This window comes from Ascochyta rabiei, chromosome 13, assembly GCF_004011695.2.
Source record: "Ascochyta rabiei chromosome 13, complete sequence".
NCBI lineage: Eukaryota > Fungi > Ascomycota > Dothideomycetes > Pleosporales > Didymellaceae > Ascochyta > Ascochyta rabiei.
Genome location: NC_082417.1, coordinates 896,759 through 1,438,867, shown reverse-complemented (window position 1 = coordinate 1,438,867; position 542,109 = coordinate 896,759). Strand labels below are relative to the sequence as shown.

Sequence of the window (542,109 nt, the reverse complement as noted above, 5' to 3'; positions counted from 1 at the left end):
TAGTAGTACTCTAAAAACCTAATAGATTAATATTTATATATGTAGAAATACTCTATAGAGATTTTAAAGAGTTTTATATAGTAGATCTAGAATAATTAAGCCTTAGATTCTTGGTTTTCTCTAATAAAACAGCGTGGGCGGCTCGCTTAGTAAGCGGCCGGCCCGTAGGGTGCGTTATATAACTTACAGAGCTATAATCTAAGTTGTAGATATAATGTGCTATAACTTACCTGTAAATTACAGAGCTATAATCTAAGTTGTAGATATATTATTCTTTAACTTATACGCAACTTACAGAGCTATAATCTAAGTTGTAGATATATTGTTCTTTACCTTACACGTAACTTACAGAGTTACAATCTAAGTTATAGATACATTGTTCTTTAACTTACACGCAACCTACAGAGCTATAATCTAAGTTGTAGATATTTTGTTCTTTAACATGTACGCAACTTACAAAGCTAAAATCTAAGTTATAGATAAATTATGCTATAACTTACCTATAACTTATAGAGCTACAATCTAAGTTGTAAATATATTATTCTTTAACTTATACGTAACTTACAGAGCTATAGTCTAAGTTATAGATATATTGTTCTTTAACTTATACGCAACTTACAGAGCTATAATCTAACTCGTAGATATATTATTCTTTAACTTACACGTAACTTAGATACACGCACAACAAAGCGAAATTTGGACATAGAGCCCTGAACACCAAAATATCATTAGAATCCATCTTAACCCAGCGAGGATATACTATCCTGAGCTTCCTAGAGCCTCTAGGCGTCTGGTTGCTGCACGCTGCCTAGTTATCCAACCTGTTCTGTTGCAAAATAAATTGGATTTACAGAGCACAGACCGCCCCTGCAACAAAATATCTTATCTTATCTTATCTTATCTTATCTTATCTTATCTTATCTTAAAGGATCTTATCTAAAACAACACAAGAACTGACAAAATAACCTATCTCTACCAGATAGCAACAAGCCTTTCCTTAGCTTTCTGCTTTTAACCCCTTCTTTCTACTTCTAGAGGTCTACTAGTTAGGCCAGTAAGAATAGAATAAAGGCAAGATTAGTAAAGCTAAGACTGCCTTTTTCCTTGTTTTTTAGCCCTGAAAAGCAGATAGAGACTAGGTACCTCTGCCTGTGTAAAAACAAGCTCTCTTTTAGTTATTTATAGTTATTTCTTTATAAAAGAGAAGGAATCCCTACCTAGGACCAGGACCCTAGGACTATAGAACTGGAACCACCTCCTAATAGAGAGCACTCTCTAAATACAGAGACAATGGAAATAAGCCCCCTAAGCTCCCTAATTCATCTAGGAGAGATGTACTAGCCTACACCTACCCCTAGACCTCTGTCTATACCCTTATTGTTAACACCCCTTCAGCAATCTACTCTAGGAATAAAAAAACCTAGTATATTTAACAGAACTGCAACTATACCTCTACTGTAACGCACTAGTTACCTAAAGCCTTGTCTGATTCCTCTCCAACTTATTACTAACTCGGTGTCGTTACATCCGTGTCCACCCCACACCCTAGGCCAGCACTCTAATTCTTCCTAACTCTTATAAGGTATAAAAGGCACAAGGTTAACAGGTATAGAGAGCTAGTTTTTAAGTATTCTTTTGTATAAGACCTATAGAAATAGAACAATTCTCTGTGTAAACTATCCTAGTGCTCCTATAGACCTCGTAGCGGATACCCACATCTATTAGAGACTTCTATTATCCTGCGTTGTTATATTATACTTAAAAACTCGTCCTAGCTAGTAATAGCCTCTAAATAATATTGCGGATTGATTTAATTTAATTTATAAGTTTAACGTCCGGTATAAGTCTAAGACTATATAAGACGAGAGCAGTTAAGCTACTCTAGTAATTTAAGGAGCATGTTAATAAAAGGAGATAGTAAATATGTGTTTAGAGTCCTGTAGTGAGAGCCTATGCTCTAGGGAGTTAACAGCAGTTTTTAGGTGTCTATTGTTTATTGTAGGTACTACTTGCAGATGCCTATTCTAGTGTCTGAAATAAAAGCTAGAGTAGCTAGAATTCCCTAGGTTGTGTTACGCTGGCAAAAGGGTAGGGGGTACCCCAGGGTTGGGTAGGGGTTAGGTACGGTCTGCACGGACTAGGGGTAGGGGTAGGGTAGAGGTAGGGTCCACATAGGGTAGGGGTAGGGTAGGGTCCGCACGGACGTTAGGTAGAGGTAGGGTAGGGGTACCTCTAGCATGGGGTAGGGGTAGGGTACGGTCTGCACGGACCAGGGGTAGGGGTAGGGTAGGGTAGGGTTTGGGGTAGGGTCTGTAGGGAAGGGGTAGGCCTAAGTAGGGCCTGTAGGTGTCGGCGTGTAACTCTTTAATTAAAGCAGTTATTATAAAACTTTGTACTACAGAAATGTAAAGCGAGACAAGCGCTTTCAAACAGTGTATATACCGTGAGATTCCAATTAAAACTGGTAGAGCTAGAGCAGTTGTTACGTAGGCCTACATTGTGACGACCTAGGATTTACACAACAACTGCTGTAACTCTACTAGGTTTATTCGGAATCTCACGGTATATACACCGTTTGAAAGCGCTTGTCTTGCTCTACATTTTTGTAGTACAAAACTTTACAATATCTGCTTTAGTTAAAGAGTTACACGCCGACACCTACCCTACCTAACCCCTACCTAACCCCTACCTAACCCCTACCCATACCCCATGTAGACCCTACCCTACCCCTACCCCTACCCCATATGGATCCTACCCTACCCCTACCTGTACCCTATGTGGACCCTACCCTACCCGTACCCCATGTGGACCCTACCCTACCCCTACCCTCTTGGCATGGAATTAGCGTGGGTAGGGGTAGGGTAGGGTAGGGGTACATCACGTGATGTACCCTACCCCTACCCAACCTCTACCCTCTTGCCACCGTAGGTTGTGTGCAGTAGTAGTTGCATTAAAAGTTGTTGTCCTTGTAGGCTGTTCTGTATTATTTTCCTTACTTGTCTGTATTCTTTATAGCTAAGTAGAAGGTGTTGTGTTATTTGTGTGTAGCTGCAGATACATCTGTTACTATCTACCTTCTATATATTATAGAGGTATGCTATATTATATCTATGTCCTAGTTTTAGCTAGTAGTAGGCACTTACTACCTCCCTTTTAGTGTTATTTAGTAGTTTTATCCTGTTTGTTAGTCCTAGCTAGTATTTTGCTACGTAGGTGTCTGCTTTCCTTAGGATTGCTTTAGCTGTGTAGGTAACTAGTTTATAATCCTATTTATCTGTTATAATAGCCTTTACTTAGATTCTAGTTATAGTAATGCTTGTAACGTTAAAGGTAGGCCTCTTTTTTGTTGCTTCTTTTGCTAGAAAGTCTGCTTTCTCGTTTCCTGCAATGTCTTAGTAGCTAGGGGTCCATTTAAGGCTTATTGTGGCTCCTTTATCTTTAATAGTTTTAGCTGCCTTTATACAGCATATTTGCTAAGCCTGTCCAGGCTTGTTTAAAGGAGTTTTTAGTCTTAGGATAGCTGCCTAGTTGTCTGCAAAGCCTTAGATGTCCTGTCCTGTAGTAGCTATAGTAGCTGTAATTTTAAAGCCTCTTATTATACCTTCTAGTTCTCTGTTGTATACAATTTGGCCTTTACTAATATTATAGTTTATAGTGTAGATTTCCTTAGGCTCTTGTTTGTAGTTAAGGACTGTAATTCCTACTCTTATCCCTTAGCCTCTCTCTACAGAAGAAGCGTCTCTGTAGATAGCTAGAACATTACTTCCTACTTTTTATAGCATCTGTGTTTTATATGCTTTTGCTTCTTCTTCTTTTAGTAGTCTTAAAATTTTAGTTTAGTATGCTATAGCCTTGTTCTAGGGGCAGAAGTAGAAGTCTTTTAGTTTCTCTTCTCTTATACTAGGTATAGCCTTTTCTATTAACTGTGTAATTTACATAAGCTGTGTAGGAGGTCCTATTCTTAGCCTAGTACAGTTAACCTCTCTTTACTCTTTGCTAGAGTCTAGGTCTGTGTTTTATAGGGTGGATTTTAGCTGTGTTGTAGCAGTATAGATAGGGTAGTTCTTTAGAAGCTTTCTAGCTCTAAAGGCGTACTTTCTTATTGCAGTGTTTAGCCTTATTATTAGAGGGGCTAGTGCTGCCTCTACCTCTTAGGGAATTATAGGTAAGGTTTAGAAGGTGCCTAGGATTTTCCTAAGTACTAGGTTCTGTAGTCCTTGTAGTTGTTTTGCTATCCTAGCTTGTTGCTTCTAGAAGACTTGGCATCTATAGTCTGCTATGCTAGTAACACAGGCTAGGTATATTTATTAGAGAGTAGTAAGTATAAGGCCTTTATTACTGTTTGCTAGTCTGCATATTCTGTAGAAGGCGTTTCTTGCTTAGCTAATCCTTGTAGCAGCATGCTCCTTAAAGGAGAGCCTGTTATTAAAGTACATTTCTAGCTATTTAACAGTCTTTTTAAAGTTATTATAGACATGTCTAGCAGGGTAAGGGTGTAGTTTTCTGCTTTTTAGCTTGTAGTAAAGTAGATAAGTTTAGTTTTTAGCGCATTAAACTGTATTGCACAGCTAGATCCTTTTGCAAATAGGTGTTGAAGTTGTACCTTAGTTAAAGACCGTAAGCACTGATTCTATTAGTTCTTAGGGATGAGTACTGGTGGATTGGTTGGGGTTATTAACTAAGCAAAGCTTGTAATAATAGGGTGCACTGAATAGTACAGAGTAGACTGTCTAGTTTAAGCGCAGGTTAAGATTCTAAAGACAAACTTAATTAATAAGGTTAAACACAAACTATTAGGGTTATGTTCCTACTAACTATATACTAAGGAGATACAGTACTTGTTAATAAGCAACTAGAGTTAGTCTAATAAAATATATAAGGGTGCTTGTAGATAAGCATATTATACTATGCTTATTAACAAGCAGTTATATGTGTTATGCTTATTAATAAGCAGTTATGTAACAACCCTTTCTATTCTATCCTTCTCTACTGTTTGTTCCTTTAGGGCGGAGTTAGGGGTCCTAGTTAGCTAGTACTTATGTTTGTGCTGTACCCTAGCACAGGATTATAACACTATCCCCTCTTCCTCTTTAGTTTGTCCTTAAACTACATAATTGTCTGTTAGAGTTTTATATAATCTGCAATCTCTGCATCTAGTAACCTGTAAATTAAGATGTCCTTACACACCTGCAACATCTATCTTACATTAGAAATCTGTTAAGCTAATACACCTACCAAAGTCCCCTATAATTATTATTTCTTTAGCAGCTACAAGTGCTACATTATACTAGGTAGTCTAAAAGGTCTAAAGTGTGCTAAGTGTATAAAGGCTAGCAAGCTATATGTAAACATGTCTTAGGCGTTGTTAGATAAGACTTGCAAGGAGTTTAAGAAAAAGGTAGAAGTAGATAAGTTGCTCCTTACAACTGTAATTACGCAATTGTTACGTAATAAGAAAATCCTTAAATAGGTAAATAAACGCATGTGGTAAAAGGCGCTGTATTTAGCAAATAGAATAGTTAAGGCTAGAAACTGTTATGGGCTCAGACCTTGTCTGAGCCTTAAGCGAGACGGGATGGTCACGTGCCCCACAGACACATTAGAAGGACACGCAACGTGTCACCTCCTTAAGAGATACAATACCATATCGACCCTTATTGCATCCCACCCTAAGGCCAGTCCATAACAGTAACTTAGACCTAGCTAAGGAAGTTAATTCTAACTATTCTGCAGCGTCTATTAGCATATGTGCCTTACCAGCTACCTAGGGTGCTCTTAGTTTAATTAAAGAGTCTGTAGCAAATTATAGTACTTACGTACTAACTAGTAGTACCTTGTAAGGTGCGCAGGTAGTTCCTATGTGTTTTCTAAGTCTAGGTATCCTAACCATTTAACTAGGTACCTTTGTTAATTGCTATTTCCCTTATATTTTACCCTTTTTTTAACTTCCTATTTATCTTTACTATTAGCTTAGTAATAGAAATTCTTCTAGATAGGCGTTCTAGAGTTAGCTAGTTCTAATAGCAATATATAGAACACTAGATAGATCTTTACATCCTTTAGCAGATTAAGTCTATAGTTAACTAGGCTTATCTACTTTAAAATAAAAAAGGGTCTAACTTTAACGTGGTCTATTTTTGTTGTTAGTCTTTATGTGCAAAGGTCTTTATAAGAAGATAGACTTTATCCCCCTCTTTTAGCTAAGGTGCTGTTTTTCTTTTCTAGTTAACATATAAGATTGCTTATTCTTAAGCCTTACTAATGTTTTCTAGTGCTTTCTTATGCACTTCTTTTAGTCTTATAACTAAGAATATTAATAAAGTAGTCTAAATTAGCGTATCCAGACTTCTAGTAAAGAGATTTAGGTACATCCTATAATTTAGGAAGAATAGTAGTTCTCCTATTACTTCTAACAATTTGTTATTATATGTGATTTGTGCTATAGGTAACAGTAACACCTAGTTGTCTTACTACTAGTTGCTGTATATCTGTAGGTATGTCTCTATAGTTTAATTTGTTCCTTTAGTCTGTCTATCTGTCTACAGATAATAGGCTGTTAAAGGCTTCTTCTTAGTACCTATAGCTGCTAAGAGTGTAGGCTAATAATTTAACGTAAAGAGCTTGTCTTAATTATTAATAATCAATTCTAGTATACTATAATGCCTTATGTGTTAATCTAGGAACACCTATACAAGCTGCTCTATAGTATAGCTATATTAAATAGGTATTATCTTAGCGTACTTAGTAAATCTGTTAACTATAACAAAGATTAAGTTATAGTTATATCTAGTTACTAGGTCTCTTAAGATGGGCAGCTGTGTAACAAAGTCTATTGTAATGTTTGTCTATAGCGCCGTTAGTGGCTCTATTGCCTGCATTTCGCTGTATTTTACGTGTGTACTATGTTTATTTTGCTAACAGTTAACACAGTTCTCAATGTATTTAGTAACCTTATCCTTTATATTACTAAAATTATAGTATTGCTTAATACGTTCTATTATACGTATAATTCCAGGGTGTCTGTATAGTAGGTTATTGTAGTAATTAGCTATAATTTTGTCCTAAAGTTCCTCTAGTATGTCTAATATAATGCACTATGTATTTTTAATTTACATTATATTATTTAGTTACTGCAATAGTCTAAGTAACCTATTGTGGTTAATTCCTAGTACTACGAACTAGTTTATTGTTTTTTCTCTAGTAAGGTTGTATTGTCTGCTTAGCGCGTTAGCTCTACTATTGTTTTTGCCTAGCATATACAATATCTTAAATCTATATTACCTAAGTATCTTAGACTAATATACTTATTATTAATTTAAGACCTTAGTGGTAGTTAAGTATACTAGGTTCTTATAGTTAGTGTAGATAGTAAGTTCTAAGCAGCTTTCTATATATAGTTGCTAATGTTCTAGGGCTAATATAATTATAAGTAATTCTTTGTTATGCATATTATAGCGTTCTTTAGGTCCTAAGAACTTATATAAGTAGTAAGTAATAGGGTGCTATAGTCTATCCTTTTCTTATATAATACATACGCCTAATATAAGATCTAAGGCGTTAGTCTCTATGCGCATTAGTTTGCTACTATAAAACATAATTAACGTAGGAGGTATAATATAGGCTTGCTTAAGTGCCTTAAACGCATTATTCTGTTCTTATCTCTACTTAATTAGTGTATCCTTCCTTATAAGCTTTGTCAGCAGGATTACAATCTTAGAGTAGTCCTTAATAAAGCGTTAGTTAAAGTTAACAAATCCTAAGAATTCTTAGATCTGTTTAACTGTTTTTAGCGTTTGCTAAGTCTTAACTACTTCTACTTTTGTTAACTAATCTTAACTCTATATCGTCCTACAATGTACCCTAGGAATTTAACTTCCTCCTTATACTATTTGCACTTCTTAGGTTTAAGTTATAGGTCTGCCTACCTTAGGTATTCTAACACTTCTATAACGTGTTGTTTGTGCTCTTTTAGTATCTTTAAGTACACTAGGATATTATCTAGGTACGCTACTACAGTTCTGTTAAGGTGTGCTCTTAGGACATTATTAATTAACTCCTAGCATGTTGCTAGTGCGTTTGTTAGACTAAACAGCATAATTAGGTACTTATAGAGTCTATATTGCGTCTTAAATGCTATTTTCTATTCTTCTTCTTCCTTTATACGTATGAGGTTGTACACGCCTTATAGGTCTAACACTATAAAGTACTAAGCTCCTACTAGCTAGTCCTGCAACTCTATAATATTTAGGAGCAGCTAGTAGTTTTTAATAGTTATTTTATTAAGCTTCCTAAAGTTATTGTAAGGTTGTAGCTTACTATCCTTCTTAGAAACAAACATGATTAGGTACCCTGCAGGTAATACTAATCTTCTAATAAATCCCTTCTGAAGGTTCTCCTTAATGTACTTGCAAAGTGGTTTAAGTTCCTTTTCTAATAACTAATATAATAGCCTAAAGGTAGTGTCTTTCCTTTCTAGAGCTTAATCTTATAATCCTAGGGTTTGTGCTTAGGTAGGGCTTTTACTATAAGCTCTTCTCTAAATATCTCTGCGTACTGTCTATACACGTTAGGGATAGTAGGAGGTACACTCCTCTCCTCCTTAACTCTTACTTTGTAATCTGTAGGGCGTTTAGCATCTGCAGAGTTAACTACTCTATCTTAGCGCGTCTTATGTGTTAAAGAGACATTGTTAATCTCCTTCTTATATACTAGCTACTGCGTGCGCTGCGTAGGCATAGATGCATTAGTGCCACATTTACATCCTTCTAACAAAAGTCTTTCTTATACCTAGTCTATCTTTAGGTTATACTTTTATAAATAGGGAAGTCCAAATATAATATTATACGTAGCCTTTATAAAGACGTCTAGGTTTATTTCCTTATAGTGCCCCTGTATCTATAGAGGTGCTGCTATTACTTTAAGCATAATTAGTAGTTTATCTAGCATTAATTCTCTATTAGCTACTTAGAGTAAGTAAGGATTCTCCTTATAATATAATCTAAGTCTAGCTTACTATACTACTGTTCTAGATATATAGAATACTTATGCTCCTAAGTCTAAGAGTGCTGTTAAGGCTACCCTATTTAGTTTAATAGGTAGCTTAATAGGGTGATTGTTCCTAATACTATTAATAGATTAATCCCTAGGGCTTATAGGCGCTGGCCTAAAAAAGTCCCCTCTTTACTAAACCCTTTAAACTCCTTAGTACTGCTATGCTCCTTACAATCTACGTTAAGGCAGTTCTCCTAGTGTGTATTGTAGCAACTTCTGTTTACTACTAGCTGTATTTATATTATAGCCTGTAGGTTATCTATTCTAGGAAAGTGTGCTTTCTAGTGTTTATTAATAAGATAAAGTTTACATAGGTTATTATAACACTAGTACTATTAGCTACAATAGAGGCTTTATTTTGCTAGGAACTATCCTGCACTTAGCTTCTTGTTATAGTAGATTATGCATTTATCCTTAGTGCATGCTGTCTATATAAGGTTTCTATATTTTAGGTTTTAGTAGTCTAGGATGTACTGTAGTTATAGGCTAATTATTGGTAGTGCTTCTTTCTACTTCTGCATACGTTCTAGGCTAAGCTATATTTATTACTTACACTAAAGCTAGTCTTTAGCTTCTTCTAGGTTATTAGTAAACTGTTTGCTATTGTTAATTTCTTTTCTAAACTAGTAAACAAGCTGTTAGAGTTCTAGTATTATTTCTGTAATTTTAGGTACTCCTACAGGACTAACAAGTTCTTAATATATTTAGTAATAGGCTTCTTTATTATTACGCTTCTAGCGTTGTTAAGCTATGCGTTCTTGTTTGCGTGTTAATAAAGCGCTAATTTAGTTAAGCTCTTGTCCTAAGGTGTCTGGTAGGTTATCTATCTTTTGCTAGTTGTTATTAGAGTAGTACTCTGTTTCTTTGCCTGTCTAGGCGTCCTAGTAGGGTGTGGCTACACAAATTAGAGGTACAATACAGTTTCTGTCGTCCTCTAGACTAGACTCCAGGTCTTCTAGCAGTTGTCCTATGTTATTAGTAAGAATTTTCTATTTACTAGCATCTATATTATTATAATTACAGGTAAGTACATTTAACTAGCAGTAAACCTTATTTATCTAGCAGTCCCTAGTAAAGTAGCCTAGTTTGCTACAGTTGTAGCAGTCCCTACTGCCTCTATGTTAGTTACCCCCCTTAGGCTTCTTTTTCTATTACTTTAGTAGTCCCTTGTTAAGGTTTAAGAGGTGTATTGCTTTAGGTCTGTAGTATCTACTCTAAGTGTTGCTATAGATGCAATAACTGGTATTTAGCTAATTACAACCTCCTTACTATCCTTAATTTAAGTTATTGCGCTACTAGTTCCTTAGTAGCAGCCTGTTAGTAGCAATAACAATAGTATATGCTCTAGGGTTATCTTAAAGTTCTTACTAAAGTTTATAGAGTTATATATTAATATTAATAGCAGTATTAATAAGCTTGTTAAGGGTTTGTGTACTTATGCTAGTGCGTATAAGTTCTTCCTTAACTATAAGCTTTAATCCTTATTAAAACATAGTAATTAGGGCAGTGTTGTCCTAGTTAGTGTTAGTAGTAAGCTGCTAAAACTCTGCAGCATAGTTAGCAGCTAAATTATCCTGTCTAATCTTCTAAATGTTGCGTTAAGCAATGTGTAGTTTATTAGAGACTCTAAAGATTAGCTTAATCTTTTCTTTAAATAGGTTAAAGTCTTTTATCTATTTATCTACGTTATCTAGGGCCTTGCTAGCTTAGTGCTGCTGCATAAAGGGCTTAATCTAGGTAAACACTTTGCTACGCATGTAGCTAGCTGTAAGGACTACTTATTTAGTCTTAGGAACCTTCTTGCCTTAGAAGGTAAAGAAGAGGTCCTACTACATAAGCTAGTTATTAAGCTTACTATAATCTCTGTAGTAAAGGTTAGGCTTATAAATGTTTATAGTGCTGGTAGTAACAGTAATATCTATGTTAACGTTGCTAGACGTTAAGTTACTAGGGTAGTATAGGATCTAATAGTACTTATCTTAGGGGTGTTTAAAATGTTAAAGTTGTACTTTAGTTAAAGACTGTAAGCACTAAGTTTATTAGTTCTTAGGGATAAGTACTAGTAGATTAGTTAGGGTTATTAACTAAGTAAAGCTTATAGAGATAGGGTGCACTAAATAGTACAGAGTAGACTATCTAGTTTAAGCACAGGTTAAGATTCTAAAGACAAACTTAATTAATAAAGTTAAACACAAACTATAAAGATTATGTTCCTACTAACTATATACTAAGGAGATACAATACTTATTAATAAGTAACTAGAGTCAGTCTAATAAAATACATAAGGGTGCTTATAGACAAGCATATTATACTATGCTTATTAACAAGCAGTTACGTGTGTTTCTGCTTGTTAATAAGCAGTTACGTAATAACCCTTTCTGTTCTGTCTTTCTCTACTGTTCGTTCCTTTAGGGCAGAGTTAGGGGTCCTGGTTGGCTGGTACTTATGTTCGTGCCGTGCCCTAGCACAGGATTGTAACAATAGGCTAGCTATATCTCTTTCTAGTAGGCAGATGTTTTTCTTTAGGCTAGTAGACAATACTGTAATAGCTAGGTTGTCTAGGTAGGATAGCAAGTAGTTTGTAATTAACTGGAATAGAGGTCTAATATATATTAGGAACAGAATAGGTAAGACAGGGCTTCCTTATAGGATTCCAGCGTTTATATTGCTAAATTCTTCTGTTTCTCTATTAAAGGACAGTCGTAGTTGGCGTCTAGAGCGGAATAATTAGATCTAGGCTATTAGGCTGCAAGGTAGCTTTAGTTGTTGTAGGATAGTAAGTAGTTAGCCTAGTAAGACGTAGTTAAAGGCTCCTTTAATGTCTAGGAACACTGTAGTTGTTGTACGCTTTAGTTTCCTTTATTCTTACACTTACTTTAGCAGCAGTATAGAAGCGTCTATAGCTAATTTTTATACTCTTCTACCTAGTTGTAAAGGGTGTAGTAGGGTAGTTGTTTCTGCTAGTATGCTAAGCTGTTTAGCTACTAGTCTTTCTGTAACTTTACCTAGGTAGCTAAGGAGAGCAATTACCCTATAAGCTTTAGGGGCTGCGTAGTCTAGTTTATTTAGCCTTTTTAGGATAACTCCTGTTGCTCTTTCCTAGAGTTAAGGGTAGTATCTATAGTTAAATAGTGTAGAGAATATATAGAAGAATATGTCTGTTTCTGCTTTATATGCTGTAGTAATAATCTCCTAGTTTATTATATCTAGTCCTAGGGAGCTACTTTAGATTTGTGAGGAGCAGGCGTGTTCTAGCTCTTCTTTAGTAAGGGGTGGCTATTTCTAGCTACCTTTTTCGTAGGTTCTCCACTCTATAGGCTAAGAGGAAGGTGGTCTAGGGAAGAGAGTGTCTCTTAGTGCTAAGCACTTGCCTCAAAAGGATTTCTCTATTCCCCTAGGGCCTTATATAGCAGGTATGCTTTAGTTACCTACAGACCTAGTATAAGACATTACCTTAAAGATTAATTTTATATCCTCTTTTTCTAGGAATTAATTCTAGTAGTTGCGCTTTACTGCTTTTACTGTTTATAGGTAGCTGTTTCTAGCAATTAGGTAGTCCCTTTTCTATATGTATGTAGTTGTAGGGCTAGTTACTAGTTCTCTCTATAGGACGCGTTGTTTACTAAGCATGTTTATCCTAAGTAATTTTAGGTCTAGGTTCTACTAAGGCTTACTTCTTACACTAGTAGAGCTTTAGAGGATTGTAGTTTTAGCTGCGTTTGTTATTGCTGTAGTAAGCTCCTTCCCTATTGCTTTAAGCTGCTTCTCTAGCTCTCTGTCCTCTCCTTAGATAAGACGTAGAGAGGTGCTAGTAGAGTGTCTAGGGCATGTGGTATTCAGGGCAGGGCTTTTTGCTAATTCCTTTGCTAGCTCCTTCTAAGAAATGTCCTAGTCTGCCTTCTTAGTGTTGAACTAAGGAGTAGGGTTGTTTAGGAGCTGTGTTCTAGGCATTATAATTATAAACAGGATGCCTAGGTAGTCTAAGCCTATACCTGCTAGGGTTTGCTAGTCTTCTATCTAGTTTACAAGCCTATGTGTAGCAAAGGTAAGGTCTAGAACACTTTCCCTGCTTGTGTTTAGCCTGTAGAAGGTGCCTGTGCTAGGGTTGTTTAGTAGCTCTAGGTTTTGCTCTTCTATCTAGGCAACAAAACTACTAGCTTTTAGTGTTAAAGTAGTTATAGTAGGGTCTTACTAAGGGTGGTAGGTGTTAAAGTCCCTTAGTAGGATTAAGTTAGGCAGAGTACGGCTATTAAGAAGCTTTCTTTCTACTATTATTATTCCTTATGTGTTTGTTTAGTTGTATATATTATAGATTGTAAAGTTTAACCTAGACTGCTAGACTATAATAGCTAGGAAGTCTAGGTTAGTGTTTAAATCTGCGGCTAGGGTAATTTATACTGTTGTTAAGCAAAGGACGTAGGCTAGAACGTGTGGCCTTATGCTGTAGTCCTGTAGTATAGGTAGGATTTGTGTACAGGAAGAGTAGTTTACAGAGCGTGTGTCTAAGTAGTCTAAAGGTGGTTGTTAAGTAGAGGTAAGCTATAGTTCTTGTACTAAGACAAGGTCTATAGCTAGTTCTACTAGAAGTTGCAAGGCGCTCTCTATAGCTTATGCACTCTTGTTTAGATTTACTTATAGAATCCTTAGGTTGTCTAGTATTCTAGATGTGTTTATACGTTTATTATAGCCTTATAGGCGGTATATTAAATGCTATCTACTATATGTACTTCTTTGTAGTTTATACACTTAGGTATAGTGTGTACATAGGCTTTACCTATAGTACTACACGTATTACACTTATGCAGTTTTATAGGGTGTTTGTCTGCGCATATTTTACATATAGTGCTATTAAGGCACCTGTTCTCTATGTGTCTAAATTGCTGGCATTTTTAGCATTGTGTAGTAGAAGGTGTAGTAATAAACTTTTCTGCTCTTATACTAGCTTCTACTAGGTATAGTCTATTCTGTGTAGCTTATTATACTTCTTTTTCTGTTGCAAACGCTATACAGACAGTTCCTAGTTATTGCTTTTGTCTTCTTTTGTAGCTTGTAAGCTAGAATAGGTTTTCTACTATAGTTACGCCCTTGTTAAAGGTAGTTATTTCTGACTTAAGCACCTCTAGGTCCTTGTTTGTTTCTAGAGACGTAGGGATGTTGTGTAGGATTACTTTATGCCATAGTTCTATTAGAAGGGCTTCCTTATAGGCAGTAACTAATTACTAGATTACTTAGTTTTTAAGCAGGTATTTGCCTGTAAAGGAGGGTGTTATAGTAAGAATAATATTGTCCCTTCTGCTTAGGCTAGTAGAAGTAATTATAGAGAGGCTTACTCCTTTATCTATAAAGGCCTTATTAAAAGTATTATACATCTCTAGGGGGGTAAAAGAGGGTAGGTCTTACTCTAGTGTAAGAACTAGTTATTGTACACTTAGAGAGTTCTTTATAATAGTAGGTTGCTTCTTCTTTATAACTGTTTGCTAGTCTATATTCTTAGGGAGGTTAGCTAAAGCTGCAAATGCGTATAAAGTAGGCTAGGTAGAAGGTTAAATAGTAGAAGTCTTAGTAGGTAGGGTAGGTTTTTAAAGGGGTTTTGCTCTTAATTTAATCAATCTAGACACTGTTATAAGGTTTAATACTTAGGACGCTAGGATAGAGAGGCCTTATTTGTTTATTCTGTTATTTTCTGTGTAGTCTTAAAAGATTTCCAGAAGGTCTAAGAGGCTTAATTGTCCCTTGTTTAAGGTAGCTAGGGAAGAAGCCTAAATAACTATTGTCCTGGCAATAGATAGAGCTTCTTTTACTGTCTTAGCAATAGGAGCTTAGGTTATAGGCCTAGTAGCTATGTTAAATTAGAAAGGGGGGAGCCTAGGTGCTGTTAGAGTAGCAAGTCTGCTAGCTAGTTGTTTGGAGGGAGCAGAGGGTAGAGGTAACGTTGCAGTTCTGTTAAATATACTAGGTTAGTGTATTCCTAGTGTAGATTGCGGGTGTAATGTTAACAATAAGGGTATAGACAGAGGTTAAGGGGTAAGTGTAGGCTGGTACATCTCTCCTAGAGGGGTTAGGGAGCTAGGGGGGTTATTTTCATTCTCCCTGTGCTTAGAGAGTGCTCTCTATTAGGTGGTGGTTCTAGTTCCATAGTCCTAGGTCCTGGTCCTAGGTAGGGGTTTTCTTCTCTTTTAAAAATAAAATAACTAAGAAATAACTAGAAGAGAGTTTGTTTTTGCACAGATAGAGGTACCTAGTCTCTATCTGCTTTTTAGAGCTAAAAATCAAGGAAAAGGCAGTCTTAGCTTTACTAATCTTGCCTTTGTTCTATTCTTACTAGCCTAACTAGTAGACCTCTAGGAGTAGAAAGAAGGGGTTAAAAGCAGAAAGCTAAGGAAAGGCTTGTTGCTATCTAGTTGTCAGATAACCGACCTTGCCGAACCAAGTTAGGGGGTTGGGGCTAACCTCGGTTAACTTAGGGGCTAGCGGCACACACACATAAAATTAGCCAATAAGACAGATAATTATTAATTAATCACCTTTATTATTATCTTTGCACATTAAGCATATTATCTAACAATTAAGAGTCTCACTAACACTACTAAAAAATACCCTTTTAATATGTTGCTATTTACAATGCGCAATTTAATAATAATTCTTATAGATTACATAACCTACATACCTAAGTTGTATTAACTACAGACCTACTGCGCCTCTCTGGACGTATAGGAGAAGATAGACCTAAATTAGACTATCCCTCTAAGAACTAAGCCACAAGTACCTAACGCCCTAGACATCACTAACTATAAGAGGAGGCCAGCCCTTAGCAATAATAGACAAGGAAACCCTAAGCTTCTAGAAATCCTATCTAAACTATTAGCTAACAGCCTAAAAGTATAGAAGGAAGATAATAACTATTAGAAGAGCTGCCTTAAATCCTATAAGATAGCGGTTACAGACTACCTGTCACATAACTAACCTTACCGAACCAAGTTAGGGGTTTAGGGTTAACCTTAGTTAACTTAGGGGCTAGCGGCACACACACATAAAATGAGCCATTAAGACAGATAATTATTAATTAATTACCTTTATTATTATCTTTGCACATTAAGCATATTATCTAACAATTAAGAGTCTTACTAACACTACCAAAATACCCTTTTAATATGTTGCTATTAATAATGCGAAATTTAATAATAATTCTTATAGATTACATAACCTACACACCTTAGTTAAATTAACTATAGACCTGCTGCGCCTCTCTAGACGTATAGGAGAAGATAGACCTAAATTAGACTATCCCTCTAAGGACTAAGCTATAAGTACCTAACGCCCCAGACATTACTAACTACAAGAAGAGGCCAGCCCTTAGCAATAATAAACAAGGAAACCCTTAGCTTCCTAAAATCCTATCTGAACTATCAGCTAACAGCCTAAAGGCATAGAAGGAAGATAATAACTATTAGAAGAGCTGCCTTAAATCCTACAAGATAGCGGATAGAGACTACTACAAGGAACAAGCTAACCTAGACAAGGTAGTAATGTTTATCTATAGCTGTGTATCACCTTACCTTATAAAGAACTGCTACTAACTAGGTAAATTAATTTAAACATAGCTTATTAGCCTTAAACACACAGTTAGTATTAATGCTAAAGAAGAACAATTACGCGCACGCCACTAATACCTAGCAGCCCTAAAGCTAATAAGACAACCTAGGAGCTAGGATACCTAGCTCCTTAAGTATAATTATGCTGTAACTAACGCTAAAATAGAGGGTATTACTAAAATATACAATATACAAGACACTGTCTAAGACTTCTTAGATTTAGTAATAAAAATAGCGCTAACCTAGGTAACAAGATTCTAGGACTATAGCAGATAAGAACAAAATATAACTTATAAAGAAATAATAAAACGCTTCTAAGAGTATATAAGTAAGTACTACCCTAAGGGGAGATAGTAAAGGGGCGCCTTTGCTGCAGGGAACAACTTAACTCTCGCTGCTAGTAGTATATCTACCCTAGACACTAACAGGGACGCCTCTTATGTTATTAAAGACGTATTATCTACTCCTACTACACAGGGGAGCTAGGGAAGACCTTATTAAAAATAGAATATTAGTTAAATAACTATATCTAAGCAGTCCCTAAGAGGGGATACAGCAGTAGCTAGAGGAGCAAAATGCTCTACTTGTAGACAACGCTATAGACTAGAAGATTGCTACTACGTCTACAAAGAAAAAGCACTAGAATAGTTTACCTTACGTAATAGAATTGCTAAGATAGTACAATTTAGGATAGAACAAAATGCTAACCTTTAAGATTAGGTTAGATCTGCAAAACAAGCTTACACTAAGACACTAGCTATTAAGACATCCTAAACACTAGAGGCACCTCTAGGATAACTATAGGGACAGAAGATATTAATAATTAATATAAGTCTAGTTAAAGAATTATATAATATAGAGCTACTAAGCTACCCTCTTAGGAACTCCTTTATTCTTAACTTAGGATTAACTATCTATATTATAAATAACAAGGACTAGATATAAGACCTTACTCTACCTACATTATACAACTACCTATAGGCAGGAAACTCCTAGGTATAGATATAGGAATATAGCACTATCTATCTCTATCTATTAAGTATAAGCTAACTAACTACTCTTATACTACATAATATAGCATAGTGCCTAGACATACTTTGAAACCTTATCCCTTTCTAATAACTATGTTAACAGGGCATCTAGTGGGACACAAAAGGAGATCTAACTTAGCTTAGACAAGTAGACAACACAGCTATTATATCCTTAGATAAATAATATAGATAATAGGTACTTAGGAAACAGCTATAGACAGCATTTGCAATACAATTAACACAAAGCTAAACACCTAAGACTACTACTGCTCTGCTATAGCATAAGCGAATAGGGCACCCTAGAGCTGCTACTATTAAACACCTTATCTAACAATCTTAGGGGGTAAGAGTTAGAGGTATTACTACAGTCTAATGTGATACTTGCAGACAAGCTAAGAGTAAGAAGCAAATTAGTTAAATACCACAAACAGGCGATAAAGAACTAGAAGAACGTATAGCAATTAACTTCTACTTATATGAAGAAGGAAGCTTTACTAAGGAAAAGAGCTAATTGCTTGCTGTTAACAGGCAATCTGGCTTCCTCTAGGACTTCTATTTTAAAGATAACTAACTAGGAAAGACAATTATCTACTTCCTAGACACTCTTACATAATTCCTGTTAAAATAATACAAAATCTAGGTTAAGGTAATTAATTGTAATAGTAAAATTACTATAATAAAACTAGAAGTATTAAGATAGTGCGCTGCACAATGAATTAGGCTTAAGCCTTCTACACTAGACACCTAAGCACAGAACAGAGGTGCTAAATGCTTAGGGGGTGTAATAAAAGATAAGGCACGCACTATAAGATTAGACGCAAACCTACTATAGGAAATGTAGCTAGAGATTATAAGGGCAGCAGTATACCTATACAACTAAACACTAAGGTTATTACATAACTAGAAAACACCCTATAATATATTCTTTACCTATACAGCTTAACTAGCTAGCCTAAATATATAAAGTAGGAAACTAAACTAGGCACATCTAAAACTATATAGATGTAAAGCCTTTACTCTTATAAGTAACACCTTTTAAGGAAAATTACAACTCTAGTAACTAGACCTAAGAGCATAGGTAGGATACCTAGTAAGATACTAATCTTTAAATATATATTAGATATAGATTCTAACCTTAGCAAAAGTTATTAGCATAAGAGATGTAATCTTTAATAAGGATACTGTCTTTAGTAGCTAGACTTAGGACCTAATAGACAACCTTATGCACAGCACTCTTAAAGAGATAGTAACATAGATAAGAAGCGTTGAGCTTCTGCCCCTACCCTAAAATAAGGCTAAAATCTAGTTATTCTATAAGGATAACACTATTATATACTTAAATACTACAGAGGATTAACTAGGATATAATAATAGACAGAAAGCTAGACATATATATCTAACTCCTCCTCTAACTCTGCCACTAGTTGCGTTGTTAATAAACATATTATTATTATCCTAGTTAGCAAGAGGTAACAGCTAATCAGGAGTTAGCAGGTAGCACTAGTTAACTACTAATTAGTTAGAATTAACGCTAGCGTAATCTTAAGGAACTTTACAAACTATCCTATAGAAAGCTGTATTTATAGCTAGCATATAAGGCAGATGCATAGGCATATACTAGGGCAACAATATTAATAAGGCTAGGTTAAAATAAATGCTAATAAAAGGGCTTAAGCCTTATTAAAGCTAACTTCTACTAGAGCTAACAGCACAATTAAACCTAGAGGACCACCTACTTTACTAATAGTTTAAAGAAGCTAAGTAAGAACATCTTAGCAGCTATTAGACTATAAAGTTATAGTCTAAAGTACCCCTAATAAAGACTAAGGTAGTAGGACACTAGGTACTTAACTGTATGTAGGTATACACGTACAAGCTTAATAAGAACTACTACCTACTTAAATATAAGGCGTAACTAGTAGTCTAAGGTAACTAGCAATAAAACATTACTTCTAAAGATACCTACGCAGTAATACTAGCTAGCAGGTCCGTTAGAATACTTATAGCATTTTCAGCAGCACATAACCTAGAACTTAAGTAGTTTAATGTTATAAACGCCTTTATTTATATATTAATTAACAGAGAGGTCTATATAAGGATGCTATATAGGCATTAGAAACTAGGTATAGTCCTATAGCTACATAAGGCACTATATAGACTAAGAATCTCTCTACTCCTCTAGCAGAAGGAATTTACATCTACTCTAATAAGCTATAGATTTGCAGTTGTTCCCTATAAACCCTGCTGCTTACTTAAGAATAGAGTTACTATCTTCTTCTATATAGACGATATTATTATAGCTTATTACCTAACTAGAAAACATAAGGCAGATAAGGCCCTTAGCTATATTACTAATAAATACTCTGTTACAGGGGGAAACAATCTGTAATAGTTCCTAGAAGTAGAGATAACCTAAGACTAAGATAACCTAAGGATCCTTCTCTTATAGGCGTTATGCATTAACAAAATTAGCTCCCTAGCAGATAATACAGACATACAATATAACACACTAATATTAAGTATTAACCTTCTACTAAATAAAGGGGAAGCTGCAGCATTAGAAATTAACAAATACTAGAGAAAGATTAGATCTCTCCTCTTTACTGCAGTTACTACTAGGCCTAATATTACCTTTGCTACATCTAGGCTAGTATAGTTTCTAACTAACCCTAGACAGCAGCACTATAACGCAGTAGATTAAGTACTATTGTACCTACAAGGAACATAAGACCTATCTCCTACCTTTAGAGGTAGTAAGCGCCTAGTAGTTGCTAGTAATGCATTGTTTGCTAATAATACTCTTAACAAGAAGAGCTTCTAAGGATATACTATTAAACTATACAGAGGACTTATTACCTAGAAAGCTAATAAACAAGACATAGTTACTATATTAATAACTAAAGCAGAGCTACTTGCCGTAGCACAGGTAGCTAAGGAAGCTATCCTTATCTTATAACTATTTTCAGAACTTAGCATAAACCTCTTATAATTAACAATTACTATTTAATGTAATAATACCTAGACTATCTAATTAATTAATAAGAAAGTCTCTAAACTATAAACTAAACTATAACATATAGACATTTATAGCTACTAGCTACAATAAGAGGTAAACAAAGGCACTATAATAGTAACCTATGTTCTATCTACTAAGATATTAGCTAATAGACTTACAAAGGCTCTGCCTATAAGCAAGTAGTTAACCTTTCTAAGGTAGCTAGGACTAGAGAAACATACTAAACAAAGAAAGCTACCTAACACCTAGATAGAAATACTTAACTAAAAGCTTGCTAACCTAGAGGTACAATAAGAGCCAAATGTGTTAAGCTTTCATAGAGCCTTAAAGCTGAGGGGGTGTGTTAGATAACTGACCTTGCCAAACCAAGTTAGGGTTAACCTTAGCTAACTTAGGGGCTAGCGGCACACACATATAAAATTAGCCATTAAGACAGATAATTATTAATTAATCACCTTTAACGTATTCAACGGGTAAGTCGGCTACACAGGCGAGTGGGCCACTCTACCAAGACCACACCAACATTCTACCCTATTATGGCTTACATTGGCCCATATTAGCATTGTTTATAGTAGTACAGTATATAATATTATTTAGTAACACCTTCTTTAGGCTTTTTACACGTGCGCGAGTTATGCCCTATATTGTAGCACTTTTTACAGCGTCTTTAGGTTGCCTTACCTCCTTTAACACATACTTGCTTCCTTGCCTTCTTACTATTACTACGCGCCCTAAACTTAGTTAGAGTAGTTAATTAAAGGTCTTCCTTAGCTGTTAGGACTCCCTCCTGCTGCAACCGCTTTCTTTTATGCGATCTACGTCGCATAGCAGCCTTATTTGCTGCTTAAAGCCTAGTAATCTCCCTTTAAGCCAACACTAGCTTGTGCGCTACTATAGCTGCGCCTTTAGCAAGCTTTTTAAAGGCCTTAACTATTAAAGTTAGTAAGCTGCTTGCATGCCTTTGAATCCTCTCTCGAACCAGCGTTAATTGCGACCCTAATTGCAGGGTATTACTTGGGGTTTGGGACTGCTAGGGAGCATCTTCTACAGGAGGTAGCGGTAGGGTACGTAGGCGGACATTAAGACCTATTATAACCCGTTCTGGGTTAAAGGGGACCAATCCAGCGCCTTAGAAGCCTTCTTAGATGTTGCTAGAAGTAAACGTCTCCTTGTAGGCGCCTATAAAGCATGGTAGGAACTTAGTTTTAGTAATATAAGTAATGTAGTTGTATATAAGATTCTTAGCTTAGCACCTATACGCCTTCTTTAGAGGGGCAAAATAACCTACATTAAGTAGTTATAAGAGGTGTAATAAGTGTAGAGGCATATATAGTGTAATAATGTTTACTTCCTTACAGTATTGTTAGAAGTTAAGGGAGTTGTAGCTCTTATAGCTGTTAATAAGGAGCATCTAGTACACTCCTTAGGTGCGCGTCTTTATATAGGCATTAAAGTGCTTTAACCAGTCTAGACTAAGCTTGTGAGTAGTCCATCTGTTCTTAGAGACTCTAATAACCCAATTATAGGGCAGATTGTCTTCTTTGTACCAGGCAGAGAGGTAGTTGCGGCCTTTAAAGATAATAAAGGGTAGAATAGCCTACCCTGTGCCATTAATGCCCTGTATAACTGTTATCCACTTACAGTTACCCTGCTACACTGCCTTTAGCTGTCCTTAACGCTCTAAGCCTGTAACAACTGCTCCTGTTAATATCTGGCCTATTATAAAGCCTGTCTTATTAAAGTTGTATGTGTTATTGTCCTAGATGCTATACTTAGCTTTAACATTCGCTACAAGCCTAAACTAGCCCCTAATAATCTCTAGATCCTTATAGAGGGCTTTCTTGTAGTTATACTTGCAATTAAACCTTACTTTAAGGTTAGGGCGGCGCTTAATAAATGTGTTAGGCTAGTTTATGCCAACATGGCCTATATTGCGCTTAGCACGCAAAGAATTAGCTATATTAGCTATAGCAGCCAGCTAAGGGGCAAATCCTTGTACATCTAGCTTAAGGATGTACTCAGCAATTACGTCCTCCTTAGTCTAGTCTATAATCTGTTGAACTAGCGTACAATCAGCTTGTGCAGGTTGTCCTGTGTATTAAGCGTGTAGTGTGCTGTAAGGCGCGTTATATATAGCTGCAGCGCGTTACAGGGTAAGCGTTGCGTCTTGTTTAATTGCCTAGAGCGCAAGCTGTATTGCAGCTTCTCTTAAGGGCGTAGATTAATGTTGTTGTTGAGGCATTGCGTGGTAAGGTGGAGGTTTGGTGTGGTCTTGGCAGAGTAATCCGCTTACCCGTTTGATCCGCTCACCCGTGGAGTACGTTAAACCTCCTAGACCTTCTTGAAATCTTTAGGGACTACACAGAAAACAACAGGATAAACAAACAAGGGCCCTTATCCTAGCGTCTTAAGTATTAAATCTTAAAACAGTGTTAAAGTTAAGTAAAACAGGAGCAAAACTCCTTTAAAAACATATTCTAGCTACTAAGACTCCTACTATTTAACCTTCTACCTACCCTACTTCATACGCATCCGCAGCTTCAGCTAACCTCCCTAAGAACACAGAGTGGCAAATAGTTACAAAAAAGAAGCAACCTACTATTGTAAAGAACTCCCTAAGTATACACTAACTAGTTCTTACACAAGAATAAGAACTACCCTCTTTTACTCCCCTTAAAATGCGTAACGCTTTTAATAAGGCCTTTACAGATAAAGGAGTAAGTCTCCCTATAATCGCTTTTGCTATCCTAAGCAGAAGGAACAATATTATTCTTACTACTACACCCTCCTTTACAGCAAAGTACCTGCGTAAAAACTAAGTAATCTGGTAATTAGTTACTACCTACAAGGAAGCCCTTCTAATAGAACTATGGCACAAAGTAATACTACACAACATCCCTACATATCTAGAACTAAACCAGGACCTAGAGGTGCTTAAGTCAGAAATAACTACCTTTAATAAGGGCCTAACTATAGTAGAAAACCTATTCTGGCTTACAAGCTACAAAAGAAGACAAAAGCAACAACTAGGATCTGTCTGTATAGCGTTTGCAACAGAAAAAGAAGTATAATAAGCTACACAGAATAGACTATACCTAGTAGAAGCTAGCATAAGAGTAGAAAAGTTTATTACTACACCTTCTACTACACAATGCTAAAAATGCCAGCAATTTAGACACACAGAGAACAGGTGCCTTAATAGCACTCCATGTAAAATATGTGCAAATAAACACCCTACAACACTGTATAAGTGTAATATGTGTAGTACTATAGGTAAAGCCTGCGTACATACTATACCTAAGTGTATAAACTATAAAGAAGTATATTGTTACGATCCTGTGCCAGGGCACGACGCAAACATAAGTACCAGCCAACTAAGACCCCTAACTCCGCCCTGAAGGAACGAACAGTAGAGAAGGACAGAACAGATTAGGATATTACGTAATTGCTATTTAACAAGCATGGTACAATATACTTATTAACAAGCACCCTTATACATTTTATTAGACTAACTCTAGTTGCTTATTAATAAGCACTGTATCTCCTTAGTATATAAGGTAGTAGAAACACAACCCTTATATTTTGTGTTTAACCTTATTAATTAAGTTTGTCTTTAGAATCTTAACCTGCGCTTAAACTAGACAGTCTACTCTGTACTATTTATTACACCCTATCTTTACAAGCTTTACTTAGTTAATAACCCTTACTAATCTAGTAACTGTACTTATCCCTAAGAACTAATAGAATTAGTGCTTACAGTCTTTAACTAAAGTACAACTTTAACACATATATACTAGATAGCACATAATGTGCAGCCTATAGGGCTATAATAAACGCATAAACACACCTAGAATACTAGACAACCTAAGGACTCTACAAGTAAATCTAAACAAGAGCACACAAGCTACAGAGAGCGCCTTGTAACTAGCAGTAGAACTAGCTATAGACCTTGTCTTAGTACAAGAACTGTAGCTCACCCCTACTTAACAACCACCTTTAGACTACTTAGACACACGCTCTATAAACCACCCTTCCTTTACACAAATCCTACCCCTACTACAGGACTACAGCATAAGGCCATGCGTTCTAGCCTACGTCCTACGCTTAACAACAGCACAGGTTACCCTAGCAGCCGATACAAACCTAGACCTAGACTTCCTAGCTATTACAGTCTAGCAGTCTAGGACAAACTTTGCAATCTACAATATCTATAACTAAACAAACGCATAAGGAACAACAACAGTAGAGAGAAAGCTCCTAAATAGCTGTACTCTTCTATCCTTAATCCTACTATGCGACTTTAACACCTATTCCCCTTAGTAGGACCCTACTATAACTACTATAACACTAAAAGCTAGTAGTTTAGTTGCCTTAATAGAAGAATAAAACTTAGAGCTATTAAACAACCCTAGAACAGGCACCTTCTACAGGCTAAACATAAGTAGGGGAAGTGTTCTAGACCTTACCTTTACTACGCACAGGCTAGCAAACCAGATAGAAGAATAGCAAACCCTAGCAGGTATAGGCTTAGACTACTTAGGCATCCTGTTTATAATTACAACGCCTAGAACACAGCTCCTAAACAACCCTACTTCTAGGTCTAACACAAAGAAGGCAGACTAGGACCTATTTTAGAAGGAGCTAGCGAAGGAGATAGCAAAAAGCCCTGCTCTTAATACTACCTGTCTAAGCCACTCTACTAGCAAATCCCTACTTCTTATCCAAGGAGAGGACAGAGATCCAGAGGAGCAGCTAGAACCAATAGGGAAGGAGCTTACTACAGCAATAACAAATGCAGCTAAAGCTACAATCCTACAAAGCTCTACTAGTGCTAGAAGTAAGCCTTAGTAGAACCTAGACCTAAAATTACTTAGGACAAACATGCTTAGCAAACAACGCTACGTACAGAGAGAACTAGTAACTAGCCCTACAAACACCTACATATAGAAAAGGGACTACCTAATTACTAGAAACAGCTACCTACAAGTAGTAAAAGCAGCAAAGCGCAACTATTAGAATTAATTCCTAGAAAAAGAGGACATAAAACTAATCTTTAAAGTAATGTCTTATACTAGAACTGTAGGTAACTAAAGCATACCTGCTATATAAGGCCCTAGGGGAATCGAGAACTTCTTTTAAGGTAAATGCTTAGCACTAAGAGATACTCTCTTCCCTAGCCTACCTACCTCTTAACCGATAGAGTGGAGCACCTACTAGGAAGGTAGCTGGAAATAGCCACCTCTTACTAAAGAAGAGCTAGAACACGCCTGCTCCTCACAAATCTAAAGTAGCTCCCTAGGACTAGATGCTATATACTAGGAGATTATTACTACAGTATATAAAGCAGAAACAGACATATTCTTCTATAGGTTCTCTACTTTATTTAACTATAGGTACTATCCTTAAATCTAGAAAAGAGTAACAGGAGTTATCTTAAAAAAGCTAAACAAACTAGACTACTTAGCCCCTAAAGCCTACAGGGTAATTGCCCTTCTAAGCTGCCTAGGCAAGGTAGTAGAAAGACTAGTAGCCAAACGGCTTAGCATACTAGCAGAAACAACTACACTACTACACCCTTTATAACTAGGTAGAAGAGTACAAAAATAAGCTATAGACGCTTCTATACTGCTACTAAACTAAGTGTAAAAACAGAGGAAACTAAAGCACACAATAACTATAGTTTTCCTAGACATTAAAGGAGACTTTAACTATTTCTTACTAGGCTAACTACTTACTATTCTGCAACAACTAAAGCTACCATACAGCCTAATAGCCTAGATTTAATTATTTCTCTCTAGACGCTAACTATAACTGTCCTTCTATAGAGAAATAGAAGAATTTAGTAATATAAACGCTGAAATCCTATAAGGAAGCCCTGTCTTACCTATTCTGTTCCTGATATATATTAGACCCCTATTCTAGTTAATTACAAACTACTTGCTATCTAACCTAGACAACCTAGCTATTACAGTATTGTCTACTAGCCTAAAAAAAAACATCTGTCTACTAGAAAGAGATATAGCAAGCGTATTTAAAAAAGGATCTAGCTGTGCAATTTAGTTTAATGCGCTAAAAACTAAACATATCCACTTTACTACAAGCTAAAAAGCAGAAAACTATACCCTTACCCTACCAGACATGTCTATAATAACTCTAAAAAAGACTGTTAAGTAGCTAGGAATCTACTTTAACAACAGGCTCTTGTTTAAAGAGCACGCGGCTATAAGGATTAGCTAGGCAAGAAACTCCTTCTACAGAATGTGCAGACTAGCAAACAGCAGCAAAGGCCTTACACCTACTGCCCTTAAACAAATATACCTAGCCTGTGTTACTAGCATAGCAGACTACAGATGCTAGGTCTTCTAGAAGTAAAAAGCTAGAATAGCAAAACAACTACAAGGACTGCAGAACCTAGCACTTAGGAAAATCTAAGGCACCTTCTAAACCTTACCTATTATACCCTAAGAGGTAGAGGCAGTACTAGCCCCTCCTACTATAAGGCTAAACTCTGTAATAAGAAAGTGCGCCTTTAGAGCTTAAAAGCTACTAAAGAACTACCCTATCTATACTGCTACAACACAGCTAAAGTCCACCCTACAAAACACAGACCTAGACTCTAGCACAGAGCAAAGAGAGGTTAACTATACTAGGCTAAGAATAGGACCTCCTATATAGCTTATGCAAATAACACATTCTATAGAGAAAGCTATGCCTAGCATAAGAGAAGAAAAACTAAAAGACTACTACTTCTGCCCCTAGAACAAGGCTATAGCATACTAGACGGAAATCTTAAGACTACTAAAAGAAGAAGAAGTAAAAGCACATAAAACATAGATGCTATAAAAAGTAGGAAGTAATGTACTAGCTATCTACACAGACGCTTCTTCTATAGAGAAAGGCCTAGGTATAGGAGTAGAAATTACAGTCCTAGACTACAAACAACAGCCTAAAGAAATCTACATTATAATCTATAATATTAGTAAAGGCTAAATTGTATATAATAGAGAACTAGAAGGTATAATAAGAGGCTTTAAAATTGCAGCTACTATAGCTACTGCAGCACAGGACATCTAAGTCTTTGCAGACAACCAGGCAGCAATCCTAAGATTTAAAACTCCTTTAAACAAGCCTAGACAGGCCTAGAAAATTTGCTGCATAAAGGCAGCTAAAACTATTAAAGACAAAGGAGCAACAATCAGCCTCAAATGGGCCCCTAGACACCAGGACATTGCAGGAAACAAGAAAGCAGACTCTCTAGCAAAAGAAGCAACTAAAAAGAGGCCTACCTCTAACTTAACAAGCATTGCTATAACTGAAATTTAAGTTAAAGCTATTATAACAGACAAGTAGGAATAAAAACTAGACACCTACACAGCTAAAGCAATCCTAAGGAAAATAGACACCTACGCAACAAAATACTAGCTAGGACTAACAAATAAGATAAAACTACTAAAATACACTAAGAGAGAGGTAGCTAGTGCCTACTACTAACTAAAACTAGGATATGGATACAACAAAGCATACCTACACAATATATAGAAGGTAGATAATAACAGATGTATCTGCAGCTACGTACAAACAACACAACTCCTTCTACTTAGCTATAGAGAGTACAGAATCTAAGGAAAACAATGTAAGACAGCCTGCAAGGACAAAGGCTTTTAATAAGACTACTACTACACACAACCTAAGGAATTCTAGCTACTCTAGCTTTTATTTTAGAGACAAGAGTAGGCACACGCAAGTGGTACCTACAACAAACAACAGACACCTAAAATCCTCTTTTAACTTCTTAGAGTATAGGCTCTCACTACAGGACTTTGAAAACATATTTACTATCCCCTTTTACAAACACGCTCGTTAAATTACTAGAGTAGCTTAACTGCTCTCGTCTTATATAGTCCTAGACTTACACAGGACGTTAAACTTATTAATTAATCAATTAATCAACCTTATTCTTTATTTTACAGTCTCTTGCAAAGTGGCCTGGCTTACTACAGTTGTAGCAGTCCTTGCTGCTATGTTTGTTAGAGTAGTGTCCTCCTCTACCCTTCTTTTTATTCTATTGTCCTAGTAGCAGTCCCTTATTAAGGTTTAAGAGGTCTATAGCCTCTAGTCTAAAGTAACTACTCTATATGTTATTATAGATGCGTTAACTAGTATAAGGGTAGTATTATCCTTCTTATTGTCCTTATTTTAGGTTGTTGCGCTACAGGTTACGTAGAGGCAGGTAGTTATTTCTAATATCTACAACCTGTGCCTGCAGATCTTCTCTTAGTTCTAGTTGTAAGTTGTAGAGCTTAACTTTAATAGATATAGACTTATTAATAAGTTTATTTAAAGTCTTAGTACTAGCGCTGGTGCGTATTAGTTCCTCCTTAACCTTAAGTTTCAATCCTTGCTTGTACATAGTTTTTAACGCAGTATTATCCTATTTTGTGTTAGTAGTAAGTTACTAGAACTTAGCAGTATATTTAGCTGTAGATTAGGATTACTTAATATATTAGATGTTACAACGTACAATAGCTGGTTTGTTTAAGACTCTAAAGATTAGCTTAATTATTTGCTTAAAGTTGTTAAAGTTGTTAAACTATTTAGAGATATTGTCTAGACATTTATTTAATATAGCCTTTTAGAGAAATAGCTTAATCTATTTAAAAGCGTTTCTGTGCATGGAGCTGGGGGCTAGTATAACACATTTACTGTTAGAGATCTTACTTCCTTAGAATTTAAAGAACAAGTTAAACTAGAGGAGCTAGTTATTAAGCTTGTTACGTTCTCTATTGTAGATGTCTAGTTTAGCTATGTTTATAGTGTTGTTTGTAACAGGTACCTCTATGTCTGCATTACTAGAGCAAGTGCTGCTAGAGGTAGCGCAAGATCCTAAAGTACTTATCTTAGGGGTGTTTAAAATGTTAAGTTTTACACTTTAGACAAAGTCGGTAAGTAATTGTTTAATTAGGTCTTAGGGATAAGCACGTGCAGGGGTTCTTAAAGGGATAGTTGTCTAGTTAAAGACTATAGTAACTGGGGTTGTAAGTGTTAAAGTCGTACTTTAGTTAAAGACCGTAAGCACTGATTCTATTAGTTCTCAGGGATGAGCACTGGTGGATCGGTTGGGGTTATTAACTAAGCAAAGCTTGTGAAGATAGGGTGCAATAAATAGTACAGAGTAGACTGTCTAGTTTAAGAGCAGGTTAAGATTCTAAAGACAAACTTAATTAATAAGGTTAAACATAAACTATAAAGGTTATGTTCCTGCTTACTATATACTTAAGATGTCCTACAGTCTTATAGGACAAAGTCCTATAGTCTTATAAGTCTTATAGGATCCTATAGGATTCCTATAGGACGCTAGTTATTTGTCCTATAAATCCTATAGCTTGCTTAGCCTTTGTCTTATAGGACGCTTTACCTGTTATAGCCCTAGCAGCTTACACGTAAGTTGTCTTGTTATTACCTGCAGGGTGATAGCCTCCTTACTAGCCGTTGTACCGCCTTGTAATATCCATTAACAAAACCCAGTGATTCCCTTCTTAGGATTCATGTTCGTAACAGTAAGGAAGAGTATAGAGTAGACTATCTGTTTTACAAGCAGGGTTAAGATATTCTAATAACAAAGCTAATTAATAAGGTTAAACACAAACTATAACGCTTGTGATCCTACAAACTATATACTTTAATAATTGTAGTAGTAATATAGACTAATTAGTGTTATACATCCTCTAATTACACTAAGCACTAATTACACTAAATACTAATTGTACTAATTATCTCCTTTAAGGAGCATGCTGCCACAAGGATTAGCTAAGTAAGAAACGCCTTCTACAGAATGTGCAGACTAGCAAACAGCAGTAAAGGCCTTACACCTACTGCTCTCCAACAAATATACCTAGCCTGTGTTACTAGCATAGCAGACTATAGATGCCAGGTCTTCTAGAAGCAACAAGCTAGGATAGCAAAACAACTACAAGGACTACAGAACCTAGCACTTAGGAAAATCTTAGGCACCTTCTAAACCTCACCTATAATTCCCTAAGAGGTAGAGGCAGCACTAGCCCCTCCTATAATAAGGCTAAACACTGTAATAAGAAAGTACGCCTTTAGAGCTAGAAAGCTCCTAAAGAACTACCCTATCTACACTGCTACAACACAGCTAAAATCCACCCTACAAAACACAGACCTAGACTCTAGCACAGAGCAAAGAGAGGTTAACTATACTAGGCTAAGAATAGGACCTCCTACACAGCTTATGCAAATTACACAGTCTATAGAAAAAGCTATACCTAGCATAAGAGAAGAGAAACTAAAAGACTTCTACTTCTGCCCCTAGAATAATGCTATTGCATACTAAACAGAAATCTTAAAACTACTAAAAGAAGAAGAAGTAAAAGCACATAAAACACAGATACTACAGAAAGTAGGAAGTAATTTACTAGCTATCTACACAGACGCTTCCTCTGTAGAGGGAGGCCTAGGGATAGAAGTAGGAATCACAGTCCTAGACTATAACTAAGAGCCTAAGGAAATCTACACTATAAACTACAACATTAGTAAAGGCTAAATTGTATACAACAGAGAACTAGAAGGAATAACAAGAGGCTTTAAAATTGCAGCTACTATAGCTAATACAGGACAGGACGTCTAAGTCTTTACAGACAACTAGGCAGCTATCCTAAGACTAAAAACTCCTTTAAACAAGCCTAGATAGGCTTAGCAAATACGCTGCATAAAGGCAGCTAAAACTATTAAAGATAAAGGAGCCACAATAAGCCTTAAATAGACACCTGGCCACTAAGACATTGCAGGAAACGAGAAAGCAGACTTTCTAGCAAAAGAAGCAACAAAAAAGAGGCCTACCTCTAACGCTACAAGTATTGCTATAACTAGAATCTAAGTAAAAGCTATTACAACAGACAAATAGGTTTATAAACTAGTTACCTACAAAGCCAAAGCAATCCTAAGGAAAACAGACACCTACGTAGTAAAATACTAGCTAGGACTAATAAACAGGATAAAACTACCTAAAAATACCAAACAAGAGATAGCAAGCGCCTACTACTAACTAAAACTAGGATATAGATATAATAAAGCATACCTCCACAACCTACAGAAGGTAGATAGTAATAGATGTATCTGCGGCTACACACAAATAACTTAACACCTCCTACTTAGCTGTAAAGAATACAAATAAGTAAGAAAAATAATGCAGGATAACCTACAAGGACAACAACTCTTAATGCAACTACTACTACACACAACCTAGGGAATTCTAGCTACTCTAACTTTTATTTCAGACACTAGAATAGGCACCCGCAAGTGGTACCTATAACAAACAACAGACACCTAAAAAATGCTGTTAACCCCCTAGAGCATAGGCTCTCACTACAGGACTCTGAACCTATATTTACTACCTTTTACAACCACGCTCCTTAAATTACTAGAGTAGCTTAACTGCTATCGTCTTATATAGTCTTAGACCCACACAGGACGTTAAACTTACAAATCAAATCAAATTAATTTTACTAATTACGCTAAGCCCTAATTAGGTCACGTGTCCCTTTAGCCCTTAACCGAGTGCTGACATTGTAATTGTTGCTTACTTATTGTTTGTTCTGTTGTTATAATCACTGTGCCGCAGCCACTGTAATTGGACGAATCCTTCCCGTGTTCTGTGGATCGTAACACACAGGCTCTTACTATTAGACCACAAACACATATTTACTATCCCTTTACACAAAACACACTCCTTAAACTACTAGAGCAGCTTAACTGCTCTCGTCTTATATAGTCTTAGACTTACACAGGACGTTAAACCAATCAATCAATCAATTAAAGCCTCTAAACTACAAACGAAACTACAATATGTATATTTTTATAACTACTAGCTATAATAAGAAGTAAATAAAGACACTATAACAGTAGCCTATGTCCTATCTACTAAGATGTTAGCCAACAGATTTACTAAGGCTCTGCCTATTAGCAAATAATTAACCTTCTTAAGGTAGCTAGAACTAGAGAGACAAACTAAACAAAAAAGCTAGCTAACACCTAAATAGAATTACTTAACTAAAAGCTTGCTAACCTAGAGGTACAATAAGAGCTAAATGTCTAGCTTTAATAGAGCCTTAAGGCTGAGGGGGTATGTTAGATAACCGACCTTGCCGAACCAGGCTGGGGTTCACCTTGGTTAACTTAGAGGCTAGCCACCCACACATAAATCAGCCATCTAAACAGATAATCATCAATTAATAACCTTTATTATCATCTTTGCACATTAGGCATATTATCTGACAACTATAGATTAGTACAATATGGTGTATAGTATAGTAGAATGCTGCTGTGTACTATAGTACTGCAAAGTAGTTATAGTGTTAGTGTGGTCATGGTAAAAGTAACCGGTACACTTAGGTGACCGGTATGCTTGTGGAGTACGTTATAAGTACTACTATCCTATAACTTGTAGTTAACTACGTTTAAGGTTATAGTGAACATTCACCCTGCCGTCACTCTTACTTACTAGTACGCTACGATACAATTTCAAGGGGGGATAGATTGGGAATTCTCTCCGTACCAAGATCGTGGGGGGGGGGGGGGGTGCGCACATTTTTGCAGAGGTTCTATATCTTGTAGAACCACAAAGTTCCAAACCATCTGACAGTGCCTACTTTGGCACTCCGATAACTCAACGCTACTCGCAATCATCACACCACCACCACCTCCACCAACCATGACCTCATCTCAACCCCAACCTCTCAACGCCAGAAACGCAGACCCCTCAGCTCCCCTGCCTCGCCTCAGCACCCAGCACCCCCAACCTCATCCCCTCGCCAGCCTACCACCAGCGCACAGGCAGGCACCCCACAACCCACCGCATAACCCCCCTCCGTAAGCGTGTGGACGATAGGTGGCCAGCTAGAAGTCGCAATCGGAGATGAATCCCGCGTAGCGGAACCTAACACAACCGGACACCCACCGAGCCGAGAGGAGATATACGGGGCGTTGATTGCTGCTGGGCAGCGACAACGGGGGGGGGTGGGCTCGCGGATAGGGCGTGGGGGAAGTGCATAAGGGAGTTTAAATGGGGTGAGGGAGGAGGAGGAGGTTGGTCAGAGGTCTTGGGTGTGCGAAGGACAAGCTGGTGTGGTCTAGAGGTGAGATGGCGTTGTTTTGGTTTTTGGGTTGCAGGTATTGTTGTTTGGACAGGCGACTGCAAATCTCCTTGGACAATCAACGTCGACAAGCGTCAACTTTCTGTTTAACTCTACAAACATCATAACCAGATGATCTTCTTTAGATTGATGTGAACATTATTTTCTAGAGGTTCTATACATGACCTTTAGGTTAAGAAGTGTGTCCGTAGCACAAAACGAGGTACACATTGCGAATCACGAAATGCGTGATTCGGCCTCCGTCACAACAAGAGTGGTGTTAGGCACTCACTCCATATGGGAAAGCTAGAATCTTCAGATTCTGCCAGCTAGAGGGCACTCCGTTAGAACTCGGATTGAGACGCCGCCGCGTTTATAGCATCGTCATTGCTCCACGTCCAATCTCGGAATAGTTCTTGCGAAAGAACAAATCGATTCATTGTTTTTTGTATGTCCGTTCGTGTTGTCAGTTCACATCACAGCATCACCAGAGCGGAGGATTCAATTTTGATGATCAGCATTATTTCAAACTATTTCTACTTATTTTTACAAGAGCGTTGGGTTCAGATGAGTACTCTTTTTAGCAATCGACAAAGCTAATGAGCTTAGACTTGGGCTTTGCATGATATCAAAAATGGATACCTCAGCGCTAGCTTTGGTCGCCAACGTGTTTCTCAGCTCGACGGCTGTCAGCGAATCGACTCCAAAATCAGCCATAGGCATATTGGGAAACACTTCAGCTTCCGGAATCATGAAGATATCCATGATCTTGGCGACGATCTCAGCTCCCACAGCTGCGGCGGCTTCTTCGAGCGATTTTGCGCATGCAATGCGCCCAGCAAGCGTGTCAGCCATGCCTGAACTTGCATCATCGTTGCCCGTAGACCGGTATTTGGCGGGCCAGAAGCGGAGGTCTCGCGAAGCGGGCCCTTCGTCCCACAGTGCGCTACTGGGCGATGTGTTGATACCGAAGACGAGCTGCGTTGCGAATGGTGACGTGATGGCGCATGCAAGGGATTTCAGGACATCGCTCTCCGCAAGGACCATATGACCTTGCTTCTTGAGATAGGTGTGCGTCTCGTCGTGCTCGGCAACGTAGCCAACATTCTTCACCGCTCCAATGTCAATGGAGACACATGGGAGGCCCTGACTTGTGCGATGCGCTGCCAACGCGTCTTGGAATGCACCACCTGCGCCGTAGTTGCATTGAGATGCAATACCAATGACGCCAGCGATGGAAGAGAGGATGACGAAAAAGTCAAGAGGAGTGGTCGCAAAAGCTTTGTGGAGATTCCAAGTTCCTTGGACTTTGGGACGTAGGCCCGCCGTGTAATCGGCAAGCGACATCTTCTCGAGAATGGAATCGCGGAGGACCATGGCGCCCTGAATCACGCCACGAATGGGAGCCATATCTTTGCAACTCTTGATCGCACGTTTCACGTCGTCTTCGTTGGTGATGTCACATGCGACAGATCTGACTTGGCATCCTAAGGCGTGGAGGTCGCTGAGTAGAGGTGCTGCCTTGTCAGCTGCGTTAGCACTTCGGGAGAGAACGATTAGATTCCTGGCGCCGTGTTCAGCAAGCCAGAGACAGATGCTCTGACCGATGCCTCCAAACCCGCCAACAACAACAAAGGACGCATTCGAGTCCAACTGAACAGCGGGCATTTGGCGAATCACCTTGTGTACTGTTAGATGATGTCCTTCAAAGATCAAACGAGGATTACTTACCGGCACGTAACTATCAGGTTTCACTGATAAAACCACTGTTCCTGGCGATCCGCTCGATTGCGTGTCTCGGAAGGCCTGGATTACCTCGGATATGTCGTGTACCGAGATAGGCACAGCGCGTATCTTTCTTGCTTTAAGAAGCTCTGTGGTCGATATCAAAGCTCGATGAACCTGGCCTCCCTTGTGTTCCGCGAGAAGGGCAATGTCAATCGCTGAGAGTGTAATCCCCCTCGCAAACGCGCCCATGTCTAGACGGCTGTTTCGCTCAAGGTCTCTTTTCCCGAGCTCGATGAAGTGACCAAGAGGGGCAACGCAGTTGAGTGTTTCCTGGAGAAGGGGTCCTTCTAGCGTATTGAGGACCGCATCTACACCGCGACCTTGCGTCTTTCGATGAACAGTGGCGGCGAAGGCAGAATCGGTGTTCGAGAAGATGTGGTCGGCTTTGAGTCCAATGACGCGTCTCAGGAAGCTGCGATGTTCAGCACTGCTCGCCGTAGCAAATATCTCAGCACCGACATGCTGGGCGAGGGCGACTGCAGCCTGACCAACAGCTGATCCAGCGTCGTGGATCAAAACGGTGTTCCCCTTTCCAATGTTGGCAGTGTCTATGAGCGCGATCCATGCTGTCGTATAGGGCACAGGCAATGCAGCAGCGAGCTCCATTCCCATAGCGGCTGGGATGTGCACGGCGCTAGTCCAGGGTACACGAACTATGGTGCCGTATCCGCCCGTCGTGACGGCTGCAACACGATCGCCGACCTTGTAACCTTCGAGCAAAGCCAAGGAACCGACCTTTGTAATGGTGCCTGCACATTCGAACCCCATTGTTCTGTCTTGAATAGCGTTGGTCACAACGCTAATGTCCCGAGAAGTGATGCCAAAAGCGTGAGGACGAATCTCCAGCTCGTTCGCCGGGATCTCTGTCCTTGCTTGGTCAGGACTAGGTGCAAACACAATACTGCCCAGTTGTCCAGGGCTTTCAATTGTCAGATGTACTGGCCTGTCGAAGAACTTTTGCTGTGTAGCGGTATCGGACTCTGTAGTGTCTTGAAACCAAGTCTTGTTTCGTTCATGGTCCTTGAAGTAACGCAGGACATGAATGGTGCTGTTGCGCTCCGCAAACTCGTAGTCGCGAGGTCCGGCCTCACCAGGATTGCCCAAGACGCTTGCAAAAACATTGCTTATTGTTGAGACTGTGCTGGACGACCAGGGATTGGCACCGTCGAGGTCAAGAGTTGCGAGAGGTTTCCCAACGTATTCCAACCGGAGAATACGAAGAAACCCGGAAGCCAAACTTGAGAACGGATCAGAGCTTTCTACTGACCCCCCTCGTGTGATCCAGAGCAGACCTTTGGATTTGGTGCAAACATCTCGCACTGAAGCGAATTGGTCATCCGTGGGGCTGACAAGAAGCTTATTAGACAGCTCGGGAAGAAAAATTACCACCTTGCCTTCAATATCAAGGTTTTCAAACGGCTGGATGGAAGGTTTTTTGCCGATTGTTGTGGTCACAGCTTCAACAAGGCTGTCTAACCACTCTCGAGGCGGAGCGATCGTGGGAATTGCGATGACAACATCTGGGTGATACAACGGGCTTTTGCTCGCAGCTGAAGCCGTCATAACACTGTAGGAGTAGACAGCATCGCTTTCGCAATCACGAACTTCCACGTCTACCCCGCTGAAGTCGTTGCTCTGGAGGACTTCGTTCCAAGTGTCGGCGGATAGCGATGTGGTTAAGATTCGGTATTCTTCTTCGCCAAGCCATTGGTCCGGCAGCAAGCCAAATGTCATCCGGAAATCTGCCTGGTCTTGGGTTGACTCTAGAACGACGAGCTTACCACCTGGTTTCAACAGCTTGTGCGCGTTTGCAAGCGTCTCATCCATAGACTTGGTTCTGTGCAAGACCTGCGAGGCAATGACAAGATCGTAGGATCCCGCATCAAAGCCCTGCACCGAAGGATCCAGCTCAATGTCTAGTTTCTGGAACGACAGAAGGCTCTTCCACGCTACAAACTCGTCTTGAGCAGCTTCAAAAGATTCATCGGACAGATCGGTATAGTCGTAAGAAGCGCAAAGAGGGTCCTCATGGCCCAGGGCTTCCAGAATATGATGGGTCGTACCACCGCTACCTGCGCCGATCTCGAGGATCTTAGCGCGAGGGTTCTTGAGCGCATGGAGACGGACCAGCTTTGCCATGTGACTCCTGCTGCGATCAAGCTTTAGACACTCACGATAGAATCGGTGGAGAATTTGATTTTCCTCCATGAATTCGAGGGGAGAGACACGTCCACAAATAATGTCGACCAAGTGCGGTCCCACGTTACACATGAGTTTCCCGTTGGCACTGCCTGCTGCAACCTTTGCAATGAGAGTCGCTCTTTCTTCTTGAGTGGCAGGGGCGGTCTTGAGGTTTATGGTCTGAGCTTTCATCCAGGCATAGTAACGTTTGAAGTGGCCTTGAATACTCTGGACGTCGACGGTAGTGATAGCCGCAAGAGCGTCTTGGAGAAACCAGGAGCACACTAACTTCGTATCGATCAGTGCCTGCTCCTCAGTTGAACTAGCCTCGCAAGCTAACTGCTGCTTGATTTGTGCTGGCTTCATCATCGATACGTCCGGAACCCACTTTGAGGTAAGAAATTTGTCGTTCTCACACAGCTCACCGCTATCCAGTACGCTACCAATCGATTGGAAGAAGAACTCTTCAATAGTGATGACGGGCTGTTCGTCGTCACCATCGACAACCGTAACATCTGCCTTGAAGCTCTGTTTATTGTTGTCGCAGACCTGCGAGTGAGCACTAAAAGAAGTTCCAGAGCCTTGCTTGATACTGTTCGAGATCCACATGTTCTTGATCGAGCGCGGAACCTGTGCAGACGCGAGTTGTGCTCCGGCAGCGGGTAATGCTGCGTAGACGGCCTGGAAGACAGTATCGAGAGTTGTCGGGTGGATGAGGTGCGAATGCTCAAACTGATATGGCATGACGGAAGCAGTATCCGCAACTTCAAGCACCGCAAAAGAGCCCTGAGAACGAGCCCGCACTGTCTTGAGATTCTGAAAGATGGGACCGTGCTGAATTCCCACGCGATGCATAGACTCGTAAACGTCCGATGGGCCAACACTTGTGCGATACTCTGTCATCTTGCGTACAGCGACAGGGCCTGCAGGGGCGGGTGCGCTCCCGCGCTCAATGCAGATAAGACCGCGGCAGTGTTCCTTCCACTGATCATCTTGTGTGACGGAGAAGACCTGGAATTCGCTCCAGGTTGTGGCGTAGATGTCCTTATCATCACACGGTTTAAGCGACAGTTGAACCTCAACACCATTCTCGCCGTCCGGAATGACTAATGCTGCAATTATATCGATATCGCGCAAACGGTATCCAGATATCGAATCTTGGTTGTGCTTCTCGGTTTGTATGAGGCCCTCGAGAGCCATACAGATCAAGCCAGCTCCAGGATAGACAGTCGTGCCCTGGAGCTTGTGATCTCTGATCCAAGGCACTGAGGATGGGGCGATTATTCGCCGCCAGGTAGGGTTGACGCGATTTGTACCAGTCATGAGGGAACCGAGCAAATCGTGCGGTCCCTCAGATAGCATGCGATGCGCTCGATTCATGCGTGGCTCGTACCAGTGGCGGCTTTGATGATTCCAGGCATATTTGGGCAGGTTGGTCAAAACTTGTCCTTGGACCGTAAGATTAACCGCAGCCATGTTCAGTGGAAAGCCTTTGTGTATCAGTTCACATGCCAATGCATGGATTGTTTGAACGGCGTTTTTCTTGCGAACCAAGCAGCTAGCATAGCCGACTGAGGATCCACTGAAGACATCGAGCGTGGTTATGTCTTGGATGGGTCCAGATAGAGCGGGGTGAGCGCCCAGTTCGATGACCATGTCCACACTGCTGGGCTGGCCTGGTGCGGAAAAGCACATATCCGTGAAGGATTCGACGAAGAGCACCGGCTGTGTAAGACTCTTGACCCAATGATTGGCAGCACCGATTTCCTTTACATCTGACATACGTTGACCTGTTGTTGGCGAGGAGTAGATTACGTCTTTCATTTCTGGCTCCGGTGTGACGTTCGCGTTCAACCACTCTGCGTAGGCCTCTGCAAGTGGTTCCATATGGTGAGAATGGTATGCGGCCGGGACCTGGAGCTTTCGTGCGAATATCCCGTCTGCCTGCAACAGCGTCTCAAGCTCCTCAATCCCAGGAAGATCTCCCGAAATGGTTACGCTCGACGGACTGTTTCGGCATGCGACTACGACACGGCCAGCAGCGACACGCGAGACGTACTGTTGTGCGTCATCGACACCAAGACCAACAGCCATCATTCCGCCAGGGCCGAGGTTCGAGTATTTTGCCACTTCACTGGCAAGGGTACCACGGGCGTACACAACACCCATGGCACTACGAAAACTGAGTACACCTGCGGCGTACGCACTGGCAATCTCACCACTGGAGTGACTAGTAACGGCGGTGGGCTTCACACCCCAGGAGTCCAAGAGGCGAACGAGTGCGATTTGTACAGCAACACACACCGGCTGGCCCAGTGCTGCTTCGTTGACCCGTGTAGTCTTCTCGCTTTGGTATAGTTCTTCCATGAGGCTGTAGGTTGCGCCGAACTCGCGTAGGTACCGATCCGCTTCGCACAACGCCTGGCGGAAGACTGGGTAGGCGGAGATAAGTTCGCGACCCATTGCCCACCACTGCGCTCCTTGACCGGTGAAAACAAAGCCGAGTTTTGGAACGTCGTTCCTACGTCTGGGCTTCATCTTGCCAGCATCGATCAATTGGACAAGTTCGGAAAGAGAAGACGCAGAGGCCGCTGCTACCCACGGAAACGCTGAACGACGTTCACCAAGAGTGTATGCCAGATCATTCTGGTACAGCGAAGTATCGCTTACATCAAGTATGTGATCGCGTAGGTTGGACACCATTGCTTTGGCAGCGTGCTCATCTTTAGCACTTAGCACGTATACCTTGGAAGAAGGGGATAAGTTGAGGTCTGCAGCAGGACGACGTGGCGTGTAATTCTCCAGAATGACGTGCGAGTTTGCACCGCCATATCCAAAGTTGTTGACGGAGGCGCGTCGGCAAACTGCATTCCAGGGCTCGACGACACGAGGAATCTACCGGAAGAAAGCATGTCAGTATGTGACAGTGAGGATAAAGAGGCATATCATAGGGATTACCTTCAAATTCCAGTCATCGAGCTTTAACTTGGGGTTGATGGTTTCCAAGTTTGCCAGTGGAGGGATGAGCCCCTTCTCAATGGCTTTGACGACCTTCACTATACTCGCCAACCCAGAAGCACATTCTGTGTGTCCGACATTGGGCTTGATCGATCCTATCGGAAGAGGAGCACCATCCCTTCTAGAATCTTTGAATACTGCGGCAATCGCGCCCACCTCCAGCGGGTCTCCGGTCGGTGTTCCAGTGCCGTGAGCCTTCGTGAGATTAGCGCGACGCGGGGGTTTCACAGGATCACGTGATAACGAACCTCAAAATAGCCAGTATCTTTCGGATCGAGGCCACCTTTCTTGTAGACACGTTGCATGAGTGCAATTTGCGCCGCTTGACTTGGTGTGGTGATGGTCTCCGTTTTCCCGTCTTGGTTCAGGCCAGTCTCTTTGATAACACATTGGATAGGGTCTCCATCGCGGAGCGCGTCATCAAGGCGCTTCAGTACGAGGGTCGCCACTCCTTCGCCGCGTCCATATCCGTTCGCGCGACTGTCGAACGCGAAGGATCGGCCATCCTTCGAGATTAATGCTATTGAGGACATGGTGATGAACATATCCGGATTGAGCATCAGATTGGCTCCAGACACCACGGACATTGTCGACTCATGATTTCGGAGGTCATTGCAAGCTTGGTGCAGCGCAGTCAGTGTTGTCGAGCATCCCGTATCGATGGACATCGAGGCTCCCCGTAAGTCGAAGTAGTGAGACAGACGGTTCGATGCCATGGCAGACCCAACACCAACGAGAAAGAAACGAGGCAATGTGGTGACGTCGCGAAGTCCAGCATCGTGATAATCTTTGAAGAATGAGCCTGCATAGACGGATGTGTCGGAGCCAACGACATCGCTCATGGTGAGTCCTGCGTTCTCAAAAGCTTCGTAGGTACCTTCGAGCATGAGTCGGAATTGCGGATCCAGGCACTGTTCCCTGTCAGCTGGAATGTATACGTTTGGAAGAAGCCACTACTGACCGCAGCCGTCTCAGCGGGCAGATTGAAGAACGTGGCATCGAAATTCCCAACGTCTTCGTCAAGAAAACATGCTCCCTTCACATTGGTGGTGTTCAGATTGTCGGGCCGGGGGTGGTAGTGGCCATCGATGTTGTATCTATCTTCTGGAATCTCGCTCCACCCTGTTCTTCCCCCGGCGCAGAGTTGCCAGAGCTTCTCGGGATCGGTGGCGCCACCAGCAAAGCGGCAACTCATACCAATGATGGCGATTGGTACACTGGGAGCGGACATCTTGATTGGGTTCACTTGGTAGAATGACTTGTTGTCGATGTAAAGAGCTTTGGATGTGTTGATGCGTGAGTGAGCAAAGAATTGAATGTGCCCACTGTAACGTTGAGTTCAGGAACGGAGCTGTTCAATTAAAGCAGATCAAGTGTAACTGAAAGAATGATTGTCCCCTTGGAAAAAGACTGTGTTGACTACAGAAATAGCAATATTTAAGACCATGTTTATGAACTCTTAAGGATAAAGCGATGGCTCGAAACGTAGTCTGTACCAATTCGCATCGTTTTGCCGGACTTGCATGGCTCCGTAACGGTAGCACCGCTGCCATGGAAAAAGTGCCGAGGGTTGAGGTTCACGATTTCAGGCTTGTACGGGGTTTCGTGGTGCGTTTGTGAGTCCGAAAAGTTACTCCGAGAATTTGTAAGGCCAAGATAGTCCGGATCGCTGGGGCCGAAGACATTGGCCACGGCCTTGGCCTTCACCCACGTAAACAAAGTCCAACCATAGATAATTGAGATGGCGCGTTGCTCAGCCGAAGCTAATACTACGATCTTGCAGTGTATATAGCATTTAGGCGCAAGGCATACCTTTCCGCCTTGAAGATCATTGCGCTTTTTTATACTTTTGTGCAATACCTGCATCGATTCTTCGTCAATTTTCTGATACTATTCCTCGCTTTGTCTTGACAAAGATCACTCAATTACCAGCCATGTCATCCTCTATATCCCGCAACCATGAACCGGCAGTCCTCATATTTGGCTCTCTCACACGGTCTTTTTCACAGTCGAATCTCAGTGCACTGCGAACCACTATCCTCTCTTCGCCACAACATGCCTGGGTTAAAGACGTTATTAGCTCGCTACCTGCGCACTATAAGACCTTGACTGCCGAAATTCCCGATCTACATGATGTAGCCAGCAAGACCCAGATCGATAACATAGCGAAATGGCTGAACACTGCTGACCTCTCTCTGGACACTAAGCAGCTATCGAACTCGCTTCTCGCACCACTAGTCGTAATAGAGCAACTTGTGCAATACAGCGCGTTTCTTGACGGCCAGCAAGCCGAACATCAAAAGCCAGTGGTCAAGGAGACGGCCGGGTTCTGTATTGGATTGCTCAGTGCCTTCGCCGTCGCCCGTACGTACCAGTCAACGGCTACAGATTTCGATCAAAATGCTGGAGTAGCAGTACGATTAGCAATGCTTGTTGGTGCTGTAGTCGATAAACAACATCTTCATGACACGAGAGGTCCGTCGAAGACGCTATCTGTCGCTTGGAAGCGCGCCGGTGCCACTATCGCGAGCAACAGCTTAGACGATACCCTAGCAGATTTCCCAGAGGCGAGTCTTCTCTTCCCCCCAAAAGGACCATGATGAGACCTGTCACTCTCGGTCTCTTATGCGCCAGGATTACGAACAATCTAACCGTATGCTGGATTTAGGCCTACATCTCAGTAGCATACGACATAACGCGCATGTCTGTCACGACGACCGTCTCGACCCTCGAGCCGCTTCAAAAGGCCCTGAGGGATGCGGGTTTTTCTACCACCGAATTGGGGCTCTCAGGACGTTTCCACAGTGAATACGACCACCGTGGATCGTTTGACTCGATCATGGACTTCTGCGACAAACATCCCGCATTCGCGTTCTCTTCGTCCACGCCAAAGATCCCGACCAGAGCCAAAGCTGGTGAAGCTCTGCTCAACAGCCAAGAGAGTCATCACAAGCTTGCACTCCAGGCTATCCTGTTGCACAAGTGTGAGTGGTATAACATTATTTCGGACCTCAAAGCGTCGTATCCGCCGAAGAGTGCATGCTTTGTCTCCTTTGGCGAACGTTGCATTCCATCAAGTGTATCAAGCAGTTTTGCTGGACGAACTACATACTTTGACAATGCGACTGCACTGTCGCGACGAGTGAACACGGACGATGTTGCTGTCGTCGGTATGTCGATAAACGTCGCCGGAGCATCCTCTCTTCCTGAATTCTGGAACCTCCTTGCGGCAGGAAGGTCGCAGCACAGGCGTGTGTCCGAAGATAAGTTTTCCTTCGACACCGTTTTCCGGGAAAACGATGCCGCCAAGAACTGGTACGGAAACTTCATCGATGGCGTAGAGGACTTTGACCACAAATTCTTCAAGAAGACACCCAGGGAGAGCTCCAGCATGGACCCTCAGCAACGACTCCTGCTTCAGTGTGCTTACCAGGCTGTCGAGATGTCGGGCTACTTTAACGACACCAACAAGGCCGATGCCGGTAGCGGAGCTTCGGCCGCCGACCTGAAGAACATTGGCTGTTACATCGGCATGTGCGGCAACGATTACGTAGCCAACTGCTCGCACCACGCGCCAACCGCATATACTGCAACGGGCACCCTGCGATCCTTTGTGGCTGGGAAGCTCTCACACTACTTTGGATGGCTCGGCCCTTCGCTTACGCTCGACACAGCCTGCTCTGCGTCTGCAGTCGCCATCCACACCGCATGTCGTGCTATCCTGTCCGGGGAGGTCGTTGCCGCGCTCGCTGGTGGCACAAACACCATCAGTGAGCCAGGTGTTTATCAGAACCTTGCTGGTGCATCGTTCCTCAGTCCGACCGGTGCTTGCAAGCCGTTCGACGCGAATGCAGACGGCTACTGCCGCGGAGAAGCGGTTACGGCTGTCTTCCTCAAGTCGCTGTCCAAAGCAAGAGAAGATGGGGATGTCATCTTTGGTGTCATCTCTGGTACCGCCGTGGCTCAGAATAGCAACGACACGCCCATCGTAGTCCCTAACGCACCCTCTCTGTCAACCCTCTTCAGATCAGTACTGCAGACGGCCAAACTGGATGCGCAGGATGTTTCCGTGGTCGAAGCGCATGGTACAGGAACACCAGTAGGCGATCCTGCAGAATACGCCGCCATCCGTCATATTTTCGGACAAGAAAAAGGCAACCGGATAGAAAGACCGGTTGCGTTGGAGTTGGGCTCGGTGAAAGGCCTGGTCGGGCACACAGAAGGCAGCTCTGGTGCCGTCAGTCTCATCAAAGTGCTGTGTATGATGCACGAGGCTGCCATACCGCCCCAGGCAAGTCACTCCGTTTTGAACCCGGCAATAGGCGCGAACGCAAACGATGGCATCAAGATCTCGACTGAACTGAAGCCATGGAATGCTGAGTTCAAGGCCGCGCTGATCAACAACTACGGTGCGAGCGGGAGCAATGCCTCTATGGTTGTTACTCAGGCTCCCAAACTTAGCCCTGAAGCCGCTGCAACTGTTAAGCGTGGGAAAGAGGATTCAGATATCCGATATCCGTTCTGGTTTGCTGGTCTCGATGACAGAAGCATACGTTCTTTCACTACCAAGCTCCGCGATCAACTCAACCGGAAACCAAATGCGCCTATACAAGATCTTGCATTCAACATCTCACGACAATCGAACCGCTCACTTCCCCGAGCTCTACTGTTAAGTGCCCGGTCGGTCCCGGATCTTTTTGGAAAGCTCGCCGAACTCGACAAGGTTGCCACAAGTTTCACCGACGTGTCCTCGTCCAAGCCAGTCATTCTATGCTTCGGCGGCCAAATGTCGACAACTATCAACCTTGATCGGGTTTTATACAACAGGATCACCCTTCTACGCCAGCACATGGATCGCTGCAACGACTTGGCCATCGCACTTGGTGCCGGAAGCATCTACCCCGCGGTCTTCCAAGACACACCCATCTCCGATATTGTTCTCCTCCAAGCTGCGTTGTTTGCGCTGCAGTACAGTACCGCTCAGTGCTGGATCGAGTGCGGTGTCAGGCCCGTTGCCGTAGTCGGTCACAGTTTTGGTGAGCTAACAGCCATGTGCTTATCTGGTGTGATCGGTCTCGAGGACGCAATGAAAATGATCATCCGTCGTGCTACCGTTGTCCGAGAAAGTTGGGGTCCCGAGAAAGGCTCCATGCTAGTCATCGATGCAGATGAGGACGACGTCTTGAAAGTATTAGCCGATGTCGATCAAGTCCACGACGCGTCCATCGCATGCTACAATACTCCGCAATGCTACACCGTAGCTGGATCTGTACACAGTGTTGATCTTATTCAAGCAACAGTTTCGGAAAAGTATCCTCACCTGCGAGTAAAAAGATTGAGCGTCTCGAACGCCTTTCACTCTGGTCTGGTCGATTCACTCCGACCAAAACTGCAGCAAATTGGCAAGGATCTTACCTTCAACCAGCCAACACTTCATTTCGAGAGGTCTTCCAATAGCTCCATGTACATGAAGCCATTCGACGCGGATGTCGTCGCCGATCATTTGAGACAGCCTGTGTATTTCTCTCATGCTGTTCGTCGTCTTGCAAAGAGGTATCCTTCCGCCGTTTGGCTTGAAGCGGGTTCCAACGCGACCATCACTTCAATGGCAACCAAGTCTCTTGCAAAACCATCGGATCACCATTTGCAGGCCGTAAATTTATCAGGTTCTCAAGGCTTACAGAGACTCATTGACTCCACAATGGCTCTTTGGAAAGCTGGAGTCAATGTAACGTACTGGGGTCATTCAAGGGCTCAAACAGAGGATTACGACTCCATACTGCTGCCACCATACCAGTTTGAGAGGAATAGACACTGGCTTGAGCTTAAGGCCCCTCCAAAGGTTACGACCATCGTGAACGAGAAGATGGAGGAGATCCTGCTAGAGCTCTACACATTCACTGGATACCAAGATACTCAGCAACGCTCCGCCAGGTTCCGAATCAACACCATGCTACCGAAGTACCATGATATCGTTGCTGGTCACGTTATTGCCGGCGTAGCACCAATCTGCCCAGCAACAGTGCAGATCGATATTGCCATCGAAGCGCTGAGGAGTCTCTTCGGACATCTCGCGGGCGATGAAGTCCAACCGCAGATCCGCAGCATGACGAACCTTGTCCCCATATGTGTTGACGCTTCGCGTTCTGTATGGCTTGAGGCTGAAGCGCTAGATGTTGAGCGCACAAGTTGGAGCTGGAAGTGGACATCCACAAGCCCCACAAGTGCCGTGCCCACTACTCATGTATCTGGTGAAATCCATTTCCGCAAATCAGTCGATATCCACTATCAGGCAGAGTTTGCGCGTTACGAACGACTCGTTAGCCACCGCCGATGCATAAAACTTCTGCAATCGGAAAACCCAGACGACGTACTCCAGGGCCAGAGGAGTATCTACCGTGTATTCTCGCCTATCGTCCAGTATTCTCCTCTTTACTTTGGCTTGCAGAAGCTTGTCGGCCGAGGATCAGAATCGGCTGGCCGTGTCATCAAGAAGCACACGGGCAAAACTTGGCTCGATGCTTTTTTGTCGGACGCATTCTGTCAGGTAGCCGGGATCTGGGTAAACTGCATGGCGGAGGAAAGCGAGAAAGACATGTGGATCGCCAATGGTATCGAGCAGTGGATACGTGCCCCCACCATGACAAAGCCACAGACTTGTTCGATTGATAAATGGGATATCTTTGGGCAACACTCGCGCTCCGCAGACGGTACAACCACGTTGTCAGATGTATTCGTCTTTGATGCTGGAACTGGGAGGCTTGTTGAGGCTATTTTGGGTATTCAATACGCAAAGGTGTCGAGATTGTCGATGGGGAAATTGCTGTCCCGTCTATCTCGCGACATAGACGGACCGGTACAGCCAGTGGTCAAGGGCGGTCCTCCGGTTCTCTCAGCATCCATCCCTCTCCCCGATTTGGCGCCTCCTAAGACCGTGTATGCTGCGGAGACCATCCGAGCACCCAAAAGCACGCAAGAGGATGTTTTCAAGAGACTCAAAGCAATTTTGGCCGAATTATCTGGCCTCGACGTTGACGAGATCAAAGACAACGTCGAGCTCGGCGACATCGGTGTTGACTCACTCATGGGAATGGAGATGGCAAAAGAGATTGAGAACGAGTTCAGTTGCACACTACCTCAAGACGAGCTCGCACACGTCACTGATCTACCGGATCTGCTCCGCTGCGTGCAGGGAGCGCTCGGGACAACAATCATCGGCCCAGACATCTCATCTGCGCCAACGTCTTCGGACGACAATGACACGGACACTGTCGATTCAATCACGCCTATGTCAGTTCCAGACGAAGCCGAGGCCTTCCCGTTTGACCTCGTCTTGTCTCAAGACGCCGTAGTCAAAGCTTTCAGCGAGTCAAAGTTGCAGACCGATAAGCTTATGGAACAGTATGGCATTCACGGGTATCTGCAAACCGTCGCGCCGCATCAAGATGAAATGTGCGTAGCACTCATTGTTGAAGCGTTTCGAAACCTGGGATGTGATCTTGGTGCTGCAAAACCAGGTCAAGAGCTATCATTTATCACGCATGCTGGCGACCAAAAGAAGTTTGCACAATATCTTTATACGGTACTCGAAAAAGCCAGGGTCGTGCAGCACAATAATGGAGGAATCACCCGTACTGATGTCCCGGTTCCATCAAAGACGAGTAGCGACCTGTTTCGCGGCCTACTCGACAATTTCCCAGAGCACGCGTGCTGCAACGAGCTAGCGTACTATACTGGCTCGCGTCTCTCCGATATCATAACAGGACAGGAAGATGGTATCAAACTCATCTTCGGCACCGAACGAGGCCGTGAGCTCGTCGGCGCTGTGTACGCTGACTTCCCGATGAATAAGATGTACTACGATCAAATGGGCGATTTCCTTCGTCGTCTTGCATCATCACATCTGCAAAGTCGGGAACAGGGACCTTTGAAGATTCTTGAAATGGGGGCCGGCACTGGTGCCACGACGAGGACTCTGATTCCCCTGTTGGCCAATCTGGGCATCATGGTTGAGTACACCTTCACCGACCTGGCATCCAGTTTCGTCGCTGCAGCGAGGAAGAAGTTCAAGCAGTATCCTTTCATGAAGTTTAGAGTCCACGATATTGAGAAGGAACCCGCAAAGGACTTGCTGCACAGCCAACATGTCGTCATCGCAAGCAATGCTGTGCACGCAACGCGCAGTCTGCCTCTATCGACCACGAATATTCGCAAGATGCTTCGACCGGATGGCTTGTTACTTCTACTCGAGATGACAGAGCCCATGTATTGGTGCGACATCATCTTTGGTGTTTTTGAAGGCTGGTGGATGTTCGAAGATGACAGACAGCATGCTGTAACCTCACCCCAGGCATGGGAAAAAGTCCTGCACAGTGTTGGTTATGGGCATGTCGATTGGAGCGATGGAAGTGCGGAAGAAATCAACTGCGAACGGCTAATTATTGCCACAGCAGGAGGCACACAAGCTGAGCGTTTGTTGCCTCCTTCAAAGCATGGAAAGAGCGAGGTGAGCAATGAATGACATCACAATCTACAACTCACTGACCAAACCAGTAGGACTTCCGTCATGTCGAAAGGAGGGCTTCGACTGAGAGAGCCATCCGCGGAAATACTGCTGACTTCGCATTGCCTCCAAGATTGGACTCGGTCTCCCACGACGCTCGCCGATCAGGACAATGCGTTCTCATCACCGGCGCCACTGGTAGCCTTGGAACACATATGGTCGCTCATTACGCCAATCTTACCGCGATATCGTCAATCATCTGTCTAAATCGACGAAATAGATCCTCTGGCCTCGATCCTCTCGCGCGCCAGCTGATCGCCCTTACATCAAGAGACATCATCCTCTCTCCACAGGCAACGAACAAAGTCTCCGTATTCGAAGTCGATATCACGAAGCCACACTTTGGCCTTCCACCTCACACATACGACTCGCTTGTCAACACTGTAACACACATCGTTCACAATGCGTGGCCCATGAACGCGAAACAGCCCTTTTCAGCCTTCACCCCACAATTCCGTGTCCTTCGTAACCTCATCGACTTTGCAGCACTCATATCTTCAAAACGCCCATCTAATTTTGAAGTGGGCTTCCAGTTCATATCTTCCATCGCGACTGTAGGCCACTATCCCCTGCACGAGGGATCATCTGCGGTGCCTGAGCAGCGTATGACCATCGAGCATGTGCTACCCAATGGCTACGGCGACGCAAAATACGTCTGCGAACGCATGCTTGACGCCACACTGCATCAGCATCATTCTCGCTTCAAAGTAACGGTCGTGCGGCTTGGACAAGTCGCTGGATCCTCCACTTCAGGATACTGGAACGAGACCGAGCACCTCCCTTTCCTGCTCAAGAGCTCACAGACACTGGGGGCGCTGCCTCGGTTCGAAGGTCCCGTGAGCTGGACGCCTGTCGATGCTGTGGCACGCGTGTGTGCTGATCTTGCGCTGGGGGAGATGACCCAGGGAGGGTTTTATCACATCGATAATCCTGTTCGCCAGCCGTGGAGTGACTTGCTGCCTTTGCTTGCTCAGGAGCTTGAGATTCCTGAAATTATTTCTTTTGGGGAGTGGATTCGGCGTGTGAGATCATTTCCTTCATCGGGCACCACAGGCCAGGTGGACCTTAATCCGGCAAACCGACTTGTGGATTTTCTCGAGACTGACTTTTTACGAATGAGCTGTGGGGGTGTGTTGCTGGAAACAGAAAGGAGTCGTAATGACTCGGAGGGTATGCGAAATATCGGGCCTGTGGATGATGATACAGTGCGCCGATTCATTCAAAGTTGGAGAAAACGTAAATTCTTAGTGTAGACCAAACTCCGCCAGGGCCTTTCGACCCTCAGGCATTCTCCCACTGCCATGCTATCACAAGCAGGATTTGGAGTTTGCAACGCTATCTCTATATGGCGTCTCCACAAACGGCGAAAGACTACGTTTGATTTCACTAAGGGGGTAATCAGACCTCCACACCATACGCTAAACTCTGAGTGCACTACTATCAGGAAGTGTGCTAGGGGAATAACAGCTCCTAATTCCTTACCCATATCTTCATTCGTCTCACATACGCCCCATAGGAGATTTTTGGCCTCTTTATAGCCCATTATGTGTCTAGTGTAAAATCAATATATTAATACATAAAAAGTCACGGCAAGAATAGGTATAAACTCTGTAGATCTAGATTAGCACAACTAACTTCTGAGCGGAGACACCCTTCTTGATACGGTCTAACGCTGCCTGTACGTGCTCCAATCCAGTTCCAACTACAACCGGTTCCGGTGCGCACTTGTATCTTCCCTTTGCCAACGCGCTTGGGAGGAAGTCTCTGTAGATTGCACCACCAACCTCGTTTTCCATTACATCGTCCCCCCATATAAACTTGTAGTCGACTCCCTTGACTTTGCAATGTATGAAAGTCGAAACCTTGAACCACAGAAACCGAGAAATGAAAGATACCAGGTTGAGCCCTGTTGGTGGGATCTGATTAGGCATGGGAAGAGAAGCCTGGGCGATAAACTTTTTTCCAGATGAGGCTGCTACAATCTTAATACATGCTTTCATTGATCCGTCACCAATGGCAACAGCACCAGCCAGCGTTTTTCTCTCCAGCAGACCAATAATCTTCTGAGTCGTTGCTAGATTATGATAGTCGAAAACATGAGTAGCTCCCAAATCTTTCACCATGTTGAAATTCTTCGGGGATGCGGTGGTGATGACTTCATACCCAGAAGCAACAGCAAGTTGGATAGCGTTGCAGCCGACACTCGTTGATCCACCCCATATCAGTACGACCTCGCCAGTTTCCGAAGATTTGAGTCCGGGCAGGTTCAGCGACAGATAGTCCTTCGAGTACAACGCACATGCAGCCGTAGACAGCGTGAGCGGAAGCACACAGGCGAATTCGTAACTTAGGCTGTCCGGTATAGGAGAAACAAGGTTCTCGCGCAATACGACATATTCCTGGAACGCACCCTCGCAGGAGCGGTTGCTCCGCTGGTCGAGGCCGACGGCGTCACCAAGCACGCGGTCGCCAGGTCGGAAGCGTGAGACGCCGGGCCCAACTTCGACTACCTCGCCTGCTACATCGTGACCTAGAACGAAGGGATATTTGATCCAGGGCATCATGTTATCACCCATGGCTTGTTTCATCGCTTCCACAGGGTTGATCGCGACGGCTGCCGCTTTCACAACGATCTCATTCGTTCCTGGCTGTGTGTAGGGTGCGTCATGGACGGACAAGGGAAAAACTTGTTTGCCGACCAGCCAAGCCGCTTTGTTGGTAGGTGTCATTTCTTATTATCCAGGATCGCGAAGACAGTAGATTGCGAGCGTTGGCTTGTGGAGAAGTCTGAGATCCAAGGAAGCTGAGTCAGCTCGAATCAAGGTTTTTAAATAGTCTTCGCCGGTGAGTTGTATGGTGGTTGCAGCCGGATCGTCCTCAATTTGGCAGAACGATTCACTCTTCGAGGATTGAAGCTGGGACCCCTGGTGGATAAAAAAAGAGCCATTGAGAAGTACTCATGAGGTCTTTATAATGAAGATGATTATGAATGAAGACACTGGTAAGGAACGCATGCTACTGTCGAGCCCCACATCATCGATTGACAATTATGGACAAAGTGGAACTGATCAGATCACAATATCAAAATCTTGGTTGTATGGGCTTCGGGTCGGACTGTCGGAGTTTCGTCAGAAGCTGCGGACTTTTGAGATTCGCCGAATCCGCAGCGTGAGCGCACAACCATTTTGCGATATGCACCGAACGACACAGTTTTGGCACGCTAGCGTTCTTTATTTCAGTAAATTACATCCAATCAGATTTGAAAATACTCCCTAAACATATCGACCGTCTCCTTGACGGTGTCCTTCAACGGAACAAATTCGCGCCCAATGAGAGCCCTCGCTCGCGCAGAATCGACTTTGTACGCACCACCCTTTGGGTACCCCGCGATCTGCCACGTGTGCCTTGCCGGAAGTCTTTCGCGAAGCTCAGGATAATTTTCGTAGATGATTTCCAGTATATCCTTGTTACACAGCTGCTCTGAAGACGCGAGAAGGATGCGCTCACCACCAAAAGCGTCGTTTTCTATAGCCATGACATGGGCAAGAGCAGCATCTTTCACATCGATCCAGGTATAGAGGGCAGTGGGAAGCACCTTACCCTGAAGGAGACTGCCAAAAATCCCATTTGAAGCGTTTGGCGCCTCCATTGGGTACCCTGGATACTTGACCATGGGCCCAAATATACCAGGGGGCGCGAGTGTGGTCAGCGTGAAGCTAGGCTTCTCTTGATCCATGAACGCCCAAGCGGCGCGCTCAGCAAAAGTTTTGCTACCACGATATCCGGGGATCCAGCTAGAGTTGTCGAGCGCCTCTTCCAATGTGATTGGGTTCCAATCTGTTGCTGTATATGTGTGCTCCGGCCAACTGCCCTTTGCCGCATCGATCAAAGCAGCGATAGAAGAAACACAGACCACACGCTTCACAGATGGTGCGAAACGTGCAATTGAAGACAAGATGCCTGTCGTTCCAATGATGGCTGGATCTAATAGTTCTTTCTGCACGTTGTTACAGTTTCTAACATTAGGGCTGGCCGTGTGGATAACTGCGTCGAAGGGAGGGTCCCCTTGCACTGCTTGGTCGAAGGCATCGTGCTGCGCAATGTTTGATACAATGGCAAAATCGAGCTTACGCTTTGGGAGCGTAGGATGACGAGCCCTAATGCGACTTGCTTTTTCGTGGCTGCGGACTGTCGTGACTACTGTGTGGCTGATCCATCATCGTTAGCATGAGTTCATGGCATGAATCAAACAAACCCCTACCCGCGTTCAAGAAGTTGTTCAAGTATATGAGCAGCCAGGAAGCCATTGCCCCCAGTGAGCAGAACATGCATCGAGATGGCAGCTGCTGTTATCCAAACTATACAACAATACCTGAGATCGAAGAAGATGTTCGTTATGTTCGACTGGCAACGAAATCTTTCAGCCTGATGTTTGCGCCTTGTCTTTCTTCGATTGAGAAACTAAAGCCCGGTGCTATTAAAACCGTTGATCACGACTCAATGCACTCTAAAAAATTATCGATACTCCGATGGAGTAAAGTAGCTTCTGGATTAGACCTATGCGGTTTCAGACTTATTGGTACAAAGAAGCGCTACGACAGTTTTTCCGGATCTTTATGAAGCCCGTGCCGGAGACTGGATAATTCATTAGCTCTGGTGACTGAAGGTATTCTGCGTTTACCAATCGGATGCCGTTCGACTTGCATGTTAGACTGGGCGTGGGATTGGAACCACTTTTGCTAGGGGCTTGAACGAACGGCCTCTTGATACTGATGTGTTATTGTTGTTGTAAGCGGAGTTTCTTTCGGCAAATGTTTTGCATAGAATGCGGGACTTCGACTCCTTCCTACAGGCATTGTTGCAAGGTAAACTAGTTTAACAACCATGCTTCTAATGTCTATAAGCAGAAGGCACAGAATTGTTATCTGCAGTACACCGAAGCGCCCTCGTTGTCCGTCTCACTCCAACACAAAAGATGGCCACTAAAGCCTCGATCCCTACGATTGACCTCGCTCCATACCTAGCCGCAGATGCCACACCTCAAGGCAAACAAGCAGTCATTGCAGCCATATGCAATGCCGCTAGAACCTATGGTTTTTTCACTATCGTTGGTCACGGCATTCCTCTGAAGGATCAAGAGACTGCGCTTGAATGTGCCCAGCGTTTCTTTGATCTTCCCGAGGAGGAGAAGATGTCTGTTTTCATTGAGAACGCCTTAGGAGCGTCGAATCGTGGGTATGAAGTTTACAGAGGCCAGACCTCGGAGCCAGGCACTCTACCCGACATGAAAGAGGTAAGTGTTAGCTTGAAAATTACTTCGATGTATCTCTGAACTTCAGCAGGGCTTCGTTGTTGGTGCTGAAATTCCACCAGACCACCCTGATGCGGGCACTTTTTTGACAGGTCCTAATCAGTGGCCAAAGTCTCTGACAACAGGCGAGTTTCAAACACCTGTTATGCACTACCGAGACACTATGGTTAAGCTCGCCGAAAAGGTTTTGGGGATCTTGGCCTCAGGACTTCCTCAAGAGTGGGGCTGTGAGCCAAACGTTTTTGACGAGTTTCTCATCAATCCATCAGGCAACTTGCGATTGCTACACTACCCCCCTCAGCTATCCACTGACCCTCGGCAACTCGGAGGTAATACCATCATGCTGCTCCTGGGTGCTGATCTGGGCTAACTGCAGACCAGCTGGCGCGCACACAGACTTTGGTGGGATAACCTTTCTTCTGCAGCAACCGGGAACAAAGGGCCTTGAGGTCTGGTACCCGCCTACTGAGAGCTGGGTACCCGTTCCTGTAACACCAGACTCTTACGTTGTGAATATCGGCGATCTGATTGAGAAGTGGACGGCTGGTTATTATCGTAGTTCTTTGCATCGTGTCATCAACTTCGGCGAGCAGCACCGCTATTCCGCCCCGTTTTTCTTAAATGGAAACATGAAGCTGGAAACACAGTCACTCGATGGATCTGGTCACCACTTCGGCGTTAGAGAACATTTCATGATGAGGCTTAGAAGGTCACTAGGTGAAGAGAGGAGCAAGTTCCTCGAAAAGGGTTCAACAGCGACGAATGTGACGAAGATTGAGATACCGGCATAGAAGAAGGACATGTAATCTATTGCAGGGTCCGTAATAACCACTTGTGCGTTTTGACATGAAATAAATGCTGTTGTCTGTTCTTGCTCGCTCACAAAGGACCTGTTCTAATCAGTGACTTGATTTCGAAGATAAGGTTAGTAAGATGCTTTGGAGACTCCAACAACGATGACACCAACGGTTTTCTCCTCTCTTGATCTGGATGCAAGGGACCGGACGAAATCCAAGCAAAGTTAAACCAATGGCTATCAGACATAAGAGTTAAGACTTCGGTCTCTATTTTCTTCTAATTGAATATACTAGCATTGCCATCAAGACGTTCGACCGAACATATCACTGATTTCATTTTCTGGAGCTATTGGCATTCTTCCCTTGTATAGTACAAGATTAAGAGCTTAAGAGGTCTTTGGTCTGACATCCTTCCATCCCATCCAACAACTTGCGAACACACCCAAGATCGACATACCAGTACCAAAATAGAATGTCGTCGCTATGCTGTTACTGTAGGATTTCAGAAGCAGTGGTAACTCGCCTGAATTCACAAGAGATCTCATGCGCGTTACCCCTGCTTCAATGATCCGAGCCGACTCGACTGTGGGTATGAGACTCTCCAGATTATTCCTAAGCTCATTCGTAAATATAGTTTGGGCAATAACTGTCATCAGGGCACCACCAATCTGTTGAGAGAAGACGAAGGTTGCTAGTGCTATTGGTACCTCGGTTGGCTGGAGGTTGCTTTGCAAAGCAATCATTGGCTAAAATGTATCAGTGTCAGAACTGACAACACAATAAAGATGTTGCATACCATTGGAAGTGCAAGACCTCTACCAGTTCCGGAGATCAATTGATAGCCCACAAGTTTTGCCGTACTAGTTGAGGTCGACAGAGTTGTAAACATACCCGAGCCAACGGAGTTCAATGCTCCACCGAGCAGTATGAAAGGTAGGTAGTAACCAAATCTCTGAACTATACTGTTGTCAGTCACATGCATTCTGTGAATGGGGAAGAGGCGCACCCAGTCTTCCGCTGAGAAGAGTAAAGACGACTTGCGTCAGAATTGTCGGTAGGAAATTGTAGCCGCTTTCAAATGGGGTGTCGGCCTTGACACCTTGAAAGTATAGCGGTAGGTAATATGCGGTGACAAACACCGTACCAGAGATAATGAAAATTGTCGCGCAGCTTGACCAGACAACTCGCCTACCCAGCATTGAGACCGGTATGAGAGCAGAGACGCCCTTCCGGTAGTTCCACAGGCAGAATATCGCAAACATAGCGCCAGCTCCGCAGAACAGGCCAATGACTTCTGGACTGTCCCAAGGGAAGCGATTGCCGCCAAAGTCTAGGACAAGGAAAAGCATGATCGCAGCAGGGCCGAATAATCCGAACCCAATCAGGTCAAATTCTTGCATGGGGTGTTTCAGAACTTCCTTCCAGTGAGGTTTGACAAGTGGCTCAGGGATATCCAGAAACAAAAGAGCAACGAAAACGAGAGCACCGGCGGGAAGATTGATGTAGAAGCCTGATGACTGTCAGTGATTGAGGGACGATGGTATGGTATACACTTACACCAACGCCAGGATACGAAGTCTGTGATGGCTCCTCCTATGAGAGGTCCACTAGCAGAGCCTAGATTGCCGACTAGGTCTGTCAGTGTCCTTTCGAAAAAATCCTTGCACTAGTTACTCACATGCCATGAAGTATCCAAGCATGCTAGGCCGTCGTGCCGGGGGTATCGACGCGTGAATCATCGTAAAACCTCCATTCATGAGGCCGGCACCACCCAATCCCGCAACAAATCGTCCGAGAATCAGCATAGCTGACGACTGTGCTGCGCCACAGATCGCAGAACCAATGTTAAAGATCGTGAAAAAACCCAGAAAGAGCACTTTTGAATTGAATCGAGCATACATCTTTCCAGTAAGTGGTTGGAAAGATGCACTAGATTGTGTGTTAGATGGTTACCACTCTCACTTGAGAGAAACTCACGCGCATAGCTGGTACGCAGATCCATACCAGCCCACATCGAGCAGTGATTGGAAATCGTCGGTGATATAGGGAATAGCCTGGTAAAGAAGTTAGAACAAATCGATTCCGATTCAGCACAATCAAAACCTACTGTGGATAGGATTGACATATCCAACATCATTAAGAAATATACCAGCGTTATTGATATGAGAAAGGCCCACCTGCAGTTTAGAACAAAGTGTCAGCGTAGACAAAAGCGAAATTTGAAAACGATACAGCATTCAACGGCTCTTTTACTACAATCCTAAATGTTTCCGTTGTACTTACAAACGTATTCCGTCCAGCCACGGATGTGGAGTAGCAGGTTGGTCGTCAGGCTCAGAGCCTAATTCGATTACCACTGAAGGAGGGATCTCCTTCATCGCTTTTTCGAAACGCCTCTTTGTATCATTGACCATAGCATCGATGTCATAATCCCAAATTTGGTGCGAACGATCATGAATCTCGCGAGCGATCTTAGCGTGATCCGAGCCACAACTCGAGCCTTGAAATTCGTAGATCTCGCCGACAGCTCTGCTCGTGTCCATGATCCACTGAGAGCGATCGTAACGCACATCGTTGTACACTTGGAGTGCGACACGAAGGGCATTAGGTCTACGAAGCTTGCTTCGCTCAGACACGGTTTGCAGAAGTGTAGTTAATGTAAGACAGTCTTCGATACCACTTCCCGCACCGGCACCGTGGTGAGGAGACGAAGCATGGGCCGCGTCTCCGGCAAGGCAAAGGCGACCATTTGCATAGGAAGGTACAGGACGTTCATATGTGTCAAAAACTCCCCATCTGTCAAGGTCCTCGGGCAGTAGATTCATCAGGCCCTGGACAACTGGGCTGAATCCTGAGAATGCCTTTATAGCCTCTGATTTGGCAGCGGGAACCACAAATTTCCCATCTGGTACCGTCCAGTCTTGTGGGTCGGTGACGAAAGCAACCACATTCAGTAGCGTGTTGTTTGCTACAGGGAATGTCAGGACGTGAGCATTTGGACCACAATGCATGACACGATTCGACGTCTTGAATATTCCAAGGGTGGCCCGGGCTTTTTCCATCGGAACGAGACTTCGGATGGCGTATTTATGACTATAGGAAGGTGTGCAGGACGGATGGTCTTGGCCAAGCAACAGTTCCCTCATCTTTGAATGAATACCGTCGCAACCAATCACTGTCGGCTGTCAGCACTAGGCTCGCAAAAGAGTTGGCAGCATTTACCAACGTCAGCCGTTGCAGTTGAGCCGTCCTTGAACATCAGATGAATGAGTCCACTATCTTCTCTCTCAGTTGCAAAAATCAGCTCTTTGTTGAGCTGCACATCACGCTCTGGAATTAATTTCACCATTTCGTTCATGAAATCAGACCTTCGACACCCTTCGAACCCTCGTTCACCCAAGTACAGCTTGAGCATGGTTTCTTCATGTTCTGATCTCTCGCTGCTGTAGTTGTATCCGTCCATGTAGTAAAAGTAATCTTCGTCATTCTGCACGGCAACCTTTCGGTAAGCGGCATGGATGGCGGGATTGAGCAATCTCATAGCTCTTTCAGCGTTTGGGGTGAATCCGATGCCAGCCCCGATCTCGCGAAAGGCACTGGCTCTCTCGTAGATCGTGAAATCGATGTTGCGTTGGAGAAGGCCAGTAGCAAGGGCCAGTCCAATGATCCCCCCGCCAATGATGGCGACCTGCAGACGGCCATCATTGGATTTCTCGAGCATGTCGGTATCGGCTGCGGGCTGTGCCATTCTGTGTTTGTGAATACTGATTTGGTAGTGATCAAACCTTCGATATGAGCGTGTGGTGATGAGAGCATAGGAAGTTGCCTTTCCTTACGTTCGTGCATAAGAGCTTGTTGCCCCGTGCGACAAATGAATCAAATACTCCGGATTCGAAGCGTGAGCCGACCTCGGCAATATAAAGACGTCCGGTCAAAGACTAGCCGATCTGTTCAGGCCCAGTTTGTGGAACCTAGTCAACAAAAGTGTCAGTGGCTATTTGGGTAAGTCCGCATGAGGTCCGGGGCTCGGAGTTTCTTCGAAGCCACAGATGACCACAAAAACAAAAGCGAAACACTCTCTCTACGGCGGGTTTGTAAACACCCCCGAGACCGACAAAGACAGATCTTATTGGATACCGATAAAAGTTGCAATTTCCTCTGGAATACGGAACACAAAACAGTTTGATTTCTTGATTTTGCTGAGCCCAACCATTTAGCATCGCAACTCAGCATGTCAGGTCTGCCTCGCGGCGTCGATGTTCTTGGACAATTTCCTCAATTAAAAACGTACAACCATGGCGTTGCTCTTTTTCCCTGGAGAGATGATCTCACCCAAGAGATAGTCATCTCTGCCCTCCGCGACGCGACCGGCAAGATCCTTAACGCGATTCCGTGGCTCACCGGACAAGTTGTCCATACAGTCGGAGCAAATGGAACCTCAGGAACAATACGTGTTGAACCATGGCCTCCCGGGGTCCCTCCTCATGGCCTTCTCAAGATCAAAGATGCCACCGATCTATTGCCACCATACGCTGATATGTGCGCCGCAAACGCACCTTTTTACATGCTAGACGGGAAGGTTCTCTGTCCATACCCTGGTTTTCCTGAAAGATACGACACTGATGTCATTGGACCTGCGCCACCAGCGATGATCCAAGTCACATTCGTGAAGGGCGGCTTTCTTTTGACTTACACAAATCAACACAATGTTGTCGACGGAACCGGTCTCTTCACCATCATCACACTACTCTCGTTTGCGCTTCGAGGGGAACCGTTTCCAGAGGATATTATCGCAGCCGCGAACCAAGATCCGGCTGGTGTCATTCGTCTGATGGATCCTTTCGAACCTTTACTCGACCATAGCTGGCTCCTAAAACCAGATCCAGAGCCCGAATTCGTTCCCGCCCGACCTGGTGGAAGATGGCAGAACTTTCTCTTCCGCAAGGAAGCAGTCGCCGATGTCAAAAAAGCTGCTGAAGACCCCATCGGATATGACGAGGAGGTTCCCTTCATTTCGCCCAACGATGCCATCTGTGCTCTTTTTTGGAAATCGTTGGCATCCGTACGAATCAAAACTGGACTGGCTCCCACGACAGTATCCAAATTCAATCGCGCCATCGATACTCGACCAGTCCTTGGGGTCTCTCCAGGATATCTGGGCCAGATGGTTTATATATCACCATCTCGCATGACATTTCAGGAACTCGTTCATGCACCACTCTCCACTGTTACAACTCGTCTGCGCAAGGATCTCGACGATGTGAATAACGAGTTTTCTGCTCGCTCTTATGCCACTTTTGTTGCCTCTGTTGATGACAAGACGCAATTGCTGTACTCTGGAGGTATGAACTTACAGACTGATGTGGGACATTCGTCGATGATGAACGCCAAGGTTAATGGATTTGACTACGGTATCCTAGGCAAGTCGGATTTTGGACGCCGTCCTCATCTGGGACTCACTGTGAATACTTTCTACATCTATCCGCAGGAGAAGTCGGGCGACTATCTTATTCTTGTTTGCTTACCAGACATGGAGTTGCAAGGTCTGATGGAGGACCCTGACTGGGCACGGTGCACATATGCAATTCAGGAGGAATATTGACGTGTACTTTTACTCTGCAATGGAAGCATCTCTTTGCGCGAGCGTGTCCAGATAGCTGAAAACATAATTTTTACACCGATCTACTTGGGAGAGCCCTTACAATGCGTATCACTTACCTATTCGGAATTCCCCAACTTCGGCGCTTTAGTTCGGTTGTTGCACATGTTCGTGAGACCTAGAAGAACTCGAAAGACTATCAAGAAAGCCTGAGTCGTCAATAGTTTTCTTGAAATCTATTTCAAAGTTATTTCAGGTTCCCGAAACTTGATTAGCTTCACCAACGTATGCACACTAGGAAAACGCTGTGCATAACTAGTAGAGCGTATGAGATTTCGGATCGTAAGCAAACAGAAGTCCACCATCTCTCAGCTACCATAGAATTATTGGAAATCGTTGTTCCTACTGTACTGACGATCTCGCGATTCGCAGTCCCCAACACAGACGTTGTTCAGCTTTGGGATCTTACTTAGCCTTAGTCTGCTGGACCAGCGCAGCGTCTACAGAATCCTGGCTTGCTCTACTTCTAGGGACAACCCACCTCTCAGAATCACCCAGTCTATCCGTAGTAAGGCCCGCAGATCCTGGGTTTTGCATCCCTGCTTCTAATTGTCGGGCATAGCTAACCTTCCTTAGTCGTTCTGCCTCTCTCGGAGTGAGAGCCAACTGTTGTCTTATTAGCCATGACGTTCTGGTGGAGAGATCGTCTTCACTTACGTAGATTTCCACTCCCAACGCATGTAGGTTGAAAGCAAGCCACAAGGCTGCCCCAAAGCTGATGTTCAATGCCGCACCAACAGTGGCCGACGAGCCGCCAGCGAATCTTGCAGGAACAGGGGCAACCTGCGATGAATTACTACCATCAGCCCATGATGCGCAAGATGGATAGTCCTGTACTAGAGTTTCGACCGATCTATCGGGATATGTCGAGAGAATCTTTGCGCAGGTCCAGACAGCATAGTAGCCGCCTCGGTTCGATGTGATCAACGCCGCAATAATCATAATCAACCTTGACGTAATGATGGAGCCGGCCTGTTCAAGATGTTAGCGAGACTGCTCGAGGGGCTGAAAGTGTCGCACGCACATAGAACCATCCTCGAAGCATCCACGCCCGGTGTTGTTCAATCTGCAGTCTCTTGATGTTGTACCATGACAATCCGAAACAAGCAAGAACACCAAACCCCACGAAGCCGCACCAGGCCTGCACATCAACAGATCCACCAAGTGCGTGACGTGCAATCATCAAAACCCCAGCCAAGCTTATGATGTAGAGCACTATCGCTACATACCCGCCAATACGATGCACAACAATCCATTTTTGGCGGAAAAAAGGTGTGAACTGTATCACAGCAATGGCAGAGGCAGGCAAGATACCCGCAAGATGCAGTAGAATACCAATCTTGTACCTCGGGAAGGTCCTATAGTAGTAGCACTCTCCAGGCGCTGCGCCGCTACCATTTGTGCGAGCCTCAGAGGGGCAATACTGGCCGTTGAAATCTAGATACATAGCACGGGCAAGCACAACTGTATTTCGAATCGTCAGCGAAGGTTCGTGGACAGGACTGATTAGATGACTTCTCACAGCCGATCATCGCGCCGCCGAAGATGAACCATAGTATAAAGTTGTAGCCTTTATTGAATCCAATGTGGTTGTAGAATTTAATAGGCATAATGCCAGAATACGTTCGAATCGTGAGAGTTGGCTATGGATTTCGATTAAGGGCTGTGGAGAACGAGGCAAGTACACTGATATGTGTACGGTATAAGCAAAAGCGCGGTAAAATTGGTAAGGTTCATCAATATAGGCGCGCAATTGGTCGATTTTGTAGGAATCTGATTGTCTGCAGTGCTGTACGGCAAAGGGACAATCCATCTCCCCTTGAACAACCTCTTAGTGTATACTTTATGACCATCGTGACGTAGGTTGTTCGACGAAGGCTCCGGTACAACAAAAACTCCGCCTTCTGTAGTGAAGATTTAGTTATCGGGCTTGGTATTCCGGTATTTCACCGGCCCGATTAGCTGTTGCAAGGGCTCAGGAGGCGGTAAGAGCGACGGAGTCGGATGAACAACATTACAAGTCCTCCGTGAATCGCCCCACTCTGTTACTCAGAAGTGCGCGTCTGTAAGGGGCCGGTCACTGCCTCAGAAAGGTTATTCAATACTAAACTCCGACTGTTTTAAGAGCTTCTTCTTTTACTCTACAAGCACAACAATAACATAATTTATATATCACAAGCATGTCATTGAGAGACAGAATGAACAGCATTCGATTGACAGCAGTTGTTTGGTCTTGACTCTACTATCCAAGAAATATTCCTCATCAAATTGCTCCAAGATGTCCGGCAGTTATGAATTTCCCGAGACACCACCGAATCCTCAAACGGGCAAGGCTAGGATTGCGGTAGCTCCCGTCCACCACGAGCCGCCGCCACCTGCAACGGTCGCACAACTGTCTCGTTTCGGGCCTCGATGGAACATCAGAGACATTCAAGCTCAGCTCTCTCAATACGTTCTTGAGATGGGCATCGTCGAGGGCACAACAGACGAGTGGCAACGAACCCAAGATCCCGAGGCCGACTTCACCTTTCATTGTGCTCTGGACATCATGGCTGCATCGCTTTTCCGTGCCAAGCAACTCGTCTTACGCCATCGATGGGGCTTCAGCGAGGCGGAAACTATCTTGATTGCCAAGGAAGTCAAGAACATGGATTGGGGCATGGCGCATCTCCTTTACAGCTTTGTGGCGGTCAGACATCTCGAGACCCCAATCATGGCTTGGAATGTCGGGACTGGAATCGAGAGACATTTTCACCTTTATTTGTCCTTCGAGAAAGCTCTCGAGGGCAAGTTGACCGGGGAGGCTAAGGATGAGATCGAGAAGTGGTTTGAAAAGACGAACAAGTACTTTGAAGAGGTTATTGTTCTGTTCAAGGGGCCACCTGGAAGCAAGAGACCCGAGGCGAATCCTGAAGAAGGCAATTTTGCCGAAATCGATGAACCTGCCCCAGGCCACCCTAAGGAACTTGCTGATGTTGCTACTCACTGAGCGGTAGATCTATTGTGGAACCGGATACTGAGGGCAATATAGCATTTATCGGCTCAACAATTCTGATGTCGTTCAGTCGCTTATTATGCCATTCAAAATCTTTGCTACAGTGATTATTATTTGTGCAAGTGAGACAGACTCAAATGCAGAACGCCGGTGAATCTTCGAACGCTTCCTGTCAAACCATGTGAAGCCTAGCCAAGCACTCTTTCGCAGTACGGTTGACATGACTTAAAGTATGCAGCACGTTCTGTAGTTCTAACTGCATCTCAAAAGTCGAGTCGACGTGAGGGTTCGAGCTAATGAACTCCGCGCAAAGATAGAGAAGAACCGGCGTGAATGGGTGAATCTAAACAGTGGTGAGTTATCAACTACAAAGACATTGTATCAGGACATAATACCTTGAAATAGCTCAACTCGATCAGCGCCTTCGAAAGTGTGGTCATCTGTTGCGCTGCCTCAACTGCTCTTTTCTCACGCTGAGCCGCACCTTTAGTGGTATCTTCCATAGCCCATGGTGCTGTGCGACAGGACGTAAATGACACTAGAGCAGAGGCTTGTGCTGCTAGCACTGTGAAATAGACCATCGGACCCTGAAAGATCAACGTGTATGGGTCATCGAGAGACATGCCCTTCAAGGCTTGTTCGAGCCCTGCATCAAGCTGTTGCTGTCTGTCCCACAGAGGTAGTGACATCAAACCCTGCGTATGCTCAGCAGCACCTTGCTGTTGATGCGATAATAATTGTCCACATATACCGATCAGTTGAATTGAGTCTGTGAATGTAGATGGTGGTTGATTATCGGTTTGGAGAGGCAGACTGCGCAAAAACTCTGTGACCACAACCTCGTCTGACTGGAATTCTTTCTCAGAACAGGGTAGGCGGGTCAAGATCTTCAATAGCTTATTAGTCCTCTAGCTACCGATGCGAATATAGGGCAATCTCTTACAATGTGCTGATCGAAGGTCAATGGTAAGCGGTCTAGCAAACTGGTAATTTGATCGATCGTGTATGCCATCCAGAACGTCCGCCTTCGTTCTTCGATCTCAGTGACGTTTAATGTCTGGGGTTGATTTGCTGCAATGCCATCGAGCCCGTCTACATTATGTAGCTTCATAAGTATCACGTAGCGAAAAAACTTCCCCGCGCTCATCCATGCCCGTCGATAACCTACATGCATAAATTCATACACAGACAGCAAGCCCCAAGCCTGGACTTGCTCAAGATCAATGCAGTCAGATTGAGGCTGCTTTGTTTCCAGGTTTTCAATCAAGAGCCTTGTTTGCGAGTATAGATCGTCTTGGATATGCTGGAATTGGCTTGAGGTAGAAACGGCAAGCGTCCACATAACATGTTGAAGACAGTGGAAGGAATCGACGTCGCTCTCGGTGCATATTCTTCGGGCTCGTGCGAAGTAGTGTCGCTTGTTGAGAATGAGGAAAAAGCTGTGAAATCTATCAAAGTAGAGGTGATCCCTACAGCGCATGTTGATTAGCTGGATAACTGTACTGAAGCTTGTAAGCAAACTCACAGATCCGACCTCGTCAGATCATTAATAAAACTGATAGGCGACAATCCTGTCAAAGGCATAGTCATGGTCGAGCCGGGTTGTGAGAAGACAATGTCGACGCCAAAACCATTTGAGGAGCTGCTGTTGGAACCCTCTTTCTCAAAGCTATCCTGAGAGTATGCAGGTACGAGATCTGGGAAAGAATGATCTGGAAAGGTATTTGTTTCATCAGGAAATCGTATGAGCTCGTCCTCGCCAGTATCTTCTAGTCCCTCACTGCTGAGGCGTTGCTCGAGCGCGACTACAGGGTATTAGTTTGACGAGAAGACAATTGGTGCAAACATACTGATTCGAGACTGTAACGCGCGTAGATGACCTTTTCTCGGACCGCGAGGTTGCCGTATCGTTGTTGTGACACATGTTGTGTCGGAATCCCGACACACGCCACATTGAGGCTGACCTCGATCGCAACGAAGTTTTCGTCTTCGGCACTCGTCGCATGCTACGCCGGATTGTTGACGAGAGCGTGGGGTTTCTGAATCTAAATTGACGGAGGACATACTTGTTGGGACAAGACGATTTGCTGGACCCTGGAATTGTATTGCCACGATCCAGCTAGGCGATGGATGTTATACAAGCCGAACTGACGTACACCCGGTACTTCTTACCGTGATGTCGCGGGCCGGTACAGAGTCATGACCCACCCACCTCAGGTACAGACTCGGGGGTACCGTGGCGCGCCCGTGATGTTGCGGCTCGCCAAGGGTTCATCGAAGAATCAGCCCCAGCCAATCAGCATGCACCAGGGACCTTGAAAGCTTTCCTTCGTCTATCTCTCCGGCTACACTTTGTGCCACTTCCATACCCCGCAAAAGTTAATAGAATTAATCTTACGTATACAATCTTACAAGTAATAATTTCATTCCATCTCTTCTACATGGTGTAGGAAGATATACAAAATTAAAGACTAAAAAGTATTACTCTATTCTATAGATTCTGTACACTCTAAAATGTCTAAGCCCTCTGTTATATATTAGCCACCTTGTGTAAAAAAAAAAAAAAAAGTTAATATTAAGAATCCAGATGTTAACTAAAAAGGATAAATCTATAGATGTAGTTCTCTATATAGAGAAGAAGTTAAGGCTTCTAGAATATAGTAATGTTACTAGACTAAGAAAAGATATAAAATTTATATTACATTAAAATTAAAAAAAAAAAAGTAAGATCAACCTATTTTTCTTTTTTTCGTTTTAAAAGGTTGTATATCTAAGATGTTAATAGTATCTACTAGGTTTTTACTAACTGTTGATTTTAAGCTAATATAAATAATTCCTCTATATAAGAGCTAAACAATCTTAAATTTCTATAGCTTTGTCATGTTATTCTTACAGAATAATTTATATTTACGTCTATGTATTAGTAGTGACACGTAATCGAGCAAGCTCGTAAGATAGCCTCTTTAAGATCTACTTATACCTAGTAAATCACTAACAATTCAAGCTAATAAACTCTAAATACTACTAAAGACACTAATCTGTTATTTTTTTGAAAGTTATAGGGTGGTACAGATTAGAAGTTGTATGTATAGAGATTAAAAATTAAACAGCGTTTAAAGTAAGGTTTTTAGACGGCTATATTGAGAATTCTACTAGGGCTAATTCATGCTAAAATGCTAAATTCTCCATATATAATAGTAGAACTTTAAATTCTTTTACAACTCTCTAATATGAATCTAGGAATGCTAATTCTTAAACAATTAATATTCTTAAGTAGAATTAAGTGTCTAATATACTTAGTGTCTAAATTGTCTAAATTATAGTTTATAATTATAAGAGTCTCTTTACTATAAAAAATAATCATTGTATAATAAAGTACTAAGTAAGATCTACTACTGTACTAGATTATTAATCTTAGCATTACAAACGCCTTCCATTAAGAATCACGCAACTATAATAGATAGACATTATAATTTTGTCTAATTATAGACTAAAACTTAAACCTAAGGCCTCTTAATATTAAACGCGGAGATTTTACAGCATTTCTACCACCTATTAGGGTGATTTCTAATGACTGTTTGAAAGCTAAAACTTTGCTCTCTAGAAAACGATTTTTCATAGCCAAAAGCTCTCTAAATAGAACACTAAACATTTATTTACACTATTTCCAGCTTTTGTCAAGGCCACGGCTCTGCCCACCGTGCCAAGCATGCCTCAAAAAGGTAACAATGCTCACTTTGATAGTGAGACAGCGGCCAGAACAGTACTTATTGCCCTGAGGCTTGCCAACACAGGTCAGAGGTGGACGCGCCACATGCCTGAGGCTGAGAGTCTAAGGCCAAGAGCCTAACAGCTTTAATAGTCACAGATCCACCTTTCACCTGGAAATGTTTAATCAACTATTTAAAGTAGCTAAAACGTTGTAGATTGGTAGGAAAAATTATAACTAGACCTATACATTACAGCTTAGAAAGTATTAAGAAGAAATAACTTAGTATTAAGGATATAGAAGAACAAAGATAAAGTATAGTTAAATATAGAGTATAGTACTATAGTTTTACTTAGGTTAGTAAAAAAGCAGAGATAAGGTAGAGGTTAGGTGTCTGTTCTATCTAGATAGTGTAGATATAGTGGTTAAATATAGGTCTATTTCTAACTTCTAAACTAAAGCAGCTGTTGTAAACCTTTGGACCACTAGGATGTAAAACAACAGAAGCGCCTTTAACTAGTTTAGAAATTTTAAGATTCTAAGTAATAATTGTAAAGTTAAAGAGGATTTTATGTAAACTCCTACCTATATTCTACCTCTAGAGTCTACCTAACCTAGGTAGTACAGGTAACTAAGTATTACCCTACCTTTACTCTTTTACTAACCTAATATTGCTTATAACTAAAAGTATAATTATAGCTTATATAGAGCTAAAGAGGGTATATATAGGTAGTATTTAAGGAAGACCTAAGCTAAATTAATAGTACTATGGTAATTATTAAAATAACAGACACTACGCTTTTATTTACTAGAAAAAGGTAAAAGAAAATTAAGTTAATAATCTAAGTATAGTATATTAAGAATATATAGAAAGAGTACTTACTAATTTAAATAAAAAGGTTTTTATAGTACTAGTATAAAGTAGCTAAATAAGTAGTGTAGCTAGCTTACTAGTGCTCTATCTTATCTAAAACCTAGCTAATATAATCAGTATAGTTTTCATTACTAGTATACAGTTTTTTTTTTCTTTTTAAAGACAATAGTTATTGTTATAGAAATATGTAATTTATTTATTTTAAGAAAAGATATATATGTTGAAAAAAAAACATGTTATAAAACAATAATGCTATAGGGTGTTCTAAGAGTAAGTTTTAAAGAAGGCTAGATTTAAGTAATAGGTTATGCGTTTATACCGGGTCTGTGCGCACAACAACTAGATTCGCGCAATGCCTGCTTTTTACTAGTAAAAACACCAAAATTTCTTATTTTAAAAGCTAATTAACTTTGATATTGGTAGAGATAAACACTAACTTTCTGTTACAAAAAACTCTATTTATATTGATTAATAGGCTTATAGTAATTTTATTTTATAACTTATAGAATTAGCTATAATAAATCTTTTCACTAGTAAAGTAAAAGTTCTAGAGCTTTAATAGAACTCTTAGATATTAAGCTATATAAATAGTGTATTTTTGTAACAGAAAGTTAGTGTTTATCTCTATTGATAGCAAAGTTTATTAGCTTTTAAAATAAGAGATTTTGGTGTTTTTACTAGTAAAAAGCGGTCGTTGCGCGAATCCGGGCGTTGCGCGCACAGACACGGTAAGCTTAGACAACGGTTGCGAACTCTTGTGTCTTCGGTCCGTACCTCTTGACGCACGTTGCAGTTCTCCACCTACACATGTAGAAACACGTAGCGTGGCAGATTCGTATTAACCCATCAAATAACCACTTGTTCCTATTCAGGCTGTGATTACGCAAGGCTGACACGGTGAGGCCGAAACTCCAAAATGGCAATCAAATCGACGCGCATCATTGACGGATTCGCATGCTGAATAGAGAGCCAAGACATCCAAGGCATCCAGCCTCAACACGGTAGATAAGGGACAATTGCACCACATGATCTAACGGGTCTCAACCGTAGTAAATACATGAGGCGCGTCTTGGTGCCAAGACAGGAAAGGTTCGGGAACATGGCACGAGATCGGCCGACCCAAGACACTCGAACCTTGGCGGACCCTCCACTTCGGATCGGGAACACGTACCGCCCATTCTCACCTACATTATACTTCGTTCTGACAGAAGTAGGGCCTCCTACCCTTTTCTGCATGCCCAGGTAGCTGTTGCAATGTCCGTCGCCACCACGGTACTGCTTCTCATCTGCAACGGTACAGTCGCTGTAACCAGAATCTCGTCATGCTTTTGAGAGACTCTTCAACTCTTCCCAGAACGCTCGTGGCTAGGCCAGACACCAAAGCCCTGCCCCGAATATTGTGCCTGCATGGCGGCGGCGTCAACGCAGCCATCTTCGAAGCACAATCACGATCACTTATACGCCACTTAGAGACGTCTTTCCATCTTGTATGGGCTAACGCGCCGTTCTTCTGCGACCCGCACCCTGACGTTGTTGAAGTCTATGGCCCTTATGGGCCTTTTCGGCGTTGGCTCAGAGCGTTCCCGGAGCATGCTGAGATTGATGATGAGGCGTGTATAGAAGAGATAGGCTATGCCATGAGGACAGCCATGGAAAACGATAGCCGAAAAGGGGCTACTGGGGAGTGGGTTGGACTTATGGGCTTTAGTCAGGGTTCAAAGGTGTGCGCGAGCATCCTGCTTGAGCAGCAAGCCAGAGAAGCTCGAGCAGAAAAGGAGGGAGAGCTGATTGTTCCTGTTGGACTGACCAACATTCCAAACCTGCACTGGAGATTTGGGATTTTGATGGCTGGAAGCGCACCCCTCATCAACCTAAAACCAGAGATTCTGACTAGCCCGGCATTGATCGGTGCTGGTGATATCCCGTCAGAGAGGTTCTGGGCCGGGAGGAAGATGGATAAAGAGGCGGTGGTTAGAATACCCACTCTACACGTACATGGATCGGCCGACGCAGGAATCCATCTGCACCAAAAACTACTTTACGACTACTGCTCCAAAGAGTCTACAAGGCTAGTGGAGTGGGAAGGTACTCATCGGGTTCCTTTGAGAAGCCGCGACGTGGTTCCAGTTGTCCATGCCATCTACGACACCGCGGAAAAGACCGGAGTAAGAGTAAACAGACCTGTTTAGAAATCAATGCACAATCACAATGTACGAGAGCTGCTAGTAAAGCTGCTGTTGTACAGCTCTGCAGTCTTTCCCTTGCAAGATACGGTGTTATAAATAGTAAAAAGCGCTAACGTACCCCACAGGCGAGCCGCTTAACGGGCAAGCCGCTCACTTTTGCCAAGCCCCTACCAAACCCCACCCTATTATGGCCTAAAATAACCTAGTTTAGTGCTGCAAAATGCAGTATAGCCTGAAATTCTATTAAGAAACTACTTCTACCTCTTTCTTACACGTTTATGTGTTATATCCTGTCTAATTACACTGTCTACAGCGTCTTTAGGAGAGCTTACCTCCTTTAGCACACACCTCCTTCTTCACCTTCTTACTATTACTACGCGCTTTAAACTCCTTTAGAGTTATTAATTGCTAAGTTTCCTTTATATAAGTCCTATAGAAATACAACGATTTTCTGTATAATTATCCCAGTGCTCCTATACACCTTTTAGGAGATACCTACGCCTATAAAAGACTTCTATTATCTTACGTTGTTATATTATACTAAAACCTTGTTATAGCCAGTAATAGCCTCTAAATAATATTACAAAGTTTGTTTAGTTATTTAAGTATTACTAGATATAGACTTCTTCTAGGTATAAACTAATAAGGTCCCTGTTATTATTTAAAACTACAATGATTATCTAGAGACCTTCTAATACCTAACGCCTTTCGGCTTAGGACTTCCTATAACCTACTACTCTAGGAACACCTTTAGAAAAGCGGTGTTAGATTACACTAAGTCAAACACTTAGAGTTTTTTAAGAACCTACTGTAACGCACCGGTCTTTCTAAAGCTTCCGGTCCAATTCCTATTCAACTTATCTCTAACTCAGTGCCGTTACATCTGTGTCCACCCCACACCTAGGCTAGCACGCTGATTCCTCCTAATGCTTGCAAGGTATAAAAGGCATAAGGACAATAGGCATAGATAGCTAGTTTTGAAGTATTTTTTAGTCAAGACCTATAGGAATAAAAATTCTTTATATAAACTATCCTAGTGCTTCTATATATCTTGTAGCGGATACCTACATCCATTTAAGACTTCTATTATTTTGCGTTATCATATTATACTTAAAAAATTATCCTAGCTAGTAACAGCCTCTAAATAATATTATAAACGTTTGTTTAGTTATTTAAGTACCCATAGATTTAGACCCCTTACAGTTACGAACTAAATAGGTCCTAATTATTGTTTAATACAACAGTTAGGATTCTAGAGACCTTCTAGCAACTAAAGCCTTTAGATTTAAAATTTCCTACAACTTACCGCTCTAGGATTACCTTTAGAAAAAGCTGCGTTAGATTGTACTAAGATAAACACTTAGAGATTATTAAAACCTACTTAAATTAGATTATTACTAGTATTAGGCACTACTAACCCTAGTTTAAAGGAACCTATTAGAAGATCTACTAGGATTTAGGCAACTGTGCCTCCTAAAGGATTAGTCAATAAACTACTTGCTGAAAGCAAATTAGATAAGGACTTAGATTAGGACAAGCTGCGTACGGAGATAGACTAAATACAGTCTAAAATAGCTAGGCTTTAAGCACAAACCTCTCTACACAAAGATAATTCTGTGCCTACTACTAAGTCCCCCTAACTAACTTAGAGATTTAGTTCTCTAAGCCTGGTCTATGCCCCTAGGCGTAGTAAACAAACTCTAATTATTAACAAATTAAGTAAAAGCAAAGACCCTACCTTTAAACAGTAGTAAGTCTTAATTCGCAACTAACTTAATATTTATTTAGAGTACTATCCTATAGAGAGAGCCTGCATAGCTCTTGTATAGGGATACACCTCTAGGCTTGCTAAGAAATGCCTTAAGCCTTAAACCTTGTGTTATTACTTAGATTGTTCTTAGAACGCTAAGGAAACGATTACGCTTCTCTACTCTTATTTTATTACTAGAAGTAAGAAATATAAGAGTAAGGCTGTGTTTAACTAACTACAAATAGGAAAAGATAATACCTTTCTAGCATTTGAAGCACGCTTCCTAAGTTCTGCTAATTAGGGACAAGTACCTAAGTTAAAATAGTTTTACTAGATGTAGACAAAGGTTACTCCAGCCCTCTAAAGCCTAAATCTAGGATTTAAGAGGTAGTAGAATAAATTGTTTAAACTTATAGTAGAGTATTTAACAGCGTATAATATAGAAGAAAACAGAACCCTATCTACACACTACCTAATACTATCCCTACTTAGACCTAACCCTAAACAGTTAATGCTTAGCCTTAATCTAATAACTGCCTTCTAAACTAACCTACCCCTAGCATTTGGAAGCTTTTAACATCCGCTCTAACTCTACCTAGGACTATCCCCTTAGCCACACCTGTAAGAGAGCTTACCCTAGGTAACTACTACTGCCTTACTACAGTTGTAGTCTACAACTGTAGTAAGGCAGGTCACTTTGCAAAAGATTGCACTAGTCCTTAAGTTTAAGAAATCTAAGTAGATACTAAAGAATATGTTAATGCTAAAGAAGATTTTAAGGAGGACTTAATACCTAATGGAAACAGTTCTGCCTAGGAGGATAACCTTACCTAGTGTCAGATTGGATGGTAATGGTAATGAGTTGATGATGATGTATTAATGTTCTGTTATTGTTCTATGTAAGGGTGATTTTCGTCTTATCTAGGTTCTGGTAGGGGCCCCTACACAGTTTCTTAGCAGGTATATTACCTAACCTTTTTTTTAATACCTTTTTTTAACACACCCCCTTAGCTTAGAATCCTATTATAAGCTGCGTAAACTAGTTAATTAACTCTTTAACATAATGTCCTCTAGTTGCTCTTGTATCTTCTTAAGCAGGATATCTCTTAATATACCCTTCTAGCCCTTAACAAGTCCTAACTAATTAAGAAATCTAGCCTATTTATTAATTAGCAACAACTTTATAAATCTATCTGCAATTATGTTATTAGATAGGATATATTCTACTTTAATCATTTTGCAGTTATCTTCTTATTACAGCTAGTAGTTATGTATATTAATATACTAAAGCTTAGTTTATATCTTAGTAATATCTATAGTAACTAGACATATTATCTGTATCTTATTATATTTAATTGTTATTATTAGGTTACTTAAGGTTACCTAAAGCTCTTTTAACAGTTAAGAAGTAAATATTACTTCCTTAGCTATTTAAGACAGTGCTAGGAGCTTAGCCTTAGTAGTTAACGTTATAACAGTATCTTGTTTGTTTACTCTCTAGGTAATAATTCCTCTAAATAGCTTAATAGCGTATCCTTAGGAGCTCTTTTAGTCTACAGTGTTATTAGCAAATAATGCGTTGCTTGTAACTTTAAGTCCTATACTATATCTAAAGTTAGGTAACAGATTTCTTATCTTCTATAGGTACAGGAGCACTTAGTTAGCAGCGTCTTAGTGTTTATTACTTAGGTTAACTAGAAAGCATGTAAGTTACAACGTAGCAAATGGTATATTAGGTTAAGTAGTTACTACTATAAATAACAGGGATCTAATCTTTTAGTAATTCTAATTAATCTCTAGTAGTTTAGCTAGACTGTTCCTAGGCTTAAGTTCAATTCTAGATATTAGTATATTATGCCTTATGTCCTGTCTAGTTACTTATTAACTATTCTTGTTAACGTATGCAGCTTGTAACAATTTAATTGTCTATTACTGTCTATTACGTTATACTTCTATACTAAGGAACTGTTAAAGGTTATCTCCTCTAGTATATAGGTATTATTCCTATATCTATTTAATAGCATTATCTGCCTCTTATTTGTGCTTTAGGTGGTACGCAATTATATTGTTGTCTATGTAAGGGATAATAATTATTCTATTCTTAATTATACAGCATAGCTCTTATAGTACTTATTTAAGTCTAATTCTAGTTAGTATTACTGTAAATTTTTCTACTATAGTAAAAGAGAGAAACAGAGTCTATACAGGGCTTTCTATACCTTTAGTAAGGTGCCTGTCTTCTAGTATCCTCTAATCATTCTTATGTTTTTTTTGCAGTTAATAGCCGTATAGACAATTAATTGCATTTATAACATCCTATTATTTTAGTTTAAGATTGTATTTTATAGTCATTGCTATTAGCATTCTAAGTAATTAACCTATAAGTGTTGCTGTATACATGTCTTATAACGTAATATTACATTATTAGTCTCCTCTAACTACAAGCCTTACTTTATACTTATTAAGGTAGTAGAGTTTATTAAACTTATATTTTTTAAACCTACATACAGTTAGGTATTTAAAGTCTAGACACCTAAACTAGAGCTGCTAGAAACTTATTCTAAAACTTAATTTGTTTTTAGCTTTGCAGATGTTCTTTTTCTGCCTACTTAAATATCTTGTATAGAGGGTGCTCCTCTAGCTTTAAGTTTACTGTAGGTAATAGTAGAAGTTTATTCTAATACAGTTTAATTCCCTTTGCTATAATCCTTTTTAATTAAGCTTTATTAAGTGGTTTCCCTTTATATAAACTAAGGTGTTCTGCCTTAGCGCCTGCTATAAATGTAGCTGCCTACAGCGTTGTTACGGACGTTCCTTAGTCTTGTTTAAGTTAGTCTGTTGTCTTATTATAGCTTATCTATTTAGTTAGGAATGCTGCTAGCAGAGGAGTTAGTAGAGGCGTTAGGTATGCCTCTACAATCTTTGTGCCTTGGTAATATTAGGGTTGTTTAGCACGTAGAGTATCCTCCTGTGTTATTATATTCCTATAAAATGTTTTAGTTTTAGGTATATAGCTCTATATAGCTAAGAGTTTAACTATACTAATCTAAGTTGTAATCTCTTCTAATATATTATATATAACGTTATCTAAAATATCCTCTATTTTGCTCTTAAATAGTGTTTCTTTATTGAACACTACATTACAGGTTCTAATTATGTTAGCTATTAATAGGACCTGGATTTAGTATATGTTAGTAGACTGATATCCTACTAAGTATCTAATTTATACCTTTAGGTCTAGTCTTTATAGCCTTAATTTGCTTTAATAGGTATTATTAGTTATACTAAATGCTTTGCATCTGTATGCTCCTAGGTAGACCTAGTATAGTTTTTAAAATCTAGTAACTATGCTTTTTATAGTAGCTAAGTGTGTAAAGAATATTTTGTATAGTAATCTCTACTTTTTTAGATAATTTAGTATCTAATTATATAGGTATACTGCCGCTCTAGTAATTTTTAGCGAGAGTTCCTATAGTGGATTTACGTCTAGTAAAATTGCGTAAACTCTTTCTTTTATTAACCTCCCTAAGCATTTAGGTTCTCTATTTTAAGCTTATGTATCTAGAGCTAAAGGCATAATTTATATTAAGAGGGACTTGCACTATCTTTTAACCTCCTATTTAACTATAACAATTTTTTTGTCTGTCTTAATTACCTTATCTGTTATGTTAAACTGTTTCTTTAAGAACTAGACAAAGATCCAAGGTAGACAGATAATAGATCTTATAGGCCTGTTGCCCTTAAAGTAGAAGGTTCACACGTACTAAGAGTGTTAGCAGGTAATAATTATTTAACCCTTTTCCTTATTAAAGCTTCCTGCTTTATATTTATAGAAGTCTATAGCTATTTATTTACCTAGGCCTTTGTTATTTAACTCTAAGGTTATTTAAATTTAACACTTTAACTTTAATTATCTACATACGTTATATTACACTATTATAATACCTTTAATCTTTACCCCCTTAGATTAATATATAAGGTGCTTAATTGTAGATAGTTCTAGATGTCTAAGTCTCTTATGCTATATTATAGCTATTACTCTCTGTAGTAAACTTCTATTGTAATTTATACGTATATAGAGTGCTACTATAGCTATATTTCCTACTTAATAACCTACTGTCTAAAGCTTCCTGTTAGGATAGCTATAGTGTTACTGTTTCTTTAATATAGCGTTGTTAGATCTACTTAGTTATCCTACTATATTCCTTATCTTTAAGTACCCTAAATAATACTAGGTTACAGAGGAGATCTAGGCACTATACAACATTGTCTAAGCGTAGTACTTATTAACCTTAAGATCTCTCTACTAATATATCAATAGTACTATATCCTTATATCTAGACCTTAGAGTTCCTAGTCTAGATATAGTCTCCTATTACTGGCTGGTATACGTCTCTAAGTCTTAAGAGGTTATTATAGATATGCGTAGTTAAGCTAGAATCTAAAAGAAATCCCTCCTTTAATAGATATCTTTAATTACTTACACTATATGCTGCTTTTATACTACCTTCATTAACCTAAGCATTTTCTTAGCTATCTAGTTACTAATTAATCTTAACTGTTGTTTAAGACGTCTTAATGTGTAGAGTAATTAATTAAGACGCTGTTTTTATTTGCAGTTACTTAGTCCCTTAAGACAATTCCTGTATTCTCTTTTATAAGTTACTGTTATACTTAAGCTTGTACTATAATAGATTTATAACGCCTCTATTTAGCTTACGCTACTTAGGTGTTTAAGCTATATTTATGTAGTAGTAGTTAGATATATTATAACGCTGTTTATAGGCAGGACATAGATCTTTAGCTCTTACTATATTCGTCTCTAAAAACTACTTACTTTAAGCACTTTAGCTATATATCTTTCTTTTATTTTGCCTAGGATTTCCCTAGCCTTTATAATAGTTGTTAGATAGCGCTTTTAGTTTTCTACTAAAGGTGTCCCTTTATAGGTTTAAGTTAGATTTACTACTTACTACGTATAATACCTCTTCTACCATAAAGGTGCTCTTAGGCTTCTGTTGAAGTCGTACTTTAGTTAAAGACCGTAAGCACTAATTCTATTGGTTCTTAGGGATAAGTACTAGTGGATCGGTTGGGGTTATCAACTAAGCAAAGCTTGTGAAGATAGGGTGCACTAAATAGTACAGAGTAGACTGTCTAGTTCAAGCGCAGGTTAAGATTCTAAAGACAAACTTAATTAACTAGGTTAAACACAAACTATAAGATTTGTGTTCCTACTAACTATATACTTGAATAATAGTAGTAGTAATATAGACTAATTAGTATTAAGGATCCTCTAATCACACTAATTACTAATCACACTAATCACTAACTAAACTAATCACTAATCGTACTAATTACTAATTGTACTAATTATGCCAAGCCTAATTATATTACGTGATCCTTAGCCTCTTACTAAGTGTTAACACTGTTATGTTTGCTTACGCTGAACCTAATAACTTATTATACTTACTATGCTCTATACACTATAATTAGCTTACATCCTTCTTATATTCTGTAGATTATAAAACTATCCCCCTTCTATCTTAGCTTAGTCTCTTAAGCTTATTTATATAATGCAGGGCCTATCCTTAATTAGTAGGTAGGTTTAATAATGCTAAAATAACTAACTATCTTAAGTTTAGCTTGCTGTTATTGTCTATACAAATTTGTTAAGTCCTTTAGAGAGATTATAGTGTGAAAATTTAGAACTTATATAAAGCATAACTGCATATACAAGGTTTACGTATAATCTAGAAAGTTCAGCAAGTGTATTTACCTTAGGCAACGTTGTAATATAAAGGTAGCTTAATCTAAGTTTACCTAGCTAACGTCTAAGAAAGAGAAATTGCGTATACGTATAAAGGAGAGTTATAAAGCACAAACTAAAGCACTTTAAATATTAGAAAAAGCTATAGAGGACTTGCGTGTAGCTTATATGCGCAAGGAGCAGTTATAACAATAAATAGATTTATTAGACTATTGTGCTAAGGAGGCTATTACAGTAGAGGAGCGCAAAATAGAAGAGCAGGAGCAGTTACAGGCAGGGACTATTAAGTTAACTTATCTGCCTAATAAGTTCTTGTTACTGCCTAGTACCTAGGGTGCCTTTAAAGGCTATCCCTTAGAGTACTAGGAAAGCAACGTAGCACTGCCTAATAAGTCTCTTTAAATTACTTTAATAACTGCTAGCAGTTTGTAAGGTGTGTAGTTGGCTCCTATATGTTTTCTAAGTTAGAGTATCCTAACTACTTAACTAGATATTTATTCTAGCTACCTTCCTTTTAGTGTTGTATTATTTTTTTAACTTCCTATTAGTCTTTACTATTAGCTTAGTAATAGAAGTTCTTCTAGATAGGCGTTCTAGAGTTAGCTGGTTCTAATAGCAATATGTAGAACACTAGATAGATCTTTATATCCTTTAGCAGATCAAGTCTATAGTTAATTAGGCTTATCTGCTTTAAAAAAAAAGGGTCTAAATATAACGTAGTCTAGTTTTTTTGTTAGTTGTTGTGTGTGAAGAATTTTTGTAAGGAGATATACTTTATCCCCCTCTTTTAGCTAAGGTGCTGTTTTTCTTTTCTAGTTAATATATAAGATTGCTTGTTCTTAAGCCTTACTAATATTTTCTAGTACTTTCTTATGCACTTCTTTTAGTCTTACTACTAAGGATATTACAGATTTAGTCTAAATTAGCGTGTCTAGACTTCTAGTAAAGAGATTTAGGTGTATCCTGTAATTGAGGAAGAATAGTAATTCTCCTATTACTTCTAATAATTTGTTGTTATATGCGATTTGTACTATAGGTAACAGCAAAACCTAGTTATCTTACTGCTAGTTACTGTATATCTGTAGGTATGTTTCTATAGTCTAATTTGTTCTTTTAGTCTGTCTGTCTGTCTACAGATAATAGGCTGTTAAAAGCTTCTTCTTAGTACTAATAGCTGCTAAGAGTGTAGTCTAATAATTTAACGTAAAGAGCTTGTCTTAATTGCTAATAATTAATTCTAGTATACTATAATACCTTATATATTAATCTAGGAACACTTATATAAGCTACTCTGCAGTATAGCAATATTAAAATATTATTATTTTAGCGTACTTAGTAAATCTATTAACTATAATAAAGATTAAGTTGTAGTTATATCTAGTTACTAGGTCTCTTAAGATAGGTAGCTGTGTAATAAAATCTATTGTAATGTTTGTCTATAGTACTGTAGGCAGCTCTATTACCTGTATTTCTCTCTATTTTGCGTGTGTACTATGTTTATTTTACTAACAGTTAACATAGTTCTTAATATATTTAGTAACCTTGTCCTTTATATTACTAAACTTATAGTGTTACTTAATAAGTTCTGTTATGCATGTAATTCTAGGGTATCTATATAGCAGGTTATTATAGTAATTAGCTATAATTTTGTCCTAAAGTTTCTCTAGTACGTCTAATATAATATGCTGTGTATTTTTAATTTTCATTATATTGTTTAGTTACTGCAATAGTCTAAGTAACCTATCATTGTTAATTCCTAGTACTGCAAACTAGTTTATTGTCTTTTCTCTAGTAAGGTTGTGTTATCTGCTAAGCGCGTTAGCTCTACTATCATCTTTACCTAGCGTATACAATATCTTAAATTTATATTATCTAAGCATCTTAGACTAACGTACTTGTTATTAATTTAAGACCTTAGTAGTAGTAAAGTATACTAGGTTCTTATAGTTAGTATAGATAGTAAGTTCTAAGCAGCTTTCTGTATATAGTTGCTAATGTTTTAGGGCTAATAATATAATTAGTAATTCTTTGTTATGCACATTGTAGCGTTCTTTAGGTCCTAAGAACTTATATAAGTAGTAAGTAATAAGGTGCTATAGTCTATCCTTTTCTTATGTAATACATGCGCCTAATATAAGATCTAAGGCATTAGTCTCTATACGCATTAGTTTGCTACTACAAAATATAATTAACGTAGAAGGTGTAATATAGGCTTACCTAAGTGCCTTAAACGCATTATTCTATTCTTATCCCTACTTGAATAGTGTATCCTTGTGCGTGAGCTTTGTTAGCAGGATTGTAATTTTAGAGTAGTCCTTAATAAAGCGTTAGTTAAAGTTGACAAATCCTAAGAATTCCTAGATCTGTTTAACTGTTTTTAGCGTCTGCTACGTCTTAACTACTTCAACCTTTATTAGACCAATCTTAACTCTATGTCGTCCTACAATGTACCTGTTGAAGCTGTACTTTAGTTAAAGACCGTAAGCACTAATCTTATTAGTCCTTAGGGATAAGTACTAGTAGATTAGTTAGGGTTATTAACTAAGCAAAGCTTGTAAAGATAGGGTGCACTAAATAGTACAGAGTAGACTGTCTAGTTTAAGCGCAGGTTAAGATTCTAAAGACTTACTTAAATAATAGGGAAAAACACAAACTATAAGGGTTGTGTTCCTACTAACTATATACTTTAATAATAGTAGTAGTAATGTAGACTAATTAGTGTTAAGGATCCTCTAATTATACTAACGTACTCCACGGTCGAGCGGATCACACGATCGAGCGGATCACTCAAAACCCCACCAAAATTGCCTAAAACCACAACCCTTTATCTCAACAACCACGCAATAAAATCTTCTAAAATTTTCAGGACAGGGCTGCACTAATATAAATAAGAGTATTTAAAAGTCTTAGAGTGCTAGAATCTATAACACAGACGTTATTGAGCGATTACTGTTTTACAGGGGTGTTTAGCACTATTTGCAGGCTATTTCTATAACTATTATAGCTATAAAGCTGAAATCTAGATATGTACTTACCAATAACTATGCAATACTATTCTGAAATTTTAAGAAGATTTTATTGCGTGGTTGTTGAAATAAAGGGTTGTAGTTTTGGACAATTTTGGTGGGGTTTTAAGTGATCCGCTCGATCGTGTGATCCGCTCGACCGTAGAGTACGTTAATTACTAATTACACTAATTACTAATTACACTAATTACTAATTGTACTAATTACTAATTGTACTAATTATGCTAAGCCTAATTATATCACGTGATCCTTAGCCTCTTACTAAGTGTTAACACTGTTATGTTGTCAGATAACCGACCTTGCCGAACCAAGTTAGGGGGTTTAGGGTTAACCTTCGTTAACTTAGTGGCTAGCGGCACACACACATAAAATGAGCCATTAAGACAGATAATTATTAATTAATTACCTTTATTATCATCTTTGCACATTAAGCATATTATCTGGCAATTAAGAGTCTTACTAACACTACTAAAATACCCTTTTAATATGTCGCTATTAACTATGCGCAATTTAATAATAATTCTTATAGATTACACAACCTACACACCTTAATTGCATTAACTATAGACCTGCTGCGCCTCTCTAGACGTATAGGAGAAGTGTTAGATAACCAACCTTACCAAGCCAAGTTAGGGGTTTAGGGTTAACCTTGGTTAACTTAGGGGCTAGCGGCACACACACATAAAATGAGCCATTAAGACAGATAATTATTAATTAATTACCTTTATTATTATCTTTACACATTAAGCATATTATCTAACAATTACGAGTCTTACTAACACTACTAAAATACCCTTTTAATATGTTGCTATTACCTATACGCAATTTAATAATAATTCTTATAGATTACACAACCTACACACCTTAGTTGCATTAACTACAGACCTACTGCGCCTCTCTAGATGTATAGGAGAAGATAGACCTAAATCAGACTATCCCTCTAAGGACTAAGCCATAAGTGCCTAACGCCCTAGACATTACTAACTATAAGAGGAGGCTAGCCCTTAGCAATAATAAACAAGGAAACCCTTAGCTTCCTGAAATCCTATCTAAACTATCAGGCAATAGCCTAAAGGTATAGAAGGAAGATAATAACTATTAGAAGAGCCGCCTTAAATCCTACAAGATAGCGGATAGAGACTACTACAAGGAACAAACTAACCTAGACAAGGTAGTAATGTTTATCTAAAGCTTAGTATTACCTTACCTTATAAAGAACTGCTGCTAACTAGGTAAATTAATTTAAATATAACGTACTCCACGGGCGAGTCGGACACACAGGCGAGTCGGACACTCAAATTCACACCAAAATTCACAATTCTTACACCTTAATATCTCTACAACCACACAATAAAATTGTCTAGAAATTTAAAATCTATGCTGCATCTATATAAAAATAAAGAGTCTAGAAGCACTAAGCTCTATTATAGATACACATAGAGGTATTTAAAAGTACGCTAAAATAATTCCTGTATTTTATATCTTACTTACTAACTTCTACATTAATAGGAGGAAAGCTAAGCGCTTCTATAGTCTTTATCTTTATATACATGCAGCGTAGTATATTAATTTTTAAATAATTTTATTGTGTAGTTGTGGAGATATTAAGGTTTAAGAATTGTGATTTTTGGTGTGAATTTGAGTGTCCGACTCGCCTGTGTGTCCGACTCGCCCGTGGAGTACGTTAGCTTATTAGTCTTAAAAACACAGTTAGCATTAATACTAAAGAAGAACAATTACGCGCACGCTACTAATATCTAGCAGCCCTTAAACTAATAAGATAACCTAGGAGCTAGGATACCTAGCTCCTTAAGTATAATTATGCTGTAACTAACGCTAAAATAGAAGTTCTTGCTGAAATATACAATATACAAGACACTATCTAAGACTTTTTAGATTTAGTAATAAAGATAGCGCTAACCTAGGCAACGACATTCTAGGACTATAGCAGACAAGAATAAAATATAACTTATAAAGAAATAATAAAACGCTTCTAAGAGTATATAAGTAAGTACTACCCTAAGGGGGGACAGTAAAGGGGCGCCTTTGCTGTAGGGAACAACTTAACTCTTGCTACTAGTAGTAAATCTACCCTAGACACTAATAGGGACGCCTCTTATATTGTTAAAGATGTATTATCTACTCCTACTATATAGGGGAGTTAGGGAAGACCTTATTAAAAACAGAACTTTAGTTAAATAACTACATCTAAGCAGTCCCTAAGAGGGGATACAGCAGTAGCTAGCGGAGTAAAATACCCTACTTATAGACAACGCTATAGACTAGAAGATTGCTACTACATCTATAAAGATAAAGCACTAGAATAGTTTACCCTATATAATAGAATTGCTAAGATAGTACAATTTAGGATAGAATAAAATGCTAACCTTTAAGATTAGGTTAGATCTGCAAAACAAGCTTGCACTAAGACACTAGCTATTAAGACATCCTAAACACTAGAGGCACCTCTAGGATAACTATAGGGACAAAAGATATTATTAATTAACATAAGTCTAGTTAAAGAATTTTATAATATAGAGCTACTAAGCTACCCTCTTAGGAACTCCTTTATCCTTAACTTAGGATTAACAATCTACATTATAAATAATAAGGACTAAATATAAGACCTTACTCTACCTGTATTAAACAACTACCTATAGGCAGGAAACCCCTAGGTATAGATATAGGGATATAGCACTGTCTATCTCTATCTATTAAACATAAACTAACTAACTACTCTTAAACTACACAACATAGCATAGTGCCTAGACATACTTTGCAACCATGTCTCTTTCTAACACCTATGTTAATAGGGCATCTGGTAGGACACAAAAAGAGATCTAACTTAGCTTAGATAAGTAGATAACACAGCTATTACATCCTTAGATAAACAACATAGATAATAGGTACTTAGGGAACAGCCACAGACAGCATTTGCAATACAATTAACACAAAGCTAAACACCTAAGACTGCTACTGCTCTACTATAGCACAAGCAAATAGGACACCCTAGAGCTGCTACTATTAAACACCTTATCTAACAATCTTAGGGGGTAAGAGTTAGAGGTATTACTACAGTCTAATGTGATACTTGCAGACAAGCTAAGAGTAAGAAGCAAATTAGTTAAATACCACAAACAGGCGATAAAGAACTAGAAGAACGCATAGCAATTAACTTCTACTTATATAAAGAAGGAAGCTTTACTAAGGAAAAGAGCTAATTGCTTGCTGTTAACAGGCAATCTAGCTTCCTCTAGGACTTCTATTTTAAAGATAATTAACTAGAAAACACAATTATCTACTTTCTAGACACTCTTACACAATTTCTGTTAAAATAATATAAGATCTAGGATAAGGTAATTAAGTGTGATAGTGAAATTACTATAATAAAACCAGAAGTATTAAGATGGTGCGCTGCATAATTAATTAGGCTTAAGCCTTCTGCACTAGACACCTAAGCACAGAACAGAGGTGCTGAACGCTTACGGGGTGTAATAAAAGATAAGGCACGCACTATAAGATTAGACGCAAACCTACTATAGGAAATGTGGCTAGAGATTGTAAGAGCAGCAGTGTACCTACACAACTAAACACTAAGGTTATTAAATAACTAGAAAACACCCTATAATGTGTTCTTTACCTATACAGCTTAACTAGCTAGCCTAAATATATAAAGTAGGAAACTAAACTAGGCATATCTAAAAGTATATAGATATAAAGGCTTTACTCTTATAAGTAACACCCTTTAAGTAAAGTTATAACTCTAGTAACTAGACCTAAGAGTATAGGTAGAATACCTAGTAGGATACTAATCCTTAAATATATATTAGATATAGATTCTAACCTTAGCAAAAGTTATTAGCATAAGAGATGTAATCTTTAATAAGGATACTGTCTTTAGTAGCTAGACTTAGGACCTAATAGACAATCTTATGCACAGTATTCTTAAAGAGATAGTAACATAGACAAGAAGCGTAGAGCTTCTGCCTCTACCCTAAAATAAGGCTAAAATCTAGTTATTCTATAAGGACAATACTATTGCACACTTAAATACTACAGAAGATTAACCAGGTTATAATAATAGATAGAAAGCTAGACATATATATCTAACCCCTCCTCTAACTCTACTACTAGTCGCGTTGTTAATAAACACGTTGTTGTCATTCCAGTTAGCAAGAGGTAACAGCTAATTAGGAGTTAGCAGGTGGCACTAGTTAACTGCTGATTAGTTAGAATTGACGCTAGCGCAATCTTAAGGAACTTTATAAACTATGCTGTAGAAAGCTGCATTTATAGCTGGAATATAAGGCAGATGCATAGGCACATACTAGGGCAATAATATTAATAAGGCTAGGTTAAAACAAATGCTAATAAAAGGGCTTAAGCCTTATTAAAGCTAACTGATACTAGAGCTAACAGCACAATTAAACCTAGAGGACCACCTGCTTTACTAATAGTTTAAAGAAGCTAAGTAAGAACGCCTTAGCAGCTATTAGACTACAAAGTTATAGTCTAAAGTACCGCTAACAAAGATTAAGGTAGTAGGACACTAGGTACTTAACTATATGTGGGTATACACGTATAAGCTTAATAAGAACTACTACCTACTTAAATATAAGGCGCAACTAGTAGTCTAAGGTAACTAGTAATAAAACATTACTTCTAAAGATACCTACGCAGCAACACTAGCTAGCAGGTCCTTTAGAATGCTTATAGCAATTTCAGCAGCACATAACCTAGAACTTAAGCAGTTTAATATTACAAATGCCTTTATTTATGCATTAATTAACAGAGAAGTCTATATAAGGATGCTACGTAGGTATTAGAAACTAGGCATAGTCCTATAAGTACATAAGGCACTATATAGACTAAGAATCTCTCTACTCCTCTAGCAGAAGGAATTTATATCTACTTTAATAAGCTATAGATTCGCAATTGTTCCCTATAAACCCTGCTGCTTACTTAAGAATAGAGTTACTATCTTCTTCTATATAGACAATATTATTATAGCCTATTACCTAACTAGAAGACATAAGGCAGATAAGGCCCTTAGCTATATTACTAATAAATACTCTGTTACAGGAGGAAACAATCTGTAATAGTTCCTAGGAGTAGAGATAACCTAAGATTAAGATAACCTAAGGATCCTCCTCTTACAGGCGTTATACATGAACAAAATTGTCTCCTTAGCAGATAAGACAGACATACAACACAACACTAATATTAAGTATTAAGCTTCTACTAAATAAAGGGGAAGCTGCAGTATGAGCAATTAACAAATACTAGAGAAAGATTAGATCTCTCCTCTTTGCTGCGGTTACTACTAGGCCTAACATTGCCTTTGCCACATCTAGGCTGGCACAATTTCTAACTAACCCTGGACAGCAGCACTATAACGCAGCAGATTAAGTACTATTATACCTACAAGGAACACAAGACCTATCCCTTACCTTTAGAGGCAACAAGTACCTAGTAGTTACTAGTAATGTATTATTTGCTGATAACACTCTTAATAGGAAGAGCTCCTAAGGATATACTATTAAACTATACAGAGGACTTATTACCTAGAGAGCTAATAAACAAGACATAGTTACTACATTAATAACTAAAGCAGAGCTACTTACCCTAGCATAGGTGGCTAAGGAAGCTATCTTTATCTTAGAACTATTATTAGAACTTAGTATACACCTCTTATAATTAATAATTACTATTTAATATAATAATACCTAGACTATCTAATTAATTAATAAGGAAGTCTTAAAACTCTAAACTAAACTACAACATGTAGACATTTACAACTACTAGCTGTAATAAGAGGTAAACAAAGGCACTATAACAGTAACCTATGTCCTATCTACTAAGATGTTAGCTAACAGACTTACAAAGGCTCTGCCTGTAAGCAAGTAGTTAACCTTTCTAAGGTAGCTAGGACTAAAGCAACATACTAAACAAAGAAAGCTAGCTAACACCTAGATAGAATTACTTAACTAAAAGCTTGCTAACCTAGAGGTACAATAAGAGCTAATTGTGTCTAGCTTTAAAAGGGCCTTAAAGCTGAGGGGGTGTGTTAGATAACCGACCTTGCCGAGCCAAGTTAGGGGTTTAGGGTTAACCTTGGTTAACTTAGGGGCTAGCAGCACACACACATAAAATGAGCCATTAAGACAGATAATTATCATTTAATCACCTTCATTATTATCTTTGCACATTAAGCATATCATCTGACAAGAAGATAGACCTAAACCAGACTATCCCTCTAAGGACTAAGCCACAAGTACCTAACGCCCTAGACATCACTAACTATAAGAGGAGGCTAGCCCTTAGTAATAATAAACAGGGAAACCCTTAGATTCCTAAAATCCTATCTGAACTATCAGCTAACAGTCTAAAGGCATAGAAGGAAGATAATAACTATTAGAAGAGCTGCCTTAAATCCTATAAGATAGCGGATGTTATAGGCTTAGACCTTGTCTAAGCCTTAAGCAAGACAGGACAATTACGTGCCCTACAGACATATTAGAAGGACATACAACGTGTTACCTCTATAAGAGATATAATACTATATTAACCCTTATTACATCCTACCCTAAGGCTAGTCTATAACATTTGTATCTCTTCTTCTAGGAGAATAGCTAGCACTTGTACTATGTCAGCCAGCTCCTAGAATAACCCCTTAGACAAATCTGTCCCCTTAACCCTTTAGGAATTTATAGCCTAGATATTGCAGTTTATAACAAACTTATAGTAAGCCTTATTAGCTACTAATAAGTATATAGTATTGCTTAAGCGTAATAACTCTAATATATGTGTGTTTGTAGAGTCCCTAGTATAAACAGCTAACGCCTGTACTAGACCTGCGTCTATAGTCCTTTTGTCCTTCTTAGGAGTAACACTGTACCTATTAACGTCTACCCTAGCCCCTAACCTGCCTTATAAAGCGCTGTTTCTAGCGTCTAACCTAGGCCTATATGCCCTTATGCAGACGTCTACAGCCTATAGGAAACCTCTTCCTATAGGTAAGGCCTTTACTAGGGACAAATCCTTATTTAAGGTATAGTAGGTTATAATAGAATACAAGCTACAGGCAGACATATTCTTTATTAGTAGGCTATAGGACATGTTTACCTTTATATAGTCCTAGCTTAGTATATCTATACAACAAGATATAGCTCTGTTCTATAAGATTAGGGGTACCTAAGGTGGGTAGAGCCTAGAGGACTTCCTAGTATACCTAGAATTCTGCTACAGCAATAACTATAGCTAGAAACAGGCCTAGGCAAAACTAGAAAGCGTCTGTTAAGGGTCTAACAAGTTGTTCTTAGACTTTTCAATCTAGTTTAAGCAGCTACTAGTGCAAAGTAGCGGCCTCTACTAGGATAGAGAACAACACCTATTAAAGCTCTGCTAGGCCCTAAACATAAACATCTATAATATAGTAATAAACTAAGAAGTAACTTATATAGATTATAACGCAGCTATTATAGAGTATAAGTCTATTACTATAGACGTTAAGACTATAGCTATAGAAAACCAGCTACGCTATATCCCTACTTAGGCGCCGCCTAAGCATAATAAGGATAGCAATATTAAGATAACAGTTGTGTCTGCAGTTTGCACTAGCAGTAGTGCTAAGCGTAGGGGTTAGAAGCAGTCTGCTCCTAACTAGGCTACGTAGGTTCCTAATAAGGTATTTTAGCAATACTAGGAGGCTAACCTATGTACCTGTTGCAGTAAAAAGGGACATATTTACTAGGATTGCGCTAATGTAGTAGTAACTATAGTGCAGGCAGTAATAATCTTAGGTAAGGAAGAGGCTAGTTTGTATAGGGGAAACTAGCTGCTCCTAATATAAGTCTAAGTTAGGAGTACTGTAGAAGTATATTAGTAGGGGAGACTACTAGTGTTAGGATCTCTTTTTAGAGGGGTGGCACGTTATTAAGCATTTAAAGATAGAGTGTGTATTTGTAGGTTATAGATAGACAAATTGCTGCTAAAAGGATCAGAGCAATTCACGTAGGCTATATAGTTACGCCACCCCTGCTACGTAATCAGACCCTTGGCTCCTCATGCGGAACAAGCGGAAGGAGTAGGCCTAACAATATCCCCCTTCTAGGGTTGCTTGTCCCAAGTAACCAAGATGGTAGGCTTTTGAGATTAAGTAAGTAATTATGGACCATTATGGTCTACAGGGCATTGCTGTTACCCTAGGTGCGTGTTTTAGTGGTGGAAGGATTTTCCTCGAACCTGTTGGGGGATTCGGCCTCCTCCACCTTCACCTTCACTTCACTTCTTCTCTCACCTCTGATTTTGCGCAGTTGCCTGCAAAATAAGTGGGTCTATGTGCTGCTAGCTCAGGGTCCAGGTATAACTATCGTACTTCCCTATTTTAGACTATTACTACTACACTCTACTCCTCTTTTTAGTAAGTTAATAATATCTATTAGCTTAAATAGATTTTCCTTTGTTGTTCTGGAATGTGTCCTTATAGGTTATTGTAGGTCGTTAGGGTCCTATAGGTGGCTAACTAAGTTCTTTAGAATTAAACCGCACCATATAAGCATTTCCCAGCCCTAAGCCTACCACACTACCACCACTAAGCCCTTTCTCTGTTAAGGCCACACGCAACTATAGATTTAAACGCAGTTAGCAACGATATAGCCTATAATAGCGTCTAGTCTATTTAGCTTTACGTTTAGTGCATTTGCAGCTTTACTTCTAGTTAATTTAAGCATTGTGGCAGGGTTAGTTGTGTTTATGCCTAGCTTACTAAGGACAATTGCAACCTGTACAAGTCCTGGCAGCTAGAGACAGCTTCTAGTAACAAGGAACAGGTCATGCGCTGCTTTAGGTGCTTCTCTGCTAACTAAGAGTGCATTGCTGTATATATTTTTATTCTTTAGACTAACTATAATCTATTATAGGTTGTAATAACTAACTTTAACAGCTCCATAAGGACTATAACAACCAGCTTGGTAAGATCCGCATCATCCTCTGTAATTTGGAAGATGGCGTCCTCAACATAGAGGCCCCTAAGGTCAATAGCGTGCGTCCTTTGCGCCCTATAACTGTTCCTAAGAAGAAGGCGGCCAAGTATAACCTTATGTTGCACTCTTAGTCTATTTTGCAGGCCTATTCCTAGTAAGTTGTCCCTTAGTGTTGTTTTAGTCTATTATAACTCATTATAGGTAGTTTGTACACCCCTTACGCTGCTTATCTCTACCTACACTCTGCTGCCATTAGTAGGGATAAGGATCCTTAATCTGAGTTTTGCCCTAATCAACGCCAACGCAGCAAGAAGTCTGTGTTGGCCTGGGCTAAGGTTAGTAAGCGCGCCCTTAAGAACACTATTACTAAGAAGCTGGCTAAGGAGGTTAATACCTCTCGTAAGAAGGTATGTATACTCCCTCTGTTCCCTAATAGACTATTCTGACCCCTTATAGGCCAGGGTCCGCAAGCACGTCCCTAACCATGCTGGCGAGTTTAAGAGGCTTAGCGACGCCCTGACTGCTCAGATGGCCGTGCTCTTAAGTAAGAAGGCGGCTTCTTCTAGCGCTAAGAAGACGGCTGCGACTAAGAAGATTAAGGCGCTTCAGAAGAAGCTAGATAACCACAATGCGGCTAGAAGGGAGTAAGGGTGCTGCATTATAGTCTATTATAGACTATTATAATACTAACAATACTATAACTGTAAACAATTTCTATAGTTAGATTTCCCTTAGAAATCCTAGACATACCTAAGCCTTAGGCTTAAATTTAATAGAGTACTTACTTTTGTAAAATGTTTTCTTCTTATAATGTTAGAATTCCCTTAACCTTATAAGATTTCTATAGAGGTGTTATAGATGGCATAGGTTCCTTATGGTCTATTATAGACCTTTACCTAGGCTTACAAGGTAGGCTAAGGTAGTCCTGGAGTTTAACGCCGTTAAACACCCTAAAAACCCTGTAGGAAAACTAGTGAAGGTACGTTGTCTCCTTAGGATCCTCTTATTGCCTTTGCTTATCCCTCTTCTTTTTAGGGGGTCGCCCTTAACGCTTAGTAGTCTCTTTCCCCTTAGGATTTCTCTTAGGCTTAATGCCTTTAGATTTCTAAAATTGTTAAAGTATGTTACTAGAGATATTTTGGCTAGGCTCCTATAAGTTTTATTCTTCTCTATAGCTAGTCTATTTTACTAAATACTCCTACTAATTGTTGTCTCCTTTGCGCCTATCTAGAATTATGTCCACATTGTAAACATTATTGCTGTGTTTGCGCAATGTGTCTACAATCAGAGTCTCTAGGTGTGGAATAAGACCCCTTAGATTATATAGTTCTAGTAAGGACGCATAGAAGACTAGATGTACGCTCTGTAGGCCTGGAAGATTAACTTTAAATGCTGTTAGGCCATATTGGTCCACTATGTGGCCTGGTCCTAAGTATTTCCAGTCTAGCTTTTTCTTAGGCCTTGTTAATCTTATATGCTGATTTAAAACTATAACTTAATCCCCTATTTTAAACGTATGCGGCAAGCGTTTCTTATCTACATATAACTTTTAGTACTTATTTACAGTAATAATTTTCCTCTTACACTTCTGTTATAAAGCGATAACCTTTGTAGCTACTTGTTGCCCTAGGGGTGATTCCCCGCTCCCGTAAGGCATACTGGGCTAGTTAGGACTAATAGGGTCTATGCTGTGGTATACTCTAAACGGTGTAGTGCCTGTAGTTATATGTATGCTATTGTTATACGCAAACTCCGCAACTAATATCTATAGGCTCTAATTGTCTTGTTCTAGGCAACAGTAGCACCTTAGGTATTGTTTAAGTGTCTGGTTCTGTCTTTTGGTTTGTCTATCCGTTTGTGGGTAGTAAGCGGACGTTAACACCCTTCTTAAATTTAAGTAGTGTTAGAAAGTATCCTAGTGCTTAGCTGACATAAGTGGTCCTCTATCTGAAATTATTATTTTAGGGACACCATGTAAGCGTATTACTTCTCTTATCTAGGATTAGGCTAGGTCCGTTCCATCCCAATCTGCCCTGGCTGGAATGTAGTAAGATATTTTAGTAAGTCTGTATACTACTACTAAGATAGCGTTATATACCTAATTGTTTAGGCAGCTAGAAGGTAACTCTGTAATAAAATCCATTGTTACGCTCTCCTAGGCTGCGTTTAGAGGAGTTAGAGGTGCTAGAAGACTATATAGTTTGTAACGTGCTAGCGTTGCCTTCTTGCATACTAAACAGTTATTACAATAGTCTTCTACATCCTTCCTTATCCCCTTCTACTTGTAGCGTTGTTAAAGCTTCTCTAGTGTCTTCTTAACCTTAAAGTGTCCTGCGAGTGGATCGTCATAGCACTCTTAGAGAGCCTTAGACTTCTCTTCTGGAGTAGTCAAGTGCTTTAAGGCCTTGTTGCCCGTAGCAAGTTGTTCTAGGTTATTATAGTCCGTTTCAGTGTTATATCTATTAGAGGTTGTATCTAAGTCTAGTTTAACTATAGATTCTTCCTTATAGTTGTGCGGATCCCTAGTTGCAGTACTTTCCTTTGCTTGGAACTTCTAGAGGGCTTTAACAATTTCTGATTGTTCTTTAGACCTTAGAGATGCTTGTGTTGTAACAGCTGACATAAGGAAGTTGTTCTTTCCTTTAGAGGAGAACAAATCTTAAAGAGGCTGGACAAAAGCTTCGTTGTACTTTAGTGAAGGTTTCTCTGTCTCTGCCTTATAATCTGGTTGCCTTAAGGGTCCATCTGCAGGATTAGTAGTCCCTGGTTGGTAGGTAAGGGTGAAATTAAACTGAGTCAAGGCCAGATAGGACTAAATCTAGCAATAGTTAAGAGTCTTAGTTTCTATAAACTACTTTAGGTTCTTATAGTCTGTAAGGATTTCAAAGTGTATACCTTTAAGGTAGTAACGCTAGTACTCTAAACTCTTAATAATTGCAAGCAGTTCCTTGTTATAAGTATCGTAATTGTATTCCGCTTGGATCAATTTACAAGAAAAGAAACTAATAGGCCTCTATTAACCTGTTCCGGATCCTTCTGGCACATACTGGCTCAAAATGCCTAAGATTACGCCTCCTAACGCGTCTACCTCTACTCTTGTTTTCTAACAAGGATTAAAGTAGGAGAGTATAGGAACTTGGGTGAACACGTCCTTAAGTTTCTGGAAGGCAGATCTGCCTTTTTCTCCGATGTCCATTTTCTGGCCTTCCTCTCTTCTTATTGCCGGACCCCCCCTAGCAGATCCTGGGGTCTTATAGGTCATTTCAGTCAATAGTAAGGCCAATTTAGAGAAACTATAGATAAATTGTTAATAGTAATTTATAAAACTAATAAACACTTAAATATTACAGACTGTTTGTAGTTGTGGCCATTCCTGGATCGTTTTCACCCGTTCTGGGTTAATACTGACCCCTTTAGGGCTGATTACGTATCTAAGGTACTCTATGCGTTAAGTGTGCTACTTATACTTGCTAAGTTTAATATATAACTTAGACTCGCGCAGTCTTTATAGTATATCCTTTACATACTGTATATAATCTTCTTTTATGCCCAAATAGATTAGGATATTATCTAAATAGACGATGTAACATATGTTAACTAGTCCTATAAGAGCATGGTTAATATATGCTTAAAACTAGGCAGGGGCGTTAGTTAGGCTAAAAGGCATGACAGTATACTTATAGTGTCCGTATCTAGTACAGAAAGCAGTCTTCTACTTATCTCCCTCTGCAATACGAATCCTATAGTAGGCCTCTCTTACATTAAGCTTAGTAAAATACTTCGCCTAAGAGAGCCTCTCTAGTGACTCTGTAATCAGGGGTAGTGGGTGTCGGTTCTTAACCGTGACCTTATTAAGGCCCTAATAGTTAACACAAAGTCTTAGGCTGCTATCTTTCTTCTTAACAAAGAGTATAGGTGCCCCTGCTGGAGACTTTAACCAACGTATCCATCCTCTTGCCATATACTCCTAAAGATAGTTTTAAAGTATCTCTAGCTTAGTTACTAAGAGGTTGTATAATAGTTAGTAAGGTAGAACACTATTAGGTGTTAGAGTTATAGACAGATCGTGGTAGCTATGCTCTAGGAGACTCTTAGAGTCCTCCTCTAAGCCTATATCTGCAAACTCTACATATTCTAGAGGTAAATAACCTATAGTGTTATCTTCTAACCCTCTATAGCCTACGAAGTTAACAAGGCACGCATAGACGTCTGTATTAGGTTCTCTTATACTGCTCTTGAACTGCTCAGCGTCTTCTGTAGCCACCTTTGTAAACAGGACAAACCTGTTGTCCTTGTTCCTCTAAAAGAGCATACGTCTAGTAACGTAGCTAATCCTTAGATAAAACATATTAATCTAGGGAAGACCTAAGTACACTAAGTATCTTTAAAGGTCTGTTACCACAAATGGTACTTGATAGGTCTCTTTATAACTATGTAAATTAGTGATAGTTATATCCACTGTCGTGGTACTATACACTGTCAATCTACCCCTATCTACGCCTTTAGCCAGCAGCTTAGGCAGGGGGTCTACTTAGAGATCATGTTCCTTTGCTAGCGTAGCTGACATCAAGTTCAGCTAGGAACCTCTATCGATTATGGCCTCTATAGGCTTAGAGGATTAAACTGTGCATTGCACAGTTAATAACTAAGAGGGATAGGGGTAAAGGGCTTCCCTTAATTTCCCTAGGTCCCTTGTTTCCTAGTTTAACGTAATGTAGGCGGAAAGGTATGGGATTAGTCTTTCTGCCCTTTCCCTTTTCCTAAATTGGTGTTTAAGCCTTCCTTTAATTCTGTAGTAGTTTCTTTCTGGTTAGCTGTATCACCCTTGTCCTTTAGAGGGCTTTGGCACTTAGCTGTAGTGTAACTGAACTTTCCGCAATTATAACAGGTCTAACCCTTGCCTTTGTCTTAGGTACTGGTGGTTCTGTGTGCGGACAGTCCGTTATAGCCCCTATCAGCCCATTTCTGTTTCTTTAGGGGTTTTTCTGCTTCCCCCGCCTTATTACTCTTATTTCTAGCCTTTAGTGGCCACCTCTTTACAGAAGTAGCCTTTGCCTCCTTGTCCAGATTTTTTCTGCAGTAGATAACGTTGGCATGTTCTTCTACTATTAGAAGAGTGTTGTGTCTGTTAACTGGGAGTAGGAACAGGTCTCTCTAAATGTCTTTGCGCAGAGACGAGATGTACTCTATCACTTAAAGCTCTAGAGTTTGGGCTGAGCCTAGTTCCTCCTATAAGGGTCGAAGGGCATCTAGCAGATCTGTAGGTGACTGGTTTGGCTTTTGCTAGATTCGCTTAAGAGTCTTATAGGCTTGCTGTTTCTGTTCTGACAGCGTTCCTAGGGCGTTTAATATAACAGTTTTCAGTATCTCCCAGGTTAGTCGCCAGGATAGAGAACTAGTCTGTTCTGTTGTGCAATAGGATTTCTATAGAGTCTTTAGTGGCTTAGAAAGGTACATTGCCTTAAAATCCACCTTTTAGTTCTCCTTTGTAAAGTTGATTAGAGAACGTAGGAAATACGATTTGCAGTCGTATTCCTAGCAGTTGTATTCTGCTCTTGACTTCTTATTGTATCTTTAGGGTAGATCTGGCTTTAGAAGGTTGGCTAATAGGCCTGAGGATGTTGTTGCGAGGGTCCTTAGTAGAGTTAAAGTTGGAGGGAGGACTAACGTGTCTCCCGACTTGTACTTAGCCCTTAGTTAACAGAGTTAATTAATCTTGCTTTTCTTCTAGGCGTTTCTTAGCTATAGGCGGAGGTCTTCCAGTTCCTGGTCTATTAGAGACAATGGTGCATTGTTCTAGACCATTATAGGTGTTTGTGTCCTAGGAGGGTTTACTAGATGCCCTCCTGGTCTCTGCTAGGTTGCTCCATCTTCAACTAGTCTGGCGTTTTCTGCGACGTCCCTTTCTACTAAGGAAGGTAGGCTTTAGATGCGAGCGGTAGCAGTGTCTTCCTCGACGATGAGTCCGGAGGGTACTGGTGTACCTGAGGGTTGACCGCTTTCAGACCAACCTGCACGTTGGCTCTGTTGTCTAGTCTGCATTTTAATAACGTGTAGTGGGGAGCAATTCGAATATCAGGATCTCTTTTTAGAGGGGTGGCACGTTATTAAGCATTTAAAGATAGAGTGTGTATTTGCAGGTTATAGATAGACAAATTGCTGCTAAAAGGATTAGAGCAATTTACGTAGGCTATATAGTTACGCCACCCCTGCTACGCAATTGGACCCTTGGCTCCTTATGCGGAACAAGCGGAAGGAGTAGGCCTAACAACTAGTACAGGGGCATTATAGGCTGCTAGAGGAGCTATTACAGACTCTATAAACAAGCCCCTATTCTACGTTCTGTTATTTATTAATAGGGTAATTTAGGCTAACGCGCTAGTAGACTTAGGGTGTAAATACTTTAGTATAGTAAGTAATAACTTTACTACGCGCTTAGGAGGAGACTTTATTAAGGTGCTGCTATAACACTTAGCGTAAGCAGTAGGCACTAGTAGGAAGTCTGTAATCTCCTGTTTAGTCCTGTTTAGGTACAACTTAGATAGGTAGTGCTTGCAGGCTATAGCCTACGTAGTGCTAGGTCTAAGCTAGGATATTATTTTAGGGAAACCCTAGCTCTAATAAGAGGGCGTAGTATTAGATGCAGAAAAGGGCACACTAAGGATATAACAGGCAGGGAACCTTATTATCTATAAATTATTACAGTGTACAGCAAACGTTTATATAGCTCTCCTATTAGTAACTAAGTTTAACAAGACCCTAGCTAATAGGCTCTAGAAGCGCCTGCCTAGGGACTGGTTTATCTCTACAAGCCTCTACAACATTACTAAGATCCTCTTAGTTTAATCCCTAGGAGCGTAAGGGACGGCAGAGGAGGTAGACCCTCTTCCCCCTAAGGTAGTCTAGTTTTAGAACCTATTTAATAAGAGTAAGGCCTCTAGCCTTTCTCTATATAGGGGCTAGATAGATTACTACATATAGTTGTAACGTAACTAGTCTAGAAAGGAGAAGCCTCTACCCTAGGGCCCTCTGTATAACATACTAAGAGACTAGCTACTTAAGCTACAGAAACAGGTGTTAGCACTAATAGACAAGGGGTAGATCTACACCTCCTCTTCCCTAGCAGGGGCTCTAGTCCTGCTAGTTAAAAAGTTCTCTAGTAGGTAGCGTATGTGCGTAGACTATTACGCACTTAATAGCATTATAATTACTAACTAGTACCTACTCCCTCTTATTAAGGAGACCTTGCATACACTAGGGGGTGCCTACTAGTTCTCTAAGGTTAATATCTGTTTAGCATTTTACTAGATTTGTGTTATAGAAGGGGACAAGCACCTTACTACGTTCTGTACCTGTTTTAGGCTCTTTAAGTAGCTAGTCTGCCTGTTTAGCCTGGCTAGGGCACTAGCGTCCTTCTAGCGTTACATTAACAGCGCGCTTTAAGAGATATTAGGCAACTATACTACTGCGTACCTAGATAATGTCCTAGTTTACAGTAGCAGGTCTAGGACAGACTACTTAGGGAAGGTTAGCAGAGTCTATATGCTCCTACGCAATATAGAGCTGTATTTAGATCCTAAGAAGTGCTTATTTATAATAAAGGAAGTACACTACCTAAGATATATTATAGAAGCTAGAAAGGACATTTATTCTAACCCTAAGAAGGTTAAGGCTATCTATAATTAGGAAGCCCTACAGTCTTTACACAGGGTCTACAGTTTCCTAGGGTTTACTAACTTCTACTAGGACTTTATCCCAGCCTTCTCTAATATTGCTGCTCTACTTAATTAACTTACAGGGAAGGATACCCTGTTTAGGTAGGGGTAGGAGATAGACGCAGCATTCTACTAGCTAAAGAACGCATTTATAACAGAACTAGTCCTAGCCTAGTAGGACCCTAAGCAAGAAATACTATTAGAGGCAGACTACTCTAGTAAGGCGCTAGGCAGCTGCCTTTCTTAATAGCATAGGAAGGTGCTTTGCCTAGTAGCGTACTACTCTACTATACTTATAATAGAATAACAGAACTATACTATCTATAATAAGGAGTTAACTGCTGTTATAAAGTGCCTAGGGGTCTAGGCAGCTAAATTAGGGTCTGTTGCTAGGCTGTTTACTATCCTAACTAACTATAAGAACCTCTAGTACTTTACTACAGCACGCAGGCTAAGTAAGAGGCAGCACTAATAGGCAGAGGAGCTATTAAAGTTCTGTTTCAACCTTTGCTTCCACCTAGGACGCCTAGCAGCCTAACTAGATGCGCTAAGCTGCTAGGAATAGGACTATAATAGGAGGTTAGGGGGGGTTTATAGGATAATAACCCTAGTTTTAGTATTAGTAACTAGTACACTAGACTTTAGTATACTTCTACTTTTTATTAATATACATATATAATTACTGTAGAATAAAGGTGTTTAGCAGGACGTAGGGTATATAGTACGCCTGTCCACTATCTATAATAGGGCCTGCTAGTTCCCTCCTAAGGCTAAGACTACTTAGTAAATTATAGATTGTATACTTAGTGCTTACAGCACACTACTATAGCGTAGGGTTACATAGGTTCTATGTTAGAAGCTACTTACAACTATAATAATCTAAAGGGCACACAAATCTAACCTAATAGGCTATCTAGGTGCTAACGCTATATTCTACATTATTAGACGTAACTTCTACTAGAAAGGGATGTTATAGGACGTTTAGTGTTATATCTGTAACTACTACTATTTTAGCGCGTATATATTGCAGCGCTAACAGTAGGGCTTACTTTAGCTATTACCTATTACTAACTATTTTTAGTCCTAGATTTCTATAGACTTTATAGTTAACCTCCCTTAGGCTAATAAGGACGCACTGCGCTATCTCTTAGTTATTATAGATTACCTTTCTAAGTATGTACAGCTTAAGGCAATAACTTCTATAACTACAGAATATTGCGCTAAGGTCTTCTGCAACACGTAGTAGTAGTTCTAAGGCTTTCCTAGCTCTATAATCTTAGACTGCAGCTTAGACTAGCTAGGACATTTTTAGATAACGCTGTGTAGCCTTATAGGGGTGGACTAGCTGCTCTCTACAGCCTACTACCTTTAGACAGACAGAGGGACAGAGCGTGCTAACTAAGAGGTGTAGGTAGTCCTACAGGTTATAGTTAACTTTAAACAGAATAACTAGCCTAACTATCTTCTAGCCTGCTAACTAGCACTTAAAAATTACAACTCTTTAGTTACTAGGGTTAGTTCTAACCTGCTCCTCTACAGGTATAATGTAGACCTCCTGCAGACAACAGTACTACTGACTATTAGCTAGAACACACTATAGGGACAGGTAGTCTATTTCCTAGACTACCTCTAGTAAGGTAAAGAGCTTACCTAGGCAGCTATAGCATAGGTGTAACAACATACCTAGGACATAACAGACTGTAGCTATAGGCCTGTAGAGTAGTACTATATAGAAGATAAGGTGTAGTTTTCCTTCTATAATATAAAAACTAATAGGCTAAGCTAGAAGCTAGACTAGTAACAAGCCCAGTACACAGTAGTTACAGTTCCTACCCCTCTAATAGTTACCTTAGATTTGCTAGGTAACCTCTACAAGACAGTGTATATAGACCTACTAGAACGTGCAGCTTCTAACCTGTTACTAACACAGCGCCTGCAGGAAAGTAGACTAGGCCTGCTAGTTGTCCTAGAAGAGGATAACCTAACCCTAGCTAAATAGGAGGTAGAGTCTATCTTAAAAGAAAAGAGGGCTTATAGGCAGAATAAGTTATAGGTTCTAGTTAAATAGAAGGGATATACAAAGCTAATATAGAAACTACTAGAAGCGTTATAGGATATAAAGACCTAAGAGGCCTTTATAGTAATACACACAGCATATAAGAAGTAGATATAGAAAAGGAGAAACTTTTATTATTTATAATAACCCTTATAGGGTCCTATTAGGAGATACTATATAGGGCATAAGGCCTAGCACAGAAGAGCTTAGGGACCTTACAGCAATAGCACACCGCTGCCTTACTTACACACTACCTAGCAACTAGCAGTAAGCCTTAAGACTTAAAAAAGATGTTATTATTTATAGATAAGGAATAACAGGCAGCAGTAGATATGTCTAGGGCCTAGTTTTACGCGTTGCAGCAGCAGCAGTTAACTATATAGTTGTTATTGCCACCCTCTACATCTACCTTAATAGTACTACTATATATTAACTATAATATTTCCTTAAAGTTGTAGTTAAGCGTGCGCAGCTCTATAGAGGAAGGTAAGTAGTAATAGCAGGTAGGCGCGCGCAGCTCTATAGGGGAGGGGAAGTAGTAACAGCAAGGGGGCGTAGAGGACCTTATAAGGGAGGGAGAGCAGCACTAGTACAGGGGCGTAGGCAACTCTGCAGGAGAGGGAGAGCAGTAATAGCAGGGTAGCAAGCAGAGCTAGTAGACAGATAAGCAGTGCTTGTTAGAGGAGTTAGAGCAGTAGCAGCAGGACAAGCAGGATAAAAGGGCGTACTCTAGGCAGCAGTAGGGCATAGTAAGCAGGCGCTTAACTTAGTTAATAGCATTCTTTAGATCTAGTTAGCTACGTACCTAATATAGACAGAACTTCTTATAGTAGTATAGGCCTAGACTGCCTCTATATAGTTTATGCGCTTAGTCTAGAACTAAAAGGCTAACCCTACAGCAGCTACAAACTGCTAGAGGTAGGCATCTAGTTAGTTGCTACCACAACGCCTAGACAACAGCGTAGCAGGCAGAGTAACCTAGGTACTAGGCTTAGTAGGGGAACAGGCAGTATAGGTAGAGGTTAACTGCTTTGCTAGTATAGGATTAGCTAGGGCTAGGTTAAGTATAGCCTTGTACACCTGCTAGTGCTTATAGTAGGCGCCTAGTAAAAATTTTACATTAGAAAGGAAAACCTATAGCAGCAACAAGGGGGTAACTTACAGTAGAAAACAGGCTAACGCCCCTAGTTAGCCTTGTTACTGCCTACACCCTAGGTGCTAGGCGTCTTAACATAGGCGTTACTAGCGCATACTAACACCTTAGCTACTATTAGTTAGGGATAAGAGGCTAGAATAGGAACACGTATGTTAATATACTGCTTAAAATTACACTAGGTATAGTAGAGCTTAGCGTTTATAGTAAAGAGGTTATTATTATAAACGCATACACGCTTATGCTTAGCGTAGGTATAATAGGTCTTACTAGCACCTAGAACACAGTTAGCCATAGAAGAAATTAGTAAGTAAGCAGACCTATAACAGACACAGACACTTATAAGACTAGCTAGTAAGAATAGTAAGAAGGTAGCAGGGGCGGCACAGGACAGCGCTAGTAGAGATAGGGACTAGGTCCTTATTGTCTAAGTTGCCCTTAACTTTATAGTTACCTATATAACAGTAGTAAGCTTTCCATATATATAGTTAGGCTCTATAACTAGATTAGAAACTATAGATAAGAAATACTGCAGGTATATTGTAGGCAGAGGGGAAGGACTGTAGCAGACTACGACCGCCCCCTCTAGAGGGACTACTAGCTCCTTAGCTAGTGGCCTAATAGCTATAACTAGAGGTAACAACAGATATAGCAGGTAGGGTAAGGGCATATACAAAAATGTAGGTAGGTGCATTATAGGTAGGTTAGGCAGAAGCGTAGAGTAGTACAAGTGTCTAACTTAGGCAGGTGCGCTAGGTAAAACAAAAACAACCTAGGTGCGTGCAGGGACCACCCTAGGTAAACTAAAGACTAGACAAGCAGCTAACTGCTAAGAGCTAGACCCCTACGCAACTACACCTAGCCCTAGGGTTCACCTGCTACTAGTATCCCCTAGGCCACACTAAATATAAAAAGGACCTAATAAAAAGTATATACAGCCTAGGAGGGATAGGGAAAGAAGGTATGTTATAGGCTTAGACCTTATCTAAGCCTTAAGCGAGACAGGACGATCACGTGCCCTACAGACATATTAGAAGGACACGCAACGTGTTACCTCTATAAGAGATACAATACCATATTAACCCTTATTGCATCCTACCCTAAGGCTAGTCCATAACAGCGGATAGAGACTACCATAAGGAACAAGCTAACCTAGACAAGGTAGTAATGTTTATCTAAAGCTTAGTATTACCTTACCTTATAAAGAACTGCTGCTAACTAGGTAAATTAATTTAAATTTAGCTTATTAGCCTTAAATACATAGTTAGTATTAATGCTAAAGAAGAACAATTATGCGTACGCTACTAATACCTAGCAGCCCTTAAACTAATAAGATAACCTAGGAGCTAGGACACCTAGCTTCTTAAGTATAATTATGCTGCAACTAATACTAAAATAGAGGGTATTACTAAAATATATAATATACAAGACACTATCTAAGACTTCTTAGATTTAGTAATAAAGATAGCGCTAACCTAGGTAACAATATTCTAGGACTATAGCAGACAAGAATAAAATATAACTTATAAAGAAATAATAAAACGCTTCTAAGAGCATATAAGTAAGTACTACCCTAAGGGGAGACAGTAAAGAGGCGCCTTTCCTGCAGGGAACAACTTAACTCTTACTACTAGTAGTAAATCTACCCTAGACACTAATAGGGACGCCTCTTATATTGTTAAAGATGTATTATCTACTCCTACTATATAGGGGAGTTAGGGAAGACCTTGTTAAAAACAGAACTTTAGTTAAATAACTATATCTAAGTAGTCCCTAAGAGGGGATATAATAGCAGCTAGAGGAGTAAAATACCCTGCTTGTAGACAGCGCTATAGACTAGAAGATTGCTACTTCGTCTATAAAGATAAAGCACTAGAATAGTTTACTCTATATAATAGAATTACTAAGATAGTATAATTTAGAATAGAACAAAATGCTAACCTTAAAGATTAGGTTAGATCTGCAAAACAAGCTTGCACTAAGACACTAGCTATTAAGACATCCTAAATACTAAAGGCACCTCTAGAATAACTATAGGGATAGAAGATATTAATAATTAATATAAGTCTAGTTAAAGAATTATATAATATAGAGCTACTAAGCTACCCTCTTAGGAACTCCTTTATCCTTAATTTAGGATTAACTATCTACATTATAAACAATAAGAACTAGAAATAAGACCTTACTCTACCTGTATTAAACAACTACCTATAGGCAGGAAACTCCTAGGTATAGATATAGGGATATAGCACTATCTATCTCTATCTATTAAACACAAACTAAATAACTACTCTTAAACTAACGTACTCCACAGGTGAGCGGATTAAACAGGTAAGCAGATCACTCTACCAAGACCACACCAAATTTCTACCCTATTATAGCTCGCATTAGCCCACTTTAGCCTTGTATACAGTAGTGCAGTACATAATATTATTTAGAAACATCTTCTATAGCCTTCTTATATGTACGTAAGTTATATCTAATATTATAGCACTTTATACAGCATCTTTAGGTTACTTCCCCTCCTCTAGCGCGCACTTACTTCTTTGCCTTCTTACTATTACTACGCGCCCTAAACTTAGTTAGAGTAGTTAATTAAAGGCCTTCCTTAGCTGTTAGGACCCCCTCCTCCTGTAACTACTTTCTTTTATTTAATTTACGTCGCATAGCAGCCTTATTTACTGTTTAAAGCCTAGTAATCTCCTTTTTAGCTAACACTAGCTTATACGTAACAATAGCTACGCCTTTAGCAAGCTTTTTAAAGGCCTTAACTATTAAAGTTAGTAAGCTGCTTGCATGCCTTTAAATCCTCTCTTAAACCAGCGTTAATTGCGACCCTAATTGCAGGGTAGTGCTTAGGGTTTGGGACTGCCAGGGCTCATCTTCTACAGTAGGTAGCGGTAGGGTACGTAGGCGGACATTAAGACCCATTATGACCCGTTCTAGGTCAAGGGGGACTATTCCAGCACCTTAGAAGCCTCCTTAGATATTGCTAGAAGTAAATGTCTCCTTATAGGCGTCTATAAAGCATAGTAGGAACTTAGTTTTAGTAATATAAGTAATGTAGTTGCGTATAAGATTCTTAGCTTAGCGCCTATATACCTTCTTTAGAGGGGTAATATAACCTACATCTAGTAGTTATAAGAGGTAAGATAAGTGTAGAGGCATACACAGTATAACAATCTTTACTTCCTTACAGTATTGTTAGAAGTTAAGGGAGTTATGGCTCTTATAGCTGTTAATAAGGAGTAGCTAGTGCACTCCTTAGGTGCGCGTCTTTGTATAGGCATTAAAGTGCTTTAACCAGTCTAGACTAAGCTTGTTAGTAGTCTATCTGTTCTTAGAGACTCTAATAACCCAGTTATAGGGCAGATTGTCCTCTTTGTACCAGGCAGAGAGGTGGTTGCGGCCTTTAAAGATGATAAAGGGTGGAATAGCCTACCCTATGCCATTAATGCCCTATATAACCATTGTCTACTCTTAATTACTCTACTACACTGCCTTTAGCTATCCTTAACGCTCTCAGCCTGTAATAACTGCTCCTGTTAATATCTAGCCTATTATAAAGCCTGTCTTATTAAAGTTGTACGTGTCATTGTCCTAGATGCTATACTTAGCTTTAACATTCGCTACAAGCCTAAACCAGCCCCTAATAATCTCTAGATCCTTACAGAGGGCTCTCTTGTAGTTGTACTTGCAATTAAACCTTACTTTAAGGTTAGGGCAGCGCTTAACAAACGTGTTAGGCTAGTTTATGCTAACATAGCCTATATTGCGCTTAGCACGCAAAGAATTAGCTATATTAGCTACAGCAGCCAGCTAAGGGGCAAATCCTTGTGCATCTAGCTTTAGGATGTATTTAGCAATCATGTCCTCCTTAGTCTAGTCTATAATCCGTTAAACTAGCGTATAATTAGCTTGTGCAGGTTGTCCTGTGTATTAAGCGTGTAGTGTGCTGTAAGGCGCGTTATATATAGCTGCAGCGCGTTACAGAGTAAGCGTTGCGTCTTGTTTAATTGCCTGGAGCGCAAGCTTTATCGCAGCTTCTCTTAAGGGCGTAGATTAATGTTGTTGTTGAGGCATTGCGTGGTAAGGTGGAGGTTTGGTGTGGTCTTGGCAGAGTGATCCGCTCACCCGTTTAATCCGCTTACCTGTGGAGTACGTTACACAATGTAGCATAGTGCCCAGACATACTTTACAACCTTGTCTCTTTCTAACAACTACATTAACAGGGCATCTAGTAGGACACAAAAAGAGATCTAACTTAGCTTAGATAAGTAGACAACACAGCTATTACATCTTTAGATAAATAATATAGATAATAGGTACTTAGGGAACAGCTATAGACAGTATTTGTAATATAATTAACATAAAGCTAAACACCTAAGACTGCTACTGCTCTGCTATAGCATAAGCAAATAGGGCACCCTAGAGCTACTACTATTAAACACCTTATCTAATAATCTTAGGGGGTAACAGTTAAGGGTATTACTACAGTCTAATGTAATGCTTGCAGACAAGCTATGACTAAGAGGTAGGTTAGTTAAATACTATAAATAAGCAATAAAGAACTAGGAGAATGCATAGCAATTAACTTCTACTTATATAAAGAAGGAAGCTTTACTAAGAAAAAGAGCTAATTACTTACTATTAATAGGCAATCTAGCTTCCTGTAAGACTTCTATTTTAAAGATAATTAACTAGGAAAGATAATTATCTACTTCCTAGACACTCTTACACAATTCCTGTTAAAACAATACAAGATCTAGGTTAAGGTAATTAAGTGTAATAGTAAAATTACTATAACAAAACTAGAAGTGTTAAGATAGTGCGCTGCATAATTAATTAGGCTTAAGCCTTCTGCACTAGACACCTAAGCACAGAACAGAGGTGCTAAACGCTTAGGGGGTGTAATAAAAGATAAGGCACGCACTATAAGATTAGACGTAAACCTACTATAGGAAATGTAGCTAGAGATTATAAGGGCAGTAGTGTACCTATACAACTAAACACTAAGGTTATTAAATAACTAGAAAATACCCTATAAAATGTTCTTCACCTATACAGCTTAACTAGCTAGCCTAAATATATAAAGTAGGAAACTAAACTAGGTATATCTAAAAGTATATAGATGTAAAGCCTTTACTCTTATAAGTAACACCCTTTAAGGAAAGTTATAACTCTAGTAACTAGACCTAAGAGTATAGGTAGGATACCTAGTAGGATACTAATCCTTAAATATATATTAGATATAGATTCTAACCTTAGTAAAAGTTATTAGCATAAGAGATGTAATCTTTAATAAGGATACTGTCTTTAGTAGCTAGACTTAGGACCTAATAGACAATCTTATGCACAGTATTCTTAAAGAGATAGTAACATAGACAAGAAGCGTAGAGCTTCTGCCTCTACCCTAAAATAAGGCTAAAATCTAGTTATTCTATAAGGATAACACTATTATATGCTTAAATACTACAGAAAATTAACTAGGTTATAATAATAGACAGAAAGCTAAATATATATATCTAACCCCTCCTCTTACTCTGCTACTAGTTGCGTTGTTAATAAATATGTTATTGTTATTCTAGTTAGCAAGAGGTGACAGCTAATTAGGAGTTAGCAGGTAGCACTAGTTAACTGCTAATTAGTTAGAATTAACGCTAGCGTAATCTTAAGGAACTTTACAAACTATCCTATAGAAAGCTGCATTTATAGCTAGCATATAAGGCAGATGCATAGGCATATACTAGGGCAACAATATTAATAAGGCTAGGTTAAAATAAATGCTAATAAAAGGGCTTAAGCCTTATTAAAGCTAACTTCTACTAGAGCTAACAGCACAATTAAACCTAGAGGACCACCTACTTTACTAATAGTTTAAAGAAGCTAAGTAAGAACATCTTAGCAGCTATTAGACTATAAAGTTATAGTCTAAAGTACCCCTAATAAAGACTAAGGTAGTAGGACACTAGGTACTTAACTGTATGTAGGTATACACGTACAAGCTTAATAAGAACTACTACCTACTTAAATATAAGGCGTAACTAGTAGTCTAAGGTAACTAGTAATAAAACATTACTTCTAAAGATACCTACGCAGTAACACTAGCTAGTAGGTCCTTTAGAATGCTTATAGCAATTTTAGCAGCATATAACCTAGAACTTAAGTAGTTTAATATTATAAACACCTTTATTTATATATTAATTAATAGAGAGGTCTATATAAGGAAACTATATAGGTATTAGAAACTAGGCATAGTTCTGTAGCTACACAAGGTACTATATAGACTAAGAATCTCTCTACTCCTCTAGTAGAAGGAATTTACATCTACTCTAACAAGCTATAGATTTGTAGTTGTTCCCTATAAACCCTGCTGCTTACTTAAGAATAGAGTTACTATCTTCTTCTATGTAGACAATATTATTATAGCTTATTACCTAACTAGAAGATATAAGGCAGATAAGGCCCTTAGCTATATTACTAACAAATACTCTGTTACAGAAGGAAACAATCTGTAATAGTTCCTAGGAGTAGAGATAACCTAAGATTAAGACAACCTAAGGATCCTCCTCTTACAGGCGTTATACATTAACAAAATTATCTCCCTAGAAGATAAGACAGACATACAACACAACATACTAATATTAAGTATTAAGCTTCTACTAAATAAAGGGGAAGCTGCAGCATTACAAATTAACAGATACTAGAGAAAGATTAGATCTCTCCTCTTTACTGTAGTTACTACTAGGCCTAACATTGCCTTTGCTACATCTAGGCTGGCATAGTTTCTAACTAACCCTAGACAGCAGCACTATAACGCAGTAGATTAAGTACTATTATACCTATAAGGGACATAAGACCTATCCCTTACCTTTAGAGGCAACAAGCACCTAGTAGTTGCTAGTAATGCATTATTTACTAATAATACTCTTAATAGGAAGAACTCCTAAGGATATACTATTAAACTATGTAAAGGACTTATTACCTAGAGAGCTAATAAACAAGACACAGTTACTATATTAACAACTAAAGCAGAGCTACTTGCCCTAGCACAGGTAGCTAAGGAAGCTATCTTTATCTTACAACTATTATTAGAACTTAGCATACACCTCTTATAATTAACAATTACTATTTAATATAATAATACCTAGACTATCTAATTAATTAACAAGGAAGTCTTAAAACTCTAAACTAAACTATAACATGTAGACATTTATAACTACTAGCTATAATAAGAGGTAAATAAAGGTACTATAACAGTAACCTATATCCTATCTACTAAGATGTTAGCTAACAGACTTACAAAGGCTCTGCCTACAAGCAAGTAGTTAACCTTTCTAAGGCAGCTAGGACTAAAGAAACATACTAAACAAAGAAAGCTAGCTAACACCTAGATAGAATTACTTAGCTAAAAGCTCGCTAACCTAGAGGTATAATAAGAGCTAATTGTGTCTAGCTTTAAAAGGGCCTTAAAGCTAAGGGGGTGTGTTAGATAACTGACCTTGCTAAGCCAAGTTAGGGGGTTTAGGGTTAACCTTGGTCAACTTAGGGGCTAGCGGCACACACACATAAAATGAGCCATTAAGACAGATAATTATTAATCAATTACCTTCATCATCATCCTTTCACATCAAGCATATTATCTGACACATGTTTGCTTACGCTGAACCTAACGACTTGTCGTACTTACTGTGCCCTATTGACTGTAATTGGCTTACATCCTTCCTGTGTTCTGTAGATCGTAACAGCTTCCTTTTTAGTAGATATTAAAGGCTTATATAATCATAGAAGAGTTTTATTATCCTTTTCCTATTTATAGCTTTCTTATTGTATCCTAGCCCTTAGAACGCTGTAGTCTAGGTTAATGCTATCTTAGATACAGAGCCTAGAAAATTATTAATAACAGCTTGTGTTTGCATAACCTTAGCTACCTTAAGGGTCTTAGCTTAAGTTACTACCTAATTGTATTTACTTAGCTATGTCTTCTAATTTGTAGTTATTTGTATTAGTCTAAGTGTAGTATAGTATCTATCTTATACTTACGCCTATTCTTTATCTACATCTACTCTAACAGTGTCTTAGAGGATAGTTATCTATTTACGCAGCGTTCTATTTTCTGCGTAGTAGCTTAGCTACAGATATAGTGTTACTGTTATAGGAATATACTTAACTGTTCTTAATATATTACTTTTCTTATCTTAATAGTCTTTCTTAAGTATCTTGTCTCTTTTCTAAGAGGTCTAATACCTATATTAGGATTATAGGTGTTTGCAGTATAGTTATTAACATGTCTATTACTTTGTGTGTTGTTCTGCAAGCTCTGCTTTAACCTACTTAGATAGTCTGTAATAACGTAGTTAAGGTGTTGCTTATACTTATTACTAGTTTATATTACATAATTTCTAGAAGTAGTATCGCCTTTAGTTGTATACGTTAGAGTTATACTCTTTTAGAATCTGCTAGCAGCTATATATCTTACAATTAGCACTTAATCCTAAGTTAGCAGTACTAGGAGACCTATTTGCTTAAGTTAGTAAGAATAACCGTCGCGTCCCTCTGGCTTTGGCTAGTTGCTATTTTGCTTGTTGTTAGCGCTTATTATAGCAGCAGTAAGACTCTTAATTATTAGATTAGATAGTAATAGTAATAAGTTAATAATAAGGTATTAATGTTCTGTTCTTTTTCTATATAAGGGTGATTTTTGTCTTGTCCAGGTTCTAGTAGGGGCCCCTACACGGTTTCTTGGTAGGTATATCGCCTAATTCGTTCCTCTAATACCTTTTATTTAACAAAGGTACATAGCATATATTAACAAGACTTAACGTACTCTACAGGTGAGCGGATCAAACGGGTGAGCGGATCACTCTGCTAAGACCACACTAAACCTCTACCCTATTATAGCTTGCATTAGCCCACTTTAGCCTTATATACAGTAGTGCAGAACATAATATTATTTAGAAACATCTTCTATAGCCTTCTTATATGTACGTAAGTTATATCTAATATTATAGCACTTTATACAGCATCTTTAGGTTACTTCCCCTCCTCTAGCGCGCACTTACTTCTTTGCCTTCTTACTATTACTACGCGCCCTAAACTTAGTTAGAGTAGTTAATTAAAGGCCTTCCTTAGCTGTTAGGACCCCCTCCTCCTGTAACTACTTTCTTTTATTTAATTTACGTCGCATAGCAGCCTTATTTACTGTTTAAAGCCTAGTAATCTCCTTTTTAGCTAACACTAGCTTATACGTAACAATAGCTACGCCTTTAGCAAGCTTTTTAAAGGCCTTAACTATTAAAGTTAGTAAGCTGCTTACATGCCTTTAAATCCTCTCTTAAACTAGCGTTAATTGCAATCCTAATTACAGGGTATTACTTAGGGTTTAGGACTGCTAGGGAGCATCTTCTACAGGAGGTAGTAGTAGGGTACGTAGGCGGACATTAAGACCTATTATAACCTGTTCTAGGTTAAAGGGGACTATTCTAGCGCCTTAAAAGCCTCCTTAGATATTACTAGAAGTAAATGTCTCCTTATAGGCGCCTATAAAGTATAGTAGGAACTTAGTTTTAGTAATATAAGTAATATAGTTGTGTATAAGATCCTTAGCTTAGCGCCTATACACCTTCTTTAAAGGGGCAAAACAGCCTATATCTAGTAGCTATAAGAGGTGTAATAAGTATAGAGGCATACACAGTGTAATAGTCTTTGCTTCCTTACAGTATTATTTAAAGTTAAGGGAGTTATAGCTCTTATAGCTATTAATAAGGAGCAGCTAGTACACTCCTTAGGTGCGCGTCTTTGTATAGGCATTAAAGTGCTTTAACTAGTCTAGACTAAGCTTATTAGTAGTCTGTCTTTTCTTAGAGACTCTAATAACCTAATTATAGGGCAGATTATCCTCTTTATACTAGGCAGAGAGGTAGTTACAGCCTTTAAAGATAATAAAGGGTAGAATAGCCTACCCTGTGCTTTTAATGCCCTATATAACTGTTGTCTACTTACAGTTACCCTACTACACTACCTTTAGCTATCCTTAACACTCTAAGCCTATAATAACTGCTCCTGTTAATATCTAGCCTATTATAAAGCCTGTCTTATTAAAGTTATACGTGTTATTATCCTAGATACTATACTTAGCTTTAATATTTACTACAAGCCTAAACTAGCCCCTAATAATCTCTAGATCCTTACAGAGGGCTCTCTTGTAGTTGTACTTATAATTAAACCTTACTTTAAGGTTAGGGCAGTGCTTAATAAACGTGTTAGGCTAGTTTATACTAATATAGCCTATATTCATTAGATAATATGCTTAATGTGCAAAGATAATAATAAAGGTAATTGATTAATAATTATCTGTCTTAATGGCTCATTTTATGTGTGTGTGCCGCTAGCCCCTAAGTTGACCAAGGTTAACCCTAAACCCCCTAACTTGGCTTAGCAAGGTCAGTTATCTAACACACCCCCTTAGCTTTAAGGCCCTTTTAAAGCTAGACACAATTAGCTCTTATTATACCTCTAGGTTAGCGAGCTTTTAGCTAAGTAATTCTATCTAGGTGTTAGCTAGCTTTCTTTGTTTAGTATGTTTCTTTAGTCCTAGCTGCCTTAGAAAGGTTAACTACTTGCTTGTAGGCAGAGCCTTTGTAAGTCTGTTAGCTAACATCTTAGTAGATAGGATATAGGTTACTGTTATAGTACCTTTATTTACCTCTTATTATAGCTAGTAGTTATAAATGTCTACATGTTATAGTTTAGTTTAGAGTTTTAAGACTTCCTTGTTAATTAATTAGATAGTCTAGGTATTATTATATTAAATAGTAATTGTTAATTATAAGAGGTGTATGCTAAGTTCTAATAATAGTTGTAAGATAAAGATAGCTTCCTTAGCTACCTGTGCTAGGGCAAGTAGCTCTGCTTTAGTTGTTAATATAGTAACTGTGTCTTGTTTATTAGCTCTCTAGGTAATAAGTCCTTTACATAGTTTAATAGTATATCCTTAGGAGTTCTTCCTATTAAGAGTATTATTAGTAAATAATGCATTACTAGCAACTACTAGGTGCTTGTTGCCTCTAAAGGTAAGGGATAGGTCTTATGTCCCTTATAGGTATAATAGTACTTAATCTACTGCGTTATAGTGCTGCTGTCTAGGGTTAGTTAGAAACTATGCCAGCCTAGATGTAGCAAAGGCAATGTTAGGCCTAGTAGTAACTACAGTAAAGAGGAGAGATCTAATCTTTCTCTAGTATCTGTTAATTTGTAATGCTGCAGCTTCCCCTTTATTTAGTAGAAGCTTAATACTTAATATTAGTATGTTGTGTTGTATGTCTGTCTTATCTTCTAGGGAGATAATTTTGTTAATGTATAACGCCTGTAAGAGGAGGATCCTTAGGTTGTCTTAATCTTAGGTTATCTCTACTCCTAGGAACTATTACAGATTGTTTCCTTCTGTAACAGAGTATTTGTTAGTAATATAGCTAAGGGCCTTATCTGCCTTATATCTTCTAGTTAGGTAATAAGCTATAATAATATTGTCTACATAGAAGAAGATAGTAACTCTATTCTTAAGTAAGCAGCAGGGTTTATAGGGAACAACTACAAATCTATAGCTTGTTAGAGTAGATGTAAATTCCTTCTACTAGAGGAGTAGAGAGATTCTTAGTCTATATAGTACCTTGTGTAGCTACAGAACTATGCCTAGTTTCTAATACCTATATAGTTTCCTTATATAGACCTCTCTATTAATTAATATATAAATAAAGGTGTTTATAATATTAAACTACTTAAGTTCTAGGTTATATGCTGCTAAAATTGCTATAAGCATTCTAAAGGACCTACTAGCTAGTGTTACTGCGTAGGTATCTTTAGAAGTAATGTTTTATTACTAGTTACCTTAGACTACTAGTTACGCCTTATATTTAAGTAGGTAGTAGTTCTTATTAAGCTTGTACGTGTATACCTACATACAGTTAAGTACCTAGTGTCCTACTACCTTAGTCTTTATTAGGGGTACTTTAGACTATAACTTTATAGTCTAATAGCTGCTAAGATGTTCTTACTTAGCTTCTTTAAACTATTAGTAAAGTAGGTGGTCCTCTAGGTTTAATTGTGCTGTTAGCTCTAGTAGAAGTTAGCTTTAATAAGGCTTAAGCCCTTTTATTAGCATTTATTTTAACCTAGCCTTATTAATATTGTTGCCCTAGTATATGCCTATGCATCTGCCTTATATGCTAGCTATAAATGCAGCTTTCTATAGGATAGTTTGTAAAGTTCCTTAAGATTACGCTAGCGTTAATTCTAACTAATTAGCAGTTAACTAGTGCTACCTGCTAACTCCTAATTAGCTGTCACCTCTTGCTAACTAGAATAACAATAACATATTTATTAACAACGCAACTAGTAGCAGAGTAAGAGGAGGGGTTAGATATATATATTTAGCTTTCTGTCTATTATTATAACCTAGTTAATTTTCTGTAGTATTTAAGCATATAATAGTGTTATCCTTATAGAATAACTAGATTTTAGCCTTATTTTAGGGTAGAGGCAGAAGCTCTACGCTTCTTGTCTATGTTACTATCTCTTTAAGAATACTGTGCATAAGATTGTCTATTAGGTCCTAAGTCTAGCTACTAAAGACAGTATCCTTATTAAAGATTACATCTCTTATGCTAATAACTTTTACTAAGGTTAGAATCTATATCTAATATATATTTAAGGATTAGTATCCTACTAGGTATCCTACCTATACTCTTAGGTCTAGTTACTAGAGTTATAACTTTCCTTAAAGGGTGTTACTTATAAGAGTAAAGGCTTTACATCTATATACTTTTAGATATACCTAGTTTAGTTTCCTACTTTATATATTTAGGCTAGCTAGTTAAGCTGTATAGGTGAAGAACATTTTATAGGGTATTTTCTAGTTATTTAATAACCTTAGTGTTTAGTTGTATAGGTACACTACTGCCCTTATAATCTCTAGCTACATTTCCTATAGTAGGTTTACGTCTAATCTTATAGTGCGTGCCTTATCTTTTATTACACCCCCTAAGCATTTAGCACCTCTGTTCTATACTTAGGTGTCTAGTGCAGAAGGCTTAAGCCTAATTAATTATACAGCGCACTATCTTAATACTTCTAGTTTTATTATAGTAATTTTACTATTACACTTAATTACCTTAACCTAGATCTTATATTATTTTAGCAGGAATTGTGTAAGAGTGACTAGGAAATAGATAATTATTTTTCCTAGTTAATTATCTTCAAAATAGAAGTCCTAGAGGAAGCTAGATTACCTGTTAACAGCAAGTAATTAGCTCTTTTCCTTAGTAAAGCTTCCTTCTTTATATAAGTAGAAGTTAATTACTAACGTGTTTTATAAGCGAGCGCCGCGTACAAGCAAGCGCCGCACCCCACCAAGTTTACGCACCTCTCCTATCTTAACGTATAATGGCTTAACGCAGCGCTACTATATTAGCTTTAAATAGAGCAGATATCCAGCTTGCTATCTTATCTATTAATTCCTATTAAATACAGAGTAATTACAATACTGCTGTTGTCTATAACATGTCTGAACGAACAATCTGCCGCCAACGCGCTAGCAAGCCTGCCTAACGTGATTGCTAACCTAACTTAAAGAAGTTAACCTAGATAGAAGAGGAGGTGATAGTCTAGTATATACTTGACTTAGACTAACGTAGATTTAGGCCTACGTACGCAGCTGTACGTGATATAGCTAATAAGCTACTAGCTGCGCGCAGTGCAGGTCAGGTTGGCGTCTACTAGCTACGCAACTTTGTTAAGCGTACTAAGAGTCTTATAACGCGTTTCAACTAAGCGTATAATAGGCAGAGAGCCCTCTATAAGGATCTAGTCTTAATTAGCCACTGGTTTAAGCTTGTGGAGCAGACAAAGGCCAGGTACAGTATCTGCAATAATAACGTCTACAACTTTAACAAGGCTGGCTTTATAATAGGCAAGATCACAACTTAGCTTGTTATGACAGGGTTAGAGAGGAGAGGCAGGCCAAAAGCTGTTTAGCCTGGCAATCGCGAGTAGGTGACAGTTATTGCTGCAATTAACGCTGCTGGCTGGACAATCCCACCCTTCCTTATCTTTGCTGGCTAATACTACTTATCTGCCTGGTATAAGGAGGCAGAGATCCCACGCAACTGGGCGATTGCAGTTAGCAACAACGGCTGGACAACTAACGAGCTTGGAGTTGAGTGGCTGAAGCACTTTATTAAGCATACGGAGGCTTAGGTAGTAGGTGCACGTTGCCTGCTTATCCTTAACAGCCACAAGAGCCACCACTCTCTTAAATTTGAGCAGCTCTGTAAGGAGAACAACATCTACACGCTCTGTATGCCGCCTCACTTATTACACCTACTGCAGCCTCTTAACGTTGGCTGCTTCTTGCCGTTGAAGCGCGCGTACAGTCGTGAGATTAAGAGCCTAATCTGCCACCACATTAACCACATTACTAAGCTTAAGTTTCTACCAGCGTTTAAGGCAGCCTTTAATCGATTATTCACATTAGCTAACATCTGCTCAGCTTTTTAAGGCGCAGGCCTTGTTCCTCTCTAGCTAGATGCTGTTCTATTAAAGCTAGACGTACAGCTCTGTACACCTTCTTCTACTGCTCTTATAAAGACCCTCTTAGAGGCTTGTACGCCAAGCAATATACGTAAGCTTAATGCTTAATTAACATTAATACGTAATTATGTACGTCAGCATAAGAGCTTATTACCTACCTTAATTATTAAAGCAATTAATTAGCTTAAAAAGGGCGCTAAGGTAATAATGCTCTCTGCTGAGCTAATAAGCGATTAGATCGCTAGCCTTAAGAAGGCTAATAAGGCAGTATTAGAGCGGAAATAACGCAAGAAAAAGCGTATACAGAAGCAAGGAGTCTTAACAAAGGGAGCTAGCAAGGATATACTTGCTTAACGTGAGGCTGATTAGCAGGTTGCTCGTGAAGAGCGTTAAGGAGGCAAGCAATTAGGCCTTAGCTACCAGGCTCTTGCGCGCTGTACAAGGTGCAGAGAGACTGGTTATAACTCACGCACGTGTAAGAAAGATACTTTAGATACTGCTTAATCTACTCTATAATTGTCTAACTGTTATATTATTACGTTGTTGAGATACACGCTTACAGATATGTGCAAACCTGGTAGGTTGGGGCGCTTGCTTGTACGCGGCGCTCGCTTATAAAACACGTTATACGTTCTCCTAGTTCTTTATTACTTATTTATAGTGTTTAACTAATTTACCTCTTAGTCTTAGCTTGTCTGCAAGCATCACATTAGACTGTAGTAATACCCCTAACTCTTACCCCCTAAGATTGTTAGATAAGGTGTTTAATAGTAGCAGCTCTAGGGTGCCCTATTCGCTTATGCTATAGCAGAGCAGTAGTAGTCTTAGGTGTTTAGCCTTGTGTTAATTATATTGCAAATGCTGCCTATAGCTATTTCCTAAGTACCTATTATCTATATTATTTATCTAAGGATGTAATAGCTGTGTTGTCTACTTATCTAAGCTACGTTAGATCTCCTTTTATGTCCTACTAGATGCCCTATTAACATAGTTGTTAGAAAGAGATAAGGTTGTAAAGTATGTCTAGGCACTATGCTACATTATGTAGTTTAAGAGTAGTTAGTTAGCTTGTGTTTAATAGATAGAGATAGACAGTGCTATATCCCTATATCTATACTTAGAAGTTTCCTACCTATAAGTAGTTGTTTAATACAGGTAGAGTAAGGTCTTATATTTAGTTCTTGTTATTTATAATGTAGATTGTTAATCCTAAGTTAAGGATAAAGGAGTTCCTAAAAGGGTAGCTTAGTAGCTCTATATTGTATAATTCTTTAACTAGACTTATGTTAATTATTAATATCTTTTGTACTTATAGTTATCTTAGAGGTGCCTCTAGTGTTTAAGATGTCTTAATAGCTAGTGTCTTAGTGCAAGCTTGTTTTGCAGATCTAACCTAATCTTTAAGGTTAGCATTTTGTTCTATCCTAAATTATACTATTTTAGCAATTCTATTATATAAGGTAAACTATTCTAGTACTTTATCTTTGTAGACGTAGTAGTAATCTTCTAGTCTATAGTGTTGTCTACAAGCAGGGTATTTTGCTCCTCTAGCTGCTACTGTATCCCCTCTTAGGGACTGCTTAGATGTAGTTATTTAATTAAAGTTCTATTTTTAACAAGGTCTTCCGTAACTCCCCTATGTAGTAGGAGTAGATAATACGTCTTTAATAACATAAGAGGCGTCCCTGTTAGTGTCTAGGGTAGATTTACTACTAGCAGTAAGAGTTAAGTTATTCCCTGCAGTAAAGGCACCCCTTTACTGTTTCCCTTTAGGGTAATACTTACTTATATACTCTTAGAAGTATTTTATTATTTCTTTATAAGTTATATTTTATTCTTGTCTGCTATAGTCCTAGAATATTGTTACCTAGGTTAGCGCTATCTTTATTACTAAATCTAAGAAGTCTTAGATAGTGTCTTGTATATTATATATTTTAGTAATACCCTCTATTTTAGTATTAGTTGCAGCATAATTATACTTAAGAAGCTAGGTGTCCTAGCTCCTAGGTTATCTTATTAGTTTAAGGGCTGCTAGGTATTAGTAGCGTACGCATAATTGTTCTTCTTTAGCATTAATACTAACTATGTATTTAAGGCTAATAAGCTAAATTTAAATTAATTTACCTAGTTAGCAGCAGTTCTTTATAAGGTAAGGTAATACTAAGCTTTAGATAAACATTACTACCTTGTCTAGGTTAGTTTGTTCCTTATAGTAGTCTCTATCTGCTATCTTATAGGATTTAAGGCAGCTCTTCTAATAGTTATTATCTTCCTTCTATGCCTTTAGGCTGTTAGCTGATAGTTCAGATAGGATTTTAGGAAGCTAAGGGTTTCCTTGTTTATTATTGCTAAGGGCTAGCCTCCTCTTATAGTTAGTAATGTCTAGAGCGTTAGGCACTTATAGCTTAGTCCTTAGAGAGATAGTCTAATTTAGGTCTATCTTCTCCTATACGTCTAGAGAGGCGTAGTAGGTCTACAGTTAATATAACTAAGGTGTGTAGGTTATATAATCTATAAGAATTATTATGAAATTACGTATAGTTAATAGTAATATATTAAAAGAGTATTTTAGTAGCATTAGTAAGACTCTTAATTATTAGATAATATGCTTAATATGCAAAGATAATAATAAAGGTAATTAATTAATAATTATCTGTCTTAATGGCTCATTTTATGTGTGTGTGCCGCTAGCCCCTAAGTTAACCGAGGTTAACCCTAAACCCCTAACTTGGCTCGGCAAGGTTGGTTATCTAACAATATTACACTTAGTATACAAAGAATTAGCTATATTAGCTACAGCAGCCAGCTAAAGGGCAAATCCTTATGCATCTAGCTTAAGGATGTACTTAGTAATTACGTCCTCCTTAGTCTAGTCTATAATCTGTTAAACTAGCGTATAATTAGCTTATGTAGGTTATCCTGTGTATTAAGCGTGTAGTGTGCTGTAAGGCGTGTTATATATAGCTGTAGCGTATTATAGGGTAAGCGTTATATCTTATTTAATTACCTAGAGCGCAAGCTGTATTACAGCTTCTCTTAAGGGCGTAGATTAATGTTGTTGTTAAGGCATTGCGTGGTAAGGTGGAGGTTTAGTGTGGTCTTGGCAGAGTGATCCGCTTACCCGTTTGATCCGCTCACCCGTAGAGTACGTTATTACTAGTGTATTAGTAATAACCTCTAACACCTTTATATAGTCTAGGCTGACTAGCCCTATAGTAGCTTGCTAAGACTAGCAGATGTATCTCTAGGCCCAGCGCCTAACAGTAGCACTTAGGACTTCTATCTACAACATACCTTCTAAGATTACTGTTAAAGGATTTTAAAACTAGATCATAACCCTAGTAAGCTTGTTTATTTAGTTACACCTAATGTTTAATAAGTATAAGATCTATAACTACCCTATTTTTATTATAAATCTAGGACCTTAGGATTGTATTATAAGTATTAAATTATAAAAGTAATTATAGCTCTAGCTTAATCTAGAACAGGTTTAGCTTATATAGCTAGTAAAGTAACCTTAGTTACATAACCCTACCCCTCTATCGTAAATAACCCTTAATTAATCTGCGCTTTAAGCGGCTAGTAGTACAAGTACCTAACCCCTACTTAAACTCTATCCTTTTACCACCCTATAGGTTACTAATCTTTAGGCAGTTAATTAGGCTGCGATACGTTATATATTATATAAAAGAAAGTAAACTTAGCGTAAAGGAACATTAACATTTAGTAAGGGAGTACAGCTAACTACTCTAAAGGAGTTTAAGGCCTATAGTAATAGGAAGAAGGTAAAGAAGAGAGCGCGTGTTAATAGGAGCACTTAGTTTTTAAGACGCTGTATTATATATAGTAAGACAGGGTATAACACATAAACATGGAGTAAAGATATATAGAGTACTATAGACTAGTCTAATATACTATGCAAAATAATAAATTTTATTATATGCTGTGATATTACAAAGTAGTTGTAGTGTTAGTGTAGTCTTGGCAAGAGTGGGCGGTTCGCTTGGGTGAGCGGCTCGTTTGTAGAGTACGTTACTCTACTTAGTGAGCTGTGATGAAAAGGTTTATCCCTTGCCAGAATTTGGGCGAAATCTTCAGATCGCGCACTTGAAATCGATCTGGGAAACTCCCTAATGGACTTCAGCTGGCCGGCCCATTGGGGATACGAAGTAAGCGCAGTGCCGAGTGGTTGGCGTAGGTGCACGGCAACGTTCACCACATCCTTTTCACTAAAATGCTCAAAGAGCCGTATAGCGTTTGTAAGAGCAAATTTAGCAGTGGTCGCGTCTGGTAGCGACAGTGGGATGGCGTGTTCATGCTGCGTTGACTTAAGAGGAAAATAAGCGCTCCGTCATCGTGATTTTATATCCACCTCGGGCGGCATAGTTGCGGACGACATGATAGGGTCAGAATGCAGCTTCTAGGTGTTGCTCAGGAGATGTGTTAATGATGTAAGCCCCTCAGCCGTCATTGAGTGGTCCGACCGGTAAGAAATAGTCACTTTCAGCGTCGAAACGCCAACGAGAGGTCCAATAAAATCGTTCGCAATCATATCGTCAAGAGGACGCCCACCAGGCATGGGCTGGAAGTGGGGCCTCGGCCTGTACCGACTGTGAAATTATCTGAACTACTATGATGGATTTAATCCGGTTGAACCAACACACGCCGAAAATGATTGAATTTCATCAAGGCCTACGTAATTGTCATCCCTTTTTGGAAATTGTTGAATAATAATTCAAGGTATCGATATTTGGAATGATGCTCGAAATTGTTATTTTGGTGAGTTTTCCAATCATAACCCCTTTGACTGCGGCATGAGATGTTGACTTAACCCAAGTGCTAGCCATCCGGCTGCTGTACAAGCTCTCAATTTTGTGATATCATCCCTTGTGGAAATCCCCAGGTCCGGTTTCAGCATCGTTCAGCAATGCAAGTCCTTCACGATCCACATTGAATGATGCAGGAGCTTGAAAGAGCTCTCTTCTGACAAAACTGGCATAGATTCTGTGCTCGTGGAAGGATATGACAGGCAGACAGCCTTTTTTGAAACTTGAACTCCATGAAAAATCCGGTAATTTAACGTCTTACTGTCCTTTCCAGAGCGCGACTCATCATTAGCAGGACCTGTTGTTCGCGTCGCACCCAACATGCTAAGCTTCAGCTCATCTTCCTCGTGGCGTGATACTTTCGGCCCCCGCAAGGGCGTAGAGCCTTTCGTCAAGAGTGAGATCTACGACGGAGGCAACTTTCCGCAGGATTGTTTTCTATCGTGAGCGAGAGTGATCCCAGGAGGTATGCCGAAATGCGCCGTTATCTCAGCAGCGCTTTCTCTGGCCGTTCCCTCAAGTCTCAGGAGCCTCTCATTGCAGAGTCCGTGGACATGCTTGTTGACAAGCTCGAGGAAGCGGGTCGTGGTGCACACAGTATTGCAACACAATATGCAAAACTGCACGGCGAGTCGAGACGCTCTTTGCCCTGTCACTTATTATCGGCTACGAGATACATCGAGGAAACGGTCCGGCTGCATTGGCACATCTTCGAGGCGCACGGCATCTTCTTTCAAGATTTTTGATGACTAGACGTCCAGATCCTGAGGATTTGGCATTACTGGAAAACCTGGAGCTAGTTTTTTTGCAACTGGAGGCCAGCGCGATCTTTTTTGCTGGTGCTCTTAGCCCTACGATCTCAACCGCGGTCTTTGACCACGTTTTCACGAAGGCAAATCGCAAGGTCTCCGTATCCGTAATGTCAGGAGAGCATTTACTACTTGAGCGCAGCAAAACTGCCACTCATACAAGACTTGCACTTTTAACGGACTTCGAGGGTTGGTTTCAGCTTTTTTACCCGGTTTTGGACTATGTGAGCCGCCCGTGTTGTACGTTGAGCTCGATGAGCGCTCAAGCATTGAAAGAGTGTCGGCTCCTACACATCCACTACCTGGTGCTGAAAACGAGACATTCGGCATTCTGTCCAGAACCACGAGAGACAGTCTTCGACAGCTTCGAGCCTCTTTCGACGCCATAGTCGTCCATGCCGCGACACTGGTAGGTCAAGGTCAACATCTGCTCTTCACGTTGGATATGGGCCTTGTCGAACAGCTTTACGTCACCGTTATAAAGTTTAGAGAGCATCGAAAGCGGCTTGCCGCGCTCTTGAGCTACTGGGCTTGTGTCGCCAGGAAGGAGTGTGGGATGGTCCACTTATGGTTTGCATTGCACAGCATGTCATAAGAGTCGAAGTTGCTTTATGTGGACACGGACAGTGTGGCGAGATTGCCCAGACGTCAACTAATGTGTCCTGACTCGAACGTGCTCAGACCATATGGGGCCTGAGGGGAGACCCTGACGCTGAGAAACGCTGGATCTTCACTGCGTGTCTTCCATCAGTTGATTGGGATCACAGAAGTGCACTGGTTGATTTCCATCATCGTCGCGGGGACGTCCAAGCATTCTGATGCATATAAAAGAGGAACTGCATTATCTAGCGACATTATTTGACTATTTAGCAAGGCACCCTTCCAGATTGCGTAGTCATCGAATGACTTCTAAGGTCGCAAAATGATTATGCATTCTGGCTTATGCGGAACATCTTTTAAATGAGATAGTCACATCTTTGACCGCAGGAGCTGCGAAGGTCTTGTGCGAATCATGAGCGTGGACAGATATCATTTTGCTGGCCGTAGTTGTCAAATCAATGCCACTCCTTGGGTCCGAACGTCTCTCCCTTCGCCACAGTCTTGCGAAATGCCATCATGTTATAGTCCAACGTATTGAAAACATCTACGTTGCCCCACCATTGCGGTGCATTGACTCCAGGCAGAGTGATAGCGAAGAATATCACCACGGTGCTCAAGATCAAACCAGTGTCTAAAGCGGCAGCAGTCAAGTAGTTGTATTGGCGCCACCATTCATGCCATCGCTTCCTGATCCATAGGTTGAAGATAAGTCCAAAGATGATCCATGAGAAGAAGCTGAGAGGAGTGGCTGGGGGCAGCCATGCCATTGCGCCAAGCATGACCGGAGCGTGGAGGTTGCTGATGTATCGATGTTTCATCGTCTTTGCAAGTCCCCACAGAGCGATCGGAAGGACGCCGCCCACAAGCCAGAATAAGTTGAAGTACTTGTAAATACTGTGGCTTCCGAAAGCACGTGTGGGACCAATGACACCCCAGACAACGCTCGATGAAAAAAATGTCCGACCGTTCGGACAGGTAAAGTGGTTGGCTTGGATGGGTTCACAAGCATTCTCGATGTTGGCCAACGCCCAGTCCATTGTCGCAATCTGTACGAAACAACACCAAATTGTTGCGGCTATCTGTGAACTGAAGGTGATACGCGGCGGGACTTTCATGTATTGGGCCAGTTTGAGGTCGCCGCAGAACGTCTAATAGTCAAGTGTGTTAGCTAAAAAAAAACATAGACAGAAATGCATAGAACCACCACATACCTGAGCTTGACCTAACACGATCGTGCTGTACACCTTGAATATCATCACACCGATGGGCTTTCCCGGGAAGAGATATCCGCCAATAAAAGGGCTTATGACGTTTAAGGAGAGCAAGATGTTCGTCATACCCAGAATAGTACAGCAGGGGATGACGAAGACTCCAGCAATAATACAGGCGACGAGAAATCCCCACCATGGAAGTTGAGTGTCATAGCCTGCCACAACGCCAAAGCCCATCGCAAGCGAACCAACCAGCAAAGCCAGATACCACCAATCCGGAGCTGATCTGTACTTCTTGATCATGTTGAAATGAATATCCTCGGTCTGAGAGGAGGCTTCTCGGAACTGTCGGACCAGGATCTTGCCACGGTGGAGGATGGTATGAACCACAGACGCGGTTAAGGCCGCGAAGCTGAGACCATAATTGAGCGCAAATGTTGGCGCGAGGAACAAGGGTGAGTAGGCCTTGTACTTCTCGACGTCGAAGGTGAAGTTTGCTCCAAGGATATTGCGCACAACATAAGGGTTTTGAGTATTGTCGAAGAGAGTCGAGGTGTTCATGGGCAGATAGGCAGAGTAGAGAGCACCCGAATATGAGATCCCGAGCGCTGGAACAATGAAGAACACAATTAGACCAATGAGAGTGTTCACGTGTGAGAGAGTTGGCGATAGAAGCGGATCCCCCAGATACGGAATCACATTTGACCAGTCAAAAGTCAAAGGGATCAATGAGAGACCAGTAAACCCTCCAAACAGTTGATTAACAACGACGTTGTCGGGCGCGATCCACGTCGGAAAGTCGAAAACCGATAGACCTTGCCATATGAAGCCTGGAAACCAGTAGTAGACAAACATGGCTGACGCGACGTAGACGAACCAGCGATAGTGAGAGATGGACCAGCCATTGGCCTGCGCGGGATCTGTCTTAGACTTGTCGTGGAGGGCATACAGCAGCGTTGTGGTGGAAAAGTTGGATGGCCATGTCAGAGCAGCAGGCCAAACCAGGAAACGGCGGCCAAGTCCAGCAAGACAGATACCGATGAGTTGGCTGCTGATAGTGAACAAAAGCTGAAAGCCCACACCAAGGTTGTGATCGTAGAGTGACTTGGCTTGAAGCGCCAATAGAGCGTCGGTGGAATAGGCATATCCAGACGTGACAGATGCCATAAGTGTAATGACGGTGTGCTCCTTAATGCTGAACGGGCCTGGGTTCAGCGACCAGACTACACCAAATGTGTTGAATGTCCGAGTAGGCATTACCCGGGCCCAAAAGCAGCCAACGGGATAGACTAGGAGAAGTATGGCGACTACTGGAATGGTGATGGCAGGTGATCGCATAGAAAGAAGCATGTTCACGCCGGCGGCGACGGTGACGAAGAAAAAGCCAAGCACCCATGCGCGAAGTGTGTTGGCAGGATCTTCGCCATCTTCAATTCGAACAGCGGCTTCCACGTATTCGCTCGCAATGGCAACTTCGTCCGTAACTTCGGTGGACTGGTTTGTAGGGGTGGAAGTGCAGACTGCACCCGCAGAAGCTTTGGCTGATTGCTTCTCGTTTAGGGCTTCCAAAGCGTCGCTCGTCTCGAAGGAGCGGATGTGTTCGGCCATGATGTTTCGTCCTTGACTCAATTGTCACGATCTTGCTGTTTGGCAGTAGTCAAACATCAGCGCTTGGCGAAGGAGACGATCGCGAAATTACAGGTGTCGGGCCCCTTGACGACCTTGTACGGTTCAAGTTGAATGTGGACACCCACAACGATGTCCCATGGTGGCGTGGTTATATCTGTTGCTCCTCCCAATCCATGCATGCAGGCATTAGCTATCATGGCGCTTGGCGTGAAAGAGAAGGTCACATCTCAAAGTGATAACTTATCATTTTACCGAAAAAGCCGGACACTCCAGCATGGCTTCCACGTCGCAGCAAGCTTCTAGTTTCCAGAAAACAGTGGGCTATCGCATTCCTTGAGAGTAATCAATCTCGTGGTTGGCGACAATGTGCTGTGTCTGATTCTTGCTGCGACGCGAGGCATGGGTCACAAACATCCGTATGTTCCGTACCACGAAAGGTGGGGTTACTATCTATTGCCTCGGGCGTACTCCGCGCGTTTACCTGAAGGATCGGCGGCCAATGAGGACTGCTCCCTAGCAGGATTTGACCTGAGTCGCATGTCGCCCGTCGGATCAAGACCATGCCATACACCCGAGTAGAGTGAGGAGCTGTGTGTAAGAGACTTAAAGCGAGATCGGATGAGACCTGATTAGTTGCCAGCTATCGTTCACAAGGTTGATGTGAGGAACTGGGGATAAGCCGTGTGGATACAGGGTGTGACTAGTGCCGCGCTACTGCCACTTTAGTGGACGCACGGGCACACGGAGAAAAGAGGTAGAGGAAATCGGTGACGATATTTACAGGAAACCTCATCCATGCGCTTGGATCTTTGCAGAAAGAGGTTGTGTTGATAATATGGCAGCGGCTGCCGCACGCGTGAATAGTAGCCATCCGGCAAGACATCCTCCACTCCTTCACCGTACTCCTCCTCATCATCTCCGAGCTCGTCAGCGATCATCGGCAGCACCTCAGAAACCACGTCCGGCACAGGATATCGACGATTGCAGCAACTGCAGGCCCGATAACGAGTTGAATAATGTCTCCAAGGTCCTCCATGGTAAGCTGTACTGCTGCATACCCCTCTTTCTATCAGTAACAGAATTCAAAAAAATTACAGTACAGAGGTATACCAGATAACATATGTAGCTAACAAATACAGGCAAGATCGTCTTCATCCGTATCTCCGTCCAATGCGATTTTACGGCGTGCCTTAGCTCGAAAAATAACGGAATACCTCTAAACCCCAACCTTGGAAAGCACCGAGCGTGCATCTATCACAGTGTAACGACGTGACCGCCTACATGCGACACCTGCCTTGGACGATAAGCAACACGGGAAGCGTGCCGAGGTTGCACAAGATGTGCATTGACTTCGACGCTCCCAAGGCGTTTGCTAGCTGCCTATCACCTGATCACCTCCGCTCGTCATCGCTCCTATCAAACTCATAACTACGCAGCATCAATTGCTTCGCCCTTGCCGTGGACATCATGACCCGTAGACAGCTCATAACGCCAATACCTGCGACAAAGCCATTCCAGCTTCCGGAGCCAAAAGAGATCCAGACGATCCAGACCACTATTCAAACATTCACAGCAGACCTTGCCGACATCCAGTCCTTCCTGAGCATCTCGTTTAGCCCAACTCGTGCCAAAAAAGTCGAAGAATTCCTCACATCAACTCTTGCGTCTCTTTCTAAAAGCTTCGAATTCGATCGTCTTCGTCAGAATGAGCAAGTGGATTATCTTCTTCTGCAATCCCACATCAGAAGACTGCTCCATCTGCACAAGGTTACAACCGAGAAGGTCCACACAGCCAAGGAACTTGGTTTTTTCGGAGACTGGGTCGACGTCTGTATTAACTTTGTCGAAATGAGACATAATGTTGGCAGACAGAGCGGACGACAGATTGCTACTGCGTTGCAAAGCGCTGAGCAAGGCGTCGATCAGCTGCTATGCTTACTCGATTCCAAAGGTGGTTTTGGAGACAGTAAGGAGCGGTTCATCATGTTCTGGACGATTGCCAAATTCGAAGAGTTGCAAAGGGCACTAAAAGAAGCAGTTGGGTTTTACCAAGGCTATGATCCTGTCATCTCGTGGTGGATTGAGAAGCCTTGGGAGGTCTTGAGTACCAAACTGACTGCTTTGACTTTGGCTTTAGGTAAGAAAACTGGAATCGATGGATCTGGGAGTGCAGATGATATCGTCGGTGACCCAATTGGTCGTGAGGCACTGCTGCAAGAGCTTGAGGCGGAGTGGGTCGCTTATACCCCTGAGGAGCTTGTGCGGATAGCTGAAGAAGAGTTCAAGTGGTGTGAGGACGAGATGGAAAAAGCGAGCACGGCGTTAGGATTCGATCGACGTCAAGAGGCTTTGGAGCATGTCAAAAACACGTTTGTAGAGCCCGGCGAACAGACTCTTGTGAGAACAAATCATCTGAAGAACTTTTCGAGATCATAGCTAATATGGGTATCAGGTTGTCCGCGATCTCGCCGACGAGGCAACTGCCTACGTTGAGAGACACGACCTCATAACTGTCCCGACTGTGGCTAAAGACTACTGGAAGACGACCATGATGACGTCCGCCCGCCAAAGAGTCAATCCTTTCTTCCTCGGTGGCGAGCAAATCATCGTCTCCTACCCAACTAGTAGTATGAGCCATGAAGATAAATTGATGAGCATGCGCGGCAACAATCCTGCATTCTCTCGCTCCACAGTCCACCACGAGCTCATTCCGGGCCACCATCTTCAATTCTACTACATGGACCGCTATCATCCGCACCGCAGTGTCTTCCAAACACCCTTCTGGATCGAAGGCTGGTCTGTATACTGGGAACTGCTGCTGTGGCAGCGCGGCTTTCCATCAGAGATCAGTCAGGAATGGGCAACGAACGAAGCCGCAAATCGCATTGGGATGCTCTTCTGGCGGATGCACCGTTGCGCTCGCATTATATTTTCGATCAGGTTTCATCTCGGACAGATGACGCCTCAAGAGTGCATCGATTTGTTAGTGACAAGGGTAGGACATGAGCGTGCCACGGCCGAAGGCGAAGTTCGAAGGTCCTTCGCTGGCGAGTATCCGCCTCTGTACCAAGCGGGCTATCTGCTAGGGGCGTTTCAGTTCCAGAGACTGCGAAAGGAACTTGTTGAAGATTCTGAAGGCCCGAGGTGGAAGGAGAAAAGCTTCCACGATGCTGTCATGCGGGAGAACAACGTCCCGATCGAGATTTTGAGGGCGATGTTTAGGGGAGAGAAGCTCAGCGTTGACATGAAGGCACAGTGGAGGTTTAAAGACTAGACATAAGCCTCAACAACCAGTAGCTTGGGAGCACCAGATTCTGCTGTCCTGTAGATAGTCATGCATGATTGCTCTTTCGGAATCTGTTCACAAGTCACCGTGCGTAAGCCCATAAAAAGAAAGGAGGTTGAAGAAGCATTATCAGTACCAAGACAATACACCACCGGGCGGGGGCCCGATACAAGCAAGATCATACGAACGACGCAAGGGAGGTCCATGTTCAAACACCAGAGTCATCTTGCTCGATACTCGCCTCTTCCGTAAAGCTGGTCCGGTTCTCGCCTCCATTTGTCAAGCGGGTCTTGTTGGTCAGCGCAGCAATCATCATATCTCTCGATAAACTGAAGCACAAAATCCTCACTCGTGTGTCACCCAATGTGGCAGTGCATAAGCCATGCGCCAGGATTGTCAGTCTTGAATCCAAGCACAAGATGCCCGCTAGGTGGCAAGACAGCTCTATCTCTGCGAGGCGGGTTGCTCAGGTCGAGGGAAATAGATGACGAATAAGTGCCGGAGCTTTAAGCGAGCACTGAGAATTTGTGTCCATGGAAATGGATTGGGTAGGGAATAGCAAGCGTGGTCTCAGTTACAAGATAGGTCTAGACATCTGCCTCTAGCAGTTCTAGTACGGCATAAGCTTACTTAACAAGCCCTTGTTCCCACTCACCAGGATGGCCGGCCTTTGCGAGGTCAACAATCAATGTTCCTTATGCAATTGAGTAATGCCTCTACTTGTGAGTTACAGGACACATCGAATTCGGTCGGTTAACAACAAATCTCCTAAAAGCCCTCCCGATACACGTGCCATTGATCCTGGCTGTAGTGGTGGTAAATTGGAAAAGGAAATTGATAAGCCGACCCACGTCAGCACCTAGTTGGTTATATCATGTCACACCTCTCTATATATAGAAGCATTGTGTAATAAATAATCGTAATATAAGACTAGTTATGTACTTGTTGAGCTGAAAATATGGAATTTTCCTCTATACATGTGCTATTAATTTTTCCTGACAGTAGTGGAGGTAGAGTAGATGGAAGTAGTAGTAAGTTAGCCAGCATTAGCATCTGGCTGGTTGAATTATACTACGTTTCTTTATTATATCGCTACATCAGAGAAGGAAGGTGTAACGAACAAGATTTTGCAAGCTGCCGGTAACCTTTCTACTAACTCACATGCTTCTATTTCTCAAGTGCCCTGCACAACGTAAATCAACTAAGCTTAGACACTACCGAGAGAAGATGATAAACGCCGCAATTGGACGCTTGCTTCGCTGAAGACCGCATTCCATCAATCGACAATCGTCAGTCGTCTACAACTCGCCACCTGTTCTAACTGTGCACGTCTTCCCTGTTGGGCCTCGGAAACAGACATGTCAACTAGGCTAGTCTGACCCCGCTAGGCGTGTAGTGACACGAGGTTAGTGAGTGAACTTGCTGCCTCGCCGCCATAGCTACTACCGCCACTATGAACGGACAATCATGTAAGTGTATCTGAAATTCGTGTAACTACATGTGGTTCCGGAGACTAATTCGCAAGAAGTTCGGTAACAGGATGAATGTTGTGCTTTGGAAACAGACTTTATGGGTACTCTTCGAAAACAGACTAGAGCCAGAACAATGCACAGGAAAAGAAGAAACTATCCTATCTTGGTGCTACAGGATGTGGTTGTCAAGTTGAACACCGGAGATTCAATGTCTGGATACGTTAATTCCCAGAGTGTGGTAACACGGCCCGATACAAGAGCTTGTTTCTCCGCACCAACGCCACCGCGCGTGGGGTACCGGTAGACCATCGCGGAAAATATGCACAAACGGCTTACGGAGATGACAAGGTGGGTGAACCACCGACATGCATCTACTCCAATGGCTAACAACTCGGTCAAATGACCGTTGATTTGATTTGATTTGATTTGATTTATAAGTTTAACGTCCTGTGTGAGTCTAAGACTATATAAGACGAGAGCAGTTAAGCTGCTCTAGTAATTTAAGGAGCGTGATTGTAAAAGGAGATAGTAAATATAGGTTCAGAGTCCTATAGTGAGAGCCTATGCTCTAGGGGGTTAACAGCATTTTTTAGGTATCTGTTGTTTGTTGTAGGTACTACTTGCAGGTGCCTATTCTAGTGTCTAAAATAAAAGCTAGAGTAGCTAGAATTCCCTAGGTTGTGTGCAGTAGTAGTTGCATTAAGAGTTATTGTCCTTGTAGGCTGTCCTGTATTATTTTTCTTACTTATTTGTATTCTTTATAGCTAAGTAGGAGGTGTTAAGTTGTTTGTGTGTAGCTGCAGATACATCTATTGCTATCTACCTTCTGTATATTGTAGAGGTATGCTTTATTATATCTATGTCCTAGTTTTAGTTGGTAGTAGGCACTTGCTACCTCTTGTTTGGTGTTTTTAGGTAGTTTTATCCTGTTTGTTGGTCCTAGCCAGTATTTTGCTGCGTAGGTGTCTGCTTTCCTTAGGATTGCTTTGGCTGGTCAAATGACCGTTAGGGACACGCGTGAGGGGTCACCATGGGCTACAGTAAAGAGATAGGCCACTCTCCAGAGATTGGGCTCTCGCACTCCACTTCAGACATTAATTCTTTTGCCATGCAGCCGGGCGTATACTATGGTCTCCGGCAAAAGTAGAGTCCCATGGCCAGTGCGTAGGCTAGTATACGGAACTGTTAATTACAGATGTGCATGGACGATTTCTATCTTACTAAGACAAAGGTAGCCTGCTTATTGGTGTGGGACATGTTCTTAATTTCGGTAGAGGCTTCCAGAAACCCTTGTCGAATCCCTGTCTGCACTGGCCATGGGACTCTACTTTTGCCGGAGACCATAGTATCAATATTTCGTTGGGTGTTTTGCATCATTGGGGTCCTTTCTCTTTGGATACGATCTGGCCGTGATCGCAGAAGTGGTGGCATCCGACTCTTTCAAGTCTCTTTTCTCGCAACAGAATTCCGATTCTCGATCCGGTACCGTTGTAGCACTCTTTACCGCAGGATGCTTCTTTGGCGCTTTTAGAGTAGGTTTCACCGACAAGCTCGGTAGACAAGGTACCATTCTGATGGCTTCATGCATTTTCGTTGTAGGTGGTATAATTCAGACTGCTGGAGTGGTCATTGGTATGCTGTATGCTGGACGATTCATTGCTGGTCTCGGTGTTGGGTTCTTGACCATGATCATCCCGATCTACCAAGCAGAGATTACCCACCGTCGCATTCGTGGGAAGGTCACTAGTCTCCAGCAACCTTTCAATGCTGTGGGGCAAATCTTTGCCAGCTGGACGGGCTACGGATGCTACCTCACCTGGGAAGGAACAGGTGACAGCCGGGACTGGCGCATACCGCTCGCCGTACAGATCATTCCTGCTCTCTTCTTGGGTAGCTTAATCTACATGTTTCCCGAGGAATGTTTACAACCAGAGAGTTACCTATTGGAAAACTGCTGATACTACAGCAGAGTCCACGGTGGCTATGCGCCCACGATCGAGCTGATGAGGGTCTTCGTAATATCGCTCTTCTCCATGCGTATGGCGACATCTCGGATCCTTATGTGGTAGCCGAGTTCGACCTCATCCAAGCACAAACCCGAACGGAACATTTGGAGAATAAGAAAACATACTTCGACCTTGTTTGCGATTGGCCAAACCTCAGGCGAACGATGCTCGCATGTTTCATTCAAGCCGAATGTCAGATGACGGGGGTCAGCGCGATCCAATACTTTTCACCTCAGATCTACGCTCAAATCGGCATCACAGCTTCTCAATCTTTGCTATTCAATGGAGTTAACGCCATCATCGCTTTTGCCGGCTCGTCTGTATGCATCCTCGCCATAGACCGAATCGAACTGCGACCACTTGAGATCTATGGAGCGGGTGTCATGTGTGTCACATTCATGATCAACGCCATTCTGATTTTAACAGTTTCCGGCATCGGCAACCAGTTATGGGGCTCATTGGGCCTTTGTTGCTTTGACATGGGTATTCAGTTTTGTCTTTTTCGTCACATCGGGGCCATTATCGTGGGCGATCCCGGCCGGGCTGTTCGGAACGGCGCTGCGCATGAAAGGTGTAAGTGTCGGCGCGATGACGAGTTTTGCATTCAACACTATGATAGGACAGGTCACACCCATCGCGATCAGTGCCATCGGATGGAGATTCCACGTGATCTTCATTGCTTGCGATTTTTCAAATGGAATAGTCTTCTGGGCGGTCTTGCCAGAAACCAAAGGACTCAGCCTGGAAGACATGGATGAAATGTTCTACAAGAGTCCGGCTTTCTTTCCCAGCAGTAAATGAGTGCCCCGCTCCCACATGGACGAAGATTCTCACGGGATAACAAATGGCAAAGACCGTGTGGATGGAGTGGTCAGAACGAACTCTGAGGCCACTAAGGTAGAGCACATTGAAGGCGGTGCTTGACTTCAAGTCTGCGATCTAGATTTTCAAGACCATAGTAAGTAAAGAAGATAGTACTGAAGTCGCAGTTGTGCCTTTGCTTTTATGTTACGTTGGTTTAAAAAGACGCCTTGCTGCTATTGAATAATTCCTACTACTGGTCATCAAAACATTTAGTATATTCATCTTGAGTTCAATAGAGGGTAAAGAGCAGTAATGAATTCTGAAAGTAATCGTCTATCTACAATAGGCTGAACATCTTATTTACACAGGCGAACAATGTAGCTCTAGTGGGTACCTGCAGTAACATCCTCGAGGAACGCGATGAACTCTTTGAGAGTGTACTCCTTGTCAGCTGCATTCGAAGAAACGTCCGAACCTGAGGGTGTGGCAGCTTCAGGCGTGGTCGACGGGGAAGGAACAAATGGGGTGGCAGAGGCGGTGCCATTAGCAACCTTGAACGCGGCAATTTTCTCGGCTGCGTGCTCGGCGACAACCATGATGATAGCCTGGGTGTTGCCAGTAGGCAGGTCGGGGTGGATGGAAGCGTCAACGACGAATAGGTTGTCAGTGCCGTAGACCTTGGTGTCGGTGTCTACAACGCTAGTGCCGTTGCTGCGTCCATCATCAATACCCATCTTGGTGGTACCGACCCAATGGTCACCAGAGATCAAGTCGTTGGCGAGGATGGATTCAGGCGTGCCGACTAGAGTCATGGTCGCATCAACAGTGCTGTTACCCTGGCTGGTAATGTCGATCCACCACTGGATGAAGCCAGAGAGAGCCTCCTTGTCAGCGGGGTCGGCCAACCAAGGTTTCACACTGAGGACAGTGTTGCCACTAGCTGTGATACCAAGCTCACCAGTGGAGGAACTTCCGTGTGTGAGGAAGCTCTTGATCGTGACGGTGTCATCCTTCATGGAGCTAACGGTTCCCTGAAGGAAGCGCTCCTTACCATCAGTACCGTTCACGGATGTCCACAGGTGCATCCTCTGCGCAGCCTGGGTCAAAATACCGGAGCCTTTGTAGTAGAGGTCTACATCGGATTCAACAGGGTTGGATGCAATGTCATCATACTTGTAGGCAGTGTAGTTTGCGGCAGTTTTGAACTGCAGAGGAGCCTGGGCGTGATCCTTGAGGCCGTGGCCCACGGGAAGGTCAATCCAATCGGCTTCGTCGGGGAGCTGAACACCAGTAGTACCACCCTGGACGATCTTCAGAGCATCAGACTTGCCAATTCCAGAGTTCCATAGGATCCTAGGGGTTGAAAGAGCTCCACTAGCGAGGACAACCTTGCCACCTTGTTTCAGGTTGATAATTTGCTGGCTGCCATCTGCAAGCTCAACGAGAACACCAGTGACACTGCTGCCTGTGCGCTTAACCTGGATAACCTTAGTCTCGAGCTTGAGGGTGAAGTTCTCAAGGTCCTGGGCGAAGGGCATGTAGGTCCTGGCAGGACCAGCACGGAGATTGTTGGTGATAGACCATGCTGGGCGAGAGTAAACCATGCGCTTCTCGTTGGGGGTCTTGATGGAGTCGAGCTCGGTCCAGCCTTGTTCGCCTAGGTAGGAAGACACAGTGGTGTAAGCCATGTCATCGTAGTGCTTTCCGTCAGCCGAAGGCTGAGTAGTGCCAGGGTTCCGGGAGTACAAACGATCTGCAGCTTCACTCACGTCATTCCAGGACCAGCCAGCAGGCCAGTTCTTGAAATCGCGCTCAGGAGGGCGAATGAAGTTCTCCCCGTTGATAGAGCTTGAGCCTCCAAGAAGACATCCAGCCATGGAGGCGGTGTCACTACATATCTTAGTACCAGGGATGGCAGACAAGCTGCTTCCAAGAGCTGGGACATCATATTGCGTCAATGTGTTGTTCCATTCCAAACCCTCGGAAGATCCCAGGGCGACGGTGTTGGCGGGACCACGCTCGACCAGAAGGACGCTTAGGCCAGCCTCAGCAATACGCTCAGCCGCGATGATACCAGCAGGACCACCTCCAGCGACAATAACATCGTAGGTTGAGTTCGAAATCGTGGGCACAACACTCGTGCCGTTACCGGTGGGCGGAGTGACGGGAGCAGTGCCATTACCGGTAGCCGCGGAGGCCCACGAAGCCCAGGTCTCGAAACTTGCTGACTGAGCAGCGGAGGCCTTCTGGCCGTACAGGCCAAAACCAGCATCGTGATAGGGAAGTGCACTGCCAGGATCAGAGGGAGTGGTAGGGTTTGAGGACGAGAGCGCCCATCCGAGCACAGGGTTCTCATCAGTCTTTGTGAAAGTTGTGGTACCGCCGACGATGCAACCCTTGCAGAGGAAGGTGTAGGAGAAGTGAGTGCTGTTGACAAAGGTTCCGTTCGCGATGGGCAATGCGCTGACCGCAGTGGCATCGTAGACAGGCGGGTTAGCATATGCGCCCGCGATACGGAAGGTGCTGACGACCTCCTCGCCGTTGGCCCAAGCCACGAGCAAGAGATGGTTCAGCATGCCTCCGCCAAGCGAAACAGCTCCCCATGCTCCTGTCTTGCTGATCGGTACAACAAGCTGGGCGATCAAGTCCGTATCAATTGTCTCAGGGAGAGCAATAGCGACGGTGTAGTTGCCATTGGCATTGAGTAGTTGGAAATCAATGCCGGTGTTTGGATCGGTGTATGCGACAGGGGTGGTCGATGCTGCGGTCACCGTGTGGAAGAGCCCAAGAAGGGCCACCGCCGAACCTACGATTGTAGAACGCATGTTGGTGTAGTCGTAGAACGGTCCGATGCGAGATTTACAAAGCTGTCGAAAAAGAAGGACTGAATCTGACGGAGCTCAGCTCTGTCGTGAAGAATGAAGAAATATGTAAATGAATGTAAAGCCTCAGGCCAGGCAAACGAACGACTGCACCAGACTTGCGGTGATGTGAATGGAATTGATGCGACTCAAAGAAGGAAATACTCCATGTGTTGAGCGGCAGCCTCGAAATATATACATCACTTCTCTTTGAAGCGCAAACAACCTCATCTGCGTATGATTCCTATGATAGATTGCCAACGGCCATGTTGCTGCAATTCCCGCACTGTCCTGAGAATTTCGGAGCATTCTATCTGACGCCGACTAGCGCGTTGACGTTCCTCCGTGTAGAGTTTTGCGTATCTTCTCCACACCACAAACTACCGTGCGAGCATGCATCAGCGAGCTTATGAGCACGTTATTAATTCGTGCGTGAACTCATTACTGCAAATCGGAAATGAAGGCCTCCACGGGGGGCTCTCAAGACATGATCCTTCGTCGTTTGCACCTAATGTTTTGTTTCGTTGTGTTTCGTGCTGTCGTTGCGTCGGGCCTAGGGCCGAATGGAGCAAGAGGAGCGTTGACGTGATGTTCGGGGTGGCTGGCCCTCGTGGTGGCCCTGGTGGGAGACCGAAACCTCGGAAGCGAGGACCGGTGGCAACGGGGATTGGCGGAAGATCTTGGGAGTGTCCACTGTTGCATTGCCCCTGCTGTCAATGCCACACAGCCTCAAACAACACAAGGGGGAGGATAAGAACAGCGACGCTCCTGATTCGCTCGTCCTCCTGAAAGGATGCAGAGGAAAGGCCCGTCATCTCTCGGCGAAACGGCCCCGCAGCTTGAGGCTCAAGCGAAGAGCCCTGACACCGCACGGTTCAGGCGTCTACGCCGAGGTCTGGCCAAGCCATCGCCATCATGTCAGTGTGATGCGCAACCATATTGCACGAGAGGGATTTGTGCCAAGATAGGCAGCTTGTCCGTCCAGATTTGGTGTGGAGCTGAGACTTATCCAGATCATCGAGCGCCACGAACACGAGTGGAACAGCAGACGAGCCTGAGCGCTGTTCGTAAATCCAAGGGTTTCCCTGAAGATATTCTGGACAGCCTTTGTGAGAACATTCCAGCTATTTTCAAGGTAAGAGCGGACTGGAAATGAGAAGCTTACAAGAGCGGAGGCTGCGCACCCTGGACTTTGGAATTTCGAACTAAGACTTTGAGGTGATCGAGTTAATCAATTAGCTTCTCCGGCAGACTCTATACAAGAAAGGCTGAGACGACACTGCAGGGTTGATTTTTATGTGATGGAGTATATTGCACCAGGGAGCCGCCGACAAGCCACGTCTGTGCACTACACAACTCTCCTTGTTACTGTCAGGCCGAGAGGCGCCGGCATGTGGCACAGCGTCCACCTCTGACTTGGTGTTGGCAATAAGTACTGTTCTGGCATTGTTACTTTTTTGGGATGCCCGGCATGGCGGGCAGAGCCGTGTCCTGACAGTTACCACTGTATACGCAACTTCTAAGATGGACCATTGAAACTTTACGGTTGCTAGAAGGTACTTTAGAAGTACAGATCACTTTATGAGAAGTTCTGGCTGTGCGTTGTTATATGCGGAAGCGTGAACGTCAAATGGCTCGTCAGCGGCTCTCAGGTGCAATACAATAAAACCGAGCAGTCAACAGGGAATGAAGTATTGATATTTACTGTACAGCAGAGACTACTTGATGGTAGGCTCTCCCTATTACAATGTACCGGTAACACGGAACTGCCCGCAGTTACCATTACTAATAACGTATCCATCTGCACCAGTATCGATAGCCTGGGAGCTCACAACAAACGGTGGCGGGTTTGCGCTACAATCCGCACCGGCAGTGATCAGGTGACAGCTGCCGACAGAAAAGAAGGCGAAAGACGAGCAGGCTGAGCTCAGAGCACAGTTCTGACAACACACCTGGGCAGAAGTCGCAGTGACAGTCGTAATGGCGCCAAAGGCATAGAAGGACACGAACGACTTGGTGCCAGCGCGCGACTTGATGTTGTTGTCCTGACACTGCGGAAAGTAGGCCGAGGGACTTGGTGCCGCGACAATTGTGGAGACGGTCTCGGTTCCAGTTGTAGTGGTAGAAACGGTGTTCGTTGCAACAACAGTTGTAGAGACGGTCTCAGTCAGCGTGGCACTGGCTGGTGTCTGGGGGACAGTCTGTGTGGAGACCACAGTAGTTGTCTGTTTGACCGCGGACGTGGGTGCGGCAATGGTCGTGATGTCTGTGGTGGTAGATTTGACGATGTTGACAACTTGTTTGACGACAACACAGTTTACGCTGGACGGATACATCTCGGGTGCATTCTGGGGGGTTTTCGTGTTAGCACCGACAGAGCAGAGAGGAGCATCTCGGGCAACAACAGGGCAAAAGGAGTGAAAGCAAGTGAAACTTCACGGCGTGCCGCACCGCCAGCAGCAGCGATGAAGGCGGCAGAGCTGGCAAGAGGAACAAAATTGGTATTCGTGCTGAGCGTCACCGTAGCGGTGGTTGTCGAAGTGGTGGTGAGTGTTGCAACAGTAGACACAGTCATTGTGGTGTCAACAGTGTTTTTAGAGGTCTGGGTAAGAGAGGTTATGAATGTGTCTGTGTCTTGGCTTGCTGTGACTGTGGCAGTACTCAAGGTTGTTACAACTGCAGTTTTCGTAGGTTTCGTTGTGACGGTAACACAGCTGGTGACCTTCAAAGGGACATTGGCCAAGATACTACGGGTTTGTCAGATTTGTCCTGATCTGCACCTCTTCCAGTGCACTCACGTCTTAGTGGTATATATAGTCTTGACGTTTCCCTTGGTGGATGCAAGTTTTGTCTGGCACAGCGGCTGGCCGAAGAGGACTGCTGCTGTTGTTGTGGTGCAAGTAGAGATGACGCAAATATGAAAGCAGCTTTCATGATGGAAGAGACGAGGTACCGACAATGAAATAAGTGCGAGACTGAATTGAAAAGGTCTATGATAGAGGAATGCATTCATACTTACATCAGGTTCAACACATGTCCCGATAGCGGGCGTACGCTCCCGCGAAGATCAGCACAAGCACACCCCTTCCGCTGCCGAAAAGACTTCGCCGCACGACCAATGGCGCTTTTGTTTTTGTTTTTTCTGAGCAACGAGATCCTGGCCAACGGATGGCGCCGTTCCGGCATCTGGGTTCTGTAAGATGTGGTTGTCGTGGTCCATCTCTTTTGGGACGTCCTATAAGCTCTGCGGACGGTACTCAGCTTCATTTCGGTTTGACTGAGAGCCAGCGTTGTCAGAAAGAGATCATGTGTGGTGAAGATGGCCATAGCTTCGTCCGCAATAAGACAGCATTTGAGCCCGCTAAGAGGTATGTAGCCTCGCGTGTCCTTGTGAAGGCGGGTGTTGTGGGGAGATCATTGAGATTGGGGCCCAGATTGCTGCTTGCCCCTGTACCGCGTCAGTAGGACCATCACCCATCGAAGGCACTCTTACCTCTCTGGGCTTTGTGGCTGACAGCTCAGAGCGGTCAATAGACTTAACAAAGTTCTCCTTCTACTCAGGAGCCAAGTACAGTTTGCTACATTTCTTGAGTTACAACCCATTTACTGAAGTGATGGAACAAAATGCGAACACTGAATGATCAATTTGCACAACGATGTTGCAGAACGTGAATGCCAGTTTCTTACACGCTTCAAAGACATGTAAAGAACTATCCCCAGATTTTATGCCGTGGCATGGTTCAGACCTGTGATGGACAGCCTAGGTCTTCAGCATCAGGCGTGCGGTGATCATTGCGCTGCGATTTTCGGCGATCCACCAAGCGGAACCCCCTATCCCCGGTGAAGAGCATTGGCAAGCTGCTATGGTCAGAAGATCTACCGATCAGCAAGAGCAGTTGAAGTGTTGTCGATAGCAAGGCTGTTCGACGAGACGTCTCTGCGTTAGTGTCGCGTGGCTTGATGTCCTCAGCTGAAGGTGACGCCGAGCCGCGCGGCTCCGCTGTCAACAATCAAGGGCGTGTGGACGCTCAAGCCAAAAAGAATTCACAGTGCAGAGAAGATCTCTAGCTGGCTGATGAAGCAATGACATTGAGATCTGAGTCAAGTTCGGGCAGAAGATCTGATCAACAAGACATATCATAACACGATGTCTATGCCTTAGGGCAGGGTCCCGCTATAAGCAGCGAACCCATCTCCATATCCACCCAGACAGGAACGGCGGACACTCTCGTCGAATGGAACCCAGCTGTCCATCCCGAATCTTCTCAGCAACTCAATGGATCTCCCGTTCTCAACTATCGTACTTGCTAATACTCGTCCAGGCTGATCAGCTGGCCATTCCTGTTTCGGTGCCAGACATCGGAAGGTCTGTAAGAAGCTGTTGTAGTTGAATTTGTGCGCAAACCCAAAGAGGCGCTCGTCCTTGACATCCTCAAAGGTAAGAGCCGCAAGATGTAGCTTTGCAATGTCCTCCACGTCGACCTGCCACTGTGGACTATCGTCTCGCAATTTGGACACGAAATCTTCTTTGAAAGGGTGATCGAATACATCGCGAACCCAGCGCGCAGTGCTGCCAGTACCTGGGATACTGAGCGGTTGCAGAATGATACCCGAAGTGTAGTTTGGAAGCACAGTGTTGAGCGTGAAATCCGGTTCGTGGCTGCGCATGAAGTCCCAGGCGGCACGCTCGCAGGCAACCTTTGAAGCAGCGTACACAGCATATGCACGATCGGATGTATATGGTGGAGGCGCCCAAGCCTCCTGCAGGATATCATCGTTCCATGAGCCTGAATCCACATGCCTGACTTCCCCAATTAAAGGTCTTGTCGCTGCATTGCTGCTGGATGTGTATACAAACCTCTTGACAGACGTTTCGGACCGAGCTTGCTGCAAAATCGATTTTAGGCCAGCGACACACCCATTGATGACTACGTTAGGATCTGGGCTGAAGCTCAAATCAGATGCCACATGAGCAACTCCTTCGCAGCCTGCCAGATGGCCTTCGAATGCATCAGGCAATTTCATGTCTGCGATAATAACGGGCTCAAATAGTTCAGCCGCGTTGGGATGGCGCTCCTGGGTAGATGTTGCGCATTGTCTGCGCCTCCTGCTCACTTCGCACTGCGCCTCGAACTTTGAACCCAGCTCGAAGGAGGTGATCGGCGACATGTGAACCGATCAGACCGCTGGTTCCTGTGACGAACACTCGACTTCCTCGAGAGATGACAGCCATTGTGGTTGTTGGTTGAGGTTGTGATTGGGAGGAGTATACAGATTGAGATGAACCCCGCCACGTGTACGCTACCACGGGCAGTACCGTATCCGCTCCGAACCAATCAACAATAATTTAAGCCTTTGTTTGGTTTGCTTGAGGATTTTCAGCCACAGGCAATTGTTTGGTGATCATCACGCTCGTGCTAGTCAAATTTGGTGAATTGTTGGATTGAATTGATGGAGAAGGGCTAGGTAGCTAGTGCAAGCCTCAGCCGAATCTTATTCGCACGGTATCACGTGACTGTCCCGGGTAGGCCAACGTGCAGAGCTAGAGGGTTTCGTTCACTGCTGCCACCCTCGCTGGCTACATTGTCTTAGCGGCAGCCCCTTAGACAGTATTGTGTCCTGCTGGAGGCCCTTGACGGAAATGTTACTAGTTTTGGAAGTTAGAAGAAGCTCTGAATCCTCATTGCATCTTTTCAAGCTGCAGGGAACCTGAATATTTGCATTTGAATATCTGCTGTATTGTTAAGACTTGTGTCGCGCAATCACGTGTGCTGGAAGTGTATTGAACGCCAGTAGGCCAACTGTGTTGCCTGGAGCTTAGTCCGAACGCCAGCCCACACCAAGCTGCGACTCAGAAAGACTCTCATGATAAGTCGTGCATGCGCCATCTCGAACATTAAAATACCGTCAGATGACGAGACCTTTCAAATGCTTATCTCAGTCGAAATACCGTCAACTTGGGCAGCACCATTGTCACCTTGAAAACGCCCGTCAATAGCCCCAGCCCCCGAAAAGCACCACCTCTCGAGCCGAGACGGATAGACATCAGGTCAATCGAGGAATGTGGAACAGAGGGTACCGTACGCCGCTTCACAGATATTCTACACGTCCGGTACGAACGGGAGTCTGATTCGACCCCATCTGAAGTCGAGTTTACTCCGTTGAACACAAGTCCACATGAAGCACGCCTGCTCAGACTATATCCTACCGATGACGTTACCGAACATGTCCGTTGCGATTTCAAGACATTTGCACTGACAAACATGCCCTTGTTTGTCGCCATCGAGAATGCAAGAGGATACCGGAAGTTCCTAGAGCTTGTGGAAGTAGAAGGTCGAGCTCTCTTCATTTCCTGTGCTTTGGAACGCTTTCTCCGATACTTGCGAACCAAAATCAAAACACCAACGCGCCTCTGGGTTCGATATGCTTGTGTGATACAGGTTGATCCTCAGAAGCAAGAAGCGTACTGGACACGAAAATACAGCGGCAAAATGTATGCCATGGCCTCTCAAGTATTTGACATGCACCAGATCAATAATCGTCTCATCGAGAATGGCTCTTTTGAAAGAATTATCGACTTACGGTTTGCTGAATGGAAGAAAGGGTGGTGACAACTACATGAAGACAGACCGGTTAGCAGCGCTGTGCGCTGCTCTGTACAGGTTTCTGACTAGAGAATACTTTCGACGAGCTTGAATATTGCAGGTAACCCAAAACCCAAGACAATTACTCTAGCTCCACTACTACGCGCACAGGAGGTAGTCGGGGCGTCAAACCCAATCATCATCGCGGATAGGGACTGAGCACACACTTCAAAGATATCGATATGGCGGCTTACCATCTCTATGACATGCTGAGGCGCGATTCCTCCTAGCCGTACAAATGCAAGTTACAGACACATATGTTGAGAAAATCTATATAGACATGCTAGCTTATCCTCGCATAGTCTTTTACTTCCGATACGTGTTGAGTGGTGATGGAGACAACCCCTTGCCTTTCTACACACCCAAGCCCAATTCACCTGGGTTTCTGGAAAGGCTGGTTTTTGTTAGAAATTTCGAGTGCACTGATCCCATGGACAACATACTCGCTCTCTGGAGCAATCCTCGAGACAAGACCGGCTTGGGTTTTACACCAGGATATGTTCAACCTTACGATGAATCTTAGGCAGACTTTGCTAAGGCCTGGATTGTTCAACATCAAGCACTCGACATATTTGGTGCAGTGGAAACGACACGGGATAACCGCGATTTCTACAACAGTGCCACGTCTTGGTGTCCAAACTGGAACCTGGATGCAACAGCGAGCTGTTTGGTGCGGAAGGACTATATACCGAAAAGATTCGTGTCTGCCGTTCAGTATCAAGATGGCAAGCTGTATCGTACAGACAGTCACTCAACAGACTATTTCTTCAACGAGACCCCGCAGACTCCAGTCGACACTGGGTCTACACGTTGTGACCCCGATGCAAATTGGCAGTTCCGGTGTTTCATCGCTACATTCGAATCGAACCACCAGCATCTTGGATTACGGCATATGAATATCCCGTTCGCGCTGCTTGGGCCATGCTTCATGGTGATAGCATCACCGCGTGGCCGCCAGCTGCTGAGAGTGGATGTGAGCCCGGCAATCATCACGGAAACGTGCGCAACGAGCCATGGCATCTAAAACCTCTAATTCTGTCCCAACGCCAAGACATCGCTATCCAGGACTTGAGCTTCCACTACGAGAAGATGCACGCATTGATGATGCGTTCTTTCCGATTGGTGCCCATGGATCCTGTTGGGGTGCCAATTTCGACCCCTTGTCAGTCCGGGAACTGGCAATGATGAGCATTATGGAGTCCTTAACGGATGAGCCCGACTGGCATGTTAAGATAAATGACGAGAATGTTGTTTCGAAGTGGCGCACGGGAGCCCTCAGTATTCCAAACAAACACTGGTGGGGTCTGGCTACTGGCGCGAAACGACAGCATTGGGAGGCAGACGGCTACGTTAACCTCTACCCCGAAAGAGTAGACGGTTGGATCAAAGTACCAGATGGTATCATGTCTGAAGATGCTTTTGATTTTGTAGGTTGGGTGCATCGCAGACTAAGGACTAGCCGACGGTATACAGTGTTTTCAAGAGCTTCGTAGCAAAGCCTAGTACTTTCAAAAGACTAATTTGGTTCCGACTCTAGATGCTGGCGCAAGCGTTGTCAAATCAGATACGCTTGTCTTTGAAAGCTTACAAAAGGCACTGCTGACCGGATTCGAGACTTTGAAGACTGACCAAATCAACTCTCCAGACTGGCACCCCAACTCAGATGAAACGGTCCAGAGTCTAGTACATCCTTCCACGTACCCTTTGGTTTATTGACGCAGCAGAGTCATTTAAGAGGAAGTATTAGGCGTCCAGGATGCCATTGCCGAGTGGTCAGGAAAAGGCGACATAATTTTTGGTGAAGACAAACGGGAGCCAACGGAGGGCGAACGATGGGGCTATACTGTTGGTGGCTCCATCCCGCCAACCTTCTGGTCAACAAGATATCAATGGCTCCCCTCCAACGTCATATTCTAGGATGACGGTACGGTGCGCATTTCCAGCTACATCAACAACCTGCATCCAACAAATTATGCATCAATCTATCAAACTGTAGAGACTCATCGAAACCTCTTTACCATTGTGGGACCAATGTCTCACAACAATTCCTCGCTACAACAAGCGAACCAGTCCTGAGCGAACTGAAAGAAGATTCGATATACCAAGCGATCTCGAGTAAGTCAATTCGAGTGTTAGGTTGGTGAAGGCTCAAGCTAATATCTGAAACAGCGACGACAACCCACTGAGCTGGATTCCATCAGATCCCAAAGTTTGTTCAGATATCGAGGTCAGCGAAGAGGAACTTGAAAACGAAGGTTGGGAAGTCGCCTATTTTGAAAAAAACGAAGACGGTGGCTAAAGAACGTTGGCAGAGTGCAAGTGGAAAGTATTGCGTAAGCCGAAATTATGGGAACCCAAGTTTGAAGATGTCGAACACGAATCAGCGGCTGGAAAGCGTTTAGTTGACAAATTTCGTGAATCATGACTTCAGGTCATTGTCAAGATGGCTTCTATCGAACTTACACCTGATAAGCCATATTTCCATCAAGGCAGTGGGCACGTGGAAGGACAAATGAATGAGCACATCCGTACCACGACCCTGTACTATATTGACAGCAAGAACGTAACAACAAGTAGTCTCTCTATTCGGATGCAGACTTCGGCATATCTAGACGATCGCGATTAAGGCTTCGAAGTTGGACAGGGCAATTTCACCTGGATGGAGTCAAACTACGCTACCCACTTTGGCGCTGGTAATGAAAGCGCTTGCCTGCAAAACTATGGCAGTGTGGAGACAAAGGAGAAACGCTTGCTCGCGTTTCCGAATGTATTGTGAGTTCGTGAGACACAGCCGTGTTACCGAAGGCTAACCTATTGCACCTAGTCAGCACCGCGTCTCACCTTTAACTGGCCGATCCTACCAAACCAGGTCATCGTCGGTTCATCGCACTGTGGCTTGTAGACCCACATAAGCGCATCATATCAACTGCCAATGTGCCTCCACAGCAGATGTCGTGGACGGAGTCCATGCTGGATCGCAAGTCGAAACCTCAACACGCATCGGCGTCGCAATTGCCGCATGAGCTTGTCAGCCTACTCCAAGAGAACAACCTGCAGCTACCACCCTCCTCAGACAAAGCCTGGACGCCGGAAGAGCTCATAGCCTTCCTTGAAGACAACCTGCCCAGAGACGCGTTGCCCATGACCATTGAAGAGGCGAAAGAGCACCGTCTCAATCTGATGAAAGAGAGAAGCGCTTTTGTAGAGACATCAGAGGCTCCGTGGCAACAGCATCAGTACAGCTTCTGTGAACATTAGTGGCACATATTGCGTCAGTCACGAGAATATCATCACTCTCGTGCTGCAGAAGTAGCAAACGAGGCTCTAAGGATGTGACATAGATATGGCGATGACTGATTTCAATCATCAACCACTGCGAGTCCCTCTGACGGTTTTTCTTGGAAACACTGGATTTGTTTGACTGAACGCTGAAGTGCCTGCTGCCAGCGTGCAACAATGCCCACGGGCACGAACAAGGCGCAGGAACCTATTCTGCTCAGCGTTGTAGTCAGAGAGGCACAAGACGGCCTATACAAAGCAGTTAAAGACACACGATCGACTTAAGAAAAACTAAGTGTGTTGTGAGAATCAATCTGAGGGCCTTTTCAGGATCGCAGTTTTGATATAGCTTGCTAGAATTCTCGGCAACAGGCATCTAACAATGCTCGACTTGGCTAGGTATGAACTGCAATCGGGCATGCCTCATCTCCGCCTCTCATCAAGATTTCGCAATCGGATCGCTGATCACCCACGGTCGATCGCACCCCTCTACCCGTGCCAGAAAGCGCGCGGGTGATTCCAGCGCAACGTGCTGCCACATGCAGAGCTTCAGAGACGACCCTGTGCCCAGCGCTACCGAGTCTTTTCTCGACTTCTCCCATGCTGCGGATAATCCTGTCACTTTTGCGTCCATGAGATGAGACACTACTTGACCTTCGCCCAGGTTACCCTCTTCTCCGGAGAGCTCAAATGCGTAATGACGATGCTCTGCAAAGATTGCTTGGACAACTCGGTCCTGGTCGCTTTCCAGCATGTCGCTGCAGTGTCTCTCATTGTCATCGCAGTTGTTTTCGGAATGTCGATGTGCTGAGGGAAGCCTGGCCAGGTAGTCAGATGTGTTTCCGTCAATGCTGTTTGCGCTGATCATGAAGTGCGGTTCCAAGCATTGTCCGAGATGAGAGAATTCTCTACCATTCAATCGAGTAAGTTCCCACGAGATATTTGGAAGCACTGTGTGTCTGGACTCGGTCTCGTTGGTGGGTGCGATTGTGTGAAACGTCGCTGTAAAATAGTTGACATGAAATCCTAGAAGACATTTAGCGTGGAAGTAAGATCCTGGAGTCAAGCAACGTACCAGAAGGACAGAACCTCGTTGTCATGATGATGATGGGAGCGGATGTCTCAGCCCACAAGCTGCGCAGCATAAGGAATCCCACGTAGCTCGACACAGAGTGGATGCCTTTTGCGCTGGTCCTGATCGTGGACTTGAGGAGCGAGTGAAAACGAGGCTGTATGCTCCACGACGTACGCGCTCTTGACTCCAGCCACGCGCAGCTGAGGCCTGAGACGAACCGTTGAAGACCGAGGAACTCTTCCTCTATCGCTCTTTTGTTAGGACGCACAAACTGAGAACCAAACTCGCGTTGAAGTAAGATCTGGCCCATGGTGAAGGCACGATCGGGGTTTAGAGTCGCCCGATAAACGCCGTTACAAGCGATGAGCTGCTTGTACTTTGACAGAATATAGGAGTACACTAGGAACTGCACGACCTGCCTCCAATCTGAAGGCTTCCAGTGCTCCTCGGGTGACATTGCAGAAAATTCCGATCTGTTTGAGGGCAGTGCATCGTTAAAGTCAGCACCAGACAGGCTCGACGCCATGCTCCCCAGCGATTCCTGAGATGAACCGCGAGAGCTCTCATAATTGAGAGTTTTCGCCTCAGCGATTTTCCATTCGAGCTTGAACAAAAGCTCGTTCAGTGTCATTCCAGACTTGGGCACGCCCAACGCTTCCAGACCGCCAGACCTTATCTTGTTCCAGTCAAGATCCAGCAATCCTGTCAGGAGACGAGTGGTATTTTCGAGGAGCTTCTTCAGCTCAGATATGGTGGCTCGCATAGCGACGACGTGTACACATGACCCTGGCCTTCTGTAGTGCTTCATGATGTCCGACAACATGCAGGCTCGGAGTTGACAAGCCGTGTCACCAACATGGGCATCAAAGGCAAGGTAGCCTATGGACCCATGGGTATCTTGCTGCGGTTGGTGCGAAGGCTCGAACAAAAGTTCGAGGAACAGCTCCAGTGCTTCGATCGCATCAGTAGCTCCCCTGGTGATGTAGAACAGCTGCCGCGGTATCTCGGTGGGCTTGTGCCGTATAGAAGATGCTTTGATAATGGAGCCTTCGATGGGAAAAATGAGGTGTGCCATCTTGATGAATGGAGGTTTTCAAGAAGGTTCGTAGCACTGTTGGCACACTCACCAAGGTGACGCCCATGCTATATAGTCGTTGAAGCAAATTACAAACCCTCGAGCTACAGGACAGTAATGCGCACGAATCATGATACCAACCAACATGTAGCCCTGTGAATGGTCAGAATGCACATGTTTGTCATGTAAGACGTCTAACAGAGGGGACTTCTGGCAAACTAGATGCAAACAGCGAATCTGAAGCCTTCGGTCTAGGGGTACATCTCTGTTGCATGGCTACGGTGGCGGCAAGCACCAATCACTCTTCGTTGATGCTTCTCGAAGTGTGTAGATGGATGATCTTCATCCCTTCGTCTCCGCAGGTATTGGTGGTCGTAGTTCCGGCCATACTGACTCCCGTCCCCCCTTCGTCTACGCCGCAACCCGTTGACGCCACTCCCTTTGAGGACGCCGCACCCTGACTAAAGCCAGCTCATGAAAAGTATAGCTTTTTAATCTTAGATCTTTCTCTAGTCAACATCTTCCTGGAACAGAATGATAGATGACTACCGGTCAGCGGCCCGCGTGTTCAGGTATGTCAATCGATAACTCTCTTTGAATTTTACGAAATCCCTTTGCTAAATTAACTCCGTCGGTGTAAGTAGATGAGCGTACGGGGTGTTGGTCAGTGGTTGGTATCTGCTATAGCTGCACTAGTCCTTCACGAAGCACAGTCCTTGCTGACGCGAGTACACCAATGGTCGGGTTGTCCAAGGGCAGAGAGGACGTGGTAAACAGGGATCCAAGAAGCCATCGACAATCTAGAAGGCATCTACGAGTCAACCAGCTTACAAGCCCGAGTGAATCTCGAAGCGAAATGCACGACTCCGTCCTTTGTTGAGAATTTCGACGGCCGCAAAACCTGTTCCTCCAGCCTCTTGCACACTTTGTTTCAGGATGGAATTGACCTTGGCGCATCTGTGTAGTGCAGCGTCTGCGTTCTCCGTTGCCGCTTTCGAGCCAGTGGTACGGTACAGCACTTGGACACTCGCCTAGACAGTACTTTCTCGCACCCTCAAAAGCCAGCCTCAGCACCTTACCGTAGTCCTGAGCATCGTTTGCACCGGCAAGGCAACAAACAACCCTCTTCCACCCTAGTATCTAACAGGAAGCCAAAACAGACACAAAAAACACGGTATGCCTTTTGTAGAGATGCGCCAACAGCCATCCACTTCTGCAAGCTATAAGAGGCTTTTTCTCTTAGCCTAGAAAGTACCTACTAAAGCCAGTACATTCACAGTCGTAGTCCTCGAGCGTCTCTCAATCCGTTTCTGGCTCTTTATTTCTGTACTACTAAAGAGTAGAGAGGTGTATCTATAGCATCTAGCGCGCGATGCAAGCAAATAAATAATTGAACTCGCTCACTCGCTCACTCACTCACTCACTCACTCACGCAAATCAGGACGTCCCCTACTTCACTCACCTGACCTTCGTGTCACGTCGCATCGCTCGAGCACTTGCAGCACATGTTGGATGTGGGTTCGGAAGAAGTTGGTGGTGAGATGCGTCGCTTAAGATTGCACACTGGATGTTACGGAGGGCAGGGCGAGGATGCTGGGTGTAGTGAAGATGGGCAGTAAGGTGGGGTGAAGAGGGCATGGTAGACGACCTGCGGATGGGTTAGGCAATGTGCAATGCAATGCAATGTGAAGTGATATGAAGTGATATAATACAATCGAACATGCTACAAAGTTTTACGCGCGCCGCTCACGCCGCGGCGCGCTTGAATGGATTGGCCTTGCCCAGCATGCTCAGGATGCCTGTCTTCTGCGGCACGGGGTCGTCGAGGCGGGTGTACAGCTCCGCCTTCTCCTGCTCCGTCTCGGGCTCAGGCCGCAGCGCGCGCAGGATGCTGCCGACCTCGTTTCGCTTCTCGACCTCGAACTCTTCTGCGGACAGAAAGGCGGTGGCGTCGCGGACCTTGTTTACGGCGAGGATTTCGTGCGCAATAGCCTCTGGCCACGAGCCGGCGGCGTACAGGGCGTCTTGCAGGTCGGCCCACATGACGCTGACGCCGTCGAGTGTGTAGGGTGTGGGGAGGGGCTTCTTGAGCTGGTGTGGGAGGACGGAGCGCGCAATGTAGTGGTCGCGGGTGTCGACCTGCTTCTTCGCCTCGAAGGCCTCCTCGAGGGTAGCAATCTCGGCGGTCTGGCGCTCGAGCAGGTCTGCGTCGACGTCGAGGTCTTCTTGCGAGCGTGTGGGGTCGGGGTTCTCGAGTGCTTCGCGCAGGACGGAGACGTGCTGTCGCAGCTCGACGAGCTTCTCTTCGGCGCCGGCTTCGGTTGCGGGCGCGGCTTTTGCGGTGAGCTCTTCCTGGATCCTCTTGAACTGGTCGGCCTTTCGCAGCGCGTACTGGACGCGCTTCAGGCGGGTCTCGTGGCTGGCGCGGGCGGCTTCGAGGGCCTTTTGGTCTGCGTCCTTTTGCAGGTGCTTCATCTGGAGCTTCTGGGTGAGGCGCCTGATCTCGTGCTCCAGCCACTTGACGCTGTCGGCGCTCTTCTGCTTGGTCACGGCGCCGTTTGCGACGGCATCGATCGAGGCCCACTTCTTGTCCATGAAGTCGGCGGCCTTTTGCTGCTGGTCGTCGAGGGCGGTGGTCATGGCGCGGCCGTGGGCTTCCTGGATGCGCAGGACCTCGGCCAGGTCTGCACTCATGTTTGCGCGCTGGTCCATGATCTTCTTGATGCGCTGCTCGATCTTCAGCTGCTTCCACCCGGGGTTGGTCTTCTCCCACGAGAGCTCGTGCAGCTTGCGGAACTCGCGCAGCTTGCGGAAGGCATTGTGGCCCTGCTCGGGGGTCGGGAAGGCGATGACGCAGTGCGGCGTCCATTCGTCGGGGCGCAGGGCGGCGGGGACCGAGTGCTTGCCGATGAAGGGGAGCTGAGCGAGGTGGTGGTCCTGGGGGGTGGTCAGTATGGTCAGGGTGTTGGTGGGGGGAGTGGTCGGTGTGGTCAGGGTGTTGGTGAGGGGAGTGGACGGTGTGGTCAGGGTGTTGGTGGGGAGAGTGGACGGTGTGGTCAGGGTGTTGGTGAGGGGAGTGGACGGTGTGGTCAGGGTGTTGGTGGGGAGAGTGGACGGTGTGGTCAGGGTGTTGGTGAGGGGAGTGGACGGTGTGGTCAGGGTGTTGGTGGGGAGAGTGGACGGTGTGGTCAGGGTGTTGGTGAGGGGAGTGGACGGTGTGGTCAGGGTGTTGGTGAGGGGAGTGGACGGTGTGGTCAGGGTGTTGGTGGGGAGAGTGGACGGTGTGGTCAGGGTGTTGGTGGGGGCAGTAGACAGTATGGCGAGGCACGGTCAACACATCGGAGGGGGGCCTCACGTCAAGCAGCTCCTGCAGCGAGTAGACGATCTGGTTGGTCTTGATGCTGCGGAAGACGTAGATGATCTGGCCGTGGCGCGCGGTGGCCTCGGGGTCGACGACGTCGCGCAGGGTGTAGGGCTTGATGGGGCGGACGGCGGACCTGCCCGTGGCCAGGGGCTTTGCTTTGGCGTTGACGACCGTCTGGAGGCGCAGGTGGCGCGGGTTCGACTGGCGCACCACGTACTGGGCGACCCTGCGCTCGAGCAGGCGGACGCGGCCAGCCTCGAGGCCCTCGAACGAGACGGGCGCGGGCGGCAGCCGGTACCGCAGACGGGCGAGGTTGCGGGGCATGGCGGCGGGCAGCGGGCGGCGGGCGGCGGGCGGCGGGCGGCGGGCGGTGGGCGGCGGTGGAGGCCACGGCAGTCGTCGTTGGTGACGGTGAAGTGCAGTCAGTCTTCGCTGCTGGAAATCCAGTCCCGCGCACGGGCCAGGTGGCCGTGGCCGCGGAGGTCTCCCGTCTCCCGCGCGCCGCGTCCGTCGTCGAGCGGAGCAGCACGACGATGCGCCCGCCCACGCATCCCCGGCCATGAGGCGTGCGCAGACCGCCCGCATTGCCTGTGCATGGATGCCCGCCGGCTGACCTCGCCTGCCCCGCCATTGCTCGCCGCCTCTGCGTGATGGAGCTGCCCCCTCCCGCCCGCGAGCGCCCGTGGCTGCTGGCTTACGTGCGTACTCCGCCCACCCACCGCCTCCCCCCTCTGACCCTGGGCAGAACCGCAGGCTCCGGCACCTGCAGGGCATCGCCCTCCGCAACCTCACCCTGACCCTCGCCCCCACGCGCGCCCGCGGCCGGACCATCGACGACGCCGCCCTGCCCAGCACCCTCAAGTCGCCCACCAAGACCCTGGCCCTGCGCGAAGGCAAGCCACTCGCCTACTCGCGCTCCTCCAGCGAGCTCAAGAGCATCGAAGACGATGACCAGTTCGACAGTGCGCCGCTGCGCACGCCCTGCACGCCCAGCACGCCCACGAGACCAGCGAGGCCCGCCAAGGGCCTGCGCCGGCGCTCCACGTTGGAGTGGACCAACGCCAGTCCATTGACGCGCCAGAAGCGCCTCGAGGACATCACCGCCGGCCGCATGGCCGACACCTTCTTCACCCTGCACGCCGAGGCCCACAAAGAGCCCGTGTACATCTCCGAAGTCGCAGAGAAAGCCATGAACCCCAACTTCAAGTTCTTCGACCTCGCCCCCTGCGGCCCTGGCGTCACCCGCCTCGACAAGCTGACCGTCAAGCTGTGGGCCAAGAGCGAGACCATGACGGGCTGGCAGTTCCTCGTCGACTACACGCTCCACCTTGCATCGCTCCAGTTCGTGGGCAAGACCCTGGGCGCCTTCAGACACCCCTTGCCCCAGAACTGCATCCTGTTCCACATGACAGACGGCATATACACCAGCTTCATCGATCTGCCCGTCCAGGCCAGGGCTGCCCACGAACTGCTTGCGCCGCCCAGAGAGAATCCAGACGGCCGCGTCCTTGCTTCGTCCTCGTACGATGCTTTGATGCGACTGTCCACGCTCGACGATTGCATACAAGACGCTCTCGTCACAAGGGACCGCATTGCCGACGAGATTGAGAGCATCCTCGAGTCCAACAGAGACGCCTTGTCCACGGTGGAGCAGGTGCCCGAGGCCGAGGAACGTCTACGAACGGTGCAGGTTGCGGTGACAGCGGAGCAGCGTCGGGTGCTCGCCATGCGCAGACGGCGAGACGAGCTCGAAGCCAGCATACGGTCGCGGACGGAGAAGATGCAGGCTGGCCGCGAAAAGGGCGCGCTCATCGCTTCCGAACTACCCACGCGGAAAGAGCTTCGCAAAGAAACGGAAGAGAACATCGAGACTGCAGAGGAAGCAATCGCCGGCCAACAAAGGCGCATATGCGAAGACCTGCTCAAAATCTACCCCATCGACCCCTTGCCCGGCAAGTCGCTCGCCTTCACCATACGAGGCCTGCTGTTGCCCAACTCGCACTTTGACGACGCCAACCAAGACGTCACGTCAGCAGCCCTCGGCCACGCAGCCCAGCTTGTCAGCATGCTCTCGCCCTACTTGTCGGTTGTGCTGCCGTACCCGATATCACCGCACGGGTCCACATCCACCATCGAGGACCCTCTAGCCATGGGCCACAACAACGCGAACAACCCGCGCACCTACCCGCTCTACATGAAGGGCGTCGTCCGCTACCGGTTCGAGTATGGTGTTTTTCTGCTCAACAAGGACATTGAGATCCTGTCCAACGCCCTCGGCATTCGGCCTCTCGACATTCGACAGACGTTGCCCAATCTGAAGTACCTCTTGTACGTAGCCACCGCCGGCAAAGGCGAGCTGCCCGCCAGAAAAGCAGGCGGCATCCGGGGATTGCTGAGGCCAAATGGGCCCTCCTCCCGGAAGGGGAGCATGGACAGCACAGCGACGGCCAGCAGCTTCGGCGGTGCGTCTGCAGTGGACAGGAGCCGGTTGAAGATGGACCACGCGACGGCCAGCAGCTTCGGCGGTGCGTCCGCAGTGGACAAGAGCCGGTTGAAGATGGACCACGCGACGGCCAGCAGCTTCGGCGGTGCGTCCGCAGTGGACAAGAGCCGTCTGAAGATGGACCACCACGCGACGGCCAACGGTACGGCTGTGGGGAGTGCGAAGACGGTGCTGCCGGGAAGCAGACTCCGGCCGGTGGGGTGAGCTGGTGCTGTGTGTATTTATCTACTTGAGCAGCAGTGTACTATGGACGTTCATGCACGGCATGTGTGACGCAAAGACTAACAAAAAAACTAGACTACGTTAAAGTTAGACCCTTTTTTATTTCTGAAACGCAGTCATTTCATGGGGGTAGCAGAAAGATGGTTGCATGGAGTCTGGATGGTGGGAAGATTGTGGATCATGCTTTGTGTTCATCCTCGTCACGACCATGGCTGCAGTGGTAGCTAGCACGATCAACAACATCATGGATGGTCGATACGGTCCGATGTTGTGCCCTTTCTCCTTCTGGGCGGTCGACGCTTCTCCTTCTGGGCGGTCGACGCTTCTCCTTCTGGGCGGTCGACGCTTCTCCTTCTGGGCGGTCGACGCTTCTCCTTCTGGGCGGTCGACGCTTCTCCTTCTGGGCGGTCGGCGGCTTGTCGGGGCGCCCCGTCTTGGCGGCTTGGCGGCTTGGCGGCTCCGGCGCAAATTGCGGCGACTCGGGAAAGGAGATGCAGCTGAGATCTTGGCCAGGGTAGGCAGCTTTTAGTCGGCGTCCCAGCACGCGCACAACTGCACAACAGCACAACAGCACAACAGCAACAGCACAACAGCACAACACGCTGCCCCCCGCCGAGTTCCGTGGAGACATTCACTTGTCTACAGCCCAGCCCACCACGACAGCGCACGCTCGACGCCCGACCGCACCCTCGCATCCTCTCTTGCCCTCCCTCCCCCCTCCGCGCTCTGCGCCCAGCGCTCGCACCCGCAGTCCCAGGGTGCCGTGCACGCCATGACGGAGCCCTTCCCCCCCCTCACCACGGCCGCGCCCGCACACACCGGAGGAGGCGTCGCCCGCAGAAGGCGAAAGTCCAGCGGGCTGGGAGCCGACCTGCCTGGCGACGTGGACGTGCCCAGCTTCGCGACCAGCCGGCGGCTCGACGGCCTGGCGGACAGGCTGAAGAGCCCCGTGGACGTGGTGAGCTGCCTGCACCTCCCTCGCGCTGCCCCCTGTCCGCTTTCCTAACAACACGCAGAAGGCCGACAGATCCCTCCGCCGCTCCAAACGCCGCTCCCTCCGCCGCGGCCTCGCCAAGTTCAGGCGGGCCTGCGTGCGACACACTTGGCTGCTCCCGCTCCTCCTCCTGCTCGCCACCCTCGCCCTCTACCTCGTGTACCCCCACCCCTCGAACCCCGTCTCCGCCTGCTTGTTCCTCTCCTACCCGCTGTCGCCCTCGGACCCCCTCATCCCCGCCTCGGCCCGCGCCGACCCCCATGCGCCCACCCACTACGGCAAGGGCGGCCGCGACTTTGCCTTTGTCGCCTTCTACATCGTCGTGCTGAGCTTCACGCGTGAGTTCTGCATGCAGCGCCTCATCCGCCCCATGGCCGTCGCCTGTGGCATCAAGGGCCGCGCAAAGCAGTCCCGCTTCATGGAGCAGGCCTACACCGCCCTCTACTTTGGACTGTACGGGCCGTTTGGCGTGTGGGTCATGAGCCGCAGCCCCGTGTGGTACTTCAACACCACGGGCATGTACCAAGGCTTCCCCCACCGCGCCCACGACGGCGTTTTCAAAGCCTACTACCTCCTCCAGGCCAGCTACTGGGCCCAGCAGGCCATCGTGCTGCTGCTCATGCTGGAGAAGCCGAGAAAGGACTTCAAGGAGCTGGTCGCCCACCACATCATCACCATATCTCTCATCTGGCTGAGCTACCGCTTCCACTTCACCTACATGGGTATTGCCGTCTACATCACGCACGACTTGTCCGACTTCTTCCTCGCCGTAAGCCACTGCACCCCGCCCTCATCCACCCCCAGCGCTGACAACCGACCCAGACCTCCAAGCTCCTCAACTATGTCGACTCCCCCATCGTCGGCCCCTACTTCTTCGTCTTCATGTGCATCTGGGGCTACCTGCGCCACTTCATCAACCTCAAGATTCTGTACTCCATCCTGACCGAGTTCCGCACCGTCGGCCCCTACGAGCTGAACTGGGACACGCAGCAGTACAAGTGCTGGATCTCGCAGTACATCAGCTTCGCGCTGCTCGCCTCGCTGCAGGCCGTCAACCTGTTCTGGTGGTTCTTCATCTGCCGCATCGCCTACCGCTTCATCGTCTTCAAGGACGCAGACGACGATCGCAGCGAGTACGAGCCGAGCGAGGACGAGACCGACGCGCGGAAGGCCGAGGTCAAGACTCTGAACGCCGACGGTGTGAGCGCAAACGGCGTCAAGCGCGGGATCGAGAATGTCGATGCCCCGAGTACGCCATTGCAGACCAGCGAAGCTAAGCAGCCCGAGACAATCGGCTCGCGTGTCAAGCAGCGGAAGAAGGGCGGCCAGTCGTAGCGTTGGAAGGGAAGCCGGATTGGTGCGAGAGGGAAAGCAGCATAGAGCCAAATACAGAAAGGAAAGTACGAGAAGCTCTGAGCGTGGGACTCACGGCCCGGCTAGTCTCGTTATAGGAGATCTGGGTGTTTGATCTACGCACTCGCGCGACATCTGTATCATAGACAACGAGGAGACGCACGTCACGTGCCGTCGTGTCGAAGCAGAGCCCCGTGTGGACTCTACGCATGTCTCTACACAGGAACGTGGTATGTCTGTCAGCCATACAACTGTAACACATGTATAAAACCCTTATTAAAGACCACTTTTCACAAACACTACACGCAGCCTGTTACATTACATTACACTGTATTATCCCTACTAGGGAAATTACTATACTACTACTTTATTTAGGTTATTGTCTTTACAGAGACAGCTTTGCGTCTGGAGTACGATTTCACTGCACTGCACTGCACTGCACTGTAGCGACCAACACGACGAATCAAGGCCTAGTAAGCTAAAGCAGGCCAACACGCACTCCCGCATCTTCATCCCAGGAGAGGAGAGGAGGTGCAAGGTAGGTATGATCAACCTCTACACGTGGGACTATGCTGTAGCGGAATCAGGAACCGGAGGGGATTGTTGATGTTGATGTTGATGTTGATGTTGATGTTGATGTTGACGTTGATGTTGATGTTGACGTGTACATGGACACGGACACAGACATGTAGAAACATCATTGCTGGTAACCCGATAACGAAGGCCGCACACAGCAAAAGTGCAGAACCGTGCGCCAGGGCGTCTACATCTGATGCAGACTAGATGGAGAGATTTTGACGCTCGCTGGAGTTGGGACCTAGCGTACTATTAGCATCCTGTGCAGTGAGAGAGGTAATACAGAGTACTCTATTGGTGTGAGGGTTAGGTTTGTGCTTTGCTCAGCTGAACACTACTCTGGCATATATAACGACAGATGAATTCTCTTGTCCTTTTGAAGAGGGAGGCTTTATGACGCGTCCTGGAATGGGGTACCTAGAGCTCCTCTAGCATCCCGTGCAGTAGGAGAGATGATGCAAATCGCTCTGCCGGTGGAAAGTCGAGTTTGTGCTCACGTTGGAATTCGCTGCGCGGGAAGAAGTGGAGGGCTCGCAAGGTTGTACACGGTTGGTAAGTACGCGGACTGCCTAGGGTCGAGACGGTCGTCAGTGATGGAGTTGGGGTGGTCTGGGGCTGGGCTCGGAAGGCGCGCTGATGGTGTGGCGTAGCGGGAGTTGCAGGGTTGGGTTGGTTGGGCTGGGGTTGCATCTCCACGTGTTGGTAGGCCGTCTCGAGCATGTAGATGCTATGACCCCCCTCTATCTTCTCATCCCACGATTTTCACAACACCGTCATGGAACAGGAAACACTCAAGCCGCAGACTCAGTGACTTGCGCTGAACAGAAGAATAGCACAGTGTAGTTTTCATCCTAGCCTGTCGTTGGATTCCCCACACGACGTGAATCCGGGGTACTTGTGTGGACACACACGAAGGAGGCGCTAGAGTCGATACAGCCTAGCTCTTAGGACGAAGAAAAATGTTGGACCGGGGCGCGCCCCTTGCATGACGTGAAATTTCTTCTCGTGCGCGTCTTCGCCTCCTTTTTCTTACTAAATTTAAACTGACTTTCAAGGCGGACGAAACGTGGTCCGCTCTATATTGTGGGGTCCCCAGATTGAAGATTCACTCACTCGCTCAATCCGTTGCTGCATTTCTTTCCTTCACTTACACACCACACCGCACCTACTTGGTGGGAACTGCACATTCGCTGATTGCGGTTGATCGTGTCCACGCATCTCCACACATTTCCACCGCGAAAGCAACGCACAGCAGGGCCGTTGCCTCGCTGCTTGGAAACTTGGAAGAATCATTTGCGCGCGAATCCTTTTTGACTACCGTTACTCAATTCCAACAACACCACACCACAATGTTTTCCCGCATCGCCACCCGCGCCCCCCGTGCTTTCGTCCGCTACAACTCCTCCAGCAGCACCAGCAGCACAGCACGCATCATTAATATGGCCGGGCAGGTCGAGAAGCCGAGTACGTCTCCTGTCTCTATCACCAACGCTTACTGCGTATTAGTGCAGTGCAGTATACTGACAAAACATACAGGTGTCCTCGAAGCCTCGGTGCCTGTCATGTGGGCTATTTGCGGCGCGCTGACGTACACGGCGTGGAATCGCATGGAGGGGCGTAAGGGGGATGAGGTGGAGAGGTTGATCATTGTTTGAGGGGGTTGTTGACGGGTTTTTTTTACACGCTGTTCGGCTTAGACGGCCGTGGTTGCTGGATCTTTGGGGTCTCTAGGAGGCATTGGTACTAGCATTGGCATCTACACTTGCGATAGAGTTTGTGCGTTTGGGACTGGTGTGGAAATGGGAATGCATCGCGGCTGCATCGGCAAGTGCATTGGCATGGCTTATGATAGAATAGGGAATGGTTCAACGACGGGCTGGGGATGGCGTTTGAGATTCACAAGTCAAATAGATCAAATTCATATGACTGCAGGCATATCGAAATTTTTCCATATCTTACTTGTCCGACTTGACCATCTCAAGAGGCTGCTTTGTTTATGTCGACCTTCTAAATGGGGTACTTGGACTACCTACCTGCAGCAGTACATTCCTGTTTGTTGACAGTGACATACCCAACACCACTTCAAATTTCATTACCGTCTGGAAAAAATCAACGTATACTCAATTTCAACAAGTCCTCCCTACATAGTACTACGACATGACAGCAGCAAACCTCGCCCAGAAACTCGGACCAAGAATCCGCCATGATCCATCGAGCCAGCCGAAATCAGCGACTGTCTTCTCGGGCTGGGCCAGCATTGGGTCACAAGAGCGGCTAGCGGCGTGTGATTATTCGTGTGGTGCAGAGGCGATGGCGGTAGTGAGAGGACTGGAGAAGTGCAGCGCAGCATCTCGCGCCCGCAGCGCCTTGATCGACATCTCCAGCTGCGCGACCAGTTCTTTCCACCTCCTTCCACCTACGCAACACTTTCATGCCCGCTTACTAACCCCTACCTTCAACGTCCATCACCGCTTGAATCGCACCATACACCTCATACGCCCCCGCGCACAGGATCTGCAGCATAGCCAGCCATGATGTCCAGCCTGTGATGCACGCAATCATCATGCCTGAGCACAGCCCGTTGACAACGGAGCTGATGAAGGCGCTGAGCATTGTGCTGGACGCTGATGCAGAGAGGCAGAGGACGCACGGCATTGTCGCGGGCGCAGTGTCTCTGCTATGGCGATGGACTTGAAGACATCATCGAGAGTTGCTTCGCGTGGGTGACAGAGGTGTGCTGCTGTGCTGCGAAGTCGCGGGACGGGGTAGTTTGTAGTGAGTGACTGAAGTGTAGTGGCACGCCTCATGTTGTTGTTTTCTTTTGGCCCTCACTGTAATTTTGGCCCTCAGTATCTCGTCAGCTGTAGAGGGTCACACGACCTTTTTTTTCTGCAGGAACCTAGCAAATGCTACAAGTCAAGAGACTGCAGTAGTAGGCGTGCCAGTTCGATGCTACTTAGCACTGACTATTACTGTACTGCGGCTGAAAGTGTAGTCTCGCGCAGTAGAAAGGCTGATGGTGAGCTTTGGACAATTAGTCATCTCCCTCTTCCGTTCAAGCTAGCTCTTCATCAATTCCGTCTCTGAGTTCCTCCAGCGTCTTCCCTAAAGCCACCACCCTGACGTCAACACCAGATCCCAGAGCGCCGATAAGATTGAACAGTAGCCGAAACAACTGGGCTATGTTGAGGCTTGCGTCATCGATTTTGGGAGCTACAGGTAGTCGTGCTATAGCAGTTTCCAACGCATCGCTGGTTAAGTGCAGGCCTATGTAGTTCTTCAGAGGCTCCATCTGTTTTACGTTCGTAGCTCGGATGCCCTTGACTTCTTGCACCAGGACATCAAGCAAAGCGCGCAAAGGTGCCATCTTTGAGAAGCCGACTTCACATTCTGGCGCCGTGTCTTCCGTTCCAGTCATCCAGCACTTCAGCAACCTGCTTGGGAAACTCCTCTGGCTCTACGCGTAGCTGTTTAGTCGCTGCGACTAGTTATGCACGGGCTTCCCTGAAGTAAAATGCTAGACCGTTCGAGTTGGTGGCCTGCAACAATGCAACAAGCTCGGTTGAGTCGATGTCGAGATCTTTCAGAGCTGGTCCGTGGCCTGAGGATATCGCTGGCTTTGAATACTGGACACAGGAACAAAACATTTACCTCGATGTACTCTTTGATCAGCTCAGCATTTTCTTCTGCAATCTCCTAGTCGCCGCAGAGTAGAGTCATCAGGTGACTGTTTCGTTCACCGTTGCGCCCGCTTGGGTTTCCAAAAGCTTCTTACAGTCTCAACAGAGAAGGATCACCACCGACGAGGTAGGTAGTGACCAACACTACGATCTCATTGTAAGAGGACTTCCTCTCGGTGATCTGCGCGATGGTGGCATCGAAGACCTTGGGCATGGCCTTGACCCGGATGTTCGCCTTTGCGGTGGTGGTCTTGCGCTTCCACGGACTTGTCGCTGCGACGTCATCTCGAAACTCCTTGAAGAGAAACACTTCTTTGCCGTCGCAAGACAAGCCGCTGCATATTCCGGGTGAGTTTGGCGCCAGTAAAGCGTTGTAGTTAACGCTTTGCTCGTCGATCAGCACCACCACTCGTGTGGCCTCGGTCTCGCGTGCGAGAAAGGGGCCATCTTGCTGTGTCTGGAAGGTTGAGCCCCTTCTCCTCATCGTCGCCTTGATTGGTATCTGTGGAAGTCACCTTCGTGTGCTTCGCGGCGTCAGTAGGTCTCGCACCCACAAACAAAACTCCAAAACAGAAGCAAAGTTCAGCTCGATATCTGCAGGCAACAGAATCTTCGATATAAATAGAGCGGCCAACCGCCTTAATCTGAGTGCCGCTGGCGTTGCTTAGGCCATTGCTCTGAACGTAGAGAGTTATGCCTGGCTTAAGACCTGCCTGTGCTTTGTTGCCGCTTGAATGGTCGTAGCGAGCGCCAGTCCAGTTCACCGCGTTACCCTCCATAGCGAGTGCCGATCGTGTGACATGCTGTGAGCTCAGGGTTGGGCGATGGTGAGCAGCAAACGCAGGGGACGAATGTGTGAGATGGGGTGTGAAGATATCAGGGAAGCGCAGCAGTGCAGAGCAGTTTCAACGATTGCTGAGAAGGCGGCCAATAGCTTTGCGTCAACACGTGACAAGCGGTGTGGTCGCGTCTTCAGTCAAGTAGTCGTGGGAGGAAGTGATTTGTAGTGAGTGGCTGAATTGTGGTGGCACGCCTTTAATCCACTCCCCCCTCCCGCGTGGCTAAAAAAAGCCAGCAAAACGTTTTATTCTCTCGGCGATAGCCCCTCAAGCGGTGTTGCTGGAGGTCTTTAGCGTCATGCCGACTGCTCTTTATAGTTCAGAGAAGCTACTAGAATCTTGTAAAGTCTTTCTAGGTTGCAGATGGTTTGAGCTTCACATTAGATACCTCCCGTATTTTCCAAGTACTGTGGTAGTCCTTGTAGGTAACGCAAAAAGGCGCGTCGTGAGCTGGCGTGGCAGATACTGATGGACCGGCACGAATTGAGAGTATTTTCACACGTCGTAGTTCAGCCCAGCTTGGCCAGGGAAGCAGCTGGCATGCGAGATCGAAGGTTCAATTGATGGATTATGTCGTTGTCGCGCTCGGAGTCTCCTTCTCACCATCGTCCAATTTCAGGCTCAACTTCGCCAACCTCTCTTGCAGCGCTCGCTCCGTCTCTCTGAATTTCCTCTCAAAAGCTTCGTCGTCCTCGGCATCGTCCACGTCTCCAGTTGCAGTCGGCGTCTTTTCCCCATCGCCATCCACCAGGCTGTCTTCTTTCTCTCTCGAAACTCCCGTGTTCTCTTGAGATCCAACGATCTTCTTCGCTGCCTCGAACCTCTCCAGACAGACTTCCAATCTCTTCAAACTACTCTTTGGCCACGCCATCTTGTAGTCGTAATGTCCCTTGGACGTCTTTGCGTCCCTTGGCAAATCAATCCAGCCCAGCTTACTCCCCACAAAGGAATGCATATCTGGCTCCATGATCCCTGGAAAATCCAAAGTCCCGATCCGGACATCGCTAATCGGATAGCCCCACGGATTGTCGTGGCTCCAGAATAACGTCCCGCACTGAGGACAGACCGCGCGCTTCGAGACTTCCTGCGGCTTGGAGGGCTTGGGAGTTATCGAGACTAGCGACGGTTTTGTCTCAGAGATGATGGCGATGTTGTAGGCTTCGATGCTGAGATGTAAGGAGAAGGCGCTACCAGTGGCCTTTTGACAGTCTGTGCAGTGGCAGGCGTAGCAGAAGAGTGGAGAAGTTAAGAGACGATACCGGACTGCTGTGCAATAGCAGCCGCCTGTAATCGCTGGAAAAGGACGGGCAGTCATGTTGACTGTGGTGTTGTTTTTGGAAACTATCGCCGTAGAGGTGGTCTCAGTGTCGAAGCGGGTATAGTTATAGTGAGTGTTCGTTCGAAAAGAGTTTGAAAGTCAAGGGTATTGTCTGGAGCCTTGTCGCGGGCGGATAGGGCGGTCGATGTATTCTAACAAACAAAGCCGTGTTGTCGTTGTTTTGCTTCAAGCATCACGTCTTGGCGTAGTGTAGTTCTGATGTGCGATCGCGAGGTTGTTTGCGCTGGTATCTTCTCGATATCTCCAATCCGGTTGGCTAGTCTGCTTGTGAGTGAAGTGGGTTCCAAATAGACGTCGCAGAGTTGAATACGATGACGTGAGTGGACTAGTCTCGATTTGGCTACAAAGTGGGGCAGTTTCAGATGTTCCCAGCGCGGCGGTTCCAGAACCTTAACTCATTAATCAGCCGCTCCGCAAGTGGGTCACATCACGTGATCTAAACTCTCCCTTTGCGGTGTAAAGCACCGGTCCCTCAAAGGGTTCATACCCCGACTTACATTCAACTCAGTGCCTTTACATCCTGATTCTGTCCTGCATCCTGGTCAGTACCTTCTAACCTTCCCTGTACTTAGGGGTATAAAGGCACAAGGAGAATTAGTCTTAGATAGTTTTTAAGTATCCTTCGTACAAGACCTATAGGAACAGAGGATTCTCTGTGTTACCTGTCCTAGTGCTCCTATACACCTCGTAGCGGATACACACGCATTCTGGAGCCTTCTATCATCCTGTGTCGTTACACTAATTCCTGCGGGGATAGCTTGGAAAGTGCTTGGGCACGCTTAGATCTGGTTAAGAGACCACCTTTAAGAGCCTCTAGAGCTTACAACTCTGTTCTAATTATTATAGTGCAGACTTGAAAGATAGCCCTAATTCTAGGGATTGATTTAGTGTAGATGTAATAGTAAGGAGATCTCCTTTAAGGGTAGAAGTATAGACCTAAAGTCAAAAAAGCTCCCTTACTAAAAGTGACTAAAGCCAGAACTACAGACGCTCCGCAGAGCTTTGCCCTGCCTCGCGCTGATTGGCCAGCTCGAACCGCGGAGCGTCGGAAAATGAGATAGCCAGAACCAGAGCTGTACTCTCTATCGACAGTGCAGACCTGCAGATATGCATTCTTTGTTGTCGTATTTATTTCCGTGGTTAATAACACCCCTCGCAGGGCGCGGCCAAGAGAACCCCTCAACCGTAGATGATAGTAAAAGCAAGCAAAGCCCGGTCTGCCAGAAATATCCGCAACTCATCGCAGCCAAGGCAACCTACATCGCTCCTTCAACGCATCCCCATGACCGAGCACACTAGGATGGTAAATGCAGGAACTACGTAACAATAAGATGGACTGGTCCGGAGTTTCTCCTCAGGCAACCCCCCAACCCGCAACGAGCGACGTGCAGCAAGAAGAGTGCTAGGGCTTTTACACTTTTAGAGTATACTTCTCAAACATGATAGCAAGGCGAAATTCACGGTGACATCCTTAGACCCGAGAACAAAGAGACGCAGCATGTAACGTAAAAGCAACATATCTCTTACAGTTAAAAGAGGAGAAGAGCCTGGTAAATCCCACCGCCCCATCTCCACAAACCATAGCCGAGAGTTAGAAAGCCGAGAGTCAGAAAGCCACGCACGCATCTATCCTGTTCAACAGCAAAGAAACGTACGCACTGCAAATGCACTTCGACCTGAAAGCAAGACAAAAAAAAAAGAGAGCTGTTGACGACCCTATCTGAGGTTCGAATGGAGAGAGCTAGCGATGAAGCTGGGGAGGTACTCAGGCAGAACCCTACTGTTCGACACGAAGACGCTGGGCTTTGCAGATGCGTACCAAAAAAAAAAAAAAAAAAAAGGAATTTCATGTGCGCTCAGAACAGCGCAGGTTAGAGTCTTGTATTGGGTAAGCAGTAGTTGGTCAAGCTGAGCGTGGAAGAGAAGGACAGGTACCGAAGTGGAAGAGGAAGGATAGGTGGAGATGAAAGGAATGGTATACCCCTAATTGAGCTAGGGTGGTACTGTGATGATACAGATATACAGGGTCGTTAGAGTTAAGATGACAGGAAAGTTGGAACAGAGTGTGAAAGAGTTGATCAAGTTCCTTGTTCCATTGTTGTGGTAGAAGATTACGACTGTATGGTTATCTGGTCCCAATCTGATCTGAAACGGCGTTGGATCGGCAGTGTTCTAGAAGTGCGAGCGATGCGAGTCTCGGTGCTCAGTGGCTTAGTCCTGTGATAAGCATTCTTCACTGATTACATTACTGCGACAAGTATCAACGCCTCAATTGCAACAGACCTTAATCCTACTCACCCAGTGTTTAATAAATATAGCTGTTGCAACAGGATAGTTATACAACGCTTACTCCGCAGCACGCACCTTTGGCTCTGTGCTGCGTGGATGTACATTCCACTGCCTATACAGCCTAGGCCTACTCCCTACAGCACCTTTCTTAGGCGCCTTCCTGCCCTTGCTAGCCTTGTCTGCTTTCTTGTAGACCTTGCGCCACAGGTCGTCAACAGGGATCAACGCCTCAATTGCAACAGACCTTAATCCTACTCACCCAGTGTTTAATGAATACAGCCGTTACAACAGGATAGTTATACAACGCTTACTCTGCAGCACGCACCTTTGGCTCTGTGCTGCGTGGATGTACATTCCACTGCCCATACAGCCCGGGCCCGCTCCCTGCAGCGCCCTTCCTGGGCGCCTTCCCGCCCTTGCCAGCCTTGTCTGCTTTCTTGTAGACCTCGCGCCACAGGTCGTCGACAGGGAGGAGCTGCGCCATCTGCTGGTAGTGCTGGACGCTCTGCGCAGTCTCTTCGTCGTCGTTGGCGGCGTCGAGGCCCTTGTCTTCTGTGTGGGAGTGCGATTTGCGCGTATGTGATGACGAAGGGCGCACGAGCTTCAGCACATCCCGGAGCTCTTTGTCGTCTGATGAGATTTGGGCTTTCAGGTACGCCAGATTTTCCGGGCTTGTGGGGTTGGCGCCACCGAGAGCCGCCATGACGGGAATGCGGGGCGTGTATGGGTACAATTCTGGCTGAGGAGGGTCCGTGGGGACGATCTTCGGGTCGAGCTTCGCGTCGGCACCTTTGTCGAGTAGAGCCATGATGTCGAGACTTTCGCCGTGGGGGATCGGCGTACTGTGCGAGGGGGTGATACAGTCCATGTCCACTTCTTTTCGCAGAACGTGGTCGATGTCTATGGCGGAGAAGTACGCACACGACTGTGGGAGCTCGTTGATTCCCATCTGCTGCGCGAACATGGCGCGCGTCCAGACGTTAGCGACCTGCATGGCCAAGGCTGCGCGGTACTTGTCCTTCTCCTTGACCAGATAGCGGATCTCGTCGTGCACTGTGATGGCGAGACGGGCGTCGATGTTGTAGCGTCGCGCGAGATACTCCATGCCGATGATGAGCAAGTGCAGGTAATCAACGCCACTGGACTGGATTGCCCAGTTGATGCGGCTCGTCATGAAGCCGCCTTTGGTGAGGTATCGGCGCTGCAGTGCTTCGGTGATGGCAGCGCCGAGAACGGGGGTACGGGGTCGTTCTTGCTCAGCAAAGTCCTCGAGCTTGTTGAACACAAAACTCTCTGTCCCGCCTCTCCAGAAGGGCCGCTCATGCAGCTGCTTTCTTGTTGTCTTCTTGCCCTTGGTGTTCTGGTAAAGGTCGTTTGCTGTGTTGCTCGTCTGCGCGTCGGTGAGCCCGGGGTTGAACTGGCGGAGCAGGGTCGCTGCGAACTTCAGCCCAGCACCGTAGATGCGGCCGTAGTTGAAGACCTTGGCGTCATTGCGGGATATGCCGAGGATGCCGGCGGTGCGCGAGTGCAGATCTGTGCCAGCAGCCTTGGTGCCTTCGAGCGTCATGAAGCCAACAGCGTTGCCGCCGTGGAGCTGGAAAGTGGCATCGCCGACCAGACTGGCAATCCAGAGTTCTTCCGAGTCGACATCGGCGCCGACGAAACAGTAGCCTTCTGGGGCGCGGACCATGGACTTTAGCTCCGAGCCTACGCGGTTCTTCTTGGCGTTGCTGGCAGTGAGCCAAGTATTTTCGACCGCTCTCCGTGTGATGGTGCCCATGGGGATGAGTTGAGGTAGGATGAAGCCGACTCTGTGCCCTTTCCCCTTGCCGGATGACGATGTGAGCTTCGGTGTGTTGGGTACTTCGTTGCTGTAGACAGCCATCTGCGACATGATTCTGTCTCTTGCGCTGATCCAATACGAGCACGAGGCGTTCATCTCCAGAGCTTCCTTGGCGTATTCGTAGGCGGACGTCAGTTTTCCCTTTTCGAAATACTGGAGATAGCCTTTTGCGAGAGGATTTGTGCAGCGAGCCTGTGGCCCGTCTTTGTGTGGGATCTTGTAGTAGACATGCTGTCTGTCGTCGCGCAACTTGAGATTCTCTTCTTCCATCATGTCCAGTTCCCTGATGCCTTTCTCGCTGTACGCAAAGACCTCGTCCATGGGTACTTGATAGGTCCATCCGTACACGTCAGACCAGACCAGTGGGCTGCCTTCCCACGACAGCCTCAGCAGGATCGGAGCCACTCGCGTCCGTATCGTCAAAGTCATGGGCGCATCGCTCTTGGCGAACAGGTCTTTGTACCACTTCGGCATGCCTGGCTTCTTTTGTCTTGCGGCGGGTCTCGGCGGATCGCCCTTTTTCTTTCCCTTTACCATTTTGATCTCCTGGCCAGACCAGTCCAGCTGGCTTAGCCAAGGGTCGTTGTTGTACACATCCGGTTGGTCCTTGACTTGAAGAGCCTTGTCCGCGAGAGCGACCAGGCGTTCCCGCACAGCGGTGTTGAGCCTCTGGTAGGTTGCTTCGGCATTGTGGATGTAGACGTCCCAGGTCTCGTTGACAGGCAAGATCTCGGCTGCCATGAAGCGCAGAGCGGCGAAGCTGACTGGATGCGGACACGTCTCGATGAACAGAGGAAAGACCTTTTGGTAGACACGGTGGGTGATGTCCACATCGGCAGCGCAGTAATCCAGCAGCTCGTCGAGCCTTGCGCAGATGCCGGCCCTGTCGAGTTGGCCAAAGTACTCGCGTTGTGCTTTGTCGATGGCGATGTTGCAGTGGAACTTGGCCACATCGCGCAGCGAGTTGACGGCGCTGCGTCCCATCCACAGCTCCTCCTCTTCGTCGGGGATGGCGCCCGAGTTGAGCAGGGTGGAAAGCTCTGCGTTGTGCTCGGAGGTGGCGATCTTGTCTCGCAGGTCGCGGCTCTTCTTGTGCTTCATCCAGGAGGGCCGTTGGCGCGAGCACATGCCGTTGGAGGCCACGTGCAGGGACATGGTGTCGATGAAGCAGTTCTTGGACTGTCGGATGTCGTACTCTTCCGCGACTCGGGCGCGGTCGTAGCCAATGTTGTGTCCTACGATGATGCGCGGTACGGTTGGGTCGCCCAGGGGGATCAGATGGCGGTCCGACTCGGACTCGGCCAGCAGCCAGGGCGAGATCCAGGCATACCAGGCCGTCGGGCTCACGGCGCAGGCCATGCAGGCGAACGAAGTCTCCTTGTACATGACCTCGGTGTCCAGGGTCAGCATGGACTCGCGCGGCACGTCGACGGCCTCTGTGGATCCATCGCTGCTGTACCTGGTCCACCCGCTGCGCCGGACCCAGCTGCGCGGCTTGGGTGGGGGGTTGGCCCAGGCCAGCTTCTTCGCCATGCCCAGGTAGGGCTCGGCGGCGTCCATGCCCAGGCGGTGGAAGTGCTCGTCGAGGGTGGCGCCGTGCAGCGCCGGCAGGTCGAAGGCCACGGGCGGGGTCGAGTCTTGGTTCTTGCCGAGCAGGTCGTGGCGGGCGAGGTGGTCGCGCGAGAGGGCCACCAGCGCCCGCGGTGGCTGCGTGCCTTTGCCGGGGAAGACCTGGGCGTGGACGTGGCGGGAGAGGTGCTGGACCCCTATCTCGCTGAAGCGGGCCTCGGACGGAACTGGGGCGTGTCAGGTGCTGGTGTCGCTGCGCGGGGGACGGTGCATACGCTTCAGGCTCCTCCGCCTCCTCCCTCTGCCGCCTGCGTCCGTGGGCGGGTGCTGTGTGGTGGCGCATCGCCGCGGTGCCGCGTGGCTGGCGGCCTGCAGTCGTCGAGCCCTCGCGAGGCTTCGGCCGGAGCGGCAGCGCATCGTCGGTCGGGCAGCGTCAGGACGGTGTTGCCTTGCGCCTGGCGTGCTGAGCGGTGTGCATCTCGTCTCGCTTGCCATCGTGCTGTCGTCACTCGGCCGCCTCTAGCTCGCCTCTCCAGAGTCTCCACGGCGGACGTCCTCGACGAATCACACGCAAGCCTGGCCTGCAGCCCTACCCGCTGTCCCTCCCCCTCCCCTGTCCGCCCACCGCCGTCACACACGCGCCCACGCTCGGACGCCTTCCCCTGTCCGCCCTCACACACGCGCCCACGCTCGGACGCCTTCCCCTCTCCCCTCTCCACTGCCAACCGGTGGGCGGCGGACGGTGCACGTGACTGCCGCGTCCAACACAACCGTCTGCGCGATGCACCCGTGGGCCGTGCACTTCTTTGTGATGCCCACTTGAGTCTTGAGCGCACCACAGCCTGCCTTGCCACCATGTCGGCCTCGGATTCGCCGCCGTCCATGTCCACGCAGGCCTGGGACGGCAACGCTGCCTTTTCCCCCGCTGGGCCTCTCGACCCTGCCCTTGACGCTGCCCCTGCTCACGACCCTGCCCACGACGCCCCCGGCTTCTTCGACAGTCTCCTCAACCCCGCCTTCGCCTACACACGCTCGGCGCCCTACGACATGGCGTCATCGCGCCCCCAACCTGGCCGTCTGTCCAACGGCTACGTCGACCTCACCTCGTCGCACGTAGACCTCACGGCCCCCGACTCGCCGCCGCGACGACGAAAGCGCGACTCGCCGGCACCAGGCCCCTCCTCCAAGCGACACAAGCATGACCACGGCACGTCGGCCGAGCGTCCCCACGGCAAGTCGCCTGCCAACATGGTCGAGATGGACCTATCACAAGACGCTGCCCTTTTCGACCTCCTTCAGAGGCAGCGCGAAGAGGCGCTCGAGTCACAGCCCAGGCCAGAAGAGACCGTCACGACCTTCAACAACTTCAACTGCGTCATCTGTATGGACCGGCCGACGGACATCACAGCCACAGCATGCGGTGCGTTGGCGCTCACTGCCAGTCCCCAAATCAGCCTCGATCAACAGCACTGACCAACAGCAGGCCACCTCTTCTGCCACACCTGTCTCATGGAGGCTCTCATCGCCGGCGAAAACCGCACCGGCCCGGGGGAACCAAAACGATCGCAGTGCCCCGTCTGTCGAAAGAGCATCAGCCGCACCAGGGCTACCGACATCATCCCCATTCTGCTAAAGAAGGGCCTAGCCACGCAGCCGCGGAGGAAGCCTGCCGCGATGCCTCCCGCTACGGCCCCAAAGGTACATTAACGTACTGCTTTTTGCACTGCATCTTGCACTCGATGTTCATTGCATCATTCAATGCATCTTACACTGGACTTGCACTTGATGTTCATTGCATTATTCAATGGATCATTCAATGTATTTTGCACTGAACTTGCACCACATGTTCATTGCATTATTCAATGCATTCTTCAATGCATTCTTCAATGCATTCTTCAATGCATTTTATCAGCTGCCCGTCTGTCTTGGACGCACACTAACCTCCCGGAAGACCAGATCAAGGCAGCCACGGATTGTAAAGGTACGAGCAAGGCCACGCATACCCGTGTACGAGGAGGAGTTTGTCTAAAGTCATCGAGGCGGAAGCACACGGCATGCGCGGTACTGGCGCTGGGCTCGATAAACAGAGCGACTGGATGCCTTGGGAATTACACCACAACATCCGAGCACTTGGAGTCTAGACTGCTGCAGGGTCCCACTCCACGGTAATGACGTACATGACCATGACGTGCCTCGAACACGAAATAATGAAAGAGCTCGGAATCCTCCACCAACCTCTGTACCCTCCACAGTTACACACCCAAACCTCACACTCAAATCTCACCCTCAAATCACATCTCCGCCATGCCAGACCCCAAACTCACTTCCTCCGTCGCCATCGTCGGCGCCGGCGATGTTGGTGCTACGATCGCATACTCGCTGATCATGAACCCTGTAGCTGGCGATATCCTAATGATCGACCCTAAGGAGGAGGTCAGAGACGCACAGGTCCAGGATCTGTCAGACGCCACATTCCACGGCAACACCAGCACACGCGTCCGGGCAGGAACACACAAGGAAGCAGGTCAATGCGACATCATTGTCTTCACGGCCGGCGCGAAACAAAAGAAAGGTACAAATCTCCTCCACACCTTCTGCCTCCACTCTCTCGTGACACCGACGTGTGCAAATGGTTGATACTTCACAAGGCGAGTCGCGAACCGACCTAATCGGGCGCAACAAGTCCATCCTCAAATCGGCAATCTCCGACATGCAGCCCTTCGCAGACCACACCATCCTCCTGCTGGTCGCCAACCCCGTCGACGTCATCACCTACTTCGCACAAGAGTACTCTTCCCTCCCCAAGTCCCAGGTCATCGGTTCCGGTACTTTCCTTGACAGCGCGCGCCTGCGCGGCGTTCTCGCCTCCAAAGCCGAAGTCGCTGCGTCCAGCATCGACGCCTACGTCCTCGGCGAGCACGGCGAGTCTCAATTCGTCGCCTGGAGCGCTGCGTCTATCGGCGGCGTGCCGCTCGAGCAGGCCCTACTCCCCGACACCAACCTCGACAAGGACGCCATTGCAGAAGACACCAAGAACAAAGCGACCAACATCATCGAGAACAAGGGCGCGACCAACTACGGTATCGGCGGTGTGGCGGCTAGTATATGCAAATCCATCCTCTTCGACCAGAGGAACATCCGCCCCGTCAGCCACTGGCAGGAGGAGCTGGGTGTTTGTCTGAGCATACCGGCCGTTCTTGGACGTGGAGGGCTGGTGCGGACGATCGAGCTGGGACTGTCAGGGGAGGAGAAGGAGAAGCTGAAGAAGAGTGCCGAGGCACTGAAGGAGATCATCAATGCTTAAAGTTAGATGTAGAGCACTGCGTATCTTATAATCCCTACAGTTTTCCTTTTTACTATTGTTAGTTAATGTACTTTTTCTTTCTATTCACTTTAAACACTATACCTACACCACAATTCTAAACTCTTCTATAGACTTAGACTATGTTATAGTATAATCTAGTAAGAATAACTCTATATAATCTCTATAATTCCTCCTTCTACTATTGTTAGTTATTATACCTTTTCTTCCTATCCACCCCCAACGCCACACCCCCCACCCTGCCCTTCTTGTCGCTCACCCGCTTCCCGCGCCCTCTCCGTTGCTGTGCACACCGTCATCCAATGCAGATATCAAAACACCAGTGCCGCCAGCAAATCCAGCACGATTCCCCTACACTCTGAAACCAGAGTAGCTACAGGTCATCAGGGGGAAAGAGAACAAACAGGCCCCTGGGATAGTGGTTTGGATTGAACTTTTGGCCTTTTGAGGCCTCTCAGCCTGGCGTGTGTTCTTTTACGAGGCGAGGGCTTTTAGATTTCACTCTGTATAGGGACACGTGGTGTACGCGTGAATAGCATCTATTTTAAATCAAGTTGGTGGGGATTTTCTGCTCGTCTTGCTGTCTGGGTATCGCTTTTTTTTTTTTTTTTTTACATTGCAGATGGTTATTTGCCGGATATAGACTCCAGGATGACGGAATAGACTAGGTTTAATTACAGAGACATTTTAGTCTAGATGGTAGTGGTGTAAGAACTAAATATGTTTCTCTCGGGCCTTTATTCATGGTGTATTTTCTTACAGGGCGATTGGTTCAAGGCACGAATCAGAGGCCGCGAGGAGTTCTTGGAATTTGATCAGCTTCTGTACAATGAGTTCCCAATTACACCCTTGCTGGCCATGTTCCGTCGCTTTTTTGTCTCCAAGATACGGGTCTCACTAGATTCTTCCTTCTCGGACCCAATATGAAAGGCTCTGTGGGGGACGCCATAGACCATCGGTGACAAGCATCGCGAATACGGCTCGCACGGTGAGATCGTGCCTCAACCTCTAGGGAGTTGATATCCACAACACATTTGAAGAGGGTTGATACATCGTGTGTGGTTTGCGTTCAAATTAAAGTACACCACGTTTTTTGGTTTCCCGTGCATAGAGGATGCCAAATGTTCCTTGCGTACCACCAGGGTTATATTGAAGGCATGTATAGATAGGAATACAAGACCATTTTGAGATCAACACGGGCGTCAAGTACGGTTGAAGTCGGTGTCTGGATTTCAGAAAACATTGCTGCTCTTGTTAACATAGAACCTTCGAAATCCGCGTCAAATTATGGGAACGTACGTATATGTCCGGAGAAACGCATCCTCGATTTTCACTGCGGCAGTTGAGAGTCGTACAAGTGAGTCTACCGTGGTCGAAAGCCAATACCGGGGGCAGGTACTGGATCTATTGCGATCCACCCCCTGACTGCCGGCATGGAAAAGTGACGGTGCGCCCTCCAGGGAGGACGGAAGGACCGGTAAGGTTACCATTTGAACCAGTCGCTCAAGATACTTGCCCGGGTGGATTTTCATACGCAGGTCATCTTCGTCGCAAAAATGAGCGTCACGAACATAAAATGGAGGTCTGTCGTAGTGTGCAGTCGTGTAAACCTGAGCAAACCCGATGATGGTGTGGCCCTTACACCCTCTCTCGCACTCCCCTCCGCACGACTGCACCAGGACACACGTGTGTGCTAGATATCTTACAGCTTTTGCGTGAGTATGCCGAGATCTCCTGCGCAAACGCTTCACCAGAACGTAATGCCGTGGCATATCATTGGACCATGAGTATTGGAAAACAGTGAAGCGTGCATTTTCGCAAGAAGCATCTAGGAAGTTGAGTTTCCGAAAGTACAACTGCGATTGCACGTTACTGAGCTGCTCACTGGCGCAAGCAATAGCTGGTGATACCGAAAGCTGGACCATTGGACAAAATTCTAGCCGGATACGTTTCATCCTCCCGACGTCTTGCGAGCCCTGGATGACGTTGAGTTTGTATTGCCATATGAACCTCAAGGGCTCTGACAACAATAAATGCTGAAATTGAAGGATGTTCCACAAGAGATCATACGGTGATACTGTGTAGTCAATGAGCTTCGCGAGTTGGGTGCTGTCCTCGCCATGGATACGCTCCCTTGAACTTTGCATCAGTAAGCAAAGCAAAGCGAACACTCGATCTTGTGGAAGAGCACAGTGTAATGTACCATATAGATCAAAGAAATCCTCAAAGTTATCATCATAGGCTTTCTGCAGTCCGCTTTGGTGATCGTCCATCATTCCCGCCATTGTTCGGCTTTCCGCGGAAGCTCCCTGACGCCTCCTGTGCAGACTTGGGTAGAGTTTGTGTGATGTTTTTCCATGCTTGGCCGACCAGTAGTCGTTGTATGAAAAGGGCATCGTCGTGTGTCCAGCTACAAAGCAAATTTTCTTCGCCAAGGTGAACTCTTGCACAATCCATAGCCTGGTCCAATAATCTACTTGTGACAGCTCGTTCCAAGAAATCCTGGTCGTTTCTTGGTTGTATCGATGAAGCAGCCAATTGCTCTTGATGCTCTTGAGTATCGCTTCGGTGTGTTGATCATGACCCAGGAAGCTGTAAACCATCTTCGCATTCGCGTATATGTCGCCCATCATCTGAACCTGACTACTTCTTTCTCCTACATCCTGCTGATTGATACAGACCGCATCTGTCCAGACAACTCGGCTCTTGCGTCTTGGACGAATGGCTTCGAGGAAGTGCCTAAGGTTCTTCCGGACGACGAGCGTGGCCCCGTTGACTGTGATGACATATGATGGCTCTGGTGGTCCCCACACATATGACAAAGCTGTGAAAGTGTCGACGTGATTTTGGAGGTCTGCCGCGAACAGTTCGCATTGAATGGGTGAGGTGCAACTACGGCTAAGCAGCACTCGCAACAAACGGAAGCTGTGCCTTGCTGACCCTAAAGGCGGGTAAACCAGTTCGGAGTGGGCCGACATACATTCTTTGAGATAATTGTGCAGGTGGGTATTGTTCAATAAGTGATTGCATCGTGCAAACCTAATAGACTGTGAACCAGAAGTCAGGTTGTTAGTTCCAGTGCACAGCCTCAAAACACAGCCTCGCTGCCGGTATGAGTGGATACGAACAGCTTCGCCGAAACAGGACTGTTTCCTGAACGGCTTTTAGCACATACACATGCTAACGAGGCTACACAACACAAGAAGAAACAAAACATTGAGGTTATTCTATGAATTGCTAAAGTTGGTAGACGCCGCCGGTTCGCCACGGAATCTCCCGCTTCCCGCCGGATCAGAACAATGTTACTTCTTTGCACATCTTATTCCTTGATTATTACCCTGTACGGAATGAATCATTCCACGGTTCATGGTTGCTACAGATTGAGATAGCTGATCGTTTATGCATAAGAACTGTTACCGAAGGCTGTCCATTTCTCGACATCTGCTTAGGACATAAACATCCGGCTTACATATCCAACACTCCAATTACTTCGAACTTGAGCAGTGTATGTATCCTCTGCTTTCACGGTTAAGTGATGTGATGGAAGGCTATCTTATGGATGCATGTACAACAAAACAAACAGACCTTCCCATCATGCCGCCAGCACTGTCGGCTATAGCTTGGGAGAAAAAGTCGTTCTTTGCTGCCTAGTTGCGTATAGCATTTGCTTTGCGCACTGTAGACGATGCGCACTTCTCCATACGTAACGAACGCACTAATTCCTATTTCGTTCCGTGTAGCTGATCAAGCAGTTGAGTCAATTCGTGCGGTCAAAAATTCACCGCTCGCTACCAGAATTAGAGATATTATGATACCTAACCCTCGTATAGTCCGGCTTGGTTTCTAGCCAAAGCGCCTAAGAAGAGTTGCAACTTGCTTCAGACGGCTATATCGGGTCTATAGGAATGGCCCGATTTGCTCACTGTTGAAGTCATGTGGTATTGGGGAGTTGATGCAATCTCTCTAACCAGTAACGTGTAGGCACTGGAATGGAGTTGAACTCTGGAGAGCCTGGTTTTGGAGATTACTTAACAGCATACTGACTGTAGACACCATAGTCGCAGTCCTGTTCCGCAGTCATTTGGTGGGCTGTGTCCGCCTTTTGTTCGTTTCGCTGCACGTTTCGGGGTAAGGATACTCGATCACAGAAGCCAGGCAGTGCTATCACGTATTGCAATCCTCAGATAACGGTACTGTCAGAGGTCGCTGTGTCACAGGGTCAAGTTCATTAGAGGTCATTGGACAGACAGATGATTGAAACGACCGAACCGCAGTCATTTTTCCGGGATATATATGTGCTGGTTCTGCGTCCTGTGATCTGGCGTGCAGATCAGTGGTTCGAATAAGTGAACCAAAGAATGGCACAGCGTCCCAACTTTGTCATGGCACAGTCAATATTGGGCCACGCACTCTGCTGGTATATAAAGTGTACACGGCCCGTACTATATCTCACTTTCATTATACTGCATTAGCTCGAGTCATATCAGGCCTTTCATCCACATACACACCAGCAACACGCTCCCACTAACAACCATTTCTACCATGACTTCTTCCGATTCATACAACATTATGGCATCCACCACTTCAGAAGAGGTTGTCACAACACCAGCAACGAGTGCTACACCCTTTGATAGACCGACGTGGGAAGGCAGGCCCGCCTTCCAGGACTCCGCGAATCTCAATCCTACCCACTCGGAGGACTACGCAGACATAGGCGATAACTGGGGCATTTCTGACCCGTTCGTCATAGATCACTGCTCCTCGTCAACTCCTGGGAACACACAATCCGGGTTCAAGTTCGAAAGCTCATGGGGCACTGGCCCGCCTGTAGAAATCCCCATCTACAACACCCACTTCACGGTCCTTTCCAGCATGGACCAGCGATCAGGAAGAACTCACTACCTCCTCTTGAGCAACCGTGGTTTTCTCTTCCACGGCCACCATCCCACCGTGGAGTGGAAAGCACTGCAAACGCTTCATGGCGACGGAGCGGAATTCGCATGCCTGCCCATGCACGTCGTGCCTGCGAGCTACCTGTTCCCGGCGCACCAACCGTGGATGCAAAAATTCGCGGGAGACGAAGAAGATGCGGATGTGTTTGTGAAAAGCCAAGCATTTCTCGCTCGGGAGAGATACAGAAGCGACCACCACGCTCGCGCGACGTACCAAGAGGTTTCGCGGTGCGAGGTGATTGCTCAGTCGCCGCATTCAAATCTGGCGCGGTATTTGGGCGTGCAGACGAAGATGTTTGGGGAAGAGGAAAGAGTGGTTAGTATCGCGTATCAGCGGTACAGTATGGACTTGCATGAGTTTGTGCTGATGAAGAGGTTGTTGCTGCCGCGCCATGTTCCGCTTGTCATACGAGGTATCGAGAGGGGAATGCGGCATCTTCATGGACTCGGGTTGATTCATTGCGATCTCCGGCCAATGAATGTATTTGTCACGATTGGAGAGGAAAAAGGTGAAGACGGGGGTGTTGTTTTGAAGGAGATTGTTATTGGGGATTTCGATGCGAGTGTGATGATTGGAGAGAAGATATCCTTAAAGAGGGCGAATAACGAGTGGTGGCCTCCAGAGATAGAATGGGATGTTAAGGCAGGGGAGTGGGTTGACGAGTGGTGTCTCGAAAAGATGAAGAATTGGCTGAAAGAAGGCGCTGGCATGTGGGAGTGGGCCAGTGCAGCGACTATTTCACCACCTCCAAACACCACAGGTTGTGTTCCGATTGCTGTTTTGGAGGGTTCTGCCGCATTCGCCTCCGCTACCTATGATGGTGTGTGGTAAGAATGCATCCATCCTGTCTGCAACAACACTTGTGTAGACGAGGCTCCACATCGTCGTTCAGGCGTAATTGAAACTTTCGTGGCATTAGCGAATCATAGTTGAAGCACTTCGAGGTCTTCCGGGCACCTGCATGTCGTGAGATGAATCCCTGTTAGTGTTTTGATCGCCAGAGTTGGTCACTGCACCCCACGCGTACGTGACAACTCATCACGTATGGGACGGAAAAGCTGACAGTCATTCTCGATGGACACAATCTAATCGTGACGCACCCATTTCCCACCACGGATCTTGTTTACGCATCCCAAGAGCAGAAGATCCACTGTAAAGGGCAATTCGATACTCACTGTAGGTGTTGCGCTTATGTCGAGATCATTGTGCCGTAGTAGAACATTCTCACAGTGTGGAGCCTTCCAGGAACTATTTGCAAAGTTACTGACCACTGCTCTAAACCAGCTCGCCAGCCCAGGGAGATACTGTTGGTTCGAAACCGCTTCATTCTAAGATGTGACAGTAACTTTACAACCCGTGGAACGCTGCATCTGCTCCACAAGCTTCCAGTCCCCTGATAAAGGTTATCGATTCGAGTCGTACGCAGTGATCCAAGTGGTCAAGGATGGGATTTCAATCCACGAGGCATGAGAAAAGCGGAAATGTATTTACGTCTCCGGTCAGTCGCAATCGCAAGGTTCATGACAGCAACCGGCACATGATCGTATCGACCTACAAATCAGCCTTGTCGCAATTCAACCAATTCAAACATGCTTCCTTGATATTGTACAGGCGTATTTTCCTGGTCTAGTGCTCTATTTCACAGCTTCGTGTAAGCTCTATCAATTTCTCCCACTATGTTAATGCTGTGTTTACTTGGACGAGCCCTTAGTTGCGCGTACAACCCACAAAGGATCGAGATGCCCCATCAGCCGCCCAGCTGCAGACGCAGCAATAATCGTGCCATGATCATCCGTAATTCTCTGGCCCTTCTCGTCCCGAGCGCATAGGTCTACAAACTCAACCTCCTTCCACCCGGCAAAGTGCAGGTAATCTATCAAAGTGTCAGCGAATCATACTGCACACTCTGCGCGGGATACTCACCTCCAACAAACTCCAACCTCGACTGCTCATTCAACATCATCCACCTCCCCACCACCTTGTTCGGGAAACAACGATTGCTGATCGCTAAGTGTATCCTCCCGCCTTCCTTAGTCGCCTCTAACAGCCTCGTGCAAACCTCCAGCGGCTTAATCAGATAATCGATGCTCACGACACAAGTCACTGCATCGAAATTTAAACCCTTCTCGGGCCATCCCGCACACACATCGTGCGGTGCTTTGTTTAAATCCATGACTCGCCACCTTTCCTTCCCCTGGAACAGTCCGTTGAGAGCCATCTCTTCCGCATTCAATCCCACACCGAAGACTTCAACGTCGCTCTTTTGCACCGCGCTCTTGGTCGAGGACGGATAGAAACTCTTCCAGCTCGTGCAAAGGTCCAAGATCTTGCCTTTCGAGGGCAGAACGGTGTCGTAGTATGCAGTTAGTCGTTCAATGGCAGGGTCGTCGATATGCGTAACCAGCCGCGGTTGGCGGTAGAAAATGCCATCGTCATTCTCATCCTGGCGTTGGAAATCATAAGAATTGTACGGCCATTTGTCATAGCGGGGTTTGTATGGCGTTGCTGGGAATGGCGTTTGTGATGGGGAGGAGGTGGAGCTCATGCTGTGTTCTGCGAAGAAGTTGGGCGGGAAACCAGGGAATACTGAGGAATACGGTCGGCGCTGGGTGAGTCGAGTCAAGGAATTTAGCTGCAGAGAGCGCGTAAATGACATTTGCTTCTCGGACTGGAGGTTTTGACAATGCTTCCAGTCGCGGTTCAGGCCGCACGCGTGATGGCGAAGTCGCGGTTCGCCGAGCGAGGTGATGATGTCATCATGAAACGCGTTACCACGTGAGAATACCAAACAGTAGGTTTTGGTCTCTTTTACAGACTTTCCACTAATTGTGACGACAACAGCCTAGTAAAAGGAATAAGACGTAGAGTGAAATGTCGACACTGATCACCGTCAGACCCCTGTTCAAACCGTTTATTGCACTCCACGAATACGCTGAGACCTAGTCTTTCAACCTCAAAACGGAAGAAATTCAAGAATATGAAATCTTATGCATATCAATTGCAAGTATTTGAGAATTGCAACAAGTCACTGTAGCACTTAAATTGTGAATCGTCGATACGGCACCCTGGTCACTATATAGCGCAATTGCAAAGATTGAAATAGCAGTCATCATTGCCAAATGCAAATGCCACCACAGCCTGTGTACCGATGAGTGTAGGTAAAGTGACTTACTCATCTTCATCGTCCCATACACATCCAAACGCTCTGACGTTCCGCTCTCGGCCCCCTTCCAACATACCCCCGCCGTACACCTTCTCATCTACCTCGATCTTTTCACACACCCAAACCAACTCAACCGTCCCCGCCGTGCCCTGTGCAGCTGTGACCTTTGCCTCAAAATCAAACGCTCTACTCCCGTTCACCCCACCGGTAATATCCCACTCAACCCCAAACGCCCCCATCGGACTCGCAAACCCCGTCTGCACCCGCCTAACCCTCCCATCACTCTGCGGGCGAAACCGCCACGAGCGCCACGCAACGATTTCCAGCCCGCCAACATGCGACGTAAGCGCCACAGTCGGCCCGCTAGACCATCCGTGCGAGAGAGACGTGTAAGCGGCGTCGTTCTTGTAGCCCGCGCTGCCACGGTAGTACAGCGAGCCGTTTGCGCTGAGGCCCTCGGCCAGCGTACTCCCCGTCATCAGCGGACTGTCGAGGAGGTAGCCCCACAGCGAGCGTGTGAGTGCGAGTGCGCGAGATGGACGGGCTGCGGCGAAGTGGGAGAGCACTTCGATGCTGCTTATGAAGGGGCTGATGGTGTCTGGGAGTTCCGGGGTTAGGGGTCCGATGGGGCCGTGGAAGGAGGTTAGGGCGCGTGAGAGGGCGGAGGATTGCGTGAGGGTGGTGGTGAGGTTGTAGAGGAGAGCGAGGGCGTTGCCGTCTTGTGGATGTAGGGTTGTTGTTCCGTTGTCTCTGTACAGCGACGCGGACTCATCCCAAAGCAGGTGGTTGAAAGCTGTTTTAAGGCGCGCAGCTGCAGTACTCCACTGCGCACTCTGTTCCTGTAATGAGGCATTCGCTCTGAATGGCGCGCTAGTTGCCTTGGCCAAGCCGTTTGCAAGACCAGCAAAAGAAGCTAGAGCGTGATAGTCCAGTGCATTCAGCGCGCTGTTATACCCCCCGCCACCTTGACGCGCCCAGTCATTAGGTCTCGTCTGCTCGTGCAGCCCAACTTCGTTACCCAGACCACTTAGTATGAAGTTTAGCCCGTGTGTGATGTTCCCCCAGTGCGTCTCCAACCAGGCCTGATCGCTCGTCCAGATCGCGTAGTTGAACATAGCAATCATACTCCACGCATGATACGTATCACTCTGCGCTCCGTTCCGAAAGCTTCCCGTCGCCGGCCCTGCAAACGGAAATCGTCCCGTGGTAGCATTCTGATAGTAGAAGAGCGTGTCCAGAGCATTGTAAACAGACTCTAGACCGTCGTGACCGAGTGCAAGAAACGCTGTCGTGCCTTGGATCCCCAAATCGCCAGGCCAGATTGCTCGGTCTCTCTTTGCGCCGTCGACCAGGAGAGGCCCTGTGATGCCAATGCTGTTGTTGTACGCCCACCCGGGTCTGACTTGCGGTAGCCAGCGTCCGGTGTCCTTGGGCGCAATGTTGGTTTGCACTGTATATGCGCCTGCATACCAGGTCCGGACCAGGAGCTCATCGTCAGGTGTATAGAAATGGCCATCGTATGCGCGAAGATTTGGCGTGTTGGGCGCGAAGCCGATTGTGCATGTTATGTTGGAAATTGAAACGTGTGTGAAAGAATTAATGGTAAGAAATCGGAAGCCTCCACGGAACCTTTCTATGGGGGTAGTGTAGAAAGACGAGCCTTGGGGTAGAGTATCATTCGGTGCTTGATCCCAGTCTTGAGTTGGTGTTGCTCCGGTGTCGTCGGAGATGGAGCCTACAAAGGCTGGAGACTCCGCGAAAGCGAGGGAAATGTATGAGGCGGAGGTGTTCGTGTTGGAACCCCTGTCGGCGTTGAAGCTGATCCATCCTCCGACCTCGATACCGAAGTCGAGGCTGACCCGGCTCCCGGGGCCTAAATAGTAAGTTCCCTTCTTGTCGAGCGAAGCTGTGATGTTGCCGGACTGTGAATGTATAGTAGCAGGCTTGATGTTTCGCGTTGCTGGACTGTAGTTATACGCGTCCCATTGCTCTGTTCTGTTAGCAGAGGTAGAGAAAAGAAGTGAGTATACAACAGAAAGGATCAGAGAAACGGAAAAACCTGGTCTGTTTATCATGGCAACTGTTGGTCGAGACATCAGAAGTTTTGTTGATGTATACTGGGTACCTGTATATCCCCGTCAAGGCTGGGGTCCCCGCCTACGGTTTGCCGAAGCATACATGGCCTAACGCGGGGTCGCAGAAACAAGCCCTGGGGAACCTGATCGTAAATGTTCAGCGGCCGTGCGGATGATGTCACAGCTGCAGTATTTGGTACTTTGTTCGCCTGTAGATCCCCCGGGTAAATCTTGGTACGGAGAAACTCAGTAATCGCGTCAATCATACGAAACAGCGATCGATCTTCGGTTTGGGAATATTGACAAGACCGTACATTCGTAAGGATATCAACATATCATGACTGTATGTACAGTCTCTACGCTCAGGTCATACACAAACGCCACGTATTAAGGACGAGATACAAGTTCATTGCGCATGAAAAATTTCACCGTCTAAACTTGACTCAAACTCGGTCTGTTGACTTGCTCTTTCGTTGTCGAACGTGGACCTGTACCGGTAGCGATAGCGGACCTAATTACTCAAGGGGGTTAACGTGGGTTGACTTCACATTCAATGGCTGAACAGACGGGTGCTGAGGTGTTGCTGTCCCAGAGTTGGCGTCGGGGGTGCCTATCCCAGAGAAGGGGCTTACCGCTCCGCTTGGGGGCACAGGGATTTTGATGTCCTCGGGGCTACCGGGGACCATGCTCTGGGGAAGGTTGGGTATCTTGATGCGTTTTGCAACGTTGTTGTAGCTTGAGGGAATGATCTTCCTTGATGTCAGCAAGCACGCCCTGTAGATAGAGCAGCGGCAATGCCTACCTCGATGATCTCGTCACGCGGAAACTCGAGTTTGGGGATGTCGGCCGCATTACATGCCATGAGATACCCGTAAAGTACACGTAGAACCGACTCGTGGGCAATGATGAGTAGGTCATTCTCTTCCCGTTCGAGCTCGAGAATGATAGGTTCCATGCGTACGGCGAGATCGTGGTAGGACTACATGCACATTGTTGGTGAGTTGTCGACTGCGCAGTTTCCAAAATTACTCACCTCCGCCCGTGGGTACCTATGATGATAGGGGTCTGCCTCGTGCTTGGTCACTTCATGAGGGAACTCTTCTCTGATCTTGCGCTCTGACATCTTCTCGCAAACTCCAGGGTTCATTTGGCTCATCTGTGATCGTTGCCTAACACGGTATCCCATTGACGCCAGATATTCAGAAGTTTGTACAGTGCGTCGGCGTGTAGAGGTCCAGATGGTCAACGGCTTTAGGGCGGCATCCGGCGCCCCTTGATCGATCAGTTTCAGCCTCTCTTCTTCACGATATCTCAACAGTACATCGCTCATCTGCTTGGCATACTCGTGTCCGGCTGGCGATAGATCTGCGTCGGCTTTGTACGAGTCTTCCTCGCGTGTGGTGCCGGCGCGCGCAAAGTAGGTCTGCCGAGACTTGATGTGCAGGTTGAGCAGGTAGAAGACGATTCGCTGCGACAGATAACCGAAGGCGCAATTATTTACGTGAACCCGCTCGCCTGCGTTGATCATCTTGATCCAGTGAAGATCCTGCTCTTCCATGGTTTCGAAATGCGGTATCCTTGAGTTGATTCTCGCCAGGTAGTCTCGGACCGCATCCTCGTCGTTCCAGCCCTTGTAATCTGGGGAGGAGATCTTGACTCGGCGAACGTTCTCCTGGATGATGCGCTCGTCTGTGCATTGGGACTCGATGAAGACTGTTTGGATTCCCTTCTTTGCGAATTCTTTGGCCAAGGATCTTCGGCCTTGGCTGATGGCGTTTACAGCATCGTAGATGGCAACCTGACCCTTTTCGTTTTCGAGGAAGTGGTAGATGTCGTCACGGCATTTCTTCAGGATCTTGTTCCGCAGCAGCACCGATTGCGGTGTAGCGTTGAGGAAGAAGTAGTCCTCGGGCACATCCTGATCAGGGCCAAGCGTAGCGCGACGGTAGTCGCCCAAGTGAAACACATGCGTCTTGACACCCAGCCACCGCAGGTAACGGGCTATAGCGACCGAGGTGTGCGTCTTTCCTCGAGCTGGCAGTCCAACGGTGGCGATAACAATGCGTCCAGAGTGGAAGAGGCGGCCGGATTCTGTGCTGTACAGTTGGGCTGGTGCCATCTCTTCTTTCCCAGGTAAATCATGAATAGCGTCCACGAAGGTACTCGACCGCCGCCTAAAGCGGGGCGAGTTTGCGTAGATCTCTGCTGTGCTGCATGTGGTGAGCGAGGCATTCAGGCACGACGAAGCCGGGAGGTGCCGCAGGTCAAGGAGGGGTCTTGCGACTCACAGTAAGGTATCCATGTTGGGCAATTAAGAGAGCAGTTCTGAAAGGCTCGAAGGTTGAAGGTTGAAGGTTGAAGGTTGAAGGTTGAAGGTTGAAGGTTGAAGGTTGAAGGTTGAAGGTTGAAGGTCGAAGGTCGAAGAAGAGAAAAGGAAGAAGGGGAGACGTAGACTCAGGCCCGGTCAAGGGTAAGGTGGACTGGGGCCGTGGAGGCGTTCAAGGTGCACAGCGCTTCTGGACCAGGGTGTTGGAGCTGAGATGCGTTTGGCGTTGGCGTTGGCGTAGGCGTTGGCGTTGGCGTTCGTGCGGCCGAGCAGTGCCAGTGACGACGTGCGACAACCAGCGACGGACAGCGGCAAAGCACCCACAACGCGGCACGCAATGTCGCAGGAGAGTCAGAGGGCGCACACAGGCAGGAGATGCCTGCAGCTCGTGGGTCTGGCGCAGCAAAGCAGCAGAGCAGCAGAGCAGAGCAGCGCACAAGCAAGCCCGCCAGTCCAGCCATGTCCCAATCGTGTCTGATCGCAGGCGCTGGCCTGAGCGCGACTAGCGTCTGGTTATGTCATCACAGCTGCTCTCTGGTGAGAAAAGTTGTGTTCGCAGCGTCACGCCTCGACGACTATCGACGTCGAGCAGCCAGCCATCGCGCATCTCCCCACCACCTGCGCCCACATCCTCATCTCATCCCGTGCAGCGCCGCCGGACTCGTTCTCCCCCTTGCCCTTCCCCTTGCCCGCCACCGCCGCTCACACCCCGTGACCTCGCCGCCATGGCCGCACCGCCGCAGCTCGTAGTCGCCAGCCCGACCAAGGAGGAGGCTGTCTCCGCCGTTCTCTCGCACAACGGCATCCTGCCCGGCCGGCTGGGCGAGCTGTACAATGCCTTCCAGGAGCGGAGAGAGGCGCTCGGCCTGGCCAACCCGGGCACCGTCGAGGGCATTGCGCGCGAGGTGCAGCGCGACGTGTTCCTGAACAACGCCAGCTTCTCGGGCCTGCGCGCTGAGCTCACCAAGGCCTTCAGCGCCGCCCCGCTCTTCCAGGTCGCCCACTCGCTGTCGATGGGCTCGCAGGTCCAGCCGCCCTACTCGTACATGGTCCTCTATGGATCGCCAAGGGTTCGTCGCAATGCAGTGCTCGACGCTCGACGCTCGACTCTCCCGTCCCGACTCTCCTAGGCTGACATGGCGCAGACATTCATGCAGGGTAACCTCGACAACGAGATGCAGTTCTCCGGCCGCTTCAACTGGCGATGGACCTCGGCCTTTGTCTCCAAGTCGGCCGTCCAGCTCACGTCGCAGGGCAACATGGTCTCGCTCGAGAACGACTACACCGGCTCCGACTTCTCCGCCTCGCTGAAGGCTGTCAACCCCTCGCTTCTCGACGGAGGCATCACCGGCATGATCATGGCCAGCTACCTGCAGGCCGTCACACCAAGGCTGTCGCTCGGCATCGACGCCTTCTGGAGCCGCCCGGCCTCTGCCTACCCGCCAGAGCTCAACGTCTCGTACGCTGCGCGCTACAAGGCCGCCGACTGGATGGCCTGCGGTCAGATCATCCCCGATCGCGGTGTGCTCGAGGCCTCCTACTGGCGCAGGCTCACCGAGAAGGTCGAGACGGGCATCAACTGCAACCTTGCCTTTGCTGGAATCGGTCCTGGCGGCCCCATGGCCGGCCCCCAGAAGGAGGGCCAGGTCACCATCGGTGCCAAGTACGACTTCCGCACAACTTCTTTCAGGGCGCAAATCGACAACAAGGGCACAGTCGGCTGTCTGTTGGAGAAGATGATCGCACCGCCGATCCGCATCACCTTCTCTGGTGAGATTGACCACAAAACAGTACGTTCAGCGACTTGGATCAGACGCCATTCACAGCTAACACTTCACAGAGCGCCGCCAAGCTCGGTCTTGCCGTTGCGATAGAAGCTGCCGACGAGGCTGTCATGGAGCAGCAAGAGATTCCCGGTGCCGCCCAGCAGGCCGGCGCCATCCCCTTCTAAACGACTCTCCTCCGCACACAATCGCATTGTACCGACTATAATCTCCTAAATCTTCACTTGGCTGTATTACCACCCTTCTTGGATCGAGCAAGCGACGCACGTTTTCTCCTATCCCACGATAATCCGGTGGTCGGTTGGATCTCATCAGCACGTTTGGACGTTTCCAAAAGGCGCCTTGATGGCATGGAATGAATAGGTCACGCTTGAGCAGCGGAGACCAGTGGTGGAGTTGACATGCCAAAGGGAGTCGAGCGCAGAACACTGTCTGCGCGCTGTATATAGAGAGCCTGTGGCATAAACGATCTGTATAACGCATGTACCTGAATTCTAGCGTCGCGAACGAGCCCTGCGCCATGCCTTTGTTTGTGAGTGCTGGGCGTAGCTGAGAGACGACACGAGCATTGGGGGTTGTGCTTTATGACGCAATCCATTATGAGTCGAGAAATATTGTACAGATCGTGATAATGCAAATGCGCTCCCTCTGTCCCGTGGCGCTTCAACCTATGTGCAATACAGCGTATCGTATCCTCGCCTTCCTTCCTTCCTCATCTCCTTCCATAGTAAAACAGGCATGAAGCATCCGCGCTAGGCACTGTGTGTCGATAAACATCAAGGCGCGCGCTATTTAACGTAGGGGTCTCACCGACCATCCATCAACGCATGCGGCGCGCATCTTACAACGCAGGCTTCGCGTCCTGGGCACCAGGGGCCATGAACTATTCAAATGTTAGCATCTCGCGCCGCCCACCTGCCTCTCCTTCCTAACATCCCCAGTTTCGGGCTTGCTCTCAACACGTACCTCGTTCTGCGCCCTCTGGTTCATCAGCTCGGCGCGCTCCTGCTCGACAATCATCTGCTCCTCGCTGTAGGCCAGCGCCCAGGGGACGCCCAACAGCAGCGCGCTCGTGCTGACGACCCACAGCGTCTTGCCGCCAAACAGCAGCCCGCTCTTTGTCCACGAGCTGACCGTCTCGTACTTTGAGGTGATCGAGCGGCGCGTCGAGGCCGGGATGATGTCTTTCAGCGCGGTGATGCGCTCGTATAGCGTCTCGTCGGGCGCCACGAACGAGGATTCGGATTCCAGGTCCGACTCTGGAGTTGCTGCGTTAGTGTGCGTGTTGTAGAGGAAAGATCGTCATTTAGCCGGAAATAGAGCTGTGGCGGCTGGAAAGGTGCTGGCATACCAGAGTCTGTGTCCCATTCATCCTCGTCATGGGGGCCGTCCTGCTCGCGGACGAACTCCTCGTCCATGACTTCCTCGAGCTTGACCATCTTGGCAGTTGTGTGTTGGTATTAGGAGGTGTGGAGGGGGAATTGACGACGAGATGCGATGTCGAGGTTGGATGCGCGGCGTGGTGTTGATGCGCGGGATAGGTGCGATGATGATGAGCTTTCAGAATTCTTGATGAGCTCGGACTGCGCACGGACGGAGTCGTCGCCGCGGGCGATGACGGACTTGCTGCAACGCAACACCACAACATGTGCATAACAGTCGCCTTACAGTGTAACCGCCAAAGAAGGCCATACTGTAACGACAGTCAGGCTCCTGATGTGTAGCACCATGCTTGATGAACAGAAGATCGACGGTGGGGGACATTGGACATCCTTTATATCATAAACTATAGGCATGTCCTGAGATGCTCATGATATTTCATCGCAGAAGCGACAACCTCATCAGTGTTGTCAGCAATTCAATCATGGCTGGGCGAGGAGGGCGTTGATGGGTATGACAAACTTTCCACATTGCCAACATGGTCACGAATCACTGTCACAACCCCACTTCATCACGTCCGCTACTATGCCCTCATAGTACGTAGAGGACTACCTTCTCAACTCCAGTACAGAGAGAGCCTCCAAATTTATAAAGCCAACACATGGCCTCTAGAAGCACCTCAGACGGACAGAACACTACCTCGGCGTCGAGAACTTACAATTCAGGTATCCTACAACTGAGCTCTTTCTTCTTCACTTCTATGTAGACACAATGTATATGCTGTTATTTTCAATTAATAGTATCACTTCTATGTTTTGAAAGCACCTTGTGTCCTTGACGTTATCTATCTGGGAACTACACCACGTTGCTTCCTTGATCAAGCTCAATACTTCACGATTCTTCTATCATGCTCCTAGCCAGCAAGAGTTTGATTGCATCAGCTTTACAAAAGCTTATACCACAGGTGGCCCAATAGAACGAAAATCTAAGCGAGCGAAAGTATCCACTGCAGTCTAGACTGTGTGTAGAATGCTGTTCGAGTCGAGGTGGAAAAAAATAACGAATACGTCATTGGTTCTCGATGACAAATGGATACATCAAGAGACATTGAGTATCCTCACATCGTCTCTTACAACGATACAACACATCAATCAGTCAATCAATCACCAGAGACATTTTCACACACAACCGTCATGTCATCTCAAACTAAGCCTCTCATTCTGCACGCTCATGCAACAGGACCAAACCCCATTAAAGTTGCCATCGCCCTGGAACTCCTCAAGCTTCCATACGAAGTCAAGTCTTGGGAATTCGGTGACGACCCAAAGAACGGCGTCAAAGGTGCCACGTTTCTCAAGATCAACGAGAACGGCCGTGTCCCAGCTCTTGAGGATCCCAACACCGGCGTTGTTAGCTGGGAAAGCGGTGCTATTCTCAACTATGTAAGGAGGCAGTACGATGCCGACGGCACGAAGCTGGGACCGAGGAGTGCCTATGGTGGAAAGCCATCGGCGCAGGACGTTGTTGATTTCGAGAAGTGGGAGTACTTCCTCTTGACCACGCTCGGGCCGATGACGGGACAGACAAATTGGTACAGGTATTTTCTACCCATCCTGACTGTTACCATTGTCAACGACTTACAATGTTGCAGGCACTACAATCCCACCAAGAACGAGGATGCTCTGAAGCGCTATGTCGAGCAGACGGATCGATGCTACTCAGTTCTGGAAGGCCAGCTTAAGAAGACAAATGGTGAGAGCATTCTTCCTGGCGGTATTTCGGCGGTCGATGCTCATTTCGAGCCTTGGGTCCGCCAGCATGAGTATGCGCAAGTGCCGCTTGACAGACATCCTACTGTTCAGAAGTGGTTGGAGAAGATGAAGGGCTTGGATGGGGTGAAAAACGCATACAAGAAGATCCAGGAGGCTTCAAAATAAAGCGTACCTCACGAGAAGGAAGTGATAAAGACTTTTCGACACATGAAGTCAAAGTAACCAAAACACAGCAGCCTCAGCCCCCCCTGGGTATTCTTGTTCACATGAACACCTTACTATGGTATCCGGCGAAAGTAGAGTCCCACGGCCAGTGCAATGTGGAGGAAAAGCAGAGGCTTGGCAAGTCCGACCTTGGAGGTTTTCTTGGCTTTCCACCAATTCGCGGACATCTTTTCTCTTTGTCATCTGCAACAGCGTCTGTGCGCGCTCGTTATAAACATTAATACATAGTAGGCGTTTTTGCACAAGACCCACCGCACTGGCCATGGGACTCTACTTTCGCCGGATACCATAGTACGCAGGGTATCGCTTCCGCCAGTACAGAGCACAAGTTTTCAATCTCCCCACCAAATCGGAGCTTCACTGAGATGCAATTGCGGGGCCCCAGGGTTGTGGCCTAGCTAGTGTGTAATTAGACACACAGACTAGCCACTTAAGGCAGGTGCTCATTATCGTTCACCAATGCTCACCTCACGTCTTTGCAAGGAATCCTGAGCTGAGCTGCAATCTCACCCGTTTTTTGACGCGTAATGTCTGATACTTTCCGGAGCAGTGGTTGGTTTTTCAAAATCCCGGACCGAATACCGACGCGACGAGGAACTCATCGGAGTAGGACATTGATGCGCGTCAACCACCTGATTAGAATATCTCGTATAGTGACAAGGTGGACACAAATTGCAAATCTCTTGCGTAACTAACCCGAAACGCAGGGTTAACCCGGATCTCATGCTTCTGTTGGCTAGACCAAACATGAATACTGGCAGGCTCGAGAGATTTCTGGGTATTGCCAGTGAAAGCAGACGTCACCATAGGATGGCAGTAAAGACATAGATACAAACACCATCCCCTTCAGGCAACCAGGACTGAAAATCATCAGCTTCGCAAGCTCCTCAACACATCCACTATGGTTGGCCCCAATCTTGCCCTTCTCTCCCTCTCCGGCGCCGCCGTTGCAGCAGCGCAGTCCTTCCAATCCACGCCCGTCCTTGGCTGGAACTCCTACAACCAGGTTGCCTGCAGCCCAAATAATGACGGCATCACCAAAGCCATCAATGCGCTCGCTGACCGCGGCTTCGTCGCTGCAGGCTACAATTACTTCCAAGTCGACTGTGGCTGGGCCTCGCGCGACGGCCAACGCAATGCTTCCACCGGAGCGTTGGAGATCAATGCGAGTGCGTTCCCGAACGGACTCAAGCCGTTGAGCGATCTTGCGCGGAGCAAGGGTATGAAGTGGACTATGTATTCCGATGCTGGCGTGAGAATGTGCGATACTCAGGTGCCGAGTCCGGTGTTAGGGACGCTGGGGCATGAAGCTGTTGATGCGGATTTCTTCAAGAGTCTGAACACAGAGTATGTCAAGTGTAAGTTTAGCCCTGCTCGTCAAGTGTGTTTTGGCGGACTGACATATGGACAGACGACAACTGCTATGTCGATGGACCAAATACCAACCAAAACGCACCCAAAGACCCGAGAACCGATTTTGCGTCTCGCTTTGGAGTGATGTGGAAGGAGTTGCAGCGCGTGGATATTCCGGGCATGCTGATCTGCCAGTGGGGTACTCCGTTCTCTACTTCAGGAGGCCTGCAAGGCCCCAAAGACTGGACCAAGGGTATCTCGACATCGTTCCGTCTGTCAGATGACATTGCTCAGGGCTGGGGAAATGTCTACCGTATCTACAACCAGGCTGTTCACATCGCTGCATCTGGTGTTATTGGACCCGGCCATATCGCCGATGCCGATCTGCTTGAGGTTGGTAACCAGGGCATGACTTTCGACGAGCAAGCTACGCATTTCGCGGCCTGGGCTATGCTGAAGTCTGCTCTCATGATCTCTACCGACGTAGCGGCCTTGTCTAACGATGCCGTTAAAGTCTTGCAGAACAAGGATTTGCTCGCCATCAACCAGGACTCGGCCGTCAAACCCATCACACTGAAACAACGCTGGACCTCTGACCGCGATCTGTGGAGCGGCGATTTGGCCAATGGCGATGCGGCCGTCCTAGTCGTAGATCTCAGCAACGCGCGCCGCACTCTAACCGTCCAGCTCGCTTCACTCGGTATCCAGTCTGCAACCATCAAAGACCTATGGTCTGGCACAACCACCCAAAATGCCGCCTCGTTCTCCAAGCAAGTAAACGCCCGCGGCTCGCTCGCTCTGCGCTTGTCCAACATCAAGCGCACCTCTACCACGACCAAGTACAGCTACATCTCCGCATCCACCGGCTCCCTGGCTGCCGGCGCAAATCTCCAGTCCTGCTCGGGCTGCACCTCGACCAACAAAGTCGGCAACCTCGGCGGCCCCTCCAACGGCGCGCTCACCCTGAGCAACATCCGCACCAGCCAGGCTACCCAGGCAGTGCACTTCGACTACATCAACGGCGAAGTCGGCTACCTGGGCGGCAGCAACAACGAGCGGCTAGCGTCCATCAGCGTGAACGGCGGTGCGGCCAAAACAGTCAGCTTCCCGCTCACGGGATATAACTGGGACAAGGACGTGCTGAAGAGCTACGCAGTGGAGCTGTCTGGCTTCAGCACAACAGGAACGAACAGCATTGTGATTAAGGGGGTTGGGAGCGCTTACGCACCGGACGTCGATAGGGTGGGTGTTGTTGCATAGACGATTGTATTGGTAACGATGAGCAGGAAGCGACCAACGGAAGAACATCTCAAGCCTCACTCGCCCCTTATCAGAGTGAGTCCTGCTCCACAAGCTACCCTGCTGTGTATTGGACGCGTAATGCATGAACGAGTGAATTCGGAAGATCAACAGCCAGATGACCAGATGCAGAGCATCGAGCACGGAATCGTCTTCGTCTCGATTTTTCTCGCTCCCCGGTTCTAACAGTCTGATCTCGCAAGCGCCTCTGGGTTCTTCTGTTTCGACTATCGACAGAGATGACGATTCTGGTTCGTTGGAATCTGGGTCTTCGCGAGGTATCCGTTGGATGACAAACGTACCCAGACCCCTTCTGAATCTGTGCTCCCCGTGTCAAGACGTCTGGCTGTTTGAACTCTGCTCTCAAGAGTCGACAATGGGTGTCTACGATGAGTTTCCTTTTCGTAATCAAGCAAGCTAGTACTCCTCTTTAGCGATGGAGGGACAGTTATTGAGCAAAGAGCGAAACAGGTCAATTTTCAAAGAAGCACTTCAGAAGGATTAGAAGATTGGAATTCCACACGACTCAGCCTCGCTGGAGGCCATCGATCTCGCTCAAAAGAACAGATACACAGAAAAACGGCCTACTGCGACGAGCCTCCAGAAATAGTCAAGACCTGCCCGTTGACCCACCCGCCATCCTCGCTCGCCAGAAAGGCAACGACTCTTGCTACGTCCTCGGGCACAGCACACCGCCCCAGCGGACAGTGGCTCGCCATCAGGCCCTCGATCTTCTCAGCGGACCAGTCAGGACTGCCTCCTGGGATATAGTGCCAAGCGTTTTGTGTGAACATGTCGCTCTTGATTCCGCCAGGTGCGACTCCGTTGACGGTGATCCCACGCTTTCCAAAGTCGGTGGCGAAGGCCTTGATGAAGCCAATAACGGCCATCTTGCTCGCGTTGTACAGAGCGTGGTCCTTGACGCCTAGCAGGCCGGCGGCGATGGAGCTCATGAGGATGATGCGGCCGTTGTCCTCGATGTACTTGTACGCCGTCTGGCCGACAAAGAACTGGGCGCGCGTGTTGAGGTTGAAGACGTGATCGTACTTCTCCTCTGTGATCTCCTCGGTCACGTCCCAGGACTCGGTGCCCGAGTTGGACATGACGATGTTGATTTTGCCAAAAGCTTTCTTGCCTTGTTCAAAGAGGCGTGTGATCTCACTGACTTTGCTGACATCGGCTTGGATGGCGATGGCTTTGGCGCCGTTGTTGAAGCCTTGGATGATCTTGACGACTTCCTGTGCCGGGCCTTCTGACGAGACGTAGTTGACGATGACGGAAGCGCCGCGCTTGCCCAGCTCGATGGCACAACCCCGACCAATACCGCGGCCGGCGCCGGTGATAAGGGCGACCTGGCCCTCGAGGGAGGCGGTGGGGACTGTGACGACCATGTTGGTGTGAAGGTGGAGGTCACGTGACGGCTGTGTTGAATCGTCGTGCAGATTCTGCGGCTTTGCTATGGCTGGGGCTGATGCAGGGACTGAGAGCGAGCTGGATGTAAGGATTGTCCATTGCTGGCGCTCGTCTTCTCTATAAGTATACTTCCCCTCTCCGCGCTCATGTTTCGGTCAGTCGCGATGCCTCACCATGGACGGGTCACGGGCGCGGGCGGGGAGCCGAACAGGCCATGCCGAAAATAGCGGCCTCTTGGCTGCGGGAGTCGTGCGGCTCTTGGACTGCGACGCCAACGCCCGTGTGGCCCTGCCGTTCGCAGCAAAGCGTGCCGATGCCGTTTGTTTCTGCGTGGTTGACCATGTCGCACACACATACACACGCTCGACTCTCGGCTACGGAGGTCGGACGGAGGAGGGGCCATGGCAGGCTTCGGAGATGGTGAGGCGCATGGCAGTCCATGAATCATTGAGCCGGCGAAGCAGTGTGCTTCCTTCTCCGCTGCTATTACAAGAGCGCCGTCTCGTTTGTTGAGGCTGCAGCTGCACGCTTGGTTCATGGCGAGAGTTTGTTGATTCATGGCAAGAGTTTGTTGATTCATGGCGAGAGTTTGTTGATGACGAAGCGGAGCGAAGCTACCAGCGGGCACCACCTGTGCCATGCAGGTCCTGCCGTGCGTCCACCGCTCTACGACATGGGCATTGGGCTCCGTGCACGGCAGAGGTTGCCGGTGAGGCTGCCAGGTCGATGTCGTGTGCACACGCCACGCTCCGCTGGGTGGTGAGTGGCCGTGACGAGGTTCGTTCCGATCGGAACTGTGCAGCATCAGCACATCACGCATCGACCGCCCCGCCCGCAGTCGTCGTCCCCAGCTCCAACGTGTGCACAGCGCCAATTGCACCAGCACCACACCAAAATGCATATCCTCGTATGTTCCGTGCTTAGCTCAGCAACCAGACGGTGTAACTACTGACAGGCCAGGTGACCAACGACGACGGCCCGCCTTCTGACCAGTCGTCGCCGTACGTGCACTCGCTCGTGTCGACGCTGCAGCGCTACGGACACAGCGTCAGCGTTGTGCTCCCCCACACCCAGCGCTCGTGGATCGGCAAGGCCCATCTCGTCGGCAAGGCCATCAAGCCCTCGTACTACCGCCCCGCGCCCCTGCAGACCACGACCGACGGCCGCCTCACCAACCACGGCTCCACCCACAGCACGCCCCTGCCCCCCGACTCGACCGAGGAGGAATGGGTGCTCGTCGACTCGACGCCCGCCTCGTGCGCCCAGATCGGCCTTTACCACTACTTTTCCTCGCGCGGGCCCATTGACCTCGTCGTCTCCGGGCCCAACTACGGCCGCAACAGCACCGCCGTCTTCTCCCTCTCCTCGGGCACCATTGGCGGCGCCATGGAGGCCGCCGTCTGCGGCGTCAAGTCCATCGCCCTGTCCTACGCCTTCTTCGACCGCAACCACGACGCCGCCATCATCGCCGGCGCCTCAGACCTCAGCGCCAAGCTCATCCAGCACCTCTATGACACCTGGGACCCCAACACCCACCTCTACTCCGTCAACGTCCCCCTGGTCGACGGCGTTGGCAGCAGGAAGATTCTGTGGACCAACATGCTGCAGAACACGTGGAGGTCCGGGAGCTGCTTCCAGGTCGTCCAAGTCCCCTCGGACGCCGACGACTCGCCCTCGGACGTGGAGAGCCAGATCCGCAAGCAGGAGGAGAAGCTCGGCAAGAAGGAGCTGCGCGCCAACAACGACCTGCTTCCCGAGAGTGGGGCGGGCAGCGGCACTGCGACGCCAAGTGGCCAGCCGCACATGAGGTACAGCCACAAGCACTTCAAATGGGCCCCGCAGTTCAAGGACGTCTACGAGAGTGTCGAGCAGAGTGAGCCAGGGAACGACGGATGGGCCGTTGCACAGGGATATACAAGTGTTACCCCGCTGAGGGCGAACTTCATGCATGTCACCAACGACAAGTTCCAGGGCGAGATTAAGCTGGGTGAGGAGGCGGCGAACACGGCTTAGGTAAACAGCACTGCCTGAACCCTAGGTGGGGTACTTTCATTCTCGGGACGACTGAGATAGACGATAGGACCCAAAAACATAATCAACAAGCCGCACTTCTTCTTGCTTGGACGTCCATCGAACAACACTGTTTCACCTGCGACTCCCGCGCGTCCAAGCCTTCACCGTCGAGCTGTTGCTTTATCCAGCTTCGCCTCCCACTCAAACTCGCTTACCGCTAACCTCTCGTCACCCACAGAAGAAATTCTTTCCGCTTCTTGCGTCTTCTCAACACCAACCTCTGGCTAGCAATTTCGTGATCTCTCTTACGAAGATTTGATCGCGTCAGTGATGCCCTCTAGAGGTGGGGGCGTTGCTAAGGCCACTGTGCCCAGGCGTCCGCCGCTCTGCGATTGTCCTGATTGCGGACACACATACTTCACACTCCAATATCAGTGCTTCTATCGATGGAGTTACAAAAAAAACTTGGAAGACCTTGAGGCCGTGAGTGGTAAGGCATAGGGTCTTGTAAGTCCTCCGCGGTACTGGCTCTTGGAGACGGGTGTTGGCTTGGCCTGGACGGCTGCATCGCCACGAAGTGTTCCCGTGAAAATGCTGTAGTCATCAGAAGCCTTGACATGTACGAACTCAAGCGTCTTTGTCTGAGTTCCTACACCGAAAAGGAAGGGAGGGGGAAATAGAAACTGATGCAATCAGCAAATCCCCACACGTTGTCAACAAAGTCGCTCCTCGGCTTGACTCGAGGCATTTCTCTGTACATGTTGCAGATCTACGTGCAATTGTGAGTCTGTATGCTGTCTTACTGCGTTGCCTGGGCTTGTTATCTGGCTTTGAGCCACTGAAACGCGCTGACATCCTTGAAAAATCTAATGTCACTTGACAGACTCAACGCATACCTGTTGACACTTGATCGTGCTGGATGTGAACGCGACTGTAACTTTCTCCTGCGATCGCGCAACAGCAAGTGAGTGATGATGTCGTCGGGTAGAGTTGCCGCTCGTCCCCGGGGCTAGCTAAAGTGGGTCTTCTTAGCGTGTGGGGAGACAGCGGGGTAAGTGTGACCGAGCGACCGAGGTCATGCTACCGCTTTACGGCCGCTGGTCAGGCGTTTAGGCGGGCATGGCGTGGCATTCCTTCGCGCGATATGGGAAGCGCCTCGTTCTTCCTTTTCGATGGTCGTTGCTGCTCGAAGGATCTCGCTGCCACACTCGACACGCCTGCCTGCGTCTCCACAGCACACTGGGAAGCCATCACAGTACTCACATCAATCTAGAGGTCTTGACATCATCACAGGCCACAGGTTTCGATCACTGTCAAGATGACCACAGCAGCGATTGAAAGCCTTCCAGTTGAGCTTTTGCAGCCCATCTTTGCATCTTCCGGCTACAACCTCGCCCTTATCCAGGCCTCTGGTATCCTAGGTGCTCGACTGTCGAGCGATCACGTCTACTACAACGCATGCGACTACTACCTAACCCGGAGATGTGAGGACTATGCCGTGCGTTCTGCCGCCCAGACAGCTATATTCGCTAGCAAGTGGATGACCTGGTCGTTCTTCAAGAGCTGGGTCGTCAGGACGTATGCGAACAATGGGTGTCTGTGCGGGCTCACGCCGGACGAAGGGTGCTTTGATGCCCAATGGCCTCCGAACTTTGAGAATGCAACATCCATGGTCTTCTCGCGAAGTCACTTGCCACGACTGGCTTTCGTTCGTTGCCGATTGCCTAGGAAGCTTCTGTGCGGGCCTTGGACTTTGGAAAAGGTCCGGTTCTTACGCTTCCTGCTCTGGATCACGAGTATGACGGTTGATTGGCGGGATTCAGACATGAGCCATACCGCTATCAACGGAAGACGGCAGGCGTTCTTGGAAAACAATCTCGACGCTGTGGAGCTGTTCAACCACAATCGTCGACTCGGTAGGCCGCCCACGCTGGAGACGGTCCGCTTCGCCGTGGCAGAGGCTGGCTGTGATCGGTCAATTGTATACGACACTTTACGCTCTGCATATAGATGGAGCTCACGCGGTGATATGTGGGATTGTTCCTTGCTCCATCAGTGGTGCGGCGAGCGCGTACTAGCTAACGACGCCAATGGACTGTGGCTGCGAGGCATACTGCAGGCCTTGCGTCACTCTGATATTGGGACTTGCGACAAAAGCATGGAAAGCGACATCCTGTTTGGCAAGATCGTTGATGAGGTGGCAGATGCATATAGCGCTGAGCACAGAGATCGGGTGGTCAGAAGGGAGCTTCCATGGAACAAGGTAAGACATAGATTTCCTAAAATCCACATTTTCGATTCCATCAGTACACATCGTGCGGTTTTCCCTTGCAGAAAGTCACGAGTCGACATCTATCCACGGGCCTTAATGCTGAGGTTCCTCAAGGTTATCGCCATGCGCGGGTGGCTCACCGTCGGCTCTCTCCTACCGACCCACCACCGCGTCGCCCACCAGATCCACTGGACGCAAGTAATGCAGCAGCCCGGACCGCGCATGTACTCAGGCCCCAGCTGTCCGCGGCGACTGAGCTGCTGCAGCGGAGATGGAAGGGACATACAGCAAGGACTCGCATGGCTCAATGTACCGACCTCGCACTGAGCGACCTTTTTCCGCTGTCTCTTTACACCAGTCACACTAGCTCTGGCATGTTGTGGAGCAGCCATATCAGTGCGTTTCCCTTATTTCTAGACGAGCTACTACTGACACCATGCCTTCCAGGAGCGTCGCCAGATCGGCTGGTTCTACTGGAGTCGCCACGACACGCAGAAACGGGGCGTCCACCGCGTGGTGCGCGAGGATCTGGGGGACTTCTGGAAGCACCGCGGAGGGCAGTACAGGACGGTTACGGGTCTCTGTCGTAACGGCCGCGGGAGCTTCGCTGTCCGTCTCGAGATGTGGATTCCCAGTGCTGCGGTGGGAAGTGCCTGGAATGGCATGCTGTCTGGGTGATGAGTTGGTGGGTTGTTCTTCGAACTCGCGAGGTTGATGTTGAGTTTTCAGTAAGGCCAGCGACGGCGGGGAGTATGATAGCACTTTCCTCCCCTTTTTCGGAATTTTATTTCGCAGCATCAGTCTTCACTTTAGCGTTACTGAGCCATGTTTCGCTCGTTTCTATGTAACCACATCCAGCCCGCCAAATCCGATGTCAGCCTGATACTCGTCTACTGGTTTTCGATAGATGAATCCCATCGCGCTGCAGGATGTCTCAAAAGCCCAAAACGCGACTAACGACTCGCCTTCCAGAGACGCCAATCGACTCAACGCCAGAACGAAACACTCGTGTCGTGCTGAGGGTGCGAGCAGAGGTCTGAACGACCGCACACGTTCCCAGACCAATTTCCATACTATCAACAACAAGACTCCGGGCGACGACGATTCCCCATACATGGGCTAAACACGCATCTGGGCCTTCTTCACTGCTGGCGACAACTAACCTGCGATTAGACCAACCTACAGTAGCATCTCCACGACAGTGAAACGCATGGGGGAAAAAACAGTGTCGGGTGGATTTCTCGGCATTCACTTTTCAACCCCAGACTTCCTTCCACTGTCCAAATCTCCGCTACATGAGGAGCTGTGAGACGACAGTGGGGGCGTGTGGAAAGTAGTAACACCAGAGGACACCAAGGCATCGGTGTCTGGGATCCTCAGGCTCTTTTGTGAGGTCTCCAGGGGCTGACTTGTAGAGGCATGTATAGATTTCTTCCTGTTACAGATGACGCAATATACACAGCGTCTTGCAACGCGCTCTTGCCGTTCTGTCCACATGATCAATCCAGTCAAAGACAGCCAAAAACCACCACCTCGCACACAGTCGCCAGACTAGGAATCAGTGCATTGGATATATGGAATACCTACTTGTCACTCCGGAATATTGCCTACATTGTAGCACTAACTTGTGGTGTTTTTGTACTAGTATAACTACTCTTTTTAGCTGCGACACTACTGCTATCTCTCCAACCTACTTTTAGTAGTACTGTATCTACGGTCGAGCGACCTAGTGCGCAACGCAGACATCAGACGGTAGGATGGGAAGTTTTAAACACTAGATATACAAACCTACAAGCTTCAACATGTTACAATGGATTACATAGTCCTCTGTGTCAACAGACTTTCTTCTGTTGACAGTGAAGTGAGATGAGATGCATACATACTTCTCTGTCCTATCAAGCTTGTATCAGTTACTCCCCACGAAAGGTACGATCCTGTATCGTTAAAAAGCCATGCTTTGCCTCTTATAAGATCGTCCTAGATAGGGATAATAAGACATAAGCAGATTGAACTAGGCTTAGCACTCTTGCTCACCGTCAGCCAATCACTCAGGCTAGTAGAGATAGGCGTCCAACGACATCTGATATCAATTCCGTCGAAACCAGTATCCATGATAAAGACCAACGCATACATAGAAGACAAACCCCCCGAGCATGCCATCCCCCAATCCACCAGATGCAGTCCTAGAATTCCTCTGCGACCGCCGCTTCCACCGCCGCCTGACCTTCCCACCCTCCCCGTCCTCAGGCCGAACATCACCCTACCACATCTCCTACGCCGACTACGCCGATGCAACCAGCACGGCCGTCGTCCTCTTCTTCGGCGGCCTAATGGGCGGCCGCCTCAGCTACTCTCCGCTGGACCAACTAGCCCGCACGCACGGGATCCGCATCATCCACGCGGACCGGCCAGGAATGGGCGGCAGCAGCAGCGTGGAGATCGAAGCGCGGATTACGGCGTTTGTCGACACGCTGCCGCTGCTGCTGGCGCACCTGGGGATCGCGCATGTGGCCCTCGCGAGCCATAGCTTCGGGACAGTGTATCTGCTCAACGCGCTGCTGAGGTTTCCGGGCCTGCTGCACCCGCGGAGACCGCATGTGGCTGTTTTCGCGCCGTGGGTTCACCCGCAGCATACGGGGATGCTGCATCTACGGGCTGCGGAGCTGCTGCTGCCGGGGCCGGTCATCGGGCAGTTCACGGCGCTGGCCAAGTTTGTCCACGGGAGGATCGCGCCGTTGGCGGGCATGAGCGCGGGCTGGAGCAGTGCGGTAGCAGGCAGCTTCTCCTCTGCGGCGCCGCTGTCCGTTGCGCCGTGCGCGGTGGGAGAAGAGGGTGGAAGGAGCCAGCAGCAGGCGGCAGACTTCCACGCAGCTGTAGACCTGCACGACGCAGACACACTTGCGCACCTGCGCTCGCTGATCCCCACGTTTCTCTTCGCAGAGCAAGTCGACGGCGTGGATCAGGATGCGCAGCTCTGCCTCCGCAAACCGCGCTCCATACCATGGTGTGCAGCGCCGCTCGAGTGGGACGACATCGACGATGCCGTGCGGCTCTTCGCCAAAACCACCAGCCGTGACGTTGCCCAGGATGTCACAGCGGAGACTCAGCGGCGCTGGACCATCGACGCTTTCCACGCCCAGTCGGACGGGATGGTGGGGGCAAAGGGGAGGGTGTGGTTCGACGCGTGCTGGTCTTCAGCAGTTGGTGAGAGGGGGGACTGCGTGTATGAGAGCAGGGTAGTGAAAGGTGCGGACCATGATTTCATCCTCGATCCGCAGTTTGGCGCGAGTGAGGCATGGTTGCAACGTGTGAGGCGTGCATTTGACAGCGGGGAAGGCGAGGGCGAAGGGCGAGAGATGCATCTCTAGATAAAGCATTGAGAGCAAGTAACACGTAGTTGTAACATGTCGAATATACATCTAGCAGCAGGAAAGAGAAAAGCCAAGAAACAAGAAACAAGAGCTACCTAGGTAAGTAAGACACGGTGAGAAAATACAATGCATACCTTTAGCAGCGTGTAAAAAAGAGACAGAAAAAGAAAGAGAGAAAGATAGAGCTAGACAAGAGACAAGAGATAAAAGACCACCTCCAGACAAAACTTCCAACAGCAGAAAAAAGAACGCCAAGAGCCAAACCCCGCCAAAACACCACCTTAGAGCAAGTAAGCCCTACCCAGCACAAACCAAAAACACACACACCAGCGCCAAAGCAGAAGAAGAAGGTAAAAACTTAAGAGCTACCTCTAGCCACTATACCTAGAGCACGTACAACCTAGTTAGGTAAGCTAACCTAAGAACAAACCAGTTATGCATTAACCAGCAAAAGAGAGAAAACTAAGAAAGAGGTAAGAGAGGTAACCTCCTAACAACATCTCTAGCAATAGATTTATGCAAGTAAAGAGAAAGAAGGAAGGAAGTTGGGGTAATATTGCAACGACGACGACGACGACGACAACAACAACAATAACAACGCTGCTTAGCTTAGGTGGTTGGCCGCGAGTCTATCTATGTACTATGTTACCTAGAACATAACACCAGAATGTATAAGTTCGTGCAAGTAAAGAGAAAGAAAGAAGGAAGTTGGGGTAATATTGCGACAACGACAGCGCCGCTTAGCTCGGGCGGTTGGCCGCGAGTCTATCTATGTACCGTGTTACCCAGAACATGACGCCGAGAATGCATGTAATATGCTACGTATACGATCACTCTTCACCGACAGTCTTGTTCTTGTGTTTGTCATTCGCAGCCTGCATCTTGCCCAGGATCGTCGTGCTCTTGGTCTTGGCCTCGACCTGCTCCGCGCGCGACAGACTCGAGTAGAAAGACCTGACCTTGTCGTGCGCCATGATTTTCCTCGGGTCGAAGCGCAGGATCTGCAGACCGGCCATGCTCGTGGCACGCGAGAGGGCTACGTACGCTTGGCCCTTCTCAAACACGCGGCCCAGATCGACGCGTACTCGCTCCAGTGTCTGGCCTTGCGCCTTGTGAATAGAAAGCGCCCAGGCGAGGATGAGCGGGATCTGGCTTCGGCTGGCTTGTACTTCGCCGTTCGGTAGCTCGACCTTCCAGTCTTCGCGTTTGCAGAGGAGGTCACGCGTCGTGCCGTCGGCGATGGCGAAGCGGATCAGAGGGAAGACCTGCGCGGTGTTGAGGCCCAGCATCGTCTTCGCCATCTCATTCTTCATTTGCGCTTCTGAGATGTTGCCCTCGAGCATGTCCTCCTCGTTCTCCTTCCAGAACGTGAACTGCTGCTCGGTCATAAAGCCGATGACCTTGCCGAGAGAGCCGTTCACGAGAGTGTCGTCCATGTTCTTGACCAGCATAACTTGTGCGCCCTTCTTCAGATGCACCACTTCAGGCACCATGCAGTTCTGCAGCAGTCGGTCGCGCTGCTCCTTGTTCGTTATGGTACCGCCGTCGCGCGCTTCGAAGCTGAACGTGTCGCCGTGCAGCTGCTGCATGCGAAGGGTGTTGGCGCGGTCCACTTCCATCCGGGTAGGAAACAGTTCCGTGGCTTCGATGTTGCCTTCCGAGGCTGGTAACGGTCGGTCTAGCTTTCTGAAGTTCGCAATGGACTCGTTCGACATGCGCCCCTCGCGCATTTCGTTCAGCATGCCTGCAAACACGGGGTCTTTCTGACGAAAGACATGGTGCAGTCCGATCGTGTGCTCGATGGATGTGTTCCACGTCCCAGCATCAAACGCAAACTTTGACTGCTTTCCAAATTCTGGCACCGGTGGCAGTTGGAAGAAGTCGCCGGTGATGACCAGTTGGATCCCACCGAACGGCCGGCCGTTGTTTCGGATGGTACGCGCAATTTGCTCCAGCTTGTCGAAGAGGTCGCCGTCGACCATTGAGACTTCGTCCATGATCAGGACTTTGGTGCGCAGCCATCGCTGCTTGGCTTTGGCGTTGCGTCGGATCTTCTTGACCAGATCTTCTGCAGGCTCCTTACCTAGACCGATACCTGCGAAGCTGTGTATGGTGACACCGCCGATATTGCACGCCGCCAATCCTGTAGATGCTGTGACGGCGACTCGATCGGGCTCACGGATGAATTTCTTCCGCAGGCCTGATATGATTTCGCGCAGCAGCACGGATTTACCAGTACCTGTCAAAGTCAGTAACACGATTCATCACTCAATTGCATATGACGTACCAGCAGAACCTGTGAAGAAGACACTCTTCTTGTGCTGGATGACGAGGTCCAGTACGTTCTTCTGCTCGTCACTCAGGAACATCTTGGCGATGACGTTCTTCTTCTTCTTGACATTCTCCGTGTCATCGATGCTCTCAGCGACCTTGGCCTTGTGCTGTTCCCTCAGACTCTTCTGTTGCAGCTTGAGCGCACTAGCTGTGGTGTTCCATGGATACTGCGACCTCGATGAGTCTTTGGGCAAGGGTGTGAAGGTGCTGCTGGTTGTAACAGCTGCCGATTTCCGCTTCTTGTTCGCCAAAATGTCCTCCTCGGGCTCAGGCGTCAGCTGCTGCTTAGGCTGGGACGGCTGGGACCAGGGCAAGGTGCGTCGTTTGGTCTTCGGCGGTTGCGGTTTGGGCGGCGTCTTGAAGTGTTCGGCTGGGGAAGATGACCATGGGATGGGCTGGCTGCTATCCAGCTCGATCTTGGGTTGCATCGACTGCAGTCGTGACGAGTATCCAGAGTCCTTGGTAGCTGTTGGCGATGCAGGAGGCAGCTTTGGATAGGTAACGGTGCCTTTTGTCGCAGGGTCCTCAACATCGAGGTCAATGTCGCTGTCAAAATCGTCCTCGTCGAACAGTGCTGTGGCTAGCCCGCCCGTGTTGCTCCGTGAAGAGGTATGGTAGGCAGGGAAATCATTCTCCTTCTCCATCTCCGAGATGTTGAGTGCAGGGTATTCAAAGACGTCCTCATGAGAGCTCCGGGATTTGGCTAAGCCGCTCGACGTCCGTTTCGTCCCATGCGGTAGCCGAGGTGGAGATCGGTGTGCCCCTGCGGCGTTCTTTCTCGCCATGTTGTCCATACCAAACGCGGACGGGCGTGTTCCTGGCCGCTGTGTAGACCCCGTGCGACTCAATGCGTTGGCGAGCGACGGCTGCTTGTAGGCAGGGTTCGAGGACGCTGGAGTGGCGGCGGCGGCGGCGACGACGACATCGTGTTTCTGTATCGCTTGCTTGAACATGTTCGATATGGTGTGGGGCCGGGCGGCGAGGTAGCCGTGGTGATGGCGAGGCGTGGGGACAGCTTGTTGTGGCCGCCGGGGCGAGGTCAAGAGGCGTGTTGGAGCGAGGTGCGCACGCAGGAGTGGAAGCTGCGGCCCCTTCGCAGAGAACAATCGTAGCGACGCACCCAATTTCGCAAAGGCGAAAAGCATACAGCAAAGGAAAGAGGCGACGAGAAAGGAAAGCAGCAGAGTCAGTGTGTCGAGGGTGTGCATGTGTGAGGGCGACCCACTCTACGCGTTGACGCGACTCGCGACTCTCTACGGATTTGGCGTGCACCAAACGAGCCTAGCTCGGTATGAAGTGTTCGATCAGCACCACCAGACGTACTCGGGTGTACTCGAGGTACTCGAGTCAAAGCAGGACTCGCAACAATCAATTCCTAGATACAATAGTGCATTCACATCACACAGCGGCAGCCTGTCAACAATGGGGGACAAGTTTCGGTCCAGCGCAAGGCAGACATGAATGCACAAATCCATTCTAGCCCCTGCATCAACACCGTTCATCCGCGGCGCATCCTCTCAGACTAGCCCACTTCAATTACTCCATGCCAGCCAAGACCATCCCGGCTCACTCAGCCCGCACTAGGACTTCGAACTATCAGAACAGGAACAGGAACACGCGCATGCTTTTGTCGTTTCATCATGGCAACGCAGACAAAGTCGTTAGAGAAGGGGCAGGGAGATGAATCGTGTCCATAGAGAAAGTACGGCCGTAACAAGTCGCTCAGACAACAGAAGAGGGGGGTATGCAACGGGGACGCCATGCTTGCAGGAAGCCCACATACTTTTTCAACATCAAGAGGTAGGTCCAAGGAAAATCCGAATACAACATCGACAACATCCACTTGAGATGGAAGAGAGACATGGTCAGAGGGCGCGGCGCCCATGTTGACGTAACGAGAGCAATGCAGTGTAAAGAAATCCATTGAGCGACGACCGTAGCCCATTGTGAAACATGTCCAACAAGACGGCCCGTCGAGCCGAACAGCAGAGAAACGTACAAAGGGTAGTCGCACCAGAAACCAAAACAAAGTCTGCGAGGCAAGATGGCACACCGCTCGCCCCGTCTTGATGCAGTACAGTCTCCTTGTAAGGACGTGATAGATAGCAGATGAGGGGGATGCAGAGATCGACGCTAATCAAGAAGGGCCGCAACCAAGAACGTCGGCAGGAGAGGCAGAAGGACGCGAAACAAGAAGACGACCATCAGGGGCTATCCCTGGTAGCCACCGAAGCCGTTTTGGTTGAAGCCGCCCTGGCCGGGCTGGCCCCATTGCTGCTGGGGGGCGGGCGCGCCACGACCGTAGCCACCAGCACTACCTGGCTGCATCTGCTGTGGCTGCATCTGCTGCGGCTGCATCTGCTGGTAGTTCATGCCAGGACCCCCAAAGCCGGCTTGTTGCTGAGCAAAGGGTTGTCCGCCGGGGCTGGGTCCTGCCCGCGCATTAGATTGTGTTTTTCGGTACTGTAGCTTCCTCCGGTGCCGCTCACCTGAAGGTGACATGGGACCACCTGGTCCGCCACCATACTGAGGAAAGTACGCGCTGGGCGTCTGAGCGTACGCTGGGCTCGGACCTGCAGGCGAGTAGCCTTCAAACTGGCCGGTGGGCGGGCGATCTTTGCCCCACTGCATCGAAGCGTAAGCAAACAGAAGAAACAAAAAGGAACCGACTCAACCTACGCTGCACTTCAGAGGTCGGCCATTGACGTTGTAGCCGTTGAGTTGGCAGATGGCCATGGCAGCGTTTTCATGGGTGTCCATTTTGATGAAAGCAAAACCGCGGTCAGACTGGAAGCGCGTCTCGGTGACATAACCAAAGTTCTGGAAAAGAGGAACGAGATCAGACTGCGACGTGTATGGCGTGAGGTTGCCGACGTAGCAGGTAGTCTGCCACTGGGGGGTCTGGGCAACCACCATGTCGTAGCTCTGGACGCCGTGGGTGGGGAAGTGGTGGTGGCCGAAAGGCGTTGTCGGAGTCATGCCCATCGAGGCCATGGCCTGCTGCTGGGAGATGGAGGGCTGACCCTTTTGGTTGGCCCAGTTGCAGCGAATGGCACGCGAACCAAGCCACTCTCCATCCATGGAGCTGAGTGCTCGCTCGGCATCGGCGCGATCACGGAATGCCACGAAACCGTAGCCACGAGACCTGCCCGTCTTCATGTCCCACATGACGCGGGCCTCGGAGACGGGGCCAAAGGTGGAGAAGGCTTGGAGAAGCACCTCATCGTTGACCTCATTGGACAGGTCGCCAACGAAGATGTGGAAGTGGTTTGAGGTGTCCTCCTTGGCGGTGTTGTTGGACTGGTAGGCCCAGTTGACACGAATTTCCTGTTCTCCATCAGATCATGCTCCTGTTTACTCCTGTCCTGCATGCCCGCTTACGTTGTTGTGGATGCGGCGACCGTTGAGGGTCTGCATGCCTCGCTCGGCCGCACCAGGATCATCGTACTCGACAAAGCCGTAGTTGAAGCCCTGCAAGTGTAGGTGTTAGTTGAAGACATGGATCGTGACAGCCATGGCCCAGGCAGGGCTGGCGGCGGCGGCGACGGTCATGGTGACGGCGGCTGCGGAGAAGGACTTACCGAGGGAGCGCTGGCAGTCTTGTCAGGGATGATCTTGACGCTCTGAACGTGGCCCGTTGTCTCGAAGATCTGGCGCAGAACGTCTTCGGTGACACGGGGGTCCAGACCGCCGACGTACAGGGCCCTCTTGTTGGGCTCCGGCGCGGCACGGCGCGAAGCGTAGCCAGGACCCGTGGCGCTGCCGGGAGACATGACGCCGCCGGACATGGGAGAGCTGATGGCCGTCGGAATGGGGTTCGTGTTTTGCGGGATGATCACAGGGGCGAGCGCAGGAGGAGGCATGTGCTGCTGCTGGGGGTTGCCCTGCTGGCCGTCGTAGCCAGGAGGACCGGCGGAGGGCGGTGGGGGCGGCAGGTTGCTGCCGGGGGGAGCAGCGTCGGCCATGGCTGATGGGAGAGAAAGCGGCGGTGGAATCAGTGGTGAATTGGCAGTAGCAACGATTTATTTCTATACTGCAGACTCGAGACTTTTGCGACGCGAAAGACGATGCGAAAAAGTCGAAGGCGACGAAAGGGGGGGGGACGAAGTGGGACGACGCTGACGAGGCGGGACGAAAAGCGCAGTCGTGAGCGAGGTGGGGTGTTGACAGCTGCGTGGAGGCGGCAAGGAAATCCCAAGGCAGGCACGAGTACCGCGGCGAGCTGACGCTGACAAGACGAAAGGGAAGAGGCAAGGAGACAGCAAAAGGAGATGCAGAAAGGACGAGAAAGGGACCCTTTGCCAGACGACGACAGGTAGGCAGTTTCTGGGCCTGGTCCGGGGGTGGGGTGGAGGAGTGAGAAAGGTGTCGAGGCGGGAGGTGGTTGCAACATGAGTAGGTAGGTAGACGGGCGCCTGATTGATGCAGCGGGCCGGCGACTAGCCTTGCGAAGTACAGCGAGCCGCCTGGCCTGTTGTAAATTACAGGCTGCGGTGGTCTTGATGGTCTGATTCGTGCGTGCAGCCGTTTGCCAGTGCAGACGTCGACACCCTTGCCGCCGGCGAGCAGGTCCGTTGCGCATCGTCTGCCAGCTATGAATGTGCGTGCATGCGTGCATGTGTGCGTGGCCATGGAGTGCAAGCCTCGAGGACTGAACAAGGCCACTGTGGTCGTGGTGGTGCGTGAGATTGCGGCAGGGCCTTGGCCGCGTATTGTTGCCCCGAAGCGCACTAGCGCAGGCCCGTTGGGGGCATTTGTTACCGGCGACGGAAGCTTGGCCATGGGAGCCATGGAGCCATGGAGCCATGGAGCCAGCCAGCCTTGGAGCCAGCCAGCCAGTCAGCCAGGCCGGGGCTAGGCGGGGACCCTTTTTCCGAGTCGTGCGTCGCGCAGTGACCCGCGCAGCTGTCAACGAACGCGCCGGCCTCGCTCTGCCCTCACGCCTCCCTCACGCCTCCCTCACGCCTCCCTCACGCCTCACCACCACGACGACCACCACCACCACCACCACCACCACGACGAAGACGACGACCACCACCACCACAATGGCCTCGGTCAAGCCAGAGCCCGCCGCGCAGCCGCCGCCCAAGGCCCCTGCAGCCCCTGCACCTCCTGCACCTCTTGCAGCCCCCGGCAACCCCAATCTCGACCTCTTGCAGGGCATGCTGAACATGGTGGTACGCGCGCCCACCGCAGTCCCCATCACTCCCCCAGGCATGGCGCTCACCTCCATGTGCAGTTACTGACGACGGGCCGCTTCATCAAAGAGCACCACGCCGGCGGTGGCACCGGCCGCATGAAGCAGGGCATGCAGCGCGCCGTCCCCGCCGCCACCGACCGCTTCCACGACGCCCTCGACGAGCTCGAGAACGAGGTCCGCCTGGCGCAATCCGTCCTGCGACGGGACCTGGCCTTGTTGTTGCACCACCGCAAGGAGCGCGAGGCTGCAGCCAAGCACCACGAGGCGGAAAGCGCCCGCGCCGCTGCAGAGTCGGGGCTCAGCGTGCCTGCAAAAGAAGAAGAGGGAGACGTGGCCGTGAAGCCAGAGAGCACCACGCCCGCCCCCCAGCCCGAGGCTCCACCGCCCGCCGAGCAGCCCACCGAGCAGCCCGCCAAGCAACCCACCCAGCAACCCACCAAACCAGACTCGCCAGAAGCGGTCCCCAAGGTCGAAGACGAAGCACAGCAGCCACCACCGCCAGACACCACCACCGCGCCGCCCGCCGATCCTCTCTTCCACGGCACACCCACCGACTCCATCCCACACGAGCACGAGTTCGACTTCGACTTTGAGTTTGGCGATGCAATGGACACGTCTGGCACCCACGACAACCCCGCCGACACCATGGACACGTCCGACGACCTCGACTTCCATCTCGACGAGGGGCCATCGCTCTTGCGTGGCCTAGAAGGCTTTGCAAAGAGCGGTGGCGACAGCAACAGCAGCAACAACAACAGCAACAGCAGCAACAACAACAGCAACAGCAACAACAACAGCAACAACAACAACGCGCCCAGCGCCGACATGGACCTCGACTTCTCCATGTCTGATCTCCCAGACACAACCGCAGACTCCAACGCTGACGCCAACGCCGACTCGAAGCCTCCACTGGAGCAGCCAAAGCCTGCAGAGCCCACCCAGCAACATGCGCCACAGCCTGCGCCACAAGCAGACGACACAAAGGACTTGAAACCTGTCCAGGAACCAGCAGACACCAAACCCACTCACGATGCAAACGACACCAACAACACCCTTGACGAGCCCATGGAGACCATGACTACCGACAACCTCGAAGACCTCTTCAATCTGGACGACTACGACAACCCGGAGGGGGGAGACTCGGCCTTTAACGACGCTTTCTTCAATTTCGACTGACACCTTGACCTCGCTCGACACAGTATTGGACTATTTTCAGCGTTGATTGCTTCTTTGATACCCAGGCACCTCTCCTGCGCAATGCGCTAGCTGTATTTGTAATTCAATTGCATTCACCACAAGGCAACGTTTTGAAACCACTCCCCCCGAAACTTCCTTCGTGAAGCTACGGCGCAGGCAGTTCGAGTTCCGAGTACATGTCTTGTCTTCTGACCAAGCAACTCGTGTCCAGTGTGAGTTGTCTGTGCTTTTCGACTCTCGCCATTTCTTTGCGATCAACCATCAACGCGCTGATGTCCTCCCAAGACCTTGTCTGCCGCCGAGTCCACCACTCGTCCACCACCCAAAGGACCAGGTCACTTGCCAGCCACACCAACCAAGTGGACCCCATCTTGGTTCGGTCCACTGCTGCCGCAAACCCTAACGCTGCGCTGCATGCGGAGCGCAGTCTGTCCGTCCAGACACTGTGTCGGTCGTTCTGACAGACTCTCGTCATGACTGTCCCCCAGCATGACTGCGTGAATCCAACATCCACTGCAATTGCACTGCATAGTAGGCAGTAGTAATGATGATAATAATACTACAGTAACAGTATAGTAATACTACAGTAACAGTATAGTAATAGTATAGTAATAGTAGAGTAACAGTATAGTAATGGTATAGTAACAGTACAGTAATAGTAGAGTAACAGTATGGTAATGGTATAGTAACAGTATAGTAATACTACAGTAACCGCATAGTAATAGTAAAGTAATAGTATAGTAACAGCACAATAACGGCATTGTAACAATATAGTAACAGCGATAGCACTGCAACAACACAGTACAGTATTGTACATTCCCTCCCATCACCCACCCTCCACCCCTAGACGTCGACCAAACACCAGCCAAGCATCAACCAAACACCGATCGAAAGTAGAATTTGTCGAGATCCCGCCTTCTGCTCTGCGGGATCGGACGCGTGGGACGGAACGTGCAAGGAAGAACGTCTGAGAAAAAACTAGCCCTGACCCAACCACAACTCAAACACAACTACTCACAACCAAGTCACGACCCCCACGCCCATTGTCTCTCGGTGCACATGTATTTACACCAGTACCTAAACGCAGCCAGTCCAGGCCTTAGAACTTGCCAAGGGCAGGGTCATCATTACCCATGCATCAACACTTGGGCTCTCCTGCTACCACAGTGTCGGGATGTAGTGGTGCGATGGTGCTAATAAGGCTAAAGTCATGATGTATGTATGTACGTACAGTAGTGTACCTACCCATCTCCCAACACTAGTCTTCTACACAACGATCCGCACATGTCGTCTATGTTGAGTTCTACTATGTAACTAAGTATGTGAGTGAGTAAATGCCCACGCAGCCGCACCACGCAGCGCCACGCCTTATCGAGGCTCATCCATCAGCACCACCCGGCGTTCGCCGCCCTGAACGCCGCCCTGAATCTCCCCACCTACCCTACCGCACCACACTTCCTCCCAGCACCCCGTCCCGCCTCCCCAGCGGCGCCTAGAACCTGGCGGGCCCAGAGTGCGGCTAGTTGTAAGTGTCGTTTAAGGTCTTTGTTCGAGCGCACTGGTGTGTTGTAGTCACGGAGCCAAGTCCGGTTGGTGGGAAATAGGCAGCGGCACTAGATTCCGATTCGCGATGATGACATGATGGGTCCAGGTACCGATGATGGGGATAGGGAAAGCGATATTCGACATGGAATTTCCGAGGAGAAACGCGGGAGCTGGGACCGAAGCAAAGAGGAGGGCGAGGACAGAGGGATTCGATCGCGCGTACGGTGTGTCTGGGTTGATATCGCAGATGGGCATCAGGCAGATGCTCGTTCGCGCGAACAGAGAAAGCAAGACCAAGCAAGGGAAATCAGCATCGACAAGCTGAGAGTAGGCCATGCCACAGCTCGAACGACCCTCCTAACATCTCCACCAAGAACTAGCCTCACAGCCGCAATCCCAATCTAGCACCATCTACCCGCCGTCTCCCGCCCACCCACAGCCTCCACACGACACGTGCACGCAACCCCCGCATGCCCTCTCACGAAACCAACACAGAACGACCACAACCTCCCTCCCTGCATACCGCGACCACCACCTACCATCCTGCACCCCACACCCACGCTACAGTTGCATTCCAACCCCGTCGTGGAAACAAGCACCCCAAATCCCCTTACTCATCCACAACAAGCTCAGCCACACCAAGACCAGCTGACAACCAACCCACCGGCGCCAGCGTCTAGCGTCCAGCGTCCAGCGTCTAGCGTCCCAGCAGCAGCGTCGGCCGTCGAAGCTCGACACAGAAGCAACCTAACCCCCTACCAACTACCGACTACCAACTACCAACTACCAACTACCGACTACCGACTACCAACTACCAACTACCATCAACTACCACCAACTAAAGCGACTCAAAAAGCCGACTTGCATTGAAAAAAACACGCCGTCGAAAAAACACGTCGAGAATCACAGGTCAAAGGAAGGGAGTCCAGAGTCCAGAGTCCAGAGTCCAAAGTCCGGGGCATGATTGCGATTCCGACGACGAGGAGGAGAAGGGGCTGTGCTGTGCGCTGGTGAGGTACCTAGTGTCATGTGGAGAGAGGTAGCGTGAGTGGGTTCTGAGAAGGGGAGGACACTGTGCGGTGGTGGTGCATGATTGGGTGGAAGAAGGTGTGAGGATTGAATTTGATTCTGGAGGGAAGTTTGGTAGGAGTAGCGAGTAGCGTTGGGGATCTGAATTGGAGTAAGGGATTGTGGAGGGGTTACAGACTGCAGTGAAGCGTAGAGAGTGCAGAGAGAGAGAGAGAGAGAGATCAAGGACGAAGGGTAGTAAATAGATTTCTTGTGATTTAGGCATCTTGGTGAGAATCTACCTGGATTACACTTTTGTCCCTTTGCCGTTACTCCCATGTCACCGAGCCCCGTCCCTAAACCGAAAATTGGAGAGCCCTTCGTAATCTCAGCACAAGACAAGACACTTTGCAGGCGGCCGAAGCCATAAACCAGTCATCGACCGACTAGGCCTCGTCAAATATAGGCCCCTGGAGCTCTTTCCAACACGGATTTCGTAGCTTTCATCAGCTTGACAATCCGGGCAACGCCCTGAATTCCACAGCGCAAGAAAGGTGAGCTGAAACAAATGATTGTAGTAGGAGAGAAGTGTCGAGTTTCGACCGCAGTATTGCGTGGCGTCGCCTCGTAAGAGTTGTACAAGAAGATCATTGAGAGCAACAGGTAGTAGTGCTCGTGGTCCATGGGCCGATCTACAATTTGATCGAGCTTTTAAGCCGCAGGTGTAATGCGGTGCGTTCTGTCTCGTCGTCGCCGACACGATGCGGGTGGACGGCGGAGACTTTTGAACTTTTTTGTGTAATTGTATTCCGAGCGAGGTTTTACGAGCCTAGAGCAAGAACAGAGTTTTCGGCGCGTTGGTTGATGCATTGAGCGTGCGCCTCTAGTGCCCGTGCTTGTACCTGGGTGACTGCTGTTCAGGTTAGTTCTGCTAACGTTCTGACTTGCTCTCATTCCTACTTACCAGGCCAGACGGCAGCTTTTGACAGCATGTAAGAGGTGACCATCAAAAGCTTGGAACCGAAACCGCAGCGACTCATGCTCGGCAAGACGGTGTTGATGATGTTGTGGATCGAAGCATCATAAGCCATCTTCATATCAGCATTGTGCAGAATGTCTGCGATCTTCTGCAACAGCTTGACGTCCTCGTCCTCAAGGCACATGATGGCAGGGACCGTCGAGTAGTCGATATCGTCTCTGCCCAGCACACCAAGATAACGACCGACGCGATCCTGAACAGTCGCGACCCACTCAGCGAGCACCTGCGCACAGTCAAATGTGCATAGCGCAGACGAGTTTGGTAGCTCTCTCGCAGTGAAGTCGGCATAGGTAGCGCCCAGTTTGTCCGCCATGGACAAAGAGTCGGCAGCGTAGAAAGCTGCCTTTCGAAGGTGCCTCTCGCGTTTGGAAGACTGCTGTATACCTGTGGGTCCAGCGAATGCGACCCCGTCGAGCTGTTGGGCAAAATGACCGGGCGAACCCGCTTTCGCGGAATCCGAGCGTTCAGGCGTCCCGTCAGCTTGAGCTACAATGTCCACTCCTTTGGCGAGTTCATTGGCCATGCCATCAAAGTCTCGCTGCCACAAGAGTTCTTTCGCCCGGGAGAGGTTCACGAATAGCCGGACATAGGCGAGATCCAGCAAGGGTATGCAGTCTGCGGACAATGGTCCAAAGGGACTTGGTCGCTCGATGCTGTGGTTTGGATTGGCTCTCCAGGCAGCCTGCCAAGCCTTTAAAGCAGGCTCCACCTGTGCATGCATGGCCTCCGTTTCCTGGGTCTTCCATAGTCGGCCAGTATGTCTTTGTCGCGTTTCCCAGATGTACACGTGTAACGCATTGATCAGAACGTAACAGCCGAAGGTGCTGGGTTGAATGTCGCTCTCCATCTGGTCGCAGAGGGAGTTGCCACCGAACGGCTGGCCATACGAATTCTGGACACGAGGTGCACCTTGGCGAGTGCTTGCCTCGAGCAGGTAGGTCATAGCAGCGTTGAAGGACAAGTTTCGTGTCTGGGCGATCATGGATCCTCCCAACCCCATCCATGCTTGCGAGTTCTCAGCAGACCATAGATCTTCTTCGCAAGGGAGGTCGAGTCGAATCTCAGAGTTCAGTATCCGCGGAGCGTGTGCGTACGCTGAGACAAGCAAGCTTGACATGGAAAACACGGCGTAATATGTTCTTTTCCTCTCTTCCACCTTCTTCCACTGCATCCACCGACTGTGATCGTCGAGCATGTCGGAAGGCGAGTCCGCATGGCCATTCAAATCGTCTGTCATGGGCATGTCATCTCCATTGGCGTGATTCAGTGGGCTTTGCGTCCTCTGCTCCGGAATCACGGGCTTGTCCAAACCCGCAGCTTTGGCAAGACTGACCAAAGCTGCACAGTGAGTGCTTGCGACCTCAGCGGCTTGTCGATCGCCGCAGTTGTGTCCGAAAATTAGATTGAGTAGCATGGCTTGAACCAGCCATAGGGGAGGCTTGTTGACTGACTCGTTCGATGCGCTAGGTCCGTTCACTGCAGCTGACAGGCCAGCCCTGCGACGCTCGTCCAAGTAATACAGAATCAGTTTCTTGGCAGCCTCAAAAAGATCCTTGGCAACGACTGGCTCGAACTCATACAGAGCGCCTATCGCAGCCATGGCGAGGATCAGGCAACCGCCGCCACCGACCATGCCGTCATGGTGATAATCGCTAGGCGTGCGAACCTGATACGTGTATGTTGGCGTATCAAACGATAGCGTTGGGATATGTAAGAATGGCATGTGGGGATGGAAGTATAGTATGTAAGCATTCACGTAACGTTGGATGTCCGTGGTGCTTGGGAGCGTCGCAATCTGGCCGTGCGCCGATAGAGGAGAGCTAATGTGCGGTTGGGAAAAGCGCCGCTGCCCGTTGCCCATTTCGAGGGCTTGCTGCAGGTTGATAATCATGGCTTGGCGCGTAGCATCTGTGATTGTCTCAGTAGAGACCGAAGTTACCGAGCTGTGTCGTGCGCTACCATTGATGGACGCCGATGAAATGCTGCCGGCATCAGATTGAAACGTCATGGGCGCCTGGAAATACTGGTTTGGCATACCGGGGATACCTGCTGAAGGGCTCATTGCCGATAGGGGAGGGGGCGAGGTGATGTAGAAGTCATTCTGCGTTGAAGGATCCACGAGCTCTGGTGTTGTCATGGTGTTAATCATCAGCTCAGGAAATACAGGAGCCATGGCATCTGTGTAGGCCAGATGGTTGATGTGGGAGTGGCTAGGCATGGGGTTATGCCACATGGCCGCGGAGGTTGGTTGACCTGATCCGTCCAACATGACCTCGTTGAATGCGCCTTGGCTTGCAGTGCTGATGGCTGACGGAGAAGATTCCTCGATAGCGTTCTCGCTTGAGAACATCATCGAATTATCCATGCCTGCATTCCATGCGAAATCGTCTTCCTCAATTGGGTTGTTGCCAGCGAACGGGTTGGCGAATTGTCGAAAGGGCGACTGCGGGTGAGCAAGGTTACCGTTGAAGTGATGCAGCTGGTTGGGGTTGATGGTGGACCCAGAAGAGGCGCCAAAGAACTTCTCCAGCTCGAGATCGTCAGGCCCTGGCATACCTTGTGCTGGCGCTGTACGAAGTCCACCTCCGCCCATGCCGCCAAAGCCAGTATGTGTGTCTAGCCGTGGCAGTCCATGCTGTTGCCCGTGGGAGCCTACCGCCGTTGACATGCCTCGGTAATCGAACAGGCCAGGCCCAGCCATACCAGACAGACTAGCATGGTGTGAGTGGCCTGGGTGACCGCCACTGCCTCTGGATATCGACCCGTTGTGTGTTGCCATGAAGTTTGCAATCTGATCGGTGGGGATGTGACTAATGGTATTGGCGCGCGGCCTCATGCTCCCCGTGCCAGGGATGAAGCTGCTTGCGTTGCTGGATATGGAGTTCTTACGAACACGGTTTGTGGAGTTGGGAGGTAGCCCGGTTGTGCTTTCTCGCCGGGCATTGCGAGGTCTCGCAGTGGTCGCGCCCTGCTGATGCAGCTTCTGCTGATGGCGCAACAGGAGATCGCGCCGCGCAAAGCATCGTGTGCATTGGGGACATTCGAAGGGCTTCTCCTTGGTGTGCGACCGCTCATGGCGCTTCAGGTGCTCCAGTCGTGCGAACGAGCGTGTGCAGGTGGTACAGATGTGCGGCCGTGGCTTGTCTGTTTTCGGTGGAGGAAATGTGGTGGGGGGAGGGTGTGCCACCTCAGGTTTCGCCGTCTGCACGGAGGCTGTGATGGAGAAGCATGACTGTTAGCTATCGAACGGTGCGTTGATTGTGCCATGTTGCCTACTGTTACTGCTGCTGCCGTTGCTGCTCCCTGATTCGTCGCTGGGAAGATTCACGGCCGCAGTGGGGCTGTTCTCTGCTGCGTGGTTCGACATGCTCGGCTGGTGGTGGTGGAGCTTCCTGGGCGTGTTCCAACACCCACAGCTACCTATCTGACAAGGTGAGGACTGTTTCCGTGAGCTCTCCACTTGCAAAGTAGTTGGCTGGGCAAGGCTGCAATGAAGCGATATTGCGGCCGGATCGAGTTGGTGCTACGAGCTAATTCGCCGAGTGCTGGTAGACAAAGAGTAACGAAGATGCGTTGCGGACTGATCTAGGAACGTCAGCCGGGCACCAGGGCTTCCCGTTGGGAGGCCGGTACCTTTTGCTAGGCCCTCTAAGCAGATGCTAGGCGATCCAGTGACGCGCAGATGTGCGTCCCTGGGATAAGCGGGCAGAGGTACCAGTGTTGGGCGCGGAGCAGAGGGTGGTAGCGGTCCCTGCAGAGGTATCGGTACCGTGCAATGTCGCTGGTTGGAAGTTGATTGGGCGCCGAATCTTGGGTTTGGTGGTTGAAGGCTGGTAAGGATACGATGATGGAATGGAGGATGGTTGACAGTCGCAGCTCACACTGTAGGACAGCCAGCGGGCGATTGATGTGAGGATGCACGGGAACGGTGGGTGGCCTTTGGGCTAGTCGGGCCGCTCCTACACTGGTACACGTACGAGGGCGTGTTTGCGGAAGAGCGCGGTAGCTAAGATGCGCGGACGGTGTATGGTTGATGGTTAAGCAAGCCAGAGCAGGCGGGCAAGAAGGAATCAGCGCAGAGGCAGAGGCAGAGGCAGAGAGAGAGGCAGAGGCAGAGGCACAGGCACAGGCAGAGGCACAGGCAGAGGCAGACGACCACCAGCAGACGGCGCAGGACGATGGCGAGACTGCTCACTTGTGCCGTTGGAGGGCCGGGGACCAGAGATGGACGGTACAAAGCTGTGTCGAGCTCAGTGCGCTGCCATTGGCTGGGCAACTCCAGGAAATTGATGGATGGAGGGGCAGCCGAGAAGCTGGGGTAGGTTGACCAGGATGCGGCGCCAGCCGTGTTCGTGCGGGACAACAGGACGAACGACCGCTGCAACGGGGGGTCCAGGAAAGCAGCCGTACTGAGCAGCGACGAGCGCACAGGGTGTGACAACGGAGGCCAAGGCAGCAGAGGCAGCAAAGGCAGGCAACGTCGGCAACGTCCAGCAGACGGCGCAAGTGCCCAGGTAAGCAGACAGTGCAGGGCCGACGCAACGAACCAAAGGCTGCGCGCGCGGTTGCATGACACACCAGCGCTCCCAGCCAGACCCCAGGGCTCGTCGGCAGCAGACGCCTCGCTGCAACACCAGGGCCGTCGAGAACGGCATGGCGTCCTCTTCGGGCGCCGCGTAGCTGGCCAGGGGTCTGGCTCCACCGCCCGACAAGGCCCCGACGCTGCACGCTTCTTCTAGGCGCGGCAACGAGGAACAGCACTCGCTGATCCTGACGCTGGACGACCCGCTTGGGAGGCCGGAAGCCGGCAGGCAGCGCGGCGCCTCAGACGGCGTGCCATGGCAGCCATGCGTGCGCGCTCGCTGCTTGGCCGCAGCCGCGCTGCCCGTTGGGGCAAGGCCCAGGGAAAACACAGCACGAACACAGAGCCTCGGCTCTGCGCCAGTCCGGAAACGGCAGCGCGAACGCCGTGTCGACCTGCTGTCGCCGTGCATGCCTTGTCACGAGAGTCCGCCGTGGACATGCAAAGGGCCGTTGGAGGTGCCTGTCATGGAGGTGCCTATTATGGAGGTGCCTGTTATGAGGTGCCTGTTATGGAGGTGCCTGTTATGGAGGTGCCTGTTATGGAGGTGCCTGTTATGAGGTGCCTGTTATGGAGGTGCCTGTCATGGAAGTGCCCCTGATGGCTCTCATGGCTCTCCTGGCTCTCATGGCTCTCATGGCTCTCATGACTCTCATGACTCTCAAACTCTCATAACTCTCTAACTCTCATAACTCTCTAACTCTCATAACTCTCTAACTCTCATAACTCTCTAACTCTCATAACTCTCTAACTCTCATAACTCTCTAACTCTCATAACTCTCTAACTCTCATAACTCTCTAAATCTCATAACTCTCTAACTCTCTAACTCTCTAACTCTCTAACTCTCTAACTCTCTAACTCTCTAACTCTCTAACTATCTAACTCTCTAACTCTCTAACTCTCATGGCTCTTGCTGGCCAAGTGCTCGGAACCCCAATCTCGCGCGGCGGAAAGATGGGCACATGCCAAATGAACCGGCAGCGGACGCCAATGCCACTGGCTTAAAGATTAGATTCATAGAAAGAATCCCAACACGGCCACGCTTGACCGTGGTTTCGACCTGGACCAGCATGGACGGCCGCTGTGCTGTGCGGCGCGGTACACCTCGCGGCCAAGCTGGACAAGACAGTGAGCGACATGGCGCGCAGTACAGACCCGTTCTGCTGCTGCACGGCAGCGCTCTTCACCGATGTCAGCTCCGCGCAGGCGCCCGTGTGCGAAAAGTCTGGGGAAGCTGGAGTTGCGAACACGGAGCATGGAGGCTGCACCTCGAGTCGCCCAACCACAGCCGGGCGCATGATCTCCCCACAGTCCCAGAGCGGCTTAGCCCCGGCGCTGATTCGTGCCGCCCACAGCCACCTTGCACTTGTCCGAAACGGCTCGCCAGGTCCTTTGGCGACCCAGGCCATGACCCTGGCGCCCGCCGACGCAGCCTGCCACACCACACGCTTCGCCAACGCTGATCAGGGCCGTCTTGTCGACTTCCGCTTGGGTCAAGTAGATCGAACCCGCTCTCTCGCTGCATCATCCAGACTTGGGCGGTAAGCACCTTGTCGAACACGCGCCTGCAAGAGGGCCGCTTGTTGCTGCTTGCGTCACGCTGGATCGCGCAGTCTGGGTAGTAAGAGCGATTTTGCAACGAGCCTGTAAGACTCGGCAACAAACATCTTGTCTAGTACACGTCTCGTACCGATGCAGAGACCCGCCAATGATACATGACTGCGGGTACATATTTCGCTGCACATGACCCTCTAGAGCGGACCCTGCCAACGTCCTGCGAGCAGACTGCGCCGGCCACCCATCCACCGTTCCCTGCCGTTCTCCTGACTTGAGAGTAGTAGCGTCATCGCACCGCTAATCATGGTTTCGAGCGCATCTCCCAGGCCTGCAAAGTACCTCGCCTCCATTCAAGCTCCTGCTTCTCGGACAGCCCACCTGGCAATGCCACAGTGCAGCCTTGGCCGTGGATCAACCTGCACCGCCAATGTTGGCCAGATCAAACGCTGGCGCACACGGTGATGACGTCTGCCCTTGCCAGCAAAGTGCGATCTGGTGTGCTTGTGCATGCGTGCTGTCAAGCTCGTGAGAGATCAGCGCCGCGTATTGTGCATTCCTCACACTCCACCAAGTGAAGTCGCCAATTACGTCAATGGAGGCAAATCATCCACATCCACATCCATCAAGCACATGGCTTCTTGCTCAGCCCTGCAGAGTATTTCCCCAATCGGTGGTCGTTGCTGAACAAGCCAAGGCGCTCATGAACAGCTTCTTCACACTCTCCGAAGCTTACGGCCGACGTTTGTTGATCTGCGTCCAATTGCTTCAATCAGCTAACCATGGCCCCACACCACGCACATGGAACTTGACAGATCGCTCGCCGAATCTGTGAACAGTGCTAATCGAAACAATCTTCCGCAACAGGTGAGCCTTTTGAACCCTCAAACAATATGTGATGTGCAATCAATGCTCGCTACCCCAGTATTTGAACCCTCAGACAATACATGATGTGCAATCAATGCTCGCTACCCCAGTATGTGAGCACTCCTCTCTCAATGCAATGTAACATACCTATACCTCACAGGTGATGTAAATAAATAGCATGTTGGTAGGCGCCAATCAATGCACGTCGCACATCAGACTGCCACTCGTACGGTACCTCCTACAGCCAGCATGCTCACACATGGTATCCGCGGCATACCGATGCTACAAAAGCATGACGTTTACCACCGTACCATGTTCGGGACGAACGTGAACGAGACAGAACGCAAACATGTTCCGACCGAGACGGAGGCAATGCATAGACTCGATGACGAGCGTCTGCCTCTTCCCGTCCGTACCATCGATCCACAAACACTTGCAACAACGGAACCAATCACTTGCTCTCACGCTAACTCGAGTAGGAAGTCCCGGTGCACCTCACCCCACCAAACGCCGTTTTCTCCAGACGCTTGCCGCCTCGTATCTCAATGCCTGCGTAGGCTACACTCCAGCCGTTCATCCTGTCAGCTCACCATGCATTGAGCGTGAGGTATTTCAGTTTCGATCCGTGTAGCATAAAGCAAATTGCGGAGAGTAACAAGCGTGCAGATCCGATCTAGAAGCATACAGCCTACGAATCCTGCACAGCGGCCTGCACGAGCGGCGACAACCCGCAGCTCTCCCGTTGCACCAGGCCTCCGGCCTACCGTGGTCCAGTCACACGAAAGTACAAACACTTCGTAGTTGGATCGTCGCCATGTCGCAATTTTCCGCATCTCCAGACTGCGATATGCCAGTCGACTGCTGGATTCCACTTGTCGATGTTGGTACCACACGTGTTTTGGTATCTCACTTGCGTCAACTACAGTTTCACACACAACATCTTGCTCTGCGCCTCCTCTGTTAGCCTCTTCGCGGCTTCTTGGCTACAGGTACAGTTGGCGCGCCAACATGTGCTTTGGTCCGGGTACGTAGTAAGTACCTCGCCACATCCTTCAACGACATGCTGACTTTCGATTGGCCACCTGATCCTGGAGACCTTCCTGCTCACATTTGACCAGCCCCAGACATTGCTTCCACGGACGGGCTTCTCACTTTTCCGTCGCCATACTCCGACAGAACCCCGGACACTATTCCGCATTGCCTAGCACCGACTGTCTTGCTGGCGGCAACTTTCGCTGTAACCGTGACCTTGCAGCTTCCCAAGTGTACCGGCTGATCATCCACCCATCTCGGGCTTTCGCTCTTCCGCTACCCGACAACAGCTATCGGCAATTGCATTCAAGTACCTTCGCAAAAGCCTCGCATCTCGTTCCCGACTCAGCGCTTTTCTGCTTGCCCCGCCGAACAGGTCACAACTACGACTTGTAGCTGGCTGGACTGATGCGAAGAGCCTTGCATGTCCTCTTCATCACATGGCACTTTGCTTCTGCGGAATTGCATCAGCGCAGGCTTCGGAAGACCTCCAATGTTGCGGCTTGACAAACTTGTCATTGTGCGCTTACTGGTGGGACCCTTAAACCCTTGAATTATCTCCGGACCTCTGCATCGCCGCAAGCGACATCTCTCATGGACACTGTTCATGTGACGTCGCCTGCGCATGTCACGATAGAATGGTCGATTGCTAACCGGCGCACCATGGCAAGTGTCCTGCGATCTCCAAGCAGACTGTTCCCTATGCGCACAACCCCTGGACTTTCTGCGCCCTGAGTGCCCACTACGGCTCCACTTGGCTTGGACCGAACCGGAATAAGACGAGCTCAACAAGGACAGCCGAACCTTACCTTAGCCAGTGGAGCATTTGCCCAACAGAATTCCGATCTTAGTCACGGTGTCTCGAGCAGAATCTAACCTTCTCTGTCATTTGGAGGACTTCGCCTCCTGCTGCGGCTTTATTGGAGCAAGCTGCATATGTGCCTTCGCCAATATCTCACCACGCCGTTCATAGCTATCGCCACAGCACTCGCAGCTCACCGACCAGCATGGAAGATCCTCGATTGTTGGCAATGTGGAGGTCGGTAACCGATGCGGTCCCCCGGAAAGCGGCTTTTCACTTCAGCAATGCGGCGAACACGTATACTGCATGTCTCACAACTCGTCACTCTGGATCATGCTGCAGGGCAGCTGTGTGGCGTGATCTAATACATGTAGGGCCTTACTTTTCACCTCGGATGTCGATTCATCGGTGTTGCTGGCACGGTAGGTAAGCAGTACCGCGTCAGCCTCCAGGCCTACCAGTTACAGATGTTCCAATCTTGGCCACGCGGCCTGATGGCAACAGTGTTTGCAGTAGCATCTCACTCAGGCTCGATCCAAGTCCAGGGTTTCGTAGTTCCACCACAGCGCCAGAAACGTGCGCAGAACGACCCTTGCATTACAGTGGTGTGATGGGGTGCAATCTCAACTCTGGATTTTGAGAAATCTCAACCTGCCTAAACAATAGAAGCCCATGTACTTAGATAAACCCTGCCTATCAATTACAGGTTTAGCTATTATCTTAATATTATTAGCCTAATATAACTGTCTTATAGTCTATCTGTTAGCAAGCATAATGTCTAATTAGATAGTTAGTATTTTACATGCTAATCCAACAATAGCCACAACACGTCTATGTTCTACTACAGCGCTAGAAACGTGCGCAGAACAACCCTTATATTACAGTAGAGTTATATAATATAATTTTAACTCTAGACTTTAAGAAATCTTAACCTGCCTAAATAATAGAAGCCTATGTACTTAGATAAACCCTGCTTACTAATTACAGGTTTAGCTATTATCTTTATATTATTAGCCTGATATAACTGTCTTATAGTCTATCTGCTAGCAAGTATAATGTCTAACTAAACAGTATTTTACATGCCAATCCAACAATAGCCACAACACGTCCAAGTCCCATCACAGACCACTGAATACAGCGTTTAATTTCCAAGCAGCCTGTTCTCTAGGAACGCGATTGCATGCAACGTCGAGACCAGTGTATAACCACGCAACATCTCAGCTACGCACTGCTATGATAAGCTCGCCGAAATTCCGAACCCCAACCTCTTCAATCCCCTCTCACAGCGACTCTGTCTGGGATGTGTGCGCCTCTGAGCCAGCATCAGAGAATGGCTCCCGTCTCCACTCGCATCACCTAGCCGTTCACTCCACCGCGATACTCGCCCGTGCTTTCTGTTTCCCGCTTCGCTATTGCTGCGCTTGGCTTCTTCTCCGCAACGCCCGGTTCACGTCCTGCTCGCTCGTACATACAACGTGCAGCTCGCTGCTCATCTTGAGATCCTCGTCTCCAAATGTGCCTTTCTCCATCCACTTCTTCATGTCTTGGGATGAGATGGTGGTTGAGATGTCGCGGCTGGGGGTTGTGGGTATTGTTGTCAGAGAGCCGGATGAGGAGACGTGGGCGGGTGGAAGGGAGGGGGGTGGTGGGGTGGGGTCGCTGGTGGCGTCCTGGAGTGCTTTACGCGAGTGAGGAGGACGGGGTTGGTTGGTGTTGGGAACTGTGCTCGTCGTGATGGGTGCATTCTCTGTGGGTGAGGTGGGGATAGTGGTCACTTCGGCAACGAGGAGGGTCGGCTTGTGAGAGTCTGGGGCCATGGTAAGGGGTTCACGTTTAGGGGGGTGGAGTGGAGATAGGTCGGTGTAGAGATTCCGGACTTGAGGTGGAGGGGGAGATAGGGGAGAGGTATCGGGAGCGAGAAGGCTGGAGGTTGTGGGCTGTACTGCGAGGCAGTGAAACAAGCATAGTCGAATCTGATCCTATATGCTTGGAATTTTGGTTGCCAGAGGGGGGCTTTCACTGCATTTACAGATGCGTTAACGACATGATGAACACAGTGATCTCGGTGTACTTACTCCGCACAGCTGAGTATCGACATCACAGTCTGCTATTGATCGTTGAGAAGTGAGCAGTGACTGTATGGTACGTTCACAAATACCGTGATCGTTGCAAACAATCTTAGTGTAGGGTAGGTAACAGTCACGGCGGCCTCTGCAGATGTACTTAAGGAGAGGGAGTCTGGGCACCTCTTGCATACCACGACGAGGCTCAACTTCCTTTTGCTTCAGGCGATATGGAAACGAGCAACAACCACGTAATACCACGAGCCGTAAACAAAACAGTCTTCACCACGACTGCTCACGCCAACGCACAGCTTGGAAGCACCACCCCCCTGCACTCAAGCAGAGACAAACCGCCCCCGATCGAACCTAGATCTACCTCCACACCATCCGCGCAACCCGCAAACGCGCACGCAAACGCTTGCGTGCCTCGCTATAAACCCAGTTCGTGTCTATTCCACCACTGCACACATGCACGCCGCCATCGCCTCGCACCCCACGCCTCCAACGCGCACGCACGATACACCACCGCTTTTCCCAACTCCCTCATTCAACCTTGCCGCTCCCCCTTTTTCAGCCCGGAGGACTTCGACCCTCTCCACCATGCATACACGCGCCTTCGTCGTCCTCATCTCAGCCACTGTTTTGGCTGCAGCGCTCCTCTTGCGCACGGCGCTCCCGGGACAGCTTGTTTCGACTGTGTATGGCATGGGTAGCGCGGTGCTGTTTTATGTCTGGGTGGGGCTGTGTTGTGCGCTTTCCTGGAGCGCGGTGATGACGGGGCAGTGTTGGGTGCTGGATCTTTTCGGGGGACGCTGGGGGCAGGTTCGCGAGAATGAGTCTTTGGAGTGTCGGCCGTGGGATCGAGACGTTTTTTTGTTCTTTTTGGGAGGGAGCAGAGTAGGGGGTTGGAGGGTACGGGGTGGGGTTTGGCTGTTGGGAGTGGAGGGTTGTCGTTTGCCGGGAGGGGAATTAGGGTTGGAACACAAGCAAACTGGCATGGTTTGGACTTTGTTTGTCTCATAGCGTTTCCTAACCGCGATAGCAGCGTTCGAGAGACGGATTTGAAGTGGACTGTGTGCCGATTCGGAGAATTTGCGCCACCGTGGAACCAAAGCACAGCACAAGATTGAGCCCGATATATATCAACATCTACTTAAATCGGTTAACTGTCAACCAGGCTCGAGCAGTAGCTACATTCTGTTAAAAATCTACGTTTCGATCCATTTCGCGCCACATGAAGTTTTGTTTTAGTCATAGGGGTTGAAGGGAATCTGGTGTTCCGAAGAGTGAATTGGTACTGAGTGAAACAATACTCTCCAAACGAATCCATAATCGAAATATCACGCTCAAGTACAACCGTTGGCCAACGACGCATAAGCACGCCAGACCAGTCCAGCAGGTGTGGTGGGATTTACCAAGCAATTGTTTCGAACCGTACTGAAGACGTGGCGGCATCATCTTTCCAAAAGCAAGCCAGGTGGCCATGGTACCAGATATCTGATGTCAAAAGAAGTTGTGTCCTGCTCAGATCAGATCTCGATTTCAAGTTGTCGTTCGGGGATCGCATTTACAGAGTCTGAGACGGAATTGGATTCTTTGTCCTAATTGGAGATGGAAAGCAGCTTGCCCAAGGCAACAAAAGCCATGTTAAGTCTTGTCGAGCCCAACAATTTTGATACCGTGGTACGAGACTGCCACAGGTTTTGCAACGGCACGCAATAGCATACATAACGTGGTATTGTGTTAAACGGTATGGACTCCGTGGTTCAAAAGTACATTCGGAATTGTGACTGCCGGATGGAAAATCCATCGTAAGCAGTTTGTCGCGCTAGAACTATAGTCACTAGGTAGGGCTTTTGGAAGGACCGGGCTCGATGCACCCTCACATGCAGGCTCTTCTAGTCGGAGTCGGAGTCGTTACGCCTTTGCCTTTGCCTTTCCATCTCCGAACGCTAGGCAACTGTATCCAGTGAACTAGACTTCGGTACCGACTGTAGCCCATGTGCAAACTGCGACTTTCACCGTTCACTGATTCTCAAGATCTGACGGCGGGCTATCGGGGCTGCGATAGGGACTTTCGAGGTGATCAAAGTGTTGTGATATTATAAATGCTGCTCTTACTCGTCCCGTAACTCGGCGACGGCAAAATACCCCTTGTTCTCCACCACTCCTCGATCCTTGACGACTGCCGTGTACTTGACGACCCACTGCGGTGATACATCGCCCTTGAGGCCATCTTTGTTGGACTCGCTGGCCAGTACCCCTGAACCATTGTGTCCAGAGCCTAGTATCTGCCGCAGCGTTCCTCGCGGCAGGATGTTGGTACAGTCGTTGTGTGTCAGAAGCTCAATCTGCTGCTGTTTGGCGTACAGGATGAGGGGCTTGGGTACGACGCAGCAATCGCGGACGTTGATCTGGTTGACGCTGGGCTTGATGGTCGTGTGTTCAAGGAACTTGGCCAGTCGCGCAACGCCAAACTCGGCGATACCCAGTTTCGACACCAGTCCCTCGCTGTGCAGCTTCTCCAAGGTCCGCCATGTTGCAGCCATGATGTCGATGTCCTCGGGTGGTACTTCAGTATCGTCGCAGCCTTCCGAAGTCGACTGTGGGGCTGATGGCGGATCCTCGAGATCCGAGTCCTCGTCGTCGGCGTCGAAAGACATGCCTGGGAAGCTGACGATAAGAAGATCTATCGATTTGGTGCCCAACTCTTTCAAGACCAACTCGATCGCCTCTCTTGTCTGCGCGCATCGGCGGTCGGCGGGTATGTTGGGTAGGTAGAAGAGCTTGACGGTGATGTCGTAAGAGTCGCGAGGCTCGGTGAGGGGAGATGGTGTGTGGGTGGGTATGTAGAGGCTGCCGTCTGCTTGTGTGGTCCATGACCTGTAGCTCGGTGCAGGTGGTGTGGACGAGGATTGTTGGGTTGTGAAGTTTGCGCGCAGGGACGAAGTGAGCTCTGTGTTTGACTTTTCGAAGAAGGGTCGACGCATGACCGAGGGCCCTCCAGACATGATATTGCTGTGGAAGTCAGACCTGGGCTGCTGAATCGAAGGGTTGGCGGACATACGAGGTGGATAGTACGAGCTTCATGGTGACGATTGTGGCTCGGTATAGCAGGCGAGGTGCTCTGAGAAGTTCTCGGTGTCTGCTCCAAAGGCAGCGTGGTGTGCAGTGTACACTGTACACTGTGGTGTGTGCGTTCTTTCTTGATTAATTCGAGTGAAGGGAAGTTTGTCAGCGACCGATTTGTTGGCGTGCTGTCTACAGGTCAGGGACTGTGGGCGTTGCATGAATCGTTGGCAGGATTCTGGACGATGAACTCGTAGTTGTGAGCTTGTCCTGTGCGTTCTACTATAAATTCGCACAAGGAACGTTGCTGCTGCTGCTGCTGCTCCTCCTCCTGCTGCTGCTGTCGATGGTGGCGGGGTGATGCGCGTGCTTGGACTCGCCCGGCTGCCCGCCGCCGCTGCCCGCCGAGCTGCAACATGTCCAGAGAGAGCATTACCACAACAGCGACAGCCGCACACACTGCGGGACAGCACGCACACACCCACACCCACACACACACACACACACCATGACGATCAAGTGAGTAGAGCCCATGCACTGCGCCTGTGCGTGTAGTCACGTGCTAACATGGCTGGGCAGATACCTCATCCTGCTCTCGCGGCAGGGCAAAGTGGTTTGTGCCTCACCCTACACGGCTCCAACGCCTGCTGACGCCCGCAGCGCCTGGCCAAGTGGTTCACCACGCTCGCGCCCAAAGACAAGGCCAAGATCGTCAAAGACGTCTCGCAGCTCGTCCTCGCGCGCCGCACGCGCATGTGCAACTTCCTCGAGTACAAAGGTCGGTGGTGGGTCCGCGCAGGGGTAGCTCTTCGCTAGGCTCACACATTCTGCCAGACACCAAGATCGTATATCGCCGCTACGCCTCGCTCTTCTTCATCGCCGGCTGCGACTCGACCGACAATGAGCTCATCACCCTCGAGATTGTCCATCGCTACGTCGAGCAGATGGACAAGTACTACGGCAACGTGTGCGAGCTCGACATCATCTTCAACTTCCAAAAGGCCTACTTCATCCTCGACGAGCTGCTGCTGGCCGGCGAGATGCAGGAGAGCAGCAAGAAGAACGTGCTGCGCTGCATAGGGCAGCAGGACAGCCTGGAGGACATGGAGGTGAGCGAGATTGGCCCTTGAGCTTCGTCCTCCCACGCGCCCAGAGCGCCATGTGGCTGACACGCCCTCCGCTGTCCAGGCCGAGGACGACATCCACTCGAAGATCATGTAGCCTGTCCGTGTGCGTCGGTCTGGAGAGCAAGCACGAACCCTCACTGACCGTGTCGCCCCCCGGCACCAGGAAGCAGACGACTTCAAGGGACGTCTGCAGGACAGCGGCATCTTGTAGCACTACAGGCACAGCATGGAGCGCTCAACGGCGCGTGAAGCACCGAGTTATACGGCGCTGTGGACTTGGCGACTGGAGAACGCACCACCAGTCATCCCGCCGTGACACGCGGATGACTATGGCTGTACTCTATCTACTACAACTATACGCAGCCTCGCGCGCACCGCTCGACCCAGCAGGTTTGGCACTAGCGGTCTGTGGGACTCGAACGTGATCACAATGTCATGCTATCGAGATCGCTCCTTTGGCTCTCCCTTTCTCTTTCTCTTTCTCTTTCTCAATCTCCTTCGGTCGCTGGTCTAACAAGCTCAACCCTCTAGCCACAGACTCTACACGTCAGCGCACTGCACTCCAAACAAATGTGACAGCAAGCGGTTCGGACCAACACTGGTCCTTTTCCCAGAACCCTATCATCTGTGCAATCCATCGTTGCCGAGCTCTTCGAGAGTTCGTCATCAGGCAACCAATGTTACTGTCCTGCTCTCCATGTGCTCGCTGCGCCTCTCCACATGGTCGCAACAGACCAAACCACTAACACTGTCCCGCAGCACCACTCACCGTCTCTCGCCGTCCCATTCCGACCGTCACTACATGTCGTTGGTCGAGGAGTGACGGCCCTGTCGGCTGTTCTCGAACCAGCCACCAATCAGGAAAGGCAACCCGACCCCATGCCGGCACGCCGCTTTTAGCTTCTGCCAAGGCAGCTCCGACCGCTCTTCGACGACGTACGACGCAATCAGCCTCTCACACCACCACCACCACCACCACCACCACCACCACCACGATAACTACATGTCCATTGCCTGCTAGACCACTGTCTGGCCGTTCCAACAGAATCCTCACCTCTCTGCAGCCAGCCTGGAGTTGTTGCCATCTGTTGCATCGGCTCGCGCAGGCCCACCCCACGATAAAGGAGCGCCCACCCAGTCAGCAGCTTCGGCACGCCGACACGAAGCCACGCTCATCGCAGAGGTAGTCGTGTCATCATCCGCACACTTCAGCGATAGCAAGGAACCCAATCCGACACGATGAAGGTGTGTGTTTGATGCGGCTCGACGCGCTCAGACGTGCGATGATGTAACTAACCGAGCAATCCGCAGTACCTTGATTTGTGCGCACTACACGAGGTCAACCTCGCCCTAAACTTCGACACCCAAGACACCGCCATTATCGGTGGATGCGATCTCTGGACCGTAAAAGCAGCTGGCAGCGATAAGAAACTATACAAGCGCATCGAGAACACGCTCGAGGCCAGGCACAAGGACCATCTCGCGGCTATTGCAGGCTTATCTGAGCAATCGGCTGCGCAGTTCGCCGACGACATAGATGTCGAAAGGGACACGCCTTTCGGCAGCTTCAACGAGGCTTCGAATCGACACTCGTTCGCTTATCTCATCGCGACATTGAACGCGACACACATCGACTACGACTTTGCGAACACCTTGAATCCTGACGAGTTCCGCCGCGAAACCCAGCAGAGCTTCATGCACAAGATCGACCAGACCATGTACTATCTGCGCCCTCAGGTCTACTCTGCCGGTCTGCCCGCAGGCGCCGTCACACCACTCGGCTCACCGATATGGAGTCCTAGATCTTGGCAGCTGCTCGACAGCGAGATGGACATGGTCAACTGCGAGTACTACGCCTGGGAGCCGTCAGACGACCCTTTCGCCGATGATGGCGCCATCTGGAGCCACCACTTCTTCCTGTACAATCGCGATCGCAAGCGCGTGAGCTACTTTTACCTGCGTGGCATCTCTGCCCTCTCGCCAAGTCCCAGCATGTCGATGTCGCTTATGAGCAAGTTCAAGCAGTCCAACTTCGAGTCGAGTACCAACGCTGGATCGCGCAAGCGAGCCGAGTACTGGCTTGGCGATCGCGCGCGCAAGGGTCTTGAAGCGTATGGCGACAGCGACGAGCTAGACAATATGGTCATCGACCACCCCGGCGATGTTGTCGATGCGGATCAGGACAGATTCGTTCCCATCCGTGAGATGAGCATGGATGCTGACTACTACGAGAGTGAAGGCGATAGCGACGTAGAGAGTCTGGTAGAGATGCACAGACGTAGGAGGAGTGGCGTACGCACCATGAGCGAGGGCATCATGGATCGCATGGAGCTCTAGGGCATCTCTCCATGTCTTACTACGTACGAACGACGATGTCAATCAACTTGACAGTGCATGGCTATGCACTTACGATGCGGGTTTCCTTTCGGTTGCATGCTACGGCGTTTTCGGTTGGACTTGAGGCGACTGATCCACTGGGCGGGCATAGGACATGCCCAAAGCTCGACGACTACGACAGGGCGTTACGGTCGGTGGGAGCGACGCGTTTCACGTCCTTGTATATTCTGTCTCGAGATACCCATTTCCTTACCCTGGTTGTTCTTCGGATTTTGTTTTTTCCGTCTTTATCTGCTTCTTGTCTACAGTTGCACACCTTGCAGGCACGCTTCGTACTTGTTCCGAGGACATGCCCAAATACAACGAAGCTTTCCATACAAGCTTAGATCTCGTCCTTGTGACCTGGTGGCACTCCGTTTGCTAAGATTCAGTCAGATTTGTGATGCGCATGGCGTCTGTTCAAGACGCTACGTGGGGCGGAACTGTTACATACAGGGTCGTCCACGTCAACAATATACATCCACTAAGCCTAAAGGTAGACAAGTCCAGACTCGCAACCAGGAAGGTGACTCTCAAGATAAGCACAACGGGACTTCAAGATTATTGTTGATGTACAGCTAAGCAACGCCAAACGCTGCAGCTGAGCTAGTTTCGAGCACATTTCGAGCACATTCCGAGACGCCAGTACTTTCGGAACATCTTTACATGATATTGCTACTCCATACCTTCGCACTAATTTGTCGGCCTGGAGCGAAGGTGCGAATGGCGTAGATGAGCAAATTGATTCTTCGCAAGTGGTTTGGTTCTATACAGGGACTTCAAGAGCACCATGGCGCACACTACCGGGCACGCTGGACGTCGCTCGGTGTCATGAAGATAAACCTTATAGCAGACAGTCCTTAACGCTGTGGTTCCGATGTTCGACAAGCTCTCCGGTCTGGTCTAGTGAACATCAACAACACCGTCATCATGAGAACGAGGTTGCAGAGCCTCCTCATCCCCGCGCTGTCGAATACCACATCAGCACTAATTGGGTACCCAATCTCAAGTCAGTACCTTCGTCTACTTCCTCCCTCCGTTGAAAAACATACTGAAGACCGTTGGTGTACAATCCTAACTGTGCCTTTGCATGTCGAGACATCTTCTCCAGCGCAATGCTGGGATGTTCTGGCCATGATCACGCCTCCGGAGCACACTCCCAAGGTCAAGGCGCAACATCGCCCGAATGCTATGCGAGCGACACACCCTGGCTGACCACACTCGCCAACTCATCAGCAGTACCTGCACAGAAATCGCGCCGTGGAAGCTCGAAAAGTACTGGAGCGAGAGGGTCACGGGGACGCTTACGGGTGTGCAGCCTAGGTGGACTTACCAGGAGACGTTGGTCCAGATTGAACAATCTGAGCGTCCAAGCAGACTGCTAGAGGGAGATGAGATGCTCGATTTCACGGCGGCCTTTGACGAGGAGACATGGGAATCGACGAGAGGTACTTTGGAGTATTTTGAAAATGTAGAGAGAACGCATTCGAGACATGGGTGAGTGCACACACCGTTGCTTTTGCATGTTTACGTATCCACACTTTCTCGGATCTTGGGAGGTACTCAAGGCTTCGTCGTCTGTATTGGATATTGCGGCATCCTCACGTCTGGTCGGAGAACACAAGCTAATATGGAGCCAGGGTTATCCTCCTAGTCGTCGGCTTTGCGACTCCAATCCTCGTCACCTATATCAGCCATTTCCCATACATGACGTCCATCCTCAACACGCTCAAACCACGCTTCGTCTGGCCCTCTCTCGTTGGGACCTACCACGTCCGCGCCCTTCCCTTCTCCCTCGGCAACGTGCCCACCCTCGGTCAGGCATGGTACGTTATCTTCTTCCTCGTCCTCAACGTTGCCCTCACGGCCGCGGGCTACCGCTTTTCAATCCCCTTCCAATACCTGGTTCCCCAATAGTTAGCAAGAAAAACCTTCCTCATCATGCACATTATTCTCGCAGTCTTCGTTCTCGTCGGCTCATGGTATTACGTGGAGCTTCTCTTCAGCAGGCGCTGGGATACGAGTTCTGGCTCTACGCAGCGTGTGGCGTGTGGTTCTTCGACCGCGGCGCACGAGTCGCTCGAGTGCTTAAGAATGGTATGCGCAGAGCGAAAGTGACGCGCATGACTGATGATATTGTGCGCATCGACGTCAAAGGTATCTGGTGGCATGCAACGCCGGGGAGACACACAAACGCATACTTCCCCACACTCAACCCCCTGCGCCCGTGGGAGAACCACCCATTTAGTATCATCCCAACCACGCTCCTCACCTGCAGCCTCCCTTCCGTTACCTCATCCTCAAGCTCAGAGCACGAACCAACGCTTGACATCGAAGAAACTGGCACTATAACTACAGTCCGCGCCCATGCTTCGGCCAGCCCGCGTACAACCCTCCCAGGTATAACGCTCTACATCCGCAAATCGCACGGCCTAACAGAAAACCCTTTCGACTCACTCCTCGCTCCTCACCCTCATCGATGGACCCTACGCCAACACCACCCCCACCCCGGTCCTGCTCACCGACCGCCTGGTACTAATAGCAGGCGGGATAGGCATAACTGCCCTACTCCCCTTTAATCACATTACGCCAATATCTCCCTCCATTGGAGCATCAAAACGAGAAGCCAGGGCCTAGTTGACGACGTGCGTCCAGCGCTTGACAATGTGGCGGAGAAGCACATCCGTGTCGGCGAGAGGTTAGATATCGAGAGCTTGCTTGTGCGTGAGGAAAGCGCGGGATGGGAGCGCATTGGCGTTGTCGTGTGTGGGCCGGGGGCTCTGTGTGAATCTGTGCGGAGCGAGGTCAGTGAGCGTGCGAGGGCGGGGACATGGACGAGGTGAGATTTGGATGTTGAGGCGTTTTCTCGGTGAATATTGTCTAGGTTAAGATTTTGGTAAGATTTGGTCAAACGTCTGTTCTTTTTTACAACGCGTGATGGAAAATGCCTCCTGGCTTGATTGAAGATTATGTATCGACTTTACAGTTCATTGACGTGCATCACATCAGAGCCAGAACCTCCCATCCCAATATTCTCCCATCTATAAAGTCACTCCGGACATGATGTTTCAGCTAGAATTAGCACGAAATTGCCAAACTCGTACAGTGCTCACTACAGTCAAACAACACAATGGCAGTGGTCCTCAAATGATATCAAAAGACATCAACACACCAGCCCATGACTCCGTACTCCCACCACCCATCCCATCTGAACCCTAACCCACCTTAACCTTCTTCCATCAGAACGACTCAAGCCAACAAACCTCCTCATTACACAGACAACCTCACACCACCAGTAGCAAAAACCACACACAGCCCCACCCATCCACTCTCACATTCCACTCTTACCAACTACTCTCACACAGCGCTCACGACATCCCATCCATCCACCCCCGCTATAACGCCAACGTCACGCCTGCAGTGCAACCGCGCCACGTCCGAGCATCCGCGACCCACACCCTGCATCGCACGGCATCGCGTCACACTGCCCTGTATCACATTGCACCGCACCCCGACCGCCGACAACAAGTCTCGTCGCCATCGACGCTGAGGCATCATCTGCATTGTGCAATGTGGCACGGGGCATTTGCTGCTTGGGGCGATTGAAGCCTGGTCGCAGACGCAGGGTGGGGATTGCGTTGACAGGAAAGCAGGGGGATCTGCGTTACGTGATGTATTCATGTTCGATTTCGAAGGTGAGGTTGTGTGGTTGGACGTGAGAGGATGCGGTGCAGTGCAGTGCGGTGCGGTGCGGTGCAGTGAATCTCAGGACCGCGAATCTCAGAACCGTGAATCAGCACAGTACAATACCGTGCAAGCCTGCAAAAGCCCAGCACAGAGCAGCGCAACACACAGCGATCCCAACACATCCACAAGCCCGCATCCTGCGAGATCTAGAAGCACTGGACCGGGCTGCGATTACGTGAGAAGAAAGGGCTATCTGCGTGCCATTACGCCTCTAGACATGCGGTGGCGGGTAGGTTTGCTTAGTCTGGTCTCAAGCGGGTTTGCGGCATGTTGATGGGAGAGGGTTGGGGTTGTTGCTGGGATCGGTCGTGTGTGTGGGATGCAGAATACGATTTGCAGGGCAGGCGGGCTGCTTTCTTTCTGTTAGGGTGATGTCGAGGGCTGTCTGGTTGAGGGTTGTACATGCTGAGCCCGCACACGAAGTCTCTGTTTAACGACGAGCAGAGGGCAGAAGTTGGCATTCTGTATACGACCACGGGGTAGGCATCTCGCCGGCACTTCTGTTAGAGATGAAGCTTCCAACGGCCGAGTCCTCTGTACCCCGACTGCACACGGAGTTGAGCAAGGCTGGGAGTACCTCTTCTGTCCGGACATGAGGAGATTACGTGCGTATACCTCGTAACGCAACTCCTCCACACATGACATTGTGCAAGATCAGAACAACATCATCCTGAGCGTCACACAGCGAGTCTGATCCCCAGCCCAACCTCCCACTACCGGAACGAGCACTTCGATCCCTTCGCAGCGGCCGCGAATCGAGCTGACGATGTTGCGACGGAACGAGCTTGGCAGCGATCGTCGATGATGGGGCTATTGGGCGGACATCTGGGACGGTCCCTTCCCCAAGCTCTGGAGATCGTGGGGGCGCAGACGTGTGTGCATTAGTGCATGCAAGACGTGTATCATCGATCGGGAGCGGTGGCCGAGTGATCGGTCTGCGGGGGTTTTTGGCGTGTGGACAGACCACAGCAGCACGGCAGCAAGAGCCGGGAGCAGACGTTGGCGATGGTAGCTGGCGTGACGTTGCTGTCGTAAGAGCTTGATTCGTTGAGTGGCAACGCCTTGGTGGAAACTAACAGCTTCGGCTGGCTCACCTACCGGATCTAGGTACACCACCTCATGACCAAACTCGAGGGCTACTACTCCGGGTATGGCCGACGCTTGCCATGCCCAGTGACTCCGTAGCCCATTTTGCGCCGGCATGCCATGTGAACAAAGAATCAGAGATGGTGCATCCCCACTGCAGGTCTAGTCAGGTAGCGCTGATGGCTCCCAAGCTTTCCAAGCGCTCAACCAATCGACTTCCAGACTCGGTACACAACCGGCAACACCGGACGCTCCGTTGCGTGATGGAGGCAGGTATGCAAAGATCGTCGCGACGTGGCGCCTGGAGACACGCCGCGACGCTGTGTTCTTTGTTTCCTTATGCACCTGTATGTAGTCTAGCGCTTACCTACAGAATAGGTAATTCGTCTTCTGGTCATCTAGTCGTTTGAGTGTACTGCGTGCTATTCCCATGGCAAGTATAAGCGCGAACATATGAGCTCTTTCGCGCGTTTTGACGTTCTCGGCTCTGATCTGACCGTGCTCGATGCCGTGTTTATGCTCCTCCATTGGTAGAGTGCTGGTCCGGGCTGCGCCTGTCGCCGCGCGTTAGATGATACCGATACCGATGCCCGATTTGTGACCGAAGTCGACCGCTGTGTGCAGGACCGGGGAAATTTGATGGGCGAGTGGTGGGATAGTGCAGAGCTCGGACATGTTGGGAGGTGAAAGATGTACAAGAAGGGTTAGGCAGTTTTGTATGGTAACCTTGTGGCTGGGACGCAAAGATCCTGATGGAGATGAGATTCGAGGGCGATGTGGATGGTATGTCGTTGGCTTTTTCGATGCTCATGGAAACTGGAAGGCACCGAGAAGAGGGTCGTGGGTCACGCGCGCTCAGTCTTGCTTGCGGCTCCATGGTTGACATGTAGTCGCTTAGGAGTATTAACGCTGGTGGGCCACCATCGCCTGTGCAGAGCCCGTTGAACAGCTGTTTCGTTGACTATTCGAAGCGGACATTGTTAATATCATAACGTGGTTGTATGTAGGAATCGACTGCATGACTATAGCATCGATGATGTGTGAAGTGGTGGCTGCGAAGTCTGGAGGGGACGCTGTGCTCAACGCGCGCTACCGGTAATCTTGGAATACCAGCACTGAGGGCTGCCACCAAGATTACATTACGCGTTAGAAAACGGCTTGCTCAGCTACCGAAAGCACAGTATCTCCACAACGACGGAGCGTGTAGCCGTTCTGGTAGCGACTTCAGCTCATGCAGGGTCGAAGCTGCAGGCAAGTCTCGAGCAATCGAGGTTGTGCTTGGTGGTGATGATTCCTAGGCACGCCTACCGCAGACCTCGCGTTTCGTTGTCGCAGCTGTTGGGCATTTGCACGCCTGTAGGGAGGCCCTCAGTTGCTTGCAAGCTCTTTCGTTTCTCACTTGACATGTGAAGGGGGAGACGTGACGAAGTCGTTGCGTGCATTGATCAGTCCAGATTCTGGCCGTTTTCAGCTGAGCTGCATCCTGCCGTTTTGGACAGGCGAGGCTAGTTTCAGATGCACTAGACTCCCCGCATCTGGTTCGTGGAGAACAAAGCGACCCATCTCACGGCCATCCCTAACAAGCGAAGCGGAAGGCGACCGAGAGAAGGCGCATCGCTGAGAAGACCCATGAGTGGTAAGCGCTTGCTGAAGAGTCTTTGTTGGGACGACAGACGGTGTTTTGAGTGACCCTCAGGCACGAGGCTCCGCACAATTGGCGTCGCGGATACATGGCGCTGGATTCGCAAGGTACGCGTGTATAGCCACAGGTTGAGGCAGCTTAGTAGACGGACCCGGATCGCGCCGTGGCTGGTTCCTGCTGTTACATGCAGAGCCTCGAATATGCCGATGTCATAGACAGGTCTACCCTGTCACAACAACGGTGATGAGTACACTTGGATGCATTATGACTAGTGAAGTCCCCAGCGAGGGAAGAAAAAGAGTAATTGCGATCGCGTTGTCATTGGCTCGAGCGCCCCAAGCCACGCTTATTACACTTCCTGTTTTGGCATGAGCGAATTTGAAGGTCCGGAAATTGCCAATTAGACAGGTGTCGACGCAACAACAAACTCGGAGATGCAACGTAGACAACGAGCGATTGCTGGTGGTGCCTGGAAACGTTGCAGCAGATAGCGCAGCGGTCATTGGCCGTGCCATCAACCTCATCTGCCAAGGCTTGATAGTGACATGTAACGGACGCCAGCACACATTCGGTTGCATACCATCGGCTGCTCGAAGCCCATTGTTCGCGACGGAGCCGTCGTTGAGTGGTCTCTGCAGGTACGAACCAATGGCGTACCATGGTTGTGAGTCGACGCTTGCACGGAGCTGCAAAGCAACATTGGGACAGTTGTCGAGATTGCTCCGTTCCAGCGATACAACACTCGACCTGTCTTTCGTGGTCACGATTTACAGCATTTAGTTCGTCGTTGGCCAAGGCAAAACCTAGTGGGTCTTCTCAGGAACGTTCGGTGGACCGGACAGGAGATGGAGACATGCCATCTCACCGCTTGCCGGCTCGGAAAGAAAAGTACAAGCCAACTTTCGCCGGCGCAAGGCTACAAGAGACCGCGCGAAGCTGGAGGTTGCAAGTGAAAGCTGTTGGACGCGAGACTCCACCTGCAGTGGGTTGTGTGACGTTCGGCCTTGTTGCCTTTCAGCCTGTTTTCCGTATCCTCGTAAAAACCCTGCTCAAACCGGCATGCTCCTTGAAGGCAAATCAAGATTTGCCCCGAGAATTCTCTGTCTCGGTCTCCGGCGGCCGAGGTTTGGTCCCTGTAGATCATTCTCACTGCGGGAGACAGGCCTACCATGCTGGTGACGTCTCAGCATCACCAAGTTCCCAGCGTGCTCGGGCAGGAACTGCGAAAGGGTATCCGTGGCCGAACACGTCCCGGATGGTGCAAAGCGTGTCCACCGCATAGCTTCTCGGCTATACTTGCGACGTCGAGACTGCCTGGATGTTGCCTGCAGCGGCGGCGACGGCGTCTAAAAGATGATTGCAGTGGGCCTGGATCGGCATGCCGGACATGAAAGCGCTTTGAATGCAGCAAAAGCAAAACCGCGAACAGTCGGGCCGTACACTGTATTGCTGAACACGAGGAGGTGCAGGCTGCATTGCAGAGGGCGTTGCAGAGGGCATTGCAGAAACATTGCAGAGGGCGTTGCAGAAACATTGCAGAGGGCATTGCAGAAAAGATTGCAGAAAAGATTGCAGAAAAGATTGCAGAAAAGATTGCAGAAAAGATTGCAGAAAAGATTGCAGAAAGCATCGCAAAAGGTATTGCAAAAAGGCATTATACACTCGCTAGAAACGCAGGCGTCAGGACCGTCTGAAGATACAACGGTTAGCTGCCTGATGCATATCAATGGAGCTCGCTGTGATTGCCCAAAACAAGGCACCTCGATTGTGAAGCGCATGCCGTGTCGATGCAGAGGCCGGCCTTGGCTGGGCAGACGCAGGCATGCAGTACGGCCGCTTCGTCTCTCCCGCTTCTCCGCATTTTGTCTCGCATGACTATTTATGGTGGCGAGGCCGAGCTCCTCGTTCTCGCTTACCAACAAGGTAAGGCTCGTTGATAGCGCCTCTTCTCTGGGAAGAGGCTGCTAGCCATGCAGGGGTAAGCTGGACGCCTCTAGTTCGATTGGTCGCCAACTGCGGCATATCCAATACCAACTTGGCAACCGGGGGCTTGCTGGACCCACCTCGAATGGGACGCGTGAAACATGCGGTTGCGCATCCTCATGTGGAGAGGGTTGGACTCGAGCACTCGAGCCGTGTGTTGCGTGGAGAGTGCGTGTGAAGGTCATGCAATTCGGCAGCGGCGCCTGGTGGTGAGAATGAGGATGAAGATGAGGATGAAGATGAGGATGAAGATGAGGATGAGGATGAGGATGAGGATCAGGATTAGGATAGCATGGCTTGCCGCCGTGTGCGCGTGTACAGGGGAGGAAGCAGAGGTTCGCCGGGTTGCGGCAGGATGCCAAGACGATCTCAGAGAGATGGTGCATATCGCGCGCAGGTAGCTTCAGCGAGTGAGGGTGCGCGTTCGCGGTGTGAGAGGGCTAAGTACTGACTCGAGCAGACGCTGCATGTCTGCACGTCTTTTGCAGGCCGTTTGCACACGAGTACGCTTTGGTGGGTAGTCCTCATGCAGACGCAGCGACGAGCTGCAGGTGCTCGACCTCGACCGCGCTCCAGCAGGCACTCGACAAACGGCGATGAGGGGCACCGCAGGAGCGCTTGACTTTATGACTGTCGATTGCAGTCGATTGCAGTCCAAGACAAGAAACCTGCAGCTGGCCTGTCCACGGCCATGGTTCGTCATTGTCGACATGATGGTTGTGTGGAGAGGCAGGTTGGCGGGCCAGCTGGTAGTCCTCGTGATTTCTGATGGAGATCAGGCACAGCCGGGTCCGAAATTCCGCAGTGCGCACATTGCTGCTGCGCTACGGGGCGTTCCTGCATGGCCAGCAGGTACACAGTCCACAGTCTACAGTCCACAGTCTACAGGCTACAGTCCACAGTCTACAGTCCACAGTCCACAGTCTACAGTCCACAGTCTACAGTCCACAGTCTACAGTCCACAGTCTACAGTCCACAGGCTACAGTCCACAGTCTACAGTCTACAGTCTACAGTCCACAGTCCACAGCCCACAGCCCACAGCCCACAGTCCACAGCCCACAGTCCACAGCCCACAGTCCACAGCACACGGCAGAGACGACAGAGGCGGCCGTCGACTGGGTGCGTCAAATGCAGGAGTGGCGTGCTGAGGGCGCAATCAACACACTCGCAGCCATCCAGCGGTGGTGCAGGGGTGCAGGGGTACAGGCCACGGTACCCCTACCAGAACACGCTGCGCGCGAGTGCGAGTGGGCCCTGGTGGGCTTGACACCTCAGATTGGCACCCGTGCGCCGTGCATGTCCCGTCCAGCGTCCGCTTGCCAGCGACAAAAGCGTCGGCCGCGCCGCCCAGGTTCGCTGCCACCCACGCTTCCAATCCACCAGACCCGTCTCCCCTCCACGGCCTCAACCCCCCCCCCCTCCCCAACACCCTGGAGCCCATTGTCGCACTCACCACATCTGAGGCGGCGTGCGGTATCTGTCCGCTCTTTTCCTAGTCCTTTATTCTTTAATTCGGGGTGTACTGGCTTCACCCTCCACGCCGCTGCTGCACCACCACCACCACCGCCACTGTCACCACCACCACCACCACCACCACCACTGTCACCACCACTGTCACCACCACCACCGCCAACACCAACACCAACACCCACCGCATACGACTGCTGCCCTCCCCCTCTGCACATGCTGCATGCTCCACGATTGCTCGGCCCTGCCATCCGCCTGCTGCCCTCCGTCTCCCGCTAGTCGTACTGTGTGCTGTACCGCGACAGCGCGCGCTTGCTTCGCCTCGCTGCCGCCGTCCTACCCTAACTTCACACTGTCCCCCTCGCCATGGCTCAGATTGCTCTGCCACGCCATCAGCCCACACACTCGCAGTCGGCCGCTGTAGGCTCCCCGCTCTACCAACGTCGCCAGCAGTCCAACGCCGCCATGGTCGAGATGGTCCCCAATCCAGACTTCTCCTTCCCCATGCGAGCACCAGAAAAAGACGACGCCTCGCCGACCAAGCCTCGCCCAAAGTCAATGCAGTATCCAGCCGCCCGCCGCGGCTCCATGCCGCATGCCAGGCAGAAGTCGGTCAACGCCCTGCCTGCCTTCTCCTTCAACCCCGCAGGCAATGCACCACCGCCCGCAGAGACGTCTCCCCAGACATCGCCGCTCCTCCCGCCGACGACGCCTGCGAAGCCTGTCCACGGCCACCGACGAGGTGGGAGTGAGCTCATTGGAGGCTCTGCTCGCACGGGCGCCACGTTGCTGAGCAGCAGCCCCACAAAGGATGGTTCTCTCTCACCACCCACAACGACACTACAGCCAGGCCCGCCCACTGGCCGCCGTGGTCACGCCCATCGCCGCTCCACCGCCATCTCGTCGCACGACCTGTCGGCCATTATGAGCCCTCCGGCACCAACTCGTACAGGCAGCGCACCCAGCACCCCTGCCGACGACCTCAACGAGTTCAAGTTCGGCCATTCGATGAACAAGTCCATGTCACAGCCCTGTCTGCGAAACAGCAGCTCCGACGACGAGTCGACACCACGCCCTCCCTCCAGGGCTCGTGTTGGCTTCTCCGACAGAGTAGAATACATCCGACCTCTCTCCACAATCTCCTCGGAAACGGAAGCATCGACACTCCGTGGACACTCGACTGCAAACAGTCTGTCGTCCATTGTTGGCGGGAGCACCGTGAGCCCACCGTTTACACGCTCGGGTACACCAACATTGAGCACAGTAGAGGATGAGAGCCGACCTGGCACAGCCGGTGCTATCTTGGACAAGATCCTGAGCAATCCTTTGATCGACGACGTGCCTGACCGCAAACGACCCATGTCTGCCGTTTCCTCCTCCTTACGTTCCCACTCCGCTGGATCGAGCCCTACCTCGCCTGACATGCCGACAAAGAAGCGAGGCTTCTTTCGCTTGGAGTCCAGAAACGGCGACAAGTCCACGCACCGCAGGCTGCCGACCAGTATCTCCGACCCTGCCCTCACAACAACCTTCAACTCATCTCCCCTGGGATCACCCATGGACGCTGAACCCGCTGAAGATACAAAGTCAAAATCGAAAAAGTCCAGCCATAGGCCGCGGAAAGTCAAGTCCTGGGCAAACTCCATCATACCAAGGAAGGGGAAACACAGCAAGAAGTTGAAGCGAAGCGCACCTACACTGGAACAGCCCAACGCAGTGGTCGAAGACGAAGACACGGACTCTTCAGAAGAGCTAGATTTCGATTTCAGCCCAAACTTTGACGACGACACCTCAGTCACCATTGTCTCGCCAACGGTGGACACAGCGCCAGGACCCAAAACCAACACTGACTTTGCGTCGTGGCAACCTCGACAGCTGAAACGGGTAGACTCGGATGTCATGAGCCCCATTATTGACATGGATGCAGCACTCGGCCCGTTCAATACCCCTAACGGCGCGAACTCGAAGAACCAGCAGCGAGGGTTTTCGGCTCATCGGAGGGCCATGCACAGTGCGAGCGGCTTTACTCCGAATCACCGCAGGACCGAAAGTGCCCCTGAATTGGTCCCCTTCGAGTTCAGACCTTCCGTTGCCACCAGCACCTCGCCAATGGCCGACGTATTTGAAGAGGAAGAGCCTGAAGAGGAGAAGCCAGAGTCGAAGTTGGGATCAAACCCCGCATCCATCGCCGAAGCGCCTGAGCAGGCTGACGAGCCAAAGATCGAGGTTGTCGAAACGGATAGCAGACAAGACGGACCGGCAATCAACTGGAATTTCAACGATGGTCTTGGCTTGAAGCGTGCTGAGCCCAGACACTCCCCTATCCCGGAAGAGCCTCTTTCTCCACATGCTCTACCTCCGTTCATTCCCAGCGCAAGCTGTTCTCAGGTCGAGGTTGTCGAAGACTACGAAGAACCTCGTACTTCTTCGCTCACGCATTCTTCCGACTCTACAGTTACACCACGGTCGACGCTAGATGAGCTCAAGGATCACCACTCAACTATGGCTGTCCCAACTCCGCTCGCGCAGCAAAGTCTCATGACACCCAATACTGTCACCTCGTCCTTTGGTTCACCGGATTACCGATCCAGTCAGGTTTCTTTCGACACTCCTCGCGTAGGCACTGCGGCTTCATCCGTGACCGACTACCCAGCAATGCCTTCACCACGTTTCGGAGAGCCTGGACCTGAGATGCGCATCTCATCGGACGATGTGCCATCATTGACTTCTTCGAGATCGACAATGACCAGCAACCTGCAGGGCACCTTCCCTCTTCCCGCTCCCCGCAGGCTTGGCGATCGCTCCGCGTCGCTCTGCTCAGCTTCCAGTGAGGTTGAATCCCGCCGTCGCAAGCGATCTAGCATCGCAAGTCTCTCCCGTTTGATCAATGGGTCATATGGCAGCGAGAGGAGTAAGCTCTCGATTGAACAGCGCCCTCAGTCTGCCTACCTTGAACCCGTCGCCAAAGATCCCAAAAAGAAGACTAGACGCTTGAGCAAGCTGAAATTCTGGAAGTCATCGAGAGACTCAGCTTCCTCCTCTTCGCACGCTCAATAAATCTGTTACTGCCATCACCGACACCTGCCACTTCTTGCATATTATCACGTACTCTAATTCAACGGATTACAAATCCAGTTGACGGCATGACATAATGGTCCGCATCGATTCCCGAGCATATATACATCAACACCTTCTCGCATGACACGGAGTTATCAGCGAGGCTACGAACTTTTAATGGCGCATGCTTTCTTTGCTACATTGGACGAGAACCGGACTTTCTTACTCTCGTTGATCAGCATTTTCCTTTTTCACACAATCATTGTTTGCGGGCACTGCAAAGACGGGTATCTACGAGTCGAGTCTTGATCTGCGGTACTTTGACCGGTCCTTCACGACGGTGGTCTCTTTGGAGGCAACATCTTCTTTGTCTTTCATTCATCACATTCAAGGCACGATTGGGTATGCTTGCTGCCTTCCTCACCAAGACATGCTTGGCGCGACGGCGCGATATGACAGATCTTTTCGATTCAAATACTTCATCTAGGGCGGCGTTGATATCTGCTGGGGCTGAAAGCTGGAGGCCATTGGAGGGCTACTTGTGACATAAACAGCTAGCGAGAGCAATCGAAATGCAACGAACACATATACACCTCAAACACATTCCCATCAGACCACCGATATTGAAACATGCTACTAACTTCATATTCCCGTATAGTTTTCACCACCCAACTCGGCACAACCCCCAATCGGCTCCCAGCGCTTATCCATCACCCTCTCGTATCGACCCCACAAGCTCGCTCGATCGCCCCTCGTCGTCATGCACAGCCACGGTTCCAATAGTTCGCGGAGATTACGCAGGATCGTCCTCGACACCCTCCGCGCCGACAGAAACGAGACACAAGCACCAACAGAGCCTAGATAAGCACCGATGTAGGACGAAGCGAGTCAGTCGTTGTGCCTCTGCCTGCTACGTAAGTGTTTCAAGTTGTGCACACGCGATTGTGTACATGGTGTACCGGTATATCATGTACATGTTTTCACAGGATGGATAGCAGGGCAGGCAGGCAGGCAGGCAGGCAGGCTGGTAGATTAGGCGGGTTAGGCAAGCAACGGGCAGGGCGCGCAGGGACTTGATCGACCCGGCCTGTCAGATTGCGACATGTGCCTGGAAGTGTAGGTGTCGACAGCCGTTGCACGCGCGAATGACGATCCTTCATTTTGAGTCGTGTTTCAGCGCTGCGGGCGGTACAGTTCTTGGGGTAGGGGTCGTGTAACGGTGTCGGTGGTGCTGTAGTACGTGGTTAGGTTGAGATTGTGAAGCGAGATTGGTGGGCTAGTGGAATGCTGGGAGTGTGGGTTTTGAGCTAAGAGTAGTGCTGGTGGTGGATGTAGATGGATGGATCGTGTTTCAAGAGCGATTCATTCTTCTTTTCCATGACGACTTGAACTTGAGATGATCTGGTGTTGAAGAGCGCATCTCAGTGACCTTACCAACTCATTCGTTGACCCGGTGATGGCAAATTGGCATCATTCAGTCAATATCAAGTGTTTCTGCATAGTAACAGCAGCGCGACTCCAAGGGTCCACGATGGCCTAGTCCGTATCGAGCTCCTAGCTCGAGTTGCGGGAAGGTGGCATCGCCGAGCTCAGGGCGCGTCACACCCGCGCTCAACGCAACCCCACACTTCACATCATTACACTCACCACCGACAACATGGCAGATGAAGATAAAGAAAAGGCCGAGAAGGTCGCCGCAGCCAAGAAGCGCGTATGTATTCAATCTCGCCATGTGTCAAGCAAACATGAATGGATGCAGCACGGCACCACCGTAACCAGCACCAGCGCCGTTACATTCCTGGTGACACCTATAGCATTGCAAGCTCCTTTGTCGTCTGAGCTACAGTCCTAACTATGGAGTCTAGTACGAGCAATTGAAGAAGCAAAAGGCCAAGAAGGCTGGTGGTGCAAAGAAGAAGGACAAGAAAGAGGAGGCAGAAGCCCCTGAAGAAGCTCCTGCAGAAGCTGAAGCTGAAGCGGAAGCTGAGACTTCAACTGCGCCTGCGCCAGCTGAAGAAAAGGCCGATGAAGCTGCCCCCGAGCCCACAGAGCCCACGTCGCCAGTACCCACCGAAGACGACGAGCCCTCCGAATTGCCTGTACCGAAGCCATCCCATGGCCGCAAATCTTCTGTCGCCGTCGAGTCACGCCAGAGATCCGAGTCTTTCTACCGCTCGGGCGCCGGACCAGCATCCCCCACCGGCCTGGTCCCAGCTGGGGGAGTCTCAAGCGAGATATACCGCGAGCAGGTGCAGAAGATCGCGGAGCTTGAAATGGAGAAGACCAGATTGACAGGCGAAGTCGAGGAGTACAAAGCCAAGTGGGAGAAGGATGAAGAAGAACTGGAAGAGTTCAGAGAAGGCAAAGGAGAGGCTGCGATTGCGCTTGAGAAGAGCAAAGAAGCCGATAAGCTGGTACGTACTGCAGTATCTGGACATGCTAGGATTGTGGTACTAATGTACTTTCCAGATGTCAGAGGTCGAATCTCTCACGCGACAGCTGTCGCAGCTCCGAACGCAGACCGAAAAGTCCACTCGCCGCGCCTCGGCCGCTTCGCCCAGCCAAACAGAGTCAATCGACGACTTGAACGCCCAGATCGCCTCCAAGTCGGCAACCATCGAGTCACTGGAGCTCGAAATTTCCAAGGTCAACACGCAGCTGACCGAACAAACAAACAAGAACAACGAGCTTCAGTCGAAGGTGTCGAGTCTTGAGTCGGCCCTGCACAAGGCCGAACAGGAAGCCAGCTCAACGAAAACAGAGCTCTCGGACTTGAAGGCAAACCTGGACAAGGCAAGCGAGCAGGCAGTCAAGGAGGGCTCAGATCGGGATTCTGCGCAGACACGGATCGCACAGGTTGAGGCTGAGCTTGGTGCTGCAAACCGTAAGGCTTCAGACTCGATCTCACGAGCCGAACTACTGGAGAAGAAGATCGAAACACTCACACAACTGCACCGCGACAACGACACCCGCAACCAAGCCCGACTCCAGGAGCACGCAAAGATCGAGCGCGAAGCTGCCGAACTCCGAACCCGCGTAACAGGCCTGAGCAACGAAAATGCGCGCCTCCGCGAAGCCGAACAGCGCCGCCGAAAAGCAAACCTCGACTCAATCGAGGACTCCAGCGTGCAAGAGCTCGAAGACGAAGAGCGCGATCGTCTAATGGCCAAGGTCCGCGAGCTAGAAGAAGAGAATTTCGAGCTGCGCCGCGGTGTATGGCGAGACCGTCGTACGGCCATGCAACCCTCGATCGACGACAGCGACCCCTTACAGCCGTACTCCAACTCCGGTTTCGACGACGTCGATCTCTCCGGCGCTCAACCCACACGGCCTATCGGGCAAAGTCACTCTTCCTTCCAGGACGTGATCAAGTCTGGTATCTCTGCGTTCACAGGCCAATCTCAGCATCCAGCGCACAGGCGCAGTGACGCTGCGAGCCGCGCGAAGCCGAGGACGGAGAGTTTGGCGAGCTTGCCGAGTTTGGATGAGTTTGAGATTGACGAGGATGCATTCAGACAGGCGCAGGAGGAGGAGCAGAGGAAGAGGCTTGAGCGCATCAGGGAGACGAAGAGAGGACTGGACGACTGGAAGGGTTGGAGGGTTGATGTCGTCGATATTCGAGTGGGCATGGGCGGAGTCTTTGAGATATAGATAGACATGACAAGCTATGTGATTGGGTGACCGAAATGACTCCAGAGATTTACATGTTCGAAACAGGACCCAAGTAAGACGAAAGAATGCACGGCAAGACTCTCAACAGGGAAGCCATGCTATCGAACACGATGGACGACCTGTAGGGTTGACATGTCCAATCAACATCTCAACCGCACACCCCTTTCTCTCCATCCAGTTTCAAATCATAACCACAGGCACAACACCTCTCACCACCCACATCACCAGCTCGTCTAGTCAAACCCGCTCCCCTTTCAAACCCTCGACAAAGCCAACCACCCTCCTCACCAAATCCCCGACAACCTCCTCCGGATCCCCATCCAGATTGTGGTGCCCACCCTCCACAACACCACCATGCACCTGATCCACGACGCCCCCACCCTCCCTAACAAACCCAGCCCACCGCTCCAGCAACGCCCTCTTATCCGTCTTCGGACTGACAAACGGATCCTCAGCACCGAGCAAGAACAAGACGGGCACAGACGCAGGAATCCTGCCAAACGTAGCGCGCAGCGCCGCGTCCTCGAGGTCCGTGGAGAAGTAGTCGTCGTCGCCGCCGCTCGCCAGCAGCGAGTGCGTGCGGTAGGCAGTCATGGCGGCGCCGAGTTCGCGCTGCACGATGTTGTGCTCGCGGGGCACGATTTCCTCGGGCGTGCCGGCGGCGATGAGGCGTTGGGCTTCTTGCAGCACCGCGGCGCACGAGGCTTGCTCCGAGGGCGTGCTGAGCAGGAAGGCACAGGCTTCGCGGTCTGAGACGCTGCCTTGGAGGATTGCGCCGTGGATCGGGGGCCGCGTGGCGTGCCCTGGGGCGCGGGTTAGAGAGGCTGGTGTGGTTGTGTTTTGATCCGCGGTTTTCTGAGCCGCTGGAGCTGGGTTGGGTCGGATGGGGATGGGGATGGGTGGGTAGTAGATGTAGAATTTTTGTATTGTATTCGAATGGAAGGGGGGAAGAGACAAGAAGAGAGAGACTCACCCTCGCCAGTCAAATACTCCATGATATCCTGGCACCCCGTCGAGTGCCCCATGAGCACCAAGCGCCCCTGCGGCCTCAACCCTCGAAAATACCCAACGCACTCTGCGATCTCCTTCGCGTCTTTCTGCAGCGAGCTCGTCCCCCACCCGCGGTACGACGACGAGAGGAGAATTTCTGCTATCGCCCACTCCTCGTCCAGTGCCTTTGCGATGGCCGAGGGGTAGCTGGGGTGCGTTAGTAAAGTGTTGTTTTGCTAGGAGCAGGTGCGGTGAATGCGGTGATTTAGATGCCGTGGACCTGCTCGCTCGCCATGGGGGAGTTGAATTGCGGTAGAGCGTAAAGTCGTGGCATCGGGAGGTTGGACAGAATTTCCAACCACGCCCTCCCACTCGATACCAATAAGCGAAACAGACAGACAGACAGACAGACAGACAGACAGACAGACAGACAGACAAAAAAACAAACAAACACACCTCACAGTCATCAACCCATCCCCCAACCCACCAATCCAGACCAATGTATTCTTCCTCTCCTCCTCTCCCCCCTTCCCGTCTCGTCCATCAGAACCCGAGTGCGAATGCGCCCCCGCGTGTTCAAACGCAATCCGCTTCTCAGCGTACACGTGCGCGGTGCCTGGATGCGCCATTGCCCAAACCGGGAGACGCCGTGTCGTGTTGCGTGTTGAGAAGTGACGAGAGACGAGAGACGAGATGTGAGACGATGGAATTTGAGACGTCGTGATACGATACGATACGATACGATACGATACAATACAATACAATACGCTACAATCTAATCTAATCTAATCCAATCCAATCCAATCCACCACAAGAACAAACCCGCTGCGTCAGTATCGAGTCGAACCAGAAAGAACCAGAAGGAACCAGAAGGAACCAGATAGAACCAGAAAGAACCAGAAGAACCAGAAAGAACCAGAAAGAACCAGAAAGAACCAGAAAGAACCAGATAGATTCAACTCAGACAAGAGACAACAACAAGAGACGACACGACACGACGCAATGAGACGCGATGAGACGCAATAAAACAAACGACCCTCAAACCCCCGCGTACGAGAAAAGACAGACGCTCGTTGCAAGGAAGGACAGCTGAGAGATTGTGTCTGGCTGCGTGGCTGCGTTTTCTTAGCTTTAGCTTGCTTAGCTTTAGCTTTTTTTATTAGTAAATAGTGTCTAGGTAGATGTAATATGCTTAATATGACATGCTTAAAGAGAAGAGAGAGGAGATGTGGGATAGCGTGAAGGCTGTTTTATGGCAAAGAGGTACAGATACAGAGTGGTAAGTCAGTAGTAGTTTAAAGATACTTTCTTTAGTAAGAGATAGAATAATGCAATAAGACGCAATAAAACAAATAACCCTTAAACCCCCGCGTATGAGAAAAAACCAGACGCTTATTGCAAGGAAGAACAGATAGGAGGAAGGACAGCTAAGAGATTGTGTCTGGCTGCGTGGCTGCGTTTGCTTAGCTTTAGCTTACTTAGCTTTAGCTAGCTTTAGCTGGCTTTGGCTTTTTTTATTAGTAAATAGTGTCTAGGTAGATATAATATGCTTGATATGATATGCTTGAAGAGAAGAGAGAGGAGATGTGGGATGGCGTGAAGGCTGTTTTATGGCAAAGAGGTACAGATACAGAGTGGTAAGTCAGTAGTAGTTTAAAGATACTTTCTTTAGTAAGAGATAGAATAATGCAATAAGACGCAATAAAACAAATAACCCTTAAACCCCCGCGTATAAGAAAAAACCAGACGCTTATTGCAAGGAAGAACAGATAGGAGGAAGGACAGCTAAGAGATTGTGTCTGGCTGCGTGGCTGCGTTTGCTTAGCTTTAGCTTACTTAGCTTTAGCTAGCTTTAGCTGGCTTTGGCTTTTTTTATTAGTGAATAGTGTCTAGGTAGATATAATATGCTTGATATAATATGCTTGAAGAGAAGAGAGAGGAGATGTGGGATGGCGTGGAGGCTGTTTTACGGCGAAGAGGTACGGATACGGAGTGGTGAGTCAGTGGTAGTTTAAAGATACTTTCTTTGGTGAGAGATGGAATGCGATATCGTGACAGGGAGTGCAGGAAGTTTTGATCATGTGTGTTTGTGTTGTGTTGTGTTGTTTTGATAAGTGGTGCCTTCTTCGTTGGGCTTCCTCTTCTTTCTGGTATCTATATTTCGCTCTCTTTTTGCTCGCAGCGTGATCCAACGCTTTCCAAACCCTCGATCCAGAATGAACAAAAAAAAAAAAAAAAAAAAAAAAAAAAAACGCCTTCGCAATGCTATACACAAATCATCCAACCAGCACATCGGGCGTCTACGCCCGCCCATCATTCTCAACGACGAATGTTGCCTGCACAACCCAATGCTCGTCGAACTTGATCCCTTTGCCTCCGCTGATTCCAGCGTTCCGCCAGGGCTTGTTGACGCCGATGTCGACCAGCCAGACTGACCACGCGGGATCCTGTCCCGCGCCGTTCTGAAGCGCCCTGACGAGCCCGCTCCGCGGTGCACCGAGACAGACAATGTACTTGGCCCGGACCTCGAGCGGTTCGCCTTCGAGGATAGCGACTTCGCCAGTCGACCCAGCGACGCCGGACGGGGTTTCGACGGCGAGCACAGCAGCGCGGGATTTGTTCGCCCAGCCCACGATGCTGAGGACCATTGACCTGTCCGATTCGCCAAGGGCGTCGAACTCCTTGTGGCGTCCGAGAAGCGCGTCGATGATGAGCTCGGGCGGCGCTTGCAGACGCTTGAGCCCATTCTCCGTGTCAGCCCAGGTGCGCACCGAGCCGCCGAGCTTCTTGAACAGATCGACTTGCCGTCTCACGTCTCGGTCCCAGTCCGCGTTGCGCTCGAAGCCGAGCAGCGCGACCATGACTTTTGGTCCACGGGCGAGGAGATGCCGCGCTGCTGCAATGGCTCGCGCGCCGCCGCGGTGGTTGCCCGCGAGAACGACGATGACGGGACGCGCGTTGGGGTTTTCGCGTGAGAGGCGTTGGCCGCCGGGGTTGATGGTCTTCAGGGTGACTTCTGCAATGCCGCGTCCAGCGCTCTCCGCGATGAGCTCCTCGGTAAGGCCAAACTCGACTTCGGCCATCTCCTCCACCGCGAGCATACCCCCAGGCGTAATCGTGTGGCACTTGCGGTTGTTTGTGACGAGACGCAAACATCCCTTTGAGCTCGAGTCGAGCGGCGAATCTGGTGGTGTGGCCATCTTTCCCATTTTCGGGCTTCCAGTAGCGCCATGCGACGAAGCATATTGGGTACCGATCAGAGAGCGATTCGTGCGTGGCAGCAGCCCAGAACCTAGCATCTCCAAATGGCCGGCTTGGATTCCGCTACCTTGTCTCGTCGGCGCCCTCTTCACAGAGACGGAAGCTCGTGACATGGCGCGCCTGGAGTTGCGGCTTCCAAGATCTGAATCTTGCTCGGAACTGGTGCTCGAAGAGCTTTTCAGCTTCGCCGTATCTAGCACGTTCTCCGTGGGGTGCAGGTTCTTGCCGCCATGTGTGCCTGGTCGTGCAAGACGATTGAAGCTGACCAGGCGGTCCTCGTCTGCAGTCGTGTCCTCGTTCCTGATCTGGTCGAAGACGGTGCGCTTGTCGAACTTGGAGAGGTTAGCTTGAAAATCAAAGTCGGGCATGTCCTGAACGTCGGTGGCATCTTCAGTGGCCCAGCCGTTTGTGGCGTCGAGCGCTTTCTGTCGCCGTGACTTGCGCAGCGAGGCATTGGCAGCCTCGAGCCCGACCCTGCCTGCAATGACACCTGGGGTGCGTGTCTGAGGCTCCTCGACAGTCTGGAGCATCGGCGTGCTCCTCCAGCCGTTGCCCTTGGTCGGGTTGTCGCCGCCGTTCCGCCGTTCTTGTGCAGCAAGCTCCTTCTTACGAGACTTGCCGCCCCGCCTGGTCCTCTTGCCACCATCGTCGTTCTTCTGTGGGCTCGCATCCTCCATGGGCTTGCCGTTTCGTGTCCTGTTGATGCTCGCTCGCCGGGCCGAGGGCGCAGCTGCCTTGGTCTCGCTGTCGGCCTCGTCGGCATCCGCGATATCGAGCGACGAGAATGGGCCGGCCAGGGTTGCAGCACTCTGCTTCCTGGCACTGCCACGCTTCGCCTGCGCGATGAAGGGGGACGTGGCCTTGGGGACGTGTGCAGCGGCCGTGGCGTGGGGGGGCTTGATGGGGGTCGCTGGGGCTTCCTGAGGCAGCGCAGTCACGGGTAGACTGGAGGCTGGGGCGGGATGGGGACGTCTGCCCATGCTGAGGATGGCGGGATCGACGAAGGAGGCGGGCTGCGCACGGGGTGCAGGCGGAGGCGCGGGCCGAGGCTGACGAACGGCCTGGCTGGCGTGGTGCTGGGCAGCAGGCTGGCTGCCATGGATTTGCGTGGGCTGTCGCAGAGGCTGCGGCGCGTGCTTGGACGGAAACGGGGCGTACGGGGGAGCGCTCGAGCGGGGCGGAGGGGGCGGAGGGGGCGGAGGGGGCTGCTGAGCGGCAGGCGCGGGCGCGGGCGCGGGCACGTTGACTTTGATGTCGGCGATGGCGTGGCCCTCGACATTGTACGAGTTGAGGCGGTGGCCCGTTGCCGGGAACAAGACTAGGCGAGACAGTCAGCACAAAGGCGCGTGACGGCACGGCGGCACGACAGCACGACGACGACGCACCCTCCTGCAGGGTCAAGGTGGCATTCTGCGGGTTGACAGCCGCGACCACGCCGTGGACGAGCGTGTTTGGCGGGTTCTGCAGCGTCACGACGACCGAGATGCCAATGAAGCCCGACGCCATGCTTGCTGCGCGATTCCGGACGGGGAGCTTGGGAGTTGCGTGTGTGCGACGGCCCCGAGACTGGCGGCGTGAGCGGTGCGTCGAGACCGAGACGTCGAGAGGCACGCGAACCTGCACTTTCTCGCGCAGCACCTGCAGGGATCGACCGTCGCCAAGCTTTACTAGCGCCGACGCCACCCAACGGCCTCGATGGAACGCCGCTTCGTGCTCCAACGCTCGAATGGCGCTGGCTTGTGAGACTTGAGCAGATCAGCGGTAGACGGTTGGAGTAGGTCGTTTGTGAGGGGGCTTGAGGTGGAGAGCTCCTTGGGGGGGAGTGAGTCGTTTGAGAGATGATTTCAACAAAGACTGTCCAGAACGCAGCAGGTGGAAAAACCACAACACGCTGCGCGAAACACCGATACGCGTGGAATGCTCACCAACTGCTGCTTGAATCACAAACATGCACCATATACCTTGAATCACAAACATACACCATATACCTTGAATCACAAACATACACCATATACCTTGAATCACAGACCATACACCATATATCATGCACCATACACCATCCATCATACACCTACACCTACACCATACACCATACACCTACACCATACACCTACACCACACCATAGAGACAAGTACGGCCACACGTTCATTACAATCATCTACACGATCAAAACAAGCCCAGGGTATCCAGCGCATCGCATCTCCGTCAAACCAGCTGCCACATGGCAATGCCGGCAAACTGGCAGCTAAAGGCCGTCTTGTTGTTCCACTCCTCATACGTCAAGCCGCGGGCGTTCTTGTTGCAGAATTCCGTCACCGCGTACACGCCGACCTTCTGACCCGCACAGCCCAGTTCAGAGCGATTGACGTGGAGCCACCAGACCTGGCCGTTGGTGTGGAAAGGCCGGTGCTCCGACTTGCGACCATGGACGCCGCCGATGGAGAGGAGCATGACGTACGGTTTGCCCTTGCCGTGTCGCGCGTTGTCCCAGTGTTGACAGACCGAGGCGAACTGGAAGCGGACCACGGGACTCTGCGGCTCGTGCACCCTGATGTTGAGTTGAGCAGGCTGGAAGGTTCGCCCACCCAGACCGTGTTCGTTTTCAGCGTCTCCGTAGACCGTCACTCTGCCGCCCGCGTCGTCTCGCATGAAATCCTCGTACGAGAGCACGCGCCCGTCTTCGCGGAACTGGTGCGAGCTGTTCCCAGGGAAGTGTCTCATGCCAAAGTCCATGTTGGACGATGTGAATTCTTGAGGACTGAAGGATCGCTTGTAGCCTTCCTTCTTGAGCTGGCAACCGATGTGGCCCGCTCCCCAACAGGGGTCGATGAGTTTCCACTCGCCCTTGTCCATTCGACAAGCATTCCACGCGTGTGTCGACTTGAAGGGGGGCACCGGATCGTTGGGGCCCATTGGGCTGTGCCCGAAGCCTTTGCTTGCGCCCGAGCACACAATGGCTTCGAGGCCTGCTTTGAGTGCGAGAGCCGCAAAGAGACCAGCGTACCCTTCACATACAGCCTGGACTCTCCGTCAGCTACAGGACGTCAAACATCGCCACCATCCAAAAACGTACCATGCCACTCGTGATGGTCTTCTCCGGTGTCGATGGCTGGACGGTGGCAGCGAAGAAGTTCTTCACATCGTAGTCGACGTTGTGGTGCAGCCAGCTGAAGATGGCTCTCGCCTTGTCAGTGGCCGACGGGAAGGGAGCGCAAAGCTGGTGCGCAAGCCAGCCCACATCCGAGGAAGGGAGCTGCTGTCGAGGGAACCTGGCCGCGTGATGATCCGGGCCTGAGAAGTCGCGACAGACGAGACATGGAGCAGCGGCGCCAGGCTTTGGCTTCGATGCCATGATCGCATCCAGGTTGGGCCGTGAAGATGTCGGGATGGGGGGAGGCGCGCCCGCACCTGGGGCTGGCGAGGGCCGCGTCTGGGGCACGGGAGGCGGCTCGACAGTGCATGTGTTGTTGAAGCCGAGCGAGAGAGCGGATCGTTGGGGTGGTGGCACGATGGCCCGTTTTGCTTGCGCAGTCGATGTAGGCCGGCCGGGCAGCACTGGCCTTTCACGCGGCCGCTCCGAGGCACGGGTAGTGGGTTGCCTGGGTGGCAGTGATGGTCGGGAGGGCAGGGCTAGGTGGGGTGTTGGCAAGACTGTGCGTGCATGGGCGGGTGGGAGCACCGCGGCGTGGGTCGACGCACCTGGCGCCGATGGCTTCATCTGAGGCGGCAGTGTCTGGCTGGGCACAACGCTTCGCGTCGACGTCATCGCCGCGCGCGTGGCACTCTTCTGCGCGTCCTGTTTCTTGGGCGGCAGGGGCGGCAGGTTCGCAGCGTCGTACGCGGGCGCGCGAACCTGGTACGGCGTGCTGCCATTGCTGGCGTTGGTCTTGACCGAGCCCAGGGACAGCGTCGAGACGCCCGAGGCGATGGTGGATAGGGACTCGGACGACTCGCGCCGTGTCACGCTGCGGTCCGACGACTTGCGCGGGGGCAGGGCGGGCGACTGCTGGCTGGCGGTGGCGGGCCTGGGCGGCGGGCGCGGTGGGAGCGCGGGCGAGACTCGGGGCGCGGGCTCTTCCCCCTGGGGCTGATTGCCTATGCGGCGCGTGGAGGCGGGCGCGTGGTCGAGCAGTGGAGGGTTGTTCACCGTCTGCGTGCGGTACGGAGGGGGCCGTTGCGCCGGGGGAGGGGGCGGCGGCGGCGGCTGCTTCTTCTTGGCAGACGCGACGGCATCGTAGTTGTAGGACGGGCGGGCGCCAGGGGCAGGTGCGTGGACCTTTTCCAGGTTGAGGGCCGCAATGCGCGACTTGATGCTCTGTGGTTCGACCTCAGCCATGGCGTGGGCGTGGGCGTGGGCGTGGGCGTGGGCGTTGGGGCTGGGGCTGAGGCTGGGGCTGAGGCTGGGGCTGGGGCTGGGGCTGGGACAAGTGTGGGGTGATCTGCGCTGGGAAACGCGTGGGCAGGTGTGGCTGCGGGTGGGCAAGAGAGACAGCGAGCGCCGCAAACGCACAGGAACAGCGAGCGTGGCAGCCCTTAATCAACCATGATGGTACACGGCGGTAGCAGGCCGAGCGGGCAGGCAGGGCAGGCAGGGCAGGCAGGGCAGGCAGGGCAGGCAGGGCAGGCAGGGCAGGCAGGGCAGGCAGGGCAGGCAGGGCAGGCAGGGCAGGCAGGGCAGGCAGGGCAGGCAGGGCTGGCAGGGCAGCCTGTGCCATGGTGTACAATTGCGATTCACCGCTTTAGGCAGCCCACGCCTGACCCGCCAACCATGAATCGTCCACGCCTCCGTCCGTGTGGCTGCGCGTGCTCCACCCTGCCCCAACCCGTTCCTGCCGCACCTCCACGGCCGAGCCGAGCCCAAAATAGACACCTTCTGCTGCCCACCATGGCCCTCCCAGCCAGGTACGCGCCCGCCTTGTGCACGTCTGCTCATGGCCACTGCAATGCTCATCTCGCGGATGCTGTGTCTACCGTCCAGAAACCACCCGGTGCACCTTCAAGACGGGGCGTTTCCCCTGTGGCACCCGCCTAGGCCCCATTCGACCATTCGACCCTCGGTTACTGGTCCCTAACCGCTCACCGGTAGCTCGTGCGCCACCTTACTCCAGACGTCATTCAAGCTGAAGGAGTCATTCGATACCCTATCTATCTCAGACTAAATATCGCAACGGCGCAAACTCCATATCCGTACGCGACAGACAAATGAAATATGGGCCACCAGACTACTTTCGTCAGCCCAGACACTCACTCTTCTTCCCGCCCTATTCCAACCCACCATCTATGCCTCCCTCAACTTCTCCCTCTCCAAAGCGCCAATACAAACCCACGCACGCCTGGCAAAAAAAAAAAAAGCAAAGAGAAAAAAAAGCAAAAAGAAACCCTCCAACCTGAGAAATAGGGAAACTAGCTGGTGTAATGATGCTTTTTCGCGAGGCTGGAAGAACAAAACAAAGCTTTGCACACGTCGGTCTGTCCACTTAGGTAACAACAAGCGCAACGCTGCAGAACAAGCATCGGCTGTGGACAGCCAAAGAGGCATGCCTTTGAACAACGTTGAGCCCGACGGCGCTTGCAGGTAGCAGCAGGTAGCAGGTAGCAGGTAAAAGAATGATGCAAGGGCGATATGCCACCGTGACCACGTCCGGTGCGAGTGTTGGCGTTTCAGCAGCCACGTCATCTCTTGCGCTTCTTGCTCTTCTCCAGAGCACTGGCTGCGAGCGCAAACTGTGAAGTCTCCATCGCCATGTTGTGCTGCTCGTGCACGGGCGGAGGGCCCATGGATGTCGGCGCTGGAGCTGTCTTGACAGACACTCCCATGTGGCGTCCGTAACGTCCCTTGCGACCGTTGCCTTCGTCCTCACTGACGCACCCTTCGGCACCAATCCCCGCGTCCTTGCAACGCTGGCAAGGTCTCTGACGATCGCAACCCTTCTTACTCTTACGGCAGCGTTGGCAGCGTGGTTTGGACGAAAGGTCCTCGTCCTCGGCACCGAACTGGTGCTGGAAGTTGATCGACGCCGTCGAAGCCTTGCGCGATTGCGAAGGCAGCGAGGTAGGAGACATGGGCGGCTTGCTGGCCCCGTTGGTCTTGCTCTTGGACTTTGTCGAGAGCGAGCGTGGCTTGGACGGCTTGCCGGATTTGGTGGAAACCGAAGAGCGGGCCTTGGGTGCGCCAAATTGGACGCGAACATCGTTGTGCGCATCAGCCACAGCCTCGTCGCTCTCGCCTTTGAACGAATCGTTGTTGTCGTCGTACTCATCTCCACTGCTCAGAGCGTGGTCGTAAGCACGCACAGGGTTGTTCGCTCGCTCCATTGTGTAGGGCAGAGGAGGAAGTTCGCTGCCATTGTGACTGCAATCGTCGCTTTCATCGCTCGAGGAAGCAGCATCAGCCTTACCACTGAAGGTGTCATCGAGAGTAGAGGTAGAGGTCCGGCCGTGCGTGGAGAAATTGGAGGCATCTCCTAGGCGCATCAACTGGCGCGCAACGTCCTCGTCAGAGATGACGCTCAACGTGTGCTCAGGGGTTGGCAGGATCCCGCCACTGCCAGAGTAGCGGTGCGTGTACTGGCGCGGCTTGTAGCTGGCTGTGCCACTGGACATCGAGTATGGCGTCACGAGCCCGTTGGACATGTATGAACTGTCACCCGGCCCATAACTCTGCGGGGATGGAAGTGGGTGCGAGTAGGAGAACGTCTGTTGGTTGCTCATCGAGTATGGTGAACCAGCCATGTTGCCGCTGATACGGCGCTGAGGAGAGACGGACGATATGGAGTTTGTCATCGGCACCTGAGGAGGCACGAACAGAGGCAACTCCTGAGAGGAAGGGTTGTGTCAGAAAACTTGTGCAGGACAGCTAGTTGGATAGCACTTACGGAGCTGTCAAACTTCGCTCGCTTGCGACGACCACCCTCGACGATGTTGTCAACACTGATGTCGGCACTTGCCAAAGGCTCTTTACGAGAGCGACGTGAGCTGGTGACAGAGCCTTCGCCATCACTGTCACTGTAGTCTCCATGCTGTTCCGCGAAGCTGCCGTGGGAGCTGTTCCCGCGGCTCTTGACGGAAGGGCGGTTACGCCTGGAGTGAGCTGCAGCTGAAGCACTCCTTCTATCACGACCTGGATGGGGCGACTGGCTTTGGCGTCCAGAGCGCGAGCCCGACCTGGAGCCCAGCTGTTGGTTGTGCAATGGTGGGAGCATCTGGAAGCCGTCCTCCATGAGGTGACGAGACCGGCGTGGGGAGGTCGTCAACTGGCGAGGGGCAGGCGAGTAGTCGTCTGCGTCAGGGTCTTCTGCCGAGACTCGTACGTAGACGACCATGCCATGGTCGAAGTTCTCGTACCTCGCAATCAGTATATTCCCATGACGGTCCTCGAAGATGACGCCCCTGCGCTCGTACAACCCATAGAAGTTCTTGACCGTTGTGATGATCGAATCAGTTGTATCGTGCGGGAATATGTTCACTCTCATGGGCAGGCGAGCCCTGTGTTGAGGAGACTGAGGCAGCAGGAGCTCGAAGCTGACCTGCTTTGACGGCACCTGCTTGGAGGGCGACAGGAGATCGTGCGCTGCGGCCGTCTCGGTGCTTGGATAGACATCCATCATGCCGGAATCGCGCTCATGTGCAAGCATATCGTAGTCTGAGACCGAATGCCTTGAGTTGTGGTGGTGGCCCGCAGCACGGCCTTCGATGCTCTCGGTGGTGGATCTTGCGCTCGACACCCGAGACTGCGCAAGGAGGTGGGACACTTGCATAGCACGCCTGCTGGCACCAGAGCCTGGTTCTACGGCCTTTGAAACAAGGCTGTGTGTATGTGTGGGCGGGCAATTCACCAATCCTGCCGGTGTCGCAAGGGCCTCAGAGCGAATGGCGGTCGGGGGAGGGGGGAGGGAGGGGGGAGGGTAATCGAATATCGAGTCTGGGATATGTCCTGTCAGCAAACGACTCTCAATGATGGCCTCTATGGTGCTCCGCGCTCCACACGGTGTGCTCGAAAGGCTGCGATGGCTTTGATGGTGTGGGACGTCGTCACCGCTGCCGGGGTGGGCCGCCCTGAGGGAAGCCGGTGACGGCAGCGTTGGAGGACCAAGGGGCCGCCATCAGAAACATCCGCAGGCGCTGACGCGGTCGCATAGACATACAGAGAGACATACATACCGGCCGTGGTGTATGTGAAGGCAAACAAGCCCTGCCGGAGGTCTGCGATGTGTACCGCCGCTGGCTGAGGCACCGGGTTAGCGGTTGAGCGCGCCCAACATGATTGGGGCCGTGAGGGTACTGGATAGCGGTACCAGGCGCACTGTAGGGAGGGTGACGGGGCGGGAGACTTACGAGAGAGTGGTTGTGTTGGCTCTGCAAGGTGGTGTGGAGAGTGGAGAGGAAGAGGAGTGCGTTGGGGTGGTCATTCGCTAATGACCTTGCGACATGACCACGACGCCAGCGACTTGGGAATGTCAGAGCAGCAACAATGCGCCTTCCTAGGACTGCCAACCCTACATATTGCTGGTCGCCTTTGAAGCGAGAATCATTTCTAGTGGTCTATGTACTGCCATACCGAGGCTATCCTCTCGGCGCATTCGTCCCATCTTCGTATAACTCCCTGCGCATCGTGGCCACGCTGCCCCCAACTTCTGCCGTGGCCTTATCAGACACCTGTAGTATCTTGAGCAAGAAGGACGTAGCATATGGACTTCCCTACACATGTCGGCTGCCTCGTTGGCGCATGCCGCTCTACGCTGCGTGGAGCCCCAGAGCGGCACCGATGCGCCCAGGCATTAAGCCGCAAATGCATAGAGCGAGACAGGCAAATAGCGAGCTAGATATTAGAATAGATAAACTGCGCAGAGCACTCCGAGCTTCGCTGCCGCACTGCTCAACAAGACACAGGACTTGGCCCATGAGCTGATGCGCCGCCTTGCTGGCTCATCCTCTAGCTCCAGTGTCGACAACACGAGGACCTTGATGTGCAACGCAAACCCCTTCAAGATGCCTGGACATTATGATATTAGAGTCGCCTCATGGTACAGGTGCAACGAGATAGGCCAAATGCCTCCTGTTCCCCAGATCTAAGGAAGCGCTGGGGCTTCGTTGGCAGCTGGTTCTCGGCGTCTATTGGAGCAATCCCCGTGCAACGATCAACACCAAACACGTTGTTTGGGGATCGCTCCAGTGGATGACGATTGTCGACATGATCGCCTGAACTTTCCGCATCTACTGAGTGTTTCGAGAGCATGCGCTCCCCGAGAACGCTTCGAAAATTGCCTGCTGCCGCGGATGAATCCGTGACAACACGATCGCAAAGTCGCAGTCTGCGACCCACTTGTATGAGCAGCATACTCTAGCACTTTCGATTGCGAACCTCAACGATCATCCCCCAAACGATCGTGGTGCTGGAATTCCCGAACCTGCATGTGTGTGAACGAGCAGACAGGCCAGACGTGAGTAGCGCCGCAGGTAGACTTGTAGCTGGCATGGATAACCGGCCGAGAACGATGAGGGGTCACCCATTGATTGTAGCACTCCCGCACTTTGCGCAAGCTACTTCGGCACGGGAAAGCAGTCGCGGACCTTTTGACAGGCCAATCTCTGGCCTGTGGATACAGCGCGGTCTCGGTAGGGTGACGGATGTGTCGGTGATGTGTCGGTGAAGCTCTCGGCCCACATCTCCAGCGCCTGCGGGGGACAAAGCACGCGGGCAATTGGCAACGACAACAAACTGCAAGGGCTCCCAGGCAAGTACAAAGCATCCTCCTTTCACAAGGCGATTCTGAAGCCATGGCGCCAGGGCCAGATGAGCGCAGGCAGCAGTTTGAAACTTAGAGGCAGTGCGCTGGATGGTTGGCTGTGCGCAGCGCATTGTGGGCCACTTCAGGCCGGCGGGCATAGCGGCGCAACGATCGCAACAACATCTGAGGTCTTTTGCGAGTGCGACCACACCTTTCTGAAACATATCATAGCAATAGAGAGTGTTGTCAAGGAGCCTGGGATTATGGGCTGTATCACGTGCAGTCGCGCGTGAAATGCGTTGAAACCAGGGCTCTTGGCACGTCTCCTGACAGCAGGAGACAACACTGCCCTGGCGCTCAATGCAGGTATCGGAAATTTGCTTTTGCAGTCTGCAAAGGTTTAGCAAGGGTTGCGAACCTCGGGGATAATTTGTTAGGATCAAATTTGCGTTGTGTGGGGTAGCGCATTGAGAAAGAGCATTTCGTTGTTCTGGCGGTGGACGCGTTTATGACATCGCCGTTGCTCGGGAAGGCACGCTAGCGCCCGTTCCGGCCAAGTCGCGAGCTATGCCGATTCGATCGCTCGAGCTCTATTTGTTTACATGTCACAGCTCGACCCGTTTCCATATATACTTTGCGTCCAGCCCGGCTGCTGTTGTCAACACCACGTCTCGCGTCGCCCGACAACAGCTGTTCGAGTATCTCATCGCCGCCAAGTTAGATGGAGAGTTTTGTTATATCACCCTCTGTTTAGTAGCGCTTCGACATCAGTGCCGCCCCTAACGAGCCCGTCGCCAACACTCATTACGTTCGCGATCGCTGCCGAGACCACAAAACATCCGGGGGACTATTAACATCAATTGACAGATACACAGCAACATGGATGCAAAGGTGAGTGCGCTGTCTCCTGTTCGCCTTCACCCGGTCGTTGGACCGTGCAACCTGTTGTTTACCAACGCCTATTTGGGTTGCATATCAGAACTTTCCTCACAACACACTTCGACTGTTGCTAACGCTCTTCTCTCATAGCCACAGCGCCCCCTGCGGAGTCTCCGGCACCGCGACGAGAACGCGCCGTCACAGTTACCAGCCGGGAAAACTCTTAAGCAGGGCAAGTCGGTGTCTGCACTGAACGGTCTATCAATGCCTGCTGGAGCCATCAAGCCAGCCGCTAAGCGCGCCCCTTTTGCAGATGTCAGCAACACTACAAGGCTTCCTGTTGCAAAGGACGATATACACCTGGCTGGCAAGAAGAAGGACACACTGGTGCTGAAGGATCCTGCCGTAGTCTCGATCAAGGAGCTTGAAAAGCCTGGCGCACTGTCAAGACCTGCGCAACGACCTCTATCGACCGTCACTGCGAAAGCCAATGTGTCGACAAACGCTGAGTTGGTCGAATCTGTCGTTGCAAAGCAAGCCACCGTCGATGCCTCGCACCAGGCCACCAACACTCGCAAGACCATAACCAAGAAGCCGACCACTGTATTCCACGAGTCCAGGATCGAGGTCGTACCTGAGATCATCACAACAACGGTCCCAACACGGCAGGCATTGACGTCGCGGACCACCTCATTTCCCATTGAGGACCGTGCGTCAGAGCCAACAGCTGTTCGCCCAACCGAGACCGAGGCCATCATCCCTGCGCACAAACAAGAGAAGGCGATCAAGGTTGATGCAGAAGAAAAGTACGAGTACCTTGATGCTCTTGAGGAGCAGGCGCGTGTCATTGAACAAGAACGCAACGAGGAGCTTGCAAAGCTCAGCCGGGAAGAATACTGGGACGAAGACGACGAGGAAGAGTACTACGATGCAGATGGATATACAACCGCTAGGTCCCTTCGTTCGCGCAGCGACAACACCACTGGCGGTGTAACACTTGTTCCTGCGCCGCGTATCACAGTAAAAACCCAACGTGAGCTTGAAGCCGCGAAACAGTTCGTTGAGTTGCACAGATCTCCCGAAGATGTCGAGGACGAGCAGTGGGATACATCAATGGTGGCCGAATATGGCGACGAGATTTTCGACTACATGCATTCCCTTGAGGAAAAGATGAAGCCCAATGCCAACTACATGGACCACCAGGCCGAGATCCAATGGTCGATGCGATCGGTGCTTATGGACTGGCTTGTACAGGTCCACAACCGATTCACGCTCCTACCTGAGACTCTGTTCCTTGCAGTCAACTACGTCGATCGATTTCTTTCCGCCAAAGTCGTTTCTCTGGGCAAGCTGCAGCTTGTAGGTGCCACCGCTCTGTTCGTTGCTGCCAAGTACGAGGAGATCAACTGCCCTTCAGTTCAAGAGATCGTTTACATGGTCGATGGTGCCTACACTGGCGATGAAGTTCTCAAGGCCGAGCGCTTTATGCTCAGCATGCTGCAGTTCGAGCTGGGCTGGCCTGGGCCAATGAGCTTCCTGCGCCGTATCAGCAAGGCGGACGACTACGATCTCGAGACCAGGACTTTGGCCAAATACTTCCTTGAGATCACTGTCATGGATGAACGATTCGTCAGCTGCGCTCCAAGCTTCCTGGCCGCCGGCGCTCATTGTTTAGCCCGGTTCATGTTGAAGAAGGGCGATTGGGTATGTGAATGCGCGCTGCTCGGTTCAAGCTGTGCTAACAAGTTCTAGTCGCAATCCCACGTTCACTACTCCGGATACACCCTGAGTCAATTGCGACAGCTTGTTTCTTGTATCGTGGAGTGCTGCGACAACCCTCAGAAGCACCATGCCGCCGTGTACGAAAAGTATACCGACAAGCGTTACAAGCGTGCATCAATCTTCGTTGAGACCGAAGTTGCCAAAGGCTTCCAGCTTCCCTTTGCTTCGAGGGACAGTCTTGCTAGTCAGACGTGGAGAAGAAAGTGAATACTCCACGCTCACCTTCGCACAACCCCTTGACACTGGCCTCCAAATTGACGAGCATGCAGGTGTCGCATAACGGCGCACTTGATCTCTCACCAATCCGCGGCTGCCTTTAGCCAGCAGCATGGTCATCACCGGAATCTTCTTCATTCTTGTTTATTGTTTTCCGACAGCAGTACGAGACGTTTTGGCGGCTTCCTTGACCATAGCCAACACCAGCAGCCTTCTGACTCTTTGGCAGCCCACCCATCATTCGGCAATTCTCCACATGGCGCCTATGGCTTCCCGGCCTGAATCCCTTGCCTACGCCACAAGAGCTCATCGATTCAGCATAGCGTAATCACAGCACCATTTTCTTTCTGAGTATATTTTCTAGCATTCGAGCGTGGCGGATACATCACGATGGCACGAAGTCATGAACACCAGAACAGCGCACCAGTTTTTAATTCCCCATAACTCATGGCGTGGGAGGATTTCGTTAGTCAGCTCTTGAGCTTTGGGTTTCTTTTGGTTTCGTCTTGGACGCTTGGGGTTCTCAAGGAGTATAGACAGACATCGCGCTATGTGCGAGTCGTCCTGGGGTTTTTATCTGCTTTGGCGTCATGCGATCTCCCTCATGGGGGCGTAGTCGAGAAAAGCTAATTAATGCTTGCATCCTTCATAATGCACATGGGCTCACGTGTTGATCAGGAGTTTGGCAGTGACGTTTTGACACGACACATCGACATGTAATGTTTGCATCGCCGACACGGATCACGAGAATGCGCAGAGTAACATCATATTAATCACGAGGCTGCCTTGATTTGTCTCTGCCACTGGTGTTTTGATTGTTTAGACTGGGCTACTGTTGGACCTGGCGCAAATGGTTGGCTTGGTCGAAGATGTCGCCAGGACAACTGGCCCCTAAAGAGACCGCCATGGCGGTTCTCAATGACTCATCGTCTCCGAATACAGCGTTCGCATACCGCGTCGCCGCATCAACCAGCTATAACCCGTCCTTTGTCTCGGACCTTGACCAATCGGTGTCGACCTTTCGTTTCTCGTCTCGCCGTGCGATCGCTCGGGTATCTCAATGCATGTATCCGTGTACTGCTGATCCGTTCGTTCTTGCCTCCCTTCTTTGGAGGAAGGTAATTCACTTGCGCGGGCTAAGTAGCAGAGCTCACTGCGATGCGCCCTCTGCCGGTGCGATCAATACGACCGAGTCACCTGCTCGACGTTAGTATTGCATCACACCTTCTGTAGGGTTTGATGACTTGCCTCGCACAAACAGCATCTCGCTCTGCTTCTTCACCGTCCTGACGCGCGGTTCCTGGTCGTCCTCCTCTTCCTCGGCCACGAATATTGTCTCCTCAACATCGCCGAGAACAAGGTTGCAATGTGAGTCGTAGGCCTGCATCGCTACATTAGCTCTCGTTCTTGCGCCCACTGTCACGCCGAGCAAACACACATGTAATCTGCCCTTCAATTCGCGATCGCCGCGTAGTTTGACAAGGACAATCTCATCAATGCAGAGGCGCACAAGATCGAGAGGCTCGTTGGTCTCTTCTTTCTCGTCCATGGTGGGCTGAGGGTTGCGGGGTTGTGTTGTGGTGCGACCGATCAACGCGAGGTTCAACTTTGGAAGCTGCGATCTAGAGCTAGTCCGTGTTTAGTCATACGCACCGCATTGCGTCAGGCGCGTGGTCGGGGGCTTGCCCGTCACTCAACAACCACCACAATCAGTAACAATCGAAAGTGGCATTACATTTCCTGGAACCTCTCACACACATACATTCATTCAAAGGTGCCGACAAGTGTTTCGGCTGCACCATAACAGTCTACCGGTTTACTGACACACGTTGCCCCACCACCATCGACACCATGGCTGAGCTAAAAGATCCAGCACAGAAAGAGGAGGGAAACCCGCTTTTGGCAGCACTTCCACCAGCTACCGATCCGATCACATATCTTACCATCGTAGAATACAACCTTACAGAAGAGAATCTGCCTGTTCTGCATCAGATCCTCCAGGATGCAGAGTTGACGGCTAACATCGGCTGGGACCTTATTCATCTACTGCTCCCACTTCTTCCAGCATCCGAAGAGTGTTTGCAAGATATCGCTACCAAAGGGAACCCCAGAGAATGTGTCTTGAAAGTCACTGAAGCACTGCGATTACTTGATTTCGAAGAACCGCAGGAAGAAACAGACGACGAAGAAGACGCAGATGCCGAGGAAGGCGGGCTGAAGCTCAAAGTGCCAGATGTAGGAGTAGGAGAATCGAGCACTAGCCCTGCTTTTCCACGAACAGTTTTACCACCTTTACCGATACTCAAATTCGAGACTCTGCTTGACATTCTGGCTACGCTACACAGGCGAGTCAAGACAAAGTTCCCAAGCCGCTTCCTCTCAACCAGCCTGCAAGCTGTCCTCATTGCGTTCAACAAGGCAAACACGCACCAGGAAGAGCTCACGTTAGCCGCAATCAAGCTCGTCAAAACTCTCTCTGGGACTAAGAGGCCGCTTCTACCGTCAAGACGAAGCAGCGGCAATCTTCTTAGTCGAACAAACACAAACCAATCGCAGGCCGATCCAGAGGCGCAGAGTGAAGCACCAAATGTTGACGAAACGACGTTGGTCAACCGCTTACTTCAATCTTTCATCACCCACATTCTTGAAGATTACGTCTTATCCTTGACTTCGGACGACGATGTTCCAGGGTTGTCATGGGCCAGTAGGTTGATGGAGAAGTATGAGCCGCAGAGAACGCCGAACAAGCCGAACTACCAAAAGTACGCAGACCGATTCGCAGAAGATGAGGATTTGAGGTCCAGAACCGCGATCTTAGGACAGGTGGTGGCGTTGACACAGGATCTGGGGCTAAAACCAGAGGAGCTGGTCACAACTATTTTGGACTCTGAGATCGAGAAGCGAGGCGTTCCAGGCACCGAGGACGAGCCACCTGCCACAGCAGCCGACATTCCGCTATCAAGAACTGGCGCACTCATTCTGTACACTGCGCATAATGTCAAGCAAGAGCTGTACGCGGCAGCCCAGGGAGACGAGAAAACCTCGATTCCCATTTTCCCAGGACACGCAACCATACTCAAGAATTTCGTCGGCGCCCTCGGCCCACAGACTGTCGGTCTCGAGCCAGAAGCACTCCTCGATACCATTGTCGCCCTTGGCCTTATCGCCCTGGAGAACAACAACGTTGGCGAGCCTCAGGATGATGAGTCATTTGCTCAGTACCTCCAGACGGTGTCCCTTGTCTCCGCCAATACACCATCTCCCAGCCTTCGCGGCCTTGCGCACTACCTTACTACCACGATTCTGCGCTCCCACCCCCACGACCTCGTTCGTCTGACATTCATCCGCGACACGCTCGAATACTGTCCGTTCGAGAACCTCAAAGCAAGTGCAGTGTCTTGGCTCAAAGGCGAGACACTCGAAGCAAACAGCCCCGGCGGTGCTGACGATGAGTCTGAGACGTCTATATTCGCGACACCTGTTGCGCTGCAGACTGTTGCACCATATCTTTGGCCAGACCTCAGCGGCCACTACGCATCAATGAGTGTCGAGGTATCAGACTCATGGATGCAGTTCAGACAAGAACTCAGCTTCTACGTTGCTGCGCTCAATTTTTACTACCTCCTGCTCCAAGCACAGCACCTGCACGAGCCGCTCGGAGTCAAGAGCCTTGACATCACACATTATCTTGAGCCACTGAAGGAGGTCGCTGCGAGGTTTCAGAAAGAGTTAGTAGAAGGTGGTGAATTGGCCGCTGTGGTCGAAAAAGGGGACGCGAGAGAGCAGGCATTAGCTGACGTAGGGCTCCTGCAGAAAGTTGTCGAGTGGGTCGAGACTGGCCAGAAGAAGATGTAGTACGTGTGATGGTCGATATGATCGAGGCTTTTGAATGGCTCATGACAAGATTAGCTATAGAGTTTGATGTGTAAATGTAGCTACATGCTCAGACTATAGGAACAGACGTTGAAGTTCGTCGCGCTCCTGTGTGTGTGACTTTAGCGGCCGTCACCTATTGCAGTCTTTGTCACGTTGATCAGCATGAGGTCAAGATGTCACTGAACGGTGGCCATAATGTCTTATTGATCATGTTAGGCTGTTGTGCTCGTCCCACCCCCAGAAAGGCCACGATGTCTTCTTCGATCATGTTAGGCCATCCTGTCCTCCCTACCCTACACTTAGAAACCCACCCAGATCCGTGCGAGCCATGTCGGCTGAAGGCTTAGAAGTCGCAGGACTCGGCTAGAAGCACAGCCAATTCCTCTAGGGCAGTTTGGTCCTCTTCATTGAACCCATTCTCCTCAGCGCAATCAATGTCAATGATCGCAACCACCTTGTGAAAGTCAGCTTGCGCCTTTACAGAACCGCACGCGTCTGAACACAGCGCGACATTAGTAACGAACCTTTCCGTTCTGAATGATCGGTACAACAATCTCACTCTTACTCGCACCGTCGCAAGCAATATGTCCAGGGAACTTCTCAACATCGGGCACGAGCTGAGTCTGCTTGGTCTGCGCGGCGGCACCGCATACGCCGCGCCCGAACGCAATGGTCTGGCATGCTACTTGCCCATGGAACGGGCCGAGCAGGAGTTGCTGCGGGTTGGTGGGATTAAGGAAGTAGAAGCCTGACCAGTTTACGGAGGAAGAGGGGCCAGGGAGAGAGTGGTAGGCATGCCAGAGGAGAGAGGCGGTGTTTGAGAAATTGCTGTGGGGATTTCGTCAGTACGCTGTTTGCGCAGATGCTTCAGAGGCGTCTCAACGAGGAGAAAGCTGGAGCCATGATTGAAGGTGGTTGTTGAGAACCGTGAAAGACGTACCACACCTGACTATCGGTTAGTAAGATGCCCATCGACATATCCCATGTTGGCTATGCTTTGCGGAACAGTCGTCTTACCCAGTTCCTCTGCCCGTCAAACAGCGCTCGCGCCTGCTCCAGCACCTGCGCGTACACCTCTTGCTTGGTTAAGCCATCTGCAAAAGCGGACGCGTCTGCATGAACCTGACGACATGGTATTCAGTATCCTGATCTCCAGGACTCGCAGCTCTACGGCGCGCATACCATTTCTTTCGCGGTTCGCAAGACAAAAAATTCTTGCGTAGCGATTTCGAAGTTTGCAGAGGTTACGGCTCGAGGGGGGAACGCGAAACGTAAAAGTTGGAAATGCTTTTGCCGTGAGCCACCGAGTTGAGGGTCCGCACGATGATTGGTGGAAGGATGAGGCGGGACTCACGATGTGGGCACCTGGAGTTTAGGAAAGTGTGAGAAGAGTGCTTAATTGAGTGTGGAATTGGTGGTTTTTTAGCGAAGTGATGTTTTTGCAGCCGTAGAGTTCAGGTGCCTTCCACATTTGTAATCGATATTGACATTGCGTGCTTCATCCTTGTCTTCGCGGGCAACCAAGGCAGTTGGACAATACGACTTGGGATCAAGACTGTAGCCCGAATTGCAGAGATTCGTCACATGCTTTCCCTGCATTCCGGGCGAGAGCTCTGTTGGTTGAATGGCCTGTACCTGCATGACGTTCGAACCTTGATTCACCAAGAGTGCACGAACCGAAAAATTCGCACCGCGACAAACAAAGAGCTTTACAAGGATATTGATCGCTGGGACTAGCGATGTGCTTATTGATTGGAGGAACTGACTGATGAAGAACAAATTTAGCACAGGTAATGAAGTCTTAGATAACTATATAAATAATTTATTTTTGTTGATCGTCCACCACAGCAACGAAAACCCATCGAGCTGGCCGGTTGGCGCAATGGTAGCGCGTGGCCCTCCTAAGGCCAAGGTTGCGAGTTCGAGTCTCGTATCGGTCGCTGATTTCTTTTTGTTCTTTTGCTGTTCGTTGCTGTGCGTCTCGTTGTTGAAGTCATCTTTGAAGGGCTGTGTGATCTCGAATGCGGACACGTGATCTTTCCTTACGCGCCTACGCTTTTGCACAACATTACTAAGCTTCAGATCCAGTGCTGTCAAGGCTTAAACAGAACGAAAGATAAAACAATAAACCATTAACTACCCAAAATTCAGCAACTCGTGTGTTCCTGCGCTCATATGTTGAATTTAAAATCATTGTACACTGGTATGCAGAAGGGGTGCTCGATTGTGTTGTACCAAACCCATCTTTCTCTACAATACCATACAGGAGGCTTAGTGAGCCTATGAAAGTTCACTTCGACAAAGATGTCTCCTTGTCGCTACCAGTCGCATCTCTTCTTGCTGTAGGACGCCTGACACAGAAGCAGATAGATACCTCAACGAGAGACGACACACGGTGTGGAAGCCAGGAGCCAATACTGCGCGTCGATACTAACCTCGTTATTACCGTCATTATTGGTGTCACCGTTCATAACCACGAAGGCCAATTGCTGTCTGTTACGCACCAGTGCAGTTCCTTTGCGCGACACCGGCTGAGATGATGCTCAAAGATGAAGTTTGTTTAGAGAGGTGCGTTGCAGACGTGCAATGTACAGCCTATCGGGTTTGTTCTTCGCGTGTTCTGACGCTCCCCTAGCCACAGGACTCTGTAATCGATGTTAGCTGTCGCAGTTCCGACTGGATGTCCTAAGGACATATTTAGGACCGTTAGTCTACTGTAAATAGATGAGAAGGATGTTTGCAGACATCAAAAAGCCTAAGTGCGCAAATGCTGAATAGAAATCTGTTTAATCGCTATGTAATGCACATGTGTGTGCTGTCTCGTCTAATGGCATCGCCCTGAGCGGTTTGTCTTGCTTTGAGGATGCGTCTCCATGTTGATAAAGATAATATGGAAACCCTTGAGTGCGTGCTATGCACCATGAAACGCCTGGCTAAGAAATACATGATATGGAGTGGTATGGTGCGTCTTTCAAAACGACTCCGAAAAGCTGATGGGCAAAGTATGTACGAATGAAGTACAGTCATGATCATACCCCACTAAATCCTTAGTTGGGCTGAGGGCTGGGTTGAGAGCAAGTCAAGAAGTCTAGACAATGCAGGAGAGTCCAATGCGACTTTCGAACCCCAAAGTTCTGGTGATAGTGGGGGCCGAATGAGACTCTCGTGATGTCGAAAGATCTATTTCGTGGACCCACTCGGATGTTTGAGCGGGAAAGTAGTGCGACCTTGGCCGACGTTTGCCGCGACACCGCAGGAGATTGGATGTTGTTGTGGATGCGGTGATGCTTGGAGTATGGATCGTAGTGTCAAAATGGAGATTTTGCACAGCACACTCATAGTTCCATCTCCTCAATGTCCCGCATGACGACTTGTATTGATGCACGCTTTGCCGCCTCGGCCAGCAACGCTGCTGAGTTCAGGTATGCTGTGGTCTCGTTTTGTGTCTGACCAGCCCCCTGCCTGTTGGGCTGATACTCGTAACTGGGATGTCTTTGAAGCTGCATTGGGTGGTGTTGCTGCTGCTGCTGCTGCTGCTGTTGTTGCTGCTGATGTGGTTGTTGCTGTCGCGGCTGGTTCAGGGAGCCAAAGAAGTGCTGTTGCTGAGTGCCTGGCATGGTGGGCGAAGAGAGAGGCGCTGTGGACTGAGGAGAAGGCGAGGCTAGACTTGAGCTGCTGCTATAGCTGGAGATCTGCGAGGCACTTGAGGTTTGCAGGGGGGCGAAAGCTGGACGAGTGGGAAATTGCTGCGACATGGTCCTCGTCGTGGAAGTTGATGTTCTTTCGGAGGATATCGAAGGTTTTTCTGGGGACGATAGAAGAAGTTTCGAAAGAGTGGAGAGAGACTACTGTATACGCTGTCGCACCGGCGCACAGTACTAGGGGCGGCTGCGGGTGGTCTCAAAGTAACCGTGGTATCGCCGAAGAGTGTGCGGTACTTGGTGGCGATGCAATATATCCAACGGTCGTGGTACACGCTGGGCGTAGTCCTTTGTATTGACCAATATACCCAGAAAAGGCTGAATAGTGAACGGAATGAAGACAGGATAAAGTAGCAGGCGGCGGCGGCGGAGAGATAGGGCAAGTGCTATCGGCGGCGATTCAGCCGAGGCTGGCATGCATGCATGGCCTGTGAAAGACAAATTTCGTCACCCCAGAAAATCTACCGAAACGGCGTACCGCTAGTCTCGGATTATTGGCGGCTTCGCATCGAGCACCACAGATCGCTGAGGAAACTAGATCGCACACCCACGACCAGCGGGAAAGCAAGTTCCCAGGTCACAGTACAAGCACAAAACAAGAGACGATGCCTGTGAGCACCCGCTGCACCTTCCCCCCCGCGGCCCCGTGACTAATGCGCTGCAGCTCGTTCTCATATCAGGTGCGCTTTCTTCCCGTCTTTGGAACAGAAACAATTAACTGACCCGACGCTAGGATATCCTTCCGCGGGGAAAACAACACGAGCCCTCCAGCTCAAGACGTATTGCGAGTCCAAGATCGCCGGTACCAGAGCCGATGTGGATGCGCGCGCCAGCCGACTGAAGGTGCATCTCATTAACGATCAGACACTTGGTGTCTCACGCTCTGTCTATCATACCGCCAAAGCCGAGAAGGATGCGCGTGCGGAGGAATATTCTGCCGTAAAGCGAGTCCTCTCGCGCGATGACATCGTTATCGCCGATGGTTTGAACTACATCAAGGGCTTCCGCTATCAGCTATACTGCGAGGCAAAAGCAGTGTCGACGCCCAGCTGTGTGGTCAGTAACGTCTTCCTCACACCTCGAAGCAGCATCGCTGACAGGCTCACAGGTGCATGTAGGCACGCCCGCTGATAAATGTCGTGAGATCAACACATCACTCTTGGCAGATAAGGACAAAGATGGAGGGTATGAAGAGGAAGACTTCGAGAACTTGATCTTCAGGTACGAGGAGCCAAATGGCATGACACGGTGGGACAGCCCCCTGTTCATCGTTGTACAAGAAGACGAAACTGCCTGGTGTGACCAGGTGTGGGACGCCCTCGTAGGCAGTGACGGGAAGGCTAAGGTTGTCAGACCTCACCAGGCGACAGTGCTGGTACGTACCTTGGTATGCTGGGTTACACAGCAATGACTGATCTTCTGTAGAAACCTGCGACCGAGCAAAACTACCTCTACGAACTTGACAAAACAACGTCCGACGTCGTTGCTCAGATAACGACATACCAAAAGGACCATGCAGGAGAGGGAGGTGGACAGATAACGGTCCAAGACGTCCAGAGGCCCCTCGAGCTACCCGCAACGCCAATGACCTTGCCGCAGCTGCAGCGCATACGCCGCCAATTCATTACCATGAACCGATCGCACAGCTTTTCGAAAGCACGAATAAGAGAGGTCTTCGTGGACTTTCTCAACAACGAGTTCCTGCGCTAGAACAGCGGCGACTCTCACAACGTTATGCACCAAACGGCCGTTTCCCGCGCAGATGTGTGCTAGAGTACATGAGGCTGCGGCACACGGACAAGCTCATCCATCCCACCGAGAAACAGCCTTGTCGCCGTTTACGGATACCGACGGCGTGAGGTTCCATCTGCGTTACATCCCTGTTGCCGGAACTGTCGCCGGAACAGGGCTGTGAATGGTTCTGAGGGATTGAGGACGACCCGACTTCCTCCGATTTTCTGATCCGATTCAATCGCGAAGCATATCGTGTCGAAGCTTTTGCCTTTACCATGGCGGCATTTTCGGCTTCCGCAGACCTGGCGTGGTGCACCATCGGCAGTTCAGTGGCCTTGCATGTCCGTGTATGCAGGCTCAACGCCGCGTCCACCGCGACACCATCGACGAAGCGGTTCCGCAAAACCAAGATGTGGCTGCTGGGAAGGTGTGGTAGATACCCCTCTCATTGGAGATTTTGCAGGCAATGATGGTCACAAGGAATCCGACCAATCAATACAGACACGCTGGCCAACAGTCTCTTTGCACTGCGCACCATGACACTCTACATTCCTGAAAACTTGCTTGCCTAGAATCCCCACCTCGAAACCCCTACGAACTCTAACTATCACTAGACTCTGTATAATGCACAATTCTAAAAGGGACATTCCCATTCCGTTCCACGTACGATACCCCCATCCAGCCTTCTTTGGCGCACGCGACATCCCACATTCACGATGGTCCAATCTGTAAAGCTTGCGCTTGCTCTGCGTCAGCCCACCCCGCAGATCGGCCCACGTGCGCCACCACTCCACATCTGGGGTACGCTAAGCTTTTTTCGGACGTTAGTGGGGGACGTGGTGTGGATACGCTATGGACACGGTCAGACTTCCGCTGCTCCGAGGGGTGTCGCGGACGTTTGTGGGGTGCTGGCCGCAGTCGACAAGGCGGTTTGGTTAGCATTCAATGATCACGCTCGCACAGCACAGCAGGAGCTATACCTCGGCTACCGGCACGTTTCCTGCGGAGCCACATCCGTCGCTCCTCCATGGGATTGTGGCTGGTCGCGTGGAAGAAGCCGAGCTGTAGCGTAGCGCCGCTGCGGGGATCTAGTGCGATTTCGTGATTTCACTCGAGGTTTGGTGACGATAACTGGCGTCATAGATTCCCAGGCGCCTGTGCGCTAGATCTTCGCAGACCTGGTTGCTGGAAATGCTGAGATGGGCTGCTGGATGCTGGATGCTGGATGCTGGATGATCGGGACAAGGTGGCCAGGAAGGATGGGAGCCAAGATGTTTTGGGGATGTAGCTGCGAGTTAGATCGCTGTGTATCGATGGTTAATCAAGATGGCGGTGTGAATCAATTTAGATTGTTGTGCATATCCATCTACAAAGGAGTAGCGCACGATGAGAACAAACTCAAGTGTACTCTGCAGTGAGGTACATGTGCATACAAAAAATGGCGGATAGATGTATTAAAAATCGACTCCTATACAGCATCGCGTAATATCCCGCTCTTACGAGGAATGTGGTATCTTAGGTAAAGTCAAACAAAGGGGGGCTCGAACTGCAAAGCCAGCAAGTAGACGCAGAACAAGACCTAAACAAATGAACGTAAACGCATCGAGGCAAGCAACGCCTCAGCCCTAGAACTCCATATCCTCAACCTCATTGCCAAACTTTCACATAGTATCGTAACTGTGCGTACCTCTTAAAGTCCAAAGTTGCCATCGAGCGCGCCCAGTCCAGTAGGTGTGCTCATGTCAGGGATCATAATTCCAGCGTACATTCCGTCGCTTCCGGGTGTGCCCAATTCACAAGAATTGCTGCCGAACTCCTCTCCACTAGTCAAGCTCTCGTCGCTGAGACTGAGTACACTCTGTGGTGGTGCTGCAGTCCCATAGCTGTTCCAGTCCCAGGCGTCAGGCGACCAGTTGGCGCTGCTGTCGGTAGCTGTAGAGAGAGGCCCAGCGTCGAGAAGAGCTTCGGCTGCTGGTCCACCATAAATGTTATCATAGATGTTAGTCTGCCCTCCATCGAGCGAGCCGAGCAGACGCTCCCAGTCAGACTTCGACACCTCACTCTTCGAGGTGGTGGCACCAAGAGAATGAGTTGTCAGAGGGTCGGCACTGAATGATAGGAAGTCGATGTTTCGGTGTGCAGCGGACACTGGGTTAGGACGACGTTTGTTCGACATAGAGAAAGAAGCACGGTTGTGATTTGGTGGACTCATGGTAGGTTCAGATCGCGCCATGTGTGGTTCGGACTGAATAGATGGGAGGCTCGTGGACGAGGGATTGCTGTGGACGCCGACCTCGGGCAAGATGGCCGGCAGAGTAGCACGACGCGCCTCGTGTACACCATGGCGGCTGGCCTTGAGAGCACCTGGGGAGAAGCGAGCTGCGATGGCCTTGAGAGTTTCTTGGGTAGCACGTAGCGTGTCCATTGGTGCACCCATGCTACCTGCCGAGTTGTGGCGGGAGAGTGTAGGGCCAGTCACGCGAGGGACCGCAACCATCGAACACCCAACACGACTAAGGCATGTTAACAAAAGAATTGAAGTAATCAGGTTCATCTAGACGTACCGAAACTCCGTGGAGCCAGCCGCAGAACCGCTCTCAAGCATGTCCATGACTGAACAGACGAGGCGGTTACACTCCTTGATCAGCTTTCCATCGCGGGCTAGGTTCAGATTTTGGAACAGGAGTCCGAAACCCGCTTGAACAAGTACCTCGTTACGGTTGAGACAGAACGAGAAGCTGAGCTTACGCTCATCGAGTAGTTGCACGATCTGCACAATATGCTTGCAAGCATCACCAACTGCGACCATAGCAGACGAGCCCTTGTCACCGAGATTGGCAACAACGATGGGGCGGTAGATCAAAGATCGAATGTGGTGGTATGCCAGAGACTGCTTCAAGTTAGCGACGATAAGTGGAAGCAATTTTTGGAACAAATGGTTACCAAAATAGGCGCTCTGCTACTAGTCACATTTGTGCTGGGTTTATCTTGTGCAAATGTCAGCCTGAGATGTGGAGCCAAGTTGTTCTGCCACTCCTCAATCTCGTTGGCCAGGGAGGCTATAGTTCGGAACGAAATATCGTGTGTTGATGAAGCCGGATATAACTCGGCCAAAGCTCTGGATAGGATACGGGAGAGTCGGAAGAGGGCCAATGCACTGGAGAGCTTGGTCGACTCGCCAGGCAGGGTCGGCAGGAACCCTTTCTCGGTGACGTATTCGTCATCTGCATCAACCGGATACTCGCAGTAAACGTCTTCTTCTCTGATCAATTTTGGAAGGCCGAGATGTGCAGCAGACAAGCTGTTTGAGTAAGTGACGAGTAAACCGAGGCTTGGCTCCAGAGTTCTTACCAATCGACGGTGTACAAAGACCAAAATGCCTTCTTCCTTGATTCGCTGGTGAGTGCACCAAGCGCAAAGCGCTTCTGTGACTGATGTAGGCCAAGGCGTTGCGACAGGCCAATAGCCAGACCCTTGTACTTGAGCACGCGAGAGTAGTCGCCCTTGAGTAGACAGAAGATCTGCGCGAGGACAAGACACTGCAGTGTCGCAAGGTCATTGTCCATCAGGAAAGAGTTAACAGCACTTTGCCACTGAGCCTCGAAGGACTTAACATCCTTGCCGTCGCGGGACTTCCGCAATGTTAGTGGCCGTAATCAACATGAGTAGCAAAGGGGTACATACGCCACTTGACAGTGCGGCAATGCCGAAACAAAGGTTGAGTTTGGCAATGGATTTCTTGTCTTGCACGTTCTCAGGACTGGAAACGTACTCTTCGTACAGGGCAAGGAAAGTCGGTCGATGAAGAACTGGGAACAGCGGTGCCCACTCCTGAAAGAAGATGTTGATCATCTGATCGGACACCAGACGAGGTGGAGCTCTGAAAGTGACAGTGCGCTTCGAAGGAACCGAAACAGATGCGTTGACTCCTATTCCAAAGAAGGCGTTTGAGCCGACATCCATGCTGAGTCGACCAGTCTCCTGCGCTCTCTGTTTAAAACTCTCTGTGGGGTGTTAGAATGGTCCAAGAGGTAGAAGTAGCAGTGGAACCATACCAACAAATGTTCGTCCACTTGAACTGCCAACGAAGTACGAGTCGCTGTTCCCATCCTCCACGAGCAGCGGAGGCTGTTGCACCTTAAAAGTGTCTTCTTTCTCTTGGGTCTCTTCTGAGGCTGCTGGCGACTGTACAGACGGTCGTCTTCCGTTCGAGAACCCATGGGGAGAGTGTGAGTGGATTCGTGAGAGCATGTCGATCTTCTCATCCTTTTCATCGAGCAGCTCCTTCAGCTCACGAATCTCCCCTTCCAGTAGTCGTACTCGTTCCTCCAACGACTCAGTGTAACCCCTGGGAAAGGCTCGGCGGCTGAGCTTGTCGCTAGTCTTGCATTCGAAGCCGACGTTAGTGCATTGTGTGCAACTCGGGCGGATGCCGTCGCAGCGTATCTTTTTGGAACGGCATCGATCACAAGCTTGTGCGATGCGGGACTGACAGGTCGATCCGACTTTGATGACTTTCATAGGCAATATTCCAGGCATGTTGGCGGGTGTGTTTGTTTCGCGACAGGACCGATTCGCTGAGCTATCTCGCTGTGTACTGCGGGGCCCGCAAGGGGATCACTGATAGAACGTGTCACAAGCCACAAGCCACCAGCATCCGGATCCTTGGGTACGGGGCAATGATGGCGTCCGGGTCCGTTAAGAGCTTGATCGCAACAGAAGTACAGCAGTGTCGAGGAAGTCAGACGGGTTACAAGAAGAGTGGCAATACGGAGGGTGAGGTAGAGTCTAGAAGACTCGCGGAGGAAGGGACGGCCGGCAGATGTAAGCCCCTGGTCAGTTCAATTCTTGCCCTAAATTAGTGGGTTCTGGGGGTGCACAGATTTGTGGGGACCCCGGCGAACTGGTGCGCTCCAAGCACGAAAGAGCGCATCATTGGTCCGACACTTTTTCGTCTGCTGCGTGCCGCTATCCCTCAAGCGCGCGGTCGATCTTTTTGCGGAGAAGAGGTGCGTGTCCTCAGCCTTCGTCAAGTGCATGCCCTCAGCCTTCGTCAAACGCTTCCAGCCGGTGTTTGACAGCAGGACTATTCGTAGTCATTTGCGGGGTGCATAGCCTTTGCGATACGATACGCTTGCTATGGACGCAGGCCTGGATGATGTGATTGTTTACACTGAGGTGCCATCACCTGCATCAACCTCCAGTCTCGACCTGCACTCAAAGCCAATTCAGCAATCGACTGCTGGGCTCCTCCTCTGCACCAAAGCTTTAGATGGAGTATGTGAAGAGGCGTTGTTGTTGCTGAGCTCTGGTCCACAGTGCACTAGCCACCAAGCTGCCAAAGGCTGAACTTGGGAACGCGAGCATCCTGAGTTTGGCTAGGATCTGTCACCTACAGTCTGTCACCTATGTCGATTCGCTCCAAATTCTCCACCCACCAATCAGTGCAGTCTGTAGGCGAGGCAGCAGCTTGTTCGGTACTGCCAAGCCCTCAAACCGTGGTTGAAGTTCCCGGAGGATCCAACACTGTATATCTACAGGTGTTAGTCCTTACGTTGCGATCGCCGAGCGTGTCTTGAGCTGAAGCCTTGCAGTCGTGTGACTGTGTGTGCTTGTGTGGTTCTCGAATCAATCTTTGAAGGCTGCTGTCTCTGGGAGACATCTAGCAGTTGATAGACTTTTAAGTAGTGCACTTAAACCTTGAGAGGAATAGATTCTGGTTGAGGCTCCAATATACACTTATATCTATGAACCTGCCGTACTGACAAGGCCGTTCGACATGGCTGTAAGGGCCTATATGTAGAATAGACGAAACTGATATAGCCGTCATGCCAACGTTCAACAATCGTATACGTGCCGAGCAGCGACGACACGCAATTTCGTAAGTCATGTAGAGCTCGGGAAGCCTAAGTGAAGTCGACGTCTTCGTCTTCTTCGCCCTCAGCACCAAGCCCCAGGTATTGCTGGACGACTGCTGACTCAAGTAGTTTTGATTTCTGTGACAGGTGTCAGTGGACAGAAGTGAACGATTCGCGGAATGTCTGCAGGTCAAGGGTGAACCCGGGTCTAGCGAAGTAACGGAAACGCTGCCTAGTCCAGTGTGCACTGTGCTAGAGCACTAGCTACCCAAGCGCATTGAGACAAAGCTCACCCTTTGCAAATGCAAACCCAATCCTGTTATTCACTGCTAGCATGCGTAGATCAGACGCAACGACCTCATGATAGCTTGCAGCCGTAATCTTGCACATGGGAGCAACAGAGAGACCTTGCTCAACATGAGGCCTTGCGACAGAGTTTTCAACACCTGACGTGTGCAGTAGCGTACTGCAATAATGCGGGGTATAAGAAAGCGCTTCTTACCTGAGTTTCAAAGGCCTCAATAGCTCTCTCGAGCATCTCTAGTTCAAGCTTGCGGAGCCTCTCCGCGAGGCGCCAGGGGACTTCTCGAATTGACGCCTCTTTTTGGGGATTCCCTAGTCCCTCCAGAGTCTCGATCTGCATCTCGACACGCCCCTGCAGCAGCACCGTAGCTCGAAGTTGGTAGACATCCCATAATGGATCCCCACGTAGATAATCCCGAAGCTTGCTAGTATCGTCCAGATCATCGTCTTTCCAAAGGGCTTGGATCTCGCGCTTGCCATCGACGGTTTGCCTGACTTTGAAGTCCAGTCCGTCTTCCTCGTTGACAATCACAAGCCAGATGAAGTCGCTCTCCCAATCGATCGTCCCTGACTTCTCAAATATGCGAAAGCCAGGGGGAGCAGTGGAAACAAAGATTTTCGCAGGCCTCAGAGGGTCGTCGTCGGGGATATCGATGTTCAGGAACATAACTCTGGCTGAGGTCATGGTGTCTTCAAGAAATCCGTAGGAGAAGATGTTTTCACAGGCGCCTTTGTCGTCACCGTACCTTCAGGTATCAGTCAGTAATGTACCACAATTTCGGCGATGGACTGACGTGATTGTGACCTCTGCTTCTTTCTCTATATTTTTGCCTTCTCGCAGTAAGAGCAGACCGTCTCCATCCTGATCGGTCTCGTAAAGAGCAGAGGTAGCGTCGCCAGAAGCATGATTCGCCATGTCCACGCATGGACACATGCAGTCACCAACGCCTGGGAATTCTAGAGCTCGGGAACGGTACATCGCATCGACCTGCATCCAGTCCTCGAAGGTGACCATGCCGTTGTCTTCGTTCCACCAGTATTTTGCGCACCAACCAATGGATTCAGTGGCTGTTCGTACGGTTTCGAACTCACGTAGCAGGCTGTTTAGTTTTGCACGAACGGCAGGCTGTAGTGTGGTCCCTGTGAGTAGCTCCTGTTCTTCTTCTGTCCAAAATGTAGGCAGAAGCTCATCAGGAAGGTACTTAATGTACTCCGTCAAAGGACTGAGAACGCCGACATCCTTGATGTCTGGGCAGCAAATGGTCGCTTGCATGAGTAGAAATAGCAACACTGCGCCTCTAGCCGTCTGTAAAATGTCAGCTGCTGGAAATCGTTTCGAGGATGGTCACACCCTTCCAAAATCTCCAGTGGCTTCGATGACTTCGCGTAGGTGGTGGTCAGATTTTGCGAAGAGTTCTATGTTTTGCCGCGAAATGATGAGTTCCTTTGGCACGACCAGAAGCGGCTCTACCTTGCCACCATCGAGCTCACGATCTGCTATAACAGTCGACCCTCGGTCTTCAAAGCCTGGCAGTGGACCGACTTTGATACCATTGAAGGTCACACCATGAAAGGTCGCCCATGTCGGTAGAGTGTCAATTGGCTGCTTGAGCCATCCTTTGGTTCTGCCGGTACGGATCATGCTGGCGCGACAACGACAGCCCTCGTAACAAGCAACGCAGCTTCTGCAATGGCTCCTTCAAAGGCTGCAAAGAGACTGGGCTGTTTGTTTAGTACTACTTTTCGTCGTGTGCTGCCGCAGTAGGCCGAAGCGCGCCAGAAATCGATGAAAAGACCCTGTGATGTCATGTGCTCAGCAAGCGTCCGCAGCGATGTTGCTACGGTTCCCCAAGTAATGGCAACCTCCTGCGACACCTGAGCTCTCTAGGGCCCACAGAACGGGCACGTCGACGCAGCAGCAAAACAAACAAAGAACAGGGCAGGGGGCAGGCCTCACCGCAAACCGTGCGTGCAAGGAGCTCTAGCCAAGCACTGTTGTCGACGTTGTTTTGATGTGTGGTTGTCAAGGCGAGCCGAGATCCCCGGTCTAGCCCCATGGATCCACCACCCGGACTAGGTTAGGGCCCAGCTTTGTTGTGGAAGCGGCCGCCAAGACATCTGAATGTAAACATCGCGGCTCGTACATTATCTCTCCCACACCACCGCCAGGACTCCAGACATCATTACTGTTATTTCTTTCCCGGACCACTGCAGGACAAGAAGCACTCGGCGACTGTGTTCGCAGCTTCACATCGGCTCCACACCCGGCAATTGCTCTGCGCCGGTCGACTTCGCCCTTCCGTCCCAAGTCGCCGTTCCACGTGTGTTGCTCGACGCTTGCAGCCGCAAGTAGTCATCGATCTTTCCTCGACTTGCTCCCAGCATCAGCGTCGCTTTGTTCACCATGTCTTCGCATCAACGAGTAGCAAAGACGCCTCGCGCCAGCGCGACCAGCTACGGCCAGGTCATCGAGGTTAGCACCACAACAAAGCCCAAAACAACACGCCTCAGGCCAGACGCTAAGGCAATACACTTCTAGTACATACAAGACAGACTTTACCTTGCTTCGTACACGCACACACCAGATGCGAACACGCCCTTCCCTTACCCCAAGCAGAGCGCGTCGCCATCGAAGCGCTCGTCGCGCGCGCAGGCAGGCCCTACTGTCGCTGGCGCCAAGACACTTCCACCTGTGTACTTCAGCATTGACAAGACTCTGCTGTACAATGCTTTTCACGGCGACTTTGGTCCGCTCCACATCGGTCACCTGTACCGGTTCGCTGTACAGCTGCATGAAGTGCTTGGCGACCCAGCGAACGAGGAGAGAGCAGTAGTGTTCTGGAGCAGCGCAGACTCAAGGAGTATGTCAATGTGATGGACCATACTTCATCTAGTGCTAACAACGACCATAGGCCGTGCCAATGCCGCTTGCATCCTTGCATGCTACATGGTCCTTATTCAGTCGTGGCCTCCTCACCTAGCTCTTGCGCCCATCGCACAGATGGACCCGCCCTGCATGCCTTTCCGCGACGCCGGATACAGCCAGGCTGACTACGTCCTGAACATTCAGGATGTCATCTATGGCATTTGGAAGGCAAAGGAGGAGGGTCTCTGTGGGCTCAAGGACTTCAGCCTTGAGGAGTACGAAAAGTACGAGCGCGTCGACATGGGCGACTTCAACTGGGTTACACCTCAATTTCTCGCATTCGCTTCCCCCCAACAACAGCCTACCCACGAGATTTCCAAATCGTCGCCGGTGTACGCCACAATTCCCTCCAACATCGCCGAGGTCCAGAAGTCGAATTTGCCCGGACCCTTCAAGAACGTCCTGTCGCACTTTTCCGCTCGCAATATTGGCCTCGTTGTCCGCCTGAACTCTGAACTGTACTCCTCTACCTACTTTGAGAAGCTGGGGATCAAGCATCTGAACATGATCTTCGATGATGGCACTTGCCCGCCTCTGTCTCTTGTCCGTCAATTCATTGACCTGGCGCACGAGATGATTACTGTTCGTAAGAAGGGTATTGCTGTACACTGCAAGGCCGGCCTGGGACGCACTGGCTGCCTCATTGGTGCCTACCTCATCTACAAACACGCTTTTACTGCCAACGAAATCATAGCCTACATGCGATTCATGCGCCCTGGTATGGTCGTCGGTCCTCAGCAGCATTGGCTCCACCTCAACCAGGCGACCTTCCGCGAATGGTGGCATGAGGACACCATGAAGGCCAAGTATGCAGAAATGGTACCTTCCACTCCAACAGCATCGCCGCGCAAACAGCGTCTGGCAAGCAACGGACAAACCTTCACACCACCGAATGGATCGCAGAGGCGCGCCGCCCTCGGAGAAATTGAATCAAATGAACAGCGCAACGCCGGGCACTCAAATATTGGTGTTCAGGAGGACAACCTTCCCGCGCCGACACCAGGTCAGCCTCGAAAGACGAGCAAGCTTTATGGCAACGGAAGTTCACGACAGTCTCCATCACGAATTGACGAGAATGAGCCTTTCACGAGGTCATCAGACCTGTCTCGATACGATGGCGAATCTGATGAGGAGTACCACCTGCGTCAGATTGCGAGGAGGACATCATCTCGTTCGCCTGCTCGCACTCCGGGTGCAAAAGAGAAGACACGTCGTGCCTTCAGCACCACGTCTATAATTCACACGTCGGTAACGCACACGTCATTCGGCTTTGGTGACGGTAGCGACACTGAAAACACCGCGCCGGCGACAATCAGTGGCCGCCCCAAGACTCCAAAAGACAAGAGCGGCAGTGGCAACGGCAGCATCAGCGTTGGCAAGATCAGGTCGAGCCCACACCGAAGGAGTACTGAGGGTAAGACTAGTGTTCGCAAGACCAGCGGGAGGGTCGGCAGTGTCGGTAGCTCTGCCGTGCGCCCTAAGCCGTGAGCGATGTTGTTCGTTTGAGTTTTTGCATTATCGGTGTTCAGGCATGAAAGGGCGTATCGTCATAGTCGCTTTCATTATCATCGGCATCTCCTCCATCTGAGCGATACCAGCGGCATGAGCGGGTGTTCGGCATTGTCGATGTTCTACAACATATGGCGTCCGACGAAAGGGCGTTTTGGATCATATAGGTGTGTGCAAGGTCAGCACCTTGCGGGTTGGGTTTCCACAGTCAGGCGTACGGTGTGCTGTTTCCACTTCTTCCGAGTTTCTTCTCAGTCACAGCATCAGTCATCGTTCAGCATCGTCTTGTTGTACTTCTGTCTTGTTTCTCTCTGCGGCGTCTGGCTGCGGATGTTCATGACATTATGAAGATAACGAGCACTTAGTCTTAACTATTTCAGATTTCCAACACACCCTTGACGCTTCTTGTGACACTTGCAAGTACCGGGTGGATGCGGCTCATGGCGAAAGACGTCACAGCTACCAACACGTGCCGCTGAATGAAAAGCATATCCGCTCGTGACCACCTGTTCATCGCGAACAACAATAATGTGCGAGTCTTAGACAATCAGCCACCACTGGTCTATTCCACAACAAGCTCGATCTCGTTCGTCGCGTATGTTCTACCCGCAAGAGGACTATCTGTATATTCGTTGGTATCATCATCCGTTACCTCGCTTTTGACCTTATCCCAAACGCCCCATAACGTTCCTTCAGCTTTGACCTTGTATTTCGCAGGTTTTGCTTCAGGCATCCACGGCCTGTCAAAGACCACCTCAACGCTCTCTTCCGCGCCTGGCTCAACACTCGCCAGCTGATTCTGGCCAGGAGGCATCTTTCGCCTAATCTGTACGATGACTTGCTCGACCTCCGCACCGGAGTCGGCATTGTTGATCTTGAAGACGCCCGTGTTTAGCGCTGCGGCGTCGAGCGGCGTGCCCCATTTGAGGAGAGAGTAAGGTGTATCTGGATGATTATTCTTGAGCGTGACGCGTACTGTTGCCGGGTCTTTGGACACCTGGGCCAACGACAAAGAGAGGCCAGGAACCTCGCTGGATGTTTGTGACATGGCGGAGGAGCTAGGAGACTGGGAGACGTAGTAGCCGCCAAGAAGCGTGATGGCAATTGCGGCGATGGTTGTGTTGCGAGCGTTGAAATATCTTCCAGAGTCGGCCATGAGTTGTTGATGAGAGTAGAAAGGTCAGAACTTTGCCCTGCGGAGCCTATTGACGTGGCTGCCTTGTTGACTCAAGACGGGATGTTTCTACGTATCGGAGAACGCCAAACTGGGATTGTAAGGAGTCAAGCGACAGTATCTCGGTTGATGCTGATTACGTGCTGCGCCAGAGAATGGCCTCACAGGTGGTACGATTTTGACTTCTGCTCGCCCAGTACTTCAATGTTGTGCTTGTGTCGCTAAACTGAGAGCAACGACGTAGTAGTATTTCTGTTCGACAATGGTTGAAACTTTTGCGATGAATGTCATAGCATTTCACACGGGCTCCACCGTGGTTCTTGGCACAATCACTCTGATACGTAGTGTAGATAACCGGGCAAATGAGGACACGCTACGCGATATGCTTGTGACTGCTTTGGTTGCGACCTGCCTTTTTACTGCTGCCACAGCCGCTAGTCGTAGCTTGATTTGGCCATAGTGTGAACATCGTTTCGATGCCTCCCGGCATCGCTGCAAATCTTCTGACTTCGACTTCAACCCTTTTACCTCCCTCCTAATCTTAAAAGCCGGCTGTTCAATTGCTGCTTTGGCTCAAACGGGATGGCATGTATATCGCCGTTTTTCATTTGCTGTACAGTGCTGACGGCTACCAAAACAGCCAGCCTCAGCCGCGCCCTTACTGTCGGGGAGCTTCTCAACATTGGACCTCTCCAGCGACATGAGTTTTTGTTGATCAAGAAGAGAGAACCTACGAATGAGCCCATTTCTGACAGGAGGACGCACAGGACGGGTCGCTGTTCTGCTGAGCAGTCTGAACTCAATTCAGCGCCCTTGTTGAGTTTGGCAGTGCTTCTACAGTCTCGGAAGGTCATTCTCACCCCATTCAGTGGTTCGCTAAGACTTTTACTCCCAAGCCAAAACCCAAATGGCACTGCTTAATCTAAAAAGAATGATCGACATCACCGACAGCACTGTGGAGATTGTAGTGGCATTGCTTTTGCGTTAATGCCACACATTTGGAGCTCCTTACTATTTACTATCCATGCTCATACAGCACTACCTTCCACACAGACGAGCTGCTCCGCCAATCAGCCACTTACATCGTCTGGCTGTAACGGCTGCACACACTCCAGCTGCCAATTTCGCTCATCCTCCCGTTACGAGCTATCTTGCAGTGTCAGCCCACAGTCCTCGGCACATGGCTTGACAACTCTAAGCCTCACGCCCAGATGAAGCTGCAGCTGCCTAGACCAGACAAGCCTCATCCAAGGCTTGTGTAGGACGAACAGTACCCTAGTTGATGATGAAGGTCAGTGTAGATGTCCAGCAAAAGTGAACCGCCTCCGATAGGTCTATATATGAGCATGTTGAGTACTCCAATGTCCTCATCAGCTAGGCGTTTCTATTATGGTTTGCTCACTTTAGTCCGACCGCACTTTGATAGTGAAGTTTGGGTTCATGTAGAAGTTTCCTTTTAGCAATGAATACGTTTTGAGGTCCAACTACCAGTGCACTCCAGTCTATTTGTTCCTCTCATATTATTTCCAATACTGATCTGGACGTTCTCTAATGCGTGACCAAGTACTACTGTACGTTTTTCTCGCGCCTGTGCGATGGGTGTGCTTATACCTTCTCGGAACCAAAGGCCAAATCGTTGATAAAGGAGCGCGATGTGAAAGCGTACAACGCAAGATTCCCAACACGAAAGCGTGATACTTAGAAGATGACCTTAACATTGGCGAATCTACACCCTCTACTTGATTTCTGACGCTGAACTACCCATCTTTTCCGGTTGATTTTTCCTTGAGCTGGGATCCATGCTAAAGACATCTAGGCGTCGTTTCTGGAGTAACAATCGAGAGCTGCTAAGCCCAGCCCACCTCTCGCGTTGCATAAACAGCCGGCTACAAGCTAATTGTCTGTAATTATACAGAAGGTGTTCAACACTATTCTCCTAGCTATCCTATGACCTAAAAATATGATATAAGACTTTAGCAACTTCCCTTAAATCTAAAGAGTAGCAATGATTACACCAAAAGCCTCCAGTATTACTGCTTGCAGCTTAATCGGCCTCTGCTAAAACAGTGTAGCCAGCTTTCTTTGTAACACGAGAGCTCACGAAATTGATCTATTTAAGACCAAAATGCCGATTGATTTGCAGCGTACACTCGTATTCCGAGGTTTGCTGCTGCGCCTCGCTTGGCCTACAGGTACGGGACGCCTAACGCTTATCGAATGACATCAATGCCGTGACACTGCCCGTTCTTGCAACTACTGCAGCATCTTCAACACACCATCGTGCAATGCGTCTTGCATCGTTGCAGTAACGCGATGCAATATTCCGCACTCTGCCAGACGCCCAAAGATGGAGCAACAGCCAGCATTGACATGCTCGACGCCAACGACAGCCGTGGTTCGGTGTCGACTCAGAACCAGAAAATCAAACACAAATCAATTTCCCATAAAGAGCTCCGAGGCTTCCCATGGCGCGTCTTTCTTATCGTCTCTCTCGTTCCTCTCTGCCTGGCCCCTATCGTAATTCTCTCAGCCATTGCTGAGATGGCGTCGCAAAACTACATTCGCGGGCGCTCGTGCTACCCGAACGGACTTTGGAAGGAAGCCGAAGGCGCAACATGGCGAATTATGGACAGCACCTACTTCTTCACGCCCAATCTTAGCTTTGGCAACATGACGTTCACACAAGTCAAAGTCATCGATATTGCCTGGGATCTGATCATTGGGCGAGGAGGCCAAATGTGCCTTGCGTGGGTGAATTGGAGGGTTTCTAATGAATGGCTTGTATATCATCTTGAGAGGTACAAGACGAGTTATAAAATGTTTGCGAGTGTGACACTGCAGACGACGAGCCTGACGACGTTGGGCGTGCTGGCGAAAGAGTTCTTGTGCTTCGGGGAGAGGAGTTGGGGCAGGTTCTTCAGGTGGCTGGCCATGTTCTGCATGCTCATCTCGACGTTGTACGTGCTGGCTTTCCCTACTCTAATGGCAGCCATGACGGGGTACATCACGACGTACGAGCCGTATGTGGAAGACTACAACCACAATCTGGTTGAGTGGGGGAAAGTGGACGAAATCGTCAAGTCCATCAGCGGTGCAGACGGCATTGGATTTGATGATATGCATGTTTGGGTGACTTCCCAGGATGAGGAGCTGCTCCGCGCCGTGAATAGGTGTAAGTTGTGCCATGCACTCGAAAATTGTCGCTAACGTCTCTTGAAGTCATTGGTAAATACTCCAACGCTAGCAATACACGGACCGAGCAACACACCATGGGCGATGGAACCCAAGAATATAATATGCCTGGAAAAGAACCCAATGTTACGATCTTCCGAGTGGGGACTGGAACCAATTGGGAGTTTGAGGACGTAATCACAACAGTGCAGAACCCCAACATCTCGATCGCCACCTACCTCTCAACCGGCAGATCCCCTCCGAGACACCACTGCACTTGGTGAGCAATACTACAGTATTGTCGGCCGATACGGAGATCAATACAATTCCTCATACATCAAAACCCATAGTTCTTGCAAACCCAGCGAGACCTATCAATGGGGCTTCTCCTACATCTTCCTCTTCATGGTGTCCATTTTCAACTTCATCTGGTCTGTCATAATGGTTTGCATGTGGCTGGACACACGGCGTGGGTCAAGGATGTACAAGAGTGGAAGAAGACCAGGGCTCTTAAGGAGCGTGATGGATCTGTCCGCTGCTGTAAGAGAAGAGTTAGGGACTGAAGCTGAGAACTTGGAGGAGGAAGAGCTGAGAAGGAAGTTGGTGAGCAGTGGAGGAGCTTTGACGGTGCCAAAAGATGAATTGAGGGTGAGGAGAACAGGGAGTGCAGCACTGGGGAAGAGGAAGAGAACGTGGAAGAGTGACTTGACTAGAGGCAGCACTTTTTGAGTATAGCCTTAATGCCTGGCGCTCCTAGTTTGCAAAATACAGTTACGATTAGGTACTGAGTTTTAAAGTTTTCAAAGCCCAAAAATGCCAGCTCCAACTACACCAGCCGCACCGAAAAGCAGCTCGAGGCCAACAGCACCAGTAGCTCTAGGAGCAGCATTTGTAGTTTGAGTCAAAGCTGACGTACTGCTGCCACCAGGTAGTGAGCTGCTGATTCCGGTAGGCCCCGAAGGGCTTGTCGCACTGAGAGATGCCGCACTGACACCTGTCGAAGTAGGCTCAGTTCTGGACGAAGTGCCATTGAGGCTGCTTGTCTGTATGTTCACAAGCCCAGTTGCATCGTTCTCGAGGCTCTCAAGAACTAGTTGCGTTAGTTTCCAGGACCTGTTCGGCGCTCAGGTCAACTCACCAGTCGCGGGCACATTTCCAAATCCAGCGGTCAAGTTCACGGCAACAGGCGTCATGGTCGTGAAGTACTCCAAGAATCCCGCGAGGAAATCTGATCCGTCCTGTGTGCCAGGCGCGATATTGCTCCCATAGTTGTTGGTGATGCTCGTGCAAGTCTTGGTCTTCTCACGAAGGTTCGTGCACTCGAGGCTTTTGCCTTGAGCACTCCAGTGCCACTCGTCTGGACTCTCGGTCACAGTGATGATATTAGGAACGTAAGATGTACCGCAGACATCGTTGAAGCGCGTCATGGTGGTCAGAGGTGAGCATGATATCGCATAGACGAGAGTCGTAGTTGAGATTGCACTGATGAAAGAGACTTCGTAGGCGCGTTGGATATGTTGCATGTTTGTGCCATTGCGGATCGGGAAGGGTGGGTAGACAGCGATTTGAGTTGCTTCAGCTATTGTACTGTTCTGCGCCTTTGCGACAGTGACTAGAAGCGAAAGGATGGTAAAGAGCATTTTGGTGTAGAATGAAGTCTGCCTATCTGGTGATACCTGACGTGGCTATAAAGATTAGAGGCATCATGAATCAGGCCGTCAGGAAGTCAAGATTTGTGGCATCATGACCTTCCTTAGATGTCTTGGTAGTTCGGTAAACAGTACTGCGCCTTGCTTGGCTGCACCCAGCCACCTACGCTGCAGTTCCGTTTAACTTTTCCGTGCAGTCAGTGGACTTTGCCCGCGAAAACAATAATTGAAGCGCATGCACCTTGGTTAGGGTTATGTTGTCACATGAACCCTGTAAGAGAGCCTGACAAATCGAATGGCTGACTATAGAGTAGCCTCGGAGTCAGGCCTTCCACGCACACGGTTGAGAAGTTAACGGACGTGGAAAGTAGACGTAACAATCTGTTCCCGGTTGTAGTGAAGATTCTTGAGATGGCAGAAAAAGCCGGCTGCAAGCCAACAGTCCTTGGCAATACAGGAGGTATTCAATGCTATTCCCTAGAGTATTTGCAACCTAAAACAATATTGTAAGACTTTAGCAACTTCTGTTAAATCTAAAAAGCAGCGAAATTAACGCTAACGGCCTCCAGTAGTATGCTTGAGGGTCGGCTTCTTCTGTAACGCGAGTGTGAAGGCTATCCTTATCGATTAAGCTTCTCCTCATTGCCGAGGTTCACTCAGTAGATTGACACTCACCACTATGGCATACAATAAACCCCCATGGTACGCTCACAGCAGCTACAGATACCCTTGAATCTGTCGCAAACATGTCACAGCCTCCAACCCCTCCCAAAGCCATCCTTTTCGACATTGGTGGGGTCGTTGTAAGCACACCTTCCACACACTCGCACGGCATGTAGTCTGGGTATTGGCTCACACAAGGATGCTCCAGGTCATAAGCCCTTTCCAAGCGATTCTCGATTACGAAATTGAGAACGGAATACCAGTCGGTTATATCAACTACGCAATACAAAAAGGCCCTCACGACACGGGCGCATGGCAACTCATCGAACGCGGTGAGGTCGAGCTGAACGACGACTGGTTCGCCTCCTTCAAGTCACAACTCTCGCGCCCTGAGATCTGGCGCGAATATCTTGCCAAAGTCACCCAACAACAGTCGCTCGGCGGCGGCGGCGGTTCAGCCATCGAGGGCGGCAAACCACCACGCGTTCCAGCGATTGACGCAAAGAAGCTCTTCTGGCGGATGATGAAGATCTCTCGCGAACCAGACCCATACATGTACCCAGCGCTCCGCAAGTTGAAGGAGAGCGGGAAGTTTGTCCTCGGCGCGTTCAGCAACAACGTCACCTTTCCGACTGACATCCTCGACGACGAAGGTGTGCTCTTCACCAAAGAGTTACAGCACCGTCCGCACCCGAACCCACACGCAAACGACTCTACAGACATTACTACGAACTTCAATATCTTCTTGGGAAGCGCAGCGGTGGGTGTTCGAAAGCCGGATCCAGAGGCCTATAAGTTGGCGACAAGTGAGATGAGTAAGATCAGTGAGGGAAAGGGGAAGGGAAAAGTCACAGAGGGTGACGTGCTGTTCTTGGATGACATCGGAATCAATTTAAAGTTTGCAAAAAAGACTGGGTTGAGGACCATCAAGGTCAACCTAGGACAGACGAGAGATGCAGTGAAAGAATTAGAGGTGGCGACAGGGTTGAGATTGCTTGATGATAGAGCAAAGCTGTGAGATCAGATGAGGTCTTCCATACGGATCAATCATCTATATTTGTATTTGAGGCTGTAGTAAGGTCTAGACTATCTATCCTTGCGATCCTGTCAGCCAACTTGACCATTTCTTGCAGACTACCTTATCTTGGTCTACCTCGTTCGCTTTGAGACTCGGCGCGGGCAATATTGCAGCAAATGCTTGCGGATTTCTTTATTGACCGGCACCATATCGATGGTTTCATAAATGGGATGAGGGTGCGGCATGAAGGCAAAAGAAGTGAGCTCACTCTTCAGCTTGTGTTGTTGGAACGCCCGGATAGTCGCTGGAAGCCCAACCTTCTTCCAACTTGTAGCCACCATGACATCGAGTTCTTGTAACAGTTCCATCCTCCAGGCCAGACCTTGCACTGTGAATCTGACGCCTTCTAAGCCCACGAACCGACCGACGAGAAATGACGTGAGGACGTCGACCCAGCTTGCGGGAAAGCGGGTTGATAAGTCTCCCATCGAGCAGATCCAAAGCCTTCTGATATGGGGGAGAAGCGGATTTCTCGACAAAGCCAATGCTCGGAATGTGTGCGGACAGGTAATTCTGAAAGTGCATGTGGGAAGGAAAACCCCAGAGGTCTCCGCCCAGAATTGTCGGCATACGGGCGCTGGTACAATCGGGTTCGAGCTATCATGGTGCGGCTTGAATCGCAGTTTGCGTTGGTTACGGTGGTTGAGCCCATGACGGAAACTGACAGCTATCGTTTGGTTGCAATAGACCATCTTCCATATCGCATTTCGAAGCTCTGCAGGGAGGCGAAGGAGGGGCGATCGAGCTGCGTTGTGAGCTGTCCTGCCTCTGTCAGCTCTGTCAGGCATGTACGCAATCGTTGATACGCTGTCTGATAACTCACAAATATGGGTCTGGCATCTTCTGGCGCTTCACCTTGCTGGTGACGAGTAGTCCAGACGCGGTTGGCTTCTTCGGCAGCATCTGGGAACGAGAAGTAGGTTTGTGGCAGGAGGGAAGATAGTTTCACTACGACAAATGTATAGGTGGAGGGGGACGCGCCAAGCACTACCGTGGTGCCAATCTACAGGTGGGTGTGGCAGTCGACCCAGATCTGAGTTAGTAAGCGACGAAGTGGAACAGGCGTGGCCTTCACCTGTTCCACTTGCGCCGTTGATTCTGGATTTTTCGAGCACATCATGATTGTCCAATTTCCACGTGCCTCATGTACCGCACCTTCGCAATCTTAGCGATGCTAATCCTCAGCATCCCCTCGTCGAGCATGTTGTCTTCAATGTATCCTTTCTCTTCCGTCAGGATATCACTCCGAATCTACTTCAGAAACCGTCCCAGCCCTTCCATATCCCTCCGCAGACCGACTTTCCTTCTCCTCCACCGTGAACACCGAAGTAGGCGCTAAAGGGGCAAGAGGTGGCGACTGCTCCCGCCTGTGGCTCAACCTCGGAAAGGGTGCGTGCGATGTCGTCCGAGTACATTGTAGCGTGGAAAGTGCCGCCATGGGTTACGTTGAAGATGGAAGCTGAAGGAGATTCTATGCAAGGGTAATGAGTGTCTGGAATCCAGGAGTTGTTAATGTTGACCGAAACAATAACAAAGCGGCGTGAGAGATAAGAAATGCCAACGTCTTTCTGAGTGTTGGTACCAATCCACTCGCCAGTAATTAAGATCGGATGTCGAGGATTAAGAGGTGTGTTGGAGTTAAGCTTCCTCCAGCACGCGAGGTATTTGTTGCGTATATCAAGGATAGCATCCATCTTGTCTGCCATTGCGGCGACGATACTTTGGTCGTCATTCGTCGTAGTGATGTTGCTTCCGTTCTTTAACTGAAGGATGATCTTTTCATCACTATAGACCAGTATGTCTGTGTGAGTGCCGTGCAGTTTGACAGAGCCTACTATTGGAATGGGTTCCAAGGTCACATCTTCATCCAGATGATCAGGGTTGTGACGCAGTTCCTTTAGGGCTTTAGCAACTGTTGAGATATGCTGCGTGATCCTGGTATAGAGCGTTGAAGCATTTGTGGCCGACATTGTTACCGTGACGAGAATTCAACAGCCAGGTTCTAACTCTTATAATCCGACGTCAAGCGCCAGAAGATTGGCGCTTGCTAGAGCTTGAGGCGGAGAGATATTAAGACTCAACAGCAGTTGATATAGAGCAGCGCGGCAAGGAGCTCGGCGTATTCAGTATCAGTCCTTTCAATTTGCGGAATTTCTCAATAATTCCTGTTGGAGGCTACATTTGTCTTGCATGCTGCGGGACAGACCAAGAGTTCGAAGAGCGCAACCCAATATTCATCAAGGAAAGATTGTGGATAAACACGATATACCTGTGATGAAACACATCTCCAGGTCGGTGTGTGACACGGAACAGATCAGGTGCCCGTTTGATGTTGTTGGTGATCTGCAAGGGGTTAACAGATTCAGTGGCCCCACTTATTTGTGAGCATGACGCGACTTCCACGGCGGTAAGTAAACACCATCTTGGCTTCTCATTTTCGACAACTCCTACTCCATTATCAGGATATCAGCAGAGGGCGGATTCGCTTGCCCAGCATCCCCCCTGTACGAAAGGTGCGGGGTGCATAAGCCACACTGACAAATCGAACTTGGCGAGCAGCGGAGATTGGGAGACAATCGTCAAGAACCCCAAAGCTGATGAGTACCTCGCCGATCAGGCTGGCAACGGGTCACATATATGAAGATGCAAAGGTACCTGCAAAAAAGCACACTGTGAAGCTGGTCCGTTCTTACTTCCGACTACAACACAATCAATCTGCAATTGCCGGATAGCCCGCAGGCTAAGAATCACGACTTTCTATTGTCACGAGTGAATTCCTCGGCCATGTCACACTTGCAATACTTCGATTACCCTGGTTTCGGTGAGCGTTCCAAAAAAGAGCTCAACTACAGCCAGGCCGTTCGTATCGACAATCGTATCGAGATTTCCGGTCAAGGTAGGTCATTGCCTTACATTTCCGAGTCTGTCGAACTAATCTCCTCTAGGTGGTTGGGATCGTGCCACCGAGGAATATCCCGAGCAACTCTCGGAAGAAGTCGATCAGGCCTTCAATAACGTGGAACACGCTCTCCAACAAGCTGGCGGGAAAGGCTTGGAGCAAGTCTACAAGTTGCGAATATACATCACGGTCCCACTGGATGAGATCGCGGAGCCTATCATTCGCACCATGAAAGAGAGATTTACAGCTCACGGCCCGTTGTTGACGGTCGTGCAGGTGGTTGCACTGTACAAACTCATGAAAATTGAGATCGAGGCTGAGGCACACTTGGGCTAAGTTCTACCAAATGAGCATTTGATTGAGTTTCAGAATCTTATATTCGCGTCCCTGCACTGAGTGTGTTCGAGAATTCTGTGCGACCTCGTGGGTGGCCTGAGGGGCGAAGTCATTTACTAATTGGGTGGATCCACTGTTGTTAAACGGTAGAATAAGCCACAGCTCCTCTTCTCAGCTCCGTCAACTAACCGACAACACTGCGCGTCCGTAATGACGAGGTATTTTCACGGTAGGGCTAGGAAACGAGGAGTGAAGGCGCTTGGTTGGGTAGCAATAACCACTTACAAAGGACTTCTTTGGGTGCACTGCAGCCCTTTGCTTTGGGGCATTTTCTGCGGCCTCAGATCAAGAGTGAGAGATTGAGTAGTCGGACGTAAGCCATACGATTCTAGATGAAAACCTAAAGCTCCAGGTCCCCGCTTGCGGTCTTTTACACTACCATTGGTCGAGCATAATGGCGACCAGAAGACCTTCGATCAGTCGCAATCGACATTCATGGCCAAGCTGCCTCTGGAAAGACGACGTATGGTATATAACGAGATCCTTGGAGGCACCGCTATCGAGCTCTGGATATACAATTGCAGGCTTCGTATCTATCGTTGCAGAGACAGCGCAGGTTCAAACAGCTCCAAACCTGACTTTCAACCTTCTATGTTGAGAACCTGTCGCCAGATGTAAGTTACCTATTGTTGATTTGTAACATACATTTGCAAGTGTTGACTCTGCCTCAGATAATCGGAAGCAATTAAACGCCTTTGTGCAAATAGTACCTTTATGCTGTCCGCGTGCGAAGATGATTGCCCAGTTTTGGACTATCTTTCTTCTACGTCCAACCACAGCGATTGACCGGAATTCAAAATCTGAGCATTATCTGGGAATTGAACAGCTTCCACTATAAGCGCACGTTGAGAATCGAATCAGGCGCGCTCGATTTTGAAGCATGGACGAAATCTTGGAGCGCTTTACGTGCTATGACTGGTCTTCGGCAACCTCACATCGTCCTTTACTTCAAGAATCCCAGTGACTACAACGCATACTGGAAACGATACTAGCTAGAGCTTCTGGAGCCTGTAGAATCCATCACAGCGCCAAATGACTTCGTCCTTGTGTTGTCGGATCGAAGGTGCTCGGTCGATGTCGACCTGGGATCTACTACAGCTTCCTGAATAGCCGGCTCTACGCGGTTGCAACCTCTTGGACTTTCGAGGCACAGGCCTGTTCTGTGGACACGATCTCTTCACTAAAATCTGACACAGTGATTGGTGCAGGTGCGCAGAGTGTAGCAGAATGAAGATGTTGACCGAGAACGTTACTAGGGTGACGTAGAGAAGGATTCGCCGAGAGAACCTCAAGCTCAGCTCGGCAGGTACATCATCGGTTCTTCGCCGGCTATCTCCAACCTCCAAATCTCGTTCAGCCATTACGCAACGTGCGCTGCAACATGCAACTTGGCATGTGGCTGGCACTTGGCGCTTTAGCCGTCTTCGCATAGCCCCCGACCTGGTCACTGGAGTCCTCCAGTATTCCGTCAGCCTCTTTGCACACCAAGAGATTCGTCCCAGGGTAGCTCCCCACGTGCAGGAGATACGCTGGAAAATTGGATGGGGTTGCTGGGGGAAGTTCCGTGTGGCTACGCTACACGCATGGGACTGACTGGACTCGGAATACCAGTATGGACAGGGTAAAGATAAGAAGGGCTGGCCGCCAGGTACACAAGCTGCAGAGACGATCTCTTACTCAGTCTCCAAGTTTCTGAGCTCGAAGGTCTTCACGATGCGCTCGTTTGTAGCTTCTTCGCTTGTCCTGGGCCTCGCTTCTGCCGCCGTTTTGCCTCGCACTGGTCACCACTCCTCAGAGAAGCATGGTAGCAAGCACAACCATACGAAGCTCAATGTCCAGGTTGGCGACCGACCCTACTTCTTGGTCAACGACATGGACGAGGGCGCGCTGAAAGAGAAGCTCGAGAGCTGCTCAGAAGGACCTTTCAAGACATCAGACTTCGTCTTCGCCCACCGCGGCGCATCGCTCCAATACCCCGAGCATACATATGCAGCATACAATGCAGCTCGCCGCCAGGGCGCTGGTATCATTGAGTGCGATGTTGCATTCACCGCAGATAAGCAACTAGTCTGCCGTCATGCGCAGTGTGATCTGCACACTACCACCAACATCCTCAACACCACGCTTGCGAGCAAGTGCACCACCCCGTTCACCCCGGCCAACGGAACTACTCCTGCGTCAGTCAAATGCTGCACGTCTGACCTCACGCTTGCGGAATTCCATACCCTCTGCGGCAAGCAAGACGGCTTCAACCCCAATGGCACGACAGTCAAGCAATACATGGACGGCACGCCCTACTTCCGCACCGACCTGTACGCCTCAGGCTGCCCCAAACTCATGACACTCAACGAATATATCGACACCGTCGACTCGTGGGATCTGAAGTTCACAGCCGAGCTGAAGACACCCGAGGTCAAGATGCCGTTCAACGGGTACACACAGGAGCAGTACGCGCAGGACATGATCGATGCCTTCAAAGCCAAGAACATTGCGCCCGAGCGTGTCTGGCCCCAGAGCTTCTTGCCCGCGGATATCTTCTACTGGATCGACAACGAGCCCAAGTTTGGCGCCCAGGCCGTCTACCTCGACGAGCGTGTCGACACGCCCGCCGGCTATGCAAACGCCACTGCCAGCCTCCCTGCGCTGGCTGAGCGCGGTGTCAAGATCATGGCGCCCGCTATGTTCGCGCTGACCAAAGTCGACAATGCTACCGGCGAGATTGTACCCTCTGAGTACGCTATTGCTGCCAAGGAGAATGATTTGGAGCTTGTCGCGTGGAGTTTCGAGCGCTCGGGATGGTTGCAGATTGGTGGTGGTGGATACTACTACGACTACGTCAAGAGCGTGGTCAACAACGACGGGGACATGTACAAGGTGCTGGACGTGCTGGCAAGGCAGGTCAAGATCAAAGCCATGTTCTCCGACTGGCCTGCTACTGTCACGTACTACGCCAACTGTTTTGGCTTGTAGACGGGGACGTTGTGGCGGACTTTGATGTGTAGATGTACATAGCATAATGACCAATGATCATGACATCGCTGCATTCCACCTCTCCTGATCGTTTGATCATGGTCATGCTTGCACTTTTCCTTCATCCGGCCTTCTGAGCCTAACGCCACACCCGCCCATGTCTCTATCGATGTCACAACTAGCGTACGGCAGCGCCAGCTCGTAATCTCGCACTCCCTTCACTTGCTTGACAGGCTCCATCAACTGGTCTTCAAGATCCAGCCACTTTTCCTCCCAAACGCCCTGATTGCTTGGGTCAATCAGCGTTACGGACAGACTCTCGAGCCCCTTCATACTCGCCAGCACATGCCAGCCCGTTTCCCATTTCGCCGTGTCCTCGCGATAGGCATATTTGGACGAGGAAATTCGACGCAGATACGGCAGGGCGCGGATCTGCCAGCGCAGACGAAGGTGGCGAATCGCATTGAGACGTTGTTCCGGTATGCGCTTGGGGAGGGCGAGGAGATGGTTTGCGTGTAGGAGCGAGAAAGTGTGTTCGGCGTAAAGGAAGTATATGCACTCGGAGTACCTGATTCGCGTGAGCACTGTCTCTACAATTTCTAAGCAATGGGATTGTGTACGCACATGCGTCTGCAACTCCGTATCAGGCCCAGATGCCCAGCGTCCACCTGCGGCAGACTTTTCTCCAGTGAACTGCCCGCAATCACTACGCGACATGTGCATTGCCCGATGTGCTCTTGTGTGCAAACAAAATTCCCGAATTTAATTCCTCTTCTGCCCAGCTTTTCCTTTCTCTCTCCAATAGTGAGGTGGATCGTTTCGCCCTCGTACAGGTACCCGTACACCATGCGCCTGATCTCCAGCGGTAGTGTTGCAAAAAGAGTCGACTGCCATTGGAAGTTCGTGCGTGCATCGAGCTCCGGGTCCGGTATCGACGTCAAGCTTATCGTCGACTTACGGGGCTTGAGCAATTGGGTATTCGAATTGAAATTTGGTGGTGTAATAGAGGGCGAGGACTTAATATGGAAGGTTATGCGCTCGTTAGGCGTATCTTTGGAGTTTGTGGATGTGCTTTGAGAGTCCGAATTCAGTCTTTGCCTCGAGTCTTCGGAGCGGATGTCTGAGGGCTCCCAGCGAGGCGCAGAGTGCGAGAATATGCTTCTTAATCTTGCCTTTAACATTGCAGCTTCCCCCTTCTTGGTCATGATAAAAGAAAATGCACAAACGCGAAACGGTGTGAGAGATCAAACGAGTGAATATGCAGCTTGGGGGCGTAAGGTTCTGGGCAAGCAAGCTTTATCAGGACGCACACTGGGTGTTCGAGCTGACGAGATAGATGCGGGTTGGACGGGTGATACAGGGATCGGCGCTGTTACCGACAACTTGTTTGGCACTAAACTCGGTCCGGAGTCGTGGGGTGCGGCCGTGGAGTAGGATGGTGGGGTACGACGGAATAAATCAGGCCGGGAACCTACGCTGGTATTTCGCCAGGCAGGTGAGCCTCAACTAACCTTTACTGCCTGCTTCGAGCCTCTTGCGAATGTGAACATATGCAAACAGCGGTGATGAAGCATTATAGGTGTCTCGCACTTTGCCGCCTCTAATGGTAGGGTGAATGGGTCTTTGAAGCCCGTGTCTGCAAGGTTGTAGTAAAGGCGAGTAGGCCCACCGGATACACTTCGCAGTAAATCGCTCAATCAGGAAAAGTAGGTGGGAAAGAGCACAGGCGTCTGAAAATTCGATCAAGAAGTCGATTGTTGTCAATGAACTACGCGAGGGTCGTGTCATGCAGCAGTAGTCTTCTTCTCGCCTGGTTCTTTCGCCTGCTGCTCCTTCTGCAGCTCTGGGCTCAACGGCTTCTTCGGGTCGTAGCCAACCTGCTTTACGATACCGAGGCCTTTCGTTCTGCCCTCACGGAACAAGATGCGGTCTCCAACAGTGAGGTACTCTGGTCGCTGAACGAACCTGAACGCGACTTGCGCTCTGTCACCAGTGCGAATGTACTGGCGGTCAATGTCGATGATAGCGCATGTCTGAGAGACTGGACCGACATGTAGCATCGCCTGATACTTCGTCTTGATGGTGGTTGCGTGCGACAGAATTAGCACTTCAGCGACAAAATCGCGGTACACCTTGGGTTGTGGTATGATGCCGGTCTTCTCGTCAGGCTTGTCAGACTTGTGCAGGACGACCATGCCCTTCCTGACATCTTTCCGCCGTACGTTTCGCAGCGCGAGACTAGCGGACTGGCCAGCAGAGCATCCAGGTACCTGTATTCGCTTGCGCTCAATGGATCGCACTTTTGTTGTGGTAAATTGACCAAGGCCGTCAGGTCCAACCAGGATCGTATCGCCAGCGTGAATCTCGCCAGATTTGACGACACCTGACACAACAGTACCAACGAATGGCACGGAGAAGGTGTCATTGACGTGAAACTCGAGGGGCAATGAGCTGTCGTAGTTGCCGTGGTGAGGTAGCACGTTCAAGAAGGTGCGCACAAGGTCGAGGTTGAACCCTGTGACGTTGGATACCTGGAAGATGGGGCAGATTCGCCGGGAGACGAATTGTGTAGCAGTGTTGATGCACTCCTCCCTGTTCTTGATGAAGACAGGGATTTTGCGAGCGCCAGGGGACTTCAAGATTTTACTCAGCTGAGTGATGGTCTGCTCGAGAATCTGGGGTGGGCAGATGTCGACTTTGGTGATGACAACCATGACGGGCACGTTCAATGCCAGGGCGATACCCAGATGCTCTTTGCTCATACCGACAAGACCATTGTTTGCGGCGACCATCAGCAGGCAGTAGTTCGGCTCGCTGGATAGTAGACCGAACACAGTCGTTCGCAGATAGCGTTCGTGGCCCGCTAGGTCCGTGAAGCTGATAACTTTCGCCTGTGATTGTCAGTAAGGGGTTTCGGAGGCAGTGTTGTGTTGCTTACAGATCGACGACCAATCTCTTCCCAGGTCAGCTTGCGACCAGCGATGTTTGAGACAACGACCTCGCTTTTGCTGTCGAAACCCATGATCTCCATGCCGACTGAGCTGGTACGTCCACTCTCGATCTCGTGCTTGTGGCGGAAAAGATTGACACGCGCTTTGCCGCGTCCGTCATCGAGCCCTCCTTTAACAAGCACTCCCAGCATAGTACTCTTGCCGGCATCGACATTGCCCACCACCGCGATTCGAGTCTCGATGACATCGTCCACGTCCTGGGGTCGCTGTCTTATAATCATCTTGCCGCTGGGGCTGGTGTCCTTTGCGTCTCGAGGGCCGACTTCGACGTCGCCGCCGACATTCCTCGTCATCAGGATCTTGTAGTCGGCTTTGATCAGCTCGCCGACAGCGCCTATCCTCTCAAGGGCGAATTCCCAGTCCTCCTTGGTGAATCCCATGGGCTCGCCATTGTCTTCAAGCCCAACATCGAACAGGACCTCGCCATGACCTTCAGCCAGTCGCTCCTTGATGTGCTCGCCCAATGCGGCAACATGCTCCTCGGCGGGGTCGGTGAGCAACGTCTTCAACCGAATGTGAGGTTTTGCGTCGTCTGACAGGCCGAGCTCGTCGAGAATGCTCAACTCATCGTGGTCCTCGAGGACGGTGGCGGCTTGGCCGGGGCGCCGGAGTGCTTGCTGTTTCTGTACGTAGTCGGCAAACTCGCTGAGCGCCTGCAGCAATAGTCAGTATCACGATTTTCAGGACATGTACCCAGACATACACTCTCGCCCTTTCGCCGCTCGACGGGATTCTGTTTGGGCGCGTATCGTGAGCTCATGATGCTCTGATGATGTGGGGCAGGCTGCCGCGCTGTCAAGTTGTAGTTTGGAAGTCTCGCCGTAGTAACAAGACGTGTCGTATTCGGGCGTTGTGGTGTGGATTTTCCATGAGATGTCTTGAACCGTTCATTGAAAGGCGCAGAGAAAACTACTGCCGACGTGGTGCTTGAATTGCCCCAGATAGAGCAACGGCGATGGCGGCGGCGAGCTGCGTTTTAGCGTGACGCTGGGGAGCGGCGCGAGTCATAGCACGGTATGACGCTTCGGCCTACATCACCCATCACCTTCAGAACGACGCCGGCGACTTGACTCACGAGTCACGAGTCAAAACACACAACATTGGCGACTGGGAGGCCTCGAATTGCGCACCGTAGCTATGAAAGCTCGTGTTGGAGCTAGGCTGTGCTACTCGTACTCCCTTGCGCCCTTGTGCCGCGGCTGCCTCCAACGGTGGACTGACTTCACCCCAGTAGTTCCATCATGAAGGGCGCAAAACTCAAGAGAAAGCCCATGACGTGGGTCAATTCTAGCACTACCACGGCTCCACGGCTCAACATCCCTCCGATTCGACAATTCGTATGATTCACGCTCCTGGCCCGACTGCATCAGGCTCTCACGAGGCAGCTGCAACGCCTCGTTCACCGCAGTACTTCTCTACTTCCTTCTTCAGAGTCTCGCGCTGCGAGTTGGCCATCTCCATGATATCACTGACACCCTTGACTGACTTGCAGAACTCAGACGTCTCCGTCATCTGTGCGAGCACAGCGCCCAGCTGATTTGGCAGCCACTGCAAGATGTCAGTCTCTTTTCTTCGAAGCCGTAAGGTCACGTACAGTTACGATTGGGCTGCCTCCAGTGGCTGTGGGATGAGAAGTATGCTTAAGAATGTACTCGCGCGTGAAGCACCAATGACGCCAGCGGAAGTCGCGCACTTGGTCAAGAGCCTGGAGGTAGAGCGCCGCGGAAACAGAGTCACCCTTGGCAAACTCTCGCACTCCGGACTCCTGGGCAGAGTCCCGTACAGCCTCCAGGAACTCGCGGTGGTTACCAGGTCTGTACTGGCGGAAGTCCTTCAGGATGTCTGTGAGTGGCGTCTCGGGCATATGAATCTGTAGCAGGTTGTCGCACATGGGAATCTACTACGTGTGAGATTGGACGCTTTGTCGAACCGAACTAGGACTTACCATGCTGTCGTTCGCTCCAGACTCGCCACGGAATGACAGGGGCTCCTCGCTGACACCTTCGTATACGACGCCATTGGGAAACATGGATTGCGATGTGATGCCAAAAATGAATGTGCGGAAGCTGGTGTAACCGCTGGGCTTGCTCTTCTTCCACATGGCTAGGGGCCTGGTCAGCTTGGCCACCATCTCCATCGAAAACACTCACTGTTCATCACAGCATTGACCTTGCGCAGGCCACCGACAAGAGTCCTGAGACCATTGTCAAATCGTTCGCGGTCTCTCACTGTGCAGCCGTTGAGCATCTCGCATGCACCTTCCACTAGTGCACCTGATTCTTTGACCATAGCAATGTGCACCAGGACGAACCCCGCCTCAGACGACTCAGGGTCAAGACCAGCCTCGAAGGCACGGATGAGCCGGAGGTTGTCATACTCAAGACCCTTTGCCTCATCAACTAGGCGGTAGTTGAACAAGGCATAAGAGCCGGCGTACTCCATAAAAGGCTTGAAGCCAGCACTACAGCATGTCAGTCTCTACGACAATCTCTGACCAAAGGTGGCAGAGCATAGGTAAGCCGACTTACATCTCAGCAACCTTAACAATGGGTAGTGCAATACACCTGGGCAAGCTCTGTCTCCCAAGACCATACTCCTCGCCTCTCATATGCCTCTCGTGGCAAGGCTCGAAGAGATACGCCGAAGCCAGAAAGGAGTAATCACGATACAAAGCATTCATGACGACGAGGTCATCACGATACTTATCGACCTCGCTAGACAGGTCAGGGAGCTCCTTCAAGACTGCATCACCAAAATCGAATGTAGCAAGGAGGCCCGGCTCCCCTGACAGGGTCTTGATGGGCATACGTTGCAACAGTGACTCGAGAGCAGCGAACTCCTTGGGTAGTTCGACAATGGGGTTGGCTCGTGGCAGGAAGCCGCGAGTTGTGGACACCATAAAGGCGGGAATGGTATGGTCCGATGGCTTAGTGTCGGCCATGATAGGGAAGGAGAAGCTTGGAGACGACATGGTGAATGAGAAAGACTTGATGAAGGCCCTGAAGATGGACGGATGTGGACGGCGATGCCAAAAGAAGGCGTTGCTTCAATGTGGGAAGAAGAGTTGATGGATTTTGAACCCTCAAAGTGCGACTCCAGTGCGCTTATATCTCGAGGCCGCCACAATTCCGGCCACGGCTCCAAAGCGCGCAGCATTCCGGCCTCATCAAGATAAGGATACGTAATGGCTGGATCACTTGCCCATAAAGTGGCATGTTGCATCCGCACGTTTCCAGCTATTCCCAGCAATGCACGGCCTCATTTACCACATCATTTCAACTTGCCGAATGGTGTTGACCTCACTGGCGCCAAGACTCACGATGCGGTGGCAGCAGAGGCTTAGGGACTCCGAGAGCACACCCGCGATAGTCATATCAGAAGCTCACAGATGATTTAGTCTGAACCTTTTCCTTGACTTATCACAGAATCTATTCGTTGCAGTGTTTACTACCAGTGAAGATACTCACTCCCAACGCATCTCTCCATCTTAATCACCGCTCCACAATCAAGCCTTGTAAAATCTGGCCTTTTACGACCCACCCTCCAACTTACTCCGCCAACATCACACCCCCATCACAGTCCCATGAACAACCATATCCCAACTCACCACACCTCGACAAAAAAACTCATAGTCGTGGGACAAAGCAAGGCGTCGGGAACAAGGCCATTCGGTTGCCAACCAATCAGCGCCGAGCCGTTCTCAAGCGCGCCTGTCGCATTACAGAAAAAGTCATGATCCTCTGAACCACCTGCAACCTGAAAGATCCATTACAAGACTTCGGCATCTTTTCTTAAATCTAAAGAGCAATAACTATCACGCTGAATGCCTCTAGTGGTACGAACTGCCTAAGAGGCTGTCGCTATCTAAGACAGTGTAGCCGGCGCAAGAGAGCCCGCTTCAAGCCGAACAACGCGCCGCCGCAGCACCGTTGGCGCATCGCGAGACGACACCGCCGGTGTTCTGAGCGGTCCAGCCGAGTCGAGATGAAATCTGCACGCGTTTGCGATAGCGGGGTTTCAGTGGGGTTTTGCTGCCGCTGTTAGAGAAGAGGAAGGTAGCGCTCAGCCGCTCGAACAGCTACGCTGCTGATTCGATTACAGACAACGGGCTGCTACGAGGCTGTTCGCTAATTGTCTGTGTCGTCCGAGATTGGCTACAGGGACTCGACTCGACTCGACTCGACTCGACTCGACTCCAACACGCTCCTGTCGGGTTGCTTTAGCCATTCACACAGCCCTGACCCCGAGACATACACTGCTCGCATGAAAGCTTCTTTTTTTTTTTTTCAGGTCGCATCCCCTCTTCTTCACCCTGCACGTCTGACATGTTACCTTGCTCCTACGCCGACTATCGCGAGAGACACAGCTCTCTCCTAACCTGTCACATCTACCACAGGGTGAATCTCCATCACAATTGTCTTTGCAGCCACGACAATTCTGACAGGCTTATTCAGCGTACTTCTGTCCCTTCCTCCCTGATGGTGGGGGGAGCCAGTCTTTCGGCGAGAGGCCGAACGTGTCTTTGATCGGACGCTTTCACCTCGATGGTGTTTGGAATATCCTCGGACGATCCATCAGACTTGTTTGGCTGATTGGTAGTTGTCTGCGAAGCCAACGGGGATTCTTGGCACCAGTCTTCCTTCAAGCAGTCCGGCAGTTCTGAGAGACGATGTGGTTTGGTCGAAAGACCAATCTTGCATGATGGTATTCGAAAGCCTCTCTGCAAGTGCCGAAAGCTGGTAGTGCAACATCCAGGAGACATGGTGGGATTAGGAAAATACCGAACAATTTGGTGTGCTGAGAACCGAGCATACTCTATAGGACAAACGTTGGTAGTGTATAACAGACAGCAGTAGTACTTTGTTTGTTAATCGTAAGTGTATGGCAAAGCAACACAAGGTAGAGACGTGGGGGAGACTGTGTAAGTGTGCTGAGTGTCTCGTCCGTCGTGACCATACTGATCAGAATATTAGCCCGTGAGTGGTTTGGCAATCACCTCACCAGCATTTAATAACATTTGAACAATTTTCCGACTCGGTATGGTACTTTGTCGCTTGCTGTTCTAACGCACTACACTGTCGTTCACAGCGGGACTTTGGATGTAACGCGGCCTACATTTTCCTCCGTACCCTTATCTTCTACCACGATGGCGAACAGGAAAGGTTTGTCTCTCCATCTCTCAGAAGACCCCCTCAATGTTAGAGACTGCCTCATGCATACCTGCTTGCACTCTACGTGTAGACCGCCGTCACGACTGATGCTGCAACATATTCTTACAAATCACTTCGCAGATTGTGCTCGGGCACCGATATCGATGATCCGTCTCGACCCAGTGATCAATGTGTACTGATGTGAGTGCCTCGTGCAGCTTGCGTTGTTGAAAGTTGCGTATGATAGCCGGGAATTCGAGAACTTCCCAATGATGATCCTCCATGATGTCGGTCGTGCGCCACATACCCAAGGGGTCGTTCTGAGTTTGCAGCTTCAGGCGAAGCCCTTGCAAGTTCTTAAGCTGGCCGACGACTGAAGGGGTGAGTGTCTCGGCCCAAGCTATAACGAAACTGGCAGGGCAATAGGCTTGTGAAATTAAGAACACACTGCGCACCTGCGGTATGAGCGGACTGCCAGACGCGATCATAGCTCGAAAGATGCCAGGATCGTCAAGTCGGAGCGTGAACGATGAAAGAAAGATCCCCAAGACTTCAGCCCAGAACTGTTTGCAAACAAATCCTGGCAACCGGACATGTTTGTCTCTTCTTGGTGTGTACTCATCCCTGCTGGGACGGACGGGATAGTAGTCGATGTGATGGTTGTAATCGAAACGCATGCCGATCATCATGTTGCTGTACACCGAATCCCATATTTCATTGCGTAGTTCAGCTGGCAGGCGGAGAAGGGGTGATTGGATCGCATTCTGCGCAGTTCTGAGTCCGTCAGTATTAGCATCGCCTGTCTTGGGTTTCGATAACGTACAAATCAGCGGTTACGATCTCACTTTCATACCGAGGCTTCGAAAGTCCCTGACGCTTGACTTCTCCTGTCGAGGAAGACACGGGCTTCGTTGCAGCGCGCTTGCGTGGCGGCATGGCGGTTCGTGGATGGCTGACGCAGCCGTGACGGACTGCAAGGTTGTATGAATACGACACTGTTTGAAGACTACGTAGTGTCTCGTCAATGGCGGCGCTGATCTAGTGTAGCAGAGATGAAATGGGTTAGGACAAATAAGGATCAATGCTGGGGTGCCAAGCGATGTCGTTTACCTGACATGGCTGTGGGCGAACAAACGAAGCAGTGGTGGCGCAGCTCTTCACCTGCACTACGGACCAATTTTGACGTAAGATACAGTGACGGTGTAGGTGAGCCTGTTCTGTCAGGCCAGAGTGTGCCTGGCATGCTGTACAGGAATCAGGATATGAGCCAACTAAAATGGTAATAATGAAGGACTATAAGAATAAGATGTGGTACGGTGGAAGGGGTCCAGTCTCTGGGCTACTTTGCCGCTCAGGTACTTGTCTGCTTCTTGTGTTTGGCTTGACTGCTTGTGTGATGGTTCAATCTGAGATGTATAGCATGTTGAGAGTTTGGTATATGCTATATATCAATGTATTGATTCGTAGAGTACGCGTTGGCGAGTTTCTATCCTGTACACCTCCAACTGATCAAAATGAGGTACAAAGTGTGACCAATCGCCCACCAAGTGTATCAGTGTATCCAGAAGGATGTTTCCAATTTACCGCAATCGCTGGGCTGCCTCTTGCTCGCTGTAATCCCGCCGCTGTCCCCTCAAACATCGTCCTCATCCTCGATTTTTCCTCGCCTGGACAAGCGTCGAGGATGGTACTTCAGAAGCTCTGTGCGAATGGCCTCGCCCACCAATATAGGCTTCTCGTCTTCAACATCATACGAGTGCTCGCAAGTGATGTAGTTGACAGAAGTGAGAGCTGGGTGCAACTTGTGTTGTTGGAAGGATCGAATGATGGCTGGAAGCTTTTTCGACTTCCATACGGCGTCGTTCAGAACATCAGTCTGATAGAGACCATCGTGGTAATAGACGCTTGTGTACAACCCTACTCCCTGAAGGTTCCTGAAGCGGCCGACAATCGAAGACGTAAAATAGTTAGCCCAAGAGCGAGGAAAGTCCCAAGCCCGGATCTTCTTAGATGTGATGATGAGTTTTCGGACACGTTGCACAATCGGTTGTTTTGACAATGCGAGCGCACGGAAAGCTTCGCCGGATGCTGTTCTCACTGTGCAAGAGTCGAGGAAAACTGAAGACGTCTCGGCCCAGAATTGTCTGCAGACGAGCTTCGGTGCGCTGGCACGAGCGACTGGCAGGAACTCCTCACCTGAGGCCTCCTCGTAGGTGTCGAAAGTCAACTTGACAGATCGTTCATTCTCAGGCGTGTGGCTCGTGGAGTCCACCACCACCATCATATCGCCGTAGACGAGCGTCCAGATCGCATTGCGAAGCTCCGCTGGTAGATACAACAGGCGAGATTGTAGGGCGTTATGCGCCGTGCTGCGCTTGTCAGTCGCACGTTCACTTTAGGTCCAGACTTTCGAAGCTTACAGATCAACAGCCTTGGTGTCAGTCTCAATGCGTTCGTTGCTCTTTGCAACGGGTGATACTTTTTGTCGCTTCGCTCCATTCGCGGCAGGAGCGTCGAACGTGGCGCGCTTCTCAGGTGGCATAGTGAGTTGCGTTTAGAAGTTGAGTGGGCAATGTTAGAAGAGGAGGAGAAAGAAAGCCTGTGGGGACCGCGTGGCGCCAAGTGCTGCTTGGCGCAAACTCAGGTGACAGTGAAGGAGAGATTGCGACGCGAGAACTTAGACCAGCTGGAAAGGATCCATCTTATCCAACATGAGAGAGCAGATGTAGATGAGATTGGAGCTGTCATTTAGATAAGGACCCTCAAGTACCCCGTCCCATCCAACCCAACCTCCCGCTCACCAACGTGTTGCAGCGTCCTCCCAGGTCCTCCGAACCTCTCGAGCCATAGTCCCTCCACCGGTAACTTCGCGCTTCCCGTCTTCCTCAAATGCTTTGGCGAAAGCATCCATAGGCCACGAGAGGTAGGTGTCGATGGTGATGGTGACTCCACCGTGATATCATATGGAATCGCAAATCTGGTAGTTTCGCAGTCGACAGACTTGAGCTTGGATTTTTGCAGATATCGCACTGATGCGCGACCTGTGGCGATCATAATGGTGTGCATAGGCAACGCTGTCGAAACGAGTCGGGATGTCATTTTGTTGGAAGTTGAGAGGATGCCCAATGGTTGTAGTGTGTTTCTATTTGTGAGGTGATGGTAGTGATGATGTTCTACGGCGTTGGGAGTGTAACGTCGGGGAGCTGAGCGGACGAGAACGGGACACTGTCTGTGAGGACATTTGTAAAGCCACAGTTGTCATTATATTTCGATTGTCGTTCCATGGTTGCACGTGTGGGTTCGCTACCCTTCGGGATAGATAGGTTGCGATGTGAACATGCGGTCCTCCTGCTATTGGTCAAACGCTCCGGTTGCGAAGTCAGCATAATCGCAGCCAGTACGGTGCCAACGACAATCAGCGCCAGAGAAAGAAGGGTCCAAGAGCGGACGTAGAATGATGGCTGGGATTGCGAGAAAGTAATGGTATCTTTGAAGCATCGACCTGCAAGGCAAGCGGCCGTCTTTGCCAGCCCGAACGCCCCTTTTAGGCCAACCAGGGGCACATCCAGAGAACTCCAGTAAACACGATTGTAGACAAAACGCCATCCATGCTGTTGCCAAGGTAGTTTAAGCGACTCTCTTGTCGCCGTCCTCGTCGGTGGGCGGCGTTTCCTTGCTCAGATAGTCTGCATTTTCGGCATCTTCATACTCCTCGATCAAGCCTTGCACGACTTCCTTGGCTTCGTCAAACTCGCCGAGACCATCCTTGAAGGGGATTTCCCGCTTGTAGCTTTCGAGGAAAGCATTGCGCTTCCTGAGTGTAGAGTATTGGGCCACAATGCGCTTGAACAGCGTTGCAATACCGGTGTGATTTGCCAGCATAAGGCCGGAAACGCGGTGGGACGATTGTACGTAGGGCGACTTCTTGGTGAGAGCGACCTGGATCGAGGCCGGGCCCCAGGGAATGAAGGTAGCGAGCCGCCGTTCGCGGATACGCATGAGTGATTTGTGTACCTAAGGACATCAGTACGTCGTACGTTGTTCTGCTGCCATAGAGGGTTGCCTACGTCTGAGGGGTCAGCCTCTCCCTGAATGATGTTCAGAATGGACATGTAGCAGCTCTTCTTGGTTGGGTTGGTAGAAACCATGCGGTTCTTCGGCTGCAGCAGTCGCCTCATGACGTCCAGCACGGTTGTCTTACGGACTGTCTTGGCCTGTTCTACGTTCTCGCCGGAGAAGGGAGTGTATGAAGTCATTAAGAAATGGCAGCGTGGTGTGGGAATGAGCGAGGCAACAATGCCAACGAGATCGTTGTGCATGTAGCCTGGGTAGCGCAGGGTGGTGGTGCTGGCGGACATGACGGTCGAGACAAGCTGGTTGGTCTGCTCGAAGGATGGGTTCAGCACGTGCAGGCGGTCTGCGGCGATCTTGGACAGGGCGCCGTTATCCAGGACGACGACTGAATCGGCGTTCTGGGTCAAGCGGCGCATGCTGAGCAGGCTGTTGTAGGGCTGGACGACGATGTCACCGTCCTGGGTGTTGGGGAAGACACTGTAGGTCTGGATGAGCTTCTTGGGGAAGCGGTCGTTGAGCCGCTCGAGCATGTAGGAGCCCAGGCCCGAGCCGGTGCCGCCAGCGATCGAGTGCAGCATCATGAAGCCCTCGAGCGAGTCGGAGCCGTCTGCTTCGCGGTCGATCATGTCGAGGATCTCCTCATGGACCTGCTCGCCCATGCTGTATCCCATGCCCCAGTTGTTGCCGGCGCCGGTGCCTGACTTGTGGATGTAGAAGTTCTCCGGGTTGTAGATGTTCTTGTAGGCGCCCGACTGGATCGAGTTGAGCACCCTAGGCTCGAGGTCGAGGAGGATGGCGCGTGGAATGTAGCGAGTGTCGTCGGACTGGTAGAAGAAGACGTCTTTGCGGTCGCCGCCCTCGGTCGCAAAGTCCTCGAGGTTGCCGTCCTGGTTGATGCCGTGCTCTTGGCACAGCTGCTGCCAGAACTGCTGGCCGACGCTGTTGCCGCATTGGCCCGCCTGCAGCGTTATGATTTCCCTGGGCTCTGTCAGCGGCCATGTAGGCGCGTCCTGTGCGCGCGCCTCTCGGCGTACCTGGGCATGATGGTGGTGCGTTTGCGAGTGGGCGTGAGGGGTGGATGTGGACGCGTGCGGGCCTCTGCTCCTCCGGCGCGTCGCCTAAACCCACCTACCGGTACAAGAGTACAAGGCAGCTGTTGCAAGGATCAATACAACCAACCGCGCCCACGCCAACGTCGACGTCACTGCAACATGCCGGAGACAGACGACGCCAACAAGCAGCCGAGACGCGCACAGGGCGATGTTGACGTCGACGTCGCCGTCGCCGTCATTGCAATCGAGACTCGCAAATCGTGACATTGTTTTCGTCTACAGCTGCAGCGCTTGCATTGCTGGTCGACGCTACTACGCTATGCGGCCTGCTTCACCTTGGCCAGCCGCTTGTCCTGCCCAAAGCCAAACATGAGCTGGAAGGCGAACGAGTACAGGAGCGCGAAGAAATTCACCCTCCATACGTCCAGCCAGTCTCGCACGCGCAGGCCGTGCTTGGCCCCCTCATGCCACCCTCGGCGCACCTCCAGAAACAGCTCGGGGTTGTCTGTGATGACGCCGTCCAGCCCTTGTTGCATGTCCCACCGCATGCGCCGCTCGTCGTTCACCGTCCACGCATGCACGGGCCGCCCTTCACGCTGCGCTTTGCGGATGAATGCCTTGCCCCACGGCGGCATCAGCACCGCCTGGTTCATGCTGAACGACACGTTTGGCACGCTGAACAAGTGCGATGCAACCAGCACGGAGAAGCCAATGTGTGACACGGGGAAGCCGGGCAGGTAGTGAGAGCATAGCGGCAGATACTTTGCTGCCCAGCAGCCCAGCACTATCCGGCTCTGCCACGCTCTCGATGGCGAAGGAGAAACACCCCGGATCGTCTCGCTGATCAGACGCATCACATCCTCGGCGTTGTTGTCGAGCTACCTCGTGTCAGCACAATCTCGCAGGTACACGTCGTCGAAACCTACCTTGATGTCCAACATGACCCAGATCTCCTCCAGGCCAGGTTGCGCCAGATACTCGAGCAAATCAGCGAGTCTCGGCATCGACTCGTGCGGCTCCTTCAGTGTCCTCAGCTTGCTCACAAACTCGTACTCGCAGTCGATCAGCTTCTCTTTCCGCCCAAAGCAGCGCTTCAGGTCTTTGTCGTGTGACAAGACAACAACGCCGTCTCTCGTCAGGTGCACATCCGTCTCGACCGCATCAGCCCCGACCTCCACGGCTCCTCTAAAGGCTCCCATCGTGTTCTCCGGGAACTTCGCCTTGAACCCTCGATGCGCGATCGCCTGTGGTAGCCGTCTCCCAGATTCATTCTTCCGTGCGTATGCGAAGCTCGCTGTCCATCGTCAGCCTCGGTCTCTCGGCCCAGTCCCCATACGAGTCTCAAGTACCTGCGGGGAACGCTGCTCTTGGCCCCAACAATGGCTGCTCGACGATCTTGTCGAGCTGCTTCGTCAACCCCTCAAACACAGGCGGCACTCCAACGACCATGTTTTCGAGTATCGGTGTTTGCGCATCACTGACTTGTCTGTCAACCATGATCGTGACGACAACCGTTCACGCCTTATATCGATGTGGTATGGCGCGCCGGAGATAGCGGCGTGAGCGGCGGTACTTCCACCTCGAACGGACAGAGAGCGACGCGGGCGTGTATTCGACACGGTCGACGAGGAGAGTAGCGGAAGTGTATGGGAGAGCTGTTTGAGCGTAGGATCATTTCACGAGCACGGAAATTAACCAAATCCCATTCCCATACTGGTGTGGAATAAAGCGGGCTTGTCATAGATGATCCATCCTGCCTTTCGGACCAAACCCGAAATGCAAAGGCCTGAAATCTCTACACAAGCGCCCAGTGCTTTTGCGCCGCAAGACGCCGCAAAGGGCGGATCCGCGCACATGGCCCTCGAGTCCCACGCAACGGAGTCCTCGTGCTACCCTCGTTCTTGGACTCCGAGTTGCGCGTTTTGGTCGGTGAGCCGCCATGTCATTGGACGCAGGGGGGCTAAGGCTAAGCTTGTTCCAAGAGTGCTTCGGAAGTGTCAGGTCCCGGGCCAGCCACTACACACGTCGTCGCATCGCAAGGCGCGACCTCGTTTCCCCACGCGCTGACGCTCTGCGTGTCAGGTGCAGACCTGCATAGCTCAGCATAGCATGGCGTGGCGTAGCAGCGACATAATCGGTGAGCAGAGCGCAACGAGGCGCTAGGAGTGCGCAGCCGCTGGCAGGCTTCGCCAAAGAGGAGATTTGAAGACACGTTCAAGGCGGCGGGCGGCCAGGGCTGAGGATCCGACAGCCTGGGATGATCGACAACGTTAAATGCGCGAGGCGTGTTGCGGCACGCTGCCTCAGCGTCCGAGCTTTCAGCATGCAGCTGGGCGTCATTCGGATACTCCCACATCCGCGAATAGTACGGTGTGGCCATCGTGAGTCGTGGGATGTGAGTGCGGTGAGCATGTGGGGTACCGATCAGTCTTCACTTGCGTTCTGGATCCCTCTTCTCTGTGAGGAGGGCGTCTCCACCATACTCTGCTGCCATCGTACAGTTCAGCGTCGGTTCGTACACGGCAATAGTGGTAGCTGCACTTCTATAGTCTTGTGAACAAATCTGGTCTTGTATCAGTCTAAGGATCCCAGCACCTTTTGCAAGTAGCGTCGAACTGCTGCCATTTGCACGTTGTTCTGCTCGGGAAGCCCGATTCCCAGATCTTGGGACTGAAGTAGGCGAGCTGTCATGACGGAAGCTGACCATGGTGTGAAACTTCGCGGGTGGTATTAGCAGAATTGGGCATAGATTGGGTAGCTGTGATTAGATGTAAGTCGCCGCGAATGGCAAAGCGGCGCATCTCGGTGCTCTTGAACGGTTCATTTGCTGTCTTGCTATTCGTCATTCCCAAAGACCAGAGCGCTCATGCATGTCGAGGTCAAGGTCAGTGGCCCAAGACAAACTTGGCTACCAGCTCCTCAAGTAGATTGTGTCTCTTTCTAGACATGGCGTTACGTTGCGACCTCAAATTTCGGTGTGTATTTCGCCGCCGCCTTCTGGAAGTCGCTCTTCTTCTCCGCCCAATCCTTCACCGCTCTGTGCTCTGCGTTTGTTGACTGCAACTGCTGTTTCAGCTGTGCTGTCTCTTCCGTCTTTCCAAGCAGGGTGTTCAGTACAATCAGATTCGCAATGGTATCTGCCGATTTGGGGTCAATCTCGATCGCCTGCTGCAAGGCAGCTTCAGCTTCTGGTAAACGTCCGAGGTGCAGCTCCGAGACGGCTTGTGCGACGAGTGAGTGCGGCGACTGTGACTGCGAGGTTTGGGCAAGCTCTTCGAAAACGTAGAATGCGGACTGATATTTCTCGCCGCCCTGTACATTGTCAAGCTGGGGTGTGAAGAAATGTGGAGGATGTGAGACGTACCTCTCGCATGCCGACCCATGATTCGGCAATGTTGACGAGCAGACTATCCTGTGCCCATTTCCGTGCACGCTGGGCTTCTTTGGCGGCGAGGTCTGCGCGGTTTTGTTGCAGGTGAATTTGTACAATCAACGCAACACTACGACACGTTAGCCATATGCGTGCTCTCAATCGAAACAACAGCCACATACGCATCCAGACTGCCTTGGTGCTTGCTCAGTAACGTAAGAGCCTCCTCTGTCTCGCCAGCCCGCTCCAAGATGATACCTCCGATGATTTGCACGGTCAAGTTCTCCTGACCATGCTGCTCGGCCAGCTTCTTTGTAGCGCTAGTGACGTCCTTGCCCTGCTCAAGGTCTGCCAGCAGCTTCACGGCAACAAGGTCTGGCGTCTTTTCGCTGGCGAGCTCCGACGAGACGGCTTGCGCTTGCCCAAGGGCAATTTGTGAACGTGCCTTCAGGACGCGTACGGGCAGCGCATTGCTTGAGGAGAACGAGGAAGTGTCGAAGTCGAGGACCTGTTGGTGTGCGCCGGCATGGAACGCTGTGTGGATGTTGATGAGCTCTGGAAGGTAGTTAGTGGCATGTTGCGTGTGTATTGCAGCGTCTCAAACGTGCCGCCCTCTGGAGAATACGGATCCATTGTGAGTGTGTTTGACGATCAATAAACAGGCGAGTCTACAATGGGTATAAAGGTGCTGTTCGTGGGGTTGGCGCCGAGGTGGTGGTGTTGAAGCCACGAATGTGTTTGTCGTGTTTGCTTTGGACCCTGAAAGCGCTTGATTGGCTGGTGCGCTGCTCGGTCTCAGCCGTCAACACTCTCTCTATTCACTCGATACTCACACAGCACGTTAATAGTAAAAGTCCAAAGGTTCTATAGTCTAGTTCGAGGCAGATGAATGACGGAAGGCTTGCCTCCACGGCCAGAGGATGCAGCGCCATAGCTGATCTCACGCCTTGCGGATAACAAACCTCATGAATTTGGTGTCCCGAGGAATGAAGTCCGCCATACCGCCTCTCTTGCGGAACACATCGACACTCTCATCAAATTCGGACTCGACCTTCCATTTTGTCCCGGTCTCGTTGCCAACTTGCTCCCACAGCTTCGCCCAGGACTCAGGGCTGTGCCAGTATCTGCTCTTCGTTTGTTCAACTTGAGCAGTAAAGTCGCCAGCTTCGGAACGCCCGACCTGACGTCCAATGATCAGACCGTCAGACGCAGGATTCAGCAGACCCACAATCTTCTTGGCAGCAGCTACCTGTCCGTCCCAGTCGAACAAGTGGAAGAATGAGGCTGCGTGCACAATGTCGAGCTTGCCGGCGAGCTGCTGTAGGCCAGACTCTTCATCGAACACATCAGCCTCGATGAAGGTGGCCTTCAAAGATGATTTGTCGAGGAACAGATCGTAGCCAATATCCCAGAACTGCCCTTTCAGATCTGAGGCATATGTGTTTTCGGAGGGAGCTCCATCGTACACGAGCTTGCGTATGTCCTGACCCACGCAGCAGCCAATGTCCAAATACTGCTCACCACCCTTGATGCGCTGAAGTACCTCGTCGTAGGCTGCTGACTTCTGGATACTCAGGTTGAGGAAACCCCAATGGCCAAGACAAGGATATGGGAACTGATGGTCTCATCAGCTTTGACTCGATTTCCTCTGAGAGAGTGTACTCACAACCTTGAAGGCCTTGTTCCTGATCTGCGTAATGTGGGAGACCACTTCTGACGAAGGGACCTTGCTGTACGTCTCAAAGAGCTCCGTGTCTTTGGCTCGAGGTCCACCAAATCCTTGACATACCAGGGCAGGACTCCGGGCTCTTCGATATATCTCTTATCCTTCAAGTACTGTTCAACCGCGTTGGTTTTCTCTTGAGTGGAGGCTTCTGCCATGTTGCTTAGACTTTGGTGAGTGGTTGCCAGAGATGAGCTAGGCCTGGATGTAAAGGTTTGTTGATAGGTACATCGCCTCTTTATAAGTCCTCGGGAAGCGTGCACCTCAATCCAGTGTCGTCAGCTACCGGATAACAAGGCTCCAACCCAGACTGTCGGCCCAAGGCACGTCTTAACCCCGCTTCCGTCCGCGCGTTGGCGGATTTTCAGAATGCGCCATTGGTTCTGCCGTCACTGTGTTGTCAGGCCGAGACTGTAGACAGTATCTACAGTCTGCCCCTTCACCACCACAACGTTGCAAGTAAAGGCCAAGATATGTGAGGGTCATGCCCAAAACGGCAGCCACTTGGAGTCGGCAGCACCTTCCCGCTTCGAGACCAGTGCGGGGCTCAGCGCGGAATTCTATGGAGCGCGGGGCATGACGCGCCTGGATAGCCTGAAAATTGTTGCCCAGGTGAAAGTTTGCAAGAGGCCCAATTGACACCGCAATCCTGAAGGTCCCCATATATATCCGCCGTTGGCCTGTCTCTCTCTTGCTCAACACTCGCAAAACATTTGCTCTAGCCAGACCTCCCGCCCGTTTCTTCTCAAATACTACACTCAAGATGCCTGCTATCGAGCACCCCACTATCAAGGGTACGTCAATCTTCTGCGCCTTCAACACCTTCTGCCATGCCATCTGGCTCAATCTCACGCACACGTACACTGATCTCAATCATAGATGGCTGGTTCCGTGAGATCTCCGGTATGTGGCCTGGTCAGGCTATGACCCTCAAGGTCGAGGAGGTCGTCCACCACGAGAAGAGCAAGTACCAGGATGTCCTCATCTTCAAGTCCACCGACTACGGCATGGTCCTTGTCCTCGACAACGTCATCCAGTGCACCGAGCGCGACGAGTTCTCGTATGTCTACACTGTGCATTGGCCTCGTCATCAAATTGACTGACCTGATTGTAGCTACCAGGAGATGATTACTCACCTTGCCATGAACTCCCACCCCAACCCCAAGAACGTTCTCGTTATCGGCGGTGGTGATGGTGGTGTTCTCCGCGAGGTCGTCAAGCACGAGTGCGTCGAGAAGGCTGTCCTCTGCGACATTGACGAGGCTGTCATTCGTCTCTCCAAGCAGTACCTCCCCGGCATGTCTGTCGGCTTCGATCACCCCAAGACCGAGACTATCGTCGGCGACGGCTTCAAGTTCCTCGAGGACAAGAAGAACCAGTTCGATGTTATCATCACCGACTCCAGCGACCCAGAGGGTCCTGCCGAGGCTCTCTTCCAGACGCCATACTTTGAGCTGCTGAGTGGCGCTCTGCGCGAGGGTGGTGTCATTACGACTCAAGGTTGTAAGCCCCCTTCTTAGCCCTGAATTGCGTTTGACTTGCAGGGACTATACATGCGCTCATTAAGCGCCTATCAGAACAATCGCTGACTACTTTATAGCCGAGAACCAGTGGTTGCACCTCCACATCATCACCGACCTCAAGAAGTCCTGCAAGTCAGTCTTCCCCACCGTCGAGTACGCCTACACCACCATCCCTACCTACCCCTCCGGCCAGATCGGCTTCATGGTCTGCTCCAAGGACGCCGAGCGCAACGTCAAGAAGCCCCTCCGCAGCTGGTCGCCTGAGGAGGAGGACAAGCTTTGCAGGTACTACAGCAAGGAGATCCACGAGGCTGCTTTTATTTTGCCTACCTTTGCTCGCAAGGCCCTTGCCCAGGTCTAAAGCGACTAAGGCTGAGCTTTCGCGCACACTACGATATATTAGATACCACGACATGTTGACGACCATCAAAAGTACGATGTGCAATACAGTTCTTACCATCCACACACACAACGATTCGCTCCGAACGATATGAAGGCGCTTTAAAAAGACATGCTGAACACCTCACACTGCCAACGATTCAAGCTGCTCTTGGTCACGTCCACAAGCGGTAACAGCACGAATCATGATAGACCTGATGATCGCGATGCACACCTGCAGTCGGTCACTGAGACATGAACGTGGAGAGCGCGAACTCGACCTGAAGGCTTGCATCATACCAGCTTCTCCACGTGCTATGCAGTTTTCCAGTCTGTCAACGCGGGAGGACCTCTCGGCATGTGCTCTGGACGGCTAGGACGGCGCCAGGACATGCGGGATCGCTGCTTCAAGACCCGTCGCTGACCTCTCAGACTTGCATGTCTACTCATTTCACGAGGCAGATATGACATCCCACCGAACTTGCAGATGAATGCTATGTGAAAGAAAGGCGGAGTTCTATCAACTCCAAGACGAGCCGCGCCGTACCTCCCGCGTCCCCGTCCCCGTCCCCGTCCCCGTCCCCGTCCCCATTTCGTGATACATGTTTCTGAGTTGTATGATTCACGCATGCATCGGCCCAAGCGGCAGCGAGTTAATGCATCTTCATACTGGTCGACGGGTCTATCACTAGCGAGGCTCAATCTGTCTCGTCTCCAGTTGCTCTGTGTCAAATCAAAGGTTGTCGAGACGTGCTACAAGCTCCACAAGCTAGTCCTTCCTCGGCTCGTTTCGGCCTCACGTCTGTGAGATGTGCTGATTCGTTGTCACCAAGCGCGGGCAGAGCGGCTTTACTGCCCCGGCATCTGGTACAGATCGAGGTTCGGTCTCAATACGCCGTGTGGTGGATAGACCGAACAGTATCAAATTGATGGGTCTGTTCATGGACCACTTCTTCACCCGCTAAAAGGGAGAGGTTGTGGTTGGTTGAGGACGGGCGAGACTAACCACAAACGCTGAGCGGGATTCCAACGGAACAACGCAATGACCTGGAAAGGAGCGAAGCCTAAGGAGACAGGCTGGCAGCACGTGTGTTTTGCTTGGGCATGGCGGTTTGAGGAAAGCTTCATTCTATGTTTGGATGCAAAGCCGACGCTGACTTGTGCTTCAAACACTGCGGGTGTCACACCCTTTGGGCGGGCTAGCCGCCACGGACTTGCGGTGCCTGCGTTTGAGGCCGGCGTGTAGAGCAGTGCTGCATGTGGCTCGAGAGCGCACCGAGCGATTGGTGACAGCGACGTTGTGCAGATGTCAAAGTGAATATAGACCAGATGCAGCAGTTGTGTTCAGTACCCGTCGCGAGATTTACGTCCTCTCCTTTCCCTTTCTGCGCCTGCCGCCTGTGGATGCACAGCCGCACAGCCGCACAGCTGCATCCTCTGTTATCTTCTTTGCTTTGTTTTAGTGATTGAGCCGGTCTCTTCCATTTCCCATTTCCATTTCCATTTCCATTTCCATTTCCATTTCCATTTCCTTCCAGATTCATCGGTGGTTACGCAGTTTCCCTAGCCATCACATCGCCAAGTCGTCAGCCCTACGGCCACTGCTTGCACGTCCGGGCTCCGAGAGCTTACGAGTCGCTCCCATGCAGTAGCCACCATCCCACGGACCCCCTTTTCGTATTACTTCTCGTCGCCAGCCTGGAACTTGTTATAGCAACCACAGCGGTTTGAACGTCTGGTTACGTTGCTGGTTAATTATATAGTGACCCTGGGTACCGGCGCTTTTCACGGCAGTACACCCCTTCCAAGCACACAGCCCGGCGAATACTGTCGTCATTGCGCAATCGCATCCCGCGCTGTTCAGTAATTCAATTGGCGATGATGCCGAGCGCGACCAACAGGAATGGGGAGCCGTTCTCGCCGGCCAAGGTTCACCCGCTCCTGTCTCCACATCGGCCGCGGGACAAGTCCTCCGCCGTTAACGCCGCGGATGCATCATCAATATATCTCACGCATCCTGCTCCTTCTCCACAGCCTCTGCAGACGAGCGTGCACTGGCCTCGAGGCTCCGAAGATAATGCCTCGTCGGTAGCAACGACAGAACTAGTCGGTGCGCCCGCAGCCTCCGACTCGATACCATCCTTTGCGACACCGGACGAGTCTCTTCGGAACCAACATTCGGCTGTTGTCAGCAACTCGTCGTCGATCGAGAACCTCACAGTCCTGCCCCAGCTGCCGTCTTTCGGTGAGCACCGCATCCGGAAACATCGCAAAAACGCAGCTTCCTTTGACTCGGCCACACCCCGCCAGACCATCCTCAAGGCCTTGCAATCACGACCGCCAACGTCGCAGTCGATCGACTCCGTAGTCATGGACGAAAGCCAAGGCGCTACAGAGGGCAAGACCCAGCGATCAAAGAGCATCACCCACAAGGCGCTTGCCGATGCGCTCTCAGAGCTCAACTTGGCTTCAGGGGACCTCGCCGTGAGCAAGATGGCCGCGCTTGCGTCGCCATGCTTCTTCCACAAGAAATTCGACAAGGCCGTCAACCTCGAGAAAGTGCTGGAGGAAATTGCAGACGACGATTCCATATCGCACTCGAGGCTCATGCAGACGGCCTTCAGCGTGCGCGAGGTATCTAAGCAACTTCAGCGTCGACCGATCAAGATGACGGTGCGCAATGTCATGATTGTTACCAAAGCCCGCGACAACGCCTTGGTACATCTCACACGAGAGTTGGCAGAGTGGCTGCTTACCACTCCGCGATACGGGTCAGATGCAGGCATAAACGTTTACGTAGACCACAAGCTCCAAAGATCGAAGCGCTTCGACGCCGCTTCCCTGGTAGCCAAAGACAAGCGTTTCGAGAGCTCTCTTCGCTACTGGGCTCCGGATCTTTGCTGGGAAACGCCGGAGAAGTTTGACCTTGTCCTTACGCTCGGTGGCGACGGCACAGTTCTGTTCACATCGTGGCTGTTCCAGCGCATCGTCCCGCCGATCCTCTCCTTTTCCCTCGGCAGTCTCGGGTTCTTGACAAACTTCCAGTTTGAGCAGTACAAGGAGGCCCTCAGCAAAATCATGGGCGACGCTGGCATGCGCGTAAACCTGCGTATGCGCTTCACCTGCACGGTCTACCGGTACCAGAAGAACGCTGCGCCTGGCTCACCTCAGCACATCGAGGCTGAGCAGTTTGAGGTCCTCAACGAGCTCGTCATTGACCGCGGTCCATCACCCTACGTATCCAACCTTGAGCTCTATGGCGACAACAACCTCCTTACCGTCGTACAAGCAGATGGCTGCATCTTCTCCACCCCCACCGGTTCAACAGCCTACTCGCTCTCCGCTGGAGGCTCGCTCGTCCACCCTGACATCCCAGCCATTCTCCTGACCCCGATCTGCCCGCACACACTCTCTTTCCGCCCCATGCTGCTCAATGACAGCATGCTCCTCCGCATCGCCGTACCCCTCAAATCTCGCGCAACCGCCTACTGCGCCTTCGACGGCAAGGGCCGCGTCGAGCTTCGCCAGGGCGATCACGTCACAATCGCTGCCTCGCAGTACCCTTTCCCTACCGTCCTATCGCAACCTACCGAGTGGTTCGACAGCATCAGCCGCACGCTGCGCTGGAACAATCGCGGTGCTACACAGAAGGCTTGGGACGGCGACGAAGACGAAGAAGATGGCGAAGAGGCGGAAGCCGCCTTCGATATTGACATTGATGATGACGTTGATCGCGATAGTGGCTATTCAGCAGAAGGCTCGACTGCTGATGGCCGTGGCAGTCCGATGAGGAAGGGCATTGTACTGCCGTTTTTGTGAGCAGACATGGCGTGCGCATACTTGGGTCATTGGGCGGCGCAGAAGGGCGTTTTGGCATCTTTGAGCGCTTCTCTCGCTTTCTACTTCTACTTCTACACCAACCACATTTGGGGCATCGACGAGTGTCTCGCTGCTTGGGCGGGTCCCAGTGGTATTTGAACCGGTGATGAGGCTTGCGGGGTTCATTTGTCTATGATCGTGTCTGGTCCTTGAAGGCTGTCGATCTGTCTTGGAAATGGTATTTTCGTAATCCAGTCGAGAGGAATAGAGTGTAGCTGTTGGTTAACGGCCACGTGGAGCGACATCTACCACATCTCAGAGCTACCCATGGACAGCTGATCTAGAATTTTCTTTTTGTGAGAGTCGTTGGCTCTTGCTTTCCCTGAGCGCATCCACTGGCAGAGTTTTCAAACTGACGACGGCTTGTTGCTGGTGCTGTTCTTGTAGTTGTCCCCTGCTCGTGAGGCGGTGTATAAACGTGTTTCTGCACGCACTGACGCACTGCCGACATCCGAGTCGGGCCTTTGTGTCAAGCATCGATCGTAGGTGACGCGATGCTGGTGCGATTGAGCGGTGCTGCGGTGGGGAACACGCATGCGCATCGTCGATGATACCTGTCGTTAAGCAAAATGCCGTGTGTATGCGCTGGCTATACACGATGTATGCTTGCTCAATGAGGTGTTCAGGGAGGTACTTGACAAAGTCTTTTGATGCAGCAGTCAATGCAAAAACCGACCTTTCTCCTAGATACCTCCCTGGTCCTTCATGAGATTCTGTGGGGTTCGACGTGACAGTGGTAGCGAGCGTGTCCCTATCCAGCACTACAGTGCTGGCCTTTCAGAGCTCAGCCCTCACCTATATTTGGTCTTGTGAGAACTGCTCACATAGCAGCCAAAAAGTGGATGGCTTGCGTTATCGAGATCTGGTCGAGATTCCACAACTTCGACTCTGAAGTTGGTGTACTTGGCTAGACTTTCAGGCGACCAAAACAGTGTCAGTCTCGAGCGTGGTTTTTGCAACCTGTGTTTCTCTTGAGACAAATGCGCTCATTGAGCGCGGCTTTCCTGATCGGATTAGACTTGCATGTCGATCATCCAGGGTTCATGTTCCTTTCATCCTCGGGAGATTGTTGTTGGTTGCAAGAGGAAGGTCAGATGTCGATCTTCCTACCTCCATGCTGTGCTTCGCGAGACTCGAAGCCGAAATCAAGCACTGTTTGGAGTCGACATGGGCGCTCTAATCAGAAAACAGCACATACTAAGGCTGCTCCTGTGCCCTGTCCTCTTCGCGTATCCGCGGAGACATGAAGATGTACGGAGGAATGGAAGTTTGCGACGGTTAACCTGCCCTCCGCAATGGGGCATGCGGAGAGATCGCTGAACTAGTGATGGAGGAGGCAGATTGACGATGAAGGTCGCATTTCGAGTGGGGATCTTGCGATAGTGCACCCGGAGGAAAGAAGTCATGTGTCGAAGCTTGGTCAAACAATAGTCCAGCTTCGTAGCATTGCTTGTTGCAGCAGATGTTCCTGCAAGCAGTCGCACGCGCAGAGGTGGTTTGGAGTGCTTTCAGGACTCCAGCCCAGGCGTTTCCGCGGAAGTCTAGATCCGGCTGTGTTGGCTTTGTGTCTATGCAAGACAACGGTGAGCCCAGCGGCCTCGAGAACGGATGGGCTACTGCCCGCGGAGCGTGCAGTGAGGCTCAACTCCAAGTCCACGTCTGGCCACGCCGAGGGCAAGCTCGATGCCAACCCACCCTAGAGATTTGCCAAGCTGTGCATGCAGTGATCAGAGGCTCTATGCTGTCATTCACCACGTGGGCAGTTTGCGGCTGGCGTGTGCAGGAATTGTACATGCGAATGACAGGGGAGTGTTTTGTGCCTGTACATAGTGGGTGTCGCGCTCGGATGAGCTGCCGTTCCAACGCGGCAGTCGAGATGACCGGTTGGTGGCTGGGTGGGTTCGTACGAGGTTAATGGTTGGACTCGAGCGCCACTAACCTGTCGCCCTGTGTAACCCGAGTAGTGCCCGTTCATGGGTGGCCGCAGAGTGAAGCTACAAAGGTACCAGCCAACTGCTAAGCTGCATAAGGTCAAGTTGTGTGGACAGCGAGGAAGATCAGGCACGCTTGCATTTCAGATCTCCACCGAACACGTTTGGCAATTACCAGGAGCATGGCGGGAAGAACAGTGGAGGGTCACCGGAAGATGTGTGAAGATGGGATGGGAAGATGGGAATGGATATCGACCGCGTCTCGGTGCAGCCATGCTACGCTTCGGCTACACGACGAGCAACATCCAACGACGAACAAAACCCAACAGCTTGGCGGGCAGGTGCAATTGTCAGAACACGCTCACCAAAATCCCATGGCTCTCAGGACGTGCCCTGCTAATTAGAAGCGCGCTAGAACAATCAAGGTTTGGCAATGCTGGGCATGGGGATTTTCACGCTGCGATCCACTGCTCATGCAAGCATCAACCACACACAAGCAGCGTGCAGCACTAGGTTGCAGATTTATAAGAGAAACCCTGGGGCTCAAGTCGAAAACCGAGAATTTTCCAATCCAGAAACACAACAGAGATCTCCCTAGCGGTCCTTCCTCGGTAGTTCCCCGCCTTCCGATTCGCACCGGTTGCAGCAAGTCCTATGACGACGTAGAAAGCTAATTTCTTCGTCGCGGTTCCTCTCCGCTTCATGGCGAGCTTCCTCTCTACACATACAGGCCTTATTTCGCCGATTGATCGCGACCTGTTGCTGCTGTAGGGCTGTTTCAGTGCACCTCATCAATTGTGGATACCTCGGGCGAAGGATTTCCGATATGACTACTCCCAGGCGGAAGGCATGTGTCGAATGTCGCCAACAAAAGGTGCAGCCCCTCCCCGCCACGTGCCATCGACACGACACGGAAGGCCATGGCTGACTGTTCAGATCCGATGTGATGTTGAACAACACAAAGTGCCACACGACCCATGTGGCCGCTGCAAGAAGATGGGCCTTGATTGTAGAATTCTGCCTACATCGACCAGAAATCTTCGACAAACCAAGGCGGAGATGCGCAGAGAGTTGGAAGAGCTCCGATGGAATATGAGACACAATGGAGCGCCAGGCTCTACAACAGACTCCAACTACCCTCACTCAACAGCGTCACCTAACGTCGACATGGGCAACCTCAGCCCCCACGATCAATCAGGCACCTATTCAGACCCTTCTGGCGGAACCGACGGATCCCATTCGTTGTCTCCAGGTTTCGAATCAAGACCACCGACGAGGAGAGGGTCGGGGTCCAGCGGCACCATCCCGCGTATGCTGGATGGCTACGTTCTTGACCCCAAGCGGATCGATGACTGCTTCATGCTGTATTGCTTCCCATCAGTCCCAGATGTCTCTGTTCTAATCTCGCTTCCAGGTTCTTTACCCAGTACCACCCTCTCTTTCCCATCCTTGATGCTTCAATGGGTCCGAATGATTATTACAAATCGTCGCCATTCCTGTTCTGGACGATCATCGTTATTGGGTCGAGAAGATATAGTGATGATCCCAATGTTCTGGACAAATCGAGTAAGCTGATCACGCCTCTGGCTTTCTCGACAATGGCGTCGCGATCATCACCAATGCCCACGATCCAAGGTTTTCTCCTTCTCTGTACTTGGCGGTTACCAACGAATTCAATGTACAAAGATGTGACACACCTCATGTGTGGATCCGCAGTCCATCTAGCTACTCAAATCGGACTCCACATCTCAGGCGTAGGACAAGACTTCGCCAGAATGCCCGTTAAGAAAGATGAGGAGCACAAAGTCTTCCGGACAAGGCTGTGGTTGTGTTGTGTCATCGTGTCCATACGGTATGATCAAAATAGCTGCAAAGAAAAGCAAACAATTAACAGCCTACAGGACAAATTGCGTTGAAGGTATACCTCCACTCGCTGAATCGTTCTTCGATTCTGACGAACGAGATCGGGAGGACATGATTCCCTATCTGCCGGTCGATCTCCAGTTCCTCCACAAAGTCTACATCATCCTTCTCCGCGCAATGGTTGCTATGGGCAAGACCAATCTGCAATCCATGAAGTGCGACGTCCGTGTGCTACGATCCCTCATTAGCATCTTCGACTCGCAGCTTCTCAGCCTGTCGGCTTCAGCTCCCAGCGATCTCGGTAAGTTCAACCTTCGATGTACGCGTATGACAACTGATTGTTGTAGATTCGCTCCAACTTAGCTGTGCCCGCATTCATGTGATGGCTTTCCATTTCTTTGCTCATCCCATGAGCCCTGATGCAGATGGTCTCTCCCGGTTCTACTCCCTTTGCGTCTCGACAATCAATGCCGCAGCTGCCATGGCCCAACAAGTCCATTTTGCATCAGTCTCTCAATCATTCGTTGACAGGACTATATGTCTTGCCGGTTTCTCCATCCTTAGGCTCGTGCGAAGCCCACTCGCTCAGCACCTAGACCTTGCTTCTGGCGAGCAAGCGTTTTTCCAGGCAGCCCAGTTCCTTAAGAACGTCTCCTTACAGCCAGGAGATATTGGCGTGCGCACAGCCATGATCATGCACGACCTTTGGAACAGCAGCAAGGTCTTCCGTAGAAAAGACGGACGCATCGAATCGCTGGGTTTGAGATTACGAACCAGACTTAGTATGAGTGTGAGCTACGACATGTTCTGGTATTGGAGGGAAGAGTTTGGCAACATGCAGAACCCGTATAACGGAGATGAGAACGTACTAGCGTCGAACGAAGCAACTCAGCCTAACACACCTCGTAAGCAAACTTTCTTGGCTCTTTCCCGTCCCATGTTAACACGACACCAAGCGTACATCCAGAACCAGGACCAAAAATTCCCAGCCGCAACAGCGGCATCGACAATGCCTACGGCGCAACAACCTCTAACGAAGTTCGACCCAAGCCTTATTAATCCCCAACTGCAGGTGGACCCTTCTGCAGGAATGAGCTTCGATACCTGGGACGGATCCGACTACAATGTGCCGCCAATGCTGGAACAGTTTCCAGACTACGATTGGGCAGCCGGATTTCAGTTTTCAAACAGCGAATTTCCAAATGCTCCTCTAGGCCCCGTAGGTGGACCAATACCACAAAATGTCGGAAACATGGGATACACCTTCGGTTGAAGACATCCAATCGACGTGTTGCCGCAATGCTGAAGACCTGATAAGATTTAGCTTTGCGAAGACCGTTGAGAGAAAATAAAGCTCCTTCTCCTGTTCGACTCGAAGGCTCGAACATCAGGAACATCAGAAATATCAAAGACTTCATCATCAGCGCGCCCGGATCCAATGGGAAAGAGCTGATAGAATCATCGGCACTGGCTGTTGCGTTCCAAATCCGAGGTCGAGGCCTTTTGCAAACAACGGACGATCTACAGGACATTGGTAACGAGAAAGCTTTGAGGCAATGCCGCAGAACGTATGCGACGAACGAGCGACTTGTCCGTTTGCAGACCCTTGGAAACGCGTAAAGCCCGGGAACGATACTGCTGTCGTCGCGGTGAATGGAGAATCATCTCAGGGCGCGGAGATTCTCGATGTAAGAGTCGCGGTGTGAGGGACAAGCGGCTGTCATCGACTAACCATCCATCCTTGTATGGAATCGAAATCCGGTGGACAAGTGTATAGAGAGCTAGGTCAGTGTTAGCTGAAATGAATGAGCTTTCCGCCAGCTATGCTACCCGAGAGCATTAGAAGAAAGAGATGTTGAGCACAGTTCCGGGGCTAGCGGTGGCGTCTAGGAGCGAAGCTGTGATGCGAACTAACCAAGAGCAAAGGCTTGCTAGGTTTATAGACACCGAGTGCCTAGGATTGAGGCCGAGTCCGCCGAAATCAGGGGGTTAGGCGTACATGACCGCTGGTCCAGGGCAGGGTACGAGCTTCTCGGTCAGATGTATGCTTGATGGGTCGCACGATGGTGAGTACAGCAAATTTCATCCTTGCACTTAGTAACCTCTTGTCAGCAGTGAGTACCGGAACCACGCGCGGAAGCTAAGCCCACTATGCGGTAACAAGATGCGTTTACCACACGCAGTGCCCCGAGATTCAGCAGCATTGCGCCCAAAAACACCACCGGAGCGTAGTCAACCATCTACTCGTGTTATGCACGGCTCGATCAAGCTCCGGTTGACAGTACAGGACCACGAGATCAGCATGTTTCGTTGTTCGGGCATGATTTAATGTCCTTCTGGTACGCACTTTTCCCTGAACCTGCCAATCCTTCACTCACTTGTGCCGCGAGCTAGACTTGCTCCCACGCGATATGCCGAGACCCCCACACACGGCCTGCCCCTCGCATGCATTACTCCGGACATGCCCGCCTGGCCATCGGTCAAGAAGTGCGTAACCGTCTTGTACCTGGTCGCGTTGCTTTCTTTTGAGCCACTGACAGCCCACGGCGACGTGTCCATCGGCGAAAACACCGGCGAACATCGGCCTTGTGCACTACGTCAGAAGCACCTGCGGGGTGCACCTCACGGGCAACTACGCACCAGAGTCGGTTCTAGATGGCGACTGCCAACTTTGTTTCGCGACGACTTGTCAAAGACCGCCAATCGAGGGCGGAAAGTACGAGAAAAGCTCCCTACGGCTAATGACTTGGCGCCGACGGCAATCTTTATCCCTGGTGAACATCAGCAGTGGCATGGTTTCAGTCTAAAGACAGAGTTCGGCACAATGGTTACCTAGCTGCAGGTTTCACGAACCTAGGTACCTTTTCAGTTTGCTTGGTTTCCCTCTGCTTTAAAACATCATTGCGTTTTTCCATTGTGCTGAACCAACGGCACCCCCCCCAACAGCTCACCAAGCGAAGGTTGACAGCGTCTGACGGCCCATATCCGACCATGGGTTCGATGGAAACGAGCAGCGGCACAAGCAACATGACTGCGGTCCAGAAGTTGAGGGCGATGTTGGCGGACCCGGAGAAATTCATCGCGTGCCCGGGCGTGTATGATGGCTTCAGTGCGCGGATCGCGCTGCAGGAAGGCGTCGACTGTCTGTACATGGTATGTCACCATTACGAACCGAGCGCTACGTGATGGGGGGGGGGGGGGTTCAAGGTTGTAGAGCTAAGCATTGCATAACAGACTGGCGCCGGGACCACGATGAGTAGATTGGGTATGGCAGACATGGGTATCGCGACCATGAACGACATGCACGCCAACGCCGAGATGATTGCCAACCTGGACCCTAGCGTACCTCTGATCGCAGATGCAGACACTGGCTACGGAGGACCCATCATGGCGGGCCGAACGGTGGCAAAGTACATACGCGCTGGCGTAGCGGGCCTGCACCTCGAAGATCAGGTCGTCAACAAGCGCTGCGGTCACCTGAACGGCAAGCAGTTGGTGGATGTGTCCGAGTATGCGTCCAGAATCAAGGCGGCAGCTTTGGCTCGCGAGAAGCACGGCGACATTGTCATCATTGCGCGGACCGACGCGCTGCAGGGACACGGCTACGACGAAGCCATGCGGCGGCTTAAGGCGGCAGTCGCGGAAGGCGCAGATGCATGTTTCCTGGAGGGTGTTAGGTCTCGCGAGGAGGCTACACGAGCATGCAAAGAGCTGGCGCCGACGCCGTGCCTGTTCAACAACGTCCCCGGCGGTGTCTCTCCCGACTTTGGCGTCAAGGAGTGCAGAGAGCTGGGCTACAAGCTGGCCATTTTCCCCTGCCTCGCGTTTGAGATGGTGTACCCTGCTGTGCGGAGGGCAGTGCAGCAGCTGAAGACGCTCGGCAACGTGGGGCCTGCAGAGGAAGGCGGCAGGCGATATGGGCCCAAGGAGCTGTTCCAGGTGTGCGGTCTGGACGAGCTGGTGGAGTTTGACCAGGCAGCGGGAGGCACCGCGTACGCGAGGGGCGCGTGAGCGGGAGAGGCGAATGGCGAGTCAAGCGTGTTGCTTTGGTTGAGGTGCTTTAGCGGGCGTTGATCTTGTTCGGATACCATATGGCGCTTGGAGGATCCTTTTACCTTTGCAATCTATCCACATGTTCGATTGATCTGCAACGCTCCATGACATGGCATGCGTGGTGCTGCAACGAGACGAGATGCTGCGATGCACATGATTGACGCATCGCGGTGGGGTTCAGCCCTGCGTGGGGTCAAGCGCTGCGTGGGGCCAAGGCGCTACCGCACCGCGAACCGCGGCAGGGCGGCGTGTGCGCTCTTCGACTTTTTGGAGAGGCCCCCCCACGCGCGCCACGTCCCCTCCGCCTCGCCGCCGTCTCACGCACGATGCCGCCGCCAAAGTCGAAGAAGCTCACCGCGCAGCCTGTGCGGACGCGACAGTTTGCCGGGAAGCCCGGCGCCGCGCCCACCGAAGAGCCGTCGAGCTCGGACGAGTCCGACTCGGGCGAGGAGCAGCAGCAGCAGCAGCAGCAGCAGCAGCAGCAGCAGTCCAGGCCGAAGCCGTTTGCCAAGCCAAAGCCCGCGCCCATTGCCTCGTCGTTCCCCAGGTCCGCGCTCAAGTCGACACTCGCAGCGCGGCAGAAGTCCGAGGCCGAGCGCAAGGCCATCGAGGACGAGTTTGAGACGGAAAGCGAGGCCGGGGACGACAAGGGCGAAGACGGCGAAGACGGCGAAGACGGCGCCGAGGGCAGCGGAGACGAGCGCTCCAGCGAGGACGAGTCGTCAGAGGAGGACGAGGACGAGTCGAGCGAAGACGAAGCGCCCCGCAAGCAGCTCCGTCCCGTCTTCATCAGCAAGAAGGCGCGCGCCCAGACGGCAGGCCCGGCCAAGACAGCCGACCAGCTCGCGGCCGAAGAAGAGCAGCGGCGGCAGGAGCAGACGCGCGCCCTCGTGCAGGCGCAGGTCGAAGCCCGCGCCGCCGAGCGCCTCGCCGCCCGCAAGGACTGGGACGACGACGTCGAGGACGCCGACATCAACGCCATCGACGACACCGACGCCCTGGACCCGCCCGCCGAGTTCCTCGCGTGGAAGCTGCGCGAGCTGCGCCGCATCAAGCGCGAGCGCCTCGCCATCGAGGAGGCCGAGGCCGAGCGCGCCGAGATCGAGCGCCGCCGCAACCTGAGCGCCGCCGAGCGCGAGGCAGAGGACCGCGCACACATGGAGAAGCAGGCCGAGGCGCGCGAGGGCAGGGGGCAGGCGCAGTTCATGCAGAAGTACTTCCACAAGGGCGCCTTCTTCACCGACGAGCTCAAGGAGCTCGGCCTCGACAAGCGCAATCTCATGAACGCGCGCTTCGAAGACCAGACGAACCGCGAGGTCCTGCCCGAGTACATGCAGATCCGCGACATGACCAAGCTGGGCAAGAAGGGCGGCACCCGCTACAAGGACATGCGCTCCGAGGACACCGGCCGCTGGGGCGACTACGCCGACGACCGACCACGGCGCACCAGAGAGGACTACGCGCTCGACGAGCGCTTCAGGTCCGATGGCCACAGAGGGCGAGACCGCGACCAGGAGGGCCCCAGCGGCGCAAACGCAAACCCCCTGGGCGACCGGAAACGATTCGCAGACGACGGCGAGAGAGACAGCAAGAGGCCGCGCATCGACGAGCGAGCGTGAACCGCCAAAGACATGTACCAAGAGAGCATTCCTTGCACGGCGCACGGGCTGGGATGGGATGGGATGGGATGGGATGGGATGGGATGGGATGTTTGGGAGCATTTGCGGCGTGGGCGTCATTCCATCACAATATCACACATTCACGTTTCTACTTCCATCCCTGCCGTGGCCTCCCTCTCGCATCTCGCGCACAAACACGCGCCCTCGAACCACGGCCACAAGCGCTGCACCCTCTCTTCCCTCTCCAGCTCCTCCACATCGCGATAGCTATCGAACATCTCCTCCCCTTGCGCAACATCCCGGAGCGCAAAGAATCGAATCGTGCTCGTGCCCTCTTCCTTCTTGTACTCGACGTTGGGCGCGCAGCTGTGATTGAACAGCGGCAAGAGCGGCGATATCGCGTCCACGAACCCGAGCTTGGGATCGAGGCTTCCTGCTTTGTTGTTCGCGACGCGCGTCCACAGCGTGTGCAGGGCCATGGTGGAGAAGCGGTCGAGGGAAGTGAAGACGTCGACGCCCAGCTGCTGCAGGATTCGGACCGGCGTTGCGACGGACTCGCCGAGCGTGAAGACGTCGAGGTGGTTGCGATTGGCGAGCGGTTGGAGACGTGCGATCAGCGGATGGTCAAGTGGGTGTTTGTCCGTGCCTGCCTGGATGCAGAGGGCCAGGAAACGCAGCATCAGGAGCGGTCGCATCGGTGACGCGTTTTCCTCGAGCTGCGAGGCCGGGGCGAGGAGCCAAGCAAAGTCCTGGCCGCAGAGCACGCCGTGGTACGTCTTGGTTGCAACATCGTGGCACTCACGGGAGCAGTAGAGTGCCGTGCAGCACGATGCGCGCATGGGTGAGGAGAGGGGCGAGTCGTAGCACTTCTCGCAGTGTGGAGTGGTCGGGCGTCTGCTGCATGCTGCTGTCGTCGTGCGGTCGATGAGAACACACTCGCCTTTACGAATGGGCCGGACCGCAAACACGCCTAGCATGTCTTCTTCCGTCGGCGCGAGCGTACTCTTGCCCACTCGACACGCCCGTGGCTGCACATTGTTCCTCAACTCCTCGTCCACACACGCAACGACTCCAGCGCTCCTGGCGAGGTGTCGCTCCTCCATCCACGGGTAGTGCACACTGACGACGCTTCCATCCCTCACTCTATCTCTCTGCTGCTGCTGCGTCCCTCCATACGGCGCTGCAGCCTGCTTCTTCTGCGCCAGCAGTTGCTTGAGCGCATTGGCTTTTGTGAACGCAAGCCGAGAGACGCGCGGGTACTGTTCAGCTCGCGTCAACGATAGCCAGAACTCGAAGCACTCCCAGTGGCAATGGCAGTCGTAGAGTCCTTGGCCTAGGATCGTGTACGCCTTCAGACGGCACTCCTCGTTTGCATCACGACTCTCATTTCCCAACGCATTCCCATTGCTCTTGCTGAATTCTCCATCATCGTCTGCCGCTGCGTCTATGCGGTCGAACAGCAATCTGGCTTTATATGCATCGCCGACCGCTAGCTCTGGGTAGTTCAGCCGTAGATGATACGCTGCACGCTCAGTCCAGAGCGCAGGGTTATACGGCTGTGAGTGGAGGCGTGTGGTGCATGAGCGCACGGCTGCGATCAGCTCATCCACCGTGTCCGATGCCGGCGCGGGCGTCTGCACGTCGTGCGTGCGGTAGAGCGATGGCTTCCAGGGATGACTCATCCTGATAGGCTGGTGTTTTATGTCTTAGTACAAATAGACTGGTGCCTCAGCAGCCCTGAATTGTGAGGAGCTTCGCGATACGTGACGTCATTTTGATATATCGCCTGGATGTTGGTGGTTTGAAGTCTTCAGGTGTTTCTTCTGCGCGTAGCAATTGTTTTCACGGAGACCGGGTGAGTCTTAAATTGTCGATTCAGCTCTAGTGTTCGGCTTCTTGCGGTCGTATCGTGGTTTCGATCACACGTTGGTTGCCGGAAGTCGTCCGAATTACCGGTAAGCCTCAAGCAAGAGAAGCTTTCCTACCATCACGAAGAGATGTCGACGACTTCCTCAGCACTGTGCTCCACGAGCCGACCATTGTCTCTTGCGAAATACCCGACCATGGCAGCTGTAATCTGCAACAAGTTCGAGCAGCAGCTCGGCTGAGGCTTGACGATTCCCGATCGCGCTTCACCACGCCAGCCCAGAACCGCCTAGCTCAGCCTCACACCTGGAAACAGAGATCCACTCCCGGATCACCACGGCCCTAGCACACCACAACGATGTCATCTTCCATCTCTGCTTCATGTCGTGAACACTCCCCAATATGTCCTACCAGGATGAGGACGACGAGGCGGCGGCAATTCAGCCACGGGTTCGCTACGAAGGCGAAGACACCAGTCCAACGACGGCCCGCGAGCTGAACGGCTGGTATGCTTATCCCATTGCGGCAGAGGTATTCGCCGTAGTCGCCGTTGGTAGGGAGATCACTGCACAACCCATCTGGTCTGCACGAATTAACAAAACACCAGGCGCCTTTCTCCCTGTCGTTCTTGAGCAGCTGGCTCGTGAAAACGGACACTTCTTCTCCGACAGGAGCAAACCGTGCGTCGAGCATGCCGGAACTGTGCGGATCCGTGCCGATAATGGTACTGCTGCAGATGGCCAGAAAGAGCAGTGCATGATCAGATTGATGGGGAAGGACCTGTCGACGAGTAGCTTCTCGCTGTACACTTTCTCGGCTGCTGTGTTTGTGCAGGCTATTGTTCTGGTGCTGTTCAGCTCGTTTGCCGACCATGGTAAGTCGTTTGGATATTGAGTGGCGATCTCGATATTTCTGACACCGTCAAGGCCCGTATCGAAAGAAGATGCTCACAGTCTGCGCCTATACCGGCTCCGTCGTCAGCATGCTCTTCATCTTCGTTTCGCCGACGATATACTACCTTGCTCCTATTCTTGTCATTCTGGGTGTTACCAGTCTAGGCTTCTCCTTTGTTTTGCTGAACGCTTTCCTGCCGTTGCTGGTTGCCAACCATCCTTCCGAGTCGCATCTCAAGTCCTTCAACTCGGAGTCATCCACCTCCCTGGATCAGGAACTAGAGAGCTTCAATCCCAACGGTGATAGTGGAATGCGCCGTCGTGCCAGCCCAGATAAACTGACCAAGGACCTAAAACGCTCGGCAGTGATATCCAGCAAAGGTGTTGGCTACGGGTACATCGCCGCGGTGTTTGTTCAAGTCATCGCCATCCTGATTCTCTTCTTGTTCAGCAAAACCGCCTTTGGCAAAGCCCACCCCAGCTTCTCCATGCGCGTCATCCTCTTCGTCGTTGGGCTGTGGTGGGCCATCTTCACAATCCCGACATTACTTTGGCTGCGACCACGCCCCGGCTCGCCTCTGCCCACAAAGCAAGAACGCTCCTTCGGCAAGCAACCGTCCAGGATCCAGCGATTCCTCTACTACCTTTCCTTCTCGCTCCGCTCCTTCTGGACGACTCTCCGCCGCGCAATCCGCCTCCGCCAGACGTTTTTGTTCCTGGTCAGCTGGTTTCTGCTCTCCGACGCCGTTGCCACAATCTCCGGCACCGCCGTGCTCTTTGCTCGCACAGAGCTCCAGATGAGCACCATCGCCATTGCACTGCTGTCGATAACGTCCATCGGCTCCGGCATCATCGGCGCGTTCGCGTGGCCGCGCATTGCGGCCAGATACGCACTGCAGTCCAAGACAGTCCTGCTGTTGTGCGTCGCAGGCATGGAAATCATTCCCCTGTACGGCCTCTTAGGATACATTCCGCTCTTCAGGAAACTCGGCTTCATCGGCTTGCAGCAGGCGTGGGAAATCTACCCCGTTGCCGTCCTGCACGGCATCGTCATGGGGGGCATCAGCTCGTACGCGCGCTCCGTGTACGCGCCGCTTATCCCCGAGGGTAGCGAGGCCGCCTTCTTCGCCCTGTACGCCGTCACGGATAAGGGCAGTAGTGCGTTTGGCCCTGCGCTCGTGGCCTGGATCGTCGACCATGCGGGGAGCATCCGGCCCGCGTTCATCTTCTTGGCGGTCCTGGTCGTCCTGCCTGCGCCCTTGCTGTGGAAGCTGGATGTCGAGAAGGGAAGGGAGGATGCGAGGGCTATGGCGGACAATGAGATTGGACCCGGGAGAGGGAGTTATGAGAGGGTGGGTGGGGATTGAGGAGTTGCTTTCCTGCGGCTGAACGTGCGATGGGACGGGAATGAGGACGATGGGACGGGAATGAAGACGATGGGATGACGTTATGAGATTATGATAGAACGACTGTACGAGACCCAAGAACTTGTATTCACCAAAGTCGAAAGTTACGATGCCATCCATGTCTCCTTCACCAGCCACGACGATGCTCAGGCCCTCCTCGCAGCTATTCACACCCCCTCGTCCGCGCACTTTCCATCATCTAAATCACTTCTACTCGCTAGGTCTGATGGCCGCGCAATCAGCCTTCCGTCGCCAGAGGTCATTCCGCAACCATGACTAGATGGCGGTAGATTTTGGCCTTTGATCTGGCAGGATGTAGTCAGCGCCACGGATCTTCCTTGAAGCGCCAAGCTAACCGAAGAGATGTCTGCTGCAAGTGGCTCTGGGTGTGTTGGGGTGGTGGAACGTGTCCATGTCATTTGGCACGCTTGGTGCGCTGGATGCGAGACCGGTATCGACAGCCGCTCTGGACAGGTGGATCGGAGAGGCTGCGAAAAAAAAAAAAAAAAACTTGACATGCTCCTCAGCTAGCTCCAGCGGCTCGTCTCGACAGCCGCCGCGGCGTGTAGTGTAACAAGGCCGCTTTGAAATCAGCCTGCAACCGCAGCGCGTTCTGATACTGCGCTTCTTCTGGCTTCAGCTCCAGGATGTCCCTGGGAAGCTGCTCGCCCGCTAGTAGGTTCTGCTTGAACACGTTGAGAACCATGAGCCTGAATGCGGTTATGTGGGGCTCCAGCTTGTGCTGCTGGAACGAGCGGATCATGCGCCAGTAGCGTTTCCATTCGTCGCGGCCGGCGTGGGGAAGGGGGTGAGTTGCCCTGCAGTGCAGGTAGGTGTGGGCAAGTTGCACGCCGCGCAGGCTCTTGAGCCTTCCGATCAGGGACGCGGTGAGGGCTTTTTCCCAGTCGTGTTCTAAGCGAGGGATACTCAGTTTTTGGATCTGGGATACGCAGGGGTGCGGCGAGAGGGCAAAGGCGCGGAAGGTGTGCGGGCTGTCGAATTCAAAGGTGCTCGATGCGTAGAGTGCTGCAGTGGCTTCGGAATAGAATTGCTTGCATGCTGTCCGAGGGAGCTGGAGCCGTGGGAGCATTTCTGTAAGTGGATAGAAGACGTCTTCCCACATCGTGTATTTCAGATCCACGTGGCTGGCCTCGGCGCGTTTGTTGTGCGACGGAAGGCTGACGCGGATGCGAGCGTTTCCGTATACATGCTGCCAGATTTGCTTGCGTAGCTCAGCTGGAAGACGCAATAATGGCGAAGAGCGTGCGTTTTGAGCTGGGATGGTTCTGAGTCTGCTGTCAGCACTGACTACTACGATCGTTGTAGCCACTCACATCCTCGCGAGAGTATTCATTCTCGGATCGTATTGATGTGGACTAACATAGGAGTCAAACGGGGAGGTTCTTTGACGCTTATTAGATACAACTAATGGCGCCTCGTCATCTCGCTTTCGTTTTCCAGATGCCATGCTGACTTGTATGTAAATTTGCTGCGTGGACTGTTGTTGGTCTGAGAAGAACATTAATCAGAGAAAAAAAGAGCTCTTGTACTAACCAAGAACATGAAGAACGATTTCTAAAGGAGCAGATGCCTGAAAAAGTTGATACGCTAAACTGTGCCTGCCTGCAGGGAAATGAATGCCAAGCACTGCTGCCTTGAGGCGCTCAGACAGGGGGATGTTTTGTGTCCGTCTTACGCTCTTTCCTATCCATCTCCTCCAACTCGCGCTTGTCCTCAGCCAAACGATCACGGAAGATTTGGCTCAGGGAGTGATTGAGCAGAGTAGCCTTCATCGAAATCTGGAGCTCCATAACGCGAGTTTTTTTTTTTGGGGGATCTCACCGTCAAACCGTCTTTGCTTCCATCTGTCGAAGATGGCGACGTGGGTGAGGTCCTGCTGCAGTTTGTGTTGCTGGAACAAGCGTAGAAACTGGGGCAAAGTATCTCTCTCGTCGTTCCAAATTAGGCCCTCCATCCTCGCAGCACGTGTTACCTGACCCGCTCCATTGGGCCTGTTATCTGTGGTCATCGTACAAGTGTAGTTCCTGTCGTCGTCGACCACAAACCCGATCAATAGGGTGAGCCCTCGCAAGCTCTCGAAGCGCCTGATCAGATTGGAGCACCTCGTCGGGTACCGGCCTCATCTGTGGCATACACTCGTGTGTAAACCTCTCGACGCCGAGCAAATCATCTGTCTGGTGTCAAGTGCATACACTTCGCGAGACTTCCGAACATCTGTTCCTGTACATGTGAAGAAAGCAAGGCTGAAGTTAGGGCGAGTCTCCAGAGAGATCGATTAGGCATTGTCTCCTTTTGGAATCGTGAGCTCGAGGCACTGGACGTAGGAAAGGCTTAGATGAGCCGACCGGAGAAAGGCGCGAAGTGTGTTGTGGCTGTCATCCAAGTTGAACACGAACGTTACGGAGGAACGGAACAACGCAGAGGCTTCCCACCAGAATTGCTTGCTCACCAAAGGCAGAGAGAACGGCGGCGTGTTGCGAGATCATCTGCAGGGGCGCAGAGAACTCGTGTGTTGACAGGTTCGCAAACGAAACACATGCTGTTGATGGGTGATGTGGTCGACATGAACGTGTTGATCGCCATATGCGTAGCTCCAGATCGGGCTGCGCAACTCAGCCGGAAGCCGAAGAAGAGGTGACTGCGCAGCGTTGAGTGCTGTACTGAACATCCCACTAGTACACGTATGGATCCTTTCTCAAACGTTCTTGCTACCCACATGTCGGAAGCAGCATCTTGTACTAGATGCAGTGGCAGCTGTTGTAAGCAGTTGTTGAGGTTGCTGCCTGGGCAGCTTCTGGCACTTGCTTGGTGGTGTTGCAGATGAGTTCTTTGCCCTTGCTCGTTTCTTTGGCGCCATGGTGGAGCAACTCCTGTCTTGTGTGACTCTTGTCGTGTGTACGCGCCGTGGAGTACTCTAGTTGCCGCTATGAAGAGCGCACTCGACCAGCGTGCGTGTGTTGGCTCTGAGTTTAGAGGCGGTTGGAAAGGCGAGGTGAGCAGCGGATTGGTGTTATACTGGAAAGGTGAGTGAGACAGGTGAGGCTGCTGTTGTTGCAGTCTTATGCCAAGACTGCCCATTTACCTTCATCCACAGTGGTGAAAACCGTACTTCACCAGGCAGTGAGCTCTGCACAGCTAGATGACCTTTTGATGTTATGTTGATAACAAATCTACACACGAGATATGAGCGGAAGACGACAAACTCCTCCAGAGATGCCTCTCATACCGACCACAGACTATTGAGGCTGACGATAGTAACCAGGCTTTCTCGCAACTAGCATGCAGCTGAAAAGCTCAAACGCCAACAGTGAGCTTCGTCGCCTCTCACGTCTAACATCTGCACCTCATCAGCACTGAGAAACGTTCAGGGCTGCACGTCTCCATTAAAACCTGTTTCCACAGCCAGAGGAGGGCAGAAACACCCTACACCAGAGCCCCTTTTAGACTGTAGAGTACATGCAGCATCCCCAGCTACACGCATACAGTCCCAACAGACGGGGAAACAGCCCGTGTAAGTAGCTAGCAGACATATCGGTCCGGTCAACTACGTCCACAATGCACATGCACAAGCCCATCGAGTTCCCCCCCCCGATCCGCCCGGTTCCACATCCACATCCACGTCTACAATACGTCCGGGTCCGGGTTCTGGGTCTGGATCTGGATCTCCATCTCGGGATCGGCAAGCCAGGAATCGGTGCTTTGATCAATTCAAAAACGTTCGACATCAAACGCTTGTCTCTTTGGTTTTTAAGTTTTAGCTGCTGCAGCATGATTGGCATGTCAGATGAAACCTTTTGGCATGGAAAGGTAGTCCATCCATCTCATCCGGTTGCAAAACACCACATGAGGTCACCAGCCCCCTTCCCCGGGTCTCACGAACGCAGTCTTATCTCCGCTCATGACCGTTCATTCCCAAGCCGTGCTCATCAACATCATGATTCATTAGTAAGCTAGGAAGGGGTCGACCCGGTTGGTTGGTTGGTCGGCGATACGGATAGGTAGGTAGATAGGTAGGTGGGTATTTGAATTTTTGGCCTTGGTGGTTCCAAACGGAGTGCGCGGAGCTCCTTTTCAAAATTGCGACGACCCCGCACTAGGAGCATTCCCAAGGGCCCTGAAATTTGGGACCGTAGCGTCTTTGCAGCAGGTCTAAGCGAGACCAGACGTTCAGTAATCTGACCAATCATTACGCTATGGCAGGTCACTTTGTCTTGGACATCACAAGTGGTCGCAAGAGCAAGAGGACAAGTCAGGCATGTTTGCTTGGTGCAAGATCTAGTGGCCACCAAGGCAGCCCTAGTCCATCTCATTGTCTTGTTGACTACGGCTAGGCTAACATGCGGTCGGCTGTCCTACTCTCCATCTCCCGCGAGCGCCCGCCCGACTGGGTTGGCTCTGGGTCTGAGCAAAATCTAGCTCCGTGTAGTAGATGTACAGGTAACGCCTGTTATGCTATTGTAAAGAAAGTCGGTCCAATTTATCGACCGACGAGATGCACGCTAAAACGCTGGCAAAAATGGTAATGAGCTGGAAGATGATGGCTAGCCTCCGTGTATGTGACCGTAGAAGAATTTGTACATTGAAGATGATCATCAGCGGAAGAGTGGTTGCTGAGGAACGGGCAGTTGATTAAACTGGTGCGTCTCAGGCCATGCACTGTGGTCCGTGTACGGCAAAGGGCCGGCACGACGGTCAGTCATGGGACGGCCGAGGGGGTGGTAGTGCATTTGGTCGTACGAGATGTTTCGAGCTGGGTTCTGGATGGAAGTCTGGGGTGGAGGCACCAAAAGCGTGTGTACTCCACGAACTGGACGATAGGGCGATTGTCTCTGGTTTAGGAAGTAAGATGGCGACAACTGCCGAGATGCAGTGGGGAACGAGGCGCTCGTGGGAGATGAGTTGTTCGAGTGCGGGTATGGGCTAATCTGGCGGGATTGATCGGCGGTGGGAGTGTGGTGCGTAGAGAAGGGAGGCGCAGCCGAGGATGTTGGTGTGCTAGCCGGTTGCTGCCACTGGACGGGTGGTGGGTAGACCATAGCCATGGAACGGTTGCCAGGAACTGGCAGGGGAAGCTCTGACCAATTCTTAGCCTGTGCAGGAGGCATGTGCTGTGGAGGTGGAATGGCGAGACTTGGCAGAGGCGGCAGCCTGTTCGCAGATGGCGGTGGCTCAAAGGACCTGTTGACGGGAGTTTGTAGCGTCGGCACAAGGGGAGCGTTGGTGTAAGGCCCCGGTGCGAATCCATGAGCCTGTCTCTTCATTGGTGGTTCAGCAGTGTGGTCGGTGCTTCGCTTGCGTTGCACAATCGGGCCCAGAGGAGGGAGAGCACCAACGGGTGAAAGCTGTGCCGAAGATGCCTGAGGCTGGAGAAGTGGTGTGTTGGAGAAGGCCAAGTGATTGGGTGAGTAGACTGTGGTTGGCGGGGAGGTCTGGAGATTTGTTGGAGATGGAATGAAGTTGTGTGGAACGGCGAGCGAGGGCGTGGGCGGGCTGATGGTGCCGGCCGCAGGGGCCTTGGAAGCTCGATCGTAAAAGGTACCGAACTTGCCAAGAAGCTTGTGCCACTCTTCCCACTTCTCTTTCGATGTGTACAAGCTGTAGCGCATGTTGCTGAGGAATTCGACCTCCATGATGTGGACTTCTTGCACTGAGATGCCAGAAACCTCGGCCCAGGTTTTGTTGGTATAGGTATTGTCATCGAGGAACTTGTTGCCGAGCATGAGGGCCACGGTAAGCAGACGGTACTCGCTACCTGGCTTTCCCTTGACGCTCGGGTTGGTCTGCTTCAACTTCCAAACGAACAGCAAAGCCAGCAAGATGACATTTTGAGCGACTTGGGTCGTCGTCAAGATTGTGGCTACCCACTTGCGGAACCCGATAGTCGGTATTGCGTCTGGAACGAGGCGCTGTATTTGCTGGCGAGGCGAGGTCGAGTCTGTCACCTGGTTCAGGGTCTTTGAGCTTTCGAACCAGAACAGGCAAGTGATCTAGACCCATCAGTCTTGAACAGTTTCAACGTCCAAGTGCTGCACTCACCTCGGCTGCTAATTGGGGAAGTCCCTCCTGCGGTGTGCTGATGGTCGAGGGGATCCGCAAGTTGGGTGATATTGACCACTTCTTGCGCGGCGTCTGTGCTACTTCTTGAGGTTGTTGCTGGGATTGCCTTTGTGCAGTTGGGCTTGTTGTGTTTGATGTGGTGGTTGATGTTGATGTTGTTGGTCTTGTTGTTGTTGCTGCTGCTGCTGCTGCTGCTGCTGTTGTTGTGGCTGACCTGGAGTTGCCGATGGCAGGTAGTTGGTAGCCATACTGATGACCGGCACCTTGAGTGTGTGGTAAAGATACGACCTTGACTGCTGAGCCAGGCAGGTTGGGAGGGGTCAGGGACCGTCTGGGAGCTGGCAGGTCGTAGCCGTTTGATATGCGAGGTACGGGAAGCTGCATCTGGACGGTGCTCGAGTCGAACTTGGTGGAGGTGTCGAACTTGGTGGAGGTGGGGCGAGCGGAGGACGAGAAGTGGAAGTCCAAGGGAGGCTCCCGGGGGAGGGCGTGAGGCATCGAACGGGGGAGCTGTAGCTCGAGCATGTGGACGATGAGGGTGAGGTGGTTGTACGCAGGGTGAGAGGGTCGAGGGCGAGGTGGTTGGGCGCAGGGTGAGAGGCTCGCGGGCGGACGAGGTGAGGCAGCGACGTCAACGTGTGGCGGCGAGCATGAGAAGGAGCGAGGCAGAGGCAGAGGCAGGCGTGCTTGGTACAGCGTCGGCTTTGTGTTTGCAAACACGGCGTGTGCGTCTTTCACCACACGGCCGTGACAAGGGAAGTGATGAGGCGGCGGGCAGTACGGAGTCAAGCAAGGAGGGTTGTTGACAACAAGGCGTTGTCACTTGAGAAATATGTGCGTAGGCCGGGGGAGATGAATGCAACCTTGTTTCCGGGAGACGGCGGCCACGGTTGCGGGCGAGGGATCTTGGGTGCTAGCACCGTGAAGCGTGAGGCCAAGTCGGGTGCAGGACACGACGAAGACAAGGCACGGGCGGTCAGTGGGCAGGTGAGAGGCGGAGAGGGAGGGCGTGGACGGAGAGGAGTGAACAGAGAGGACGGAGGGGTTGAAGGTGTGAAGGTGTGACGCTGGCGATTGGTATTGTCTACGATCCAAGAGTCAGGGAGGCGGACTGTCGGCGGGCCGCACGCAGCTGCTTGCGCAGGCGTGGCTTTGAATTGATACATAATTCCTGTGAAGTGTCGGAAAGATCCAGGCAAGCCCCAAGAGCTGATCCAGAAGGAGAAACAGCTCTGACATCAACCGCGCCTGCTGCTGGCTGGGGACGCTAGTGGGCTAGCGCGCACGGTCGCCGCCGCACAAAGCAGCCGGGGGGGGGGGACGGCGGGCACACAAACGAAGGCAACGCCAAGGGCACCGGGTTCATTATGGGACAAAGCCTCATGGAGGTGCATTGGCGGGTCGGTGCATCCGTGCACCAGCGATGCCTGCGCGCTCGGCGTCGTGACTGGGCTCCTCGCCTGGTTGCGCGCAGTCAGACACCCGGACGAGCCAGACGAGCGAGGCGAGCCAGACAGGCCAGACAGGCCAGACAGGCCAGACAGGCCAGATAGGCCAAACAAGCCCGGCGGTGGGTGTTGCAAGCAGCGCTCAGACTGCCCTGCGCAGTGCATCGGTGCGGCGGTGCACATGGATGCAGGACGGCGCCCCGGCTGCGACTGCTTCTGCTGCTTCTGCTGCTGCTGCTGCTGCTGCTGCTTGCTGGCGAGGCGCGCCACAGGCCCGTGTTGCGAGGTTTGGATGAAGCAAACCAGGCCAGTGCACAGTCGAGGGTTGTGCGTCGAGCGTCGAGCGTCGAGCGTCAAGCGTCAAGCGTTAAGCGTCAAGCGTCAAGCGTCAGACATCGTGGATCGTGGATCGTCACCACCAGCAAGCAACCACTGCCACGCTTGCACGGCACGCAGTCTGTGTGCTCTCTGCTAGCGCGCAGGTCAGATTGAGGACGGCTCGATGCTTGCGCGGGCCATGGATCACGACGGCCCAGCATCGTCAGCTGCAAGAGCTGCAAGAGCTGCAAGAGCTGCAAGTCCTGCAAGTCCGTCCTGCAGGTCGGCAGGTCGGCAAGGCTTGCCAAAGCAAAGCCATCCAGTGAGTGCGGTGGCCAGCGGTGCTATGCCCGGAACGTCACCTCACTTCGTCGTGCTCGTCCAAGGAGCAAACAGGAGCGACAGACGCGCGCAGGACTGGCCAGCGCTGCGCCGCCGCAACCGGCGCCCAGCCTCAGCAGCGCAGCAGCCCACCACGCTCGCTCATTGGCCGCCGCCCCGTGTCTCCAGCAGCCGGTGCCGTCGTGCGCGTCGACGAGGGGCCCTCCAGCCTAAGCCTACGGACCCCGTGAGTGTCGACACCACCACTGCCATGGCAGCCAGCGTCTCCGGGCCCACACTGCATACGAAAGCGACTCCTCACAGCCGTCGACCGTCCGTCGTCTGCCTGCTGCTACCACCGCCCATGGGACACCACCATGCTCCCGCCAGAAACGATAGCGCTGGCGGGCCTCGTCAACTCTCTGCACGCCTCCACGCCTGCACGCCTGCACGCCTGCACGCCCTGTCTGTCCCCCCCCCCCCAGTTGCTCTCGGTGAAATGCCTTACCACGTACGCTTTCATCACGGGCAGCTGCACCAGCCAAGCCGCCCTCGCACGAGACGAGATGAGAAGAGATGATGAGCACACCTCCCCGCCCAATCTAGCCACGTCCACTCGTCTATTAACTTTGCCAATCACCCGTATGCGGCTGACCTCTTGCGGCTGACCCCTCCTGGGACAGCGTCGTGCAGCCAGCCGTGGACTTGTGGACGGCTCCCTTCCACGCTTCTGCCTCTGCTTCTGCCTGCCTCTGCCTGCCTCTGCCTGCCTCCTGCCTGTACTGCTACCTCTGCTTCTGCTTCTCAGACACCGCAAAAGATGGGTGCTGCGTACAGCCATGGTGCTCAGACACCTCTCCTCTCCTCCTGCCGTGTTTGACCTCTGCACCACTGCACGCTGTTCACTGCCGTTTGCAACTCGACGCCCTCATGTCCACACCCACTCGCTCCATCTGCGCTGCTGCCGTCATCGGCATCAGACGCGGCAACACCATCATCGACCGCCAGACCACCATGGGCTTTAGCTTGCTTGCTTACCCTAGCATCGTGGCCGTCTTACTTTACCCTAACCACGCCCTGGCCCCGACCCGGTCCCCGGCCCAGTCCAATAATGCGGAGCTTTGCAGGCGGCTGAGGGTTTGGGCCAAGTAAGTGCTGATGAGTTGATCTTGCAATTCTATTGTTGCAAATTATTCTGCGTCGTGTGAGCACCAATCAGCGCCCTTGTGTTCCCCAACACCCGTGGGCCCACGCCCTGTGCCGAATCACACGTCTGCCGATTCATACCCATACCCATACCCATACCCATACCCTTACCCATACCCTTACCCATACCCATACCCTTTGCTTGTGTCCCGACGCTAGGAGTAGAGACATTCTTCAACAGGCCCAGATTATGTGGTTCCATGTTGAGGCAATCTGCTCCGCAGCACCGCCTTCTCGACGCCTCTGGCGAAACACGTATCGACGGTACCGTGTCGTGTGTCGTGTGTCGTGTGTATTGCTTGACCTGCGCCGGCACTCTGCTACCCTCACTTCCGGGCCTTCTGCCTAGGCGACGGACCCAGGGTGGGCGGCAAGCTGCTTCCACTATCCCCACGCCGGTCCTGGTTGACCACCAATTTTTATTTTTATTTGCAAACGCGATCAATTCCGTGTCGTGTTGTGAAGAGCAAATCGAACGCAGGCATCCGCGGTTCGCGACTTGATCTACGCGCTAGCCACAAGCTGCAACATGGTGAAGCGTCACTGCCTTTCAGCAACGCGCGTTGCTTGGCCGGCAAACAGCATGGCCATGGCTATGGATGGACAGCGCCCGCTGGTGAGGCCAGCAGCGCTAAATGGGCAACCACGGCGGGGTTACAGTCCGAGGCGCGACGCAAGGGACACGCAACATCCTGGAAACAGAGAATGGTCCATCCGTGTCTGCTGCCGCCGGTGATCCTGCCTGACGACAGCTTAGTCGTCGTTGGCATGGCGGAGCAAAAGGCGAGACGTCTTGCCAACCTCCTAACACGGACAGGGATGGATGGATGCTACGCTCGCCCTCGGCGCACACGTAAGCAAGCCTGATTGCCTGATTTCGTCGTGAGAGGACCGGCAGGGTACCTTCCCTGAACGGCTAGCTACCTCTCACCTCCATGAAGGGGCTGACCCCATCAGGCTGATGGCATGCTCAGCTATCTGTGCATGTTTGGCTTGGAATGGAAACCTCAGCTCCATGTAATCAAACTCCTGCACACCTGCACGACTTACACAGTAGATGCTGATACGACCTCATCAGCATTGGCTGCGAGCATGGCCTCATCAAAGAGCTAGCCTCGTACTCGTCCACTCGTCCACTCGTCCACTCGTCCACCCCTTTTGACACACTCGCTCCTGCCGCATGCAACGAAGAATGCAAGAGCGATCCCGCAAACTCCGAACGATATGTGGAGATGACGATTTTGGCTCGGATGCAAATACGCGAAAGTAGTTTTCTTCAAGGATAGTGGGGGGGCGTGAGACGGATGACTCTCGGCAACTCTTCACTTTACTTTGTACGAGTCGTTGCCCAGTCCTGGAGAGAGCGTTGGGTGTGTGACCAATCTATGCCGTGTTTGGGACCATGATTAGCTCCTTGATGGCGCGCTGAGACGTACCGCGCTTCGACGCGTCCATCTCATCACGGTCTACCCGGATCGATGCGGTCTCATGCCTGTAATAGGCGTCTTTGCCGAGGAAAATTATGGCTTCTGGTCTAGCGCAACCTACTCGTGTGCAGCAGGCGACCTCGTTGCATTATGGACCTGTAGCGCGCCAGTGGCTCAGGCCCGAATGGCTGTGGAATCATGCCTTTGGGACCTATTTTGCCTCTTATGTCGATCGGCCAGCTTGAGCGTTATTACCGATTACGACCTCGTTACGGCGTCGTGTACGCTTGCGATACGCTTCAGCTCGTCACCCGGAACACGACCATCAAGTGGTGTCCCGCTCCAGACCAAGCGGCATTACAGACTTGCCGACTTTTCGCAAACGGGTGACTGTACCACATGCACGAGAGGATGCTCAAAAGCGGAGGCTGTAGCTCGGAGTAGCACAGACATTCTCCTCGCGAAACCACAACCACCGGCTTTAAGTTTAGCTTCTTTACACAACGTCTTTTTTTTTTTCAAGTTCCTCTCACTTTTCCATGCCTCGCGCCCCGCTGGGGCTAGAAAAAGCAGGTAAAACGAGGTCGACTATCGGCCAATAGACTTTCCTGAGCCCCACGCTCACCACTCCATGTCTTCATCCAGAAGCTCCGAGCCCGTCCAAGGCACACCATCACCGGTCTTAAGGAATGTTGCTGTGCCCCAAGGTACCCTGCCCTCTTCCTGTACCGCCACTGTGTCATGATCCTTACGGATGCAGCCACTTGGACAAACTTTTGCATCTGACCGAATCACGGCATCACGACGCCGTCCCGGCAGAGGCAGACCTGGTAGCTTTGTGGACTGCATTGACGCTGAAACGCAGCGCGGCAGTATTGCAGTACTCACCGCTTGGATGGCGTACGCCTGACCCCAGAGCAAGAGGGATCCGGGTGCCTGTTCCAAGAGTGGGTACCTAGCATTGAGCATCTTGCAGAGAGATGCATTCAGCGCCACACTTTGGAGCAAACATCAGACCCATTGCCGCTGACTCTTGATTCGTCGAGCCTCCTTCAGCAATTAACAATCAACCATCAACCATCAACCATCAAAAAAGACACTCAGAGCGGCCTGCAAGTTGCTCTTTCCGGGTGTTCGCCGACAAGCGCCTTCCTTCCGTCATCGGTCATCAAAGCACCAACCATTCAACTTTGGCGATGAACGCCAACATGTAAACCATGTTCTCGAACCGTAGGTACTGTCTGGCTCGTCCCCGCCTCTGCGATACGCTTCGTCAACTGCAAAGACATCCTGAGTCACATCCAGGGATGGTAGAGATGTGCTGCCTGCGCGCTCGTTGGGGAACCACGCTACGCAGCCGCACCCGGCTACTCTTGACTCCTGATGTGGCTATCAAATCAACAAAGCGCAACCATCACTCGGATCTCACACTCTCTTCGACCGCCAAGCCTAGAACCCTTTTGGCAACAGAGAATTCCAAGGCACGGCTCGCTCCAATCTCCACTCACGTGCTACCTATGCAACTAGGACCGCCACGGATGCACCTTCGCTCACGGGCTATTACCGATTGTGCATCGACAAGTCGACACTACGTGCAGCGAAGAACACACCATGTCTGCACCAACCGCGTGCCCACTCCCAACACCCGACGAACCCGTCCCCTTTCCAACCCCTCCCAGACCCTAGGCTCTCCAGGTCACACGCAGCCCACCCAACATGAGCATCTCGTTGCATTACTCCGCTATCACTTTCACTCCCCGTCCAAGTGGCGCAGACAGCGAGGTTGGGCTGTCTGGACCCAGCCAGGCTGCATCTTCCAACGGGGTACGCGCGGCGCTGTTGCCCATCGAATCATGTGACAGCCGTGAGAGAGGCAGGACGCCTGGAACGTTGCAGACGCGATGCGGCGCTGTGCCGCTCTGTGAAGTTGCGGCCGTACCTGCCTTGTTCGTATCATGATAACGGCGTTTGGTCAAGCGAATAGCGTTGCTCTGTACTTGAACATGAACCGCTAGACTGAACGATTGATCGATTGATCGATTGATTGTTTGATTCAAGTGCATAGGTGACAGTGTACGGAATGCAGCAGCAGCGCTTCTCTTCCATGCCGTGCGAATGCTTGCTTGCGAATCCTACAGCTCGGTCCGTCTTGCAAAGTGTACAACAACAACAAAGTATGATACAGATGTGTTCGTCTCCAACCCAACATGCCCTCCCGCTGCTCGCCTCGCCTCCACGATATCGCCAGGCGCAGCAGCTTAGAACAGCCTGTTCTCGGCAGACGCCTTGGCGGCGTCGCGCTTGGCGCTCTGCTTCTTCTTGTCCTTTGCCTCGCGCGGGGGCTTGAAGAACAAACTGGGGCTCTCGTTCTCCTTGAGCGTGTAGGCCAGATAGCCCCTGTGCGCCGGATCGCGGTAGTATTCAATGTCCTTGCGGCCCGTTGCATCGGGCAGCCTGTAGCGGTACTGTTGCCCCACCTGCCGCATCACCGCGCCCAGGGCTTCCTTCTTCTCCGCGTCGGCGGTCGAGGCGGCGAGCGCGGAGAGGATGGGCGAGGGGATCAGCGAGGGCGTGTGCGAAGCTGAGAGCGAGATGAGCGAGGGCGAGGCGGACAGCGAGATGGTGGGGTGCGAGTCGCCGCGCAGAACGCGTTTGATCGAGGTTGGGCTGTAGAAGCGTGTGGTGACGCTGCCGCCGAGGGCTTCGATGCGGGCGATGGCTTCGGCGGAGGCGCGCGAGACGATGATGTTGATGGGGGTCGTGAGCTGCTCTGGGTTCTGCGTCCTAGTCAGCGTCGTGCTCGCTCCATGAAGAATCACGGGGCCATACCTTCGCCAGCAGCTTGACGCCGTGCCTCTTGACGCCGTGCAGACACCTGCTCTTGGCCAGCTCCTTCATTGTGATCGGCTTGCTTGGGTCGAGTCTCCCCTGGTCGATCCAGCTCTGTATGCGGTCCAGGTTGATTGGGCTCATCTCCACCTTGAACGGATTGTACTTCCCCCGGCCGCGCTCAGGGTTCGTGATCCATTGCGGCGTCTGACCTCCCTCGAAGCCCGCCGGCACCTTTCCGTGCGCGTGCTGACCCTTCTGACCACGTCCAGCCGTCTTTCCCTTGCCCGAGGCCGGACCGCGACCACGCTTGATCCGCTTGTTGTAGGCGCCTTTGTTGTCCGAGAGCGACGAGAGGATCGAGGCGCATCGTTGCTGGGCGAGGATGGCGAACGGCACCGTTGTCCGTTGCGGTGTCGAGAGGACCGGGCGGGCGAGCCGCAGAATCTGCAATCGGGGCGGCATGGCGGCGTTGGGGCGGCGAGCGTTGCTGGCGCTGATGCGGAGAGATGTCGCGGCGATGAAGAAATTATATGACTAAGCCCTGACTAAGCATGATGTCTCCACGGTCACACACAGACATATAATGACCGGTCACTCCTGTATGCACAGATGAGGTCTCGACAGTCAAATGTAATGTAGTGCCGGCCTCATAGCATAGCTACTATGCTACAAAACTGATCGGGCAGACCAAGAAATTTCTCACTCCCCAAATCTACTGTTCTTCTCCTTTCAGCCTTCACTAAATCACGTCATTATCGTTGCATAGACCCAGGCGCTCCTGACTTCCACGCGCTCTCCCTCCTGCCCGATTCATAGCAAAGGAAATTTTGGATACTGGCATCTCTAAGTTGACTTCAATTTGAGCAAAGTGAATACTTTCGCTTTGATAGCGGACAATGCCAACATCGTTCCATCACCAACGATCACTGTCGTTCGAGCACATAACACTGTGATTTGCGAGGCGACCCAAGTGCCACACCTAGTCTCACTCTACGCCTCACCCGGCCACACCTCGTCGGCAACCTCCCTTACCAGCCTCAACTTCTTCTTCATGCCCTCAATATCAATCAGGTTGCCCTCGGCATGACTCGCAAACCCACACTGCGGACTAACGCCACACCTCCTCAACGCCTCTTCCCTAGTCTCACCCTGCCCTTGCGCCATGACCTCCGCAGCCTGGTAGATCCTGCTTTTCAACTCCTCTTTGTCTTCCAGCTTGGGAAACTTGCTCGTCACCACACCAAGGATGACATTCTTGTTCTTGGGGAGGTGCGCCAACGGCTCAAAGCCCCCTGCACGCGGCGTGTCGTATTCAAGATAGTAGGTGTGCACGTTCAGGTGTTGGAAGAGCTTCGTTGCGATGCGGTCGTAGCCGCCTTCAGAGAAGTGGCGCGAGTTGACGAAGTTGCCGCGACAGAGGTGCACGCCGACGTGCATGTCGGAGGGGATTTGTGATAAGCAGTCGTTGTACAGCTGGATGTACAGGTCGAATAATTCGTCGGCGGAAATGGTGTTGTTCTTGTCTTCTTTCCAGCCGGATAGCATCTTTTCGGAGCAGAAGTCTGGCTCAAGGTAAGCTATAGCGTTTGATAAGTTGCGAAGGGGCAAGCGCACATGCGAGGTTTGGGTCGTCGAATTGTACGTTTCTCAGACCCGCCTTGTAGAGTATGTCCAGTTCGACTTGGTACGCCTTCGCAATATCGGCGAAGTATTCCTTGTCATTGGCGTACACGTCCTTCGGAAACGCCTTACCGTCGACATACCTCAGGTGATACCAATTTGGCGCGGCAAGCGTCAACTTGATATCACCCCACCTCTCCTGTGGTAGCAGAGTCTTCAGATACTCTATCTGGCTTACATAGGTACTCTCACCCGTATGTTTAATCTTGCCCACACAGTACACGCTCTCGCCCGGCTGATGCCCGCTCTCCAAGAACGCAGCGAGATCCGGGACGTACATGCGGAAAGTGTCGAGAGGCGGGTTCTGGATCTCCTCCATGCCTTCCAGGGACGGCCAGAAGGTGCCCCAGAACATGTGTCGACGGTACTCGCCATCGCTTATGCCGCAGAAACCGAGATCGAGCTGTGTCTTGACAATGTCTTTGATGGCTTGGTCTTCAAGAGGCTCGAGCTCTGCAGACGACTTGTGGTCCTTGTAGCGTGCGTCGAGGAGGGCTTGCGGGCGTTTAAGGGAGCCGAGATGTTCGGCGCGGAAGGGTGGGCTGCGGTGGAGGGAAAAAGACATGGCGGATGCAGAAGCTGGATCAATTCGTATGACCGGAGGCTGCCGTGAGTGAAATTCTGGTTGGGTCTATCGTAGAAAACAGGAGTCGTCAAGACTAAGCTGTCGGTTCAGGAGGAGCTTGTTCCACACGTATCCCCACATCTAGCTCTTTGTAGGCGATGGGCCTAAACGCTCAACTGCAAGCTTGCCGGACATCGCGACTATCGGCCCGAGCCGCCTGTCTTTGATTGCTGACGAAAGTCGTAGTCATATCGGCAGTTGTGGTGGTCGCGCCATGCTTTGCGGCTGCGCGTCGAGTGAGAGGTTAGGAGGCTGCGAGCCCCGCATTCCCCGCAGATGACGTTGTCGCCTCATGCTCGGGATGTATTCGCTTCTGTTTCACAAAAAAATTCGTGTTTGGTAGCAGGGCATGATTACGACGAGTGCAGAGAGAGCTAGAGGTCGATATATGCGATAATGTTGAGCACCGTGGTGGCAGCCTCAATCATAGGCTCGCCGTAGCATGCTACCAAGCCGTAAGTAACGCCAAAGCTTACCCAGCCGTGAGATCATGAAATGTGAGATGGGAGTAAATGCTTGTTGCGCACGCTCGTTGATTTCATATTGGTATAAAAGTGCCAAGGGAAAAAACGTAATATATGTCCTGAACAACCCTCGCGCCCCCTGTTCACTGGCTCCTCCACTATTTCCTGCAGTACATGAAAATGGAAGGGTGATTACAAGATGTAGCCCCCTGAGAGCCGTGAAGAAAAGTTTGCTAGTAATGCTGTAGAGTAGACAAGCCTTGAAGTCGCTACCGGCCAAGATGCAAGTGGCACATCGTTTCAGAAATGCTCCAAAGCGATATCTTCGTGGCGAACAGTGAACTCGCGACCGACATGGATACCATTGTCCCCAGCGGCACTCCTCTTCCCAGTAGGGCTCGGCTCAGGCGTATCAAATTCCTCACGCTTTTTCGGGTGGGTGCAAGCGGAGCAGCTCATTTGTCGGCTCTTCTCGAAGGCTGTCGTGCTGTCGCTGGTTGCTAGGGTTGATGAGCCTCGACCGGATTGGCTATTCATCAAGTGTTGATGCCCATTCCGTCCCCGATAGGCAAGAGCGGAGTCGTTGGCAACACCTGCCCAGATGGCTGACAAAGGCAAGAAGATGCAGACGACGGTAAGCACCATTGTGCCGATCTCGGGGACTGCTTCGAGAACAAGACGGTGGAACTGGAGGGTCGAGAATATGCCTAGCAAACGTTAGTGAGTTCGATGCTGTATGGACGGGAAGACATACCCGGAATGACCATTGTCTGGCAGCCCATGATAAAGACAATCTGCATCGGTCCGAATTGTAGCATCTTGAGACGGCGTCGCTGCGCGATGGCATAGCCCAGTTTCCAAATGAAAACGCAGCTGTAGAGCAAGATAGCTATGGCTTGCGTGATGTAAGATCCAGAGCCAATCCTATCATCAGGTGTGAGGGACATAAGACTCATCGTTGCTCGGTTGGATGTGATCATGAAGGCGAACTTGTAGCCAACAGAAATCAAGGCCACCGTGGTCGTGGTACCCATGATCAGGATGCGATGGAGCTTTCCCGTTGTGACGCAAACTACCCAAACCTGTAAGCTGAGCGAGGCCATAACGAGGGCCGTGACAATGAAGCTCAGGGTAGTGCTGGTGATCGAGACAGCGAGATCCGAAGCAGTGGTTAGGCTGGGGTCTCCTGAAAGCTGGGTGTACGGATGCAACAGGTTGCCAGTAACGAAACAACAAGTTAAGATGCATCGAACACTGTTGCCAGTGAGGCAAAGGGCGTTGAGGATGAAGATAGAAGACTTTCTCTTCTCAGGTCTGGTCAGAAGGAGAAGAACTACCAGAAGAAGAACAGTTGACCCAAGCTGAGTGCCGTAGCTGATGGCCAGCCGGGCGCTGTAAAGTCGATACCTGTTGATCAGCTCCATATCAACTTCGAAGGTCGAGCCATCTGGGTAGCGGAGTGTGACTGGCTGCTTCGCGGGGTCGACCGCCATCGACTGTACTGCGTCCTCCATGCTTGACGTGGTGGTTTGCGTGTGTAATGTCGCCGTTGATTGGGACTGGAACGAAGTGTTGGAGCAGATGCTTTTTGTTGAGACAGGGATAGTTTGTGTTGGAACAAAGAGACGCGCTTCAAACTGCCGCAAGGGTGACTGGTGGAAGAGCGCAGACCGGTGTTTGGATTTGGAAGAAGAGAATATAACAGCAGTAGATGGAAGAGAGACTGCGCAAGTCAATTAACAGAGCTTTTCGGGAAGCGGTAATCAGTCACTAGTAGAACACAATATCTTTAGATGCTCCAAGGACTAACGTTAGATTTTCAGCTAAGCATTGTCGGCGAGCAGTAAAAAAAGTGATGGCGACAATAGCAAACCATAGATGCTGCTTCGCGACTGTGATGAGCTGCCTATACCGTGTGCTCAGCGAGACATTTTCGTCGTGAGCACAGTTACCTCAGACAGATCCGGACCTAACTATTGTTCCTCGATCATCTTCACCTCATAGTACGGGACGCTCAGCTCACCGCAAACACCGTGAGGCAAAGCAGATCCAATCCTATGGGAAACTCATGTATTGTGTCTCGCGAGAACTCACGGAAGCAATCGGAATATTGTCAGAGCTTGGTAGATGTGGTCATTCCGGTTTCGAATTTGTGGTTGCGAGATAGCGCGGTGGAGCTTACTATTGTCCGTCGAGGCGTGAGGGCCAACTTAGTGAGACCTTCGCCTAAGGCTGCGAAAGACCAAAAAGAGGCACGCATTCGAGGTCACCTGATCAATAGGAGTGCGTCAATGGATGAGGCGGACGTGCAGTGTTGTGACACGAGGAAGCCGCGTTCAACCCAATGTGGTTAGCGCAATAGCACTCGTTGCCTACCACTTTCCGCCACGACGCGTCTGGAAATCCAAAGCTTCGACATGGACCTGGAACAGCGCCGAGTGGGAGGTGCATGTGTATGCAGAATTTCTTTGGCAATTGGACACGCGACGTATCTCGTCCAAAGGCACGGCAAACTCACGTTGGTGACAGACCGTTGCCTTCTCCCGAACGATAGCAAGCTCGGACGCATCAGTACGCGTATCCCTGCAGAGTCCTGCATCTCATACTAACCTGGGCAGCAATTGAACCTGGTGGCGCCAAGCTGCAAGCTGTTGATACGCTACTTGTCTTCCCTGGCCACTCACAAACCGACTTGCACTCTTCGGTGGTTGCAGATCCGCGAGATGTCAAGTATCAGCTTGAGCCCCTTTCTGATGGCCGATCTGAGATTATCATTTTGAGGAACGGGGATGTCATCACTTCACCGAATGTTACCGACAGTGTGGCATGTATGTACCGTGCGCCAGAAGTGCAAGTAAACTCATCAGCTGCCGGACTTGACGACGTCGAACCCTTTGAGTCCAAGGATGCAGTAGCTGATACTCCTGGAGACGAGACGGAGGATGAAGCAACTCTGGATGATACAATCACCGAGGTTCCTGTTACGCAGCCTGTGACCCAGCCAACCAAGTCGCAACCTTCTGCCACGCCGCGGCTTCCTGAACAGCGCTCCCTTCTCGTACAGGAAACTCCGACAACCGATCGTATGTTAGGAGTGAACGAGTACGACCCTGCCCCCGAGACCGAAGGTGGACTTGTAAAGTCTATGTCACCACCACCTGCAGCGATTGCTCTCGCTGAGACCTTCTCCACAGCTCGAACCGGCCAGTCACCAAAAAGCACTGTGCAGGAGTCTTTCGACGTCGAATCCATTACAGATCGAAAGCGACCACAGGGCTCTCCTGAGGTCAGAGTCGGCGGTCGGCAGTCGAAGAAACGCGCGAGTCCTGTTAGTTCACCAGAGCCTCACCTGTCTGCGGAAGGTCGGTCGGCCAAGCGAGCGAGAAGGGCGGTGCCCAATAAGGAAGTCGAAGGTGACATCGTGCAAAACAGTCCGTTTAATGACATTAATGCCGACCTTTCTTGCAAGAGCTACTCGACAAAAGGAAAAAGGCGAGTGCTAGAGCTCCCAGAGACAACGCCATCCAAGTCGGAAATGAGCTCTCAGCGCTCTGCAACGGCTACAACCGCTGTGGCGTATGAAGGTGAGCCACCTCGGGTTGCTACGAGTAACTCGGCCTTAAAAGATGGGAGTCCGACAATCAAGTTCCTGCGAAAACATGGAGGCACACTTGTCGCTTCTGTCGAGGACAAATGCAATGTGTTATGGTATGTGAGCCTAGAGCTACTTGTCTAGCAACTCAGTTACCGTATTGATTAAGTACTGACAGAATGCAGCGTGCGAGACGTCGGCCTGGCCAAGACTATGAAAGTCATCCAAGCGATTGCGCTTGGTATTCCCATCGTGTCTGACAGATGGCTATCCGAATCTGCCAAGTCTGAAGCGTTCCTCGACCTGTCGTCGTACAAACCTTCCGTTGCTCAACAGGAGAAAGATTGGGGGTTTGACCTTGAGAAAGTGTGGGGTGTAGCGCAGACTCCATTCAAGGGTTACACAATCTACTTCACACCCGCGCTGAGGAAGACATACACCAACTTTCGCGAGATGGACCGAGTGTGTCAGACAGTGGGTGCAAAGGTTGTGTCAAAGCGAACTGACAAGAGTGGCAAGATTATTGTGCTTGCAAAGGAAGAGGAGGACCCGGACGCCGACAGAATGGTCGAAGACGGCGAGACGTGCTATCACAAGGACCTGCTGACTAACAGCATTCTGCGCGGCACTCTCGACCTTGACAGCGACGAATTCAAGATCATAGCGAAGCCTGCCAGTGGCTCGAGGAGGAAGGGACCTAGGAAGAGCACTTGAGATGCTTTGCGATGTTGTTCTTCCCCCCAGAGCAATGACTGTCTCTTACGAAGCATAGCGAGTGGAGTATTTTAGCGCACAAAACGGCGGTGTCTCAGGGGTTCTTCTTCACAGTCTCGGAAATTTATACCGTCCAACATATGTAGCGAATATTCAGGCGCCGGCGGTCGCACAATGTTATGTCACGTCGAGCGCAGGCGATCTTCGATATCTGCTAATATGTCTGGTGACGAAGGTTTTCCGCCAATAGCGCAATGAGCAATGATGCGTAATGATTGGGCACACAAGCGAGTACGGAGCGAATCACCAACGCTGCAGATAATCGTCTCCGTAGTGGATCTCAGAAGCACTAAAGCGAGGTGGAGACATGATGCTCCATGCGAGCTGGATACGGCGATATATAATACAAAGTAAATGCCATTTCCATCAAGCAAATAACAACAGTTGCCACTGATCTTCAAGATCAAATCCTCCGTGGCGCAATTGGCTAGCGCGTCTGACTGTTATCCGTACCCGCTTGATGGCACATCAGGAGGTTGAAAGTTCGAGCCTTTCCGGGGGAGTATTCTTTTTGCACTTGCTACACATCAATCTATCTATCATATACGATCTGTCCGCACCACTTCTTTTTGCTCCTGAATGGGCTGGCCTTTGTTCCACGATACAGAAGAAGTCTAGCTCAAACTTGCACGTTGAGAAGACAAACAGGGTGTTAGCATGGAAGGTCGCGAATGCTTTCCTTGTGTTTGTCTCTCTGATCTTGGTTCAACGTTCTGAAGACAACGAATGAACTGCGTTTTAGTACGTTGAAGTCGAGCTTGTACGCACAGCCGAATCAGAGCGTGAGTTAAAGCACTTTCATCTTTTCTTCAACAGCAACATTTTCCAGCCTCCATCACTAGAAAGCGACAAGCAAGGTCCTATGTATGTCTCACCTGCAAGAGTAACAAACCCTTCTACAAGTTTGCAGACTACAGCATTTCGTCAGGCTGCGATAACTGTATCATCGTTGCACCCAATCCCTCTCGGAGTAGGTCAATGTTTAGATCAACGAAGTCTTCGAGCAAGAAGAACAAGTTGTTCAGGCTCTAATGTCCAGAGTATTCTGTAACTATAAGAAGCTTGGTGAAGCGCTAGTATCACAGGCTTGAGCATGCGTCAATCTCTGAAGCTGGACTATGAACATGATCTGAGTTTACCAGTCAAAGGAAACCGGAGAAATGTAATAAGGGTCTATATAGACGCCACTACATGCGCACTTCACTGCTGCGGACGCTTACAGGCGCACGTAGGGTAATAGTAGATGCTTTGTCAGTACATAGGGCCCAGGTCAATAGCACTTATTGTTTACCATGTCTCTCTTTTTACTTTCATCGTTGGTACTCAATGGCGGGGTCTAGCTTGAGGTGATCAGTCATTCCTCACGTTGGCAGGAGGTCATAAATTGTATTGCACTATCAGATGTTGGTGTCCGTCGGGTACGGTAGCATATTTGACTCTTGCGCAGTCACGTTGGCTATAGCTAATAAGTTCATACAAGTCTGATTGCAAGTAGTAGTTCCTTTTGCTAAGACAAACTACTCGCCACCAATTCAATCACTTCTTGTTCAAATCAAATGGTGTAGTACAGGCCGTCGAAGACCGCGTCTCGAATCTTCTATGCCGTGTCACTTCGAATAGCATTCCGTTTGCTACATCACCAAAAACTTCTTCATACATTCCTAGCCTTCTCTTCTTCACAACATTCGAATAGCGTTCGAAATAAGGTCCTCAGTCACCATGAACGACTCCGACAATCGTTCGGCTGCTCAGTAAGTCTACCACGGCAAGCACCTGCACACAGTGATCCAGACCAAAACTGACCACTATCAGGCTATTCAACGATCCTGCATTTTCCGACGTGAAAATCAAACACGTATACAACGGTAAAGTCCGCGAGTACTTTGCGCACAGAGCTGTGCTCTGCCTGGAGTCTCGCTACTTCCTCAAAATGTTCAAGGGCAGCTTCAAGGTCAGAAAATACAAGCGAAAGCTAGAACGCTACCTGACTCTCATACAGGAAGCTGGAACTCAGGTGATCGAGCTCCACGACGATGATCCAGACCATTTCGAGTTCCTCCTCAAGTACATCTACACTTACCAATACGACACGGATACGATCATCAAGCTCGCAATGGACGACCCAGAGAGGCGCGTCACGATTCCCATCAGTGTCTATGCTGTGGCTGACAAATACGACGTGCCCAGAATTTACGACCCTATCACTGCGGACGTACGTTCCCAATTGAACATTGATGCTTTCGAGCTCCTCGAAGCTGCTATCAGCACCCACTACGCCTCCGTAGCAAGCGTCGGTGGTCCCTTGGGGAAGTTGTTTGCATCCATTCTCCTTGAAGGCCAGCGCAAGTTCACAGACACTCCAGCATACCGGGAGCTGGTATTTTCCAACCCTGTCTTCGGAGCGGACATGGCGTTGGCATTAGCGCATGATATGGTCAATTCAAAATGCCCTAGCTGCATGGTCAGCTCTGTTGTTCGCTCAGACGTTTATCTGAAGAAGCCGAATGCGACCGTGCGTTGTCAGACATGTACCTATCAGGTTTCGGTTCGTCAGAAAACATTGCACTGTCCTTGAAAGTGGCCCATGCACTACTTATATGGGGTTCGATCGAGAAAAAGCGATGTAGGCATGGACACGGTGCAAAGACGAGAACATAGAGCATGATAAAACACCGTCCAGATCACAGCAACGAGGACGACATACGATGGAGGGTGCTTCGCGATCTTGACAGAGTAGAGCTTCGAGGAAAGATATCGAAATTGGTTACAAATAATAATCACCATGCCTACAGTATTCGTCGTTTTGCGTTACCGCTGCAAGCGAGCTGCTCACCTGCATGTCCGTTGTTGTTCAACGCAAAGCACAGCTGGCATACACGACAGCCTGATTGAACATGGTACTACAGTGGCCCTACTTGATATGGATCTCCGAATGCCGTGGCGAATACAGATGTGTTTTTACATGAACGGAACTGCCTGACGTTACCAAGATACATTCGCAGTGTACTGCGCCTAGTAATGCACAAGCTGCTTGGCAAAATGTGATCTTGAGTAGAGAGGGTATAGACTAGCCCTATCCCTGCAAAAGCTCTCTCTTGCTTGCTCAGCATATACTTTTGTGGAAACGTGGAGTACTAGGTTACAGCTTCGTAGCTTATCGATGCAGTCAGAACCCGCTTATTGTAAGTTTGAGCAATTCAAGATTGCCAAGTGGCTCGCCGTAAATTATCAGGTGCATTGCCGCTCTAGCCGTTGCCAATATCGACTGTGTTCAACAAGGGCGGAAGCCACATTTCTGCCTTACGTTGTAAGCCTAATCACGCGCGTATCGTGGCAGTGGTGTGCAGTAGGACGCTGTATCGTGCTTGTCTTCTTCAATGGATAGATCACCAACAAGAGGCTGCGCTGCTCGCTCGTAGTCTAACGCGCGTGCACTTCGCAGGCTCGAGGCACACGCTGATGATGATCAATCTGTACGCGTAAGGACCTGTACACATGCCGCCAGAAACGGTGATGTGGCGACGGATGTTTCGGTCTGCAGATTATCTTGAAGATCGACATGCCGCGCAGCAACGGTACTTGCTCAATTGCGGGGTCAAGTATGGGAAAATGAGGAGATGCAGAAGTTGGGATTTGCGCATTCGGTCCGCTTAGGGAAGCGGGTACGTCCAGACTCGATTTGTATTGTATCGTTTCCGGAGATCGAGCGGACAGTCCTTGAGAATTCGCTTTTGCGTTTCTGTTGATCATGATACTTGTAGCCAACAGCGACGATTCGAAGATGCTAATCGATGTTGCATGGGAGTGAAAGTATTCGTCCACATCTAGTTAACACCCTCGATTTGTGCTAGCGAGCGGCTGCTGGCGCCACTGACGTAATAACCGAACGATGTTCCAACATCGAATTCCAGGTTCGCTTGCCAATTCGCTGCTTGACTGGCAGGTTGCGCGTAGAGTTGCTGGGTTTCACATTGGGTGTCCGCATCGAACGAATCTGCGATGATACCATGAATACTTGCTTGCACCTGAAGAGACGGGCCGGTAATGGCGACAACTGTCATAGTTGCTTGCCGTCTTGAGGGCTTATGTGAGACGAGCAGCAAATGTAGTTCTCTACTGTTTCTTGCGCGGTAGCTCCGGAGAAAGTTGAAGCGAGCTAAACAACAGCCATCTCACCATCGCTTGGCCTGTCCGAATCGTTCCTCGTGGTGGCTTGCTAACTGTGATCACCTGATGACTGCAGCTGTTGTTACTGTTTCCGTGCGTTGCTAGGACGATGACGCTATTTACGTTTTCACATTTCGTATGGGCTTGTCCCTCGTATTCTTGAAGCGGCAGTTGAGTGTGGGTATCAATAAGCCAACGAACAGTTGGGGGTGTTCCAATGATTTTTAGAAAGATAGCTCGTTTTGATGTCTGGTTGGAGCTTGAGTCTGCTGTTATCAACCCTTGCTATGTGAGAGGAGCGGTGACTGGTGTTCCGCTCGTACAGCACCAAAATGTGGAGCCATTAGAAACGAACACGGGCTAGGACTCGGCGAATTGTTGCCGACCCGTTACGATACTTTTCCTGACGTGAGCATTGCAACTTGACTATGTTGTTAATGTTACCGGTGTCTTTGAGAACCCAGTCGCAGAGGTCGAAGTCGCTGATGCGCAAGCAGCCACCGCTCTTCTCGAACACTTCTCTGGAGATCCGGGGGCGGTTGTCCGTTCACCCTGCATAACAGAAGTTTCCATATCCACTGATAGGAATGCGCTGACCAACGCCAACACACCATCGATCACACTATTGAACGTAGTTTTTACCTTGTCGGGAATACATCGCGCTCGTGGCAGTCCTGGGTGCAGGGCACGGCACGATCGGAACTCGGATGCTCCTTTGACTTTTTGTGTTCAGGCGAGCCTGTCTGTGCACATGCCATTGCAAAAATAGGAACAAAGAGAGTACGAGGCTGCTGCTTTTTCGAGTTGCATTCACGCAGGGGCGCCAACCCGCGTCGTTGTGCTGTGTCTCTTGCTTCTTCGGCCCCGTGAGTAGTACCGCCGTACAGTGAGCGCGACATGCACAACGACGTCGCGCACGTACTATGGTACCTAGTATAAGTTTTGTGAGTGGGGACGTAACCAGGGATGCTTGGCGGAATATGTCGCATTAGCTGAATTTAACATTGCTGTGCTTTACATACATGTTTTCATTGCTGAAAACTTAAAGATGCTGGTGAAGACAGATCTACGCTGTTTCATGTAAAAAAACAGGTAGAACCTTAAATACTCTACTCAGTTGGGCCACTCCGTATGTGATGTTTGGTTACTTCCCCACCACACGAAACTTATGCTGGGTACCATAGTACATGCATCGACTCCACAGACATTCTTCCACAGCCGGCGTGGTGCGCCTTGACAAACAATTCACCTACGCCAAGATTGCTCTGACATTGCTGGTAGGCGGACATCTCCCCGAAGCAGAACGTGGCAAGGCGATCTTCAAATTACCACCTATCCTGGATGTGATTGTGGGACGCCAGCGAAAGCAATTGTGGAGTCAGTCAAGCACCATCTAGCGTTGTAGGCTTGGCGTGGCTTCTTCAGAATTTGATCGCCTGCAGAATGGCAAAGGTTGGTAAGGTGCGGCATTGATAGCGACTGATTGGGAGGGCTGCCAGCAGGTTTGAGAGGACGATAGGTGAGGGGTGCATTGCGGGCCGGAGCGATGTCCACTATTGCTGCCCCTTCTGCTTCAGAGAAAACGTGGTTGGAAGGGGTCGTTCGGGATGTGAGGCTGTACACTTGCGGCCAACATGTACACATAGGTTCGTTGGGATCAAATGAGAGAGCAGTAGTGGAACTGCAACTTGAGTGGCGCGGCAAAGTCGGCACCGAAGAGGGCAGTTCGAGGGAGGTGAGTGTTGGCACGTGCGAAAGTGAGAGCTGCCCTGGAGCATGTGGAGTAACGTGATGTAGTATGGTATTTTCTTCATTTTAGCTATCTATGTGAGGGGCTCGTCATCTGTCTCGCTCAACGCCAGTAGGCGGAGCGCTTGGTACCAAGCTATAGACAGGCGAGATGCAATAGACACTGGGGTGACAGAAATGGGGTACTTGGTATCTATAAGCGATTGGTCCGGCCATACACTCCAGCGCTTGGGTGTGGGCGATCTGAAAAAGCAGAGAAGGAAAGTACACGCCAGCCCCGTCCAATGGCCAAGCAGACAGTCGTCGTCTGGAGTTCGCATAGTGAGGTTGGGACACGAGTTGTGTGGTTGACCGACTTGTACGAGATTGCAGTCGTTGCAAATTGCAGGGCTAGTGGAGGAAAAGTGGAAACCATGAGGTGATGCTGAAGCCAAATTTCGGTCGTGCTAGATGTGCGGTGTAGTGATATAGAACGCCGATGATGCTCCGACTCCGTAAGGTGAAGAACTCCGAAGGAAACACGCTGGAAATCTTGTAGCCGTGTCGATGAAGACTATCGTTGTGATCTTTGCTGTGCCTGAGCTTGTGTTTTCCTAGGCACTCGAGTAGGCTGCGAGGGGTCGGTGAGTCACCTTCCACCTACTGAGGTCGTACGTCCAGGTGAGAGGTCACCACGACGACTGGCTTCGTTGCGAATCAGCCTCTCGACGTGCGAGGCGGCGTCCTGAGGACTGACTCCAGCCGTTAGATAGCCGTCAGTGCCTTCGAGCTCAAAAGGAGTGACGGCTCCCGGACTGGCCAGGGGGTCCAAGCGTGGGCTGGTAGGTTTGGCAGATAGGGCTCCTCGAACTTGAGTGCTAGTCCTGGCCTGAAGCTGCTGCTGGTAGAGGTACATCTGCTTCTGAGCTTCGTACTTGCTGACAGTATTGCCTGGTCGTGGAGAAAGGGGAGGGTTCGGGCTGTTTGGACCAGTGACTGGTGTGCCAGACGCACTTGAGCTTGGAGTTCCAAAGTTGGCGGGATGGAAGCGTGGCAAAGACGGCAGTCGCAGGTGCATGGCGGGGCCACTGGTGGATGACTGGCGTGAGTGGACTTGAGGTCGTCGACGGCCCGAGGGAATGGCCAGAGGCTCAGTCCTTGGTGAGAGCGGCGAGCTTACGGTGGGCATGTTGCGTGCCGGCGACATGGTTGTAGGGGTGGCGTTGTGGAAGTGTGATAGAGTCGAACGAGCCGAAGGCATAGGCGACGGCGATCTCATATGACGTGATGCTACGTGGGCCTTGTTGGAACAAAGTAACGAGAAGATGGCTTGCAAACAAGTACGTCTGCCTTGTCACCTTGTCTGAAGATGGCGAAGAGGAAGGGGGATATGAGAGCTGTTCCGAATGTACCGAGCACAGGTGCACAATCAAGCGGCCTCTAATATATCCAGCAGCGGGAAGGTCCTGGAATGCTTGGTGTCAAGACAGCGCTGGGGACGCAACCAAATTTTAACGGAAATTCCAATGTTGATCTTTGACCTGGCTGTGCGCCGTCGTGCTACGTCGGTCCCTGAGAGGATGAGAGGACGTACAATAGTGGGCCCTGTTCGCTGCGCTGGGATTGGAGGCACCAGCGCCCTGTCAGTGGTGGGCAAAATGGTTATCAAGAGCTGCGCGTGCAACGTGTAGCGGCAGACCGGCATTGATGGCACAGCGTACTGGGAAGCTCCACAATTCCAACGTGAACAAGCTGGAGTGCGTTGGCTAAGAATGCACGCCGAAGGCCGGGTGTTTCGTGTGGGTTGCAGTATTGGGCGCGTTGGAAGACAGGGTGGTGTTTCTGCGCAAGAACCGCACAGGAACAGGGGGTTTTTACATGAATGCCTCTGGTCAAGCGAGCGCGACCAGCGTCATCATAGAATTGAATTGACTTGGCCTTGGTTCGCGCAGCGGGCCCCCTGAACCGCTAGTGATGCGAATTGTGCTGTCTAACTGGCAACGCGCCATTGTGCAGCAGGACATGACGCAGGTTCGTGAGAGCGGTAAAGCCAAGCAGCTCACGTGTAGTTCGGGCGCTAAGCGATGGAGACTCCGCATGGGAATTTCACGAAACCGATTCCTACGACGGCCGGGCACCAACCTGCTATAATTGGCTACGTATTTCAACGCTTTGTTGTGTGAACGCTTGACCGTCCACTGTTCGCCGTGCTTGTGGCAAAAGGCAACGTCGATGACTCTGCCAATGTCTGCGCTGTACCTGGACCTCACAAAGTCGTGTCGTCTGCGAAGAAGCAACCCCGCCATTCGTACTTGCGCCTGGGGTGCCAGGCACGTAATGACCAATAGTAGCTGTGTTCTCAGCAGAGCACTGGTCGGGCTACTGTCCATGCAATTTGTCGCTCCGATCGCGATCCTCTGCTATACCCTGGCAGGAGACTCGATCTGATTACAAGCTCGACGAGCCCTCTGGAAGTTTCTCCGGAACAACTTTGCACACCTTGACCAGCCAGAGCGAGCATCGTTTCAAGCATCGTCAGCTTTTGAACCCTGTGGGTGTGTTTGCCAGCCTCCAGAGCCGTTTTGACGCACACGACATCATCACTGTTGCATCACCAAGTCGTCGAATTTAAAGCATGAGCGAGAGATGCGTTGCCGCGTCGGCCCTTCTTCGCCTATTGCGAACCTTGAACGAAAGAGGGATGGGAAAGTCAATATCGATTGGAAGCTTCACACGGCTGTTGCTACAGGAATTGATGATGTGATGCGGTTGCAGGTCTTCGGATGTCTTTTATTCGCTGCAGGAAAGTAGTAGATGTTGTCGATGAGCGATTGGAGAAGGCTGGCTCGCTTTGCTCACTATTCCCACGTTTCAATTCTGCGGCTGCAATTTGTGGGCCGTAGGGCCGGACATGCTCCGGGACGGGAGGCTTTTAAACTGCATCGGAAAATCGACTTGCGAACATCGTAATATGTAGGAAGTCGACGTTGTTGAGACGCTGCAGAGGCAACTGTTGAGGCGCGAAGGAAGAAGGATGGCCAGCGTTTCACAACACCCAAAAACAAAAAAGAAGTGATCCGAAGGCTGTGTCGCACGAGCAGTAGCCTGGCCGAGACGGCAGACATTGAACAATAAAACAAGGGTTGGGAACAGGCGTGCCTGCATGATACATGGTTGTCATTTGCTCACTCGTGTGGTGAAGGGCAATCATTGAGCCGCATACTGCAAGTGATTTCCTTTCAGTTATCTCGCGCCCAGCTTCTCCAGCGCACGTGTTCCCTGTTCCTCCCACTCTGCCTTTGATATCCACATGTTTTCTTTGTCGGCCATCTATGTTGGGTCAGCAACCGTCCGCACCACAAATCGTGTGATGCACTTACAATGTTTGCCAGCACAGCGCCACCAAGAAAGACCATGTGTCGTCGCCGAGGTGGATCTTCAATGCGGACCTTGAATTTCTGATGTCGCTGTTAGCGATACGGTATAGAAGGAGTGTGTGTGCACGTACGTTGAGTCGCTCGGGGTTGCCACCCAGAACCTTTGTGAGCCACAGCTGCTTGAGCTCCTTCTCCAGTCGACTGGGCAGACCTGGGTACATGCTGCTACCACCACTGAGGACGATGGCCTTGTACAAGCTACTCCTGACATCCACGTCCGCCGACTGAATAGTGTTGAACAGGAACTCAGCGATACCGGGCTGTTCAACGTCCACCAGGTGAGGCTGGAACAGACACTCGGGTGCCTCGAAGCGCTCGCTGCCAACACGGATAACACGACCGTCTGGCAATGTGTACGATTCAACTAAGACGGTTGTGTCTTCGCTGAGGCGCTGGTCTAATTCGAGGTCGTAGGAGACGTAGCATAGCTTTTCCTTGATCTGTCTGACCGTCTCGAAATCAGCAGTCCGGTTGAGCGCGTAACCCCTTCGCAGCAGCAGCGCAATCAGGTTGCGCGTGACATCACGTCCGGCAACGTCCAGACGGCGAGTCAGGTGGTTCAGGACCGTGGATTCGTAGACGGGGACGATATGTGTGACACCATCGCCGGAGTCGACTACCACACCAGACGATAGGCCTTGCGCATACAAAGCCAGCACCGCCTGGATAGCCACGTATACACCGCCGAAATTGTAGCGCTCGAACATGACCTCGCACATGGTCTCGCGGTTCTTGAGAGGGTTCATGGGCGGTTCGGTGAGGAGAATCTTGCGACCGGTGGGATCGATTTGGAGCTTCTCGGAGAAGGTGTAGTCCCATAGTTGTGTCATGTCGTCCCAGCGCTTGACGATACCATTCTCCATCTGTCACAGTGAAGCACATTAGCGTGTGCCATGGGACTTGGCCCTTGATTGCCCACATACAGGGTACGTAATCTGAAGCATAGAGCGCGCTGCCGCTGCTTCGTCCCCGCACATGATGTCCTTGAGCTGTATGTCGCCGCCATCGCGCTCTTCGGTACGTAGGATCGGCCGGCCGACGATGGACGGGTATTGGTGTTCGGGAAAGTTCTGTTGCAACGCAGTAAGCCTCTGTGATAAAGGCGCATGTCTGTGAGTCCAGATCAAGAGCGTACCTGTCCTGCATAGCCGACCTTGAGGAAACCGGTACCGCCATCGAGGACTTGGTACAGTGTCAGCAATGCTATCGTGAGCGCAGAGCGTCAGATCGTACCAATTGGAGCTTCGGCCATGACTACTCAAGCTCAAAGCAAGATGCAGGGATTCGAGACGGGGCGTGGAGAGGCGGAGTGTTGATTGTATACTCCGGTGCGGCGGTGCGGCGGTGCCTGGACAGCTGGTCGTCACCGCACGCTCGGGCTCACGGACCAGCCTTCCAGGTGGGGGGGGCATTCTGAGGCCCCAATCAGGCAATCCATGCTCCAACTCGGGAGGAGCAGGACGAGACTGGATTGAAGACACGACCTTCTGTGAACTGCACATACAATGGTACTATCAGGATTCAGGGTATGCTCTCAGGGTTTACATTCTGCGAAGACCCCAATGTATATCAATCCATGGGGAGCCGCAGCATTGAGATCACAACTCGCAAGAACCAAAGTTTGGCAGACTTTATATTTGCTTGTCTATCCTGCCAAAGTCAAGGCGAGCAGCATTATGGTGCCCTACTGGCAGCGTTCTCCATTTCTTCGTTACGGTCGAGTTGTAATGGTCACCCACTGCCGGGACTCGTGGTCACCCACCTTGGACACGGCAGGCGCGACTGAAGGGTCGCTAAACTCTTGGCACACACTCGCGCGCCCACCGACTATTTCGATCGCGAACTCGTCCTTTGCAGCCTTTCAGGAACAATAGACTAACAACAGGTCAAGATGCCTACCGTAAGTACACCCTGAATCAACGCTCGAGCAGCCTCAACATGACGTCCACCCCGCGAATTGTGTGGAGTCTCTGCGAGTTGCTTCGAATGCGGGTTTGAAGCGCAAATCGCTGACTCTGGGAAAAGTCCAAGCTTGTCAAGAGCAACGCCTACTTCTCGAGGTTCCAGGTCAAGTACAGGCGCCGCCGTGAAGGAAAGAGTATGTGTCCCTACCACAACGGTCATATGCTCAGAACACTGACTCCGTGCAGCCGATTACTATGCCCGTAAGAGGTTGATCACCCAGGCCAAGAACAAGTACAATGCGCCCAAGTACCGCCTCGTCGTTCGCTTCACCAACAAGGACATCATCGCTCAGATTGTCACCTCTGAGATTGGTGGCGACAAGGTCTTCATGGCTGCGTACGCTCACGAGCTCAAGCCCTACGGCATCACCCACGGTCTGACCAACTGGTCTGCCGCCTACGCCACCGGTCTTCTGCTCGCCCGCCGTGTTCTCAAGAAGCTCGAGATGGATGAGGCTTTCACCGGTGTCGAGGAGGCCGATGGTGAGTACACCATCACCGAGGCCGCCGAGATCGACGGTGAGGAGCGCCGCCCCTTCAAGGTCTTCCTTGATGTTGGTCTCACCCGTACCTCTACTGGTGCCCGTGTCTTCGGTGCCATGAAGGGTTGCTCCGACGGTGGTGTCTTTGTTCCCCACTCCGAGAACCGTTTCCCCGGTTACGACATGGAAGGCAAGGAGCTCGACGCCGAGACTCTCCGCAAGTACATTTTCGCTGGTCACGTCGCTGAGTACATGGAGACTCTCGCCGATGACGATGAGGAGCGCTACAAGTCTCAGTTCTCTGGCTACATCGACGATGACCTCGAGGCCGACGGCCTTGAGGAGCTCTACCAGGATGCCCACAAGCAGATCCGTGAGGACCCCTGGAAGAAGGACGACGAGGCTGGTGAGAAGAAGTCCAAGGACCACTGGAAGTCTGAGTCCAAGAAGTACCGCTCTGGCAAGCTTACCAAGGCCGAGAAGGAGGAGAAGGTCAAGGCCAAGATTGCTGAGCTCAAGGCATAAGCCTTTTCATCACTTCGCATTTCATGAACAAAAGCACGGTCTCCGGCGTCTGGATATGAAAGGGGAATGATACCTGTACTGGCAGGGCACACTGTACTTAGCCTTTCACGACTCAAATGAGATGATGAGATGGCACGCTGCAGCTGGCACCATGCGCACAACTCTCTACGATACCCTGAATGATCATTTTTTGTGAACCATCTTGCAACGTTCATCTTCCCCTTATACTAAGTAGCCCATTATTTTGCCTTTCGCACGGCGGACCCCTGATATGCAAGCATGTTCGGCGTGCCCTGTAGCGCCTCACGGTTCTGACAGCTCTCTGGCGACTGGAATCCACTGGCCGATCCAGGCGCACCATACTCGCTCAGGCATCGTGGGTCGGAGAGCCCCATACTGGCGAGACGAACAGCTGTTTCGCTGAGTGGAGAGGGGTCCAGCTAGCTTAGCACAGGCGGTTCATGCTCCTTCAATCAGCTATTTATTCCAGCGCGGCGTGTCACCTAAGTAGTTGAAACAACGACAGCTGCGTTTCGGTGATTCATAAACATTCAGACGGCGCTTCGAGGGACGTGTTGTTGCCGGCAAAAAAAAAGTATTTAGGAATCCAAGAGTCCGGACGATCTCCGTGGGTGGAGCCGAAGCCGAAGCCGGACGTCATCCAGCTGCCTCATAGTGCAGGAGACATAACATAACGTCAATCCTGCAAACGATATCGCAACAGTAGAGACTTCTTGAAGTACTATCGAACCGTCGTCACAGTCGGCTGACTTTCGTACAACGAGTGGCCGAACATATTGCCCGCATCATCCGGACCGGCCGTGTCTGAGCTGCCCACAACAAGGTTTCTAATCAGCTTGCCGCGAATCAGAACCGCGACCCCGCTGACGAGCGCTCGCCGCATCTCGAACCTCGTGATCTCTGAGGTATTGCGCTTCGACGGATGGCGACAGCAGCCCTACAACATCAATGACAGCCGTTCAGCCATCGCACGAGCAGACGTCTGCGATGGAAGATATCCATGGCGTTGACGTGTCATGGCTGCACAACTCGACGAGAGGTGAGCTCCGCTTACGCTGGGCGCTCCACCCTGCCAGCCCGGGCGGCACGAATAGCCCCAGCGGTATGTGTATGAGTGACTGACTAACGTCTGTGATACAATAGACCACCATCATCGCCAGCAGGCACCGTCGTCGCCGGGCTTGTCCAGAGATGCTCCGCCAAAGACATCATCCCATGGCGGTCTGCCTACCCGACCGAACCAGACCCATGGACAGCCTACAGCGCCTGAGCCAGCAGCAGCGCCAGCAGTACAACGACCTGCATCGCCGCCGGCTCCCACTGCGACCACTGCGACCGCCACACCTCAGCAGATACCCCAGAAACGACCGACGATGCTTAACCGCGGTAGCGATGTGAGGAACGGCGGCACCACGCCTCCAGACACCAAGTCGAGCTCGCGGCGCAACTCGTGGATATCCAGCATAAGCTCCAAGTTTTCGTCGCAGAATCCACCTGCGCAAACAACACACACCCAGGCGCAAGGGTCGCCGGCGGCTGCAAATGGCACGCACGCAAACGCGCCGTCAGCAAACGGCGCTCTCAACGGTATACATGCTGCTTCTGGTGGTAGTAATTCAGGACTCGAGCCGTATGTGCCTCAGCAGCCCAAAGCCAACTTTCTTTCAAATGCGCTGCGACGTCTGTCGTCTGGCACCCAAGTGGGAACTGCTGGCAGGGTCTACCCTAATGGCGGCATGTGCCCTAGAAAGATCATGAACGTCGATCCAAATCGAGCTCGGTGTTTGGTCCCCGAGCTGGATCAGGCTAAGCTGCGCAAAGTTGCATTCTGTGTTGACGTCGAAATTGCTGGTGGACCCAAATACAAGGACGACCAGGATAAAGACGACAAAAAGAAGCAGCGTAAGGACAACAAGCTCAAAGAGCGCGGCGAGGGCGAGGCGCTGAAGCACCCCAGCGCTGTAGTTGAAGAGAAGGAGACTGATGGTGTTGTCTCTGTTGCACAAGAACTCGTTGGAACGGAGCACGAGCCGAACCCAGAGGGCACTGTACTGGACGACGACAAGCAAGAAACAACCAAGAAAAAAGAGAAGAAGAAGCGAAGTGAGGCAGAGCGCAAAGAACGTAAGGAGAAGAAGCGCAGAAAGGCTGAAGAGAATGGCTCCATACCCATGGAGATTACAAGAGAGGAGGGCGATGTAAGCGCAGACAGCACAGGCGCTGCACCGGGCAACAATACTCCCCCAAAAGCCCAAGACCGACCCACTATCGACCCTCTACGAATATACCGAAGATGCTGCCAGCTGCGTGAATCACCCATCTTAAAGCGCATTAGCGACCAACTCTCGTCTCCGTCTGCGTGCTCGATCGCCCACCCCGGCATGGTTACATCTCTGGACCTCACCGGGTCCAGGCTACAGCTTGCTGATGTAATGACATTGTCAGATTGGCTTGCCATCGTCCCAGTCAAGAAACTATTCCTGGAAGACGCGGACTTGAACGACGAGAAGATCAGAGTCATCTTGGCAGGACTTCTAGCAGCGAAGATGCCGCATGCTTTGCGCAATCGCAGCGTCACCTCGCAACCTGATGGCGACGATGATACACACGGCTGCGCAATTAAGAAGCTTGTTCTAAAGAACAACTCAAAGATCACAGTCGAAGGCTGGAAGTATATTGCACTGTTCACATACATGTGCAAGTCTATCATCGCACTCGACGTATCGATGATACCATTCCCTAAACACCAGGCTCAGGTGTCATCGCCATCGCCTACATCGCTACCTACAAATGGAACGCCATTGACATCGCCCAGTAAGGATGCAAAGACAAGAGACGTTGCCGAAATTCTGTCAAAGGCGATTTCTGAGCGGTTAGGTGGCGCAACACTGCAAGAATTGCTCATGGCAGAGTGTGGCCTGACATCGCAAAGCATAAGAAAGATTATTGACGGCTGTATTATCAGTGGTGTAAAGCGCCTCAGTCTGGCGGACAACGACATCGACAGCGAAGGTTTGGAGCACGTCCAACACTATATCCGCTCAGGCGTCTGCGAAGGCATCGATCTCGGCGGTAATGACTTGCGAGAGTGGGTGCCTCAGCTTTGCGAAAGCCTGCGCAAGGACAGCATAATATGGGCATTGTGTCTCGCCAACACTGGGCTGACACCTGAGCATCTCAAGTCGCTTTTTCCCACCATGGTCGATTTGCCATCACTCAGGTTCCTCGATCTGTCGCGCAACAAGGGCTTATTCGCATCGCAGACAGCGTTGTGTCTCTTGCGGAAATACGTTCCTCAGTTCCGGGAGCTGAAGCGCTTGCATCTTCAGAACGTTGGTTTGAAGCCTGCAGACGCCATTGCCATCGCCGAAATCTTGCCAGACTGTCCCCACATTGCGCATGTCAACGTACTCGAGAACCCTGAAATTGCGCGCGTCGCCACTTCCACCGACGAGGAGACGCAAGAAGAAGCCGCTGCGATGTTTGCATCTCTGACACTGGCAGCTAAGCTGTCTCGAACGCTCATTTGCGTCGACATTGATGTTCCCGCACCGGAAATGAACGAGGTCGTTAAAGCTCTTGCCAAACAAGTCGTGGCGTACTGTCTTCGCAACATCGAATTCATCAACGAAGTACCCGAGCTGCAGGCCGCACCAAAAGAAGTCGAGTTGCCAGGTGTGCTTGCTCACCTTGTGGGTCCAACCGACGACAACCTAGCAGACGGTACCATAGACACTGCGCCAGACAATGACTATATTGTCGGTGGTACAGGTATCGTCAAAGCACTAAGCTATTGCTTGTCGCACAAGGATGCGGACCTGCGTAAGGGGTCACAGGTTGCCAGTGGCTCTGTCACTCCACGCAGCCGCATCGATGTTGCCGAGGAGCCTAGCAAGGCAAGAGCTATGTCGAAGAATTTGCTGGACACGGCGCGTAACACCAGGGCGAGGATACAGCCTGCGCTGATTCGAGAAGCAAAGGGTGGCAATGACATGAACTATCGTAAGTACATGCTCACTGATACATTCAATCAAAAGCTAACAGCTCTAGGCCGCCTCCTCTTCCTTGACCAGACTTTGCAAGGTATGATTCAACGCTTCGAAGACGAATATCCCGAAACGCGCCTTGTCACCTCTCCAACCGATACCGCCTCTTTCCACTCGCGCGCCAGCTCCGTTTTGAGCAGCTCACCACCGCTGTCCAGCGTTCCCACAATGACGGACTCATTCACGGACCCTACCGCCCAAGAATCCGACGAAGACGAACCGCGCCTCCTCCGATCACGCCACAACTCCGATGTCTCCCTCGCCTCACGCAGCATGGCCATCGAAGAAGGTGCGCTCCACCGCTTTGGACACCGCGTGCGTACCGGCCTGCTCAACCCCAGCCGCCCAACATCATCCCACAGCGATCAAGCTTTCATCTCAGGAACCATGGATGACCATGGTCTGCCCGAACACTTACGCGCTTTACGCGAGTACTTCATGAATCTCTCTGGCGACGAGCTGAGGAACAAAATCCAAGGCCTCGGGTGGGAGAAAGCGTTTGACAGTGTCGTTGAAAACGCGCAGGAGTTGAAGAACTTAGAAAGTGAGGATCCGGTCACATTCAAGCGATTCAGGGAGAGTCAAATCGCGAGCTTGAAGAATCGGAATCCAGACCTGCAGGTGGCAGACATTATTGAACATGGGAGGTCGGGCGAGGGCCATGGGCCGATGGAATTCACGCATGTGGACTCCACAGGGAGAAGGAGTGGTGAGAGAAGTGATGACTTTGCTGTAGAGTAAGAGGAGGAGTAGGTCAAGGGCAGTGTAGGATATGAAAAATTTGCATCGATATGCCGAGATTGTGGTCTACGACGAGCGTTGTGGTTTACGACTTGGCATATGGTTTTGGACAGCTCTGATAAGTATGGGAGCGTTCCTATGTCTGCAATGTTAATATTATCATCCAGTCTTTACGTTGAATGACATCTAAGTTTTGTTCAACAGCGCGATGCACCAAGATGTTTGTTGCCTACATTTGCCGTATGCGATTGGTGCCGTGTACATGGGCCTCTGTGTTGGTGCTCTGAGAGTGTCGCACTTCAGGCATGCGATCAAGCTCCAAGTCCACCACGGAGTCAATCAGAGAGTCCAGCTGTTTTAGAACTCAAATCAGCACGTTGGAGTAGGTAAAGATGCTGCTGTACGCTTGCGTCCTACCGGTAACGACCCTAGTATACTCGCTAGAGCTGCGTCAGACGATATGGGCTGTATTATCACTAAAACTGCAAATGTATCTAGAAACAGCTAGAGTACAAATTATGATACAGTACTAATAGTGAGCATCTCGGTAGTCACATGTGAGAGATGATCATGCATTTGAGTGTTCCCTAAAATGGCAACTGTGCTGTGGTTGCTTGATTGATTGATTGATTGATTGATTGATTGATTGATTGATTGATTAATTGATTGAAATGATCAAAGTCTTGGGGGTTTCTATAGAATCCAAGCCTCCCAGAGGACGTCTGTGAAATGGGTGTAGATGTGGGTAGGAGGTGCAGCCACCACCCTCATAGCACCATTCCTGGTAGTAGTGCACTTGGGGAGTAGTTGAGGGAAACCCCGCCTATTCCTTTAGTGGATTCAAACGTAGAGTGCTCCGCCGTTGAGTAGACGCCGTATAGATAGAGATGCATAACCAGGTTCTGCTATTGTCAAGTTTGGCGCAGACTGTGCTGTGGTGCAGGTCGAAAGCGTTCAAACTTCGGAAAAGATATAGTGCAAACGACAAAACCTGTACTAAGCAGCATGTCGTTGGTAGTCTGGATTTGAGTACAGAATTAGCGATCTTTTATGATGACTGATCGGCGAGTGACGCATTCATGGTCCAGGGTAGCAATCTGATACGGTGGCCTTCCTACCTTGTGATCAATGTGCTGTGACATGGGATGGTGTGTGCTCGGCAGCGAACTATCATGGTAGGGGAACTGGCTCCAGTGCTGTTGGAAAGGTAACTAGCGTTATGGAAGCAGACTGTATCTCACATACGCCGCGGAAGATCAAAGGCTAGGAGCCGGGATAATCCCGCTACTAATGTCTGGGGATGCAAGAAGTTCTAGATTGACATCTCCGCTATCATTAATAGTTCATTCTCCCACATACACACGGGCACAATATAGGCTACAGCGCTGAAAGGCTGGCGTTATCTATCTGAAATTTACGATGTGTTGTAGAGCAGACTAGACTAGACCACTGTGTATAGCAATCACATACAGTCATAGTATTTTGAAGGAGCTTGGCGAGACAGAGTGGTCTCGACGCGGTGCCATACCTGCTTTGGAACCCCCAGTCAAATTCGAACAAGGATAGCTAAGAATGTCGTAAATCAGAGGACAAGAGGTCTTCCAGAACTTCTCACTGTACAGGACATTAACTGACTAGGCTGAAAGATCCAGAACCGGCCGGATGCTTCGTTGACCGAGGTCAGTCCAGCCTACAAACTCTTGCATGTCGCAGACTGGAACATATTCGCTTTTTACCGTGCGAATCAATGACGCCTATCGTAAATACCCCAACAAGCCACAAGGATGACTCAGGGTGCAACACCAACGGGTGGGACTTGTTTCCACTAAAGTGTGATTTTTATAGACTACTTCGTCGCCGAGATCTGGGGTTCGGGTAGCTAGTGCTGGTGTTTCGCTGTGACTAAACATTTGCTCACCATGATTCGATCGCGGATAAAGGGTAGCATCAGCTTTACAGAATTCTTAAGGTTCTCGAAATAGTATCTCTAAATAGATTAGGTTGGATGCGGGGCGATCTTGCACTGTTGCGTTCGCTACATCTCCTTCATCGAAGTCTGAGGCTCAGCCATCGACAGTGCGTACTTTGCCGTAGAAAATCAAGATTGCCATCAACAAGAGGAAAATTTCCATGTGAAATTCTTACTTTTACGTGCCGCGGCTTTGGATGTGTTTGCAGTCTGCGACACCGTACTGATTCAGGTCGCAAAAAGATGGGGTGATGTACCGAAAGATGATCATTGGCCGAAGGACAGCAGCCGCGGACCCCTTCCAATCGAGTCGTGTCAATGTAAGCGGATGTCTTACTGTGCAAAATCAATTACCCTATTATGATGTTCCTGCTCTGTAGTATGGCACTGCAGTATTGACCTAGTGAGTTGGTAGGTAGCGTGTCACGTCAAATTCCTGTCCCTGAGACAACGCCACAGCCCCGATTCAGCAACTACACTTTTAAATATAGCAGGAACATCTCTAGTACTTACTTTGCATACCACAATATCTACTCATGCTGTAAGAGATCTCCGCAGTTAGCTAGGCCACCCTTGAGCTACAAAGAGGACGTCGATGTAGAACTCCGACGTTGTCATGCGGTCGACAATGTTTGGCTATCGGGCTCAGAGCTGTCCAGATCTAGCATGCCAACAATGATTATTGATGTCCGAGTACCATGTGGCATGATGGTAAGCTGCATACATGAAGACGAGACTGTTGGTAGCCTGGACACAATCTGACTGAGAAGCGTTAGATACTGCAGGGGCACTGCGAATATCGCCACACCCACATTGCGACTGTAGAATCTGGAGTTTCGAATACGATACATTATCTGATCTGCCGTGAGCCACAACGATCTGCGCGAGTGAATCGCATCTGCAAACGGACATGTCTTGCGTAGCTTGATGTCCAAGCTGGGGTAGTCCATTGGCGGCGACGCAGCCCTGTAGTGGTTGTGGCACTGCAGCAACATATAACATTATCACGGGCATTAAATATCAGAAAATCGGCAAAGCAAAGAAACTTCAGTACTATTACGAACCTCCAAGCATAATACCACGTCCAGAAATGAGCGACCACGTCCCTGGAATTCGCAGACGAGCAGCAAGCAGTGATTCATCGTTAAGCTCGCCAATCTCGCAAGCTTCAAACGTATGTCACATGCTTTCACTATCAAGCCCGTTCATACTAATCCGCTCCCAGAGCTCCAAGGATGCCGATAACCCAACCAAGGGGAAGATCAAGCAGGTTATCGCCTGCTGTCGACGCCACATTGAACGTTTCGCTGCTACACCTCGATCTGACATTCCCGAAGAAAATGAGGATGAAGATTCTTCCTCCTTGTGTTTTGAGCTTCGACGATTCAGATCGATCAACAGCCAACCGCAGACACATCCGAAGTGCACAAACACTTCCCGCCCATCTCCTTTAACTCTGGTATATTCAAGACAAGAAAGCTACCAATTCTACATGGACGATCATAACTGCCCTTTCATCACAACGCCGTCATGCTTGGAGGCAGACTGCAGTCCGAGATTATCGACTTCTCTCATGCCTCCCTCTCCACAGACCTAGCTGCTTCACGAGTTTTCACCTGCTGAATCGGATATAGCCTGGGAGATATTGCGAGGACACTTCCTGGATCAGAGACGATTTCTTTACGATCCCGCTACGTACCCGTACCTATAACGACGCCATGTATCTGCAATTGGAGTCAAGGGGCACATAATAATTTGAAATCCATAGTCACTGTTAATCCAAATTCACCCAAACATCTGAGCGCAGCGTTCATTCCGATGTAAAATCTTGTCATCAAAGGTGAGACTCTCGATCCGCAAGCAGGTCCTTGGATCGCTATCTGCGACCTGGTGGGCTCTAGCCTGATTCAACCTAGCTCACCAACAGCTTCACCCCACCCCACTCCATTTACCGCAACACCTGGCCATTCTACATCGCGTGTGACATGCGGCTTATTGATGTCCGCACGATTGAGCTCCAATTGTTTAATGATAATGATATACCCGAGTATGCCATCTTGTCACATACCTGGGGCACAGATGAGGTGAGCTACCAGGAATTAGTTTGGATCAACCGCATCAAGGCATTTTCAGCAAGCTATGACACACCATCCTCTTCTGTTGCATCGCTCAGCAACCAAGATGATCAATCGTCGCTTATGTTGACCGCTATGGAGACCATGCTGAGAAGCAGTACGAGCTTCGCGACGAACGTCAGTGGGGTCAAGGAGGATGATCTATTGAAGAGACAAGGATATTCCAAGATTGTGAATGTAGCAAGGGAAGCAAAGAGCTTGGGCTTCAAGTACGTCTGGATCGACACTTGTTGCATTGACAAATCCTCAAGTGCTGAATTGCAGGAAGCGATCAATTCCATGTATCGATGGTATCGGGATGCTGAAGTCTGCATTGTTTATCTAGAAGACATCTGGCCTTCCAAGATCGAAACAGGAAAATTTCGCACGGCGTCTGAGATTGCCAGGAACGCTTTCGAGACCAGTCGCTGGACGAAGCGTGGATGGACACTACAAGAGCTACTTGCTCCTGCAGTTTGTCGCTTCCACCTTCGCGACTGGCAGCTTTTGGGAGAGAAAATCGAGTTTCTCCAAGAACTCTCACTGGCCACTGGTATCCCAGTTTACGTACTCGAGGAGCGTCGCTCAGTCAGCGAAGTCTCAGTTGCTGAGCGCATGTCCTGGGCCGCCCACCGTCTGACTACCCGTGTCGAAGATCTTGCATATTGCCTCCTTGGCCTCTTCGACATTCAAATGCCCTTACTTTATGGCGAAGGAAACAAGGCCTTCATTCGGCTCCAGGAGGAGATCCTCAAGACAACAGATGACTATTCTCTCTTCGCCTGGCGCGCCCTGGACTGCACTCCCTCGACTTACCGCGGCCTACTCGCCCGCTCTCCCCTCGAATTTCGTGACTGCAAATCCTTAGAGCGGGAGGACAGCATCTCAGTATTTCCTGTTAACCTCACACCTATCGGTCTGCATATCCAACTCGAGTTCCTTGCCAACCCGCACGACAAAACCCGCATCCTCGCACTAGTCCGTGCCAGCAACTCGCTCAACCAGCGTCTAGCTATCTCTTTGAAATGTCTAGACGGTCTCGCACAGTACGCACGAGTCGATGCCGGTACCCTCACTTCCATCGACGACTGGCCCACAGGACAGCTCCAAACCATTTACGTCCGGCAAAACCCCTCCATCCCGCCAGACTTCACAACGCCCGAGTTCTCCTGCTTCCACGTCCGACGCCACTTCGGGAACCAAACCATCCCACCCGTGCGCATCATATCTGCGTTTCCGCAAGAGCTGTGGGATGGAGATACGCACGAACTGCATATTCCTACGTCGGCACCCAAGGCGTTTGGGGTCTTGTTGTTGCGGGTGCAGAGCCATACATATGCGCAATCGCTATCGTTTCCTGTGGCATTTGGTTTTGATAGAGCGACGTGTCATTACTGGATCAAAGCGATTCCGGATTACGTTGCGCCAAAGGGGCTGGGTACGAGAGGGGCGTGGCAGGCGGTGTTGAGGAGAGATTATATCCCGGATGAGTGTTATGACGCGCGCAGGGGAGGTGATGTGAGACGTGATATATTCGTCATTGGGGACAGTGGAGTGGGGATTGGTGTTCGTATCAAGGCAGGGTTGGTTGGGGATAGGGTTGCATTGCTAGTCAGTGTTGATGGATTGGTAAGGTGGCATTGATGTTTTCTACTGGTGCTAGGTGTTTACGTGCACGATGCTTCAACCTATGGCTGTCAACATAGATATGGATTTGCCTTTTATGTGTCCATTCTGGCGCCTGTTCTTGACATCCTTCGAGACAGTCACGCCCATCAGTTCGTCGATATCCAGAATATCTGAATCGATGTAGCGCTTCATTTCGTAAGCCTTTGCGTATTTTGTCCGCCCGTCGCTCAATGATGTGGATTGTTCGGTCCATTAGAGGTTATTGAAGGATTCCTGTATTTCAGCCTTGAGCACAGCAAATCCAGTCTGAGCAATGAGAAGCTGATCCAGGCCCCCAAAGTCGTATTCCATTAGAGGCTAGATGATTCTAATGGGTGATACGCTCACTGAGCGTGGTATGTCACATCAAAAAGCTGACCATCAAGCCGAGGAACGTATGTTGTTTGTAGTGCTGCGGGCATGATCGTCGCTGTCAGAAGCCTGCCTGTCTGTAACTTGTCTGGCTGGAGTTGTAAGATCTTTTGAGACGGCCATGAGACCTCGCTATCCTGATCCTGGGTGGACACGATGGGAGGCTGTCTACCAGACTGTGACTCTTCATTCGCTGTTGTGACTGGCACAGATCGAGCTTGCCTTGAGAGTCTGGTGCGAAACGCATCGAGTCTCGAATCCGGTCATCCGGGGTGTTGCCACCAGTGATTCGACGATGGTTTCCCTCGGACGAACCCCATCGACTGTCATCTGCTCTATAGGTCTCAGTACAGTGGCTTGTACCTCGGCCCACAATGCTAATAATCGACTCTCAGGTTTTGCGAGCTGCTCCTGTAGAATGCGTATCCGGATGCTGCCGGGATGTGGTTCTTGTGAAGGTAAGGCGGGCATTGTTCTCTCACTGTGAGTTATGGGGACGACTGGCGGTCCATTGTTTTGGTGGCGAATTCTAAGCTCAGAACCAAGATCGCAGTGTGCCAAGCTTGACGTGTGTGAGTAGTCTGTTGGTTCTAGAAGCTCTAAGTCGTTACCACGTTGAGGCTGTCGTGAGGCTGAAGCTCGGTTTCTCGCATTCCTGCGACGTCGTTGGAGTTCTGCTGCGCAGTGTACTCTCAGATCATCCGATACGTATCTACGTAGTACCGATTCGAGTGTCCCTGTGCTTACTAGCGCAAGCATATCTCGTGCAGATTGAGATTGAGGCTCATGTGGATTTGCAGTGTGACGTTCTTGAGCATATGCTGCAACGAAGCGACTATTAGTCTCAGCTTGAGCGCGATACTCCGTAGGTCGACGCACCTCTTCAAGGCGTCGCTTCATACTTTCACGCAAACGATCGAGAGATATTTGCTTGCGCTGCACTTATTCTTCGCTCCCACCACCAACTGAATCAAATATCATGCGAGGAGACACAAACGTGGAGCATATGCTCAATGGCTCCGGCGTGAACAGCTCAGTACTACAATTTGAACACGTGCCCCGCCTCTGCGAGGTACCCTGGAACCATGGCAATATACAGCCACAGTGGAATGTATGTCCACACTTGACCATCTTCACCACATTGTCGGTAAGCGGCTCGAGGCAGGTGCTGCACGTTGCGTCGAGCTGAGAAGTGACGGAGAGCACGCCGGTCATGAAGAACTCTGCCTGCGAGTGTAGAGATGAAGTGGTGGCTGGTGCTGTGTTGGTAGGTGTTGTGACCGAAGGACGCCCCGCCGTTCCAGTGAAAGAAACCAGTGGAGGAAGTGACATGTCCATTGGTGGGGGCGTTATCGTGGCAATAAACGATGACTGCATATCAGTTACCTGTCCCAACGCAGCGAAGGTGGTGGGCGTTGTAAGCCAACTTGATCGTTGCTGTACAGCGAGCATAGCAGGTGACGATGGTGTGGATGGCGTCATTGACCATGGCGGTCCATTCGGGAACGGCACTGGCATTGCGGTCGTGAGAAATAGTTGTGAGCTGCTGGATGTGTTTAAAACCAGCGCGCACGGACAAAACATCGTATCGAGGCAGAGTGCAGGTGAAAGGAGCTTCAGAACCTGGTTCTAGCCCAGCCGTGTCCATGTAAAGAGTGATGGAGATTGAGCTCGCCGTGAAACGTGTTGCAGCCAAAAGAGCATACCTCACCATCAGTTGAGCTGGCGAACACTGATGAATCACCGCTCGCATCCTTTATGTGGACGAAGGCTTGCAAAAGCGTGCCGTGTTAGGATGATAGCACGACAGAGCCCATATGTAAAGCTCACGACGCAAAAGCTGGGAATGTGTTATGGTCGTTTGTCACCGTTGCGAGATCTCGTGACTTGCAGATATGTGTTGCAACTGTAAGAGGTAACAAACAAGACAGTTGTGTTAACTCCTTAACACCAGGGTACTTTGCGTACCTTTGTACAACGCCGACCACATCGACCACCGATACCAACACCGATACGCTAAATGCAGTGACAAGAATCAATCAAACGTATGAGGCAGTAACTGGCCTGATCTTAATCGTCTGAACCCAAAGTCGTTTCCCGATCACCTCCACTGCCCTTGACTTAGCGCCAACAAGCCTTCTACACATCCAGCTTCTTCTGCGGAGCTCAAGTTTGTTCGTGCGCTTCCGCTGTCACCGTTCATAAACGTCCGCAGCTCCTCGTCTTGTTCCGGATCAACAGTACCCTTGCTGCTTTTGCTCTTGGCTTTTGCTAACAGGGCACCAAGACTTGCGCTTTGCGAGATAACGTTTGTGTTCTCGCCCAGGACCCGGCGTGGCCGTGTCGCTGAACCAGGTGTAGCAAATGGCCGCCTGCGTACTGACTTTGGCATGTCTGGTTCCCAGTTCTCCTTGTCAGATTCTGTAGAAGGAAACTCGTCCGACTCTGTTTCTTCACTGTCCTTTGGCTTCTTGCCACTCGAAAAAACGTTGAACGTCGACGCACGTTGGATAGATCCGCGTGACTTCTTCACTCCCGAAGAGCCTAGCATTTTGTGCGAGCTCTGTCTTGATTTTAGAGGTGTATTCTGTCGTGCCTGGTTCTGCGCAAGGATCCTCCTGTTAGCGCGCAACAAGCCAATCGCGTCTGCTGCGCTTCCACTACCCTCTTGTTCTGCGCGTGCCGTCAAGCTTGTGTTGTGCCGTGTGTCTGGATCGCACCAGAACTCCCATGCTCGAGAGTCCCGGCTCCTTCCAATATTGGGCGACACTCGGGCCATCTTTGGACTGGGTTCCCCTCGCGCTGCAGCAAGCAGGCGATCGTTCAGGCCTGCAGCGCTGTAGCTCCTGCGTAGGCCAGCAGCAGCGCGGGCGAATGAAACTGGTGTGGTTCTCGAATGAGGAGGCGACGGTGTCTTGTCGAGGTCTGTAACGACGCGTGCTGTGCCACCTTCGTTTGTAGCTATCCGTACGAAGGAGTGTGTACGTTTCAGGGGACGCGTGTCCACCGACCTGGACACCTCTGGTGACTCGATGGCCTTCAAAGGCGCATTTGGGAATGTGATTGTTTCTGGCGCGTAGTCTTCGGCGGAGCGTACGAAGGACGCGCTGCGACGGTTTGAAATCCAGGATGTTCGTGGTTGCGCACCCTGCGATGCTGATGCGCTTTGCTGGGAGTTGCTGATTTCTGCGGGCGCAGTATCGACCGTCTGGGCAGCGGGGGAGGGCTCGACTGTGGGTTGCGTCGTTGTTGGGGTGTCGTTTTCGATTACTGCTGTCGCCTCCCCTACTGCCTGCGTCTTTAGGGCCGTCTCGTTTGAAGCGGCTTCGGGTGTTGTTGCTCGCTCTGGCGCATCGGTCTTCGGCGCCTCTGTCTCCGGCTCCGGCGCGCTCCCGCCATCACGCGCGTGCTCGTCTTCAGTCGCAGGATCAGACATATTGGACGATGACGACATTAGTGATGCAGAGGAAGAGGGCTCGAGGGGTCGCGAGCGGCGGCGGTCGTTCTGTCTTTTGTTCTGAAACCAGATCTGTAGGTGGGTTTAGTCGCGCGCACTCGTGACGTGGAACGCATTGGGTGGACCGACCTGCACCTCCTTCTCGCCAAGCGCGACTTTGCGGACAATCTCCAGACGCGCGGCCTTGTCCGGCTTCGAGTTGATCAGGTACTCAGCTTTGAGGATGTCCTCGTCCTCCTTGCTGTGGGTTGCAGGTCAGCGCGCTGGGTTGCGGAGTTGGTGGGGTCAAGGGCGTAGCCGAAGTCCTTCCGTGACACGCTCCATCGCGTCTCCGAAATGCTCAACTCGAGACTTGGGATGGAATAACTTGAAGAAGATCAGAACCTACGATGTGCGCCTGCGTTTTTGACGAGCGAGAGGCTTGTTGTCGACATCTGGCGGCATTTTGTTCGCGACAGTTTCTGGCGAATGCACAAGAAAGGCAAAATCCGTCGTGACCACAGGTGGACTGGCGCGTCTACCAATGGACGGCGACGCGACTGGAAGTGGCGATGAGAGGGACATTTCAAATAACAGCCGTGAACGGTGAGCGGGCAAAAAGCGATTGTGTCAAGACTCAGTTCGCATTGAGTCTCGAGGAAAGTAATAGAAAATGAACTGGTGGCAGGGAATGCTGAACGCGTTCGTACGTCGGTCGCGTTGCGTTGCGCCGGCTGTCGGATGCAAGACATCATACGGCACTTTCCCTGGTTGAGAAGAACACTGGGTCCGTGCACTCAGCCTCACAAAATGGCATCTCTGCAGCAGGACTCCTGATCTGGAACCTAATATTGCTTGGAAAAGTGCGCCTGCTGTGGAAATGTACTTCCAGCTTATCAGCAATGCCAAAATGGGTATCCATAGTCCGCTTGACAAGTTCGACGCGTCGTAGGCCCTGAAGCGCACCGCGAGCACGAGCATGAGCACGAGCTCGTTTATTAACATGAACCATGGTGGATCGTAGGTAAATCAACGCGTCTCGAAACCACTCAGCGCGTACCAGCCGGCCACTCTACTTTGCCTAGATGGTATTGTTCTTGATAGCCTTGCAGTATCCACTGTTCCTTTCTGCTTTTTAATGTTGTGAAGTCCTGCTTTATCATAAGTCGAGGTGTCGGCCTGCTGGCTCAGTCAACCACACAAGTTCGGTGACTTTCTCTGAGATCATATTAGCAACACCTCTTCAGACAGTACTGCTCAAGGCCTTCGGTGTAGACAACAATACCTTATAGTTCTTTTAGAAACTGTTTGTAGCCATGTGATATTGCATCAGGCTGTGAGTGGCATCGTGTACCAGTCCTCCTGTCCAACCGGAAGAACGTACAAATTCGTGATTGTACGATGATGACAATGCCCGATTTTGACGCGTCCAGATTGGCGAATGCCTTGCATCTATCTATTCTGGAAGTGCGTTTCGCATACTGTGTAACCCGCAGATTTGTGGCACGAGATCATGTGATGGTTGACGGTGCCAATCTAGCTATCTCAAGCCTAGTGAGAAATTGGCCACCCCTCATTTACCATTCATGGATCAAGGATACACGGAGCATACACTTAAGCTGACTAACGCTAAAACTAACTTAACCACTAACTCACTTACTTAGTCTAAGCAACACGCAAGAACACTTAAACTAATATCTTTATAGCTGCTACACTCTATAATAATAAAATATAATAAATTTTAGAAAACTCTAACCTAAAAATAACCCTAGCTATTAGCTAGCTCTAACTTTAAACTAACTCTAACCCTAAGATTTTATTGTAAATGTAATCCTAACATGTTTATTTTATCTTCTAAACCTATTTAGAAGATAATGCCTAGCGTTAGTTCGGTGGAGCTGCTAAGGCAAGGTTGAGCTCTTAGCGTTGGTCAGCTCAAGCGTGTCCTGAAGATACACGACACCACTTTCTGTTCTTGCCTTGTTAAACGGATACCACCCCGCGCAAACTGCCGGTGCTAGCCCCAAAATGCTGAGAAGGCAACAGCTAGGCAACGTTCCCGCTACTGCTTCCAGCCTCCTCCCATCACCACCCTTGGCGGCTTCACCGTAAGACGAGCTGAACATCATGCCGATATGTACGTTCGAAAGATCTGCACCTGCGGGCACTAACACTCCTGGTTTTTGATCTCCTGCAAGCAAGGAACTCTTCACGCGCAACAGCTTCATCCTGCAGAGATGCTCCATCGGAACCGGTGAACGCTAGTCTGTCTCAAGGCAGAAGTCACTGTTGCAAGAGTCGGTCTTTAAAATGGACAAATACCATCGGCCAGTCATTGTTCTACCACCACACAATGTTTCGGCGCCCGCCGCACGCCCTACGTTTGGTGAATCGCAATCTTGCAGCGAGCCTGCATAGCTTCAACATAGTCAGTGGGCCTTATCTGTCCTTCACAACCTATACAGGCGCATCCGTACTATTACTATTTCCTCGTATGACGAGCCTTAGCTCAGGCTCCTCGAACATCGACGTGCAGAGCGATGGGTCACCGGATCTTGGCCCCAAAGGTCCTGGCCCATTCTCCCAGCAACTTCACTCTTTCGGCTCATCGACTTGATTGGCAAGCCTCCTGCGCAGATGTATCTCACTGCATACTGGATGATTCGCCGGATATATTGGTCTAGTATCCCGCGGTCGCCGTCAGCTCTGTCATTAACGGTGAGCACCCACATCGTTGACACAGAAATGCCGAACAGAAACCACTACACAGCCATGCACAGTCAAGTTGATGTGCGATGTAAGACAAGTCCCATGCAATCTTATATGCTAGGCCAAACACCACACGCTTCCTAGTGTTCATTCGCCCACCCAATGCGCTTGGATCCTGTACCGTTTCGTGGAGTCCTCAGGCACGTCACTCCAAGTGCAGAATCAACACAAGTGACAAATAGAGTAGTCGAATGCGCTTTCCTTCTTCATTCGTGGACCTTTCGCTGAGCTTTCACATTACACCCGTAGATCGCCGAGTATGTCATCTTCGTCTTGAAACATGTATCCCGGCAATACATGTTGAAAAGGTCAGTGGCATGGCGGAGGCCCAAGAGTGTTTTGATCGTCATCGTGAATGGCTAATCAGCTACACCTGTGGCTTGCAATGATATCGGTCATGTCGCAAGAGACCCATTCGAAGCAGGCAACCGCAGGTGAAACCTCAAAGGCATTCAGCCATTGGCCGCCGCTTGCTGCCCAATCTTCTCACACTCGACACCCTTGTACATTTCGAAAGACGCTGGGCGTTTACTCTGTCCCGCCTTCCACTATACCGGTTTGTACCTTTGGTGCTGACGTCCTCACCATAGCGTATATTACATCGCACTATAATCCGAAGCCATTGGTTCATAGCAGCTAATTCTACACGGTAAAGGCGCATACCACGCTACCCTCTCGATCGATTGTAATTTTCAGCCTCCCTATATTGCACACTATCTCGTTCCTACAAGGCTGCACATTCCTTCACCGTCTTCAAACCTGCTTTTGAGTCATGGGCATCAACGCTTTGTATCACCGTGATGGTTGCTTGGGTACAGAAGTGAGGCTCAGGCATTATGGATATGGATATATCAAGTAATCAGATATTACAGTTATTCTCTGCAAACCAGTCCAGGTTACTGAAGTGCTCCGTAAAATAGATCTCCACGAAGCATATCCACTATGCGCATAGCTGTTGCTGGTACTTGCCGGTTAGCATTACTGATTGCTCAGGAGATCCAAGGGTCAACCAGTCATCAAGTTCTCATCTTGTCAAGAGTCGTGAGTAAATTCGTATCTCAATTAACTCCTCTAAAGGCTTCTCAAAAGTCGGTGCACTCTTACTGAACAACTGCAGGATCAGACAATCCTGATATCACAAGGTTATCAGTGTCAGATTGTAAATTACAAAAGCTCATCGTCCCTCCAGCACGCGTTGATGGGGGTTGATACAGTCATCTCCACAGTGACTGGCAGGCTTCAGCTACGACTTGTCGAAGCAGCCGTGCAGTGTCGCGTCCGCCGATTTGCCCCCGCCGAATTCGAAGGTCAACCAGGGCAGCGTGTGTCGAACAGCATCCTAGACCGTGGCAAGACCTCGGCTCTCAATCTGCTCCATCACTATGCCGCGAACATCCAGTCGACTGTTTTCGTATGCGGAAACTTCTACGAACGCTTTGCTGTAGGTGGCTTGCGAACCCACCATGTGGGCGCCAACATCGCGAGCGGAGAAGGGGACTACATTGCAAACCTACGCAACATGACTGCGGTTGCGCCTGTGTACGATGCTGCCAACAATTACTCGTATGTCTGTTTGACATCGATGTACGATGTTGCCAAATTTGTGGTTCGGTCTTTAGACATGCCACATTGGCCTGCAGAGATGTCCATGTGCGGCGAGAGGATCGGTGGTAATGCTCTGATCGAACTTATCAAGACATGTAGAGGTACAATCTACCTTTGATCTATCTGCGCAGCTCACTGATGTTACTTAGGTCGTTCATTCCAGTACATCGATTGGCAGAACCCAGCAGGTATGACTATCGACCTGGCTCAATCTGTTTCTGCATTGACTGTAACCCGCAGGTCTTCAGTACCAGCTTAGCATCGCTCAGAGGGGAGACAGCATCAATAAGCAGCAACAGGTAGCGACACATCTAGCAACCGCGGAAGGGCGCTACGACTTTGTCACCCCCACGTACTTGAACACCATGTTCCCAGATGTACCGACGACGTCTCTCTCAGCTTGGCTTTCCCGTGCCTGGGCGGACATATCCTGAATAAAACAATTTCGGGCACGACGAGTTGACGTCGGGGGGTAACTCTTGTTCCGCAGAGCAGACTTTGTTTCTTTGCACATATTGTATGCCAGCAGCGACCGCAGTCTAGCTCTTTCGTAGCCTTTCCTTCTCCTTCAGCAAATCGTTTCGCAACACGTTTCCATATTGGTGACGGGATCGTGGCCTTGAACAGCGCAGACACTAGAATGAGGCATGGGCCTGTTCGACATGGTCATTGATATGCCTACGATATTGTGATTATGGGACGTACACGCCCAATCGATGACCACTAAGGCCACCCTACGATGATGCAATGTGTTGACCTGTGGCAGGATGTGCGGCTACGGTCCTTCGGTTTTGAGACCTTACGGAGCACAACAATGTGAATTGCTCCTGTCAGGCACCGTCGACTCCACCGAGCCGGGGAAATGCGGCTCAGCAAGTCCTGCATCGATCAATTCTGCAAAAAGAACCCCGCCTGATGATGCAAGGGCCCACTGATGCGAATCTTCGATGAGGATCGCAATTTTTTCTATGTCAAGATGATGTCACGGTCCCCGCCGGCACCACCTCATCAATAAAGTGCTCAAACGCGCCTGCGCAATTAACAATCTCTTCTGCCTCAACACCACAGATCAACTACACCCGAATCTTCATTGCATCACTTTGCCTTTCAACCCAATCCAAACACGTAGGTCTTTACCATAATTGCGTCGAGTGGGAACTTCAAGTCAGCCTTGATAGCTCCCCTGATCGGCAATGCATACATTGCAAACACCAATACTAACAACGCTACAGCCACGAAAACAAACAGACAAAATGGTTTCTTCGCAGCAAGGTTATGCCCCCACCACCACCGACATGAAGGCCAACCCTTCTACCGTCGATAAGGTCAAGTCAAACTTGCCTCTCCCCGAGGAGCCTCCCGTGGCCTCCGACTTCAACAGCTCTGATGCGCGCACCGTCAATGTTGGCTCTGGCGGCCAGGCCGCCGACATCTCTGCATCCGGCCAGGGTAGCTCGACCCTCCGTGAGCCCGCCACCACCGACTCCGTTGGTGCTGCCGGCCGTGAGGGCAAGGATGGCTTGGGCGGCATCCCTAACGATGCTGTTAGTCGTGACCAGAAGGACCACCCTGGCCTGGCCAACACTACCGGAAAGGACAAAGGTACCCCTTCATCCGCTAAATAGATTGCCGCAAAGCACCTATGATCTGGACTGAGAGGTGCACTGTATGCAATGCATGGTTGCACGGCGTTTGGGATACTAAGAATCTGATTTTTCCAGCGAGAGAAGGGCTTCACCCCGAGTATGGGTGCTACGTCAGCGAATACGGTAGTATGATTGCAAGAGCAATATTAGGTCATGAATGAACGATTGAACGATATGATCAATTAATACTTGGACTGCTGTCATGACGTGCACAAGAAACAAAGCCTAGGTCTGAATGAACCTTACAAACGAACCCTGTTTCGACATCAATATACACGATCGCGACAAGTCTTACAACTGACAGTGGCGAAAATAACAATTTTTGCTTTTGAATAGCACGTCCGGGGGACCAAAACATGGAACCTCGAGAACTAGCTTTTGATCTGCATGCCTTTTGTTAGCCCCGTTTGGAAAGCTTAAGCGGCGGATCGCGTTCACGGCTGTCACTGGTGCTACCAGCTACTTGACGTCACAATGTATACAGCTCCGCATGACGCAAATGCACGCCATATGTCACTACTCTCATTTGGGGGGTAGAGCTCAATACCCACACTTAACTCAACCCCCTCCCAAAGAATATACAATTGGTTCAAGCAAATCTACAAAGAAAGAAAACACCTCCACGATGTCTCAATCACACGGCCAGAAAGTACGTTACCACACTCCAGTTAAGCTCATACAAGTCAAGCCATCCTCTCACCCTACCTTTGTTGCAAACTTCAATGACTGAGCGATCAGCTTACAACCTCAGGTAACAACAGACCCCCACTCCAACATCGCCATCCACGAAGGCGTTGGCATCGTCACCAGCGACTCCCTCGCCGCTGAATCTCTCAAGGGTGACGGCTCCTTCGGCGAAGGCAACCCCAAGGCAGCTGCATCTGCTCAACCTTCTGCCGGAAGCACAGCCAACAACACCGACACAAGCGGAGCTCGCAAGCTCGATCCAGCCATCGACGCTGAAGCGCGGGATGCCGCCTCAGGATGGAGTGAGCAGCAACAGCTCTCTGCTGGCAGCGGTCTTGGCCTAGGCAAGGAACACGGCGTAGGGCCTACATACAACAAGGTCGGCGGCGCAACCGGCTACGGCACGAGCACGCAGCCACCCTCGTCTAACGTTGAGGAGATCCAGGGAGGATATGCGGGCGCGGCTGATAAAGTGAGGGAAGCAGAGGGGGCCTTCAAAATGCCAGGCAAGAACGTTACCGAGGACCCCAATCTTAGCGGCAAGACGGAGTTTGGAGCGATTGGAACGAACAAGGACCCCGCGAGGCAGGCGGAATTGGACCAGGTGAAGAAGAGTGCGGCTAGTGGGGGTGTTGGCTTGCAGAGTGGCCAGCAGGAAGGCGGCAGCAAGTTCAGCGGACTAAGCGACGAGGCTGCTTAGATACTTCTAAGACAACATGATTTACGAATGCAACAAGCACCAATACAACAATGCCGACGTACATGACATTTGCATCTCGAATTCGAGAGCGTGTTGCTTCGCGGCATACGTGCGCACGTGGGGCACTCCCGCGGCGGCCTGTGCTCTGTAGGGCTGTGAACTAACGCGAGGTGGCCTTTACGCTCGGGGACGCGTAGCCCGAACTCATTCGCATGTCGGTGTCACTCCCCTCACTCCACCACCGGGTCCCTTGCGTGGCTATCTCTCTTTCTTGAATCGCGATTGCTCCTGCCGTGATCGCAATTGGGTCTGCTGTGCCCTATTCGTGAAATTGTCCGCCCAGCATGAACGGGTTTCAAGATCAGGGCCTCGATGAGGATGCTTTTGGGTCTTCAAAGGGGAACATTGTGTCTAGTTTCGATGCCTTCCGTAAGTGTACTCTCCACACATCTAGCAAACACACTGACACATGTAGCCAAAACTAAGAAAACGTATCTCGTCCAAGGTCGCAACTCGTCCGCCTGGACCGTAACCCTCATTCTCACATGCATCTGGCTGGCCTGGACCGAAACCTCGCGCTGGTTTACCGGCACAACAACACAAACATTCTCAGTTGAGAAGGGTGTCTCACATGACATGCAAATCAACCTCGATGTCATCATCGCTATGCGCTGCGCCGACCTTCATGTTAACATGCAAGACGCAGCTGGGGATCGCACTCTCGCTGGCGACCTCCTGCGCAAGGATCCTACAAGCTGGGCCCAATGGACAGGCAAAAATGCTGAGAGAGGCGTGCATGAGCTGAATCAGGGAATTGGCGAGGAGTGGAAGGATGAGCAGGATGTGCATGAGCATCTGGGAAAGAAGCAGAAGAAGAAATTCGCGAAGACACCGAGGATCAGAGGCGCGACGGATAGCTGTAGGATCTTTGGAAGTCTGGATGGCAACAAAGTTCAGGGCGACTTCCACATCACTGCTAGAGGACATGGATACATGGAGTTTGGAGAACACCTGGACCACAACTGTGAGCTCTCCGCCTAATAACTGTACCCAGGAACGCGAGACTGACCTCCCACAGCATTCAACTTCTCTCACATCATCCGCGAAATGTCCTTCGGGCCCTACTTTCCTTCCATGAACAACCCGCTCGACAATACCATCGCCCTCACCCCAACTCAAAACGATCACTTCTACAAGTTTCAGTACTACCTCTCCATCGTCCCTACTATTTACACCGACTCGCTCAAGGCACTCAAAGACCTCGACTCTGCCGATTCTGCTAGCAGCGCCGGTCTGTTCAGTACGCACGCCATCAAGACAAACCAATACGCCGTTACTTCTCAATCACACAAAGTCCCTGAGCAAAGCGTGCCGGGCGTCTTTGTCAAATTCGACATCGAGCCGATTACACTGAGCGTTGTCGAGGAGTGGGGTGGGTTTTGGCCGCTGGTGGTCAGGCTGGTAAACGTCATCAGTGGAGTCATGGTTGCCGGTGGATGGGCCTGGCAAATGTATGACCTAGGGCTCGAGTTCTGGGGTAAGAGGGGGAGAAGAGGTGATGGAATGGGGATGTTGGGCACGCCGCAAATAGAGAAGAAGAGCTGGGACTAGACATTTCTGCAAGGTTAGGAAGAGCGAGAGTTACGTTGCATTTCGAGGCGTTGAGGGTTTCTGATGAGTCGATGTAGGCCAGAATACACACAAATATGTTTATGCTCTTCGATCTCTTCCCGCGAGTCGTCGCACGCTTTGCAGGCCGTGTTTCTGATCGTTTGTGTTTCGACCCGCGACGGCGCCGCGAGGAGGTCGAGGGCTGCTTTAGCACTCGAATTGGAAAGATTTTAGCAAGCCAGCAGCTGTTCGCCTGAACCCTGAGCTTCAATCCAGCACTAAGCTTGCCACAAAAAACATCAGCCACGTGCAACCGCTCATCCTGCACAAGGCGACCGAGCTTAAAGGCCTTTTGCTAGCAGACTCGTGAACAGATCTCTGGCCGCGGCTCCACACAACACCCGGCGTGCCTGCAACCATCGTAAACAAGTCATAGAGCAACTGTCGGCCGTTGACGCCTGAGTTGTAAATTGTTCATCTAGGTACCCGAATAGCTTTGTCAAGTCACTCGCTCGATATATAGTTATAAGACTGTTGGTTTGTTTCGGCACAAGTAGGTGCCTGCATCATGGCGATGGCTAAGGCTCCGAGAAAGACGGACGTTCTGTTCTACATCGTTCTCATTGGCGTGGGTCTATCAGTTGCAACTGGGACATCCTTCATTGAGCCTAGAAAGAGTGTAAAGTAAGACAGCCCACACAAAAAAACAACTGAATTGGACATGGGTATCTCGAAAAATAAAACACCAAGCAATGCATGCGTAGTCGCTGATCAGCCGCGAACCTTGACCTTGATCCCAAGGCCGCGTGCGCTAGTCCACACGCTGTCGCTGACTCGCGTGGGCAGTTTTCTCCCCTTCAGACGCTGATCTACTAGCCAGAGACCTACTACGAACTCGACGCGTGTCAGTCTCCCAACCTCTCGGCTGTCGACGAGGGCCCATACTTCCTCCAGGACGTGTATTGGCAGCCGGCTCCTCATCCAGATCTCCTTCACCACCAAGTTCAACACATCCATGGATGGATCGTCGTCGGGCGGGTAGCTGACGTTCGATGCAGGTAAGAGAATACCTTTATTCGCAGCCCAAACACCCTCGTATCGTTTCCTCTCTCGCTCTGTGATTTGGTCTCGCCAACGTTTACGCTGCCCCTCGTGATGCTTGTTGGGATGCTTGCGTACCTTCATGCCCATGATACGGTTGCCTTTGCCTTTGAAATCGACTTCATCATCTGATGAAGAGGGTGGAGAAGGATCCTTTCGCATGGTAGTGCGCAGTTTGCCTGTCGCCTTTGGCGGCGATGCTTTTTGCGGAGATGGCGAGCGATGAAATGGCATGTGATGGTGATGCTGTTTGCGAGGTGGGAAGAGTGGCTCGATAGTCATTGGCTGAAGCGGGTTCGGTGAACTCTGTCGAGAAGAGGCAAGGGCTGCTCCCATAATGGCACTCGAAAGGGATTCACCCGTCATGTGCTTTGTGATGGCTTTGACCGATTCGCGCTGGTACGGTTTGTGATACACTGAGCCAGCGGCTGAGGATGGTCGGTTCGGTGGAGACAATCGCTCGGGCGCCTGCAATGGAGAAGCGCCTCTGCCTTGTCGTCGAGGAGCCGGGACCGAAGGCTTCAGTAATTTGACATCAGCGGGGACAGACTCATTCTTTCGAGTATTCGAACGTCGTGGAGGAGGCAGAGCAGGCTTGACCTTTTCTTCTTCCTCTAGCTCTTCTTTTGCTGACTTGAAAGACGCCGGCGAAGACGGTGCATTACTCTCCAACGATGTCGAGAGACGCCTATGGAAGCTTGCTGACCGCTTTGAGTCTTGCGACTTTGGCCGTCCTTGACCAGGCGTTGTCGGTCCTGTTGTAGCCCTCGTGTTGAGAGCAGCCAGTTGCACTGGCTTCTGCTTGATGGGCGGAGACTTCAATGGAGCGTTGTGCGTCCAAGAAGGGTCGTTGGTTCCGTCGGTGAGCGGCGATCGCGGTGTTTCGATTGGAGGCTTCGACTTGGGTACAGGAGGCGGTGTGTGAGTCCTCTTCCTGACAAGACGTGCTTCGTCCTTAGGTTCCGGAGGTAGTGTGAAGTTGCGCTGAGGCTTGGGTGATTTGACAGGGGGCGGAGAGTTCTTGACGACGACCGAGGGTGCGGATGGAGGCTGTGTAGGGGTCACAGGTCGGTTCTGCTCGAACATCTTGACGAGAGAGTTGGTCGGTGGGATAGGCGTGTCATCGGTGGATTTGTCTCGAGCAGCCGCACTTGCGACCGGTTGCGAGTCAATGCTGTCTCTCCTCTTGCGCGGCTCCTGGTGGATCCTCTGTTGGCCCGGTTTTTGCTGCTCCAGCCTCGCGAGCACGTTGCCTACGCTCCCGGATGGTGGCAGCAGATCACGCTCGTTCGCAGACCTTCCGCTCATCGTGTTTGCAGCTTTGGCCGGGACAGCTGGCCGCAAAGGGCTGAGGCGCGCAGCCGCTAGCTTGGCGGCAGTGTATGATGGCGATGGTGCACGGTCGACGTGGCTGTCAGGCACGCCCAGAGAGCTCGAGCTGCTGACGTGCTTGGGAGAGGGACGCGACCTGCTTGCGCTCCGTGAGCTACCGCCGGTATAATCTCTCTGCAACGGCACAGAAACGCCGGCGGGAGTGCTTGGCCGCCCTGTGCCTACTTTGGTGGCAGCAAGGAGAGCGCCATTGCTGCCTCCAGCGTATGTGTTGGTGAGGTGCTGAGGTTTGGCGGGTGGTCTGGCGAAGGCTGAGGTGGCTCCAATCAGAGCTGCATCGCGGACATTGTGCTGCGTATCGCCGGTCGACTGCGGGACGACGCTGCGGCTGCGTACGGAGCTGCTCATCTGGCGTCCATCGAACTGGAAGTGGTGATGTGTACGTGAGGGCGTGGAAGTCGAGGATTCTGTGCACTCGAGAAGGGGTTCGAGAGAGCTAGGGGACCAAGGATCAAGACTGAGCGAACGACGGAAGGATAAACGAGTCCAAGTGGAATCCTGTGCAATTACGACAGCGTGCCCGTTGCGTTTACAGAGCCCCACAGCTTGGAATAGATGTCGAGCTAGGCCGCAAGTAGCGAAGGCGCACATGTGATAGCGCGCGTCCAGTCGCGCCTGCCTGCGCCGTTGCCTGCTCGACTGGCAACATCATAAACAGCCCGCTCCGACGTCCCAACCTCGATGCATCCACCATGGGCGACGACACCAGCATGCCTGACGCCGAGGCAGTGCGTGAGAACACGCTCATGTATGGCCACGACGAGGAGTTGGACGAGAAGTACCCGACTCGGCCCTTGAATGAGCACAAGACACCGCCATTCCACACGCTTTTCACCGAGCTGTTCAATCCACTCATGGATACTCAGAAGAGGAGGCATCCTGTTGGGCCCCGCCGAAAAACTGGTCCGTCAGGTCACTCGAACCTCTCGCCGCACGAAGCCAAGAGGAACATCATCGAACGCTTCATCAAAGATTGGCGAAAGAAGGTCGGCAATGACTTCTACCCAGCCATGCGACTCATCATCCCTGAAAAAGATCGAGACAGAGCTATGTACGGCCTGAAAGAGAAGGCCATCGCTAAGGTCTTGATCAAACTTACTAAGATCAGTAAAGACTCAGACGATGCGAAACAGATGCTCAACTGGAAGCTACCTGGCCAGTTGTACAAAGCCACCTCTTCGACCGCTGGTGATTTTGCTGGTCGCTGCTATGAAGTCTTATCTACACGCCAGATGCGTACTCAATACAGTGACATGAGTATTGCTGAAGTCAACAGCGCTTTGGACAAGCTGTCGCAGGTCGGCTCAGAAGATGAGCAAGTCAAGATCTTCAACAGATTCTACAGGAGGATGAATGCTGAAGAGATGACTTGGCTGATCCGCATGATCCTTCGTCAGATGAAAATCGGAGCTACCGAGAAGACCTTCCTCGACATGTGGCACCCTGATGCTGAACAGCTTTTCAATATATCCTCAAACCTCAGACGTGTATGCTGGGAACTCTACGACCCAATGATTCGACTTGAAGGTGATGATACAGGCCTCAGTGTAATGCAATGCTTCCAGCCGCAACTAGCACAATTCCAAGACAAGGTCGGCTCATTCGAGAAGATCGTATCACGATTCCAACAGAACCCTGACGATGACAATTTCTGGATTGAAGAGAAGCTCGACGGTGAACGTATGCAACTTCACATGATGGAAGATCCCGACGCGCCCGGCGGAAGGTTATTCGGTTTCTGGTCGCGCAAGGCAAAGGACTATGCCTACCTCTATGGCAAGCACCTTGAAGGCGAGGAAGCAGGCGCTTTGACACGCTTCATCGCAGATGCGTTCGGCAAGAACATTCGCAACATCATCCTTGACGGCGAAATGATCACCTGGGACATGGAGACAGACCACATTGTCGGCTTTGGCACACTGAAGACTGCAGCAATATCAGAGAAGGAGAACAAGACCAACAAGAGCACTGGCCAGCGTCCCCTCTTCCGCGTGTTCGATTGCGTCTATCTGAACGACAAGCTCTTAACACCATACATGTTACGCGACCGTCGTCGAGCACTAGAAGGTGCGGTTAAGAATGTTCATCGACGACTGGAAGTTCATCCTTATATCGACGCACGCTCGCACACTGAAGTCGAACCAGCACTGCGAATGGTCGTGGCTGAGTCTTCCGAGGGTCTGGTGCTAAAGAACCCTCGGTCCATGTATCGCCTCAACGAACGTAATAACGACTGGATGAAGGTAAAACCTGAGTACATGTCTGAATTCGGCGAATCGCTTGACTGTGTTGTGGTTGGTGCCTACTATGGCTCAGGTCATCGGGGCGGCGCTCATTCTTCCTTTTTGTGCGGATTGCGCGTCAAACAAAATGCCAAACCCAGTGATCCAGACTATGAGAAATGCTTCTCTTTCTTCAAAGTTGGAGGAGGATTCAGCCGCGAAGATTACGCTGCTATACGAGGCCGTACGGAAGGCAAATGGAAAGATTGGGATCCTAAGCGTCCACCTCCTACCATCGAGCTCGGTGGTCACACAGAAAACCGCCAATACGAGCGTCCCGACCAATGGATCCTTTCCAGTGACTCTGTCGTTCTTGAATGTAAAGCAGCCAGCGTGGAAGGCAGCGATAAGTTTCGCATGGGGCGTACGCTCCGATTTCCACGCTTCAAGCGCCTCCGCATTGACAAGCGGTGGGACCAAGCCCTGAGCGTCCACGAATGGGTTGAGCTACAGGTCGATGTTGAGCAAACTCTTGAGGAGAAACAGCAAGAGTTCAAGATCGAGCAGTCCCGTCGCAAGAAAGCCAGGGTCACAAAGATGCCGCTCGTGATTGCAGGTGACGAAGCTGTAACGACTCCCTATGTAGGCCCAGAGTCGAAAGTATTTGAAGGTCTGACCTTCTATATCATGACCGACCAACTACACCCTATCAAGAAGAGTAAGGCTGACCTCGAAGCACTTGTCAAAGCCAACGGCGGGAGGATCGTGCAGCGTGACTTGGCCGACAGAAGTCTTGTCATTATTGCAGACAAGCGGCTCATCAAAGTGGCGTCTCTCGAGAAGCGAAACACAAACAACATTGTCAAACCTATCTGGCTGTCTGACTGTATAGTTCAGAATGAAGCTGATGTCGGTGCTTTGCCGTACCTACTGCCATTCGAACCAAACCGCCACATGTTCTTCCTCCACGATAATGAACTGGATGTTACAGAAGGCAACGTAGATGGGAACGGGGACGCGTATGCGAGAGATATCGGAGATGTCGATGAAATGAGAAAGTTGCTTGGAGGCATGCAGAAGCCAAGAGCAAAGAAGAATTTCGATAAGCAACGCTTTCTCAATCAGCTCCAAGGTCACAGAGAAGAAGTCAACAAGTTGAGAAGCTATATGTTCGTTAATATCAAGGTCGCCTTCCAAGTCAATGAAGACCCTGTCTGGAGTCTCAAGACAAGAATGGCAGCGAACTACATCCGCTTTGGAGGCGGCTCGGTGGTTGGAAAGGAAGCTGCAAAGGGAATCACGCACATCGTCGCTCCAGATGGTGAGAAGGGGAGTAGCACGAAGATCACTGACATGGCGAGAGTGGTGGGTGTTGCATGGGTGGAGAAATGCTGGGAAGAGGGCACAATGGTCGACGAAGAGAGGTTCCAGTGGGGATGATTGAAGCAATTGTTTGCTGAAGGTACAGCGTTACATTCCTTTCTGTCCATTTACATCTACTAGAGCGTGCATCGTAACTCGATACCCAATGATACAGCCTGTCCGGTTGCTTGCCCCGGATCTAGCTCAATCGCGCATCCAGATGTAGATGCTTCTCGTTAGGCCTGGTGGCCGATTTCATAGACACCGCTCTGAGGACTCTTGCGGAAGCTGCATGTACTTCTGGATATGCAATTGCTGGGGTATCTCCAAATCTGTACAAGCTTTACAATAGCCGAAATGAACACGCCTCATGTCCCATTGACCCACTCCTTGGCTTTACCTTGATATTCGACGACTACTTGCTCATGCCCTAGCCACTTTGCGTTCTCCCACGGACTTATAACAGCCAAAACCTTCGCCTTGACCAACCCTAGCGGTAACGGCCCGAACAACCTCGAATCCCTCGACCACTCTAAGTTATCCCCCGCAATCCAGCAATGCCCTTCCGGAACCTGCACCACCCTGTCCTTTATGTTTGCCCAATCGCCTTCGTCATCTTCCTTTTCCAGATCCTCATCTTCACGCGCAGCACTCACAACGCTGACGAAATCGCCTGGCATGCCGATGACGCGCTTACATCCTCTCTGATGAGGGAAGAGCGGGTGTGTGTACGTTATTACGTCGCCAACTTTGATATTGCGACCGCGACGGTGCAGACAGGAGTAGAGAATCCAAGGGCGCTTGTTGTACGAATGAGGGATTGTGGGGACCATGCTGACGCCGCTGGTGTGGCCGATGCTGAAGATGTGGGTGGTGACGATGTGGAATAGGAAGGCGCCTTTTGCAAAGGTTTTGGTTGCCCCTAGAGCACTTCGTCAGCAAATGCGTTCAAGGGCTCAATGTCAGGCAACGCATGAGACGTACACCACAGATCACGCGTTTTTGGGCCCAGACGCGAAGTGAACGACATGTCGGGAATGTCGTTTGTCGTGCTGTTACCGTATACACATGATTGTGCTGGCAATAAGCGTAGCGTTGTGGTGATGCGCAGTTATCGCCCAAGTTCGAGAGTGCTGGCGGAGTGACGACGGTGTTTCGAGCTTCAGAAGTTCGCGGTTGAGTCCGACGCTAGGGATCTTAACTCCGGCCTACACAATTCGCAACGCGACTTCTGCTCCAAGACAACAACCTCATAAATCTACCATGCGTGTCCAAGATGAAGTGGTTGGGCTCAAGAGTTCAGAACAGACTGCTACGAGGTGATTACAGAGCTACTCAAGCGTTCGCGAGATTGAGCTAACGCATGTTAAGGCCTGCACCAACAGGACTCGATGCGGGCGACACGTTGAATGATGCTGTAAGAGGTGCTTCCTTTTCTCTTCTTTTGCTCGATTTGGTTTGCTTGTTGCTTAGAACCATCGACTTGCGAATTCTGGTTGCTCAATCTGACTTCTTCAAGATCTCATCACGGCCTATCACGACCTGAACCCTACCACAATCGACACCCTGAAAGAAGAACCCTCTCCCCTTGAATTCATGCGCTATGTCGCTCGCAATAGGCCTTTTGTCATCAAAAACGGCGCAAAGGACTGGAAGGCTCGCAAGCGATGGAACGCCTCCTACCTCAAGTCCGCAATGGAAGGCCAAACCGTCAACGTGTCCCTGACGCCACACGGCAACGCAGATTCCGTCGTTGACCTTCCGTCCGGCGGCAGTCTCTTTGTCAAGCCATACGAGCGCGATGAACACTTTGGGTCCGTGCTTGAGAAGATCCAAACTCAAGAGCTCAGCAAGGAGGATACATCTGCTCGCCCAACGCGCTACGCGCAAACCCAAAACGACAATCTTCGCGCCGAATACACATCTCTATTCAGCGACGTTCCACCAAGCATTCCTTTCGCACGTGTCGCCCTGGAGAAGTCGCCAGACGCAGTGAACTTCTGGCTCGGCAGTTCTGCGTCCGTAACCGCGCTGCACAAGGACAACTACGAAAACATCTACGTGCAGATCTTAGGTCAGAAGAACTTCGTCCTCCTCCCGCCAGTGGATGCGCCGTGTGTGAACGAGATGGAGGTACTAGAGGGTACATATACGCCGAAGCAGAGCGGTGAAGATGCTGCGGAACCGGTAGTCGGGGATCTGGTGATCCAGGTTGACGAGCCAGCAGCCTATGTGCCCTTCGCGACCTGGGATCCGGACACGCCTCTTCTCAATACAACGCCGTACTCACAGTACGCACAGCCGATGCGTGTCACGCTCGACGAGGGAGACATGCTGTATCTGCCCGCACTCTGGTACCACAAAGTAAGCCAGAGCTGTGACGAGGAAGGGCTGTGCTGCGCCGTGAATTACTGGTATGATTTGGATTTCAGCGGGAGCTTCTGGAGCACAGCAGGATTTGTGAGGACCGCGGGGCTGTTGAGTATGCAGCAGAAGGATGGTTAAGAGGTCACTCATTGTAGACAACTGTCTCTGAGCAAAGGTGTGGGTCGTAGCAAACGCGAAACATACCAGCAATCTTCGTGCCCATCTCACAATCCACCAAGTCAATATGTCACGACTACTTCGTATAGAACAAGCACCTTGCCTCGACTCTCGCGTTCAAAAGGCTGTGTACCTGGAGACTTATCGCCTGCCGATGCTGCGTAACGGTAAGTATCAACCTCACCAAAAATACACAGTCAAAGCAATCCTAAGGAAAACAGACACCTACGCAGCAAAATACTGGCTAGGACCAACAAACAGGATAAAACTACCTAAAAACACCAAAAGTGAGGTGGCAAGTGCCTACTACTAACTAAAACTAGGATATAGATATAATAAAGCATACCTATATAATATATAACGTACTCCACAGGTGAGCAGATCAAACAGGTGAGCGGATCACTTTGCCAAGACTACACTAAATTTCTACCCTATTATAGCTCGCATTAGCCCACTTTGGCCTTGTATACAGTAGTGCAGTACATAATATTATTTAGAAACATCTTCTACAGCCTTCTTATATGTATATAAGTTATGTCTAACATTATAGCACTTTGTACAGCGTCTTTAGGTTACTTCCCCTCCTTTAGCGCGCACTTGCTTCTTTGCCTTCTTACTATCACCACGCGCCCTAAACTTAGTTAGAGTAGTTAATTAAAGGCCTTCCTTAGCTGTTAGGACTCCCTTCTGCTATAATTGCTTTCTTTTATGCAATTTACGTCGCATAGCAGCCTTATTTGCTGCTCGAAGCCTAGTAATCTCCCTTTAAGCTAACACTAGCTTATGCGCTACTATAGCTGCGCCTTTAGTAAGCTTTTTAAAGGCCTTAACTATTAAAGTTAGTAAGCTGCTTGCATGCCTTTAAATCCTCTCTTAAACCAGCGTTAATTGCAACCCTAATTGCAGGGTAGTGCTTAGGGTTTGGGACTGCCAGGGCTTATCTTCTACAGTAGGTAGCGGTAGGGTACGTAGGCGGACATCAAGACCTATTATGACCCGTTCTGGGTCAAGGGGGACTATTCCAGCGCCTTAGAAGCCTTCTTAGATATTGCTAGAAGTAAATGTCTCCTTATAGGCGTCTATAAAGCATAGTAGGAACTTAGTTTTAGTAATATAAGTAATGTAGTTATATATAAGATTCTTAGCTTAGCGCCTATATACCTTCTTTAAAGGGGTAAAATAACCTAAATCTAGTGGTTGTAAGAGGTAAGATAAGTGTAGAGGCATACACAGTATAACAATCTTTGCTTCCTTACAGTATTGTTGGAAGTTAAGGGAGTTATAGCTCTTATAGCTGTTAATAAGGAGCAGCTAGTGTACTCCTTAGGTGCGCGTCTTTGTATAGGCATTAAAGTGCTTTAACCAGTCTAGACTAAGCTTGTTAGTAGTCCATCTGTTCTTAGAGACTCTAATAACCTAGTTATAGGGCAGATTGTCCTCTTTGTACCAGGCAGAGAGGTAGTTACAGCCTTTAAAGATAATAAAGGGTAGAATAGCCTACCCTATGCCATTAATGCCCTGTATAACCGTTATCTACTCTTAATTGCCCTACTGCACTGCCTTTAGCTGTCCTTAACGCTCTAAGCCTGTAATAACTGCTCCTGTCAATATCTGGCCTATTATAAAGCCTGTCTTATTAAAGTTGTATGTGTTATTGTCCTAGATACTATACTTAGCTTTAACATTCGCTACAAGCCTAAACTAGCCCCTAATAATCTCTAGATCCTTACAGAGGGCTCTCTTGTAGTTGTACTTGCAATTAAACCTTACTTTAAGGTTAGGGCAGCGCTTAATAAACGTGTTAGGCTAGTTTATGCTAACATGGCCTATATTGCGCTCAGCACGCAAAGAATTAGCTATATTAGCTACAGCAGCCAGCTAAGGGGTAAATCCTTGTATATCTAGCTTAAGGATGTACTTAGTAATCACGTCCTCCTTAGTCTGGTCTATAATCTGTTAAACTGGCGTACAATTAGCTTGTGTAGGTTGTCCTGTGTATTAAGCGTGTAGTGTGCTGTAAGGCGCGTTATATATAGCTGCAGCGCGTTATATAGTAAGCGTCGCGTCTTATTTAATTGCCTAGAGCGCAAGCTGTATCGCAGCTTCTCTTAAGGGCGTAGATTAATGTTGTTGTTGAGGCATTGCGTGGTAAGGTGGAGGTTTGGTGTGGTCTTGGCAGAGTGATCCGCTCACCCGTTTGATCTGCTTACCTGTGGAGTACGTTAGAAGGTAGATAATAATAGATATATCTACAGCTACACATAAATAACACAACACCTTCTACTTAGCTGTAAGGAATACAGATATATAAGAAAAATAATACAGGATAGCCTATAAGGATAATAACTTTTAATATAACTACTACTACATATAACCTAGGGAATTCTAGCTACTCTAGCTTTTATTTTAGACACTAGAATAGGCACCTATAAGTAGTACCTATAATAAATAACAGACACCTAAAAACTACTGTTAACTCCCTAGAGCATAGGCTTTTACTACAGGACTTTAAACACATATTTACTATCTCCTTTTACAAACACAATTCTTAAATTACTAGAGTAGCTTAACTGCTCTTGTCTTATATAGTCTTAAACTTACACAGGATGTTAAACTTATTAAATAATTAATTAATTAATTAACCTTACCAAAAAAAAAAGTATAAGGATGTTAATAGCGCAGAATGGAGAGTTTTGATGAGTCGGAGTCGGAGTCCGTGGAAAACTGGAACAGGTCCCAGCAATGTCGAATTACTGTTATCTCATGAATCAGACGCTCCGCTTTTTGCGACGCTAGCGTTATTAGTACTGTCTGAATCTGTCTTCGACCATCTGCAACTATCTAGACTAATCACCTGCTGCTAATATGATTAGCAGGCAACGCATTTGTAGAGCGTCTAAAGAAAAACAGAAATTCCTTTAGTACAACTCTAATTTAAACCTTTATTTTTCAATACTAAAACAAGTCTAAGCCTACTACTGCTCTTAATTTTTATTATAGTAAGAGTTTTATAATTTATACTAAATAATTTTCTATACACCTATTTATATTTAAACTTCTACTAATTAGTATAAATAGCTAAAGTATACTATAAGGGTTTTAAAAAACTTATATACTTATAAACACTTTTAACCCTTAATATATTACCTTTTATACTAGTCTACTACTATAACTTCTTATTATAACTGTACTTGTCTTTAACTATCTAGATTAGTCTTAGCTACCTAGTACAATCTATAACTGTTACGATCCTGTGCTAGGGCACGGCACAAGTATAAGTACCAACCAACTAAGACCCCTAACTCTGCCCTAAAGGAACGAACAGTAGAGAAGGATAGAATATATAGGGTTGTTACGTAACTACTTATTAACAAGTATAACATATATAACTACTTATTAATAAGCATAGTATAATATACTTAAAAATAAGCACCCTTATATATTTTATTAGACTAACTCTAGTTACTTGTTAATAAGCACTATATCTTCTTAGTATATAAGACAGTAGGTACACAACCCTTATAGTTTATGTTTAACCTTATTAATTAAGTTTGTCTTTAAAATCTTAAACTACTCTTAAGCTAGATAGTCTACTCTATACTACTTATTACACCCTATCTTTATAAGCTTTGCTTAGTTAATAACCCTTACTAATCTAGTAACTATACTTATCCCTAAGAACTAATAAAATTAGTGCTTTTAGTCTTTAACTAAAGTATAACTTTAACATTTTAAACACCCCTAAGATAAGTACCTGTTAAAGTTGTACTTTAGTTAAAGACTGTAAGCAATGATTCTATTAGTTCTTAGGGATAAGTACTGGTGGATTAGTTGTTAGGCGCTGGGCCTAGGGGTACCTCTGCCTGTCTTGGCAAGCTACTATAGGGCTAGTCAGCCTAGACTATATAATAGTGTTAGAGGTGATTACTAATACTCTAGTAATTAGTCTTGTTACTACACACTACGTACCTTAATACACCTGCTATCCTCTTTAACCTTATCCTCCCTTATAATTACTTTATATACTCTTTATATTCTAATTACTTTTATATTATAATTAAAGATAGACCTAAGCTACTATAAGTCTTAAACTAAATTATCTAGGCTTACTGTCTTTAGAGAGGGACTAAGATAACCTACCTATAGGAGAGCTAGTACAGCATAAGGTAACACCTCCTTCTGCAGATAAGGAGATACCTTAACAGACACTAAGTGTCTATAGTACCTTAAGAGGATCTATAGGTCCTCTAGGTAGTATACCTTACTCTAGAATTTATATCTATAGGGCAGCTTTAGCTAAAGAAGGCTAGAATAGCCTAGAAGTAGGTAATTAATAATAGGAGTTAGAAAATTTGCGTAAATAGTTGTAAGAGATAAAAGACTAAGAGGAACTTTTCTTTCTTTATAAACTTAGACGTAAATACAATAAAAGAGATCTAGTAATAATCCTATCCTTCTAAAAAGTACTAGAAGAGGTAGAGAAACTATAATCTTCCCTACCTATAAACCTTTTATAACCTAAACCCCTATAGAAGTATATAAAGCATAACTATGCTAAATATAACTATTAGAAGAGAGATTATAAGAGATACTTCTTCTAATCTCTAGTAAATTTCCTTATAGAGGAATAAAAGATTAACTTTAGTATAAGGTACCTCTTAGAGAACCTAAAGATGTTATAGTAGGCCTACTGCATAATAAACTGCTGTAATTAGCTAACCTAGGAACTAACGTAGTAAGAGCTAAAAAGAATTATACTAGATACTCTAGAAATACTAGCTAAATATAAGTAAGTAGTGTATAAATCCTTAAAGTAATATAAGTAGTAGAAATCTTAGTCTCCTATAGATCTACTAGACTTTATGCGTCTACTATAGGAGGAACTAGGCAACTTATATGCGCTAGAGCTTTAGGTCTTAGAATATGTTACTATACTACTCTCTAGTATATAAAAGAACTTATTCTTTATCTCTTATAATTAAAAGGACACAATCCTAAAGGTAGAGGAATAAGCTAATATTATTAACTAGAGACTAGGTTATTATAGCTAACAGCTACCTAAGAAGACTCTAGCTAAGGGTAAGATAACTAACAAAGGACTATAGAAGTGCTAATTTAGTAACTCTAGGTTAGAAGGGAATTGTCAGATAATATGCTTGATGTGCAAAGATGATAATAAAGGTGATTAATTAATAATTATCTATCTTAATGGCTCATTTTATGTGTGTGTGCCGCTAGCCCCTAAGTTAACCGAGGTTAACCCTAAACCCCTAACTTGGCTTAGTAAGGTTAGTTATCTGACACACCCCCTTAGCTTTAAGGCCCCTTAACGCTAGACATAATTAGCTCTTATTATACCTCTAGGTTAGTAAGCTTTTAGTTAAGTAATTCTATCTAGGTATTAGCTAGCTTTCTTTATTTAGTATGTTTCTCTAGTCCTAGCTGCCTTAGAAAGGTTAACTACTTGCTTACAGGTAGAGCCTTTGTAAGTCTGTTAGCTAATATCTTAGTAGATAGGACATAGGTTACTATTATAGTACCTTTGTTTACCTCTTATTACAGCTAGTAGTTGTAAATGTCTACATATCGTAGTTTAGTTTAGAGTTTTAAGACTTCCTTATTAACTAATTAGATAGTCTAGGTATTATTATATTAAATAGTAATTGTTAATTATAAGAGGTATATGCTAAGTTCTAATAACAGTTATAAGATAAAGATAGCTTCCTTAGCTACCTGTGCTAGAGTAAGTAGCTCTACTTTAGTTGTTAATGTAGTAACTATGTCTTATTTATTAGCTTTCTAGGTAATAAGTCCTCTGTATAGTTTAATAGTATATCCTTAGGAGCTCTTTCTATTAAGAGTATTATTAGCAAATAATGCATTACTAGTAACTACTAGGTGCCTATTGCCTCTAAAGGTAAGAGACAGGTCTTATGTTCCTTATAGGTATAATAGTACTTAATCTGCTGCGTTATAATGCTGCTGTCTAGGGTTAGTTAGAAACTGTGCTATCCTAGATATAGCAAAGGCAATATTAGGCCTAGTAGTAACTGCAGTAAAGAGGAGAGACCTAATCTTTCTCTAGTATTTTTAATTTCTAATGCTATAGCTTCCCCTTTATTTAGTAGAAGCTTAATATTTAATATTAGTGTGTTATGTTGTATGTCTGTCTTATCTGCTAGAGAGACAATTTTGTTAATATATAACGCCTATAAGAGAAGGATTTTTAGATTATCTTAATCTTAGGCTATCTCTACCCCTAGGAACTATTGCAGGTTATTTCCTCCTATAACAGAGTATTTGTTAGTAATATAGCTAAGGGCCTTATCTGCCTTCTATTTTTTAGTTAGGTAATAAGCTATAATAATATTGTCTACATAGGAGAAGATAGTAACTCTATTCCTAAGTAAGCGGTAGGGTTTATAGGGAACAACTGTAAATCTATAGCTTGTTAGAGTAGATGTAAATTCCTTCTGCTAGAGGAGTAGAGAGATTCTTAGTCTATATAGTGCCTTATATAGCTATAGGACTATAACTAGTTTCTAATACCTATATAGCATCCTTATATAGACCTCTCTATTAATTAATATATAAATAAAGGCGTTTATAATATTAAACTGCTTAAGTTCTAGGTTATATGCTGCTAAAATTGCTATAAGCATTCTAAAGGACCTGCAAGCTAGTGTTACTGCGTAGGTATCTTTAGAAGTAATATTTTATTGCTAGTTACCTTAGACTACTAGTTGCGCCTTATATTTAAGTAGGTAGTAGTTCTTATTAAGCTTATACATGTATATCTATATACAGTTAAGTATCTAGTGTCCTACTACCTTAGTGTTTGTTAGGGGTACTTTAAACTATAACTTTATGTTCTAATAGCTGCTAAGGTGTTCTTACTTAGCTTCTTTAAACTATTAGTAAAGCAGTTGGCCCTCTAGGTTTAATTGTGCCATTAGCTCTAGTAGAAGTTAGCTTTAATAAGGCTTAAGCCCTTTTATTAGCAGCTGTTTTAACCTGGCCTTATTAATATTATTGTCCTAGTATGTGCCTATGCATCTTCCTTATATGCTAGCTATAAATACAGCTTTCTACAGGATAGTTTATAAAGTTTCTTAAGATTACACTAGCGTTAATTCTAACTAATTAGCAGTTAACTAGTGCTACCTGCTAACTCCTAATTAGCTGTTACCTCTTGCTAACTAGGATAACAATAGTATGTTTATTAATAACGTAACTAGTAGTAGAGTTAGAGGAGGGGTTAGATATATATGTCTAGCGTTCTATTTATTATTATATCCTAGTTAATCTTCTATAGTATTTAAGTGTGTAATAGTGTTGTCCTTATAGAATAACTAGATTTTAGCCTTATTTCAGGGTAGAGGCAGAAGCTCTACGCTTCCTGTCTATATTACTATCTCTTTAAGAGTACTATGCATAAGGTTGTCTATTAGGTCCTAAGTCTAGCTACTAAAGACAGTATCCTTATTAAAGATTACATCTCTTATACTAATAACCTTTGCTAAGGTTAGAATTTATATCTAATATATATTTAAGGATTAGTATACTACTAGGTATCCTATCTATGCTCTTAGGTCTAGTTACTAGAGTTATAATTTTACTTAAAGCGTGTTACTTATAAGAGTAAAGGCTTTATATCTTTATACTCTTAGATATACCTAGTTTAGTTTCCTGCTTTATATATTTAGGCTAGCTAGTTATGATGTGTAGGTAAAGAACATATTATAGGGTGTTTTCTAGTTGTTTAATAACCTTAGTGCTTAGTTGTGTAGGTACACTACTGCCCTTATAATCTCTAGCTATATTTCCTATAGTAGGTTTACGTCTAATCTTATAGTGCATACCTTATCTTTTATTACACCCCCTAATTATTTATTACCTCTGTTCTGTGCTTAGGTGTCTAGTGCAGAAGGCCTAAGCCTAATTAATTGTGCAGCGCACTATCTTAATACTTCTAGTTTTATTATAGTAATTTTACTATTACACTTAATTACCTTGACCTAGATCTTGTATTGTTTTAACAGAAATTGTGTAAGAGTGTTTAGGAAGTAGATAATTGTCTTTCCTAGTTAATTATCTTTAAAATAGAAGTCCTAGAGGAAGCTAGATTGCCTGTTAATAGTAAGCAATTAGCTCTTTTCCTTAGTAAAGCTTCCTTCTTTATATAAGTAGAAGTTAATTACTATACATTCTCCTAGTCCTTTATTACTTATTTATAGTGTTTAACTAATTTGCCTTTTAGTCTTAGTTTATCTATAAGCATTATATTAGACTATAGTAATACCCCTAACTCTTACCCCCTAAGATTGTTAGATAAGGTGTTTAATAGTAGTAGCTTTAGGGTGCCCTATTTGCTTATGCTATAGCAGAGCAGTAGCAGTCTTAGGTATTTAGCTTTATGTTAATTGTATTACAAATACTGTCTATAGCTGTTCCCTAAGTACCTATTATCTATGTTATTTATCTAAGGATATAATAGCTGTGTTGTCTACTTGTCTAAGCTAAGTTAGATCTCCTTTTGTGTCCTACTAGATGCCCTGTTAACGTAGTTGTTAGAAAGAGACAAGGTTGCAAAGTATGTCTAAGTACTATGCTACGTTGTGTAGTATAAGAGTAGTTAGTTAGCTTATATTTAATAGATAGAGATAGACAGTGCTATATCCCTATATCTATACCTAGGAGTTTCCTACCTATAGGTAGTTATTTAATATAGGTAGAGTAAGGTGTTATATACAGTGCTTATTATTTATAATATAAATTATTAATTCTAAGTTAAGGATAAAGGAGTTCCTAAAAGGGTAGCTTAGCAGCTCTATATTGTATAATTCTTTAACTAGACTTATATTAATTATTAATATCTTCTATCTCTGTAGTTATTCTAGAGGTGCCTCTAGTGTTTAGGATGTCTTAATAGCTAGTGTCTTAGTGCAAGCTTGTTTTGCAGATCTAACCTAATCTTAAAGGTTAGCATTTTATTCTATCCTAAATTATACTATCTTAGCAATTCTATTACGTAGAGTAAACTATTATAGTGCTTTATCTTTATAGATGTAGTAGTAATCTTCTAGTCTATAGCGTTGTCTATAAGCAGGGTATTTTACTCCTCTAGCTGCCACTATATCCCCTCTTAGGGACTACTTAGATATAGTTATTTAACTAATATTCTGTTTTTAATAAGGTCTTCCCTAACTACCCTATATAGTAAGAGTAGATAATACGTCTTTAACAACATAAGAAGCGTCCCTATTAGTGTCTAGGGTAGATTTACTACTAGCAGTAAGAGTTAAGTTGTTACATGCAGCAAAGGCGCCCCTTTACTGTCTCCCCTTAGGGTAGTACTTACTTATATGCTCTTAGAAGCGTTTTACTATTTCTTTATAAGTTATATTTTGTTCTTATCTGCTATAGTCCTAGAATATTGTTACCTAAGTTAGCGCTATGTTTATTACTAAATCTAAGAAGTCTTAGACAGTGTCTTGTATATTATATATTTTAGTAATACCCTCTATTTTAGCGTTAGTTGCAGCATAATTATACTTAAGGAGCTAGGTATTCTAGCTCCTAGGTTGTCTTATTAGTTTAAGTGCTGCTAGGTATTAGTAGCATATGCGTAATTGTTCTTCTTTAGTATTAATGCTAACTATATGTTTAAGGCTAATAAGCTATATTTAAATTAATTTACCTAGTTAGCAGTAGTTCTTTATAAGGTAAGGTAATACTAAGCTTTAGTTAAATATTACTACCTTGTCTAGGTTAGCTTGTTCCTTATAGTAGTCTCTATCCGCTATCTTGTAGAATTTAAGGCAGCTCTTCTAATAGTTATTATCTTCCTTTTATGCCTTTAGGCTGTTAGCTAATAGTTTAGATAGGATTTTAGAAAGCTAAGGGTTTCCTTGTTTATTATTCCTAAGGGCTAGCCTCCTCTTATAGCTAGTAATGTCTAGAGCGTTAGGTACTTGTAGCTTAGTCCTTAGAGGGATAGTCTAATTTAGGTCTATCTTCTCCTATATGTCTAGAGAGGCGCAGCAGGTCTGTAGTTAATATAACTAAGGTGTGTAGGTTATGTAATCTATAAGAACTATTATTAAATTACGCATAGTTAATAGCAATATATTAAAACTGTATTTTAGTAGTGTTAGTAAGACTCTAAATAGTTAGATAATATGCTTAACGTGCAAAGATAATAATAAAGGTAATTAATTAATAATTATCTGTCTTAATGGCTTATTTTATGTGTGTGTGCCGCTAGCCCCTAAGTTAACCGAGGTTAACCCTAAACCCCTAACTTGGCTCGGTAAGGTTGGTTATCTGACAGGAATATAAAAACCCTAAAAAAGTTATTAAAGTTTAAGAAGTTCTGTAAGAAGCTAGTAAAAGGCAAAAAGGGCTAAGATAGGCTACATAAGACCTAAAACGCATGCCTTAAGTACAGAGAAACTAGTTACTACTGCCTAGACTGCCTAAAGCTAAAGTTAAACTAGAAAGACCCTGCTCTAGATAAGTTAGGAAAAGATAAGGGGCCTAAGACCTAATCTCCTCTCTTATAGCCTATATTAAATTATCTAAGAAGAAGAAGAAAAATATCTCTCTTTATAAGGCAGTGTATTTAGAATATATACTCCTACTTATAGTTAAAGCATCTATAGGCAATACAGAGAACGTAGAAGCCCTAATAGATAGAGGGTTACAACTAAACTTAATTTTAGTTCATCTAGTAAAGGAGCAGGATCTAGAGGTTATACTATTAAATAAAATAGTGGCTAAAGGTGTAGGTGGAGCAGATTACCTATCTATAGAGTAACTACAGCAGAAGTATCTATTATTAACTCCTGTAGAAGACAGGAGGTCTAATAGATACCTTTTATAGTTATAGACCTATAAAGGTACAAGATATACCTTAGATTACCCTAAATTAACTAGATAAACCCTAAGCTAAGCTATTTAAGCTAGAGTATACTCTTCTAAAGGAAGAAGTATAAGAACTTTCCTAAACTAGAGAAAATAGTATTAGAAGATACTAAAGAGTTTAAACGCACTATAAGAAGTCTCTTAGTAGACGTTTATATATATACAGTAAACTAAGTAGGTACATATAACCTAATATCTACTAAAAAGGGCCTAATTCTAGAAGTGTATTGCAAATATGCGTACTTAGGATTAGAGGATAATACTTAGGTCCTACTAGAGCATAGAGAGCACAACCTAGTAATTAATATTATAGAGGGAGCTACTTCCCCCTACTAACTGTTATACAGGCTATCCATAACAGAATTAGAGATACTTAGGAAGTATCTAGCAGAATATTCATAATATAGCTAGATACAACACTTAAGGTTACTAGCTAGGGCGCCTATTCTCTTTTTAAAGAAGAAAGATAGCAACCTATAACTGTGTGTAGAATATAGAGGTCTAAATAAGATAATAGTTAAAAACTACTATCTATTACTACTAATTACAGAGTTACTAGAATAACTAGCGTAAGCTAAGTTCTATACTAAACTAGATGTACATAAGGTATATTACTATATCTAAATTAAGGAAGGAGATAAGTAGAAGACTGCTTTTTAAACTAGGTATAGACATTTTAAGTACACAGTAATGCTGTTTACACTTATAAATGTTTCTACCTAATTTCAGGCCTATATAAATAAGGCACTAATAGGGTTAGTTAATGTAACTTATATGGTATATCTAGATAACATATTAGTATACTCTAGAACAGAGGAAGACTACGTTAGACACGTTAAGGAGGTCTTAGAGAGGCTTTATAAAGTAAACCTCTATATACGCTTAGATAAGTGTAAATAGCACTATTAACGTATAGAGTACCTTAGGTACATAGTCTTACCTAAAGGGGTAAGTATTAACCTAGACAGGGTTAAAACAATCTAAGAATAGCTATTTCTGCGCACAGTTTGTAATATCTAAGTATTTATAGGCTTTATAAATTACTACTAAAGGTTTATTATAGGGTTTTCTAAATTAGCCTTACTATTAACCTAATTAACCTAGAAAGGGCTAAGTTTAGCTAAATCTAGTTAAGTAATAAGGAAGAAGGAGAGTTAGCCTCTTAAGCTAAGTAAAGAATCCCTATAAGCTTTCTAGAATATAAAGAATTTATTTATTAACGTACCTATCTTAGTTTATTTTATACCTAGGAGGCAGACTAGGATAGAAGTAGATGCCTCTAGAGGCGCTATCTTAGGAATCCTTAGTTAACTAGTCCCTAGAGAGGGGAAGCTAACCTAATAGAGGCCTGTAGACCTCTATTTCAAGAAGTTAATTTAAGCAGAGTATAACTATAATACTTATAACTAGGAACTTCTTACAATTATCTAGAGCCTACAGCATTAGCAAAGATACTTAGACAGTACCTTCTTTAAGATCCTAACAGATTACTAAAACCTAAAATAGTTTATAGAGACAAAGGCTCTTAGCTATTAGCAAGTAAGGGCATACTTAGTATTATCCAAGTTTAACTTTATAAATACTTATTACCTAGGGTCTACAAACCCTGTAGATAGACCCTTACAGTGTCCTAATTATATAAGAGAGGTATAAGACTCCTTATAAAAGTACAATAAGGCTTCTATATAACTACTTTAGGAGATCCTAACTAGAAGAAACCCTAATGCTCCCTAAGTAGCAGCTATAACCCTTTATTTGTCTATAAAAGGAAGAAAGAATATAAGAGATCTTAAAAGAGAAGAGTTAAGAGAGAACAGTTATACAGAGCTAATAACAGACTTAGATAACACAGATAAACTCTCTAGCACTAAAAAAGAGTTAAGTAACGTTAAAATAGGATAAAATAACCTAGAAAAAGATAATATAGCTAAGGAGAAGCGTATCTTACTTGTAAGGCTAAAAGATAAAGTGTAAGTAATTAAAGAACGTTATAATAACCTAATGATAGGACACTTTAGAGCATAAAGGACCTTAGAGAAGATTTAGCGCAGATATACCTAGAAGGGCATTACTAAGGATATATCTAACTACTGCTATAACTGCTTAGTATATAGGAGATTAACTGCTACCTAACATAAACTGTACAGGTTACTATAACCTTTACTAGTGCTAAGCTAACTATAGAAGGACGTAACAATAGATTCTATTACAGAATTACCCTCTAGTAAGGTGGCTAGGTTAGTGTATAACTCTATACTAGTAGTAGTATACAAATTAACTAAAATGTTATATTATATAGTAGCTAGGGCTAATTAGGATAGAAAAGATCTAGCATATACCTAGATTAGAGAAATTATCTGCTTACACAGCGCGCTAGCACAAAGTATCTTAGACTAGGGGCTGCTAAGAAACTTAAAGACGTGGGAAACCTTTAACAACTATTTAAACTTAAGATAAGTCTTAACGTCACCCTATTATCCCTAGACAGATAGCTAAACAGAAAGGCAAAATTAGACTCTTAAATAGTACTTATATTGCTACTATACTCTAGAATAAGATAATTAGGCCCTATAGATTTTAACTGCAGAATATATGTATAATAATAGCATTTAAGCATCTATAAATATACCACCTTTCTAAGCCTGTTATAGTATAGATGTAAGGGGCACAGATTAGCCTACTTTAGCATTAAATGGTAGAAAATCTTCCCTTACATAGGAATTGGCTGCCAGAGTTATTACCTTATAGGCTACCTGTAAAGCAAAAATAGAAAATTTAAATAAGTATTAAAAGAAACACTTAGATAAGAAACAACTACTAGCACCCTATAACGTAGGCGACAAAGTACTAGTCTCTAGTAAGAATATTAGGATAGTACGACATAAAAAGAAGCTAGACTAGAAATACCTAGGACCTAGGACTATTATAGCCTAGATTAGCCCTAGTGCATATAGAGTAGACCTGCTAGGAACAAAAGAGATCTATCTAGTATTCTTTACATTACTGCTAGACCTATACATACTAAGAAGTTAACTCCTAATTATATAGAAATAAATATAAGAAACTATAGTTAAAGGGGAAGAGAAGGTATAGGATGTAGAAAAAGTTCTTAATAGAAGGTAATTAGCTAATAGACAGTAGGAATACCTTATTAAGTAGGACAGATTCCCTAACTTAGAAAATTCCTAGGAAATTAGCATAAATCTTTCTAAAGAAGCGCTAAAATAATACTAGAAAATAATAAAGTCACTGCCTAGACTGTGTAATAAGACGTTAAGGTTAAATTCTAAAAAGGGGGAGACTAAAAAGGCTAAATACCTTTACTTAATTATAATTTTTCCCTATAGGGGTTTTTTAATTAATAAGTGTTTAATAGTTTATACTAAGGGAAAATATAACCCTACCTTACCCTAAGAAATACAGACTAGCTAAAGCAGATATCTTTTAGCCTATTATAGCTATTTCTAATATAAGAAGATAAAGAAAGTTATATGCTATGTTATATAGTTATAATTATAAGTAAATATAAGAGAATTAGTATAGAAGAATACCTTCTTAGTATTATTTAGACTATCTAAGAGTGTAATACACCTAATTGTTATATTAGCCTAAAACTATCTACTAACTACAAACTTAGGTATTATTAATCTAAACCTTCTATTATAGGGAACATCTATTAACTATAACTACTACTATAGGTATAAGTAGTAGCCTTGCAACTACTATAAGGCTTCTTAGCAGCAGTAGCAGTAGTAGCAGCGTTAGCGGCAGCCTGCTTAGCAGCCTCCTGCTCCTCCCACTCCTCTTAGAGCTAACTAAGTGTCTTTCTAGTGCCTGCAATCTAGTACTTTAACTATATAAGAAGTTAGATATTATTAAAACAGGTTAAAATATGCTATAATACCTTCTTACAGGGGGTAATAGGCGCATCTAGATTAGACTTGCTACTACTCTCCTCTAACATCTTCTTTTGCTTTATCTTAGCCTTAACAGCGCTAGCCTTAGATTAATCTTGCTTCTTAATGTAGATGCTAGATAACGTTAACTTATATGCGCAAGTGTTGCTATTATAGAGTGTAAGTAGTTCTTCCTGCAGTAAATAGTTCCTATAAAGGTTTAACTTATGCTAACGTAAGCGGTAAGCAAGTCGCTTAGGCAAGCGAGTTGCTTACCTTTTTAAGCCTTAAACCTTTACAACACTATAACTCAACACTACAACATTGTACTCTAGCTTATAGTACCTTAAATTAATCTAATTAGTCTATAGTATCTTTCTTATATGTGCGCTTGTTGTGCCCTACCTTACTACACCTCCTACAGCGTTAAGAACCCTGTCTACTACCACCCGTTCGCATCCTCTCCTTACGCCTCTTAGCCTCAACTAGCGCATCAGCATCCCTACGCTTAACTATCTCCTCTGCCTCTTACTAAGATAGGGTCCCACCATGCTAGATCTGCTTCTTTTTACGTGTTTTACGCTTAGAAGCAGCTTTATTTGCTGCTTAAAGCTTAACTATCTTAGCTGCTATTAGCACCTAGGTATGCACTATTATTTCAGCTCCCTTTTAAAACTACTGCACTATCTCACAGATTTATTCTGTTAATAAACTTCTGTATTCCCTAATTCTCTTTAATATTAGCGTTAACTAAGCTCTAATTTCAGCAGCGTTGCTTAGTGTTTTAGGTTGCTAGGGGGTAGGCCCTAGTAGAGGTAGTGATGGCGTACAAGGCTTTACTTTAAGCCTTAATAGCACTACCTCTAGGTTATCTAGAACTAAGCCTGTTGCTTAGAAGCTTAATTAAATATTACTAGATAAGAACGCCTTATTAAAAACCTGATTAAAGGCAGCTAGGAACGCTTTCTTGTTAATATGGGTAATGTAACAGTTTGCTAAGACATTAATTTCCTTCTTATACGCCTGCTTTAATAGGGCAAAACACCCTATATTAAGTGGCTGTAGGATGTAGGAGGTGTAAGGAGGCATATAGAGAGTAATAATCTTACTCTCCTTATACAGATTCTAGAAGGTAAGTAACTTATAGCTCTTGTAGCTATTAATAATTAGCAGCTAGTAGCTACCTACTGTCTAGGCTGTTGTGTGCTAGATAAAGTGCTTTAGCCACTCTAGGCCTAGTTTATTCATTGTCTAGCCATTCTTACTAACACTAATCTGCTAATCCTTTAGGTTGTAATACTAGGCTTAGTTATAGTTCTTTACTTTAAAGATAATAAAGAGTAGGATAACCCACCCTATAGCATTAATTGCGGCAATTAACGTCGCCTATTTACAGTTGCCAGGCTGGACCTGCAATAGTCTAAGACGCCTCTTAGACGCAGTTACTACCTTAACAGACCCCCTAACACCTATCTAGAAGCTAGTCTTGTTAAAGTTGTAGGTATCTTTATCTAGGATACTATACGTAGCTTTAAGGTTACATATAAGGTTAAACTAGGGGCTAATAATAGCTAGGTTGCTGTATAGAACTCTCTAGTAATTACACTGTCTATTTATATAAGACTTAATCTTAGGCTTCTATTATATAAGGTTCCTAGCCTATTTTTCCCTAACCTAGCTACTGTAACAGGCAGCTAGTAGTTAATTAGCCATTTTACGTACGTAGCTAAGCGTAGGGGCAAAGCCTTACGTGTTAAGCTTCCTTATATATCATATAATTGTGTCCTCTTTAACCCTAGTAAGCTGGGATAAGTTAGGATAGGAATTGCGTTGTAAGGTGGTTTTGGCGCGTTAGTTAGAGAGGGTCCTTTAAGGAACGTTATAGATAGCAGCAGCGCGTTACTAGCTTAGCAACGCGTTAGATTTTATAGATTAGATAGCAAGGACTATCCTATCCTCACAAGAAAGCAATTCGAGATCAGGTTGTTAAGACATTAGATGAAAGGTTGAAGGAGGTGTGATCTTGGCAAAGGTGAGCGACTCGCTTGCCCGAGCGACTCGCTTACCGCTTACGTTATAATAAGCTAAAAAGAGAGAGAACATACTCTTAAATTATACCTAGCAACAAGCTAGCCTAGTTAATAATAGATTTACCTATTATAGTCTTCTTATTAATAGATATAGGCGTAGTAGACTGTAGTAGTAGGTGTTACAGGGGTAGTCTTAACGCTAGCTACATTAATAATAGCAGCATAAGTAGTAGTAACTAGGTAATAACTAGAGTAAAGGCGCGCTATATTGCTAGAAAGCCTTAAATAGCTGTTAGCGTACTTATTAGGGCCCTAAATATGTTAAAAGATGCTAAAACAAGCTAAACGGAGACAAGACATGTTCTAATAGGTAATTCTTATTGCTATTATAACACTCTCTATAGTAGTAGGCCTAGGCATCTCTATAACGTAGGCTACCCTATAGAGCTAGGTTAGCAGAGAAATAATAGTCCTTATAGACATTACTATTAGTAATATAGTAGAGACCGAGTATACAGCACTACTTAGTAGTCCTACTATTCTTAGTAATATTAATCTTATAGTAAGTAGGTATAGACATAACAGCTATAGCAAATAGTAGTTAGTAACAGTTAGTAACAGTTAGTAGTAGGCAGTAGTAGTTAGGAATAGTCTAAAAAGGTTACTAGGATGTATTGTGCTGTGCTATCTGCTAAATCGTGTTAGAATGTGCTAGAAAGACCTAGAAAATCCCTTAGCTATCCTTATAAAAGTACTAGACAGAATAGGTTAGTACTTACTAAAATAAAGTAGGGTATAGTAGTAACTAATAAAAATAGGGGTATAGATAGCTTATATGCTGCTAGCTACCTAGTTAGAGCTTTAGCCTGCGCAGACAGCTGCCTAGACCCTAGAGGTAAAGTAAGAGGTAAGAGAGGATTTCTGTTTAACTTTTACTAGGTAAAGTCAGAATTAGTATTAAGCCCTGTCTAGCCTTACAAGGCGTCTAAAATGCCTAAACCTAGTTAAAATTAGCTATAACAGGACAGACAGAGTAAACACGTCTAAAGCTAGGCTAAAGTAATACAGTATTACTAATTATACCATTATTTAAGCCAAACAATCTAGAAAAGGGAGGCATTATTAGGCGCTAGGCCTAGGGGTACCTCTACCTATCTTAGCAAGCTACTATAGGGCTAGTTAGCCCAGACTATATAAAGGTGTTAGAGGTAATTGCTAATACTCCAGCAATTAGTCTTGTTACTACACACTACGTACCTCAATACACCTACTATCCTCTTTAACTCTATCCTCCCTCGTGATTGCTTTGTACACTCTTTACAGCTAATATTATATAAATATTCTAAAAGACTATTGTTCTTTATTTTTCTACTCTTATAATATCTAATTATTAAGTAGAGGGTACTTATAAGCCTCTAGTAGTATTACTTTATAAGAGCTATATCCTTTAGCTAAATAGTAACTTACTTTACATAGATTGATTAATTAATACGTTTAACGTTCTAGGTAAGTCTAAGACTATATAAGACGAGAGCAGTTAAGCTACTCTAGTAATTTAAGGAGTGTGTTTGTAAAAGCGGATAGTAAATATGTGTTCAAAGTCCTGTAGTAAGAGCCTATGCTTTAGGGAGTTAACAGCAGTTTTTAGGTGTCTGCTGTTTACTGTAGGTACCACTTGCAGGTGCCTATTCTAGTGTCTGAAATAAAAGCTAGAGTAGCTAGAATTCCTTAGGTTAGGTGTAGTAGTAGTTATATTAAAGGTTGTTGTCCTTATAGGCTGTCCTACATTATTTTCCTTACGTGTCTATATTCTTTATAGCTAAGTAGAAGGTGTTATATTATTTATACGTAGCTGTAGATATATCTGTTATTATTTACCTTTTATATATTATGTAGGTATGCTTTGTTATATCTATATTCTAGTTTTAGGTAGTAGTAGGCACTTACTACCTCACCTTTGGTGTTTTTAGGTAGTTTTATCCTGTTTATTAGTTCTAGCTAGTATTTTGCTGCGTAGGTGTCTGTTTTTCTTAGGATTACTTTAGCTGTGTAGGTAACTAGTTTGTAATCCTATTTGTCTGTTGTAATAGCTTTAACTTAAATTCTAGTTATAGCAATGCTTGTAAAGTTAGAGGTAGGCCTCTTTTTTATAATTTCTTTTACTAGAGAGTCTGCTTTCGCGTTTCCTGCAATGTCCTGGTGTCCAGGGATCCATATAAGGCTAATTGTGGCTCCTTTATCTTTAATAGTTTTAGCTACCTTTATACAGCGTATTTGCTAAGCCTGTCTAGGCTTGTTTAAAGGAGTTTTTAGTCTTAGGATAGCTGCCTAGTTGTCTGCAAAGACTTCGACGTCCTGTCCTGTAGTAGCTATAGTGGCTGCAAATTTAAAGCCTCTTGTTATGCCTTCTAGTTCTCCGTTGTACACAATTTGGCCTTTGCTAATATTGTAGTTTGTAGCGTGGATTTCCTTAGGCTCTTGTTTGTAGTTGTTAAATGAAAGGTATCGGAGAAATAGGTTAGGTAATATACCTGCCAAGAAACCGTGCAGGGGCCCCTACCAGAACCTAGATAAGACAAAAATCACCCCTACATAGAACAACAACAGAACATTAATACATTATTATTAACCTATTACTATTAGTCTCTAATCTAATAATTAAGAGTCTTACTGCTGCTACAATAAGCGCTAATAACAAGCAAAATAGCTACTAGCTAAAGCTAGTGTAAAGAGTGTGCAAAGCGATCACGAGGGAGGATAGAGTTAAAGAGGATAGCAGGTGTATTAAGGTACGTAGTGTGTAGTAACAAGACTAATTACTGGAGTATTAGTAATAACCTCTAACACCTTTATATAGTCTGGGCTAGCTAGCCCTATAGTAGCTCGCTAAGACTAGCAGAGGTACCCCTAGGCTTAGCGCCTAACAATGCCTCCCTTCGCTAGATTGTTTGGCTTAAATAATGGTATAATTAGTAATACTGTATTATTTTAGCCTAGCTTTAGACGTGTTTACTCTGTCTGTCCTGTTATAGCTAATTCTAACTAGTTTTAGGCATTTTAGACGCCTTATAAGGCTAGATAGGGCTTAATACTAATTCTGCCTTTACCTAGTAAAAGTTAAACAGAAATCCTCTCTTACCTCTTACTTTACCCCTAGGGTCTAGGCAGCCGCCTGCGCAGGCTAAAGCTCTAACTAGGTAGCTGGCAGCATATAAGCTATCTATACCCCTAGTTCTATTAGTTACTACTACATCCTACTTTATTTTAGTAAGTACTAACCTATTCTGTCCAGCACTTTTGTAAGGATAGCTAAGGGATTTTCTAGGTCTTTCTAGCACGTTCTAACATGTTTTAGCAGATAGCACCGCATAAGACGCCTTAGTAACCTTTTTAAACCATTCCTAACTGCTACTGCCCACTATTAACCGTTACTAACTGTTACTAACTATTACTAACTACTATTTACTATAGCCGTTATGTTGATGCCTGCTTACTGTAAGATTAACATTGCTAAGAATAGTAGGACTGCTAAGCAGTGCTGTATGCTCTGCCTCTACTATATTGCTAATAGTAATATGTATAGGGACTGTAGTTTCTCTACTAACCTAGCTTTATAGGGTAGCCTGCGTTATAGGGATGCCTAGGCCTACTACTATAGAGAGTGTTATAATAGCAACAAGAATTGCCTATTAGTACGTGTTTTGTCTCCTTTTAGCTTATTTTAGCATCTTTTAACAAATTTAGGGCCCTAATAAGTACGCTAACAGCTATTTAAGGCTTTCTAGCAATATAGCGCGCCTTTACTCTAGTTGCTACCTAGGTACTACTGCTTATACTGCTATTATTAATGCTACTAGCGTTAAGACTACCCCTGTAACACCTACTACTACTACGCCTATATCTATTAATAAGAAGACTGTAATAGGCAAGTCTATTATTAACTAGGCTAGCTTGTTACTAGGTATAATTTAAGAGTACGTTCTAACACGTTTTAGCTTATTATAGCATAATCTAACCTTTATAGGAACTATTTACTGTAGGAAGAGCTACTTATACTCTATAATAGCATTACTAGCGTATATAAGTTAACCTTATCTAGCATCTATGTTAAGAAGCAAGATTAATCTAAGGCTAGCGCTGTTAAGGCTAAGATAAAGCAAAAGAAGATGTTAGAGGAGAGTAGTAGCAAGTCTAATCTAGATGCGCCTATTACCCCCTGTAAGAAGGTATTATAGCATATTTTAACCTGTTTTAATAATATCTAACTTCTTATATAGTTAAAGTACTAGATTGCAGGCACTAGAAAGACACTTAGTTAGCTCTAAGAGGAGTGGGAGGAGCAGGAGGCTGCTAAGCAGGCTGCCGCTAACGCTGCTACTACTGCTACTGCTGCTAAGAAGCCTTATAGTAGTTGCAAGGCTACTACTTATACCTATAGTAGTAGTTATAGTTAATAGATGTTCCCTATAATAGAAGGTTTAGATTAATAATACCTAAGTTTGTAGTTAGTAGATAGTTTTAGGCTAATATAACAATTAGGTGTATTACACTCTTAGATAGTCTAAATAATACTAAGAAGGTATTCTTCTATACTAATTCTCTTATATTTACTTATAATTATAACTATATAACATAGCATATAACTTTCTTTATCTTCTTATATTAGAAATAGCTATAATAGGCTAAAAGATATCTGCTTTAGCTAGTCTGTATTTCTTAGGGTAAGGTAGGGTTATATTTTCCCTTAGTATAAACTATTAAACACTTATTAATTAAAAAACCCCTATAGGGAAAAATTATAATTAAGTAAAGGTATTTAGCCTTTTTAGTCACCCTCTTTTTAGACTTTCATTTTAACGTCTTATTACGCAGTCTAAGCAGTTACTTCATTATTTTCTAGTATTTTTTAGCACTTGTTTAAAAAGATTTATGCTAATTTCTTAGGAGTTTTCTAATTTAGGGAATCTGTTCTACTTAATAAGGTATTCCTACTATCTATTGTCTAGTTACCTTATGTTAAGGACTTTTTCTATATCCTATACCTTCTTTCCCCCTTTAACTATAGGTTTTTATATTTGTTCCTATATAATTAGAAGTTAACTTCTTAGTATATATAGGTCTAGCAGTAACGCATAGAATACAAGGTAAATCCCTTTTATTTCTAGCAGGTCTACTCTGTATGTACTAGGGCCAATCTAGGCTGTAACAGTCCTAGGTCCTAGGTATTTCTAGTCTAGCTTCTTTTTTAGGCGTACTGTCCTATTGTTCTTACTAGAGACTAGTACTTTATTACCTACTTTAAAGGGTGCTAGTAGTTGTGTTAGATGATATGCTTAATGTGTAAAGATAATAATAAAGGTGATTAATTTATAATTATCTGTCTTAATAGCTCAATTTATGTAAGTGTGCCGCTAGCCCCTAAGTTAACTAAGGTTAACCCTAAACCCCTAACTTGGCTTATCAAGGTCGGTTATCTGACACACCCCCTTAGCTTTAAGGCCCTATTAAAGCTAGACATAATTAGCTCTTATTATACCTCTAGGTCAGCAAGCTTTTAGTTAAGTAATTCTATCTAGGTGTTAGCTAGCTTTCTTTGTTTAGTATATTTCTTTAGTCCTAGCTGCCTTAGAAAGGTTAACTACTTGCTTGTAGGCAGAGCCTTTATAAGTCTATTAGCAAATATCTTAGTAGATAAGACATAGGTTACTGTTATAGTGCCTTTATTTGCCTTTTATTATAGCTAGTAGTTATAAATGTCTACATGTTATACTATAGTTTAGAGTTTTAAGACTTCCTTATTAATTAATTAGATAGTCTAGGTATTATTATATTAAATAGTAATTGTTAATTATAAAAGTTGTATGCTAAGTTTTAATAATAGCTGTAAGATAAAGATAGCTTCCTTAGCTACCTGTGCTAGGGCATGTAGCTCTACTTTAGTTGTTAATATAGTAACTGTGTCTTGTTTATTAGCTCTCTAGGTAATAAGTCCTCTATATAGTTTAATAGTATATCCTTAGAAGCTCATCCTATTAAGAGTATTATTAGCAAATAATGCATTACTAGTAACTAATAGGTGCTTATTGCCTCTAAAGGTAAGGGATAGGTCTTATGTCCCTTGTAGGTACAATAGTACTTAATCTGCTACGTTATAGTACTGCTGCCTAGGGTTAGTTAGAAATTGTGCCAGCCTAGATATAGTAAAGGCAATATTAGGCCTAGTAGTAACCGCAGCAAAGAGGAGAGATCTAATCTTTCTCTAGTATTTATTAATTTCTAATGCTACAACTTCCCCTTTATTTAGTAGAAGCTTAACACTTAATATTAGTGTGTTGTGTTGTATATCTGTCTTATCTGCTAAGGAGACAATTTTGTTAATGTATAACGCCTATAAGAGGAGGATCCTTAGGTTATCTTAATCTTAGGTTATCTCCACTCCTAGGAACTATTACAGATTGTTTCCTCCTGTAACAGAGTATTTGTTAGTAACATAGCTAAGGGCCTTATCTGCCTTATATCTTCTAGTTAGGTAATAAGCTATAATAATATTGTCTATATAGAAGAAGATAGTAACTCTATTCTTAAGTAAGGAGTAGGGTTTATAGGGAACAACTGCAAATCTATAGCTTGTTAAAGTAGATATAAATTCCTTCTACTAGAGGAGTAGAGAGATTCTTAGTCTATATAGTGCCTTGTGTAGCTATAGAACTGTGCCTAGTTTTTAATGCCTACATAGCATCCTTATATAGACCTTTCTATTAATTAATATATAAATAAAGGCGTTTATAACATTAAACTACTTAAGTTCTAGGTTATATGCTGCTAAAATTACTATAAGCATTCTAAAGGACGTGCTAGCTAGTGTTACTGTATAGGTATCTTTAGAAGTAATGTTTTGTTAATAGTTACCTTAGACTACTAGTTGCGCCTTATATTTAAGTAGGTAGTAGTTCTTATTAAGCTTGTACGTATATACCCACATACAGTCAAGTACCTAGTGTCCTACTACCTTAGTCTTTATTAGGGGTACTTTAGACTATAACTTTATAGTCTAATAGCTGCTAAGGTGTTCTTACTTAGCTTCTTTAAAATATTAGTAAAGCGGGTAGTCCTCTAGGTTTAATTGTGCCATTAGCTCTAGTAGAAGTACGCTTTAATAAGGTTTAAGCCCTTTTATTAGCATTTATTTTAACCTAGCCTTATTAATATTATTGCCCTAGTATATGCCTACGCATCTGCCTTATATGCTAGCTATAAATGTGGCTTTCTATAGGATAGTTTGTAAAGTTCCTTAAGATTGCGCTAGCGTTAATTCTAACTAATTAGCAGTTAACTAGTGCTACCTGCTAACTTCTAATTAGCTGTTACCTCTTGCTAACTAGAATAACAATAACGTGTTTATTAACAATGCAACTAGTAGCAGAGTTAGAGGAGGGGTTAGATATATATGTCTAGCTTTCTGTCTATTATTATAACCTAGTTAATCTTCTGTAGTATTTAAGTGTGTAATAGTGTTGTCCTTATAGAATCACTAGATTTTAGCCTTATTTTAGGGTAGAGGTAGAAGCTCTACGCTTCTTGTCTATATTACTATCTCTTTAAGAGTGCTGTGCATAAGATTGTCTATTAGGTCCTTAGTTTAGCTACTAAAGACAGTATTCTTATTAAATATTATATCTCTTATGCTAATAACTTTTACTAAGGTTAGAATCTATATCTAATATATGCTTAAGGATTAGTATCCTACTAGGTATCCTACCTATGCTCTTAGGTCTAGTTGCTAGAGTTATAACTTTCCTTAAAGGGTGTTACTTATAAGAGTAAAGGGTTTATATCTATATACTTTTAGATATGCCTACTTTATATATTTAGCTAGCTAGTTAAGCTGTATAGGTAAAAAACACAATATAGGGTGTTTTCTAGTTGTTTAATAACCTTAGTGTTTAGTTATGTAGGTACACTACTACCCTTATAATCTTTAGCTACATTTCCTATAGTAGGTTTGCGTCTAATCTTATAGTGCGTACCTTATCTTTTATTACACCTCCTAAGCGTTGAGCACCTCTGTTCTGTACTTAGGTGTCTAGTACAGAAGGCTTAAGCCTAATTAATTGTGCAGCGCACTATCTTAATACTTCTAGTTTTATTATAGTAATTTTACTATTACACTTAAATACCTTAACCTACATCTTGTATTGTTTTAAAAGGAATTATGTAACAGTGTCTAGGAAGTAGATAATTATCTTTCCTAGTTAATTATCTTTAAAATAGAAGTCCTAGAGGAAGCTAGATTACCTGTTAAAAGCAAGTAATTAGCTCTTTTTCTTAGTAAAGCTTCCTTCTTTATATAAGTGGAAGTTAATTACTATACGTTCTCCTAGTCCTTTATTACTTATTTATAGTGTTTAACTAATTTACCTCTTAGTCTTAGCTTGTCTGCAAGTATCACATTAGACTGTAGTAATACCCCTAACTCTTACCCCCTAAGATTGTTAGATAAGGTGTTTAAAAGTAGCAGCTCTAGGGTGCCCTATTTGCTTGTGCTATAGCAGAGCAGTAGCAGTCTTAGGTGTTTAGCTTTGTGTTAAGTAATTTGCAAATACTGTCTATAGCTGTTCCCTAAGTACCTATTATCTATGTTATTTATCTAAGGATATAATAGCTGTGTTGTCTACTTGTCTAAGCTAAGTTAGATCTCCTTTTGTGTCCTACTAGATGCCCTGTTAACGTAGTTGTTAGAAAGAGACAAGGTTGCAAAGTATGTCTAAGTACTATGCTACGTTGTGTAGTATAAGAGTAGTTAGTTAGCTTATATTTAATAGATAGAGATAGACAGTGCTATATCCCTATATCTATACCTAGGAGTTTCCTACCTATAGGTAGTTATTTAATATAGGTAGAGTAAGGTGTTATATACAGTGCTTATTATTTATAATATAAATTATTAATTCTAAGTTAAGGATAAAGGAGTTCCTAAAAGGGTAGCTTAGCAGCTCTATATTGTATAATTCTTTAACTAGACTTATATTAATTATTAATATCTTCTATCTCTGTAGTTATTCTAGAGGTGCCTCTAGTGTTTAGGATGTCTTAATAGCTAGTGTCTTAGTGCAAGCTTGTTTTGCAGATCTAACCTAATCTTAAAGGTTAGCATTTTATTCTATCCTAAATTATACTATCTTAGCAATTCTATTACGTAGAGTAAACTATTATAGTGCTTTATCTTTATAGATGTAGTAGTAATCTTCTAGTCTATAGCGTTGTCTATAAGCAGGGTATTTTACTCCTCTAGCTGCCACTATATCCCCTCTTAGGGACTACTTAGATATAGTTATTTAACTAATATTCTGTTTTTAATAAGGTCTTCCCTAACTACCCTATATAGTAAGAGTAGATAATACGTCTTTAACAACATAAGAAGCGTCCCTATTAGTGTCTAGGGTAGATTTACTACTAGCAGTAAGAGTTAAGTTGTTACATGCAGCAAAGGCGCCCCTTTACTGTCTCCCCTTAGGGTAGTACTTACTTATATGCTCTTAGAAGCGTTTTATTATTTCTTTATAAGTTATGTTTTATTCTTATCTGCTATAGTCCTAAAATATTATTACCTAAGTTAGCGCTATCTTTATTACTAAATCTAAAAAGTCTTAGATAGTGTCTTATATATTATATATTTCAGCAACACCCTCTATTTTAGCGTTAGTTACAGCATAATTATACTTAAGGAGCTAGGTATCCTAGCTCCTAGGTTGTCTTATTAGTTTAAGTGCTGCTAGGTGTTAGTGGCATACGCGTAATTATTCTTCTTTAGTATTAATACTAACTATATGTTTAAGGCTAATAAGCTATATTTAAATTAATTTACCTAGTTAGCAGTAGTTCTTTATAAGGTAAGGTAATACTAAGCTTTAGTTAAATATTACTACCTTGTCTAGGTTAGCTTGTTCCTTATAGTAGTCTCTATCCGCTATCTTGTAGAATTTAAGGCAGCTCTTCTAATAGTTATTATCTTCCTTTTATGCCTTTAGGCTGTTAGCTAATAGTTTAGATAGGATTTTAGAAAGCTAAGGGTTTCCTTGTTTATTATTCCTAAGGGCTAGCCTCCTCTTATAGCTAGTAATGTCTAGGGCGTTAGGTACTTGTGGCTTAGTCCTTAGAGAGATAGTCTAGTTTAGGTCTATCTTCTCCTATACGTGTAGAGAGGCGCAGCAGGTCTACAGTTAATATAACTAAGGTATGTAGGTTATATAATCTATAAGAACTAACGTAAGCAGTAAGCGAGTCGCTCAGGCAAGCGAGTCGCTCATCTTTGCTAAGATCACACCTCCTTCAACCTTTCATCTAATGTCTTAACAACCTAATCTTGAATTGCTTTCTCGTGAGGATAGGATAGCCCTTGCTATCTAAGCTATAAAATCTAACGCGTTGCTAAGCTAGTAACGCGCTGCTGCTATCTATAACGTTCCTTAAAGGACCCTCTCTAACTAACGCGCCAAAACCACCCTACAACGCAATTCCTATCCTAACTTATCCTAGCTTACTAGGGTTAAAGAGGACACAATTATAGAATATATAAGGAAGCTTAACGTATAAGGCTTTGCCCCTATGCTTAGCTACATACGTAAAATGGCTAATTAACTGCTAGCTGCCTGTTATAGTAGCTAGGTTAGGGAAAAATAGGCCAGGAACCTTATACGCTAGAAGCCTAAGATTAAGTCTTACGTAAATAGACAGCGCGATTACTAGAGAGTCCTATGCAGCAACCTAGCTATTATTAGCCTCTAGTTTAACCTTATATGTAACGTTAAAGCTAAGTATAGTATCCTAGACAAAGATACCTACAACTTTAACAAGACTAGCTTCTAGATAGGTGTTAGGGGGTCTGTTAAGGTAGTAACTGCGTCTAAGAGGCGTCTTAGACTATTGCAGGTCCAGCCTGGCAACTGTAAATAGGCGACGTTAATTGCCGCAATTAATGCTATAGGGTGGGTTATCCTACTCTTTATTATCTTTAAAGTAAAGAACTATAACTAAGCCTAGTATTACAACCTAAAGGATTAGCAGATTAGTGTTAGTAAGAATGGCTAGACAATGAATAAACTAGGCCTAGAGTGGCTAAAGCACTTTATCTAGCACACAACAGCCTAGACAGTAGGTAGCTACTAGCTGCTAATTATTAATAGCTACAAGAGCTATAAGTTACTTACCTTCTAGAATCTGTATAAGGAGAGTAAGATTATTACTCTCTATATGCCTCCTTACACCTCCTACATCCTACAGCCACTTAATATAGGGTGTTTTGCCCTATTAAAGCAGGCGTATAAGAAGGAAATTAATGTCTTAGCAAACTGTTACATTACCCATATTAACAAGAAAGCGTTCCTAGCTGCCTTTAATCAGGTTTTTAATAAGGCGTTCTTATCTAGTAATATTTAATTAAGCTTCTAAGCAACAGGCTTAGTTCTAGATAACCTAGAGGTAGTGCTATTAAGGCTTAAAGTAAAGCCTTGTACGCCATCACTACCTCTACTAGGGCCTACCCCCTAGCAACCTAAAACACTAAGCAACGCTGCTGAAATTAGAGCTTAGTTAACGCTAATATTAAAGAGAATTAGGGAATACAGAAGTTTATTAACAGAATTAATCTGTAAGATAGTGCAGCAGTTTTAAAAGGGAGCTGAAATAATAGTGTATACCTAGGTGCTGATAGCAGCTAAGATAGTTAAGCTTTAAGCAGTAAATAAAGCTGCTTCTAAGCGTAAAACACGTAAAAAGAAGCAGATCTAGCATGGTGGGACCCTATCTTAGTAAGAAGCAGAGGAGATAGTTAAGCGTAGGGATGCTGATGCGCTAGTTAAGGCTAAGAGGCGTAAGGAGAGGATGCGAACGGGTGGTAGTAGATAGGGTTCTTAACGCTGTAGGAGGTGTAGTAAGGTAGGGCACAACAAGCGCACATATAAGAAAGATACTATAGACTAATTAGATTAATTTAACGTACTATAAGCTACAGTACGACGTTGTAGTGTTGAGTTATAGTGTTGCAAAGGTCTAAGGCATAAAAAGGTAAGCGACTCGCTTGCCTAAGCGACTCGCTTACCGCTTACGTTAATTAATAAATATCTGTCTTAATAGCTTATTTTATGTGTGTGTGCCGCTAGCCCCTAAGTTAACCAAGGTTAACCCTAAACCCCTAACTTGGCTCGGCAAGGTTGGTTATCTAACAAGTTGTTTCTTATCTAAGTGTTTCTTTTAATACTTATTTAACTTTTCTATTTTTGCTTTACAGGTAGCCTATAAGGTAATAACTCTAGCAGCCAATTCCTTTGCAAGGGGAGATTCTCTGCCTTTTAATGCTAAAGTAGGCTAATCTGTGCTCCTTAGATCTATACTATAACAGGCTTAGAAAGGTGTTACATTTATAGATACGCAAATGCTATTATTGTACGTAAATTCTGTAATTAAAATCTATAGGGCCTAATTATCTTATTCTAGAGTACAGTAGCAACGTAAGTACTGTTTAAGAGTCTAGTTTTGCCTTTCTGTTTAGCTATCTGTCTAGGGATAATAGGCTAACGTTAAGACTTGTCTTAAGTTTAAATAGTAGTTAAAGGTTTCCTATGTCTTTAAGTTTATTAGCATCCCCTAATCTAAGATAATTTGTGCTGGCGCGCTATGTAAGCGGATAATTTCTCTAATCTAGGTGTGTGCTAGGCCTTTTCTATCCTAATTAGCCCTAGCTAGTATATAATATAACATTTTAGTTAATTTGTACACTACTACTAGTATCAAGTTGTACACTAACCTAGCTACCTTACTAGAAGGTAGGTCTGTAATAAAATCTATTGTTACGTCCTTCTATAGTTAGCTTAGCACTAGTAAAGGTTGTAATAACCTGTACAGTTTGTGTTAGGCAGCAGTTAATCTCCTACATACTAAGCAGTTGTAGTAGTAGTTAGATACATCCTTATTAATGCCCTTCTAGGTGTATCTGCGCTAAATCTTCTCTAAGGTCCTTTGTGCTCTAAAGTGTCCTAACATTAGGTTATTGTAACATTCTTTAATAACTTACACTTTATCCTTTAGCCTTATAAGTAAGATGCGCCTCTCCTTAGCTAATATTGTCTTTTTCTAGATTATTTTATCCTATTTTAACATTTCTTAATTCTTTTTTAGTGCGAGAGAGTTTGTCTGTGTTGTCTAAGTCTGTTGTTAGCTCTGTGTAACTGTTCTCTCTTAACTCTTCTCTTTTAAGATCCCTTATGTCCTTTCTTCCTTTTACAGACAAATAAAGGGTTATAGCCGCTACTAGAAGAGCATTAGAGTTCCTCCTAGTTAGGATCTCCTAAAGCAGTTATATAAAAGCCTTATTGTACTTTTATAAGAGGTCTTACGCCTCTCTTATATAATTAGGACACTGTAAGGGTCTATCTACAGGGTTTATAGACCCTAGGTAATAGGTAATTATAAAGTTAAACTTAGATAAAACTAAGTATGCCCTTACCTACTAATAGCTAAGAACCTTTGTCTCTATAAACTATTTTAGGTTTTAGTAATCTATTAGGATCTTAAAGAAGGTACTATCTAAGTACCTTTGCTAATGCTATAGGCTCTAGACAATTACAAGAAGTTCCTAGTTATAAGTATTATAGTTATACTCTGCTTAGGTTAACTTCTTTAAGTAGATGTCTATAGGCCTCTATTAGGCCAGCTTCCCCTCTCTAGGGACTAGTTAACTAAGGATTCCTAAGATAGCGCCTCTAGAGGCATCTACTTCTATTCTAGTCTGTCTCCTAGGTACAAAGTACACTAAGATAGGTACATTAATAAATAAGTCCTTTATATTCTAGAAAGCTTATAGAGATTCTTTGCTTAGCTTAAGAGGCTTAATCTCCTCCTTCCTTATTACTTAACTAGATTTAGCTGAATTTAGCCCTTTCTAGGTTAATTAGGTTAATAGCAGGGCTAATTTAGAGAACCCTATAATAAACCTCTAATAGTAGTTTATAAAGCCTATAAATACTTAGATATTATAAACTATACGCAGGATTAGCTGTTCTTAGATTATTTTAACCCTGTCTAGGTTAATACTTACCTCTTTAGGCAAGACTATATACCTAAGGTACTCTATATATTAACAGTGCTATTTGCACTTATCTAAGCGCATATAGAGGTTTACTTTGCAAAGCCTCTCTAAGACCTCCTTAATATATCTAACGTGGTCTTCCTCTGTCTTAGAGTATACTAATACGTGGTCTAGATACATAATATAAGTTATATTAACTAATCCTATTAGTGCCTTATTTATATAAGCCTAAAATTAGGTAGGAGCATTTATAAGTCTAAACAGTATTACTATATACTTAAAATGTCTATACCTAGTTTAAAAAGCAGTCTTCTACTTATCCTCTTTCTTGATTTAGATATAGTAATACGCCTTGCGTACATCTAGTTTAGTATAGAACTTAGCTTACGCTAGTTGTTCTAGTAACTCTATAATTAGTAGTAATAGATAGTAGTTATTAACTGTTATCCTGTTTAGACCTCTATAGGCTACACACAGTTATAGGTTGCTATCTTTCTTCTTTAAAAAGAGAATAGGCGCCCCTACTAGCGACCTTAAGTGTTATATCCAGCTACGTTATAGATATTCTGCTAGATACTTCCTAAGTATCTCTAATTCTGTTGCAGATAGCCTGTATAACATTTAGTAGGGGGAAGTAGCTCCTTCTGCAATATTAATTGCTAGGTTATGCTCTCTATGCTTTAGTAGGACCTAAGCATTATCCTCTAATCCTATGTACGCATATTTGCAATACACTTCTAGAATTAGGCCCTTTCTAGTAGATATTAGGTTATATATACCTACTAAGTTTACTATATATATATAAATGTCTGCTAAGAGACTTCTTATAGTACGTTTAAACTCTTTAGCATCTTCTAACACTATTTTCTCTAGTTTAAGAGAGTCCCTATACTTCTTCCCTTAGAAGAGCATGCGCTAGCTTAAATAGCTTAGCTTACGGTTTATCTAGTTAATCTAGGGTAATCTAAGGTATATCTTGTACCTTTATAGGTCTGTAACTATAAAAGGTATCTGTTAGACCTCCTATCTTCTATAGGAGTTAACAATAGATACTTCTACTGTAGTTACTCTATAGATAGGTAATTCTGCTCTGCCTACACCTTTAGCTACTATTTTATTTAATAGTGTAACCTCTAGATCCTGCTCCTTTGCTAGGAGAACTAAAATTAAGTTTAGGTGTAACTCTCTAATCTATTAAGGCTCCTACGTTCTCTATGTTGCTTATAGATGCTTTAACTATAAGTAGGTATATATATTCTAGGTACACTACCTTATAAAAAGAGATATTCTTCTTCTTCTTTTTAGATAATTTAATATAGGCTACAAGAGAGGAGATTAGCTCTTAGGTCCCTTGTCTTTTCCTAACTTATCTAGAGCAGGGTCTTTCTAGTTTAACTTTAGCTTTAGGCAGTTAGGGCAGTAGTAACTAGTTTCTCTATACTTAAGGCACGCGTTTTAGGCCTTATGTAGCCTATCTTAGTCCTTTTTACCCTTTACTAGCTCCTTGCAGAACTTCTTAGACTTAAACAACTTTTTTAGGGTTTTTGTTTTCCCTTCTAACCTAGAGTTACTAAATTAGCGCTTCTGTAGTCCTTTGTTAGTTGTCTTGCCCTTAGCTAGAGTCTTCTTAGGTAGCTGTTAGCTATGCTAACCTAGTCTCTAGTTAATAATATTAGCATGTTCCTCTACCTTTAGGATTGTGTCCCTTTAATTATAGGGGATAAGGAATAAGTCCTTTTATATGCTAGAGAGCAGTGTAGTAATATATTCTAGGACTTAAAGCTCTAGCGTATGTAAGTTGCCTAGTTCCTCCTATAGTAGACGCATAAAGTCTAGCAGATCTATAGAAGACTAAGATATCTTCTACTTATATTGCTTTAAGGATTTGTACACTACTTACTTATGTTTAGCTAGCATTCCTAGAGTATCTAGTATAATTCTTTTTAGCTATTACTATGTTAGTTCCTAAGTTAGCTAATTACAGTAGTTAGTTGTGCAGTAGGCCTACTATAACGTCTTTAGGTTCTCTAAGAGGTACCTTATACTAAAGTTAATCTTTTGTTCCTCTATAAGGAAATTAACTAGAGATTAGAGGAAGTATCCCTTATAATCTCTCTCCTAACAGTTGTATTTAGCGTAGTTACGCTTTACGTACTTCTATAGGGGTTTAGGTTATAGAAGGTTTACAGATAAGAAATATTATAGTGTCTCTACTCCTTATAGTACTTTTTAGAAGGATAGAATTATTACTAGATCTTCTTTGTTGTATTTGCGTCTAATTTTGCAAAAAAAGGAAAGTTCCTTATAGTCTTTTTTCTCTTACAACTATTTACGTAAGTTTTCTAACTCCTGTTATTAATTACCTACTTCTAGGCTATTCTAGCCTTCTCTAGCTAAAGCTGCCCTATAGATGCAAATTCTAGGGTAAGTTATACTGCCTAGAGGACCTATAGATCCTCTTAAGGCGCTATAGACTCTTAGTGTCTGTTAAGGTATCTCCTTATCTGCAGAGGGAGGTGTTACCTTACCCTCTACCAGCTCTCCTACAGGTAGGTTATCTTAGTCCCTCTCTAAAGACAGTAAGCCTAGATAATTTGGTTTAAGACTTATAGTGGCTTAGGTCTATCTTTAATTATAATGTAAAAGTAATTAGAATGTAAAGAGTGTACAAAGTAATTACAAGGGAGGATAGGGTTAAAGAGGATAGCAGGTGTATTAAGGTACGTAGTGTGTAGTAACAAGACTAATTACTGGAGTATTAGTGATAACCTCTAACACTATTATATAGTCTAGGCTGGCTAGCCCTATAGTAGCTCGCCAAGACTAGCAGAGGTACCCCTAGGCCCAGCGCCTGACAGCTAGAGGAACGCGACGGTTATTCCTACTAACTTAAGCAAATAGATCCTTTATTATTACTAACTTAAAATGCAATGCAAAGCTCTAAAAATCTAGGACATTATAGACCTAGAAGGCAACAATTAACTACGCGCAAAGACTATTAAACTACAACCTCTATTTGTCCTAGAATACAAACTAGCCTCTGCTCTAAGGGGTATTTAGTTATTCTCCTTAATATAAACTATAAGGGGTAATACACACACAACTATATAAGAATTAATTAACCCTATTGATACCTTTATAGTAACAACTAATACTCTAATATAATACTTAGAACTCTTAGCAGAAGAAAAGGAAGCATACAATAGTAACGCGTAAGAATTTAAAATAATTTTTAATTTATATAAAATATATAAGTAAAACTACTAAGATAAATAGAAATATATAGCTATAATAATAAAACACTTAAATACTATAGTTAGCTCTTATCTATAGGTAGGCTGCTTTAACAAATACAGCACTCTGCAGACCTAGATTACAAATGTCTAGGCAGTAGTAGGAGTAGATCCTAATAATAAGATTAGAAGGGTATAACAAAGGTACTATAAAGCACTAAAGCCTATAAGAGTGCTACAAAGTTAGGAACTATAGCTTAGCAAATACAACTAAGATTTAACTTACGTAGTAGCCCTTAAAATAGGGGATGTATTATAGAGCAAGCTAGTTATAAATAACTTCCTAAAAGTAGTCTTAAACATTGCCCTAGCACAGATAGCAATATTTACTAGTGTAGGAAACAACTAAAGTAAAATAGAAAGAAGATAGATTATAAACCTCTTCTATAAGTATATAAGCATAGCCTATCTAATATAAGGTAAAATAAAAAGCGCCTTTATAACAGATAGTAGAGCCTTTGCAGTAAGCAGTAAATCTAATTTAAACACACAGAGGGACGGCTTAAGTATGCAAATTAGAGCGCTATCTACAGCCCTAAACTAAAGGCAATAAAAGCATAAAATAAATACGTCTAGTAATAAGTATAAGCAATTCTAAAGAAGGAATATAGCAGAAGCTATAGATATATGTCTAGCTTATAAACAGCGCTATAACATTAGTAACTATTACTATATTAGCAATAATTTAGAAACCCCTAAGTACTTTTGTCAGATAACCGACCTTGCCGAACCAAGTTGGGGGGTTAGGGTTAACCTCGGTTAACTTAGGGGCTAGCAGCACACACACATAAAACTAGCCATTAAGACAGATAATTATTAATTAATTACCTTTATTATTATCTTTGCATATTAAGTATATTATCTAACAATTAAGAGTCTTACTAACACTACTAAAATACCCTTTTAATATGTTGCTATTAATAATACATAATTTAATAATAATTCTTATAGATTACATAACCTACACACCTTAGTTATATTAACTACAGACCGACTGCGCCTCTCTAGACGTATAGGAGAAGATAGACCTAAATTAGACTATCCCTCTAAGGACTAAGCTACAAGTACCTAACGCCTTAGACATTACTAACTATAAGAGGAGGCTAGCCCTTAGCAATAATAAATAAGGAAACCCTTAGCTTCTAGAAATCCTATCTAAACTATTAGCTAACAGCCTAAAGGTATAGAAGGAAGAAAATAACTATTAGAAGAGCTGCCTTAAATCCTACAAGATAGCGGATAGAGACTACTACAGGGAACAAACTAACCTAGACAAGGTAGTAATGTTTATCTAAAGCTTAGTATTACCTTATCTTATAAAGAACTGCTGCTAACTAGGTAAATTAATTTAAATATAGCTTATTAGCCTTAAATACATAGTTAGTATTAATACTAAAGAAGAACAATTACGCGCACGCCACTAATACCTAGCAGCCCTTAAACTAATAAGACAACCTAGGAGCTAGGATACCTAGCTCCTTAAGTATAATTATGCTATAACTAAAGCTAAAACTAAGGGTATTACTAAAATTTACAATATACAAGAAACTATCTAAGACTTCTTAGATTTAGTAATAAAAATAGCGCTAACCTAGGTAACAATATTCTAGGACTATAGTAGATAAGAATAAGATATAACTTATAAAGAAATAACAAAACGCTTCTAAAAGCATATAAGTAAGTACTACCCTAAGGGGAGACAGCAAAGAGGCGCCTTTACTGCAGGGAACAACTTAACTCTTACTACTAGTAGTAAATCTACCCTAGATACTAATAGGGACGCCTCTTATGTTATTAAGGACGTATTATCTACTCCTACTATATAGGGGAGTTAGAGAAGACCTTATTAAAAACAGAATATTAGTTAAATAACTATATCTAAGCAGTCCCTAAGAGGGGATATAGTAGCAGCTAGAGCAGTAAAATACCCTGCTTGTAGACAACGCTATAGACTAGAAGATTGCTACTATGTCTATAAAGATAAAGCACTAGAGTAGTTTACCCTATGTAATAGAATTGCTAAGATAGTATAATTTAGGATAGAACAAAATCCTAACATTTAAGATTAGGTTAGATCTGCAAAACAAGCTTGTACTAAGACACTAGCTATTAAGACATCCTAAATACTAGAGGTACCTCTAGAATAACTATAGGGATAGAAGATATTAATAATTAATATAAGTCTAGTTAAAGAATTATACAATATAGAGCTACTAAGCTACCCTCTTAGGAACTCCTTTATCCTTAACTTAGGATTAATAGTCCATATTATAAATATTAAGGACTAGGTATAAGACCTTACTCTACCTGTATTAAACAACTACCTATAGGCAGGAAACTTCTAGGTATAAATATAGGGATATAGCACTGTCTACCTCTATCTATTAAATATAAGCTAACTAACTACTCTTAAACTACATAAAATAACATAGTGCCTAGACATACTTTACAACCTTGTCTCTTTCTAAGAACTATGTTAACAGGGCATCTAGTAGGACACAAAAGGAGATCTAACTTAGCTTAGATAAGTAGACAACACAGCTATTACATCCTTAGATAAACAATATAGATAATAGGTACTTAGGAAACAGCTATAGACAGCGTTTATAATATAATTAATACAAAGCTAAACACCTAAGACTGCTACTGCTCTGCTATAGCATACGTAAATAGGGCACCCTAGAGCTGCTATAATTAAACACCTTATCTAATAATCTTAGGGGGTAAAAGTTAGAGGTATTACTATAGTCTAATGTAATGCTTACAGACAGGCTAAGACTAAGAGGTAAACTAGTTAAACACTATAAACACGCAATAAAGGACTAGGAGAATGCATAGTAATTAACTATTACTTATATAAAGAAGGAAGCTTTACTAAGGAAAAGAGCTAATTATTTACTATTAACAGGCAATCTAGCTTCCTCTAGGACTTCTATTTTAAAGATAAATAACTAAGAAAGATAATTATCTACTTCCTAGACACTCTTATACAATTCCCGTTAAGATAATATAAGATCTAGGTTAAGGTAATTAAGTATAATAGTAAAATTACTATAATAAAATTAGAAGTATTGCAATAGTGCGCTGTATAATAAATTAGGCTTAAGCCTTCTATACTAGACACCTAAGCACAGAACAGAGGTGCTAAACGCTTAGGGTGTGTAATAAAAGATACGGCACGCACTATAAGATTAGACGCAAACCTACCATAGGAAATATAGCTAGAGATTATAAGGGCAGTAGTATACCTACACAACTAAACACTAAGGTTATTAAATAACTAGAAAACACCCTATAATATGTTCTTTACATATACAGCTTAACTAGCTAGCTTAAATATATAAAGTAGGAAACTAAACTAGGTATATCTAAAAGTATATAGATATAAAGCCTTTACTCTTATAAGTAACACCCTTTAAGGAAAATTACAACTCTAGTAACTAGACCTAAGAGCATAGGTAGAATACCTAGTAGGATACTAATCCTTAAACATATATGTTAAGGACTGGCCTTAGGGTAGGATGCAATAAGGGTTGATATAGTATTGTATCTCTTAAGGAGGTAACACGTTGCGTGTCCTTCTAATATGTCTGTAGGGCACGTAACCGCCCTATCTTGCTTAAGGCTTAGACAAGGTCTAAGCCTATAACATACCTTCTTTCCCTATCTCTCTTTAGCTAAATGTATTTTATAGGGTCTTTCCTACATTTTACGTAGATTAGAGGGACGCTAGTAGTAGGTAAACCCTAGAGCTAGTTGTAGTTATGTAAGGGCCTGCCTCTTAGTAGGTTAGCTGCTAGTCTAGTCTGTAGTTTACCTAGGGTAGTCCCTACGCGCACCTAGGTTGTTTTTATTTTGTCTAGCGTACCTGCCTAAGTTAGATACTATACTACTCTACGCTTCTACCTAACCTACCTGTTACACACCTACCTAACTTTTTATACAAGCCCTTACCCTACCTACTATATCTATTATTACCTCTAGTTATAGCTATTAGGCTACTAGTTAAGAAGCTAGTAGTCCCCCTAGAGGGGGCAGTTGTAGTCTGCTACAGTCCCTCCCCTCTGCCTATAACATACCTGTAGTATTTCTTATCTATAGTTTCTAATCTAGTTATAGGGCCTAACTATATACGTAGAAAGCTTACTACTATTATATAGGCAACTATAAAGTTAAGGGTAACTTAGATAATAAGAACTTAGTCTCTGTCTCTGCTAGTGCTGTTCTATACTACCCCTACTACCTTCTTACTATTCTTACTAGTTATTCTTATAAGTGTCTACGTCTGTTATAGGTCTACTTACTTACTAATTTCTTCTACAGCTAACTGCGTTCTAGGCGCTAGTAAGACCTGTTATACCTGCGCTAAGCGTAAGCGTGTTTACGTTTATAACAACAACCTCTTTACTATAAATACTAAGCTCTACTATACCTAGCGTAATTTTAAGTAGTATATTAACGTACGTGTTCCTGTTCTAGCCCTTTATTCCTAACTAATAGTAGCTAAGGCGTTAGTACACGCTAGTCACGCCTATGTTAAGACACCTAGTACCTAGAGTGTAGGTAGTACCAAAGCTAACTAGAGGCGTTAGCCTGTTTTCTACTGTAAGTTAACCCCTTATTACTAATGTAGGTTATCCTTTCTAACATAATATTTTTATTAGGTGCCTACTATAAGCACTAGCAGGTGTATAAGGCTGTACTTAACCTAGCTCTAGCTAACCCTATACTAGCAAAGCAATTAACCTCTACTTATACTACCTATTCCTCTACTAAGCCTAGTACCTAGGTTGCTCTGCCTACTACGCTGTTGTCTAGGTTTTATAGCTGTAACTAACTAGACACCTACCTCTAACAGTTTATAGCTACTACAGGGTTAGCCTTCTAGTTCTAGACTAAGCACATAAACTGCATAGAGGTAGTCTAGGCCTATACTACTATTAGAATTTTCTGTCTATATTAGGTATGCAGCTAACTAGATCTAAAGGACGCTATTAACTAAGTTAAGCACCTACTTACTACGCCCTACTGCTACCTAGAGTACGCCCTAGCATCCTGCTTATCCTACTACTACTACTTTAACTCCCCTAATAAGCGCTGCTTATCCGTCCGCTAGCTCTGCTTACTACCCTACTGTTACTGCTCTTCCTCCCCTATAGAGTCGCCTACGCCCCTACGCTAGCGCTACTCTCTCTCCCTTATAAGGTCCCCTATGCCCCCTTACTATTACTACGTCTCCTCTCTTATAGAGTTGCACGCGCCTACCTGCTATTACTGCTTACCTTCCCCTATAGAGCTGCGCACGCCTAACTATAACTTTAAGGAAATATTACAGTTAACACGTAGCAGTACTATTAAGGTAGATATAGAGGGTAGTAATAACAACTATAAGGTTAACTACTGCTGCTGCAACGCGCAGAACTAGGCCCTAGACACAGCTACTACTGCCTGTTGTTCCCTATCTATAAACAACAACATCTTTTTTAAGTCTTAAGGCTTACTACTAGTTGCTAGGTGGTGTGTAAGTAAGGTAACGGTGTGCTGTTGCTGTAAGGTCCCTATGCTCTCCTAATAGGACCCTGTAAGGGTTATTATAAATAACAAAAGTTTCTCTTCTCTACATCTACTGCTTGCGTGCTGTGTGTATTACTATAAAGGCCTTCTAGGCCTTTATGTCTTGTAACGCTTCTAGTATTTTCTACGTTAGCTTTGTGTATCCCTTCTATTTAACTAGAACCTGTAACTTGTTCTACCTATAAGCCCTTTTTTCTTTTAGGATAGACTCTACCTCCTATTTAGCTAGGGTTAGGTTGTTCTCCTCTAGGACAACTAGCAGGCCTAGTCTACTTTCCTGTAGGCGCTGTGTTAGTAATAGGTTAGAAGCTATATGTTCTAGTAGGTCTATATAAACTATCTTGTAGAGGTTACCTAGTAAATCTAGAGTAACTATTAGAGGGGTAGGAACTGTAACTACTGTATACTAAGCTTGTAACTAGTCTAGCTTCTAGCTTAGCCTGTTAGTTTTTACGTTGCAGAGGGAAAACTATACCTTATCTCCTACGTAGTACCAATCTATAGGCATATAGCTATAGTCTGTTACATTCTAGGTGTGTTGTTGCACCTATAATATAGCTGCCTAGGTAAGCTCTATGCCTTACTAGAGGTAGTCTAGGAAATAGACCGCCTGTCCCTGTAGTGTGTTCTAGCTAACAGTTAGTAGCACTGTTATCTACAGGAGGTCTACATTATACCTATAGAGGAGTAGGTTAGAACTAACCCTAGTAACTAAAGAGTTATAATTATTAAGTGCTAGTTAGCAGGCTAGAAGATAGTTAGGCTAGTTATTCTGTTTAAAGTTAACTATAACCTATAGAACTGCCTATACCTCTTAGTTAGCACGCTCTATCCCTCTGTCTGTCTAGAGGTAGTAGCCTGTAGAGAGTAGCTAGTCTACCCCTATAAGGCTACACAGCGTTGTCTAAAAATGTCCTAGCTAGTCTAAGCTGCAGTCTAAGATTATAGAGCTAGGAAAGACTTAGAACTACTACTACGTATTATAGAAGACCTTAGCACAATATTCTGTAGTTATAGAAGTTATCGCCTTAAGCTGCATATACTTAGAAAGGTAATCTATAATAACTAAGAAATAGCGCAGTACATTCTTATTAGCCTAAGAGAGGTTAACTATAAAGTCTATAGAAATCTAGGACTAAAAACAGTTAGTAATAGGCAATAGCTAGAGTAAGCCCTGCTGTTAGCGCTATAACACATGCGCGCTATAATAGTAGTAGTTATAGATATAATACTAAACGTCCTATAACATCCCCTTCTAGTAGAAGTTACATCTAACAATATAGCATATAGTGTTAGCCCCTAGATAGCCTTTTAGGTTAGATTTATATGCCCTTTAGGTTATTATAGTTATAAGTAGCTTCTAATACAGAACCTATGTAACCCTACGCTACAGCAGTGTACTATAAGCACTAAGCGTGCAATCTACAATTTACTAAGTAGTCTTAGCCTTAGGAGGGAACTAGTAGGCTCCCTTATAGACAGTAGATAGGCGCACTATATACCCTATATCCTACTAAACACCTTTATCCTACAGTAATTACATATACGTGTTAATAAAAAGTAGGGGTATACTAGGGTCTAGTATACAAATTACTAATACTAAAACTAGGGTTATTATCCTATAGACCCCCCCTAACTTCCTATTATAGTCCTGTTCCTAGTAGCTTAGCGCATCTAGTTACGCTGCTAGGCGCCCTAGGTAGAAGAAAAGATAGAAACAGAACTTTAATAGCTCTTCCGCCTATTAGTACTGCCTCTTAATTAACCTGTGTGCTGTTATAAAGTACTAAAGGTTCTTATAGTTAGTAAGGATAGTAAACAGCCTAGTAACAGACCCTAATTTAGCTGCCTAGACCTCTAGGCACTATATAATAGCAGTTAACTCCTTATTATAGATAGTATAGTTCTGTTATTCTATTATAAGTATAGTAGAGTAATATATAACTAGGCAAAGCACCTTCCTATACTATTAAGAAAGGCAGCTGCCTAGCGCCTTACTAGAGCAGTCTACCTCTAATAGTGTTTCTTGCTTAGGGTCCTACTAGGCTAGGACTAGTTCTGTTATAAATATGTTCTTTAGCCAGTAGAACGCTGCGTCCTCCTCCTACCCCTACCTAAACAGGGTATCCTTCCCTATAAGTTAATTAAGTAGGGCAGCAATATTAGAGAAGGCTAGGATAAAGTCCTAGTAGAAGTTAGTAAACCCTAGGAAACTGCAGACCCTGCGTAAAGACTGTAGGGCTTCCTAATTATAGATAGCCTTAACCTTCTTAGGGTTAGGACAAATGTCCTTTCTAGCTTCTATAATATATCCTAGGTAGTGTACTTCCTTTATTATAAATACGCACTTCTTAGGATCTAAATATAGCCCTGCATTGCGTAGGAGCGTAAGGACTCTGCTAACCTTCCCTAAGTAGTCTGTTCTAGACCTACTACTGTAAACTAGGATATTATCTAGGTACATAGTAGCATAGTTGCCTAATGTCTCTTAAAGCGCGCTGTTAATGTAACGCTAGAAGGACACTAGTGCTCTGGCTAGGCTAAACAGGCAGACTAGCTACTTAAAGAGCCTAAAACAGGTATAGAACGCAGTAAGGTGCTTATCCCCTTCTGTAACATAAATCTAGTAAAATACTAAATAGACATTAACTTTAGAGAACTAGTAGGCACCCTCTAGTGTACGCAAGGTCTTCTTAATAAGAGAGAGTAGGTACTAGTTAGTAATTGTAATGCTATTAAGTGCGTAATAGTCCACGCACATACGCTACCTGCTAGAGGGCCTTTTAACTAGTAGGACTAGGGCCCCTGCTAGGGAAGAGAAGGCGTAGATCTACCCCTTGTCTATTAGTGCTAACACCTGTTTCTATAGCTTAAGTAGCTAATCCCTTAGCATGTTGTACAGAGGGCCCTAGGGTAGAGGCTCCTCCTTTCTAGACTAGTTGCGTTGTAACTGTATATAGTAATCTATCCTGCCCCTATATAGGAGAAGCCTAAAGGCCTTACTCTTATTAAATAGGTTCTGAAACTAGACTAACTTAGGGGGAAGGGGGTCTACCTCCTCCGCTGTCCCTTGCGCTACTAGGGATTAAACTAAGAGTATTTTAGTAATGTTGTAGAGGCTTGTAGAGACAAACTAGTCCCTAGGCAGGTGCTTCTAGAGCCTATTAGCTAGGGTCTTATTAAACTTAGTTACTAATAGGAGAGCTATATAAATATTTGCTGTATACTATAAGGATTTACAGATAATAAGGTTCCCTACCTGTTATATCCTTAGTATGCCCTTTTTTACGTCTAACACTACACCCTCTTATTAGAGCTAGGGTTTCCCTAAAATAACATCCTAGCTTAGACCTGGCACTACGTAGGCTACAGCCTGTAAGCGCTACCTATCTAAGTTATACCTAAATAGGACTAAATAGGAGATTATAGACTTCCTACTAGTGCCTACTACTTACGCTAAGCGTTATAGCAGCACCTTAATAAAGTCTCCTCCTAAGCGTGCAGTAAAGTTATTACTTACTATACTAAAGTATTTACACCCTAAGTCTACTAGCGCGTTAGCCTAAATTGCCCTATTAATAAATAACAGAATGTAGAATAGGGGCTTGTCTATAGAGTCTGTAATAGCTCCCCTAGTAGCCTATAATGCCCCTATGCTAGTAGTCTCCTCTACTAATATGCTTCTACAGCGCTCCTAACTTAGACTTATATTAGAAGTAGCTAGTTTCCCCTATATAAACTAGCCTCTTCCTTACCTAAGATTATTACTGCCTATACTGTAGTTACTACTATATTAGCGTAATCCTAGTAAATGTATCTCTCTTTACCGCAACAGGTATACAGGTTAGCCTCCTAGTGTTGCTAAAATACCTTTTTAGGAGCCTACGTAGCCTAGTTAGAAGCAGACTACTTCCAACCCCTACGCTTAGCACTACTGCTAGTGCAAACTACAGACATAACTGTTATCTTAACGTTACTATCCTTATTACGCTTAGGCAGCGCTTAGGTAGGGATGTAGCGTAGCTAGTTTTCTATAGCTATAGTCTTAACGTCTATATTAATAGACTTATACTCTATAACAGCTGCATTATAATCTATATAATATACTTCTTAGTTTATTACTATATTACAGATGTTTACGTTTAGGGGCTAGCAGAGCTTTAATGGGCATTATTCTCTATCCTAGTAGAGGCTGCCACTTTGCACTAGCAGCTACTTAAACTAGATAAAAAAGTCTAAGAACAACTTGTTAGGACCTTAACAGACGCTTTCTAGCTTTGCCTAGGCCTGTTCCTAGCTATAGTTGTTGCTGTAGCAGAATTCTAGGTATACTAGGAAATCCTCTAGGCTCTACACACCTTAGGTACCTCTAATCTTATAGAACAGAGCTATATCTTATTGTACAGACGTACTAAGCTAGGACTATATAAAGGTAAACATGTCCTATAGCCTACTAATAAAGAACACGTCTACCTACAGCTTATATGCTATTATAACCTACTAGGCTTTAAATAAGGATTTGTCTCTAGTAAAGGCCTTGCCTATAGGAAGAGGTTTTCTATAGGCTGTAGACGTCTGTATAGGGGTATGTAGGCCTAGAGCAGACGCTAAAAACAGCGCTTTGTAAGGCAGGTTAGGGGCTAGAGTAGACATTAACAGGTACAGCGTTACTTCTAAGGAGGATAATAGGACTGTAGACACAGGTCTAGTACAGGCGCTAGCTGTTTATGCTAGAGATTCTACAAACGCACGTATATTAGAGTTATTACGCTTAAGCAATACTATACGCTTATTAGCAGCTAATAAGGCTTACTGTAAGTTTGTTATAAACTATAATGTCTAGGCTATAAATTCCTAAAGAATTAAGGGGACAGATTTGTTTAAGGGGTTATTCTAGAAGCTGGCTAACATAGTATAAGTGCTAGCTGTTCTTCTAGAAGAAGAGATATAAATGTTAAGGACTAGCCTTAGAGTAGGATCTAATAAGGGTTAATATAGTATTATATCTCTTAAGGAGGTAACACGTTGCGTGTCCTTCTAATATGTCTGTAGGGCACGTAACCACCCTATCTCGCTTAAGGCTTAGACAAGGTCTAAGCCTATAACAATATATTAGATATAGATTCTAACTTTAGTAAAAGTTATTAGTATAAGAGATATAATCTTTAATAAGGATACTATCTTTAGTAGCTAGACTTAGAAACTAATAGACAACCTTATGTACAGCACTTATAAAAAGATAGTAACATAGATAAGAAGCGTAGAGCTTCTGCCTCTACCCTGAAATAAGGCTAAAATCTAGTTATTCTATAAGGACAACACTATTACACACTTAAATACTATAGAAGATTAACTAGGATATAATAATAGACAGAAAGCTAGATATATATATCTAACTCCTCCTCTAACTCTACTACTAGTTGCGCTGTTAATAAACATGTTGTTGTTATCCTAGTTAGTAAGAGGTAACAGCTAATTAGGAGTTAGTAGGTAGCACTAGTTAACTGCTAATTAGTTAGAATTAACACGAGTGTAATCTTAAGGAATTTTATAAACTATCCTGTAGAAAGCTACATTTATAGCTAGCATATAAGGTAGGTACATAGGCACATACTAAGGTAATAATATTAATATAGCTAGGTTAAAATAAATGCTAATAAAGGGGCTTAAGCCTTATTAAAGCTAACTCCTACTAGAGCTAATAGCACAATTAAACCTAAAGGACCACCTGCTTTACAAATAGTTTAAAGAATCTAAGTAAGAACACCTTAGCAGCTATGAGAATATAAAGTTATAGTCTAAAGTTCCCCTAATAAAGACTTAGGTAGTAGGATACTAGATACTTTATTATATGTAGGTATACACGTATAAGCTTAATAAGAACTACTACCTACTTAAATATAAGTTATAACTAGTAGTCTAAGATAACTAGTAATAAAACATTACTTCTAAAGATACCTACGCAGCGAACCCAGCTAGTAGGTCTCTTTAAATGCTTATAGCAATTTTAGCAGCGTATAACTAAAAGTTAAGCAGTTTAATATTATAAATGCTTTATTTTATGAATTTATTAATAGAGATGTCTATATAAGGATGCTATATAGGCATTAGAACTAAGTATAGTTCTACAGCTACATAAGGCACTATATAGACTAGGAATCTCTCTACTCCTCTAGTAGAAGGAATTTAAATCTACTCTAACAAGCTATAGATTTGCAGTTGTTCCCTATAAACCCTGCTGCTTACTTAAGAATAGAGTTACTATCTTCTTCTATGTAGACAATTTTATTATAGCTTATTTCCTAACTAGACAATATAAGGCAGATAAGGCCCTTAGCTATATTACTAACAAATACTCTGTTACAGGAAGAAACAATCTGCAATAGTTCCTAGGAGTAGAGATAACCTAAAATTAAGATAACCTAAGGATTCTCCTCTTATAGGCGTTATACATTAATAAAATTAGTTCCCTAGCAGATAAGACAGACATATAACATAACACACTAATATTATGTATTAAGCTTCTACTAAATAAAGGGGAAGCTGCAGCATTAGAAATTAACAAATACTAGTGAAAGATTAGATCTCTCCTCTTTACTGCGGTTACTACTAGGCCTAATATTGCCTTTGCTATATCTAGGATAGCACAGTTTCTAACTAACCCTAGACAGCAGCATTATAACGCAGCAGATTAAGTACTATTATACCTATAAGGAACACAAGACCTATCCCTTACCTTTAGAGGCAATAAGCACCTAGTAGTAGCTAGTAATTTATTATTTACTAATAATACTTTCAATAGGAAGAGCTCCTAAGGATATACTATTAAACTTTATAGAGGACTTATTACCTAGAGAGCTAATAAACAAGACATAGTTACTATATTAACAACTAAAGCAGAGCTACTTGCCCTAGCACAGGAAGCTAAGGAAGCTATCTTTATCTTACAACTGTTATTAGAACTTAGCATACACCTCTTATAATTAATAATTACTATTTAATATAATAATACCTAGAGTATCTAATTAATTAACAACGAAGTCTTAAAACTCTAAACTAAACTATAACATGTAGACATTTAGAACTACTAGCGGTAAAAAGAGGTAAATAAAGGCACTATAACAGTAACCTATGTCCTATCTACTAAGATGTTAGCTAACAGACTTACAAAGGCTCTGCCTGTAAGCAAGTAGTTAACCTTTCTAAGGCAGCTAGGACTAGAGAAACATACTAAACGAAGAAAGCCAGCTAACACCTAGATAGAATTACTTAACTAAAAGCTTGCTAACCTTAAAGTACAATAAGAGCTAATTGTATATAGCTTTAATAGGGCCTTAAAGCTAAGGGGGTGTGTTAGATAACTAACCTTGCTGAACCAAGTTAGGGGGTTAGGGTTAACCTTGGTTAACTTAGGGGCTAGCAGCACACACACATAAAATTAGCCATTAAGAAAGATAATTATTAATTAATTACCTTCATCATCATCCTTACACATTAAGCATCTTATCTAACAAGTTTAAACTAAATTAAAATATTATAAAGCTAGTATAGTATAAACTTTAATATAAGCTAGACTTATAAAGAACAGTAAACAAACTAAATACTAACCTTCCACAGGCTAAACATGAGTAGGGAAAGTGTTCTAGACCTTACCTTTGCTACACACGGGCTTACAAACCAGATAGAAGACTAGCAAACCCTAGCAGGTATAGGCTTAGACTACCTAGGCATCCTATTTATAATTACATTACCTAGAACACAACTCCTAAACAACTCTACTCCTTAGTTTAACACTAAGAAGGCAGACTAGGACATATTTTAAAAGGAGCTAGCAAAGGAATTAGCAAAAAGCCCTGCTCTAAATACTACAAGCCCTAGACACTCTACTAGCACCTCCCTACTTCTTATCTAAGGAGAGGACAGAGAACTAGAGAAGCAGCTAGAAGCAATAGGGAAGGAGCTTACTACAGTAATAACAAACGCAGCTAAAACTATAATCCCGCAAAGCTCTACTAGTGCAAGAAGCAAGCCTTAGTAGAACCTAGACCTAAAATTACTTAGGACAAATATGCTTAGTAAACAACGCCTCCTATAGAGAGAACTAGTAACTAGCCCTACAACTACATACATGTAGAAAAGGGACTACCTAATTACTAGAAATAGATATCTATAAACAGTAAAAGTAGTAAAGCATAACTAATAGAATTAATTCCTAGAAAAAGAGGATATAAAATTAATCTTTAAGGTAATATCTTATACTAGGTCTATAGGCAACTATAATATACCTGCTATATAAGGCCCTAGGGGAATAGAGAACTCCTTTTAAGGCAAGTGCTTAGCACTAAGAGACACTCTCTTCCCTAGCCTACCTTCCTCTCAGCCTATAGAGTGGAGAACCTACCAAGAAGGTAGCTAGAAATAGCTACCCCTTACTAAAGAAGAGCTAGAACACGCCTGCTCCTCCTAAATCTAAAGTAGCTCCCTAGGACTGGATGCAATAAACTAGGAGATTATTACTGCAGTATATAAAGCAGAAACAGACATATTCTTCTATATGTTCTCTACCCTATTTAATTATAGGTACTACCTTTAAATCTAGAAAAGAGCAACAGGAATTATCCTAAAAAAGCTAAACAAACTAGACTATGCAGCCCCTAAAGCCTATATAGTAATTGCTCTCCTAAGCTACCTAGGCAAAGTTATAGAAAGACTAGTAGCTAAACAACTTAGCATACTAGCAGAAACAACTACCCTTCTCTACCTATTATAACTAGGAGGAAGAGTACAAAAACTAGCTATAGACGCCTCTCTACTGCTACTAAACTAAGTGTAAGAACAGAAGAAACTAAAGCACACAATAACAACAGTGTTCCTAGACATTAAAGGAGCCTTTAACTACGTTTCCCTAGGCTAACTACTTGCTATCCTGTAACAACTAAAGCTACTATGCAGCCTAATAGCCTAGATCTAATTATTCCTCTCTAGATGCTTACTATAACTGTCCTTCAATAGAGAAACAGAAGAATTTAGTAATATAAACGCTAGAATCCTATTAGGAAGCCCTATCTTACCTATTCTGTTCCTAATAGATATTAGACCTCTATTCTAGTAAATTATAAACTACTTACTATCCTACCTAGACAACCTAGCTATTACAGTATTATCTACTAGCCTAAAGAAAAACATCTGCCTACTAGGAAGAGATATAGCTAGCCTATTTACAAAAGGATCTAGCTGTGCAATTTAGTTTAATACGCTAAAAACTAAACTTATCTACTTTACTATAAGCTAAAAAGTAGAAACCTATACTCTTACCCTACTACATATGTCTATAATAACTCTAAAAAAGACTATTAAATAGCTAGAGATCTACTTTAATAACAGGCTCTCTTTTAAGGAGCATGCTGCTATAAGGATTAGCTAAGTAAGAAATACATTCTATAGAATATGCAGACTAGTAAACAGCAGCAAAGGCCTTAAACCTACTGCCCTCTAGCAAATATACCTAGCCTGTGTTACTAGCATAGCAGACTATAGATGCTAAGTCTTTTAGAAACAATAAGCTAAAATAGTAAAACAACTACAAGGACTACAGAACCTAGCACTTAGGAAAATCTTAGGTACCTTCTAAACCTTACCTATAATACCCTAAGAGGTAGAGGTAGTACTAGCCCCTCCTACTATAAGGCTAAACACTGTAATAAGAAAGTACACCTTTAGAGCTAGAAAGCTTCTAAAGAACTTCCCTATCTACACTGCTATAACACAGCTAAAGTCTACCCTATAAAACACAGACCTAGACTCTAGCGTAGAGCAAAGAGAGTTTAACTGTACTAGGCTAAGAATAGGACCTCCTATACAGCTTATGCAAATTATTTAGTCTATAGAAAAGGCTATACCTAGTACAAGAGAAGAGAAACTAAAAGACTTCTACTTCTGCCCCTAGAATAAGGCTATAGCATACTAAACTAAAATCTTAAGACTACTAAAAGAAGAAGAAGTAAAAGCATATAAAACATAGATGCTGTAAAAAGTAGGAAGTTACGCACTAGCTATCTATATAGACGCTTCTTCTGTAGAGGGAGGCCTAGGGATAGGAGTAGGAATCACAGTCCTAGACTACAAACAAGAGCCTAAGGAAATCTACGCTACAAACTATAATATTATTAAAGGCTAAATTATATATAATAGAGAACTAGAAGATTTAACAAGAGGCTTTAAAATTGTACCTACTATAGCTACTACAGGACAGGACATCTAAGTCTTTACAGACAACTAGGCAGCTATCCTAAGACTAAAAACTCCTTTAAATAAGCCTAGTTAGGCTTAGCAAATACGGTGTATAAAGGGAGGTAAAACTATTAAAGATAAAGGAGCTACAATTAGCCTTAAATAGACCCCTGGCTACTAGGACATTGTAGGAAACAAGAAAGCAGACTCTCTAGCAAAAGAAGTAATAAAAAAGAGGCCTACCTCTAACTTTACAAGCATTGCTATAACTAGAATTTAAGTAAAAGCTATTACAACAGACAAATAGGATTATAAACTAGTTACCTACACAGCTAAAGCAATCCTAAGGAAAACAGACACCTACGCAGCAAAATACTAGCTAGAACTAATAAACAGGATAAAACTACCTAAAAACACTAAAAGAAAGGTAGTAAGTGCCTATTACTAACTAAAACTAGGATATAGATATAATAAAGTATAACTACACAACATATAGAAGGTAGATGATAATAGATATATCTGCTGCTACGCACAAATAACACAACACCTTCTACTTAGCTAGAAAGAATACAGACATGCAAGAAGAATAATGTAGGACAGCCTACAAGGATAACAACTTTTAATGCAACTACTACTACACACAACCTAGGGAATTCTAGCTACTCTAGCTTTTATTTTAGATACTAGAATAGGCACCTATAAGTAGTACCTAAAATAAATAACAGACACCTAAAAACTACTGTTAACTCCTGAAAGTATAGGCTCTTATTACAGGACTTTAAACACATATTTAATATCTTCTTGTACAAACACGCTCCTTAAATTACTATAGTAGCTTAACTGCTCTTATCTTACATAGTCTTAGAGTTACGCAGAACGTTAGACCTATTAATTAATTAATTAACTAGGTTTTACTATTACCAATAGCACAAATCGCATATAACAAAAAATTGTTTGAAGTAACAGGAGAATAACTGTTCTTCCTAAATCACAGGATGCACCTAAATCTCTTCACTAGAAGTCTAGACACACTAATTTAGACTAAATTAGTAATATTTTTAGTAGTGTAACTAAAGGAAGTATATAAAAAAGCACTATAAAGTATTAGTAAGGCTTAAGAATAAGTAATCTTATATATTAACTAGAAAAGAAAAATAGCACCTTAGCTAAAAGAGGGGGATAAAGTCTATCTCTTTATAATAAACCTTTACATATAAAGACTAATATAACACCTAGACTATATTAAAGTTAGACATTTTTTTATTTCTAAGCAGATAAGCCTAGTTAACTATAGACTTAATCTGCTAAAGGATGCAAAGATCTATCTAGTGTCCCACATATTACTATTAGAACCAGCTAACCCTAGAACGCCTATCTAGGAGAACTTCTATTATTAAGCTAATAGCAAAGATAAATAGGAAGTTAAAAATGTAATTGCAGAAAAACGTACCCTACAGGGCATTTAATATCTAGTTAAATAGTTAGGATACCCTAAATTAGAAAATATATAGGAGCTACCTATAAACCTTATAAATTGCTAGCAGCTACTAAAGATGTTTTAGGATTATTAAAACCCTAGATAATAGACTAGTTAATTACTTTAGCCTAAACAGGCGCCTCTAGGTTAACAGACGTAACTACTAAGTTTAGCACTTCCTACTTATCTAACTGCTCTAGGTCTTTAGCATCTGCTGCACTTACATTAAAAATCTGTTACCTCTTCTATTTTAATAAAACCTTCTGTTTATGTAGACAGCGACCCTTTATGCGCAACACTTGCATCTCTACTAGCACAGCCTCTGCAATAGCTTCTTGCGCTTCTAGCACTAAATCAGTTTCTTCCTCTTATCTCCTTAGTTTTTCTATCTCCACGTTAATGTAAGAGAAGTTTAGAGCTAGAGTATCTACTAGTACATACAGCGTAGACCCTACACAGACACAGTGTCTACAATACTTACTTAATAACAACAGCTAATAAGATAACTTTTCTTTAGTATAGTGCTTATAGGCAACTATAACAGTCTAACCTTTATTATTTATATATTTACTATGCTTATAACAATAGACAGTACTATAAGATATTATTTAGTTTGCTTACAAGGACATAAGCTAAAAAAAAGGAGGATAGTGTTACAAATATAAATCCTAAGAAAGGAATTACTAGGTTTTTTTAATAGATATTATAAGGCGGTATAATAGCTAGTAAGGAGGCTATTACCCTATAGGTAATAACAAGACAACTTATATATAAGCCGCTAGGGCTATAACAGGTAAAGCGTCCTATAAGATAAAGGCTAAGTAAGCTATAGGATTTATATAATAAATAAATAGCGTTCTAACGTGTTTTACCACCGAGCGGTCACCACCACCGAGCGGTCACCCCTCACCAAAATCGCGACTATTACAGACTATTACCACTGCACTACAACACTGCACTAATAATTACTTTAGCCTAATATACTATTTAGAAGCGTTACTATTATCTGTATCTATAATTTCTGCTGTACAGGTACGCGTGTTGTAGCTAGTCTTACTACAACGCCTACAGTGCCTCTCCTTACGTACCCGCTTTGCAGGCTGTTTAGCTGCCTCCCTACTACTACAGTCCTTCTTAGCTATTAAATCCTGTACATTACCTACTGTAAGACTCTCCTCTGTTTAAATATACTTTCTTTTATAACTACGCTGCTCTATTAGAGTAGCTATTACCTTATAAATACTAGCTAGTTCCTACACCTACAACACTAAATTATAACCTATAATAGCTATACCTTTTATAAGCAAATTAATAGCCTATAGAAGAGGAGAGACTAGTAATTCTCTATGCCTTTATATGCGCTTATAAACTAGCGTTAATTACACCTCTATCTCCTTTAGGGTAGCTAGCGTTTTTAACTCCTATAGGGTAGCCTTTAGTAGTAGAGGTGTTAGCGTGCAAAGCACTACATTAAGCTTTAAAAGCACTTGCTCTAGGTTGTAGGGTACTAAACTAGAGCCTCTAAAGCTTACTAGGATATTTTCTTTTATAATTACCTTATTAAAAGTAATATAAAAGGCTAGTAAGAACGTCTCTTTCTTAACTTGCATAACAGAGTACCTTACCTAGCAGTTAATCTTAGTAGAGTACGCCTGCTTTAAAAGGGTAAAACAGCGTATATTAAGCAGCTGCAGTAGGTGTAATAAGTAAAAAGGTATACAAAAAGTATAAATCTTCTGTTTCTTATAGTACTTATAGAATTTATAGCTCTAGTAGCTTTTATAGCTGTCTATAATTAGCAGACAGTACTCACTTATAGTACGCTCCTTTATATACATATTAAAGTACTTTAGCTACTTTACACTAAGCTTATTTATTATCTAGCTATTAGCACTAGTCTTAATTACCTAGTTATAAGGTAGTCCTGTATACTAGCTTAATATAAGGACCTTACTGCTAAAGATAATAAAGGGTAGAATAGCCTACCTACTAGCGCAGATGCCCTAGATAATTATAACCTAGTTACAATTACCTAGCTATATCTTCTTAGGATTGCTTTGCTTCTTAGAGCCTATAAAGACTATCTAAGTAGTAATTATACCTCTTATAAAGCTAGACTTATTAAAGTTATATATGTCTTTATCTAGGATCCTGTACTTCTTCTTTATGTTCCTAACTAGCTTAAACTAGGGCTCTATAACGCGTAGATCTTTATTTAGGGCTTATTAACAAGTTATAAGCAACTGTGTTAAAGCTTAACCTCCTTAGTACGCGTCCTAAACCTGTCTACCTAGTTCTTACTAACAGGTCCTTTACTGCGTGCAGTAAGGAGATTATTAGCTATTTCTTACACTATAGTCCTTATAGCGCCTATTTCTTATATATCTAGCTTAAGTATACATACTACTATTACCTCCTCCTCTATCTTATCTAGCTTGCTTAAGTTAGGTTAACAGTTATGTTAGGCGCGCTTTCTAGCACGTTGTTATACTAGCGTTGTTTAGAAGATGTTACATGCTCTAGACACATGTTTTGTAGTATTAGGAGGGGTAGCTTAGGTAGCCTAGATAGTAAGGTAGAGTGTGCCTTTGTTGTAGGTTAATTGCGCGTTGTGTTGTGGTGGCATTGTTGTAATAGTCTGTGATAGTCGCAATGTTGGTAAGGGGTGACCGCTCGGTGGTGGTGACTGCTTGGTGATGAAACATGTTATAGAAATCCTATAGGATCCTATAAGACTTATAAGACTATAGGTCTTTGTCCTAAGAGACTATAGGACATCTTAAGTATATAGTAAGTAGGAATATAACCCTTATATTTTGTGTTTAACCTTATTAATTAAGTTTGTCTTTAGAATCTCAACCTGCTCTAAAACTAGATAGTCTACTTTGTACTATTGATTGCACCCTATCTTCACAAGCTTTGCTTAGTTAATAACCCTAACCGATCTACCAGTACTTATCCCTAAGAACCAATAGAATTAGTGCTTACGGTCTTTAACTAAAGTACAACTTCAACACAACTAAAAAATCTAATACAAATTAAAAACAAACAGCACATTATATTAGACGTACTAGAGGAAAATTAGGACAAAATTAAAGCTAATTACCACAATAACCTACTATACAGATACCCTAGAATTACACGTATAATAGAACTTATTAGGTAATACTATAAGTTTAGTAATATAAAGGACAAGGTTACTACATATATTAAGAACTATATTAACTGTTAGTAAAACAAACACAGTAGACAAGTGAAATATAGAGAAATGTAGGCAATAGAGCTACTAACAGTACTATAGACAAATATTATAATAGAATTTGTTATACAGCTACCTATCTTAAGAGACCTAGTAACTAGATATAACTACAACTTAATGTTTGTTATAGTTAACAGACTTACTAAGTACGCTAAGATAATACTATTTTAATATAGTTATACTATAGAGCAGCTTATATAGGTGTTCCTAGATTAACACATAAGGCATTATAGCATACTAGCATTAATTATTAGTAACTAAGATAAGCTCTTTATGTTACACTACTGGACTACGCTCTTAGCAGCTATTAGTACTAAGAAGAAGCTTTTAACAGCCTATTACCTACAGATAGATAGATAGACTAAAAGAACAAATTAGACTATAGAAACATACCTACAGATATATAGTAACTAGCAGCAAAGGAATTGGTTTTTCCTGTTAACTATAACACAAATCGCATATAACAACAAATTATTAGAAGTAATAGGAAAATTACTATTCTTCCTTAATTATAGGATGCACCTAAATTTCTTTACTGTAAAGAGTGTACAAAGCGATCATGAGGGAGGATAGGATTAAAGAGGATAGCAGGTGTATTAAGGTACGTAGTGTGTAGTAACAAGACTAATCACTAGAGTATTAGCAATAACCTCTAACACCTTTATATAGTCTAGGCTAACTAGCCCTATAGTAGCTCGCTAAGACAGGCAGAGGTACCTCTAGGCCTAGCGCCTAATAATACCTCCCTTCTCTAGATTATTTAGCTTAAATAATAGTATAATTAGCAATACTGTACTATTTTAGCCTAGATTTAGACGTGTTTCCTCTGTCTGTCCTGTTATAGCCAATTTTAACTAGGTTTAGGCGTTTTAGACGCCTTATAAGGCTAGATAGGGCTTAATACTAATTCTGCCTTTACCTAGTAAAAGTTAAACAGAAATCCTCTCTTACCTCTTACTTTACCTCTAGGGTCTAGGCAGCTATCTGCGCAGGCTAAAGCTCTAACTAGGTGGCTGGCAGCATATAAGCTATCTATACCCCTAGTTTTATTAGTTACTACTAAATCCTACTTTATTTTAGTAAGTACTAACCTATTCTGTCTAGCACTTTTGTAAGGATAGCTAAGGGATTTTCTAGGTCTTTCTAGCACATTCTAACACATTTTAGCAGATAGAACAGCACAATACATCCTAGTAACCTTTTTAGACTATTCCTAACCACTACTGCCTACTACTAACTGTTACTAACTGTTACTAACTACTATTTACTATAGCTGTTATGTCTATACCTACTTACTATAAGATTAATATTACTAATAATAATAAGACTGCTAAGTAGTACTGTATACTCTATCTTTACTATATTACTAATATTAATGTCTATAGGAACTGTTGTTTGTCTATTAACCTAGCTTTATAGGGTAGCCTGCGTAATAGGGACGCCTAGGCCTACTACTATAGAGAGTGTTATAATAGCAATAAGAATTGCCTATTAGAATATGTCTTGTCTCCTTTTAGCTAGTTTTAGCATCTTTTAACATATTTAGGGCCCTAATAAGTACGCTAACAGCTATTTAAGGCTTTCTAGCAACATAGCGCGCCTTTACTCTAGTTATTACCTAGTTACTACTTCTAATACTGCTATTGTTAATGTAGCTAGCGTTAAGACTACCCCTATAATACCTGCTACTACTACGCCTATGTCTATTAATAAGATGACTGCGATAGGCAAGTCTAGTATTAACTAGGCTAGCTTATTGCTAGGTATAATTTAAGAGTATGTTCTATCTCTTTTTAGCTTATTATAGCATAATATAACCTTTATAGGAACTATTTACTGTAGGAAGACCTGCTTACACTCTATAATAGCAACACCTACGCACGTAATTTAACCTTGTCTGGTATCTATATTAAGAGGTAAGTTTAATCTAAGGCTAGCACTATTAAGGCTAAGATAAAGTAAAAGAAGATGTTAGAGGAGAGCAGTGGCAAGTCTAATCTAGACGCGCCTATTACCTCCTGTAAGAAGGTATTATAGCACATTTTAACCTATTCTAATAATATCTAACTTCTTTTATAGTTAAAGTACCATATTACAGGTACTAGAAAGACCCTTAGTTAGCTACTTCTTTTATAGTTAAAGTACCATATTACAGGTACTAGAAAGACCCTTAGTTAACTCTAGGAGGAGCAGGAGGAGCAGGAGGAGCAGGAGGCTGCTAAGCAGGCCGCCGCCAACGCTGCCGCCGCTGCTGCTGCTTCTAAGAAGCCTTAGAGTTGTAAGGCTACTACTTATGCCTATAGTAGTAGTTATAGTTAGTAGGTGTTGCTTATAATAGAGGGTTTAGATTAATAATACCTAAGTTTGTAGTTAGTAGATAGGTTTAGGCAATATAGCAATTAGGTGTATTATACTTTTAGATAGTCTAAATAATACTAGAAAGGTGTTCTTTTATACTAATTCTTCTATATTTGCTTATATTTATAACTATATAACATAGTGTATAACTTTCTTTATCTTCTTATATTAGAAATAGCTATAATAGGCTAAAAGATGTCTACTTTAGCTAGTCTGTATTTCTTAGGGTAAGGTAGGGTTATATTTCCCCTTAGCGTAAACTATTAAATACTTATTAATTAAAAAACCCCTATAGGGAAACATTATAATTAAGTAAAGGTATTGAGCCTTTTTAGTCCCCCTCTTTTTAGACTTTAACCTTAATATGTTATTACACAGTCTAAGCAGTTACTTTATTATTTTCTAGTATTATTTTAGCGGTTCTTTAGAAAGATTTGTGCTAATTTCCTAGGATATTTTCTAAGTTAGGGAATCTGTCCTACTGAATAAGGTATTCCTACTGTCTATTAGCTAATTACCTTCTATTAAGGAATTTTTCTATATTCTATACCTTCTCTTCCCCCTTAACTATAGGTTCTTATATTTATTCTTATATAATTAGAAGTTAACTTCTTAGTGTGTATATGTCTAACAGTAACGTATAGAATACTAGGTAGATCCCTTTTATTCCTAGCAGGTCTACTCTATATGTACTAGGGCTAATCTAGCCTATAATAGTCCTAGGTCTTAGGTATTTCTAGTCTAGCTTCTTTTTTAGGCGTACTGTCCTAATGTTCTTAGTAGAGACTAGTACTTTGTCGCCTACCTTAAAGGGTGCTAGTAGTTATTTCTTATCTAAACGTTTCTTTTAATACTAGTTTACCTTTTCTATATTTACTTTATAGGTAGCCTATAAGGAAATAACTCTAGCAGCTAATTCCTTTGCAAAGGAAGATTCTCTACCTTTTAATACTAAAGTAGGCTAATCTGTGCCCCTTAGATCTATACTATAACAGGCTTAGAAGGGTAGTATATTTATAAATATATAAATGCTATTATTATATATAAATGCTATTATTATATATAAATTCTGTAATTAAAATTTATAGGGCCTAATTATCTTATTCTAGAGTATAGTAGCAACGTAAGTACTGTTTAAGAGTCTAATTTTGCCTTTCTGTTTAGCTATCTATCTAGGGGTAATCGGCTAACATTAAGACTTGTCTTAAGTTTAAATAGTAGTTAAAGGTTTCCTATGTCTTTAAGTTTATTAGCAGCCCCTAATCTAAGATAATTTATGCTAGCGCGCTGTATGAGTAGATTATTTCTCAAATCTAGGTATATACTAGATTCTTTCTATTCTAATTAGCTCTAGCTAGTATATAATGTAACATTTTTATTAATTTGTATACTACTACTAGTATAGAGTTATACACTAACCTAGCTACCTTACTAGAAGGTAGTTCTGTAATAAAATCTATTGTTACGTCCTCCTATAGTTAGCCTAGCACTAGTAAAGGTTATAGTAACCTATACAGTTTGTGTTAGGCAGTAGTTAATCCCCTATATACTAAGTAGTTGTAGCAGTAGTTAGATATATCCTTAGTAATGCCCTTCTAGAGGTATCTGCGCTAAATCTTCTCTAAGGTCCTTTGTGCTCTACAGTGCCCTAATATTAGGTTATTATAACGTTCTTTAATTATTTACACTTTATCTTCTGGCCTTATAAGTAAGATAGGCTTCACCTTAGCTATATTATCTTTTTCTAGGTTATTTTGCCCTATTTTAACGTTGCTTAACTCTTTTTTAGTACTAGAGAGTTTGTCTATATTGTCTAAGTCTGTTGTTAGCTCTGTATAACTATTCTCTCTTAACTCTTCTCTTTTAAGATCTCTTATATACTTTCTTTCTTTTATAGATAAATAAAGGGTTATAGCTACTACTAGGGGAGTATTAGCGTTCCTCTTAGTTAGGATCTCCTAAAGTAGTTGTATAAAAGCCTTATTGTACTTTTATAAGAGGTCTTACGCCTGTTTTATATAATTAGGACGCTGTAAGGGTCTATCTGTAGGGTTTATAGACCCTAGGTAATAAGTAATTATAAAGTTAAACTTAGATAACACTAAGTATACACTTACTTACTATTAGCTAAGAACCTTTATCGTAATAAACTATTTTAGGTCTTAGTAATCTGTTAAGATCTTAAAGAAGGTACTGTCTAAGTATCTTTGCTAATGCTGTAGGCTCTAGATAATTGTAAGAAGCTTCTAGTTATAAGTATTATAGTTATACTCTGCTTAGATTAACTTCTTTAAATAGAGGTCTAAAGGCCTCTATTAGGCCAGCTTCCCCTCCCTAGGGACTAGTTCACTAAGAATTCCTAACATAGCGCCTCTAGAGGCATCTACTTCTATCCTAGTCTGTCTCCTAGGTATAAAATAAACTAAGATAGGTACATTAATAAATAAATCCTTTATATTCTAGAAAGCTTATTAGGATTCTTTGCTTAGCTTAAGAGGCTAACTCTCCTCCTTCTTTATTGCTTAACCAGATTTAACCAAATTTAGCCCTTTCTAGGTTAATTAGGTTAATAGTAAGGCTAATTTAGAAAACTCTATAATAAACCTCTAATAGTAGTTTATATTGCCTATAAATACTTAGATATTATAAACTGTGTGCAGGATTAGCTATTCTTAGATTATTTTAACCCTGTCTAGGTTGATACTTACCTCTTTAGGTAAGATTATATACCTAAGATACTCTATACGTTAAAAGTGCTATTTACACTTATCTAAGCGCATATAGAGGTTTACTTTATAAAACCTCTCTAAGACCTTCTTAAAGTGTCTAATATAGTCTTCCTCTGTCTTAGAGTATACCAATATATTGTCTAGATATATAATATAAGTTACATTAACTAATCCTATAAGTACCTTGTTTATATAGGCCTAAAATTAGGCAGAAGCATTTATAAGTCTGAACAGTATTACTATATACTTAAAATGTCTATACCTAGGTTAAAAAGCAGTCTTCTACTTATTCCCTTTCTTAATTTAGATATAGTAATATGCCTTATATAGATCTAGTTTAGTATAGAACTTAGCTTACGCTAGTTATTTTAGTAACTCTATAATTATTAGTAATAGATAGTAGTTTTTAACTATTATCTTGTTTAGACCTCTATAGTCTACACACAGTCTTAGGTTACTGTCTTTCTTCTTTAAAAAGAGAATAGGCGCCCTAGCTAGTAACCTTAAGTGATATATCCAGCCACGTTATAGATATTCTGTTAGATACTTCCTAAGTATCTCTAATTCTATTGTAGATAGCCTATATAACAGTTAGTAGGGGGAAGTAGCTCCTTCTGCAATATTAGTTACTAGGTTGTGCTCTCTATACTCTAGTAGGATCTAAGTATTATCCCCTAATCCTAAGTGCGTATATTTAAAATACACTTCTAGAATTAGGCCCTTTTTAGTAGATATTACGTTATATGTACCTACTAAGTTTACTATACATATATAAAGGTCTACTAAGAGACTTCTTATAGTGCGTTTAAACTCTTTAGCATCTTCTAACGCTATTTTCTCTAGTTTAGGAGAGTCCCTATACATCTTCCCTTAGAAGAGCATACGCTAGCTTAAATAGCTTAGCTTAGGGTTTATCTAGTTAATTTAGGGTAATCTAAGGTATATCTTATACCTTTGTAGGTCTGTAACTATAAAAGGTATCTGTTAGACCTCCTGTCTTCTACAGGAGTTAATAATAGATACTTCTGCTGTAGTTACTCTGTAGATAGGTAATTCTACTCTACCTACACCTTTAGCTACTATTTTATTTAACAGTATAACCTCTAGATCCTACTCCTTTACTAGGAGAACTGAAATTAAATTTAGTTATAACCCTCTATCTACTAAGACTTCTATATTCCCTGTGTTGCCTATAGATACTTTAACTATAAGTAGGTATATATATTCTAGGTATACTACCTTATAAAGAAAGATATTCTTCTTCTTTTCTTTAGACAATTTGATATAGGCTATAAGAGAGGAGATTAGGCCTTAGGCCCCTTATCTTTTCCTAACTTATCTAGAGCAGGGTCTTTCTAATTTAACTTTAGCTTTAGGCAGTTAGGGTAGTAGTATGCCGGTGCACAGAGTGACTACCTCGGTAATACTGGTGAACAGGGGGGATAACCTCGGCAATCCCTTAGATGCCAGGTATAAGAGGGGCATCCATCTATCTAATAGACCTTACTACCTACCTCTTAATCTACCTCTCTACATCTACTCTATCTTCTCTTTGTCTCTCTCTCTCTCTGCCTACTAACGGGTGCTTCCTACTCCTGTTCAGTAGTAACTAGTTTCTCTACTCTTAAGGTACGCGTTTTAGGCCTTATAGCCTATCTTAGCCCTTTTTACCCTTTACTAGCTTCTTACAGAACTTCCTAGACTTAAATAACCTTTTTAGAGTTTTTGTGTTCCCCTCTAACCTAGAGTTACTAAATTAGTGCTTCTGTAGTCCTTTGTTAGTTATTATGCCCTTAGCTAGAGTCTTCTTAGGTAGCTGTTAGCTATAATAACCTAGTCTCTAGTTAATAATATTAGCTTATTCCTCTACCTTTAGGATTATGTCCTTTTAATTATAAGGGATAAGGAATAAGTCCTTTTATATACTAGAGTGTTAAGGACTAGCCTTAGGGTGCGATGTAATAAGGGTTGATATGGTATTGTATCTCTTAAGGAGGTAACACGTTGCGTGTCCTTCTAATATGTCTGTAGGGCATGTAACTGCCCTATCTTACTTAAGGCTTAGACAAGGTCTAAGCCTATAACATACCTCCTTTCCCTATCTCTCTCTAGCTAAATATATTTTACAGGGTCTCTTCTATATTCTGCGTAGATTAGAGGGACGCTAGTAGCAGGTAAACTCTAGAGCTAGTTGTAGTTGCGTAAGGGCCCGCCTCTTAGTAGGTTAGCTGCTAGTCTAGTCTGTAGTTTACCTAGGGTAGTCCCTATACGCACCTAGGTTGTTATTATTTTGTCTAGCGTACCTGCCTAAGTTAGACACTGTACTACTCTACGCTCCTACCTAATCTACCTGTTATGTACCTACCTAACTTTTTATATAAGCCCTTACCCTACCTGCTATATCTGTTGTTACCTCTAGTTATAGCTATTAGGCTACTAGTTAAGAAGCTAGTGGTCCCTCTAGAGGGGGTAGTTGTAGTCTGCTATAGTCCCTTCCCTCTGCCTATAACATACCTACAGTATTTTTTGTCTATAGTTTCTAATCTAGTTATAGGGCCTAACTATATATGTAGAAAGCTTACTACTGTTGTATAGGTAACTACAAAGTTAAGGGTAACTTTAATAATAAGGACTTAGTCTCTGTCTCTGCTAGCGCTGTCCTGTGCTGCCCCTACTGCCTCCTTACTATTCTTACTAGTTAGTCTTATAAGTGCCTACGTCTGTTATAGGTCTACTTACTTGCTAATTTCTTCTACAGCTAACTGCGTTCTAGGTGCTACTAAGACCTATTATACCTGCGCTAAGCATAAGCGCGTTTATATTTATAATAATAACCTCTTTACTGTAAATACTAAGCTCTACTATACCTTACGTAATTTTAAGTAGTATATTAACGTATATGTTCCTGTTCTAGCCCTTTATTCCTAACTAATAGTAGCTACGGCGTTAGTACGTGCTAGTAATGCCTATATTAAGATGCCTAGCACCTAGGGTATAGGTGGTAACAAAGCTAACTAGAGGCGTTGGCCCATTTTCTACTGTAAGTTACCCCCTTGTTGCTACTGTAGGTTATCCTTTCTAATATAATATTTTTATTAGGTACCTACTATAAGCACTAGCAGCTGTATAAGGCTGTGCTTAACCTAGCCCTAGCTAACCCTACGCCAGCAAAGCAGTTAACCTCCGCTTGCGCTGCCTGTTTCCCTGCTAAGCCTAGTACCTAGGTTGCTCTGCCTACTACGCTGTTGTCTAGGCGTTGTGGCAGTAACTAACTAGACGCCTACCTCTAACAGTTTGTAGCTGCTGCAGGGTTAGCCTTCTAGTTCTAGACTAAGCGCATAAACTACATAGAGGCAGTCTAGGCCTACACTACTATAAGAATTTTCTATCTATATTAGGTGTGCAGCTAACTAGATCTAAAGGACGCTATTAACTAAGTTAAGCGCCTACTTACTACGCCCTACTGCTACCTAGAGTATACCCTAGCATCCTGCTTATCCTGCTGCTGCTGCTCTAACTCCCCTAACAAGCGCCGCTTATCTGTCCTCTAGCTCTGCTTACCACCCTACTATTACTGCTCTCCCTTCCCTGCAGAGTTACCTACGCCCCTGTGCTAGTGCTACTCTCCCTTCCTTATAAGGTCCCCTACGCCCCCTTACTATTACTACGTCCCCTTTCTTATAGAGTTGCGCACGCCTACCTACTATTACTACTTACCTTCCCCTATAGAGCTGCGCACGCCTAACTATAACTTTAAGGAAATATTACAGTTAATACGTAGTAGCACTATTAAGGTAGATGTAGAAGGTAGCAATAACAACTATAAGGTTAACTGCTGCTGCTGCAACGCGTAGAACTAGGCCCTAGATATAGCTACTGCTACCTGTTATATCCCTATCTATAAACAACAACATCTTTTTTAAGTCTTAAGGCTTACTGCTAGTTGCTAGGTAGTGTATAAGTAAGGTAATAGTGTGCTGTTGCTATAAGGTCCCTAAGCTCTCCTGCGCTAGGCCTTATACCCTGCATAGCAACTCCTAATAGAACCCTATAAGGGTTATTATAAATAACAAAAGGTTCTCCTTCTCTATATCTACTGCTTGTGTGCTGTATATATTGCTACAAAGGCCTTCTAGGCCTTTATATCTTATAACACTTCTAGTAGTTCCTATGTTAGCTTTGTGTATCCCTTCTATTTAACTAGAACCTGTAACTTATTCTGCCTGTAAGCCCTTTTTTCTTTTAGGATAGACTCTACCTCCTATTCAGCTAGGGTTAGGTTGTCCTCCTCTAGGACAACTAGCAGGCCTAGTCTACTTTCCTGCAGGCGCTGTGTTAGTAACAGGTTAGAAGCTGTATGTTCTAGTAGGTCTATATGCACTATCTTATAGAGGTTACCTAGTAGATCTAAGGTAACTATTAGAGGGGTAGGAACTACAACTACTTTGTACTAGGCTTATAACTAGTCTAGCTTCTAGCTTAGCCTATTAGTTTTTATGTTGTAGAGGGAAAACTATACCTTATCTTCTACGTAGTACTACTCTGCAGGCCTATAGCTGCAGTCTGTTACGTCCTAGGTACGTTGTTACACCTATCCTATAGCTGCCTAGGTAAGCTCTGTGCCTTGCTAGAGGTAGTCTAAGAAATAGACTGCCTATCCCTGTAGTGTGTTCTAGCTAAGAGTTAGTAGCACTATTGTTTGCAGAAGGTCTATATTATACCTGTAGAGGAGTAGGTTAGAACTAACCCTAGTAACTAAAGAGTTGCAATTATTAAGTGCTAGTTAGCAGGCTAGAAGATAGTTAGGCTAGTTATTCTGTTTAAAGTTAACTATAACCTATAGGACTACCTGCACCTCTTAGTTAGTATGCTCTGTCCCTCTGTTCGTCTAGGGGTGGTAGGCTGTAGAGAGTAGCTAGTCTACCCCTATAAGGCTACACAGCGTTGTCTAAAAATATCCTAGCTAGTCTAAGCTGCAGTCTAAGATTATAGAGCTAGAAAAGCCTTAGAACTACTACTACGTGTTGTAGAAGACCTTAGCGTAATATTCTGTAGTTATAGAAGTTATTGCCTTAAGCTATATATACTTAGAGATGTAATCTATAATGACTAAGAGATAGCGCAGTGCGTTATTATTAGCCTAAGGGAGGTTAACTATAAAGTCTATAGAAATCTAGTACTAAAAACAGTTAGTAATAGGTAATAGCTAGAGTAAGCTCTGCTGTTAGCGCTGTAACACATTTATACTATAACAGTAGTAGTTACAGATATAACACTAAACGTCCTATAATATCCCCTTCTAGTAGAAGTTACGTCTAACAATGTAGAACGTGGCGTTAGCCCCTAGATAGCCTTTTAGGTTAGAATTATGTGCCTTTTAGGTTATTTTAGTTATAAGTAGCTCCTAACACAGAACCTACGTAACCTTGTACTACAGCAGCGTGCTATAAGCACTAAGCGTGCAATCTGTAATTTACTAAGTAGTCTTAGCCTTAGGAGGGAACTAGTAGGCCCCCTTATAGACAGTGGACAGGCGCGCTATATACCCTACATCCTACTAAACGCCTTTATCCTACAGTAATTACATATGTATATTAATAAAAAGTAAGGGTATACTAGGGTCTAGTGTATAAATTGCTAATACTAAAACTAGGGTTATTATCCTATAGAACCCCGCTAACTTTCTATTATAGTCCTGTTCCCAGCAGCTTAGCGCATCTAGTTAGGCTACTAGGCGCCCTAGGTAGAAGCAAAGATAGAAACAGAACTTTAATAGCTCTTCTGCCTATTAGTGCTGCCCCTTACTTAACCTGCGCGCTGTTATAAAGTACTAGAGGTTCTTATAGTTAGTAAGGATAGTAAACAGCCTAGCAACAGACCCTAATTTAGCTACCTAGACCCCTAGGCACTTTATAATAGTAGTTAACTCCCTATTATAGATAGTGTAGTTCTGTTATTCTATTATAAGTATAGCAGAGTAATATATAACTAGGCAAAGTACCTTCCTATACTATTAAGAAAGGCAGCTGCCTAGCGCCTTACTAGAGTAGTCTGCCTCTAATAGTGTTTCTTACTTAGGGTCCTACTAGGCTAGGACTAGTTCTGTTATAAATATGTTCTTTAGCTAGTAGAACGCTACGTCCTCCTCCTGCCCCTACCTAAATAGGGTATCCTTCCCTATAAGTTAATTAAGTAGGGCAGCAATATTAGAGAAGGCTAGGATAAAGTCCTAGTAGAAGTTAGTAAACCCTAGGAAACTGCAGACCCTACGTAAAGACTGTAGGGCTTCCTAATTACAGATAGCCTTAACCTTCTTAGGGTTAGAATAAATGTCCTTTCTAGCTTCTATAATATATCCTAGGTAGTGTACTTCCTTTATTACAAATACGCACTTCTTAGGATCTAAATATAGCCCTATATCGCGTAGGAGCGTAAGAACTCTGCTAACCTTCCCTAAGTAGTCTGTTCTAGACCTACTACTGTAAACTAGGATATTATCTAGGTACATAGTAGCATAGTTGCCTAATGTCTCTTAAAGCGCGCTGTTAATGTAACGCTAGAAGGACACTAGTGCTCTGGCTAGGCTAAACAGGCAGACTAGCTACTTAAAGAGCCTAAAACACGTACAGAATATAGTAAGGTGCTTATCTCCTTCTATAATATAAATCTAGTAAAATGCTAAACAGACATTAACCTTAGAGAACTAGTAGGTACCCCCTAGTGTACGCAAGGTCTCCTTAATAAGAGGGAGTAGGTACTAGTTAGTAATTGTAATGCTATTAAGTGCGTAATAGTCCACGTACATACGCCACCTGCTAGAGGACTTTTTAACTAGCATGACTAGGGCCCCTGCTAGGGAAGAGGAGGCGCAGATCTACCCCTTATCTATTAGTGCTAACACCTGTTTCTGTAGCTTAAGTAGCTAATCCCTTAGCATGTTGTACAGAGGGCCCTAGAGTAGAGGCTTCTCCTTTCTAGACTAGTTGCGTTGTAACTGTATGTGGTAATCTATCTAGCCCCTATATAGGGGAAGGCTAGAGGCCTTACTCTTATTAAATAAGTCCTAAAACTAGACTAACTTGGGGGGAAGGGGGTCTACCTCCTCTGCTGTCCCTTACGCTCCTAGGGATTAAACTAAGAGGATTTTAGTAATGTTGTAGAGGCTTGTAGAGACAAACTAGTGTTTAGGCAGGTGCTTCTAGAGCCTATTAGCTAGGGTCTTATTAAACTTAGTTACTAACAGGAGAGCTATGTAAATGTTTACTGTATACTGTAAGGATTTATAGATAATAAGGTTCCCTACCTATTATATCCTTAGTGTTCCCTTTTCTACGTCTAACACTACACTCTCTTATTAGAGCCAGGGTTTCCTTAAAATAACATCCTAGCTTAGACCTAGCACTACGTTGGCTACAGCCTGTAAGCGCTACCTATCTAAGTTATACCTAAATGGGACTAAATAGGAGATTATAGACTTCCTACTAGTGCCTACTACTTACGCTAAGCGTTATAGCAGTACCTTAATAAAGTCTCCTCCTAAGCGCGCAGTAAAGTTATTGCTTACTACACCAAAGTATTTATACCCTAAGTCTACTAGCGCGTTAGCCTAAACTACCCTATTAATAAATAATAGAATGTAGAATAGGGGCTTGTCTATAGAGTCTGTAATAGCTCCCCTAGTAGCCTATAATACCCCTGTGCTAGTAGTCTCCCCTGCTAATATACTCCTACAGCGCTCCTAACTTAGACTTATATTAGGAGTAGCTAGTTTCCCCTATACAAACTAGCCTCTTTCGTACCTAAGATTATTACTACCTACACTGTAGTTACTACTATGTTAGCGCAATCCTAGTAAATGTGTCCCTCTTCGCCGCAACAGGTACATAGGTTAGCCTCCTAGCGTTACTAAAATACCTTATTAGGAACCTACGTAGCCTAGATAGGAGCAGACTACTTCTAACCCCTACGCTTAGTACTACTGCTAGTGCAAACTACAGACACAACTGTTATTTTAATATTACTGTCCTTATTATACTTAGGCAGCGCTTAGGTAGAGATATAGCGCAGCTAGTTTTCTATAGCTATAGTCTTAACGTCTACAGTAATAGACTTATACTTTATAACAGCTATGTTATAATCTATATAAGTTACTCTTTAGTTTATTACTATATTACAGATATTTGCGTTTAGGGCCTAGTAGAGCTTTAATAGGCGTTGTTCTCTATTCTAGTAGAGGCTGCTACTTTGCACTAGCAGCTGCTTAAACTAGATAAAAAAGTCTGAGAACAACTTGTTAGGACCTTAACAGACGCTTTCCAGCTTTGCCTAGGCCTGTTCCTAGCTGTAGTTGTTGCTGTAGCAGAATTCTAGGTATGCTAGGAAATCCTTTAGGCTCTACATACCTTAGGTACCCCTAATCTTATAGAATAGAGCTATATCTTATTGTATAGACGTGCTAAGCTAGAACTATATAAAGGTAAACATGTCCTATAGCCTACTAATAAAGGACATAGCTACCTGCAGCTTATATTCTATTGTAACCTACTATACCTTAAATAAGGATTTGTCCCTAGTAAAGGCCTTACCTATAGGAAGAGGTTTCCTATAGGCTGTAGACGTCTGTATAGGGGCATATAGGCCTAGGGTAGACACTAAAAATAGTGCTTTATAAGGCAGGTTAGGGTCTAGAGTAGACGTTAATAGGTATAGTGTTGCTTCTAAGGAGGATAATAGGACTATAGACGTAGGTCTAGTACAGGCGCTAGCTATTTATGCTAGAGATTCTACAAACGCGTGTATATTAGAGTTATTACGCTTAAGCAATACTATATACTTATTAGCAGCTAATAAGGCTTACTATAAGTTTGTTATAAACTGCAATATCTCTACTATAAATTCCTAAAGGGTTAAGGGGACAGATTTGTCTATATTACTTTAAGAATTTATATACTACTTACTAATATTTAGCTAGTACTCCTAGAGTATCTAGTATAATTCTTTTTAGCTCTTACTACGTTAGTTCCTAGGTTAGCTAATTACAGCAGTTAGTTGTGCAGTAGGCGTGCTATAATGTCTTTAGGTTCTCTAAGAAGTACCTTATGCTAAAGTTAATCTTTTACTCCTCTATAAGTTAATTAACTAGAGACTAAAGGAAGTATTCATTATAATCTCTTTCCTAACAGTTATATTTAGCATAGTTATACTTTATATACTTCTATAGGGGTTTAGGTTATAGAAAATTTATAGATAGGGAAGATTATAGTTTCTCTACCTCTTCTAGTACTTTTTAGAAGGATAGGATTGTTACTAGATCTCATTTATTATATTTGCGTCCAAGTTTATAAAGAAAAGAAAGTTTCTCTTAGTCTTTTATCTGTTACAACTATTTACGCAAGTTTTCTAGATCCTATTATTAATTACCTACTTCTAGGCTATTTTAGCCTTCTTTAGCTAAAGCTACCCTATAGATATAAATTCTAGGGTAATGTGTACTACCTAGAGGACCTACAGATCCTCTTAAGGCACTATAGACACTTAGTGTCTATTAAGGTATCTCCTTATCTACAGAGGGAGGTGTTACCTTACACTTTTCTAGCTCTCCTACAGGTAGGTTGTCTTAGTCCCTCTCTAAAGACAGTAAGCCTAAATAATTTAGTTTAAGACTTATAGTAGCTTAAGTCTATCTTAAATTATAATATAGGAGTAATTAGAATATAAAGAGTATATAAAGTAATTATAACAGAAGATAGGGTTAAAGAAGATAGCAGGTATATTAAGGTACGTAGTGTGTAGTAATAAGACTAATTGCTAGAGTATGAGTAATAACCTCTGACACCTTTATATAGTCTAGGCTGACTAGCCCTATAGTAGCTCGCCAAGACAGGCAGAGGTACCCCTAGGCCCAGCGCCTAACATTTACTAGAAGTCTAGACACGCTAATTTAAACTAAATTAGTAATACTGTTAGTAGTAAGACTAAAGGAAGTATATAAAAAAGCACTATAAAATATTAGTAAGGCTTAAGAATAAGAAATCTTATATATTAACTAGAAAAGAAAAATAACACCTTAGCTAAAAGAGGGGGATAAAGTCTATCTTCTTATAAAAAACCTTTGCACATAAAGACTAATAAAAAGACTAGACTACGTTAAAGTTAGATTCTTTTTTATTTCTAAGCAGATAAGCCTAGTTAACTATAAACTTAATCTGCTAAAGGATGTAAAGATCTATTAAGTGTTCCACATATCCCATTAGAACTAGCTAACCCTAGAACGCCTATCTAAGAGAACTTCTATTATTAAGCTAACAGTAAAGATAAATAGAAAGTAAAAAAAAATAGAAATATATAAGGGAAACAGCAACTAGTAAAGATACCTAGTTAAGTAGTTAAAATACCCTAACCTAGAAAATATATAGGAACTACTTACAAATCTTACGTACTACTAACAGTTATTACACTAGTATTAATAGTATTAGGATCTAAGGGTAGAAGATGCGTTACCTAGTCTAACACAAGTAACCTAGGCATTAACCTGTTCTTAAGGACAGTAACGTTATTAGGTAACCCCTTCTGCTGCTCTAAGTGCTTAATATCTTAAATAAAATAAGTACTTACGTTAAACTATTATTATTTATAGTACTTTAGGAACTTCTTCTGCTTTTGTATGTAACCTAACTTTGCGCACGCTGCCTAAAGAGCAGCTATTACTACTTCCTTAGCGTTAGCAGCTTTATCTTCTATTTGTTCTAGCTGCAACATTATATTATTAATCTTAGTAAAGTCTAGAATAGGAAGATCTACTAGCTTACATTTCTCTATACTATTATATTTATAGTTACTCTACTTCTTATATAATAATAATATCTTATAGTACACGCTTCTCTTTACGTAGTACTTATAAGCAACTGTAGCTAGATATCTAGTATTATTTATATAGGTTCCTATTATATATTAGGCTTAGGTACTTTAAGAGACTATTAGTTAATGTATAAGGACATAAATTATAGGGAAGAGGGATAGTGTTATAATCCTAAGGAAGGACTGCAAGGCAGACCTTTATTACTAATAATGCAACTAGGATTAATATAATACTTAGCTTATTATATAATGTCCTATAATGTCTTACATATAGGTCCAAGCTAAGACTATAAGACAGGGTTACGTAATATCCTATAATTCCTATAGAAGTCCTATAGTTCTTATAAGGCCCTCTATAGGACTTTATAAGAAACTATAAGATAGTATAGAATAACTTAAGTATATAGTTAGTAAGAATATAACCCTTATAGTTTATGTTTAACCTTATTAATTAAGTTTATCTTTCGAATCTTAACCTGCTCTTTAATTAGTCAGTCTACTCTGTACTATTTATTGCACCCTATCTTCACAAGCTTTGCTTAGTTAATAACCCTAACTAATGTAAAGAGTGTACAAAGCGATTACAAGAGAGGATAGGGTTAAAGAGGATAGTAGGTGTATTAAGGTACGTAGTGTGTAGTAACAAGACTAATTGCTAGAGTATTAGCAATAACATCTAACACCTTTATATAGTCTGGGCTAACTAGCCCTATAGTAGCTCGCTAAGACAGGCAGAGGTACCTCTAGGCCCAGCGCCTAATAATGCCTCCCTTCTCTAGATTGTTTAGCTTAAACAATAGTATAATTAGCAATACTGTATTATTTTAGCCTAGCTTTAGACGTGTTTACTCTGTCTGTCCTGTTATAGCTAATTTTAACTAGGTTTAGGCATTTTAGACGCCTTGTAAGGCTAGACAGGGCTTAATACTAATTCTACCTTTACCTAGTAAAAGTTAAACAGAAATCCTCTCTTACCTCTTACTTTACCTCTAGGGTCTAGGTAGCTGTCTGCGCAGGCTAAAGCTCTAACTAGGTAGCTGGCAGCATATAAGCTATCTATACCCCTAGTTTTATTAGTTACTACTATATCCTACTTTATTTTAGTAAGTACTAACCTATTCTGTCTAGCACTTTTATAAGGATAGCTAAGGGATTTTCTAGGTCTTTCTAGCACATTCTAACACGTTTTAGCAGATAGAACAGCACAATACATCCTAGTAACCTTTTTAGACTATTCCTAACCACTACTGCCTACTACTAACTGTTACTAACTGTTACTAACTACTATTTGCTATAGCTGTTATGTCTATACCTACTTACTATAAGATTAATATTACTAAGAATAGTAGGACTACTAAGTAGTGCTGTATACTCTGTCTCTACTATATTGCTAATAGTAATGTCTATAAGGACTGTTGTTTCTCTGCTAACCTAGCTTTGTAGGGTAGCCTGCGTTATAGTAACACCTAGGCCTACTACTACAGAGAGTGTTATAATAGTAATAAGAATTGCCTATTAGTACGTGTTTTGTCTCCTTTTAGCTTATTTTAGCATCTTTTAACATGTTTAGGGCCCTAAGAAGTACACTAACAGCTATTTAAGGCTTTCTAGCAATATAGCGCGCCCTTACTTTAGTTACTACCTAGTTACTGCTGCTTATACTGCTATTGTTAATACAGCTAGCGTTAAGACTACCCCTGTAACACCTGCTACTACTACACCTATGTCTATTAATAAGAAGACTAAAATAGGCAAGTCTATTGTTAACTAGGCTAGCTTGTTACTAGGTATAATTTAAGAGTACATTCTATCTCTTTTTAGCTTATTATAGCATAATCTAACCTTTATAGGAACTATTTACTGTAGGAAGAGCTACTTATACTCTATAATAGCATCACTAGCGTATATAAGTTAACCTTATCTAGCATCTATATTAAGAAGTAAGATTAATCTAAGGCTAGCGCTATTAAGGCTAAGGTAAAGCAAAAGAAGATATTAGAGGAGAGTAGTAGCAAGTCTAATCTAGATGCGCTTATTACCTCCTGTAAGAAGGTATTATAGCACGTTTTAACCTATTTTAATAATATCTAACTTCTTTTATAGTTAAAGTACCAGATTACAGGTACTAGAAAGACCCTTAGTTAACTCTAGGAGGAGCAGGAGGAGCAGGAGGCTGCTAAGCAGGCTGCTGCCAACGCTGCTGCCGCCGCTGCTGCTACTAAGAAGCCTTATAGTAGTTGTAAGGCTGCTACTAATACCTGTAGTAGTAGTTATAGTTAGTAGATGTTTCCTATAATAGAAGGTTTAGATTAATAATACCTAAGTTTGTAGTTAATAGATAGTTTTAGGCTAATATAGTAATTAGGTGTATTACACTCTTAAATAGTCTAAATAATACTAAGAAGGTGTTCTTCTATACTAATCTTTCTATATTTGCTTATAATTATAACTATATAATGTAGAATATAACTTTCTTTATCTTCTTATATTAGAAATAGCTATAATAGGCTAAAAGATGTCTGCTTTAGCTAGTCTGTATTTCTTAGGGTAAGGTAGGGTTATATTTTCCCTTAGCGTAACCTATTAAATACTTATTAATTAAAAAACCCCTATAGGGAAAAATTATAATTAAGTAAAGGTATTTAGCCTTTTTAGTCACCCTCTTTTTAGACTTTAACCTTTATATCTTATTACGCAGCCTAAGCAGTTACTTTATTATTTTCTAGTATTATTTTAGCGCTTCTTTAGAAAGATCTGTGCTAATTTCTTAGGAATTTTTTAAGTTAGGGAATCTATCCTACTTAATAAGGTATTCCTACTGTCTGTTATCTAGTTGCCTTCTGTTAAGGACTCTTTCTTTATCCTACACCCTTTCTTCCCCTTTAACTATAGGTTCTTGTATTTATTCCTATATAATTAGGAGTTAACCTCTTAGTATGTATAGGTCTAGATGTAACGCATAGAATACTAGATAGATCCCTTTTATTTCTAGCAGGTCTACTCTGTATGCACTAGGGCTAATCTAGGCTGTAATAGTCCTAGGTCCTAGGTATTTCTAGTCTAGCTTCTTTTTTAGGTGTACTATCCTAATATTCTTACTAGAGACTAGTACTTTGTCGCCTACTTTAAAGGGTGCTAGTAGTTATTTCTTATCTAAGTATTTCTTTTAATGCTTGTTTAACCTTTCTATAATTGCTTTGCAGGTAGCCTGTGAGGAAATAACTTTAGCAGCTAATTTCTTTGTAAGGGGAGATTCTCTACCATTTAATGCTAAAGTAGGCTAATCTGTGCTCCTTAGATCTATACTGTAACAGGCTTAGAAAGGTGTTATATTTATTAATGCGTAAATGCTATTATTATACATAAATTCTGTAATTAAAATCTATAGGGCCTAATTATCTTATTCTAAAGTATAGTAGCAAAGTAAGTACTGTTTAAGAGTCTATTTTTACCTTTCTGTTTAGCTATCTATCTAGGGATAATAGGCTAATATTAAGACTTGTCTTAAGTTTAAATAGTAGTTAAAGGTTTCCTACGTCTTTAAGTTTATTAGCAGCCCTTAATCTAAGATATTTTGTGCTAGCGCGCTGTATAAGAAGATAACTTCTCTAATCTAGGTATATGCTAGATCTTTACTATCCTAATCAGCCCTAGCTAGTATGTAGTGTGATATATATAGCTGCAGCGCATTACATAGTAAGCGTCGCGTCTTATTTAATTGCCTGGAGCGCAAGCTGTATCGCAGCTTCTCTTAAGGGCGTAGATTGATGTTGTTGTTGAGGCATTGCGTGGTAAGGTGGAGGTTTGGTGTGGTCTTGGCAGAGTGATCCGCTCACCCGTTTGATCCGCTCACCTGTGGAGTACGTTAATTGTAAAGTTAAACTTAGATAACACTAAGTATACCCTTACTTACTAATAACTAAGAACCTTTATCTCTATAAACTATTTTAGGTTTTAGTAATCTATTAGGATCTTAAAGAAGGTACTATCTAAGTACCTTTGCTAATGCTATAGGCTCTAGACAATTACAAGAAGTTCCTAGTTATAAGTATTATAGTTATACTCTGCTTAGATTAACTTCTTTAAATAGAAGTCTATAGGCCTCTATTAGGCCAGCTTCCCCTCTCTAGGGACTAGTTAACTAAGGATTCCTAAGATAGCGCCTCTAGAGGCATCTACTTCTATTCTAGTCTGTCTCCTAGGTACAAAGTACACTAAGATAGGTACATTAATAAATAAGTCCTTTATATTCTAGAAAGCTTATAGAGATTCTTTGCTTAGCTTAAGAGGCTAACTCTCCTCCTTCCTTATTACTTAACTAGATTTAGCTGAATTTAGCCCTTTCTAGGTTAATTAGGTTAATAGCAGGGCTAATTTAGAGAACCCTATAATAAACCTCTAATAGTAGTTTATAAAGCCTATAAATACTTAGATATTATAAACTATACGCAGGGTTAGCTCTCCTTAGATTATTTTAACCCTGTCTAGGTTAATACTTACCTCTTTAGGCAAGACTATATACCTAAGGTACTCTATATATTAACAGTGCTATTTGCACTTATCTAAGCGCATATAGAGGTTTACTTTGCAAAGCCTCTCTAAGACCTCCTTAATATATCTAACGTGGTCTTCCTCTGTCTTAGAGTATACTAATACGTTGTCTAGATATATAATATAAGTTATATTAACTAATCCTATTAGTGCCTTATTTATATAAGCCTAAAATTAGGTAGGAGCATTTATAAGTCTAAACAGTATTACTATATACTTAAAATGTCTATACCTAGTTTAAAAAGCAGTCTTCTACTTATCCCCTTCTTTAATTTAGATATAGTAATACGCCTTATATACATCTAGTTTAGTATAGAACTTAGCTTTTTCTAGTTGTTCTAGTAACTCTATAATTAGTAGCAATAGATAGCAATTTTTAACTGTTATCTTTTTTAGACCTCTATAGTCTACACACAGTTATAGGTTACTGTCTTTCTTCTTTAAAAAGAGAATAGGCGCCTCTGCTTGCAACCTTAAGTGTTATATCTAGCCACGTTATAGATATTCTGCTAGATACTTCCTAAGTATCTCTAATTCTGTTGCAGATAGCCTGTATAACAGTTAGTAGGGGGAAGTAGCTCCTTCTACAATATTAATTGCTAGGTTGTGCTCTCTATACTCTAGTAGGACCTAAGCATTATCCTCTAATCCTAAGTACGCATATTTGCAATACACTTCTAGAATTAGGCCCTTTTTAGTAGATATTAGGTTGTGTATACCTACTAAGTTTACTATATATATATAAACGTCTACTAAGGGACTTCTTATAGTGCGTTTAAACTCTTTAGCATCTTCTAACACTATTTTCTCTAGTTTAGGAGAGTCCCTATACTTCTTCCCTTAGAAGAGCATACGCTAGCTTAAATAGCTTAGCTTAGGGTTTATCTAGTTAATCTAGGGTAATCTAAGTTATATCTTGTACCCTTATAGGTCTATAACTACAAAAGGTATCTGTTAGACCTCCTGTCTTCTACAGGAATTCATAATAGAAACTTCTGCTGTAGTAACTCTGTAGATAGTTAATTCTGCTCCGCCTACACCTTTAGCTACTATTTTATTTAATAGTGTAACCTCTAGATCCTACTCCTTTGCTAGGAGAACTAAAATTAAGTTTAGTTATAACCCTCTATCTATTAAGGCTTCTACGTTCTCGGCGTTACCTATAGATGCTTTAACTGTAAGTAGGTATATATATTCTAGGTACACTACCTTATAAAGAAAAATATTCTTCTTCTTTTTCTTAGACAATTTAATATAGGCTATAAGAGAGGAAATTAGCTCTTAGGTCCCTTATCTTTTCCTAACTTATCTAGAGCAGGGTCTTTCTAGTTTAACTTTAGCTTTAGGCAGTTAGGGTAGTAGTAAATAGTTTCTCTATACTTAAGGTATACGTTTTGTGTCTTATATAGCACATCTTAGCCCTTTTTGCCCTTTACTAGCTCCTTACAGAACCTCTTAGACTTAAATAACTTTTTAGGGTATTTATGTTCCTTTCTAACCTAGAGTTACTAAATTAGCTCTTCTGTAGTCCTTTATTAGTTGTCTTGCCCTTAGCTAAAGTCTTCTTAGGTAGCTGTTAGCTATAATAACCTAGTCTCTAGTTAATAATATTAGCTTAATTCACTACCTTTAGGATTATGTCTCTTTAATTATAGAGGATAAGGAATAAGTCCTTTTATATACTAGTAAGCAGTATAGTAATATATTTTAGGACTTAAAGTTCTAGCGTATATAAGTTGCCTAGTTCCTCCTATAGTAGACGCATAAAGTCTAACAGATCTATAGGGTACTAAGATTTCTACTACTTATATTACTTTAAGGATTTATATACTGCTTAATTATGTTTAGCTAGCATTTCTAAAGTATCTAGTATAATTCTTTTTGGCTCTTGCTACGTTAGTTCCTAGGTTAGCTAATTACAGTAGTTAGTTGTGCAGTAGGCCTACTACAACGTCTTTAGGTTCTCTAAGAGGTACCTTATACTAAAGTTAATCTTTTATTCTTCTATAAGGAAATTAACTATGGATTAGAGGAAGTACCCTTAATTCTTATTCTTCTAAAAGTTATATTTAGCGCAGTTGCGCTTTATATATTTCTATAGGGGTTTAGGTTATAGAAGGGTTATAGATAGGGAAGATTATAGTTTCTCTACCTCTTCTAGTACCTTTTAGAAGGATAAAATTATTACTAGATCTTCTTTATTATATTTACGTCTAAGTTTATAAAGAGAGGAAAGTTCCTTATAGTCTTCTATCTCTTATAACTATTTATACAAGTTTTCTAACTCCTGTTATTAATAACCTACTTCTAGACTATTCTAGCCTTCTCTAGCTAAAGCTGCCCTATAGATGTAAATTCTAGGGTATAGTGTACTACCTAGAGGACCTACAGATCCTCTTAAGGCACTATAGACACTTAGTGTCTGTTAAGGTATCTCCTTATCTGCAGAGGGAGGTGTTACCTTACGCTCTACTAGCTCTCCTATAGGTAGGTTGTCTTAGTCCCTCTCTAAAGACAGTAAGCCTAGATAATTTAGTTTAAGACTTATAGTAGCTTAGGTCTATCTTTAATTATAATGTAAGAGTATTTAGAATTTAAGGAATATATAAAGTAATTATAAGAAAGGATAGGGTTAAAGAAGATAGCAGGTGTATTTAGGTACGTAGTGTATAGTAATAAGACTAATTGCTAGAGTATTAGTAATAACCTCTAACACCTTTATATAGTCTGGGCTGACTAGCCCTATAGTAGCTCGCTAAGACAGGCAGAGGTACCTCTTGTCCTAGCGCCTAACAACTATAAGAGGACGTAATAATAGATTTTATAACAGAACTACCTTCTAGTAAGATAGCTAGGTTAGTGTACAACTCTATACTAGTAGTAGTATACAAATTAACTAAAATATTATATTATATACTAGCTAGAGCTAATTAGGATAGAAAAGACCTAGTATATACCTAGATTAGAGAAATTATCTGTTTACACAGCGCGCTAGCACAAATTATCTTAGATTAGGGGCTACTAATAAACTTAGAGACGTAGGAAACCCTTAAACACTATTTAAACTTAAGACAAGTCTTAATGTTGGCCTATTACCCCTAGACAGATAGCTAAATAGAAAGGAAAAATCAGACTCTTAAACAGTACTTACGTTGCTACTATACTCTAAAACAAGATATTTAGGCCTTATAGATTTTAATTACAGAATTTATATATAATAATAGTATTTATATATTTATAAATGTAATACCCTTCTAAGCTTGTTAGAGTATAGATCTAAGGGGCACAGATTAGCCTACTTTAGTATTAAAAGGTAGAGAATCTCCTCTTACAAAGGAATTAGCTGCTAGAGTTATTTCCCTATAGGCTACCTGTAAAGTAAATATAGAAAAGTTAAATAAGTATTAAAAGAAACACTTAGATAAGAAACAACTACTAGCACCCTTTAAAGTAGGTAACAAAGTACTAGTTTCTATTAAGATTATTAGGACAGTACACCTAAAAAAGAAGCTAGACTAGAAATACCTAAGACCTAGGACTACTATAGCCTAGATTAGCCCTAGTGCATATAGAGTAGACCTGCTAGAAATAAGAGAGATCTATCTAGTATTCTATGCGTTACTGCTAGACCTATACACATTAAGAAGTTAACTTCTAATTCTACAGAAATAAATATAGAAACCTATAGTTAAAGGAAAAAACAAGGTATAGGATGTAGAAAAAGTTCCTAATAGAAGGTAATTAGCTAATACATAGTAGGAATACCTTATTAAGTAGGACAGATTCTTTAACTTAAAAGATTCCTAAGAAATTAGCACAGAACTTTCTAAAGAAGCGCTAAAATAATACTAGAAAATAATAAAGTAACTGCTTAGACTGTGTAATAACATATTAAGGTTAAAGTGTAAAAGGAGGGGGACTAAAAAGGCTTAATACCTTTACTTAATTATAATGTTACCCTATTGGGGTTTTTTAATTAATAAGTATTTAATAGTTTACGCTAAGGGGAAATATAACCCTACCTTACCCTAAGAAATACAGACTAGCTAAAGCAGATATCTGTTAGCCTATTATAGCTATTTCTAATATAAGAAGATAAAGAAAGTTATATTCTACATTATATAGTTATAATTATAAGCAAATATAGAAAGATTAGTATAGAAGAACACCTTCTTAGTATTATTTAGACTATTTAAGAGTGTAATACACCTAATTACTATATTAGCCTAAAACTATCTATTAACTACAAACTTAGGTATTATTAATCTAAACCTTCTATTATAGGAAACATCTACTAACTATAACTACTACTACAGGTATTAGTAGCAGCCTTACAACTACTATAAGGCTTCTTAGTAGCAGCAGCGGCGGCAGCAGCGTTGGCAGCAGCCTGCTTAGCAGCCTCCTGCTCCTCCTGCTCCTCCTAGAGTTAACTAAGGGTCTTTCTAGTACCTGTAATCTGGTACTTTAACTATAAAAGAAGTTAGATATTATTAAAATAGGTTAAAACGTGCTATAATACCTTCTTACAGGAGGTAATAAGCGCATCTAGATTAGACTTGCTACTACTCTCCTCTAATATCTTCTTTTGCTTTACCTTAGCCTTAATAGCGCTAGCCTTAGATTAATCTTACTTCTTAATATAGATGCTAGATAAGGTTAACTTATATACGCTAGTGATGCTATTATAGAGTATAAGTAGCTCTTCCTACAGTAAATAGTTCCTATAAAGGTTAGATTATGCTATAATAAGCTAAAAAGAGATAGAATGTACTCTTAAATTATACCTAGTAACAAGCTAGCCTAGTTAACAATAGACTTGCCTATTTTAGTCTTCTTATTAATAGACATAGGTGTAGTAGTAGCAGGTGTTACAGGGGTAGTCTTAACGCTAGCTGTATTAACAATAGCAGTATAAGCAGCAGTAACTAGGTAGTAACTAAAGTAAGGGCGCGCTATATTGCTAGAAAGCCTTAAATAGCTGTTAGTGTACTTCTTAGGGCCCTAAACATGTTAAAAGATGCTAAAATAAGCTAAAAGGAGACAAAACACGTACTAATAGGCAATTCTTATTACTATTATAACACTCTCTATAGCAGTAGGCCTAGGTGTTACTATAACGCAGGCTACCCTACAAAGCTAGGTTAGTAGAGAAACAACAGTCCCTATAGTTATTAATATTAGTAATATAGTAGAGACAGAGTATACAGCACTACTTAGCAGTCCTACTATTCTTAGTAATGTTAATCTTATAGCAAGCAGGCATTAATATAATAGCTATAGCTAATAGTAGTTATTAACAGTTAGTAACACTTAGTAGTAGGTAGTAGCATTTAAGAATAGTCTTAAAAGGTTACTAGGACGTATTATGCGCTGCTATCTGCCAAAACGTGTTAGAACGTGCTAGAAAGACCTAGAAAATCCCTTAGCTATCCTTATAAAAGTGCTAGACAGAATAGGTTAGTAATTACTAAAATAAAGTAGGATATAGTAGTAACTAATAGAACTAGAGGTATAGATAGCTTATATGCTGCCAGCTACCTAGTTAGAGCTTTAGACTGCGCAGACAGCTGCCTAGACCCTAGAGGTAAAGTAAGAGGTAAGAGAGGATTTCTGTTTAACTTTTACTAGGTAAAGGCAGAATTGGTATTAAGCCCTATCTAGCCTTACAAGGCGTTCAAAACGCCTAAACCTAGTTAGAATTAGCTATAACAGGACAGACAGAGTAAACATGTCTAAACCTAGTCTAAAATAATACAGTATTACTAATTATACTATTATTTAAGCTAAACAATCTAAAGAAGGGAGGCATTGTTAGGCGCTAGGCCTAGAGGTACCTCTACCTGTCTTAGCGAGCTACTATAGGGCTAGTTAGCCCAGACTATATAAAGGTGTTAGAGGTTATTACTAATACTCTAGCTATTAGTCTTGTTACTACACACTACGTACCTTAAAACACCTGCTATCCTCTCTAACCCTATCCTCCCTCGTGATCGCTTTGTACATTCCTTATAATAGTTAGCTTAGCACTAGTAAAGGTTATAATAACCTGTACAGTTTGCGTTAGGTAGTAGTGAATCTCCTACATACTAAGCAGTTATAGCAGTAGTTAGATATATCCTTAGTAATGCTCTTCTAGGTATATCTGTGCTAAATCTTCTCTAAGGTCCTTTATGCTCTAAAGAGTCCTAACATTAGGTTATTATAATGTTCTTTAATTACTTATACTTTATCTTTTAGCCTTATAAGTAAGATACACTTCTACTTAGCTGTATTATCTTTTTCTAGGTTTTTTTGTCCTATTTTAATATTGCTTAACTCCTTTTTAGTGCTAGAGAGTTTATCTGTGTTATCTAAGTCTGTTATTAGCTCTGTGTAACTGTTCTCTCTTAACTCTTCTCTTTTAAGGTTCCTTCTACTTAGGATCTCCTAAAGTAGTTATATAAAAGCCTTATTGTACTTTAATAAGGGGTCTTACGCCTGTCTTATATAATTAGAACGCTGTAAGGGTGTTAGATAACCAACCTTGCCGAGCCAAGTTGGGGGTTTAGGGTTAACCTCGGTTAACTTAGGGGCTAGCGGCACACACACATAAAATGAGCCATTAAGACAGATAATTATTAATTAATTACCTTTATTTTTTATCTTTGCATATTAAGCATATTATCTAACAATTAAGAGTCTTACTAACACTACTAAAATACCCTTTTAATATGTCACTATTAACTATACGTAATTTAATAATAATTCTTATAGATTATATAACCTACACACCTTAGTTATATTAACTACAGACCTACTGCGCCTCTCTAGACCTATAGAAGAAGATAGACCTAAATTAGACTATCTCTCTAAGGACTAAGCTATAAGTACCTAATGCCCTAAACATTACCAGCTATAAGAGGAGGCTAGCCCTTAGCAATAATAAATAAGGAAACCCTTTGCTTCCTAAAATCTTATCTAAACCATTGGCTAACAGCCTAAAGGCATAGAAGGAAGATAATAACTATTAGAAGAGCTAACTTAAATCCTACAAGATAGCAGATAGAGACTACTGTAAGGAACAAGCTATCCTAGACAAGGTAGTAATATTTACCTAAATCTTAGTATTACCTTACCTTCTAAAAGACTGCTACTAACTAGGTAATTTATTTTAAATATAGCTTATTAGCCTTAAATATATAGTTAGTATTAATGCTAAAGAAGAACAATTACGCGCATGCCACTAATACCAAGCAGCACTTAAACTAATAAGAAATCCTAGGAGCTAGGATACCTAGCTCCTTAAGTATAATTATGCTGTAACTAATACTAAAATAGGGGGTGTTACTAAAATATATAATATACAAGACACTATCTAAGATTTCTTAGATTTAGTAATAAAGATAGCGCTAACCTAGGTTACAATATTCTAGGACTTTAGCAGATAAGAATAAAACGTAACTTATAAAGAAATAATAAAACGCTTCTAAGAGTATATAGGTAAGTACTACCCTAAGGGGAGATAGTAAAGGGGTGCCTTTACTGCAGGGAATAACCTAACTCTTGCTACTAGTAGTAAATCTACCCTAGACACTAATAGGGACGCCTCTTATATTGTTAAAGACGTATTATCCACTTCTACTACACAGGGGAGTTAGGGAAGACCTTTTTAAAAACAGAATATTAGTTAAATAACTATATCTAAGCAGTCCCAAAGAGGGGATACAGCAGTAGCTAGAGGAGCAAAATGCCCTACTTATAGACAACGCTATAGACTAGAAGATTACTACTACGTCTATAAAGATAAAGCACTAGAATATTTTACCCTATATAATAGAATTACTAAGATAGTATAATTTAGGATAGAACAAAATCCTAACCTTTAAGATTAGGTTAGATCTGCAAAACAAGCTTGTACTAAGACACTAGCTATTAAGACATCCTAAATACTAGAGGCACCTCTAGAATAACTATAGGGATAGAAGATATTAATAATTAATATAGGTCTAGTTAAAGAATTATATAATATAGAGCTGCTAAGCTACCCTCTTAGGAACTCCTTTATCTTTAACTTAGGATTAATAATCTATATTATAAACAACAAGGACTATATACAAGACCTTACTCTACCTATATTAAATACCTACCTATAGGTAGGAAACTCCTAGGTATAGATATAGCGATATAGCACTGTCTATCTCTATCTATTAAATATAAGCTAACTAACTACTCTTATACTACACAACGTAGTATAGTGACTAGACATACTTTACAAGCTTGTCTCTTTCTAACAACTACGTTAATAGGGCATCTAGTTGGACATAAAAGGAGATCTAACTTAGCTTAGATAAGTAGATATTAAAGCTATTACATCCTTAGATAAATAACATAATTAATAGGTACTTAGGGAACAGCTTTAGACAGCATTTGCAATACAATTAACACAAAGCTAAATACCTAAGACTGCTAGTGCTCTGCTATAGCACAAGCAAATAGGGCACCCTAGAGCTACTACTATTAAATACCTTATCTAACAATCTTAGGGGGTAAGAGTTAGGGGTATCACTACAGTCTAATGTAATGCTTACAAATAAGCTAGGACTAAGAGGTAAATTAGTTAAATACCACAAATAAGCAATAAAGGACTAGGAGAACATATAGCAATTAACTTCTACTTATATAAAATAGAAAGCTTTACTAAGAAACAGAGCTAATTACTTACTGTTAACAGGCAATCTAGCTTCCTCTAGGAATTCTATTTTAAAGATAATTAACTAGAAAAGATAATTATCTACTTCCTAGACACTCTTACACAATTCCTGTTAAAATAATACAAGATCTAGGTTAAGGTAATTAAGTGTAATAGTAAAGTTACTATAACAAAACTAGAAGTATTAAGATAGTGCGCTGCATAATTAATTAGGCTTAAGCCTTCTGCACTAGTGTTAGATGATATGCTTAATGTGCAAAGATGATAATAAAGGTAATTAATTGATAATTATCTGTCTTAATGGCTCATTTTATGTATGTGTGCCGCTAGCCCCTAAGATAACCAAGGTTAACCCTAAACCCCTAACTTAGCTTAGCAAGGTTGGTTATCTGACACACCCCCTCAGCTTTAAGGCCCTTTTAAAGCTAGACACAATTAGCTCTTATTATACCTCTAGGTCAGCGAGCTTTTAGTTAAATAATTCTATCTAGGTGTTAGCTAGCTTTCTTTGTTTAGTATGTTTCTTTAGTCCTAGCTGCCTTAGAAAGGTTAACTACTTACTTGCAGGCAGAGCCTTTATAAGTCTGTTAGCTAACATCTTAGTAGATAGGACATAGGTTACTATTATAGTGCCTTTGTTTACCTCTTATTATAGCTAGTAGTTGTAAATGTCTATATGTTATAGTTTAGTTTAGAGTTTTAAGACTTCCTTATTAATTAATTAGATAGTCTAGGTATTATTATATTAAATAGTAATTATTAATTATAAGAGGTGTATGCTAAGTTCTAATAATAGTTATAAGATAAAGATAGCTTCCTTAGCTACCTGTGCTAGGGCAAGTAGCTCTGCTTTAGTTGTTAATGTAGTAACTGTGTCTTGTTTATTAGCTCTCTAGGTAATAGGTCCTCTATATAGTTTAATAGTATATCCTTAGGAGCTTTTCCTATTAAGAGTATTATTAGTATATAATGCATTACTAGTAACTACTAGCTGCTTATTGCCTCTAAAGGTAAGGGACAGGTCTTGTGTCCCTTATAGGTACAATAGTACTTAATCTACTGCGTTATAGTGCTGCTGTCTAGGGTTAGTTAGAAATTGTGCCAGCCTAGATGTGGCAAAGGTAATGTTAGGCCTAGTAGTAACCGCAGCAAAGAGGAGAGATCTAATCTTTCTCTAGTATTTTTAATTTCTAATGCTGCAGCTTCTCCTTTATTTAGTAGAAGCTTAATGCTTAATATTAGTGTGTTATGTTGTATGTCTGTCTTGTCTGCTAAGGAGACAATTTTGTTAATATATAACGCCTATAAGAGGATGATCCTTAGGTTGTCTTAATCTTAGGTTATCTCTACTCCTAGGAACTATTGCAGATTGTTTCCTCCTGTAACAGAGTATTTGTTAGTTATATAGCTAAGGGCCTTATCTGCCTTATGTCTTCTAGTTAGGTAATAGGCTATAATAATATTATCTATATAAAAGAAGATAGTAACTCTATTCTTAAGTAAGCAGCAGGGTTTATAGGGAATAACTGCAAATCTATAGCTTGTTTGAGTAGATGTAAATTCCTTCTGCTAGAGGAGTAGAGAGATATTTAGTCTATATAGTGCCTTGTGTAGCTGTAGGACTATACCTAGTTTCTAATACCTATATAGCATCCTTATATAGACCTCTCTATTAATTAATATATAAATAAAGGCGTTTATAACATTAAACTGCTTAAGTTCTAGGTTATGTGCTGCTAAAATTGCTATAAGCATTCTAAAGGACCTGCTAGCTAGTGTTGCTGTGTAGGTATCTTTAGAAGTAATGTTTTATTACTAGTTACCTTAGACTCCTAGTTGCGCCTTATATTTAAGTAGGTAGTAGTTCCTATTAATTTTATACGTGTATACCCACATACAGTTAAGTACCTAGTGTCCTAATACCTTAGCCTTTATTAGGGGTACTTTAGACTATAACTTTATAGTCTAATAGCTACTAAGATGTTCTTACTTAGCTTCTTTAAAATATTAGTAAAGCAGGTGGTCCTGTAGGTTTAATTGTGCTGTTAGCTCTAGTAGGAGTTAGCTTTAATAAGGCTTAAGCCCTTTTATTAGTATTTGTTTTAACCTAGCCTTATTAATATTGTTGCCCTAGTATGTGCCTATACATCTGCCTTATATGCTAGCTATAAATATAGCTTTCTACAGGATAGTTTATAAAGTTCCTTAAGATTACGCTAGTGTTAATTCTAACTAATTAGCAGTTGACTAGTGCTACCTGCTAACTCCTAATTTGCTGTTACCTCTTACTAACTAGAATAAGAACAACGTGTCTATTAATAACGTAACTAGTGGCAGAGTTAGAGGAGGGGTTAGATATATATGTCCAGCTTTCTTTCTATTATTATAACCTAGTTAATTTTCTATAGTATTTAAGTGTGTAATAGTGTTGTCCTTATAGAATAACTAGATTTTAACCTTATTTTAGGGTAGAGGCAGAAGCTCTACGCTTCTTGTCTAAGTTACTATCTCTTTAAGAGTGCTGTGTATAAGATTGTCTATTAGGTCCTAAGTCTAGCTACTAAAGACAGTATCCTTATTAAAGATTACATCTCTTATGCTAATAACTTTTACTAAGGTTAGAATCTATATCTAATATATATTTAAGAATTAGTATCCTACTAGGTATCCTACATATGCTCTTAGGTCTAGTTACTAGAGTTGTAACTTTCCTTAAAGGGTATTACCTATAAGAGTAAAGGCTTTATATCTATATGCTTTTAGATATGCCTAGTTTAGTTTCTTACTTTATATGTTTAGGCTAGCTAGTTAAGCTATATAGGTAAAGAAAATATTATAGGGTGTTTTCTAGTTATTTAATAACCTTAGTGTTTAGTTGTATAGGTACACTGCTGCCCTTATAATCTCTACCTATATTTCCTATAGTAGGTTTGCGTCTAATCTTATAGTGTGTGCCTTATCTTTTATTACACCCCTTAAGCGTTTAGCACCTCTGTTCTGTGCTTAGGTGTCTAGTGTAGAAGGCTTAAGCCTAATTAATTGTGCAGAGCACTATCTTAATACTTCTAGTTTTATTATAGTAATTTTACTATTACACTTAATTACCTTAACCTAGATCTTATATTGTTTTAGCAGGAATTGTGTAAGAGTGTCTAGGAAATAGATAATTGTCTTTCCTAGTTAATTATCGTTAAAATAGAAGTCCTAGAGGAAGCTAGATTGCCTGTTAACAGCAAGTAATTAGCTCTTTTTCTTAGTAAAGCTTTCTTCTTTATATAAGTAGAAGTTAATTACTATACGTTCTCCTAGTCCTTTATTACTTATTTATAGTGTTTAACTAATTTACCTCTTAGTCTTAGCTTGTCTGTAAGCATTACATTAGACTGTAGTAATACCCCTAACTCTTACCCCCTAAGATTGTTAGATAAGGTGTTTAATAGTAGCAGCTCTAGGGTGCCCTATTTACTTGTGCTATAGCAGAGCAGTAGTAGTCTTAGGTGTTTAGCCTTGTGTTAATTATATTACAAATGCTGCCTGTAGCTGTTCCCTAAGTACCTATTATCTATATTATTTATCTAAGGATATGATAGCTGTGTTGTCTACTTGTCTAAGCTAAGTTAGATCTCCTTTTGTGTCCTACTAGATGCCCTGTTAACGTAGTTGTTAGAAAGAGACAAGGTTCTAAAGTATGTCTAGGCACTATGCTACGTTGCGTAGTTTAAGAGTAGTTAGTTAGCTTGTGTCTAATAGATAGAGATAGACAGTGCTATATCCCTATATCTATACTTAGGAGTTTCCTGCCTATAGGTAGTGGTTTAATACAGGTAGAGTAAGGTCTTATATTTAGTCCTTGTTGTTTATAATATAGATTATTAATCCTAAGTTAAGGATAAAGGAGTTCCTAAGAGGGTAGCTTAGTAGCTCTATATTATATAATTCTTTAACTAGACTTATGTTAATTATTAATATGTTTTGTCCCTATAGTTATCCTAGAGGTGCCTCTAGTGTTTAGGATGTCTTAATAGCTAGTGTCTTAGTACAAGCTTGTTTTGCAGATCTAACCTAATCTTAAATGTTAGGATTTTGTTCTATCCTAAATTATACTATCTTAGCAATTCTATTACATAGGGTAAACTACTCTAGTGCTTTATCTTTATAGACATAGTAGCAATCTTCTAGTCTATAGCGTTGTCTACAAGCAGGGTATTTTACTGCTCTAGCTGCTACTATATCCCCTCTTAGGGACTGCTTAGATATAGTTATTTAACTAATATTCTGTTTTTAATAAGGTCTTCTCTAACTCCCCTATATAGTAGGAGTAGATAATACGTCCTTAATAACATAAGAGGCGTCCCTATTAGTATCTAGGGTAGATTTACTACTAGTAGTAAGAGTTAAGTTGTTCCCTGCAGTAAAGGCGCCTCTTTGCTGTCTCCCCTTAGGGTAGTACTTACTTATATGCTTTTAGAAGCGTTTTGTTATTTCTTTATAAGTTATATCTTATTCTTATCTACTATAGTCCTAGAATATTGTTACCTAGGTTAGCGCTATTTTTATTACTAAATCTAAGAAGTCTTAGATAGTTTCTTGTATATTGTAAATTTTAGTAATACCCTTAGTTTTAGCTTTAGTTATAGCATAATTATACTTAAGGAGCTAGGTATCCTAGCTCCTAGGTTGTCTTATTAGTTTAAGGGCTGCTAGGTATTAGTGGCGTGCGCGTAATTGTTCTTCTTTAGTATTAATACTAACTATGTATTTAAGGCTAATAAGCTATATTTAAATTAATTTACCTAGTTAGCAGCAGTTCTTTATAAGATAAGGTAATACTAAGCTTTAGATAAACATTACTACCTTGTCTAGGTTAGTTTGTTCCCTGTAGTAGTCTCTATCCGCTATCTTGTAGGATTTAAGGCAGCTCTTCTAATAGTTATTTTCTTCCTTCTATACCTTTAGGCTGTTAGCTAATAGTTTAGATAGGATTTCTAGAAGCTAAGGGTTTCCTTATTTATTATTGCTAAGGGCTAGCCTCCTCTTATAGTTAGTAATGTCTAAGGCGTTAGGTACTTGTAGCTTAGTCCTTAGAGGGATAGTCTAATTTATGTCTATCTTCTCCTATACGTCTAGAGAGGCGCAGCAGGTCTGTAGATAATATAACTAAGGTGTGTAGGTTATGTAATCTATAAGAATTATTAATAAATTACGCATAAGTTAGTTAATAGCAACATATTAAAGGGTATTTTAGTAGTGTTAGTAAGACTCTTAATTGTTATATAATATGCTTAATGTGCAAAGATAATAATAAAGGTAATTAATTGATAATTATCTGTCTTAATGGCTCATTTTACGTGTGTGTGCCGCTAGCCCCTAAGTTAACTAAGGTTAACCCTAAACCCCTAACTTCGCTCGGCAAGGTCGGTTATCTGACAACTAGACACCTAAGCACAGAATAGAGGTGCTAAACGCTTAGGGGGTGTAATAAAAGATAAGGCACGCCCTATAATATTAGACGCAAACCTACTATAGAAAATGTAGCTAGAGATTATAAGGGCAGCAGTGTACCTATACAACTAAACACTAAGGTTATTAAATAACTAGAAAACACCCTATAATATGTTCCTTACCTATATAGCTTAACTAGCTAGCCTAAATATATAAAGCAGGAAACTAAACTAGGCATATCTAAGAGCATATAGATGTAAAGCCTTTACTCTTATAAGTAACACCCTTTAAGGAAAATTACAACTCTACCAACTAGACCTAAGAGCATAGATAGGATACCTAGTAGGATACTAATCCTTAAATATATATTAGATATAGATTCTAACCTTAATAAAAGTTATTAGCATAAGAGATGTAATCTTTAATAAGGATACTGTCTTTAGTAGCTAGACTTAGGACCTAATAGACAACCTTATACACAGCACTCTTAAAGAGATAGTAATATAGACAAGAAGCGTAGAGCTTCTGCCTCTAGCCTAAAATAAGGTTAAAATCTAGTTATTCTATAAGGACAACACTATTAACGTACTCCACGGGTGAGCGGATCAAACGGGTAAGCGGATCACTTTGCTAAGACCACACCAAATCTCTACCCTATTATAGCTTGCATTAGCCCACTTTAGCCTTGTATACAGTAGTGCAGTACATAATATTATTTAGAAACATCTTCTACAGCCTTCTTACATGTACGTAAGTTATGTCTAACATTGTAGCACTTTGTACAGCGTCTTTAGGTTACTTCCCCTCCTTTAGCGCGCACTCGCTTCTTTGCCTTCTTACCATTACCACGCGCCCTAAACTTAGTTAGAGTAGTTAATTAAAGGCCTTCCTTAGCTGTTAGGACTCCCTCCTGCTGTAATTGCTTTCTTTTATGCGATTTACGTCGTGTAGCAGCCTCATTTGCTGCTCGAAGCCTAGTAATCTCCCTTAAGCCAACACCAGTTGTGCGCTACTATAGCTGCGCCTTTAGCAAGCTTTTTAAATGCCTTAACTATTAAAGTTGGTAAGCTGCTTGCATGCCTTTAAATCCTCTCTTAAACCAGCGTTAATTGCGACCCTAATTGTAGGGTAGTGCTTGGGGTTTGGGAATGCCAGGGCTCATCTTCTACAGTAGGTAGCGGTGGGGTACGTAGGCGGACATTAAGACCTATTATGACCCGTTCTGGGTCAAGGGGGACTATTCCAGCGCCTTAGAAGCCTCCTTAGATATTGCTAGAAGTAAATGTCTCCTTATAGGCGTCTATAAAGCATAGTAGAAACTTAGTTTTAGTAATATAAGTAATATAGTTACATATAAGATTCTTAGCTTAGCGCCTATATACCTTCTTTAGAGGGGCAAAACAACCCACATCTAGTGGTTGTAAGAGGTGAGATGAGTATAGAGGCATACACAGTGTAACAATCTTTGCTTCCTTACAGTATTGTTAGAAGTTAAGGGAGTTGTGGCTCTTGTAGCTGTTAATAAGGAGCAGCTGGTGTACTCCTTAGGTGCGCGTCTTTGTATAGGCATTAAAGTGCTTTAACTAGTCTAGACTAAGCTTGTTAGTAGTCTATCTGTTCTCAGAGACTCTAATAACCTAGTTATAGGGCAGATTGTCCTCTTTGTACCAGGCAGAGAGGTGGTTGCGGCCTTTAAAGATAATAAAGGGTAGAATAGCCTACCCTGTGCCATTAATGCCCTGTATAACCGTTGTCTACTCTTAATTGCCCTACTGCACTGCCTTTAGCCGTCCTTAACGCTCTAAGCCTGTAATAACTGCTCCTGTTAATATCTGGCCTATTATAAAGCCTGTCTTATTAAAGTTGTATGTGTTATTGTCCTAGATGCTATACTTAGCTTTGACATTCGCTACAAGCCTAAACCAGCCCCTAATAATCTCTGGATCCTTACAGAGGGCTCTCTTGTAGTCGTACTTGCAATTAAACCTTACTTTAAGGTCAGGGCGGCGCTTAATAAACATGTTAGGCCAGTTTATGCCAACATGGCCTAAATTGCGCTTAGCACGCAAAGAATTAGCTATATCAGCTACAGCAGCTAGCTAAGGGGCAAATCCTTGTGCATCTAGCTTAAGGATGTACTTAGCAATTACGTCCTCCTTAGTCTGGTCTATAATCTGTTGAACTGGCGTATAATCAGCTTGTGCAGGTCGTCCTGTGTATTAAGCGTGTAGTGTGCTATAAGGCGCGTTATATATAGCTGCAGCGCGTTACAGGGTAAGCGTTACGTCTTATTTAATTGCCTGGAGCGCAAGCTGTATCGCAGCTTCTCTTAAGGGCGTAGATTGATGTTGTTGTTGAGGCATTGCGTGGTAAGGTGGAGGTTTGGTGTGGTCTTGGCAGAGTGATCCACTCACCCGTTTGATCCGCTCACCCGTAGATTACGTTACACACTTAAATACTATAGAAGATTAACTAGGATATAATACTATACAGGAAGCTAGAATTATATATCTAACCCCTCCTCTAACTCTGCTACTAGTTACGATGTTAATAAACATACTGTTGTTATCCTAGTTAGCAAGAGGTAACAGCTAATTAGGAGTTAGCAGGTGGCACTAGTTAACTGCTAATTAGTTAGAATTAACACTAGCGCAATCCTAAGGAACTTTACAAACTATCCTATAGAAAGCTGCATTTATAGCTATTATATAAGGTAGATACATAGGCACATACTAGGGCAACAATATTAATAAGGCTAGGTTAAAACAAATACTAATAAAAGGCCTTAAGCCTTATTAAAGCTAACTCCTACTAGAGCTAATAGCACAATTAAACCTAGAGGGCCACCTGCTTTACTAATAGTTTAAAGAAGCTAAGTAAGAACACCTTAGCAGCTATTAGAATATAAGGTTATAGTCTAAAGTACCCCTAATAAAGACTAAGGCAGTAGGACACTAGATACTTAACTGTATATAGGTATACACGTACAAGCTTAATAAGAACTACTACCTACTTAAATATAAGGCGCAACTAGTAGTCTAAGGTAACTAGTAATAAAACATTACTTCTAAAGATATCTACGCAGTAACACTAGCTAGTAGGTCCTTTAGAATGCTTATAGCAATTTTAGCAGCACATAACCTAGAACTTAAGTACTTTAATGTTATAAACGCCTTTATTTATATATTAGTTAATAGAAAGGTCTATATAAGGATGCTATATAGGTATTAGAAACTAGGCATAGTCGTACAGCTATATAAGGCACTATATAGACTAAGAATCTCTCTACGCCTCTAGCAGAAGGAATTTATATCTACTCTAACAAGCTATAGATTTACAGTTGTTCCCTATAAATCCTGCTGCTTACTTATGAATAGAGTTACTATCTTCTTCTATATAGACAATATTATTATAGCTTATTACCTAACTAGAAAATATAAGGCGGATAAGGCCCTTAGCTATATTACTAACAAATACTCTGTTACAGGAGGAAATAATCTACAATAGTTCCTAGGGGTAGGGATAGCCTAAGATTAAGATAATCTAAGAATCTTCCTTTTACAGGCGTTATACATTAATAAAATTATCTCTTTAGCAGATAAGACAGAAATATAACATAAAACACTAATAATAAATATTAAGCTTCTACTAAATAACAGGGAAGCTGCAGTATTAGAAATTAACAAATACTAGAGAAAGATTAGGTCTCTCCTCTTTACTGTAGTTACTACTAGGCCTAATATTGCCTTTCCTATATCTAGGCTGGCACAGTTTCTAACTAACCCTAGACAGCAGCATTATAACGCAGCAGATTAAGTACTATTGTACCTACAAGGAACACAAGACCTATCCCTTACCTTTAGAGGCAATAAGCACCTAGTAGTTAATAGTAATAGATTATTTACTAATAATACTTTTAATAGGAAGAGCTCCTAAGGATATACTATTAAACTATATAGAGGACCTATTACCTAGAGAGCTAATAAACAAGACATAGTTACTATATTAACAACTAAAGCAGAGCTACTTGCCCTAGCACAGGTAGCTAAGGAAGCTATCTTTATCTTACAACTATTATTAGAACTTAGCATACACCTCTTATAATTAATAATTACTATTTAATACAATAATACCTAGACTATCTAATTAATTAATATGGAAGTCTTAAAACTCTAAACTAAACTATAACATGTAGACATTTATAACTACTAGCTGGAATAAAAGGCAAACAAAGGTACTATAACAGTAATCTATGGCTTATCTACTAAGATATTAGCTAACAGACATATAAAGGCTCTGCCTGCAAGCAACTAGTTAACCTTTCTAAGGCAGCTAGGACTAGAGAAACATACTAAACAAAGAAAGCTAGCTAATACCTAGATAGAATTACTTAACTAAAAGCTTACTAACCTAGAGGTAGAATAAGAGCTAATTATGTCTAGCTTTAAGGGGCCTTAAAGCTAAGGGGGTGTGTTAGATAACTAACCCTGCTGAGCCAAGTTGGGGGTTTAGGGTTAACCTTGGTTAACTTAGGGGCTAGCGGCACACACACATAAAATGAGCTATTAAGACAGATAATTATTCTTTAATCACCTTTATTATTATCTTTGTACATTAAGCATAGTATCTAACAAAGGGTCTATCTATAGGGTTTATAGACCCTAGGTAATAAGTTATTATAAAGTTAAACTTAGATAACACTAAGTATGCCCTTACTTACTAATAGCTAAGAACCTTTGTCTCTATAAACTATTTTAGGTTTTAGTAATCTGTTAGGATCTTAAAGAAGGTACTGTCTAAGTATCTTTGCTAATACTATAGGCTCTAGACAATTGTAAGAAGCTCCTAGTTGTAAGTATTATAGTTATACTTAGGTTAGATTAACTTCTTTAAATAGAAGTCTATATGCCTCTATTAGGCTAGCTTCCCCTCTCTAGGGACTAGTTAACTAAGGATCCCTAAGATAGCGCCTCTAGAGGCATCTACTTCTTTCCTAGTCTCTCTATTAGGTATAAAATAAACTAAGATAGGTACGTTAATAAATAAATCCTTAATATTCTAGAAAGCTTGTAGGGATTCTTTGCTTAGCTTAAGAGGCTAACTCTTCTCCTTCCTTATTGCTTAACCAGATTTAGCCAGATTTAGCCCTTTCTAGGTTAATTTAGTTAATAGTAAGGCTAATTTAGAAAACCCTATAATAAACCTCTAATAGTAGTTTATAAAGCCTATAAATACTAAGATATTATAAACTGTACGCAGGAGTAGCTATTCTTAGATTGTTTTAACCTACGCTGGCAAAAGGGTAGGGGGTACCCTGGGGTTAGGTAGGGGTTAGGTACGGTCTGCACGGACGTTAGGTAGGGGTAGGGTAGGGGTAGGGTCTACATGGGGTAGGGGTAGGGTAGGGTCTACATAGATGTTAGGTAGGGGTAGGGTAGGGGTACCTCTAGCGTGGGGTAGGGGTAGGGTACAGTCCGCACGGACCAGAGGTAGAGGTAGGGGTTAGGTAGGGTAGGGTTAGCTAGGGGTTAGCTAGGGGTTAGGTAGGGGTTAGGTAGGGGTAGGGTAGAGGTTAGGTAGGGGTAGGGTAGGGTAGGTTAAAGTTACCTTATCTTCTATAATACTACAGACAATATACTTAATAGTATGCTACTTAGAAATACTATATACATACAGAACTTAATTTTAAAAAATTTAAATAAAGGATAGAATTTCGAGATTTTCTCTACTTATAACAGCTATTTATTACAGAACTATGTATCCTAATACTGTAGTAGCCTTGCTCTCTTTTGCAGCCGCTGTTCTTACTAAGATAGAGTTAATAGACTAGTTTCTTTAGTACTACTACTGTGTTGCTCTTCTTCTATAACCTCTGTTTCTAGACTAGGATAAGCTAGTAGCTTAAAGAGATTATCTAGCTTATCTAAAGCTGCCTCCTCCCCTTCTTATATTAGTGCTAAAGCAAGAGAATCCTTTAGAATTATAATCTAGTATATTATAGTAGTAGAAAACCTATACTGTTAGTCCCTAATTACATCTCTAGCTGTGTTAAACACCTACTTAACTCTAACTTCTATTATTCGTACTGTAAGTATATCTTTTACTACATAAGTAAGTTATAGATAAGTTACAGCGTTAACCTTCTACTAGTCTAGTAGTTTAAATCTATCTCCCTGTTTTATGCAAGGGGTACTAAGATAGGCCTCTCCTTCTTAGCAGGTGTAAGCTACCTCCTTGTTATTATTAGACAGGTTTAAACTCTAACTGTAGGATAAGAAGCTCCTATTAGGTTACTAGACTAATATTACGGGTTTTTAGAACTAATTATCTTCTACTAACTGTTAAACAGGGTTGTAAAGTACTTATATAGAGCAACCTAAATTGTTATTATTATTACAATCTACGTATTATAAGAATTACTCTTAGTATATGTGCTTATCTTAAACTTCCTAGGTATTATTCTTATAACGTAGTTAGTAATTGTATGTAATAAACTGCTATAATAACATTACCTTATACACAGTAAGCTTCTAGCTTAGATCTAAAATAGTTGCATAGTTAAACAAGAACCTGTAACTGTTCTCTGTTTTTAAATAGTACTTAGACAGCTTAATACAACCCTTTTGCGCAGCTGCTTTTATAACTTCTAGCTATTCTAAGTTATTAGCGTAACCTAGGTTATTACTAAGCTCTTTAGTTATCTAATCTAAGAAATTAAATAGCTAGTTATATATTAGCTAGATGTGCTAGATAAGGGGCTTATAAGTCTTACTAAGGGCACTAGATGCCTTCTTAAATTACTGTAGCATTATTGTAACAGCCTGCAGGTGCTACTACTTAGTTGTTACTAGTTAAAGTTTCTTAAGATCTTTAAAATTAGCTTCTGCTACCTTATTATATATAGAAGCACCTTCTCTATAGCTTAGTGCCTTTAGTACATTTTCTTACTCTAACTATTTATTAATGTAGACCTAAAGCTTTAGTGCGCGCTTACACATATTGTAGGTAGAGTTCTACCTAGTCCTAACATCTTGTATAACTAATAGTTAATAATTTGCTAGAATATTACTATATAGTGTAAGAAACCTCTTAAAATGTTGTAGTAATAGATCTATTACAATGTAGATAGCTTAGATCTGTGTTACACTTAGTATATAATAAAATAATATAATAAAAGATTTCTACCTTCTAGAGAGAGTTTAGAACAGACATGCTGTTTTTAATACCCCTAATATAGCGTTACTGCAGCCTTTATGCATACTCTAGTTCTAGTAATACCTTAAGTTAGAGATAGTAAATAATTTCTTACATAATAAGGTTAACTATATATGTAAGACAAGGAACAGTGTTCTCTCTACTATCCTAAGTAATGTTGTTCTGCTGTAGCAACCTCTTAAAGGTCTGTAATAATGCACTGTTATTACTTCCATTATTATAAGTAATAGTAAGCAGTTATTTTATAGTTTTAGTTTCCTAAAGAAGTTAAAGAACTTACTATACTATAGAGGATCCTGTATATCTTCTGTGTATAGGAATAAAGTCTAAAAGGACTTCTTATAATTTCTAGCTCTTATTTATATAGTAACCTTTAATAGCTAGAAAGATAAGGTAATTACTTACAGTCTAGGCATCTAATGCAATAGACAATTTGGTACTATAACTAAGATCCTAGAGAAGAGCGTGTTTAGCAGCCTTAAATTAGCTCTAGAACATCTAGCTAAATTTATAACAGGTAGTTATTACAGCTTCTAGCCTTAGGAAGTAGATAAATTGTTTGAATAACAGCTGTTTAATTATTTAAAATAAGAGGTTGTTGTTAACAACTAATTGTATAAGCTCTGTTTTAAAGGCTAAAGCAGAATATATAGGATTAGAAGAAATCTAGTTTTTATTTTACTAGTAGGCAGTGTATAGATATAATAGGAGGTTTAATAAAGTATAAGTAGGATTCTTAATTTGTCTGCAGGCTTATAAACTAAGGTGTTAGATAAGATACTTAGTCCTACAGCCTTTTATAACTAGGTGTTAAAGAACTAACCTATAGTTATAATAGTATACGTATAGATAGCTATTTTATACCTAAAAGGCTTTGCTATATCTACTCTAGATCTAGCCTAAGTAAGTTAGTGCATCCTAATATAGCTTTTTAGAAGTAGGATTACTTCCCTATAATGTAGTTGTCTACTACTAATCCTATACTACAATAGTTGCCTTACTATTACTAGTATTAGAGTTTAGAGATACTAGCTGTTTAATAAGATATAATTGTTTTAGAAACGCCCCTTTAACAAGTTGTGTAGCAGAGAAAGTAGGAGATAGAAGAAGCTTAGGTAGAGTAGAAAGTATATCTACTAGTAGTAATAACATATATGTTATATATAGACATAATAAATATAGATATTTAATCCTAAGGTAAAAGGATAATAGAAAAACTTTTTAACAAACTGCCTAGGGTAAGCCTAAGCCCTAACAGCAAGATTGTTATATTTAGTGCTAGGAACTAGTTATTTTACTATTTTCTTAGGGTTAGCTTAGATATCTTAAGTAAGTTTCTAATTAGGTAGAGATACAAAATGTAACAGAGCTTAGAGGATTATACTTAGGTAATTGATTGATTTGATTAGTGTCTATATATTTAATGTGTAACGTGTTGCTTAAGTATAAAGGAAATTTGGTTATTACGTAATCTTGCTTACTTAAGCTTTGTAGGCGACCCTCAGGAGCTCAGTAGTTAATTGTGGAGAAAGGAGCCACTCAACAATAATCCGCAAGCTTGATTGGATAGGGGAGCACCCTATTGGTCATCCACAGGCTCGGCTGCGCGACACACCCCCCAGGTGATCCCAGCCAGGATCGCCTGTCTTCTGAGAGCTGCTGCGTAGGTAATCAGGCTCTTAAATTCTTAAACTAGATTTCTGAGCTTGTGGTTAGTAGTTTTGATGCTCTCTAGTAGTCTTGGTTTAATTGTAACCTGTTGCTGACTCTAATTGTTCTGCTGAGCGGCTGAAGTAGGTGGCAGACGCTTGTTCAGCTGCAGATTCCTTGTTACTAAGCTGCTAAGTATCCTTTCCTATGCTTGTTTCTTGTAAACCTTATTAGATAAGAGGGATAGTATAGACCAGTAATTGTCTATTTGCTATTAAGCCAGTAACGTCGTGCTGCCTAGAGAAAGTCGCATTTACTCTTACTTTTACTAGGCGTTTTAGAGATCTATATAACCAGCTCACCCGCTTGTTTTTCTCTGTTTCTTTAACTATCTCTATTAACATAGCCGTAAGTATACTAATTGCTGGTTTTGCGCTCCTTAGACCTACCCTACATGCTTCTTTATTGTTTTACTAGGTTTATGTTTCCTCTGTAGTTGTGATAGCTTAGGGGAGCGTCTATTTAAGCTTCCTGTCTTTGTTTACTAGCTCTTTTAAGTAGTTTTGTTAGCTTTAGCGCTTTCTATAGCCTTAAAGGCTTTTTTAGACAGCGTCTGTTTAAGCTTCCTGGCCTTGTTTTACTAGCTCTTTTTAGAGGTTTTGCTGACTTTGGCCTATAGAGAGAACCTAAATTTAAGCGCCTTGCGCGCACCGCCGCTGCTACCGCTGCCCAAGCTGCTGCCCGTGCCGCCAGCAGCTCTGCCGCGCCCGTGCCCACACCCACGACCACAACCATGACCACAACCACAACCACAACCGCGCCTAAGCCTGCGCCTGCAGCTTTAGCTGCTCCTTCTGCTGCTGCTGCTGCTACTGCCGCTGCCGCCGCCCTAACCGCCGCCGCCTATGCAGCCTTGCTGCCGCCGCCGCCACCTCGCGCGCTGCCTGCGCCCCCCCCTACTAGCTCGCGACCCGTCGCAGGGCGCTTGCAGGATCATTCCCTGCAAGCGCTGCGTTAACGCGCTTATAGTGAACAGTTTAGTGCCTGTGTGCGTTAATCGTGTTAGTAGGCAGGGAAGGCGCTGCTGGCGTTGCGCCTAAGGGTATTTGTGCCGCCCCCTGTAGGTTTTGTTTAAATAGCGCTTATAAATAGTAGTCTGACAGCTCGTTTAGCAACATCCGCCTTAAGCCCTTTAGGATTAAGCTAGTTAACAAGCTTGTTTACTTAGGTAGAGTGACGACTTCTGTAAGTAATTATAACTTGTTGTTTTTTATTAGCTAATAAGCTTATAGCAGGCGACTGATCTGCGCTGCGCTCTCTGCGTGGTGAAGGGCCTGATCAAGGATGGGTACTTCTTCTGAGTACCCTCCTTGGTCAGGTCAGGTTTTAGAGCTGCTAGATACCTATAGGGAGGGGGCTGTCCTCCCTATACATAGTTTAAAGAATTTGCTGAGCCCTATAGCTGTTAGTTGAGCGCTTGAAAGAGCTGCCACCGGTAGTTACAGGTGCTCTTTTGCCTATTTAGGGAGGGGGTTGTCCTCCCCAGCAATACCACGATCTTCTGCCTCTCCCTTGACCTGCTCTTTTTCTATGTGATTGATGCTAAACAGGTTCAGGTGTGAGACAAAGCGCTTGTGAGCCTGTCTGGGGAGCGCTTTTGTGAGACCGTCGGCTGGCATCTCGCTCGTTTTGAGGTACGTTACCTGGAGATTTCCCCTAGCGTACTCTTGTTTTAACCACATATTCTAGATATCTACATGGCGCAGCCGAGTAGTAAGCCGCTCGCTCTCTTCTACTACTAATTAGATTATTTGTTAGTTGTTGCAGAAAATCTCCTATAGCACCCCTAAGTCTAGCTGAAGTTCGTGTAGAAACCGTTTAAGAGCTGCTGCTTCCTTAGCCACATGCTCTAACGCTAACAACTCAGCTTTAGTGGTCGAAGTCGTCACTGTTAATTAACGTGCTGCTTTCTAGATAATTAGACCACTAAAGAGCTGCACAATATACCCCTGAGAGGAGCGTCTAGTCTCCCAATTGTCAGCAAATGACGCGTCCCCACAGATGAGCAATTGGCTGCCTTGGTGAGCTCCGTACCGTATCCCTAGGTGCTTTGTTTAATAGAGGTAAGCCATAACCTGAGCTGCTGCCTTAAAGTAAGCAGCTCCTGGATTTGTAAGATAATAGGACAGCTGAGAGGCGGCATACGCTACATCTGGTTAGATCATAATTGCTGTGTAGAGGATAGATCCCACCTGCTCTTGAAACGCTTTAACTTCTTGCTTTAAAGCTTGCCTGACATGCTTGAGTAGCTCTTCTATCAGGAAGGGGACTGTTAGGAAGGATCCCTTCTCTACTACTCCAAATTTGGTAGCGAGCTTGTCAATATAGGCGTCGTGCGCGAGTGTAATAGTTCTGGCAGTTCTGTCGCGGATAATACGCACTCCCAGAAACCATTCAGCAGCTCTATAGTCTTCTATCTGGTATTTGGCCATTAATAAGCTTATAAGATGCTTTGCAGCAGCTTAATTGTCCTTGTAATAGGCTAGCAGAATATTGTCTATATAGAACAGTAGCACTATCCAGCGTTCAGCGTTATAGAACAAGCAAGGTTCCTCTTTTAACGCGATTAGGCCAAGCTTCTAGAGAGTGGCTGAGAGCTCTTTATACTATAGAACCGGCGAATCACGTAACCTATATAGAGCCTGTAGAAGTAGGACTACCTTCTTAGGTTTTGTAAAGCCATCTGGCAGCTCGCAGAGCACTTGGGGTTGGTCCTGGCGGCTCGCGTTGAGAAACGCGCCTGCGACGTTATACTGATGGAGCTCCAGGTTAAACTAGGCAGCTATCGCCACTATAGTGCGAAAAGACCTAGAGGCGAGCGTTGTGGCGTAGGTTAAGACAATTAAATCCTTGGCCTGTAGATCTCTGCGTACACAGATCCTTGCCTTACATTTAAGGAAGTAACTATCTTGATCCAGCTTATATGTAAAGACCTATTTAAGCGGCAGAGGCCTAGCTAAGGTGCTCGCTTAGTCTATTTCTTTCTAGGTTCTCTTTTCTATAAGTGTGGCTATCTCTTTCTTACAAGCCTGGCGAAATAGAGCTCCTAGTGGGTGGTGGGCGAGATCCTTCCATTTCTTTGGTAAAGGTGGGAGCTCGTCACAGTGCGTGCGCTGCTCTGAAGGGATTTTTTCCTTCTTTAAGACAGACGCCGCGAGCACTGCGTGGATAGTAACAAGCTCTCTTCTACTTATGCCATATTTGTTTGCATGTTTAAATAGTGGGTAGATAAGCCAGGAGTACCCGTGCTTTCTTATAGAGCTTATTACTAAGTACTGTCCTGCTCTATCCTTATAATCATTAGCAGGTTCATCGCGCTCGCGGTCATCTATCTAGCGGCTCCGCCTTATGGCTGGACCCCAGACTCTCCGTTAATACGAGCGTCTTGTTACTGCCTTATCTGCTCCTGTTGTCCTTTAAGAAGGTATCAGAACAATCAGTAATACAGGTCTTAGTAGATCTTCTTCCTTAAGATCCTTGTTATCTACTGGCGCGCTCCCTTCCTAATCAGGTAAGTGCACTTCCTGTGAGCTGTTAGTTAGATTCTCCTCTTCAGGAGCTTCCCCGCCTAAGGCCAGTGGCTCTGGCTCGGGCGTTGGGTCGGGGGATAGGAGGCCTGTTTCTTAGTGTCGTTCTGCACGGATCTCTAGCGGCTTGCTGGCCAAGCTTGCCGCGCGTACAGTCTCTGTCTCAGGAGCTCCTTCGTTACTAGACTGGCTATCTAGCAATTAAGATTGCTCCCAAGTGTCACCCCTGAGCTGATGCTCAGAGGACTCGCTGAGCGTCAGGTCTCTGTTAGGGAGCTTGATTACTTCTCCTGCGTTTGTAATCTCGCCAGGTTTATAGAGGATTTCTACTACTACCTCTACTTCTTTAGCGCTTATAGTAGTAGATTTATCTGCTCTATTATAAAAGAGCTCCTTGTTAAAGGTTACGTTGCGTGTTGTTATAACCTAGTTAATTATAGGGACCTATATCTGATAGATGTTAGATGCTTAGTACCCTACAAGGTAGCTGATATGCCCCCTTAGAGTGACTTTAAAGCCCCTCCGATTACGCCCAGCTGCTTGTTCCTTGTTTAAGGGGTAGGCTCGGCAGCCGTAGGCGTAAATCCCGCTCCAATCGGGTCTTAGATCTGCTGTTGCTACCCTTACCTGCTCTAGCTTATACTATCAGAAATACTAAGTAAACTAGAGATTAAGCTCCTTATTTGGGCTCTGTAGCTTGTGTGCGTGCGATAGGCTTATGTTATAGAGCTATGCCGCCGCTACAACAATCTCTAGCCAGAGCTTCTGGGGTAGATTTGCTCCGCTCCTTATCTTGATAGATTTTGTAATTATCTCTTAACCAGCTCTTTCTGCTCCTCTATTCGGCTTGTGTGTGTATAGAGGAGAGGGATCTATATCTATTTCCTAATTAAGCGCCCAGCGCTTATATGCTGAGCTCCCTTTCTACAGAAGTGTTGCTGTGTTATTGTCTTGGCTGATTTTGCAGATTTAGAGCTTGTACTAGGTACGTACCTAGCTTATAAAGTTCGTAAGGACCTGTAAGATCTCTAGTTGCGTTTTACCTTATAAAGTAAACATAAAGAGCTTCCCACTATAGTACTCCTTAATTACAAGCGTCCATAATTCGCCTCCCCTGCCTAACAGCAGATTAAACAGGTCCCAGCCAACTCTCTAAAACGGTCGTGCTGGTCTCTCTCTCTTTCTCTGTGATATTACTTGCTTGGCGTGGGTTATTAAGCAAATCTTACAATCTTTTTAGAGCGTCCCGTTGATACGCACGCCGCGCGCCTTTGTTACCAGCGCTTAAAGAGCCTCTAGGCCTAGATGACCAGCTTGGGCGTGCCATAGCTGTTTAGGCGAGCTGCGTGGGTAAGATTTATAGGATTGCTTTGTTGTTACTGCGTTAAGGATGGGAGGATAGAGAGAAAGTAGCTTATATTTAAGGAAAGTAAGGTTATAAGCGCGCTTAAGAGTAGCACATACAACGCTCCTATTAAGATCTTTAATATATCCCACACGAAGAGAGCTGTCTAGACCTAGGTACCAGACTCCTTTCTCTTAGAGGCGAGCTTCTGAGATTATATTAACATGGAATCCTTCTACAACTACAATGTCCTAAAGGAGCAGGTCCTTAGTGTATAGGCCGCGCTTTCTGTGCAGAGCGTTCTTAAACAAGCAAGCTCCTTGTCTGGATATGGGGAGCGCCTGGGTACCTGCTTCCACCGTGTCGGTGGGCCCAGCGGGGCAGAAAGATCCAGGTACCAGCCAATTGGCGCTGTTAACTAGGTGCGTAGCAGCTCCATTGTCCAAAATAGTACTATCTGTTAATAGATGAGCGTTGAAATCCATAAGGTTGTATACCCCAGATCCCACGTTCTCCACTAGATTTGTTATTAATTTTGGATTAATTAGAGCTGCTTAGACGTTGCCAGGAAACTCCACTTTCTTGGTTTAGCTAGTGGCGGCTGAAGTAATAGCTAATGGAGCGTTTGCAGTCCATCTGAGCTGCTCTATTGCCTTTTAGGTTTCCTTGTGCTCTCAGTATCCGAGCCTCTGGCGAGTCTCTTGCTTGTTCTTTTCGCTCATCTGAACAGGTGGTGAGGAGCTCCCTCTAACAGCAGTTTTAAGGAAACAGCAATTAGTAGGCTTCTATTTGTGGGTCTTGCCTTTTTGTTTACAAGGGCAGACGTATCCTGAAGAGCTGCTGGCGTTGTTCCTAGAGCTCCCGCCCGCGTTATTTTGGCCAGATAGAGCGTCTGAGCGGGTACTAAAGGTTGCAAAAACACCTAGGTTATCTTTACCTGATCTTATAGTATACTTATGTATTAACCTACTAAAGACCCTTAAAACCTGGTCTAGATTAAGCGTTTCGAGCCCTAGGATACTGTCCTAGATGATCCTTTAGCTTATTGTGCAGGCCTACTCTAGGGCGATCTGGTGGCTTAAGGCATCTAAGAAGTCTTATACAGCAAGCTCCCTAGTAACCTTAGAAAGCTTATATAACTTGGCTTGCATATACAGGTATAACTATTTCTAATACTAATCCTGTAGAGCAGCTCAGCCTTGCCTGGCAGCTCCTAGGTGCTGCCTGTACTCTGCTCTAACCTGGTTTTTGGTGCTTATATCTGTTAGAGCGAGCTCCTCCTTTAGGGCTCGTACGAGCGATTTTAGCGTTATAGTGTTTTAGGTAACAAGCTTTACTATTACTAGTGACAGGATCGCTAGGCTTACTGTAGTATTAACCCAGTTCTAGAGCTTCTAAAGGCGCTCGGCCTTAGCTGCCTACTTGCTCGCTCTTATTTTGTACCTAAGGAGCTCTTAGTTGTAGGTCTTGAGGATTGTTAGGCCTGCGGGAGGCTCGTCGGGTTGGACGCTCTGGGCTCGGGTCGATTAAGCCGGCGGTCGGGTGGGGGCGGAGCCTATGATAGGTAGCCTAGGGGCTCTATCGTGCATCCCTAGGGCGTCTTTAGCGTCTAGATCTACTAAATCCTATACGTTATAAAGCTTGGCGTGCCACATAAGTTAAATAAACCAATTAGGCTAATTAGACCTTGATTTGAGTTAATAGGGTCCTGTTAGGATACCTAAGAGAGCTTAAGCATTGTAGTTAACTAGCTCGCCTATAGTAGCAGTCGTGGAGTTAGGATAAAAAAGATAATTAGGCAAAATTAGAGCGGTTGAGCAATGTCTAACAAGCTCGTTGCTGAGTGCGCAGGGAGATCTACTGTGCTCAGGAAGCCGGGCTCATAACTGTGACAGAGCTTGGAGGACTATACTTAGGTGATTGATTAATTTAATCAGTGTCTATATATTTGATGTGTAACATGTTGCTTAAGTACAAAGGAAATTTAGATATTATGTGATCTCGCTTACTCAAGCTTTGTAGGCGACCCTCAGGAGCTCGGTGGTTAATTGTGGAGAAAGGAGCCACTCAACAATAATCCGCAAGCTCGATTGGATAGGGGAGCACCCTATTGGTCATCCACAGGCTCGGCTGCGCGACACAAAATAATAAATTAAATAGAAATTAGTAGATCTTATAAAAGAGGCCATATATGTATTAATTAGCTGTTATTTTAAGCTAAAATATTAGCTCTATATCTAAACTATATCTATCTTATTATTATTGTTAGATCCCTTAGATCCTAATTCCTAAACATCTTTTTAAGCTAAAAACTTATAAAATTACTTATTAGTCTTATACACATTTAGCATAGACTAATAGTACTTCTCTAGCTTAGAGTTAGACTCTTTAATCTCCTTCTTACACTTATTATTGTTAGGTGCTAGAATAAATAGGTAATAGCTAACAAGCTTAGTATCCTAACTAATCTTATCTAAGAGAGATAGAGGTTTAGTTTAACTATAGTAATTAGTAAGTGTATATAATAATATAATATAATAACTTATAGCTAGGTATTATTAGTTATAACTGCTATGCTCTTAGGTAACATATTATTACAGAAGGCCTCCTATTTTTCCTTCTCCTTCTTGCTCTTAAAGGTGTTATCTTTAAGTTTTCAAAGACCTTACTAATACTCTTAGCAGAGCAGTTTCTTAACAACGCTGCTATTAGAAAAGAGCTGTTTATTACCTTAGCCTATAGTAGTCTAACTAGTAGTAGAACTATCTTAAGTAAGTTCTACATGCTTTCTAAGGGCCTGTTAGTATGCGCAAAGATCTATTTTATGCTTAAGATTATTCTACTTCTTATAAACAGTCTTAAGCTTATTTTTGTAGTACTTAACTGTTCTTAGTTAGTAAATGTTTGTAATAAGAAGCTGTAATAACTAACTACTAGCAGATAACTTAAAGCGTTACTAATCTACATCTTCTTTAGTCTAGGCTACTATTACAGCTTAAATATTAAGATCTGCTAAAGCATAAGACTAGTCTTAACCTAACTTTAGCCTAGCCTAGTATTTTGCTGCACAATTTGCAGCCTTTACATTATTAATAATTTCCTTCTCTTTACTACGTAAGGTAGCTTAATTTCTTTGTTAAACTGCGCAGATACTGTTGCTAAGCTCTCCCTTAAATAAGACTTTTATAACAGTCTTTTAGCCTGTAGCCCTAATCTAACTATAAGAATTAAGGATTTAATTAATGTTATAGTCTCTTAAATAGAAACCCTAGTATTATTAGCACTAACTGTTATAACAGGCTGTAATAACTACCTTATTTAGTTAATCCTACTCCTTAGCGGTGAAGCTAGCTAGTATACTAGTACCTGTAGTGCTAGCAAAGGTTAGTATATCTTCCTCCTCCTCCTCCTCCTTCTTAATATTATTAGCGTTAAGATTAATTATGCTAACTGTAATAGGAGGCAGTAATAACGTGTAGTATTGTATAAACAGAAGGTATTGTAGATGCAGAAGTTGTTGTAGAAGAGCAGGGCGGTAGTAAGCTTTTTAGCAGCTAGTCTGTGCTTAACCTGTCCCAGTTTTACTAGCGCAAAAGCAACAAACGCTAGCGCTGTTACAACAAAAAACATTAAAACCCCTTCTAATAATATTAAAACAGCTTAGAGCTAGGTGCAACCTATGTTAAAAAAATGCGCTTAGTAAATATACAAAATCTGTAGGTTATTATAGTTTAGTATTATATAACTGTTTATGCATTATAGTTACAATAATCCCTACTTATAAGAGATTTTAGTTTTCTTGCGCTAGGCAGCAGCCTCTACTAGTGCTTAAACAACAAACGCTAGCGATAAAGCAATAGGAAACAATTACAACATATCTTATAATATTAAATTAAATTAGAATTAGACGCAGCCTAAGCTAAAAGAATGTGTATTACGTATTTGTACTATCTGTAAGTTATTATAGTTTATTATTATATAACTGTTTATATATTATAGTTGCAATAATCTCTTACTTATAATAGATTCTAATTTTCTTACGCTAGGCAGCAGCCTCTACTAGCGCCTAAACAACAAACGCTAGCGCTAAAGCAATAGGAAGCATTTGCAACGCATCTAACAATATTAAATAAGATTAGAATTAGATACAGCCTAGGCTAAAAGAGATGCTTAGCGTATTTATATTACCTGTAAGTCATAATAAGCTTTTATTATAGTTACGCTAGTATATAATAGTTATAATAACTTTCTACTAGCTACAGATTCTGATTTTCTTGTGTTAGGCAGCAGCCTAAACTTTAGTAGCGCATAGACCTCTGCACACGTTATTACACTAACCTATTAATAAAATCTACTGTTATCTTTTACACTACACTACTACACTATTATAACAGCTACACTACTACAATTTAACGGCACAACCTAGGCGTACCTTAATATTACAGCCTACTATTACAGCTATTACAGCCTGTAAGCTATTACACCTGCTATTACACTTATTTTTACAGCCTACTACTACAGCCTACTATTACAGCCTACTACTACAGCATACTATTACAGCTAACTATTATAGCTAACTACCTAATTACTAACATAGTTAGAGGTTGCAGGAATAAGGCTGTCCTAAGCTGAGGATTAGCTGTAACTGGCAGCACGCTAGTAAGGAAGCCCTTAGCAGCTAAGTCTGCCCACAAGGCACCTACTCTACTACTAAAGTGCAGGTACTATTATAAGGCTAGCAGTATATTATTACATTCTATTATTATATTTAATAACTAATACTAAGGTGGTAGTTATACTGCGTAATATCTGTTAATACTAGAGGTTAACTGAATTATTAATTCCTAAGATGCTATTCTTACGCGTAGTTAAGGAAGTTGCTCTTTAACTAAGGAATAATCTTTAGTTCTAGGCTAGCGCTCTAGAGGCTCTTTAGGAGTCTACTAAATCTTTCCTTATTATTGTCTTTAAAGGTATATGTTAGTTTCTTATAGAAGAATATAAAACTAATATTTAAAGATGTAAACATAAACGCTATCTATATAACGTAAGTTACTATTTAGGTAAAGGATGTAGCTCTTGCAAAGCAATACTACTAGAGGCTTATTAGTGCCTCCTGCTAAATAATTATATATTATAAGAGAGGAAAAAGAGAGAACTAGGGTTTTATAGAATGTTTATATAATATAAGCTGCTAATAAATAAATACACCTACTTATAATAATTATCTATAATAATATTTAAAGCTTAGTAACTAAAATATTTTAAAAAAAAAGGCTTTAATAGATTAGATGTGTAGTTACGTAATATACCTAACCTCTACCCCTACCCTATATAGACCCTACCCTACCCCTACCCCTACCCTATGTAGACTCTACCCTACCCCTACCCCTACCCTATATAGACCCTATCCTACCTCTACCCCTACCCTATATAGACCCTACCCTACCCCTACCCCTACCCTATGTAGACCCTACCCTACCCCTACCCTCTTAGCATAGAATTAGCGTAGGTAGGGGTAGGGTACAGTAGGGGTACATCACCTAATGTACCTTACCCCTACCTAACCCCTACCCTTTTGCCACTGTAGTTCTAGCTTTATTAGGTAATACATATAGCCTGTTACCAACAGCTTAAGTAGGTTCTTAAACTCTTAACCTACTACAACCTAGCTAGTCCTACGTTAAAACAAGTAAAAGACCACCTAATACCTCTCTACTGGCTAATTTCTCCCTACTAAACAGTGTCTCTTTACTAAACGATTTCTCCTAACTAAACAATTTCTCTCTACTAAATAATTACTCTTTGCTATGCTGGCGAACGGGTAGGGGGTACTCTAAGGTAGGGTAGGGGTAGGGTACAGTCCGCACGGACTTCGGGTAGGGGTAGGGGTTAGGTAGGTAGAGGTAGGGTAGGGGTAGGCCTAGGTAGGGTAGGGTAGTTGTCGGCGTCTAATTCTTAAACTGAAGAAGGTTTTGCAAAACTTAGCACCAAATAAATGTAGAGCAAAAGGAGCGCTTTCGAATGGTTTATATAGTGGGAGATTCCGAGCAAAACAGCTAGCGTTAGAGTAATTGTTGTGTTAATCCTAGGTTGTCAAAATTCAGGCCAACGTAACAATTGCTCTAACTCTACACTGTAGCATTTGATTTTTACTAAAGCCATGTAGTACACTTTCCAAATTTCAAGTGGCTTGCAGAGTCATAACTCTAGGGCGCACGGCGATAGAAGGAAGGCAGAGCAGTAGGTGCGCGGTAATGTTTGTAAGCTGTCCCAAAGGCGCTGCAAACGGTGCAATTAGACAGGACATGATTCACGCATATGTAAGCAGGACATAGAAGTAGGTCTGAATGATGAGTTAGACTAAACCCCATTATAGACTACCAGAGTAGGTTGCTGTGAGCCATGATGGGTTGTACTTTGGTAGGGTCTTAGCAAAAGTATCCCGCTCCCCCGTTGTCCGACTCGCTCGTGGGGTGTGTTATAGTGTTGTACTGTTATAGTGGGCGGCACGCGAACGTAGGCTGCACGCGCACAAACACTTTGTAGCCCTAGGGCTAACATACCAGCGCGTACGAACCTTCACCCGATATGTCATGGCAATTTCCGTCAGACCCAATTTTTTCACCATCTTTTCGGCAATCTGTATCTTTAAACGTATAAACTACATAGCTGTTAATCGTATATTTCTTGTAAATTGTAGGTTCCATTGCATAGCAAACTTATGTAATACTTACTCCAACATCCTGAGTCAAGCTGAGTGACCCTTAATCCATGGCCTGTACCTTTTAATGGGTAACATTTGTTGACAACTTGACTATGGTGACTGGCGTACGGATAGGTGCAGTCGTTATTGGTGTAGGTTAAAAAAGAAGTTCCGCTCACAGCTTTAGTACTTAGCACAATGGTACCTAAACCGAAAAGAAATGTTTGAACGTGCATATTTATGTGAAGAAGTTTGGCTTGAGCTTTTACATTTGAGTTTGCGGCTGATTGCTTTATATACCTTCTACAATTTTGAGGCGTTATTATGGGAGAATAGGAATTAGTAAGAAGTCCTAGACTGCTCTTTTTGGAAGTGATTGTATAACGCTAACTAAGGGCGAAAAGACTAGATAATTACAGTAACACTACTGCAGTTGTGGCCTGTTCTTAACATAAGATGCGTAATGGAACAGCCGGGTGTCTGCGGAGTTTTCTAATAAAACAGTGGTTAGGACATGTTTTTAACAGCAGGTGCGTATTGGAACAACCGGATGTCTGCGGAGGTTTTCAATAACATAGTGGTGTGGGTTTATCCTGATAGGAGGCATGTGTTAGAGCAGTCGGATGTCTGCGGAGGTTTTTAATAACACAATGGATGAGGTCTATCCCTGATAGCAGGCATGCGTTAGAGCAGTCAGTCGTCTGCGGAGGTTTTCAATACCTAACACAGTGGTGGAGGTCTATCCCTAAAAGCAGGCATGTGTTAGAACAGCCGGGTGTCTACGGAATTTTCTCCTCAAACAGCGGTATGAGTGTATCGCTGATAGCAGGCATGAATAGAATTGGCTGGGTATTTGCGGAAGTTGGTAATTAGCCAGCGGTGTAATTGTTGCTAGTAATTCCTAGTAGTTGCAGTCTTCTAGTACACAATATAAAGAGTGTAAGTCCCCTTCTTGATAAGATGCATTTACGTCAATACGATCTTACAAAATGCACTCTTCTACGCTTATTCCCTTTATCTTTACGATCGTGTCTGGAGTAACTGCTTCAGTAGTTGTGGGCAGTATAGACTCGTGGAGCGCCCATTCCAACTGTGCTGGAACAGATCACAGCGATTTCACCGACATTCATCAATTAACCTGTTACACCGACTTGCTTGGGTCACTTCGGGTATCCACACTCCGAAAAGGATGCTGGGGTAAGTCATCAAAACGATCTTCTCTTGTTCAGTAATGATAAGATGGTTCTCTATAAAAAGTTATTGATGAAAATTTGTTAACATTCATAGTTTACGTTTATGAAGATGAAAATTGTATCCGAAACTCTATTAAGATTGGGAATGATGGTGTCTGTCACGCACTTCCGAACAAAAGCTCTTTCATGGTAATATGTTAGCTTGTTACGCTAGGAACTGTATTTAGTCAGCACATCTTCACACGTTAATGGCGCAGATCCAATTATTGACATTTGCAGCAGCGGTCTTTTATTTGTTCGTTTGAAGTATACAAAGTTTCAGCCCCCCCCCCCCCCCTCCGTAGCGATGCGTAGAGTGACAGAACAGCTAACGTAGCGCTAATATAAGTTGGTAACACTCACCTTAACACTGAAAAAGATGTTTGTTGTTAGAGATCTACTGTTATCCTACCTCTATCTACATCTACACATTCTTTTATCTATAATGTTGTCAAATTAGATGGTAATAGTAATGAGTTGATAATAATGTATTAATGTTCTGTTCTTGTTCTATGTAAGGGTGATTTTCGTCTTATCTATGTTCTGGTGGGGGCCCCTGCACGGTTTCTTAGCAGGTATATTACCTAACCTATTTCTCTAATACCTTTCATTTAACACACCCGCTTAGCTTAGAATCCTATTATAAGCTGCGTAAACTAGTTAATTAACTCTTTAACGTAAGGTCCTCTAGTTGCTCTTACATCTTCTTAAGCAGGATATCCCTTAATGTACCCTTCTAGCCCTTAATAAGTCCTAACTAATTAACGTGTTTCACTAGTAAGCGGCCAACACCAGTATCCGGCCAACCCCACCAAAACCAGCCTAACTTGGCGTGCAATTACTCCACAACCACGCAGTCAAATTAAGTAAGGTTTCAAAGCATAATAGATTAGATAGCTCTACATTAAGTCCTGTTGTGGCCTTGCACGTGGCATTTGCTACATGTTAGTAGTGCTCGCTGACGCTGTAGGGCAGCGTCAACCTGGGCCTCCTCCTCAACCACATTATCAGCCTGTAAGACTAGTAATTAAGCTTCCTTAACCTGTAGAACTCCCCTACGTGCTATATACTGTCTACGCTTTTAACGCTTATATTACTAGCGTTAGTTTAAAGCACGTAGCTTAGCATTCTTCTAAGTTAAGATTGTTGCTGACTGCATTGCAAGCTAACAACCCTTAACAAGCTGGGATATAGCTTAACTAGTTAGACTCTATAACTAACGCTTAAGGAGATCTTGTACAAGGCAAGCTTGCTGCTAAAGCTAGTCAACTGTACGTGGTGTCTCTGCTGTCCACAGCCCTGCTGGTCCTGCTGCTGTCCCTGGTGGTGATGGTGTTCTGATAACAGTGAGGCATGACAGGACACGCTCTAGATTAAATGGGATAAGCCCTGTTGCTTGAAATCCAGCCTTAATATTGCTCTCTAATAGAGCAGTTGGTCTAATCCTCAGGTACATCTATAGGAAGTCAAGCTTGTTAACATAGAAGATGCTTTAGCAGGCAAGCTTAGACACCTCATGTCCATACACTACCTTAAGAGGAGAGTAGCAGCCAACGTCTAGTGGCTAGAGAAGGTGTAAGGTGTAAGGAGGCATACAGAGGGTAATGATCATGTTGTCCTTACAGTACTAATCAAACTTAGGTGTAGCGTGGCTGCTGTGACTGTTAAGGATGAGTAGCCGACAAGCACCTAATAAGCGAGTCTGTGTGTACCTGTTAAAGTGCTTCACCTAGTCAAGGCCTAGCTTATCTGTTGTCCAGCCGTTGTCACTAACAGCAACAGTCCAGTCAGGTGGGACGTCTTGATACCAGCTGGCCTAGTGGAGCTTCCCTGCTAGTATGAGGAAGGGTGGGATAGACCAACCTGACGCGTTAACACACTTAATTGTTGTTACCTACTCGCAATTGCCTGGCTAAACAACCGTAGCGCGTCTAACTGTGTCAGAGCTAGTAACAACCTTAGACATTAAGGCAACACCTATTATAAACCCAGTCTTATTAAAGTTGTAGATGTCCTTATTAGGTATCCCATATGTAAGGCGTGTCTCCTCTACCAGCCTGAACCACGCGCTAATCCTGACAGGATCTTCACAGCGTGCCCTTTGTGAATGGAATTTCCTATTCCACTTTGTCTAGAGTTCTGGCTGGCGCTTAATAAAGCGTGCTACCCAGTTCTTGCCTAGCGAAGGAGGAGGAGGATTTTGGCTGCAGGTAGTAAGGAGAGTGTCTGCTATTCGTCGCACATCAATAATCTGGGGTGGAAATCTATAACAATTAAGGTCTAAGATCTACTAAGTAAGGGACTGCTCTTTAACAGGGCTAAGCTTAAGGTTAACAGACGTTGTTGCGTCTTTTGACTTAATACCCTGGAGGCGGCGGCGGAGCGTTGTACGAGGCACCTGGTAGAGCAAAGCAGCCCTATTTTTTAACTAAACGCGTCCTGATTTAACGGCAGAGGCAGCAAGAAGGCATCTACCCTCTGTAAGGGAGGCTTGAGTACGTTGTGGTTGAGCCATCACAGTTGGGATGAAAGAAGTTTGACGCGTTTTGGTGGGGTTGGCCGGATACTGGTGTTGGCCGCTTACTAGTAAAACACGTTAAGAAAGCTAGCCTATTTACTAATTAGCAACAACTTTATAAATCTATCTGCAATTATGTTATTAGATAGGATATATTCTACTTTGATTATTTTGCACTTAACTTCTTATTATAACTAGTAGTTGTGTATATTAACATACTAAAGTTTAGTTTATATCTTAGTAATGTCTGTAGTAACTAGATGTATTGTCGATATATTGTTATATTTAATTATTATTATAGGATTACTTAGGGTTACCTAAAGCTCGTTTAATAGTTAAGAAGTAAATATTACTTCCTTAGCTACTTAAGACAGTGCTAGGAGCTTAGCCTTAGTAGTTAACGTTGTAACAGTATCTTGTTTATTTACTTTCTAGGTAATAAGTCTTCTAAATAGCTTAATAGCATATCCTTAGGAACTCTTTTAGTCTATAGTGTTGTTAGCAAATAATACGTTACTTGCAACTTTAAGTCCTTTACCCTATCTAAAGTTAAGTAATAGATTCCTTATCTTCTATAGGTACAGGAGTACTTAGTTAGCAGCATCTTATTGTTTATTACTTAGGTTAACTAGAAAGCGTGTAAGTTGCGACGTAGTAAACGCTATATTAGGTTAAGTAGTTACTGCTGTAAACAACAGATATCTAATCTTTTACTAATATTAATTAATCTCTAGTAGTTTAGCTAGACTGTTTCTAGGCTTAAGTTTAATTCTAGATATTAGCGTATTATGCCTTACATCCTATCTAGTTACTAATTAACTAATCTTGTTAACGTATGTAGCTTATAATAATTAAATTATCTGTTACTATCTATTATATTAGACTTCTACACTAAGGAACTATTAATAGTTGTCTCCTCTAGTGTACAGGTATTGCTCCTACATCTGTTTAATAGCATTATCTACCTCTTATTTGTGCTTTAGGTAGTAAATAATTATAATATTGTCTATATAGAAGAAGATAATTATTCTATCCTTAATTATATAGCATAGCTCTTATAGTACTTATTTAGATCTAATTCTAGCTAATATTGCTGTAGATTCCTTCTGCTATAGTTAAGGGGAGATGTAGAGTCTATATAAGGCTTTCTATACCTTTAGTAAGGTGCCTGTCTTCTAGTATCCTCTTAGCATCCTTATATATATTTTGCAGTTAATAGTTGTATAGATAAACGCATTTATAACGTCCTATTATTTTAGTTTAAGATTATATTTTATAGTAATTACTATTAGTATTCTAAGTAATTAGCCTATAAGTGTTACTGTATAAATATCTTATAACATAATATTATATTATTAGTTTTCTCTAACTATAAGCCTTACTTTACACTTATTAAGGTAGTAGTATTTATTAAACTTATATGTATAGACCTATATACAGTTAAGTATTTATTATCTAGTCTTTTAAACTAGAGCTGCTAGAACTTTAGTCTATAACTCGATTTGTTTGTAGCTTTACAGGTGTTTATTTTCTGCTTATTTAAACCTCTTATAGAGAGGGTGCTCCTCTAGCTTTAAGTATACTGTAGGTAATAGCAGGAGTTTGTTCTAATATAGCTTAATTCCCTTTTCTATAATCTTCTTTAATTAAGCTTTATTAAAAGGTTTTCCTTTATGTTAACTAAGGTGTTCTGCCTTAGTGCCTGCTATAAATGCAGCTGCCTACAGCGTTATTACAGACATTCCTTAGTCTTGTTTAAGTTAGTCTGTTGTCTTATTATAGCTTATCTATTTAGTTAGGAATGCTGCTAGTAGAGGAGTTAGTAGAGGCGTTAGGTATGCCTCTACAATCTTCCTACCTTAGTAATATTAGGGTTGTTTAGCACGCAGAGTGTTCTTCTGCGTTGTCTTATCCTTATAGAATGTTTTAGTTTTAGATATATAGCTCTATATAGCTAGGAGTTTAACTATGCTAATCTAAGTTATAATTTCCTCTAATATATTGTGCATAAGGTTATCTATAATTTCTTCTATTTTACTATTAAATGTTGTTTCTTTATTAAACACTATATTACAGGTGCTAATTACTTTAGCTATTAATAGGACCTAGATTTAGTATATGTTAGTAGACTAGTATCCTACTAAGTATCTAATCTCTACCTTTAGGTCTAGTCTTTATAGCCTTAATTTTCTTTAATAAGTATTATTAGTTATAGCAAATGCTTTGCATCTGTATGCTCTTAAGTAAGCCTATTTTAGTTTTTAAGGTCTAGTAACTATGCTATTTATAGTAGCTGCGCGCGTAAAGAATATTTTATATAGTAATTTCTACTTATTTAGACAATTTAGTGTCTAATTGTATAGGAATACTACTGCTCTAGTAATTTCTAGCTATAGTTCCTATAGTAGATTTACGTCTAGTTAAATTACGCGTGCCTTTTCTTTTATTACACCCCCTAAGCATTTAGCTCCTCTATTCTAAGCTTATGTGTCTAGAGCAGAAGGCTTAAGTCTTATTAAGAGGGACGTGCACTATCTCTTATCCTCTTATTTAACTATAATAATTTTGTTATCTGTCTTAATTACCTTAACTATAATATTAAACTGTTTCTTTAAGAACTAGATAAAGATCCTAAGTAGACAGATAATAGATCTTATAGGCCTGTTGCCCTTTAAGTAGACGTCCTACACATACTAAGAGTGTTAGCAGGTAATAAGCATTTAACTCTTTTCCTTGTTAAAGCTTTCTGCTTTATATTTATAGAAGTCTATGGCTATTTATTTACCTAGGCCTTTATTTTTTAATTATAGGGTTCTTTATATTTAATACTTTAATTTTAATTATCTATATATGTTATATTACACTGTTATAATACCTTTAATCTTTACCCCTTAGATTAATATATAAGGTGCTTAATTACAGATAGTCCTAGATGTCTAAGCCTCTTATGCTACATTATAGCTGTTACTCTCTATAGTAATCTTCTATTATAATTTATACGCACATAGAGTGCTACTATAGCTATCTTTAGGTGTTTAATAACCTACTATCTAAAGCTTTCTATTAGGATAGCTATAATATTACTATTTCTTAAACGTAGTGTTGTTAGATCTTCTTAGTTATGCTACTATATTCCTTGTCTTTAGAGTAACCTAAATAATACTAGGATGCAGAGGAAATCTAGGCACTATGCAATATTGTCTAAGCGTAGTACTTATTTGCCTTAAGATCTCTCTGCTAATATATTAACAGTACTATATCCTTATATTTAGACCTTAGAGTTCCTAGTCTAGATATAATCTTCTATTGCTAGCTAGCGTACATCTCTAAGTCTTAAGAGGTTATTACAGATATGCGTAGTTAAGCCAGAATCTAGGAGAAATACCTCCTTTAATAGATATCCTTAACTACTTACGCTATATACTGCTTTTATACTACCTTTATTAACCTAAGCAATTTTTTAGCTATCTATTTACTTAATAATCTTATCTAGTATTTAAGACGTCTTAATGTGTAGAGTAATGAATTAAGACGCTGTCGTTATTTGCAGTTACTTAGTCCCTTAAGACATTGCCTATATTATTTTTTGTAAGTTACTGTTATATTTAAGCGTATACTGTACTAGCTTTATAACGCCTCTATTTAGGTTAAACTACTTAGGTACCTTAGCTGTATTTACGTAGTAGTAGTTAGATATATTATAACGCTGTTTACAGGTAGGACATATGTCTTTAGCTCTTACTATATTCCTTTCTAGGAACTACTTAGTTCTAGCACTTTAGCTATCTATCTTTCTTTTGCTTTACCTAGGGTTTCCCTAGCCTTAATAATTATTATTAGATAGCGCTCTTAGTTCTCTACTAAAGGCGTCCCTTTATAGGTTTAAGTTAGATTTACTACTTACTACGTATAATGCCTCTTCTACTGCAAAGGCACTCTTAGGCTTCCCTCTTAGTAGATGTTAAAGGCTTATATAATTATAGAAGAGTTTTATTATTCTTTTTCTATTTATAGCTTAATTATTGCATCCTAGCCCTTAGAACGCTGTAGTCTAGGTTAATGCTATCTTAGATATAGAGCCTAGAAAATTATTAATAATAGCTTGTGTTTGCATAACCTTAGCTACCTTAAGGGTCTTAGCCTAAGTTACTAACGAATTATATTTACTTAGCTATGTCTCCTAATTTACAGTTGTTTATATTAGTCTAAGTGTAGCATAGTATCTTTCTTGTACTTACGCCTGTTCTTTGTCTACGTCTACTCTAACAGTGTCTTAGAGGGCAGTTATCTATTTATACAGCGTTCTGTTTTCTACGCAGTAGCTTAGCTGTAAATATAGTATTACTATTATAAGAATATACTTAACTATTCTTGATATTTTACTTTTCTTATCTTAATAGTCTTTCTTAAGTATCTTATAGAACTTAAGGTAAAGCTTATAGTCTTTACAATCTTCTTTATATACCTCTTTTCTCTTTTCTAAGAGGTCTAATACCTATATTAGGATTATAGGTGTTTACAGTATAGTTGTTAATATATTTATAACTTTATGTGTTGTTCTGCATATTCTACTTTAACCTACTTAGAGAGTCTGTAATAACGTAGTTAAGGTGTTGCTTGTGCTTATTACTAGTTTATATTGCGTAATTTCTAGAGGTAGTAGCGCCTCTAGTTGTATGCGTTAGAGTTGTACCTCTTTAGAGTCTACTAGCAGCTATATATCTTACAACTAGCACTTAATTGAAAGTTAGCAGTACTAGGAGACCTAGTTGCTTAAGTTAGTGAGAATAAATGTCGCGTCCCTCTAGCTTTAGCTAGTTGCTATTTTGCTTGTTATTAGCGCTTATCGTAGCAGCAGTAAGACTCCTAATTGTTAGATTAGATAGTAATAGTAATAAGTTAATAAAAATGTATTAATGTTCTGTTCTTGTTCTATGTAAGGGTGATTTTTGTCTTATCTAGGTTCTAGTAGGGGCCCCTGCACGGTTTCTTGGCATGTATATCGCCTAACCCATTTCTCCAATACCTTTTATTTAATAAATGTACTTTACAAGCAAACCGCTCACCTAAGTAGTTAACTTACATTTGCTAAAACAACCCTAAGACTATAACTACTATTTAATACTACAGTATACAGTAGTAGAAAACTATACTATCTATTATACTACACTTCCCTAATGTATTTAGAATACCTTTACTATATATTTATGTATTATAGGCTGTCTTACTATATACGCTATAGCGCCTTATAGACTAATGTAAAGCACTATTCCCTCTAAAGGTCCCTAACCTGAATTTTGCTTAACTTATCTCCAACTAAACGTTCCCCATGGGCGAGTCAGATTAATTAATTAATTAATTAATTAATAACCTTAACGTCCTGTGTGAGTGTAAGACTATATAAGACGAGAGCAGGTAAGCTACTCTAGAAACTTAAGGAGCGTGTTTGTAAAAGGGGATAGTTAATATGTGTTTAAAGTCCTATAGTAAGAGCCTATGCTCTAAGAAGTAAATAGAGGATTTTAGCTATCTGTTGTTTATTATAGGTACTAATTACATATGCCTACTCTTGTCTTTAAAATAAAAGCTAGAGTAGCTAGATTTCCTAGGGTTGTGTGTAGTAGTAGGGTTATTATAAGCCTTTGTCCTTGTAGGCTGTCTTGCATTGTTTTCCTTGCGTCTCTGTATGCTCTACAGCTTAGCAGAACGTATTGTGTTGTTTGTATGTAGCTGCAGATATATCTGTTATTATCTACCTTCTATATATTATGTAGGTATGCTTTATTATATCTATGTTCTAGTTTTAGATAGCAATAGGCACTAGCTACCTCTCTCTTAGTAATTTTTAGTAGTTTTATCCTGTTTATTAGACTTAGCTAGTATTTTGTTATATAGGTGCATATTTTCTTTAGGATTGCTTTAGCTGTATAGGTGTCTAGTTTGTATGTCCACTCTTCTGTTGTAATAGCTTTAACTCAAATTCCAGTTATAGCAATGCTTGTGAAGTTAAAGGTAGGCCTCTTTTAGTTTGCTTATTTTACTAGAGAGTTAGCTTTCTTATTTTATATAATATCTTAGTGTCTAGAGGCCTGTTTAAGGCTAATTATAGCTTCTTTGTTTTTAACAGTTTTAGCTGCCTTTGTGCAGCGTATCTGCTAGGCCTGTCTAGGCTTGTTTAAAGGGGCTTTTAGTCTTAGGATTGCTACCTAGTCATCTGTAAAGACTTATATGTCCTGTGTTGCAGTAGCTATTGTAGCTGTAATTCTAAAGCCTCTTATTCTACCTTTTAGTTCTTTATTGTATGTAATTAAGCCTTTACTAATGTTATAGGTTATAAAGTAGATTTTCTTAGGCTGTTGTCTCTAGTCCAGGACCGTAATTCCTACTCCTATACCTAGGCCTTTCTTTTTAGAAGAAGTGTCTGTGTAGATAGCTAGTACATTACTTCCTAATTTCTATAGCATCTAGGTTTTATGTGCTTTTACTTCTTCTTCTTTTAGTAGCCTTAAGAATTTAGCCTAATATGCTATAGCCTTGTTCTAGGGACAGAAGTAGTAATCTTTTAGTTTTTTCTTCTTTTATGCTAGGCGTAGCCTTCTCTATAGAATATGTGATTGTAAAGAGTGTACGAAGCAATTAGAAGGGAGGATAGGGTTAAAGAGGATAGCAGGTGTATTAAGGTACGTAGTGTGTAGTAACAAGACTAATTGCTAGAGTATTAACAATAACCTCTAACACCTTTATATAGTCTAGATTGACTAGCCCTATAGTAGCTCGCTAAGACTAGCAGAGGTACCCCTAGGCCCAGCGCCTAACAATGCCTCCCTTCTTTAGATTGTTTGGCTTAAACAATGGTATAGTTAGCAATACTATATTATTTTTTACCTAGCTTTAGGTGTTTTTACTCTGTCTGTCCTGTTATAGCTAATTCTAACTAGGTTTAGGCATTTGTAATGCCTTATAAGGTTAGATAGGGTTTAATACTAATTCTGCCTTTACCTAGTAAAAGATAAACAGAAATCCTCTCTTACCTCTTACTTTACCTCTAGGGTCTAGGCAGCTGTCTGCGCAGGCTAAAGCTCTAACTAGGTAGCTAGCAGCATATAAGCTATCTATACCCCTAGTTTTATTAATTACAACTATATCCTACTTGATTTTAGTAAGTACTAACCTATTCTGTCTAGCACTTTTGTAAGGATAGCTACGGTGGTAAAAGGGTAGAGGTTAGGTAGGGGTAGGGTACATTAGGTAATGTACCCCTACTGTACCCTACCTGTAAGGCAGACTTCACAAGCATAAAAGTAGCGACCTGGTAAACTAATAGATTCAAAAGAGGAGTAAACAAAATAGCAGACAACGAGCTACAAGAGGGCAGAAGGTGGGCCTACTTATAGTAGTAAGGCCTGTGCTCTCTGCAAGTGAAAGTAAAGGCAGAAAGGAAGGTTTCTACTAGGTTTAATAGAATCTGCTAGTAGGTTGTAACACATACTAGTAGGTTACCATCTTACCTTAGTAGAAGTCCTAACACGTGCCCCTCCTTACAAATAGTAAAGTCTCTTAAGCTAAAGTCTGTGTACAAGTAACTGTAAGAGTCTAATACTAACAGTTTTTTAAGTAAGAGTAAAAGAAAAACAAAGGAAAAGGGGATGTAGAAATCCTATGTAAGAACCTGTTAGTGGTTAGAGTGCAATTAAGGTATATACCTTTAGTAGTGTTGCACAGGTCTCTCTAAATCCTTATATATAAAAAAAACCTCTAAGATTTTTTCTACTGTATAAACCCTGCGACACATAAATTATACCCCTTTCTGCTTAGAGCTTATATAAGGGAGTAGTGTAAAGAGATTTATTAATTTATTAGAGCTAGATTTATCCTTAACTTTAAGGTTAACCTTTATTAATAGTTGATTGCTAAACTATAGTAGCCTAAGGGCAAGCTTAAGCAGGTCTAGATTATGTTTAGCGTGTCTTTAGGCGTGTTTTTAACCTATAAAGGAGCCTGTTAAAAGTAGCCTAATATTCTGTTAAGTAATATATCCGCTTTTGTTAGCCTATCTTGTTTTAACTAGATTTATTAAGATTGCTAAACTAGCCGTTGTTAAAGTTGTCTTCTGGGCGAGGCTCCTAGTCTGTTGGCATTTAGAGTGCTAGTAGAACTAGTTTGTTAGGATTGTTATAGTGAAACAAGAAAGCGTTATAGTAGTTAAGATGTTGCTTAGCAGGTTCCTAGGTAGGTTTAGGGTTATTAGACTATTTAATAAGGTATTCCTATGTACTGCGTTGCTTTCTGTAATTAAGAAATAAGTTAACATACTCTTCTTAAGAGACTAAACCCTAGTTGTTAGTAACCTCTACAGGTGTTAGTTTAGGTAGTGCTTAATCTGGTAGATTGTCTTAGCTTGTTTCCTAGAGCAAGTTAGGGTAAAATACTAGAAATACGCCTTTTAATATTATATCTGTAGGCAGGTCTAGTTTGTATGCGGCTCTGTTATATATAACATAAGTAACTAAGTATAGCCTAGCATACTTATAGTTTAGTTTTTTTAAAGGCTAGGTAGTATTCTAGTTGCGTGTAGAAACCTAAACTAGGTTGCTAACTGCGTATTTTAGAGTCTGTTAGCGATAAGCATTAGCTTAGGCTTGTTGTTCTTATTGTGCCTAGGTAAGCTAAATCTTTAGATATTCTACATGGTTAGTATAGGTGCAGAGTAACTTATTAGCGCGCAAGATTTAGTCTTTAGCTTCTTTTAATAATAGTTCTATTTAGGTATAGCCTTTACTAGGGTGTATACTGCTGTAAGGATAATACCTAAGATCTGCAAAGAAAGGTGTAAGTCTAGTAGACACATTAACAGTGTTATTAGCTTAAAACTTGGCAAGATACAACTATAAAGCCTAATTATTTTGTGTGTAGTTAACGTACTTTTGCAAATAGAATTCAAGGCTTTAATTAGCTTATTTAGTTTAACTATTAGTTTATAGGTAATAAGAAGTTAATAGCTTAGCTAAGATTTAAAGGCGTTTGCAAACCTGTTTCTAGAATTATTTTATAAAGGAAGTACCCTAATTAGATATAATGGTACGTAGGAGTCTATAGAGGCAAAAAATTTCTATAAAGTAGTAAGCGAATTCCTTTAAAAAGCAGCTAACTAACAGGAAGAAGTGTTACTGCTTAGTAAGACAATCTACTATAATAAGCAGGTTTGTGTATAATTAGCTGTAATGAGACAAAGCTAGTAAATCTTAAATGTAGTCTACAGAGATATCTGACTACCTAGTGTTAGGGATTAGTAGGGGTTTAAGGAAACTGTTACAGTCTTTCTAGGAAGGCCTTGTACATTTACACACCGCGCAAGCTTAGTAATATTTTTTAATAGACTAAGGCATGCCAGGCTAATAGTAGCACCTAATTATTAGATATAAAGTGGCTTTAGGACCTTTATAGCCTGTAATCTTATAGTTATAGCATAAGTTAAATATCTAGCATTATAATTATGCGTTAGGGGGTATGTAGAGCCAAGTCTTGTCTAGGAACAGGCGTCTAGAGGAGCCTTCACTAATAGTGTGACAGTTAGCTAGGGAGATGTAGTAGCTATTTTTGCGGAACTAGGAGCTTAGTTTGTAGTTGTTTTAATCTAGGGTAGAAAAGATTTTCTGTATAGCTGTATTAGTCGCATATGCGTTAGTAAGTATGTCTTTAGTAGATTAGGGATCTTCTAGATATAGTAGTAAATCTAGTAGTAATATCCTATAAACGTTGTCTATTAGGTTAAAGTTATCTTCTAAGTTATTAGGCTCTGCTAAGGGTGTTTAAGTAGCGCAGAACGTTGTTATTGCCTGAACTTCTAGTGAGATGAATTTAGGTCGTCTGCTAGTAGTAAGGGAGAGAGCTTGCAGAGTAGCTTGTATTGTTAGCGCAACTCCTAGGTCTAGGTTGTGTAGTCCTAAGATAATTTAGTGTGTATCTAATAACTGTATGTCTTATTTGTCCTTAGGGATATCCTAAGGACGTTGGCTTAACGTATCTACTTTACTATTTATAGGTCTAGGTGCGTATATTATTTTAAAATTAAACTAGGAGAGAAATAGTAACTATTAAGCTTAGTGTTAGTTAAGCTTCTTAGTCTTTATGAAGGTTTCTAGGTTCTTATAATCTGTTATTACCTGTATTGTATAAGGGGAGCCTATAAGTTCTACTTCCTATTCTTTAAAGGCTTAAATAATAGCTATAAGTTCTATGTTGTAGATGTTATAATTACATTCTGCAGATAAGTGTTTTTTTTAAAGAGAACGCAATAGGTTACAGGTTGCCTTTTTAATTCTGTTGCTTTATAATTCCTCCTATAGCCTAGCTAGAGGAATTAGTATAAATAATAACTAGCTGTGTAGGATTAGAGTGTTAGAGTATAATATCTAGTTAGAAGGCGCTTTTTAAGGCATAAAAGGCGTCTTTGTAGGCTTAGGTAGGCTTAAAGTCTTAGTACTAGACAGAACGTTAGATTACTAAGGGATCTTTCTTAGAAGGTCTAGAAACAACAGTAGATTTAACAGCTTGTGGTAAGAGGAGAGCAAATAATAAGTACCCTTTAATTAAATGTTAATAGAATCTAGTAAAACCTAGAAAGGAGAGAATGTTAGGTACTATTTTAGGCATCTTCTAATCTTAGATAGCTTTAATTTTGTTAGGGTCTATTTGTACGCTGTTGTTAGTAATAATTATACCTAGAAACTTAACGCGTTTCTTATAGAATTTAGATTTCTTTAGATCTACGTAAAATCCTTAATCTTTAAGTCTGCTAAGAACTTTCTTAACGTGGTCCTTGTGTTTAGCTAGGGAGTTAAAAAAGACTAGGACGTTATCTAAATATACTGTGCAGAATTAATTAAGGTATTTAAATAATAAGTTGTTAATTACCTGCTAAAAGGTTGCTAGGGTGTTACATAGTCTAAAGGGTATAACTTTGTACTAGTATGTACCTTTCTGTATACGGAATGCTGTAAGCTATTCTAAGCTAGGCTTTATCTAAATTCTATAAAAGGCGTAGATAACATTAAATTTTAAGAATATAGTTGCCTAGTTAAGTTATACTATAGTTTTGCAGAAAAATAGAATAGGATATTAGTCCTTAATAATAGCGTTGTTAAGCTTTTAATAATCCACACAGATTTGCAGGCCACCCCTAGGTTTAGCAACAATAAGCAGGTTATTTTAAGCAGGGGAGTTGCAGCATTTAATAAAACCTTGTGCCTTATTTTCCTTAATATAGTGTTTAATAGCTTCTATTTGCTGTCTAGAGAAAGGTTAAAGGCGATAATTAGGAGGGTTTGTACCTGGTTTAAGCTTTATCTTATAGTTAAAGTTACTGTAGTTAGGGAGAGTTTTAGCAGCTTCCCTATTAAATGTTAGGATAAAGTTAGCGTATTCCTTTAGTTCTTTAGGGGTAAGTAAGTTAGAAAGGGGCAGGTCCTAACTTAGTTAGAAGAATTTGTTAAAATTAGCATCTGCTAAAGCGTGTCTAGCAGTTATAACTTAAAGTCTTTATAGTAAGATAAGGAAGTAATTAGTATATTTCCTGTATAGCCTTGCTGTAGAGGCTAATATAATATAGATATTGCATGTCTTTTATGCTGTGTAAGCATAAGGTAATCTAGGAAGTATAGATTTAGGTTAAGTAGATTGCCCTTTGTAGTAGTTGCTAGAACTAGGTTTTAATAGTAGTGGGGGCTTAGCATCTAGCAGGGAACCTTCGGAAAGTAGGGCAGGGGTTTAAGTGGTTAAGTTGCAGTACTGTGAGCAATACTTGTCTGCAAAGGTAATAGAGCAGTTTTACCAGGAAATAGTAGGGTTATAAATAGCCCTCTACCTAAATCTAAGGATTAGGTAAAAAGATCTATAATTGTTTATAACATAGGCGCTAGTACACTTAAGGTGTAAGTTAATTTTAAGGTAAAACTCTACTTAATGTGTAATAGTTTCTGTAGGTTTGCTATTGTATCCTTAACAGACAATAGGTGTTATTAGAGGAATAAGCTAAAGGGCGCCTGTTTTCTTTAAGAAGGTGTTAGAGATAAAGATGGTGTTAGCGCTATTGTCTGCTAGTGTGTAGACACTATAAGGGGCGTTTTTGTTACAGCCTAAGGAAGCCTAAAAAGCTAATTAGCTGCCTGTCTAAACAGGTTTCTTAGTAGTTGTCTAGGTAGTATTAACCTAATAAATAATTAAGCTAGCCTTAGTAGTGTCTAAATAGGGTATAAAAGGGTTAAAAGAGCGCACTTGTTAGGAAACAGTCCTTAGGTAGTAACTATTATCTAAGGTACCTAGTTTTCTGAATTAGAGGCGTATTTGTCTAAGGAGTTAAATTTGTTATCTTTACTATCTGATAGTGGGAATTAGTCTGTAGAGATATGTTAGTTTGTGGTAGAGTCCTTAGGTGCAGCTGCTAGTGTAGCATAGGACTTAGGCTTAGAAGAAGCAGGGCATTAATTTGCTTTATAACCCTTAGTTCTGTAGTTAAAACACGTAAATATATTAGTTATAAAACTAGTCTCCTTAGGTTAACGCTGGTAGGTATCCTTGTTCTCTTGGCCTAGTGCAGGTTGCAGAACAGCAGGCGACCCTAGGGAGATAGTAGTAGTGCTTTCGCAAGTGGCCTAACAGTTGCAAGGACTAAAACAATTCTGCCTATCTCCTAGGATATCCTTATTGTTAACTTTAGAAGGAATATAAGCGTAGTTATAGAAGAAGGTATTAAGCTAGTTATAGTAGTTACGTAGCCTAGACAGTAATTTGTTACAGGCTATATTAGCTATCTATCGCTGCGTAAGATTAGAGAGTTTAGTCTGCAGCCTATAGTAATGTGTTTCTAGTATCTAGTTAAGCTGCTAGGCAAAATATTCTATCTTAGTGCGGAAGACTAAAAACGCTATAGCAACATCAGCAATTTCTAGGCTAGGGTATTGTGGGAATGTAAATAGGTTAAAGGCTTGTTTAGCTAAACTATAGATATCCTTATCTCTATAAACTTCCTATAGACAATAGATGTAATCTATAGGGTTAGAGTAGTAGTAGGTAAAACTAAAGGGATCCTATAGAAGAGCGCAGGCAGGTTCTTTAGTATAGATTAAGAAGAAATTAGCCTAGTCTGTAGGATGTTAATAGTTCTAACTATTAGCGCGCATAAAGTGTAAGCAGTTAAACAACTAATTATTAAAGTTGTCTTTAGGGCTTGTAAAATAGGATAGTTTCTTTATAGCCTTGTCTAGTTAGTTGTTGTATTAGTCTAAGGACTAAAGGAATTAATAAGCGCTGGCTAGAGTAGAAGTTAGGGTAACTAGGGTAGTGCTCCCTAGTGGCGTGTATGTGGAAGGCGCCTTAACCTATGTTAGGGGGGTACAGAATTAGTCTATTATAGCGGGTGTGTTGTTATAAAGCTGTAACTGTAATAGTATGCTAGTATAGGTGCCTACTAAGCCTAGTGTTTTAGGCTTAGGGATATTAGAGGACTGCTAAGCTGAGCAGAGGAGGTGTCTAAAGCGGGAGGGGGGTTAGTTAGTGGTGTTATTAGCCTAGCCTCCTAGATATTCCTATGCTAAGCCTTAATTAGCTTTTAGCTTAAGCTGTTAGTAATACTAAGTAAGTTAAGTAGATTGCTGCTAATGCTAAGTAAACTTAGCTTACAAGTTGTTTAGTTAAGAAGCTGTCTAATTATTACAGTTAATTAGTTAGGAGTAAAAGTGCTTAGCCTAATCTAGCTTAAGTTACTTATTATTTAGTTGCTGGGATAGCGCGTGTAGACCGCTATTAAATTTACTAAGAAGTCCTAGAAGGAAGGTGGAGAGTATAGAGTATTATCTGTAGGTAAGGTGTATAAAATACCTATCTAGATAGTTGTTAGACAGCAGAGGCAGCCCTAGATTCTAAATAAGAGGATTAAGGGACTAGAAGTTAAAATCTGTAAGTAGTGCGATAAGGAACTCTAAAGGTTAGTTACCTAGGCTAAAGTATTTAACTAGGAAGTGTTTAACTATAGTAGTAGGAAGGTGCTAAAACTGTTAGGAGAGACTGTTGTTTAAAGGGACCTAGGAGGATATAGCGCGTAAAGAGTCCTTATAGCAAAACTGTAGAGCTATAGTAGAGGTGTCCTACTTGCTGGCGTAAGTGGATTCTTTCTATAGCCCTAGAGTAGCGCTAGTAAGTTTCTGCAGGGAAGCCTGTCCCTAAGGGGAGTAGGGAGTAGGTTAGTAGATTTCTGTGGCAGTATCCTCTGTTTTAATAGTAGCTTGCTTGTCTTTCTGTGTCTAAGACTTTAGTTAATTAGTAGATAAAGTAGATAGGCTGCTGCGTGTAACAAAGGTTCCTAGAGTAGCAGCTTTCTTACGTGTCTTATAGCTAAAGTCTTATACGTAATTAGAAATAGCACTACTACCCTAACAATTAAAGGACTTAGGATCTATAGGGGTTTCTAGGTAGTATAGGTAAGACTTGTTGTAAGAAGTCTTCTTTGCAGAAGTAGAAGAAGGCTAGGGGGGTAGCATAGAGTTAGGCTTAATATTATCCTTATTAGTTAGTAATATAGCTGTAATGTGTAAAGATGTTAATAGAAGTTAAAGAGTTGTGTCTGTAAAGGTAAGTGTAGTAGTAGTAGGTAGTTAGAGGAGAAGCAGAGCACCTAGTGCCTTTAAGTAGTAGTAGGGCCTAGATGTTTAGTAGTAAAAGTACTATATATAAGTAAAAGACAAATTCTAGTAAAAGAGCTGTGTGTTAGTAAAAGATAAAGGAGTAAGTGTTTCTTAAAATAAAGGGGTAGGGGATACTTAGGGGCGCTAGACCTCTTAGAAGGCGCTAGTAGATTAAAAAAAATAGGTACTAGACCGCTTAAAAGGTGCTAAATGGAGGCGCTGGACCACTTAAAAGGTGCTAGTTGGTTAGGGGGTAAAACGAAAGGCTAGTACTCTAGAGCCTAAAAAAAGTAATAATTTAGCCTACTAAATATTAAAGATAGGTAATCTGTACTTAGAAGACGCGTAGGGGAGGCTGATTTGTACTTAAAAACAGGCACTTACTACCTGCGCTGGTTAGGGGTAGGGACTAAGAAAAGAACTCTAAATAGGGCTAATACTTAGTAAAGAGATAGCGCACTAGACTAAAACCTTAGTGCAACCTTAAGCAGTAGTAGCTAACTACTAGCTTAACAAAGGCGGAAGCCTAAGAGAAAGCTAAATTTTTTAGCTGTTAGGTCTGCTATTATGTAAGGCAGACTTTACAAGCATAAAAGTAGCAACCTAGTAAACTAATAGATTTAAAAGAGGAGTGAACAAAATAGCAGACAGCGAGCTACAAGAGGGCGGAGAGAGAGGCCTACTTATAGTAGTAAGGCCTATACTCTCTGCAAGTAAAAGTAAAGGTAAGTAAAGGAAGGTTTCTACTAGGTTTAATGGAATCTGCTAGTAGGTTGTGACACATACTAGTAGGTTACCATCTTACCTTAGCAGAAGTCCTAACACTACCTCTACCTACGCTAATTCTATGCTAAGAGGGTAGAGGTAGGGTAGGGTCTACATAGGGTAGGGGTAGGGGTAGGGTAGGGTCTATATAGGGTAGGGGTAGAGGTAGGGTAGGGTCTATATAGGGTAGGGGTAGGGGTAGAGTAGAGTCTATATAGGGTAGGGGTATAGGTAGGGTAGGGTCTATATAGAGTAGAGGTAGAAGTTAGGTACATTACGTAACTACACATCTGTCCTGTTAAAGCCATTTTTATTTAAAAACTTTAGTTGTTAAGCTTTTAATATTATTACTGACAATTATTATATATAGGTTTATTTATTTATTAGCAGCATATATTATACAAACATTCTATAAAACTCTAGTTCTTTCTTTTTCCCCTCTTATAACATATAATTATTTAGTAGAGGGCACTAATAAGCCTCTAGTAGTATTGCTTTGTAAGAGCTACATCCTTTACCTAAATAGTAACTTACTTTGCATAGATAGCGTTTATGTTTATATCTTTAGATATTAGTTTTATGTTCTTCTATAAGAAACTAACACATACCTTTAAAGACACTAATAAGGAAAGACTTAGTAGACTCCTAAAGAGCCTCTAGAGCGCTAGCCTAGAACTAAAGATTATTTCTTAGTTAAAGAGCAACTTCCTAAACTATGCGTAAGAATAGCATCTTAGGTATTAATAATTTACTTAACCTCTAGTATTAACAGATATTACGCAGCGTAACTACTACCTTAGTATTAGTTATTAAATATAATAATAGAATGTAATAATATACTGCCAGCCTTGTAATAGTACCTACGCTTTAGTAGCTGAGCAGGCGCCTTGCGGGCAGACTTAGCTGTTAAGGGCTTCCTTACTAGCGTGCTGCTAGTTACAGCTAATCCTTAGCTTAGGACAGCCTTATTCCTACAACCTCTAGCCATGTTAGTAATTAGGTAGTTAGCTGTAATAGTTAGCTGTAATAGTATGCTATAGTAGTAGGCTGTAATAGTAGGCTGTAGTAGTAGGCTGTGAAAATAAGTGTAATAGCAGGTGTAATAGCTTACAGGCTGTAATAGCTGTAATAGTAGGCTGTAATATTATAGTACGCCTAGGTTACACAGTAAAATTATAGTAGTATAGCTGTTATAATAGTGTAGTATTATAGTGTGAAAGGTAATAGTAAAGTTTGTTGATAGGTTAGTGTAATAACGCGTGCAGAGGTCTGTGCGCTGCTAAAGTTTAGGCTACTACCTAAAGCAAGAATATTAGAATCTGTAGCTAGTAGAAAGTTATTACAACTATTATATACTAGCGTAACTGTAATAAAAGCTTATAATAACTTATAGGTAATATAAATACGCTAAGCACATTCTTTTAGCCTAGGCTGCGTCTAATTCTAATTTAATTTAATATTATAAGACGCGTTGCAAATGTTTCTTGTTACTTTAGCGCTAGCGTTTGTTGTTTAAGCGCTAGTAGAGGCTGCTGCCTAGCGCAAGAAAACCAAAATCTATTATAAGTAGGGGATTATTATAACTATAATTCATAAACAGGTATATAATAAAAAACTGTAATAACTTACAGATAGTACAAATACGCTAAGCGCATTCTTTTAGCCTAGGCTGTATCTAATTCTAATTTAATTTAATATTATAAGACATGTTACAAATGTTTCCTATTGCTTTAGCACTAGCGTTTGTTGTTTAAGCGCTAGTAGAGGATGCTGCCTAGCATAAGAAAACCAAAATCCATTATAAGTAGGGATTATTGCAACTATAATGCACAAACAGATATGTAATACTAAACTATAATAACCTACAAATTTTGCATATTTACTAAGCGCATTTTTTTAACATAGGTTGCACCTAGCTCTAAGCTGTTTTAATATTATTAGAAGGGGTTTTAATGTTTTTTATTGTAACAGCGCTAGCGTTTGTTGCTTTTATGCTAGCAAAACTAGGACAGGTTAAGCACAGACCAGCTACTAAAAAGCTTACTACAGCCCTACTCTTCTATAACACCTTCTACATCTAGAATACCTTCTGTTTATACAATACTACACGTTATTACTACCTCCTATTATAGTTAGTATAATTAATCTTAACGCTAATAATATTAAGAAGGAAGAGGAGGAGGAAGATATGCTAACCTTTGCTAGCACTACAGGTACCAGTATACCAGCTAGCTTCACCGCTAAGAAGTAGGATTAACTAAATAAGGTAGTTATTACAGCCTGTTATAACAGTTAGTGCTAATAATACTAGGGTTTCTATTTAAGAGACTTTAACATTAATTAAATCCTTAATTCTTATAGTTAGATTAGGGCTACAGGCCAAAAGACTAGCACAAAAGTCTTATTTAAGGGAGAGCTTAGCGACAGTATCCACGCAGTTTAACAAAGAAATTAAGCTACCTTGCGTAGTAAAGAGAAGGAAATTATTAATAAGGTAAATGCTGCTAATTGTACAGTAAAATACTAGGCTAGGCTAAAGTTAGGTTAAGACTAGTCTTATACTTTAGCAGATCTTAATATTTAAGCTGTAATAGTAGCCTAGACTAAAGAACATGTAGATTAGCAACGCTTTAAGTTATCTGCTAGTAGTTAGTTATTACAGCTTCTTATTACAAACATTTACTAACTAAGAACAGCTAAGTAGCTTAAAAATAAGCTTAAGACTGTTTATAAGAAGTAGGATAATCTTAAGCATAAAATAGATCTTTGCGCACAATAACAGGCCCTTAGAAAGCATGCAGAACTTGCTTAAGATAGTTCTACTACCAGTTAGACTACTGTAGGCTAAGGTAACAAACAGCTCTTTTCTAATAGCAGCGTTGTTAAGAAACTGCTCTGCTAAGAGTATTAGTAAGGTCTTTAAAAACTTAAAGATAACACCTTTAAGAGTAAGAAGGAGAAGGAAGAATAGGAGGCCTTCTGTAATAATATGTCACCTAAGAGCATAGCAGTTGCAACTAATAATACCTAGCTGTAAGTTATTAAATTATATTATTACATACACTTACTAATTACTATAGTTAAACTAAACCTCTATCTCTCTTAGATAAGATTAGTTAGGATACTAAGCTTGTTAGCTATTACCTATTTATTCCAGCACCTAACAATAATAAGTGTAAGGAGGAGATTAAAGAGTCTAATTTTAAGCTAGAGGAGTACTATTAATCTATGCTAAATGTGTATAAGACTAATAAGCAATTTTATAAGTTATTAGCTAAAAAAGATTTAGAGGAATTAGGATCTAAAGGATCTAATAACAATAATAAGATAGATCTAGATTAGATATAGAGCTAATGTTTTAACTTAAAATAACAGCTAATTAACACATACATAGCCTCTTTTGCAAGATCTACTTTTTCTATTTAATTTATTATTTTGTATCTCTACGTAATTAGAAACTCGTTTAAGATATCTAAGCTAACCCTAAGAAAACAGTAAAACAACTAGTTCCTAGCACTAAATAAAACAATCTTGCTGTTAGGGACTTAGGGCTCAGGCTTGTCCTAGGCAGTTTGTTAAAAAGTTTTTCTATTCTCCTGTTGCCTTAGGATTAAATATCTATATTTGTTATGTCTACATATAACATATATGTTATTACTACTAGTAGACACACCTTCTACTCTACCTAAGCTTCTTCTATCTCTTACTTTCTCTACTACACAACTTGTTAAAGGGGCGTTTCTAAAACAATTATATCTTATTAAACGGCTAGTATCCCTAGACCCTAATACTAGTAATAGTAAGGCAACTATTATAGCATAGGATTAGTAGTAGACAATTACATGATAGGGAAGCAATCCTGCTTCTAAAAAGCTACATTAGGATGCACTAACTTACTTAGGCTAGATCTAGAGTAGATATAGCAAAGACTCTTAGGTATAAGATAGCTATCTATACGTATACTGTTATAACTATAGGTTAGTTCTTTAGCACCTAGCTATAAAAGGCTGTAGGACTAAGCATCTTGTCTAACACCTTAGTTTACAAGCCTGCAAATAAATTAAGAATCCTGCTTATACTTTATTAAACCTCCTATCATATCTATATACTGCCTGCTAGCAAAATAAAAACTAGTTTTCTTCTAATCCTGCATACTCTACTTTAGCCTTTAAAACAGAGCTTATACAATTAGTTGTTAACAAGAACCTCTTATTTTAAACCATTAAACAGCTGTTATTCTAACAATATATCTACTTTCTAAGGCTAGAAGCTGTAAAATCCACCTGTTATAAATATAGCCAGATGTTCTAGAGCTAATTTAAGGCTGCTAAACACGCTCTTCTCTAGGATCTTAGTTCTAGTACTAAATTGTCTATTGCATTAGATGCCTAGACTGTAAGTAATTACCTTAGCTTCCTAGCTGTTAAAGGTTACTATATAAACAAGAGCTAGAAGTTACAAGAAGTCCTTTTAGACTTTATTCTTATGCGCGGAAAACATACAGAATCCTCTATAGCACAGCAAGTTCTTTAACTTCTTTAGGAAACTAAAACTACAAAACAACTGCTTACTATTACTTGCAATAATGCTAGTAATAACAGTGCATTATTACAGACCTTAAACAGGTTCCTACAGCAGAACAACATTACTTAGGATAGCAGAGAGAACACTATTCCTTATCTTGTATATATAATTAACCCTGTTATATAAGACATTATTTACTATCTCTAACTTAAGGTATTACTAGAACTAGAGCATGCACAAAGACTGCAGCAACGCTATATTAGGGGTATTAAAAACAGCATGTCTGTTCTAAACTCTCTCTAGAAGGTAGAAATTATTTATTATATTATTTTATTATATACTAAGTGTAACACAGATCTAAGCTATCTACATTGTAATAGATCTATCACCACAATAATACAAGAGGTTTCTTGCACTATAGAGTAATATTCTAGTAAATTATTAACTATTAGTTATATAAGATGTTAGGACTAGGTAGAACTCTACCTACGATATATGTAAGCGCGCACTAAAGCTTTAGGTCTACATTAACAAATAGTTAGAGCAAGAAATTGCACTAAAGGCACTAAGCTGTAGAGAAGGTGCTTCTATATATAACAAGGTAGTAGAAGCTAATTAAAAGATCTTAAGAAACTTTAACTAGCAGTAACTAAGTGGCAGCACCTGTAGGCTGTTACAATCATACTACAGCAATTAAAGAAGGTATCTAGTGCCCTTAGTAAGACTTATAAGCGCCCTATCTAGCACATCTAGCTAATATATAACTAGCTATTTAATTTCTTAGATTAGATAACTAAAGAGCTTAGTAATAACCTAGGTTACGCTAATAACTTAGAATAGCTAGAAGTTGTAAAAGCAGCTGCGTAAAAGGGTTGTGTTAAGCTGTCTAAGTACTATTTAAAAACAGAGGATAGTTACAGGTTCTTGTTTAACTATGCAACCATTTTAGATCTAAGCTAGAAGCTTACTATATATAAGGTAATGTTATTACAGCAGTTTATTATATACTATTACTAACTACGTTATAAGGATAATACCTAGGAAGTTTAAGATAAGTATATATACTAAGAGTAATTCTTATAATACCTAGATTGTTATAATAATAATAATTTAGGTTGCTCTATAACGTACCCTACGGGCAAGTCGGACAACAGGCAAGTTAGACACTTTTGCCAAGCCCCTACTAAACACCTCCTCCTACACTAATGTCTTCTCAACAACACTATTTAAACGCGTTAAAGGAAGCGCAGATACAGCTTGCGCTCTAGGCTCTTAAACAAGACGCGACTCTATCTCTGTAACGCGCCCCTGCTATCTACAAGGTCCCTTAAAGCATACTAAGCAACTAGCGCACTAGACAACCTTTATGCGCTAATTCTATAGCTAACTTACAGAAGCTGGACAATAATAAGGAGGAGGTAATTGTTAAACATGTTCTTAAGCTAGATACGCAAGGATTTTCCCCTTAGCTCTTAAATGTAGCTACTATAGCTAATTCTTTGCGCGCTAAGCGTAATCTAGGCCCTATTAGCGTAAACTAGCCTAGTACGTTTGTTAAGCAACACCTAGAACTTAAAGTTAAGTTTAATTGCAAGTACAACTATAAGAGATACCTCTATAAGGATCCTAAGGTTCTATAGGGCTAGTTTAGCCTAGTAGCTAACACTAAAGCTAAGTATAGCATACAGGATAAAGACATATACAACTTTAATAAGACAGGCTTTATAATAGGCTAGATCTCCCTAGGAGCAGTTGTTACAGCTTTAGAACGACAAGGTCGGCCAAAAACTATCCAGCTAGGCCACTAGGAGTGGGCTACGGCTATAGTGAGCATTAATGCTAAAGGATAGGCCATTCCAGCCATCCTTATCTTTAAGGCCTACCACTACCTCTCTGCCTAGTACAAGGAGGAAGAACTGCCTTAAGACTAGGTTATCAGAGTCTCTGATAACGGCTGGACTACTAACAAGCTTGGTCTTAACTAGTTAAAGCACTTTAACAGGCATACAAAGGAGCGTACTATTAGCACCTACTATTTACTTATTATTAATGGTTATAAGAGCCACAACTCTCTTAAATTCCAGCAATACTGCAAGGATAATAAGATTATTACTCTCTGTTTGCCTCCTTACTTATTACACCTTATATAGCCCCTTAATATAGGTTGTTTTACTGCTTTAAAGAAGGCGTATAGGCGCTAAGCTAAAATACTTATATAGAACTAGATTAACTACATTATAAAGACAGAGTTTCTGCTATGCTTTATACGCGCCTACAATGCTGCAATTACTTCTAAGAATATCTAGGGAGGGTTCTAAGGTGCTAGATTAGTCCTATTTAACCTAGACTGGGTTATAATGGCCCTTAATGTAAAGTTGCGCACTCTATCACCACCACTACCTGTTAACAACAAGCTCTGGCAGTCGCAAACCCTAAGCAACACCCTTAAGCTTAGGTCGCAATTAACGCTTGTAAAGATAAGGATTTAGAGGCATATAGATAGTTCGCCTACCTCTATAGTTAAGGCGTTTAAGAAGGTAGTAAAGGAGGTAGCAATAATTACGTATAAGCTAGTGTTGGCGCAATAGGAGATTACTTAGCTTTAAGCTGCTAATAAGGCAGCTACACAACAAAAATCACACAAAAGAAAGCAAGTTTAGGCAGAAGGTACCCTAACAGTTAAAGAGGGCTAGCAATTAACAGCTCTTAAGGGGTTTAGGGCGTGTGGTGATAGGAAGAAGGCAAAGAAGCAGGTGCGCGCTAAAGGAGGTAAGCCCTCCTAAAGGCGCTGTGGACAGTGTAATTAGACAGGACATAACGCGCGAACGTGTAAGAAAGAGGTAGAAGTAGTTTCTAAACAGTATTACAGACTACACTGCACGTTACAGCACTAAACTAGGTTATTTTAGGCCATATTAGGGTGGTGTTTAGTAGGGGCTTAGCAAAAGTGTCCGACTTGCCTGTTGTCCAACTCGCCCGTAGGGTACGTTATAAGTACTTTACAACCCTATTTAACAGTTAGTAGAAGATAATTAGTTCTAAGAACCCGCAACATTAGTCTAGCAACCTAATAGGAGCTTCTTATCCTACAGTTAGAGTTTAAACCTGTCTAATAATAACAAGGAGGTAGCTTACACCTGCTAAGAAGGAGAGGCCTATCTTAGTACCCCTTACATACAACAGAGAGATAGATTTAATCTACTAGACTAGTAGAAGGTTAACGCTGCAACTTATCTATAACTTGCTTGTGTAGCAAAATATATACTTATAGTACTAATAATAGAAGTTAGAGTTAAATAGGTGTTTAACACAGCTAGGGATGTAATTAGGGACTAATAGCACAGGTTATCTGCTACTATAATATGCTAAATTATAATTCTAAAGGATTCTCTTGCTTTAGCACAGATATAAGAAGGGGAGGAGGCAGCTTTAGATAAGCTAGATAATCTCTTTAAGCTACTAGCTTATTCTAGTCTAGAAACAGAGGTTATAGAAGAAGAGTAACACAGTAGTAGTACTAAAGAAACTAGTCTATTAACTCTATCTTAGCGAGAACGGCGACCGTAAAAGAGAGTAAGGCCACTATAGTATTAGGATACATAGTTCTATAATAAATAGCTGTTATAATTTAAGAAAATCCTAGAATTCTATCCTCTATTTAAATCTTTTAAAACTAAGTTCTTTATATATATAGCATTTCTAAGTAGTATACTATTAAGCATGTTGTCTGTAGTATAATAGAAGATTAGGTAACTTTAACCTACTCTACCCTACCCCTACCTAACCCCTACCTAACCCCTACCTAACCCCTACCTAACCCCTACCTAACCCCTACCTAACTCTACCCTACCCAACCTCTACCCCTACCCCTAGTCCGTGTAGACTGTACCCTACCCCTACCCTACGCTAGAGGTACCTCTACCCTACCCCTACCTAACATCTGTGCATACCCTACCCTACCCCTACCCTATGTAGACCCTACCTCTACTCTACCCCTACCTAACGTCCGTGCAGACCGTACCTAACCCCTACCCAACCCCAGGGTACCCCCTACCCTTTTGCCTGCGTAAGGATAGCTAAGGGATTTTCTAGGTCTTTCTAGCACGTTCTAACACGTTTTGGCAGATAACACCGCATAACACGCCTTAGTAACCTTTTTAGACTGTTCCTAACTACTACTGCCTACTACTAACTGTTACTAACTATTACTAACTACTCTTTACTATACCTGTTATGTCTATACCTGTTAGGCGCTAAGCCTAGGGGTACCTCTGCCTGTCTTAGCGAGCTACTATAGGGCTAGTCAGCCCAGACTATATAAAGGTGTTAGAGTTTATTGCTAATACTCTAGCAATTAGTCTTATTACTACACACTACGTACCTTAACACACCTACTATCCTCTTTAACCCTATCCTATCTTATAATTGCTTTATACACTCTTTATATTCTAATTACTTTTATATTATAATTAAAGATAGACCTAAGCTACTATAAATCTTAAACTAAATTATCTAGGCTTACTGCCTTTAGAGAGGGACTAAGACAACCTACCTGTAGGAGAGCTAGTAGAGCGTAAGGTAACACCTCTCTCTGCAGATAAGGAGATACCCTAACAGACACTAAGTGTCTATAGTGCCTTAAGAGGATCTATATATCCTCTAGGCAGTATACCTTACCCTAGAATTTATATCTATAGGGCAGCTTTAGCTAAAAAAGGCTAGAATAGCCTAGAAGTAGGTAATTAATAGTATAAGTTAGAAAACTTGTTTAATTAGTTATAAGAGATAAAAGACTAAGAGGAACTTTCTTTTCTTTATAAACTTAGACGTAAATACAACAAAGGAGATCTAGTAATAATTCTATCCTTCTAAAAAGTAATAGAAGGGGTAGAGAAACTACAATCTTTCTTATCTGTTAATCTTCTATAACCTAAACCCCTATAGAAGTACGTAAAGTGTAACTACGCTAAAAATAACTATTAGAACAGAGATTGTAGGGTACTTCCTCTAATCCCTAGTTAATTTCCTTATAGAGGAATAAAAGATTAACTTAAGCGTAAGGTACCTCTTAGAGAAGCTAAAGATGTTATAGCAGGCCTACTGTATAACTAACTACTGTAATTAGCTAACCTAGGAACTAATATAGCAAGAGCTAAAAAGAATTATACTAGATACTCTAGGAATACTAGCTAAATATAAGTAAGTAGCGTATAAATCCTTAAAGTAATATAAGTAGTAGAAATCTTAGTCCCCTATAGATCTATTAGACTCTATGCGTCTACTATAGGAGGAACTAGGCAACTTATATATGCTAGAGCTTTAAGTCCTAGAATATCTTACTATACTGCTCCCTAGTATATAAAAGAACTTATTTCTTATCTCCTATAATTAAAGGGACACAATCCTAAAGGTAGAAGAGCAAGCTAATATTATTAACTAGAGACCAGGTTATTATAGCTAATAGCTACTTAAGGATATTCTAGCTAAAGGTAAGATAACTAACAAAGGACTACAGAAGTACTAATTTAGTAACTCTAGGTTAGAGGGGAATATAAAAACCTTAAAAAAGTTATTTAAGTCTAAGAAGTTCTGTAAGGAGCTAGTAAAGGGCAAAGAGGGCTAAGATAGGCTATATAAGGGCTAAAACGCATGCCTTACGTATAGAGAAACTAGTTACTACTACCCTAACTACCTAAAGCTAAAGTTAAACTAGAAAGACCCTACTCTAGATAAGTTAGGAAAAGACAAGGGGCCTAAGACCTAATCTCCTCTCTTGTAGCCTATATTAAATTATATAAGAAGAAGAAGGAGAATATCTCTCTTTATAAGGTAGTGTACCTAGAATATATATGCCTACTTACAGTTAAAGCATCTATAGGCAACGCAAAGAATCTAGAAGCCTTAATAGATAGATGGTTATAACTAAACTTTATTTTAGTTCTTCTAGTATAGGAGTAGGATCTAGAGGTTACACTATTAAATCAAATAGTGGCTAAAGGTGTAGGTAGAGCAGAATTGCCTATCTATAGAGTAACTACAGCAGAAGTATCTATTATTAACTCCTGTAGAAGACAGGAGGTCTAACAGATACCTTTTGTAGTTACAGACCTACAAAGGTATAAGATATACCTTAGATTACCCTAAATTAACTAGATAAACCCTAAGCTAAGCTATTTAAGCTAGAGTATACTCTTCTAGGGGAAGATGTATAGAGACCCTCCTAAACTAGAGAAAATAGCGTTAGAAGATGCTAAAGAGTTTAAACGCACTATAAGAAGTCTCTTAGTAGACGTTTATATATATATAGTGAACTTAGTAGGTACATACAACCTAATATCTGCTAAAAAGGGCCTAGTTCTAGAAGTGTCTTGCAAATATACGCACTTAGGATTATAGGATAATACTTAGGTCTGTTATAGACTGGCCTTAGGGTAGGATGTAATAAGGGTCGATATGGTATTGTATCTCTTATAGATGTAACACGTTGCGTTTCCTTCTAATATGTCTATAGGGCACGTAATTGTCCTGTCTTACTTAAGGCTTAGACAAGGTCTAAGCCTATAACATACCTCCTTTCCCTATCCCTCCTAGGCTATATATACTTTTTATTAGGTCCCTTTTATATTTAGCATGGCCTAGAGGATACTAGTAGCAGGTAAACCCTAGGGCGAGTTGTGGTTGCGCAGGGGTCTAGCTCTTAGTAGTTAGCTGCTTGTCTGGTCTGTAGTTTACCTAGGGTGGTCCCTACACACACCTAGGTTGTTTTTGTTTTACCTAGCGCACCTGCCTAAGTTAGACACTTATACCACTCTATACTTCTACCTAACCTACCTATAACATACCTACCTACATTTTTGTATACGCTCTTACCCTACCTGCTATGTCTGTTATTGCCTCTAGTTATAGCCATTAGGCCACTAGTTAAGAAGCTAGTAGTCCCTCTAGAGGGGGCGGTTGTAGTCTGCTATAGTCCTTTCCCTCTACCTATAACGTACCTATAGTATTTCTTATCTATAGTTTCTAATCTAGTTATAGGGCCTAACTGTGTATATAGAAAGCTTACTGCTGTTATATATGCAACTATAAAGTTAAGGGTAACTTAGATAATAAGGACCTAGTCCCTGTCTCTGCCAGCGCTATCCTGTGCTACCTCTGCTGCCTCCTTACTATCCTTACTAGCTAGTCTTATAAGTGCCTATGTCTGTTCTAGGTCTACTTACTTACTAATTTCTTCTACAGCTAACTGCGTTCTAGGCGCTAGTAAGACCTATTATACCTATGCTAAGTGTAAGCGCGTATATGTGTATAATAATAACCTCTTTACTATAAACGCTAAGCTCTACTATGCCTAGTGTAATTTTAAGCAGTACATTAACATATATGTTCCTGTTCTAGCCCCTTATCCCTAACTAACAGTAGCTAAGGCGTTAGCACGCGCTAGTAACGCCTATGTTAAGACACCTAGCACCTAGGGTGTAGGCAGTAACAAGGCCAACTAGGGGCGTTGGCCTGTTTTCTACTGTAAGTTACCCCCTTATTACTACTGTAGGTTTTCCTTTCTAACGTAAAATTTTTGCTAGG

At 46.0% G+C, this 542,109-nt stretch overlaps 109 protein-coding genes and 2 non-coding genes across 117 annotated transcripts, besides 447 other annotated features; 52 read left to right on the top strand and 59 right to left on the bottom strand.

Annotated features, from left to right (window-relative positions):
* The first annotated feature begins 678 nt into the window (after positions 1-678).
* Positions 679-878: a mobile genetic element.
* Positions 879-925: a tandem repeat.
* Positions 926-1,456: a mobile genetic element.
* Positions 1,457-1,693: 237 nt separating this feature from the next.
* Positions 1,694-1,828: a dispersed repeat.
* Positions 1,804-2,073: a mobile genetic element.
* A 35-nt stretch (positions 2,074-2,108) lies between these two features.
* Positions 2,109-2,193: a dispersed repeat.
* Positions 2,139-2,328: a tandem repeat.
* Positions 2,234-2,649: a dispersed repeat.
* Positions 2,356-2,767: a dispersed repeat.
* A 75-nt stretch (positions 2,768-2,842) lies between these two features.
* Positions 2,843-2,872: a tandem repeat.
* A 15-nt stretch (positions 2,873-2,887) lies between these two features.
* Positions 2,888-2,915: a tandem repeat.
* A 7-nt stretch (positions 2,916-2,922) lies between these two features.
* Positions 2,923-4,589: a mobile genetic element.
* Positions 4,586-4,589: a direct repeat.
* Positions 4,590-5,076: a long terminal repeat.
* Positions 4,590-5,532: a mobile genetic element.
* Positions 4,590-11,532: a mobile genetic element.
* Positions 5,501-5,707: a mobile genetic element.
* Positions 5,688-8,090: a mobile genetic element.
* Positions 8,091-11,280: a mobile genetic element.
* Positions 11,047-11,532: a long terminal repeat.
* Positions 11,281-11,534: a mobile genetic element.
* Positions 11,533-11,536: a direct repeat.
* Positions 11,535-15,453: a mobile genetic element.
* Positions 11,968-12,134: a mobile genetic element.
* Positions 15,173-15,210: a tandem repeat.
* A 9-nt stretch (positions 15,454-15,462) lies between the features above and the next one.
* Positions 15,463-15,519: a dispersed repeat.
* Positions 15,520-15,999: a mobile genetic element.
* A 10-nt stretch (positions 16,000-16,009) lies between these two features.
* Positions 16,010-16,066: a dispersed repeat.
* Positions 16,067-21,149: a mobile genetic element.
* Positions 20,661-20,714: a tandem repeat.
* Positions 21,149-23,015: a mobile genetic element.
* Positions 22,117-22,283: a mobile genetic element.
* Positions 22,120-22,286: a mobile genetic element.
* Positions 23,016-24,013: a mobile genetic element.
* Positions 24,014-24,475: a mobile genetic element.
* A 1-nt stretch (position 24,476) lies between these two features.
* Positions 24,477-28,640: a mobile genetic element.
* Positions 26,103-26,266: a mobile genetic element.
* Positions 26,118-26,260: a mobile genetic element.
* Positions 26,881-26,884: a direct repeat.
* Positions 26,885-28,309: a long terminal repeat.
* Positions 26,885-31,876: a mobile genetic element.
* Positions 28,609-28,824: a mobile genetic element.
* Positions 28,825-29,669: a mobile genetic element.
* Positions 29,719-29,965: a mobile genetic element.
* Positions 29,815-30,012: a mobile genetic element.
* Positions 30,254-30,470: a mobile genetic element.
* Positions 30,464-31,876: a long terminal repeat.
* Positions 30,464-32,211: a mobile genetic element.
* Positions 31,877-31,880: a direct repeat.
* A 13-nt stretch (positions 32,212-32,224) lies between the features above and the next one.
* Positions 32,225-32,378: a mobile genetic element.
* Positions 32,378-32,526: a mobile genetic element.
* Positions 32,503-32,986: a mobile genetic element.
* Positions 32,505-32,526: a tandem repeat.
* A 411-nt stretch (positions 32,987-33,397) lies between the features above and the next one.
* Positions 33,398-33,421: a tandem repeat.
* Positions 33,400-33,454: a tandem repeat.
* Positions 33,455-34,387: 933 nt separating this feature from the next.
* EKO05_0007952 (uncharacterized protein) lies at positions 34,388-40,513 on the bottom strand (the record flags this gene model as incomplete). Its single annotated transcript, XM_059637163.1, has 1 exon — positions 34,388-40,513. One exon carries the CDS (start codon positions 40,511-40,513, stop codon positions 34,388-34,390), a length of 6,126 nt encoding a protein of 2,041 aa, XP_059493146.1.
* Positions 35,685-35,719: a mobile genetic element.
* A 539-nt stretch (positions 40,514-41,052) lies between the features above and the next one.
* Positions 41,053-42,059, bottom strand: EKO05_0007951 (uncharacterized protein; the record flags this gene model as incomplete). The annotated part of the gene is made up of 2 exons (XM_038941094.2): positions 41,053-41,739; positions 41,790-42,059. 2 exons carry the CDS (start codon positions 42,057-42,059, stop codon positions 41,053-41,055), a joined length of 957 nt encoding a protein of 318 aa, XP_038796909.2.
* A 703-nt stretch (positions 42,060-42,762) lies between these two features.
* On the top strand, positions 42,763-50,644 carry EKO05_0007950 (uncharacterized protein; the record flags this gene model as incomplete). Its single annotated transcript, XM_038941165.1, has 3 exons — positions 42,763-43,242; positions 43,497-49,334; positions 49,385-50,644. 3 exons carry the CDS (start codon positions 42,763-42,765, stop codon positions 50,642-50,644), a joined length of 7,578 nt encoding a protein of 2,525 aa, XP_038796910.1.
* Positions 50,645-51,007: 363 nt separating this feature from the next.
* Positions 51,008-52,120, bottom strand: EKO05_0007949 (uncharacterized protein; the record flags this gene model as incomplete). Its single annotated transcript, XM_038946317.1, has 1 exon — positions 51,008-52,120. The coding sequence occupies one exon, from the start codon at positions 52,118-52,120 to the stop codon at positions 51,008-51,010; it is 1,113 nt and encodes a 370-aa protein (XP_038796911.1).
* A 524-nt stretch (positions 52,121-52,644) lies between these two features.
* On the bottom strand, positions 52,645-53,723 carry EKO05_0007948 (uncharacterized protein; the record flags this gene model as incomplete). Its single annotated transcript, XM_038940950.1, has 2 exons — positions 52,645-53,599; positions 53,653-53,723. 2 exons carry the CDS (start codon positions 53,721-53,723, stop codon positions 52,645-52,647), a joined length of 1,026 nt encoding a protein of 341 aa, XP_038796912.1.
* Positions 53,724-54,366: 643 nt separating this feature from the next.
* EKO05_0007947 (uncharacterized protein) lies at positions 54,367-55,493 on the top strand (the record flags this gene model as incomplete). Its single annotated transcript, XM_059637162.1, has 3 exons — positions 54,367-54,684; positions 54,734-55,031; positions 55,084-55,493. The coding sequence occupies 3 exons, from the start codon at positions 54,367-54,369 to the stop codon at positions 55,491-55,493; spliced, it is 1,026 nt and encodes a 341-aa protein (XP_059493145.1).
* Positions 55,494-56,467: 974 nt separating this feature from the next.
* On the bottom strand, positions 56,468-57,400 carry EKO05_0007946 (uncharacterized protein; the record flags this gene model as incomplete). Its single annotated transcript, XM_038941026.2, has 3 exons — positions 56,468-57,009; positions 57,057-57,128; positions 57,178-57,400. 3 exons carry the CDS (start codon positions 57,398-57,400, stop codon positions 56,468-56,470), a joined length of 837 nt encoding a protein of 278 aa, XP_038796914.2.
* A 378-nt stretch (positions 57,401-57,778) lies between these two features.
* Positions 57,779-59,247, bottom strand: EKO05_0007945 (uncharacterized protein; the record flags this gene model as incomplete). The annotated part of the gene is made up of 2 exons (XM_059637161.1): positions 57,779-58,674; positions 58,722-59,247. 2 exons carry the CDS (start codon positions 59,245-59,247, stop codon positions 57,779-57,781), a joined length of 1,422 nt encoding a protein of 473 aa, XP_059493144.1.
* A 483-nt stretch (positions 59,248-59,730) lies between these two features.
* Positions 59,731-61,101, top strand: EKO05_0007944 (uncharacterized protein; the record flags this gene model as incomplete). The annotated part of the gene is made up of 1 exon (XM_038946318.1): positions 59,731-61,101. The coding sequence occupies one exon, from the start codon at positions 59,731-59,733 to the stop codon at positions 61,099-61,101; it is 1,371 nt and encodes a 456-aa protein (XP_038796915.1).
* Positions 61,102-61,563: 462 nt separating this feature from the next.
* On the bottom strand, positions 61,564-62,768 carry EKO05_0007943 (uncharacterized protein; the record flags this gene model as incomplete). Its single annotated transcript, XM_038940949.1, has 4 exons — positions 61,564-61,764; positions 61,816-62,130; positions 62,183-62,622; positions 62,681-62,768. 4 exons carry the CDS (start codon positions 62,766-62,768, stop codon positions 61,564-61,566), a joined length of 1,044 nt encoding a protein of 347 aa, XP_038796916.1.
* Positions 62,769-63,436: 668 nt separating this feature from the next.
* EKO05_0007942 (uncharacterized protein) lies at positions 63,437-64,147 on the top strand (the record flags this gene model as incomplete). The annotated part of the gene is made up of 1 exon (XM_038946319.1): positions 63,437-64,147. The coding sequence occupies one exon, from the start codon at positions 63,437-63,439 to the stop codon at positions 64,145-64,147; it is 711 nt and encodes a 236-aa protein (XP_038796917.1).
* A 178-nt stretch (positions 64,148-64,325) lies between these two features.
* Positions 64,326-66,217, bottom strand: EKO05_0007941 (uncharacterized protein; the record flags this gene model as incomplete). Its single annotated transcript, XM_038941019.2, has 5 exons — positions 64,326-64,496; positions 64,549-65,040; positions 65,097-65,622; positions 65,679-65,958; positions 66,004-66,217. The coding sequence occupies 5 exons, from the start codon at positions 66,215-66,217 to the stop codon at positions 64,326-64,328; spliced, it is 1,683 nt and encodes a 560-aa protein (XP_038796918.2).
* Positions 66,218-66,840: 623 nt separating this feature from the next.
* Positions 66,841-66,874: a tandem repeat.
* A 959-nt stretch (positions 66,875-67,833) lies between these two features.
* Positions 67,834-67,989: a dispersed repeat.
* Positions 67,990-68,120: 131 nt separating this feature from the next.
* Positions 68,121-68,199: a tandem repeat.
* Positions 68,200-68,306: 107 nt separating this feature from the next.
* Positions 68,307-68,446: a dispersed repeat.
* Positions 68,447-69,144: 698 nt separating this feature from the next.
* Positions 69,145-69,275: a dispersed repeat.
* A 40-nt stretch (positions 69,276-69,315) lies between these two features.
* Positions 69,316-69,375: a dispersed repeat.
* A 49-nt stretch (positions 69,376-69,424) lies between these two features.
* Positions 69,425-69,467: a mobile genetic element.
* Positions 69,468-70,058: 591 nt separating this feature from the next.
* On the top strand, positions 70,059-70,925 carry EKO05_0007940 (uncharacterized protein; the record flags this gene model as incomplete). The annotated part of the gene is made up of 1 exon (XM_038946320.1): positions 70,059-70,925. One exon carries the CDS (start codon positions 70,059-70,061, stop codon positions 70,923-70,925), a length of 867 nt encoding a protein of 288 aa, XP_038796919.1.
* An 88-nt stretch (positions 70,926-71,013) lies between these two features.
* Positions 71,014-71,106: a dispersed repeat.
* Positions 71,032-71,331: a mobile genetic element.
* Positions 71,332-71,398: 67 nt separating this feature from the next.
* Positions 71,399-71,655: a dispersed repeat.
* Positions 71,656-71,967: 312 nt separating this feature from the next.
* Positions 71,968-72,227: a dispersed repeat.
* A 238-nt stretch (positions 72,228-72,465) lies between these two features.
* Positions 72,466-72,848: a dispersed repeat.
* Positions 72,849-73,506: a mobile genetic element.
* Positions 73,507-77,681: a mobile genetic element.
* A 7-nt stretch (positions 77,682-77,688) lies between these two features.
* Positions 77,689-80,832: a mobile genetic element.
* Positions 77,977-78,048: a tandem repeat.
* Positions 79,514-79,574: a tandem repeat.
* Positions 80,367-80,895: a mobile genetic element.
* Positions 80,895-81,187: a mobile genetic element.
* Positions 81,181-81,635: a dispersed repeat.
* Positions 81,621-81,752: a mobile genetic element.
* An 8-nt stretch (positions 81,753-81,760) lies between these two features.
* Positions 81,761-81,818: a dispersed repeat.
* Positions 81,819-82,068: a mobile genetic element.
* Positions 82,061-82,134: a dispersed repeat.
* Positions 82,135-82,726: a mobile genetic element.
* Positions 82,374-82,379: a direct repeat.
* Positions 82,380-82,603: a long terminal repeat.
* Positions 82,380-87,921: a mobile genetic element.
* Positions 82,712-83,155: a mobile genetic element.
* Positions 83,154-87,695: a mobile genetic element.
* Positions 86,761-86,867: a mobile genetic element.
* Positions 87,163-87,216: a tandem repeat.
* Positions 87,696-87,919: a mobile genetic element.
* Positions 87,696-87,921: a long terminal repeat.
* Positions 87,913-89,376: a mobile genetic element.
* Positions 87,922-87,927: a direct repeat.
* Positions 89,345-89,376: a dispersed repeat.
* Positions 89,377-96,720: a mobile genetic element.
* Positions 89,732-89,769: a tandem repeat.
* Positions 93,753-93,799: a tandem repeat.
* Positions 96,721-102,496: a mobile genetic element.
* Positions 99,213-99,243: a tandem repeat.
* Positions 102,493-103,677: a mobile genetic element.
* Positions 103,250-103,303: a tandem repeat.
* Positions 103,636-103,740: a dispersed repeat.
* Positions 103,669-103,672: a direct repeat.
* Positions 103,673-104,855: a long terminal repeat.
* Positions 103,673-111,373: a mobile genetic element.
* Positions 103,674-105,542: a mobile genetic element.
* Positions 105,543-109,035: a mobile genetic element.
* Positions 107,391-107,444: a tandem repeat.
* Positions 109,027-109,123: a mobile genetic element.
* Positions 109,124-109,404: a mobile genetic element.
* Positions 109,405-110,167: a mobile genetic element.
* Positions 109,996-110,037: a tandem repeat.
* Positions 110,190-111,373: a long terminal repeat.
* Positions 110,196-111,699: a mobile genetic element.
* Positions 111,374-111,377: a direct repeat.
* Positions 111,656-111,659: a direct repeat.
* Positions 111,660-111,833: a long terminal repeat.
* Positions 111,660-118,717: a mobile genetic element.
* Positions 111,673-114,739: a mobile genetic element.
* Positions 112,149-112,205: a tandem repeat.
* Positions 113,252-113,305: a tandem repeat.
* Positions 114,733-116,447: a mobile genetic element.
* Positions 115,633-115,925: a mobile genetic element.
* Positions 115,639-115,811: a mobile genetic element.
* Positions 115,642-115,802: a mobile genetic element.
* Positions 115,648-115,808: a mobile genetic element.
* Positions 115,648-115,865: a mobile genetic element.
* Positions 115,648-115,925: a mobile genetic element.
* Positions 115,672-115,796: a mobile genetic element.
* Positions 116,523-116,589: a mobile genetic element.
* Positions 116,588-118,652: a mobile genetic element.
* Positions 118,541-118,717: a long terminal repeat.
* Positions 118,653-118,709: a dispersed repeat.
* Positions 118,702-119,084: a mobile genetic element.
* Positions 118,718-118,721: a direct repeat.
* Positions 119,085-119,115: a dispersed repeat.
* Positions 119,115-119,227: a mobile genetic element.
* Positions 119,227-119,539: a mobile genetic element.
* Positions 119,540-119,595: 56 nt separating this feature from the next.
* Positions 119,596-119,997: a mobile genetic element.
* A 2,655-nt stretch (positions 119,998-122,652) lies between these two features.
* Positions 122,653-125,016, bottom strand: EKO05_0007939 (uncharacterized protein; the record flags this gene model as incomplete). Its single annotated transcript, XM_038940935.1, has 2 exons — positions 122,653-123,345; positions 123,409-125,016. 2 exons carry the CDS (start codon positions 125,014-125,016, stop codon positions 122,653-122,655), a joined length of 2,301 nt encoding a protein of 766 aa, XP_038796920.1.
* Positions 125,017-126,504: 1,488 nt separating this feature from the next.
* EKO05_0007938 (uncharacterized protein) lies at positions 126,505-128,311 on the top strand (the record flags this gene model as incomplete). The annotated part of the gene is made up of 2 exons (XM_038941105.1): positions 126,505-127,434; positions 127,490-128,311. The coding sequence occupies 2 exons, from the start codon at positions 126,505-126,507 to the stop codon at positions 128,309-128,311; spliced, it is 1,752 nt and encodes a 583-aa protein (XP_038796921.1).
* A 1,890-nt stretch (positions 128,312-130,201) lies between these two features.
* Positions 130,202-130,228: a tandem repeat.
* Positions 130,229-130,787: a mobile genetic element.
* A 131-nt stretch (positions 130,788-130,918) lies between these two features.
* Positions 130,919-131,141: a dispersed repeat.
* Positions 131,142-132,988: 1,847 nt separating this feature from the next.
* Positions 132,989-135,430, bottom strand: EKO05_0007937 (Cellobiose dehydrogenase (acceptor); the record flags this gene model as incomplete). Its single annotated transcript, XM_038946321.1, has 1 exon — positions 132,989-135,430. The coding sequence occupies one exon, from the start codon at positions 135,428-135,430 to the stop codon at positions 132,989-132,991; it is 2,442 nt and encodes an 813-aa protein (XP_038796923.1).
* A 1,424-nt stretch (positions 135,431-136,854) lies between these two features.
* Positions 136,855-136,959: a dispersed repeat.
* Positions 136,960-137,208: 249 nt separating this feature from the next.
* Positions 137,209-137,802, bottom strand: EKO05_0007936 (uncharacterized protein; the record flags this gene model as incomplete). The annotated part of the gene is made up of 1 exon (XM_038941155.2): positions 137,209-137,802. One exon carries the CDS (start codon positions 137,800-137,802, stop codon positions 137,209-137,211), a length of 594 nt encoding a protein of 197 aa, XP_038796924.2.
* A 287-nt stretch (positions 137,803-138,089) lies between these two features.
* Positions 138,090-138,120: a tandem repeat.
* Positions 138,121-139,624: 1,504 nt separating this feature from the next.
* On the bottom strand, positions 139,625-140,635 carry EKO05_0007935 (uncharacterized protein; the record flags this gene model as incomplete). The annotated part of the gene is made up of 1 exon (XM_038946322.1): positions 139,625-140,635. One exon carries the CDS (start codon positions 140,633-140,635, stop codon positions 139,625-139,627), a length of 1,011 nt encoding a protein of 336 aa, XP_038796925.1.
* A 62-nt stretch (positions 140,636-140,697) lies between these two features.
* Positions 140,698-140,748: a tandem repeat.
* Positions 140,749-141,527: 779 nt separating this feature from the next.
* EKO05_0007934 (uncharacterized protein) lies at positions 141,528-142,077 on the top strand (the record flags this gene model as incomplete). The annotated part of the gene is made up of 2 exons (XM_059637160.1): positions 141,528-141,546; positions 141,614-142,077. The coding sequence occupies 2 exons, from the start codon at positions 141,528-141,530 to the stop codon at positions 142,075-142,077; spliced, it is 483 nt and encodes a 160-aa protein (XP_059493143.1).
* Positions 142,078-145,828: 3,751 nt separating this feature from the next.
* EKO05_0007933 (uncharacterized protein) lies at positions 145,829-147,539 on the bottom strand (the record flags this gene model as incomplete). Its single annotated transcript, XM_038941010.1, has 2 exons — positions 145,829-146,415; positions 146,465-147,539. The coding sequence occupies 2 exons, from the start codon at positions 147,537-147,539 to the stop codon at positions 145,829-145,831; spliced, it is 1,662 nt and encodes a 553-aa protein (XP_038796928.1).
* A 1,394-nt stretch (positions 147,540-148,933) lies between these two features.
* Positions 148,934-148,971: a tandem repeat.
* A 314-nt stretch (positions 148,972-149,285) lies between these two features.
* Positions 149,286-151,227, bottom strand: EKO05_0007932 (uncharacterized protein; the record flags this gene model as incomplete). The annotated part of the gene is made up of 2 exons (XM_038941140.1): positions 149,286-150,476; positions 150,895-151,227. 2 exons carry the CDS (start codon positions 151,225-151,227, stop codon positions 149,286-149,288), a joined length of 1,524 nt encoding a protein of 507 aa, XP_038796929.1.
* Positions 151,228-151,284: a tandem repeat.
* A 269-nt stretch (positions 151,285-151,553) lies between these two features.
* On the top strand, positions 151,554-153,610 carry EKO05_0007931 (uncharacterized protein; the record flags this gene model as incomplete). The annotated part of the gene is made up of 2 exons (XM_038941177.1): positions 151,554-151,601; positions 151,649-153,610. 2 exons carry the CDS (start codon positions 151,554-151,556, stop codon positions 153,608-153,610), a joined length of 2,010 nt encoding a protein of 669 aa, XP_038796930.1.
* A 68-nt stretch (positions 153,611-153,678) lies between these two features.
* Positions 153,679-153,735: a dispersed repeat.
* Positions 153,736-154,174: 439 nt separating this feature from the next.
* Positions 154,175-154,228: a tandem repeat.
* Positions 154,229-154,400: 172 nt separating this feature from the next.
* Positions 154,401-155,957, top strand: EKO05_0007930 (Sphingosine N-acyltransferase; the record flags this gene model as incomplete). The annotated part of the gene is made up of 3 exons (XM_038941020.2): positions 154,401-154,586; positions 154,645-155,391; positions 155,445-155,957. 3 exons carry the CDS (start codon positions 154,401-154,403, stop codon positions 155,955-155,957), a joined length of 1,446 nt encoding a protein of 481 aa, XP_038796931.2.
* Positions 155,733-155,779: a tandem repeat.
* A 437-nt stretch (positions 155,958-156,394) lies between the features above and the next one.
* Positions 156,395-156,419: a tandem repeat.
* A 157-nt stretch (positions 156,420-156,576) lies between these two features.
* Positions 156,577-156,636: a tandem repeat.
* Positions 156,637-157,212: 576 nt separating this feature from the next.
* Positions 157,213-157,238: a tandem repeat.
* Positions 157,239-157,900: 662 nt separating this feature from the next.
* On the top strand, positions 157,901-158,206 carry EKO05_0007929 (uncharacterized protein; the record flags this gene model as incomplete). Its single annotated transcript, XM_038940940.1, has 2 exons — positions 157,901-158,015; positions 158,088-158,206. 2 exons carry the CDS (start codon positions 157,901-157,903, stop codon positions 158,204-158,206), a joined length of 234 nt encoding a protein of 77 aa, XP_038796932.1.
* Positions 157,957-157,985: a tandem repeat.
* A 2,116-nt stretch (positions 158,207-160,322) lies between the features above and the next one.
* On the bottom strand, positions 160,323-160,715 carry EKO05_0007928 (uncharacterized protein; the record flags this gene model as incomplete). Its single annotated transcript, XM_038941073.2, has 1 exon — positions 160,323-160,715. The coding sequence occupies one exon, from the start codon at positions 160,713-160,715 to the stop codon at positions 160,323-160,325; it is 393 nt and encodes a 130-aa protein (XP_038796933.2).
* A 923-nt stretch (positions 160,716-161,638) lies between these two features.
* EKO05_0007927 (uncharacterized protein) lies at positions 161,639-162,385 on the bottom strand (the record flags this gene model as incomplete). Its single annotated transcript, XM_038946324.1, has 1 exon — positions 161,639-162,385. One exon carries the CDS (start codon positions 162,383-162,385, stop codon positions 161,639-161,641), a length of 747 nt encoding a protein of 248 aa, XP_038796934.1.
* A 703-nt stretch (positions 162,386-163,088) lies between these two features.
* Positions 163,089-163,150: a dispersed repeat.
* Positions 163,151-164,229: 1,079 nt separating this feature from the next.
* Positions 164,230-164,249: a tandem repeat.
* Positions 164,250-165,005: 756 nt separating this feature from the next.
* Positions 165,006-168,605, bottom strand: EKO05_0007926 (DNA-directed DNA polymerase; the record flags this gene model as incomplete). Its single annotated transcript, XM_038941051.2, has 2 exons — positions 165,006-168,337; positions 168,386-168,605. The coding sequence occupies 2 exons, from the start codon at positions 168,603-168,605 to the stop codon at positions 165,006-165,008; spliced, it is 3,552 nt and encodes a 1,183-aa protein (XP_038796935.2).
* Positions 168,606-168,965: 360 nt separating this feature from the next.
* On the top strand, positions 168,966-169,817 carry EKO05_0007925 (RING-type E3 ubiquitin transferase; the record flags this gene model as incomplete). The annotated part of the gene is made up of 2 exons (XM_038941022.1): positions 168,966-169,530; positions 169,594-169,817. The coding sequence occupies 2 exons, from the start codon at positions 168,966-168,968 to the stop codon at positions 169,815-169,817; spliced, it is 789 nt and encodes a 262-aa protein (XP_038796936.1).
* Positions 169,818-170,414: 597 nt separating this feature from the next.
* EKO05_0007924 (uncharacterized protein) lies at positions 170,415-171,414 on the top strand (the record flags this gene model as incomplete). Its single annotated transcript, XM_038941027.1, has 2 exons — positions 170,415-170,682; positions 170,759-171,414. The coding sequence occupies 2 exons, from the start codon at positions 170,415-170,417 to the stop codon at positions 171,412-171,414; spliced, it is 924 nt and encodes a 307-aa protein (XP_038796937.1).
* Positions 171,415-172,027: 613 nt separating this feature from the next.
* Positions 172,028-172,045: a tandem repeat.
* Positions 172,046-172,664: 619 nt separating this feature from the next.
* Positions 172,665-174,410, bottom strand: EKO05_0007923 (uncharacterized protein; the record flags this gene model as incomplete). Of its 2 annotated transcripts, XM_059637158.1 has the most annotated exons (3): positions 172,665-172,677; positions 172,732-173,288; positions 173,343-174,410. In XM_059637158.1, the coding sequence occupies 3 exons, from the start codon at positions 174,408-174,410 to the stop codon at positions 172,665-172,667; spliced, it is 1,638 nt and encodes a 545-aa protein (XP_059493141.1). The 2 variants fall into 2 exon arrangements, with proteins under 2 accessions (XP_059493141.1, XP_059493142.1); XM_059637159.1 differs by having other exon boundaries at positions 172,665-174,410.
* A 1,564-nt stretch (positions 174,411-175,974) lies between these two features.
* EKO05_0007922 (uncharacterized protein) lies at positions 175,975-177,216 on the top strand (the record flags this gene model as incomplete). Its single annotated transcript, XM_038946325.1, has 1 exon — positions 175,975-177,216. The coding sequence occupies one exon, from the start codon at positions 175,975-175,977 to the stop codon at positions 177,214-177,216; it is 1,242 nt and encodes a 413-aa protein (XP_038796938.1).
* Positions 177,217-178,076: 860 nt separating this feature from the next.
* On the bottom strand, positions 178,077-179,041 carry EKO05_0007921 (uncharacterized protein; the record flags this gene model as incomplete). Its single annotated transcript, XM_059637157.1, has 2 exons — positions 178,077-178,258; positions 178,309-179,041. The coding sequence occupies 2 exons, from the start codon at positions 179,039-179,041 to the stop codon at positions 178,077-178,079; spliced, it is 915 nt and encodes a 304-aa protein (XP_059493140.1).
* Positions 179,042-179,553: 512 nt separating this feature from the next.
* Positions 179,554-181,644, bottom strand: EKO05_0007920 (uncharacterized protein; the record flags this gene model as incomplete). The annotated part of the gene is made up of 1 exon (XM_059637156.1): positions 179,554-181,644. One exon carries the CDS (start codon positions 181,642-181,644, stop codon positions 179,554-179,556), a length of 2,091 nt encoding a protein of 696 aa, XP_059493139.1.
* A 494-nt stretch (positions 181,645-182,138) lies between these two features.
* EKO05_0007919 (uncharacterized protein) lies at positions 182,139-183,925 on the bottom strand (the record flags this gene model as incomplete). Its single annotated transcript, XM_038941153.2, has 4 exons — positions 182,139-182,372; positions 182,426-182,602; positions 182,657-183,833; positions 183,912-183,925. 4 exons carry the CDS (start codon positions 183,923-183,925, stop codon positions 182,139-182,141), a joined length of 1,602 nt encoding a protein of 533 aa, XP_038796939.2.
* A 34-nt stretch (positions 183,926-183,959) lies between these two features.
* Positions 183,960-184,047: a tandem repeat.
* Positions 184,048-184,169: 122 nt separating this feature from the next.
* Positions 184,170-184,207: a tandem repeat.
* Positions 184,208-184,350: 143 nt separating this feature from the next.
* Positions 184,351-184,394: a tandem repeat.
* A 280-nt stretch (positions 184,395-184,674) lies between these two features.
* On the top strand, positions 184,675-185,900 carry EKO05_0007918 (translocase of outer mitochondrial membrane; the record flags this gene model as incomplete). The annotated part of the gene is made up of 3 exons (XM_038941151.1): positions 184,675-185,019; positions 185,095-185,739; positions 185,790-185,900. 3 exons carry the CDS (start codon positions 184,675-184,677, stop codon positions 185,898-185,900), a joined length of 1,101 nt encoding a protein of 366 aa, XP_038796940.1.
* Positions 185,037-185,075: a tandem repeat.
* A 531-nt stretch (positions 185,901-186,431) lies between the features above and the next one.
* Positions 186,432-186,457: a tandem repeat.
* Positions 186,458-186,574: 117 nt separating this feature from the next.
* Positions 186,575-187,172, bottom strand: EKO05_0007917 (mitochondrial import receptor subunit Tom22; the record flags this gene model as incomplete). The annotated part of the gene is made up of 3 exons (XM_038941015.1): positions 186,575-186,616; positions 186,700-186,992; positions 187,085-187,172. 3 exons carry the CDS (start codon positions 187,170-187,172, stop codon positions 186,575-186,577), a joined length of 423 nt encoding a protein of 140 aa, XP_038796941.1.
* A 1,134-nt stretch (positions 187,173-188,306) lies between these two features.
* EKO05_0007916 (Glutathione transferase) lies at positions 188,307-189,050 on the top strand (the record flags this gene model as incomplete). Its single annotated transcript, XM_038940988.1, has 2 exons — positions 188,307-188,710; positions 188,765-189,050. 2 exons carry the CDS (start codon positions 188,307-188,309, stop codon positions 189,048-189,050), a joined length of 690 nt encoding a protein of 229 aa, XP_038796942.1.
* Positions 189,051-189,163: 113 nt separating this feature from the next.
* Positions 189,164-189,404: a dispersed repeat.
* A 607-nt stretch (positions 189,405-190,011) lies between these two features.
* On the top strand, positions 190,012-191,723 carry EKO05_0007915 (Alpha-galactosidase; the record flags this gene model as incomplete). Its single annotated transcript, XM_038941160.1, has 2 exons — positions 190,012-190,468; positions 190,522-191,723. 2 exons carry the CDS (start codon positions 190,012-190,014, stop codon positions 191,721-191,723), a joined length of 1,659 nt encoding a protein of 552 aa, XP_038796943.1.
* A 623-nt stretch (positions 191,724-192,346) lies between these two features.
* On the bottom strand, positions 192,347-193,153 carry EKO05_0007914 (3-oxoacyl-[acyl-carrier-protein] reductase; the record flags this gene model as incomplete). The annotated part of the gene is made up of 1 exon (XM_038946326.1): positions 192,347-193,153. One exon carries the CDS (start codon positions 193,151-193,153, stop codon positions 192,347-192,349), a length of 807 nt encoding a protein of 268 aa, XP_038796944.1.
* Positions 193,154-194,070: 917 nt separating this feature from the next.
* Positions 194,071-195,188, top strand: EKO05_0007913 (uncharacterized protein; the record flags this gene model as incomplete). Its single annotated transcript, XM_038941143.1, has 2 exons — positions 194,071-194,082; positions 194,136-195,188. The coding sequence occupies 2 exons, from the start codon at positions 194,071-194,073 to the stop codon at positions 195,186-195,188; spliced, it is 1,065 nt and encodes a 354-aa protein (XP_038796945.1).
* Positions 195,189-196,506: 1,318 nt separating this feature from the next.
* On the top strand, positions 196,507-198,138 carry EKO05_0007912 (uncharacterized protein; the record flags this gene model as incomplete). Of its 2 annotated transcripts, none has more annotated exons than XM_059637154.1 (2): positions 196,507-197,451; positions 197,908-198,138. In XM_059637154.1, 2 exons carry the CDS (start codon positions 196,507-196,509, stop codon positions 198,136-198,138), a joined length of 1,176 nt encoding a protein of 391 aa, XP_059493137.1. The 2 variants fall into 2 exon arrangements, with proteins under 2 accessions (XP_059493137.1, XP_059493138.1); XM_059637155.1 differs by having other exon boundaries at positions 197,575-198,138.
* Positions 198,139-199,613: 1,475 nt separating this feature from the next.
* Positions 199,614-200,828, top strand: EKO05_0007911 (uncharacterized protein; the record flags this gene model as incomplete). The annotated part of the gene is made up of 1 exon (XM_038946327.1): positions 199,614-200,828. The coding sequence occupies one exon, from the start codon at positions 199,614-199,616 to the stop codon at positions 200,826-200,828; it is 1,215 nt and encodes a 404-aa protein (XP_038796947.1).
* A 156-nt stretch (positions 200,829-200,984) lies between these two features.
* Positions 200,985-201,035: a tandem repeat.
* Positions 201,036-201,390: 355 nt separating this feature from the next.
* Positions 201,391-201,430: a tandem repeat.
* Positions 201,431-201,661: 231 nt separating this feature from the next.
* On the bottom strand, positions 201,662-204,373 carry EKO05_0007910 (DNA helicase; the record flags this gene model as incomplete). The annotated part of the gene is made up of 2 exons (XM_038941132.1): positions 201,662-203,070; positions 203,119-204,373. The coding sequence occupies 2 exons, from the start codon at positions 204,371-204,373 to the stop codon at positions 201,662-201,664; spliced, it is 2,664 nt and encodes an 887-aa protein (XP_038796948.1).
* Positions 201,800-202,995: a mobile genetic element.
* Positions 201,800-203,070: a mobile genetic element.
* Positions 201,815-201,987: a mobile genetic element.
* Positions 201,827-203,070: a mobile genetic element.
* Positions 202,691-202,986: a mobile genetic element.
* Positions 204,065-204,086: a tandem repeat.
* Positions 204,374-205,376: 1,003 nt separating the features above from the next.
* EKO05_0007909 (E3 ubiquitin-protein ligase pub1) lies at positions 205,377-207,130 on the bottom strand (the record flags this gene model as incomplete). The annotated part of the gene is made up of 5 exons (XM_038941064.1): positions 205,377-205,597; positions 205,655-205,790; positions 205,845-206,492; positions 206,547-206,636; positions 206,747-207,130. 5 exons carry the CDS (start codon positions 207,128-207,130, stop codon positions 205,377-205,379), a joined length of 1,479 nt encoding a protein of 492 aa, XP_038796949.1.
* Positions 205,487-205,529: a tandem repeat.
* Positions 206,693-206,734: a tandem repeat.
* Positions 207,131-207,765: 635 nt separating the features above from the next.
* Positions 207,766-207,792: a tandem repeat.
* Positions 207,793-207,942: 150 nt separating this feature from the next.
* Positions 207,943-207,979: a tandem repeat.
* Positions 207,980-208,012: a tandem repeat.
* A 131-nt stretch (positions 208,013-208,143) lies between these two features.
* Positions 208,144-208,182: a tandem repeat.
* A 28-nt stretch (positions 208,183-208,210) lies between these two features.
* On the top strand, positions 208,211-209,541 carry EKO05_0007908 (uncharacterized protein; the record flags this gene model as incomplete). Its single annotated transcript, XM_038941058.2, has 2 exons — positions 208,211-208,342; positions 208,405-209,541. The coding sequence occupies 2 exons, from the start codon at positions 208,211-208,213 to the stop codon at positions 209,539-209,541; spliced, it is 1,269 nt and encodes a 422-aa protein (XP_038796950.2).
* Positions 209,112-209,175: a tandem repeat.
* Positions 209,232-209,270: a tandem repeat.
* Positions 209,542-210,947: 1,406 nt separating the features above from the next.
* Positions 210,948-212,702: a mobile genetic element.
* Positions 211,779-211,812: a tandem repeat.
* Positions 211,863-211,931: a tandem repeat.
* Positions 212,029-212,062: a tandem repeat.
* Positions 212,328-212,357: a tandem repeat.
* A 234-nt stretch (positions 212,703-212,936) lies between the features above and the next one.
* On the bottom strand, positions 212,937-216,521 carry EKO05_0007907 (uncharacterized protein; the record flags this gene model as incomplete). Of its 3 annotated transcripts, none has more annotated exons than XM_059637152.1 (4): positions 212,937-213,025; positions 213,080-215,062; positions 215,114-216,367; positions 216,431-216,521. In XM_059637152.1, the coding sequence occupies 4 exons, from the start codon at positions 216,519-216,521 to the stop codon at positions 212,937-212,939; spliced, it is 3,417 nt and encodes a 1,138-aa protein (XP_059493135.1). The 3 variants fall into 3 exon arrangements, with proteins under 3 accessions (XP_059493135.1, XP_059493136.1, XP_038796951.1); XM_059637153.1 differs by having other exon boundaries at positions 212,937-215,062; positions 215,114-215,136; positions 215,192-216,367; XM_038941009.1 differs by having other exon boundaries at positions 212,937-213,028; positions 213,080-216,367.
* Positions 216,427-216,455: a tandem repeat.
* Positions 216,522-217,229: 708 nt separating the features above from the next.
* Positions 217,230-217,306: a tandem repeat.
* A 1,087-nt stretch (positions 217,307-218,393) lies between these two features.
* Positions 218,394-218,640: a tandem repeat.
* Positions 218,641-223,611: 4,971 nt separating this feature from the next.
* Positions 223,612-223,647: a tandem repeat.
* A 2,525-nt stretch (positions 223,648-226,172) lies between these two features.
* Positions 226,173-227,145, bottom strand: EKO05_0007906 (uncharacterized protein; the record flags this gene model as incomplete). Its single annotated transcript, XM_038940944.1, has 2 exons — positions 226,173-227,073; positions 227,123-227,145. 2 exons carry the CDS (start codon positions 227,143-227,145, stop codon positions 226,173-226,175), a joined length of 924 nt encoding a protein of 307 aa, XP_038796955.1.
* A 66-nt stretch (positions 227,146-227,211) lies between these two features.
* Positions 227,212-227,253: a tandem repeat.
* Positions 227,254-227,429: 176 nt separating this feature from the next.
* Positions 227,430-227,467: a tandem repeat.
* Positions 227,468-227,590: 123 nt separating this feature from the next.
* Positions 227,591-227,631: a tandem repeat.
* Position 227,632: 1 nt separating this feature from the next.
* Positions 227,633-228,345, top strand: EKO05_0007905 (AP-1 adaptor complex sigma subunit Aps1; the record flags this gene model as incomplete). 2 transcript variants are annotated; one of them, XM_038941001.1, is made up of 5 exons in its annotated part: positions 227,633-227,643; positions 227,704-227,737; positions 227,785-227,902; positions 227,959-228,233; positions 228,313-228,345. In XM_038941001.1, the coding sequence occupies 5 exons, from the start codon at positions 227,633-227,635 to the stop codon at positions 228,343-228,345; spliced, it is 471 nt and encodes a 156-aa protein (XP_038796956.1). The 2 variants fall into 2 exon arrangements, with proteins under 2 accessions (XP_038796956.1, XP_059493134.1); XM_059637151.1 differs by having other exon boundaries at positions 227,959-228,345.
* Positions 228,346-228,716: 371 nt separating this feature from the next.
* Positions 228,717-228,741: a tandem repeat.
* A 468-nt stretch (positions 228,742-229,209) lies between these two features.
* Positions 229,210-229,245: a tandem repeat.
* Positions 229,246-229,490: 245 nt separating this feature from the next.
* Positions 229,491-230,588, top strand: EKO05_0007904 (RNA polymerase III-inhibiting protein maf1; the record flags this gene model as incomplete). Its single annotated transcript, XM_038941004.1, has 2 exons — positions 229,491-229,496; positions 229,563-230,588. 2 exons carry the CDS (start codon positions 229,491-229,493, stop codon positions 230,586-230,588), a joined length of 1,032 nt encoding a protein of 343 aa, XP_038796957.1.
* A 1,225-nt stretch (positions 230,589-231,813) lies between these two features.
* Positions 231,814-232,544, top strand: EKO05_0007903 (uncharacterized protein; the record flags this gene model as incomplete). Its single annotated transcript, XM_038941159.2, has 2 exons — positions 231,814-232,124; positions 232,268-232,544. The coding sequence occupies 2 exons, from the start codon at positions 231,814-231,816 to the stop codon at positions 232,542-232,544; spliced, it is 588 nt and encodes a 195-aa protein (XP_038796958.2).
* Positions 232,545-234,351: 1,807 nt separating this feature from the next.
* Positions 234,352-234,388: a tandem repeat.
* Positions 234,389-239,295: 4,907 nt separating this feature from the next.
* Positions 239,296-239,374: a tandem repeat.
* A 566-nt stretch (positions 239,375-239,940) lies between these two features.
* Positions 239,941-240,169: a tandem repeat.
* Positions 240,170-240,635: 466 nt separating this feature from the next.
* Positions 240,636-240,739: a tandem repeat.
* Positions 240,740-240,919: 180 nt separating this feature from the next.
* Positions 240,920-243,610, top strand: EKO05_0007902 (uncharacterized protein; the record flags this gene model as incomplete). Its single annotated transcript, XM_038946330.1, has 1 exon — positions 240,920-243,610. One exon carries the CDS (start codon positions 240,920-240,922, stop codon positions 243,608-243,610), a length of 2,691 nt encoding a protein of 896 aa, XP_038796959.1.
* A 998-nt stretch (positions 243,611-244,608) lies between these two features.
* Positions 244,609-244,635: a tandem repeat.
* A 632-nt stretch (positions 244,636-245,267) lies between these two features.
* EKO05_0007901 (uncharacterized protein) lies at positions 245,268-247,261 on the top strand (the record flags this gene model as incomplete). Its single annotated transcript, XM_038941042.1, has 3 exons — positions 245,268-245,321; positions 245,476-246,024; positions 246,080-247,261. 3 exons carry the CDS (start codon positions 245,268-245,270, stop codon positions 247,259-247,261), a joined length of 1,785 nt encoding a protein of 594 aa, XP_038796960.1.
* Positions 245,560-245,597: a tandem repeat.
* Positions 247,128-247,156: a tandem repeat.
* A 258-nt stretch (positions 247,262-247,519) lies between the features above and the next one.
* On the bottom strand, positions 247,520-248,901 carry EKO05_0007900 (uncharacterized protein; the record flags this gene model as incomplete). The annotated part of the gene is made up of 3 exons (XM_038941137.1): positions 247,520-248,085; positions 248,256-248,479; positions 248,729-248,901. The coding sequence occupies 3 exons, from the start codon at positions 248,899-248,901 to the stop codon at positions 247,520-247,522; spliced, it is 963 nt and encodes a 320-aa protein (XP_038796961.1).
* Positions 248,153-248,186: a tandem repeat.
* Positions 248,663-248,709: a tandem repeat.
* A 94-nt stretch (positions 248,902-248,995) lies between the features above and the next one.
* Positions 248,996-249,047: a tandem repeat.
* Positions 249,048-249,049: 2 nt separating this feature from the next.
* Positions 249,050-249,080: a tandem repeat.
* A 35-nt stretch (positions 249,081-249,115) lies between these two features.
* Positions 249,116-249,222: a tandem repeat.
* Positions 249,223-249,235: 13 nt separating this feature from the next.
* Positions 249,236-249,271: a tandem repeat.
* Positions 249,272-249,397: 126 nt separating this feature from the next.
* Positions 249,398-249,426: a tandem repeat.
* Positions 249,427-249,810: 384 nt separating this feature from the next.
* Positions 249,811-249,835: a tandem repeat.
* A 517-nt stretch (positions 249,836-250,352) lies between these two features.
* Positions 250,353-250,382: a tandem repeat.
* A 112-nt stretch (positions 250,383-250,494) lies between these two features.
* Positions 250,495-250,524: a tandem repeat.
* A 48-nt stretch (positions 250,525-250,572) lies between these two features.
* EKO05_0007899 (enhancer of mRNA decapping) lies at positions 250,573-253,039 on the bottom strand (the record flags this gene model as incomplete). Its single annotated transcript, XM_038940993.1, has 2 exons — positions 250,573-252,851; positions 252,919-253,039. The coding sequence occupies 2 exons, from the start codon at positions 253,037-253,039 to the stop codon at positions 250,573-250,575; spliced, it is 2,400 nt and encodes a 799-aa protein (XP_038796962.1).
* Positions 252,698-252,775: a tandem repeat.
* Positions 253,040-253,471: 432 nt separating the features above from the next.
* Positions 253,472-253,557: a tandem repeat.
* A 3-nt stretch (positions 253,558-253,560) lies between these two features.
* Positions 253,561-253,651: a tandem repeat.
* An 88-nt stretch (positions 253,652-253,739) lies between these two features.
* Positions 253,740-255,870, bottom strand: EKO05_0007898 (uncharacterized protein; the record flags this gene model as incomplete). The annotated part of the gene is made up of 3 exons (XM_059637150.1): positions 253,740-254,552; positions 254,608-255,164; positions 255,234-255,870. 3 exons carry the CDS (start codon positions 255,868-255,870, stop codon positions 253,740-253,742), a joined length of 2,007 nt encoding a protein of 668 aa, XP_059493133.1.
* Positions 255,517-255,607: a tandem repeat.
* Positions 255,697-255,742: a tandem repeat.
* Positions 255,871-255,905: a tandem repeat.
* Positions 255,906-255,957: a tandem repeat.
* Positions 255,958-256,107: 150 nt separating this feature from the next.
* Positions 256,108-256,239: a tandem repeat.
* A 633-nt stretch (positions 256,240-256,872) lies between these two features.
* Positions 256,873-256,912: a tandem repeat.
* Positions 256,913-257,207: 295 nt separating this feature from the next.
* On the bottom strand, positions 257,208-259,291 carry EKO05_0007897 (uncharacterized protein; the record flags this gene model as incomplete). Its single annotated transcript, XM_038941129.1, has 2 exons — positions 257,208-258,350; positions 258,410-259,291. The coding sequence occupies 2 exons, from the start codon at positions 259,289-259,291 to the stop codon at positions 257,208-257,210; spliced, it is 2,025 nt and encodes a 674-aa protein (XP_038796964.1).
* A 121-nt stretch (positions 259,292-259,412) lies between these two features.
* Positions 259,413-259,439: a tandem repeat.
* A 2,702-nt stretch (positions 259,440-262,141) lies between these two features.
* EKO05_0007896 (B-type cyclin) lies at positions 262,142-264,130 on the top strand (the record flags this gene model as incomplete). Its single annotated transcript, XM_038940961.1, has 3 exons — positions 262,142-262,153; positions 262,292-263,845; positions 263,894-264,130. 3 exons carry the CDS (start codon positions 262,142-262,144, stop codon positions 264,128-264,130), a joined length of 1,803 nt encoding a protein of 600 aa, XP_038796965.1.
* Positions 264,131-265,346: 1,216 nt separating this feature from the next.
* EKO05_0007895 (uncharacterized protein) lies at positions 265,347-265,688 on the bottom strand (the record flags this gene model as incomplete). The annotated part of the gene is made up of 2 exons (XM_038941163.1): positions 265,347-265,520; positions 265,578-265,688. The coding sequence occupies 2 exons, from the start codon at positions 265,686-265,688 to the stop codon at positions 265,347-265,349; spliced, it is 285 nt and encodes a 94-aa protein (XP_038796966.1).
* A 302-nt stretch (positions 265,689-265,990) lies between these two features.
* Positions 265,991-267,994, top strand: EKO05_0007894 (uncharacterized protein; the record flags this gene model as incomplete). Its single annotated transcript, XM_038946331.1, has 1 exon — positions 265,991-267,994. One exon carries the CDS (start codon positions 265,991-265,993, stop codon positions 267,992-267,994), a length of 2,004 nt encoding a protein of 667 aa, XP_038796967.1.
* Positions 267,995-268,358: 364 nt separating this feature from the next.
* Positions 268,359-269,200, bottom strand: EKO05_0007893 (L-methionine (R)-S-oxide reductase; the record flags this gene model as incomplete). Its single annotated transcript, XM_038940986.1, has 5 exons — positions 268,359-268,469; positions 268,540-268,843; positions 268,956-268,960; positions 269,033-269,137; positions 269,198-269,200. The coding sequence occupies 5 exons, from the start codon at positions 269,198-269,200 to the stop codon at positions 268,359-268,361; spliced, it is 528 nt and encodes a 175-aa protein (XP_038796968.1).
* A 683-nt stretch (positions 269,201-269,883) lies between these two features.
* EKO05_13t4 lies at positions 269,884-269,955 on the top strand. The gene has a single exon. It is a non-coding gene; the product is annotated as a tRNA-Arg (tRNA).
* Positions 269,956-271,350: 1,395 nt separating this feature from the next.
* Positions 271,351-271,632, bottom strand: EKO05_0007892 (uncharacterized protein; the record flags this gene model as incomplete). The annotated part of the gene is made up of 1 exon (XM_038946332.2): positions 271,351-271,632. The coding sequence occupies one exon, from the start codon at positions 271,630-271,632 to the stop codon at positions 271,351-271,353; it is 282 nt and encodes a 93-aa protein (XP_038796969.2).
* Positions 271,532-271,566: a tandem repeat.
* A 689-nt stretch (positions 271,633-272,321) lies between the features above and the next one.
* EKO05_0007891 (kti12, chromatin associated) lies at positions 272,322-273,426 on the top strand (the record flags this gene model as incomplete). Its single annotated transcript, XM_038941028.1, has 5 exons — positions 272,322-272,327; positions 272,381-272,396; positions 272,450-272,772; positions 272,825-273,091; positions 273,142-273,426. The coding sequence occupies 5 exons, from the start codon at positions 272,322-272,324 to the stop codon at positions 273,424-273,426; spliced, it is 897 nt and encodes a 298-aa protein (XP_038796970.1).
* Positions 273,427-274,655: 1,229 nt separating this feature from the next.
* Positions 274,656-274,685: a tandem repeat.
* Positions 274,686-275,140: 455 nt separating this feature from the next.
* On the bottom strand, positions 275,141-277,989 carry EKO05_0007890 (DNA-binding transcription factor cat8; the record flags this gene model as incomplete). The annotated part of the gene is made up of 6 exons (XM_038941128.1): positions 275,141-275,963; positions 276,015-276,340; positions 276,394-276,751; positions 276,802-277,082; positions 277,135-277,454; positions 277,506-277,989. 6 exons carry the CDS (start codon positions 277,987-277,989, stop codon positions 275,141-275,143), a joined length of 2,592 nt encoding a protein of 863 aa, XP_038796971.1.
* Positions 277,990-279,356: 1,367 nt separating this feature from the next.
* EKO05_0007889 (uncharacterized protein) lies at positions 279,357-281,253 on the bottom strand (the record flags this gene model as incomplete). Its single annotated transcript, XM_038940925.1, has 4 exons — positions 279,357-279,446; positions 279,811-280,357; positions 280,406-280,917; positions 280,963-281,253. The coding sequence occupies 4 exons, from the start codon at positions 281,251-281,253 to the stop codon at positions 279,357-279,359; spliced, it is 1,440 nt and encodes a 479-aa protein (XP_038796972.1).
* Positions 281,254-282,015: 762 nt separating this feature from the next.
* EKO05_0007888 (uncharacterized protein) lies at positions 282,016-284,025 on the top strand (the record flags this gene model as incomplete). The annotated part of the gene is made up of 3 exons (XM_038940994.1): positions 282,016-282,084; positions 282,151-282,472; positions 282,524-284,025. 3 exons carry the CDS (start codon positions 282,016-282,018, stop codon positions 284,023-284,025), a joined length of 1,893 nt encoding a protein of 630 aa, XP_038796973.1.
* A 583-nt stretch (positions 284,026-284,608) lies between these two features.
* On the bottom strand, positions 284,609-285,202 carry EKO05_0007887 (uncharacterized protein; the record flags this gene model as incomplete). The annotated part of the gene is made up of 1 exon (XM_038946333.1): positions 284,609-285,202. The coding sequence occupies one exon, from the start codon at positions 285,200-285,202 to the stop codon at positions 284,609-284,611; it is 594 nt and encodes a 197-aa protein (XP_038796974.1).
* Positions 285,203-287,533: 2,331 nt separating this feature from the next.
* Positions 287,534-288,675, top strand: EKO05_0007886 (uncharacterized protein; the record flags this gene model as incomplete). The annotated part of the gene is made up of 2 exons (XM_038941011.1): positions 287,534-288,392; positions 288,440-288,675. 2 exons carry the CDS (start codon positions 287,534-287,536, stop codon positions 288,673-288,675), a joined length of 1,095 nt encoding a protein of 364 aa, XP_038796975.1.
* A 516-nt stretch (positions 288,676-289,191) lies between these two features.
* On the bottom strand, positions 289,192-290,031 carry EKO05_0007885 (uncharacterized protein; the record flags this gene model as incomplete). The annotated part of the gene is made up of 2 exons (XM_038941047.2): positions 289,192-289,481; positions 289,530-290,031. 2 exons carry the CDS (start codon positions 290,029-290,031, stop codon positions 289,192-289,194), a joined length of 792 nt encoding a protein of 263 aa, XP_038796976.2.
* Positions 290,032-290,786: 755 nt separating this feature from the next.
* Positions 290,787-291,721, top strand: EKO05_0007884 (Microsomal epoxide hydrolase; the record flags this gene model as incomplete). The annotated part of the gene is made up of 2 exons (XM_038941075.1): positions 290,787-290,843; positions 290,912-291,721. The coding sequence occupies 2 exons, from the start codon at positions 290,787-290,789 to the stop codon at positions 291,719-291,721; spliced, it is 867 nt and encodes a 288-aa protein (XP_038796977.1).
* Positions 291,722-293,037: 1,316 nt separating this feature from the next.
* On the bottom strand, positions 293,038-293,751 carry EKO05_0007883 (uncharacterized protein; the record flags this gene model as incomplete). Its single annotated transcript, XM_038946334.1, has 1 exon — positions 293,038-293,751. One exon carries the CDS (start codon positions 293,749-293,751, stop codon positions 293,038-293,040), a length of 714 nt encoding a protein of 237 aa, XP_038796979.1.
* Positions 293,752-294,565: 814 nt separating this feature from the next.
* On the top strand, positions 294,566-295,016 carry EKO05_0007882 (uncharacterized protein; the record flags this gene model as incomplete). Its single annotated transcript, XM_038941096.1, has 2 exons — positions 294,566-294,677; positions 294,727-295,016. 2 exons carry the CDS (start codon positions 294,566-294,568, stop codon positions 295,014-295,016), a joined length of 402 nt encoding a protein of 133 aa, XP_038796980.1.
* Positions 295,017-296,789: 1,773 nt separating this feature from the next.
* Positions 296,790-298,046, top strand: EKO05_0007881 (Glycerophosphodiester phosphodiesterase; the record flags this gene model as incomplete). The annotated part of the gene is made up of 1 exon (XM_038946335.1): positions 296,790-298,046. One exon carries the CDS (start codon positions 296,790-296,792, stop codon positions 298,044-298,046), a length of 1,257 nt encoding a protein of 418 aa, XP_038796981.1.
* A 102-nt stretch (positions 298,047-298,148) lies between these two features.
* Positions 298,149-299,251, bottom strand: EKO05_0007880 (uncharacterized protein; the record flags this gene model as incomplete). Its single annotated transcript, XM_038941150.1, has 2 exons — positions 298,149-298,614; positions 298,671-299,251. The coding sequence occupies 2 exons, from the start codon at positions 299,249-299,251 to the stop codon at positions 298,149-298,151; spliced, it is 1,047 nt and encodes a 348-aa protein (XP_038796982.1).
* A 579-nt stretch (positions 299,252-299,830) lies between these two features.
* EKO05_0007879 (uncharacterized protein) lies at positions 299,831-301,817 on the bottom strand (the record flags this gene model as incomplete). Its single annotated transcript, XM_038941147.1, has 3 exons — positions 299,831-300,937; positions 300,985-301,710; positions 301,761-301,817. The coding sequence occupies 3 exons, from the start codon at positions 301,815-301,817 to the stop codon at positions 299,831-299,833; spliced, it is 1,890 nt and encodes a 629-aa protein (XP_038796983.1).
* A 614-nt stretch (positions 301,818-302,431) lies between these two features.
* Positions 302,432-304,028, bottom strand: EKO05_0007878 (Indoleamine 2,3-dioxygenase; the record flags this gene model as incomplete). The annotated part of the gene is made up of 5 exons (XM_038941162.1): positions 302,432-302,605; positions 302,652-302,954; positions 303,003-303,160; positions 303,208-303,518; positions 303,586-304,028. 5 exons carry the CDS (start codon positions 304,026-304,028, stop codon positions 302,432-302,434), a joined length of 1,389 nt encoding a protein of 462 aa, XP_038796984.1.
* Positions 304,029-305,218: 1,190 nt separating this feature from the next.
* Positions 305,219-305,253: a tandem repeat.
* A 1,052-nt stretch (positions 305,254-306,305) lies between these two features.
* On the bottom strand, positions 306,306-307,143 carry EKO05_0007877 (uncharacterized protein; the record flags this gene model as incomplete). The annotated part of the gene is made up of 2 exons (XM_038940965.1): positions 306,306-306,981; positions 307,031-307,143. The coding sequence occupies 2 exons, from the start codon at positions 307,141-307,143 to the stop codon at positions 306,306-306,308; spliced, it is 789 nt and encodes a 262-aa protein (XP_038796985.1).
* Positions 307,144-307,840: 697 nt separating this feature from the next.
* On the bottom strand, positions 307,841-308,749 carry EKO05_0007876 (uncharacterized protein; the record flags this gene model as incomplete). The annotated part of the gene is made up of 2 exons (XM_038941172.1): positions 307,841-308,576; positions 308,628-308,749. The coding sequence occupies 2 exons, from the start codon at positions 308,747-308,749 to the stop codon at positions 307,841-307,843; spliced, it is 858 nt and encodes a 285-aa protein (XP_038796986.1).
* A 1,085-nt stretch (positions 308,750-309,834) lies between these two features.
* EKO05_0007875 (gamma-tubulin) lies at positions 309,835-311,323 on the bottom strand (the record flags this gene model as incomplete). Its single annotated transcript, XM_038940932.1, has 3 exons — positions 309,835-310,221; positions 310,275-311,259; positions 311,316-311,323. The coding sequence occupies 3 exons, from the start codon at positions 311,321-311,323 to the stop codon at positions 309,835-309,837; spliced, it is 1,380 nt and encodes a 459-aa protein (XP_038796988.1).
* A 216-nt stretch (positions 311,324-311,539) lies between these two features.
* Positions 311,540-311,570: a tandem repeat.
* Positions 311,571-311,650: 80 nt separating this feature from the next.
* EKO05_0007874 (Glycerophosphodiester phosphodiesterase) lies at positions 311,651-312,830 on the bottom strand (the record flags this gene model as incomplete). The annotated part of the gene is made up of 3 exons (XM_038941031.1): positions 311,651-312,211; positions 312,260-312,627; positions 312,683-312,830. The coding sequence occupies 3 exons, from the start codon at positions 312,828-312,830 to the stop codon at positions 311,651-311,653; spliced, it is 1,077 nt and encodes a 358-aa protein (XP_038796989.1).
* Positions 312,831-313,425: 595 nt separating this feature from the next.
* Positions 313,426-313,458: a tandem repeat.
* An 827-nt stretch (positions 313,459-314,285) lies between these two features.
* EKO05_0007873 (uncharacterized protein) lies at positions 314,286-315,336 on the bottom strand (the record flags this gene model as incomplete). Its single annotated transcript, XM_059637149.1, has 4 exons — positions 314,286-314,645; positions 314,698-314,833; positions 314,886-315,258; positions 315,312-315,336. The coding sequence occupies 4 exons, from the start codon at positions 315,334-315,336 to the stop codon at positions 314,286-314,288; spliced, it is 894 nt and encodes a 297-aa protein (XP_059493132.1).
* A 307-nt stretch (positions 315,337-315,643) lies between these two features.
* On the bottom strand, positions 315,644-316,584 carry EKO05_0007872 (uncharacterized protein; the record flags this gene model as incomplete). Its single annotated transcript, XM_059637148.1, has 3 exons — positions 315,644-316,318; positions 316,370-316,450; positions 316,477-316,584. 3 exons carry the CDS (start codon positions 316,582-316,584, stop codon positions 315,644-315,646), a joined length of 864 nt encoding a protein of 287 aa, XP_059493131.1.
* Positions 316,585-317,189: 605 nt separating this feature from the next.
* EKO05_0007871 (Spermidine synthase) lies at positions 317,190-318,310 on the top strand (the record flags this gene model as incomplete). Its single annotated transcript, XM_038940933.1, has 4 exons — positions 317,190-317,220; positions 317,306-317,486; positions 317,541-317,929; positions 318,027-318,310. The coding sequence occupies 4 exons, from the start codon at positions 317,190-317,192 to the stop codon at positions 318,308-318,310; spliced, it is 885 nt and encodes a 294-aa protein (XP_038796991.1).
* A 565-nt stretch (positions 318,311-318,875) lies between these two features.
* Positions 318,876-318,917: a tandem repeat.
* Positions 318,918-319,806: 889 nt separating this feature from the next.
* Positions 319,807-319,859: a tandem repeat.
* Positions 319,860-320,205: 346 nt separating this feature from the next.
* Positions 320,206-322,146, top strand: EKO05_0007870 (NAD(+) kinase; the record flags this gene model as incomplete). The annotated part of the gene is made up of 1 exon (XM_038946337.1): positions 320,206-322,146. The coding sequence occupies one exon, from the start codon at positions 320,206-320,208 to the stop codon at positions 322,144-322,146; it is 1,941 nt and encodes a 646-aa protein (XP_038796992.1).
* Positions 321,985-322,016: a tandem repeat.
* A 3,766-nt stretch (positions 322,147-325,912) lies between the features above and the next one.
* On the top strand, positions 325,913-327,273 carry EKO05_0007869 (uncharacterized protein; the record flags this gene model as incomplete). Its single annotated transcript, XM_059637147.1, has 4 exons — positions 325,913-325,989; positions 326,039-326,301; positions 326,348-326,905; positions 326,957-327,273. The coding sequence occupies 4 exons, from the start codon at positions 325,913-325,915 to the stop codon at positions 327,271-327,273; spliced, it is 1,215 nt and encodes a 404-aa protein (XP_059493130.1).
* Positions 327,274-328,991: 1,718 nt separating this feature from the next.
* Positions 328,992-330,011, top strand: EKO05_0007868 (uncharacterized protein; the record flags this gene model as incomplete). The annotated part of the gene is made up of 2 exons (XM_038941063.1): positions 328,992-329,153; positions 329,235-330,011. The coding sequence occupies 2 exons, from the start codon at positions 328,992-328,994 to the stop codon at positions 330,009-330,011; spliced, it is 939 nt and encodes a 312-aa protein (XP_038796994.1).
* Positions 330,012-330,379: 368 nt separating this feature from the next.
* Positions 330,380-331,672, top strand: EKO05_0007867 (uncharacterized protein; the record flags this gene model as incomplete). The annotated part of the gene is made up of 1 exon (XM_038946338.1): positions 330,380-331,672. The coding sequence occupies one exon, from the start codon at positions 330,380-330,382 to the stop codon at positions 331,670-331,672; it is 1,293 nt and encodes a 430-aa protein (XP_038796995.1).
* Positions 330,504-330,541: a tandem repeat.
* Positions 331,001-331,049: a tandem repeat.
* A 49-nt stretch (positions 331,673-331,721) lies between the features above and the next one.
* Positions 331,722-331,763: a tandem repeat.
* Positions 331,764-331,812: 49 nt separating this feature from the next.
* EKO05_0007866 (uncharacterized protein) lies at positions 331,813-333,354 on the bottom strand (the record flags this gene model as incomplete). The annotated part of the gene is made up of 1 exon (XM_038946339.1): positions 331,813-333,354. One exon carries the CDS (start codon positions 333,352-333,354, stop codon positions 331,813-331,815), a length of 1,542 nt encoding a protein of 513 aa, XP_038796996.1.
* Positions 333,355-333,940: 586 nt separating this feature from the next.
* On the top strand, positions 333,941-335,798 carry EKO05_0007865 (Autophagy protein 22; the record flags this gene model as incomplete). The annotated part of the gene is made up of 3 exons (XM_059637146.1): positions 333,941-334,091; positions 334,146-334,412; positions 334,465-335,798. The coding sequence occupies 3 exons, from the start codon at positions 333,941-333,943 to the stop codon at positions 335,796-335,798; spliced, it is 1,752 nt and encodes a 583-aa protein (XP_059493129.1).
* Positions 335,799-336,330: 532 nt separating this feature from the next.
* Positions 336,331-336,347: a tandem repeat.
* A 13-nt stretch (positions 336,348-336,360) lies between these two features.
* On the bottom strand, positions 336,361-337,191 carry EKO05_0007864 (uncharacterized protein; the record flags this gene model as incomplete). Its single annotated transcript, XM_038940957.2, has 2 exons — positions 336,361-337,123; positions 337,172-337,191. The coding sequence occupies 2 exons, from the start codon at positions 337,189-337,191 to the stop codon at positions 336,361-336,363; spliced, it is 783 nt and encodes a 260-aa protein (XP_038796998.2).
* Positions 337,192-339,404: 2,213 nt separating this feature from the next.
* Positions 339,405-339,484: a tandem repeat.
* Positions 339,485-339,488: 4 nt separating this feature from the next.
* Positions 339,489-339,522: a tandem repeat.
* Positions 339,523-339,826: 304 nt separating this feature from the next.
* Positions 339,827-339,879: a tandem repeat.
* Positions 339,880-340,450: 571 nt separating this feature from the next.
* EKO05_0007863 (uncharacterized protein) lies at positions 340,451-342,440 on the bottom strand (the record flags this gene model as incomplete). The annotated part of the gene is made up of 2 exons (XM_038941157.1): positions 340,451-341,845; positions 341,895-342,440. The coding sequence occupies 2 exons, from the start codon at positions 342,438-342,440 to the stop codon at positions 340,451-340,453; spliced, it is 1,941 nt and encodes a 646-aa protein (XP_038796999.1).
* Positions 341,997-342,089: a tandem repeat.
* Positions 342,090-342,115: a tandem repeat.
* A 983-nt stretch (positions 342,441-343,423) lies between the features above and the next one.
* Positions 343,424-343,472: a tandem repeat.
* Positions 343,473-343,573: 101 nt separating this feature from the next.
* Positions 343,574-343,619: a tandem repeat.
* Positions 343,620-343,692: 73 nt separating this feature from the next.
* Positions 343,693-343,754: a tandem repeat.
* A 349-nt stretch (positions 343,755-344,103) lies between these two features.
* Positions 344,104-344,152: a tandem repeat.
* Positions 344,153-344,424: 272 nt separating this feature from the next.
* Positions 344,425-344,465: a tandem repeat.
* A 263-nt stretch (positions 344,466-344,728) lies between these two features.
* Positions 344,729-344,738: a tandem repeat.
* Positions 344,739-344,782: a tandem repeat.
* Positions 344,783-344,807: a tandem repeat.
* Positions 344,808-345,077: 270 nt separating this feature from the next.
* Positions 345,078-345,109: a tandem repeat.
* Positions 345,110-345,284: 175 nt separating this feature from the next.
* Positions 345,285-345,345: a tandem repeat.
* A 982-nt stretch (positions 345,346-346,327) lies between these two features.
* Positions 346,328-346,361: a tandem repeat.
* A 1,323-nt stretch (positions 346,362-347,684) lies between these two features.
* Positions 347,685-347,726: a tandem repeat.
* A 923-nt stretch (positions 347,727-348,649) lies between these two features.
* Positions 348,650-348,689: a tandem repeat.
* A 204-nt stretch (positions 348,690-348,893) lies between these two features.
* Positions 348,894-349,929, bottom strand: EKO05_0007862 (YmL10; the record flags this gene model as incomplete). Its single annotated transcript, XM_038941134.1, has 2 exons — positions 348,894-349,412; positions 349,465-349,929. 2 exons carry the CDS (start codon positions 349,927-349,929, stop codon positions 348,894-348,896), a joined length of 984 nt encoding a protein of 327 aa, XP_038797000.1.
* Positions 349,930-350,457: 528 nt separating this feature from the next.
* On the bottom strand, positions 350,458-351,712 carry EKO05_0007861 (uncharacterized protein; the record flags this gene model as incomplete). The annotated part of the gene is made up of 2 exons (XM_038941102.1): positions 350,458-351,029; positions 351,082-351,712. 2 exons carry the CDS (start codon positions 351,710-351,712, stop codon positions 350,458-350,460), a joined length of 1,203 nt encoding a protein of 400 aa, XP_038797001.1.
* Positions 351,713-352,536: 824 nt separating this feature from the next.
* On the bottom strand, positions 352,537-353,750 carry EKO05_0007860 (pheromone alpha factor receptor; the record flags this gene model as incomplete). Its single annotated transcript, XM_038941173.1, has 2 exons — positions 352,537-352,943; positions 352,991-353,750. 2 exons carry the CDS (start codon positions 353,748-353,750, stop codon positions 352,537-352,539), a joined length of 1,167 nt encoding a protein of 388 aa, XP_038797002.1.
* A 903-nt stretch (positions 353,751-354,653) lies between these two features.
* Positions 354,654-356,542, top strand: EKO05_0007859 (uncharacterized protein; the record flags this gene model as incomplete). Its single annotated transcript, XM_038941166.1, has 3 exons — positions 354,654-354,807; positions 354,855-355,944; positions 356,014-356,542. 3 exons carry the CDS (start codon positions 354,654-354,656, stop codon positions 356,540-356,542), a joined length of 1,773 nt encoding a protein of 590 aa, XP_038797003.1.
* Positions 356,543-357,010: 468 nt separating this feature from the next.
* On the top strand, positions 357,011-357,105 carry EKO05_13t3. Its single transcript has one exon. It is a non-coding gene; the product is annotated as a tRNA-Asn (tRNA).
* A 1,216-nt stretch (positions 357,106-358,321) lies between these two features.
* EKO05_0007858 (uncharacterized protein) lies at positions 358,322-359,177 on the top strand (the record flags this gene model as incomplete). The annotated part of the gene is made up of 2 exons (XM_038941135.1): positions 358,322-358,353; positions 358,415-359,177. The coding sequence occupies 2 exons, from the start codon at positions 358,322-358,324 to the stop codon at positions 359,175-359,177; spliced, it is 795 nt and encodes a 264-aa protein (XP_038797004.1).
* Positions 359,178-363,146: 3,969 nt separating this feature from the next.
* Positions 363,147-363,776, bottom strand: EKO05_0007857 (uncharacterized protein; the record flags this gene model as incomplete). The annotated part of the gene is made up of 1 exon (XM_038946341.2): positions 363,147-363,776. The coding sequence occupies one exon, from the start codon at positions 363,774-363,776 to the stop codon at positions 363,147-363,149; it is 630 nt and encodes a 209-aa protein (XP_038797006.2).
* A 1,964-nt stretch (positions 363,777-365,740) lies between these two features.
* EKO05_0007856 (Arp2/3 complex subunit, actin nucleation center) lies at positions 365,741-367,186 on the bottom strand (the record flags this gene model as incomplete). The annotated part of the gene is made up of 6 exons (XM_059637145.1): positions 365,741-365,827; positions 365,878-365,955; positions 366,006-366,797; positions 366,858-367,004; positions 367,070-367,116; positions 367,168-367,186. The coding sequence occupies 6 exons, from the start codon at positions 367,184-367,186 to the stop codon at positions 365,741-365,743; spliced, it is 1,170 nt and encodes a 389-aa protein (XP_059493128.1).
* A 639-nt stretch (positions 367,187-367,825) lies between these two features.
* On the top strand, positions 367,826-368,905 carry EKO05_0007855 (60S ribosomal protein L5; the record flags this gene model as incomplete). The annotated part of the gene is made up of 3 exons (XM_038941124.1): positions 367,826-367,834; positions 367,960-368,032; positions 368,085-368,905. The coding sequence occupies 3 exons, from the start codon at positions 367,826-367,828 to the stop codon at positions 368,903-368,905; spliced, it is 903 nt and encodes a 300-aa protein (XP_038797008.1).
* Positions 368,906-369,874: 969 nt separating this feature from the next.
* Positions 369,875-373,713, top strand: EKO05_0007854 (Microtubules assembly and stabilization protein; the record flags this gene model as incomplete). Its single annotated transcript, XM_038941056.1, has 3 exons — positions 369,875-369,965; positions 370,070-372,928; positions 372,977-373,713. 3 exons carry the CDS (start codon positions 369,875-369,877, stop codon positions 373,711-373,713), a joined length of 3,687 nt encoding a protein of 1,228 aa, XP_038797009.1.
* Positions 371,005-371,064: a tandem repeat.
* A 614-nt stretch (positions 373,714-374,327) lies between the features above and the next one.
* Positions 374,328-374,383: a tandem repeat.
* Positions 374,384-377,667: 3,284 nt separating this feature from the next.
* EKO05_0007853 (uncharacterized protein) lies at positions 377,668-379,440 on the top strand (the record flags this gene model as incomplete). The annotated part of the gene is made up of 1 exon (XM_038946342.1): positions 377,668-379,440. The coding sequence occupies one exon, from the start codon at positions 377,668-377,670 to the stop codon at positions 379,438-379,440; it is 1,773 nt and encodes a 590-aa protein (XP_038797010.1).
* A 2,497-nt stretch (positions 379,441-381,937) lies between these two features.
* Positions 381,938-383,737, bottom strand: EKO05_0007852 (Homeobox protein yox1; the record flags this gene model as incomplete). Its single annotated transcript, XM_038941112.2, has 3 exons — positions 381,938-383,365; positions 383,423-383,534; positions 383,682-383,737. The coding sequence occupies 3 exons, from the start codon at positions 383,735-383,737 to the stop codon at positions 381,938-381,940; spliced, it is 1,596 nt and encodes a 531-aa protein (XP_038797011.2).
* A 1,143-nt stretch (positions 383,738-384,880) lies between these two features.
* Positions 384,881-385,217: a mobile genetic element.
* Positions 385,020-385,084: a tandem repeat.
* Positions 385,218-386,983: 1,766 nt separating the features above from the next.
* On the top strand, positions 386,984-388,080 carry EKO05_0007851 (uncharacterized protein; the record flags this gene model as incomplete). 2 transcript variants are annotated; one of them, XM_038941036.1, is made up of 4 exons in its annotated part: positions 386,984-387,082; positions 387,159-387,747; positions 387,796-387,834; positions 387,887-388,080. In XM_038941036.1, the coding sequence occupies 4 exons, from the start codon at positions 386,984-386,986 to the stop codon at positions 388,078-388,080; spliced, it is 921 nt and encodes a 306-aa protein (XP_038797012.1). The 2 variants fall into 2 exon arrangements, with proteins under 2 accessions (XP_038797012.1, XP_059493127.1); XM_059637144.1 differs by having other exon boundaries at positions 387,796-388,080.
* Positions 388,081-388,839: 759 nt separating this feature from the next.
* EKO05_0007850 (uncharacterized protein) lies at positions 388,840-389,271 on the top strand (the record flags this gene model as incomplete). The annotated part of the gene is made up of 1 exon (XM_038946343.2): positions 388,840-389,271. The coding sequence occupies one exon, from the start codon at positions 388,840-388,842 to the stop codon at positions 389,269-389,271; it is 432 nt and encodes a 143-aa protein (XP_038797013.2).
* Positions 389,272-389,917: 646 nt separating this feature from the next.
* EKO05_0007849 (uncharacterized protein) lies at positions 389,918-390,679 on the top strand (the record flags this gene model as incomplete). The annotated part of the gene is made up of 2 exons (XM_038940952.1): positions 389,918-389,941; positions 390,044-390,679. The coding sequence occupies 2 exons, from the start codon at positions 389,918-389,920 to the stop codon at positions 390,677-390,679; spliced, it is 660 nt and encodes a 219-aa protein (XP_038797014.1).
* A 344-nt stretch (positions 390,680-391,023) lies between these two features.
* On the top strand, positions 391,024-392,290 carry EKO05_0007848 (uncharacterized protein; the record flags this gene model as incomplete). The annotated part of the gene is made up of 3 exons (XM_038940948.1): positions 391,024-391,108; positions 391,155-391,703; positions 391,758-392,290. 3 exons carry the CDS (start codon positions 391,024-391,026, stop codon positions 392,288-392,290), a joined length of 1,167 nt encoding a protein of 388 aa, XP_038797015.1.
* Positions 392,291-393,061: 771 nt separating this feature from the next.
* Positions 393,062-395,374, bottom strand: EKO05_0007847 (Increased rDNA silencing protein; the record flags this gene model as incomplete). The annotated part of the gene is made up of 1 exon (XM_038946344.2): positions 393,062-395,374. One exon carries the CDS (start codon positions 395,372-395,374, stop codon positions 393,062-393,064), a length of 2,313 nt encoding a protein of 770 aa, XP_038797016.2.
* A 101-nt stretch (positions 395,375-395,475) lies between these two features.
* Positions 395,476-398,445, top strand: EKO05_0007846 (DNA ligase (ATP); the record flags this gene model as incomplete). The annotated part of the gene is made up of 1 exon (XM_038946345.1): positions 395,476-398,445. One exon carries the CDS (start codon positions 395,476-395,478, stop codon positions 398,443-398,445), a length of 2,970 nt encoding a protein of 989 aa, XP_038797017.1.
* A 290-nt stretch (positions 398,446-398,735) lies between these two features.
* On the bottom strand, positions 398,736-399,397 carry EKO05_0007845 (uncharacterized protein; the record flags this gene model as incomplete). The annotated part of the gene is made up of 2 exons (XM_038940964.1): positions 398,736-399,289; positions 399,352-399,397. The coding sequence occupies 2 exons, from the start codon at positions 399,395-399,397 to the stop codon at positions 398,736-398,738; spliced, it is 600 nt and encodes a 199-aa protein (XP_038797018.1).
* A 233-nt stretch (positions 399,398-399,630) lies between these two features.
* Positions 399,631-400,872, top strand: EKO05_0007844 (uncharacterized protein; the record flags this gene model as incomplete). The annotated part of the gene is made up of 3 exons (XM_038941108.1): positions 399,631-399,686; positions 399,739-399,791; positions 399,887-400,872. 3 exons carry the CDS (start codon positions 399,631-399,633, stop codon positions 400,870-400,872), a joined length of 1,095 nt encoding a protein of 364 aa, XP_038797019.1.
* A 229-nt stretch (positions 400,873-401,101) lies between these two features.
* Positions 401,102-401,271: a mobile genetic element.
* Positions 401,265-403,136: a mobile genetic element.
* Positions 402,061-402,197: a mobile genetic element.
* Positions 403,137-403,549: a mobile genetic element.
* Positions 403,529-403,553: a tandem repeat.
* Positions 403,554-404,150: 597 nt separating this feature from the next.
* Positions 404,151-404,667: a mobile genetic element.
* Positions 404,403-404,945: a mobile genetic element.
* Positions 404,744-406,052: a mobile genetic element.
* Positions 406,048-406,051: a direct repeat.
* Positions 406,052-406,214: a long terminal repeat.
* Positions 406,052-411,243: a mobile genetic element.
* Positions 406,053-411,177: a mobile genetic element.
* Positions 406,462-406,470: an inverted repeat.
* Positions 406,462-406,591: a mobile genetic element.
* Positions 406,529-406,585: a tandem repeat.
* Positions 406,583-406,591: an inverted repeat.
* Positions 409,669-409,704: a tandem repeat.
* Positions 411,079-411,243: a long terminal repeat.
* Positions 411,178-411,234: a dispersed repeat.
* Positions 411,244-411,247: a direct repeat.
* Positions 411,246-415,964: a mobile genetic element.
* Positions 412,561-412,730: a mobile genetic element.
* Positions 415,340-415,374: a tandem repeat.
* Positions 415,574-415,609: a tandem repeat.
* Positions 415,965-417,810: a mobile genetic element.
* Positions 417,803-419,103: a mobile genetic element.
* A 141-nt stretch (positions 419,104-419,244) lies between these two features.
* Positions 419,245-420,252: a mobile genetic element.
* Positions 420,253-420,487: a mobile genetic element.
* Positions 420,483-420,487: a direct repeat.
* Positions 420,488-420,689: a long terminal repeat.
* Positions 420,488-423,082: a mobile genetic element.
* Positions 420,488-434,703: a mobile genetic element.
* Positions 421,585-421,673: a tandem repeat.
* Positions 422,122-422,157: a tandem repeat.
* Positions 422,357-422,391: a tandem repeat.
* Positions 423,081-428,027: a mobile genetic element.
* Positions 423,561-423,614: a tandem repeat.
* Positions 426,686-426,721: a tandem repeat.
* Positions 428,026-429,871: a mobile genetic element.
* Positions 429,872-429,986: a dispersed repeat.
* Positions 429,987-434,711: a mobile genetic element.
* Positions 434,502-434,703: a long terminal repeat.
* Positions 434,703-435,845: a mobile genetic element.
* Positions 434,704-434,708: a direct repeat.
* Positions 435,064-435,145: a tandem repeat.
* A 9-nt stretch (positions 435,846-435,854) lies between the features above and the next one.
* Positions 435,855-435,911: a dispersed repeat.
* Positions 435,912-438,636: a mobile genetic element.
* Positions 436,055-436,082: a tandem repeat.
* Positions 438,631-438,634: a direct repeat.
* Positions 438,635-438,792: a long terminal repeat.
* Positions 438,635-445,822: a mobile genetic element.
* Positions 438,636-445,820: a mobile genetic element.
* Positions 439,029-439,075: a tandem repeat.
* Positions 442,601-442,656: a tandem repeat.
* Positions 445,661-445,822: a long terminal repeat.
* Positions 445,807-448,259: a mobile genetic element.
* Positions 445,823-445,826: a direct repeat.
* Positions 447,693-447,749: a tandem repeat.
* Positions 448,260-448,319: a mobile genetic element.
* Positions 448,320-451,847: a mobile genetic element.
* Positions 449,313-449,470: a mobile genetic element.
* Positions 451,845-452,496: a mobile genetic element.
* Positions 452,497-453,400: 904 nt separating this feature from the next.
* Positions 453,401-454,643: a dispersed repeat.
* Positions 454,104-454,898: a mobile genetic element.
* Positions 454,899-455,154: 256 nt separating this feature from the next.
* Positions 455,155-455,352: a mobile genetic element.
* Positions 455,202-455,436: a mobile genetic element.
* Positions 455,436-456,216: a mobile genetic element.
* Positions 456,216-457,802: a mobile genetic element.
* Positions 457,803-457,804: 2 nt separating this feature from the next.
* Positions 457,805-462,160: a mobile genetic element.
* Positions 457,862-457,894: a tandem repeat.
* Positions 457,906-457,941: a tandem repeat.
* Positions 461,136-461,251: a mobile genetic element.
* Positions 461,163-461,254: a mobile genetic element.
* Positions 462,161-462,249: 89 nt separating the features above from the next.
* Positions 462,250-462,292: a tandem repeat.
* A 44-nt stretch (positions 462,293-462,336) lies between these two features.
* Positions 462,337-462,344: a tandem repeat.
* Positions 462,345-462,367: 23 nt separating this feature from the next.
* Positions 462,368-462,697: a mobile genetic element.
* Positions 462,698-470,683: a mobile genetic element.
* Positions 463,091-463,137: a tandem repeat.
* Positions 469,998-470,002: a direct repeat.
* Positions 470,003-470,695: a long terminal repeat.
* Positions 470,003-478,988: a mobile genetic element.
* Positions 470,681-471,220: a mobile genetic element.
* Positions 471,977-472,317: a mobile genetic element.
* Positions 472,184-475,296: a mobile genetic element.
* Positions 473,773-473,796: a tandem repeat.
* Positions 473,808-473,843: a tandem repeat.
* Positions 473,857-473,910: a tandem repeat.
* Positions 475,288-475,491: a mobile genetic element.
* Positions 475,492-478,980: a mobile genetic element.
* Positions 476,451-476,587: a mobile genetic element.
* Positions 476,451-476,590: a mobile genetic element.
* Positions 478,296-478,988: a long terminal repeat.
* Positions 478,957-482,189: a mobile genetic element.
* Positions 478,989-478,993: a direct repeat.
* Positions 480,529-480,564: a tandem repeat.
* Positions 480,576-480,599: a tandem repeat.
* Positions 482,189-482,592: a mobile genetic element.
* Positions 482,578-482,685: a mobile genetic element.
* An 8-nt stretch (positions 482,686-482,693) lies between these two features.
* Positions 482,694-482,750: a dispersed repeat.
* Positions 482,751-485,099: a mobile genetic element.
* Positions 485,095-490,229: a mobile genetic element.
* Positions 485,096-485,099: a direct repeat.
* Positions 485,100-485,264: a long terminal repeat.
* Positions 485,100-490,296: a mobile genetic element.
* Positions 485,579-485,632: a tandem repeat.
* Positions 489,345-489,384: a tandem repeat.
* Positions 490,134-490,296: a long terminal repeat.
* Positions 490,230-490,286: a dispersed repeat.
* Positions 490,296-490,891: a mobile genetic element.
* Positions 490,297-490,300: a direct repeat.
* Positions 490,887-492,754: a mobile genetic element.
* Positions 491,679-491,791: a mobile genetic element.
* Positions 491,685-491,788: a mobile genetic element.
* Positions 492,192-492,349: a mobile genetic element.
* Positions 492,755-494,941: a mobile genetic element.
* Positions 494,410-494,463: a tandem repeat.
* Positions 494,942-495,595: a mobile genetic element.
* Positions 495,596-495,755: 160 nt separating this feature from the next.
* Positions 495,756-495,873: a dispersed repeat.
* Positions 495,874-495,908: a tandem repeat.
* Positions 495,909-496,025: 117 nt separating this feature from the next.
* Positions 496,026-496,169: a dispersed repeat.
* A 451-nt stretch (positions 496,170-496,620) lies between these two features.
* Positions 496,621-497,944: a dispersed repeat.
* Positions 496,689-496,737: a tandem repeat.
* Positions 497,461-497,487: a tandem repeat.
* Positions 497,945-498,728: 784 nt separating the features above from the next.
* Positions 498,729-498,882: a dispersed repeat.
* Positions 498,877-498,880: a direct repeat.
* Positions 498,881-499,137: a long terminal repeat.
* Positions 498,881-506,244: a mobile genetic element.
* Positions 498,883-506,243: a mobile genetic element.
* Positions 499,947-499,990: a tandem repeat.
* Positions 500,001-500,061: a tandem repeat.
* Positions 500,030-500,130: a tandem repeat.
* Positions 505,987-506,244: a long terminal repeat.
* Positions 506,245-506,248: a direct repeat.
* Positions 506,249-506,250: 2 nt separating this feature from the next.
* Positions 506,251-506,524: a dispersed repeat.
* Positions 506,328-506,357: a tandem repeat.
* Positions 506,525-506,888: 364 nt separating the features above from the next.
* Positions 506,889-508,537: a dispersed repeat.
* Positions 507,498-507,522: a tandem repeat.
* Positions 508,471-508,508: a tandem repeat.
* Positions 508,538-508,922: 385 nt separating the features above from the next.
* Positions 508,923-509,101: a dispersed repeat.
* Positions 509,102-509,414: 313 nt separating this feature from the next.
* Positions 509,415-509,500: a dispersed repeat.
* A 109-nt stretch (positions 509,501-509,609) lies between these two features.
* Positions 509,610-509,639: a tandem repeat.
* Positions 509,640-509,934: 295 nt separating this feature from the next.
* Positions 509,935-510,046: a tandem repeat.
* Positions 509,950-510,240: a dispersed repeat.
* A 73-nt stretch (positions 510,241-510,313) lies between these two features.
* Positions 510,314-510,589: a mobile genetic element.
* A 1,898-nt stretch (positions 510,590-512,487) lies between these two features.
* Positions 512,488-512,491: a direct repeat.
* Positions 512,492-512,658: a long terminal repeat.
* Positions 512,492-519,600: a mobile genetic element.
* Positions 512,493-512,808: a mobile genetic element.
* Positions 512,810-513,364: a mobile genetic element.
* Positions 513,503-513,561: a mobile genetic element.
* Positions 513,562-514,216: a dispersed repeat.
* Positions 513,983-514,173: a mobile genetic element.
* Positions 514,016-514,173: a mobile genetic element.
* Positions 514,217-514,641: a mobile genetic element.
* Positions 514,642-519,600: a mobile genetic element.
* Positions 515,887-515,936: a tandem repeat.
* Positions 519,429-519,477: a tandem repeat.
* Positions 519,432-519,600: a long terminal repeat.
* Positions 519,601-519,604: a direct repeat.
* Positions 519,605-519,903: 299 nt separating this feature from the next.
* Positions 519,904-519,929: a tandem repeat.
* A 4-nt stretch (positions 519,930-519,933) lies between these two features.
* Positions 519,934-521,177: a mobile genetic element.
* Positions 521,141-521,768: a mobile genetic element.
* A 62-nt stretch (positions 521,769-521,830) lies between these two features.
* Positions 521,831-521,834: a direct repeat.
* Positions 521,835-522,103: a long terminal repeat.
* Positions 521,835-530,073: a mobile genetic element.
* Positions 521,836-522,292: a dispersed repeat.
* Positions 522,275-522,395: a repeat region (potential rRNA).
* Positions 522,403-522,740: a dispersed repeat.
* Positions 522,622-522,825: a dispersed repeat.
* Positions 522,941-524,164: a mobile genetic element.
* Positions 524,374-524,573: a dispersed repeat.
* Positions 525,139-525,528: a mobile genetic element.
* Positions 525,893-526,417: a dispersed repeat.
* Positions 526,418-530,064: a mobile genetic element.
* Positions 529,808-530,073: a long terminal repeat.
* Positions 529,951-529,980: a tandem repeat.
* Positions 530,074-530,077: a direct repeat.
* A 512-nt stretch (positions 530,078-530,589) lies between these two features.
* Positions 530,590-530,768: a dispersed repeat.
* A 224-nt stretch (positions 530,769-530,992) lies between these two features.
* Positions 530,993-531,076: a tandem repeat.
* A 74-nt stretch (positions 531,077-531,150) lies between these two features.
* Positions 531,151-532,800: a dispersed repeat.
* Positions 532,801-533,164: 364 nt separating this feature from the next.
* Positions 533,165-533,437: a dispersed repeat.
* Positions 533,438-533,597: a dispersed repeat.
* Positions 533,598-534,383: 786 nt separating this feature from the next.
* Positions 534,384-535,651: a dispersed repeat.
* Positions 534,841-534,865: a tandem repeat.
* Positions 535,580-535,638: a tandem repeat.
* Positions 535,652-537,545: a mobile genetic element.
* Positions 536,523-536,671: a mobile genetic element.
* Positions 537,519-537,572: a dispersed repeat.
* Positions 537,573-538,023: 451 nt separating this feature from the next.
* Positions 538,024-538,173: a dispersed repeat.
* Positions 538,174-538,308: 135 nt separating this feature from the next.
* Positions 538,309-538,430: a dispersed repeat.
* Positions 538,431-538,594: 164 nt separating this feature from the next.
* Positions 538,595-538,776: a mobile genetic element.
* Positions 538,773-540,939: a mobile genetic element.
* Positions 540,939-542,109: part of a mobile genetic element that runs on past the window's edge.
* Positions 541,347-541,378: a tandem repeat.